Source organism: Chiloscyllium punctatum, chromosome 24 (genome assembly GCF_047496795.1).
Source record: "Chiloscyllium punctatum isolate Juve2018m chromosome 24, sChiPun1.3, whole genome shotgun sequence".
In the NCBI taxonomy this organism is placed as follows: Eukaryota; Metazoa; Chordata; class Chondrichthyes; order Orectolobiformes; family Hemiscylliidae; genus Chiloscyllium; species Chiloscyllium punctatum.
The window spans coordinates 78,393,319-78,970,034 of record NC_092762.1 but is presented as its reverse complement, the minus strand read 5'-3'; the positions used below and the strand labels follow the sequence as shown (position 1 = coordinate 78,970,034).

Genomic DNA, 576,716 nt, shown 5'->3' with positions numbered 1-576,716 from the left:
TAAGCTAGAGGAGGGTGGGGGTGGGGAGAAAGTAGCACAGAGTACAATAGGTGAGTGGGGGAGGGGATGAAGGTGATAGTTCAAGGAGGAGGGTTGAGTGGATAGGTGGAAAAGAAGATAGGCAGGTAGGACAAGTCATGGGGACAGTACTGAGCTGGAAGTTTGGAACTAGGTTGAAGTGGGGGAAGGAGAAATGAGGAAACTGTTGAAGTCCACATTGATGCCCTGGGGTTGAAGTGTTCCGAGGCGGAAGATGAGGCGTTCTTCCTCCAGGCATCTGGTGGTGAGGGAGCAGCGGTGAAGGAGGCCCAGGACCTCCATGTCCTCGGCAGAGTGGGAGAGGGAGTTGATATGTTGGGCCACAGGGCGATGTGGTTGATTGGTGTGGGTGTCCCGGAGATGTTCCCTAAAGCGCTCTGCCAGGAGGCGCCCAGTCTCCCCAATGTAGAGGAGACCGCATCGGGAGCAACGGATACAATAAATGATATTAGTGGATGTGCAGGTAAAACTCTGTTGGGTGTGGAAAGCTCTTTTAGGGCCTTGGATGGAGGTGAGGGAGGAGGTGTGGGCGCAGGTTTTGCAATTCCTGCAGGGGAAGGTGCCAGGATTGAAGGGTGGGTTGTAGGGGGGCATGGACCTGACCAGGTAGTCACAGAGGGAACGGTCTTTGAGGAAAGCGGAAAGGGGTGGGGAGGGAAATATATCCCTGGTGGTGGGGTCTTTTTAGAGGTGGCGGAAATGTCGGTGGATGATTTGGTTTATGTGAAGGTTGGTAGGGTGGAAGGCACCAGGGGAGTTCTGTCTTTGTTACGGTTGGAGGGGTGGGGTCTGAGGGCGGAGGTGTGGGATGTGGGCAAGATGCGTTGGAGGGCATCTTTAACCACGTGGGAAGGATAATTGCAGTCTATAAAGAAGGAGGCCATCTGGTGTGTTCTGTGGTGGAACTGGTCCTCCTGGAAGCAGATATTGCGGAGGCGGAGGAATTGGGAATACAGGATGGCATTTTTGCAAGAGGTAGGGTGGGAAGAGGTGTAATCCAGGTAGCTGTGGGAGTCGGTGGGTTTGTAAAAAATGTCAGTGTCAGGTTGGTCATCATTAATGGAGATGGAGAGGTCCAGGAAGGGGAGGGTGGTGTCAGACATGGTCCAGGTAAATTTAAGGTCAGGGTGGAATGTATTGGTGAAGTTGATGAATTGCTCAACCTCCTCGCGGGAGCACGAGGTGGCGCCAATGCAGTCATCAATGTAGCGGAGGAAGAGGTGGGGAGTGGTGCCGGTGTAATTACGGAAGATCAACTGCTCTACGTAGCCAACAAAGAGACAGGCATAGCTGGGGCCCATACGTGTGCCCATGGCTACCCCTTTGTTCTGGAGGAAGTGGGAGGATTCAAAGGAGAAATTGTTAAGGGTGAGGACCAGTTCGGCCAAATGAATGAGAGTGTCGGTGGAAGGGTACTTTTGGGGACGTCTGGAGAGGAAAAAACAGAGGGCTTGGAGGCCCTGGTCATCGTGGATGGAGGTGTAGAGGGATTGGATATCCATGGTGAAGATGAGGCATTGGGGGCTGGGGAAAGTCTTGGAGGAGGTGGAGGGCATGGGTGGTGTCTCAAACGTATGTGGGGAGTTCCTGGACGAGGGGGGATAGGACAGTGTCGAGGTAGGTAGAGATGAGTTCAGTGGGGCAGGAGCATGCTGAGACAATGGGTCGGCCAGGGTGGTCAGGCTCGTGGATCTTGGGAAGGAAGTAGAACCGGGCAGTGCGGGGTTCCCGGACTATGAGGTTGGAAGCTGTGGTTGGGAGATCTCCTGAGGTAATGAGGTTCTGTATGGTCTGGGAGATGATGGTTTGGTGATGGGGGGAGGGGCCATGGTCGAGGGGGCAGTAGGAAGAGGTGTCCTCCAGTTGGCGTTTGGCTTCAGTGGTGTAGAAGTCAGTGCGCCAGACTACCACAGTGCCCCCTTTATCTGCTGGCTTGATGGTGAGGTTGGGATTGGAGCAGAGGGATTGGAGGGCTGCACGTTGTGAGGGTGAGTGGTTGGAGTTGGGGAGGGGGGGTAGACAGGTTGAGGCGGTTAGTGTCCCGGCAGCAGTTGGAAATGAAGAGGTTGAGTGCAGGTAATAGGCCAGTGCGGGGTGTCCAGGTGGATGGAGTGTGTTGGAGGTGGGCGAAGGGGTCCTCGGAAGGTGGGCGGGAGTCCTGATTGTGAAAGTAAGCTCGGAGGCAGAGGCGGCGGAAGAAGTGTTCAACGTCACGGCGTGTATTAAATTCATTGATGCGTGGACGGAGGGGGATGAAGGTGAGTCCTTTGCTGAGGACTGATCGTTCGTCCTCAGTGAGTGGGAAGGTCTGGAGGGATGGTGAAAACTCGGCAGGGCTGGGAGCTAGGATCTAGTGTGGGTGTGGAGCTGGGTGTGGGGGCAGAGCCAGTAACTAGAGTGGGTGTGATGGTGGAGGGAGTGGGGGAGGAGTCATGAGCAGGGGTCGTGTTCCCCTCGGAGTTCTGGGGGCCAGTGACAGTGGGATGTGTGGGGGTCGTGTCAGCAGAATGCAGGTGAGTAGCGTTGGTGGGGGCGGAAGTGGTGGCAGATATGGCAGTAGGGGTGGCGGAAATCCTGAGCGTGTGACATCAGCGATGATGTGAGGGCAGAAGTGATGTCATGTGTGGTGCACGAGGAATTGTGAGGGGCGGAAGTGGCTGTGGGAGTGGCCATGATAGGGGCGGAAGTGACATCATCAATCAGCATGGGGGCGGCAGCTGCACCAGCCGCACGGCTAATGGCGTCCGAGCAGTTCCAGAGGCCGGGGTAATCTTCTGGAATGTTTGAGGAGCGCTGCTTATGGAGGTGGGTAGATAAAAGTTTGTTGTACTTACAGTTTTTGATGTTTGAGATGGAATTGAAATACTGTTTGTTGAGAGTATGAATTCTCCTGAGGATGTAGTACAGAGTGGGTCCTTTGCAATTCTGAGAGAGTGTGGCCCTCAGCTGAGGCAGGGCTGACTGGAGAGAGGTTAGGTGCTGGCGCATTGCTGCAAGCGTGGAGCAGAGGATCTTGAAGGAGAACTGTTGCTGGTGTTTTTGAATCTGTAGTCTGTACTGTTTGTCCTGTTCGGGTCTGAACTCTGCTGGTTTAAAGGTGGTCCGGAGTCCGTGTGGGATGAGTTGGTTACGGAGGCAGGTACTGAGGAAGCGAATGTGGCTGTGGTAGCGAGTTTGTTTCACGACATGGTTGAAGAGCTTCAGGGCAGAGGAAATGACCTGGGAGTTGCAGTGGGAGAGGGACTCCCTGAGATTCTTGTAGAGAGAGGAGGAAAACTTCTTCAAGTCAGGCATCCTTGCAAGAGGATTCGCAGTAGGGTTAAAATCAATGAGGTAAAAACAATGACTGCAGATGCTGGAAACCAGATTCTGGGTTAGTGGTGCTGGAAGAGCACAGCAGTTCAGGCAGCATCCAAGGAGCAGTAAAATCGACATTTCGGGCAAAAGCCCTTCATCAGAAATAAAGACAGAGAGCCTGAAGGGGGGAGAGATAAGCTAGAGGAGGGTGGGGGTGGGGAGAAAGTAGCATAGAGTACAATGGGTGAGTGGGGGAGGGGATGAAGGTGATAGGTCAAGGAGGAGGTAACCTGTCCATGCTGACCAGATAACTCATTTTATTGTGTGAACCAAATACTTGGAGCAAAGTAAGTTCAAATGGCCATTTGATCAGTTGGAAGGAAGTCTGAAACTAAGAATCTGAGCTTTTACCTTTGCTCCAATTCAAATGGGGGATGGTACTGAGTGCACGCTCATCCTGAAGATGAATGTTGGAAGCCCTCATTTTAAAAAGGACAGTGTCACTCTCAGTTGACAAGAGACAAAGTACAGCATTGAGTCATGTAAATCTGACCATGTACAACAGGCAAATGTGAAATTCTACTGCCGTGCATGAGCACAAAGCCAAACAATGGAGTCTACAATTTGGAATTCTGGAACAGCAAGTGCAGACAGTTCTCAGACTTTCAAAATAGCAACATGTCAGATTGATCAAAAGAACTGATACAGTCACAAACAAATTCCTAATGGAGGTGAGAGAAGTGGACTGGTGTACTTATCTACTTGGGATGTGTGGCAAGAAAGCACAGAGTGTAATTAAAGTCAGACACTTGGCAGCTATACTAATGAAAGTCTCGGTCACACTTCACAACAATGGCCAAACATTAGCTGGTAAGGTAAAGGTGAGTTCACAACACATGGTGTTACTCGTGATTTGTAGGGAGGATGAGGTACCCCGAGAGCTGTGAATTGCCACAAATTTGTGTTAGTCCTAAGCTTCACAAAAACAGAAACCTGCTGTCAAAGACAGTTATTGCTTCCGTGAGGGCTACAATAGTGTTGGGTTGCACCATAAATAAGAATTGAACATGGTGCATATAGTGAGGGCAAATACTTAACAGCATAAGCTACAACACACCTACACCACAATATGGGAAATTGCCTGGGTATGTACAGTATACAAAAAGCAAGGCCATTCCAACCCAGCCAATTGCACCCCATCGATCTACCTTCTATCATCAGTAAAGCAATAGAAGGTGTCATCTGCAGTGCTATCAAGCAGTATTCACTTAGCAATAACCTGCTCATTGATGCCCAGTTTGGGTTCTGTCAGAGCCACTCAGCTCCTGACTTCATTACAACCTTTGTTCAAACATTGATGTAAGAGATGAATTCCAGAGATGAAGTGAGAGTGTCTACCTCGACACCAAGACCACATTTTACCAAATGTGGCATCAAGGAGCCCAAGCAAAATTGGAGTCAATAGGTGCCGAGAAAGAAATCACTCTATTAATGAATTCATACCTGGCACAAAGTAATGTTTGTTGTTGTTGGAGGTCAGTCATCTCAGTTCCAGGACATCTCTGTCAGTGTAACTCAGGGTAGTATCCTAGGCTCAGCCACCTTGCTTCATCAACAACCTTCCCCCATCACAAGGTCAGAAGTGGGAATATTCACTGTTGATTGTATGATGTTCATCATCAGTTGCAACTCCTCAGATACTGAAGAAGTCCATGTCCAAATGCAGCAAGACCTAAACATTATCAAGGCTTGTGCTGACGAGTGGCAAACAACATTTGCACCACACAAAAGCCAAGGAATGATCTCCAATAAGAGACAATCTTGCCATCATCCATAGCCATTCAATGATATTACCATCACTGAAATCATTGTTATTAAAATTTTGGAGATTACCATTAACAAGAACTGAACTAGACTAGGTACAAAAACATGGAGATGCTGGAGAGTCAGAGTCGAAAAGTGTGATGTTGGAAAAAGCGCAGCAGGTCAGGCAGCCTCCGAGGAGCAGGAGAGTCAACATTTCAGGCATTAGCCCTTCATATTCCTGATTATCAACTTGTGCTCGAAAAGTCGACTCTTCTGTCCTGTGGATGCTGTGCTTTTTCCAGCACCACATTTTTCGAATAGGTACAAAAACACAATTGCTACAAGAGCAAATTAAAGTTTAGGAATCCTGCTGCAATTAACTCCCCTCCTGACTTCCCAAAGCCTGTCCATCATCTTTAAGGCACAAGTCAAGAGTGTGATGAAATATTTCCCACTTTCCTGGATGAATGAAGCTCCAACAACACTTCAGAAGTTTGACACCATCCAGGATAAGGCAGTCACTTGAGTGGCATCACATCCATAAGCATCCAATCCCTCCACCACCGACACTCAGTAACAGCACTGTGTACTGTCTACAAGATGGCACTGCAGACATTCATAAAGTTCCTTTGACAATAACTTCCAAACCGATAACTATTTACCATCTAGAAGGACAAGAGCAGCAGATAGATGGGAACACCACCACTTGCATGTTCACCTTCTAACCTTTGAAAAGGTGCTGCACAGGAGGCTGCTGAATAAGATAAGGGCCCATGAAGTTAGAGGCAAGGTACTAGCATGGATAGAAGCTTGGCTGTCTGGCAGAGACAGGATGGTAGCCAGTGATGAGTAATGTTTGCAAAGTTCAGTGTTGGGACCGCAATTTTTCACTTTATACAATAATGATCTTGATGAAGTAACTGAGAACACTCTGGCTAGGTTTGCAGATGATACAAAGTTGGTGGAGAGATAGGTAGTATTGAGGAAGCAGGGAGGCTGCAGAAAGAATCATACAGGTTGGGATAGTGGGCAAAGAAGTGGCAGATATATTACGATGTGGGAAAGTGTGAGGTCATGCACTTTGGTAGGAAGAATAAAAGCATAGACTAGTTTCTAAATGGGGAGAAAATTCAGAAATCTGAAGTGTAAAGAGACTTGGTAGTGCAAGTACAGGATTCGCTTAAGGTTAACTTGCAGGTAGAGCCAGTAGTTAGGAAGGCAAATATAATGTTGGCATTTATTTTGAGAGGATTAGAATATAAAAACAGGGATGTACTTTTGAGGCTTTATAAAACTCTGGTCAGACCACATTTAGAATATTGTGAGCAGTTTTAGGCCTCATATCTCAGGAAGGATGTACTGGCTCTGGAGTGGGTCCGGAGGAGGTTCACAAGAATAATCCCAGGAATGGAAGGCTTAACATATGAGGAACACGTGAGGACTCTGGATCTATACTCGATGGAGTTTAGAATGGATGTGGGCAGATCTATTTGAAACTTACAAATACTGAATTGCCTGGACAGAGTGAAAATGTTTCCATTAGGGGAGATGAGGACCCAAGGGCACAGCTTTAGAGTAAAGGGAAGACCCTTTCGAACAGAGCTGAGGAGAAATTTCTTTAGGCAGAGAGTGGTGAATTTATGGAATTCATAGCCACAAAGGGCTGTGGAGGCCACATCATTGAGTATGCCTATGACAGAGATAAATAGGTTATTGAGTATCAAGGAGATCAAAGGTAACAGGGAGAAAGTGGGAGAATGGGGTTGAGAAACTTATCAGCCATAATTGAGTGGCGGAGCTGACTTGATGGGCTGAATGGCCTAATGTCTGCTCCAATGTCTTATGGAGAAAGTGAGGGCTGCAGATGCTGGAGATCAGAGCTGAAAATGTGTTGCTGGAAAAGCGCAGCAGGTCAGTCAGCATCCAAGGAGCAGGAGAATCGACGTTTCGGGCATGAGCCCTTCTTCAGGAATGAGGAAAGTCTTTCCTTATTCCTGAAGAAGGGCTCATGCCCGAAATGTCGATTCTCCTGCTCCTTGGATGCTTCCTGACCTGCTGCACTTTTCCAGTAACACATTTTCAGCTCCGATGTCTTATAGTCTTATAAGCCATTCACCATCCTGACTTGGAAATATATCACAGTTCCTTCAATGGCACTGAATCAATCTGTAACTCCCTCCCTGAGGGCATTGTGCAGGCATATATAGAACATGGACTGCAGTGGTTCAAGAAGGCAACTCAGTTCCACCTTCTCAAGGGCAACTCGAGATGGGCAATAATTGTTAGCCCTGCCAGTGATGCCCCATCCCACACTATGATGAATGAATAAGAAAGGGTTCCCACTAATTGTCTTTACATGAAGCCCTTTATTGTGTAAGGCTCAGAAACGGAATCATGGAAACTATGGCGTTTCACTCTTGTGTGAACCTAATGTCATTGTAAAATCTAACAATTTTTATTATGTTCTTAATAGTTCTATGTCACTCTTTTGCCACCCTCAATATAGTCTTTATTTCCTTCTTTGTATCTAAATTGAGTCCAATTTCCCCCATATTCCTTTGTCCACCTTTTACTCTATAATGGTCTACAAATGCTTTCCACTGGTTTAAGAGATAGATTATCACTCCTCTCCAGTATTAGGTTCACAAATGTCCCACTGATCTCACCTTTATCAGTTACCAGTTCTCACGCAAAAAAGATTGGAACTGAGAGGTGAGAAAAATGAAATTCAACTCATCACTGAATGCCAAGGTGCCCTAAGTCAGCGTATTCTAAGAATATGCTTATGCTTGGCCAAATAGAATTGAAAAAGAATTGATGGAAGTTTCCTCACAGTCTCCTTTCAATTCTGCTATCTTAATGCCAATGGAAATTTAAAAGGTGCCCTGTTGGAACAGGTCAAAGGGAGGTTCCATCAATGTGCCAGCAAGGGAGGGGATATTTCCAAAGGAAATTCACTTCAATAAATTCCAATGGGCAAAGTCATTGGGTCACCGCAATATAGGAAGGATGTGGAATCTTTGGAAAGGGTTTAGAGGAGATTTACTAGGATGCTGCCTGGTATAGAGGGAAGGTCTTATGAGGAAAGTCTGAGGGACTTGATGTTGTTTTCATTGGAGAGAAGAAGGTTGAGAGGTGACTTAATTGAGAATTATAAGATAATCAGAGGGTTCGATAGGTTGGACAGCCAGAACTTTTTTCTTCGGATGGTGACGCTAGCACGAGGGGGCATAGCTTTAAATTGAGGAGTGATAAATATAGGACAGATGTCAGAGGCAGTTTCTTTACTCAGAGAGTAATAGGGACGTGGAACACATTGTCTGCAACAGCATAAACTTGCCAACTTTAAGGGTATTTGGTCATTGGATAAACATATGGATGAAAATGGAATAGTGTAGGTTAGATAGGCTTCAGATTGGTTTCACAGGTCGGCACAGCATCGAGGGCTGAAGGGCCTGTACTGTGCTGTAATGTTCTATGTTCTCGTGTACTTTGGTTTGAATGGAAGAGATGGCAGTGACATAATGGTAATATCACTCGCCCAGTGATCACAAACCCCAGACTGGGGATATGGGGTCAAATCCCCCACTTCAAAACTGAATTCAACAAAAATTCTGGAATTAAAAGCTAGCCTAATGGTGCCCATATAATCATTGCTGTGAAAATGTATCTGGTTTATTAGTATCCTTGAAAGAAGGAAGTTTGCCACTCTTGCTGTGCCATGTGGCTCCAGATTCACTTCAATGTGATTGACTCTTCACCACCTTTCGGGTAATAAATGCTGAAATAACTGAATAACTGAAAAGTAGCACATACACTTTCCAGCAAAGCAATCAGGAGCAGGAACCACTGCTAATCCTTTTCCTACTTGTCTATAACAAACAAGGGTAGATTATCCAATTGATTAGTTCACTGCCAGTGGCATTCTCACTGACTTTAAGTGGGTTAGTGCCAGCACTGAAATATCACCAATCAGAAATTTTAGACTGCAGTGGCTAACTGGTCAATGCATAACATTAGAGCATTATGATAATGATCAAATAATGGTCATTACTAAAACATCGTTGTGAAAAGTCTCACTCTCATATTAATCAGAGAGCTTCACTCAGTTGCAGCCCCCATCATTTACACCATCTTAACCTAAGTAATTAGCATCTCTTCCTATTCCTCTCCACTTCAGCTGTTAGCTTCCCATTAAATACATTAATACTATTCACCTCAACTACTCCTTGATTTAGCAAGTTCCACATTCTCTCCGAAACTCTGGATAAAGACACCTCTCCTAAATTCCCAACTATATTTATTGGTGATTGTCTTATATTTATTGTCCACAGTCATGAAGTTCAACCGAACGAGAAACATCTATGGAGGCTCACTAGTTAGCACTGCTGCTTCACAGTGCCAGGGACCTGGATTCATTTCCACTCTCACGTGATTGTTTACGTGGAGTAGCTGCACAGGTTTCCTCCAAGTGCTCTGGTTTTCTCCTACAGTCCAGATGTGTAGTTTAGATGGATTAGCCATGGAAAAAATTACAGGGATAGGATGGGTCTGGATAGGATGATGTTCAGAGGATTGGTGTAGACTCAATGGGCAATGGCCTGTTTCCACACTGTAGGGATTCTAGGATCTCTCTAATTAAGTCAATCCCCAAGGAACATTCTCAAGATCTCCTGCTGATTGGAGCTTTAATCAGTCTCCTGAACTCATTGTAGGTGGCCAAAAGTGACTGCAAACATACTTATAGTGTGTGGGTGGCAGACTTGTCAATGTTCTTCAAGTTTTTCCCCTCTTGTTGGAATATTACTCAACTACTTTGCCAGGCTCGCGTTGTGTGAATGAGATGAATTTTATTCCTCTTTGCAGTTTGGCAACTAATAAACTCATAGTGTCATAGAGATGTGCAACATGGAAACAGACCCTTCGGGCCAATCCGTCCATGCCAACCAGATATCCCAACCCAATCTAGTCCCACCTGCCAGCACCTAGCCCACTTCCTTCCAAACCCTTCCTATTCATATACCCATCCAAATGCCTTTTAAATGTTGCAATTGTACCAGCCTCCACCACATCCTCTGGCAGCTCAATCCATACATGTACCACCCTCTGTGTGAAAATGTTGCCTCTTAGATCTCTTTTATATCTTTCCCCTCTCACCCTAAACCTATGACCTCTAGTTCTGGACTCCCCCACTCCAGGGAAAAGACTTTGTCAATTTATGCCCCTCATAATTTTATAAACCTCTATAAGGTCACCTCTCAGCCTCCGATGCTTCAGGGAAAACAACTCCAGCTGGTTCAGCCTCTCCCTGTAGCTCAGATCCTTCAACCCTGGCAACATCCTTGTAAATTCTTTCTGAACCTTTCAAGTTTCACAATATCTGTCCACTAGGAAGGAGACCAGAATTCTTGGCAATATTCTAACAGTGGCCTAACCAATGTCCTGTACAGCCGCAACATGACCTTCCAACTCCTGTACTCAATAATCTGACCAATAAAGGAAAGCATACCAAACGCCTTCTTCACTATCCTACCTACCTGCGACTCCACTTTCAAGGAGCTATGTACCTGCACTCCAAGGACTCTTTGTTCAGCAACACTCCCTTGGATCTTACCATTAAGTGTATAAGTCCTGTAAAGATTTGCTTTCCCAAAATGCAGCACCTCCCATTTATCTGAATTAAACTCCATCTGCCACTTCTCAGCCCATTGACCCATTTCTTTAGTGTTCTCCTTTTTGGGAGGTGATGGCCCTAGTGGTATTATTGCTGGACTGTTTAATCCAGAGACCCAGCTAATGTTCCAGGGACCTTGGGTTTAAATCCTGTCCTGGAAAATGATGAAGTTTAGAATTCAATTGAAGTCTGAAAATAAGAGTCTAATGACGACCATGAATCCATTGTTGATTGTTGGAGAAGCTCATCTGGTTCACTAATGTCCTTGAGGGAAGGCAATTGCCATCCTTTACCTGCTCTGGAACTACATGTGACCCCAGACCCACAACAATTCGATTGATTCTTAACTGCTTTCTGGAGTGGGGATTAAACACTGGCCTAGCCAGCAACATCCTCATCCCATGAATGAATAAAAAAGAACTCAAGCAAGCCTGGTCAAATTGATTCCCTTTAAAACATTAATACATTGGAACTGGGAAATATGTTTTTATAACTCACTTGGATAATGCATTGTCAATCGAGTCCCACTATTTCTGCAGTACCAAATGTTAAATTTTTTGAAAGGTATACACAGATCCCAATTTAACAGACTCTCAGACCAAGGCTTATAATACAAACGGACCTGAGGTTTCTGTATTGAACAAGAATGATTATTTATTGTAAATAATTGGAGTTTTGATTAGCCAATGTAGGCATGATGGGCTGAATGGTCCCTTTCTGTTGCATAACCATTCTGTGATTGTGTGATAAAACATTGGCTTATAACCCTCCTTTTTTAAGCTCTTACAAACTCCCTCTCTACACACACACATGTACGTGCGCGCCTCTTTACACCTACACACGGACACACACACATGCGTACACGTGCCACACTCAAACATAGACAAGCAAATAGGGGAAAATAGATTATTAGTGGATGTAGAATTAAGCTGGACAGTCAGTTCAGCAGTCTCTGGTTCCCATTTCTAATGTTGAGATGATCCATCTTTGGCTAGGCAAACCCTTAGTGTTCAATTATCTTTCTCTGGAAGTGTCCACTGGTTTGTAAGAAGTACATAGCAATTGATTCACTTGGAAAATGTCCCTGATGTGTCTATTCAAAAGTCACAATTTACAGCAAAGTAACTGTTTCTCTTCAAGTTTACACTGAGTTTTTACTGCAGAGCAGAGTTAGTTTCTGCTGGGGAGAACCATAGCACACACTTCAGTCTGTCTGTCTGTCTGTCTGTCTGTCTCTCTGTATCTCTGATTTGGAGATGCCGGTGTTGGATGCCGGGGTGTACAAAGTTAAAAATCACACAACACCAGGTCATAGTCCAACAGGTTTAATTGGAAGCACACTAGCTTTCGGAGCGACGCTCCTTCATCAGGTGATTATGGACGGCTCGATCGTAACACAGAATTGAAAGCAAAAATTTGCACTGTGATGTAACTGAAACTATACATTGAAAAATTGATTGTCTGTTTAGCCTTTCATCTGTTAGAATACAGTGATAGTTTCACTTCTTTCATGTGTAAATCACAAAGCCCTTTTTTTAAAAGTTGCATTCTCGGGTTAGCTGTTAACAATGGTGATAGCTAGACAATATGTTGAAGGTGTTCTAGGAGGTCCAAGACTCAAAACCCTCTAAGAGAAGGAATTCCTCTGCACCTCAGTCTAAATTTGGAGCCCCTTTATTCTGAGACTATACCCTCTGGTCCTAGACTCTCCTGTGAGGGGAAATATCTTCTCAGCATTTACCCTGTCAAGTCCCTTAAGAATCCTGCATGTTTCAAAGAGATCACCTCTCATTCTCCTAAACTCCAGTGAGTAGATTCCCAACCTGTTTAGCCTTTGCTCATCAGACAATCTCTCCAAACCAGGGATCATTCTCGCGAATGTCCTTTGAGCCACCTCCATTGAAATTATATCTTTCCCTAAATAAGGGGACCAAAAGTCACAGTAAGACTTCCCTACTCTTATACTCCAACCCCCTTCAAATAAGGATTAAATTGCATTAGCATTCCTAATTACCTGCTACCCTTGTGCGCTGGCTTTCTGTGTTGCACGTACTAGTCTCTTTGTGTGGCATCTTCCTGCACTATTTCTGCTGCTTAGTGTGCCTCAGTCGTTACATGGAGAAACCAGGGTTCAAATCCCCCATGGTGAAGAGCCATTTACTAGTATTTAAGGCTGAGATAGACAGAGTTTTAATCAGCACAGAGTGGACATTAGGATTATTAGAACATCCAAGATCGCATAGGCGAAGCAGACTTGGTGTACCGAATGGAACACTTCTGTTCTTGTGTACCTTATGTAACTTACTCATGTATCCAACAGCATTTTCTGTGGAATATGCAGATTTTTAAATTAAACTGTGGCTGTCTGGTTAGGTAATTGAACATCTGAGAGTCAGAATCAAGATCAGAGAGGGAGACGGGGGAATGGTATAGCGTCCTGCTGATGCAGTGTAGCTGCTGCTTTTCCCCACCCCCATTTCCCTGCCACCAGTCCTGATCCCACTCCCCCCAGTCAGTTTTCTCCATGATGTGTCTGTGTTTTTGCCTCACTGTGAAATCTGAGCAAGGCATAATAAACGGAGGAGCTGAATCCTGAAGGTAAAAGGAAAAGGCAATTGGAGAATAACCACACAATTTGATGACACCTTCCAGTAAAGAATGGTTTTTGATTAGGATTTGGTTCTAACAAAGATAGCGGAGAAACTAAAACATTGCCTTTCTTTCATCTGTCATGAGATATTATGACCTAATCAAAATTTACAAACTCTTGCTCTGCATATTCCTCTATCCCTTTCACATTTTCTGAGTTTGAGTCTCTCTTTCTTTCTCTGTATATTCTCTCTCCAATTTACAGCAACAGTTTAGCTCTTTAAAAAATCAGTTCTAGCCTGACCTATGTCCAAATCAAGCTCCCTTGAGTCTAATTCAAACAGAATATTAACTATGATTATTTTCACTCATATTGAAATCATACTCCTAGATCGAGAAAGAACAAAAGAAATTTATATTGCCCCTTTCCATTTTTAGAAATAAAACAATTCACTTCATACAAACAGCAATAAAATAGTCTTCCTTCCTCTTAAAACCCTGGCTACATTGTGCCAAATGCTCCTGCAATTCATCCTTAATGAAAAATAAACATATTTAAGCTTCATTTTTTTGGAAATCCAATTCTCAATTGCATCGCATGGCTGATTTTAAATTGCAAAAAAAAAAGCAAACAAATGAAATCATGAAAGTCATCCTGAATCAGGAACTTGTTGTGGTTGGAGGAGCAAGATGGTGCTAAGCACTGCATTGTACCAGACAATCTGTGTCTGAGGTCGCTATGGGCCAGAACCCAGAGGCTTTCACTGAGCTCCCCTTCTCCCCAACTCCCCGCTCACCTCAGCTGTCTCTCACCACATCTGTAGCCCAGGTTGGATTGGCTATCTTCACCAACACTCTTGTCTATTTACACCCCTGCTGCTGACAAGAATGACCCTCCCCGCTCCAACGCCCAAATGGAATTCCAGGCCAATTCACTGTGATTTTACTAAATGTGATGAGTGGTCAAGTCGATGGTCAATCACTAGCGAGCACTCTACCCAATGCATGCTCCTGCAAGTTGCACGGTGCTCCACACTGATCACACTGTGATCTTTTGTTATAAATTCTGTGTCTTATAATTCTGTTCCAGAGTTGTATGATGAAGGAGCAGCACTCCGAAAGCTAGTGCTTCCAAATATGCCTGTTGGACTATAACCTGATGTTGTGTGATTTTTAACTTTGCCCACCCCAGTCCAACACTGGCACCTCCACACCATGGCATATTTAGCACATCTCATCCTTCTTGTCCCAATGGAAAATAGTCCTAACTTGTTCAAACTCTCCTCATATCAAAAGTTCCTTTTTCCTGGAACTATTGTTGTAAACCCTTCCTGCAGTCTGCGCAATGCGTTCACATCTTTCCCATAATGGCACCCACAGCTGTGTACAATATTCCAGTTTCTGTATTTGATTACATATCCGCTCTGACACTTGTTGCTTTTATAAAATGGCATGGAATCTCTGCAATTTCTGCTATAGGGTGGAGTCTTCTCCTTCATGGAGGTGGCGAGGAGGGAAAATAATTTGTTCAGTTTGCGCTGGAGAGGAAGTCACCTCCTTCTGGCCACCTCAGTAATTTTTCTGCTGAGCAAGGACATGACTTCCTTGAATCATCATCAACAATTAAGGCCCTGGAATGGTTCATTCATGGCCACTGAAGGGCCTCAGCTCACCACCACCCCAATCACCTGCCTCCTTCAGGAGGCAAGAAGAGCGACCAGTTTCCTGATGGGAAACCACGGTAACCTGTCCGGGGAAGGGGCCGACAACTGCCCCAATCTGGGGCACTTAGAGGCATGGATGGGATTTTTGGGGGGATGGGCAGGGTGTGGTAGCATGGAGGGGACCATGTTCTTGCCTTTGACCCCACTTTCCCCTGTGCCGCAAGAATTAAAAGAAAGACTTATCTTCTCACTTCTGACTCCTGTCTCCAGTAAGCCTGATGGGCGGTCTTGGCATGAAACAAACTTGACTCTATGCTACTTTCTCCCCACCCCCACCCTCCTCTAGCTTAACTCTCCACCCTTCAGGCTCACTGCCTTTATTCCTGATGAAGGGCTTTTGCCCGAAACGTCGATTTCGAAGCTACTTGGATGCTGCCTGAACTGCTGTGCTCTTCCAGCACCACTAATCCAGAATCTGGTTTCCAGCATCTGCAGTCATTGTTTTTACCATAGAAGATGCCAGCCTATGGTTGAATGGCAGTACTAGCAAGCCAGCATGCCAATATCAAAGCGTCTAATAGGGTGAGAAACCTGGTTTTAGGGTCAATTCATCACAAAATCAGAAATTTCTGGATAAACTCAGCAGGTCTGGCAGTGTCTGTGCAGAGAGAAACAGAATTAACATTTCAAGTGCAGTGAGCATCTTCAGAACTCCAGCCCTGCTGAGTTTCTCCAACCATTTTTGTTCTTGTTTTGAATTTCCAGCATCTGAGGGTCATTTCATTTTCAGCCCTGATGTGCTGATTAGCGGACGGTATGGTTAGTTTTCTGGATTGTGGGAGTGATGTCTTAAATGAAAAAAAGGGAACATCTCAATCCCAGTGTCTGCCCAGGTCAAACCAAGGTGCAGGGAGTAAATTTACGATCATGTCCTGACAGAACCATGATTGAACTAGACTGAGGTTGCATTAATTATGGGACAAATGTGAGAATCCCTAGAGTGCAGAAGAGACCATTTGGCCCATCTGGTCTGCACTGACCCTCAGAACAGCAATCCACCCAGACCCAGGCCCCCACCCTATCCCTGTAACCTTGCATTTACCATGGATAATCTAGCTGCACCTTTCTGGACACAATGAGCAATTGAGCATGGCCAATCCACCTCACCTGGACATCTTTGGACTGTGGGTGGAAACTGGAGAACCCAGAGGAAACCCACACAGACACGTGGAGAATGTGCAAACTCCACACAGTCGGCCGAGAGTGGAATAGGGCTACTGCTGAACGACTCTGATAAGCAGCTTTTGGTCCTCGAAGGGTTAAGGCAGAGGAGCAAGTAGAAAGGAGAGCAGAGAGAGTGAAGGTTACAAGTTGAAGTCCCAGGCTGCTTGTCAGTCAGATACAGATGGGCATGGTTGATGGAGTTTCAGCAGTTCTCAGTCAGGCTTTCACTGCTCTGTACTGAAGCGTGGCTTTGAATCTCAGGTGAAGTGAGAGCTCAAGTGTGATTGCTGCCAGATGAACACACAGTAACGCTGACAGCACTGCTGACGACTTTGCCCATCCAGAAAGTTTGTCACTTTTTTTTGAATCGAGGATGTTTAAAGGTGTAAAGGTGTAATGGCCCTTCCTGTTTTGGGGCGGTTTGTTGTTTGGTATGAAGATCAAGTTTTTTATTTTTTGTGAAGATTTTCAGGATATGGGCACCACTGGCTGGGTCAGCATGTATTGCCAATTCCTAACTGCGCCCTGAGAAGGTGGTGGTGATCCTTACTCTTGAAGGAGTTTTAGGATTTTGACCCAGCAACACTGAAGGAAAAGCGATGTAGTTCAAAGCCGGGATGTTGAGTGGCTCAGAGGGCATCTCGCAGGTGGTAGTGCTCTCCTGCCCTTGAGATGACAGAGGTCATGGATTTGGAAAAAGTGCTGCCAAAGAAGTCTCAGTGAGTTAGTGCAGTGCATCGTGTAAGTGGTACACATTGCTGCTACTGTGCATCAATGGGAAAGTGAGTGAGTGAATGCTGATGCCAAGGGTGGTATGCTGATGAAAGGGACTGCTTAACTCTTGAATGTTGCTTGAGCTGCACCAATCCAAGCAAGTGGAGAGTATTTCACTACATTCTTGATTTGTACTATGTAGATGGTGGACAGGCTTTAGACAATCAGGAGGGGAGCAACTCACCACAGAACCTTGACCTGCTCTTGTCCCCATAATATTCATTTGGCTTCTCTTGCTCAGTTTCGGGTCAATGGTAACCTCAGGATGTTGATAGCTTAGTGATATCAGTGCTGGAATGGAAAGCAATCAGGTTGTAAGTTTGCTTGCTGAGCTGGTGGGTTTGTTTTCAGATGTTTCGTCACCATTCTAGGTAACATCATAATGAGCCTCCAGTGAAGCGCTGATGTTCTGTCCAGCTTGTTATTTATGTGCCTTGGTTTATTGTGGTGGGAGATATCACTTCCAGTTCTGTTTCTGACAGGTAGGTAAATGGGGTCCAAATCTATATGGTTGTTAATGGAGTTCCGATTTGAACGCGATGCCTCGAAGAATGTCTTTGTTTAGCCTGCCCCAGGGTGGATGTATGTTCCAGTCAAACTGGTGTCCCTTTTCATTTGTGTTTGTGGACACTAGTGATAGTTGGTCATGTCTTTTGGTGGCTAGTTGGTGCTTATGTATTCTGGTGGCTTGTTTCCTACCTGTCTGTCCAATGTAATGTTTGTTCCTGTCCTGGCAAGGTATTTTGTATATTACCTTCGTTCTGCTGGCTGTGCATATGGGGTCCTTTAAATTAATTAGTAGTTGTTCTGGTGTGCTAGTAGGTTTGTGGGCTACCATGATACCTTAGGGCCAGAAGAGTCTGGTGGTCATCTTTGAAATGTCTTGGATGTATGGTAGGGTGGCTAGAGTCTCTGGGTGTGTTGTATCTTCCTTAACTGGTCCATTGTGGAGGAATTGGCAGACCGCGCTTATCGGGTAACTGTTGTCCCTGGGTATATTTGAAGAGGTGTTTCTTCTCGGCTTTTCATAATTCCGAGGTTAGGGTTAGGAAAGCAATCCCTAGACCTGCAGCAGGCAATGTTCAGAGAATAAAAGCAATGTCACACTCAAAGCAAAATTCCTTCTCTCTTCTTCCTCCAATGTGCCGCACTTTTATACTTGAACAGTACCTCAACCCTCCACCGTATCAACACATAACTGTGTCATGACTGAATTGAGAAGACTGTACTGATAATGAATTCCATAAGCTATCAGAAATGTGTCATTAGCCAATTAAACCACCAATGATGATTAATTCACTTGACTGACTGCTATTCAGGACAAAATTAATTCATATCCGTTTTCATCATTAATAGCAAATAACTATTTATTGTAAACAAACTTATTCTTTAACAAATGGTAAACAAAAGTTGATTACTAATTAATGATTACGCAACTTAAACTATTGCTTTTTAAAACCCCAAACACAGACATGTTTATGCATGAATAAGATAGACAAATAAAGTGTTGACTATAATATTATGAATGGAAAATGAACTCTGTATTTCAAGAGTTTGGAAAACAAGGTGGACAGGTATCCCTCACAGCTCTTTTCAGTTTATCAGTGATGACACGATGTAGTCTGCAGAGTGAATTGATCTTTGATACAATAGCGGATTGGGTAGATCTAAGATTTTTTTCTTGTTTTATAAATCTTTCTCTGGAGAGTAGGCTTTTGTATCTTTCCACTCAGAGAGAGAGAGAGAGAGAGAGAGAGATGTTTGACACAGCCACACACAAAAAAGGACAAATCCAAACAGGCCTCATCAATCATTGCCTCATGAGTCTACTCTCAATCATCAGTAAAGTGCTGGAATTCAAATTCACTGATTTCAGGATTTTGACCCAACGACCCACAGAAGTAACGGCAATACATTTCCTGCTCAGGATGGTGAGTGACTTGGAGCATTGTGGATGGACTGCAGCAGTTCAAGTAGGCAGCTCACCACCACCTTCTCAAGGGCAACTGGGAACAGACAATAAATGTTGGCCCACAAATTAATTTTAAAAACATTCAGGCTGTGCTGAGTCTTCTGAACTTTTTGGGGTGATGGGACCTGGGGTAAAAAGAGAATGGGAAGTGGGGGATGTCAAACAGATAAGGTTCCTTGAATTGCTCACCATCCTGAGCCATTTATTCCTGTAGATGATAGAGTTTAGGATATCTGACCTGATAGGTCTGTGAGGTCCTATACATTTGAATATTTAGTTTTTAACCAGCTTTGTAAATGAAGGATACACATTTTGCCAGAGGAAAACTGACATTCAGTGATGAAGCAGCCCTTTCAGGGAGAAATAGAACAGCAGAAAAGAATGAGCTACTCATTTCATTTAATAAAGATATTTGCTGAAGGGCAAGAATAATTGGCTTCAATGGTCTGGCTCTGTCAGAACCACCTGTTCCTTCCTGGGCTCCTGAAACGTTGCCTGACCCCTCTATATTGAATACTACACAACGAGATTCCCAAGCCTGTGCTATGGGCTCTTACCAGTTACTCAGGCTCCAACATGAACACTTAAGATGTCAACACAACTTCACACAGCCAATTAAACTGCACTCCCCGCTTCCAGATCAGACTTTGTCAGACATCATCTCAAAGCAAGAGCTTTACCTTCTAGGCTGCTATGAGACTAGTTCTCCGGGTGAGGCCTTTCATTCGTTGCCCTTTTGCCCTGTTCAAGCACGTTCTTTTTTTCTAATCAAAACTTTTCCTGTCAGTGCAGAAGTCATGTTAGGATAAAGAAAGTAGAAATAGGCCCATGGATTTCCTGGAAATTGGAAGATGATTCTGCTGCTCAGTATTGAGTCCTAAGTATTAAACTCCTGTGATGTCTGCCAGAATTAATCTGGTCAAGAGCTGGACATTCAGGTGGGATACTCTTTGGAGGGTTGGTGTGGACTTGATGGGCTAAATGGCCTGCTTCCACATTGTAGGGATTCTATGACTCCATCATGATGATTTGGTCATAAAATTCACAGACCATCATCACTTAATGTCAAAAGAGTGCAATTGATCTATTGGACCTACTCCAACTCTGAAAGAATTAACCATTTAATTGCACACCTTTGCAGCTCTGCAAATAATTCTTCTTTACATAGTTCTCCAATTTTCTTTTGAAAACTGAATTGAATTGAATTTATTGTCACATACGCCAAGGCAAAGTGAAAAGCTTTGTCTTGTGAGCAATACAGGCAGATCACAGAGGTAAGTAGCATAGATAAAAAAAAGGTAAACAGCGGTAAAACAAAACACAGGTACAGGCGAATGTTAAGAGTTTGTGAGTCCATTCAGTATTCTAACAACAGTAGGGGAGAAAGTGTTTCGAAACTGGCTGGTGCATGTGTTCAGGCTTCTGCACCTTCTCCCCGATTGTAGTGGTTGTAGAAAAACATTGCCAGGGTGGGATGGATCTGGTGGCCTTTCCTTGACAGCTGGCCTGGTAGATGGATTCTCTCGATGGCAGGTTGGCCTTTGTGATTGTCTGGGCCGAGGTCACCACTCTCTGTAACTGTCTCCGATCATGAATAGTGCATTTGCCATACTAAGTAATGATACCTCCAGGCAGAATGCTCTCGATGGCGCACCTGTAAAAGTTGGCAAGGGTATTCGCCGTCATGCTAAATTTCCCCAGCTGCCTGAGGAAGAAGAGACAGTGTTGGGCCTTTGTAACCAGTGCGTCCACATGAAAGGTCCAAGAAAGCTTGTTGTTGATGACCACTCCCAGGAGCTTGACACTCTCCACTTGTTCCACCGCTGTGCTGTTAATGTGCAGGGGGGCATGAGTAACACCCTGCCAAAAGTCAATAATTAGTTCCTTGGTTTTGCTGGCATTGAGAGCTAGGTTGTTCTCAGTGCACCATTTTTCCAGGTCTTCCACCTCCCGTCTGTAGTCTGTTTTGCCGCCATCTGAGATTCGTCCGACTATGGCGGTGTCATCATCGAACTTGTAAATCTGCTTCTCCCATCCTTTCTGCAAAGTATTACTGATCACAATTTGCTTCAGAAATGAAAATTTCCTCCAATGGATAACCACCTCAAATCTGTAAGCTTTATGTTCCAATCCTCCAGTTTGCAGAAGTATCTTCTCCCTATCAACCCTAGATAGCTTTTGTCACTCCCAAAAACTTGTTTCAGATGCATTATAACACATCTCTGGATTTATTGGAGCCTTGAACCCTGAGGCAGAGACATTACCACTGTATCACAAAAGCCCTCACTCTATCCAAATGTATCAAAACCACTCATAATTTTGGACACCTATATTTAAATTTCCCACAGCTTTCTCTGTTCTAAGCAACAAAAAAAAGCTCTTTACAGTCAATAAAGTCTAAGGACATGTAATTACTGTTGTAATGTCGGAACTGCACGAATGATTTTAAACCAATACTGCAGGTTATTAACTTACCTGTCAGAAAGAGTAATACTTTTTTCCCTATCTAAATCTTTCCAAATGTCGATGAAAAGAACTAAAAAGAACGACCAGTGAGAATGTGAATTCAACATTTAGGGAAACCTGTCACAGAATAGATTGGAGTTTTTGTGTTCCTACCACATGCAACCCCCAAAACTGAACTATTTCGGATGTATTTTCAACATAAAATAGTTCAGGTAGCTAGCACACCACCTTTTGATCCAACCCTCAACTGCCCCCTGTTGAGGGGGGCAGATACTAATACTGGCAACCCATTGTTGTAGATAAATAAGTAAGTAAAAATGAATTAGGTTTGTTAGCAATGGCATTGATCAGGATAATATGTTGCCTGAGTAGCCAAAATAGAAACATTGAGATTAGAAGCAGGAGTAGGCCGTGACCCTTCAAGCCTGCCCTACCATTCCATTTGATTGTGGTTGGTCCTCTGTCTCAATGCCACATTCCTGCCTTGAGCTCAAAAATAGGACTGATTGGGTTTTTTCAATGATCTATATGAAAAGGGATAGGAAGAAAACGGGTCATCTCATTCTGGGGTTCGCCTTGTATACATTGGGCCACTCTGTCCAAGATGGCTGATCTGCTTCCTCCTACACCACCCACCCTCCCTCTCAAGCCTGAATCCCTTTTTCTTTAGGACAGCTCTGCACCCTGACCCAAGGACCCAGCTTTCTGGGACAGGCATGATCCCATTCATGCGCCTTTCGGCAGTGCCAGCAGCACCCACCTATGAGCTGTGGCACCGATGAGAACGGTGAGAGATGGCAGTCAATATTAGCTTCCAGTGGCATCCTCCAGCAATTGCAACCAAATGTCTTACTCACACAAGTCAATGTGTAGAAAGTTGTTAAAGAGGCAACGATGAAGAGGTGGGTTTTTATTAAGTCAATTACTCTGGTCTGGAATGGCCTGCTTGAAACTGGCACATCCATCACCAAAGGGAACTGGATAAATAAATAAGTGGAAAAGATTGGAGCAAATTACTGCTGATACTGGAAACAAAAAAATGCTGGCAATCACAGCAGGTCAGGTATCATCCATGGAGAGAGAGCAAGCTAACATTATGAGTCTAGATAACTCTACATTAGAGCAGCTCTGAAGAGTCATCTAGACTTGAGACATTAGCTTGTTCTCTCTCCACTGATGCTGCCTGACTTGCTATGATTTCCAGCATTTTTTATTTTCCAGCAGAAAAGATATTAAGGTCAAGATTATAAAGTAAAGTTACTGTAGTCCCCGAGGATTATAAAACTGCTCGCTTATTAAAGGAAGACAGACAGACAAAGAGAGAGGGAGGGGGCAATTCGTGGAGATTTTAACCTGAGGGCCACCAAGGGTTAAGCAAAGGATGACATTGAGAAAGTAGAACCTTCATTGTAACCTCAAATAGTGCTTAAATTAAACTTGTGATGTTGATATCACTCTGCATTGCAAACCAGCCATCCAGCCAACTGAGCTAACTGACTCCTAAAACGGTAAGAACACGATGATCAAATGAAGTGACACCAGGTCAAGTGACACTTTGTGTAACAAGGCATCATCTAGGTATAGTCGTGCAGAGATCTCAGTTAACAATATTCGAGAAAGGAGGCAGGAGTATGGCATTGAGATAGAGGACCAACCATGATTACATGGAATGGTGGAGCAGGCTTGAAGGGCCAAATAGCCTCCTCCTGCTTCTAGTTCCTATGTTTCTATCTTGGCATGGGCCGCATATTATCCTGGTTGATAGCATCGCTAAACAGGCCTGGTTAACAAGTTATTTTTCCATGGCCATTTCTAAGCATACTTGCAAGAGGCTCTTTGGCAAGACCAAGGATTGTGGGGCTGTTTGGATAAACTTTTCATAAGCTCAACACAGGTAGTGCATAACGTGTACAAATTGCTCTCCAGCAAGTAGCCAAGCTTCCTTTGACAGTACATTCAAAATCAATGAGCTCTACAACTGATAAGAAGAACAGAACAGTAAAACACACAAGGGAGCAAGGTCCCCCCGCACCTCCAAATCCCCCCCCCACCCAACCCCCACCCAACCCCCCACCCCCCTTCCAAGACACACACTATCTTGACTTGGAACTAAATCACCATTCCTTGTTGGCCCTGGGTCCATATCCTGGATCACTTTCTCTAACAAGGTAAAAACAATGACTGCAGATGCTGGAAACCAGATTCTGGATTAGTGGTGCTGGAAGAGCACAGCAGTTCAGGCAGCATCCGAGTAGCTTCAAAATCGACGTTTCGGGCAAAAGCCCTTCATCAGGAATAAAGCTTTATTCCTGATGAAGGGCTTTTGCCCGAAACGTCGATTTCGAAGCTACTTGGATGTTGCCTGAATTGCTTTGCTCTTCCAGCACCACTAATCCACACTCTCCCTAACAGCTGTATTGGTGTCCTTAGTTCAATTGGACTTCAGCAGTTCAAGATGGTGGCTTTTCAAAAGTGATAGAAGTGCTGGCCTCGCTAGTGATAACCACATTTCAAAATATAATTTTAAAAAGGCTTGAACAAGGGTCACTGGACGCAGAAATGTTAACTCTGATTTCTCTATACAGATGCTGCCAGACCTGCTGTTTTTCCAGAAATTTCTGTTTTTGTTTCTGATTTCCTGCATCCTCAATTCTTTGGTTTTGTTTAGAATGAAACCAGAATGAAACAAAACAGAACATGCTGGAGAAACTCAGCAGATCTGGCAAGATCTGTGGAGAGAGAAACAGAATCAATGTTTCATGTAAAGTGGTCCAACTTCAGAACTGGAACTCTTTGTATATTGTATGATCAAAACCCCCTGAACTCAGTTTTCCTCAAGCTTTTCCAATGGCACACATTAATATTCATCAGCCTTGTTGTTCTATTGTTGGAAAGGACGTCTCAACAGTTAAACATCTGTAGCTGTAATCTGCAGCCCAACATCTCTAAATGTGGAGTACAGTGATTGTTAAACAGGGTCATTCACTCAAGGTTAACGGGGCAGTTTGGAAAAGGTTAGCAGTCCATCAAATGACAGGATTATCAATCTTGGTAATCCCTCCACTGGCTGACAAGGCGATGGTCACATTAATTGCAACCTAGCTTCACTTACCATTCACATGGAGCTCCTGCAATGCAAATTAGGAGCAAGTGGAACAAAAGAGAGAGATGTCACCTTTCAGTGGGAGCTTCACAATTTATGGGTTCTCAGACAGAGGGTTAGAAATGGAGTCAATGAGAACCAATCTCACAGCATATGCTCCACATGCCATATCTCGAAAATGTCATATTATCTTTTACTAATTATATCAACTCAGTATTTTATTTGTTGCTTTCGACAAAAAGGTTTTCAGAAATGGTCATGCCATTTGCCTTAATTTCAGTGCCACACTGGGGGAGTGCTACACTGTCAGGGAGTGCGATTTTTTTCACTTGAGGCATTAAAGCCAGGTCCCATCTGCCCTTTTAGGTGAGTGCAAATGTTTTACTTTAAAGTTGAGCTTCCCATGTGTTTCAGCTAATGTTTATCCCTCAATCAGAACCACTGGTAACAAATTGTTGGGGCATTCCTCTATTATTGCTTGTGAGAGCTTACTATATATAAATTGGCTATCGAATTTCCAGTAGCTTTTACACTTCTGAAAAGACTTCATTGCCGTCAAGTGCTTTGGGGTATCCTGAGAGAGATGTTTTATAAACGCCAAGTTTTTCATTGTTTCACGACTGAGGAGCTGATTCCAACTTTCAGTGGCGATGTCTAGGAATGTGTTCATACTTACATTGAGGATCTTCCACATGAAAAGATTTCAATTTTGCAGTTTGAATAAACAAGTTAGAGAAACTGCAATAATGAACTTGGCGCAGATAGTGTCTTAATCTGTAGAATGTGATGGATAATTAGATACTAAATTTTGAGTAACCATTCAGAATCCACTTGGGCTTTGAGACAGAGATGGATTTTTGGTGCCGTTTCCAATTAAAATTTTAATTGAAAAGTGAGGTTCTTCTTCCAAAACATTGTCAAAAAATTATAAGCTTTTAGAGCTTTGAAATTGCTGTGGGCAATTGCATTTATAAGAGCAGTAAATGTGCAATTATGGGCCTAATGGCAGATTTGGTGATTTTAACAAGATTTTCTCTGTTCCATGGAAAAAGACTTGTCCTTTTTATTGTATGCAGGATGTTTTTCTACAACTGGGTGACTTACTAGAACATTTCGATGGGATTAAGAATAAACAGCATCGCGCAGGAAAAGAAGCCCTGTGTACCCCAGGGAAGAAAGAGTTGACCTATGTTATCCTTCCCGAACGATGTTAGAAAATTAATTGAGCTCCAACAACAGTTCTCAGTCATTTATCTTTTTATCACTACCCTACAAATGATCAGATTCAGTGAATTGTAACAACTCGATTTGGATGTATCAATGATAATCCCTCTTACACTGCGTTAAAATTAGTGTCCAGTAAAATCTGGGTGGGCTAGGATTAGGGCAGGAAGTCTTTGCAAAGATACTTCAATTGCCCCATTCCTGCAAGGTGGGGGTATCACTGTTTCTATCTGTACAATAGGAATACAATGACACTGGGAGTCACTGTGGCTCAGTGATTAGCACTGCTGCCTTACACTCCAGGGTCCCAGGTTCAATTCCACCCTTGGGCAACTGCCTGGGTTAGGTTTGCACGTTCTCCCCGTGTCTTTCCACCAAGTGTTCTGAAGGAGTTTCCTCCCAAAATTGTGAAGGCTAGATGGATTAGCCTTGGTAAATGTGAGGGTCGGTACAAGGTGTGAATGGAAGGGACAGTGCAGACTCGATGGGTTGAATGGCCTCCTTCTGCACTGTGAAGATTCTAATATAAGAGGATTTTTCAAGTTAGTATACCAACAGGTTAAATGAAATTATCTAAAGGTGTGATCATTCATGGGATGAAGTCATTACAGAACATAAGTCAACATTAATGGCAATCCCTAATTGACTTTGAGACCATAGTAGTGTTGAACAATAGCCCATGTGGTATCGGTGGATCCACAGTCCATCAAGGGAGGGAGCTAAAGAATTGCAATACAATGAAATTGGGAGGTACAGTGCTCAGCGGTTAGCATTGCTGCCTCACAGCGCCAGGGAACTGGGTTCGATTCCAGCCTCAGGCAACTGTCTGTGTGGACTTTGCACATTCTCCCCACGTCTGTGCGGGTTTCCTCCCACAATCCAAAGATGTGCAGCTTAGGTGAACTGACCATGCTAAATTGCCCATAGTGTTCAGGGATATGTACGTTAGGTGCCTTAGTTAGGGGTAAGTGTAGAGTAGTAGGGGAATGGATCTGGATGGGTTACTCTTTGGTGGTTAGTGTGGACATGTAGGGCTGGATGGCCTGTTTCCACACTGTAGGGATTCTATTCTTCTATTCTATTCTGTTAATTCACAGGATGTGGGTGTCACTGGTTGGACCGGCATTTTTTGTCTTAAGAAGGCGGTGGTGAATTGCAGTCTTGAACCTCTGCAGTCTGTGTGCTGTTAAGGGAAAACGTTCCAGGCTTTTGACCCAGCAGTGCTGAAGAAATGGTAATATATTTCCAAGTCAGGATGGTGAGTGGCCTGGAGGAGAACTTACAGGTGACCCAATGACACTGAAATAAAGAAGCAAATATAGAAATTTGGAGTACAGTAAAAGCCATTCAGCCCTTCAAGCCTGCTATGCCACAACTCAACTAGATCATGGTTGACCTTGTTCCTCAATACCATTTTCCTGCATGATTCCCATATAAAGGAAAGTGAACTACAGGTGATATCAAAGAACAAAGAACAAAGACAATTACAGCACAGGAACAGGCCCTTTGGCCCTCCAAGCCTGCACTCCAAACCTATCTCCTATTTTCTAAGGATCTGTATCCCTCTGTTCCCTGCATCTTAAATGACGTTATCATCCCGCCTCTACCACCTCTGCTGGCAATGCATTCCAAGCACCCACCACCCTCTGCGTAAAGCACTTCCAATGCATATGGGGCGGCATGGTGGCTCAATGGTTAGCACTGCTGCCCCACAGCGCCAGAGACTCGGGTTCACTTCCTGCCTCAGGCGACTGTCTGTGTGGAGTTTGCATATTCTCCCTGTGTCTGCGTGGGTTTCCTCCTGGTGCTCTGGTTTCCTCCCACAATCCAAAGCTGTGCAAGTGAGGTGAATTGGCCAAGCTAAATTGCCCGTAGGGTTAGGTGCATTAGTCAGGAGTAAATGAGGGGGAATGGGTCTGGGTGGGTTGCTCTTCGGAGGGTCGGAGTGGACTTGTTGGGCCGAAGGGCCGGTTTCCATACTGTAGGGAATCTAATCTAATCTTATCTAATCTCTCCTAAACCTTTCCTCTCTTACCTTGAACTCATGACCCCTAGTCATTGAGTCCCCCACTCTTGCTATCCATCCTGTCTATACTTCTCATGATTTGTAGACCTTAACCAGGTGCCCTCCCACCCCCAACCTTCACCTTTCTAATGAAAATACTCCTAATATACTCAACCTTTTTTCATAGCTAGCACCCTCCACACAGGCAACATCCTGGTGAACCTCCTCTGCACCCTCTCCAAAGCATCCACATCCTTCTGGTAATGTAGTGACAAGAACTGTATGCAGTATTCCAAATGTGGCCGAACCAAAGTCGTACACAACTGTAATATGACCGGCCAACTCTTGTACTCAATACCCAATCCGAAGAAGGAAAGCATGCCATATGCCTTCTTGACCACTCTGTCAACCTACATTGCAATCTTCAGGGTACAATGGACCTGAACACCTAGATCTCTCTGTACATCAATTTTCCCCAGGGCTTTTCCATTTACTCTACAGTTTGCTCTTGAATTGGATCTCCAAAATGCACCATCTCACATTTGTCAGATTAAACGCCATCTGCCCTTTCTCCACCCAACTCTCCAATCGATCAATATTCTGCTGCATTCTCCGACAGTCCACTTCACTATGTGCTACTCCACCAATCTTAGTGTCATCTGCAAACTTGCTAAGCAAACCACCTATACCTTCCTCCAGATTATTTTTGTATATCAAAAACAACAGTGATCCCAGCACAGATCCCTGTGGAACACCACTGGCCAGAGTTCTCCATTTTGAGAAGCTCCCTTCCACTACTACTCTCTGTCTCCTGCTGCCCAGCCAGTTCTCCATCCATCGAGCTAGTAAACCCATGGCGCCATGTGACTTCACTTTCTCCATCAGCCTACCATGGGGAAAATGATCAAACACCTTACTGAAGTCCATGTATATGACATCTACAGCCCATCCCTCATCGATCAATTTTGTCACTTCCTCAAAGAATTCTATTAAGTTGGTAAGACATGACCTTCCCTACACAAAACCATGCCTCATATCACTGATCAGCTCATTTTCTCCCGAATATGAATAGATCTTATCCCTCAGTATCTTCTCCAACAGCTTCCCTCTCACTGATGTCAGGCTCACTGATATATAATTACCTCGATTATCCCTGCTACCCTTCTTAAACAAGGGACAATATTAACAATTCTCCAGTCCTCTGGGACCTCACCCATTTTCAAGGATGCTGCAAAGATATCTGTTCAGGCCCCAGCTATTTCCTCTCTCGCTTCCCTCAGTAACCTGGAATAGATTGCATCTGGACCTGGGGACTTGTCCAGCTTAATGCCTATTAGAATATCCAACACCTCCTCCCTACTTATGCCAACTTGACCTAGAGAAATCAAACACATGTCCTTAACCTCAACATCCGTCATGTCCCTCTCCTCGGTGAATACCAAAGCAAAGTACTCATTAAGAATCTCACCCATTTTCTCTGACTCCACGTGTAACTTCCCTCCTTTGTTCTTGAATGGGCCAACCTTTTCTCTAGTTATCTTTTGCTCCTTATATACAAATACATTTGGGATTTTCCTTAACTCAGTTTGCTAAAGATATTTTATGACCCCTTTTAACCCTCTTAATTCCTTGTTTCAGATTGGTCCTACTTTCCTGATACTCTTCCAAAGCTTTGTCTGTTTTCAGTCACCTCGACATTATGTATGCTTTCTTCTTCCTCTTAGCTAGTCTCACAATTTCACCTGTCATCCACGGTTCCCTAATTTTGCCATTTCTATCTCTCATTTTCACAGGAACATGTCTCTCCTGCATTCTAATTAATCTCTCTTTAGAAGCCTCGAACATATCAAATGTGGATTTACCTTCAAACAGCTGCTCCCAATCCACATTCCCCAGCTCCTGCCAAATTTTGATATAGTTGGCCTTCCCCCAATTTAGCACTCTTCCTTTAGGACCACTGTCATCTTTGTCCATGAGTATTCTAAAACTTACACAATTGTGATCACTATTCCCAAAGTAATCCCCTACTAAACCTTCAACCACCTGGCTGGGCTCATTCCCCAATACCAGGTCCATATAGCCTCTTCCCGAGTTGGACTATTTACATATGCTTTACAAAACCCTCCTAGGTGCTCCTTATACATTCTGCCCCATCTAGACCTCTAAACACTGAATGCATCCCAGTCAATGTTGGGATAATTAAAATCTCCAATCACTACCACCCTGTTGCTCTTACATCTTTCCATTTTTTTACTGCTATCTTACACTCACTGTTGGGAGGCCTGTAGTACAGCCCCAACAGTGTTACCATGCCCTTCCAATTTCTGAGCTCTGCCCATATTGCCTCATTCCATAGTGCCCTCCTTCAGCACATCTGTGACTCCCACTCTGACCAATACAACTCCTCCACCCCTTTTAACCCTCTCTCTATCCCACCTGACACATCTACATCCTGAGATATTTAGTTGCCAATGATGCCGTTCCCTCAACCAAGTCTCAGTAATAGCAATGACATCATATGCCCAGGTACTAATCCAAGCCCAATGTTCATCCGCCTTACCTACTACACTTCTCACATTAAAACAAATGCACTTCAGACCACTTGTCCCTTTGCGTTCATCATCTGTTCCCTGCCTACTCTTCCCCTTAATCACGCTGATTTCATTATCTAGTTCCTTACAGGCTTTAAGTTACTATTTCCTTACTGCCCACTAACCTCCTCATTTGGTTCCCATCCTCATGCTACACTATTTAAAATCCTCCCAACAGCGTTAGCAAAAGCATCCCCACCTCCTCATCCCCTCCCCCACCCCCACCCCCGGACAATAGTTCCAGTCCTGCCCAGTTGTAGACTGTCAAATTTGTAATCGTTCCCCAGAACCAGTCTCAATGTCCCAAAAACTCTGAACCTCTCCTTCCTGCACCATCTCTCAGGCCACGTATTCATCTTGTCTATTCTTTCATTTCTACTCTGACTAATATATGGCACTGGTAGCAATCCTGAGATTACTACCTGAGGTCCGACTTTTTAACTTGGCTTCTAACTCCTTAAATTCTCCCTAAGTAACCTTCCAAGTCAGATAGTGTGTTTAGAGGCAAACTTGGGGTGATGGTGTTCCAATGCATCTATTGCCCTTGCCTTTTTATAGTGGGACATTATGGATTTGGAAGGTGCTGTTGAAGGAGCCTTAGTGAGTTACTGCAGTGTCTCTTGCAGACATTACACATCACTACCACTGTGTATCAATAATGAAGGGAGTGAATGTTTAAAACATACTCAGGTGCCTCTCAAATATAGGATGCTGAGCTTCATGAATTTTGTGGGAGTTGCACCTATCAAGGCAAAAGAAACGTATTCTATGACGTCTGGTTTGAAGTTTGAGAACAGGCTTTGAGGAGTCAAAGATGGGTAATTCACCATAGAATTCCCAACCTCTGACAAATGCCTTATCTACATCAGTAAAGAAAATAAAGTTAAGAAAGGCTTGCATTCATGTTATGCTATTGGATGTCTCAAAGAGCTTTACAGCCAATGAAATATTTTTTGTGGTCACTATTATAACATAGGAAACTCATCAGCCAGAAAACTCCAAGAAATAATCATGTCATAATGACCAGATAATCAGTTTCAGTGACGTTGCTTGAAGGATAATATTGGCCAGGAAACTGGATAAGACTCTTCTTCAAAAGGCTGCCATTTGGTATCTTTTACATCCACCCCGAAAAGGGTAGACAGTATCCTTACTCTATACTGTCATCTGGAGGACAGCACCTCCAAGTGTTACATTGGGGTGTTAAAGTTTTGACTTTTTACACAAATCTCTGCAGTGGGACTCATGCCTTCTGAGTCAGTGTGAAGTCTTAATGATGGAAAACCACAGAGAGGGTGTGGCATTTCATTCCATTGTTCTGGGATGTTGGCCAACAGAACCTACCTTCGAGCACTTGTTCTACATGGGAGACAGTATTAAGGCATTGGGTGTGAGCCTCAAGATGACTTATAATAATATAGACATTCCTACACATCGAGTATGATGTTGTTGCAAACTCAATATTTTCCGGCTAAATGCCCAAAGGCATTCCCACCAGACCAGATAGAGAGCTTCACTGAGTAAGCAGTTGAAACAATGGAGTTTTGTGTGGTGCTGAATAAGTAATTTTATGATTAGTTAAATGAAAGATGACACACTCTTCTCAATTTTCAATGCATTAACTGGACAACCTTCACTTAAGTTCTAACAGATGCTGAGGTTGGTTCGTGAAGAATATTTAATTTTCAATCAGGAAGGGAATCAAGGACTATGGGGAGAAAGCAGGAAAGTGGAGTTGAGGACTATCAGATCAGGCATGGTCTCATTGACTAGTGGAGCACACTCAGTGGGCTGAATGGCCTCCTATGTCTTATGTTACACTTGCATTGGTTGCACTATTGATGATGATGAAGCTGGCTGCTCCTTTTAGATAACTGCTCACATGCTGTCTGCACAGAAATACATTAAATAGAGACATTAAGGAGTAACTGTTTCCTGAAACAGAAGTAGCAAAGTAATTGGCAAAGGAACCAGAAGGAAGATGAGGAAACCCAGTTTGTACACAGTGAGCTTTGATCTCGAATGCACTACCTGAAAGGATGCTAGAAGCAGATTCAACCACTGTTCTCCAAAGGGAAATTAGATTTATAGGTGAAAAGGAAAGACTTGCAGGATTGCAGGGTAAGAACAGGGGAAATGGGATCAATTAATTTAAACTTTCAAAGAGCCACCATCACAGAAAAGAGGACTGAATGGCCTACATTTGAATTATTATCTGAAAGGTAATTCCCTATTCAATGGAAAGTGAATTATAGGGGACTAGTCTGTGCATTGACAGATGTCTGTCCGTCTTTGGTATTTGGCGCTTTTATGATCTTACTCAAGAAGCCAATGTTCTTTCTGCCATCAATGGAAAGAGAGACCAGACAGATTTTGGATGTGGCAGCTGATGTGTTGTGCTAACTATTTGCCCACATGGCAATCTGATTATCTACCCTCAGTGTGTTGAATGACCTGTTCAGACTGCACCATACGAACAATGAACACAAACCAGAAGAATGGTGGATGCTGTGAATCAGAAACAAACACAGAAATTGCTGTAAAAGCTCAGCAGGTCTGGCAGCACCTGTGGAGAGAAATCAAATAACGTCTCTGGTCAAGTGACCCTTCGTCAGAACTGAGAGCACCTTCTGATCTGGTACTAAATGGACATAGATTCTTACAAACAGGTGAAGACTATTCAACACTTCAGGTGTGCTTTGTCACTTAATAAGATCATGGCCAATATGCTTCCAGCCTTAATTTCCCCATTTCTATCTCCAAGACCCCACACTCTGATTCGTAACTCTTGATTCCCTTCTCCATCAAAAGCCCATCGAACCCTGACTTGAATGAATTTAATCGTCCTGCCTTCACTGCTTTCTGGGGAAGGGAACTCCATACTAATGACACTCTCAGGGAAAAATCTCTCCTCACATCTGACTCAAAAGGGAGAGCTCTTATTCTTAAACCATGTCCTCTCATTCTAGACTCTCCCACAAAAGGAAAGTTACTCCCTGACAGGTCCCCTCAGGATCTGCTACATTTCAATACGATCACCTGTCATCCTTCTGACCTCCATTGGGCTTTGAGCCAAACTGTTCCATCTTTCTTCATAAGATAAGCTCGTCATCTCAGGATTTAGCTGAGTGAACCTTCTCTGAACTCACTGAAAGGCAGTGGTATTTTTATTTCAAATTATAAAACAAAAATAGTATATAGTACTCTAGATATGGTTTCACCAGGACAGTGTACAGGCTACAGTAAAAGCTCTCCACTTTCAAATTCCATTCCACTTGCAATAAATGCCAACATTCCATTTGTCACTTGGTGTATCGAGTGTACCTCGTGCTAAATGTCTTGAGGCTCTTTGGTATAATATTTAGCTCCAAGAGCATGTTCCATCTGCTGGAACATCAACATCTGCTACAGTTTATTTTGTCATGACCAGTCAGTTTGTTTGATCCTTTGAAATCAGTGGTCGAGTCTTGTTTTATTCAAGCTGATCTGAACAATAAAACTTCAGATCGGCTGAGAGCGGCCAATGTTTCAATTTCTACAAAGGTGCAATATCTCAGTGATTTTTTTTTGCTGGGTCTGGTTCAGGTGGTGGCAAAGAATTGGCTTGTCCTTCAGGCCAGGAGCCCTCAAAGTGAACCTAAACACTGATTAAACCATTCCTTCCCAGAGTGTAGGATCAGTCAATTAACCCTGTCAAGGCAGAGTAAAAGGAGATATACCAGAGGAACAAAGTGTTGCTGGAGTCCCATCAGGAGTGGGAATCCTGAATGGTATGACACTACATATTCTTCACCCTGACATACCAACCATGGCGCCCCTAATTATGATATTAAGTGAGATCAGTCAGTGGAGCACAGTGAAGGGATTGAACTTCCCAGTCTTTATGGTTAAGCTCCACTGTAGCCTGTGTATCTACTCCCTGAGCCGTGTCCACTTTCCTCTTCTCCATTTGGGCTTTTCTCATTTTGTTCTGTGGGTGGACTGTGCTGCATTATTGAGCACCCAAACTGCATGCCTATGTAAGCCAGTCCCACATGAGCAATGTGATCTCTTAGCCAAAGCAACGCAAACAAAATGTTTTCATTCTTTGCCCTCTTCTTGCATGTTTTGATTTTATGATGATCACAAGTCCTGTCAAATTTGCTTGCTTTTGCAAAACCAGCGTGATTCCGGGGAAAATTCTACTGCCTGCTATAATAGTACTCTTACTCCCTGCACTGAACCACTTGCAGGATGTTCCAAAGCTCAGGTATTTACTCATCTGTTTATTTTAAACATCTGGAGCAGCAGCATAATAAATTCTGGTTGATACAGTTTAGACATACCCTTAGTTTGCTCCCAATTAAATCTTGCACTCTGGATCTTGTACACTGAAATAATAATTCTCCTTATGGATAGGAATGGTACTCAGTGCCAATTTTGCAGGCAGATAGTGCTCAGGACTCTGGTTATTAGAGTAACATCTCTTCAGTCCATTGGTCCGTTAGCTCAATGGATTCCTAGTGTGTGGTGCAATGCTACAGCTCTCAGGGAATTTGACACTTACTTTAGACAGGGCAGTGATGATGTAACGATAATTGTGGTGAACATTAATGTCGTGATTGTAATGAAATAAATACCCAATTCCTCACAACGAAGGACGGGATATTATTCTGGGGAGCAAGAGTGCTTGTCCCAAGCAAAGGTCACTGCCAGATACTGGCTGAGTTCCGCCAGGGTCATCCAGGGATTTCTAAAATGAAAATGTTGGCATGGTATTATCTCTGGTGGCCAGGACTTAGCCATGTTGGTGGGGCATGGCCCAGACTGTAAACAAGGACAAAACGAACTACAAGCAGATCCCACACAACTGTGGGAATGGCCAGGTAAACTCTGGACTCACTTATATATTGACTATGCAGGTCCTTTCACAGAGTTAATATTCTCAGTTGCTGTGGACACCCACTCTAAGTGGTTAGATGTGCATAGACTTCATTCATCAAACACAGGGAGGGCAATAGAAAATCTGCATGTACCTATTGCAACACACAGACTCCCAGAAGTATTGGTCACAGATAATGGGCCATCAATTATCAGCAGGGAATTTGAGTATGTTATTTGAATGGTATTCAACATATAAAGACAACTCCATACCATCCATCTTCTAATGGTGTGGCACAAAGAGTAGTCCAAACTTTGAAGGCAGGCTAAAAGAAAAAGCCTACAGCTTCACTCAATACCAAACTGTGCCAGTTCCTATTTAATCATAGGACTATCCCTCATACAACTACAGGATAGCTCCAGCAGAGTTGCTAATGGGGAGATGACTCTGCACCAGGTTCAATCTGATCTTTTCGGTCCTGGGGTGGGGTGGGTGCAGGGGTAATGAAATGGTATCAGGAACCCCCAGTGCTGGACACAAGGTTCTGCTAAGCAAGAGAGCCAGTTTACTTCAGGTGACAAAGTTTGGTTTATGAACCACAGGAATGGTCCTACATGGGTAAGAGGCATGCTCTAGGTGAGGTCAGGTCTACTTGACAGCTGTTCTGATTGGTCTGGAACTGATGGGTTCATCTTCTCTGTCCAGTGTTGAAGAAACCTCACAATCTGAGGTAGACATGGCGGATTTCACCACCTTGACGTCTTTGCTGGCAGAAGAAGGGATTGAATTTCTTCTAAGATGTTGTAGGCACAAGAACCATATCTGAGACAGAGTTGAAGACACCTGATCAAGTGTTAAACGCCTCCAGGATGAGCTACAAGAAAAAGAGCCAGGCTGTGTCCTCCTACTCAGAAACAGAAGGACTGTTGGGATTGTAATGAGGTCAGCCAGGTGACCTCATAGAAAGCCCAACTCCCAAATAGCTCACCCCTTTGATTTGGCATTGCTCTTTATTAGACAGAAGATACAGTGCAGGAATAGGCCATTCTACACAGCCTATCCAAGCCAGTATCTAGGCTCCTCATCCCATCCTTCCACATGTAACCTTGCCAACGTAATCTCCCAATTCCTCCTCCCTCACATGCTTAACTTGTCTACCTTTAAAGGTATGGATACTATTCATCTCAAACACTCCCTGGAGTACAGAGTTCCACTTTTCACCAGTTTCTGAGTGAAAAGACGTAATCCTTGAATTCCTTATAATAAAATCAAATGCTGCGGTTTCTGGAAATCTGAAACAAATGCGGAGACTGCTGGAGAAACTTGGCAAGTCTGGTAGCATCAACAGAGAGAGAAACAGAGTTAATGTTTCAAGTTTGGGATGACTCTCCTTTAGAAACTTTCGACTCAAAATTTTTGCTCTATTTCTCCCCCTGTCAGATGCTGCCAAATCTGCTGAATTTCTCCAGTATTCTCAGTGTTTGCTCCTTACTTCCTGACCCTATATTTTGGTGATTATTGGTCATTCTTTTGACGGCTTCGAATCTTGCACGTCCCCACAAAGAGAAATGCTTCAATTCTGTCAATTGTAATCTTCCCGAATGTTAAAGATTTCTATAGCTCAGCCTTGCCATTTCTTTAGGAGCAACACATGGACTGATCGTCCCCCGCTAAAAGGTATAATTGACCTATACCTTGCAGCCCCTCGTTTTCCACTGAATTAATCGTTCAGCTTCCCTCAGTCAACTCATCAAGGGGGGGGTCAATTAGTTCCCAATCATCAATGGGCAGTGTGTGAATTCACTTCACTTTCAGCATTGCAATGGGGGAGAAGAGCTTAAAAATGTGTTGCTGGAAAAGCGCAGCAGGTCAGGCAGCATCAAAGGAGCAGGAGAATCGACGTTTTGGGCATAAGCCCTTCTTCAGGAATGTTTCCTCAAGAAGGGCTTATGCCTGAAACGTCGATTCTCCTGCTCCTTTGATGCTGCCTGACCTGCTGCGCTTTTCCAGCAACACATTTTTAAGCTCTGATCTCCAGCATCTGCGGTCCTCACTTTCTCCTAATGGGGGAGGAGAGTCAGATTGAACTCTACATTGTCACAGTGCTGAGAGAAATAGAAACTCAGGAGAAGACAGAGAAAATAGAGAGAAAATGATCACAACCGGGTACAAAATGCTTCCGGCTAGTCTTTTGAACATCCTTCCAGCCATCGCATGTACACTGTTGGGTTAATAGAAGAAGAAAATGATGAACAGTTTTGAAAAAGTGAGAATGATTTCTCTCTCTCTATGCCAACACATTAAGCTGACAATTTTCACAGAGCATGTTAGGACTGGAAGCACCCTGAGTGGTGTTTTAAGTCTCTCCTGTCATTGCTATGGCATCAAATTGGTTTTCCTAAGTGCCCAGAGCAGTCTAGAGCTTTGATATAAGATGATTGACCCTTCTACTTAATGGCTATGCTTTTGGTTTAAATGCATTTCCCACAGAAACAATGAGTTAGCATTCACTTACCTCTTAAGTTTATCCCGCTACCATTCAGTACCTGAGGGATAATGGTGGTGTCTCAGATGGGAGTGTGGGCTAGAAGCAGAACTAATGGGGCCACTTCTATGACCTGCATGTCCGTCTTATTTAGTTAGTCCACATTGCCACACAAAGCTTACTTGTGCTTGTTGTATGGATGTTGTGGTTGAGTAAGTTTACAGTATCTGGGAGTAAGGAACAATCATTAATCCTCATTGCTGTCCCCACCCCAACAGCTGCTCCTTCAACACCACCCCCACCCACCCAGCTGCCCTCCACCCCCCAACAACCATGTCCTTCCTCGTTCTCAGGAGAATGATGCAACTCGAAGCCACAAGACAAGAAAGCTAACAAATGATTTCTTGTAAATCTGTGACTTAATAAGCAACAGTGACAGACAGCTTTACTCTGGGAGACCACTTCTGTCAATTAAGGCTGTGTCTTGGCCTCATGCTCTGACATTCTTCAATGATAGAGAAATTGTTTTACTTGATGGTGAAAAATGGGATCTTTCCATCTCCTGGGAGGTTTTGACTTTCTTTTGATGTCTGCCAATATTAATAATATTTACACAGCATAAATGTTGGTTCCTCTGAGGTAGTTATATATTTATATTCCATTCTCTGCCTCTATTTTATACATACTGTGGGATATTACTTCTTTCAGGGAACTTAATACACAGACTGCACTATGGATCTTGTGACTTGGCCAGAAGTTTTTACTTGTGATGTTAAGTCTCCAGCTCTGTCACTCAACTTATATGAAGCAGTCCTTAGTAAGTTTGTAACATGGCTGCTGCTGTCGCATGGGAACATAAAAATGATACAGTACAGAAAGAGACCATTGTGTCCATGGAGCCTTATCTTGACTATTGAAAGAAACTTTTACTGTAAAAGGAATAGTCCTTTCAATTAACAAAGATTTGCCCATGTAATCTTAGCACGTTTATAATACATTCCGACTTGCATCACTTTTACAATGGCACTACCCACTTTGAGTCATGAAAAATGCCGCATAAATGCCCGTCTTTCAATCTGGATCCATTTTTTTCCTGAAAGTGGAGAAGGAAGAGTTGTGCGAGGTGGTCAAAATCGAGAATGATTGTATGAGAGTAAAGAAGGAGAAATTATTTATAACAGGAAAGAACAGTAACCAGAGGATGCAAACTTAATATGATGGGCAACAGAGTCATCAAAAAGAGAAGAAAACATTTTTTTAAACCAGTAAATGTTGTTTTGTCTAATATGCCGCCTGAAACAATGCTTGAAAGAGATTCAACAAATCTTTCCAAAGGGAACTGGAAAGAAATTGAAAGGGAAACACTTGGCTTGGCTACAGGGAAGAGGAGAGAAAATGAGACAAATTTGCTCCACTCTTACAAAAGTTAGCAGAGACATGATGTGCTGAATTTCTGTCTCGGTGCTGCATGTTTTTCCTTTCACGAGAGATGGGAGTCACTGGCAAGAATTTGTTGCCCATCTCTAGTTGCCCTTGAACTGAGTGGCTGGCCAGGCCATTTCTCAGGACAGTTAAGACTAAATTACATTGCTCTCAGTCTGGAGTCACATGTCAACCAGGACAGATCTCTTTCACTCGGGGACACTGGGGAAGCAGATGGATTCCGATAACAATCAATGATAGTTTTTTGGTCGCCATCATTGAGGCTCACTTTCATTCCAGATTCACTCACAGAATTTATTTTTCATTGGCTGCCTTGTGGAGTTTTGAACCAATATAACTAATAACATTAGGAAAGGTGTTATGTAAATGGAAGGGAATTAACTGTATAATTTATTATTAAAACGTTTATGTAATTCCAACCCTCCTTTTTTGTATACAGTGACCACTAGAGGATATTTGGATCCATTCCTTGGAACATCCTGTGCCTCTGGATTAATAGTCCAGGGATGTTACCACGATCTCCCAAATCATTCTATGATATGTTGCATTCCACCTCTCCCCACAAAAGTCTATGTGGCTGATGACAATCCCATGCAGCTACCTGACCAGTGTTAGGGCTGCCCCTTCAGTCCAACTGCTCTATTCTCAGCTTGTTCATGAGGTTGCATCCTCCATGCTAACAGCTGGGACAACATTAAAATAACTCAGGCAAAACTGAATCAAACTTATTAAACTATAACACACTGCACACATCAACTGCTATAAATACTACGTGGGGAATTTATGACCTTAGTCACATATTTTCCAAGTCGCTAAGCTCAGTCACATTTCAGTTTACTCTACTGTAACCAGGATTATTGAGTTCTGAATGGAACACATTTTAGATCAAGTGACTCTTTTCAAAACACTAATTATACATTTCATAGATCTCAGGCTAAAGACTTGAGATGTCTGCATCCAATTAATTGCATTACCAAGTCGAGGATATAAAATGCTACCTGCTGAATAGCAATGTCCATCAATAAGAGACTCCGTATTCAAACCCAAGGGCTAAGTTAGAAATGTAGGAATTAATGTGAATATCACACGTTGTCTCCAAGAAATTTCAGTACATCTAAGTATCTTCGAGTGACAAACATACACAAAAAAAAAAGGTTGGCGTGACATTTCATCAACTACATAATACATAAAACCATTTTAATATTAAATTACAGTGTAGGATTATCCTGAATTTGCATAGCACCTTCCCTAAACTCCAGATGTCTTCATGCACTTTGTAAGCAACGACCTACCTTTGAAGTGCAATCCCTTCATGTTGGTAAAGCTGTAATTATTTTTAAGTGTGATACACCTCCTACGCCCATTATTATGACAGCTCTCCCACAGATGAGACAAAATTTATCAAACTCTTCTGAATTTCAAGCCTGTGGGAGCCACTCACAGTGTGTCTGTTTGAGTGTGTGTATGTGTCTGTCTGTCTGTTTGTAAGTGTGTGTGTGTGTCTGTGTGAGAGTAGTGTGTCTGTATGCGAGAGTGTATCTGTGTGTATGTGTGTCTATGAATGGGATGTGTGTGTATGTGTGTGCATGTCTGTGAGTATGTGTGTCCATGGATGGGATGTGTGTGTCTGTGTGTGAGTGTGTGTGTGTGTGCCTGTGAGTGTGTGAGTGTGTATATGTGTGAGTGTGTGTGTGTGTCTGTGTGAGTGTGTGTGTGTGTGTGTGTGTGTGTGTCTGTGATTGTGTGTGTGTGTGTGTCTGTGTGTGTGTCTGTGTGTGAGTGTGTGTGTGTGCCTGTGTGTGTGTGTGTCTGTGTGTGTGTGTCTGTGTGAGTGTGTGTGTGTGTGTGTGTCTGTGATTGTGTGTGTGTGTGTGTGTGTGTGTGTGTCTGTGTGTCAGCCTAAGGTGTGGGAAAACATCCTGTAAAGAAGCATGATACCAAACTGGCAGAACATCCATCAGCACAGAAAATAGAGGACCAGCGAGAAAGCATGCAGTGGGCAAAGAGACTTCTCCACTTAAAAACAGGACAGTCATTTTTCCATATCCATGAAGATTCTATTCTTGAAAACCCCCATAAATGATGAAGTCATGAGTGCAGGGCTTAATACTTTATGGTAAAAATAGGGTTAGGTTCCCAGACCCCAAGATTATTACTTTCTGCCTATTGTTTTGAGTTAGTATTTTGCGTTAAAATAATAAATGTTACTGACATTATGTCAATAATTAAATAAAATATTTATACAAAATGGTAGACTCATTGAGGCCAAACTCACTGCCTCCAGCATCAGCCAATATACCACTTTGTAACTGGGCCCAACACTTTCGCCTTTTCACTAAGCTCCATCACCACCTTCTTATGCTTAAACACGAAAACACAAAGGGCACCGGGGGTGGGGTTGGATGAGATGTGCACAACCAACTTCAACAGGACTAAGTAAAAGAAGGGCAATGGAGGGCGATGTGGCAAGTATCCAGGTTTGGGGGAGGGGGTGTGTGAGCGGATATCCACATTTACGTTCACTTCATTGTATCTCCCATGAGGTAGTATGGCTGTTCATCATGTGCCACTTAAAATTATTATGGGTTGCTGTGAAAGTGGCGGCAGATACATGGTTTTTGCCTGTGAATAAAGAACAAAGAAAATTTACAGCCCAGGAACAGATCCTTCGGCCATCCAAGCCTGAGCCAATCTAAATGTACTGTTTAAATCTATCGCCCAATTCCTAAGCATCTGTATCCCTCTGCTCCCCACCTACTCACGCATCTATCCAGATGCACCTTCAAAGAATCGACCATGCCTGCCTCTATTACCTCTGCTGGCAACATGTTTCAGGCACCTACCACCCTCTGTGTAAAGTACTTTCTGCATGTATCCCCCAAAAACTTTTCACCTCTCACCTTGAACACGTAACCTCTCATTATTGAATTCCTCACTCTGAGAAAAAGTTTATCTCTATCCACCCTGTCTATACCCTTCATGATTTTATAGATCTCAATCAGGTTCCCCCTCAATCTCCTTTTTTCTAATGAAAACAAACCTAACCTACTCAACCTCTCTTCATAGCTAGCACCTTCCATACCAGGCAACATCCTCGTACACCTTCTCTGCACCTTCTCCAAAGCGTCCACATCCTTTTGGTAATGTGGCGACCAGAACTGTACACAATATTCTAAATGCGGTCAAACCATTGTCTTATACACTGTTAACATGACTTGCCAGCTCTTATACTAAATATCCCGTCTGAAGAAGGCAATCATACCATATGCCTTCTTCACCACTCTATCCACCTGTGCAGCCACCTTCAGGGTACAATGGACCTGAACTCCCAGATCTCTCTGCTCATCAAGTTTTTCCAAGGCTCTTCCTTTTGGAGTATAGTTTGCTCCAGAATTAGACTTCCCAAAATGCATCACTTCACATTTGCCTGATTGAACTCCATCTGTCACTTCTCCGCCCAACTCTCTAGTCTATCTGTATTCTCCCGTATTCTTTCGTGTCCCCTATGCTTTCTGCTGCTCCACCAATCTTCGTGTCATCTGCAAACTTGCTGATCATACCAACATTGTCCCTTCCAGATCATTTATGTATATCACAAACAACAGTGGCCCCAAGACTGACCCCCGTGGAACACCACTGGTCACCTTTCTCCATTTCGAGAAATTCCCTCCAACTACTACTCTCTGTCTCCTGTTGCTCAACCAGTTCTTTATCCACTGAGCTAGAACACCCTACACACCATGTGACTTCACTTTCTCCATTAGTTTACCATGGGGAAACGCCTTACTAAAGTCCATGTATATGATATCTACAGCCCTTCCTTCATTGATCAACTTGTGAATATTGATTAATTGGTTACTTTCTTTTGGCACGGATAGGCGAATTCACGAAAACTGAATGCTCGGATTTAGAGGAATGACTGTCTTTATATAGTGTGTGTCCAATTTCTGACCACGCCAATTAATATTGACAGCAAAATCATTAGATGTGAGATTAGGAACAAAATTCCTATTGGTGCAGCTTCAGATAATAGGAAGGTCACAAGTGTTCTTAAACTCCCAGAACTACAGAAGAGCAAATGTGCTGGTAATCACTACCTAACTAGACTTACTACTGAGTAAAGACAAGATGGAGACTCCCCTTGGTTGTATAAGCCAAATACATTTAAGAGGTCACTCTCTGAGTGAGGTGTTTCACCAGCTAAGTATAGAAATGAATGGAGAAGGGAGCAGCCAAAGGAGAGCCTGCTTCAGGCTGGGAATCTTGCTAATGGCCGTCTATCTGCCGAGATGAAGTGAAAGTTGGGGTTTGAGTAAGAGATGAAGCTACTGAATCATGTGAAACTACAATACTCATTGGAACTGAAGCGGGAAAGCTGACAACAACAAACACGAATGAACTGAGATCAACGCCAAGATGAGACACTGCTCTGCAGACTCGCCATCTCCATACAAACACAGCCACATACTCACACACAAATGCACTCTCACACACTCACTCACACACAAACACATTCACGCACAAACCCACTCTCACACACTCACTCATACACAAACACATTCATGAACAAACCCACTCTCACACACTCACTCACACACAAACACATTCACGCACAAACCCACTCTCACACACTCACTCATACACAAACACATTCATGAACAAACCCACTCTCACACACTCACTCACACACAAACACATTCACGCACAAACCCACTCTCATACACTCACTCACACACAAACACATTCACGCACAAACCCACTCACACACACTCACTCATACACAAACACATTCATGCACAAACTCACACACACACACTCAATATACACAAACACATTCACGCACAAACCCACTCACACATACTCACTCATACACAAGCACATTCACGCACAAACCCACTCACACACACACTCATACACAAACACATTCACACACTCACTCATACACAAATATATCCATGCACAAACACACTCACACACACTCACTCATACATAAACCCATGCATACATAAACACTCACACACACAGACTCACATACAAACCCACTCACACACACACAAACATACAGACACATAGACTCACACAAAAAGATGCTGACTCACACATGTACACATGCACAAACGCATGTGCATGTACATGCACACAGACATGAATTCACAGACACACACACCGATGTAGCAGTCACACATGCAGATACATGTGTATGCACACACACTGACATATTACACTCACATACAGACATACATGCACGCACACACTGACACACACTCACATAGATAACAGACACTCATACACACATAAAAACATTATGCAGACATATCACACACACACAGACTTGCAAACACTCAAGCACACACACACCCACAGACACACAAACAAACACTCAAACCCACAAATACACACAAACTCACATGAACACACAGACACACACACCTTCTTAAACTGGGGTGCTTACCCACCTCTGGTCAAATAACAGAGTTACTTTAATACATTATGAGATAATTTGAAATGACATCCCTAATTTTAAAAGGGAAATTAAACAAATGTGACTTTAGAAAGAAGCATCAGTTATAGATAGATGATATCTTGTTGTTCTATCCTTTGGCACATTAACTTTAAAAGAGTCAAACCACAGCTCACACAATTAAGGGAGACACAGCAAGAGACAAGGCTCTCAGCTGCACGTCTATATCTTGCCAAATGAAAATGGGCGCGAGATTTTTTTTCGTTTTACTATTAAAAGGATGAATTCATCTTGTACTTTCCCCTTTGGCATTTAATCACAGCATCAAAGCTTAATTGGCCTTTTCATCTGTCATGCAGGAAAATAATTTGTGATGAGAGAAGACAGATCTTAAGATTGGTCGATTTCCCTGGCTTTGTTTTGTTCTTGCCTGCCCTTGCACAAAATACAGCTCTTCACATCTGCAAGACATTACGAAGGAGAAGTGAGATAAAAAAAAACCCTTGTGGATTTACGCTGTTGCTTCTCGGTTTGATTCAACTCGTGAACTTCACTCAAGTAGCTCTGTGCCACCGATAAAGGCACTTCCTTGGAATTAAAACCACATTGGTTTTAATGACATACGAAGGTCCTTTGATCATAAATTAATGCCAGTTTGTCCTTCAACTTACAAAATAATAACGTTTATGCAGAATCCCCAAGCCAGACTTTTAAGTGTGCATGGCTACATTTTAATAGCAACTGCACGCCGCAGATCATTAGCTTCGTCCAGTAGAATGTGTATCTGCTTCACTCCTCATTATGCTGCCCTCCTGCTAGACAGTGAATGGAAAATGCCCAGTGCATGAGAGAACTGGTTGCGATTTCATAGGCTGCATGGATTAAGTTCATCATCCTAGTGTATTTGTGGCTCATCCACAAGACTGTACTGTAGAATGCATTGTGTTTCATTGTAAAACCGCAAAGGTCATAAGAAATGGGAACGTGAGCAGGCCGTTCTTCCCCTCAAGCCTGCTTGGCCATTCAATAGGATCACAGGTGATCTGATATTTCTCAGGTCCACCTTCTTGCCTTTTTCCTGTAACCCTTGGTTTCCCCCAACTAGCTCGGCCTTAAATATAAAAGGGACTCTGCCCCCACTGCTCTCTGTGACAAGGAGTTCCAAAGACTCACAACCCCCGAAGAGAAGAAATTCTTCCTCATCTCAGTCTTAAATTGGCACCCCATTGTTCCGAGATGACTCCCTCTGGTGCCAGACTCTCCAGTTGGAAATAAAGGAGGGCAGTGAATGATGTGCAGTCAACACTGACTGGGAAAGGAGGAAAGTGACATCTTTCTTTTCACATCTGCCACCCGAGGCGCTGGAGGCTCGTTTTTGTGGGCCACATGCAAAGTGATCAAATTTCCATTGAACAATCAGGAAAGGACTATCATATGCATGTGGTAACTTATGGGTGCCATAGCGCCTCAGTGGTTAGCACTGCTGTCTCACAACACCAGCACTGCTGTCTCACAACATGTTTGATTCCACCCTCAGGTGAACTCTGTGTAGAGTTTGCATGTTCTCCTCATGCTTGTGTGGATTTCCTCTGGGTGCTCCTGTTTCCTCTCACAGTCCAAAGATGTGCGGATTAGATGGATTGGCCATAGGAAATGCAGGATAACAGGGGAGGGGTGTCAGGGTGGAATGCTCTTTGGAGGGTTGGTGTGGACTTGATGGGCTGAATAGCCTGCTACCACAATGAAGGGATTCTATGATTTACTGCTCAAACAGGAGTGGGAGTGTTTCATCCACCAATCCCACTCTTAAACAATGAGACAATAGCAAAGTTGTGCATGTTTCTTGCCTTTTACCAGCAACCTTTGTCTGACATTCATTAATGTAGGTTTTGCTGCAAAATGAACAATGTGCCAAATGGTGAGAAGTGTCTACAGATGGCACTTGGCTGTGATCAGTTTGTCTTTAGGGAGATTTGCTGCCACCAGCCCTTCTAATACCAAGCTGCAGGGCATGCTCCATAACCTTTACTAACCTTTACCTAATCTTCGGCAGAAAAGGTTTATGCTTGAATAACATGAACTGGCCTATTATAGACTAACTAAGGTTACAGTAACACCTAAACTGATTAACTACATTTCGTAAGATGTATGGATATCTCCTAAGAGATCAATTTATGTCTAAACTAAGTCACGGTTCAAAAGAATCTGGAATTAAGGACGACCCTGAAACCATTGCCAATTATTGGAAAAGCCCATCTGGCTCACTAATGTCTTTTAGGGATGGAAATCGTTTGTCCTTACCCGGTCGGGCCTACATGTGACTCCAGACCCACAGTAATGTGGTTGACTCTTAAGTGTCCTAAGGATAATAAAGGATGGGCAATGAATGCTGGCCTCAGCAGTGACACCTGCATCCTGCGTCGCAATAATAAAAAAAAACTATCGGTTATATATGACACAATGACTAGATCTTGCCAGGGAGTATCCTATATATCCAAGCATATGGAGGTATATAAAGGTGTCATATTAAATCTTTCAGGTCACTACTTCATACAACAGCACTCTCCTTTATTAAGATGGAAAGCGTCTAGCATCCTATGGTGTTAAAGTAATTACATTAATAACATATAAGAAATTGGAGCAGAAGTAAGCCTTATGATCCCTTGAGCTCATTTCACCATTTAGTACTATCAATCCTTACCTCAACCACAGCTTGACTTTCTCACCTGATCACCAAATTCCTTTATTCACTCAGATCCGAAAAATCCATCAATCCTGGCCTTGAATATGCTCATTGACTGAGATTTCACAACCCCCTGGGGCAGAGAATTTCTAGGATTCATAATGGTCTGAGTGAAATGTCACAGTTTAAAATGGCTACATCCTTACTTTGATAGTAATCCCCTTTACTGAGGTACAGACCCTCCAGCCAAGGGGAAATAGCTTTGAGGCATGTATCCCATTAAGTCTTGTCAGAATTTTACATGTTGCAATGTTACAAAGCACACATCCTGATCCCCCTCAACCTAGGTGCCCTATTGCCCAAAGATGTACATCAATCAGAGCGGTGAATCAAATTGGCTTCGAGTGTCTTGCCTCCTAGACATTGTTACAAGTAAAGTGTGCTTAGTCCCAGGGATCTGCTCTCTCACGCAAGAGAGAGATAACCAGTGATGATTTATCCTGAGGGTTACCACACCTCAGACAAGTTTGAGAAGGGAGTCCTTCACTGTAACCTCAAACAGCATAAGAACTGAGCCTCTACTGTTCTCACCCCAAACCAGCTATCTAGCCAACTGAGTAACCAACTCATCTGTTGAAGTAACTTGAACATCATGTGAGAGGGGAGTGGGGAGCGGTGTGACGGTATTTAGAAAAATTCCTTCCCACCTGATGTTAATTTTCACAACACTACCCCTGGGCTTATTGATGTCTGATACCACAACACCCTAAGCAGCAATATCACTTTGGCTTATTTACACATTTAATTTTTTTAAGACACATGCGAAAAAATCTGCAATAAAAATGTTGAAGACGAGGCATGAGCCTCTGTAACAGATTGCTCACACAGTACTGAAGATGAGATCCTGTTTAGCAGTCTGCTGAAGAACAGCTGTCTCAGTGTATTCTCAATTGATGAGACAAACCACTCCTCAAACAGAACAAATGCCATGGGGCCTGAAGTGGAGATGCCCAAAGATGCATGTTGTTGTGTTGTATCTGCAAAAGCACAAAATGAATTACCCAATCATTGCACTCCATATGGAACAAATAACTTCCAGACTAATTATCATTAATCTTCCTGTACGTGCTATTACTAGCTACAAAGCCCACGAGAATATGTTTAAGGGGGAAATGTGTCAACGAATTTCAACAAACTGATTTCAAACAATGACCAATTAGCCTTGGTGAGTGCATGCATCTATTGGAACATTAGCGATTAGCAAATCTGTCAGCTTCACTCAAAGCATGTCCGTTGAGTGAAACTTCAGCTAGCCTAAACCAGGGATCAAGGAATGACCCAGGTCAACAAAAGACATACTGTTAAGGTCTTTGCTTGCTGATGGGCAGCCTGCTAATGAAGAGGTTTTGCTTAAAAACAGCAATTGTTCAAGCACTATTTTTTTAATAAATTATTGGGTTTTTTTGTCTCAGTTTTATAACTCCACTATTTTCACTCCACTATTTTCAATGCCAGGCTGAGGCACGGTGGTGAAGGACAGGACTGGGGCGAATGCATACATGGTTTTATTGGCTTTTAATTATAGTAATACACATAACAAACATGTATCCCCCAACCCAACAGCCAGAGTTTCAATTTGATCCTATTTATTATCCTCCTCTATTGAAAAGCCCGTAAATGATTAAATGCCCTATTGGAAAGGGGCACTATTAACCCATTGTAATAAAAAGTATTTAAACTTTAAAGGAAACTTAATAACTTAAACAGCATTTCCCAGGTTGATGGTATGCTCCCATGAATCCCTATAAACCTGTGATTATTTCCATCTAGTAGGACAAGGGCAGCAGATACATGGGATACCACCATCTTCATGTTCTGCTCCAAGCCACTCACTATTCTGACTTGGAAATATATTGCCATTCCTTCACTGTCGCTGGGTCAAAGACCTGGAACTCTCTCCTTAATAACATTAGAGGACTTCCTGCAGCCTGAGGACTATAGCGGTTCAAGAAACTCACCACTACCTTAGATTAGATTACATTACATTACATTACAGTGTGGAAACAGGCCCTTCGGCCCAACATGTCCACACCGACCCGCCGAAGCGCAACCCACCCATACCCCTACATTTACCCCTTACCTAACACTACAGGCAATTTAGCATGGCCAATTCACCTGACCTGCACATCTTTGGACTGTGGGAGGAAACCGGAGCACCCGGAGGAAACCCACGCAGACACGGGGAGAACGTGCAAACTCCACACAGTCAGTCGCCTGAGGCGGGAGTTGAACCCGGGTCTCCGGTGCTGTGAGGCAGCAGTGCTAACACTGTGCCATCATGCCGCCCTCACCGTGCCCTTCTCAAGGGCAGTTAGGGATGGACAACAAATGCTGGCCAGCCATTGGTGCTCATGTCCCACAAGTAAATTAAAAAGAAGTTACAGTGAACAACCCTCACCTCAGGTGCCCACAGGTCACTGGAGGCCTCAATCACTCTGAGGGTATCCACTTGGTCCAACTCCAGGGATAAGCATGGATGCACATACTCACAGGGGGGAAGCATTTAGTCAAACTAAATAAACTCCTCAACTACTGACTGCCCAGGCCTGTTAATAGTCACGTTGGCCAAATCCAGGACAAGTTCAGTGAGGAGGTCCTCTGATCTGCCTACCTGTCTTGCACATTGGGTGGTCAAGGTTCAGGAGTTTGTGACAGAAGTAGAGCCAACAACTAAAGAGCAGCCCCAGTCAGGTAAGGGTAGATGGGCTGCAACATCTCGCTGTCTATGTAAACATGAAACCATAGACCTGCCCAAGCCGAAGGTCAGTTAGCTCAGCTGATTGGGTGGCTGGTTGTGACGCAAAGTGACACCAACAACATGGGTTCAGTTCACACACTGCTGTGAATGGAGTCTCCTTCTCAACCTCTCCCTCAGAGGCCATATCAGAGAGCTCTGAGGGGCAGGTCCGAACCTTGGAAGGCCAGGTTTGGCCCTGCAGGAACAGAGAGAAAAAAATCTACGGATGTTGGGCTTACCGGAGCGTAAAGAGGGTGAACACCTTGTTGATTTTCTCGAGAGCTGGCTTCCGAAGTTGCTGGGGCTGGTGATTGAGTTGGGCCAGGTGAGTGTGGAGCAGGCCCACTGGATCGCAATGCACAGGTCTGGGCCAGCCCAATGCCCCCGCCTGGTCCGAGTACAACTCCAGCATTACAAGGAAAAGCATTTAATAATAGAAACAGCCAGGAGACTGGGAGGAGATCCACAGGCTTTGGTTTATAAAGGTTCGAGGATAATGTTTTTTCATGACTTTTCTGGGGCCATAATTAAGAAAAGGAAGATCTTTGATAATGTAAAGAAAAAATTAAACATTCAATATTCTCTGAGGTATCCAGCAGCATGACGTTTCAATTATGGGGGAACTGTCATTTCAGGTGAAAGATCAAATCAAGGATGAATATGGATGGTTCATCATTCTCAAGGCTCTGATACATGGAGAAAATTAGCACCCTGAACGTTTACTGCCTCCCCACATTCGCTCAAATGTTTAGTTGATGCTGTCTCTAAATTAACAGCTCTTGGGGTGCATCATACGATTATGGGAGGAGACTTTAATTGTCTCATGGACCCTGGGGTAGACAGGATGCCAAGAGGGCTGTTGGATACACCACAGCAGTCTATACAGTTAGTGGACTTGTGTGAGGAATTGGGGCCAGTGGATGTGTGGAGGTGCCTCCACTCGAATGGGAGGGACTTTACCTTTTACTCCAACTTGCACAAGTGCCACACAAGAATCGATGTGTTCTTTATTCTGTCAGTTTGTTTAGACTTGGTCTTGGTCTGCAGGATTGGGAGCATAACTATTTCGGACCATGTGGTGGTGTACTTAGATGTTAAGTCCAAAGGTAGTGGAGAAGGCACATGGCACTGGCACATGGACCGGTTTCTGTTGAAGGATGGCAACTATGAACAGTATATCACAAGGGAGTTCAGGGTTTATTGGGACATCAATCTGGGTACAGCCAGTAATCCATCAGTGCTCTGAGAGACCACCAAAGCGTTCTTAAGGGGTATGATTAGTTAATACTCGACAAGGAGAAGGAGGCAGAGAGGAGAGCAGCAGCAGATGCTCGAGGCCCGCTGAAGGCAGTCGAATCGGCATATTACACCAGACCATCCGTGGTTACAGTGCAATGGGTCATGGCTCTCCAGGCTGCTCTGGACTCAGAACACACACAAGTAGTGAAGAGAGAGGTCTCCTTTGCAAAGCAAAGGCTGTTTGAAAACAGGGATAAGCCAGGTAGGTGCAAATATGTCAGCAGAGAGTGATTCCAGGCTTGGTGATCTCCCTGGATGTAGAAAAGGCTTTTGATTGGGTAGAACATGTCTTTGCTGTTCTAGATCATTTTGGTCTGGGATGGGCCTTCGCCAGGTGGGTGGCAGTGTTATATAGAGACTCCAAGGCAGCGGTTATCATGAATGGGGTTAAATTGAGCAATTTTGGTGTGGGGGAAAGGGGCAGCTGACAGGGATGTCCCCTATCGCCAGTGCTGTTTACCTTGGTACTTGAACCATGAGCAGAGGTCATCTGAAAGGACCCTGAAATAATGGCACCAAAGGCGGGAGTTGGGGAACACAAAATCTCTCTCTATGCGGACGATGTCCTTCTGTTTTTGGATAACCCCGAAAAGTGCATACCTTGGCTAATACAAAAATTTAAATTATTCAGCAGCTTTTCGGGATACAGGATAAATTTCACAAAATCAGAAGTCATGCCCCTGGGGAGATGGGTGGAAGTACCGAAGCTGGAGGACGGAATGGAGTTTCCTTTTAGATGGTCGCAGAAAGATTTTCTCTATCTGGGAATTTTTATTACCCCTACCTTCCAACAGTTGTACGGAGCTAACTTTGTGCAATGGTGTGAGAAGATAAAGCAGGACTTGAAGCGATGGGAGGAACCACCCATATCATGGCTTGGCCATATAGCCTTGATTAAAATGAACGTTCTTCCTCGGTTGTTATATGCAATAAGGATGTTCCCGTGGTTATTACCCAAACAGGTGCTGCAGAGGTTTGCAGCATGGCTTGGATCATGGTGCTGGAGGTGCCCCCTAATTAAATTTACCAAGCTGCAACGTCTGCAGGATATTGGGGTGGTGGGGGGTGGTGGGGGACCTCCCTTTTCTGAAGAGATACCAAATAGGTGCCCTGTTGTCATATGTAGGCTAATGGGTGCGCAGTGACCCGAAGTTGATATGGCTTGATGTAGAGGCCTCACAGGCGAGATGTTCCCCCATAAACGTACTGCTCATGGATAAGATGAGATCTGTGGTTGAGCACTGTGAGAGTCCGATTATCATAAATATGGTGAAAGCATGGAGGATAATGCGGCAGGGTGAGGGCAATTTGCTTAAGAGTTCACCGTTCACCCCATTAGTGAGAGCCCCAGGATTTAGACCGGGGTCAATGGACTTTGGCTTCAGAGTACGGGAGGGTAAAGGAAGGGCTATTGCCCGAAACGTCGATTTTGAAGCTACTTGGATGCTGCCTAAACTGCTGTGCTCTTCCAGCACCACTAATCCAGAATAAAGGAATCTCCTGTCTGAGAGATTTATTTGAAGGAGAGGTCTTAATGTCTTTCAGCCATTTAGGTCAAAAATACGGAATCCCTAATAGGGACCTTTTCCGATTTTTCCAGGTTAGGGATTATGTACATAAGAAGACCACGCTCTTGACCCAGCCCTACAAGTCGGATATAGAATGTAGAGTGCTCCGATGTAGGGGTAGTTTCTCAGTTAGTACCATATATCATCTGGAGACTAGGGTGGAGGACCTGTTTGGGCATTACGAAGCACTAGGCAGGAAATTGAAGCACAGGTCCTCAAGGGTCATAATCTCCGGATTACTGCCCGAGCCACGTGCCAATTGGCATAGGGACAAGAAAATTAGGCAAGTAAACACGTGGCTAAGGGATTGGTGTGGGAAAGAGGGATTCCACTTCATGGGGCACTGGCATCAGTTTTGGAACAGGGGGGATCTGTACCGTTGGGACGGTCTCCACCTGAACCGATCAGGTACCAATGTTCTGGCAAAGAGGATAAATAGGGTGGTCAGTAGGACTTTAAACTTCTGAGTTGGGGGGAAGGGAAAGTGAAAGCGACAGGGAGTATGGAGGTAAATGGAAAGATAAGCAGCAGGATAGCATGTTTCCAGGCGGATTTAAAATTGAGGCAGACTGAGAATGCAGAAAAAAGCAAGGATAACTTAGGACATATGACTTACAACATCTCTAATAAGGAAGTTAGCATTAAGGCACTTTACCTGAATGCTCGTAGCATTCATAACAAAGCCGATGAATTAATGGCACAGATAATAGTGAATGATTATGATGTAGTAGGCATCACAGAGACTTGGTTACAGGGGGGTCAGGACTGGCAGTTAAACCTCCATGGTTTTTCGACTTATCGAAAAGACAGAGAGGTGGGCAGAGGGGGTGGGGTTGCCTTGTTAGTTAAGAACAAAATTAAATCTATGGTATTGAATGACATAGCGTCGGATGATGTGGAGTCTGTGTGAGTGGAATTGAGGAACCACAAAGGCAAAAAAACCATAATTGGAGTTGTGTACAGACCTCCTAACAGTGGTCAGGACCAGGGACGCAACATGTACCGGGAAATAGAAAAGGCATGTCAGAAAGGCAAGGTTACATTGATCATGGGTGACTTCAATATGCAGGTGGACTGGGTAAATAATGTTGCCAGTGGATCTAAAGAAAGGGAATTCATGGAATGCTTACAGGATGGCTTTTTGGAACAGCTTGTCATGGAGCCCACAAGAGAGCAGGCTATTCTGGACCTAGTGCTTTGCAATGAACCAGACTCTATAAAAGATCTTAAAGTAAGGGAACCCTTAGGAAGTAGCGACCATAATATGGTAGAGTTCAGTCTGGAGTTTGAAAGGGAGAAGGCGAAATCTGATGTAATGGTGTTACAGTTGAATAAAGGTAATTATGAGGGCATGAGAGAGGAACTGACTAAAATAGACTGGAAGCAGAGGCTAACCGGGAAGACACTAGAGCAAAAATGGCAGGAGTTTGTAGGTATAATTGAGGACACTGTACAGAGGTTCATTCCCAAGAAAAGAAAGATTAACCGGGGAGGGATTAGACAATCTTGGCTGACAAAGGAAGTCAGGAAATGTATTAAAGAAAAAGAGAGATCCTATAAAGTGGCTAAGAACAGTGGGAAATCAGAAGATTGGGAAGGATACAAAAGCAAACAGAGGATAACAAAGAGTGTAATAAGAAATGAGAGGATCAAATATGAAGGTAGGCTAGCCAGTAATATTAGAAATAATAGTAAAAGTTTCTTTCAGTACATAAGAAACAAACGACAGGCAAAAGTAGACATTGGGCCACTTCAAACTGATGCAGGGAGCCTAGTGATGGGAGATAAGGAAATAGCAGGAGAACTTAACAAGTACTTTGCGTCAGTTTTCACAGTGGAAGACATGAGTAATATCCCAAAAATTAAAGGGTGTCACGGGGCTGAGTTGAGTATGGTTGCCATTACGAAAGAGATAGTGCTAGAAAAGTTAAAAAGTCTTAAAATTGATAAATCTCCTGGCCCCGATGGGATACACCCTAGAGTTCTGAGAGAGGTTGCTGAGGAAATAGCAGAGGCATTGGTTGAGATCTTTCAAGAGTCACTGGAGTCAGGAAAGGTCCCGGATGATTGGAAGATGGCTGTAGTAACCCCCTTGTTCAAGAAAGGATCAAGGCAAAAGATGGAAAATTATAGGCCAATCAGCTTAACCTCGGTTGTTGGTAAAATTCTAGAATCCATCATTAAGGATGAGGTTTCTAAATTCTTGGAAGAGCAGAGTCTAATTAGAACAAGTCAACATGGATTTAGTAAAGGGAGGTCATGCCTGACAAACCTGTTGGAATTTTTTGAAGAGGTAACAAGTAGGTTAGACCAGGGGAACCCAGTGGATGTGGTCTATCTGGACTTTCAAAAGGCCTTTGATAAGGTGCCACACGGGAGACTGCTGAGCAAGGTGAGGGCCCATGGTGTTCGAGGTGAGCTGCTGGGTTGGATTGAGGATTGGCTATCTAACAGAAGGCAGAGAGTTGGGATAAAAGGTTCTTTTTCAGAATGGCAGCCGGTGACGAGCGGTGTCCCGCAGGGTTCGGTGCTGGGGCCACAGCTGTTCGCATTATATATTAATGATTTGGATGAGGGAACCGGGGGCATTCTAGCGAAGTTTGCCGATGATACAAAGTTAGGTAGACAGGCAGGTAGTACTGAGGAAGTGGGGAGGCTACAGAAGGATCTAGACAGGTTGGGAGAGTGGTCCAGGAAATGGCTGATGGAATTTAACGTGAGCAAGTGCGAGGTCTTGCACTTTGGCAAAAAGAATATAGGAATGGACTACTTTCTAAATGGTGAGAAACTTAATAAAGCCAAAGCACAAAGGGATCTGGGAGTGCTAGTCGAGGATTCTCTAAAGGTAAACATGCAGGTTGAGTCTGTGATTAAGAAAGCGAATGCAATGTTGTCTCTTATCTCAAGAGGGTTGGAATATAAAAGCAGAGATGTACTACTAAGACTTTATAAAGCTCTGGTTAGGCCCCATTTGGAGTACTGTGTCCAGTTTTGGTCCCCACACCTCAGGAAGGACATACTGGCACTGGAACGTGTCCAGCGGAGATTCACACGGATGATCCCTGGAATGACAGGTCTAGCATATGAGGAACGGCTGAGGATACTGGGATTGTATTCGTTGGAGTTTAGAAGATTGAGGGGAGATCTAATAGAGACGTACAAAATAATACATGGCTTTGAAAAGGTGGATGCTAGAAAATTGTTTCTGTTAGGCGAGGAGACTAGGACCCGTGGACACAGCCTTAGAATTAGAGGGGGTCATTTCAGAACGGAAATGCGGAGACATTTCTTCAGCCAGAGAGTGGTGGGCCTGTGGAATTCATTGCCACGGAGTGCAGTGGAAGCCGGGACGCTAAATGTCTTCAAGGCCGAGACTGATAGGTTCTTGTTGTCTAGAGGAATTAAGGGCTACGGGGAGAACGCTGGCAAGTGGAGCTGAAATGCGCATCAGCCATGATTGAATGGCGGAGTGGACTCGATGGGCCGAATGGCCTTACTTCCACTCCTATGTCTTATGGTCTTATGGTCTTATGGAGAGAGGGAGCGCCTTAGGGGATATGGAGAGACTCCATGAGATCTGAAGTCAGGAGTTAGGGGAAGAAATCTCATCGGCAACATGGGAGGATATATGAAGGAATGTAAAGAAAATTTCAATATGCAATAAGGCACAATCGATGCAATTGAAGATCCTCTACAGGGCTCATATAGCACCGGAGAGGTTAGCAAAGTTTAAGAAAGGATCTTCTCCAAAACGTCTCAAATGTAAAAACAGAGTTGGCACCCTTACACATTACTTTTGGTTCTGTTACAAGATCCACAGATACTGGGGGACCACAGTGAGTGAGCTGGAGAGGACCTGGAATGGAGGTTAGGAAGGATCCAGTGTCCCTCCTTTTTGGACCACCGAATCTTCCCCCTCTGGGTGAGCACTGGAAAAGATTATTCAATATCCTTACACGTTGTGTGAGGAAAGACATCCTAATGAATTGGATATCAGAAAAGCCTCCAGGTGTTGCAGGGTGGCACAGACTAGTGATGGAGCATGTCCTTCAAGATTACCTGACAAGTATGGTGCGCCACGGAACGGAACAATTTTATAAGACATAGTGGCCCTTTCTAAATTACATAGACATGAATCTGTCAGCAGTACTGATCAGGGCCTTTAAATAGCTACGAGGGTGGTCCGTGGACCCTGGGGAGGGGGAAGGGGTGGAGGCCTAGTAAATACGGATATAATAACTGTTGGTCCCGAGGACAGGAGCCTTGATGGAAATGCAGCGAGTGGAGTCGTGTAATATAGTACAATGTAATGTAATTTAATTTGAGTGGATTGTAATTTAATTGAATGTTATTTTATTTAATTCAAGTTTATGCTAATTTGGGTTAAGTGAAGTAAATATGAAACGACTGTATCTTGAAGAATAGTAGGCAGCTTATCCTCAATGTTACTGTAATGTAATATCATATTATCTTAGTATTTCTACCTTTCTGTATTTTTGTACTTGTATAACTTTTTTTGGGTTTTTTTTGTAAAAGAGCAAAAGATTCCTTCAATAAATATATCCATTTAAAAAATTTCTGGATGTAGGTTTGCTCACTGAGCTGGAAGGCTCATTTCCAGACGTTTCGTCACCCTACTAGGTAACATCTTCAGTGGGCCTCCAGGCGAATGTCTGTTGCCTGTGTATAATTAAACACAACCATTAAACAACTGCTGTCACACTTTACATCTCTTTTCTAATTCAAGTAGCATTGGCTGGTTTGGAAAGGTAAGTGGGTGACAACTTGTGATGCACTTAAGGTGCGAACGATTGACCTGAATTTACTCAAATACTGATTCCATCCCCATATGGGAACAAGCACATGAATCAATAGGCTTCTGGTCAGACCACATTTTTTTTAGATTACTTACAGTGTGGAAACAGGCCCTTCGGCCCAACAAGTCCACACCGCCCCGCCGAAGCGTAACCCACCCATACCCCTACATCTACATCTACCCCTTACCTAACACTATGGGCAATTTAGCATGGCCAATTCACCTGACCTGCACATCTTTGGACTGTGGGAGGAAACCGGAGCACCCGGAGAAAACCCACGCAGACACGGGGAGAACGTGCAAACTCCACACAGTCAGTTGCCTGAGGCGGGAATTGAACCCGGGTCTCTGGCGCTGTGAGGCAGCAGTGCTAACCACTGTGCCACCGTGCCGCCCTTAGAACATTTAGAACATTGTGAGCAGTATCTAAGGAAGGATGTGATGGTGTTGGAGGGAGTCCAGAGGAGGTTTACAAGAATAATCCCAGGGGTGAAGTGTTTGTCATATAAGGGGTGGTTGAGGACTCTGAGTCTGTACTTGGTGGAGTTTAGAAGGGTGAGGGGTATCTGATTGAAACTTACATGCAGAGGCCTGGTTTGCAAGAAAAGGTTCAGAGTATAGGAGTTGGGCGGCCATGTTGTGGCTGTACAAGACTTTGGCGAAGCCACTTTCAGAATACAGTGTACAATTCTGGTTGCCCTTGTATAGGAAGGATGTTAGTAAACTTGAGAGGACATGGAGGAGATGTTTCCACTAATAGAAGAGACTAGGACTCAAGAGTGTAGCTTCAGTGTGAAGGGGTGAACCTTTAGAACTGGGATGAAGAGGAATTTCTTCAGCCAGAGGGTGGTTAGTCTGTGGAATGCATTGCTGCTGAGGTCTGTGGAAGCTTGAGTGTCTTTAAGACAGAGATATATAGGTTCTTGATTAGTAAGGGAGTCAAGGATTATGGGGAGAAGGCAGGAGAATGGGGGCTGAGAAACATTATCCATGATTGAGTGTTGAAGCAGTCTCGATGGGCTGAATGGCCTAATTCTGTTCCAATATCTTATGGCCTTATGGTCAAGTGGATGCAGAGATCAGTCTCTAAGATAACATCACTGTGACTCAGTCGTCATGTGTTGATGTTCTGCTAACAAGTTGGAACCTGCACAACTCAGAGCATGCTGTGCTGTATGTGCTGTAGCCTTACCATTATGTATTAATGCACATTTGTGGAAAAGGCTCTAGCCTCAGCTTTTATGAAGACCTGAAGAACCCATGTTAGAACATGATCAAACAGCATGGGCCTCCATTTGGCACGTCTCATAGGAGGGAGTCATAGGAGGTCAATGTTGGTACAGAAGCTCAACCGGTGTATGTGATTGGAAACGCTCAAGCATTTGTTCATTCAATCAGAGTTGACAAAAACAGTCTGGGGATAATTGCCTTTTTAGTTGTCCCTGGAACAACTTGCATAATATTAAACTAATTGTGAAGCTTGTAAAGAATGAATGAAGAACCTTTGGTAACATTTGTCTCAATTGTAGCTCTGACAGGTTTTTGAAGTGACTCTGGACCTAGCTATTTGGGACATTACAAGCGCTTTTGAAAGAGAATCAGCGCATTTGGATCAGGCAGTAAAGAACTTGAGTTTACTCATTTATCAGATATTTAGCAGTGAGATTGCAAGAAAGGGATCTGAATATAGGAGTTGGGAGGTCATGTTGTGGCTATACAGTATATTGGTGAGGCACTTTTGGAACACAGCATGCAATTCTGTTCACTCTTCTATAGGAAGAATGTGTAAACTTGAAAGGATGCAGAAAAGAGTGCTGCCAGAGTTGGAGGGTTGGAGGGTTGGAGGGAGAGGCTGAATAGACCGAGGCTATTTTTCTTGGACCGTCAGAGGAGTGACATTATAGAGGCTCATAAAATCATGAGGGGCATGAATAGGGTAAATAGGCAAGGTCTTTTTCCATGGGTGGGGGAGTCCGGAACTAGAGGGCATAGGTTTCAGCTGAGAGGAGAAAGATTTAAAAAGAACCTGAGGGGTAACCTTTTCAGGCAGAGGGTAATGTGTGTATTGAATGAACCGCCAGAGGAAAATGGTGGAGGTTGGTACAATTATAACATTTTAAAGGCATCCAGGTGCGTATATGAATAGGAAGGGTTTAGAGGGATATGGGCCAAATGCTGGCAAATGGGACTTAGTCAGATTGGTCAGCATGAATAATTTGGAAGGGTCTGTTTCCATGCTGTATGCCTCTATGATTGGGAGAATTTCTGATTCGGTGAAGTACTGAGCAAGGCACAATGAGAGAGACTTAAAAAGCTGAAAGCAAGAATGAGGAAAATAAAGCTATTCACAGAATATGCCCCATGGGTGGTTCGATCTCATTTACTCATTTGGGCCATATTATTGGAGCAGAGGGTGAACTTAACCTTTGAGAATATCTACTGAACATGTGCATGAGATGATGTGCAAATGAAGCAGGGGTGATGTGAGACAAAAGCATTTTCACACAGCAAAGTAGTCAGGGTTTGGAATGGACTGTCTGGCAATGTGATGGAGGCAGGTTCAATTGAGGCATTCAAGAGAGCATTGGGTGGTCATTTGGTTAATAGTGGTGTGCAGGGAGTAAGAGGGTAAAAACAATGACTGCAGATGCTGGAAACCAGATTCTGGATTAGTGGTGCTGGAAAAGCACAGCAGTTCAGGCAACATCCGAGGAGCAGAAAAATCGACATTTTGGGCAAAAGCCCTTCATCAGGAATAGAGGCAGAGAGCCTGCAGGGTGGAGAGATAAATGAGAGCAGGGAGTAAGATGGGGGGGTCTGGTACAATGGGGTAAATAGCCCCCTTCTGCACTGCGATAATTCTGAGATTCTGGGAATTGAGAGTGATGTGGGATTCCATGGAACTGAAGCCTGAATGTCTGTGAGATTCCAGACATGTCTTCTCCTACTGTCCCTTGTGTACAGCTATGCTCAGTAAAACGTGTTAATGTCCACTCACCCGAGAGTATGACCCAGATCCACAGAACTAGAGGCAAGTCACAAGCTGGAGAAGCCCAGGAGCTGTACAGTGCTGCAGGTGAAGGATGAGATCAGCTCAACAACCTGACCCTGTAAGAGGGAGAAAAGCTTGATAACCAGCCCAGCAGCTGTATAGGGCAGCGGAGGAAGGAGCTTAGAGTCAACCTGATCACCAGACTGTCTGCTGACCATCACAGACAGCACAGCAGGACAGAGCTGCTGAGTCAGGCGAGCAATAAATTCTCCCTCAAACCCCTCTCAACCTTACGGATGATACAGTGCCCCAAATTAGTTGGATAAGGGTGGAGCCACTATGGAGGATGTGGAACTGCAAGTGTAGCCTGGCAACAGTGAAGGATGTTTATAGAAAAGGTGCTGACTCTCATTTTGCACCCATCGCATGGAGGACCACAAGCAGGAAGGTGATCTTATCGGCATCCCGGAAAACAGTCAGAGTGATTGCTGTTCATTATAACAGCCTAGTTTAAGAAAACATAGGGTAGCCACTTATAAGGACAAACCTGCATGACCAATTATTTTTGGCGGGGAAATTGACCAGGATAGTCAATAATGGCGCACTAACATTGACATCAATGGCTACAGCAGACGCTCTTGAAATTCAGCTCAACAGCTGGAGTCACTATTGTCACTGTTCTGTCGTGCAGTTGAAGTTTATCTGTAACATTCACCGATACTACTGAGTATAAATCCAACCTACTCAACTTCCCCTTGTAGGGCAGTCCCTCCATAATTGGTAATGGCCTCCAATGCCAGCTTCTCTTTCCTTGGATAAGGGGTCCAAATGGATCCAGTATACCAGCTGTGGTCTGACAAGTCTTTTGTATAGTTTTAGTAGAGTTCCCTATTTTGATGCTTTATTCCTTAGTAATAAACATTCAGTTTGCCTTCCCTATTACCAGGTATACTTTGTAGGACAGCTTTTACCAATGGATCTCACTAAGGTACTCACAAACCCACATCAAAGCCTAGCAAGTGGTACATACCATTGAAAAACTTCTGAGAAAGAATGAACATTTTCGTTTAGCCCTGCTGAGCTAACATGTTTGCAGAATGGTTCCACCCTATTCCAGCTTTTGATGGGCACAGGCTGAGAACTCAACCTCCCTCCTTTTCCCATGTTCTAGAACCAAGCCTCACAGTCCTGGATAATGACCAGCTAAGACAGAAAAGAGAACTTTATAGGGCACCTTTAAGCAGAAGTACATGTACCACAAACCTGCCCGTACTTTTTTTTAGATTAGATTACTTACAGTGTGGAAACAGGCCCTTCGGCCCAACAAGTCCACACCCCCTCGCCAAAGCGCAACCCACCCAGACCCCTACATTTACCCCTTACCAAACACTACGGGCAATTTAACATGGCCAATTCACCTGACCTGCACATCTTTGGACTGTGGGAGGAAACCGGAGCACCCGGAGGAAACCCACGCAGACACGGGGAGAATGTGCAAACTCCACACAAACAGTCGCCCGAGGCCCGGGTCTCTGGCGCTGTGAGGCAGCAGTGCTAACCACTGTGCCACTGTGCCGCTCATTGGCGCTGTGAGGCAGCAGTGAATGCAAGTATTACTGAACCAGTGAATGCAAGTATAGCTCAGAGATGATCAGCAAGACTGTACTATGATTGCAAAGCTGCAGCTATTGAAATTGAACCTTATCTGAGAACCAAATGATGCCATACAAAGAAGTAGGAGTGCCTTTAGCTTGCTAAAAAAAACCCAAGCCAATAGGCGATGCTTGCATAGACTGAACATCAGAAGAAAGCAATGACAATACAGTCACCAGTGACAGAGAGATGGGCTGGAGACTCTCAGGGATGGAGTTTGACATGCGCTGACTTTTCACACCTTGCAATACTGCTGCTGCTGAAGATACATTCAAGGAGATTGGTGAAATCACCCTGCACACGTCCCGGTAAAGTATAGAGACTCAGGGAGGTGAGGGGGCTTGAGAAGTCTGGAGGATGTATGGATAAATAGCTTGTGAAGTTAATATTTTGAGAGAACACTTGGCAGAAGATGTAGAAATAAAGGATTATCCACACATTTACTCTAAGACAAGCTACTAAGCACATATATGAGCAGATATTAGCAGAAGATTCCATGGAACTGGAACCAGAATCTATTAGGGTCACAGAGATGTCTTCTCTTACCATCCCTTGTAGTAAGTTATATTCAATAAAACCTGCTAACATTCACTCATCTGAGAGTAGATCTGATCTTATTATAGAGCTTAACTATTGAGGTGAAGGAGCTCAGTATCTGAGAGCTTAGACAATGAGTAGTCAACAGGCAATATGGTTTGGAGGTTTGTGGCACACTGATCCTATCCTTCTGATAGCAATTGGGACTGGTGGGCTGGCTTGATTTGACCCCTTATTAAACCCACACCCATCAATGTTAATGACAGTACCATTTTACTACCTTAGGTTAATTCAGAGATCAAAAGTAGGGTCTTCCTGATTTGTCTGAAACAAGGACCTCTAGCCACTGTAAGCCCTGAACTTGTTGAACCTGACTGAGTAGAAACTGAACTTGGGAATAGTTGTATTCATTGGAACTGAACTTGTAGACCATTCCAAACGGAAGATATGGCCTTTAACATTAGCTCTGTCCTTGCTGAGTGCCCTTGCGTGCCTCAACCTATCAAATTGTTCTGCTTTGAATTGTCGAATTAGCTACCACCCAGACAGACACTAGAGATGTGATCCTCTTTCATCTTTGATACTTTGCAATACAAACAAGCTCGCAAAAACACCTCTTCTGGTAAATAAAGTAATTAAACATTTTTATTATCCACACAAGAAGACCTATGACACGTGAAAGGCTTGGGGGTAATATAAAATGCATTAGTCTAATTAAATCTGTCACATTTATACTAGCTTGTGATATGATTATATTTAGTAAATAATTTCTATTCATTACTGAAACTAAATGAATACAAAGGGATATTGGGCTTGTAATTAGAAATTCGTATCACAGTCAAAGCTATCAGAGACACAGAAACGCAATTATAGCAATAATGTAAACTACATGATAAACAATTTACGTTTTCTTTTAAGTGAGGTATCAAGCGCTTTAGCACTAAAGTGGATTTGTCATTCCTTGTTGTCTCACACTGTGTTTGCTTCCAAACTGATAAGAATTATTGCTGAGAATGATTGGTAAGGGGCTGAGGACTACAGTACAGGAGGCCAATGAGGGCAGTGAGGATGGGAAATAAATTGTCATGTTTCCATGACCCTACCTTTAAGTTTTAAGAAGCTGAAAGATCATAAGAGAAAGGAAAGACTAAAAGGGTAAAGGGCCCGACAATTTAGAGGTTGAATGGGAGTGGGTCCAATGAGTCTTAGAATTATAAGGATTTGAACATCAAAGCAAGCTGTTAAGTCCATCCTTTCTTTATGTCAGTGATAATAATGATTTGCTCCTCTGTCAGCAGGAAATATGTGGAGGTGTCCCTGGACCTAAAACACAGGAGTAAGAAAATAAGCAAGTTTAGAAAATCAATTATTGCAATAATACTGAGGCCAGGAAGACAACAATCAAAGGAATTAGTCAGAGTCAAGAAAGGGTCCTCATTATTGACTTGGATTGACCTTCTGCTTTCCAAAGCTAGAACAGCTGTAACAGGGCCACTAAACATTGACAGTAGTGTGGACAGCCACATCCTTCACCAGTTACATCAACTCGATTATTTTAACACGTCCAGGTCAGTGACTGTGTTTCACAAGATCCTCCATCTCACAGCCTGACAGTCATGGCTCAGATAGCAACATCCTTACCTGTCAGTCATGAAGATGTGGGTTAGAATCCTACTCCAGGGCTTCAACACAAAATAAGGTTGGCACTTCATTGAGGGTATGTTGGTCTTTCTGCTGAGATTGCAAGTAGGCATCAAAGATGAACAGAAGTATTCTGACCAAGCAACATCTCAGAATGAAAACAGGTCATCTGGGCATTGTCACGTTGTTGGCATGTCCAAATTGGCTGCTATGTTTCCTACATACTTCCTGCCGACTTCAATTGTACTTCATTGACTGTGAACACTTTGGTCATGAAAAACAGATTGCATGTTCCCAAAGTATGTACATAAATGGCATTTGTGAGCTCAATTAAATTTTTAATAGTTAAACAATTGTCTGAATTCTGGATAGCTGGAACTTCTCTTATATGAGTAATGCCTGTTTGAAAAGAGGAATGGAGTGTTGTGGATTATGAGACTAATTTGTGCCACATAAATGATTAATGTTTGAGGATATTGATGTGGGAATAATTTGAGAATGCAGTGTCATTGCTTTGGGAAGGTTGGAATAAAAATACCGGTTGGGATCTGATGTGTAAGTTGTTCCTGAGTTATTAGTCAAGGCCACATTTTAGAATGGTTCCAAATCAGTTGACAAATCATACATCTATGTACACAAGTAATAATTAAATTAGACAGACCCTTCACAGATCTGAGTGAAAATGCAGCTGTCTGATTTTTTGCTCCATATTGAGGAGGTGTTCATATATACAGCCCATGAAAAATGCTACAAAAATGCAAATCTTTGTGTTCCATGAAGATGTCCCACAAGCTCTTCCTCCCTTACATCGACATTGTTGGTCTTCCACTGGTGGATGCCCTGACTGAATTATTACTCACAAAAACAGTTTACTGCTTAGCTGCTGTTTAAGGTTGTCGAGAATGTGGCGCTGGAAAAGCACAGCAGGTCAGGCAACATCCGAGGAGCAGGAGGATCGACGTTTCAGACATAAGTCCTTCATCAGGCTTATGCCCAAACTGTCGATGCTCTTGCTCCTCGAATGTTGCCTGACCTGCTGTGCTTTTCCAGCACCACACTCTCAACTCTGATCTCCAGCATCCCTGTCCTCACCTTCTCCTTGCTGTTTAAGGTAGACAAGCAGGAGTCTGGGAGAACACAGCAAGCCAGGCAGCATCAGAGGGTAGAGAAGTCAACGTTGCAGTTCTTCAGGACTAGGGGTGGGTGTAAGAGGAGCTGCAGATAGAGGGGGTGGTGGGGGAGGGTTTGAGGTGGGGTGAGGGATTGTGTGGGTGAGATAGGGATAGGTGAACAGAGGTAGAGGTATGACCTGGTTGGTCGATGGGAGAAATGAATCCGTTTGGCAGCTGGAAGGAAGGGTCAGTCAGAGGAATGGAAGGAAGGGGGAGGGAGGAGGAGGAGCTGGAAAGGGAGTCAGGGGATGGGAAGGGAGGTTATTTGAAAGTAGAGGGATCTCCCAGTCACCACACATTTCAATTCTCCTTCCCACTCCCTTTCCGACATGACCATCCTCAGCCTCCTCTTTTGAATTGAATTGAATTTATTGTCATGTGTACCGAGGCACGGTGAAAAGTTTTGTCTTGCGAGCAATGTAGGCGGATCACAGAGTTAAATAACATAGGTAATAAATAATAGGTAAATGCGGCAAAAACAAAAACACAGGTACATGCAAATGTTAAGAGTTGGTGAGTCCATTCAGTATTCTAATAACAGTGGGGTGAAAACTGATTTGAAATGGGCTAGTGCGTGTGTTCAGGCTTCTGTACCTTCTCTCTGATGGTATAGGTTGTAGAAAAACATTCCTGATGAAGGGCTTTTGTCCAAAACATCGATTTTCCTGCTCCTTGGATGCTGCCTGACCTGCTGTGCTTTTCCAAGACCACTCTAATCTAGACTTGTAGAAAAACATTGCCAGGGTGGGATGGATCTTTGAGTTTGAGAGGCTCTGCTATAATCTATCTAACCAACTCACAGTAATGCACCATCTTCCCCCAATAACCTCTTTGAACACCTCGCACTGTTCTGCTCTAGGTTTACCTCAAGTCACTGTTCCCAATCTATTTTGGCCAGACCCTGCCTTATTTTAATGAAATCTGCCTGACACCAATCCAAACCCTTTTTGCAAGGTTTGTAGCTCAGGTTGAGGTTTAGGGTGTAGGTTTGCTCGCTGAGCTGTAGGTTTGATATCCAGACATTTCATTTTCCTGTTTGTTTTCTGAGAGGTTGATAGAACAGGAAATGACATCACCACAAACCCCAGGAACCCCATCCAGGAGAAAGATATAAATAGAAAGCAGGAGACAACAGCTTTGCTTCACTTGGAGGTCACCACTGATGATGTTACCTAGCCAGGTAATGAAATGTCTGGATAGCAAATCTGCACCCTAAATCAAACCCTTTTTTTTTGCAGATAACCCATATTTTATATTTGTGTTCCATGACATGCCTCTATGATATCCAAACGTCAAGCTCCATGTTTTTTTTGTCAGTTTGCAAGACCTTATATTTGTAAGTTAGTCCCAATCAAATTTGTGGCTTGTATTTCCACATCCATCAGTTTCACAGCTCAACTACAATACTTGGCCCATAAATGCAATGTTTTACAAGTCTACTCAATGTGTGAATGAGCAAGTGTTGTAATTTTCCTACATTACAGCAGTGACTCGGCTTCATTGACTGTAAAGTGCTCTGGGATGTCCTGTGGTTGTGAAAGGCACAATAAATGTGAGCGTTTCCCTTTGTGTCAATGGCAAAGTTCCAGCTTTCGCTCTGCATCCTCATCGGTTACACCCAGCCTGGCCCTTCAACTATTAATGGAATTAGTTATGTCTGGCTTCTACTCAGCTGACGGGAAGCATTGTTATAGAGGGAACAGGAATAGAATTTCCAAGAGTTAAAATATCCCCCAGGTAGTTACACCTCCTTATCTGAAGTCAAACTTGCACATGTGGTCTTGTTGGTGCATTGTTCACACTATTGTCACTCCTTGCCCATTCTCCCACTGGCTCCAAGAGCAGGGCAGCCTGGAAGCAGTATGGTGTTATAATTCCTATTCTCGCCCAATGATTTTACAGCTCACAGACACCCATTAAAAAAAATCTGTAAATAATACAGAGTCTGTAAAAGTGTTATGCAATCAGTTGAGTTGAAGACCTACAGTGGTTTTATGTGAGATTTGTTTTTTAATGTGTGTGAAAGGCCAGCTGCATTACAGATGAATCCACTGATTACCTACGGCTGAATGGTGTTTACTACAATGTTTGTTTTATTACATTGTTCGCCAGTTCTTGTTCCTTTTAGGTGGGCATGTTATACATGCAGTTTCAACCCGGTTCTGCCTATTGTCACTGCGGCATTGAGAGTAAGTAATAGTTCCTTTCTGTCCTTATTAAGATGAGGAATGTCAAACCTGATAATTGTTTGCATGCAGTGTCAAGATCTGTTGTCGTAGCTGTTATTGCCTTGGCCACAAAACCATCAAGAAGCCGAGAACATGAACAACTTTTCTACGCGCTTTGTTATAAGCCGACATTTCGGTGCAAGTATCGCAAGTGCTGAATGAGGCTGACATGAGCATTGTCCAATGTTCCTCCCTCAAATAACGGCAAGGAACACTTGCAATTTGCATTTGTATAGCACCTGAAACATATTAGACATCCTGGGGCTTTTGGTGGATGCGTTACCAGCATTTTCTGACACTGAATCACCAAAAAGAGATGCAGGGAAAGATGCCCAAAGGTTTGTTCGAGGAGCTTAGGTTTTAAGGGACGACTTAATGGATGAAAAAGACAAAGTCGAGTGGCTAAGATAGGAAATTTCAGAGCTTGGGCCTTGGACAGTTAAAGGCCCAGAGTAGAACAGTTAAAATCAAAATGTTTAGGAGACCAGAATTGGCTGAGTACAGACATCTCAGAGAGGTTTTTGGATTAGAAACAGTTACAGAAATAGGGGGGTGTTAAGGGTGAGGGGGCTTTGAACCAAATTGGGACTGTGGGCCCTCTGGCCTCCATGTTTAATGGCCTCCTACTCTAAAAATCAGATTTTTTTTGCTGAAGGCTCAAAAATGAGGGGAAAAAACATGACTTAAAAATAAAAATTCAGAGAATTTCATCTACACCTGCAGTTACAACTTAGTACATTCGACTAGCAGCCTGGTGACTGGTCTTTTCTTCCACCTTTGTACTGCCACCTCATAGCTGCTGTAAAAAAAGGCCAAACCTTTTCACACCCGACGGCCTCAAAATGCAGCAAAAAATTGCAAACGTCTGTTTTTACTTTCAACCAACTTGTATGGACAGATTGTGCCACACCTTATAGCACAGTTGGGACTTGAACCCAGATCTCCTGATTGTCTCCTGACAAGAGCTTTATGTTAACTAAATGGCGGATAACTGCCAATTTCCATGTCCCCTCACCTTCTTTAATTTGAGAGACTAGCAGGAGGACTTTATATTGTCAAACAGATATTGTTCTGCCTTAGTTAAGGTTGGTACAGAGTCAAGAGGGGAGCGGGATTTTACCAGGGTCGTGGTGGGACATGTAGGTGCAGTGCACCAGATTTGTGAATGTAACATACAGCCCAAAAGGGTCAGAGATAGACAGAAATTGAAAAAAAAAGAGAAAGCCACTGAATATTTGTATTTCCATATGTAGGAATAAAGTCAGTGGTGCCACATGTACATTGTTGCATTATCTGCCCTTAGGCTAGTTACTGCTGCTATTTTTCTGCCCTAATCTTAAATGCCTTCTTTCAAAACAAAGTTCTATCCATGTATTCGGAAATGTTACTCATTGTAGTAATACTCTGGTAGTCCTATTGACTTTCTACCTGACCTCGCTTCTAGTCAAAGAAAGTAAGTTAAATCAGAATCTGTTCCGTTCTATAAAGGTCATTTAGAGCTCATCGCATAAAAGCCTTATTGGAAACAAAATCCCCCAAAAAAGCATTGTAAAACCTCGCTGCTATTTTCCACGTGTTTATAATACATCTTTCATTTTGACCTTTCCTGACACATCAGATAAATGTTTGCCTCTGGGACTCAGCCCAGCTTCATCATTGTATCTTCTGTCAATCACTGCTTACCATCGCTGGCCTTTTCTGTCACGCAATGTGTCATGCAGCTGTAATTGTAATGGTATGGATCGGCATGGTATGGCTCTGGTCTCAATATGACATTCTTTTAATGAGGCCTGAAAGGACACCTGACTACACACTATATGGTCCTGACTCACTGTCTGTGTGTCTCCTATGATCAAGGGAGAAGTTGACAGACAAGAGTGGACGTCGTGGTGAGGATTAAGACAAGGGTAGTGGTGGAGGCAAAGTGGAAACTTTAAAATAGAACTAATGGTAAATCTGTGGTTAGTCTCCATCGATCTGTGGTCAGCGTTGATGTTGGGAATTTAAGCTTGTATTGAGGAGCTGGATGAAGTGACAAGATTCTAGATAACTGCAGCTGCCCTTTAGCGGAGCCGATGAAGGTGATATGATGCCTTAATAAGAAATGTTTCTTTGTTAAACAAATAAAGTTGACCCGATACTGGAAACACTTAAAAGGTGTAGAGCTGGATGGCTGTAGAGCTGAAGATTGTAGGGCAGAAGAAAGTGACACAGGTTGGGAGGGGTGGAGTGGTGAGGCTACAAAAGGACTTGGAATCAAAGATGAACATCTTAAAATGAAGGCAGTGCCTGATTGGGAGCCAAAATGAGTAGTGACAAACATTTCAGGAGTGGGTAATGGGACTTGACATGATTAAGTACTCAGGCAACAGAGTTTTCTTGGTGATCTCTGGTTTATGAGTAGCCAATGTGGGAGGCAGTCAAAATGCACAGTGAATTACTTTGTCTTAAAATAACTGCTGTTAAGGAAAATAAACATGACAAGCCATTTTGTGTAGAGCCAGACCCCATACAGTGGCTCAGTGGTTGGCACTGCTTCCTCAGAGCACCAGGGTCCCAGGTTCAATTCCAGCCTTGGGTGACTGTCTGATTGGAGTTTGTACATTCTCCCTGTGTCTGCATGGGTTTCCTCCGGGTGCTCTGGTTCCCTCCCATAGTCCAAAGATGTGCAGGTTAGGTGAATTGGCCATTATAAATTGCCCATAGTGCTAGGTGCATTAGTCAGAGGGAAATGGGTTGGGGTGGGTTACTCTTCAGAGGGTCGGTGTGGACTGGTTGGGCCAAAGGGCGTGATTCCACACTGTAGGGAATCTAATCTAATCTAAAATACAATGAGTCAGTTGGTGAATTTAGTGTGGTGCTGGTTGACATCAGTCAAGATGCAGACTACTCCTCCTGTAAACAACCATTGTGGGGTCTTTAATGAAAATGTAGTAATGGTAAAGATGTGCTTTGAAATCTACAACATCGACTTGCTCAGTTTCCCTCTTTAGTTCTATAGAATTCTAATTTGTGCAGCCTAAGATTCCTGAGTTGCGTTCACATGACTCAACCTTGATGTGGGGGTGCCGGTGTTGGACTGGGGTGGACAAAGTTAAAAATCACACACAACACCAGGTTATAGTCCAACAGGTTTATTTGGAAGCACTAGCTTTCGGAGCACCGTTGCTTCCAAAAAACCTGCTGGATGACAAACTGGTATTGTGTGATTTTTAAGTATGACTAGACCATACAAGCCTCAGGGCCTGCACCCCCACTGAATTAGATCCAAACCGACCTTACTTTGTATCCTCATTGGCCCGCTCATGATCCATATTGATACTTTTCCACAACAAATATCACTCGATCTCAGCTTTGAAAGCTCCAATTGTCCCATCATTCATCCTTTTGTGGGACAGAATTTCAGACTTCCACTATCTTTTGTGTGTAAAAGTGCGTGCCGATATCAATCTCAGTGTAAGAGTGAGCAGGAAGACTTTATGGTTATCTGTCAGACTGAAGAGGTTAATCGAATTCTATTAATCTGCTTGTGCCATGAATGGTGAGACGACAGTGAAATTGTTTCCTTTGTGTCCCTATGGTCTTGAGATTGAGTCCAGTGCTAGCTGACATTTGACCCTGCCAGCTGCAGATTTGATGAGCTTTGTCAGTTCCTGGCCTGGTCACAATGGTCATCCCCCCCGGGGCAATGCCTTACTTCCGTACGGAACAACGCAAATCTAACAGTGACTATCTTGTCCTTAGGATGTGCTTACTGACTGTTGGCTGCAAACAGTGTTATAGTCACTGAGTCGATATAAAAACAACATGCCTCCACCCAGTCAGAACAATTCTATGCCAGCTGATACTGGAAGGGCAGGAACAAATACGAAACAAGTAGCAAGGGATGCTGGATACATTGGCCAAGTAAAACACTGAAATCATAAAACCCACACACCAGACACAGTGCAAATGCAGCAGCTAGGTGCTAATGACATTAGCATAAGTAAGAGGGAACAGTTAACCTGAGGCTATTTTCCCTGGAGCATTGGAGTTTGAGGGGTGACCTTGTAGAGGTTTATAAAATTATGAGGGGCACAGATAGGGTGAATAGCCACGATTGTTTTCCCTAGATTATGGGAGTTTAAAGTGAGAGAGGAAAGATATAAAAGGGACCCGTGGGCCAACTTTTTCACATAGAGGGTGGTGCGTATTTGCTGTTCTTTTTTACAACATCTAAAAGGCATCTGGATGGGTATACAAATAGGAAGGGTTTAGAGGGATAGGGCCAAATGCTGGCAAATGGGATTAGATTAATTTAGGATCTCTGGTCAGCATGGAAAAGTTGAACTGAAAGGTCTGTTTCTGTGCTGTACATCTCTATGACTTTAAGTAACAATTAACAGGCAATAATAAACAATTCAAATTGTGTTATGAGATCTTTTGTGCAACTCTTAAAAGGACAAATGGGGTCTTGATTTAACATCCCATCTAAAATATTGCATTTCTGACAGTGAAACTTTCCCCTGTACTGATGCTCTGTCAGTCAAGTGCTTCCTTAGCATTGTCCCACCAACAGTATGATTCTGCCTCAGTACTGATTCTGTGATAGAGCTGCACTCCCTCAGCATTGACTCTCCACTCGTAGAGTGCTCCCTCAGTACTGAGGGTTCCCTCCCACAGTGCATGCTCCTTCAGTACTGAACCTTCCACAGTGTGGCACTCCCTCAGTATTGACTCTCTAATAGTAGAATGCTCCCTCAGTACTCATGTTTCCCTCCCACAGTGCATTCTCCCTCAGTACTGAACCTTCCACAGTGCGGCACTCCGTCCGACACTGCAGCGCTCCCTCAATATTGACCCTCCAACAGTGCATGCTCCCTCAGTACTCACCCCTCATCCCCCCAACCCCCACCCCCACCCCTGACAGTGCAGCACTCCCTCAGTACTCGCTCTCCGACAATGCTGCAGTCTCTCAGTACTGACCTTTGAACAGTGCCCTCTGGCAGTGCCCTAGTCCCTCACTACTGACCCTCCAATAAGCTGGCATTCCTTCAGAAATGAGCCTCCCACACTTTCTCGCATTGACCTTCTGACAATAAAATGCTTCCTCAGTACTGACCCTCCACCCCTGACTACAACCCTAGAACATCAGTCTAGGTCTTTATGTTCAAGTTTATGAAGTGGGACAGTGCAGCACACTCTTCTCACAAATGCTAAAAACCCATAGCAAATAAATGCCCTTGTATTTCTCCAAAATGATTCTTTCAGTCTTGGATTGTGAATTGCAATATCTTGCCTCCTCCTCCAATATTTCCCTTCTATTTTCTTCCAGGGAGTGGATCATGCTGAGACATATTTCTACAGCTGCTGTGGTCTTCTGTTATCATTCTGTTTCAAATCCTTCCTTCCCCTCCCATGGAAGCAAGTGGATTACTTTATTGTGAAAGCCTTGGAGCTGACTCAATCCCCTTCCCTACAGCAATAATGTGGGGGAGACCTTTGGCATTTTGTTCCTGGATCCCTGGCACTTTGGCCAGCTTTACTGAACTTCAGTGGGCATTGACCATCCAACACAGTTTAAAATCAGACCCTGCAGTGCACCTTTGTAATGCAGCCGACAGTCAATGTTTCCACCATGCTATTGTGACAAGTGGAGGTAGCGTGGTTATCAGCACATGGTCTGGTAGTTTAGTGATGGGATATGACATCCTACATGTTTGAGGTTAAAAATCACACAACACCAGGTTATAGTCCAACAGGTTTAATTGGAAGCACATGTTTGAGTCTATTGTGACCAAAGCTTCTCTTTCTGTTCCTTTAACGGCAGTGTTACTTATAAATAAATGTGTTAAAGGCTCTGCTGGATCATCAAAGAGGGGAAACACAGAAACAAAGAAAGTAAGAGAAGACATAGGCCAATCTGCTCCTCCATTTAATATGATCATGGTTGATCATACAACTGTGTCCTTTAATCCCTTTAGCCCAATGAAATATAATTACCAAACTTCTTGAAAATACTCAATGCTTTGTCCTCAACCACTTTTTGTGGTGGAGAATTCCACAGGCTCACCACTCTCTGGGTGAAGAAATTTCTCCTTGTCTCAGTCCTAAATGCTCTACTGGTGTGATGGCTCAGTGGTTAGCACTGCTACCTCACAGAGCCAAGGACCCAGGTTCAATTCCAGCCTTGGGTGATTGTTGGTGTGGAGTTTACACATTCTCCCTGTGTATTTGTGGGCTTCCTTTGGCTGCTCTGGTTTCCTACCATGGTCTAAAGATGTGCAGGTTAGGTGGATTTGTCATCCTAAATTGCCCATAGTATCCAAGGATGTGCAGGTTTGGTGGATTAGTCATAGGAAATGCAAGATTAAAGGGTAGGTGGGTGAATGCTTTTTTTGGAGGGTCAGTGTGGGCTTGATGGGCTAAATGGCCTACTTCCACATTGTAGGGCTTCTATGATATCCTTCCCTAGTTATAAGGAATATCCTTCTTGTGTTTGCCCTGTCTAGTCCTGTTAAATGTTGAGACATTTCTATGTGAGCCCCCCCTCATTCTCTAAACTCCAATGAATATAGTCCTAATCAATTCAGTGTCTCTTTATATGTCAGTCCTGCTACCACAGGACTCTGTCTGGTAAACCTTTGTCATACTCCACCCCATATCCAGGACATCTAGAAATCACACAAGCCCTAATAACCAGTATTACACACAATTATTTCAGGGGCAGAGGGGGATTTAATCATTAGCAGCTGAAAGCCAGCCTTCCATCTTTGTAGATTGAGAAACATGCACATTTTTCCATGTGCCATACATGTACAGAACACAGAGTTACATATCAGACACCCGGCAAAGAAACAGCTCAGCTGCTCCATGTCAGTGTTATGTTCCACCTGAAACGTCTCCCATCCCTCTTCATCGAATACAATGAGTATAACCATCCTATCTTTGTTTTTAAATTTGATTGAGATCTGGCATCATTTGCTGGGACAGCAGTTAGTGCCTATTCTTAACTGCTCTGGAGAAAGTGCTGGTGAGCTGCCTCCTTAGTTTTCGGCCATTCTTGACGCACAGTGCTGTTCAGGAGTGACTGCCAGAATTTCAAGCCGGTGACAACGAAAGAATGAGGAGACAGTTCTACATCAGGATGGTGTGTGACTGGAGGGGGACTTGCAGATGGTGGTATTCCCTTGCACTTTTGTACCCTTATCCTTCCAGGTGGTAGAGGCTGTGGGTTTGGAAGGTGCTGTCGGAGGAGACTTGGTGGGTTACTGCAATGCATTGTTTCATATCTCCCCAATGGACTTATCTAACCTCGCCTCAAATGGATCCATGCTATTTACCCCAACTACTCCCTGTGGTAGCAAATTCCACATTTTAAACATTCTCTAAACAAAGAAGTTTCTTCTGTATTCCAATTCAGATTTATTACTGACCCTTGCAAAGAGCAATCTGTAACATGGACCATCAGACAAGCCAGAAATATTCTGAGTTTGCACTTTGTTAACTAATTGAGGGGTGGGGAGAAAACTGATTCATTTCCCCAGTATTTCATGGGGTTAGGCACAAGTCTGTAAAACAGTCAAGGCTTCCCCAAGTTCAAACAAAGATTTTCCGTTAAAGTCTGAATGCTGGGGGTGATAATTCATCCACAAAACTTCGATTGAGGAATGCTGTGACGGATTTAAGTTAACTGCGTTAAATCAATTATTGCAAACATGCTTTCAAAATGGATAGTTGTTTGGCATGAATAGAGCAACAGCAGGTGAAGAAGCATTTGGATGAAAAGACACAGATTTCCAGATAGGTGATAGAATATTATTTTTACATTCAGAATTGTTATGCCAAAGTGTTCTGTAATTATATATTAAATAAACAGCTTATAGAGTTATAGAGATGTACAGCATGAAAACAGTCCCTCCAGTCCAACCAGATATCCTAAACCTAATCTAGTCCCATTTGCCAGCACTTGGCCCATATCCCTCTCAACCCTTCCTGTTCATTTACCCATCCAGTTGCCTTTTAAATGTTGTAATTGTACCAGCCTCCACCACTTCCTCTGGCAGCTCATTCCTTACACGAATCACCCTCGGTGTGAAGAAGTTACCCCTTAGGTCCCTTTTATATCTTTCCCCTCTCACCCTAAACCTATGCCCTCTAGCTCTGGACTCCCCCAACCCAGGGAAAAGATTTTGTCTATTATCCTATCCATGCTCCTCCTGATTATACAAACATCTATAAGGTTCAGCCTCCGACGCTCCAGGGAAAACAGCCCCAGCCTATTCAGCCTCTCCCTATAGCTCAAATCCTCCAACCCTGGCAACATCCTTGTAAATCTTTTCGGAACCCTTTCACGTTTCACAACATCCTTCCTGTAAGCCGGAGACCAGAATTGCATATTCTCAGTCCAATCACTAAATCTTCACGTTGTTGCCACAAGTACGCTCCTGTCCTGTTTCATCTGAGCACCAAATATATTCTATTACACATAATCTCTCCTCCTCCCTAAATGGTGTTCTACTGATGTGCCGAGTACAGGCATGTCATTATGTACTTCCAATTTTTTTAAAAGTTGGAAATAAGCATGCTGTTAATATTCCTGCTCCAATCCATACGGCTGTCAGTGTCCGGACTGAAAACCATGTCAAGTTTTGGAGATGTCGGTGTTGGACTGGGGTGTACAAAGTTAAAAATCACACAACACCAGGTTATAGTCCAACAGGTTTAACTGGAAGCACTAGCTTTTGGAGCACCACTCCTTCATCAGGTGGTTGTGGAGGAGCAGCACTCCGAAAGCTAGTGCTTCCAATTAAACTTGTTGGACTATAACCTGGTGTTGTGTGATTTTTAAGTTTCTGACAGATACACAATGAATAAGGTCACAGATCAGAGTACCTTACAATCATCAGTGGAAGTTGCATGTCTTATTCTTTAAAGATGGACCATCATTAAAAAAAATTATGGCACTTCCAACCTGCCTGTCTCCTTGTTTCATACTGGAAAAAAGCAAAGATGGAAATTCAACAGCCACTATCAACCGCCCACTGTACCACAATGGCTGATCATATCCATATTAGCCTAGGTGGCCATTAGAAATGTAAATCCAATGACCATGTGACTGAAACCAGCTTCAATGAGTCCAGATTCGCTCTTATTAACACAGGCTCAGTAGATCCATCAGAACCATCAGTTGTCGGCCAGTCTGAGAACCAAACTCTGAAATGCGCTGTAAGAAATCAAGTAGCCAAATAATTAACCACTGACTATTTCAAAATTCACCAGAGAATCAATCTCCTAGATATTTAACTACAAGAAATCTCACAATCTGCTGTGGACCCTTTGCTTTACAAGAACCTCATTTCAACTTTACATCATCAAATCTGTTCCCAAAACATAGGCCTGCCACAAAGAGACCAGAAATCGTAAATCACACACTTAATTTACTGTAAGCTGTATGTGTGTGTGTGTGTGTATGCTCGCATGTGTGTGTGCTCGCGTGTGTGCATATGTAAGAACAGATGACTCCAATTGAGTATTATGTATTGCACTAAATATGGAGTTTATGAGAATAAATAATCTTTATTTAGATTCGTAAAAAAGCTTGCTGCTGAATAATTTAATTGAAAATTACATTCCTAGTGTAAGAAAAGCCACAGACCACATTCCAAAACACAAAAAACATGTTGATTACATACAATAAGAAAGCATATGCGTTCTGTTTACATACATAACAATTACATATCATTCAAACATTATCTGATCATGAGAACATTGCTGCTGTAGGGGTGTGCAGTCAACATTTTGGCTGCTGACTTTGCATACTGCAGCAGTACCTACATGTCAAAATGCTCAGCAAACAGAATTGTTAGTATAAAAACAGGCCATTCGACCTGACAGGTCTATGCTCATGATTTTGCAGCACAGAACATCCTCCTGATCTAACCAGATCAGTACACCCTCTTAATCTGTTCTCCCTCGTTGCTCAGTTCTCATCCACATAACTACATTGACACTATTCATTACAATACTCCTTGTAATAATGAGTTCCACACTCAAACCACTCTCTTGATAAAGACATTTCTCCTCAATTCTCTATTGGGTTTATCTCTGACAATCTTACATTCAGAGTCACTAGTCTGGTATTCAGGTAGGAAACTGAAAAACGACCCTGCCACACTGACACTCAATCTCAGAACAGTTACATCTCTTTCAGTGGGTGCTACGTGGACCTCTGAGGACAAAGGTTGTGGGTATAGCTCTTACTCCAGACTCATGAGTGCAAATCCTGACTTTGAAGAAGAGTAGGGCAGGAATCCTAGTTAATGTTTAACCCTCAACTAAAATCATTCCTAAATAGAGACCTGTAATCAAAAGTTTGCACCTTGACATTTAAATTTTAACAACTCTGTTGGCCTTCTAGTCTTTTTGTTTGCTTCATTGCCCTATTAGGAACTTAGGAACAGGAGTAGGCCATTCAGCCCATTGAACCTGTTCTGCCATTCAACAAAATCATGGCTAATCTGTGGCCTAACTCCATGCACCTGTCTTTGGCCCATATCCCTTCAAGCCTTTGCTTAACAAAGTTTATCGATTTTAGATTTAAAATTAACAACTGATCCAGCATCCACTACCCTTTGTGGAAAGGAATTGCAAACATCTACCACCCTTAATGTGTAGAAATGCTTCCTAACATCTCTCCTGAACAGTTTGACCCTAATTCTCAGACCATGCCACAAATCTTCGATCAGATCATCCCTTCTAACGTTTGAGAGGAAATCGGCCTAATTTGTATAATCTCTCCTCATAATTGTATTTTTATTCTTTCATGGGATGTGGATGTTGCTGGCTAGGTCAGCACTTATGGCCATCCTTGATTAAAGAGTCAACCACATTGCTGTCGGCCAGAGTCACATTTAGTCCAGACCAGGTAAGGATGGCGGTTTCCTTCCCTGAAGAACATTAGTGAACCAGATGGTGTTTCTTTCCCCAACAATCAACATCTGTTCTATGGCCATCATTAGACCCCTAATTCCAGATTTTTAATTGAATCCAAATTCTATCATCTGCCATGGCAGAATTTGAAGCCGGGTTCCCACATCATTACTGGGGTCTCTGGATTAATAATCTAGCAATAGTATTATTAGGCTGTTGCTTCACACTTATGCTTGAAGTCCTGGTATCATTCTTGTAAACCAATGTTATACTCTCTCCAGGGTCAATATATCCTTCCTAAGGTGTGGTGCCCAGATTGGCTCACAGTACACCAAGTGGGGTCATAGTCATAGAGATGTACAGCATGGAAACACACCCTTCAGTCCAACACATCTAAGCCAACCAGACATCGCAATGCAATCTAGTCCCACCTGCCAGCACCCGGCCCATATCCCTCCAAACCCTTCCTATTCATATACCCATCCAGATGCCTTTAAAATGTTGCAATTGTACCTGCCTCCACCGCTTCCTCTGGCAGCTCATTCCACACCTGCACCATTCTCTGCATGAAAAAGTTGCCCCTTAGATCTCTTTTACATCTTTCCCCTCTCACCCTAAACCTATGCCCTCTAGTTCTGGACTCCCCAACCACAGGGAAAAGATTTTGTCTATTTGCCCTATCCATGCCCCTCGTGATTTTGTAAACCTCTATAAGGTCACCCCTCAGCCTCTGACGCTCCAGGGAAAACAGCCCCCAGCCTGTTCAGCCTCTCCCTATAGTTCAAATGCTCCAACCCTGGCAACATCTTGTAAATCTTTTCTGAACCTTTTCAAATTTCACAACATCTTTCCAATAGGAAGGAGACCAGAATTGCTCACAATATTCTAACAGTGGCCTAAACAGTGTCCTGGATAGCTGCAACATGACCTCCCAACTCCTCTACTCAGTACTCTGACCAATAAAGGAAAGCATACAAAACGTCTTCTTCACTATTCCATCTACCTGTGACTCTACTTTCAAGGACCTATGAACCTGCACTCCAAGGTCTCTTTGTTCAACAACACTCCCTAGGACCTTACCATTAAGTGTAAAAATCCTGCAAAGATTTGTTTTCCCAAAATGCAGCACCTCGTATTTATCTTAATTAAACTCCATCTGCCACTCCTCACTTCATTTGCTCATCTGATCAAGATCCCATTATAATCCAAGGTAACCCTCTTCACTGTCCACTACACCTCCAATTTTTGTGTCATCTACAAATTTACTAACTGTACCTCTTAAGCTCACATCCAAAACATTTATATAAATGACGAAAGTAGTGGACCCAGAACCGATCCTTGTGGCACTCCATTGGTCACAGGCCTCCAACCTCAAAGACAACCCTCCAACACCACCCTCTGTCTTCTACCTTTGAGCCAGTTCTGTATCTAAATGGCTATTTCTCCCTGTATTCCGTGAGATCTAATCTTGCTAACTAGCCTCCCACGAGGAACCTTGTCGAACGCCTTACTGAAGTTCATAGAGATCATGTCTACCGCACTGCCCTCAATCAATCTTCTTCATTACTTCTTCAAAAAACTCAGTCAAGTATGTGAGGCATGATTTCCCATGGACAAACCGAATCAGGGTTTTATATAATGGTAGCATAGCTTCTGCAGCCATTACTGTTTACATATTAGAAAGAATGGAAAGATAGCAACAATTTACACAGCATGGGAAGGGGGTGTGGAATGAATGGATAATATTTGGTGTAGACATGCAGCAGGAAATGTTAACTGATTAAATTCACATTTGGCAACTCAACCATGTCCCTCAACCAAAGTCACTTAAACAGAATATCTGGTCATTACTGCATCGCTGTTTGTCGGAGCTTGCTGTGTGTCTATCAGCTGCTGTGTTTCCTATATTACAACGGAGGCTACATTTCAGCACAATTACTCTGCTGGATGTAAAGCACTCTGTGCCAGACCTGAGGTGAAAGGTGCTTTAACAATGCAGGTTCCTCCTTTCTCTGGAGCCCACAGGCTTTTGAAATGCAACTGCGGTGTCGCCCGATCACTGCATTAGGATGTATCACATCTTTGCTCCTCTTCTTTATATCCTTCTTGGTCTCCTGCACTATAACCCTACCATTGAGTTTTTCAATTTAAAAACAAAAGGTGCAACATATAATCAGAATGCACATTTGTTATCAAAGAGAGCTGAAGGAACCAGCATTGATTCAGGTCTTCAGTGAAAGGGCTCACTGATGAGCTTGCCTCTTCATCTATTTGTCTGTCGGAAGGCTGAAGAGCGGTTTGAAGTAGCTTATGAGTTGAGAAACTGCTGGGGAAATGTTACTCCAGTGATCTTAAGACAGAAGAACATTTGGTATTGATTTTGGCTGCTTTCAGTAATTCCAAAGTTAGTTAGGAGATGTTATTCCACAATGTGCACATTAGTCGCAGTGGGGGCAGCAACAACTGTAATGTGATGTGAGGTTTAAACGTAACCTGAGCCCACAGAATCACAGTAATAGGGAGAAAGGAAGACTCATCAAAAAAAACAAGATGATGAGAGAGAAAGAAATCAATTTTATTTTAGTATTAATGAAATACTTTTGGAAACAAGGAAAGCATAAATGCATGGGTTTGAAATACTGTCCTGGAAAGGGTAGGATTTATACAATTAAACGTAGGTTAGTGTGGTAGAGCAGAGAGACCTACAGGTTTAGGTACATAATTCTTTGAAGTCAGTATCATACATAGACAGGGTGGTTAAGAAGGTGTTTAGCATGCTTGCCTTCATTGTCTCAGACTTTTGCATTTAGGAATTGGGATGTCGTGTTGAGGTTGTACAGGATGTTGGTAAGGCCTTTTCTAGGGTATTGTGTTCAGTTCTGGTTGCCCTAGTATTGGGAGGATATTGTGAAGCTGGAGAGGGTTCAGAAAAGATATACTAGGATGTTGCCAGGAATGGAAGGTTTGAGTTATAAGGAGAAATTAAATAAGCTCAGACTTTTTTTCACAAGAGGATAGGAGGTTGAGCGATGACCTTATAAAGATTTTTAAAATCATGAGGGCATAGATAAGGTGAATGGTATGCGGCTTTTCCCAATCGTGGGGGATTTCAAGTCCATGGGGCATATTTTTAAGGTGAGAGGAAAAAGATTATAAAAAAGACATGAGGAGCAACAGAGAGTGGTTCTTGTGTGGAATGAACTTAGAGGAAGTGGTGGATATGGATATGTGTACAGTTACAACATTTAAAAGACATTTGGAAAAGTAGATGAATAAAAAATGTTTGGAGGGTTATGAGCCAAGTGCAGGCAGGTGGGATTAGTTTAATTTGGGATTATGGTTGGCACGGACAGGTTGGACCGAAGGGTCTGTTTCCGCATTGTGTGACTCATGACTCTGTGTGGGACATTGTATTGTCACATTAGTAGGCATTATACCGAAGGCTAGGAATATGTTTTAAGAATATCATGTGCAGAAAATCTCTGATCTCCCAATGGCCATAGTTTCTGAGTGTAACTTAACCATAGGAGAGAAAACAAAAGAACTTACATTTCTATAGCACCTTTTACAACCTCAGGATGTCCCAAAGTGCATTGAAGTCAACAAAACCAGAGGACATAAAAGCATAGGTAGGCTATTCAGCCCATCAAGTCTCTTCTGCCTATCAGTTAAATCATGGCTGATCTGATACCTATCAAACCCACTTTCCTGCCTTCTCCCATAATTTTTGATACCCCTCCTGATGAAAAATCTGTCCATCTCAGCCTTTCATATACCTTATAACCCAACCTCATAGCCCTGTATGGTAAAGAATCTACAGATCCACTACTGTCTGAGAGAAGAAATTCCTCCTCATCTCTCTTAAATGTGCGAACCCTAATTCTGAGATAATGCCATCTGGTCCTCCACATCTACCTTGTCAAATTTTCTAAGAATCTTGTATGTTACAATAAGGTCACCTCTCATTTTTCTATATTCCAATGAGTACATCCAGTCATACAATCATTGAGTCATACTGCATGGAAACAGGCCCTTTGGCCCAACTGATCCATGCCGATCAGATTTCTGAAACTGAACTAGTGCCACTTACCTGCGTTTGGCCCATATCTCTCTAAACCTTTCTGAAATAATTGCACAGAGGCCAGATCCAATCACCAAGTCCCTTTATTTACTAGGGTGCAGGACACTGGCTGTGGCCAGCCAGCTCAGAGTCAATTCTCAATTGAGATTCAAATGTCCTGGTTATAGATCTTTTATTAAGACTGTACAAACATACAAAACAGTCAATAGTTAACAATAAATAAACAGTTCACAGGAAAATGGGGATGGCAAAAACCAGATTCCAAACCCCACCATATAACGAATTTACTGTGAAATGCTGATGAACCCCAAATCCCCCTCATGTTTTTTTTAAAAAAAGTTTCTCAAATGGTACAAAATACAAACAGTTAACAATTAACAAGAAACAGCAATGGAAAGAGGAGAGGGGAGAGGGGGGAGAGGGGAGAGCGGAGAGGGGAGAGGGAGAAGAGGGGAGGGATGGAGAGGGGAGAAGGGAGAGGGGAGAGGAGAGAGGGGAGAGGGGAGGGTGGGAGAGGGGAGAGGGAAGATGGAAGAGGGGAGGGGGGACAGGGGAGAGAGGGGAGAGGGGAGGGGGAGAGAGGGGAGGGGGGGGACGGGGAGAGAGGGGAGAGGGGAGAGAGGGGAGAGGGGAGGGGGAGGAGAGGGGAGGGAGGGAGAGGGGAGGGAGGGAGAGGGGAGGGGGAGGAGAGGGGAGGGAGGGAGAGGGGAGGGGAGGGGAGGAGAGGAGAGGGGAGGGGAGAGGGAAGGGGTTGGAGGGGGAGGGGGGAGGGGAGAGGGAAGGGGGTGGAGGGGGAGGAGAGAATGGGGAGGGGAGAGGGAAGGGGGGAGGGGAGAGGGAAGGGGGTGGAGGGGGGAAGGAGAGGATGGGGAGGGGAGAGGGAAGGGGGTGGAGGGGGGAGGAATGTGGAGGGGGGAGGAGAGGAGGGAGAGGGGAGAGGGAAGGGGATGGAGGGGGTGGGGGGCAGAGGAGAGGAGGGGGAGGAGAGAGGAAAGGGGGTGGAGGGGGGAGGAGAGGAGGGGGGAGGGGAGAGGGAAGGGGTTGGAGGGGGGAGGGGAGAGGGAAGGGGTTGAAGGGGGGAGGAGAGGAGGGGGGAGGAGAGAGGGAAGGTGGTGGAGGGGGGAGAGGAGAGGGAAGGGGGTGGAGGGGGGGAGGACAGGAGGGGGAGCGGGAAGGGAGAAGGAAGGGGGTGGGGGGGGAGGACAGGAGTGGGAGGGGAGAGGGAAGGGGGTGGAGGGGAAGAGGACAGGAGAGGGAGGGGAGAGGGAAGGGGGAGGGGGGAGGGGAGGAGGGGAGAGGGGAGAGAGGAGGGGGAGGGGGGAGAGGGGAGGGGGATGAGGGGAAGGGAGGGGGAGGAGGGGAGGGGGAGGAGGGGAGAAGGGAGGGGAGGAGGGGGAATGGGAGGGGGTCACAGGGGAGGGGAGCGGAGGGGAGGAGGGGAAAGGGGAGGGGGAAGAGGGGAGGGGGAAGAGGGGAGGGGGCGGATGTGGGAGTGGAGGGGGAGGAGGGGGAGGGGAAAGTGGAGAGGGAGGAGGGGAAAGGTGGAGGGGAGAGGGGGAAGAGGGGAGGGGGAGGAGGGGCAGGGGAGAGCGGGCAGAGGGGAGGGGGAGGAGGGGCAGGGGAGGAGATGAGAGACGAGAGGGGGAGGGGAAGGGGAGGAGGGGGAAGGAGAGGAGGGGAGGGTGGAGGGGGAGGAGGGGAAGGGGAGGGGAGGGGGAGGAGGGGAGAGGGGAGGGGAAGGGGACAAGGGGGAAGTGGATGGGGGGAGAAGGGAGGGGGAGAGGGGAGGGGGAGGAGGGGAAAGGGGAGGGGGTGGAGGGGGGAGGAGGGGATGGAGGAGAGGAAGGGGGAGGGGAGAGGGAAGGGGGTGGAAGGGGGTGGAGGGGGACGAGAGGAGGGGGAGGGGAGATGGAAGGGGGTGGAGGGGAGAGGGAAGGGTGTGGAGGGGAGAGGGAAGGGGGTGGAGTGGGGAGGGGAGAGGGAAGGGGGTGGAGGGGGGAGAGGAGAGGGAAGAGGGTGGTGGGGGTGGAGGGGGGAGGAGAGGATGGGGAGGAGGGGATGGGGAGGAGGGGAGGGGAAGGGGGAGGGGAAGGGGACGAGGGGGAAGGGGAGAAGGGGATGGGGAGGAGGGGGATGGGGAGGAGGGGGATGGGGAAGAGGGGATGGGGAGGAGGGGATGGGGAGGGGGTACGGGGAGGAGGGGGAAGGGGAGAGGGGAGGTTGGCGGGGTACGGGGAGGAGGGGAAAGGGGAGAGGGGAGGGGGAGGAGGGGGAAGGGGAAGGGGAGGAGTGGAGAGGAGGGGGGAGGAGGGGGTGGGGAGGAGGGGGAGGCGAGGAGGGGGAAGGGGAGAGGGGAGGGGGAGGAGGGGGAAGGGGAGGGGGAGAAGGGGAGAGGGGAGGGGGAGGAGGGGAGGAGTGGAGAGGAGGGGGGAGGAGGGGAAGGGGGGGAGGGGAGGAGTGGAGAGGAGGGGGAGGAGGGGAAGGGGAGGAGGGGAGGAGGGGAAGGGGAAGAGGGGAGGGGAGGGGAGGGGGAGGGGGGAGGGGGAGGGGGGAGAGGGGAGAGGAAGGGGAGGGGAAGGGGAGGGGAGGGGGAGGAGGGGAGAGGGGAGGGGAAAGGGAAAGGGGAAGAGGGGAGGGGGTAGAGGGGGGAGGGGAAAGTGGAGGGCGAGGAGCGGAGGGGGAGTGGAAAGGGGAGGAGGGGAAAGGGGGGAGGGGAGGAGGGGGGATTGGAAAGGGGAGGAGGGGGAAAGGTGGGGGGGAGAGGGGAGAGGGGGCAGAGGGGAAAGGGGAGGAGGGGAGGGGGAGGAGGGGCAGGGGAGGAGGGGAGAGACAAGGAGGGGAAGGGGAGGAGGGGAGAGAGGAGGAGGGGGAGGGGAAGGGGAGGAGGGGGAAGGGGAGGAGGAGAGGGTAAGGGGGAGGGGAGGGGGAGGGGAGGGGGAGGAGTGGAGAGGGGAGGAGGGGAGAGGGGAGAGGGGAGGGGACGGGAAGGGGAGGAGGGAGGAGGGGGAAGGGGAAGAGGGGAGGGGAAGGCGAGGGGAAGGGGGAAGGGGGAAGGGGAGGAAGGGGAAGGGGATGGGGGAGAGGGGAGGGGGAGGAGGGGGAAGAGGGGAGGAGTAGGGGGGAGTGGGAGGAGGGGGGAGGGGAAAGTGGAGGGGGTGGAGGGGAGGGGGAGGAATGGAAAGGGGAGGAGAGGAGGGGGAGGAGGGAAAGTGGAGGAGGGGAAGAGGGGAGAGGGGAAGAGGGGGGGGAGGGGAGGGGGAGGAGGGGACGGGGAGGAGGGGAGGGGGAGGAGGGAAAGGGGAGGAGGGGAGAGGGGAAGAGGGGAGGAGGGATTTTGGAGGAGGGGAGGGGGATGGTGGAGGAGGGAGGGGGATAGTGGAGGAGGGGAGGGGGGAGGATGTGGAGGGGAGAAGGGAGGGGGAGGAGGGGAAGGGGAGAGAGGAGGAGGGGAAGGGGAGAGAGGAGGAGGGGAAGGGGAGAGAGGAGGTGGGGAAGGGGAGGAGGGGAGGGGAGGGGGAGGGGGGGAGGAGAAGGGGAGGGGGAGGGGGAGGAGGGGAGAAGGGTGGAGGGGAGAAGGGAGGGGGAGGAGGGGAAGAGGGAGGAGGGGAAGGGGAGGAGGGAGGAGGGGAAGGGGAGGAGGGAGGAGGGGAAGGGGAGGAGGGGAAGGGGAGGAGGGAGGAGGGGAAGGGGAGGAGGGAAAGGGGAAGGGGAGGAGGGGAAGTGGAGGGGAGCGGAGGAGAGGGGAAGGGGTAGGGAGGAGGGGAGGAGGGGAGGGGGAGGAGGGGGAGGGGGGAGGGGAGGAGGGGAAGTGGGGAAGTGGAGGGGGAGCGGAGGAGAGGGGAAGGGGTAAGGAGGAGGGGGAGGAGGGGAGGGGGAGGAGGGGAAGGGGAGGAGGGAAAGGGGAGGGAGGAGGGAAAGGGGAGGAGGGAGGAGGGGAAGGGGAGGAGGGAAAGGGGAGGAGGGAGGAGGGGAAGGGGAGGAGGGGAAGTAGAGGGGGAGCGGAGGAGAGGGGAAGGGGTAGGGAGGAGGGGGAGGAGGGGAGGGGGGAGGAGGGGGGAAGGGGGAGGGGAGGAGGGGAAGGGGAGAGAGGAGGAGGGGGAGCGGGGGAGAGGGGAGGGAGGGGAGAGGGGAGAGGGGAGAGGGGAGGGGGGGAGTGGAGAGGAGGAGGGCAGAAGGGAGGAGGGGAGGAGGGGAAAAGGGAGGAGGGGAGGTGGAGGAGGGGAAGGGGGTGAAGGGGGAGGATGGGGGCAGGGGGTGGAGGGGAAGGGGGAGGGGGAGGAGGGGAGGAGGGGGGCGGAGAGGAAAGGGGAGGAGGGGCAGCAATGCCAAACCCCACTGTGTAATCAGTTAGCAGGGAAATGCTGATGAACCCCACATTCCTCTCTTGGTTATATGTTTTTTTCCCCTAACTGTGGTAGTGCTTATTTATTCCTCTCCTGATTATACTTCTCAGCCAAGGTTTTCCTGATTGGCCCAGACTAACAACCCCAAATCGAGCACTTCGCAGCTCATGAGGTCAACCTGATCCCAAACACTACACTTTCCCAATCATGTACCTGTTCAAATGTCTTTTATATGGTGTAACTATACTTGCTCCTACCACTTCCTCTGGCAGCTCATTTCATATACATACCACCCTCTATGTGAAAAAGTTGCCGCCCCCCACCCCAGTTCCTTTTCACTCTTTCCTCTCTCATCTTAAAAATATATCCTCTAGTTTGGGACTCACCTAGCCTGCGTAAAAGACCTTGGCTATTCACACTATCCATGCCCCTTCTGATTTTATGAACCTCTATAAGGTCACCCCTGCCTCTGAAGTTCCAGGGGAAAAAAAGCCCCAGCCTATCCAGCCTCTCCTTATACCTCCAACCTTCCAGTCTTCCATGTACTGAGATGAGAAGAAATGTCTTCATCCAGAGAGTGTTGAGCCTGTGGGAATTCTCTGCCACGGAAAGTGTCTGCAGCCAAAAATATTGAATGTTTTCAAGAAGGCGTTTGATAAAGCTGTTCGGACCAAAAGGATCAAAGAGTGTAGGGAGAACGCAGGAACAGGGTACTAAGTTGGCTGATCATCCATAATCAGATAGAATGGGAAAGCAGACTCGATGGGTTGAATGGCCTACTTCTGCTCCTATTTCCGATGTTTCTACATTTCCAAATGTTAGAGAAGGTTCCTGTCGGGAAAGCTGACCTATCTGAATGGTTCTGAGAACTTAATAGCACACTGTAACCCACTGTCAGCAAACTGAATGTTTGCCTCTTGCCTTAAATAAGTTCTCCCACTCCCTGGCCACTGCATGCCCTTTGAAAAGCTTTGGGTGGGCCCCAAAGATTCCACCCATTAATTCGATTTGGGTGTGGTATTAAGCTGCTGGGGCTTTTTGTTTAAAATACAAGTACAACCTTGGTAAAAAAAAAGTATTCAAACTGGTTTCAACTTTCGCAGCACCTATAAATAGCAACCATTAACATTGAAATATGATCATTCAGCCAGACTGCCTCAGCCAGCGACCTGCTGGTTATGAATCAGCAGAAAATGGTTCCCTCCCACGTTACTTCATATGGTGCTCAAATATATTAGCAATTCATGAGATGGTTATTAATAATACTGATACCAGTCAGACAGACAACGAGTAGGGTACAATTGGCTTGTATCCCACTGGGGAGAAAACCATCATATATCCACAGTCTAGCAGATCTCCAAAAACTGGGTTGACATCCAGCAGACTATTTGCATCTGGACAGATTGATCTCTAACCCAATGATCATCCCCTAACCTCTTGAGTCAGGCTTTTTGTCTTCAAACTCTATTCTTGTAAATTGGACATTGCAGCACTGAAAGCTGACTTTCTGCCAGTAGTAAGACTTTGGTCCTTTGTATAGACTGACTCTTCCTTCATCGCAAGGGGCTCCTTAGCCCTGTTTGGAGCACACCAGGAGAAGGCAAACAGCGAAGGAGGAAGAGGAAGAAGGGGCTCAAGAATCTTATAAGCAAGGGCTGGGTTAGGATCCTGGCTGAAGGAGAACACTGTGGACAAATGGATTGATTGTATTTGCACAGTAAGGGATTGAGTTTTACCAACTGCAATCTCATAGAAGCCAACTTCTATCTATTAAGATTTCACAGCAAGAAATTGTCTATAATTATTTCTAATTATGCAGTAAGAAAACCACCTTTGTTAATTAAAAGTGTACAGTAGGTAATTAGATTGAATTAATTACATGTACTCAACTTTATCAGTTATATGTCCATGGGACTGTTACAAGGCTGGTCAGTTAGATATTCCTCTGATGTCAGTTCCAGGTTCATAATCAGCGACGATAATGTTGCTGCTCAGAAACAAATATTTGTTCAAATTCTTCACGGTTAGGTTCAAGGTGAGGTATGCTTTCTCCCTGAGGTCACCCTTGGTAACTTAGAAATTGAAAGCATCTAAAAATGTCACATCAAAATACTAAGCTAGAGAGAAAAAAAACAACAATAGCAGCTGTAGAGCATTAATAGAGGGGAGGATGGTGAATTCTTGGTAACTTTAATAGATAACAGTAAGGTTCTCACTAAAGAATAATCCCAATGCCCAGACTGGCTGAGGTTGCTATGTAGGACTCTCCTTTTTCAATCACTCCCTTGCCTGAGATGTGGTGACCCTCAGGTTAAACAACCAGGAGTCATCTCTCTCTAATGAGATAGAAGTTGGTCTGGTAAGACTATGACAACCCAACTTTTAGTCAGGAATGCTCTCTAAAATTCAACTGGAACAGTGATCAAATCCCACACAGTTGCTGAGCCACAACAAAGGAATCTGATTTGTTTAAAAAAAATACACCTTTACACGAGCATTTTAGTGACACAGTACAAATAGTGATGGTGGAAACTCCAGTTTTCTTTCCACCAATTCCAAACAGGAATCTCTCCCATTCTTACTATCTGCCATATCATGGAGGGAGTTGATACTCAACCTGCTTGCCCTGTTCTAGGCCTTCCTTGCTCACTAAGTCCTCGAGTGGGACTTGAACCTTGGCTGCCAGTTTAGAGACAGAGAGGCTGCTAATTGGGTCATACAAGACCTCCCCAAAGAACTCAGAAGATGACAGCAAGCTGAGACAACTTTTTAGTTCTTCTTTGGGATGTTGGTATTGCTGTCCATCGCTAGTTACCTGTGAACTGATTGAGGGGTCATTTTGCAGGACAGTCAAGATTCAACCACATCACTGAGAGTCTGGAGCTACAGGTAAGCCAGACTGGGTAAAGATGGCATTTTTCCCTCGCTAATGGACATCAATGAACCAGATAGGTTTTTATCATAATCAGTGACAATTGTCATAGTCACTGTTGGACCAGCTTTTAATTCCAGAGTTTATTGAATTCAAATTTTACCATCAGCCTCTGGGGATTCTAACGAATATCCTCTGAATACTGGCTTAGAGTTTTGGATTACTCACCCAGCGATATGACCACATTTCCATTGCCCCCTTACTGTAATTCCACAGATATCAAGCTAACCTCTACGGGAGGACTGAATAACCGTTCACAAGAGTTGATCTTTCAGCCCCAAGCCCCAAGCCCCAAGCCCATGTCCAGTCAAACATTTCAGGGACTCAACACCTCCCTGAGTGTAAACTTAAATCAGGTCTCTACCCCACCACATGCCAAAATGAGGATAAGCACTCAGCATTTTGGCAATCTCATTCCAGGGAGGCCACAAGCTGCAGGTGTGAAAATTGAGAAGTGTCGGACTGGTAAAGCCAAACTTGCTCCTTGGAAACTGAAGATAAAATAGACAGCGACTCAGCGCAATAGCCATCCTGAGTGTGACTTGGAGGCCATTGATTCTGACACTACCTTTCTGAAGATGGTAACTTCTCCTAGTTCTGTGCCTTGATATCCCTTACAAGGAAGAATCCCACCAAGCATTTCACTGTAGGATACACTTGGCTTTGGAGATGCACCACTTCAGGATTAGTTCATGAACAGATCCTTTTATTTTAATTCTTTTTTATTTTTATTTTTCATTTTATCTTTAATTTTATTGCAAGATTTAGCTTATTTCATATAAATAGTTAGTTTTGTGCTTCAGGACCACGAGACCATAAGATGTAGGAGCCAGGAGCAGGCCTTACGGCCCATCACGTCCTATCCACCATTGAATGAGATAATCGAAATGAACCTATTATGAGTTTTGATGCTGACAACTGTAAATTGGAAAGTCAAGGTTGGCTTTGGTTTAAATATATGATTTAAATTAAATTAGATATCCAGTGTTGCTACATTTGTCTGCGTGTCAGCACATCTCTATGACTCTGTGTGTTTCAGATGGGATGTTAAACCAGGGTTTCATCAGTCTGTTCAGGTGGTTGAAAAGAAAGTCTTTATTTATGTCACATCTTCCACAGCCTCGACTCATCTTAAACTGCTTCACAGTGATATACTTTAGCAGCCTAGTCACTCTAGTAATGCAGGAAATGCCAATTTACACACACCAAGATTGCACTGACAAATATGATAATGACCAGATGATTTGCTTTATAGTGATGTTACCTTAGGGATGACTATTGTTGAGAGTGTGGTGCTGGGAAAGCACAGCAGGTCAGGCAGCATCCGAGGAGCAGGGAAATTGACGTTTCGGGCATAAGCCCTTCATCAGGAGGGCTGATGAAGGGCTTATGCCCGAACCGTCGATTCTCCTGCTCCTCGGATGCTGCCTGACCCGCTGTGCTTTTCCAGCACCACACTGTCAACTCTGGTCTCCAGCATCTGCGGTCCTCACTTTCTCCTTTGGGATGAATATTGACCAGGACACTCAAGGGAATTCTCCCCCTCTTCTGTAAAATAATGCTGTGAAATCTTTGTTGTTGACCTGTGAAGGCAGAGAAGGTTAAACATCCAATCTGGAATTAGGTTGCACCTCTGACAGTGCAGCATTCCCTTCATACTATCTGCTGAGTATTCGTGCTGAAGTCTCTAGAGAAGGCTTTGCCTGAACCTTTATCCTGATGAATCAGAGGCGAGAATGTAATCTCAGAGCCGGGGCTAACATGCCAATGATTCGATCTTAAAAGATGTAGGGTATTTCTGACAAACATTTATCTTTCAACTGACACCAACAAAACCAAATAACCAGTCACACATCTCACTGGTCGCTCTTGCTGTGAATTAATTAATTTGCCTTGTTTACATGCAAAGTAACAATGAGTACCCCTCAGAAATAATTCAATGGCTATAAATCATTCAGAGGTGACAGGAAAATGTGAGAGGTGTGAAATAAAATGCAAATTAAAGTTCTTCTCTGTTATTGTATTACACAGGCTATTTAAGATAATGCAGAGTTCTACTTTCAAAGTTCGCACTGAGGATCATGAACTGATCATTGTGAAAGGGTTAATGGAGTGGTGATGGCAATGGGCTTTTTTATTCATTTATGTGATGTGGGTATCGCTGGCTGACTAGCATTCATTATTCATCCCTAGTTGCCCCTGAGACAGTGGTGGTGAGCTGCCTCCTTAAACCACTGCAGGCAACTTCCAAGGCCGTGAGGGAGGGAATTCAACCCAGCGACAGTGAATGAACGATGATATATTTCCCAAGTCAGAATGGTGGGTGGCTTGGAGGGTAACTTGAAGGTGATGGTGTTCCCATATATCTACTGCTTCTGTCCTTCTAGATGGAAGTAGAATCATAGAATCCCTACAGTGTGGTAGTAGGCCATTTGGGTCTATCAAGTTACATTAACCCTCTAAAGAGCATCCCACCCAGACCCCTCCTCTATCCCTGTAACTCTGCATCTTCAATGGCTAGGAGAAAGTGAGGACTGCAGATGCTAGAGATGAAAGTAAAAAAGTATGGTCCTGGAAAAGCACAGTCAATCAAGCAGCATCCAAGGAACAGGAGAGTCGATGTTTCGATCATAACCTCTTCATCAGGAATGTCATTTCCGATTAGATTAGATTACTACAGTGTGGAAACAGGCCCTTCGGCCCAACAAGTCCACACCGCCCCGCCGAAGCGCAACCCACCCATACCCCTACATCTACCCCTTACCTAATACTACGGACAATTTAGCATGGCCAATTCACCTGACCTGCACATCTTTTGGAGTGTGGGAGGAAACCGGAGCAAACCCACGCAGACACGGGGAGAATGTGCAAACTCCACACAGAGAATCGCCTGAGGCGGGAATTGAACTCGGGTCTCTGGCGCTGTGAGGCAGCAGTGCTAACCACTGTGCCACCGTGCCGGAGCATAAGCTCTTCATCAGGAATGACATTCCCGATGAAGAGCTTATGATCGAAATGTCAACTCTCCTGCTCCTCAGATGCTGCCTGACCAGCTGTGCTTTTCCAGTGCCACACTTTTTGATTTCCCTTGGCTAACCCACCTAGCCTACACATAACTGGTCACAATGTGCAATTCAACATGGCCAATCCACCCAATGTGCATGTCTTTACACTGTGGGAAGAAACCCATGTTGAAATGGGGAGAAACCTCACACAGTCTCCTGAGGGTGGAATTGAACCCAGATCCCTATCACTATTTTGGCAGCAATGCTAACCACTGAGCCACCGTGTCATTCCGGTCATGAAATGATTGTAAGTTTGGAAGGTGAAGAGGTGAGTCATGGAGGCGGGAGTGGAGATGGCAAAGGGGATATTGTTGGTGATGAAAGAAGGGTGTGGTGACAGTGATGGTGGTGGTGAAGGGAACAATAAGGTAGTCATGGTGGGAGTGTAGTGGTAGTGAAGGGGCTAGTTGGGGTGAAATGGGTGATGGAGGTGTAGAGGGGTTAGTGAGGCTTGTGGTGAAGGGAGATTTCAGTGGTAGATCTGCTCATTGGCAGATCCAATTATCTGAAGTGTCTTTGCTTCGTGTGCTTTCAACCACAGGGAAATACTAATGTGAGTAAACTCTAGCCTGTACCTTTAAAATTACCCCAGCTATGACTGTGTACATGTATTTTATACATTTGCTGCACACACCTTCACAAAATACAAATTACACAATTATCTTGTTCAAACCTGCCTTTATCAGGATTAGCAGAGTAATGTTCTCCTTATTCTATTGAAAAGCCCCTTGAAATTTGAATGGGGATTATACTGTGCTCATTATATTTCCATTGCAAATCTCGTTTATAGAGAGCATTACTGTCAGCATAATGAGATACCTTAACACCGTATTAACATATAGAAATCATGTCTCCATTCTATTCTTTTTCTGTGTCTCACATATATCAATGTAATGCAGCTTCTTAAATAGCTTCTGCTATTTTTATTAAAATTCTTCTCATTGGAAAGATTCATTCAAGATTATCCTTAATTTGGTGCCGACTCATTTGAAGTGTAATCTGACCACAGAATGCCTGTGTCAGTAAGGAGTATCTTTTCTCAGGCTGGGGGTAGACTGTTGAGGCACAGTACTGGGACTTATGGACCCTATATCTTACTATTTAAAGGCAAAAAAGATACAATGGTAAATCAAACAATAAATGATGTCCTATTCTACATTATATTCTATTCTAAGAAGCCTATTATGGAATTCAATAGAAATTTCTTTACTAAGACAGTAGTGAGAATGTATAATGTACTACCAGAGGGTAGAGGTGAGGTTAGATAAATTTAAGGAGATGTAATCTGCGAACAGTAAAGGAGTAGAAATTTATTCAGATAGGTCTAAGTGAAATAGTACAGCTAGAGCTTTCGCTAGAGGAATAACATTGGCATAAACTGAAATAATTGATTAAAAGGAAAATATTGTAAGTGCTGGAAATCTGAAGCAAATGCAGAGAACATTGTAGAAACTCAGCAGGTTTGGCAGCATCTGCATAGAGAGAAACAGAGCTCCTGTAGCATAAGAACTAAACTTGGGGAGGACAAAGTCACTATAGTCGCAGAGAGCTGTTCTCTCGTCAGACAGAGACAACTGGCAGTGAGATTAACCTCAACATTGCACCATGCTTCAGGCTAGCTTGAGAAGGCAGATCTGCATGACAACCTGTCAATACTAGGAGTTGGTATCACTCTGCATCACAAGCCTGCTCTCCAGCCAACTGATCTAAATGTGTGCAATGTATTACTGAGAGATTTAATAGACATTTTCTGCAGTTCTTGGAGTTTACATACATTATGGAGGCACTATTGTGTCTGGGCTAATGCTGAGCAATTCAGTTACAAACTGAATTGGGGTGGTACAGTGTCTCAGTGGTTAGTGTTGCTACCTCACAGTGCTAGGGATTCATGCTCGATTTCAGCCCAGCTGACTGTCCAAGTGGGGTTTGCACATTCTCTCTGGACAAAGGACATTACAGCACAGGAACAGGCCCTTTGATCCTCCAAGCCTGCATCTCCCCTAAACTTTTCCCCCCTCACTTTGAACTCATGAATTCAAGTTTCTTCCCGAAGTCCCAAGATGTGCAGGTTAGATAGATTGGCAATGCTAAAGTTTCCATAGTGTCCAGGCATGTGCAGACTAGGTGGGTTAGCCTTGGGAAACGAGGAAGGGTCACCAGTCCTGAAATGTTAACTTTGATTTCTCTTCACAGATACTGCCAAGAGTTACAGGGATAGGGTAGTGGAGTGAGTCTGGTGGAATGCTCTTCGAAGGATCAGTGTGCACTTGATGGGCTGAATGGCCTGCTTCTGCACTGTAAGGATTCTATGAAACTGTAGCATGTTTCCCTCAGCATGTCGTGCTGCAAGTGGCCGGAGTGAGATGGAGACTGGGAACTTCATATCATCAGGTCACATGCTACGATATTGCAATGACATGCTGAGCCAGTCTCTTATAAGTATGTTGCATACTAGCTGTGAAAAATACAACAATATTTAGACAGAGAGCAGTTATCAAATCTCTAATAGTAGGGCTAAATTACTGTTCATTATTTCAGTCCATTGCCCATTTTCCTAAAATTATCTTCAAACTTAATTGAAACCCTTTGCTGAGATTTTCTGCAAGCAATGTAATTTCAAGCTGACATGTTTTAAATTCATCTTCCTCAAACTGCAAAACTCTCCATCGGCCGCTGATTCGACAACATCATTTTCCTTCTACAGATCGATAGAAATGGAGAAAAAAATTGTTATAATTAAATATTTAAAGCAGTTTTATTTTTGAACAGTATTGACTCTCTCTGTCTAAGCACGGCTGTCTGTGTTCAATTTCTAAATTAATCAAGTCAGCGTTACTGATCCACGTTGTGTGTATCTCTGATACTTAGTGACATTTGTTGTTCTGCTTAGATGTTAACATTGATTCATGAAAATAACCCAGGACATATCAGATGGAATCATAGTCTGGACATGGGCTGTGGCATCAAAACGGCATCCCAGCTGGGAGCAGGTGTTGAGGGTCTCTGGTTTCATCTCTGCAGCTTTTACAGGAACCATGTGGAGATATTTCAGCATTACTCTTATATAAATGCAAATGTTTCATTCACGTTTAAGTTGCCATTGTATGCTCAAAGGCAATTAGGGATGGGCTTGCCAGTTACACCCACATTTCATGAATGAGTCAAAGAAAATCAGATCCATGGTGACAAATACTGAAGTTGCTGGAAAAGCTCAGCAGGTCTGGCGGCACGAGTGAGGAGAAATCAGAGTTAACATCTTGGGTCCAGTGACCCTTCAGAGGGAGGAATTGCTTTCCCAGGAATTTTTGTTTTGGTTTCTGATATACAGTGTCCGCAGTTCTTCCGGTCTTGTTTGTTAATCTGGGACTCATTTTATGCTTTTCTCAGTTTCACCATGTAACAATGTTCCTTTGCCTTCATAAAACAGAAAGACTGAGTTAAATTGGAACAATAGTGGAACATTCAATCCCCTTTGTCTAGAATTAAATCATGGTTGATCTGTACTTCAACTCCATTTACCAGCTTCACCTTCCTATCCCTTGACAGACTGACCTACACAATTGCACCAATTAAATTTTTTGCAAGTTTCCATTGCCCCTGTTGGCTTGAGGAAGAGAATTCTTGGTTCCAACTATCTTTGATGTGAAATAGCACCACCTGATTTCCATCTAGATGTTATGACCAAGCTCTGATTTTAATATTACATCCCTTCTTTGTTGAGACACCCATGCTGTGGGTGTGTGAAATAACTGCACCGAGCCTGGTATCCCATCACCAAGTCACCCTTTATTTATTTCTGCACAGTACATTGACTGTGGCCAGCCACCTCAGAGTCAGTCCCTGGATTGAGGAGACTCTCTGAATCCTCTGTATATATCTCTCAGCCATGGGCTGTCTGATTGGCCCACGTTAACACCCCCAATCAAGGATCTCATTGTCAAGAAGATCCATCTGGTTCCAATCACTACACAGTAGAGCAGCCATCCAGCCAACTGAGCTAACCACCCCCCTATGTTTTCCCTTGGTCTGTTCATAGTGATTGGAACAAGATCAGCCAGGTGGACCTCATAGAATATGAGTTCCCTGATTGGGGCTGTTAACCTGGATCCAATCTGGGAGCCCTGGCTGACAGATATAAACAGGGGTTCAGCTCTCTCAAGGAGCGGCTCTGTATTAGCTGGGTCAGTGTCACATGCTAAGGACATGTTAATGAAGGGTGACTTGGAGTCGGGATACCAGCCACCGTGGAGTCAGTTCATTCATGGTGCTATGAAACAAATTTGCAACTGAAGGAGAAGGAAATCTTTTTGACTAACTTTTAAACATGATGCTGTTCATTCAGTGTTTTCTGTTTTTGCTTCAGTTTGTCGGCATTCTTTATTTTCTTCTCCTTTGGTCTCTGTAGTGCAGGGTGTTGTCATGCACACAGTAAGGCTTAAACGTCTCCTCTCAGCTTGCTGCACAACTGACAGGCCCTGGTTCCACAACATGAAGCTAGTGCAATGTAATCTCACTGAAGCGGCTCAATTTCTCACCAAACCACAGATAAAGAGACAGGCAGGTGAATGGGAGGCAAAGTTGGAGACTATATTCTCACAATATTTAAAATGCTGTAAACTTCCAGATCGAGACAACAATTTTTTATTCACAAATCAAGGTTTTGACGGAGCTCTAGGATTTATTTCCAGGGCTCTTGTGAAAACAATGCAGCCGTATCAAATTTGCAATGCACCCTGCTCAGATCACAGTGAGAATATTGTACACATTCTGGCCTCCATATTAAGTAATGGGTTTAGAAGCATGAGAAGGAATGCAAAAAAAAAGGTGATACCATAATGTAGAGATTCCAGCTTAAGGGGAAAAAATGAAATGGATTTGGAGCTTTTCTTTCTAGTTCAAGGGATACTGCTCAAGAACAACAGGAATATGATTGGATTGGACATACTATTGGAAGGATCCAAACTATGGACTATAAATGGAAAGTGGTTACCAATAAGTCCAATAGGGAAACAAGGAGAATTAGTTAGCTCAGAGATTGGTTAGAACGTGGAGCTTGTTAGCACATAAAGAGGTTAAAGTAAACTTCAACACTTCCAATGACCTCTTGTGATCGAGCAGTTTTGTTTTGACCTCCGGACTACAAGATCTGGGTTCACAATCCTAATTGTGTGTCACAAAATGCCTGAACAGATTGATTAAAAATATTAGATGGCTCCAATTGAAAACTGGCTGAGAATGAGCGAGAAAGGAATAGGAAGAAATGCTGAGATGAGGCAGATGGAATAAGAGAAGTCTCATGTGGAATATAAAATCCAACATAAATCAGTGAGACCAAAAGGCCTCTTTCTATGCCGTGCACTTTATATGATCTCCCAGAACCCTGAACTGTTATTGGTGGGGGTGGGGGTGGGGAGCGAGAAGGAAGGGGAAAGAAAGACACAAGAAGTACCTTTTACACTCTCAGAATGTCTCATAGTGCTTCACAACTACTGCAGTGCTTTAGATGTATCAAAGCTACTCTAGTTTATGGTCCACACACACCAATGAAGTAAATAATCGGATTAGCTGTGCTTAGTGGTATTGGTATAGGAAGAAATATTGACCAGGGCACCTAGAGGAGTGTTCAACTTTCTCTCAAAGAGTGCCATGAAATCTTTTCCATTGACTTCAAAAGGCAGAAGAGACCTCAGTTTGAACATTCCATTCAAAAGGTGGCATCCTCAATACTGCTGCACTCCCTCAGTGCACACTGGGAGTGTAAGCATTACATGTTTATGGTTGGAAAAAGGCTTGAGCCTGTGACTAATTCTAACTTGAAACTCAGAGCAAAGGCACAGTTGATGTGAAAGTTCTGTGCCTATCTTGTAATAGTAATAAACTTGGACTGTTCCTCCTGACCTGAGGCACCAATCCACATATTTAGAAAGAATGACTTGAATTTATATTAGGTCTTTCACAGGTAATGAATTAGTTTTGGCGTGTAGTCACTGGTGTAACGTCAGAAACACAGCAACCAACTTGAACACAATAAATTCCCATGAACCAGGTAACATCTCATCTGAAAGACAGCGACTCCAGCACCACATCATCCTCTCAATATTACACTAGAGTGGCAGTCTTTGACTGCTGTGCTGAAGGTAAGGCTTGGGAATTGAACCTACAACCTTTGACTTAGAGGTGAGTGCGCAACCAATTAAGCCACACTGGACACAAAGAGAACCCATCAACTTGCTCATTTGTACAAAAAAACAGGTTTAAGTGTGAACTGCTTGAAAAAGCAGCAAGATTGGAGGGATTATATCAATTACCTCATTTGAACTTTCCCCATCCTTGACTCTGTTCCTTGACAGGCCAAGATGTGAATTAAAATCCGGGGCTTTAAAAGTTACCTTCTCAGAAGCTGTGGCATCCTTCCTGTTGTTCTAAACTTTTTAATTATCTATTTTCTCATTTATTCCTACAACCTGTAATGCTGGATTTATTATTTTTAAATTTTTCTACTTTTCTTTCTCCTAAAAGTTTGTACTCAAGACTCTGTACCTAGGTACCTTGTACCTAAGATGGGACTGTAAATGGCAATTTGTAAACTTTTCACTGTACATGTGACAATCAAGCTAATTCAATCCAATTCAATAATTGAATTAATTAGGGGCATTCAAGAGGGGCATTGGGTGATTACTGAAATGGAAACAATGTGCAAGATTCGGAGAGAAGTTAGGAACATGCCATTAAGTCAGATTACTCAGAGAATGCCTACAGGCTGATGGGCTGAATGGCCTTTTTCTGCACCATAACAATTAAAGCATTAGGGAGCAATTTGAGGTGCTTCAGAATGGGTTTAGTTGGGTTGGGGGTGGAGGGGTGGGGAGGTGCCAGTGGAATGGTGTGGAAGAAGCAGTAATGCAGATGGGGCTGACGTGAAACGCTACATCGCCAGCTAACCTGATTATCAATTAAATTAAACTTAGGACAGCCACATCAAAGACTCAGTGAGGAAAGGCGATAGTTTAAGAACTTCTCATGCACCCAGGAATTGGAATCTATGTAAAACCCTCCAGGCTGTATATTTGATCTAAAATGTATATTGTAAATATAACCTGTAATTGTCAAAATAGCCCCACACATCGTATTAAAAGAAATTGAACGACATTTTATGTCAAGTCTAATTTAATGAGTGATGTGATGTACTTTTACATATTTTATGAGAAAAGTATATCCTTTGAAAAGAAATATGAAATTGCTGCGCTAATCAATTAAAAGGTGCCTGAAAAACAAGGCGAATTTAATAGAACTCCCTCCTGCATCAAACATGACAGTTTTTTTTGCCATTTTGCAGCTTATCTCCACAGATTCCACACAAAGACTCCAGATGGTCAGGCAGCAACATGTCCTAATGTGCTGTTAATTTTACTTAAGTGTCCCCTCACAGTGTGTCTGTTCCCCTAATGTAAGTACAATTTAAAAAGCTAAACCATCTCATACTTACATTAACGCTAATCACTGTAATTATGTGTGCATGAACATACATTTTCCCACACAGGATCTCATGTGAACATGCATAATTGTGCTCATAGATGTATCCTGTGTGAAGCTTTAAGAACTCTTTTATCTGGTTGGTACTAATTAGGCAGTAAATTTATTGAGAATTGTTCCCAATTCCTGAGATGGTGAACTTCCAGGCTGACGTGGAACCAAGCCAGGAAGGAGGCCAAGTTTAATCATTAAGTTAACTGATCTCAACAAAGCTAGTGATACCAACCCAACAATTGGAACTTGTAGCTCGGAAGAGGTTTTGCATTGCAGCATTAATCCAAATAAGTTGAGAGTGCTACCTATTGCTGGCCTGATTTTCATTTGAATAAGACGGTAAACTATAAGAGTAGAATTAGGCCATTCAGTCCATCGAGTCTGCTCCGCCATTCAACCATGGCTGTATTTTTTAAAATTCACTCATGGGGCATGGATGTAGCTGGCTGGGCCAGCATTTATTGCCCATCCCCAGCTACCATTGAGAAGCTAGTGGTGGGCTGCCTTGCTGAACCGCTGTAGTCCAACATGTTGTAGGTTGATCCTTACATAGGGAATTCCAGGGTTTTGACACAGTGACAGTGAAGGAATGTGATATATTTCCAAGTCAGGATGGTGAAAGGCTTGGAAGGGAACCTGCAGGGGGGTGGTATTCCCATGTATCTGCTGCCCTTGTCCTTCTAGATGGAAGTGGTCATGAGTTTGGAAGCAGCTATTTAAGAATCTTTGGTGAATTTCTGCAGTGCATCTTGTCGATAGTGCTGTTACTGAGCATCAGTGGTGGATAGAGTAGGTGCTTGTGGATGAGGTGCCAGTCAAGTGGACTGCTTTGTCATGGATGGCGTCAAGTTTCTTGAGTGTTGTTGGGACTTCACCCATCCAGGGAAGTGGGGAATATTCCATCACTGTTCTGATCTGCAAAATCTTATCCTACAATTATGACCTCTCATTCTAGTGTGTTCCACAAGAGAAAACAGCCCTCTGTATCTACTTTGTCTTTTGTCCTTTAGTACCTTATATACATTTCTCAAGCAATGCTGGTCATTAATATGAACCAAAGAAAATACAAAGGTAACCACAGTTTGTGATCTCACAGAAATGACAATGTATCTGACCATGGGGTTTGGTCTGTCAGTTTGGCACCTGAGTGTCTCTTGTCCAATACTGTTGTACAGACTGAATGCCCAAACACTGAAATGGCAACACAAAAGAAAGAATTGGCAAATATATGGCACCTATTACTATGGGACACTTGTGGTGCAGTGGTGGTGTCCCTTCCTCTGATACCAGATCAGAGTAACTTCATGTCCCTGATGAAGGGCTTTTGCCCGAAAGGTCGAGTTTCTTGCTCCTCGGATGCTGCCTGACATGCTGTGCTTTTCCAGCATCACACTCTTGTCTCTAATCTCCAGCATCTGCAGTCCTCACTTTCACCTAATTTCAAGTCCCACCTGCTGAAGCAGTGTGTAATGAGAACCGTAAACAGGGTGATGTAGAAACTATCAACAGCACCTATTGTATCTTCAGGATGTTCCCAAGGTGCTTCCCAACTGGAAGAATTACAATATGAACTTCTGTTTTCTCCAGGGTGTAACATAGAAAGCCCATTGGTCCAAAGAATGTGCCATATAAAAACAAAGTGAGTGGCCTTGACTAGAAACATTAACTGTTTCTTTCCATTTTTCTGCAGAATGTCTCCAACATTTTCTCTTTTTAAAAATTATTTTAAATTACCACCATCTGCAGTATTTTGCTTGTGCCAAGATTGATTAGACCATGAGTATTGGCTGAGGGCTGAATCAGACCACCAGGAGAAAAAAATTTTGAATAGTGCATGGTGGCTCAGTGGTTAGCACTGCTGCCTCACAGCGCCAGCGACCTGGATTCAATTCCAGCCTCGGGTGACTGTGTGGAGTTTATCCATTCTCCCTATGTCTGTGTGGGTTTCCTCCAGGTGCTCCAGTTTCCTCCCAAAGTCCAAAGTCTCTTCCCTGGGGTGGGGGAGTCCAGAACTAGAGGGCATAGGTTTAGGGTGAGTGGAGAAAGATGTAAAAGAGACCTAAAGGCAACCTTTTCATGCACAGGGTGGTGCGCATATCAAATGAACTGCCAGAGGAAGTGGTGGAGGCTGGTACAATTGCAACATTTAAAAGGCATCTGGATGAGTATATGGTCAGGAAGTGTTTGGAGGGATATGGGTCGGGTGCTGGTAGGTGGGACTAGATTGAGTTGGGATATTTGGTTGGCATGGATGGGTTTAACCGAAGGGTCTGTTTCCATGCTGTACGTCTCTATGATTCTATGATGTTAGGTGAACTGGTCAAGCTAAATTGTCCCATAGTGTCCAGTGATGTGTAGGTTAGGGGCATTAGTCAGGGGAAATGTAGAGTAATAGGGTGGAGGAATGGAAATGGGTGGGATGCTCTTTGGAGGGTCAGTGTGGACTTGTTGGGCTGAAGGGCCTGTTTCCATACTGTTGAGATTCTATGAAACTTTCTATGAATAAAATGCAAGCATTCCTCAGGTCACGATTCTAACGTGATAACTGGCAATTAATGAGTTAATGTGCAAAACGCCTTTGACGAAGTTAATGGCCATGTTACACTGGGCTGCACCCAATCTGGTGACATCTTTGGGCGCAGACAATTGAGCTCTGAGCGAGTACCTGAAGGGAATGCATGTATTCTGCACAGCTCCTGAGAGTGCGGAACAATCATGCCTAGCAAGTAAAGTTCCTTCTAAGCTGTGCAGCTGCACACTTGCACAATGACTCTGAAGCTCCACGCACACTGAGCCAACTCCATTACAGCATTGTGTTCCAACCAATATCATGCACAGACCTCAGAAATCCACACAAAAGTTGAAAAAAATTAGCTGTTAGGAAGCTGATGTGAACTGTACCTATCGCTACCATGCGGTGAACCACTATGTGATGCAAGACAAGTGCCTCTTCGATTTCAATTCACCAGTGGTGTTGCTTCTACCATTGATAATTAGGTGAGTCCTGGACTCAGCGTAGAGTAAGGGAGACTGGTCCTGAAGAAGGGTTACATCCGAAACGTCGACTTCCCCACCTCCTGATGCTGCCTGGCTTGCTGTGTTCTTCCAGCCTCCTGCCTGTCTACCATGGAATATTGGTAGCAGTAAACCGGGCAAACCAGAATACCACATGGTGGCAGCAGGAGCAGCTGAAAAATATGGCAGGTTAATTTGTGGGTTAGAGGCTTCAGTACTGGACAGAAGCATTTCATGCCAAGATTTTGCAGCTCAATCTTAAACTTACAGAGTTGTGACCAAGCACATGATTTTTGCAGGGCTCTGGGAAAACCAGCAAGGAACTAAGGCTAATTGGAAAGATCTTTGAAAGAGCCGGTGTGGTCACAGGAGGTGGTTGGCCTCCTTCTGTATCATAACAGCCTAAGCTTCTATTATCATAACTGCTTAAAAACGCACAGGCAAATGGCTTCAGATCACAAACAGTTAAGTCTGGGAGACTGTAGTCTGCCGCTTGACAGCTCACTTGGAGTGGGTTCCACGAAAGTAAATGAGTTGGTCAATAATTTACTGAGATTTCCAGACCTTCTTCCCATTGTCTCTAATTGCCTGACACAGCACTGTGTGAGGGTGCGCGCGTGTTGTGACTTGCATATGAGGTAACATGTCAGATTAGAAAACCAACAGTTGAACACACAAATCTGCTGCTGTCCAATTACATTATACAGTTCTCCGTGTGAAACTTCACTTACATGTGAGCTGTGCTGTGAATGTCACAACCAAGGGTCAGCTGGTGCCTAAGGCTGGAAAGGATTACATGTGAATTGTGTTTAGTAGGTTTAAACCTGACCTTTGCTTGAAAGCAGTCATCTATCATTCTGTAATGCTGGAACCATCTAAAGATTTACCGTTTGGGTCAGTTTTCATAGTCTGGCAGTACATGTTGAAGTTCACAATTTGACAGGGAGGGGATTGGGGAGTTGGTGGGGGGGGGGAATGATTAACTTTAGAAGGGGTGCTTACCAACCTTCCCCATTATTGATTACTGCCCCTCATTATCACATAATGCACACAAATTATTCCTGATGAAGGGCTTTTGCCCGAAACGTCGATTTCGCTGCTCCTTGGATGCTGCCTGAACTGCTGTGCTCTTCCAGCACCACTAATACAATACAGAGAATGTTTAACTCAGACAGCAAACTAATTAAGAATATATGGTAAAAGGAGGTGTGGTGTAGCAATTGGACTAGCAATCTGGAACACCAGGCCCAATGGTCTTAGGACCATGGGTTCAAATCCCAACATGACACATGGTGAGGAAAGATCACTGGACCCCCAACGTGAATCCTGATTTCTCTCCACAGATGCTACCAGGCCTGCTGAGTTTTCCCAGCAATTCTCTTTAAGTTTCTGATTTCCAGCATCCGCAGTTCTTTCTGTTTTTATGACACATGGTGAAATTTGAATTTAATAGAGATGGCAATCATGTAACCATTGTCAATTGTCATATTTAAAAAAAACTATTTGATACGTCTTTTAGGGAAGGAATTCTGCCCATCCCTACCTGATCTAGCCAACATGCGATGCCTGAACCACAACAATATGGTTGACTCTTAGCTGTCCTCTGGAATTAGCCAGTGACACCCACATCCCATGAATGAGAAAAAGAAACAGAAAATGGAGCAGGAATAGGCTATTCAGCCCCTCAAGTCTGCTTTGCGACTTAATAAGATTATAAATCAATCACCTGGCTTGACTCCCTTTCCTTGATCTCCCATAAAATTGATCCATCTCCATCCTGACAACTAAATACACAAAGCTTTCTGAAAGAATTTCAAAGGTTTATAAGCTCCTGAGTGAATGTTTTTTTCCTCAATTCAGTTCAAATGACCCACTCCCTACATTGAAACTGCTCAGTGGTTATCCCTTGGTCTTATTCTAAATCCAGTTGCATTGAAGCTAATAACAATATCACCACCCTAAACCAACGTGGAACAGTCCATCTTCTGCAGTTATACCAGCATCAGCTCCCCACCTGTTCCTCCGCAACATTGATTACTGAATCGGCGCTACCTTATGCTCCCAAGAGGAGGTTGAACAGTTCATCAATGTCACTAACACCTTCCACCCTACCTCAAATTCATCTCAGATACCTCCCTCCCCTTCCTGGATCTCTCCATCTCTATCTCCGGTGACCAACTAACCACAGACATCTACTATAGCCCACTGACTCCCACAGCTACCTAGACTACACCTCCTCCCACTGTACTTCCTGTACAAACACCATCCCTTATTCCCAATTTCTCAGCCTCTGCTGCATCTGTTCCCAGGATGTCCAATTCCACCTTAGAAGATCCCAGAAGGCCTCCTTCTTCAAAGACCGCAATTTCCTTTCCCATGTGGTCAATGATGCCCTCGAGTGCATCTCCTCCACTTTCCTCACCTCCGCCCTTGAACCCCACCCATCCCAATGCAACAAGGACAGAAACCCCCTGATTCTCACCTTCTACCCCACCAACCTCCGCATACATTGCATTGTCCTCCGCCACTTCTGCCACCTACAAACGGATCCCACCACCAGAGATATATTTCCCTCCCCACCCCTTCCAGTGTTCTGGAGAGACTCCCCCATCTGATCCACATTCCCCACTAGTCCTCACCCCACTCCTGGGACCTTCCCCTGCCACCGCAGGAATTGCAAAACCTGCGCCCACACCTCTCCCCTCACCTCCATCCAAGTTCCCAAAGGATCCTTCCATATCCAACAGAAATGTATTTGTATCTCCACCAATGTCATCTACTGTATCCGTTGCACCTGATGTGGTCTCCTCTACATCAAGGAAACAGCAGTCCATCTTGCAGAATATTTCAAAGAATATCTCGGACACCTGCACCAACCAACCCCACAGCCCGTGGCCGAACACTTCAACTTCCCCTCCCACTCTGCCAAGAACATGTAGGTCCTGGGCCTCTTCCATTGCCAAACCCTAATCACCCGATGCCTGGAGGAAGAACACCTCATCTTCCATCTTGGCATGCCGGAACCACACGGGATCAATGTGGATTTCACTAGTGTCCTCATTTCCCCTCCCCCCATATTATCTCAGTACCAAGCCTCCAACTCGGCACTGCCTTCCTGACCTGTCCATCACCCCTCCCACCTATCTGTTCCTTCCTCCTTTCCAACCCATCACCTTCTCCCTCATCTCCATCTACCTATCGCATTCGCAGCTACCTTCCCCCCAACCCCACCCCCATCCCATTTATCTTTCAGCTCCCTTGGGCTACAAGCCTCATTCCTGATGAAGGGTTTATGCTTGAAATGTCAATTCTCTTGCCCCTTGGATGCTCCAGTGATCAACCAACCATGGACATCTACTACAAGCCCACCGACTCCCACAGCTACCTAGACTACACCTCCTCCCACCCTACCTCCTGTAAAAATGTCATCCCTGATCCTCAGGTTAAGCCCATGACCAATTTAATGAGAAAATGAGACCATGGTGACTTGATCTTACAGCTTTGTGACAGTTCAGAGAAGGTTCACTACATTAATTCTAGTGAAGAAAGACTCCTCTTATTAAAAGGGCTGGCCGCATCTGTGGAGAGAATGCAGAACCTTAAGAAAGAAGGGTCACTGGTCCTGAAACATTAAATCAGAGTGCTACCAGACCTGCTGAGTTTTTCTAACATTGTCAGTTTTTCTTTATGATTTCCAGCATCCGCAGTCTTTGTGTTTTTTATTAGGCCTGTAATCACTTGAGTGAGTGGAGATCAAATTGACATTTCTAAGATGCTAAAGGGGTTTGACAAAGCTGATGTTGGCTGGATATTTCTACGTGTGGAGCAATCTTAAATGAGAGGTCATTGTTTTAGGCTAAACGGTCGCAATTGATAATAGAGTACTGTTTACAAGTGTGTTTGCAGTTGCAATGTAAGAAGTCTAATCCCATGTAGCCTTGTTTGTTGGACTTCCTTCTGTCCCTAAGCTTGGATGCTGCAGCTGGACAGAAAGAAGCCCTTAAATGGACATTAACTGTCCAAATAAACCACTGCACGTCTTACAAACCATCTTTCTTTCTCATTTTCTTTGTTTAACAAATGCCAGGGAAACAAAGATAAACCTCAGACCAGTTCCTGTTGATCAGAAACTGAACTGAACCAGCCATATGAATACTGTGGCTCAATGCAATCTGGAGAGTAGCACCTCACCTTCTGATTAGCCATCTTCAAACCTTCTGGATTGCACATTCATTCAACAACGTCAAACCATGGAACCTGACCTCCAAGTTAATTTTTTGCAAAGTGCGAGAATGGATGCTGGTTTCATGGTCTTGTTTTCAAACAGACCTAGTCAGCCTTTCCCACTAATATTCACTCTGGTTTTAGCTTTGTCACTTCACTCCAACTATGATCAGTCACATATATATTTTGTTCCTTGGTGTTTTTGGCAGTTAATCTTTCTGCCCTCTATCCTATCCAACCTTCTGTCCTTGTATTCTTCTAACCCCTCCCTCACCCACTTTAACAGTGCAAAACCCCTGACATTTTAAGCTTCCTTTAATTCCAGAGAAAATTCATAATTGGCTTGAAACATTAACTCCGCTTCTCTTGCTTCAGATGCTGCCAGCCCTGTTTACTATTTACAGGACTTTGTGTTTTTATTTCAATCAAAACCTTGCATGATTTAACTAAAAGGATCAAACAGACCTAACAAGGAGGCCCACTGTCAGACGTGAAGACGTGGAAACAAGGTGATAGTTGTCTGGTGATCAGTGCATTGTGTGTTGTACAGGATGAAACTGTTCATAAGCAAAGCTCTTCTGTCTGGATTGTAATGCACCCTCAAATCTCACAGATTATTAATAGTAGCCAGGTCAATAATCTGGAGGCGTGGTTTTAAGATGAGGAGCAGGAGGTTTAGAGGGGGCTTGAGGAAAAGCTTTTTTAGATTAGATTACTTACAGAGTGGAAACAGTCCCTTCAGCCCAACAAGTCCACACCGACCCGCCGAAGCACAACCCATCCAGACCCATTCCCCTACACCTAACACTACGGGCAATTTAGCATCCCAATTCACTCGACCTGCACATTTTTGGATTGTGGGAGGAAACCAGAGCACCCGGAGAAAACCCACACAGACACGGGGAGAATGTGCAAACTCCACACAGAGAGTCGCCTGAGCCTGGGTCTCTGGTGCTGTGAGGCAGCAGTGCTAACCACTGTGCCACCCATAGTTTTCATGTAGAGGTTTATCTGGAACTCCACTAGAAGAAACCTGGCCATTGAGGACCGACGTGTGGATTGCTGAAACTTATCTTCAATCAAGGCAACGGGTCTGGCTGTTTTTCGGTACCAATGAAACCATTCGTTCAGCGACTAGAAAGAGCAGGAATGCAGCTATCCCTGAGATAACAACAAAAGAAATAAGGTCATGACATTAGGTGATCTATGGATAGATTGATCCAACAGGGCCTGTGCTCAAACTTGTTTAGGAGAAATGAGAGGGGATCTGATTAAAATGTATTAATTATAATAGATCTGGACAGATTAATACTGTTGGATACTGTTGCGGGAGATGACTTACCAGGGGTAAGCAATAGGGCACAGGCTCTGGCACAGAGTCTGTCCCTATTGCTCAGGGGGAAGAGGAGCAGAGCATTTGTGATTGGGGAGTCCATAGTTAGCGGGACAGATAGGAGGTTCTGTGGGAATGAGAGAGACTCATGGTTGGTGTGTTGCCTCCCAGCTGCCAGGGGTCGCGATGTCTCTGATGGTATTTTCGGAATCCTTGCAGGGGAGGGGGACAGCCCCAAGTCGTGGTGCACATAGGCACCAACGACATAGGTAGGAAGCAAGATGGGGATTTAAGGCAGAAATTCAGGGAGTTAAGGTAGAAGCTTAGAGCTAGGACAAAGAGTTGTTATCTCTGGTTTGTTATCCATGCCACATAATAGTGAAGTAAGGAATAGGGAGAAAGATGAGTTGAAAATATGACTACAAGGATGGTGCAGGAAGGGAGAGTTTTGGATTCATGGATAATTGGGGCTTTTTCTGGGATAGGGGGCACCTCTACAAAAAGGATGGTCTTCACCTGAACCAGAAGGGTACCAATATCCTGAGGGGGGGTGGGGGGGGGAGATTTGCAAATGCTCTTCAGGTGGGTTTAAACTAAAATAGCAGGGGGATGGGAACCGAAATTGTAGTTCAAGTATAGAAGAGGTTGAGAGTAGGGAGGTCCGAAATAAGGTTTCAAGGTCGCAAGAAGGCACCAGCAAGCAAAAAGTTGGTTTGAAGTGTGTCTACTTCAACACCAGGAGTATCCAGAATAAGGTGGATGAACTTGCAGTATGGGATTTCGATGTTGTGGCCATTTCGGAGACATGGGCAGAGCAGGGACAGAAATGATTGTTGCAGATTCCAATATTTAGATGTTTCAGTAAGAACAGAGAAGATGATAAAAGAGGTGGGGGTGGCATTGTTAGTCAAGAACAGTATTACAGCCGCAGAAAGGACGTTTGAGGACTCATCAACTGAGGTAGTATGGGCTAAGATTAGAAACAGAAAAGGAGAGGTCACCCTGTTGGGAGTTTTCTATAGGCCTCTGAATAGTTCCAGAGATTTAGAGGAAAGGATAGCAAAGACGATTCTCGATAGGAGCGAGAGTGACAGGGTAATTGTTATAGGGGACTTCAACTTCCCAAGGATTGATTGGGGATTATATAGTTCAAGTACTTTAGATGAGTCAGTTTTTGTCCATTGTGTGCATTTCTGACATAGTATGTAGACAGGCCAACAAGGGGTGAGGCCACATTAGATTTGGAACTGGGTAATGAACCTAGCCAGGTGTTAGATTTAGAGGTAGGTGAGCACTTTGGTGATAGTGACCACAATTCAGTTATGTTTACTTTAGCAATGGAAAGGGATAGGTATGCACCGGAGGGCAAGAGTTACAGCTGGGGAAAAGGCAATTATGATGCAATTAGACAAGGTTTAGGATGCATAGGATGGGGAAGGAAACTGGAGGGGTTGGGCACCAAAGAAATGTAGAGCTTATTCAAGGAACAGCTACTGTGTGTCCATGATAAGTATGTACCTGTCAGACAGGGAGGAGTTTGCCGAGCGCAGGAGCAATGGCTTACTAAGGAAGTTGAATCTCTTGTCAAGAGGAAGAGGAAGGCTTATGTTAGGATAAGATATGAGTGCTCAGTTAGGGCACCTGAGAGTTACAAGGTAACCAGGAAAGACCTAAAGAGAGAGCTAAGACAAGCAAGGAGGGGATATGAGAAGTTGTTGGCGGATAGGATCAGGAAAAACCCTAAAGCTTTCTATAGATATATAAGGGAAAAAAAAGAATGACTAGAGTAAGATTAGGGCCAATCAAGGACAGTAGTGGGAAGTTGTGCATGGAGTCAGTGGAGATAGGGGAAGTGCTAAATGAATATTTTTCGTTTGTATTCACACTGGACAAAGACAATGTTGTCAAGGAGAATACTGAGAAATAGTCTACCAGACTAGATGGGATTAAGATTCACAAGGAGGAAGTGTGAAAATAGATAAATCCCCTGGGCCAGATGGGACTTATCCTAGGATTCTCTGGGAAGCCAGGGAGAAGGTTGCTGAGTCTTTGGCTTTGATCTTTATGTCATCATTGTCTGCAGGAATAGTAACAGAAGACTGGAGGATAGCAAATGTTGTCCCCTTGTTCAAGAAGGGGATTAGAGACAACCCTGGTAATTATAGACCAGTGAGCCTAACTTTTGTTATGGATAAAGTGTTGGAAAGGATCGTAAGAGATAAGATTTGTAATCATCTAGAAAGGAATAAGTTGATTAGGGATAGTCAACACAGTTTTGTGAAGGATAGGTCGTGCCTCACAAACCTTATTGAGTTCTTTGAGATTGTGACCAAACAGGTGAATGAGGGTAAAGTGGTTGATGTGGTGTATATGGATTTCAGTAAGGCATTTGATAAGGTTCCCCACAGTAGGCGATTGCACAAAATATGGAGGCATGGGATTGAGGGTGATTTAGCAGCTTGGATCAGAAATTAGCTAGCTGAAAGAAGACAGAGGATGGTGGTTGATGGGAAATGTTCATCCTGGAGTTCAGTTACCAGTGGTGTACCGCAAGGATCTGTTTTGGGTCCACTGCTGTTTGTCATTTTTAAAAATGACCTGAATGAGGGCATAAAAGGATGGGTTAGTAAATTTGTGCACGACAATAATGTCAGTACAGTTGTGGACAGTGAGGAAGTATGTTGTAGGTTACAGAGAGACATAGATAAGCTGTAGGGCTGGGCTGAGAGGTGGCAAATGGAGTTTAATGTAGAAAAGTGTGAGGTGATTCACTTTGGAAGAAGTAACAAGAATGCAGAGTACTGGACGAATAGTAAGATTCTTGGTAGTGTAGATGAGCAGAGAGATCTCGGTGTCCATGTGATTGATCCCTCAAAGTTGCCACGAGGGTTATTCAGAAGGCAGATGGTGTGTTAGCTTTTATTCGTAGAGGGATTGAGTTTCAGAGCCATGAGGTCATGCTGCAGCTGTACAAAACTTTGGTGCAGTCACATTTGGAGTATTGCATGCAGTACTGGTCACTGCATTATAGGAAGGATGTGGAATCTTTGGAAATGGTTCAGAGGAGATTTACTAGGATGTTGCCTGGTATGGAGGGAAGGTCTTATGAGGAAAGGTTGAGGGACTTGAGGCTGTTTTCATTAGAGAGAAGAAGGTTGAGACGTGACTTAATTGATAATACAATCAGAGGGTTACATCAGTGGATAGTGAAAGCCTTTTTCCCCGGATGGTGATGGATAGCACGAGGGGGCATAGCTTCAAATTGAGGGGTGATAGATGTAGGACAGATGTCAGAGGTAGTGTCTTTACACAGAGAATAGTAGGGGTGTGAATGCACTGCCTGCAACAGTTGTAGACTCGACAACTTTACAGGCATTGAAGTGGTCATTGGATAGGCACATGGACGAGAATGGAATAGTGTAGCTTAGGTGGGCTTCAGGTTGGGTTCACAGTGCGGCTCAACATCGAGGGCCAAAGGGCCTGTACTGCACTGTAATGTTCAATGTTCTATATTCTATTAATTACTGGGAGATGTTTTCCCAGGTGGGGAGCCTAAAACAAGGGTCACAGTCGCAGGATAGGAAGCAGACCATTCGGGATTGAGTTAAGGAAATATATATTCACTCAAACAGTAGTGAACCTGTGGAATTCCAGATTAAGTGATGATAGAGGCAGGAACACTCATGACTTTTCAAAACATTGGATAAGCATTTGAATTACTATTGCATACAAATACTGGAAAATGGAATTAGAACACATAGATGCTTAATGACCATCATGGAGATGATGAGACAAAGGGCCTCTTTCCAAGGACCTTGTCTCTTGGGTTGTAGGAAGATGCATAAAAAGGATTGAGAGGGATGTGGGAGGTGCTAACCGTAAAGGTAATGACAGGAGGAAGTGGGCAGTAATTCAAAGCAAATCATGTTGTACCTTTGATTAACTAACATCCGTCCCACTGGAAAGAAAGACTGCAGCACTGTGCCATTCCTCCCATCTCCCCTGACAACCACTCACAGGATAAAAGCTGACACACAAGAACAGTCGGTGCTGGTACTTACAGTCGATGGAATGAGAACCAATTAGAAGGGGCAAACTGCAATTTGATGAACTGATTGTTGACAGTGTGATTGCTGATAAAGCCAACTTCCATTCATATTGTAAGCTACTGCTGGGTCTAAATGCTAAAATTCAAACAATTATTTGAATTTAGAAACCATCTAGAATCATTGTCAATTATATAAATCCTAGAGTAAAGAAATTCTACAAGGTCAATTTGTGGAATTACTGGCCACATAGAGTTCACTGTTTCTATAATGTGATTCTATGCCGGCTGTGCATCCCATGCAGCGGTGCTAACGAATTATTGAGGAAAGATTCTGCCATGCCAACCCTCCCCTGCGCAAAAAAAAATTCCTTTCTTGCAATCATCCCGGTGCTGACACCCACCATTTCCAACGTCTTCAAAACATTCGACCTCAAGGATGCCGCATGACCGAGCATAAAGAGTGACAGCAAAGTAAGGCAGTTCTGCTCCCCACCTCAAAGGGACTCAATCATTATTTTTAAGAAATGAATGGTGCTGATCTCCATATCACCACGATTACCTGTTCCAATGGTGACAGCTGGGAGGGAGAGATTGCTAAACATATGCTGAGAGGGCCTTTCTGAAGGCTATGGCTTACCTTGAAGAAATCTGGCTGTTGTGAACCCACATGTAGTTTGCTCAGAGGTAGCTTCATTCAAGGCCAATATCAACAAAGCCAGCAGCTCGGCAACTAGGAAGAGGAGGTGTATAGCTATCTTGAGACAACAATGAATGGAATGGGAGGATTAGGTCATGACAGGATGGTGTTACGTGAAGAAATTGATTTGATTGGGTCTGTGCTCACTGAGGGGATCTGATTAAAATGTAGAAAATGATAACAGGTCTGGATAGGTTAAATACTGGACAGGATGTTTCCCCAGGCTGGGGAGTCTTGAATCAGGGCTCAGTCTCAGGGTACAGGGTAGATCATTTAACACTGAGATCAGGAAATATTTCTTCACTCGAATAATAGTGAACCTGTGGAATTCTCTACCATTGAAAGCTGTGGAGGCCAAGTCACTGAATGTATTGGAGAAAGAGATTTTTGAGACTGTACAAGCAGCAAGAGGCATGGGGAGAAAGCAGGACAATGATATTGAGATAGATGATCAACCACTGGATGGTGGAACAGGCTCAAAGGGCTGAATGGCCTACTCCTGGTTTCTATGCTTCTATACTTAAGTTATTTGGTTCCTTAATGCTGAATCCAATATTCAGTAAGATCTTGGTTGATTTGAATGCAGCGTTAACTCCATTTTCTTGCTGTTTCCCACCTCCCATAACTTTTGACTCCATTGTAGATCAAACTCAGCCTCGAATATATTCAATGGTTCTGACTGCTGAGAAAGAGGACACTGAAGATTAATGACCATCTCAGAGAAGGAACTCAACCATCTCCATCTTAAATGGGAGGCTGTTTATTGTGAAACTGCCCCTGATACTGAGAGGGAAATGTCTGTGGGGGGTGGAGGGGGGCAACATTCCCACCATCCTGCATGGAAACAGAATGTAGACATACTGAGGTTTCCTCCAGGCTTTGCTAGCCAGAGGAGATGCTTGATCCCAGGTGGAAACAGTTCATCGGTGCGGGCAGAAATGGCAGGTCCATGGTTGGGAGAATCTCCAGTGAAGTGCTCGTGTCATTGATGGATCACTCCAGGTTTGACTTCAACCGAGACGTTGCGCACAACGTCAGCACACAGCTGTCAGCTCCTTCTTGAGCGACAGAGCGTGCTAGCCCATTGGCAGGTCAGTGCACCCTCAGCAGACCGAGACCATCACGTGTAGGACAAAAAGTAGGCCATTCCACCCAATGAGTCTGCTCCATTATTCCAGGGGGAAAAGGGATATGCATAGACAGTTCAGGAGTGTTCCTTTTAAACTCAATCCTTGAGAGTGTTGCAGATTGACCACGTGAGAGGTCAATGCACAGTGACATTTCAGCATGCAATTTATTGATTGAGACCAAAGGGAAACTAGTCAGTTAGAAAATTTGAAACCTTCACCCTTGCAGGGTAATCAATACAACTTTATCATTTAACCTTTCTGGTGAGATAGGCAATCCTTTGTTTGCCCTCTTTTTCATTGCTGCTTAGCCATAACACAACTTAATCCTTTGCATTCTTAAGGCATTTGAAAAGGTTTCCTATGAGAGACATGAAGAGGTGCATTTCACTTTTGACACGGGGTGCAACTGTCCATCTCCCTAGAATGGTGGAGTAGACTCAGTGGGCTGAATGGCCTACACCTGATGGTCTCAGCCATTTATATTGCCAGTGTCCATCTGCTGGGTTGGGAACAACTGCTCTCTAAATTTACAGGCTCAGATATTCCAATGGCGGTTATCAAAGCATTGGAGCCTGGAATTGTTCAAGAGGGCTATGCAGAGTTCACAAAACAGTTGTCTCCACTGGAATTATCTGGGAGATTGATGACTCCAGTGGGCAATTCCCTTGTGTCGGGAATGCTCCGATAAAAATCCCTTCAAGTTGGAGTATTCAGAGGGTTCCAACTCTCCTAAGCTTAATACTTACCCAGGATACATCAAAGCAGTAAAAACCCACTCCAATCCCTGGGTAATTATAAATTGAATGCCCAATTTATCACTGACCACCCCCCATGATCCCTGGCAGCCCCTGACCAGAACCCCTCCTGCCAACAGACTATCCTCCTACTCAACGATATGGGCGGCATTGACCTGATCGGGGCTAGCACCGCTGCCTCACAGCATGGCCAGTTTCCTCCCACAGTCCAAAAATGTGCAGGTTAGGTGGATTGGCCATGCTAGATTGCCCATAGTAGCCAGGATGTGCAGGTTAGATGGATTAGCCATGGGAAATGCAGGGTTACAGGGTTCGGGTGGGACCCTCTTCAGAAGGTCAATGTGAACTCGATGGGCTGTATGGTCTGCTTCCATACTGCAGGGAATCTATGATCCTACCAGTCCTAGTCCTGCTGGACCGTTTCCCCACTCCCCACTTCATCCACTCAGTAGCAGCAGTGTGTACTACCTACAAGATGTACTGCGGAAATTCACAAAGATCCTCCAAACAGCACCTTCAAACCCATGACCATTTCCATGTAGAAGGACAAGAGCATCAGATACATGGAACGCCACCACCTTCAAGTTGCCCTCCAAGCCACTCACCATCCTATCTTTTCTATGGCTGTTCCTTCAAAGTCCTGGAATTCTCTCCCTAATGGTGTTGGGGGTCAATCCACAGCACGTGGACTGCAGCAGTTCAAGAAGCAGCTCACCATCACCTTCTCAAGGGCAACTAGGGACAGGCAATAAATGTTGGCCATCCAGCTGATGCCCACATTCCAAAAATGAATTAAACTAAATTCAACAGCCCCTGGCCACAACACTGTTCCACCTTACCAAATCTAACAACCCCAACTTTCCTTATGCACTCATCTGCTTTCCTGGCATAACACACCTTCCGAATTCACCATCTGCACACCATCTCCTTATCTGCTCATATGCCACTTTACCCGCTCACTTATTTTATTCACTTATCATTCTGTCAAAATAGGTTTGGGATCGTTAAGTCCTCATGGTGGCAAGTGCGGTGAAGGAAAGGGATGTGTCTCTACCTGCAATGTTACTCCTGTGCTCAATGGGTTTCTCCCCAGTCTCTTCCATTGCACACATTCGGAACAGGTTGGCTGGTAAAACCTCTGACGGCCAAGTGGGTGAATGCAAAGAGGGTTGTCATCAGTTGATTGTGTTCTGGCAGCAATCCGAATTTCCGGACATGAGTGTGTTTCAGTGGCTGTTCGACTGCTCTCTGATTCAGGAAAGCTGTGGGTTCAAGTCTCAAACCAGAAATTTGCTATAAAAGCAAAATACTGCTGATACCGGAAATCTGAAACAAACACTGAAAGAGTTGGCGAAACTCTCAAACACTGCAGTAAATAACTCATCTTCCCACTCCTCATAGTCTATCCACCATCTACAAGGCACAAGTCGGGAGTGTGATGGAACACTCCCCTCTAGCCTGGATGAGCGCAACTCCAACAACACTCAAGAGGCTTGATACCATCCAGGACAAGGATGCCAGCTTGATTGGCACCACAACCGTAAACATCCACGTCCTCCATCACCAACAGTAGCAGCAGTGTGTGCTATCGATAAGATGTCTTGGAAAAATACACCAAACATCCTTCGACAGCACCTTCGAAACTCACAATCACTTCCGTCTAGAAGGACAAGGACATGGAAACACCATCACATGCAAGTTCCCCTCCAAGCCACTCACCATTCTGACTTGGAAATATATCACTGATCCTTCACTGATGTTGGGTCAAAATCCTGGAACTCCCTCCCTAAGGGGTCAACCCACAGCAGGTGGACTATCATGTTTCAAAAAGGCAGTTCACCATCACCTTCTCAAGGACAAGGGCAAGGGCAATAAATACTGGTCAGCCAGCAATGCACATGTCCTACAAAAGAATATAACAAAACTCAGCAGGTCTAAAATCATCTGCAGGGAGAAAAACATATCTAATCTTTTGAATCTAGTATGACTCTTCTTCAAAGATTTGTTCAGCAGAGTTAGCTTTGACACTCCAGTGCAATAATGAGGGAGGGTGACACTTTTGGAGGTGCCATATTAGACCAAAGTCCATCTGTTCGAAATGGATGTGAAACGTTCCAGAATGCTATTCGTATGAAGAGCTGTACAATCCTCCCCTGCCTCCTGCCTAGTTTTTAACCTCCAATCAATATCTCCAGAACAGGTGAGCTTGTTATTATCACACTGCTGTTTTAGTGGGAGGTCCTATATTCCAACATTACAAGAGTGACTACACTTCATTGGCTCTGGAGTGCTTTGGGATAATTGAGATTAGAAACGGTGAAGATGCTTTATAAATGGGCGGCACGGTGGCACAGTGGTTAGCACTGCTGCCTCGCAGCGCCGGAGACCCGGGTTCAATTCCCGCCTCAGGTGACTGACTGTGTGGAGTTTGCACGTTCTCCCCATGTCTGTGTGGGTTTTCTCCAGGTGCTCCGGTTTCCTCCCACAGTCCAAAGATGTGCAGGTCAGGTGAATTGGCCAGGCTAAATTGCCCGTAGTGTTAGGTAAGGGGTAGATGTAGATGTAGGGGTATGGGTGGGTTACGCTTCGGCGGGGCGGTGTGGACTTGTTGGGCCGAAGGGCCTGTTTCCACACTGTAAGTAATCTAAAAAAAAATATGTCTTTATTTTGTGTTAAATTGCCACCATTCTTCTTTACACATGTTACAAATCAAGCATCTGCAATGTCCCTTTCAGTCCATCATGAGCTGCTACACCCATAAGCAGGCTCTATCCTTTCTTAAGAAAATAAGGAACTGTGGATATTGGAAATCTGAAACAAAAACAGAAGTTGCTGGTGAAACTCAGCAGGACTGGCAGCATCTCTGGAGTGAGGAACAGTTAACGTTTCAAGACCAGGGGGAACACTTATTCAGAACGTTCTAATGAACAATCACTGGACTCAAAACATTAACTTTGCTTTTTTTTCCCACTGATGCTGCCAGACGTACTGAGTTTCGCCAGCGATATCTGTTTTTAGTTCCCGCACTTATTTCCTCGCTGATATAAATTGGAACATCACAAGTTCTGTGTGCTCACAATTTCCTCAGAGCTATTTCAGATGAGCTGAGAGCACGGGATTCATGGAACTGAAGTGCAGCTGAAATCAACGGCGTCAGAAAAGGAAGGAAGTGAATGGAACAAGTAAACTGTAGTCGAAATGAACTGGCTTTGTTTTGTATTATTTAGTTAATGCATTGTGTGCTCAGCAATATAAAAGCAGCATTGAAGCGGCCCACAGCTCTGAATATTCAAATATTCATTTTAATAATCAATGGAATATTCAAGCGTAAAAATGAATCAATTGGTACAGATTAACTTTTTGCGCAGTCAACAAAATATCACATTCACAGCACACTCTCTGAATGAAATGAGTGCAGAGTAGATGTAAATCAATACCAGACTACCCAAAATAACTCGTTAAAATCAAACAGACAGAAGGCTATTTAAAACATAACTTAACAAATGACATTTATTGCAGTGAGAAGTGATTCGCTAGAAAACACAACAGAATAAGAATGGAAGCTGTAGTGCTGCTTAATGCTTTTTAGGAATGTGAATTGAACCACATTGAGTGCATTAAGTGCACATAGAGTCCTGAGCCATACTCGAGTCAACTCTTTATCTTGATATTTCCTCTGGTCTCCTCCACTATCAGTATAGAAATTACAATGAACACTGCTCTCATTTGCTTGTCATTTGTATTTTATGCTATTTTATTCCAAGAGCAAACATAAAGAGTCATATGTTAAAATATCCACATTGTCTATAATGAGACACATACAGAATGAAGGGGGATCATATGACAGAGGCTTACAGCAAATTGAATCTATTTAATAAGCCAGCAACAAACAGGGTCTATTTTACAGCAATCTGAGTGCATTTACTTAGAAAAGCATGCCCTTTCACTCAAAGAAGCAAACAGAATCTACTCAGCAAACAACAAACAGGGCATACCTACACAAAATTGATGAACAATATAATCTGTACATTTGCAAACATCAAACAAAATCTATTTACTTGCAAAGTCAATTTACTCTGCAGTCTATTTACTCAGTGTAGTGATTGCAATGAGGGCCAAGTAGATCGCATTGATTATGAGATCCCTGATTGAGGTTATTGACTTGGGCCAAACGGGGAGACCTGACTGACAGATAGAAACAAGAGGTTCAGAGAATCTCCTCATTTTAGGGATCGGTTTTGAGTTAGTTAGTTAGAGTCCCTGTACTGTGCACGTGTAAATACAATTTGGCTTGCCTCCTTGGAGTTATTATACTCACCAAATAGGAGACATGGTCTATTTAGTGTGCTTATGGAAAAACAACAAGCAATCTATTTAAACAGAGTATTTACCCAAAGAATGCGGCCTTTTTCCCATCAAGTTTGTTGTGTGTCTAATTCAATGTGCAATCCAGTTTGTGCCACTCCCATGTGTCCCCATGTCTGCAACATCTATTTACTCCAAGTATAAGTCTAATTCCACTTTGAAAGCTAATTTCAAATCTGTTTCCAATGCAGATTATAAAGCCACCACTCTTGTTCTTTTGCAACCACCGTCAAGTCTGGGTGTTGGGCCTTGTTTAACCTGAATGACTAGTTTGCAATCTCAAGTAACACCAACAGTGGAGTTCAATTTCTGCACAAACTAAGACTACCATGAAGGACTCTTCTTCTCAATCTCTCCCCTAGCCTGAGCTGTGGTGACCCTTGAGTTAAAACACTGCCAGTCATCTCTCTCTGATGAGAGGGTGGGACTACAGCAAAGTTACCTTAACTTTGTGCTCTCTCTTTATCTACCTGTTATTGAAAAAAGAAATCCCCCTCATTTACTTCATTTGAACTCTTTGTGTTTCTCTTTGTGTTACATCTCTAAATAACAACCTCTTGTCCTTCTCTACCCAAAGGAGAACCCCAACTTCTCCAGTTTATTTTTCCAACAGCAATCCCTGACCTATGGAGACATTCTACCATCAATAGATCCAATCTCATTGTGGATACTCTGGTCAGCCTTGTAAATCCCCCCAGTAATCTTCAAAACTTCAATTAACTCTTCAAATTCTTTGAAGAAAACAAGAAGAATTTCAATAACTGTTCCTTTTGGTCTTAAACTTCCAGGTACCCAGTGGCATCATTGTATAGCCAATATACTGCCAGAGCCAATAATGTCTTTCCTATGGCTCCATGCATCTTCCATCAAGGTGATAGAAAGGACAAGCATCATTGCATTGCACCAGACAAGGAAGGAGAATGGAATGTGACAATTTAATCAATACCTTTGCTCAGAGATTCCACAAGAACTGTTCAAAGGGACTGCATAATTTCTCAAAATCTGCAGCACTCTTAAAAAAATCTTAAATTCTGGGTGTTTTGAACAAGAATTTGAAACTAAAAGAAAAAGTGGAACTTATACACTCCTCAGGTCCCCAGCTATAGTTATACTGAAGAAGTTAAGAGATAGTGAGAGAGCAATGTAATTTTAAAGTTGATGATAATTTAAAGGGACCAACAGTTAAATAGCCATAGGGATTTAAAATTCCAGGAATGGCGAATCGAAAATTGAGAGGAAGGTATGGGGTCCAAAGGAAAATGTTTGACATGTTGTATAATTCAGTATTTTATGTGCAACATAATTTTAAAGTCCTGGATCTGGTGTTGACATAGCTGAAGATACAGCCCTGTTAGGTGCACAGTCAGTAAATTGCAGAATCATGTGTTAAACTCAAAGACAAAGAATAAACCTTCATTTGTTGGCCACATAAGGAAAACAAATTTCTGGAAGTGTAGAAAGACCATAGGGAGTCCTATTAACCCAGGTAAATAGTTGCTGTTTTATTGTTTGATTCCAGCCCGTTTAGGCAGTTTACCTTTAAGATAGTGATATAACATCACAACATGCAAAATTTAAATGAAAAGGCATGAGCTTCACTTTCAGTCTCTCTCTCAGTTCACAGAATCAATGTAGTGTGTTCAGTCAGTCAGCAATGCACATGTAATTTACAGTAACATCAGTAATCACCGAATCCAGGCAATGTATAACTGTGATATTAGAGCAATGTGAATTGTTAGTGCTGCTAATAAACTTCAAGACATCGGACTCAAGAACATTCTGACCTTTGTGGTATATGTTACCTGAGCTAACATACCGAACAATACTCAGACCATATCAATACGCAGACAAGAAACCATATCAATAGCCATGACTCATACCACACAGAACCAACAGAAGATCAAGAAGGCACAGCTTGGACACCAAGCTTGGATTCTGAAAGGCACTGAGGTTATAAACTGTAGGACAAACTGAGGGAGAAATAACAAAGGCTTGAATCGATTTAAAATAGAGATGGCAACCTTGTACAGTGAGACAGAGTACACATCCTGCAGAACATGGCATAGGGGATCACGTGATTTGCTGCCTAAACTTTCAAGGGCATTGTTTTCAAATAATTGTCCTTCATCAACATTTTTCCTTTCCATCAGTGAGTATTCTGCTGTGGGATCGCATTGAAGCTGCAATGATGGGCTAAGAAGCCGGACCTTGTGGGTGAGAGTCAGAGGCCCCCTACTGTGGTTCAGGCCACTTGGCTCAGAATGCAACCAGGAGCACTCGGAGTCTGACATCTGAAGGGTGATGGGCTCGGAATGCTTTCACACGCAGAAACTTTGCTACAAATAGCAGAGGACAACTTCTCCCATGGACAATGTAACCGAGGGATTTGGCTCTTTGAAAAGAAAGAGTCAGAACATTCATTCTCCATTACCCATTGCACAGTTTGTTTCAGTTCAGATTTCCACAAACAGGTATCATAAAAGAAGCCCAGGGGTTTGTATTTATTGCAATTTACCTCAAGGTGTTTGTGGAGCTGGCCTTTTGCCAGCTTTGCGCGTGTGTTATAGCCCAGGCTGCACATTATTCCAGGAAGCTGTCTTTTTGCTGTCAGAGTTGGCTGCACTGGGAAGCCAAGAGCACCTCCTCTGCTATTGAGAGACTGCTTCATTTTTTGGCCAATTTTTTCTGGCTCACCTTTATGTGTCATTGTAATATTAGCAGCAATGCCTTTGTAAATGTCATAGGAAATATTAAATTAACAGTGTCACAGAAAATAATGGGAATTAATGCTGCTTTATATTTATGAAGTACCAACTTGCACTGACCCAGACATTTACTGATTTGAGTGGTTTAATTATTCAGGCACTCAATGTGGACACATGGTATGCAAACATGTCAAGGTCAGGGAGGTCTCTGGTTTGATGCCATCACATTTGTGGTGCCAGCAGGCTTGAACTCGAAATGCTTGCTGTCTGCTCCCTTTAGAAACAAAACATTTTTAAAGCTATATCACACTCAAGATAAAGAGTCCATTTGATCCGTGCAAATTTTTCCTCCATCTTTCTGGAAGAGAGTGTCCTCCTAGCTCCCTCCCACACCCCCCCAAACAAGGAGTCATTCACTTTGTGTGAACTGAACTGACTGCTTACATACAGCGCCAGAGACTGCACCATGGCATGAGGGCAAGGGGATGTTGGTTTGTTTATCTATCTGACCTCTTCCCTAACCCATAACTCCAGAAGTAAAATCAGCAGTTGCTGGAAAAGCTCAGCGGGTCTGGCAGCATCTATGAAGAGGAATCAGAGTTAATGTTTTGGGTCCGGTGACTATCCCATTCTGAGGAAGAGTCACCTGGACCCATAACATTAATTCTGATTTCTCTTCACAGGTACTGCCAGACCCACTGAGCTTTTCCAGCAACTTCTGTTTTTGTTTCTGATTGGCAGCATTCGTGGTTCTTTCAGTTTTTATTTAGTACATGACTCCAGAAGCCAATTATGTCAATCCATTGCCACTCCATTTGTGATCAACACAAATGAGGAATGGACTTGGAAGCCTGTTGATGCAACATGGCAGTAGATGAATCATTTACCCAATAAGGAGTCACAGCAAATGTCAGGGAAGGATGTCAAATGATCTAAAAGTGACAACTCGGTGAAGTTAAGGCATTATGTTCGGTCTCTGTATGCAAATATGACCAGGAATTTTAACCAGTTGTTAGAACAGTAATTCTTAAGGTGTGGGAATTCCTGGAAAGACTGGCATTTGTTGCCCATCTTGAGGTGCTCCTGCAAGGGTGATGTTAAGCCTTTTTCTTAAACTGATGCAACCCACGGGGTGAAGGCACATCCGCAGCATAGGTTTGCAGCTAGCACCAGGACTTTGACTGAGTGACATTGGAGGTACAGCCATTGGATGCCTATTCTGAGCTGTGAGCGTGACTTGGAAGATCCTATCACCTTGTCTTTCTGCATGATGAAGTTTGCAGGTAACACTGAAGTTTCCAACAGTGTGTTGCTGTCAGGTATGCTTTAGATGTTATACACCACAGTCATGGTACACCAGTAGATGAGGTGGATGTTTGGGTTGGTGGATGAAGGGCTGAACCAGCTGACTTCTTTGACCTGTTATGCTGATGAGCTCCTTGAGTGTTGTCCATCTTTTCATCCATGAAAATGGGCGTGGTACTAGATACAGAACTGGCTTCATCATAGGAGACAGAGAGTAGTCGTGGAAGGGTGTTTTTCTGATTGGAAGCCTGTGACCAGTGATGTTCACAGGGATTAGTGCTGTAGTTATATATATAAATGATTTGGAGGAGGATGGAGATGGTCTGATTAATAAGTCTGTTGATGACACAAATCTGCAGATAGTGAGGAAGATTGCCAGAGGATAGAGCAAATTATAGATAGGCTGGAGACTTGTGTGGAGAAATGGCAGATGGAGCTTAATTCAGACAAATGCAAGGTGATGCGTTTTAGAAGATTGAATGTAGGAGGGAGCTATGTAGTAAATGGCAGAACCCTTAGTAGTATCAACACACAGAGGGATCTAGGTGTACAGGTCCACGGTTCCCTGAAAGTGGCGACACAATGAATAAGGTAGTCAAGAAGGCATTGAGAATAAAAATTGGCAAGTCATGTTGCAGCTGTATAGAACTTTCGTTAGGCCACACTTGAAATATTGTCCACAATCCTGGTTGCCACACTGCCAAAGGATGTGAAGGCTTAGGAGAGAGTACAGAAATGGTTTACCAGGATGTTGCATAGTTTGGAGGATATTAGTTATGTGGAGAGATTGGACAAACTTGATTTGTTTTCACATGAATGCTGAAAGCTGAGGGGCTACCTGATCAAAGTTTACCTGATCAAATTATGGGAAGTATGGATAGTCATGGTCTTTCACCCAGGGCAGAAATATCTTTTCCAGGGATCATAGGTTTAAGGTAGAAGGGGGTATGTCTAAAGGAGATGTGAGAGGCAAATGTTATACACAGAGGGGGTAAGTGACTAGAATGTGCTGCCATAGGAGGCAGATTCAATAGCAATATTTGAGGCACCTTGACAGCTATTCGAATGGGCAGGGAAGAGAGGAATATGGACTGCGCGGAGGCAAAGGGATTTTAGATTAGAAAGGCATCATGTATCAATGCAACCCTGTGGGCCGAAGGACCTGTTTCTAGGCTGTTCTGTTGTTTGGTCTTTGATTATTCCATCACAATTCCACCTTATGTCTCATAGGTCAAAAATCAAACGACTGCATTTATAGTCCAACAGGAGGAAGGAGCAGTGCTCCAAAAGCTTGCAATTTCAAATAAACCTGTTAAACTATGAACTGGTTTTGTTTGATTTTTGACCTTGTCCACACCAAGGTATGGCAACTCCACATTGTGTCTCATAATTGGTCGAGAGATTTTGGGAGTCAGGAGGTGAGGCCCTCTTCACAGAATCCATTATACCAATCTTCCTGTCACCGTGACAGCAAGGTTCCGTTTAAGAATATCATTAGTTGGAAGGAATGATTTGATGCAGTATGATTTCTTGTAGCTACTGCCACAAATTTTGACACATCCCCTGGCAACATAATATGCTGCCCAATAGAAGACATAATTTTCATTATTCTAGTGCCTTTCGCCAACTCAGGAACATCTGAAGTATTTTATGGACAATGAAGCATTTCATGGTTAATGTTGCAGACAATATTGCATTAACACAGCAAGAATATCTGATAGATCAGTTACCAGTTGCTCAAAGCATTAATTGATAACCGACAGCATTATGTTGAAATTGCATTGTGCGATATTACTAAAACAAGAGATTGCCAACTCTAGTTGGCCATATGCTAGGAGATCTGATCAGAAGATATGATCTGTTGCCAATGGCACTATGTACATGTTCCCACCACTGGTCCACTAACATGCCCAGCATCCTGGGGCACCCCCTTTGAACATCAATTGGAAAACAAACAGTCTTTTAATTTACCTAATTGGATGATGCATGACTGTCAGCCTAACAGTTTTTCCATCACTTCTCCAATCTAATTTAACTAGTAAATGTTCAAAGATAACATACACAAAATTGCACACAATTTATTTTCATGGGAAGTTGATTTTTTTTGTCCTGATTTGCTTGCATCAGTGTTCTGGGGATTAAGAGGGTTCCAGAGCAATCCTGGCAAGTTGGCAACCCACATTAACAGACATGCTTCCACATTAATGTGTAATTCCTCTGTTCTGATAAATTGAAACGGCAATGAGCTCCATTAAAATGAATGGGTTAATGCTTGTGGTGAAAATAAGAGACAAGGTTATTTCATAAATATGCAGTTTAATGCTAACACACAGAAGCAAACATTTAACCCATGGTGTCATCAAGTTTAAGGGGCCTAGTAGATTAATACACCATTCATTTACATCAAACTGCAATAATTAACCAATTAATCTGTGAATGACTGAGACAGTGGGTCAAAACAATGTAGGTGGAAGATTGACCCCATTCACTATCTGTTGTACAGCTAATTTAATAACCTCCTGAAATCTGACAATGTGTGTGGTTTTATTTTATCAAAATTGCATCTTTTAATTGTTACCTTCGCTGTGTCAATTGTTGGGAGAAAATCTTTGGGCAGGAGTTAATTGAAGTTCTGCTTTCTTAATTGGCTCATTAACATGTTTGCTTTCTATGACAATGTGTAGCGTATAATTGTCACCCTATCAACCCAGATGGCTTTTATTATTATTGAGAAAAGGAGTAATCTGTCTTTCACTCTGTCGTATGACAATACATTCAAGTGTTTTTGCAAACCTGGGATTTAATTCACACATTTCCACTATGTCATTAGAACCTTGGATTATACGCTCCGCAATGTATGAAGGAAATTAATTTTGAAAATGCTTTTTTATAATTTAACACATAACCCTTTGGAGTATCAAGATCCTGTGAACTTGCAGAATAATACATTCATTTCTGTTAAGAGTTTGAGTGCTGTGGGTAAGGAGCACGTGAGAGAGATGTCTGGATGACAGTCATATGCAGCTGGCATTGGTTGGCATTCCACAGGAGCATTGCACTTTGTGAGTAAAATCTTTCCGCGCGTTGCATTTATTAAATATGACAGCAACTCATTTCTTTCTTTTCACCCACCTATCCCAAAGGTGCTGACTCATAACTGAGGCAATTTTCATTGCGCTAGCTTCTAATGGTGACCCCCAGTGGATCAACAGCAGATCAGCTTGCACCCTGACACCTGCCATTCAGGCAGGATGTGCCACTAAGGATCAGAGGGGAAACATTGCCCCCTTGAAGTACCCGTGCCATTTTTTTGACAGTGAACAGGTGTGCGGGGCATGAATCCTAAGTAATGTTCTGTCAAACGGTGAGGTTTATGAAATCATGAAAGGCATGGATGCGGTTAATAGACAGTCTTTCCTCTGGGGTAGGGGAGTCCAGAACTAGAGGGTATAGGTTTAAGGTGAGAGGGGAAAGATTTAAAAGGGACCTAAGGGGCAACTTTTTCACACTGAGGGTGGTGCGTGTATAGAGTGAGCTGCCAGAGGAAGTGGTGGAGGCTGGTACAATTACATTTAAAAGGCACCTGGATGGGGATATGAAAAGGAACTGTTAAGAGGGATATGGGCCAAATGCTAGCAAATGGAACTAGGTTAACTTAGGATATCTGGTTGACATGGATGAGTTGGACCAAAGTGTCTGTTTCTGTGCTGTACATCACGATGACTCTATGACATCCAACCATCATTCTCACCATTTCTTCTCCATGTCTGATAATTCTGTCTGAAAATTGATTCTAGAAGATTCCAAGAGAGTTGGCGACTGAGTCTGGAGTGAAGTGGAGCGTAATGCATGAGAGAAGGAAATCTCACTCCATTAGAGTTAAGACAAGGGTTTCAGTGCATGAGTCACAAAATGTTAATATTCAGGTACAACACATAATCAAGAAGACTAATGAGATGCAATCCATTATTCCAAAGAGAAAATGAACATAAAGGTAAGACTGAAATTGCTGGAAAAGCGCAGCAGGTCTGACACCATCTGTGGAGAGAAATCAGAGTTAATGTTTCAGATCAAGTGACCCTTCCTTCGAGTTCTGACCTTGCCAACATGTTTTCTCATGTGGCTGATTTCAGAGTGAGTGGGCACTGTTTTAACATTAGGACTCGCCCTTTCAGCACTGAAATGGGAAGGCTATTTCTCTCTCAGAGGATCGTACGACTTTGGAACTCTCTGCCTCAGAAGACGGTATAAGTGGTGCCATTGAACATTTTTAAGGCAGACAGTTAGATTCTTGTTAGCCAAGACAGGCAAAGGTGATCAGAGATAGATCGGAATTTGAAATGCAGACAGATCAGCCATGATATTGAATGGCAGGGGAGGCGTGAGAAAGCGAATGGTCTACTTCTGCTCCTATTCCATGTGCTCATCAGCATGAAACTGTGCAACTACACATCGGAAATAGACAGCAAGGGGAAAAATATTTTTCCCATTGCTAACAGGAAGTCTCATCCCCCAGCAAAAGCATCTGAGCCTTCGATACACAATGTCCTTATGCAAGGCGTCTCTGTAACCAGCCGTCTTGCAAAAGCTACTTTGTTAACAACCATTGCAACAACTCGCATTAATAAAGCATCTTCAATGGAGCAAAATATCCCACAATATTGAATCCAGGAAAATGCAATAATTAAAGTGGGTAAGAATCATTTATTTTGCCAACGTGTTGTTGATAAATGGTTGCATGGCAATACACATAATTTCTGTTTATTGGGATTTTAATGTAAAACACCAACTTGCTGCTAGTGTGAATGGAAGAAATCCATTTCAGTCAGGAGCTCATCCCTGGTGAACCTGCCTAATCGCCCAACCAGCATCATTTTTAATGCCTCTGTTAGCACCTTATTGGGTACATGTGAAAGAGAATGGAGTACTGTGATCAGTTTTGGGGCCCTTGTCTGAGGAAAAATATAATGGCATTGGAGGCAGTCTAGTGAGAGTTCACTAGATTGGAGGGAGGGATTTTCTTTTGAGGAGAGATTGAGTGGATTGGGCCTGGATTCACTGGAGTTTAGAAGAATGAGAGGCAACCTTGTTGAATCATACAAAATTCCTGGGGGGCTTGACAGGGTAGATGCAAAGAAGTTGTTTCCCCTCAAGGAGGAATTTTTTCTCTTGAATGTTTGCAATGTTTTACTGCCGAGGGCTGTTGAGGCTGGGTCATTAAGTATGTTCAAGGCTGAGATAGACAGATTCAAGGGTCAAAGGGAAAAAGCAGGAAAGGTCAAATTGATGGGAATCAGATATGTCACAATCTCATTGAATGGCACAGCAGACTCAATGGGCTGACTGATCTACCAGAACTATTCCGTCTAATTGGTCACATTCCCTACGTTCCTGAGTTTCAAATTAACCCCTTAGTTGACATCTTTTGCAAAGTCTTTTCCCTGGGGTCAGGGAGTCCAGAACGTGAGGGCATAGGTTCAGGGTGAGAGGGGAAAGATATAAAACAGACCTAAGGGGCAACTTTTTCATGCAGAGGGTGGTACATGTATGGAATGAGCTGCCAGAGGAAATGGTGGAGGCTGGTACAATTGCAAGATTTAAGAGGCATTTGAATGGGTATATGAATAGGAAAGGTTTAGAGGGATATGGGCCAGGTGCTGGCAGGTGGGACTAGATTGGGTTGGGATAACTGGTCGGCATGGACAGGTTGGACCGAAGGGTCGGTTTCCATGCTGTACATCTCTATGACTCTATGACTCTATCTGTTTTTGGGTGCAATTGATCTTTCGCTTTTATTCATTTGTGGGATGTGGTTGTTCCCGACTAGGCCAGGATTTATTGCTCATCCCTAATAACCCAAAGGGGCAATTAAGAGTCAACTTGTGAATCTAGCATCACGTAGAGGCCAGACTGGGTAAGGCCAGTCGTTTCCTTCCCTAAGGGACATCAGTGAACCAGATGAGCTTTTATGGCAATAGTTTTATGGTTATCATTGAAGTCTTAATGCCTGATTGTTATTGAATTCAAACTCCGCCATCTGCCATGGTGGGAATCAAACCTAGTCCCCCATATTATTGCCTGGGCCTCTGCATTAAAAAGCCTAGTAATCATGCCATTACGCTATTACCTCCCCCACTCGTCACTGTGCTGATAGGATGGGACTGCAAATTGGTGTATTTTGAAGTCACAAATAATGGCTACAGTAGTTTTTATTGCTCAGTACATGAAAGCTTTCTTCACTGTTGGAATTTCACCTGCTGTTTGCACGTGTCAGAGAGACTGAGAACATAACAACAGGCACAGATTTAGTTGTGCTCGTTTGATTGCACATTTGTGTGTGAGGAGCTCTCTATACTGATAAGTTTTGGGACTGAGATTTCTAATCAAGAGCAGAACCAAGTTCCAACCAATTCAGACTTTTTTTTATATTTAGGAGCAGAACTGCAAACTGGGAAATAATAACATAAAGAATATTCTTGCAAAACTGATTTTGCTGAGACATTCATGCAGCAAATATGTGAAACACAGTCACTGTAAATCTAAATTCACAACAGATTTAACTGTACAATTGGATTTAATAAACGTCAAATTAAATTCACAATCATTTGAAGTGATCTTGTTGGTTGAAATATGTTTTGTAGCATAACTGCCTAATTTAAATCTCCTTTCTTTCTGCCCAAAGGTCGAAGCCACTCAGAACACTATGACCTCCAGTGCAAGGAGGCAGCTCCTATATCCAGGAGAAAGTGAGGACTGCAGATGCTGGAGATCAGAGCTGAAAATGTGTTATGGAAAAGTGCAGCAGGTCAGGCAGCATTGAAGGAGCAGGAGAATCGACATTTCGGGCATGAGCCCTTCTTCAGGAATCCTGAAGAAGGGCTCATGCCCGAAACATCGATTCTCCTGCTCCTTGGATGCTGTCTGACCTGCTGCGCTTTTCCAGCAACACACTTTCAGCTCACTCAAATGATGCAAACTCAACATTCAAGATCTGGTGTTACGACGTACTGGGTGGTCAGCCATAAACTTAAGCTCTGCTATTACTGGAGTCACATCAAATGTTAAAGTCTAATTTTAAGATATGCACTGTATCCCAATTTACCTCACTTTCAGACCAAGGTTGATGGAACTCACAGACAAGATTTGTGTACTGAAAAAGAATTCTTATTTATGACAAGTAATTAGGCTTTCACTCCAGGTAAACCGATCTAAACCCCATTTAAGACAAGCAACAACATGCAAATACACACACGCATGCGTATATACACACACACACACACACACATGAGGCCCTTGATATTCAGTTGATTTCTCGGCAAGCTCCCACTGTTTTGTGAGACACATACCACAGCTATTTCACAATTGTGAAACACACCAATGTGTTATACTGGCCTCAGCCCCTCTGGGCTAGGAAGTGGGATGGATGGGGTGAGGCAGGGGCAAAGACACAATCAGGAGTTCTGTCCTGATTTGGTATTCAATGGAGCTTGCCACTGAAGGTACAGAAGAGCAGGTCAAGGTTAAGCAATAACAGCCTACCTTGGTTGAATAACACCTATGTTGGTGGATAGGAAAGAAACAACCATTTCTATGAGGAATTGGTGATCACCTGGTAGCAACTCTAGAAATGAGCCCTTGTAGGGGCTATTCAAATTCTTTCCCAACAGTAACAGCATCACCTCTTTATATTCAGGAGAGAAGAATCAGTTGAATACGCTGACAGGGCTCCTCCAGCAGAGCCCATGTGTTGTTTGTCAGAGGTGTGTGTGTGACTGCAGCTGGGAGATTAAAAGCTGCCTCACTGAGTAAGTGATCTTCGAGCTACTTCCCTGGTTGTACAAGTAGAACGGACAACCTGAGATGACATGACTTCCCCTGTGAAGGGAACAGGAAGGGTCTGAACCACAGCTTGAGACCAGTGATTAAAACAGCATGGGGATTCGTCAATTAAGTGCGGAACACTGTACCACAAGTAATTATTAGGGACAGTGATGCATTAGCAGTTATTACTTTGTGCTGTCATGCTTTAGAGCTCAGTCTATGAAGGTTATTAACTTACTTCCCTGGGCAATTTTATCGGCTAGTCTAAAACAGTATGGGCTCTCCATCTTTGACCTCAAGGTCTGAACATAGTAACAGCTGAATATATGAAGTGTTCTACTCAGTGGTGAGTGAGTCTGGCTGGCAGTGATGCATAAAGATTGCTTTGTTCCTTCAACTATTCCAAACCAAACAATGTCTTTCCAGTGGAAGTAATTGGATATCCTTTTCACAGAACCAGCACAGACAAACAGGCTGAATGGCCTCCCAAATTATTTTAGAAACGGTAGATTTGGGGCAGTCTGAAGCACTCAAGAATCCTGTTTTCTGTGAGAAAGCAGCTTCGGATCATCAATGATCTACAGTTTCACTTTTGCTTAGTTGCTTCCTTGCCTTGTCCTCCCTGCTGGTCTGTCTCTGCATAATCTTTCTTTTTGCCTTCAGGCAGTATTCTCTTTCTCTCCTATCTTCTCCCTCTATCTCTCTGTCTTTTGACTCTTTGTCTCATCCAGCTCCTACTCCTTACCCCCACCAACATACCCTCCCCTCCTGACACCTTCCCCAGCCACGAAAGGAATTGCAAAACCTGCACCCACACCTCCCCCCTCACCACCATCCAAGGCCCCAAAGGAGCCTTCCACATCCATCAGAGATTTACCTGCACTTCCACACACATCATTTACTGTAGCCATTGCTCCCGATGTAGTCTCCTCTTTATTGGACAGACAGGATACCAACTTGCAGAACACTTCAGAGAAAACGTGGGTGGCACGGTGGCACAGTGGTTAGCATTGCTGCCACACAGCGCCAGAGATCCGGGTTCAATTCCCGCCTCAGGCGACTGACTGTGTGGAGTTTGCACATTCTCCCCGTGTCTGCGTGGGTTTCCTCCGGGTGCTCAAAGATGTGCAGGTCAGGTGAATTGGCCATGCTAAATTGCCCGTAGTGTTAGGTAAGGGGTAAATGTATGGGTGGGTTGCGCTTCGGCGGGGCGGTGTGGACTTGTTGGGCCGAATGGCCTGTTTCCACACTGTAAGTAATCTAATCTAATCTAATCTAAACTCTCTGGGATACGCGCATGAAGCAACCCCACTCCCCCAAGGACATGAAGGTCCTGGGCCTCCTCCATCTCCACTCTCTTACCACCCGATACCTGGAGGAAGAATGCCTCATCATCCGCCTTGGGACCCTCCAAGCCCATGGCATCTGTGTGGATTTCACCAGTTTCCTTATTTCCCCTCCCCCCACCTTATCCCAGATCCAACCTTCCAACTCGGCATCGCCCTCATGACCTGTCCTACCTGTCTATCTTCCTTCCCACCTAACTACTCCACCCTCCCCTCTGACCTATCTACCTACCACACTCTCAGTTACCTTCCCCCTCCCCCAGCCCCACCTCCCACTCCCATTTATCTCCGAGCACCCCCAACCCACAAGCCTCATTCCTGATGAAGGGCTTATGTCCGAAATGTTGATTCTCCTGCTCCTCGGATGCTGCCTGACCTGCTGTGCTTTTCCAGCGCCACATTCCCGACTCTGATCTCCAGCATCTGCAGTCCTAACTTCTTCCTTCTCCTTGCTGTTGACATCATTTTGATCTGTGCTTGGACAGAGAATCACTTGGCTCATGTTATGAGAGACTGTCATGACTTAACTCATGTACATTCTATGGGATGTTTCTTTCCATTGTGTGAATCTCAGAACTCCCTGCATAGCAATGGAAGCCAATGGGTCAGCACACCAATTGAAGTTCCCTTAACCTGATGGCAGCTACACCAGGAGAAAATTGGCACTTACCATCCTGACTTGAAAATAGATCACCACTCCTTCCGTGTCTGTAGGTCAAAACCATGGAACTCTGTAACAGCATTGTGGGTCAACCTACAGAACCAAGAATGCAGTGCATCTGGAAGGCAGGGCATGACCTTCTCATGGGCAACAAATGCCAGATCAGTTAGCGACGGCCACATAAATGCAATAAGGAATTCAGTTTCCAAAAAGCTGCACCAATAAAATCATTGGTCATCTTAAATATCTGATTGATATTTAAGAACTTACCTCGACGCCAACGGTCTTTTCACCGCAGAGAGCGGCGCGAGCTGGGTGGAAGTGAAGTTGGAGCGCAGAGCTGGTCGGGAAGGTAAGTGATTGATATTTGAGTGGGTGTGTTCTAGACCCCAGGCCCTACAAAGTAGGGCCTCCCTCCCATCCTCCTCCTCTAACCTAACTTTAAAGTCCACAGGTAAACTACTCAGTGTTCTTGTTTTGGAGACTAAGTGTAGATTAATGGCAGCGCGGGCAGTGGAATGTTCCTCCTGCAGGATGTTTGAGGTAGGGGTGACCACCGATGCTCCTACCGACTTCACCTGCAGGAAGTGCAGCCAGCTCCAGCTCCTCACAGACTGCGTTAGGGAACTGGAGCTGGAGTTGGATGAACTGAGGATTATTCGAGAGGCTGAGAGGGTGATAGATAGAAGCTACAGGGACATAGTTACGCCAGAGAACAGAGGTAGCTGGGTAACAGTTAGAGGTGGGAAGGGGAGGAAGCAGGCAGTGCAGGGATCCCCTGTGGTTGTTCCCCTCAACAATAAGTATACCGCTTTGGATACTGTTGGGGGGACAGCCTAGCAGGGGTAAGCTGCAGTGACCGGGTCTTTGGCATGAGGTCCGGCTCTGAGGCTCAGAAGGGAAAGGGGGAGAGGAGGAGAGCACTAGTTATAGGAGACTCTATAGTTAGAGGGAGGGACAGGCAGTTCTGTGGACATGGGCGAGACTCTCGGATGGTTTGTTGCCTCCTGGGTGCCAGGGTCCGAGACGTCTCGGTCCGTGTCTTCAGAATCCTTAAGGGGGAGGGTGTGCAGCCAGAAGTTGTGGTGCACATTGGCACCAATGACATAGGTAGGAAGAGGGGTGGGGAGGTCATTCAGGAGCTCAGGGAGTTAGGCTGGAAGCTAAAAGCTAGAACGGACAGAGTCGTCATCTCTGGGTTGTTGCCGGTGCCACGTGACAGTGAGACAAGGAATAGGGAGAGAGTGCAGTTGAACACGTGGCTGCAAGGATGGTGTAGGAGGGAGGGCTTCAGGTACTTGGACAATTGGACTGCATTCTGGGGAAGGTGGGACCTGTACAAGCAGGACGGGTTGCACCTGAACCAGAAGGGCACCAATATCCTGGGGGGTAGGTTTGCTAGCACTCTTCGGGGGGGTTTAAACTAATTTGGCAGGAGGATGGGATCCGGACTTGTAGTCCAGCAAGTAGGCTAGCTGTTTGTCAGGATGTCCAAGAATGTAGGGAGGCTGTGGAGAAGGTAGCACTGACAGGGAATATTTGCGGACACGGAGATGGGCTCAAGTGCGTATACTTCAACGCAAGGAGTTTCAGAAATAAGGTGGGTGAACTTAAGGATCGGTACTTGGGACTACAATGTTGTGGCCATCACGGAAACGTGGATAGAAGAGGGACAGGAATGGTTGTTGGAGGTTCCTGGTTACAGATGTTTCAGTAAGATTAGGGGGGGTGGTAAAAAAGGAGGAGGGGTTGGCGTTGCTAATTAGAAATGGTATAACGGCTGCAGAAAGGCAGTTCGAGGGGGATCTGCCTTTGGAGGTAGTATGGGCTGAAGTCAGAAATAGGAAAGGAGCAGTCACCTTGTTGGGTGTTTACTATAGGCCCCCCAATAGCAGCAGAGATGTGGAGAAACAGATTGGGAAACAGATTTTGGAAAGGTGCAGAAGCCACAGGGTAGTAGTCATGGGCAATTTCAACTTCCCAAATATTGATTGGAAGCTCTTTAGATCAAGTAGATTGGATGGGGCGGTGTGTTTGTGCAGTGTGTCCAGGAAGCTTTTCTAACTCAGTATGCAGATTGTCCGACCAGAGGGGAGGCCATATTGGATTTGGTACTTGGTAACGAACCGGGACAAGTGATGGGCTTGTTAGTGGGTGAACATTTTGGTGATGGTGACCACAATTCTGTGACTTGCACCTTGGTTATGGAGAGAGATAGGTGCGTGCAACAGGGTAGATTTTACAATTGGGGGAAGGGTAAATCTGATGCTGTAAGACAGGATCTGAGGAGCATAAATTGGGAGTACAGGCTGTCAGGGAAGGATGTCGTGGAAATGTGGAACTTTTTCAAGGAACAGATACATATCAAGGACACGTCGTATGTACCTGTCAGGCAGGAAAGAGATGGTCGTGTGAGGGAACCTTGGTTGACGAGGGAGGTTGAATGTCTTGTATAGAGGAAGAAGGAAGCTTACATAAGATTGAGGAAACAAGGTTCAGACAGAGCATTGGAGGGATACAGGATAACCAGAAGGGAGCTGAAGAAAGGGATTAGGAGAGCTAAGAGAGGGCATGAAAAATCTTTGGCGGATAGGATCAAAGATAACCCCAAGGCATTTTATGCGTATGTGAGAAACATGAGAATGACGAGAACAAGGGTAGGTCCAATCAAGGACAGTAATGGGAGACTGTGTATTGAGTCGGAAGAGATAGGAGAGGTCTTGAATGAGTATTTTTCATCAGTATTTACAAACGAGAGGGACCGTATTGTTGAAGAGGAGAGTGTGAAACGGACTGGTAAGCTAGAAGAGATACTTGTTAGGAAGGAAGATGTGTTGGGCATTTTGAACAACTTGAGGATAGACAAGTCCCCCGGGCCTGACAGGATATATCCTAGGATTATGTGGGAAGCAAGAGAGGAAATTGCAGAGCCGTTGGCAATGATCTTTTCGTCTTCACTGTCAACGGGGGTGGTACCAGGGGACTGGAGAGTGGCGAATGTTGTGCCCCTGTTCAAAAAAGGGAATAGGGATAACCCTAGGAATTACAGGCCAGTTAGTCTTACTTCGGTGGTAGGAAAAGTAATGGAAAGAGTACTGAGGGATAGGATTTATGAGTATCTGGAAAGACACTGCTTGATTAGGGATAGCCAACACGGATTTGTGAAGGGTAGGTCTTGCCTTACAAGTCTTATTGAATTCTTTGAGGAGGTGACCAAGCATGTGGATGAGGGTAGAGCAGTGGATGTAGTGTACATGGATTTTAGAAAGGCATTTGATAAGGTTTCCCCATGGTAGGCTTATGCGGAAAGTCAGGAGGTATGGGATAGAGGGAAATTTGGCCATTTGGATAGAAAACTGGCTAACCGGTCATAGTCAGAGAGTGGTCATAGATGGTAAATATTCAGCCTGGAGCCCAGTTACAAGTGGAGTTCCGCAGGGATCAGTTCTGGGTCCTCTGCTGTTTGTAATTTTTATTAATGACTTGGAAGAGGGAGTCGAAGGGTGGGTCAGTAAATTTGCAGATGATACAAAGATTGGTGGAGTTGTGGATAGTGAGGAGGGCTGTTGTCGGTTGCAAAGAGACTTAGATATGATGCAGAGCTGGGCTGAGGAGTGGCAGATGGAGTTCAACCCTGTCAAGTGTGAGGTTGCCCTTTTTGGAAGGACAAATAAGGATGCAGAATACAGGATTAATGGTAGGGTTCTTAGTAAGGTGGAGGAGCAGAGGGATCTTGGGGTCTATGTGCATAGATCTTTGAAAGTTGCCACTCAGGTGGATAAAGCTTGTAAGAAGGCCCTATGGTATATTAGTGTTCATTCGCAGAGGGATTGAATTCAAGAGTCGTGAAGTGATGTTGCAGCTGTACAGGACCTTGGTTAGGCCACATTTGGAATACTGTGTGCAATTCTGGTCGTCTCTCTTTAAGAAAGATGTGAAAGCTTTGGAGAGGGTGCAGAGAAGAGTTACCAGGATGTTGCCTGGAATGGAGAATAGGTCGTACGAGAATAGGTTGAGAGTGCTAGGCCTTTTCTCATTGGAACGGCGAAGGATGAGGGGTGACTTGATAGAGGTTTATAAGATGATCAGAGGAATAGATAGAGTAGACAGTCAGAAACTTTTTCCCCAGGTACAACAGAGTGTTACAAGGGGACATAAATTTAAGGTGAAGGGTGGAAGGTATAGGGGGGATGTCAGGGGTAGGTTCTTTACCCAGAGAGTGGTGGGGGCATGGAATGCGCTGCCTGTGGGAGTGGCAGAGTCAGAATCATTGGCAACCTTTAAGCGGCAATTGGATAGGTACATGCATGGGTGCTTAAGCTAGGACAAATGTTCAGCACAACATCGTGGGCTGAAGGGCCTGTTCTGTGCTGTATTGTTATATGTTGTATGTTCTATTTCTGATCAAATATGTTGCAATATGTTGGGATGGCATGGTGGCTCAGTGGATAGGACTGCTGCCTCACAGCTCCAGGGATCAGGGTTTGATTCCAGCCTCGGGCGACTGTCTGTGTGGAATTTGCATATTCTCTCCACGAGTGCGTGGGTTTCCTCCTGGCACTCCAGCTTCCTCCCACAATCCAAAGCTGTGCAGGTTAACTGGCCTTGTTAAATTGCCCACAGTTTAGTTTAGTTTCCGTACAGTGTGGAAACAGGACCTTCGGCCCAACCAGTCCACACTGACCCTCTGAAGAGTAACCCACCCAAACCCATTTCCTTCTGACTAATGCACCTAACACTATGGACAATTTAGAATGGCCAATTCACCTGACCTGCACATCTTTGGACTGTGGGAGGAAACCGGAGCACCTGGAGGAAACTCACGCAGACACGAGGAGAATGTGCAAACTCCACACAGATAGTCAGCCAAGGCTGGAATTGAACCTGGTGCTGTGAGGCAACAATGCTAGCCACTGAGCCACCGAGCCACCGTGCTGCTCCCCCCCCCACCCCACTGTCTTCAGGGATGTGTAGGTTAGGTGCGTTATTCAGGGGTAAATGTAGAGTAAGAGGGTAGGAGGATTGGTCTCAGTGATTACTCTTTGGAGGGGTGGTGTGGATTTTTTGGGCCAAATGGCCTGTTTCCACTCTGTAGGGAAACAAGGTGGCTCTGAAGGAGTTAATCTTTGGTGCATTAAGCTCTACCCATTCTTTAGATGTCACTCATTCTTCAGATAGAGGTGGTTGAGATCTCTTTGAGACCTAGCAAGTAAATGTAAGCTGTACCTGTTGCTATAATGCAATAGACTACCTTGTGATACAAGACAAATAAGGGAAATCATGTTTGACAAATCCACTGGAATTCTTCAAGGATATAACTAATAGATTTGATTAGGGGGAGTCAGTGAATTGGGTTTATTTGGACTTTCAGAAGACTTTTGACAAAGTCTCACATAAGAGATTAATGTGCAAACTTAAAATGCATGGGATTGGGGTAGTTTCTTGAGATGGATAGAAAATTGGTTATCAGACAGACAACAAAGACGAAGACAAAATGGATCTTTTTCTAAGTGGCAAGCAGTGACTTGTGGGGTACTGAAAGGATTGGTACAGGGACCCCAGCTATTGATAATATATGCTGATGGTTTAGATGAGGCGACTAAATGTAAAATCTCCAAATTTGTAGATGGTACAGAGCTGGGTGGAAGGATGAGCTGTGAGGAGGATGCTGGGATGTTGCAGTGTGATTTGGACAGGCTGAATAAGTGGGCAAATGCACAGCAGATACGGCATAATGTGGATCAATGTGAGGTTATCCCCTTCAGTAGCAAAAATCAGAAGGCAGATTATTATTCGAATGGAGAGAGGGAATGATTGATAAGATCTTGTGGGCCAGCATAGGTGCAGCAGACAGTAAAGAAGACAAGCTGTATGTTGGCTTTATAGTGTGAGGATTCAAAAACAGGGACAAAATTGCTACAGTTATATAGACCATTGGTGAGGCCACACCTGGAATAATGTATGCAGTTATGGTCTCCTCATCAGAGGAAGGACGTTCTTGCTATAGAGGGAGTGCAGCTAAAGTTTCCCAAGTTGGTTCCTGGGATGGCAGGGTATTGAGTTGGTTAGGATTGTGGTAGAAAAGTGTGGTGCTGGAGAAGCACAGCAGGTCAGGCAGCATCTGAGGAGCAGGAGAGTTGACATTTCGGGCATATTCATCAGGAACGTCCAGGCTTATGCCCAAACCTTCGATTCTCCTGCTCCTCGGATACTGCCTGGCCTGCTGTGCTTCTCCAGCACCACACCTTTTGACTCTGACTCTCCAGCATCTGCCGTCCTCATTTTCTCCTTGGGTTCGGATTGTATTCACTGGAGTTTAGAAGGATATGGATTTCTCAGAAACCTATAAAAATCTAACAGGACTCGACAGGGTAGACACGGGCAGGACGGATGTTCCGATGGGGAGGGTCCAGAACCAGGAATCATAGTTAAAGATAAGAGGGTAAACCTTTTAGGAGTGAGAAGAGGAGAATTTTCTTCACCTAGAGAGTGGACTTCTCTGCCACAGAAAGTGGTTGAGGCCAAAACATTGTTCTAAGGGGATTAAAGAATATGGGGGGAGGGCATTCAGCTCGATGGTCAGGCTGTGATCATATTGAATGGTGGAGCAGGTTCAAAGGAGTCAGAGTAGATCATTCGATCCAATCTTCTATGTTCCTGTTTAGACACAGCAGTGTTCTATTCTCAGTAATTAATAATTAGGTAGATCCCAGACTCATTCAGAAAGAAGGATTAGCAGCAGTGAACTACCCAAACCAGCATCCAACAGAATATTCCTTTTTGCAGATTCTTTACTATGCATCAGAGCCATGATCTGGAAGCACAAGGGAACTCCGGCCTCCTATGATGCTATCCTACATTGGGATACTTTGCACTTGTTATTATTCCAGTCACTGAAGTATTGTGTCTCAGAGGAGCAGTGGATTCCTTGGTCTATTTGAGTGTGTGCAACCTCACTCAAGTGATAGATTATGAAGGTCTCTCTTTATTTTTTTCTCTCTCTCTCTCTCCCTACTAAATGAAAGGCTTGCAATTTTAAACCACATTCTACGACCTCAGGAGATTATGAACTGCTTCAGTCAATGAAGTAATTTTTTTCTTCCAGTTTTGTTGTCGTTGCGAAGTCAGAAACATACAGCTAATGTGTCCGCGGCAAGTCCCCACAAACAGCAATGTGGTAATGAGCAAACATTCTGACAATGGCTGAGGGATAAATATTGACAAGGATAACTGGGGATGTTCGCCGTTGATTACACAATACTCAGCACCTTTTGCGACTCCTCAGATACTAATGCGACAAGATCTGGACAATATCCAGACTTGGGCTGACAAGTGGCAGGTCACATTCATTCCACACAGATGTCAGACTCTGACCATGACCAATAAGAGCTGAAAATGTGTTGCTGGAAAAGCGCAGCAGGTCAGGCAGCACCCAAGTAGCAGGAGAATCGACGTTTCAGGCATGAGCCCTTCTTCAGGAATGAGCCTCGATTCTCCTGCTCCTTGGATGCTGCCTGACCTGCTGCGCTTTTCCAGCAACACATTTTCGGCTCTGATCTCCAGCATCTGCAGTCCTCATGACCAATAAGAGACAATCTCAGCACTGCCTCTTGACATTCAATGGCGTTACCATCACTGAATATCCCACAATCAACATCCTGGGGGTATCATTGACCAGAAATTCAATTGGACACACCACATAAACAAAGTGGTCACATGAGGAGGTCAGAGTCTAGGAATACTGCAGCGCATAACTCACCTCCTACTCCCCAAAACCTGTCCACCATCACAAGGCACAAGTCAGGAGTTTGATGGAATGCTCCCCTCTTGCCTGAATAGGTGTAGTGCCAACAACACTCAAGAAGTTTGACACCATCAGGACAAAGCAGCCCACTTGATTGGCACCACATCCACAAACATCAAATCTCTCCACCACTGACACTCAGTAGCAGCAGTGTGTACTAACTACAAGATGCACTGCAGAAGTTCGCCAAAAATCTTCAGATACCACCTTCTAAACCCACGACCACTCTCATCAAGAAGGCCAAGGGTAGCAAATACATGGGAACACCATCAACTTCAAGTTTCCCTCCAAACCACTCACCATTCAGACCTGAAAATATATCACCATTCCTCATTGTCACTGTGTCAAAATCCTGGAATTCCCTCCCTGATGGCAGTGTGGGTCAATGCACAGCAGGTGGACGGCAGTGGTTCAAGATTTCAGCTCACCACCACCTTCTCAAGGGCAAATAGGGACAGCCAATAAATGCTGGCCCAGTGAGTGACATCCACATCTCACAAATGAAGGAAAACTCCCCCATGGGTTGTCAATTATGTCCTGCAGCATCTGTTACATCCAACGGAAAGGGCCTAAATGGTCTTAATGCCTCAGCTGAAAGAGATCACCTCTGACAATGCAGCCTTCCCTCAGTATGGTGTGTCAGCTTGGACGTTGTTTACAAGAGGAAAAATTTTAAGTATGGCATTTGTTATGAAGATGTTGGTGTACTGTAGCTTTAGGAAAGTTAAAAGCTAGCAGTGACAGCACCAAGTGTTCTCAATAAGATACAATATAACGTTCTCCAGCTATTGGGGTAGCTAGGGTAGCTGGTTGCCAGGAAACAACAAAACAGATTCAAATTAGGCCAATCAGTTTAAATTATACCCCGAAAAATACCAAACTACAATCCAGTTTGAATTTAGTATATTGACAATCTTAAAAGCCAATGACACAATCTAATACTTTGGAGGAATAAGACTGGGCAAAATTGAACAATTGAGAGGAGAACTGCCCAGCTACCAGCATGTAAAAAGACTGCCCGAAAAATAGCTCACTCAAAGGTACCTTTATCAATCAGTAACCTGTGAAGCAGAATCCCGAAGAAGACACAGGAAGATCCAAATAGAATACCTGAAAGCTGCCTAGTTTTGAGATATTTTTGTCAATTTTAATTGGGAGTTTTATCAGACTAGTATTGTTGAAGAGGAAGGTAAACGATAGGTTAGAGGATGGAGTTGTAAATAGTTGTTAGTTTATTATTCTCTCTTATATTTTAAGAAATAAAGTTATTAACTTTTACTTTAAATGCTTCTTGGCCTCTCGAATTTTGACAGAATACTGCACGGGATAAATCTTTTCTGTGTTGCTGGTTTTAAATTAAGCAGGAGGGTTTACCCCATGTCGTAACACATTGAGCATGTTAAATTGTGTCATATCTGTCAATATCCTGGGCTTGTCACCTTCTGGGCATATCCTGTGCTTCTTAGCTCAATTTTTTTTTGTTCTGTAAATTGCTCAGCAAAGCATGTGCCAAATAAGCTGGACATTCTCACCAGCTGCCAGGGTCAACAGTTCTGTCGTTACATTTAAAGGCCAACTGCTTACCATTTGGCTCACTGCAAACCAGGAAAATTCCTTCAGCTTGTGCCAGCCACCCCAAGACCCCCCGAAGTGTCTTCAAAGAAGCCTAAGTTGGTGCCCATCTGACATTGCTGGATGGCGTCACTGTTAGAAGGTACATCCTTTTCACAACTGACCACCATCCCTTTAGACTCAGAGCCTGAGCTAAGATTTCAGCACAGGTCAGCGCCACCCTCAAAGACTGGGAAGTACTGCAAGAACAATGTCAACAAACTCCATGTGTTCCACAGGGTAAATGTCATCACCTTCACTCTGCGGCCACATACTCACTCAGGTCCATCACAGAGGCTGACCGTGCCACCGCACAGGCATCTAAGGGACAGCCTCTGCCCACAAACCTCAGCATCTCACATGTGACATACAGTCAAGGGCTCACAATCACCACATCTTCACAAACCTCTAACCCTTCCTGCCCACTGTGGTTCTACCTTCTGGGAATGGCTCACTAACTTGACATGGTTTTGCATGACCACAAACCATTCCCATCACACTGAATCCTTCTCTTTTCCTCATTGAGGGCATCATTGGCCTACAACTTGGCTGAGAAGGCAAAGACCACCGTGGGCTGGGAAGAGGGGTTACAGATTTGCTGGCCACATCCACTTTAAGGACAGGGCTATTAGACTGGCAGAGGAAGGCAGCGTCAGCCCTTGCAACATTGTGCCCTATTCTTCCCCAGTGTGCAGGAAGGCAAGCACATAGCTCTGCATCAGCATCTCTCAGGTCCAGCTGAAAGTTCAGTAGCTAGCCGCTATGCGCTCAGACCTGCTCCGACTCTGGATGTTCAGTATCAATGGCAAGGCAACAATGAGGATGAGGCACTGTGATCTCAATCCAGATAAGATATAGTCACAGAATTAGGCCATTGGGCCCCTCAAATCTGCTTCTATATTTAATCATGGCTGATGTGTTTCTCAACCCCATTCTCCTGACTCCTTGCCACAATCTTTGATCCCCTTACTAATCAAGAACGTCTCTACAGCCCTCTGTGACAATGCATTCGGCAGGTTAACCACCCTCTAGAACTGAGATGAGGAGGAATTTCTTCAGCCAAAGGGTCAACCCTTCACCCTGAGTCTGTGCCCTCAGGTACTAATCTTTCCTACTTGAGGAAACATCTTCTCCACGTCCACTCTGGCCAGGACTCTCAGTACTCTGCACATTTCAATTAGATCCCCCGCTGGCCCGGTTCCTTCTAATCTCCATCAAGTACAGACCGAGAGTCCTCAACTGCTCCTTTGATCAAGCTTATAATCCTCCTCTGGACTCCCCCCTACATTAGCACATCCTTCCGTAGATACGGAGCCCAAAACCACTCAAAATATTCCAGTTCTGCTCTGACCAGAGCTTTATACAGCTTCAGCAGTACATCACTGCTCTTGTATTCTAGCCTCTTGACATGAATGGTAATATTGTTTTTGCGTTCCTAACTGCCAAGTGAACCTGCATGTTAATCTTAAGAGAATCCTGAACTAGGACTCTCAAGTCCCTTTGTGCTTGAGATTTCCAAAGCTTTTCTCTATTTCGGAAACAGTCTACACCTCCATTCTTCCTGCCAAAGTGCATAACCTCAAACATTCGCTCATTGTATCCCACTTGCCACTACTTGGCTCACTCTACCAGCCTGTTCAAGTCCTTCTGCAGCCTACTCACTTTCTCAACACTACCTGTCCCTCCACCGATCTTGGGATCATCTAACAAACTTAGCAACAGTCCTCATCCAGATCGTTAATGTATAATGTGTATAGTTGTGGTGCTGACCCCTGTGGAATTCCACTGGTCACCAGCTGCAATCCGGAAAAAGACACATTTATCCCCACTCACCGCCTTCTGCCAGTCAGCCAATCCTCTATCCATACCAGTACTTGTCCACCTTCTCATGTAGGTGGGTGATATCATCTGGAGCTCATGGTGGAGGAACAACTGACAGGCATCCCAGTAGCTTCTTTATAGTGCACCCCAGAGGTGCTTTGCCCCTCTAAGTCTCCCCTGCCAGAGAAGGGCTGGCCTGAGAAGGGGGAGTCCAGACCTGTACAGCAGACTCTCAGCAGGCTAAGCCTCTTGAGGCTGGAAATCCCCAGAGTATGGCCACCACCTTGTTCGATTGAAGGGGACACAACAGGTGGCAGGATCCATCCCAGCAGCAAAAGGCAGGCCTGCACTTAGAAACAATGTGAGAGAGAGCGAGAGCAAGAAAAACCCCTTCCAAGGGGACATCCATAGCACGGGTGTTGAATTATTAAGAAGCACTTTTGTAAATATATTTGTTCTGTTGTCAGTTGTAGTCTCTTTGTCCCAATAAGAGCGGAGATGATGGTCCTCCAAAGTAAAAGACGTGGACCCTCTTCAAACAGCAGAAGATACGCCATGATTCAAGCAGTACCTCTTTCATCATCTAAGTGGGTGACTAGAGATTGTTTTATCCAACAGGGAGCCACACACCTAAAAGCTGGGAATTGCAATCAAGAGACACAGGAAACTCAGGAACACTGCAAATCGTGATAAAGTCCAGGGACAACCACAAGATAAAGGAGCAGATGTAGGCCATTCTGCCCACCAGGTCTGCTTCACCTTTCATTGAGATCATGGCTGATCTGATAGTCCTCAGCAACACTTTCCTGTATTTTCTCTATAACCCTTGAGATAGAACCTGATGCGCTCAACTCCTGGACATCCCACATGCACTGTATTGGTTGAATCTGTCATGTGTCTACAGGCTCCAAGAGGGAAAGGTCTGTCCCTAGTCTGGGGTTCTCACAGCAACGCTGCAATATTTAAGGGTGTGAGGTGCAAAATGGATAAATCACATGTCAATTTACCAGAACCAAGCAGAGGAAACAAATCCACACTGTGCAGCCTATGGCCGTGGAAGAATTGTCAAGTGAAGATGCAGAGGCATTGCAAGGATATAGTGAAAGCACATTGCATTCTGCAGCGCTGCTGAGGTGCTGAGAGGAATAAGGTGCTTAAGGAGCGGTCTCAGCATGTGGGTAAACTCGGGTGTATTCATAAGGGAGCGGGCTCCTTTGTCTTTGATGCAAGGATCATTTGGGCACAAACATCCAGGTAGTGGAAGTGTTCCCTGTATCATCGCTGCTTTAGGGCAAGACATGTGCACTTTAGCTTTCACAAGGGTGAAACCAAAGCCACAGTTAAAAGGAAAAGTGCGCATTTTATTGCATAGATAAATCAAACACAAAAACAAATCAATACTTGAAGAGTGTGGCACACAGCAAGCAGAGGAAATAATAACAGGAACAGAAAATGTCTCAACACAGATGAGTCATCCCAGACGCAGGTGGCTATAGAGTGTGCAGGGCACTCTGCTCTGTCACTCACCAGCCATCCTTGAGTGCGCTAAGTGCCTTTGAAAGAGGCTGGCACGTGTGAGGGTTCCAGGTTGTACGAGTTCTGGCAGCTCCTTGGATATCAATGCAGACTTGCAACATCTGGCTGCTGTGGCCACAAGTGATTTGAACATTAAGGGAGCAGAATCATTCAGTGTTCACAAAAGAAGGCCAGTTGACGTAGAGTGCTTGGATTGCTATGTGGGTGTATTTGTTTGCACACTGTCCTTGTGAGAAACTAATGATGGTCGCAATTCCTAATGCCCTCACTCTCTAACTAGTCACAACATGGGGTTAAGAGGTCAACTGATGGGTTTTGGCTGAGACAGCATCCGTGATGTTCAAGATGCACTTTAGGACAAAAGAACTAGGAGCAGGAGTAGGCAATTCAGCCCCTCAAGCTTCCTCCAGCATTGAATATGATCAGTACTATGTACTATGTACCTGAAATGATCCACTGACAGATTAATTCAAGGCAGCTTTTACCTTTCAGGCTACAAGGGTGGCATTGTTACCAAATCCTTATCCAGCAACTGGGGTAGATCTGACACAATGACTCGGGAGACCCTTAGTTGTCTTCTGCACTGCCTGTCAGTTCTCTGCAGATATCTATAGCTCAGCCAGAGGATCTTGGTGTGCAGCAAACCACGCCTCATCCTTGCCCTGTTGCATTCCCCTATGGAGGCTGTGTGATGGCCAATGCCAACTATTGCTCTTACTTTTGTTGCTGATGAAGTTACCTCTGGTATCCATTGCAGCAGTTCAGTTGCTGGAGCACTGCAAGAGGAAGAGAAGAATTGATCTCCACTGTGTTTCCTCAGCCTGCAGCCAATCTGTGAGAACAGTAAATAAAGGTAAAGTCAACATAGTCCTATCAGATCATTGGGACTGCTATCTCATTAGAGAGCAAGATGACTGATGGTGATTTAACCTGAGGGTCACCACGCCTCAGGTGAGAGGGGAGGTTGAGAAGGAATGTCCTTCCTATTGACCAGTCTTAGTAAAGGGAAATCTTTCCCCATTAAGCTCCAGGTTCTGTCCTCACTGAAGGCAGTTATTGTTAAGAGGACAGCTCTTTCCCACCAACCTCAAAGAAGTTTGGAGGCATGTACTGCAGGATTACCTCGAATGTGATAATACCACTTCTTATGTACATTAGTGACTCTGATCTTATTTAAGGTTCCCCAGAAATAGTCCCTGTGTGGGACTGGAATAATCAGATGTTAGGAGTGCCCTCCCATCAGCCAGCCCTATCACAGGAGCCCTGTCCCACCAGCCTTCACCTTGGAGGAGAGGATGGGCAGGTTCAAAGTCACCTGCAATCTGGGGCACAGTGGGCCTTGGTCAAGGGGGTGAATGTGATATTGAGTGGGTGTGCCATGCTCCATTGACTCTTGTTGATCTCAGAGTTCACAAGACGGCAACTCAGTCACAATACTCTCTCGATCAGTCCCTCATGGGATTGGGTCAGAATTGAACAGTATGAGAAGAATTCTGATTGGCATCAGAACTGATGAGACTCTTCTTCAAAACCTCTTCAGTTCCAACTCAAAATGTTAACTCTGTTTCTCTCTTCACGGATACTGCCAGACTTGCAGTGTTTCTCCAGCATTCTCTGTGTTTGTTCCAGATTTCCAGCATCCATAGTATTTTGCTTTTATCTGCATTGAATGAGGAACAGTGACATTGTGATTCACTGGGAATTGAAGACAGATAAATGGTTTGAGTGGACGATAACTGGACTTCTGATTGTTGAAGGACCCCTTTCGCTGGCTTCACATTCAACCCAGAATTCCGAACCCCTTTCAAAAAGATGGCGGACGGCGGCGGTGAGACAAGGGGGGAAGATGATCATCCAGAACTGCTCCAGTTTCCTGAATAAAAGGAACCATCAGGTCTACATCACATAGTCCAACAATCTGAAGTCCAAAAACTCCTTCCCTTACAATGGACTTATTCACCTCAGAGCTGTGGGCGTAGAGCCTGCAGCTGATGGGAAAGGAGTGGTAGTTGTCCTCAAAAAGCGAGCAGGTCAACGTAAGCCAGCAACTTCCTATGAAAAGATCACGATCAACAAGAATAGCCTCACTACCCTAAATAGTTTGCGACACATCATCCACAAGAACAAATACCGAAAGGACCCACGCGTGGCCGCACTTCGACGTGCTAGCGCCATTCTGAAGAGCCAGAAGCCAGTTGTTGTCAAGAAGAAGTGCACTTGGGCTACCAAGAGTGCATAAACTTGGAAAGGTTGGGACATGTTTTATGACTAAAATAAAGGAGAATCTTGAGAGAAAATAATAAACAGGGGTTCTGTTCACTCAGAGCTGGCTTGGAGGGAGTTGGATCAGTGTCAAGGTCCATCCACTTGTAAATAAAGGGTGACTTGGAGATGGCATACTGGCCTGTGTGGAGTTATTTCAGTCACATTTCTGAAATGGCCATATTTCCAATGTGGAGAAAGTGAGGACTGCAGATGCTGGAGAGTCAGAGTTGAAAAGTGTGGCATTGGAAAAGCACAGCAGGTCAGGCAGATTCCAAGGAGGGTCAATGTTTCAGGCATAAGCCCTTCATCAGGAATGTGGAGGGGTAAGGGGCTGAGAAAAGGCAATAGGTGGAGTTGATTGTGATAGGTTGGTGGGGAGGATGGACTGGTTTGGTAGGAAGGAAGATAGACAAATCAAGAGGCAGTGCTGAGTTGGAGGGATGGATCTGGAATTAGATTAGATTAGATCACTTACAGTGTGAAAATAGGCCCTTCGGCCCAACAAGCCCACACCAACCCACTCCCCTCTTCACTTAACACTACGGGCAATTTAGCATGGCCAATTCACCTAACTTGCACATTTTTAAACAGTGGGAGGAAACTGGAGCAAACCCATGCAGACACAGGGAGAATGTGCAAACTCCACACAGTCAGTCACCTGAGGCGGGAATTGAACCCAGATCTTTGGTGCTGTGAGGCACCAGTGCTAACCACTGTGCCACCGTGCCGCTCACCAGGAATGAGGTGAGGGCTGGGGAGTTTTGAAAACTGGTGAAGTCAATGTGGTTGTAGGGTCCTGAGGCAGAAGAGGAGGCGATCTTCCTCCAGTCAATGGGAGGCTTTGATTTGGTGGTGGAAGAGGCCCAGGATTTGCATGTCCTCAGGAAAGTAGGAGACGGAGATAAAGTGGTTGGCCACATGGCGTTGCAGTTTTTTGGTGCATGCAGACGAGAGATGTTCTCCGAGTTGGCGTTTGGTCACCCGATGTGACCAATATAAAGGAAACTATGGCTCAGATGGTAGCATGTCACCCTTAAGTCAGAAGGTTGTGGAGGATCCCCCCTTCAGGGTTAACATTAATGTTTTAACAGACTTCTAATGAAGTGTCACCAGACTTGAAATGTAAAATCTGCTTTCTTCCCACGGATGCTGCCAGACCTGCTGAGTTTCTCCAACTATTTCTCTTTTTATATACTGGTGTAAGTCTCTCCAAGGTTGCAGATGAGTGGGGTCAATTGGACCTTTCAAAACTGAGGTAGATAGATATTTTATTGGGTTAGGGCAGTCACAGAGAGGGAACAAAGACAGAAAATGGAGTTGAGGAGCAGATTGACCGGTTTCATGCTGGAACTGACGTTAATTGTAGCAGCCACGCTGTCACGCTAATTAAAATCGGCACAGGCCAATGATCAAGCCTGGCTCCTTGCTATTCAGAATAGCTCACACGTTTACTATCTTAACTGGCTGGACCATCAGGTAGGCTTGGCAGCAGTGCTTTGAAATATTCATCCCGGTGGTTAAACTTTTATTTTTCTTTGGTTTCGATTTGAAGTCTGTGCCTGAAGCAATAATGAAAATAATTACCTCCCATTTTCCATCATTTTCATCGATGTGAGCTATTTTGTGGCAGAAATAACCACTTTTTTCTGACATCATCGTAAATTTGAGAAAAATCACCTCATAATTTTCTCACAGAAATACTCTGCAGCCGCCTGGACTATGTATAATATCCTTTCTGTTCTATAGAAGAGGTCAGAATGCGGTACTTGGAGAAACAGTCCATCCAACATCCACAATAAAGATTACTCAGAGTGCTGGAACGGCATTGTCCACTCATCGGATTACCAGCCACAATCGCTCAAGCTAATGATTCCTTTGTGGACTTCAAAGGTTTTGCCTCCATGATTTGAGCTATTTATCATCCTTTGAGGCTGATACTGTGGTCTGAGAAACTTGAACCAGTGGTGCAATTTGCTCACTGGAACACTGCATTATCAAGTTGGCCTGAAGTCTATTCCGCACACAACATGAATATGATCAAGGGGCTTTTTGCAGAAGACTAATGAAGGACACATCTTTTAAATTGGGGCATACCTCATAATATACCTGGAGTAATGAAGGAGTACCCTGCAGGCCAAATACTTCTTGGAGGGAAGCCTGATTAGGAATCTGAAATACCTCCATGGAGGCTGATAATCCATCGCCAAGTCACCCTTCATTTACACGTGCACAGTACATGGATTCTGACCAGCCACTCAGAGCCAATCCCCAGAATGAGGAGACTCTCTCAGACTCCTGTTTTTTATTGTTTTCTTTTTTTTGGAGAAACCCAAAAACAAACACAAAAACGAACAACCAAAAAAAAATCAAAAGTATCAAAAGCTTTCCTCTTCTTCTTCCTTCTCCCTCCTCAGAGCACACTGGATGTGGGCAGCCAGCTCAGAGTCAGTCTCCTCCTCTGTCACAAAAAGGAGAGTCCTTCACTCTATTTTAGAGACCCAGGGATCAGTATGAAGAAGATATCCAGGACATTCTCATGAAATCCTCTTTCTCAGCAGCAGAATTTAATGGGAAGCTGGTAGAGTTTCCAATGCCTATATACTGGCTACTTGTAAAATCTTAAGTCTTTGGGGCTTGGACAAGGTCTACACCTTAAATCCACATGAATTACAATATGAACTTTTGTGTATATCAGTCTTCTATTGTCAGCAATTCAGCATTGTCAACAGGAAATCCAGCAGATATGAGAAGTCATCACATTTTATTCTTTGCTTCAAACTTTAGGCCCACAGTGTGTGTGTGTTTGAAAGACTATAGTTTTAATTCCACATCATAATTTAATGTTAATCAGTATGTGACACTACCTCAAGAATAAGCTTTTTTTTAGATTCCCTACAGTGTGGAAACAGGCCCTTCAGCCCAACCAGTCCACACCAACCCTCCTATGAGTAACCCATCCAGACCCATTTCTCTCTGACCAACGCACCTAATACTATGGGCAATTTAGCATGACCAATTCACTTGACCTGCACGTCTTTGGACTGTGGGAGGAAACCGGAGCACCCGGAGGAAACCCACGCAGACACGGGGAGAATGTGCAAACTCCACACAGACAGTCACCCGAGGCTGGAATCGATCCTGAGACCCTAGTGCTGTGAGGCAGCAGTGCTAACCACTGAGCCACCATGCTGCCCCTTTGTTCACAATAAACAGACAATTTGAGTTAATTAAGGAAGCCTGATGTCCACTTGACACAGTTGTAACAATAAGGAGCCATGACCCTATACCCTTTTAGAGGGATGTGAAATCAATGATAAGTATTTTAAAAACGAATTGGAGCTTAATGAGGGTAGACTGCAGTTTTGCGAGTCCAATGGTGATTCCTGAACATAAATTGGCACAGGTCAGAATATAAACAGTAGAGGACTGCCTGCCCCTCTTCCGTGGTTACGTTAGAGCCTGGGTGTCCTTGGAGAAGGAGCACGCGGTGTCCACCAACACCCTGGAGTTGTGACTGGCCACTTTAAAAAAAAACAGGAGATTCAGAATCTCCGTTCTTCGGTGACTGAATCGAACTGGCTGGCTGCACATGTAAATAAAGGATGACTTTGTGACAGGATACTGGTCTCTGCGCAATTATTTCATCTGACTCACTATTGAGCAAGATCTACTAAAAAAAAAAGAAAAAAAAAATATATAAACAGTAGAGGACTGCCTGCCCCTCTTCCGTGGTTACGTTAGAGCCTGGGTGTCCTTGGAGAAGGAGCACGCGGTGTCCACCAACACCCTGGAGTTGTTCAGGGAGAGGTGGGCGCCGCAGGGGGTGGAGTGCATCATTTCTCCCTCCAACTCTATTTTGATTTAGTCCCTACCCTCCCCTTCACTGTTTTGATCACACAGCATTGCCCTGTGGTTTGAAGGGCAGTGCTTGTCACTGGCCACTTGGGTGTTTTTCATATCTTCCTGGTGGTGGAAATTGAATAAAGATATGTGCACTTTGTGTCTTTCACTGTGTCTCACATCTACACACACACACACACCATGAGTGCTGGGGAAAAATATAAGCACTACCGCACTTAGGCGGTAGTGTGGGGGTTAAATATAAAAAAGGAAAAAAGAAAAAGAAAAAAATATATAAACAGTAGAGGACTGCCTGCCCCTCTTCCGTGGTTACGTTAGAGCCTGGGTGTCCTTGGAGAAGGAGCACGCGGTGTCCACCAACACCCTGGAGTTGTTCAGGGAGAGGTGGGCGCCGCAGGGAGTGGAGTGCATCATTTCCCCCTCCAACTCTATTTTGATTTAGTCCTTACCCTCCCCTTCACTGTTTTGATCACACAGCATTGCCCTTTGATGTGAAGGGCAGCGCTTGTCACTGGCCACTCGGGTGTTTTCCTATCTTCCTGGTGGTGGAAATTGAATAAAGATTCGTGCACTTAGTGAAAAAAAAGGGAAAAAAAAGAAAAAAAAAGAAAAAATATAAACAGTAGAGGTGGCCAGCATGACTGAGTAGTTAAAGGCCCTAAATTGAGGTTCCCGTATCTATGTAGGCATTGCTTTGAATCCCACAGCTGTGCCAGTAGTTGAATGATTTTATGGCACAGTGGTAGTGCCCATCCCTCAAAACCAGGAGATCTGGGTTCAAGTCTCATCTGCCATGGAGGTGTGTCACAATGTGGCTGAACATATTGACTAAAAAGATCAATGGGCAGTGGGGTTTCTGATGATCTCAAGCTTATGGTGGTATTGTGGGACAAATACCACACTCAGTATCCAGAGGTGGTTAATGCCAGGAACTGTTTATTACAAACAGCTGCCAGAGAGATTCAAACCCTGATGTCTGTCTTTCTACGTATTCCCTCCTCTTTCTCTCTGACCAAATTTCTCAAAGTCTCTCTCTTGCTTAAAGTTCTTTTCGGCATTTCCCTTCAATATCAGTTAACTATCAATTATCAACTTAGGCTCACTAGAATGATCCCAGAGATATGGGGTTTGCCTGAGGCCTATACATTTAGAAGAATGAGAGGAGATCTAGTTGAGTATCCAAGATTCTAAAGGGAATCAACCTGGTGTTGTGTGATTTTTAACTTTGTACACCCCAGTCCAACAGCGGCACCTCCAAATTAGAATTAACAAAGTGGTTGGAGAAAGGATATTTCCTCATTTGGGGTAATCTAGAACAAGAGCTCATCGTTTTAGGATAAGGCACAGCAGATTTAAAACAGACACATGGAGAAATTACTTCTTCCAAGGGGCAGTGAATCCGTGGAATCCACACCCCTAGAGTGTGATGGATGCCAGGGCATTGAGTGAATTTAAGGAGGACATTGGCAAATTTTCATTAAGTAATGGCTTAAAGGGTTATGGAAAGTGGACAGAAAAATGGAGGTGAGGTCGGCCATGATTGTATCAAGTTGAGGTACGGGATGAGTTGTCTACTCTTGCTCCTATTTTGTATGCTCTCATCGGTCTGGTGCCAATAGTTAGCCTTAGATGGACCAACCATTTTGGGTTGCATTTACAAGCACAGGCTCAGTCCTGACAAGCCAGGGTTCAATGCCAGTCTCACACCACCCACAGGCTAAGCTTCAGTCAGAAGGACTTGTAGTCCGGAGCATCACAGAGAAAGATCAATGCCACATATTCCACACACACCAGTACCTTCTGGAAAGTACATTCCACCTCAGCGATGAATAGGCCAAAGCAATATGCAGATGTTTAAACAATGCAGGAAAAACAGCCTGAGCTATGAATTACAGTAAATTCATCTCTGACATCTTTATTAACCCCTTAATTCTCCATTCCAACAGATACAAGATGGGAGACCAGCAATGCTGGCAGGATTTAACTCCATATGGTAGTATTCAATAAGGTTACAGACTATACTGGTGGTGACTCTTGTGGTGCAGTGTTCGTGTCCCAACCTCTAAACCAGAAGGTTCAGATTCAAGTCCTACCTGCCCCAGAAGTATGTCACAACATAGCTGAACAGGTCAAATAAAATAACTCCAATCTGTACTGGTCAACATCCTATAGCACCGCACCCAGGGGGAGGGGGGGAAAGGAGTGAATGCAGCCCAGCATTAAAAGGTGAAAGCACAATTGGATTAAACTGGAGGTAAGTGGTTGGTTGGGTGAACAATATAATACATAGGAATGTAGGATTTAGGAGCAGGAATGTGCAATTCAGCCTTCGAGCCCACTGTATCATTTAACATGATCATGGCTAACCTAATCCTGATCTCAACTCCATTTTCCTGCCTGCTCTTCAGTGCCCTCCATCCCACTTTTCGTCAGAAACTGTAGTGATTAGAATCAGATTGGCCTCGTTGACTACGAAGTTCTGGATTGGCCCAGGTTAACAACTCCAACCAGGAATGCCCTGGCTGACGAATATAACCAGGAGATTAGAATCTCCTCAGTTGAGGACTGACTCTGGGTTTGCTGGCTGGCCACAGCCAGTGTACTGTCCACTAGTAAATAAAGGGTGACATTGTGATGAGTTACTGGCCTCTGTGCAGTTATTTCAGAAACATATTGATTTCTTTCTTGAACCCTTTGATTGATTCTGCCTCCACTACACTCTGGGGCAGTGAGTTCCACAGATTCCCAACCGTCTGAGAGAAGTATTTTCTCTTCATCTTAGTTTTGAACCTACCGCCTCTCACTCTAAATCTATGACTTCCTGCTCGAGACAGTCCCTCAAGGAAGACTATCTGTTCAATATCAACCTTATCAATCCCCTTTAGCATTTTATATATCTCAATCAGATCCCCCCTTGCTATTACTTTATTCCCAAATGCATACTCCTTAATCTTCTCTAATTGTGCTGTCTGCAGTAGCTTTCTACATAGCCATCATTGCAATTCTGCCATTCACTGTCGCTGTCACCTCTTCAAAGAACTGCATCAACAATGACTTGTAAGAACTTTTACTGCAGAAAAGAAATCCAAAGCTTCATGAGGAACATTTAATTAGTCAAAATGGATGCTGAGCAGAAGAGCTCATTAGAAGAGATGATTAAAAGCTTGGTCACTTTTCTTTACAAATTGGATGATTAGGATCTGCACAACTGAAAGGGTGGTGGAAAATGGATTCTATAGCACTTTACAAAAATGTAATTGGATTAAATACTTGAAGGGAAAAAAAAATTGCAGGTTTACAAAATGGATCAGGTTTACAAATAAAAAGCTGCACAGACTTAATAGGCTGAACGGCCTGTTCCATGATTCCATACGGACTTTAAAGGGTAAGCTATCGTTGGAGAGGGACAAGAAGGTTCAAAAACATATGAGAGAAATTTACAAGGCCTTGGAGTCCAGATAGTTGAAGGCACAAAACAACAAGGTGGAGTGATGTAAGAGGCAAGAGAATAAGGTGGGGGGTGGGGGGGAGATGATAGGATCTGACTGTTAGACCTCATCAAATTGTCAGCTTTGTCAAACATGATCTTTCTTTCTGATATCCATGTTGGCTGCCTCCAATTACTTTCTTTTCATCTTGATATGTCATTATTTTGTTTTGAATTGGGGATTAAAAACTTTTTCCCATTCTCGGAATAAGCTAACTGGCCTATAATTATCTGGGTTAATGCAGTCCCTCCATTTGAAAATTGAGATTAATTCAGCCAACCCCCAGTGTTGAAGAACACACAAACCCTTAATCGGGCCCTGACAGATCTCTACCTATAAGCATCATTGTTTATTTTTAATCTTTTTATTTATCCATGACATTCTGAACAGTCACATAGTCTTGGGCTTAATGAAAAAAATGAAGGAAAGAATTGGATTTATATAGCATCTTTCATGACCACAGAAGATCCTAAAATGTATTACAGCCCAGGGATGTGCACAGGAAGTATACTAACATAGGAAATGCAGCAGCCAATTTGTATACAGTAAGCTCCCACAACCAGCAGTGAAATAACTGACTGGTAATCTGATTTTGTGCTGCTGCTAGAGAGATAAATATCGGGCAGGAGTAAAGGGAATTATACTCTTTCCCCTTCAAGTACTTAATCCAATTGTATTAGTCAGGCAATCAAGGGTTATGGGTAGAGAGCAGGAGAATAGGCCTGAGAAACAAATCAGCCTTGATCAAAAAGTGGAACAGATTCAACGGGCTGAATGGCCTAACTCAACTCCTATATCTTATGGTCTTACAGTTTAGGAAACTGGCGAGAATTTGCTTTGACTTTTTCTGAAATAGGTCTTACATTAGAACTTTGAGTACTTCCAGCATTTTCTGCTTTTATTTCAGCTTTCCATCGCGCACAGAATATTGCTTTCGCCCTTGGTGTTACAATGACATCTGCGGGTACATTACTCTGGAAATTCTGAAACCATTGACTACTTTACAGATATTACATATAAATTTCCATTACATGCAATATTACAATACCAACATATTTTCACAAACTGTCACCCTTATCCCTCCCTTTAGCATAGATCTAAAGTACAGCAAACTTTGTTTTAACCAATACCTTATTCACTGGTAGTGATTAGATTAGATTCCCTGCAGTATGGAAACAGGCCCTAAGGCCCACCGAACAGTAACCCACCCAGACCCACTCCCCTACCCTATATTTATCCCTGACTAATGCACCTAATACCATGAGCAATTTAGTATGGCCAATTCACCTGACCTGCATATTTTTGGATTGTGAGAGGAATGCACACAGATACGAGGAGAATGTGCAAACTCCACACAGTCACCCGAGGCAGGAATTGAAGCCAGGTCCCTAGCACTGTGAGGTAGCAGTGCTAACCAATGTGAAAGTGAGGACTGCAGATGCTGGAGATCAGAGCTGAAAAATGTGTTGCTGGAAAAGCACAACAGGTCAGGTAGCATCAAAGGAGCAGGCAAATCGATGTTTCAGGCATAAACCCTTCTTCAGGAATGAGGAGGGTGTGCCAAGCGGACTTGGGGGAGGGGCGTTGGGAATACGATAGGTGGAAGGAGGTTAAGATGAGGGTGATAGGCCGGAGAGGGGGTGGGGCGGAGAGGTCGGGAAGAAGATTGCAGGTCAAGAAGGCGGTGCTGAGTCTAAGGTGGGGGCAGGGGAAATGAGAAAGCTGGAGAAATCTGCATTCATCCCTTGTAGTTGGAGGGTTCCTAGGTGGAAGATGAGGCGCTCTTCCTCCAGGCGCCTTCCTCCATGGTCTGGCGATGGAGGAGGCCAAGGACCTGCATGTCCTTGGCGGAGTGGGAGGGGGAGTTAAAGTGTTCAGCCATGGAGTGGTTGGGTTGGTTGGTGTGGGTGTCCCAGAGGTGTTCTCTGAAACGTTCCGCAAGTAGGCGGCCTGTCTCCCCAATGTACAGGAGGCCACATCGGGTGCAGCGGATGCAGTTAATGATGTGTGCGGAGGTGCAGGTGAATTTGTGATGGATATGGAAGGATCCCTTGGAGCCTTGGAGGGAATTGAGGGGGGAGGTGTGGCCACAAGTTTTGCATTTCTTGCGGTTGCAGGGGAAGGTGCCGGGAGTGGAGGTTGGGTTGGTAGGGGGTGTGGATCTGATGAGGGAGTCGCGGAGGGAGTGGTCTTTCCCGAACGCTGATAGGGGTGGGGAGGGAAATATATCCTCGGTGGTGGGGTCTTTTTGGAGGTGGCGAAAATGTCGAAGGATGATACGATGTATCTGGAGGTTGGCGGGGTGGTAGGTGAGGACCTGTGGGGTTCTGTCCTGGTGGCGATTGGAGGGATAGGGTTCAAGGGCAGAGAAGCGGGAAGTGGAGGAGATGCAGTGGAGAGCATCGTCAACCACTTCTTCAAAGACCGCAATTTCCCCTCAGACGTGGTTGACGATGCTCTCCACCGCATCTCCTCCACCCTTGAACCCCGCCCCTCCAATCGCCACCAGGACAGAACCCCACTGGTCCTCACCTACCACCCCACCAACTTCCAAATACATCATATCATCCTTCGTCATTTCCGCCACCTCCAAACAGACCCCCACCACCAGGGATATATTTCCCTACCCACCCCTATCAGTGTTCCGGAAAGACCACTCCCTCCGTGACTCCCTCGTCAGATCCACACCCCCCACCAACCCAACCTCCACTCCCAGCACCTTCCCCTGCAACCGCAAGAAATGCAAAACATGCGCCCACACTTCCCCCCTCACTTCCCTCCAAGGCCCCAAGGGATCCTTCCACATCCATCACAAATTCACCTGCACCTCCACACACATCATTTACTGCATCTGCTGCACCCGATGTGGCCTCCTCTATATTGGGGAGACAGGCCGCCTACTTGCGGAACATTTCAGAGAACACCTCTGGGACACCCGCACCAACCAACCCAACCGCCCCGTGGCTGAACACTTTAACTCCCCCTCCCACACCGCCAAGGACATGCAGGTCTTTGGCCTCCTCCATCACCAGACCATGGCTACACGACGGCTGGAGGAAGAGCGCCTCATCTTCCGCCTAGGAACCCTCCAACCACAAGGGATGAATGCAGATTTCTCCAGCTTTCTCAATTCCCCTCCCCCCACCTTTTCTCAGTCCCAACCCTCAGACTCAGCACCACCTTACTAACCTGCAATCTTCTTCCTGACCTCTCCGCCCCCACCCCCTCTCCGGCCTATCACCCTCACCTTAACCTCCTTCCACCGATCGCATTCCCAACACCCCTCCCCCAAGTCCTTCCTCCCTACCTTTTATCTTAGCCTGCTTGGCACACCCTCCTCATTCTTGAAGAAGGGCTTATGCCTGAAACATCAATTCTCCTGCTCCTTGGATGCTGCCTGACCTGCTGCGCTTTTCCAGCAACACATTTTTAAGTGCTAACCGATGAGCCACGGTACCACCCTTTTTTTGTTGAAGACATACACATACGCAATGAGGTGTCTGACATTGACCGAGAGGGTATATGCTTGAATGAAATTTGAAAACATTGAAAACTTTGCCAAGAGATAACAAAGACACATTACATTTATAAAGCACCATTAATATAGTGAAATGTCCAAAGACAAGAATAACTGGACAGAATAATACAGTAGATTTTGCATGAGGGATATAATTTCACATTTCACAGAAACATATACAATGCAAATCTTGGTAAACCAGCAAAAAATTATATCCCTCATGCAAAATCTACTGTATTATTCTGTCCAGTTATTCTTGTCTTTTAATTTATTTACCTCAGTGTAAATATTGTGTTGGTCAATCAAACAATGACAACATTTAAAAGGCATATGGATGGGTATATGAATAGGAAGGGTTTAGAGGGATGTGAGCCAAGTGCTAGAAAATGGGTTTAGATTAGGTTGGGATATCTGATCAGCATGGACAAGTTGAACCGATGGGTCTGTTTCCATGCTGTATATCTCTATGACTCAATGACTCTAAATGGCCACACGACATACCAACAGGTGATGCAATTTCAAGTCAATTTCTTCCAAAATACCATGAGGTCACGGTAGTCAGTTGAAGGTGTGAGTGAGAAAGCTGTCACCTGGTAAGTCTTATTTAAGGCAAAGTTGTATTATTATTTAACTGATTTGTGCTGTAAATATGAAAGTATATACCTGTGATGTGTATACCCCCTGCGTTACATTTCTATTAATTAGTGTGTGTTTTTACATTGATTATGTGGGCCGCTAGACGATTTGGAATACATAATCAAACAGAACACCCCTCTGCTCCCGTAAGTGCCAGTTAATAAAAAAGTTTACTGCATTAAAAAGGAGAAAGCCAGATAGTATTTGCTGGTTTATACTTACTCCCAAGATTATAGTGCAACTATGAGAATGCGTGTTAGAAACTCTCAATTAACTCCTCCTTAACAACTAAGATTAAGCTCGTTGTGGATTAGGGTGCCAATCTCCAAAACATGCATCTTCAATTCTAAATAAAAACGGAATAAACTGCGGATGCTGGAAATCAGAAACAAAAACAATATTTATTGGAAAAGCTCAGCAGGTCTGGCAGCATCTGCGGAAAGGAATCAGGGTTAACATTTTGGGTCAAGTGACCATTCCTCAGAACTGCATTTCTCCCCAGAAATGTGAAGATCAAAACCAGCTTTCCTCTTACAGTTTATCACACACAAAGAAAGACATTGCAGAGGGAAGAATAAGTAAGGCATGCAAAAATAACTGCAAGCTGAATTGATTGAATGGCCTCCTCCTGTACCATGATTCCATATAGCTTTGAAAGGAGGAGAAGGAGAAGACAATGCATAAACATACTAGACTTGCTTGCGGCCTGTATCATCAGCTGTGAACCTTCAGCTCTTAATTCGGAAAAGGACAAAGTTCATTTGAAAACTTTGCCAAGAGACAAAAATTTATAAAGCACCATTAATCGAGCAAAATGCCCAAAGACACTTCACAGAAACAGTGATCAAACAAGATTTGACTCTGAGTCACATCACATTTTACGACAATGGTCTAACGAGTTTGGCCAGACGGGAATTATAAGCAGGCGCCTTAAAGGGTGAAAGAGAAGGGGACAGTTTTAGGGATGAAGTTCCAAAGCTGAGGGCAAGGCTGTTGAAACCCCACCCTCCAAGCTGGAATGAAGGATGTTCAGGCAAATATCCCCGTGGCCCTTCATCTAATCCAGACAATACTCCGACCAAGAAAGCAGAATTCTAACTCAGTCAGAATATGAGCCAGATGAAGGTGATCGGATCACGCAGCTCAATTTCATACATACTCATGAGATAGCCTGCCATTATACACTGAGCACAGACACCCAGTTCACAAAACTTTGTCCAGTTTCTTATTTTGTTTTAATTAAGTGCCAAAGAAAAATAAAGCAATCTAATGATGCAGAGATGAAATAATCCACTATTCAATTTGTCAATTGAGGGAATGTATTAAACTAACATCATGACAGTGTCACTAACTACTATATTACATTATGGAATGCAAAGCACAGCGACACAGTTTTAATTGAATGGTTCAGAGCTCGGCATGCTGATACAAATGTTAACCCAGATTGTTGGACAGCATTTTTCTCTGACGGCCTCCAAACACTTCCATCAGGTTCAAGTGGGAGTCAGAAAGCTGCACCGGACCACAGGCACTCACTCGTTTGGGTGTTCCCCCAAATGTCTCCAAACGTGGCCAGACGGTGGGCTCAATCTTGAAGCTGGGGAGGTGGTGGGCACTAATGGGAGGACGGTGAGATTGGAAGCAGCAGTGCAATGCCACGTGGTAACTGTGAGAGAATAGGCACCCGGACGTGGAGGCACCCACTGCCCAAATCCGTCATACATAAAGTTAACAAATCCGACTCTGCAGCCTTGTTGGAGAGAGGGTGTACACATTGTGACTTGCAGCTGGAGGTGGAGCAAGCACAGGGAGGAGTAGCTGGCCCCTGGATCTGGAGTCAGGTGACCACCTCCATCCAGGTAAATCATTGCCTGCACACCTAATGGGAACTGGAGGCTGATTGGAAAATCAGAGTGAACCTTCGTACGGTAAAGAAATGGCACTGGACCACTCAGCCCCTTGGGTCTGTCCTGCCATTCTAGATCGTGACAGATCATCTAACTCAGCACCACTTTCATGCACTTATCCCTTGATGCCATTAGTATCTAGAATACAAATTCATCATGTGGCCATTAATTAGGTGAATTGGCTGCCAGCAACTTGCAAGAAAATGGCTCAGGGATACACCTGGCACACAGAGATGGGCAGCATGGAATTCCATACCCGCCCAACTCTGTTCCAGGCCATGGCAGATGCTGAAAACCCAGACTAGAGTGTGACGACAGCCACAATAACATCTCTGCAACAGAAGGCATAGTTTCAAGTCTCATTCCAGAGACTTCTCAACAGAAATCTATCATCCTAATAAAGGGGTTGCTGTGGGTTGCTGAAAATAGTATTAAATCAGGGTCCTGCCTGCCCTCATAAACAAATGTAAGGAATCTCATAGCAATGGTTGCAACACAGAGCAGTTATGAGTTAATACCAGTATCCTGGGTAGTATCCAGCGCTCAGTTCACATCAATAAAACTGATTATCTGGTCATTATTACATGAGGTTTTGGGCCCTCATGTAATGATGATTTTTTTTGCCCTGCTGTGGGCAAATCGGTTTCTAGAATCCCAACAAAACAGCAATGACTAGGATGTAGTAAATCATGAATTGTAAAGCCCTTTGAGAAAGAATCATATTGCGAAAAAGGTAGGTCTTCCTTTTCTTCTCTGTTGGCTAGCAAACCAAAATGATGGGGTGACATGACTGCAAACAACAAATGCTGGAGATCACAGCAGATCAGGCAGCATCCATGGAGAGAGAGCAAGCTAATATTTCGAGTCTAGATGACTGTTCGTCAGAGCTGAAGTGAAGTGTGGAGGGGGCAGCATTTATACTGTAACTAGAGGGTGGGGTTGGGTGTAGAGTGCCGAGGGAGAAAGGATGTTGATCATTCAGATTAAGTGATCAGAATGTGAGAATAGCAGAACAACGGTGTTCAACTTCCAGACTGGAAAGGACAGACAGTTGGGGGGGCGGGGGGGAAGGGAAAGAGGGGACATAGTGACAGAGAACGTAACAAGTAAAGCTACAAGACAGGCACTGGGTTCACAATCTGAAGATGTTGACTTCAATATTGAGCCCAGAAGGTTGTAAAATGCTGAGCGAGAAGATGAGATGTTGCTCCTTCAGTTTTCATTGTGATTCTCTGGAACACCGCAGCATGCTGAGGACAAAGTGGCCAGCGAGCAGGACGCTGGGTTAAAATGACCGGCCATGGGGAGGTCAGGGTCAGGCTTGCACACGGACCCGAGGTGTTCTACAAAGCGGTGACATCATGGGTTTTGACAGAGAATCCAAGACCTGGGTTAAACTCCAGCCCAATCTGATTGGGTGGGTGGGGGGGTCGATGTCTTCTGTGGCTAAAAAAAGTTTTGCTATGAATCACACCCTGCAGACACTGGGGCCATCAGTAGCCAACTCTAGCTAAACATGTTCCTGGAGATTCATTATAGGGTTTCCTATTGCCATATCTCCTTCCCATCCTCTGTTCACATTTCCAGAGTTTTTATTACTAATAAACAAAAATATTCAGCGGTTAAAATCACGTGATTCTTTTTATGCTTTTTTTGTTTTCAGGAATTGCTAACCAGAAAATAATCTGTAATCCCTGGAGACTCTACATCAAACATGGAGGCTTTCAGTCCTAACAGGGCTTGAAAAGGAATAAAGCAAAAACCGAGATGCTAGAGATTGGAAATGAAGAAACAGAAAGTGCTGGAGAAACTCAGCAGGATCTGTGAAGATAGAAACAGAGTTAAAATTTCAAGTCTAATGTGACCCTTCTTCTGAATCTTCTGAAGAAAAGTCATACTGAGCCCAAAACATTAACTCTGTTCCTCAGGTCAGATTCATTGCCAAGCACAAGGGGGTCAGAAGAGGTGTAACTGAAAGGGTCAGAGATAAGTTGTGGGTAAGTCAGTTTAACAGTTACCCAGGAGTTGGGGCATGTTTCTAATCCTCTGAGCTTTCCTGGGAAATTATTGAGCTGAAGTAAGCGAAAACCCTCTGAATTGATCAAGAGAGATCACTTTCAGCGATGCAGCAGTCCCTCAGTCCTATGTTGAAGTGACAGCCCAGGATGTGTATGCAAATATTGGCTCATATCTTGAACGTGCAAACTCCAATTCAGGTATGAGAGCCCAGCCGACATGGCTTGTTGGTTGCACAGTGCTTCAGTGCTGGGAAACATCAATGGATACCGATTAAAATTGTAGACTGAAGTAAATGCCAAGAAACAAGCGAGAGCATTCATCATAGTCACAAAACACAGATGTGAATCATTATGCTACAGTTAGCATAGCACTGTACAATTAATGTAAAGGCCACCTAAGTTTACCAGGATAGCTCATTTTGTTTGAATAAACAGAATGTTCGCAGATGACACAATAAGTTTAAATTGACTTTACTGTGTGGTAAGACAAGCGCAGAATAATTATCTAGTGTGGTTTTCCCCTACACATCTATGCCATTTGCTAACTCTAGCCAAATGTTTTAAGATTGCTGGAAAGCAATTTAGATTCAAGCATATTCTATTTTAAACACAATTGCCCAATGGTAATTTGTCACGTTATTTTAACACATCCATTTCAAGTGTTTTTCATGTCGAATTGGTGAATTTTATTCAAGCTTTATGTTAAATATGCAGTGCCCCACTGTTACCAGAAGATACATTGGGGAAGAGTGAGGGGAGAGGACAGTGCTGCCATTTAAATTGGACCCTGTCACCCTGGGCATCTGGCTGAAATTCATCTGGTGCTAAAGGTGTAGAACTTAGTTATTCCAACAAGATGGCACGATGGCAGGAAACAAAGGGTATGTCACCCATTGCTTTCTTGAGCCATCATCACAGCCCTCTTTTTTAAAAAATTGTTCATGCAATGTGTGCATAGCTTTCTAGGCCAGCATTTATTGCCCTTTCCTAACTGCCCAGAGGCTAGGATTCAACCACATTGTTGTAGGTCTGAAAGAACATGTAGGCCAGACCAGGTAAGGATGGCAGTCTCCCTCCTGAAGGGGAATTCCTTTCCTGAAGGACATTAGTTAACCAGATGGGTTTTTCTTACAATTGACAACATTACACTGCTAATTCTAGATTTTTGATTGAATTCAGATTATAACCAGTGATCTCAGGTTATAACAATCTAGCGCTAAGTGATCTGCAACGGGGTGACTACCGAACCAGGCTGGACTCGAGCGATTGGCCGTGAGATGGCGTTGCGGAGGAGCGTGTAGGAGACTGACTCACGCAGGGGAGAGATCAGGCCCAGGGTGGAAGAGAGTGAGTCCAGTATGGAGGAGCACATGCCCGGTGTGAAGGAATGTGTGCCCGACGTGCAGGAGAGTGAGATGTCATGGTAGAACATCTGCAGACCCATGGCTAAAGAAGGACTATAGTTCTTTGTTTTTTCTACTTTGTACCCAGATACCTTTGCACTAAGATGGCAGCGGGTTTGGTGCCATTGCATACTTTACACGGTCCTCCCTTACTTGAGTACAGGACAATAAACTTAATTCTAATTATAACACCATGAGGCCATTTCCTTTTCTTGTGTGTTGAAGATCATTACCAGGACCTTGAGTTCCGACACTCCATGGTAGCACTGAGGGAATGCTGCAGTGTCAGAGATGCCATTCTTTAAATGATACCTGACAGTGTATGATGAAGTCTTCTGGAAGACTACAGTTCTGCTAATTTGCTCTGGGAAAGCATGGTATACTATTTGTCTATTCTCTGCTGGGTTAAAACTGGTGTTGCCTCTCAATCAGCTGGCTACTTCTCACCCACCCTGATCAATTAAGATCAATTTTGTTGCATGTAATTATTATGACTGTCACATTATTGACACAATAGTTGCAGCTATAAAAGAGTTTATTGATATTTTATTACATCAACAATTATTTACAATGAATACAGTCAAACTTTCTTCCTTGGAGAGAGAATATTGATCATGTTGTAAGAAACCATTGTCCAGAAATTAACAGTTGAATGTAAATGCAAGTCATATTACATCTCTGTTTAGACATACAGTAAGAAATACAGAACAGCCCACCGAATATAAACTTTGATAAGATTAGATCCCAGCAAAATCATCATTTTTTAATGTAGAAAACAATTTTCATGTTCACTGATGTTTCGTTAAGTTATGTCGGTTCAATTCCAATTCCAGGTCATTTGTTTTCACGAGATTCAAAAGATAGTTACCAGACTAACTTAGAGAAAAGGCCTTTGTGATTGTAACAGGGGTTAGACTTTGCCTTGGAACAGCATCTAGGTGGCCTGGGAGTTTGTAAAGATGAGTTACTCCAGAACAACAGGGCAAGAAAGCCAAAAACAACTGGATCACAGCTGAAATGATTTCAAGGTTTGCATGCCTGACTCCGCTTACTAATGTTACACTCTGTCATATGCCACGCTTTGCCTTGCCTCTATCTCCAAGCCTGGGCATTCCCCAAATCCAAGACAGACGGATAAAATTAACGAGATTTTATCTCTACCCCTTCCTCAACGCGACAATGCTCTCAGTTGTTTAGGCAACTGGATAAAAACGGCTAGTTAGATTGGAGGAGTACAGAGGCACGGTTTCTGTCACACAGAATTTAATGGCCATTTAATGGCTCCAAACTGGCAAAACATCATGCAGGGCTGGTTCAGGAGGACCCATAAGAGTTACCAAAGGCCATTTGATGGTACCACTAAAATGAAGATCAGAGCCAGCTTTGCAACCCACCAGATTTTCTGTTTTATTGACGTCAATGAAGGCATCGTATAAACCAGGGACCGGTTTGCTACTGCCCATTGTATGCTGCTTTGCAAGCTGGATTTCACAGTGGAAACTGAAAGGAAAAGAAACATCAACAATTTGGATAGGAGTAGGGGTTCACTTCAAATGCTCAACTATCTTTCTCATCTGGAAGTTGATCGTTTCCAGCATTTTCTGCATGTATTTCTGACAGAAGTGATGTCACACTTGAACTCACAGTATGAACAAGATGAAGAACGCATATCAACCTCTACATTGGTTACACATCATTAATATTACAGCACCTCCAAACAAAACTGCTTCTTCTGCTTTTAATGCAGGGGTGAAACTGTTTGTAATAAGTCTGTCTATTGAAGTAACAAATAGTGCAATTTTCATACAAATGGAACTATTCGGATGCTAACATTGGAACCCAAGACAATCCTACCACTCTTTGCCTTACATTTGTGTTGACACACAATTTTCTAGTTTCCTTGTCTTAGGACATCCCTCTAGATTGGTCCACTATCCCCTGGGAGAGGGCAAATAGCAAGTGAACAAACCAAAAACAAAGAGCACTCAGACACCAGGATGTTTGAAGGAACAATGTAGGGTGATTCACACTGGTGCTGAGGTGCTGCAGTTCCATAAGGAGCCATCACCTGGTGACCAGGATGAGATCCGTGAACATAAACCACTCCTGTTGTTACTTGCCCACCAGTGTGTCACACCACTGAGACTCCCCATGCACCTTACGCAACTTCAATTTAACTCGGTCACATTGACAACTATAACGTGAAAACGACTACCTGCAATTTTTGTATATTTCGGTGCATGAGAGACAGCGTTTCCCATGTGAAAACTCAGTTGCAGCACTTCTAAAAACCAGGTGTAGGAAAGGATGTTTACAAATATTCAGTTCAGCCTCGGTGAAAATAAATGGCTCCCTTTTCGCATACACCCTCCAAGGTCAGTGCAGTACTTCCTACACTCTGCATGCATCAGGCCTCACTGAATGAGTTTGCAGCAAAGGTGTTGCGAATTGTTGAATCAGAGGAGTTCTGTACTCTTTTACGGATTCAGGTTCATTGGGAAGTGGATTAAGTTAAGTCCCACAGCAACTTCACACTTGAAATCACACGTATGAGATGTTAAGAACTGCCCAAACTCATTTCAGATAAGACTGGTGACAGCCCTGAAAGAAAGAAAGCTTTTGCTCTCTCTGTATGGGTTAGATTTGAATCAGAGTCCCAGAGGGGAGAAAAAACATTGTTTGAAGATCCCCAGAAATATGAAACGTGGAGATTTTGCTTCTTTCTTTCAGGTCGTGTACAAATAGCCCATCTGATGGTGGGCTTGGCAATGTACATTCGAGGGAAAAGCAATGCTGTCATATTAAATCAACTTATGGCTGCCTGGAGATAAATCTTCAGGCGGTACAAGCTGCTTGAATAGTGGCAATTGGATCATTCAGGGAACTGAGCTCAGCACAATATGCAAAAAAAAGCTGAATGAGGGATGCACTGGACCAAACCCAGATCTTGGGAAACATGGGGAAGCTCTTCGGACATATGAAGGATGCCCTTTTGTAGCTAATTGTTGTGCAGTGTGCAGAGTGCCCATGTGAAAAGGGCATGAGCTCACCTAAGGAAGTTCCCAAAGTTACAGCAAACCACCCAGTAAGATACAAGTGAAATCCATATTGCTCCAAATGATACTCACAATAATGAACTACCAATGCAGCCGCTCAGACACTGAGAGCATATGTGAAAGGTTCGCTGTCTAAAGACCTGCATTATCCACTGAAACATATAAGCTATGTAGGAAAACAGGAATGAGAATCAATATGTCACCCAATCACATCCAAAGTACTTTATAATCAATGGATCACTTTTTGAATAACATTCATGTTTTACCTAGACAGCAAGCTGGGACCAATCATGACAACTACATATTATAAACCAAGGAACAGTGACCCCAAAAGAATACTTTCATAATGAAATTAGATGATTGTACAAGGACTTATGACAGATTAGTTACTGCAATGCATTTTATATCGTTACCTCTAAGTTAATTTCCGAGACCTGACTGCCAGTTAGAGTGTGACAAGTTGTAAGCTTTCTCAAAATCTCCTGAGGTACTTGCTCAGTTAGCTTTCAATCCACGAGAATGTTTGAGCATCTTGGAACAATTGTCAAAACTTGTGCTTTTACTATTGAATCATCGTCATCATCATAGAAGCGTGGAAGTAGGCCTTTCAGCCCATCAAGCCCACACTGACCAACCCCCTCCCCCCCCACCCCTCTACCTGATCCCTGTAACCCTGCATTGCCCATGGCTATCCCACCTGGTCTGCACATCCTTGGATGCTATGGGCTGACCTGGTGCATTATTGTTCCATGTACCCTTTTTAATTGTACTTTTTCTTTGCCAAACTTCATTCTTTTCCCCTCAATGCCACTTTCAGTTAAAATCCTTTTGTATGAAATGATTAGCAACGTTGATATAAAGTTCATTTATTTTGAAGAAAGTGCTATAAACCTCTTGAAGTAAGTGGTATTTGCCCCTTTTGAAAAGCAGGTCAAGGAATTTCTAAATTACATCAGCCTTCAATGTCCTGCATCCTCCTCCTGATCTGCATCCCTACTTCTAGATCTTAGTTCTATGTTACGCAAAGGACCTCATTGAATCCCTACTGTGTGGAAACAGGCACTTCAGCCCAATATATCCACACCAACCCTCCGAAAAGTAACCCACCCAGACCCATTCCCCAAGCCTATTATCCTGTGTTTAGTCCTGATCAACGCACCTAACCTACACATCACTGAACACTATGAGCAATTTAGCATGGCCAATTCACCTGAACTGCACACTTTTGCACTGTGGGAGGAAACCAGAGCACCCAGAGGAAACCCACACAGACGTGGGGATAAGGTGTAAGCTCCACACAGACAGTCGCCCGAGGCTAGAATCAAACCTGGGTCCCTAGTGCTGTGAGGCAGCAGTGCTAACCACTGAGCCACCATGCCACCCCCACAATGACTGAAAGGAAAAGGAAGCTCTGTATCCTGGTTTCCAAATAAACAAAAACAAATCGACCTTTGCCCCTTGTTATTCGGCGCCACTTCAGGAAAGTGGCTTCAGAAATTTCAGAAATAATCATCTGTGTTGATATATATAGTGGTCTCATTGTGAAAAACATTCTCAAGAGATAAAGAGAAAATGCACAGCAGCCAAGGAGATAGAACTTAACGAGGACAAACAAAAGTTTTGCTGATCAGAAAAGGGTTTTCAGGTTGGGCAAAAATCACAGAGGGCAGAATCCATGCAGTTTAAGATTCTGCTGCTATATAAATGCAATATCATTTACAGACATAGAACCTTTCAGTGCATAACACCATTTGTCTGTGTTGGCCAAAAGAAAGAGGTGTCCAACCTCATTCCCACTTTACCACTCCGTAGCCCTGAAGGTTACTGCACTTCAAGTGTCTACCTAACAATTTTAAAAGCTACAATGCAGGATTTTGCTTTACTTCTTTTTCAGACAGTGAGCCCCAGACCCTGCACCACCATCTGGGTGCAAACATTTGTCCTTAACATCCCAATAATGGAGGGGAGATGGAAAGGTTCGGTAGACCCAGGGCTAAAACAAATGTTTATACAGAGGAGAAGAGATATACAGTCGGAGGAACCTGCAATAACATGTTAGAATGAAAATCATTTGATTTTGATGTAGTATAAGAAAAGGAAACTGGCACATTGATTTGTAAGCAGCTCTGGATATTCTAATAAAGGCAGACATTAGATGTAGGGCAATGTAATCTTTCAGAATGGAAAGTGCACTTAGTAACATTTCAGTTTTAAAAGTGACAGCATTATATGTTAAAAATTCATATTGTTCTGCCAGCTAAATGGGATAAACAGACAGCAATGCCTGGCTTTATTATAGATTATTGCAATTATTTTTAAACAAAACAAAGTACACTGACCAGCTGATTTTATTATTCTCCTCCATGTTACGATCAATGTGCTATTATGCTGACTATACCATTTTATTGTCAGTAAAGCAGCAGGTATTTTAAAATGGCGATGACAGTACGTCACCTGCACTACTTTCAATTAAAATAATAACAAACATTTTTCAAAAAAATCAATGAATCAGCAAACTGCCCCGAATTTGCCAGATCTTGCATGTACCTCATCTTTCATAAAGGGGAGCTGTGATTTTGTGACTTAAAGATGATTATACATAACCTGTCTGTGAAAACTTTCTACAAACATTATAGAGGCACTTACCTTCTTGAAGGGGCTTGTATTGCATGGAGCCAAATCACTGGTGCATATGGCCCTTTGCAAAAATCTAACATCTCTACAGAACTCACAGAACAGTTTAACCTTATGTACCTCTCACTATCAACTAGAACATGATGGGTTTGTTCAAAATCACAAATGAATGAGCTGGGGTAGGCAATGTTCTTACTTACAGCAAAGTCTTGACTGCAAAGACAAAACCTCTGGTAGAGGTAAAAAAGAGACTCAACATCCCGAGTAACCTTTAATGATACACATTAACGGTCTCGCTCGGTGGAGATATTTCAAATCATTCAATGCAGCTTCAATTCATTCCCTTATACAGAATTTACAGCATTGTCATGGGTCACATAGCCCAACCAACCACAGGTTGGCTTCCAAAGGTGTAAACACCAAAGCTGGCAGAACTGTGGTGAAAATGGATAGAGCTGACAAGATAATCAGAAAGTCTGTGACCACGGCTCTTGCCTGAATTATGCAATACTCACAGGAGAGGCAGTCTCCATATGGAGGTGTGGACCCCACCTACCTCTCAGACTATTTACCCAATATCTAATGGTCTGTTCACATGTAAAGAACTCACAAGACTCTTCTATATTAAATTATACAATATCTTATCCTTATGACTACTAGCAAAACTGCCAGAAATAGCTCACTGTATGCAAAGGCTTACTTTGACACAGGCTGGTGAGTAAGTGATGAATCAAAGCTAAAATCCTAAAGAAAAGCCTTCTGTTCAATTTTTTTTCTTGTGATTGACTGATCCAATTACTTTCCTGCTTATCTAGTATTTGCTCCATTGTGCTTAAACTGCCAATCATATTGTGCATTGGACAAATTGCATCGTTCAATGATTCTGATCTTTCACAGAGGCATCATTCACATTATCAAGTCATTATTGAGGAGATCTTGTTGAGATCACAGGGACTGGTTGTAAACCTGGGTTTGGATCTTGGGCAGATCAGCTGTGAGATGGTCCCCTATACGGCCGCACATTTCTGCACAGGCAACAGCATTGTGACATTTAAGAGGAAGCCTAATTAGAATATGATGGAGAAATGAAAAGAGGGAATTGCTGATAGCATGAGATTGGATAAGGTGGGAAGATACTCATGAGAAGCACTGATCATCGAACTGAAAGGTCTATGTCTATGCTGAAAAAATTTCATAATGAATTGCTGGAGGAGGTTAGAACAGCCCTGCCTATGAAGAACATCCTCTTACACTTCTTTAACTGGACTGCAACATCATTAGGGAAAACATCAACAAATCTCAACACAATTAATGTTTCAAAACTGTCACAACAAACATGAAATAGCAAGTTTGATGAAGGCCATTGCGGAAGAGAAAGCAAGTTTCCAAATGGAGCCTTGGAGCATGAGTGCGAGACACTTACACCCTGTCTCAGAGAGAGAGAGAGGCAGACAGACAGAGAGAATGGGATAGTATGTGTCAATGAGGTTCAATGAAGAAGGATGGGCATTTTGTAGAGCATAAACACTGACATTGACCAGTTGGGTCAAACAGCCTCTTTCTGTGCTGTTTAACCCTTCTAAAAGTATACTATAGCCTCACCCTTTATAGTGAGACTATTCAGCCTCAGCCAATATCCAACAGCAAAGGCCAAGAGAGGCTTCAGTAAAACAATTCGCAAACTGATACCAACAGAACAATGTCATTCTTGGTACAATCTTCCAACTAATAATATTTACACAAAATACACATAGGTGCAGCTGTAGATTGACAATGGGGTATTTCTGGCAGGCTTCCCAATGTTTCAACAACATTAATCCTTCAATTTAAATTTATTAGTTTACAATTTTGCAGTGGGGCAGCACAGCTATATTCCAGAAACCTCCTGTGCAAAATGGTAGCATTCATGTGTATGTTCCCCTCTTACATCAACTGCAAATCGAAGGATTAACATCACATTTACAGCACACAAGTGATGTGTAAAATTAAATTATAGCTTTATGAAAGCTTCTTGGCACACATTTCATGAGTGTCTATTCCTTCGAATGGACTGGGTCTAACTGATATGGAAAGACCAGGAGTAGAGTTTGACTCGGTCATGCCACCAGTAATGAAAGCCCTGCAATGCAGACACATGGCCATGACTAACCTCATCATCTTTACAACGTGGGTACAGGGAATATGTACATTTTGAAAATACCTGTAGATTAATCCAAAGTTTGTACCTTCTTCCTTCCAACCAATTTAATATCTGAAAACAATCCAAGAGATCAGAAGCCAATGATGAACAACCCTTCATCATATGAGGTCGTAGCGATCACTGTGGTGGTCACCTTATCTGAATTTGACTAGGTGAGTCTGGTATCTGATCTATTCTCACAGTGCTTGATTGATTAAACCTGAGTGTTGAGTCTAAGTAGAGAGACAACAGAGAAGCTAATAGAAAGTTAGATTTGAAGTCTGGTATAGATATTTAAGCCTTGCTTAAAAGCCTGAAATAACATTACTGCACACTTAGAAATCCCAATCAGCACTGCTTACTCTGAAAAAATACATATCAAATAGACAACAGTCACAATCAATTAGAATTCTCCCCATCCCCCCCAAACAAGCACTGAACAATCAAATGGTATGAAGTTTCCATTTATGATGAGAAAACAATTAAATAATTCCTACAAACTTGGGCGGAGAACCACATTGGAAGGTTAACTACTCCTGAGCAACAACAATATCCCAATTTTACATACAATATATAAAGATCAACTTAATGTTAATGACTTGCAAAATACTTGTCTTTTGGGCGACCTCTCCCTTTGACCATCAAGCGTCCTCTGCAATTTAAAAATGGTTTTGAGAAACAAGGATTTTCTACAATACATTTTGCCACTAACTGTCTCTGGCAGAATGTTAGGCATGGGATAGGGTGTATCGCATTTCTTAATATTCTGCTGAGAATTGGAAATCTAATTTGTTTTGTTCTATTTGAAGGCAGGAATGTTACTCCAATTTTCAGACAGTCAAAGTACTTAAATCAAGGACTTCAATCCTGTGTGGGATTTGTGTGCTGAAAATGTATTGCTGGAAAAGTGCAGCAGGTCAGGCAGCATCCAAGGAACAGGAGAATCAACGTTTCGGGCATAAGCCCTTCTTCAGGAATTTGTGTGATCAACTAAAGCATGGTCCACTTAGCCAGTTTGTAGCTACAATGCAGGAATGTGTAAACCAGGCAGGCAATCATTGTCATCTTCAATCTCAGATAATACAGGGGATTGGGAGAAAGTTTTCTCGTACTGTACTGCTCGTATGAAACACACATCTGCTATGGTCCTAACAATGACCTTGAAATGCTCTTGGCATTCTCATTTCCTGTAGGTCTCTGTATCAACTTGCACAGATCAACAGCTGGCTTTTCTGGATTCTGACTGGTCACCTAAGGTGGGTTGTTGTATCAAGACATATTGAGTGGTCGGGGGCTTTGACCAAAATGGTACAAGGTTGTCAGTAAAGTGGACAACACATAAATAGTTAAGAGGTTTGAAGTTATCTACTGGCCTGAATCAATTGCAGATCATAGTGTCCGGTGCATCCTTGATCCAGCATTTGAAAATTCAATTACAATTCAATTTCAGTTCTGGCACCACATTGCAAGGAGGATGTGAACACATTGGAGAGAATGCAGAAGCAATTTACCAGAACAGTTGCAGGGATGAGAAATTTGAGGATAGATCGAAGAAACTGGGACAGTTTTCCTCGGAGAGAAGGTAGCCAAGAAGATATCTGATAAAGCTTTTCAAAATCATGAGGGAGAAACTGTTCCTGCTCATAAGAGGATCAAGAACCAGAGGGCACTGTTTGCAAAAGAAGTAAATGCAAGATGAGCAAAGTTTCATTCAGCAAGGAGTTAGGGAATGGAATACATTGCCTGGAAGTGCAGTGGAGGCAGGTTCAATTACGGCATTCAAAAGAGCATTGAATGATTATTTCGATAGAAATAATGTGCAAGGGTATGGTGAAAGAAATAGGAGATTGGCATGAGATATTGATGTTCTTTTAAAGGAATGGCGCAGGCATAGTGGACCAAAGAGACTCCTTTCTGCGCTGTAGCAATTCTGCGATTCAGTGATTACGTCTTTTCAGAGGTGAAAACCGCTTCTGTACTCACTTCTACAACTATATAGTTGTGAAAGTTGCCATTACGTCAGGATACATGATATCCATTACACAATCTGCTTTTCCACATGACTTACTGGCACTGTCCCTAACACCACTGGTTTAAGAAATGATAGGTCATTACTGTCATTCAGTCCCATATAAAGAATCTAAAATGCTCCTTGGTTTTTGGTTTTCAAGTCAATTAGATCCCTGGACAATGGCCCTTCAACGACTTGGCTCATTTCTTTCAGAAACAGCTTTACTGGTTCTGATAAAACACGATCAACCATAGATGATCATTTTTTTTAAATCATGAATGGATATTCCTATATCCTTGACCAGTTGTCTTAATCTGTGTTTCCAACAATGATCAGATGATGATTAATATAAGTCTATATAGCGCACACGTATATCGCACTTTCTAAAGCTCACAGAGTATACATTGACAGGAAGGGGTTAAAGGCAACACAATTTCAATGACAAGGTCACAAATTTTACACCTTAAACCAACTAAACTCTCAAATGGTTATTGGCCAAATGGAAGTCTTGTGAGAGTGACCAATGATGTTCCCCCTCAGGAGTGTGTTTTCTAACTCCCCAATCTCCTCGCTGGCCATCAAAACCAGCAGAATCCAGGAAGGTCACGTATCAAAAAGAAAAATTCAAACGGCTATCACTTCAGCTGCAGGGGTCAAGGCTGAAGGCTAGAAGCAGGAGCATCCATCCATCACCTGTGGAAACATGTGATTGACGCAAGAATTTTAATAGAAGCATTAACGCATTTATTTGATTATCTGGAGAGTTAAACCAGAGTGAGGGATAGAAAGTGAGTGAAACGACTGCTACCAGTGAGAATTCTGGATATTACCATAGAATCCCTCCAGTTTGGAAGCAGACCATTCAGCCTGAGTCCACACAGACCCTCCAAAGAGCTCCCCACCCTGCCTGCACATCGCTGGACACAATTTAGCATGACCAATCCACCTAACCTGCACAACTTTGGACTGTGGGAGGAAGGCCACACAGACATAGGTCGAGCGTGGAAACTCCCCACAGACAGTCACTTGAAGCTGGAATTGAACCTGGGTCACTGGAGCTGTGAGGTTGCAGTGCCAACCACTGATCCACCTTGCCATCCTACAATTCACATATTCTATTACCAGTCCCAGCTCCTGCATCTTGCAATCTGTTTGCACCTGAGATTACATGCACTGACTAGTTTTTGGGTGAAGAGAAGCCATATTGTGAAAGAATGAAGAGGAAGAGTTTTCGTTGATGGTTTTCACGGGGACTATGTTGTGGTCAAAGTTAGAAGATTTCATATGAGTTCCGTCACGTATGTTCAGTGGATAACTGCATAGCCTGGTTGTGTACTGGAGCCCTCTAGTCCATGCTGAGTGGGTTGCTCTCAGCAACAGTAGTCCTCCTGGGTAAAGGACGACAGAAAAATAATCAGGAGCTTGGGTCCGATCCCCAGTCACCATCCACTGAACTGTGATATACAGGGATGAGGACAGAGCCAGTTTGTAGGAACATCACAATTCATTCCCAAATGGCCCAGTGGCACACATGGAAAGGAAGAGGCAGAGGAAGGAACAAAATGGTCTGTACTTGCTACCTTCATGTCAAGTAACCAGCTAGCAATCCTGTTCTGGCTTCACTGATGAAGATTTGGCTGAAGATATAGGAAGATCATAAGTACCCATGATATATGACCACCAGCCAACACTGTGCCTTTCCCAGATGTCTTTCTTTAATTAATTCACATGATGTGGGTGTCACTATCTAAGCCAACATTTATTGCCAAGAGGGCAGTGTCAAATGCCAACCACTTTGCTGTGGGTCTGGAGTCACTTGTAGGCCAGATCAGGTAAGGAATTTTTTAATTCATTAATGAGATGAGTGTATCACTGGCTGGGCCAGCATTTGTTGCCCATCCCTAATTGCCAAAGAGCAGTTAAGAGTCAACCACATTGCTGTGAGTCTAGAGTCCCATATAGGCCTGACCAGGTACGAATGGCAAATTTTCTTCCCTGAAGGACATTCTGAACCAGATGGGTCCTCCAAGAATGGACAGCACTTTCCATGGTCATCATGAGACTCTTAATTCCAGATTTTTAAATTGGATTCAATTTTTTTCATCATGGCAGGATTCAAACATTACCTGGGTCTGTGGAGTAGTAATCTGGCGATAATGACACTAGGCCATCACCTCCTCTGTCATATCAACTGGTTCTAAGAGGTAACATGGAGAAAGAGAAATCGTTCAGCTGAAAAGGGATCACCCCCTGATCCATGGGATGTTGCTTTCAGCTGAAACTCAGCGTATAACACGTGAATTAGCCCGACGAGGAATCTACTGCTGAGCAGAGAAAACGTGCCCATCTCAGTTGATGGGAGCTCTCAGGAGAGGAGTGTTGAACTATAAGCAACCTTTAATGAAAAGGTGGAAAACATCAGAGGCCTGCAGTGAGCACTTAACTCCTTTTGATTGACCAGGTGAAATGGTAGCTCCAAAAACCAAAAGAACTGCGGATACTGGAAATCTGAAACAAAAATGGTAACTCATTTTCATGACAGATTTCACAGTAATCATTTGCAACACTGAAATATGATTTTAATTTCATAAAAAATGTCCAATATTGGTCATTTTTGTGAATTTGTTACCTATACTCTTTAGTTCACTCTCTTTTCTGCCCAGATTAATGACAAACTCTTATTTTTCTGCATTGAATGCTGTCCCATTTCTATACTGAGATTATTTTAAAGATTTTAGTGCAGATGTCTTGCGTTTTGTAGCTGAGCTTGCATTTGTAGACAACTCTACACCTAACTATGTCAGCTGTAGCTAAATTACTTGCAATCTTCTCTTTGCATCAGAAGGTGGTGGGGTCAAAACTCACTTTAAGATTCATGCCGACACTCCAGTATTGAGAGAATACTGCGCTGTCAAAAGTGCATCTTTAGGATAAGATGCTAATTCATGCCCCATCTGCTCTCTGGGACAGATGGGAATGATTGTATGGTACTACTTTGAAGGTGATTAGAAGGGTCCTCTCTGGGGTCCTGACGATATTCATATCTCAGCCAACATCACAAAAACAGAGGATTTGGTCATTATCATGTTGCTGTTTGTGGCAGCTGGCTGTGTGCGAATTGGCCATCGTGTTTCTTAAATTGCAACAGTGGTCACACTTTGAAAGTACTTCATTGAATATAAAGTGCTTTGGAATGTTCTGTGGTTGTGACAGCCGCTATGTAAATGCAAGCGGTTCTTCCTTTCCCTAGTTACGAAGTGAAATTGTCAACTTTTGTGAAACAGGTTTGAAATTGGCAACTAACTTATAAGATCTACAATCCTCTATTAATGGAAACAGAAAAAAAAGCTAACAAGACAAGGGTAAAACACTCGCTGTGGCAGGTCGGCAGACACGTGGAACTCAATACCTCATTAACTCAAGCAACATCTTAAAGCATCTTTCCTACAGAATACCCTCAGATTCTCTCTGCCCTGAGAGCCCTGTCCTCTCACTAAGATCAGGGGCTATTTGGCTTTATGTGCAGTGCTTCAGCACGCGAGTCAATTTCAGCTGCATTGCACTAGAAAATTGCTATGGGGGTGGGGAGCACCAGGTTTAGAGTTTGTGTGTGGGCAGTGTCAGTGAGGGGAGAATGTGATCACCAACACTGACCTATGTATGCATTTTATGCATATATTATATACAGGTGTATATATACTATATATATACATATAGCATATGTATATATTTGATACACACACACACACATACACACAGACAAAGTATTCTCAATCCAAATTCGGAGAAATATCCCATTGCGTGACAGAAGCAGAATTGCCACAGCAAGTCATTCAGTCGTCTCTAAGCTTTAAATACAGCAAAGTGATGAGAAAATAGACACAGTATCTGAAAGGGAATTGCATGTTGCAACTTTCTGATAACTTCAACTTGCTGGATGCCATACTTCCCAGCCCCAAGGAAGCCTCTAGCCTGACATGTCTTTCACAAAAGCTTTGTCTCTCTGAGTCATTCGTGACTAGAGGCAAAACATCCCTGTACTGACCACTGACTAAAACTTCAGAGCTTTAGAGAATTTCACCACCTTTGCCTGTAAGGCAAAACACTAATTGTAAAACAAATAGCACGGATTTGCAATATATATATATAGATATATATAAATATCTTACAGCCAGTCTATCCACCTTTTAACATCAGAGGTGACTTTTCTTACAAAGTCTTGTGCCTTTGAGGTGTTCATTACCACTTCAGCTCTGCAGAGTTAAGCCCTTCCTCCAATTCTGAGGCATTGTACAAGTATTTATATTATACAACTATCCACTTAGAAATTATTCCCTATGAGAGTAGCAGGTAGGATTACCAATGCTTCAGGATTGACCTGGAATCCATGGAATTGGTTAATCTCTGCAGCGAACAACCATGAGGCAAAATCACTGCAGTACCATGAAAGATTGCAGGTTTTGTTTTAGTAACTATAAAAATATTGGGAGATGGAATCGCAAAGAAAGCTATCTGACTTCGCAGGAGGGAGGTCGTGTGTTGGAACCTCCAGGAATATATCCAACCAAGGTTAGCAAACTTATTGGCAGGCAGATGCTTAAAGCATTCACAGGACATTTCTGCCTGTTCACCATTTAAACACAGATGATGTGAAGTTGCTTATTTGAAACAGAGCCATGGGCAGAGAAATGTTACTCTCAGTGTTTGTCCACTGATCTCGCCTTCTGGGTTATGATATGCCAGAGCACTGAGGGTTTTGGGGTTTACAGGAGAGGAGGTGGCACCCATTTTTACACCAGCAGGAGGTTATTGCCAGATTAGTACATGAGGCCATTCATTGCAGCATAGCAATCACACTTTAACCTGCAGCGAAAATGCCACAGTTTCTCCCCACCCCTGTTGAACCCAACTCCCCACCCTGACAAAGTGACAGCTTGAACTACTAACCCCAACCCAGTCCAACCTCCTGCCCCTCCAAAACTTTCATTCAGCTGAACCTCCTCCTCAACTCAATTCATCTGCAGAACAGAAAGAAAACTGAAAGCAGGAACTAGCAAAGAACGGTGTAAATTTGTGGCTGCCTACATGGCGAATGGTGTAAAGAAGTTGCTGTTAAAGGGGATGTTCGGGGGGAGGGGGGAAATGGTGTGGATGACCGAAATTCCCAGAAGTCATCTAGGCTTCATCCTACTTGAGTCTTGGCTTATCAATGGAATGAAGGGTTGCACCAACATAGATTCCATTTGAGAAAACTTGCGTCGGGAGACCTCCAAGGAGATACTTGTTGCTATATTTGGGTACTTTATATCAAACCCAAGGGGGCCCAAGGCAGTGCTTCACAAGAAAATGAGAGTTCCCAGTCTTGGAAAGCAGTAATAGAGCATATCTGTCCCTCGAATAATTTGTGTTGACGGCAAAGTTTCTCAGAAAATGGAGTCTCTTCCGTGTGAACCATGTCAATTCCACTGCTGCCACCATTTTGGTTTCAGTCACTTATGTAGAAATCACTTCTTTCATTCTCTTCTTGTTTGTGTGCTATGATGTGAGAAATAACAGGAGGAGAGCTGCTGCTACAATGAACCAAGAAATCCTAAAGGTCGTGATCCCATTGTTATTGTGATACGGTTCAGGCGATTCATATATAGAATCATCTGCAAAACAAAGAAAAAAAAGTCAGCATTTTCAGCACTTTTCATTCTCTTCATAAACCCTGCAAAATCTAATAACGTAATGGGCAAATTAAAGAAAAAGTTTTACAATATAATGATTTAATTACATCTGAATGTCCTTCACATGCAATGAACTACTTTGACACACAGTGGCTGCTGGCTCCGTAGCTCAGGCACCAAGGCATCACTTCTTTCAGCTGTATTCTGTTTGAAAGGTAGAATAGGAAGACTAGAGTCTGGAGATTTGGATCTTTGGTTGCAGAAACCCCCACCCCCAAGGATTGGCCACTTTGGAGTGTTGTTTGCTTGTTGTCCTGAGTGGTGATGCTGTGCTCACACAGGAAGTCCATACAACCTTAGAAGTTGAAGGAAGAGGCTTGGCCCTTTGAGCCTGCCACACTAAGATCACATCTTCCATCTTCAAGTTCCTGTACTATATTCTATCCCCAAACTCCTTTAGTATCAAATATATTGTATCTGAGGTCGAGAATTCCAAAGGTTCACAACACTTTGAGCGAAGGAAATTTCTCCGTATCTCACCCCTAAGTTTCCAACCCATAGTGATCTCTGTGTCGTGAATTCTCAAGCCTGGGGTAATATCCCTCAGCATCTCCCCTGTCAAGTCTCTGAAGAATTTGGTATATTTCAATTAGATCACCTCTGATTCTTAAAACCTCTAGGAAATATAGGCTTAGTCTACTCAATCTCTCACCACAGGCCAATCCATTCAGGTCAGGAGTCAGTCGAACAAACAGTCATAAAGTGCATTCGGAACCTGCCTTCAGTTCTGTAAGTGGGAAGGTCCAACTCTAATCTTTCAGCAAAGACTTATTTTACGTGTGGATCTGAAATTAAATGCTGGGTATTTGTTTCATATTCGCCATGGTGTGTGAGGTGAGTCACTGCCCATTTTGGCCTTTCATGCCAACATCACAAGGATAGATTGAAGAAGTTATAACTGTTTTCGTTGGAGAGAAGAAGGCTGAGAGGAGGTTTGATCAAGTCATAAGCAGGCTGGATAGAGTAGATAGGAAAAACTTGTACCCGTTTGTGCAAGCAAAAAAAAACAAAATTAAACATGATGTGCAAACGAAGCAAGGATGATGTGTGAAAAACCTTCTCAGACAGTGAGTACTGGTTAGTAGTATGAACCTCACTGACTGGAAGTGTCATGGACATAGCTTTAATTGAGGTATTCAAGAGGACATTGGATGATTATTTGGATAGAAATCTTCTGCAGGGACAAGCCAGGAGATTGGCAATCAGTAATAGTATTGATGCAGGCATGATAGGCCAAATGGTCTCCTTCCACACGGTAACAATTCTGTGATTCTGAGATTATAGGAATGCACAGGCTCGATGAAAATGCAAAGTAAATCTCTCTCTATTAACATGTACCCAAGGGCGGCACAGTGGCTCAGTGGTTAGCACTGCTGCCTCACAGTCCCAGGTTCGATTCCAACCTCGGGTGACTGTCTGTGTGGAGTTTGTACAATCTCCCCGTGTCTGCGTGGGTTTCCTCTGGGTGCTCCGGTTTCCTCCCACAGTCCAAAGATGTGCAGGTCAGGTGAATTGGCCATGCTAAATTGCCTGTAGTATTAGGTGCATTAGTCAGAGGGAAATGGGTCTGGATGGGTTACTCTTCAGAGGGTTAGTGTGGACTGGTTGGGCCAGAGGGCCTGTTTCCACACTGTAGGGAATCAATCAATCAATCAACGCACAGAACACGGTGATTAGTTTGACTCACACTGGTCTCCTGTGTAGACTCAAAGTCAGGCGAGGCAGGAAGCCTATTGCGGGTTTACGGGTTTAACTGAATCAGGCAGCAAATGATCAGTTAGCCAGATTAATCTGATTACTAATCCTGTTATCAATCAGCTAAGAAACAAAAATTGTTGAACAAATCTAGGACTATTACTGTAGGTTCCATCTCCAGCCTGCTCTGAGTTAACTTCTCCCAGCCAGGGAGATGCTATAATTGGTCCAGCTGTTATTCAGCCATGTCCAGCATACACCTACACATATCGATACCATCTCTGGGAGACTCCTGCAAACATAGAAGTCTCAATTTGCTGAGGTTGAGAGGAGTGGAGATATAGTCTGCCAAGCTATGTACCCAGGATATCAACAGGGGTGTGTGTCTGTATGTGGTGTGCATGTGTGCATGTGTGTGACTGTGTGTGTGTGTCTGTGTGTGTCCCACAGCTGAGAAGCTAACACTTGTTGCCTTCACCTGTAGTTGAAGGAGACTTCACCGAGACAACGTGACCAGAAGACAGAAGCCTCACCTTATGAAGGATGCCAAAGCCATAAAGAGGGTGTAGAATAGATTCCTTAAAATAAATAGCAGCATTTAAGGGAAAGAAAAAGGTGAAGAAACTGAACTGTTTCCAATGGAACAAAGAAGGTTATGTGGCAATCTAATTGAAGGGTTAAAAATATAAGAGATTTTGATAAAGGTCAATTAGATAAAATTAGCCAATGAAGTGGAAAGCTTCAAGTTAAAGTTTACACTGAAGAAATACACAGAGGTTCAGAGAATGTTTGTTTGCTCATGAACTATGTTGTCAGGAAGTAGACTATTCAATAACAGAGAAGGCAGAATTAATTATAGATTAATTTGAAGAACAAAACATAAAAGACCAGCAGAATGGGATCAAGGGGTGGACATTTAAAGGCAGAACAATGGCTCAGCTGGGAATCAAACCGAAGGATCAATTCCTGAGATAGATAGCACTGGCATGTGGGGCTGAATGGCTACAAAAGATCCTTAACCTCAACTTCTTCACATGATCAGTTGCCTTGCACTGTGAATGATATAACAGCTAAAAAGAAAGACTACACTTGGCATTTTAAAAAAAAAAGTCCTGTCCCCAGTGACAATGATATAAAATAGAAACAGTGGATCTGAAGTACTGGGAGTGACAGCAGCAAATAGATTCATTGTGTTTTCTTTATTTTATCACCTCTCTGAAATCTCCACAATAAAAATGAGGGGCATTCCAAGGAGCCTACTCTAGCAGTTTGACTCCCCACCGCCCAACCCTCCCCACCACCGACAGGGAATTTTAGCCAGATTTGGAATTCTGATTCCACCCGTCACAGTGTCAGAATAAGCACTGGGAATAAACCAGACGGGACATGCCGTACACTGAGGGAACCTTGAAGGCAGACTAAAGATGCCTGACTGACTGTCCATGCAGTGAGTCACCAACAGTGCCAGTGCGATGCCCTCACTGAGCTCTGCCTCCAAGTCAGAAGCTTCAGGCTTTTTAAACAGTGCTCTGGACTGTAGCTTGAGATGCAGAGGGATGCTCACAGCTAACAATCCCTCCCCTTCATGGGCTCTGCAAGTCTTACAAACGCAAAGAAAGGCCTTATTTAGAAGACTCTCCTCCTTGTCTTTGGTTGATGCTGCATTCGGACAAAATAGGTCCCTCGAAAGGATCACCAGAGGCTGAGATGTTAAGAAAAAGGAGCTGTCCTTCCGACACCACATTTACTGATTGCTTCCTCCTACTTCTGCTTGGGAGCATGACCTCCCCTCCTTCCCTTCTCTGACCCAGCTACCCTCACTCTACTGATTGCAATACCCATCCCCAAACCAATCACTTTCCTTCTGCCTTTTTAAAAGGTGGAGGTAAATTCCATATGGGGTTTCAAAAAAGCTCTGGATATATGTTTGAAAGTGATTGATTTAGAGGGCTAGGGCTGAAGAATGGAATTAGGTGGGTCACTCTTTCAGGAGTCAAAGGATCTTACAATCCCTACAGTGTGGAAAGAGGCCATTCCACCCATCCAGTCCCACCGACCCTCAGAAGAGCATCCCACCTAGGCCCAATCCCCTACCTTATCCCTGAATTTCTCATGGCTAACCCACTTAGCCTGCACATCCCTGGACACTATGGACAATTTAGCATGGCAAATCCACCTTAACCTGCACATCTTTGGACTGTAGAAGGAAACTAAAGCCCTCAGAGGAAACTCACACAGACACAGGGAGAATGTGCAAACTCTGCACAGTCGCCCGAGGCTGGAATCACACTGGGGCCCTTGGTGCTGGGAGGCAGCTGTGCTAACCACCATGCTGCCCCAAGTCTCCTACCTTAATAAGCTCTCTTCTCCCCTCTTCCAGTGAAGTACCACTGAATCATTTGCCTTCATCTCATTATCCAGGAAAAGTTAAATGTTATTAAAAATGACACTAATTATTGATAATTCTCTGAAAGCATTTAACTTGTGAGTTGGTACACACAATGGGTCAAATAGCCACCTCTATGGCTTCCATGATTCTATGCTGTTATGTGATGGAAGGCAATGGCCTAGCGGTATTAGTGCTGGATTGTTAATGTAGAGACCTGGGTAATGTTCTGGGTACCTGGGTTTGAATCTCACCGTGGCATTTGAGCTCAGTAAGAATCCAAAAATTGACCATGAATTCTTTGTTGGAAAAGCCCATCTGGTTCATTAATGTCCTTAAGGGAAGGAAACTACCATCCTTACCTGGTCTGGGCTACATGTGACTCCAGACCCACAGTAAAGTGGTTGGCTCTTGACTGCCCTCCAGGCAATAAATGCTGGGCCTGGCCAGTAATGCCCTCATCCTATGAATTATTTTTTAAAATGTGGCATGTTCTCATAACCTGTGACTATTTGGAGCATGCTTGTTCAAATTTCTGCATGGGTGTTACATCTGATCAGCTTTAGTGAGGGGGAAGGGGCAGCATGTATAAACAGTATCAAATACAGATTTCCCAACTCCATATGCTCATGTTTGGACTAGGAACTGATGGATATAAGCAGAAAATTCAAGTTGTAGTTTTAGCAGCCCACTAATGCCCATAGTTTATATCTGAACCAGCTTCAGTATGACTGGTTACGCTGATTAAAGAATCAGTCTTTTGCCTCCTGCTTTAATAAGCTCTCTTCTCCCCTATTCCAGCAAAGCATCGCTCAATCATTTACCTTCATCTCATTATCCAGGAAAAGTTAAATGTTATTAAAAATGTCACTGGTTATTGATAATTCTCTGCAAGCATTTAACTAGTGAGCAAATTAGTGTCAGCTTCCTCCGTTCATAAGGCGTCATTAAGCAAGATTCCTAGAGCACTTTTCAATGTATAATGAGAGATTAGGCTCCATGAAGTTTAACAATTAGAGTAAGGTATGCGTTAGAAATATTTATGCTAATATAAAAAGTGACTTTCTCCCAAACTTCAGATTTAAAATCTGTTTCAAGGTTTTAATTTCAATCACAATTTTATTTGTGAGTCTTTTCTCTTGTGTGATGCTGACGATGTATGGGAGACAATGCCTCTTTCAGTTTGCAAACCTTGAATCTGAGGAGAGCCAGTGAATTATGAAGTTGTTGCGAATTTGCAATCTTTTCATTCAATTTCATTTTCATACTGAGCCACTCCTTGTCCACGAGAACCAATTGAATTCAGTCGATAAATTAAGAGAGGCTCTTTTTTTTTGCAAAGAACTGATTGGTGGGCTTTCTCAACATTTTACAATAACTAGGCTGCAAACGTACACATTTTAAAAACTGGTTTTAAATCAATGCAGACGCAGTGGGAGATCTCCCTGAGGCATTGCTCGCCAGGGTTGCAATATTTTCCAGCTGCTGAAGTACAGCTGGAGTGTGCTGCCCCTTTCTGACCACTGCTGCTGTAGAATGTTAGAACAGAACTGTGTAATGGTAACAGCACCGAGGAGGCTAATCAGCCCGTTCTTACCATGACAGATCTCAAGAAGCATGACGCTTGCTAGTGCCACTCCCTTGCCCTTCTCCCCTCGCCCAGCCCTGCCGTTTTTTTTTCTCTTCAGAGATTTCCTGGTGAGGAAGGTTTTTTTTCTCCGTCCGCATTGTCAATGAACTCACAAAGCCAATTAAAGTGCATTGTAATTGCGCCTGCTTGTAAATTCCTGGCCCCAGATGGAAGCAGACTATTAGGGTCAGAGAGAAAAACAATCCTCCACTAAAAGCTACCTAAAAGCAAGCAGGAAAGGACTATCCTTTCAATTCCGTGCTGTCTATAGGGTAGGTACTCCGACTGCAATTGCAGACTTGTCAGGAGCACTGTCAGAATTGACAATCCAAATATTAGCAATTCTGGGCTTCCTTTCTCTCTCTTTGTTGCATTCCTGAAGTTGAAATTATGAAGTTTGAACCAACAGGCACTGGTGCACATTGTGCACTTTTGCTTCAGATTTGGAGAGACAGTAAAGTGCAATGTAGGGACATGGGGAAAGCAGGAGGAGAGGAACATTAACACAGTGGTACCATCTTTATAGCAATTCCCTCTGGTTAAAGTAGAGCTCCTGTTTCTTCTCCTTGCATGCAGCAAAATGCCCGGAATTTAAAAATGAGTTAAAATGATATTGTATAGGAGCGATGAGAGATGGAGGCAGGAGTGCGGTTTCTTGTACATCTTTCAAGGAAATGGAAGATAATAGGGCACTGGGAAAATGTCTGTCTTGCATATCCGAACTGACATGCTGTGCATTTTCATCACTCACTATTTTCACGAGATTTCAAGGGTCAATTGCTCTTCAATCTTTCAGAAGGAGCAGTTGCAATTTTTACTTTCAGAGATTTGAGATTAGACACTATTGTTAGAGAGCATTCACTTGGACCACTCCATGAAAGGCAAGCACCCTCCTCACCACTAAATTAATGTCAGGGGCCTGCAGAACAAGTTAAACATTAATTGCTCACGTTAGGGCATCAGTTGGTGGTAGAGGGGCCAACCAGGATGCCTTCCTACTGTCGATTGAATGGGGGTGGAGATAAGAGGGCAATGGGGTCCCTAGCTGCCCTTTCTGCTTAATTCAATGTATCCTATCACCCCACATCCCTCAACCATCGAACTTGCCGTAAGAGAGGGCACAAGACTATGTTCACACTCTGATGGCAGCTCCGTCTCAAGACCAATAGTGCAGGCAACAGTTCTGTCTTTCAGTGTTGCGATCATTGCTTTGCTAATATTATTTTAAAATAGGTTTTCTGCTCCTCCCCTGTGACACTCATCCAGAAGGTGCTGACTCTGACTGAGAAACTGAATCACAATCAGTAGCAGGAGTCTTGACACCTCCTGGCTTGGCTGTGGCAGCCCTCCAACTACTCGGAGTTCAGATCTGTGGGCTTGACAGTACTCTCCAATCTGAACAGCTCAGTCTCACACCACAGAAACTACAAGGCTGCAGCCGTAGAAGGTTAGCATGGTGGGAGGTTGCGGGGGGGGGGAGATCTAGTTCCTTCAGTCCAGTCATTCAGCAAGAGATTCCTATAAGGTCAGTGTGGAATGTGTCCATTCAACAGGGGAAGAAGGGTTTAGTACAAAGATGTGAAGCAATTACTGCACAGTCACTGAACCCCAGACAGCTATGTAAAAGCCATGGGGCTTGGCTTCACTGTATGTGGGAAGTTATGATTGCCTGTGGGAGAGATTTTACTATCTCTACATCTGCCAATGAGTAACTCAGACAGCGGGAGATGGTCCAAGTTCCCTCCCCCGACCCCTCATCCCTCCCTCACTAATGTAACAGACCCTTGCTCACAAGAACGGTAACAATCCTCTCTGCTGCAGACACACACACACACACAAATAGCTCAAAAGCCTGTACTTCCCTTACCATCATCAAGATTACAGAGTCCTCATTCCTGCCCCATACAGAGGACCGAGAGTCTAAGAGCCGCTGTATTTTACAATAGATCTTTGCCCTTGGTTCGAGGGCCCTCACTCCACCATACAGCCTTATTGTGAGTTGAAGGTTCAAACATTAGAGGGTCCACAAGTCCCAAAGGATTTTGATCATGGTTTTAAAGTTACACTCTTATACTTGATAATCCACATCTGCATCTGCAGTTTAAATCTCCTTTGCCCAACATCCTTACCCAATTATTGTAAGGTTAACACTTCCATTCAAATAAAGGACAAAAAGGATGCACACACTAATGTTCACATAATTTCAAGCCCATGGTCTCTTTACTCTTAGTTAATTTAGAATATTTACTCTCACGAGACAAATGTCATGTCAATCGGTCTGATGAGAATTGAGAAATAAAAATAAACAAATAAACTCCGAAATAAAATAATCATGAGTTTGATATTTAAAAACATGGTATTTTGAAATTTTACCAACAGTCAAGCCTCATAATAATTGCAGAATACAACAGACACACTTGACGCCTCAGTCTGATTGGATTCTACTATTAGAAATGGTTGGTTAGAGAAACAGTAAAAGATTGTTGCAAGTACCACCAGGATTATTACAGTATTATTATAATCCTTCATGAGCTAGGAATTCATGTTCCCTCAGTGCCTAATTGTTAACCCAGTCAAATTTTGTCTCCTTTCCCTCCCTCTCCTCTCCCTCTACATAGTAAATTTAATTGCCATGTCATATCTCTTATCCCAGATTTTACATCACTTATGAACTTTAAACATGAACATTAAGGCAATATTTAAGAAATGCAATAACCCTGGGTGTAACTTTTCCAGAAAAGGATCAGGAGAGACACAGCAAAAGGAGAGAAAGGGAGGGAGAGAGACAAGAGAAAGGTGAGGCACTGTGGATATTACTGACCTGAAGCTTCAACTGAACTGTTGTTTACATCGAAATCACCTTCATTCACCCCTACTGCTTCCATACAACTGTCTACGACAGAAATAGAAACAGCAGCTATGTGTCAGTGTGAGGGTGATTTTCAGAGCATAGGGTTAGTGAGCAACAGAAAAGGGATCCCGTTTCAAAGTCCCCTTTTTGAACTACAGCCTTCAAAAAAAAGTTAGATGTTAAGGGACAAAGTATTAAATAGTGCCAGTGGAATGGTAGAATTCATGATTGACTTTAGAGGAGTCTTGTTTTTAAAACAAGATTCCAGTGATTAACGATTTAATGTTGAGCTCCCAAACCCATCACACTTGGCCATAAGTGATACACAGGGGATAAACCCATTAGATCTTTACCCAGAAATGAGACCACACACTGGGTGCACATACCTTAAATCTCCATCCCTGTAAATAAATCTTAAACTAAAACTGTGACTAACATGGCCCTAAATTGTAGGCCTTCCCCTAGAATCAAACCTTAAACAAAAGCCAGACCCGCTGATCTGGGTTTTAAACTAATGACCCACCCCTAGAACTGGGTAATAAACCATATCTCTGTCCCTGCTTTGTGGCAATCCATAGTTAGCACGTGGAACTGGGCCTTAAGCTAAACCTGTCTTTCGGGCATGAGATCTTCCCATTGGTGATACGATTGCGAATTTTGATCTCCAGATTTTACCTTCAACACAATATACAAAATTCGATGAAACTTCATTTTAAGTTTAATGTTCCACATCCCCCAACCTGAATTAGATGTGTTCAGCTTACAATCTCCCTTCAGTTCAGTATTCATTGTGTAGGGTCTAGCCACAGTAGTGATTCAAATAGATCTTCATTATGGTGGCTTCCTGAGTCTCTTCAACCAACACTTTGCTCCCATAAATGGCTCTGCTGAGGGCTTTTAAAATCCTGCTCACCATCAACGCTTTTGCCATCAGTCGGTTTTCTCAGACATGTTTTGCCTAAAATAAGCTCTCTCCAGGTAGCATCCATGATTATTTAAACCATGGCTCATGTTGGGACTTTGCTATGAGGTGAGGAAGCAGGCCTTGAGGCTACCTTAGGCAGAATGGGAATTAAACCCTGGGTCCGTGATATTACTCAGAACCACAGGCTAACTGCCTGGCCAACTGAACAGCACGCCGGAATCCATTATGACTGCCAAAATCATAGGTAACTCGATCGAGTTCTCTGTTATTTTAAATTGTTAGGTTTAGGACCCAGAATGAACATTTTGAAGAGAAAACTGTCTTTTGATCCAATGCAGTCAAAATGACTGAGTTTACATCAGTTCAGTTTTCTGATCGAATTTATGGTTATCCTTATGTGATTCATACCATTCTCCAAACTATCCTTTCTGATATAACGCCTCAAATTAAAGCTGCATTAATTTTCCCCAATGATGAGCTTTAAAGATTTACTTGCCTCTCTTAGTTTCTCAGCAAATCTCCTCAAAGCAGGCAACGAAGTAACTCAGTGCTGTGTTTTAATGAGGCACCTGAGTCTAACCCACTTACACCCCAACCACCCAAGATCAACTTGAAGCTTTGCAAAGGGCATCGGGAATGTCCTTGATACATGGATCAATGCAGCTTGAAAATTGAGGTATATCAGTGAAGATGAAATAAAGTGGAAGAAAATGGCAGCAGAACAGGGAGGGAAGAAGAAGTTAGAACAAGCAATTATTTTAGCGATACTCTACTGATTCAGTTTATTGATTTAGTAGCATCAAGCATGCAGTCTTAAAGGAACAATATCAACTACAGATTTTAGAAAAGACATTCAAACAGACATGACTTACTTGTTGGTCGGACATATACTTTTAACTTTAAGCAGGGTTTCCCAACAATATTAGGGTGAGGTGAAGCTGGAAAAAAAAACACAATGAAATATTATTAGTGCTTCGCACAACCGTGCCAGGTAATAAGGTTTCCTGACTTTTTTCACTGAATTTAATTTGACATTTCATTCTAGAACTAAAAATGTGCTACGTTGCTGGTGATAAAGTTTAAATTAGCCCTATGCTCTGGTGCACATTATAGACCCCATTATATTCATTAGAGAGACCATAGCACCCATAAACTTTATAGCACTACACATCCTAGAGTCAGTTAGCACCGTTCATTATAGAACCATGGCACAATTGAACATAGATTCCATATCACTCTTCCTTATAGATCGAGTAGCGTTATTAACTATAAAGCACATTGCTCTTTTCATCACAGACCCTATAGTTCTATTCACTATTGATCAGATATCCCATAGCTCAAATCATTACAGACTCCATTTTACTACGTATTATCAAGCCAATATCATTATTGAACAACAAACACAAAATTGCTGGAAAAGCTCAGCAGGTCTGGCAGCATCTGTGGAGAGAAATCAGAATTAACATTTTAGGTCCAATGGCCCTTTCTCACTTGACCCAGAATGTTAACTTTGATTTCTCTCCACAGATGCTGCTAGACCTACTGAGCTTTTCCAGCAATATCTGTTTCACTTTCTGATTCCCAGCGTCCACAGTTCTTTTTGATTTTTATCCACCATTGAACAAAGCATGCCCTTGCCAACATTCTACCTATGACCAAAAGCAGGTTAATAAACAAAGCACACTATTGTTTGTGGAATGATGCTGTTGACAAAATGGCTGCATGCAAAACAACAGTCATTAATCTGCTGCATGTGAAGTGTCTAAGATATTTTGAAAAATCACTGTGACGGGTTACACGCAATGAAGTTCTTTCAAAAGGAAGACCAGTTTGTTGAAATCCAAGACTTTCCCATTACGGTGTCCCTATTTGTTTCGAAGAGGCACATTATTTTCCTGTCATAGGCCTCACTTGATAGATCAATCTGAACATTTCTCAATCTTCGAGTAGCAAAGTTTTTGTTCACATCTATTCGAAATTTACTTTACGCTAATTTCCACTTATGCCCTCGGGTCCTATTTTCTTGTCTTACCTTTGAAGTAATAATCTGGGTTTATCTTACCTATACTATTTAATATTTTATATAATTTGATGAGACGTTCAATTGAACATCTCTTTTCAGAATAATTGCTTTAATAATAGAACCATTGATATATCTGCTACTAAAGACTGGAGTCGTAAGCATAATTGGTTATATTTATTAAATATTTAATGTACTAAATTACCCATTTTATAATTCCTCTCGAATAGCTTCAAATAAAGGAACATTCTTCAATTTTCTCCTCTCTTGAAGGTCGTGCTGCAGTTTGAAGAAACAAGCAGCCCTTCTCCTCAGGAGCTTGCTAGCTTGCTGTGAAGTGCATCATAGCCTGATCTTTAGTTGATCATTCACAAACACTTTCCCAGTAGGATCACGGGATGCTGATGAGGAAAAGGAACTCCTGCTAACTCCTTGTCCTCGCTGTATAAGGGATTGAGAGCTGGGGTTTTTTTTTGTGCCTTAAGCGAATTCAACACTCAGGTGAAAGAGAGGGCGAGAAACTATACTGAGTGACACTTAGGGATGCGGTGTCTTGCTCGTTTTAAGTCGAAATTGAAAATGCACCCACTTTCCTGCAAAGCCAACCTCACCCAGTACATCATTAGGAAAGTTTTTCCCTAGACTTCACTGCATGATCAGCCTTGTTGTGCATTGTTTCTGAAACATGAGGCCTAATTTCTGGTCTGGTAAAAACAATGACTGCAGATGCTGGAAAGCAAATACTGGATTAGTGGTGCTGGAAGAGCACAGCAGTTCAGGCAGCATCCAACGAGCAGCTGCTCGTTGGATGCTGCCTGAACTGCTGTGCTCTTCCAGCACCACTAATCCAGTACTAATTTCTGGTCTGACTACCACTGTAATAGAAAGGTTGCTCACTGGGGCTCTGAATGTAACTGGCATTTTTGATAAGGTCCTGTATCCTTAAACTGTGTCCCCTGGTTCTGGACTCCCTGGTCATTGGGAACACCCTTCCTGGGGTTACCCTTTCCAGTACTGTTAGAATTGTATTGATATCTATGAGATTCTACCCCTGTCCCACTACCTCATTCTAAATTCCAAAGAATACAGTCTGAGCTGATTCATACATCAGTCCTGCCATCACAGAAATCAGTCCATTATATGGTAGCTAAACGACAATAAACCATCCCAAGGTAATTTACACAAGAGTTGTTAAACAATAATTTGATACCACCTCACATACTTAGATATAAGGAAAATGAAAGAGGTGGCCTTTAAGCATTATTGTAAAGAAAGAAAGAATTGCACAGTTTTAGGCAGGAAATGCGATATAGTTTTATTTGCAAATGCTCTCAGTAAAGATAGCAATGGACTGCATTATCCTTCCCTCTCGATAGTGTGAACAGCATTGATGGTTTGAAAGAAGGAGCAGAAGCGAAACTGGCTGTATTTTTAGATTTAAGTGACAACAGGAGCCTGTATAAAGGTCATGAAAGAGTGACCTTGGAATCGTTGAGATGAAACCTGACATGTTGCATTCACAGTTACCACAGTGCCATCACATGTGGCTGGAAAGGGGTTAAAGCATTTTGAAATTCTAAAAGGAGTTTGCCCAGATGTCAATCTCTGACTAAACCGAGCGCACTGGACCTCAACCAGTATAAAAAAAAGCAAAATGAACAAAGCATGGCCAGGGTGTGCTCACCCAGTGAGACGAGATGAATTTCGTTTTTGTCCTCCTTGCTCCTTTGTAGTCAGCTGGGATGTCTGTAAAAGCAGGTCTGATAGACAAACCCTTTGTCCAGAGATAAGAGTGTTGCTCTGTCTGGTTCCAGGGTACGGCAGTACAATGTAGCAAGATGGAAAATCAGGTTCATCTTACTGAAGGAGGTCGAGTGTCTTGAAAGTACATGGCCTTCAGAGTATGTTCAATGTGATCACACAATGGGAGCCCACATCCGGACTTGTTTCACCGTCACTCGCAGGCCCTCCTTTTGCTCACGCTCCAATGTGACTATCAAGCTCACTTTGGAATGAACAGCCAGCAGGTCAAAGATCATTACTCTTTCAAAGGTATGATGTCGTTCTAAACTGCAATTGTTTGAATTCCTGTTTCCACAGGGACTCCTGGTAGTTGTATATGTATAGGGACAAGTAGTTTGGTCAATGGCGGTATCCATATCGTAAATTACAACTTTGAAGTAAAGTAGGTTAATGCCTCCATTAACTTAGCAGGTCAAGGTATTTCAGGGGAATTTGATGAATGTTTGTGTTCTAAAATTTGAAGAGTCTACTCTTAAAGCAAATATGTTTTCACAATGCAATAGCAGTTACCCAAAGCTCTCTAGAATTATATAAATATGCTTTTCATCCATGTACTTTCAACAATATCACCCACCAGCAAATTAGTGAACAGTTAGATTCTTACTCCCAGATTTCTTTTCGAGTGAATTCAAATCCATGGCAGGATTTGAACATGTGTCCCCAGAACATTCCCTGGGGTTCTGGATTAAGAACCCAGCAATGATATCCCTTAGCCATCACCTCCCCTACAATTTCAGAAGAATGAGAGGTGGTGTCAACAAACTACATAAAATTCTCAAAGGGATTTCATAGAATATATCCATGGAGAACGTTTCCCCAGCTGAAAAGTCCAGAACAAGGGATAACAGTCTCAGATTAAGGAATCAGCTAGTTAAAATTAGCATGGATGCAATGGCCCTTTCTCTGTGCTGTAGATATCTACGGCCAAATGACTGAGGTAAGAAGAAATGTATTCACTTAGGGAGTTACTAAATTATTGAACAGTCTACCCCAGAGATCTGTGGATGCTCAGTTCTTGGTGATAGTCAAGACAGAGATTGATACACCATGATTGGCTATGAAGAAGAAGAAGAGCTACCTATTGAGGTAGTGGGGTAAGTTGATGGAGAAGATCAGGTCGGACTTTGCTGCATGGTAGAGCAGGCTTGAAGGGCTGAGTGATCTACTTCTGCTCTTTGCTGTGATGTTATCACATGGAGCGAGTGAAGGGCGAGCATAGACACATTCAGGATGAAGCTAGGTAGGTACATGAGGGAGATGGGACTAAGATATGGTGACAGGATTAGATGAACTATGGTAGGAAGGCGGTCACATGCAGCATGACCATCAGTGCAGACTCGTTGGGTAAGTGATCCAATTTTTGTGCTGGCCGTGTAATTTATAATCCTGTAGTTCACTACCAGGTCTGGTGTTATTCATGTTGTCCTTTAATTCTGATGGATTCCCACACACACCAGATGGAAGTTATATCAAAAATATTGGCGTAAACCAGATATTAATTAACAATCAAGAAGGATTCATATAAAATTCACTTCTCCCGACAGCTGTTATTTCATTACAAAGAACAGAAACATGTGTCAATAAAACACTTAAATAGCATTATTACTGGTAATGAATAGTTTATACCAGATTGTTGCATATTTTTGTATATTAAGTTTCAGACGAGCAAATGGTTCGCCTCTTCAATGCCTGGCAATTAACAGCTCCATTGATGTGGGCCTTCGTTTTGTTCAGAAAGTAAATTTTTCTCTCTAACATCACTGCAAATTGCAGCGTAATTCTTTATTTTCTCTTTCTTTGCGATGGGTGATGTCTATGCAGAGCAATCACCATCACCCTATTTCAGGGAACCCATGCGCCCACATCAAACGAGCACTCCCTAGCGGAGTACAGGATCAAATTCCCTCTCTCCTGCTCAATGACCCTTGGAAGAGCACCTGTGTGACCTGCCTTCCTCTCCCCACCCCTGCGGTGCACAGCTCTATCTGAGTAAAATTGTCATCAGTGCTGAATTATAGCTCCTCAGGAGCTGGATTGCAAGGAAATAAATTCAATGGGAAAGACCATTACATCCAGAAATCAGACCAGTGGTGCATCCTCACAGTTTGAATTAGAATCCTACCAATCTCTCTCAGGAAGTGGGCAGAAGTAGCAGCTATTGTCCAGTCTGGGCTCCTCTCTCTGTGCTGTAGATATCTATGACCAAATGAGAGGATAGGGCTAGATTTTCTCTTGGCCTGATGTGAAAGAACGCTCCATTTTGAAGAAGGGTCACTAGTCCCAAAACGTTAACTCTGCTATCTCTGAGGTTTTCTGATTCTGTGTGTGGATTTCTCATTCCACTTTGGAGGCCACTTCAGACAGCATTCAGAGCTATTGCCATTGATGTGGGACTAAAGCTGCATAAAGGACAGACTGAATCTGAGCAGCAGCTTCCCTTCTCTCATTGGACATTTGCAAAATGATGATAAATAATTCATTTTTATTCCCACTCTGATTTAGAAACCTTCTCTCCTGTAGAAACTGTGATACTACCAGCATCAGCTGTCAATGATGCCGACTCAGGGGTGGGGATTTTTCCCGTGGGTCTTCACGTGACTGAGCAGTCGATTCCCGACTGGCAAATCTTCAGGCACCTGAGGCAAGACATGCCACCAGGCAGCAGGATCCATAGACAAGGATTCATTTCCTTTCCTTTTCTGCAGTCGCTCTGCCTCATGAAGATGGTTGGACTCAGAGCATGTCAGCATTTTAACGGCAATCTTTAATGTCAATGCTGACACACTTCAAGGGAAGCCTCAGAGTATCTCCATCCGACTTTATTCATCCTCTCCTGGATTGTTGACTATTGTTGAGTTGAGACATCAGAACCTGGCAGGAGGGAAACCCTTCTATCAATCAGACAGAATATCCAGCCCACTGCGGTTGGTTTTGAGAGTGTTTTGCCTGAATGGTGTGAAGCTGGCTTCAAGAAGGACATTAATCCTTAATCAAGGGTCCTCCCATTGAATTCCAAGGAAGAGGAACCAAAGTCCTAACTTACAGAGCAACTGCTGTCACACTTCTCCTGTCCTGCAATGATCAGATGTGGACTGTGGATCAGTGACACATAAGGGCACTAGAGATTTTCTGTCAGCGGTAATGATTGTGCAATAGCATTTCCACAAGCAGGTTTACTAGATTGAAGCACTTGACCACAAGTGGTCAGTGATAAACAGGGCCAGGCCCCACCAATTTGTAAATTGTCAGGGAATGTCTGCAGCAATGGTGTTGAAATGTTATTGGTGTGAAGGTCATGCTTAAGTGTATTACAAGCCCCTGTCAGCAGCGTGCTTTCTCTTTGTGAAAGTGCTCCTGTTGTTCAGCTGTTAGATATCTCACATTGTGGGGGAGGGGCGGGGGGGTGGGGGGGGGTGGGGAAGGTTGTCTGAAACTCCTAGCAGAGTTTTTCTGCATGATTCTCATTCTACGGTGGGACTGATGGAATGCCACAGTGCCTGATGTATCTCTTTTGTGGCTGGGATGTTACACCAAGATTCTATCTCCTTGTTCTCAGGAATATTAAAGATCCTATTGCACTATTCAAAGCAAACAAGGGAACATTCTTCTCTCAACTAATAATAGAATCAATTAACACAAGACTGTGGTTAAGCTTCAGTCCAGGCATTGTTGTAACTGAATACAAGAGCAGAGATGAGTGTAATATCTTTAGGTATCAGTAAAATGACACTGAATCGCTCAGATTGTTGTAAAATGCAAGCGGTTCACAAAGATCCTTTAGGGAATGCAACCATCACTACAGATACAAAATCTTACAATTCCCTAATGCTACCACAGGAGGTTTATTTGCACAAGGGCTGGTGGTTATAGGGAGAAAGTCCAGCACCATTTTCTCAGAATCAAATAATAAATGCAAATTGCTGGAAGCAGCCCAACAACAAGTGGAATGAATAAAATAACCATTTTGTTCAGTTCTTTCATGGGATGTAGGCATCACTGGTTAGACCTTCATTCATTGCACTTGAGAAGATGACAATGAGCTACTTTCTTGAGCTGCTGCAATTCGTGGGGTATAAAGACACCACAAAGCCATTAGGGAAGGAGTTCCAGGGATTCTGGTACAGTGACAGTAAAGGAGCTGTGATATAGTTCCAATTCAGGATGATTTGTATAGCTTCGAGGGGAACTTGCAGATTGTGCCCTTGTCTTTCTAGAGGTTATGGATTTAGAAGGTATTTTTGAAGAGGCCTTGGTAAGTTATTGCATTGCAGTTTTTACACTACGTGTTGATTGTATTAGATTCGATTCCCTACAGTATGGAAACAGGCCTTTCAGCCCAACAAGTCCACACCGACCCGCCGAAGAATAACCCACCCATTCCCCTACCCTGTATTTACCCCTGACTAATGCACTTAACACTACGGGAAATTTAGCAAGGCCAATTCGCCTGACCTGCACATCTTTGGACTGTGGGAGGAAACCGGATCCCCGGAGAAAACCCACACAGATAGTCACCCGAGGTGGGAATCGAACCTAGGTCCCTGGCACTGTGAGGCAGCAGTGCTAACCACTGAGCCACTGTGCTGCCCTACCGTTCAGGTGTTTAATAGAGTGTCAATCACGTGGGCTGTTATGTTTTGGATGGCATAAAGCTTCTTGAGTTTTGGTGGAGCTGTATTCATCCAGGAGATGGAGAATACTCCAGCACATCCTGACTAGTGCCTTGTAGATAGTGGACAGACTTTGAGGTAGCTATTCACTGCAGTATTCCCAGCCAATTACCTGCATGTCTCACAACAATATTTATAGGCGAGTCCAGTTCAGTCTCTGGTCAGTGATAATTGGGGATTCAGCAATCCCAATGTCATTGAATGTCAAGGGGAGATGGTCATTGCCTGGCATTTGTGTGACGCAATGTTTTCTTGTTGTTCACGTCACACACTGCTTTTTGTTGGGGTGTCTTTTTGTGGGGTAACAGAACCTTTCAAAGTTATGTCAGATTCATCGACACAATGAGCTATAGAAAGACAAATGCAGCTATTGTTTAGCCACTTACAGTGATACCACAGAATGGAGACAGTTAGGTACTTCTCACACCTGTAGATCACATTAAATAACTGGGGTTGACTTGATGGAAGAATCTGATTTCCAGCATCTGCAGTCATTGTTTTTACCACCTTGATGCAAATCATTCCTTTCTTCAGCTTCCACACATTTTACTTGTATTTTACTTGAGAATTATTCCTGAAGTACTCACAAGACTAGTTGCTGAATTGAGTTCAGAGACTCTAGTCTCTGAAAAGTTAAAGCCACAAGTCCCATCCCCAACTTGATACAGTGATGTCAATATTCACTGTGGTTCTGTAATTGTGACTTGCAAGTTCCAATTGCTCAACACATTGTTGGTTTTGATATTGGTCCATGATTGTTAAAAGTAGAGGGGAATGCAGACAGTGACAAAGATATATGTCATGTCGAGCAGAACATGTATGAACTATAAAGATGTCACCATATCAAAATCTAAAAGCACTCAATCTCAGGAGCCTAATCAATAGCAGATGTTAGCAACTGGTTTTGCTTTCCTCCTAGTTTTCTGTACAATTGTTTATGTGATCCTCCCAGACGCTGTGGTCACTGTGATCTTACAACTCATCTTTAAAGAATTTTGTCATGAATAATGACAAATTTCTGCTCAGTTACCATTAGTGAAGAGTCTCACTTTTACAAGTCAGCAGTACTGCATTATGAAGACTTTCTCCTTTCATCATGTGAATGCGTAAACAGCGATTTGCATTCATTGAAGAGTTTTCACATGGAAACCTCCTGGTGACTGCTTCACAGAGCTGAGTAGTAATAACCGAACGTATTGTATTGAGGAGTGTTTTGAAGAAATTGCTTGCTAAAAGATGAGAGAGAGGCAGGGAGGTGAAGAATAGGTTACACTGCGGACCTAGGTTCTGAGAGTGCTCTATTCCTAAAGGTGACGGGGAGAGGTGCAGAAGGGAGTGGCAGAGGTAAGGAGGGGGTTGATGCAATGTTAATGAATCCAGAGGGTTACAAATTAGTACACTGGGGTTGGGTGGGGGTGAAGGAGGGGAAATGTTAGACAGGGATTTGAAATAAACTACGGTGATAAGAAATCAATAAGGTTGTGGGAGACAAGAGGGATGAATGGTATGGAATATCCTTTATAATTAAACATCGCCTTCTCTGCCTTTGAGAGGCTCTTTTAAGAGGCTCTTTTTGGCCAAGTTTTTGGTCACTTGTCCTCGTGTCTCCTCATGTGGCTCTGTGTCAGACTTGGTTGGATGACCTTCCATTAAAAGCATGTAAATACATGCAGCTGTAGTTGTTGACAGGATGTTAAGTGGAAAAACACAGTGGTAGCCACTTGAGAGGCTTGGGCAGGAACTGAGGCTTGGTGATCACAAAAAAAATTCCATTCGTTATAAACAGATTGTCACACACAAAGCAACCTTACTCCCTGTGGCTGATGGCTTCTATTATCTTCCTCCCTGTCTTCCTCATGCCTAATACCTTCCCAATATTGGCATCGCCGATGTTTTCTGATTCATAGATTCTGCAGAAAAAAAGCATGCTCCCAACAGGTTCGATTTGCAAACTCAATGATTAAAATTTAATTTGAATATTGCTTTGTAGATTAATTATTCTTATGATAATAACTAGCTCCATGTTTTGAGCTGGAAGAGGGGATAGTCAGCTCATTAAAGCACAGAGCAGAAAGCCAATGGCTTTAATCAGCCCAGCAGCCCCTCTCCCATCATAAGACATATTGGAACATCACTACCATTAGCAGATAAGTTGTGATGTAGCTATTGAACTGTAGCAGTACAGCTTGTCAAGGCAATGCAGACTATTACTATGCACTAACATTCATTTTCTCAACAAACAGGATTACAAAGGCTCACTAACCTATCTGCTAATAAGTTGCACATGATCATTCTGACATTGAATGATTCAAGGCAGTATGTCATATTAATCTTGGCACAAAGTTATTTGCACAGTTCAAGTCAAATTGCTTCTAGTTCTAGAAATCTGCATTCACTTAATGTCTGTTTAGTGACAGGGAAATCACTTTGCCAGCATGTTGTGAGCACATTGCAAACATGATTTTCACGATAGTGCAGACTGGACATTGATGAGCATGAAAATCTCAAGTTACCGCCTGCCAATAAATACTCCTGCTCTTCTTATCTGTGCAGGCATTAGTGCAGGACTGCTAAGTCCCTGGGTGCAATGGCCAGCAAAGATTTGGTCTCCAGAAGATTAGGACTTTGTTGCCTGCTTGGGACAGAAATAAGAAGCAGGCAGTAATGGGTACCTCTAATGGGCCCCATGATTAAGGTGAGGAAGGGGCTCTGACTCACTTCAGACAGTCAGAGGGCATTAAAGTTAAGTGGGCGATAAATGTGTTTCCATGGTGAAAACCAATCAGAGTTTCTGGTTTCATTAATTTAATAAACATTCGTAAGTTTAAGAAGGAAGGGTCTGTGACCGTTTTTATTGAGTGCACAATGTTCAGGGAAAACTAACCCAACGATTTATAAATCACAAGGAAGAAAGAAGAGTTAGCAATATGATAACTGGGTTTGTAATGAAAAAGATGTACATCAAGACTAATTACTCCGGATAGACTTTTTCACAAAGTAATGCTACATTAGTACTTTAAATATTCTTTATGCCATCTCATTCATCCAATCTAAAATATACAATACCACATTGAATATTTGGCAACTTTAAAGCAATTCATTTTAATACAACAAAGCACTATTAGACATAATTGACTGTCGACATTTCTGTCTGCTAATTGACTATTGGGCCAGTGATCCAGACCAAACTGTTGACTCCTTGTAAAACTTGATATGTGTATTGCTTCAGAATGAATGCAGGGCCGCTGCATGCCAAGCCCGACTGACTGTATTGAAGCTGAATGATTGTCTGAATTGTGCAGTGTAAGTTGTAATTCATTATCAGGGATGATTACTTTCAATAGGTAAGTAATCATTGTCTTGTTTTCAATTGTCACACCTTAACCCTTTGACAACCGCACTTTCCACTATTAGTAAAGTGGGAGCTATACCTACATTCTCCACAACAGCTTCACTGGCAAGCTGTCTGCTCAATTTGGTAATGAGCCATGTATTTGCAGAAAGACACCAGGTTCATTCCCTGGTCTGTGCTGAGTTATATTATTTTGATTGTCTTGATAGAGCAGAGCCACAATTTGCCTCTGTCTCCCAAGGCTAAATTAAAAAATTCAGGTTACATATGTACATGTAGGTATGCATGTTTATTTGGGTACATGTGTATGTTTCTGTACATATGTGTAGGCATGCTTGAATGCATATGTGCAGATGTACATACAAAGTATGGATATTTTCTAATGAATCTGCTCAGAGATGTTATTATGTACCTCTGGAGCAGGTGGGACTTGAGCCTGGGCTCCTGGTTCAGGGTAAAGACAGTGCTACTGTGCCACAACAGCCCTACGCATGGATTATAAAGTAAGCAGGTAAAAGTGAGGACTGCAGATGCTGGAGATTAGAGTCAAGAGTATGGTGTTGGAAAAGCACAGCAGGTCAGGCAGCATCTGAGGAGCAGGAAAATCGACGTTTGGGCAAAAGCCCTTCACCAGGTCCTGGGCCGCCTACAGCATCACTCCCTTACCATCCACGTCTGGAGGAAGAACGCCTCATCTTCTGCCTCAGGCCCGTCCAACCCCATAGCATCAATGTGAATTTCACCAGTCTCCTCATTTCCCCTCCCCTCCCACTTTACCCCAGTTCCAACCTTCCAACTCAGCACCGTTCTCATGGCCTGTCCCATCTGTCCATCTTCCTTCTCACCTATTGCTCCACCCTCCCCTCCGACCTATCACTTTTACCCCCACTTCCATCCAACTAATACACTCTCAGCTACCCCACCCCAGCCCCACCCCCTCCCATTTATCTCTCCACCACCTAGCCTCCTGGGGCTTTTACCCGAAACGTCGATTTTCCTGCTCCTCAGATGCTGCCTGACCTACTGTGCTTTTCCAGCACCACACTCTTGATTATAAAGCAAGCACCCAATCTGATGTTCCCCATTGATAAATTTGTTTGACAAATCATTGGCAAATCTACACATAAAGAGTGTTCATTCCCAAGAGGCACTGAGGAATGGCCTGTACTCAGTCCTTCACGACAACAATTGGGAGTGGAAGAGAGGGAGTAAGAAAAGACAGACTTCATATTAAGAACAAAGCAGATGACTTTACTCTTGCTGCATTATTCATTAAAACCCTTAATTCAGTTCTTGATTTTTAATGGTGGTTTTCATTCAATTGTGTGTGCTAAATATAAAGAAAGTACTCTTTTTCTTCACAGGAGCAAGTTTGAAAGTTTATTTCTCTCTTTATTGATGTCAGGATTTATATGCAAAGCAGCCAGTGAATCAAAACTCATTCCGCAGCCCTTACAGAGGGAAGCTAAAGAGGAGATCGGAACGGTACTTTGGATAATTAAATTCTGAGGGTATAGAATGCCCACTTGTAAAGGAGCATTTCATCTTTAAGATGTTACTATCGGAAAATTGGATTGGTTGAGGTTCTGTCTCGCTCAGTCACTATCTCTTATCCCAGATTCTCATTCATCTTCAGCTTGTTCACTGAACCACTTTGCCCAATAAAAAAACACAAGCTCACTGGCAAATTATCTCACTGTTTTTTTCCCCTAGATTCATCGCATTTAAAGATTAAATGTCCTTCCAGCAGGAAAGAATGTTGATTCTCAGAGTACAGCCATTGATGTGAATATTCTTATACCTACAGCAAGCAATGGCTAAAACCAAATGGGACAGGCAATTTGCACATGAATCGCACATCAATAATAGAGGCAGCAGACATCAAGACACAAGCTCTTCAGAAAAGGAAAGCACTTGCTTCAGAATAATCTTAGTTTGTTGATAGGGTAAGAAACAACAAATCTAATGTTTTAATAAGTTGTAGAGTGTCACCCTGTCTGACTTTTACAATGCCTTAGAGTTTCTTTGGAATTCATTAAAATTTTGCAAACAAAGCAGATTTTGGAGCATTGTTTAGAAGAAATGAGATGCGGCTTATTATAGATGACAAACCTGGCAAACATCTTCATCTTTTATTTACCTGATCTGTGTGTGTAAATCAGCAACCCTTTCCATCAGATTATAACTGGCCAGATCCCACTTCAATTTGCAGGGCTAATTTCATTGGTTTGAGGCAAGATCTTCCCCGGGTGAATTGGAGTCAAAGCCTGGCAGGAAGAAATGTATTGGAGTGATGCTTAAAGAGGAAGGGACTCTGGTACGGTCCAGGGTATTCCCACAGCAAAATAAAAGAGTGGACAATCGAGGCCAGAGCTCCCTGGATAATGCAAGAGTTTGACAGAAGGATGGAGGAGAAAGAGGGGCAATCACAGATTTGAAAAGCCAAGTAGAAATCACAAAGTTCAGTGGATAACTAGACAGGAAAATAATGGGGGCAAAAAAAGATTAGCAGCTAACGTAAAAGGAATCCAATCGTAGTATATGGACAGTAGCAGGTTGTGAGGAGGGGCAGGACTATAGTTGGTTAGTACAACGGAGCACTTGACAGCTATTTGAAAGGATATTTAAGACTCAGTAACACTGCAACAGGCCTGGAACCAGATGTATGCCAGATCAGTTGAGGACGGCAGTTTTTTTTCCGACCCCCAAAGGATATTAATGAAAAATATAGGGCTTTTACGGCAGTTTGACTGCTTTATGGTCAACATGACTGAATAGCTTTTGTTTTAAATTTAAGATTTATTAATTAATTGAATTCAACACTGATGCTCATCAGCAGCAATGTGTAGCAATGACAAGATACATTGTAGAAACTCATAACACCATCTTCTAAACCTGCTACGTCTACCACCAAGGATAGATGTATGGGATCACCACCGCCCGCAAATTCCCCTCAAAATCACTCACTCTACCCCGTTCCTTCATTGTTGCTGTGTCAAAATTCTGGAACTATAGACCGGTGAGCCTGACCTCGGTGGTGGGCCAGTTGTTGGAGGGAATCCTGAGGGACAGGATGTACATGTATTTGGAAAGGCAAGGACTGATTAGGGATAGTCAACATGGCTTTGTGCATGGGAAATCATGTCTCACAAACTTGATTGAGTTTTTTGAAGAAGTAACAAAGAAGATTGATGAGGGCAGAGCAGTAGATGTGATCTATATGGACTTCAGTAAGGCGTTCGACAAGGTTCCCCATGGGAGACTGATTAGCAAGGTTAGATCTCATGGAATACAGGGAGAACTAGCCATTTAGATACAGAACTGGCTCAAAGGTAGAAGACAGAGTGTAAAATTCATAAGCCAAAATTCGTAAAGCCAAAGTACAGAGGGATTTGGGAGTGCTAGTTGAGGATTCTCTAAAGGTAAACATGCAGGTTGAGTCCGTGATTAAGAAAGCGAATGCAATGTTGTCAATTATCTCAAGAGGGTTGGAATAATAAAAGCACTGTTGTGCTACTGAGACTTCAAAATACTCTGGTTAGGCCCCATTTGGAGTACTGTGTCCAGTTTTGGTCCCCACACCTCAGGAAGGACATACTGGCACTGGAGCGTGTCCAGCGGAGATTCACACGGATGATCCCTGGAATGGTAGGTCGGAACGGCTGAGGATCCTGGGATTGTATTCATTGGAGTTTAGAAGATTAAGGGGAGATCTAATAGAAACTTACAAGATAATACATGGCTTGGAAAGGGTGGACGCTAGGAAATTGTTTCCGTTAGGCAAGGAGACTAGGACCCGTGGACACAGCCTTAGAATTAGAGGGGGTAAATTCAGAACAGAAATGCGGAGACATTTCTTCAGCCAGAGAGTGGTGGGCCTGTGGAATTCATTGCCACAGAGTGCAGTGGAGGCTGGGACGCTAAATGTCTTCAAGGCAGAAATTGATAAATTCTTGATGTCACAAGGAATTAAGGGCTACGGGGAGAATGCGGGTAAGTGGAGTTGAAATGCCCATCAGCCATGATTGAATGGCGGAGTGGACTTGATGGGCCGAATGGCCTTACTTCCACTCCTATGTCTTATGGTCTTATGGTGGTGGAGGGTTGTTTTTCAGACTGTAGGCCTGTGACCAGTGGAGTGCCACAAGGATCGGTGCTAGGTCCTCTACTTTTTGTCATTTATATAAATAATTTGGATGCGAGCATAAGAGGTACAGTTAGTAAGTTTGCAGATGACACCAAAATTGGAGGTGTAGTGGACAGCGAAGAGGGTTACCTCAGATTACAACAGGATCTGGACCAGATGGGCCAATGGGCTGAGAAGTGGCAGATGGAGTTTAATTCAGATAAATGCGAGGCGCTGCATTTTGGGAAAGCAAATCTTAGCAGGACTTATACACTTAATGGTATGGTCCTAGGGAGTGTTGCTAAACAAAGAGACCTTGGAGTGCAGGTTCATAGCTCCTTGAAAGTGGAGTCGCAGGTAGATAGGATAGTGAAGAAGGTGTTTGGTATGCAAACCTTTATTGGTCAGAGTACTGAGTACAGGAGTTGGGAGGTCATGTTGCAGCTGTACAGGACATTGGTTAGGCCACTTTTGGAATATTAAGTGCAATTCTGGTCCCCTTCCTATCGGAAGGATGTTCTGAAACTTGAAAGGGTTCAGAAAAGACTTACAAGGATGTTGCCAGGGTTGGAGGATATGAACTATGGGAAGAGGCTGAACAGGCTGGAGCTGTTTTCCCCGGAGCATCGGAGGCTGAGGGGTGACCTTATAGAGGTTTACAAAATTAGGAGGGGCATTGGTAGGGTAAATAGGCAAAGTTTTTTCCCTGGGGTTGGGGAGTCCAGAACTAGAGGGCATAGGTTTAGGGTGAGACAGGAAAGATATAAAAGAGACCTATGGGGCAACCTTTCTTCATGCAGAGGGTGGTACGTGTATGGAATGAGCTGCCAGACGATGTGGTGGAGGCTGGTACAATTGCAACATTTAAGATGCATTTGGATGGGTGTATGAGTAGGAAGGGTTTGGAGGGATATGGGCCAGGTGCTGGCAGGTGGGACTAGATTAGGTTGGGATAGCTGGTCGGCATGGACAGGTTGGACCGTAGGGTCTGTTTCCATGCTGTACATCTCTATGACTCTAACTCACTTTCTAATAGCATTCTGGATGTCCTAGTCCCAAACGATGGTAATAGTTCAAGAAGGCAGCGCACCACCACCTTCTCAGGGGCAATTAAGATGGGTGAGAAATGCTGGACTATCCAGTGATGCCCATTTCCCATGAATATACAAAGAAAACAATAATCCCAGTTGATGTGGTGGGATTTGAATCCATGACTGCAGGACATTGGTTTGGGGAGTCTAATTTACTGATCCAATACTATTACCATAACACTACCAACCTCAAAGACAAGGGGTACAATTTTAAAAATGACAAATTCAGCAATATTTTTATCAAGGAAGAGTATTTATTAAATGAAGAGGTTGGGAAATGGGGTGAGATAAGAAGAAATACGGGGAGGTATTTGGAAGCCTGAGAGTTCTCAAAGTGACCTTGTCAGGAGGAGAGTGGCATCCTAAGTTGCTGAGGGGAGTCTACTTGTGTCTACTCTCTTGTCCTCACTTCACCTTTGGATTTTCATTAAATTCGTCAATACATACAACCAGGCAAAATGCTACAGTGGTTTTCCATCACCTTCTGCAGGAAGGCAGACTAGGGGTCTCTCTTGCTGTTAGTGCCTGCCACCACGTGTATTAAAAGGATGTATAGACTGACGACCAATATAGAAACATAGAAAATAGGAGCAGGAGTAGGCCTTTTGGCCCTTTCAGCTTGTTCCCCCATTTAATATGGTCATGACTGATCATCCAACCGATTACCCACTTTCTCCCCATGCAGCTACCACAGCCAAAATGTGGTGGGATGTGAACCAGGAGCTATCAGTCCAGAGGTGGAGATGTTCCCACTGTTCCATGGAACTACCAAGGGAAATAAGGGTAGAAATCATGGGACTGTCTTGAATTTTTAAATGGGGGGAGACGGTGGCATGGTGGCACAGTGGTTAGCACTGCTGCCTCACAGTACCAGAGACCTGGGTTCAATTCCCGCCTCAGGCGACTGTCTGTGTGGAGTTTTCACATTCTCCCCGTGTCTGTGTGGGTTTCCTCCGGGTGCTCCGGTTTCCTCCCACAGTCCAAAGACGTGCAGGTCAGGTGAATTGGCCATGGTAAATTGCCCGTAGTGTTAGGTAAGGGGTAGATGTAGATGTAGGGGTATGGGTGGGTTGTGCTTCGGCGGGGTGGTGTGGACTTGTTGGGCCGAAGGGCCTGTTTCCACACTGTAAGTAATCTAGGAAAGGTGATATTGCCAAAGGAATGAGAGGATTGCAAAAGTTGTAACCCTAATTTTTAAAAGAACACTAAACTTGGCAATTAGTGGGTGGTCAATTTAATGCAGACACTTTCAGAAAAAACATTAATAGCCATGGACAGGTATGGGCTAATAAAGAGGTGTTAAATCTGAATTATGTTTGGCCAAAATGATTTGATTTTTGAATAGCGTAACAGGATGAATGAATTACAGGCAGAGCAGTCGATGTTGGGGCAGAGCAGTCGATGTTGGGGCAGAGCAGTCAACGTTGGGGCAGAGCAGTCGATGTTGGGGTACAGCAGTCAACGTTGGGGCAGAGCAGTCGATGTTGGGGCAGAGCAGTCGATGTTGGGGTAGAGCAGTCGATGTTGGGGCAGAGCAGTCGATGTTGGGGTAGAGCAGTCAACGTTGGGGCAGAGCAGTCAACGTTGGGGCAGAGCAGTCAACGTTGGGGTAGAGCAGTCGACGTTGGGGTAGAGCAGTCGATGTTGGGGCAGAGCAGTCGATGTTGGGGTAGAGCAGTCGATGTTGGGGTAGAGCAGTCGATGTTGGGGTAGAGCAGTCGACGTTGGGGCAGAGCAGTCGATGTTGGGGCAGAGCAGTCGATGTTGGGGTAGAGCAGTCGACGTTGGGGTAGAGCAGTCGATGTTGGGGCAGAGCAGTCGATGTTGGAGTAGAGCAGTCGATGTTGGGGCAGAGCAGTCGATGTTGGGGCAGAGCAGTCGATGTTGGGGTAGAGCAGTCGATGTTGGGGTAGAGCAGTCGATGTTGGGGTAGAGCAGTCGACGTTGGGGTAGAGCAGTCGATGTTGGGGTAGAGCAGTCGACGTTGGGGCAGAGCAGTCGACGTTGGGGTAGAGCAGTCGATGTTGGGGCAGACCAGTCGATGTTGGGGCAGACCAGTCGATGTTGGGGTAGAGCAGTCAACGTTGGGGTAGAGCAGTCGATGTTGGGGCAGAGCAGTCGATGTTGGAGTAGAGCAGTCGATGTTGGGGCAGAGCAGTCGATGTTGGGGCAGAGCAGTCGATATTGGGGCAGAGCAGTCGATGTTGGGGTAGAGCAGTCGATGTTGGGGTAGAGCAGTCGATGTTGGGGTAGAGCAGTCGATGTTGGGGCAGAGCAGTCGATGTTGGGGCAGAGCAGTCGATGTTGGGGTAGAGCAGTCAACGTTGGGGCAGTGCCGTCGATGTTGGGGCAGAGCAGTCGATGTTGGGGTAGAGCAGTCGATGTTGGGGCAGAGCAGTCGATATTGGGGTAGAGCAGTCGACGTTGGGGCTTTTAAAAGGCGTTGAATGAAATGCCACATTTATATTCATTCATGAATTTAGCAAAACTGAAACCCATAGGATAAAAGGACCAACAACAATTTGGATACAATTGGCTAAGAGTCAGAAAACAGAGCGCTGTGTTGCATAACATCATTTTGGTTTGTACTGTTTGCTTTCTCACACCCAGAGAAATTGATTTAAATGAATGGAAGAAGCTTAAGGTATTCAGCTGGATAATGACAACTGTCCTCAATTGATGGATATTGATTGCGAATATACAGTACTTTGAGGAAAGGCCAAGAGAATGGAACAAATTGATCACATGCTCAAACGTATGGCTCTGGTACAATGGGCCAAATAGTTTTCATTGACGATAACAGAGCCATAAGCTGTACAATCGAGTGGCATCAACAAACCCTGCGTGGAGATCTACATACCCAAGTATTTTCCAGTGTCTTTCTAATAAGTACATCTTCTGCAAGTAAATGTCAATTAAAACACTTTGGATCACTCCATCAACAGCTTCAACCCTATTCAAGCACTATGGGAGAGACAAGAAGTCTGTTTATCTTCCTACTTCCACTTGAGTGTAAAATGTTGATTTATTAATCAATGGCATTTGGAGAGTTCAGTTCAAATGGAATTACTTTTTTCTCTGAATGTCCAATGGGAAAACTGTTTTGCAATTTTTTTCTATTTTTGCCAGCCATTCTACAGGACAGTATGTTCCTGAGCAGGGTTAGTGGAGGGGATGGCAGCATTGTGGGGATGAGGAATTGGTGAAAGTGGGTGAGGGATTGTTGTGAGTTGAAGTGAATTAACCTTAAAGGTGGCATATCTAAAATTGCTGTCAATCACCATCACTGAGTCAGGATGTGGTGCATGGGCCCTGACCCTCTATACTCTGCAAATCTACATCCAAAACCTCAACCTGAGCTACAAATCTTCTCAAAGCTCGCTAAAACCTACATCACTATTTTACCAGTCCCTGTAGTAAGAGTAATACATCAATATGATTTGACAAATTTAACAAGGCTAGGTTGGAGTACTCCAGTAAGAAAACCAACCGCTCAGATCAGGATTCTTCTTTTTCCTATGATGATATTCCATTCTCATCTGTTTCTTCTGTGAGTTTTTTTTAACAGGTAATTAGTATTCCAGACCAATCCATATGCATGTGTGGTGAAGGATTAAGTCAAAAATAGAAAATTGGGATTGCGATTGGGATTGGAATTTGGCAAGCAGGACAAGGAGCTAGGAATGCCTGGCCGAGAAGTCGCTGCAGAAGAATTTCACATGAAGGTAATCAGTCTTCAAAGAGAAATGAAACTCACAGGAACTGACGTATGTCAGTGTAGCTTGGGCCCTGAGGCTGGGTCTGAAAACCAAGGCAGCCACATTTGGATTATTTGTGGCACCCCTAGCTGTATTCTGGGCCTATCCTGTAACTGATCAGATGCCAGAGCTCCCATGATTACCCACCTCCAACAGCTTCTGGTAGGCTGGCATCCCTTAAGTCTCAGCAGTGCCACCATGAGCCGTGGCCATTGCTGGGATTGCAACCAGCTGGGACACAGCAATGAATGCCTCACTTGTAACTAAGTGAATGGGATCTGTGTAGTTAATATAGTTATTACCCACCAAGAAAGCTAATAAAAACCCACCAGTGTTCTGGGGAGATAGCAGCTATTAAGTTTTTTAGAATTAGAATTATTTTAGAATTCAGAATTAGGTTTAATTGTCACAGGTTTTCAAGTTTGGGATACAGGAGCAGAGTGAAAAGTTCCAAAGTCACCATTTCTAGTGCCATCTTAGGTACAAAGGCACCTGGTTACAAAATCATAGGTAAATCTTTTGTAAAGCACCATACTTAAGGAAGGGACTAGATTAAAGGAGCATTGATTATAGAACTAGCAGTGTTGCAAGGCTAAAATTTCAATTACTTGTCTGCACTGTCGGAGGGACCATTTAAGTTAGAACATCTGCTATAAGTAGAACATATCTAATCTAGGAGATAAATAGCGCAGATTATTTGACAAAACCTTTTCAAATTTTGGTTCAGGTATAAATGACTTAGAAGCTGAAAGAAAAGGAAAGGATTTAGAGTGACCTTTTCTTCAGTCTGATCTTCCTGGCATTAAACGGGGACAGTTTTCAGCATTTAACATTCTTCAACAGCATATTTTAGATCCAATTAAGACCACAGACATGGTGGGGATAGAAAGGGAAGAGAGGTTTGTCATAAGCTTAAGGGCATCTCACCTTTTGGATTTACCTGACCTTCCAGTTTAACCGAGTGGTTGACATTTTGCCTGCAAATCAGTTAATTCACTGCCTCATGACCCTCTAATCAACATACGAAACCCATAGCTGTATAGCAAAACACCACAATAAGGATAGTGTCAGAGACTCTTGAGCACCATTCATCTGGGTGGACGTCTGCTGTCAACTGGTGCCATTGAGATCCATGAGAGGGGCAAGGACATGAACAAATCTGACCTTGGCATTTGCAAAGATTTGAAAAACCCACCAAGAAAGCTCATAAAAACCCACCAGTCACCTGGGGAGATAGCAGCTAAATTCATGCAGCTGGCATCGTCCTGTTAGCAAATTGATGGGATCGAGGGATGCCTGCGACCGTAAAGTAAACCATCATTGACTCATTGAATTTATTAGGTTCAGTTTCCTCAATGACAAGGAAGCCAGATGTTCAAAGGAATCTGCAAAGACATTGAACGAGGTGACCAACCTGTTATTAAAGTGGAGGTTGACGAATTGTCTGATTGTGGCCATAAGTTCCATGGAATGCATCACACGGACCTGTCGACTTCCTGCATTTTCCTATTTCTGTTGCAAGAGTAATCTGCCCAGAGGCAGTTCCATGATTTTTGAGGGGGGGGGTCCCATTTTCATCTACTTTCAGGGGGTGATAGAAACATAGAACATTGGAACAGAAACAGGCCATTCAGCCTTGTGAGCTTGCTCCACCATTTAATTCACCCAACACAGCCCCCGTTCCCTCCTTCTTCCTGTATCCATTGATCCCTTTATAAATAACTCCTTTTTGAAAGCATTCAATGTTTTGACCTCAACCATTTTATATAGCTCAGAATTCTCTGAGGACTTAGGACTCTCTGGATGAAAAAGGTTCTCCGCACCTCAGTCCTAAATAGCCTACCCACCCTGAATTGGGACCTGTGGGTCAGAGTGAGGAGGCAGATACCAAGTCCATGTGAGGCAGAAGGGAACTGAAGATGCATTGTTGGCAACACAGTGGCTGAGTGGTTGGCACTGCTGCCTCACAGCGCCAGGGACCTGAGTTTGATTCCAGCCTCAACTGTCTGTGTGGAGTTTGCACATTCTCCCTGTGTCTCGTGGGTTTCCTCCGGGTGCTCTGGTTTCCTCCCACAGTCCAAAAATGCGCAGATTAGGTGAATTGTCTATGCTAAATTACCCATCATGTTCGGGGATGTGTAGGTTAGGGGCAAATACAGAATAGTAGGGGAAAGGGTCTGGTTGTGTTACTCATGGGAGGGCCAGTGTGGACTTGTTGGGCCTAATGGCCTGTTTCCACACTGTAGGGATTCTATGATTCCGGACCATATGCTTGTCACTTTGGCAACTGGCCCCTAGTTTATAGAAAAGAATAGCCTGGTATATAACTTTAAGTTGAATGTCAATGAGTAGAAAAATAAAAGTGGACACAGGCTGGAATTTAGTGATCATTCTGTGTGAAAATGTTTCTCTGTGGCTGAATGGCCAATGTTTAAACATACACGGAGAAACAGAATCAAACATCATTAAGGGGAAGGCTTTAGGCTACTGTAGGATAGATAATCCAATTGCCCTCCATGTCTGCATTATCTTGGCACTCACTGAGGGAGATAAAAAAAAACAACCAAATGAATATTGATTTCACTTTTGGGCTCTTTCTGTGCAAATAAGGAGCTGCTGTGTTTCTCTACATAATTTCAATTCATAGAGAGACATTTTGTTTATGCTTTATAACCAGAAAAAAGCTCCATATAAACACAAGTGTTTTATAAGTGTTTTCCTAGGGTGTTACTTAACATGAAAAAAATTGAAATGAATTGTGGGACTAAAGTGTTTGCAGGATATTTACAGTTGACAACATGTTACATAAAGGCCACCCCAACTGAAGGTATAGGAAGCCTGATTTTCTTTTTAAAAGGGCAGTCAGCAACCTTGGCTCATTTTCCACTCTGCTCTTTATTCAAGCTCCTTCAATAAACTCCCACAAGAGGAGTGTATATATATCTTGTTCTTAACAATGTCAGAAGACAAGAAACACAATAAATCACATGTTATTTATGAGGAGCACTCATTGTATAACACTAACAGACAGCTAGTCAGAATGCTGCTTAGGGTAAACAGAGGAAAACTTATCATCAGCGCACTGTGGGGTCGGGGATCATATTCCTCACCTGGGGCCTTACAACAGAGGTATTTAAACTATCATTATCATCTACACCCCATTGTGGGATTGGATTTCAAGCAGTCAGAGAAGAAGGCATAACGGGCAGTCTTTATTAAAGAGAAGACAGGATCAGCTATAGATAAATCTAACTCTATCAGCACCAGAGGATTTTGTTTTCATGATCCTTCTCTGCAGCTGGTGATTTTCTAATATGGCTTTCCCAGCTCCTCGGAATTGATAATGAGCTCAGTGCAGTTCAACATCCCTTGTGACATTCAGCAATGACAAGCTCACACAGTGTCTCATTGCTCGCCCCTTCCTTCTTTCAAGCCCTTGCCAAGTGGTTCTAGCACAACTACAGTCCTAGCCTTTACCTAATGATGTGGAAAATTCTCCAGTTATGAACTGTCCCCAAAAAGCAGGATTAATCCAACCCAGTTGATCACAGCCCCATCAGTCTGACTGTTAATTAGCAGGGCCGTTTTCGTCGACAGAGCTACCAAGCAGTACTAACTCAGCGGTAACTTTTTCGGTCACCCAATTTGGGTTCTGCCTAGGGCCTCAGAGCTCCAGGTCTCATTAAAGTGTTTGGTCCAAACATGGTCAAAAGGATTTGAACTTCAGAGGTGAGCTGACTCAACTGCTCTTGATGTCAAGGCTGCTTTTAACTTGGTGTGGCATCAAGGAACCCGAGCAAAATTGATATCAAGCAGAATCAGGGGCAAACCTCTTCAGAGGTTGGAGTCATACCTTGCACAAAGATGTTGTGGTTGGTCGGCACCAATCACCTCCACTTCAGGACATCACTGTAGGAGGATAGTGTCTCAGCAAATCACCTCCATCAACTTTACTCAATGATCTTCCCCTCTAACATATGGTCAGAGATGGGATATTTACAGATAACTGGACAGTGTTCAACCATTCCCAACAAGTCAAAAACTCAAGCAGCCCATGTCTGCATGCAGTGAGACTTGGACAATGTTCAGGCTTGGGCTGATAAGGAATGAGTAATACTCATGTCAGACAAGTGTCAGGCAATGACCACCTCCAACAATTGAGGATCTATTAACCATGATGGTCAATGGTATTAACAATGCTGAACCCCCAATGATATTGTCCTGGGTGGTTACCATTGAAAAGAAATCTAAACAGGCCAGCCATATAAATAACATGGCTGACAGAGCTGGTTAGCAGCTGGGAATCATTACACAGCGCTGACATCCCAGAGCCTGTCCACCACCTACGAAGCACCACCACATGTCAGCAGCACGACGGAATAATCTCCACTTGGCTGGATGAGTCCTACTCGAACAACATTCAAGAAACTTGCCATCATTTGGGAAAAAGCAGTCCACTTGATCAGCACCCTATCCCTTACCTTTAACATTCATTCCCTTTACCACTGATGCACAATGGCTGTAGTTCGCACCATTTACAAGATATACTCAACATTTCACCTTCCTCCAACAACAACTTTCAAATCCATAACGTCTGTCCCCTGGAAGGACAAAAAAAATGCAAATGCAATGGAAACATCGTTAGCCACAAGTTCCAGTTCAAGTCCTACGGCATCCTGATTTGGAAATATATTAGCGTTCCTTCACTGTGGCCTGGAGCAAAACCTAGAACTGCCACCAAACAGCTGTCCCTAAACCAGACTGACTGCAATGATTCAAGAAGGTGCTTCACTACCACCTGCTCAAGGGCGATTAGGGCTGGGCAATAAATGCTGGCCTTACCAGCGATCCTGACATCTCATAAATGGACAAAACAAGCACTCATCCACAGCAAAGGTCTTCTGTTAAAATTGCCCCAATTGATAACAGTTTCCTATTTGCTTTCCAACTTTCCAAAAAAACATGAAATTCCCCTCTTCACCTCTCTCTTTCACACCTTTGACCATAGGACAGCAGAGCAGAAGTAAGCCATTTAGCCCATCAGGTTTGATTTGTTCATTTTCCAGCATTCTGAATTCTGGAATTGCGTCCCTAAATCTCCTCACTTCTGTACCTCCCTTAGAAAAAGCTTTTGGTCATCTGGCCCAGTCGATGTTACTAGGTGTCAAATCCTTTTTGATAAAGTTCGTCTGAAGTCCTTTCAGATATTAAGCTATATAAAAATGTCATTCATCAATTGTTGCTTATCTTCTCAGTAATGATGGAAAGATATTTGGTGTTTTGTCGATGGAGCTGACTCACTTCAGAATTCCAACTCCGTGGGCGTTGGATACCTTCCTCTAAGGGAACATTCTTGATGCAAGGCTAGACAGTCAGTGTCAATTGGCTTAAGGAGTGACTGTCACCTGGCCCACGTCAGATGCTGTCCTTTCACAGTCTTCAGACTGATCATTTACATCAAGCAAGACTAGGATCTTTGGTTGATCCTAACCACTCCTGACTCCTGCACTCACTGATCTACACAATCCCTGGATTATGCTACTCTTGTTTTCTATTACTTAAAATTGTATCGCCGCTTATCATCTTCATAACAACCTCCAGCTCCACAACCCTCTGAAATCTCTACAGTCCTCCAATTCTGGTCCCTCGTGCATCTTGCACAGACAAAATGAGCTGAATGGCCTGTTTTTTTGCTGTACCCCTTCTGTCATTCCTGCTTATTATCGCTGTACGACTAGACACCTTCAGCAGCCTAGACTATAATGCTATACAAATACCAGCTGTTGTTATAGCACCACCTTCATGAACCAGCTCAGATCAGCTAACCCTCAACAGACTGAATTCAACATTGGATGTTCATAATCTGTAGCTCAGTTCCATCCTGAAACATGCATTTTCTTGCAAAACCATTTTTGTTGAAATTAGTAGAAAATTGGTAGAAAAGGGGCACATAGTTTGGCATTCAAACATGAAGCAGCTAATAAAAACTGAAGTGAAGTGAAATAGATTAGATTAGATTACTTTACTTACAGTGTGGAAACAGGCCCTTCGGCCCAACAAGTCCACACCGACCCTCCGAAGCGGACCCACCCAGACCCATTCCCCTACACCTAACACTACGGGCAATTTAGCATGGCCAATTCACCTAACCTGCACATTTTTGGATTGTGGGAGGAAACCGGAGCACCCGGAGGAAACCCACGCAGACACGGGAGAATGTGCAAACTCCACACAGTCAGTCGCCTGAGGCGGGAATTGAACCCGGGTCTCTGGCGCTGTGAGGCAGCAATGCTAACCACTGTGCCACCGTGCCACCCTACTGAATGATACTGAATGGATTGTTTCCCTCAATTTAGAGGGTGAAGTGATAATGTCATTGGGTTAGTAATCTAGAATCCCAGTCTATAGGGCAGCATGGTGGTTCAGTGGTTAGCTAGATTAGATTAGATTAGATTACTTACAGTGTGGAAACAGGCCCTTCGGCCCAACAAGTCCACACCGCCCTACCGAAGCGTAACCCACCCATACCCCTACATCTACATCTACCCCTTACCTAACACTACGGGCAATTTAGCATGGCCAATTCACCTGACCTGCACATCTTTGGACTGTGGGAGGAAACCGGAGCACCCGGAGGAAACCCACGCAGACACGGGGAGAATGTGCAAACTCCACACAGTCAGTCGCCTGAGGCGGGAATTGAACCCGGGTCTCTGGCGCTGTGAGGCAGCAGTGTTAACCACTGTGCCACTGTGCCACCGTGCTGCTGTTTCACAGCGCCTGGAGTTGATTCCACCCTCAGGTGACGTCTTGTGTGGAGTTTGCACATTCTCTCCACGTTTGTGTGGGTTTGCTCTGGTTTCCTCCGACAATTCAAAGGTGTGCAGGTTAGGCGGACTGACCATGGGAAATGCAGGGTTACAGAGATAGGGTGGGGAGGGGGATGTCTGGGTGGGATGCTCTTTGGAGGTTGGTATTGACGCGATGGGTTGAGTGGCCTACTTCCCCACAATAGGGAATGAATAGAAAACAAAAAATGTCAAAAATACAATGTCATTCTGGGCTTTATAAGTTAAACAAATTTAACTTTTCTGGAGGTTGGACAGAATATTTTTCTTTCTGAAGCTGAAGGTTAGAAAGTTGGCAGAACAGATTCAATGGACTGAATGGCTTACTTCTGCTCCTATGTCTTACGGTCTAAAATGTGAAAGAGAGAGGCAGAGAAATTCTGTCATTTCCTGGGTCCCTAGATTAAGAATCCAGTGATAATATGACTAGGCCATCACTTCCCCATTGTCTTCTTCTAATGAAACATTCATAGAAGCCATATAAGGTATAATTTTTCAAGTTTAACCTGAACTGAATGCTATTTCTTACTCATAGTGTTAGGCATTTTTTATGAATTTGTTACATCACATCACCAACTTCTGGCTGACTACCATTGTTGTTATCTTGTTTTAACACATTGCCAATTTTTATATGCATACTGTCTTTACATTGTGTTTTTATGCTTCTTTTTCTGATTTACTTACAGAGCAGTTCTTTTTGCCAATATGCAGATCCACATGCTCTTATAGGTTGAAGTTTGGAATCAGAAGGCGGGGCTACCCCAACTTGAGCTGCCGAGCCTCCAGATCTGGAGACTTCAGGAATTAAAAATTCATTTCCAAGAAACTGAGTTTGAAAGGAACATTATAGAAGGCCCTAAAACAGTCTCGTATATTTTCTGTAATTGTCTGATTTATTAATTGTAAATACAGAGGAACTTTGATTACACAGCGTTCAATTTACTGAACTTTGGATCATCCGAACAAGAGTACAAGGTCCCGATGCATGGCTAACTATGTTATCCGGCATTGATTATTGGGAATTCCATTAACCAAACAAAATTCTTCCCGACCATATCCTTCGAATAATCGAGGTTCCTTTTTACTTATAGATACTCTAATTGGCCTTGAAAATGATTACCCTCTGAAATGCCACTTAGTTAAGTATTCACCACACAAGTCATATGAAGGCAAGATTTTCCTTCTCTCCCCTGAAGAGCATTAATGAATTTGGTAAATTTGGTCAGCACTCATGAGACCAGCTTTTAAATCCAGATGTATTAATTTATTCTAAATTCCTTTCGGTATTGAGATTTGAACTTGAATATTCAAGCTTTAGTTTGGCCTTCCAAATTATTAGAGCAATATCATATTCGCAATGGTACCACTACCCCCTTGATTAAAAAGGACATATTGGACCAAATGGTGCATCAAGAGGTTATGCAGTCAAGTTAACATTGGTTCATGAAGTCCACACCATGGGAGTAGTTATCAGGTCAATAGGTCTACAGAGTGAGAATGAGCAACAGGTTAAGTCTACACAGTGTGATAAAACATTCCATCAAGAGCTTTGGTCCTGGGAGGCAACATTAGTTTGTGAAGTCAACATAGTGGGAATGAATGTTGGATTAAATGTTCCATGTAGTGGTAGAGAACAATATGCTGTGGACATTCACATTGGCAATCAATAGTTTAAGAGGTCTCCACAATGGAAGTCAACAGCAAATGGTATAGTGCAATGAGAATCAATGTTTGGATCAAAAGTATTTTCTATCTGAAAGGAACTTACTTACTGTTGCAAGTGATTCTATTCCTGTACCTGTGACTAAAAGGTAAAGTCACTGTAGTCCTACCAGTGCACAAGGCTGTTCTCCCATTATGGAAAGAGGGTAGTTTAACTGTAGGGTCACTACAGTTTTAGTTGCTTATAGAAGTCACAAGCTTGGTGTCCCTGAACTTCACAAGTTAACAGGTCCCTGGTTCAGTTTCTTATTGATACAAGCTGAAGCAGTGTTAAGGAAGTATAGCAGTCTGGAGTCTTATTAATTGGCCTGACAACATCTAGTGAGCCATTGTTGGAAATATGAAAGTACAGATGTACAATAAGCTGGATTCAGGCTTGGAGGTGATCTCTTACCCAGCCATGTAGCCCTCCAGCCTTCATTATAATGGTTTTAATATGGTCAATGGCCACTCAGGGAAGGAGTAGAACAGAGCACTGTATAACATTGGCTCATTGAGCATTTCCTAGCTTCTCAATCTTTACCACCAATTGAAACAAGAGCAGATCCAAATCACAAACTGTCCTGGACATATCTCATCATTTTTATAGAGTCATAGAATAGTACAGCACAGAAACAACAGACCCTTCAGTGGCTGGATCCAAATGCTGGAATTCCTGAGCTAGTACCCTGAGCACAAGGACTGTAATGGCTTGAAGTGAAGGCCAACCAATATATTCTCTGAGATGGTGGTGATAGGCAATAAATGGAGACATACCAGAATCATGTTGGTGTAACAGAATTCACAGAGACAAAGAAATAAAGGAACAGGAAATATTGCAGATTAGGGAAACGAAGAAAAAAATGATTTAAACAATCACACCAATTGCCCAGTGTTGAATGAATACATTAATAAGAGTGTATGTTTGTGTGTTGTGTTGTATCTCTGTGTATTATGTGCTGAGCATGCATCTGGTTCTCCTTACTCTCTCCAACTGAAGGTGTTGCATCTTTCCCAGTTTGGCATTCTTCATCGATATGGCTAAGATGCAAGTCTTGGAAAGATATCCAAACATTGAGGGAACCACAGCCCAGTCTAGTCCTGTCATAACCTCCACACCTCCACCATCTACTGCTACTTAAAAGCACCTTTTCCTTCCACTATGCCTTGCGAATAGGAGAATGAGGTCAATTCAAGCAGGTACTTCGGCTGACTCGATCCAGTCTTCTGTTAATGTGATGCTTTAATAATGTGCTGCAATGTGCCTTGAAGTTTATTTTGTGGATTGTTCATATTGAAATCTACAATTCAAATGTCTGCATTTTATTTTCATTGTCAGCAAGTAAGTGCTGGCCCTCATGAATGCAAGATTACCACCATAAAACTTTGATGTGATATTGTACTTCTGTTGTAACATTTCTGACAGGCCCTGACTCATCACTTTAATTATCAAGCTTCTGTATATGTTGTGACAATACCTAAATTTCTAGCTGATCGCTGGTGCTGCAACTAACGGCATAAATGACAACATTGGAAACCTAAATGTAACTGTCGAAGATTTGATTAGCCACATAGACAGAGGCACAGACATAAAAATTGCCTTTAGGCAATCTAAGATGAAGTCTGGAACTTCACTGAATGAATGGTAAGTGCTTCAATTAAGGAATATTTACATTCAGTTACACCTCATGGTATCACTGCTCCATATTATAGCTGTGTGCCAGGTATTCTGGTGTGGTTTCCTCCACTTCTCCCCACCCCTGCGCCCCCAACACATTTTTGCTATGAACCCCTGTGTGTGGTTCAGGCTGTGGGTGCTAAGGGTGTGGGTTATTACTTCACATTTCCCTTTCAGTCTCTCAGGATTAAAGATCGCTTTCCTGGATGTTCCTCTGAGCCAATCCAGCAGAAAAGTCATCTGTATTTAACGTCTCCTGATCATTGTGTCACAAAAATGAGGGAGAAAGAGAGTGTGGAATAAAAAGCAGTGGAGAAAGTGTTTCAGAAGATATTTATAACCTCAGTTAATTTGAAAGCAAGACATTGGTTACATTTGGAGTACTGCGTATAATTCTGCTCACCCTGCTATAGGAAGGATAAACTGGGAAGGGTGCAAAAATGATTTGCAAGGATGCTACAGAGACTGGAAAATCTACATTAAAAGGAGAGGTAGGATAGGCTGGGACTTTTACTCTCTGGAGTGCGGCGACTGAGGGTTAACTTTCTAGAGGTTTATAAAATTGCGAGGGGCATAGATAAAGTGAATAATCAAAGTCTTTTCTCCAGCATAGGGTAATCCAAAACTAGAGGGCAGATGTTTAAGGTGAGAGAGAAAAGATTTAAAAGGGACCTGAGCGGCAACTTTTTCACACAGAGGGTGGTGCAAATATTGATCGAGCTGTCAGGGGAAGTAGTAGTGGAGGATACATTAACAACAGTTAAAAGATAATTGGACAGGAACATGGATTAGAAAGGTTTAGAGCAATACGGGCCAAATGCAGGCAAATGGGACTAGTTTCGTTTAGGAGACCTGGTTGGCATGGACAAGTTGTATGGCTCTATGATGCTTTTGGCTTTCGTCAACTTAGTCAATAAAGTTAAGAAAGAATTTTGTCTATTGAGTGGAATTAAAACTGATGAGTTTTGATGAATGCAGAGTAAACTGTCTTGGCAGCCGTATCCCCCATTCTCATTATTCCACGCTGCCTTCTCTGGTTTCACCCTGATTTTACTCCTCTTCCTCTTCATACTCCACTCCCCTCCAGCATCTCCTTCCCTTCTCAGTTCCCCTTCTCCTCAATTCTTCCCTTCCCTCAAAGCCGACACCCACAATCCTGCTCCCCCATTTCTCCATGCAGTTCCACCCCCCCCTCCCCACTTTAACCTTCCACTCTCGTAATCCCCACAACACACTGTCTCTCTCTCACTTTCACTTCCCTCTCCCTCCTTTACCTGAACCTCTCTCACCATCCTCACCTTTTATTCCCAGAAATCGGTGATTCTGTCCCCTGTGCCAGCCCCACATCCACTCACATCTCCTCAGTTCTCCACCCTCACCCCTGGTCTCTCCTCGGTCTTTGTAACTGAAGGATTAGATTGACTGAAGCATTTGTCTCTCTTGATTCTTATCTCTGCCAGATCAGGGAAGAAAAGCTTTGAAAACACAGGATGAGTCTGAAAATACTCTGGCACATTTGGCAAGCAAGCTAAAAATATTGAATCATCAGAGAGCTTTTATGTAACAAATTCCAAGATAACATTGCCAACAGGTTCCTTTTGCGATGGAATTGGTTTGGACCTCGCTGAATGAGTGCTCTAAACATTCGTGGATTACTAATAAGGGCAGAGGAGATAATCAATAGTAATTATTACCAGCGTATCTAGAAAATCGAATGAATACATGGATTCACACTGTTTAATTGTTTTATTTGATCAACCTTTCAGCCTGCAGGCAAAAGAGACTCTTATCTTTTTATTTATTTTGGGTTCTCAAGCTGAGTTTTGCTATAAATTTATAACAGTGTGCCTCCTTGCCTTCTATAAGATTGAAGGAACAGCCAGTCATATTTACCATAGCCTGACTCACTCTACACAAACAGGGACTCAAAAATGCCTCGCAAATGGAAGCATCTCTTTCTGATTAAGGCTTTGAACCTCCATTTTGTTTTCTGCCTTTCCATCGCTCCTTATCTCTCATGATGTGGTGTAGTTCTGCAGATCCTGATTGTTCTCCTCTGTATCCTGCACAAACAGCCATGACTCAATGTATGTGCCTGAATATTTTGGAAAGGGGTCTTCAGTTTAAGGGGTTGAGGGGGATGCATTGGAACCTGGAACCCAAACCATGCACTGACCCAACATCCACTCGGTTGGATGTTCCAATAGGGATAACAGGCATTGTTTGACAACATGATGGCTCAGCGGTTAGCACTGCTGCCTCACTGTGCCAGGGATCTGGGTTCAATTCCAGCTTCTAGTGATTGTCTGAGTGGAGTTTGCACGTTCTCTCCACGTCTGTATGGGTTTCCTCTGGGTGCTCTGGTTTCCTCCCACAGTCCAAAGATGTGCAGGTTAGGTGAATTGGCAATGCTAAATTGCCTGTAGTGTTCAGGGATGTGTAGGTTAGATGCATTAGTGATGGGAAATGTAGAGTAATAGGGTAAAGGAACAGTCTGGGTGGGTTACTTGTTGGATGGTCGGTATTGACCTGTTGGACAAATGGCCTTTTTCCACACTATGATCTATGAACCCACCTTCTCGGACATTAGCCCACCCCACCTTCCCATAAATAGCCCAATGGACCGCCAACACTTAATCCATACTTGCATAACAAGGACGTTGCCTTGAATGATATGATAGTTGATGGCTAATGCTTATGGGCCATAAAGAGGGAAGAAGTCAGTGCAATCACAGGGTGAGAAACAGAAAAAGGGGTTGGGAAACATACAATCAAAAACTTATTTCAAATCATCCACTGATTCCTTTTTGAATACAACGATAGGTTATGAATAATGAAGGCCATTCAGCCCATCATTCTCAATGTTTCATTAAAGTCCTTCTGTCATAGCTTCTTATGCCTCCTGAATGATTTAATATTTCTGTCTCTGCTGCTCTACCTGGGGACTGTTCAGACCCTGACTTGTTTGTTTGCAGATGTCCTGCCTGACCTCAGTGATTTGTCTATTTGACCAGTTTACACCTCTGTCCTGTGGCCAAGACTTTGAAACAACTGCTATGTTAACCTCCTTGTGCGGTTGATCATTGCGGTGTACTCACATATATAAAAATACTCATTTCCGGGTCGAAACTCAAAGCCCAGAGAAAACGGCGTGAAGAGTTGGAACTTCTCGGAGAACTTCAGTGGGCCGTTTGGTGTGCGCGGCCTATTGCACTCCCAACGCTTGAAGCCATTGTTCTTGTGGTCACAGCTCCTGTAGCCATCAAAATTCACCATGTACAGAATGTAGCTCTCTGTCTTCTCCTCTGGCACGGAGGCATCATAGTGGGGGCAGTAGATATCAAGGTAATCATTGATGCAGACATCGACTGTATAGTCCCCTCTGTGAAACCTAAAATTCAGAAAGACAATTCAGCAACCAGAATGAACTGAATGAAAAAAAACTGCACAACTATTAAAGCAAAACCATGAAGATATTGAGTTTTTTTGCCCCCTCAATGGATCTGAGTCTCTACCAAATGGTTCCATGGGTTATATCATCGCCTCTTGGTCAAATTGTTATGGGTTTGATTTGCATTTCAAAGCTTTGAGCCCAAAATGTAGCATGACTTATACCTTCCAGTGTAGTACTAAGGGAGTGCTGCACTGTCCAAATTGTGGTGTACTTCAGATGCAATGCAATAATGCTCGATCTGCCCTCTCAGGTGAATCCTATCGGTCTTACGGCCTATTTTTACAAAACAACAGTAGAGCTGTCCTGGGACAATTTTTTATCAAGCAACCGGCTCCATTAAAATGCATTCTCACAATATCCATCTGTGAGATTTTGCTGCGAGCAAAATGACTTCCAAGTGATATGCTTCAAAATGTGCTGAATTGAACAAGTAATTCAGAGATTCTGGCTTATTTTCTGGGGATATGTGTACAAATCCCATCAGAGATGGTGAAACTTAAATTTAGTAAAAACATGGAATTCAAAAGTGAAAAAATTATTATGAAGACACAGCAAGTCAATAGAAAAAATATCATTTTTATGAGGGGAATTAAATACAAAAGTTGGGAGTTTATGCTTTAGTCATATGGGGCATTGGAGAGACTTAATAGGTAGGGCTGTACACAGTATTGCCCTCTCTACTTAAATAAGGGTGTAAATGCATTGGAGAGAGTTTAGGGAAGGTTTACAGCTTGTCTTGAGGAAAGTCTAGACAGGCTAGGCTTGTATCTGCTGGAGCGAGAAGAGTAAGAGGCAAGTTTATTGAAAAATATAAGATCCTGACGTTCTTGACAGGGTAGATGATGTTTTCTTTGGTGAGATAACCTTTGATGAATTAGGAGCCACTGTTCTTAAGGGTTCACCTATTCAAAACAGAGATTTGGCTGTTCTTTTTCTCTCAGAAGGTCATGTGCCTTTGAAAATCTCTTTTTGAAAAGGTGGTGAAAGCAGAGTCATAGAGCCATAGAGTCATAGAGATGTACAGCATGGAAACAGACCCTTCGGTCCAACCCGTCCAGGCCGACCAGATATCCCAACCCAATCTAGTCCCACCTGCCAGCACCCAGCCTATATCCCTCCAAACCTTTCCTATTCATATACTCATCCAAATGCCTCTTAAATGTTTCAATTGTACCAGCCTCCACCACACCCTCTGGCAGCTCATTCCATACACGTACCCCTTGAATATTTTACGGTAGAGGGAGATAGAGTCTTGTTAAGCAAGGGGTTGAAAGTTTAATAGGAGTAGATTGAGAATACAATCAGTTCAGTCACGGTCTTAGTGAATTTCAGAACAGGCTGGATGGGCTGAATGGCCTACACATGGAGTATGCTTCATGTGTTTGTTTTGACACAGATTTAAGTGTGGTCTTCAAAAAGTAACTGGATAGATATTTGAAGGAGAAAAAAGGTGCAGGTTTCCGGAAAAGAAATTTAAATAAAAAGATTATTCTTCAAAAGAGCCACCTTAGGCTGAAATGCCCCATCTGTATTGCATCATTCTGTGATCTTACTAAATGAGGGATACGAGGCCAATGCTGACTTGCTCCAGCAGTGAATTAATTACATAGGCTAATTCAACCTCATCTTCACAGATAGGTAGACCTGACCAGGTAAAAACATTTATTACGCATGCAGCATCTGAATCGAGTAAGTTATCCCTTGCGCTGTTAAAGGGAAAAGACTTAAATAAAATTCCCCAGGCATCCTCTTTTAAGCACTTGCTCAACAAAGATTTTACAGCTTTCCTGTTGGGACAATAGGTGGTTGAATCATTGAAAACAAGTGCAGAAGGAGGCCATTCAGCCCTTTGAGCCTGTGCCAACAGTCAATATGATCACGGCTGATCATGCAATTTTAAAATCCCATTCCCGCTAAAGATAGAAGCAATTGCATTAAATGAAAGAAAGGCCAGAGGGGGAGTGTGAGTATAGTCAGGCAAGGTTATGCACACATTATTACATCAGGCACAGACTCTGGGAGTACATATGGCTTAGTATCTATTGAGTTTGAAGAGGTGGGTCAAGTTTATGTATCTATGCTAGCTCCTGGCAGAGAAACTAGATTCCCACACAGTGCAGGTGTGATTCTCCAGCCTTGTTTCCAGTTGCTGCAAACACCTCCCAATTACAAATTCAAGGCCGAGAGGTCACATAGAGGCTATTTTTGTATAAGTCAATTAGCGGGCACCAGATGTGAAGCATAATATCGGAAGCAAATTGATTGAAGACGGAATAAATGACGTGACAAGAGTCTCCCAGTGTAGCCCAAAGACCAGGTGGAAATAGTGGGTGGGCACTGGAGTGCCAGCTGTGGGATACGGGCACATTTTGTATCAAGCTCAATTAATTTCTTCCGATGGGATGGCCCAGTACACGTGCAGTCATTTGGGATTTCAGGTACAGAGTTTTAATATATCACATTAAAGCTTTCACCAAATCAAAGCACTTGCAAGCTGCTAATGTTAAGAGGCAGCTGTCTTTATTACACTGTTTGGCAAAACCTTTTCTCATTTGTTTCCAAACACATGGCCAGAGGGCATAAACTATTCACAAATGCATCATGCATTACCTGAATGACATTAACACTCTGACTTCTTTTCGCCTGCAATCAGTTTTGCAAAATTTTCCTTACAGCAAAATAAAAGAAAGGTTTGCTAGTGTTCCGGTGAATTGAGGTGTTAAATGGTGATTAAATATCCCACGTGCCAACCCTAGCTCATTTGGGAGAACTCTGCTCTCCACCTCCAAAAAGCTGTGAATTCAGGGCACCACTCCAGAGGTTTGACCCCATAATCTCGCCTAACACTTCAGCATAGTGCCGAGGGAATGCTGCCTTTGGCAGAGATGCTGCCATCCAGATGCAATGTTAAATTAAGATGCTAACTTATCATAGAATCATAGAAGTACACAGCACGGAACAGGCCCTTCGGCCCAACTTGTCCATGCCAACGAGGTTTCGTAAATTGAACTCGTCCATCTATCCCTCTAAAACTTTTTAAAATCTATGTACCTATCCAATCTCGTGGCTGTGTGTAAAACATCCACTGTACTATTCTGAAGAGGAACTGGAAAGGTATGCTGGGGTGCCCCTTTAATATTTATTCCACAAACCGAAATTGAGCTGTTTGGGAGCTCTCACAATATGCAAATTGGCTCCTGTTGTTTCCTCCATCACAACAATGATGTCATCTTCGCCAGTCAGATGGTGACGAAAAAATGTTGGGATCCAAGGCAGACAAGCAGGAAGCTGGAAGAACACAGCAGGTCAGGTAGTATCAGGAGCTGGAGAGTTCCTGACGAACTGTTGCATCCAAAACGTTGACTTCTCCATCTCCTGGCGCTGCCTGACTTGCTGTGTTCTTCCAGCCTCTTGCTCGTCTAAAGTCAGATGGTGACATGTGGTGGAAATGAACAATCCTAATTGAACATCATCCTCCAATCAAGGAACAGCTGACGACCATGCCAACAGTGACTGCAGTTCATTGGCTTCAAAATTCTTTGGGTCATGCAAGACACAATATAAACAAACCCAAGACTTCCTTTCCTTTTTTTTAAACCAATACAAATGTGTTTGAGCTTCTTGCACCTGAGGTCAAAAGTTTTTTGGGTTACTTTATCCAAGCCAGGCGTTCAGAGAGAGCTGTCAGCACTCAATTGAAATCACAGGCTCAAACAAAGCAAATCCAGGACAATAACAAATTGCTTTCATTGTGTGGATCAGCCACTTAAATGTGTTTCAATTTTCCATTATCTTTGTTTGCTTTTTAGGCTCCACACTTATGTTCAAATAATATATGTCCTTTGTAAAACAAAAGAAAATTAGGCCAAGCTAGGCCTGTATCATCTCCCCACTACACCTTCTCAAGGGCAACTAGGGATGGGTAATAAGTGCTGGCCCAGCCAGTGACTCCATGTTCCGCAAGAGAATAAAAATGTTTAGAAGAGTTGGAAGTGAAGTAATTGGAACACAATTGACCAGGTGGATGTTGAAAGGGCATTGCCTCTTGTTGGAGAATCTAGAAACAGAGATTAAAGTTTAAAAATAAGGGGTCACCCATTTACGACAGATATGAAAAACATTTTTTCTCTGAAATTTGAGAGTCTTTGGAATTCCCTTCCTCAAAAGGCAGTGGATGGAGAGTCTTTAAGGCAGACATAGATAGATTTTTGAATGACCAAGGGGCTGAAAGGTTATCAGGATATGCAGGAATGTAGAGGTGAGGTTAAAATCAGATCAGCCATGATCTTATTGAATGGTGGGACAGGCTTGAAGGGCTGAGTGGCATACCCTTGTTCCATCAGTTCTGAGGAAGGGTCACTGCACCTGAAACGTTAACTCTGATTTCTCTGCACAGATGCTGCCAGAACTGTTAAGCCTCTCCAGCAATTTCTGTCTCTGTTTCTAATGTCCAGCATCTGCAGTTCTTTCAGTTCTTGTTTGTTGTTCATATAGTGCAGTCTGAACGGGCCATTCAACACACTGACCCTGTGCTAACCCAAAACCACACTTGTTCCCTGCCATTTGGCCCACAGAACTTGCCTGTCCCCCTTAAGCACCAGCAGCGGTGGGGGTAGGCTTTTGGATTGGTAAAAGTTGCCCACTTAAGGGCCTCAATGGCAGTGATGTGGGAAAGCCATCTACAAACCTTCCTGCTAAGGACGTGACTGGGGTAGGGGTGGAAAGGTGACAGGGTTCCCATTCACAACCCACACTGTCCCCACACCCACCGGCACAAAACCTTCTGTGGGATGGTAGAAGATATTTGCCCATTGTCAAATAACCCACTGACGCTCACTGCATTGTCCATTTGGATGGGCTGCTGCAGGAGTTCCCAGAAGAAAGCTAAAACAGTTAAAGCAAAAACCCAGCCACACTTGGAAATGAATATCCTGTTGTCATGGGGTTCAATTTTGAAGATGGTTTGAGAACAAGTGGGAGCAGTACGTCTCATTCGTCAGTTTCACAGGCTTTTCCAAAGCCTTTTCAGGAGGGCAAGGGAGGAAAAGGATGGGGAGTTCAAAAAAAACACTAACTTGTCTGCATCAGATCTATCATTGTGAAGCAATGCCAACATTGTGGTTGACTGGGAACAAGTGTTACATTACTGAACAAACAAAGACACAAACCACTGAGAGCAGTGGTTACATGGTCATTTGCAAAATGCATTACAGCAAACCACAAGGAAAACACAGGGTTGAGGTATTCGCACTTAAATGTCTGGCCATCTGCAAATGGCTGTGCAAAACTATCCATTTGACAGCTCACTTCTGCACCCTCTAAATTGCCAGTGAATGTGCTTAAACTAAATGCGTAAAGTCCACTAAAATTACAACATAGGAACAAGCCATTTAGCCCAAATGGAGAGTGCATCACTGGTGTTTCTGCTCCACTCAAGCCTCATTCCATTCAGAATCATCAAACCTTATCAGTGTAACACTCTGTAAGTTTAATCACTCATGAACTTGTCTAGTTTCCTTCTAAACGCATCTATTCCTTTTGGCTCAACCATCCCCTGCAAGTTCCACATTCTAACCACTCTCTACATATGTTTCTCCTGAAGTGAAGTCACTAGTGACTATGGGAACTGTTCTTAAATTCAAAGGCTGCCCCTTTGAGCTCCATCTGTACCTCTGACTGTCCCAACATTGGGGGCAATTTGGTGACCACCACTCACCTCTCTGCTCTTCCCCAACCTGGCAGGCAAGTTACCCCGGTTTTGTAGTCAGGAAGCTAGCCATCTTTCTCACTCACTGAGGCGGCAATCTGACACCCTTACATGGCTGCTAATTGTCCACTTAATTGGTGATGTGGTGAGAAAGGTGAACCATGGATCTTCTAACCTGGAACTCAACTAGTGAGATGGCTAATACAGGGGCCTTTCTCAACAGGGCCAACTCACCCTCAGGTCTGTTCTGCCATGTAGTGAGATCATTTCTGATCTGCATTGCAACTATATTCACCCGACTTACTTCCTCGGATGACTGTAGGGGAAATTTTGGCATTGACTGACTCCAGTGTAGTCTTGCTCTGTCAGTCCCGTCAAATAAAGGACAGACAATCCCCCCAGTCTTGCTTGTGCTGTGTAGGTGAAGGGATCTCAGTCTGACTGCACCACCAGGAACAATCCCACCTTCCAGATGGAGCCTCAGCACTGATGGTTGCCTCCCACTGCAGGCCGAGCCAGTCAGGAAAGGGGACTGTGAACTAAAAGATGACCAGATGGGTAAGCCTTTCGGGTTTTCATTTTCGGGATGCCTTTGTGGAACTGAGCCCTGCTCTGAACTCCATCTTTGGGCCTCCCTTTCCACAGACTATGCTACTATCCTGATTGTGACGCTAGGCCTCCTTCAACTGAGATCCCCTCTACACCTCCACTCCCTTGTTACCAAACTGCCAGGCATCGGCCTTATGGCTTCCTGCCACAGAACTCTTGCTGTCTTTTAGGCCATCCCTTGAGACCAGGATGACTGTCCGCCACTCTGAGGTTGTGGGTCCTGTGGTGACCAATCAGTTCAGTGCTGGAACCACACACCCTGCCTGAGGCAGGTGGTATTTGAAGAGATAGATGAGTGGGTTGGTCTTTCCTCGACTTCCAACTGGCCTACATTTGGGCCTCTCCGAGATGCTCGAGATGATTGGCACCTTGGCAGTTGCATCTTGTCCATCTTGTTGAGCTAGAGATTCGGACCAGTCAGTGGGAATGGTAACTTTGGGGATCTCCTTGAAGTGTTCCCTATGCCCTTCTGGTAACCACGTGCCACAATGAAGCTCAGAGTAGCCGAAGCATGGTGCTCACACATACCTTACTCACCCCTCTCTCTTTAAAATCCAGGCCACACAAATGCCAAATAGAAGAATGCATCAACATGTAGTCAGGGGTGGCCAGGAAGCTCCATCTCTGTTGATTATATGTTGGGAGACTCCCTTGCCTCCTGTGTTCATCCCTACAGTCCCTCCCTCAACTTGATCATAGAAGGATCAGACTCAGATGACAACCTCTTTACATGCAACCTGTCTCAATGCTCAGAGCATGTGAGCTTCAGTGCAGGAGAACAGACATCCTCCTACCTTGCCTGCCAGAACCAATGACTGTTCTCCCAGTCACAGAGTCACCCTGCCACAGATGCTGGCTTTCTGTACAATCCAGCCAGCCTCATTCCTCCAATCTACCCTCATAGCCAGCAAGGTTATTTCCTTCCAATGCTGAATTTCATTTTGCAATCATTGATAGTTTTTACTCCTGCCAGCCTCATGGGTTTTGAGTTCCAGATTAACACCCCTGCTTGTGTAAAAACTCTTTACAATCACACCTGAATCTCTTGCCCAAAATCTTAAATCTATGCCCCCCCCCCCCCCCACCCCACGCCCAGACTAAAGTGGGTGTTGGTTGCCCAAGTGGGTCATAAGAGACAGTCCCTCTAGCTGTATGGCTACGTCCTGTGCTATTCCAACGTATGGATCGTTCTGCCATAACGCACGTTTTTCAACATGAATTCACTATAATGCGTTGATGAATGGGGACGCTGTTTCTACAGTCGAGAGTGTGGTGCTGAAAAAGCATAGCAGGTCAAGCAGCATCCGAGAAGCAAGAGAATCAAGGTTTCGGGCATAAGGAGCCTTCAGGAATTCTGAAGCATTGATTCTCCTCGGATGCTGCCTGTCCGGCTACGCTTTTCCAGCACCACACTCTCGACTCTGGTCTCCAGCATCTGCAGCTCTCACTTTCTCCTAGCTGTTTCTAAAGTGCAAACTCTTAAAACATGTGTTGGCTATAGCGCGATTGCATCGCCAACACTTGAGGTGTAATTTCTATTGCATGATTCTTGTTTAGCCCAGGGATGCACAGGAACGTGACTATCGCTTTATAGACAAAGTGACTGTATCACACATGGTGATCAACATTGGCACGCCAACTGTGGCATTGACTTCTGTAAGCCCCTGCCATGCACAGTCCTTGGAGGCCCAAACAGCCGTCATGAGCTCTGAGAGAGCAATGGCCAACATAACCAAGTGGTGACAGCTGTACAGCAGTGCATCAGCTCTCACGGTTCTCAGCGAGGCGGTTACAATAACGTTCAAGCCTCAGAATTGGGTCACAAAGGGAAAACAGGTGAGGAAGCAGTGCCCTTGACCTCATCTGCCAACAGCCTCATCATTGTTTCGTCTATCTCATATAAATCTGAAGACTTCTATCAAACCTCACTTCAATTTCTTTGCTCCAAGGAGAACAGCCCCAGTCTCTTTAACTTGACCTTGGGTTATATCTAAAATCTCACATCACTAGAGCCATTCTGGCATTCTCTCAAGTTGCACAGATTGTTCCCAAAGTGAGGTGATGAGAACTGGATGTGAGACTCTAGTTGTGATCTATCTACTGCCTCATTAAAGGCCTGATGTGGAGATGCTGGTGTTGAACTGGGGTGGAGAAAGTTAAAACCACACAACACCAGGTTATAGTCCAACAAATTTATTTGGAAGCACTAGCTTTCGGAGCACTGCTCCTTCGTCAACTACCTGCCAGGAAGCTAGTTGATGAATGAGCGGCCCTCCGAAAGCTCATACTTCCACATAAATCTGTTGGACTATATCTTGGTGTTGTGTGATTTTTAACTTCATTAAAGTCCAAAAACTTTTTTTCCACTTTTGTACTCAATGCCCTCTGTTTATGAAGCAACTCCAAGACAACTCTTCCTTGGAAGGAAGAGGGGATTTCCAAATATTGTAACTCTCCCTATTTTGTTTTAACAATCCTGATTGCTGGTTATACAAGATTCAGAGACAGCACAAATGGCTATTCGATATTCTGTCTCTGCACGTCTAACCTGTTCATGAAATATCCATTCACTTTCCAATTGGCATACAAAGGCTGTGGTTTGAGTGACATTTTGTTTTAATTCATAGGATGAGGATATCACTGGCTACAATCAGTATTTATTGCCCATCCCCAATTGCCCAGAGGGTAGTTAAGAGTCAACCACATTGCTTGGAGTTACATGGAGGCCAGACCAGGTGAGAGTGGCAGTTGCCTTCCCTGAAGGTCTTTACCCCCTCCAACAGTTGTCCTGATCATTATTACACTCTTAATTCCAGATTTTAATTGAATTCAAATTGCATCATCGCTATAGTGGGATTTGAAACTAGATCCCCGGAGCATTGCACAAGGCTCTAGATTAATAGTCAAATGATAATACCACTAGGCCATCGTCTCCACTATGGTGAGAAAGGGTTGAGGCAGGGCCTTATGTGATCAGACCACTCAACCAAAGATGGCAGCCCTGCCTGCTGAGAGCTGGTGAGACGAGGAATGCAGAACTGATTTAAAAAAGGATTCCCTTTGCAAAGAGTCTCCTGTAATTTATTCATCCACACATACATTAACATCAAGGAAGATTGGCAGCTGCAGAAACATAATTGGATTACAGGATCAACAAGGCACCCCAAACAGCTGTCAAATTCTCCAACAAGAAGAAAAGACTGCAAGCTAAAGCAGTTAATTCCCTCTGTGCGACTATACATCCTGCTCTTTGGCATAGGTGATGCAAAGCATTTCTGTAAACACAAATCAACTTAGTCGGCCACAGTACAGTTCATTACAGAGTGCATTCTGATCATGTACATGTAATAGGTGTTTTTTTAATGCATTACTTTGTTTTGTTAACACCAGGCTGCCAGACCCACCCATCCTTTTCCATATTATTTGGAATCACTGAACCCCTACAATGCTAACAGAAGCCATTTGGCCCATTGAGTCTGCACCAATCCTCTGAAGAGTATTCCACCCAGGCCCACCCCATCCCGGTAACTTAACCTGCTTATCTTTGATCTGTGGGAGGAAACCACAGTATTTGGAGGAAACCCACACAGTCAAGGGGAGAATGAGCAAACGCTCCACAGACAGCTGCCCAAGGCTGGGATCAAACCCAGCCTGGTGCTGTGAGGCACCAGTGCTAACCTTTGAGTCATTGTGCTGCCCTAAGTTGAAAGGGGAGGGAGAAGTGCAAAATATGGTAATTTTCACTTTCAGGGAATGGATCAGCCTGTCGTTGACTTTAATGGAAAAGAAAACAGTTGGACAGTGTGAATAGCGAGAGATCCACTATCACTGCTTTCCACCTTCATGTCATCTTCCCACTAGTGCATCTCAAAGAGCTGAATGTTGGCCAATGTTACCCTTGGCTTTTTTGATTCATTCATGGGATGGAGACATCACTGACTGGACCAGCATTTATTGACCATTCCTAGCTGCCCTGGAGGAGATGCTGCTGAGCTTCCTTCTTGAAACGCTGCAGTCCTTGTGCTCTGAGGTAGGGAGTTACAGAATTATCACCCAGCAACTATGAAGAAACAGCAATATATTTCCAAGTCAGGACAATGTGGAGGGGAACGTGCAGGTGGGTGGTGCTGCCATGTAAAGTGGGTGTTCAGATGAGAAATAAGTCAATGTTTTATTCCTCCCATGCTGAAAAATAAAGATCAGCCAATTTTCATGTTATCCTCTTAATTTCATGGATTTTTAAGAAAACAAAATGTACAAAAGGTAATGGATAGGACAGGCTGTTCCGTGGTTTCCAATAATAACGAGGAGTTGGCTGGGTACAAGCAATGTTGACTGCCCTTTGTCCTTGAACACTAAATCGACTTGGTTAATAGGCCACTTTGCTCCAGGCCATGTTTGCAAGATCAAAGCTTCTCTCTCAGAATTTAAGTACATCAGCTACACTAGCATTTCAGCGCAGATGCAAGTGCATTGTTAGAAATTCAATTGCTTCATTGGGATATTAAACTAAGGAATCTTTAATATTTTAACAAAAGGTTATCAACCTGCAATGTTGCTTTCTCCATAGATACAACCAGACCTGCTGAGTATTCCCAGCATTTTGTGTTTTGAATTCCAGTTTTCCAACATTGCAAGCTATTGCTCTTGTGTTTTTTTTAATGTCTGCCAATTCGAATGAACTTTAAAGATCTCAGGGCACTGTCTGGGAATGCTTTCCCGGTGTCTTCAATAACATACCTCCCTCACCAACAACACCAAAAGGAATTTCAATGATAATTATCTTCTATGTGGGACTTTGCAGTGCACAGATTAGCCACTGTGCTCACTACATAGCAAATGCTAACTACAATCCAGCAGCAAGTAATTGGACGTGAGCCCTCTGGGATATCCTGAGGATATGCCATTTATGCAAGTTCTTTCTAATTCTCTTCCCCCTGCCCCAACCAATGCCCCACTCCCCTCCTCAAGGCAGCTGACTCTTTGATGCTTTTGTAAAGATGGTTTAAATTCAGAATTCCCCAAGTGGGAAATCCCAGATGCAAAGCTCATTCTCCAACACACCATTACACAAGAGGGGAGACCCTGAAGGCCAGCACACTTTAAACACTGTCTCCTTTCAGTGCATTGACCTCTATTCATTATTTTAAATGCAGCACAGTTATCCTCTTGAAGAGCTCGACTATGATCAAAAGCTTTGTCAAATGAACATTGTGGATTGCAGTAACTACAGCAAGCAATACCTCATTAGCTATGCATGCTGCCAATAAAGTTTGCATATTCAGTTTGGGAGTGCCCTTTCTTTTATGTGGGAAGCAAGTGATGAATAAATGAGAATAAATCATCAAATTTATAATTTTACCGTAAGTCACCTGAAAACAGAAATATTCACTTTCACAGAATTAGTTAAAAACAGATGCTCTTGTGAATTATCCAATCGGGCCATTCCATATTAATTAGGCATGGGATCAGTTAAGTGGGGTCATAGACACTTTGTTGTGATGGAGAGGGAAGTTGTAAATGTGTTTCTGATTGAGTGTAGGAATTCCGCCATAAAACCGTCAATGGTTCCACAGTGAACGAGAGCATAGCTCTCAATCAATACCTATCATCAGAGTAAAATTGGAAGACGATTTAGGCTTATGATCCTGGGAAGTCCTACTTAACCACACCATGCATGTATTGACGGTTCTTTGGGGCTAATGACATTTGTTAGTAAATATTGATCTTGCCAGTGATAAAAGGTAAAGTCACCATCCTGCTCGCTTGCTGGGAGAGAGACAGACGCAACTGGTGGTAGTGGCTCCATCTGAGGGCTACCACACCTCATGTGAGGGGAGAAGGAGAGTCCTTCTTGGTAACTTCAGCCAGTGTGGGAATTGAACACGCACTGGTAACATTTCTCTATACTGCAAACCAGTCACCCGGCTAACTAAGTTAACCAAATCGGTGGGGTGGCACGGTGGCTCCGTGGTTAGCACTGCTGCCTCACAACACCAGGGTCCCAGGTTCGATTCCAGCCTCAGGCGACTGTGTGGAGTTTGCACATTCTCCCCTTGTTTGCGTGGGTTTCCTCCAGGTGCTCCGGTTTCCTCCCACAATCCAAAGACGTGCAGGTCAGGTGAACTGGCCGTGTTAAGTTTACCATAGTGGTCGGTGCATTAGCCAGAAGGGTTACTTTTCGGAGGGTCGGTGTGGACTTGTTCAGCCGAAGGGTCTGTTTCTACACTGTAGGGAATCCAATCTGACCCTCAATTGGCCAGTGATACCCTGAAGAAGAATTAGCAAAATGTGGAGCACACACAGAACAGATATGGTAACTCATCAAAAGCTGCATTGTTCTTCTCATTGTTTCCACTGGATCATTTTGCTGTAGAGGTGAAAGCAGGTGAGGTAGGCACAGTAGGTAGTCCAGGGGCATCTTTTGCCCACCAAAGTTGCCCACAGACAGAGCGTTTGTGAGCCATTGACCTGAAGAGCAATGTGTATGGGCCTTATATTTGAGTGAGGGCTAGCTTTGTGGAATTATGGTAGCTCAACTCGAGAGTGTACAGCCCTGACTGACCTTTCACAATGACTTATTTTTCTTTTTTGAAAAAATGTATTCTTTCTGTCTGAGACAAGCACTTTGAGAAAGTACATGTCTTGTTTCTGACCCTTAACCAGCCGATTCCTACCCTGCAAGGAGAAAAAAACAGAAACATTTCCAGGAATTTCAATGGAAGCCAAACATGAATAAGGCACGCCTCAAGTTCCTGTTAGCCTTTTGGGTCAGCACTTCTACTTACATGCAACTGTCTTTCTATTCAACAGTAACTTTTAACCCAGAGAAGTCCTTGGCAGGTGAAGATACAGACGTCTGCACACTGAATGATGCTGGGGTTTGTTACCCCAAGGGGGCGAGTAGGCCTCTGCTGAACCACAGCTCATTTTCACAGGGCTGTCTGCTCATGAACCTTGACTAGGAAAACACTGAAAGACGTCTTTTTCCACAGAATAAAGTCTACAGTCCAGCTGGTGAACGCCATCCCACTCACTTTCAAACAATATGTCATTGGCAGATATTTGCTCGGTAATAAATCAATTCCAGCTGGCTAATGATCGAGCAATTATTTACAAAGCAGTTTTTCCTCATGGGCATTACTTGCACGTACCTGTAATTGTCTGTCTGTCTGTTTGTACAGACCCAGAATTTCCGCACCACCATTGCCGGAAATCAGACAAGCCAGCCTAAAAGATTGATAAATTTGAAGTGCAAGTTATGTCGCATGTAAACTGAGTTTCCACAATCACCTTGAAAACAATCTTGCTTCGAGCAAGCCTTGCTTACAAGACGTTCTGTGTCCCTAGAGCCAACTGTTAAAACAAGGCAAGTTTCCGCCATTTTCAAGCCTGTGAAGGGTTCTTTAAGTTAAACTGCTTTCCTTAGAGGCAAAATCACATTTTCAAAAATGTATAAAATGTGAAAAGTGCTTAACCTACTTCAAAACTGACCAGTGTACAACAATGAAAACAATAATTGGTCAAATATAGCTTTGGTAAAATCATTTACAGTGATTGAAAACTTGTGGCGTCTGAGTAAATTATTTTTGTGATGAATCAATTTTTAGCTTTAATAACGGCAGCGCAGTGGCTCAGCAGTTAGCACTGCTGCCTCACAGCACCAGGGACGTGGGTTTGATTACACTCTCGGGTGACTGTCTGTGTGCATATTGCATATTCTCCTAGTGTCTGTGTGGGTTTCCCCTGGGTGCTCTGGTTTCCTCCCATAGTCCACAGATGTGCAGGCTAGGTGGATTGGCCAATCAAAATTGCCCTGCGTCCAGGCTTAAGTGGGTTTGCCATGGGTAGGGATGGGTAGGTCTAGGTAGAATACTTTTTGTTGGGTTGGTGTGGACTTGATGGGCTGAATAGTCTGCTTCCACACTGTAGGGATTCTACGATTTGATTCTATGAAGACTGCACAAGACTATTACTCTTAAATATGTCAAAGACTGTATTTCAAGTTGGAAAGGGCTAAGACTTCGTTTCAAATACAAGAGATCTCCATTTTAAGGTGGAGATGTGGAGATCTCCTTTCTCTCAGAGCCTGTTAACATGTAGAATTCTTTACCCCTGAAGACAGTTGATGTTAATTCATTAAATTCGTTTAAGGCCAACTCTTGATTTCTTTTTAATAGACAAGAGCCTACAGGCTTTTTGGTGCTGAGCAGACAGGAAAATGGAGTTGTGATTGTAACTGATCACCTTATTGAATGGTGCAGTAAGGCTGAATTGTTCCTCAAGTTTTATGTTCGTTTAAAGGAGTCTGAACTTAGATCTATTTTGTCTGTTCATGGGATGTGGACATTGCTGGCAAGGGCAGTATTTATTGCCTGTATTTAATTGCCTTTGAGAGACAGTTTCTGACTTTGAGAGACAGTTTCTGAATCACTGAAGTCTGGGGCAGGGAAGGGGCAGTGGTAAATACGTTTGTAACAGTGTTAGGAAAGGAGTTACATGTGTGTTGACCCAGGGTTGCCAAGTCTGGTTGGACCGATTTCTGGAGATTTCATCCTGAAGTCGCCTGTTTCTAATAACTATCATTCACCCATACACACCTCACACCACGACAAGGGAGTTACCAGTGATCACAAACTGACCTGGACAAGAATTACAAAAACAGAAACTGAAGGTTCTGAAGGAAGGTCACTGACCCCCAAAAGTTAACTTTGCTTCCTCTCCACAAATGCTTTCTGGCCTCCTGAGTTCTCCCAGCAATTTCTGTTTTTGTTTCTGATTTCCAGCATCTGCGGTTCTTTTTTTTTGTTCTGCCATATAAGTAGGTAGGTCAAAAGATATAGGTATGATGAAGGGCTGATGAAGGGCTCTGGCCAGAAACGTTGATTCTCCTGCTTTTCCAGCAACACACTGTCAACCCTGATCTCCAGCATCTGCAGACCTCACTTTCTCCTAAAAGATATGAGTAACTCATGTCTGGCTCCCCAGAGCCTGTCCACCATCAATGAGGCACAAGCCAGGTGTGTGATGGAATACTCTCCATTTGCCTGGAAGGTTTCAGCTCCACCAAGACTCAAGAAGCTTGACACCATCCAGGACAAAAAAGTTTACCTGAGTGGCCAACACACAGGAGCAGCAGTGTGTAACATCTACAAGATGGACTGCAGCGCTCACCAAGGATCCTTAGATAGACAACACTTTTAACCTACCACCTAAAGGGACAAGGGCAATAGATACATGGCAAACTCCCTATCTTCAGGGTCCCCTCCAAGTCACACACAACGAAATGAGGTAGCGTTTTGAGACTGTTGACTTTTCATCAGAACTGCGAGCAGCGAGGAGGTGTTAACAGCTGCTTACAATTCTGGTGAAGAGTGACCTGACTTGAAACATTAACTCTGCTTTCCTCCCACAGATGCTTCCAGACCCGCTGAGTTTCTCCAGCAATTTTTGTCTTTGTTACAGCAATTTATCTGGCGGGAGAAAGGGGTGCTAGTTGTTGCATTTTGGTGGGCGGAGCTGTTGCCATGGAGAGAGCAACAGGCACCAGTCTTTTTTTCTCTTTGTTGACCTTAGGGTGCCCAATGTTGGCATTAGGTTCTTAAACAGGAACAACTTTACATTTGGCATCTCTCAGATACCCTTCTTGTTAATGATTTCAAAACTTACCCTGGAAAGGGTATTCAAAAGAAATATACATTTTAAGTTTTGTTTCAACCACTTATTATTTAGAAAAATATTGGTGGTTGATTAAAAATAAACTGATCTGACCGACAGTCAAGAATCCATCCAACTGGACAATGATGGTATCTGATTGCTTTCGTAGAAAAGGAAAAGGAAATAGACAGGCAGGAGGCTGGAGGAACACAGCAAGCCAGGCAGCATCAGGAGGTGGAGACATTGACGGTTCAGGTGTAACCCTTCTTCAGGACTTAATAGACATAATAATTCAGGACTTAATCTTACAAGTAAACTGAAACATAGAAAATAGGAACAGGAGTAGGCCATTCAGCCCTTCAAGCCTGCCCTGCCTTTCAATATGACCACGGCTGATCATCCAACTCAGTACCCTGTTCCCACTTTCTCCCCCTATCCTTGCAGCCCTTTGGCCTGAAGAACTGTACAAAATTCCTTCTTGAAACCAATTAATGTCTTGGCTTCAACTGCTTGCTGTGGCAGAATGTTCCACAGAATCACCACTCTCTGGGTGAAGAAATTTCTCCTCATCTCTGTCCCTATATCCTTAGACTGTGACCCAGGTTCTGGGTTCCCTGGTTATTAGAAACATTCTTCCTGCATTTACTATGTCTAGTGCTGTTAGAATTTAATAGATTTCAATGAAAAAAACCCTCTCTTTCTTCTAAATTCCAGTGAACATAGTCCTAACTCATCCAGTCTCTCTCCAATTGGATTTGGAAATGCATGGCTCTGACAATTTTGGACATGACAAGTGACTATTGGCAAGAATCTGGAGACAAGGCATGGAGCGACTGGAGGTAGAAGGTCATGGGACAATCACAACCTCGGGGAATGTGTCCAATCATGGTTGGCCACTGTAAAACCTATCCCACATTCATCAGGCTGAAGACCGAGGGTTGTCCTGATAGAGTGATGCGTTCAGCATTGATCAGCACGGCTCATTAGCAGTGATGTTAAAATGAAACGACACTGAGATGGAATTGTTCTCCCGTCACTTTGCACTGCACACCAGGCCACTGCCTCCATCTGCCCCCTATTTATACCCATCATTTCATTTTAATTAGCCGTGCACTCACTCTGCGCAAAGCGAGGGCTGCTCAATCACCTGGGACCACCTGCAGTCCTTACGGCCTGCATGATACTAAGACACATTAACAGTGGAAAAGGGAAGCTGGATTCGACCCAAGATAGAGTTGAAATCTGACCTTTCTCTGGCTCTGTTAGTGCAACTCAAGCAATCAACCAACCGATGCTTCAATCTCTTTCCCCCGATTATTGCTTCCCATCTTTGCCCAGACTAACTGCTCTTCCTGGCTATTACAGACATTCAATTCTCCCCTTCCCTTCTTCCTTGAGGTCTGGCTGTGCACCAACCTTTTTTTTGTATGGCAGACCAGAATGTATTCTCCCAATGTCCACGCAAGTCACTGGCGAAACATCAGGAATGAGATCCGTGCCTGAATTCCGTAACCCCCAAACCCTGACATTACCCTTTCCCTAGCCCTACCACAGTAGAGCTAATTGCACTGTGCCAGCCTTCACCAGACTGAAAGCAGCTATTTTACCAAAGTCAGACAGTGAGTTTGGTACTTTCATAAACTATCTCGCATCACATTACATTAAAATCTCGTGGTTTATTAATCTTCAGTCACAGCTAATGCATCCATCAGCCTTGCTGTTATTACTCCTTCTATTATTCTCTCACTAAAGGTGTTGACTTTTTCAGCAGGGATGCAGTGCCACAGCATTTGTCAACTCTGAATCATCTGTCCAACCACCATTATTAATTTACAAACACTTGCATGGTGAATGTCAGCAGGCTATTTGACCATAAAGAACATCACAATCCAACTTCTCTGAAACAGAATTGAGGGAGTTACTGACTGAGACACAACATGTGGCTTGCTGCCAGATTTTGTTTCCGATTGCTCCAGTGAGGCAGCTTGGGGCATTTACAGGTGCTATATAAATTCAACTCATGGAACGTCCAGCAGGAATGACAGTTTTGATGGGATTTCCCTTTGCTAACTCTTGAGTGCAGGGTGAAATTATATTGCTTTAAATATTGGCAGTGGCACAAAGGTAGCATTGTTGCCTTGGAGTTAGAAGGTTGTAGGATCAAACATCACTCTCAAAGTCTTAAAAACACAACCTCGAATTACACTTTGGTCCTGTAGTGTGCCACAGAAGGTAGAATCGTTCAGATAAAAAAGACAGAGTGAGGCTCCATCTGCCTTCCCAACTAAACACAAACAATACCACAAGCATGGTTTAAAGAAAAACAGGCTATTTCTCCTAATTATAACTAGAACAAAAATCTCCTGAGCAATTGCTTGTTTATCTAATTGCAGCTCCTTTGGCTTTCTCCTATATTAATTGATCATGGATTTTCTGAAATTACAACAGTGAGCCCATGTTAGATATTATTCAATGGCTATCTAACATTGCATATTTCTTCTGCCTTGAGACCCCTTCTCGTAAGTAAGTGAAGTCACCGTAGTCCCAAAGGATTGTAGGCTGCTCATTAGAAAGACAAAGTGAGTGAGTGAGAGAGAGAGAGACAGAGAGAGAGAGAGAGAGAGAGAGAGAGACTTAGTCAGGTGATTTTAACCTGAATCCCACCGTACCTCAGGCAAGAGAGGAGAAGGTGGGACCTTCATGGTAACCTCAGCTGCTATGGCAACCTGCACTGTCGGTATCACTCTGCATCGCAAACCAGCTGTCCAGCTGACTGATTCCCCACCCCCATACCTCCCTATACATGTCTAACAGTCATTACTGGGATCGAAGGTGTGCTAGTGAGGCCTTTCTTGCTTCCTTCTTAGATACAGTTGAAAACAATACAACCAGGAGTTACGTCCTTGTCTTCGTGGTCTATGCCGAGCAGAATGGTCAACGTGGATGCACATTTATTCTCTCCATCTGTCCACGTTTGCATATATATTCTGTCTATGAACATGTGATTCCTGTTGCCACAAAGTGGTCACACTTTTCTGCCAATTTGTTTTCATGAGAATATTTAATATCCAATGTTAGAATGAAAGCGAACTATGTAAAGCTGTTACATATGTTTCCATCCTCCTGTCACTGGAGCTGCCTCAGTTTTGTATGTCTAAGCCTTTCTGCTTATTTCACAGAGAAAGTGCAACAACTCCACTTCTGTCCTTCTCAAACTGCCACAGTCATATCAGTTATATTTAAAGAAAGAGCAAAATGTTATGAAGTTAAAAGGAGGACTGAATGGCATCCTTGTGGCCTGTTTTTAGCGACCATCTGCCTTTTAAATCCACATCAGCCAGGGATTGCAGGGAGTGTTGATGTCCATACGGAACATGAAAGAGGTCAATCAGTTGACACAAGATATTCAAACATATATTGAGTTAGGAACACTGCGACTACTCTGGCACACTTTATCCTCTGGCAACTCACAGTCTGTCAATCAGTCTACCCCGAAATTGTTTCCACTGTGCGCTCACCTCAAGGTTTCGAAATTGTCACAATCCTTCAGTGACAATTGTGACAGGGGTTAGGTGAGGTTTGGGTGAGTGAGGGGGAGAGGAGACCTGTGAGACCAGCCCACGTTGGATTTTGGAAGCACAGCTCTCTGTGGCAGCCATTTGAAGCCCCCACTTTATAATCAAGAATAGCTCATTCTAAATTTTCTTGGATATATCAGCTCAGTACAGCATTCAGCACAGTACTCAACTGATCTACCCTGCCCGGGGTTGAGAAAACAATTACAACTCCACCAAAAACTAAAGCTGCAGGTTATACAACATTCAAAGGTGTAAAACTCTACTCATAGATGATTAGTTACTTGTTTAAAGTATGAAACTTCATGAAGAGATTGTTGCTTTTATAGCCTTCTTTTCTCTGTGGCACAGGCAAATCAGATTAAAACTAGTGTGAACTGCTGATCTGTGATACACTGCATATTCTAAATGAGATAGATTAGGCTTTTCTACGTTCAAGCCATATTGTAGTCCTTTAAAAAGAAAGATTTACATTCATACTGTGCCTTTCACCTCAGGGCATCCCAGTACACTTTGCAACCAAAGAAGCACCTTTGACACACGGTCACTGCCGAAATGTAGGAAAATGTAGCAGCCAACATGTGCTCAGCAAGCTCCCACAAACAGCAGTGTAACAACGACCCACATAAATACATTTCAATGATGTTGATGGGGGTTTAATTATTGGCCAGGACACTGCGGATCTTTTATATCCACCGAAGAGGTCAGGCAGGATCTAGGTATAACCTTTCACCCAAAAGATGGCACCTCCATTAGGGCAGCACCCCGTCAGTTCCTGCATGAGAACAACAACTGCACTCCAAATGCACTTCATTGGCTGCAACCATCGAGGGACATCCAGAAATCACAAAAGGTGCTACATAAATGAAAGTTTTCATTTCAATTGTGTTCAGTTCCCAGGAGTGGAACACCATTTTCTAAAGCAGAGGTGAGGTGTGGTCCACTGAGCCACACCTGATACTCCTGTCATGAGTGGAAAGTAATTAAAAATAAAATCCATGTAAGGCACTTTAGTAAAACATCTCGAAGTACATTTCACGGTTAATTACTTTTTGAGGCGTAGTAACTTTGTTTTGTAGAAAAACGCAACATTCCTTAGGTGTGAGTAAGGCTGACAACGTGAAATGAGATGAGTGACCACCATCTAAAGAGATGTGAGGGGTTAGAATGGGCTGGAAAGAAGCATTTAATTCAGAGATTTCTGTCCTTTCCACTCAATAGCAGGTTTGGGATATAATCCAATCGATGTGTTTAAAATACCAGAAGGATTCAATGGGGTAGACAAAATGAAATTGCCCTGATGTGGGCATTAAAAAGGAGAGAGCACATTAAAATCTGAGATAGGTCGTTTATGTTCTCATTTAAAAAGCTGCAATACTTCACTCCCTTACCCCCACCCCCTAAAAAAATTGCTGCTGGTATGGTTGGAGCTCTCAAGAATCAGATCGATAAGTTTTAGTTATGGAAAGGTATTGATTCGAGGAGCATGGAGTTATGGCTGCTAAACGGAACTGAGGTATTGATCAGCCGTATTAGAGAGAGCAGGCCCAAGGGGTATAATGATGAACTCCTGATACTCTGCTCCCATTTGCAAGATCTTGCTGGATACAGCTCCACCTTTCACTGGAACCATCACCCTCCCATCTCTACGCCATCTAAATGTTTGTTATATGAGATTTTACTGTGGATGCGGGGGCAGATTGGCCTGGTGGGGAAGGAACATCACCTCCAAACCCAATCCCACCTCCTTGACAACCCAAGAAAGCATCTCCTAGGAGGTGTTGCTGAACCTACCGGGTATCCAGCTCATCTGCAGAGTTTTTTCCTTTCACTGGTGGTCCTGTTTGGTACAATTCTACACTTCATACAACCCAGAAAAAGTCACACCTTTATCCAAGCACATACTGAACTTACAGTATAGCACTTGGGGGCACTCACTAGGATCATGAGGATAGAAGCAACAATTTCTGTGGTTACTGTGCTATGCACTCTTTCAGCTTTGTCTATGGATTGTGATTCTCCCATCAACTCAAGCATCAAGAGTTGCCCCTTCATGAATTCCAACACTCTGGATTCTCTTAGCCTTAGGTGACCATCGACTGCATTCTCTGGCTCAATACAGGGAGAACTAGCCATTTGGATTCAGAACTGGCTAAGAGACAGAGGGTGGTGGTGGAGGGTTGTTTTTCAGACTGGAGGCCTGTGACCAGTGGAGTGCCACAAGGATCGGTGCTGGGCCCTCTACTTTTTGTCAATTACATAAATGATTTGGATGCGAGCATAAGAGGTACAGTTAGTAAGTTTGCAAATTACACTAAAATTGGAGGTGGAGTGGACAGCGAAGAAGGTTACATCAGATTACAACAGGATCTGGACCAGATGGACCAATGGGCTGAGGAGTGGCAGATGGAGTTTAATTTAGATAAATGTGAGTTACTGTATTTTGAGCAAGTAAATCAGAACAGGACTTATACACCTAATGGTAAGGTCCTAGGGAGTGTTGCTGAACAAAGAGACCTTGGAGTGCATTCATAGCTCCTTGAAAGTGGAGTCACAGGTAGATAGGATAGTGAAGAAGGCATTTGGTATGATTTCCGTTATTGGTCAGAGTATTGCGTACAGGAGTTGGAAGGTCATGTTGCGGCTGTACAGGACATTGGTTAGGCCACTTTTGGAAGATTAAGTGCAATTCTGATCTCCTTTCTATCGGAAGGATGTTCCAAAACTTGAAAGAGTTCAGAAAAGATTTGCAAGGATGTTGCCAGGGTTGGAGGATTTGAGTTATTGAGAGAGGTTGAATAGACTGGGGCTGTTTTCCCTGGAGCGTCAGAGGCTGAGGGGTGACCCAATTCAGGGTTATAAAATCATGAGAGGCATGGATAGGATAAATAGACAAAGTCTTTTCCCTAAGGTGGTGGAGTCTATGAACTAGAGGGCATAGGTTTAGGGTGAGAGGAGAAAAATATAAAAGAGACCTTAGGGGCAACTTTTTCATGTAGAGGGTGATACGTGTATGGAATGGGCTGCTAGAGGAAGTGGTGGAGGCTGGTACAATTGCAATTTAAAAGGCATCTGGATGGGTTTATGAATAGGAAGGGTTTGGTTGGATATGGGCCGGGGACTGGCAGGTTGGACTAGATTGGGTTGGAATATCTGGTCGGCATGGCGGATTTGGACCGAAGGATCTGTTTCTGTGCTGCATATCTTTTTGACTCTATAACTGCTAATGCTCCTGATCCCTTCCATCTCCAGCTTGTCCTCAGTTCATTGCCTCTGAGAACAATTCCCACTGTGGCCCCGCTTCAAGGCTTGAAAATTGTCGCGACTCGTCATTGAAAACTGACAGAGCAGAGGCCTGTTAGAGAGGGAGCAACCCTGTTATAACTCAGTCATTGCTTGAGATCTTAGAGATCACAGTGATAAATTCCCAAATCAAGCATACGCCTCCCAAGAAATATAATAGGATGACATTTTAGTTCAGTTCATGATTCATTTTCCTACTGAAAACACAGCACTGAGGGAAAACACAGCTACAAAAACAAGAACACTTCAGACCCACTTGGCCACCGCACTCTTGCCTCTAAATCAAACTTTGGGGTTTTGAGTCCCACACTGCAGGAAAAGGATGTCATTTAAACTGGCAAATCGTGGTTTCACACCTCATTCGGAGGGTCTCCATCTGTCATGATGTGCCAGCCGAAATGATATCCTTTTTCTGGAGGTCTTGTCCATCTGAGGTAGATGTTAAAGAACTTGTAGCACCATTTCAAAAGCAAAGGATCAGGTGTCCTGGATTTTGTCCCTGCTTCCAACAAGTGTCAATGAGAAATCCAAGAAAGAAAATGAGGCCATATGGTAGTGCAGTGGCTATGTTACTGGATCAGCGCTCTGAAAGTTAGAACTAATGATCTGGTGGTGTGTGTTCAAATCCCACCAGACCACCTATGAAATTTGCATTCAGTTCATTAAATGAATCTGGAATTAAAAAACTAGCATCAATAATGGTGATCATAAAGCTGTTGGATTGTTATAAAAACCCATTTGGCATTACTAAGGCCCGTGAGGGAAGGCAATCTGCAGTACTTGTGGGAAGGAGCCCAGACCCACAGCAATGTGATTGACTTTTAACTGTCCTCTGAGCAATTACTCCACTGTACTGAAAAAGGAGGCTTCCCAGCATCTTCTCAAGAGAAATTATGGATTGGCAACAAACACTGATGTTCCCAGCAACCACCCACAACCTGCAAATGAGTAAAACAGAAGTGGGTCATTCAATCTTACTTTAATCTGAAATACTTACCTTTGCTTACCTGCCAACTCCATATCAGAGACCCCTGTGCCAATGTTAATCTCTCAGACAATCCTGCCAAAACTAGGGCTGCAAATTTGCTGTTGCATATCCTGTTTGATACTTCAAACAAATTCTCAATTGCCTGTGAAGTGCCAAGGATGTGACAGGCCCTATATGAATACAAGTGTCCTCCATTTTCTTTGCAAGTTAGTGGAGATGGCATAATTCAGGGCCACTCTGGAGGTGCAATTTCCACATTTACTTCAATATCTCAGTCCCTCCTGGCTGCAAAATGATTATGTTGTTACAAATTAAGATATTACATCCAGCTAAAAATGTGTTTGTTAGTCTAAGTAAATTAGTTAATTTGACAGTGAAGCAAGAAAAACAAGGGTGTGGTAAAGCAGTGAACAGTATCTGTCTACAGAGCTATAAAAAATGCACATTTAATTCTCCCACCACGGGATTAACATAGTCAACGTGGAAGAAAACCCAGAACAATTGATTCCACTCAACTGCCAATCTGATGAGAGTCTGGTTAGAGAAAAGTTAAATATTGTAAACTTTATACATAGAATATAAAATCAGGTCAGCTTAAGATTTTTTTAACTTTGACTTTTTGTGCTTTGCTTCACTTTTTGTGCAAGTTTTAGTTTCTTTGTATCGATTATTTATCCCTTAATAGACGTCACTAGTACGTGAAAATCATTGTCCGTGCGTTAGTCTGGTTGTATCCTATCTTGTATCCGCTGGGAGTTTGGTCTCATCCAGAACTTTGCTGCCTCTAATCTACATCATGTGTGATTAGGTCCTATTCGCCAATCATACCTTTGTTCACTGATCTAATCGACTGATCTAACCTTGATCTTAATATTCTTAGCTTTGCTGAAGAAATACATATTCTGTTAAAGCTTTTTTGCCTCTATGCTTACCAGGATAATTTGCAAGAATAACAATTCAAGCGGAAACCCAGTACTGGTATACCTGCAAAATGTCCTCACGAGTTTAAGGTGAAAGGCTTTACCAAAGTATGTATTTCTTTCAGCAATACTCATGTCTATACCACCAACTGAGTGTTCCCTTTTAGTTTCCAAATTCCTCCATGGATTCAGATCACCAAAGCCTGATTCTTGAGCAATACTCACAGAAGTTTCTAAAATAGAGTCTGCATATCAGAAATCTAAATGTTTCGAATAAATACCCATTTTCCCCAATTATTTGTGAGATTAGGGAATCTGACCATCACCTCTACAATTACTGCAATATTTAATCCAAGCATCATATACATCACTTCAATGGGTTATACTGCTTTGCTGACAAGTAAAATAGTTAATTGACTATTTTGATTTGATTTGATTCATTACAGTCACGTGTGTTGAGGTACAGTGAAAAGTGTTGCTTTATGTGCTTTATAGACAGATTGTACTATACAAGTGCGTCAGGGTAACAGAACAGAAAGCAGGATACAGTGTTATAGCTGCTGAAAAGGTGCAGAGAGAGATTAACATTAACATGAAACAGATCCATTCAAAAGACTGATACCTGTGGGGAAGAAGCTGTCCTTGAATCTGTTCATATGTGTATAGAAACTTTTATACCTTTTGCTTGATGGAAGAGAGTATAAACAGGGTGGAAGGGGTCTTTGATTATGGTGGTTGCAGTCCTGATGGGGCAGGAAGTATAGCTGAAGTCAATGGAAAGAAGGTTGGTTTGCTTCATGGACTGGGCTACATTCACAACTCTGTAGTTTCTCGCAGTCTTGGGAAGAGTAGTTGCCGTACCACACTATGATGCATCCAGATTGGATGCTTTCTATGGTGCACTGATAAAAATTTGTAAGAGCCTTTATGAACATGCTGAATTTCCTTAGCCTCCTGAGGCAGTAGAGGTGTTGCTGTGCTTTCCTGACTGTAGTATCAATGTGGGTGTACCAGGACAGAATGTTGACGATTGTCACTCCCAGGAACATGATGCTCTTGATCATCTCCACCTCAGCACCATTGATGCAAATAGGAGGATGGTCTCTACTTCACTTCCTGAAATCAATGACCATCTCCTTCATTTTGCTGAGCTTGATGGAGAGATTGGTGTTTTTATACCATGCCGTTAAGCACTCTGCCTCCTTCCTGTATTCTGATTCAGCATCGTTTAAGATATGACCGACAATGGTGGTGTCATCAGCAAACTAAATGGGAGTTGGTGTGGAGTTTGGCCACATAGTCGTGTGTGTATATAAGGAGTACAGTAGGGAGCTGAGTACACAGCCTTGCAGGACACTGGTGTTGAGGATTATTGTAGAGGAGGTATTGATACCCATCCTTATTCACTGTAGTCTGTTGGTCAGGAAGTTGAGAATCCAGTTACAGAAGGGGAAGCTGAGACCTAGATCCCAGGTTTGGAGATATGTTTGTTTAGAATTATGGTGCTGAAGGTGGAGTTATAGTCAATAAGAGGAGCCTAGCATAGGCATTCTTGTTGTCCAGATCTTCCAGGGATGAGTATAGGACCATGGAGATGGCGCCTGCTGTGGACCTGTTGCGCTGGTAGGTGAATTGCAAAGGATCAAGGCAATGTAGGAGGCTGGAGTTGATGTGAGTCATAACCAACTGGTTGAAGCACTTCATAATGATGGCAGTGATGGCCATCATCTTGAAGCAGGTGGGGACTTCAGATCGTAGTGAGGAGAGGTTGAAGATGTCAGCAAACACACCTGCCAGCTGGTCCACACAGGATCTGAGTGCATGGCCGGTGATTCCACCCGCACCAGTCGCTTTCTGTGGGTTCACCTTGAGAACACCGACCTAACATCTGGGTGGTGACCAAAGGAATTGCTGCATCAAAGACTGATGGAATAGGTGACATTGTTTCACTCTTGTCTTTTCACAGTTAGGATAGAATTTGGAAAGGTCACCCACCACATCCTGTATCACTCACCTACATGTTACATCGTCATTTACTCACACACAAATTACCATTCTTATAATCCTTTGTACACTTTTCACACTTCCCACTTTTCAGCACAAGTTATCTTGTTTGCCATAGCTGAAGCATAGTAGGGAGAGAGCTGCAGCTGACAGAGTGCTCCTCATGACGCACCTCGTTAGAAGAGCTTTCACAATGTATGAACAAGTGAAAGTCATGTTGACATGACTGTACCAGAGAACTTAAGTGGACTTGGCCAAGGTGAAGGCAGAACTCTCCCCAAGTATTTTGCTTTCTTGCCTTTCATTTTTTCTCTCTCTCTCTTGCTCTCTCTCTTTCTCTCTCTCTCTCTCTCTCTCTCTTTCTCTCTCTCTCTCTCTCTCTATTGTGCATACATTGCTCATCAATGCCAATGCATATGCTAGACCTTTTTTAGAGGCAAAGATTTTAAGGGTAATGGAATATAGGTGGGAAGATGGAGTTACGATACAGATCAGCCATGATCTAACTGAATGGCTGAACAAGCTCAAAGGCAGAAGCATCTATTACAGTTTCTGTGTGAGTAGTTGGACAACAACTGTTCCAGAGTCACAACCTTTACACATTCTTCTGCATTCGCCTGTATTGGACAGGTGTCACTGAAGGAACCATAGCATGAGTAATGGGTGCAGGACAACTCCCCTGAGTCAACTTCTCTCACTATTGTCAAGAACAGCAAGAGTATGTCCAAGCCAAAGGATATCGTAGATGGTTTGAGCTGGGAAGGAGCCAAGAGCTAGCAGGAACAGGTCAGCAGGAAGCATGAAGCAGGTTTAGAGGAAACAGAAAGTTGCTGGCCAGTCAGGAAAAATCCAAATGTTTTTCTTAAAATCCTGGTCTGGTGGGGCGGTTTGGTTACTTTTCACCTCCTTTGTCAGAAAGTAAGAAAGAAGATATTGTTTGAGACACAACTCTTTACATCATCATTTCTAGATCCTGTGAGATCTGGTGTGATTCAAAGTCTTCTCAGTATTACAATCCAAACTTTGAAGCAAGTAGGCCGTGTGGTGATGGACTCCATTCACAGTTTTTGTGTGACAGGGTGTCAAGTTGGTGATGGAGTGACATGGTGGCCCAATGGTTAGCACTGCTGCCTCACAGCACCAGAGACCTAGGTGTGATCTCACCCTCAGGCAACTGTCTGTGTGGAGTTTGCACATTCTCACTGTGCCTGTGTGGGTTTCCTCCCACAGTCCAAAGATGTGTGGGTCAGGTGAATTGACCATGCTAAATTGCCCATGGCGTTAGGTGCATTAGTCAGAGGGAAACAGGTCTGGGTGGGTTACTCTTCAGAGGGTCGGTGTGGACTTATTGGGCCGAAGGGGCTGCTTCGACGCTGTAGGGATTCTAAATCTAATTCAGGCAGGGTCTCTGTTGTCCACAGGATTCGATTTACGATTCATTTTTGAGGGTGTCTTGTTTCTTCCTAGTTATGCTCTGTGGTATTCCAAGTGTGATCTGGGGATTCCGCTGGTGGGATGATGTGGGATGATGGTCTTCCTTGGAATGTCCAACAACAACATTTATGTCACAGTTAATACAGTAAAGCATCAAGGTGCTTCCAAGGTCTGGTTTGAGCAAACAAATTAGGAGCGATGATTACTTCACATTCATGCCTTTCCCAACTAAAGAACTTTTATTCCTTGCTTATAAAGAATATCTATTTCAACTTCAAAGATATTAAATTCCACCACTTTTTCAAGAGCTTCAAACACTCAGGACTCTTTGTGAGAAGAAAATTCTCCTCATCTTTGTTTTAAACATGCAAAGCCTTATTTTAAACCAGTGAGCCTTCATTCTAGCTTCTCCCATGAGATATGGGCCAAATGCTGGCAAATGGGACTAGGTCAGATTGAGATGTCAGGTCAGTGTGGATGAGTTGGATCAAAGGGTCTGTTTCTGTGCTGGATGACCCTGTGACTCCACAACCTTCTGCAGCTCTGCCCATAATGGCAGAGGTCCTAAGCTCAGTCAGTTATCTTGCTGAAGATATCTTCCTCTGCTGCGACCAGAGGCTTGAGTTCCAACATGAAACAGATATCCCTGCGCAGTTTCATTCAGCACAATTTGCAACAGTGAGCTGAGATATCTGGAAAATGGCTTCATCAATTTCACTTGTCAGTCTCTCGCCTGTTTCAAAGCAGAAATGACAAGGCAGCAACTGGAGACCAGAGCATGGCTGGATTTGGTACAAAGAGAGACTGCTGTCTCTCAGAATGAGGCTACACCCCACCAATCTCAAAGAGATTACAGAAAAGGAGACTGGTTCATTCACCCATCAAATAGGGCAACTCTACACTTGGAGGCAATACAAAGAAATGTGGTTCTGCAGCAAGCATGTTTTATACTTGATTTATACACATTTAATGCTGTCACCAATTGCAAGAAATGGAAAGTATTCCTTTCACACTAATTGCATTGTAAAGCTTAACGAGCACAAAATTTACAAAATAAAATGGAAAGCATTTCCCCAACCACACTCCTAATAGTCCCATTGAATTAAAATCCAAGTATATATGGAACACATATGACATAACGCAGTGGGAAACCAGAATATTGCATGTACTGGCTACAAGTAAATATTCATCAACATCTCGTAATATTACCATCGAGACACAAAAGCCTTTGAAATTTTGGTAATGATAGGTTAAAAGCAATAAGAAAGTAACATGCTGACTGGAAAGCTGAAAGTGGGCTAAAACATAATCCTTTCACCCTTGTGATCTGGGTTGAAGCTGCCCAAGTATTGTAGAAGGAATTCATTGTGAAATTAATTTGGGAATCCCATCCTCGCCACCAAATTAAAAGAGCTTTGAGCATGAAATTGCCAGTGAAATTCAACACCAATTGCCCTGTATCATCAATTTACTATGACATGCCTTAGAATGATTAAAAGCCATTCAGTCCATCCAGCTCACATGATCATTATTTCCTATTAACTCATATAAATGTAAAAATCCATGACAAAAACAAGAGAGGTTTCCCGAAAGTCCTGGTTAAAATTCAATATTCATCCCTGAAATTTATCAATGAAATAATCGTATGATTATTATCACAGTGTTGCTTATGGGAGCTTACTGTGCATAAATTGATTACTGCATCGGAATGCTACAATTAGAATTTCATAATTACTTCATTGGCTGCCAAGCACTTTCAGATATCCCTCAGACATGAAAGGAGCTACATAAACTGAGACCTTTCTTTCCAAGTACAGAGACCACCAAGAATCATTTACATTTTCCAACTTTATCAAAACAAAAGCTATATCCTTACACCTGCTTGTTGAATCAGAATCTGTGCCCTTGTTTTTTCCTGAATTCTTCAATTATATCTCAATAGAAGCCATCAGTTTATTTAATAAATTAGTAACTTCAGCTGAGAAATAATCCTTAAATTCTTCAGTTTGTAAAAACATAGAGTCATAGAAAGGTACTGCATGGAAACAGACCCTTCAGTCTAACTCGTCCATGCCGAACAGATATCCTAAACCTAATCTAGTCCCATTTGCCAGCACTTGGCCCATATCCCTCCAAACCCTTCCTACTCAAGTAACCATCCAGATGCCTTTTGAATATTGCAATTGTACACATAAATTATGAATTGATCTTCTCTTTCTGTATCCAAGAAGCAGGAGAATCAACGTTTCGGGCATGAGCCCTTCTTCAGGAATGAGGAAATTGGCTGAAGAAGGGCTCATGCCCGAAACGTCCATTCTCCTGCTCCTTGGATGCTGCCTGACTTGCTGCGCTTTCCCAGCAACACATTTTCAGTTCTGATCTCCAGCATCTGCAGTCCTCACTTTCTCCTTCTCTTTCTGTAGTCCATTTTAAAAGTTCACTTCAAACCAAATTGCACTCTAACTGCACTGTCTTGAACTCTTTCCAAAATTAAAAATCACACAACACCAGGTTATAGTCCAACAGGTTTATTTGGAAGCACTAGCTTTTGGAGAGATGCTCCAAAAGACCTTTCTGAGACAGCCATCTGATGAAGGAGCAGCACTCTGAAAGCTAATGCTTCCAAATAAACCTGTTGGACAATAACCTGGTGTTATGAGATTTTTAACTTTGTCCACCTCAGTCCAACACCAGTTCCTCCACATCATGGCCTTTCCAAAGTGTGGATGTGATCATGGGTTCATAATGTTATAAGTCAACAAATTGTTATTATTAGTATAAGAAGAGTACCAAGAGCTGAAAGAATCGTGATCACATGCAAAGGAATGAAATGGTATTATTTATTGAAGATTAAGATGAGGTTCGCTATCTGTGTATTGTAGTTTGAAGATATTGTAGTCAACTGTTGGACATAATTTGGAGATGCCGGTCAATCACCTGAAGAAGGAGCGGCGCTCCGAAAGCCAGTGTGCTCCCAATTAAACCTGTTGGACTATAACCTGTATTGTGTGATTTTTAACTGTTGAACAGGCATGGATGTCTGTGAATACAGCAAAAACATGTTCCATGTGAAGAGCAACAGGCTTGAAAACTAACCAGCAAAAACAGATTCTTTTTAATTGAGAATCGACCTTGACAGGTTAAGGCCCATAATGCACAGCACCAGCAAAGTTGAAATAAAGGAAGGATTTGCATTTAAATAGCACCTGTTCTGACCTCAGGATGTACTAAATCACTTTGCAGGCAGTCAAGTCCATACGATTTGGAGTTGCATTGTGAAATAATTGGGAAATACAGTTTGGGTTTTCAAAATGAGTTGAGGTTGAGGTCCTGGAAAAGAAACTGCAGGAAATTAACACAGTTGCCAACATATACGGTGGCTGAATGTGTAAGATTTCCCCTCGTACACGTACAATGAAGAAAGGTGCTAAAATACTGTTGTAAGATCGGTGTAACATTTATGTTGAAAATGGCCACAGAAACGATCAAGAATTAAATCTACATAAGGATACAATGATTCACTGAATATTTAATAAATTATTCATGTTGCATTTGTCAATTATTAATGGTGCATGCACATTTCCCTCTCTCTCTTTTTGGACACTTCCCATCATTTTCTGGACAGTACATGACATTTCACAAGTCCATGCCAGCACTGTCACACGCTTGACTGCAATTCCACAAGATTGCACTCCACACATCATCAGCTCAGTTGAAATGTTGAGGGATTGTCATGTGTTGCTTTGAGATAGTCCAATAAGACAGGTAAATGTCAGCACTGAGGTGCAATCATATTTATGATGGATGGCTTAACCCCTTCCACCTAAAACTACCCAGGATTTATAGACCATCTCTTAGAATGTAATACCAGAGTGCAGGACCCCCTGTTGCTGCACCATATTGGAATGTGCACCTGATGATTGTTTTGCATCTCAGGCTTTATGAGATGAACAGATTGCCCATCTAAAAATGCAAAAAGCCTCATTGAAAGTCAATAACTACAGACACCAAGATATGTGCTGCAAATGTATAATTGTGAATAAAACTTTTCCAAATATTTTATCACAACATGTAAACACTGACCTTAGATCACTATGTCTACAGTACTAGTGCACATCAATACACATCAAGCGCAGATTAGGTAGTTAATATGTGCATGTAATAGAGACTTCAACCCGCAGGTCACAAGTAAATAGTTTTATCCAGTTGTTAACGCTCTCCACTCTCAAGTCTGAAGCCTTATGGATTCAAAGTCCTTATTCTGAGAATTAAGCACAAAATCCATATGAACTTCCTAGTTAAGGACTGAGAGGAAGCTGTGTTGTTGGGACTGCCACTGCTTAGTAAGACATGAGGCCTCACCTGCCCTTTCAGATGGACATAACCAATCCCATGATGGGGTCCAAGAAGATTTGACTTGCATTCTCTTGAAGAAAGACGGATTGAATTGAAATCATTTCCTCTGGTGAGAGAGTCCAGAATCAAGGAGGCAAAATCTTAAAGTAAGAACTAGGCTGTAATCTCCTCTGCACCCTCTTCAGAGAATTTATTGTGTGGTGACCAGAACTACACACAGTGGATTAACGAATGTTATGTACAGCTCCATGTTAACTCCTTGGTCTTGTATCCAGTGCCTTGACTAATAAAGGCAAGTATCTTCCATGCCCCCTTAACCACTTATCTACCTGCTCTGCTACCTTCAAGGATCGATGGACATGCATACCTTGGCATCTCTGATCCTCTGTAGTTACTAGGATCCTACCATTCAATCTGCACGCTCTTGTCTCGTTAGTCGTCCCAAAATGTGTCATCTTACATTTTCAGGATTAAATCCCATATCGTACATACTGTCCTGTAGTCTAAGAATTTATTTACTGCACCACCAATTTTTGTGTCACTGTTAATTTGCTGATTATATCTCCTACATGAATGATTGTTTAGTACGCAAAAATGTAACTCTGGCTTGATGGTAGCACCTGCTTTGTGGAAGTGGCCACTGATGAGTTAATTGCAAAGTAGCAGTGTGAGATGGCTAGCTTCACCCATTGCTCAAATTGTTGAGATGCCTTTCCCTCAAGACTCTCCTTGTTCCAAGGACAACAGTCCTCCCACAAACAACACCAAAAATAGAGTTAATTAGTTGTTCATTTCCATTGTTTGTGAGGTCTCTTTATGTAAAGCAGTGACTCTGTTTCAGAAATAATTAGTTTGCTATGAAGTGCCTGAAGGCATTGTCTTGCTTTTCCTAAGTACACTGTCAATATGTTTAAGACACACGTTGTTCAACATTGATGAATCCTCACAACAACAGACCTAGGAAATATGAAACACACATTTCAATTTTAAAAAAATTTAGATAAGATGCGCCGTGCTTGCAAGCGCATTGTTCATTACATTTTGGACATTCAATGCTACCTATTGCCATTTTCTGGATTACACTTCAAGAATAAAAGCTTAAAATATCAGTCAATAATTTATAACAAAGAGGGAAATTCTCCACAGAAACCGAGAACAAAAAGAAATGTACCCAACAGCTTTAGTCACAGAATATGTTACTGATTTTTATACTTTACTTCAGCTAACTGTACACTTCCAATGGAGATTGGAATCATAGGAGTCTAAAGTGTAAGTAGGTACTATTCAGTTCATCATTTTTGGAAACCCACCCAAAGTAATCCTGTTGTCCTGCCCTGTCTCTGCTATCCGACACAGGCTCTGTTTCAACATATTTGTACTTTTACTTGAGAAAGGATGTACTGGCACTGGAAAAAGTGCAGAGGAAGTTCAGAGTTGATTCCAGAGTTGAGAGGGTTGGTTTAGGAGGAGAGACTGAGTAGACTGGGACTATCGTTGTTAGAATTTAGAAAAATGAGGGGGAATCTTATGGAAACATACAAAGTTATGAAGGGAATAGATAAGGTAGAAGCAGGGAGCTTGTTTCCATTGGTGGGTGAAACTAGAACCAGGGGGCACAGCCTCAAAATAAGGGAAAGCGGATTTAGGATTTAGTTGAGGAGGACCTTTCTCACCTAAAGAGTCGGGAACCTATGGAATCCCCTGCCTAGTGAAGCAGTTGAGGCTACCTCGTTGCATGTTTTTAAGGCAAAGATAGATAGGTTTTTGAACAGGAAAGGAATTAAGAGTTATCGTGAGCCGGCAGGTAAGGAGGAGCTGAGTTCACAAAAAGATCAGCCATGATTTTATTGAATGGTGGAGCCAACTCAATGGGCCAGCTGGCCCATTCCTGTTCTGATTTCCAATGTTCTTACTTTTCTTTAAAAGTGGCAGTGACCGTTCCACAATAAGATTGTCTATTTTATTTTATGTATTCACAGGATGAGGGTGTCACTGGCTGTGCTAGCATTTATTGTCCATTCCAGAGGACAGTTAAGAATCAACCATATTGGGTATGTCTGGAGTCAGATGGTGCAGACCAGGTAAGGATGGCAATTTCCTTCTCTAAATGACTTTAGTGAATCAAATGGGTTTTTCCCTAACAATCAAAAATGGATTCATGGTCATCATTAGTCTCTTAATTCCAGATTTTTGTTGAATTCAAGTTCCACAACCTGCCATGACAGGATATTACCTGTATCTTTGGATTAACATTGCAGAGATGATACCAGAGATAGGCCATCACCTGCCCTGATATTTTATATAAAATCACTGAGCAAATTCAATTGCCACACGTATGCACATACCCAGATTCTGATGTTACGTTTAGCTACAAAGGGAAATAAGGAGGGGTGAGAAAAGGTCATATCCTCAGGAAACTCAATAGCAGCCGATGTGCAGAGTCAGTGGGTCTAGTAATTCAGTAATCCTGAGCGTCAGGTTAATGCTGTAAGGAACAGGGGTTCAAACATCACTGTAGCAATTAAGGAAGTTTAAATCTGAACTAATAATTCCTCATTTGAACATTAGTCTCAGTGATGTTGATTGTAGAGCTATCATTGATTGGCAAAAACGACATTCTCAGAAGGAAATCTCACATCCTCACTGTAGCAATTGCAACAAGGTCAGCCATAGAATACGACTTCCCTCATTGGGGATGTTAACCTGGTCCAATCAGGGAGTCCTGGCTGACAGATATAAACAGGAGTGTCAGAGGTTCTGTTCACTCTGAGAGTTAGCCCTGAGGGAGCTGAATCAGTGTCAAGTACTCTCCCCATGTAAATAAAAGATAACGAGGTGATGGGTTACCGGTCTCCATGAGGTTACTTCACTGAAAGGTCTGGTGGCATGTGACCTCAGAATCACAACAATCAGGTTGACTCTTAGTTAGTGGAGAAAGTGAGGACTACAGATGCTGGAGATCAGAGCTGAAAATGTGTTGCTGGAAAAGCGCAGCAGGTCATGCAGCATCCAAGGAACAGGAGAATCGACGTTTCGGGCATAAGCCCTTCTTCAGGAAGAACCTGAAGCAGGGCTTATGTCCGAAACGTCGATTCTCCTGTTCCTTGGATGCTGCCTGACCTGCTGCGCTTTTCCAGCAACACATTTTCAGCTCTTGACTCTTAATTAGCCTGGCAAGCCTTCAGTTCAAGAAGCATGGGAACAAATGCTGGCCTCACCACTGATACTCACATCTCTTGAAAAAATAAAGAAAATACAGAGGAACATTGATTATTCGAAGGACACAGGCGGGGACTATGTCATTCAGTTAATCAAATTCCGGATAACTGAATGCCAGATAACATAGTTTAGCCAAACATCGGGACCTTGCAATCTTGCTGCATAATCTGATATTTGGATAATCCAATGCCAGATAATCGAGGTTTCTCTGTATACCAAATGATTTCCCAAGCCAAGCTCGTGATAAGATGGAGGATATTCATTGTGGACTGAAGAAGCTTACAAATGCCATTTTACACCTTAAAATGACAGTTCAGTATAAAGTTTACCTTAATAATAAAATAATGCCATGAATTTATCATATATAATGCTTTCAATTTTCTAAAGTGCTCTAAACTCTGAATAATGATTAGTGTATCTGGTGGATCACAAGATTCAGAAGATATATCACTTGCTTGAAAATGCTCACTCTATGGTGATAAACATTTGCAAAGTAAAATAAATCACCACAAACTGAGCATTTTCAATTTCAGACTGAATTGGAAATGTGGGTTGCTGGAAATAAAACTAGGGGGAAAGACTTGCACTTATCTTGTGCTTTCCATGACCACCAGATGTGTCAAGGCAGTTTCCAACCAATAAGGTGCTTTTAAATTTGCTGTGCTTTTTTTTGAACCGGTTAGCTCAGTTAGCTAGATGGCTGCTTTGCATTGCAAGGTAATGCCAACAGCATGGTTACAATTCCCATGCTGACTGAGGTTACCATGAAGATCCTATCTTCTTAACTTCTACCTTTGTCTGAGATGTAGTGACCCTTTGATTAAACCACCACCAGTTGTCTCTCTCTCTAATGTGATAGCCCCATGGTTCCAAACTACTATTTTTGCTTTACCTTCACTATAGGAACCTAGAAAATGTGGTAGCTGACTTGTATACAGCAAGCTCCCATGCACAGCAAAATGATAGTGATCCCATAAATCTGCTTTTGTGATGTTGGCTGGAGGAGGGGTGTGTGCCAGGACTATAGGGATAGATTTCCCTTCTCTTCTTCAGAAGAGTGTCATGGTATTTATAATTTTACATCCAGCCGAGAAGACAGATAGGGTACTGGTTTAACATTTCATCCAAAACACAGGGCCTCCAACTCCCTCAGCACTACACTACAGTGGCAATCTTGATCTTTGCGTCGAGTGACCTTGTGATGAAAAGGCAACAGGGTCACTGACCAAGCCACAGCTGGCAGCCATTACATATTCTCCATTATTGAAATTCCTCAACTTGACGAATTCAGCACTTGAGAAGCTCTCACATGCACTGGGAATCTTAAGAAAAAGTAAGCATCCTTGGGAGGTCATTGTCAATCGAGTGAAAATTGGGCTGCTTCTCCAATTGGTATGGGACCATTCCCAGTCAATGAACTTGAGGTCATCTCATTATCAAACTTTATGTGTATTGTTTTTTCTAACCATAAGCAGGCATCCCTGTCCTCCTTGTTAAATCAGGAATCTGTTTGTTCTCTTTGCAATGCTTCAACTGCACCAATATTTACTTTCTTAAGTTCGGTTTAACCTGTGACTTTATTACAGCCTACCCAGCTGTGTCACAAATTCCTCCCTTGATCTCCAGTATCTTTCTTCCGTATTGATGTTACACTCCTAACTGTCAATCATGAGAGAGAGATATTTGAACAACTGCTGGTCACAAATAGAAGTCTCCCTGGGAAGACCAATTCATGTCACCGATCAGTAACGCTTTTCATGATGAAGTGTTATCTGAAAGACTTTTTTGCCATTACGTCTTAAGAGAGTACGTTGGATCTCCAGTGACTGCTTAAACTATTTAATCTGTATCGCTACAGTGCAGTTATACTACCAACAGCAACGATCCTGTGCTCTAATTTGGAGGAGCAAGAACAAGTTTTGAGTGCGAGCAGCAGCGGAGATAAGACGAACCCGGAAGACTGCAGATAAGAAGGAGCAGGAGCAGCGGGGGAAGTGACGAGGACCAGAGGGGCAGCCAGGAAGGAAAGCAGTGAGTATAAATACTCACCCTTCGACGCCAACGGCCATTTTGAGTGCGAGCAGCAGCGGAGATAAGATGAACCTGGAAGACTGCAGCTAAGGTAAGGCAGTTTTTAAAAAATTACTTACCGGTAGCGGACAGCGGTGTTTTCCCTTTCGCAGAAGGAGCGGGAGCAGCGGGGGAAGTGACGAGGACCAGAGGGGCAGCCGGGAAGGAAAGCAGTGACCATATATATCAGCAAGGCGGCTAAACCCGAGAGTCTACTACTCCTCTAACCTAGTTAATAAGGTAACGTTCATTCTAAACTTCCTCTATTGGATATAAGTTTGTTATTAATTTTTATAGCAACTTGAACTAAGCTTTCTACTTTAGTACTGAGTGGGTGTTCACATAAGCCGGGTATGGATGTTCGGGCAGATGCTAGCTCCTCCTGCAGAATGTGGCAGGTGGGAGACATGGCACACGTCTCCGCTGGCTACGTCTGTGGGAAGTGCACCCAACTCCAGCTCCTTGAAAACCGTGTTAGGGAATTGGAGCTGGAGCTGGATGAACTATGGATCATTCGGGAGGCTGAGGGGGTAATTGAGAGGAGTTACCGGGAGTTGGTCACTCCTAAGGCTCAGGACAAGAAAAAATGGGTTACAGTTAGGGGGAGAAAAGGGGACAGTCAGACAGTGCAGAGATCCCCTGTGGACATTCCCCTCAGCAATAAGTATGTACCGTTTTGGATACTGCTGGGGGGGATGACCTACCAGAGGGAAGCCATAGCAGTCAGTTCTCTGGCACTGAGCCTGACACTGTGGCAAAGAAGGGAAGGGAGCAGAATAGAAAAGTACTCGTGGTAAGGGACTCGATAGTTAGGGGGATCGACAGGAGATTTTGTGGTCAGGATTGGGATTCCCGGAAGGTATGTTGCCTCCCTGGTGCCAGGGTCCGGGACGTCTCCGATCAGGTGTATAAGGTTCTAAAAGGGGAGGGCGAACAGCCAGAAATCTTGTTACATATTGGTACTAATGATATAGCCAGGAAAAGGATCGAGGATATAAAAAGTGATTTCAAGGAGTTAGGATGGAAGCTGCAAAGCAGGACGAACAGAGTAGTGTTCTCTAGTTTACTACCGGCGCCACGAGATAGCGAGGTGAGGAACAGGGAGAGGGCGCAGCTTAATACGTGGCTGCGCAGCTGGTGTAGGAGGGAGGGCTTCAGATATGTAGATAATTGGGATGCCTTCTGGGGAAGGTGAGACCTGTACAAGAAGGACGGGTTGCATCTGAACTGGAAGGGGACCAATGTCCTGGGTGGAAGGTTTGCTCGAGTAGTTCGAGAGGGTTTAAACTAGTATGGCAGGGGGTGGGAACCTGAGCTGTATACCGGAGGTGAGAGTTGATGCAGATGAGGCAGTAGCAAGAGGTAGACCAGCTAGTGGGAAGGATTTTCCTGGCAAGGAACCAAGGTATCAGTTAAAGTGTGTTTGCTTTAACACAAGGAGTATCAGGAATAAAAGTGATGAACTTAGAGCATGGATCAGTACCTGGTGCTATGATGTTGTGGCCATAACAGAGACATGGGTTTCTCAGGAGCAGGAATGGTTGCTGGATGTTTCAGGGTTTAGAACATTTAAAAAGAATAGGGAGGGGGAGAAAAAGAGGAGGGGGGTGTAGCACTACTAATCAGAGAGGATATCACAGCTACAGAAGCTTCCATTGTCGAGGAAGATCTGCCTACCGAGTCAGTATGGGTGGAAATTAGGAACAGTAAGGGAGCAGTCACCACGTTAGGGGTTTACTACAGGCCCCCTAATAGCAGCAGGGAGATGGAAGAAAGCATAGGTCGGCAGATTTTGGAAAAGCGTGGACATAGTAGGGTTGTTGTAATGGCTGACTTTAACTTTCCCAATATTGATTGGAACCTCCTTCGAGCAGAAGATTTGAATGGAGCTGTTTTTGTAAGGTGTGTTCTGGAGGGTTTCCTAACTCAGTACGTTGACAGGCCGACGAGGGGAGAGGCCATTCTAGACTTGGTGCTCGGCAATGAGCTGGGGCAGGTATCAGATCTTGTGGCAGGAGAGCATTTTGGTGATAGTGACCACAACTGCCTCATAGCTATAGAGAAGGAGAGGATTAGGCAAAATGGGAGGATATTTAATTGGGGAAGAGGAAACTATGATGCGATTAGACATGAGTTAGGAAGCATGGACTGGGAGCAATTGTTCCATGGTAAAGGCACTATAGACATGTGGAGACTGTTTAAGGAACAGTTGTTGTGAGTGGTGAATAAATATGTCCGTCTGAGACAGGCAAGAAGTGGTAAGATAAAGGAACCTTGGATGACAAGAGCGGTGGAGCTTCTCGTCAAAAGGAAAAAGGTAGTTTACATAAGGTGGAGGAAGCTAGGGTCAAGCTCAGCTCTACAGGATTACAGGCAGGCAAGGAAGGAGCTCAAAAATGGTCTGAGGAGAGCCAGGAGAGGGCATGAGAAAGGCTTGGCAGAACGGATTAGGGAGAACACAACATTTTACACTTATGTGAGGAATAAGAGAATGGTCAAAGAAAGAGTAGGGCCGATCAGGGATAGCACAGGGAATTTGTGTGTGGAGTCTGAGAATTAAGGGGAAGCCCTAAATGAGTTTTTTGCTTCTGTCTTTATGAAAGAAACAAACTTTGTGTGAATGAAACCTTTGAAGAGCAGGTGTGCATGCTGAAATGGATAGAGATAGAAGAAGCTGATGTGCTGAAAATTTTGTCAAACATTAAGATTGACAAGTCGCCAGGCCCGGACCAGATTTGTCCTCGGCTGCTTTGGGAAACGAGAAATGCAATTGCTTCGCCACTTGCGAAGATTTTTTCATCCTCACTCTCCACTGGAGTCGTACCTGAGGACTGGAGAGAGGCAAATGTAATTCCTCTCTTCAAGAAAGGAAATATGGAAATCCCCGACAATTACAGACCAGTAAGTCTCACGTCTGTCGTCTGCAAGGTGTCAGAAAGGATTCTGAGGGATAGGATTTATGCCCATCTGGAAGAGCATGGCTTGATTAAATGCAGTCAACACGGCTTTGTGAGGGGCAGGTCATGCCTCACAAACCTTGCCGAGTTCTTTGAGGATGTGACTAGAAAAGTTGATGAGGGTCGAGCTATGGATGTGGTGTATATGGACTTCAGCAAGGCATTTGATAAAGTTCCCCATGATAGGCTCATTCAGAAGGTCAGGAGGAATGGGATTCAGGGGAACATAGCTGTCTGGATTCAGAATTGGCTGGCCAACAGAAGACAGCGAGTGGTAGTAGAAGGAAAATATTCTGCCTGGAAGTCAGTGGTGAGTGGTGTTCCACAGGGCTCTGTCCTTGGGCCTCTACTGTTTGTAAATTTTATTAATGTCTTGGATGAGTGGATTGAAGGATGGGTCAGCAAGTTTGCAGATGACACAAAGGTTGGAGGTGTCGTTGACAGTATAGAGGGCTGTTGTAGGCTGCAGCGGGACATTGACAGGATGCAGAGATGGGCTGAGAGGTGGCAGATGGAGTTCAACCTGGATAAATGTGAGGTGATGCATTTTGGAAGGTTGAATTTGAAAGCTGAGTTTAAGGATAGGATTCTTGGCAGTGTGGAGGAACAGAGGGATCTTGGGGTGCAGGTACATACATCCCTTAAAATGGCCACCCAAGTGGACAGGGTTGTTAAGAAAGCATATGGTGTCTTGGCTTTCATTAACAGGGGGATTGAGTTTAAGAGCAGTGAGATCTTGTTGCAGCTCTATAAAACTTTGGTTAGACCGCACTTGGAATACTGTGTCCAGTTCTGGTCGCCCTATTTTAAGAAAGATGTGGATGCTTTGGAGAGAGTTCAGAGGAGGTTTACCAGGATGCTGCCTGGACTGGAGGGCTTATCTTATGAAGAGAGGTTGACTGAGCTCGGATTTTTTTCATTGGAGAAAAGGAGGAGAAGAGGGAACCTAATTGAGGTGTACAAGGTAATGAGAGGCATAGATAGAGTCAATAGCCAGAGACTATTTCCCAGGGCAGAAATGACTAACACGAGGGGTCATAGTTTTAAGCTGGTTGGAGGAAAGTATAGAGGGGATGTCAGAGGCGGGTTCTTTACACAGAGAGTTGTGAGAGCATGGAATGTGTTGCCAGCAGCAGTTGTGGAGGCAGGGTCATTGGGGACATTTAAGAGACTCCTCAATATACACATGGTCACAGAAATTTGAGGGTGCATACATGAGGATCAGTGTCGGCACAACATCGTGGGCTGAAGGGCCTGTTCTGTGCTGTACTGTTCTATGTTCTATGTTCTAAATGCTTTGAATAGTTTACCATTTATTGCTGACCTTTACCATTTATTTGGGGCAGCAAGTATATCCAGGGGAGTCCAGGACTGGGGGACATCATGGAAAAGTAAGAATCAGACTTTTCAGGAGTGAAATTAGGAAACATTTCTACACAGATAGTCAAAGTTTGGAATGCTTCAGTGCATGGCAATTGATGCGAGCTCAACCATTAATTTTATGACTGACATTGATTGGCTTCTGAGGAAGGGTGTTTTGACCTGAAACGTTAACTCTAATTTCTCTCCATAGGTGCTGCCAGACCTGCTGACCTTTTCCAACAATTTCTGATTTCATTCCTGATTTACAGCATCTGCAGTTCTTTCGGTTTTTATTTTGATTGGCTTGTGTTGAGCCAAAGGTGTTAAGGGAAATGGGGCAAAGGCAGAGACATGGAGTTAGGTCACAGATCAGCCAATGTTGGATGCAACAGGCTCAAGGGATTAAATGTTTAACTCCCCTGTTCCTGTGTTCAATGACCTCCATGGTTCTTGGCCTCAAGTTAATCCAGTGGCGTGTCCTGTTGTCTGGCTCCTGTGCCTATTCCTAATCCTAACCACTCTAACATCGGCAGCTTCATTTTCAGCTGCTTGTACCCCATACTCTGAAATGCTTTCTGTAAACCTCTTCACTTCTCTCTCTCCCTCCTCCTTTACGATCTTTCTGAAAACCTACTTCTTTGACCAAGCTTTTGGTCATCTGCACTGAAACGTCCTTTTGTGAATCAGTGTTTTTTTTGTTGATAATAGTTTTGTTTATTACATTGGGACATCTTGCTATGTTAAAGGTACTACATAAATGCAAGCTGTTGGCTGGAGGAATGCAAAGGATACAGATTTGGGACCTGTTCCTATTTGTACACAGCCTGTATCACACAGATCTGAAACTGATAGTCAGAGGTGTCTTCACACTAGCGAAGAAGATGCATGCCATTAAGTTTATTCTAGTGTGATACACATGCTGAGCTTTTCCTGCCACCCAGATAAAAAGGCTTACAACATAACTGTTGGTGACACATAAACTAAGTGGAATGAAATAATCTCTTGAAAAAAATCAAAGCTCCCTTCTGACTAAACCAGCTATATTAGAATATGATCTGAGAAACTCTGTTTTTAGTCGTGACCATGATCATTGCTATATAATTGTACATGTCCATAAGCAATGACACATACATTCATTTGGAATCTTTAATGTGATAAACATCCCAAATAGCTTCGCAGGAGTGATAGAAATAACTTTGATCCACATTAGGAATTTAGACAATCAAAAGCTTGGTCAAAGAAACTAGATTTAAGGAAGAAGGTGAGGCATACCCTGCGACCACAACTTGCTGATTAGGGTGAGCCCAATGACTGCAGCATCTTCGAAGAAGTCTGAAACGTGGATGATAAGAGCCCTCTAAACTGGTCACCACCCAACATGTCACAGGGGCAGTCCACATTCATGCATCGGCATTTCAGTTTTTACTTGATCTCTGCAACAACGTGATATTCGTGGCTCGAATTCTACACATTGTAAAGTTGCACAGGGTTAACTTTGCAACTTGGTTACTGGACACCAGAGGTGGCAAAGGAGCTGCACTCCAAAAGCTTATGCTGTCAAATAAACCTGTTGGATTATAAACTGGGGTTGTGTGGTTTTTAACTTCAACGATAATCAGGATCAATCTCCAACTCATTTCATGTTTCTAAAGTCCAGGAGAATGTCTGGAATTTTCCAATAACTATGATTTTGTGCTACCATTTATTGCACAGGAAGAACAAAGGAATAATTGAAACATAGAAAATAGGAACAAGCCATTCAGCTCTTTGAGCCTGTTCCACCATTCAGTAAAGATCATGAGTGATCATCCTAACTCAGTACCCTGCTCCCACTTTCTCCCCATACCCTTTGATCCCTTTAGCCCTAAGAGCTATATCTAAATCCTCTTGAAACGATTCAACGTTGTGGCCTAAACTACTTCCTGTAGCGAAGAATTTCACAGGCTCACCACTCTCCGGGTGAAAAACTTCTCCTCATCTCAGTCCTAAATGGGTTAGCCCATATCGTTAGACTCTGATCCCTAGTTCTGAACTCCCCAGTCATTGGGAAATCCTTTCTGTATTTACGCTGTCTACTCCTGTTAGAATTTTATAGGTTTCCATTCATTCCCCTCAATCTGCTAAACTCTCGTGAATACAGTCCTAACTGATCCACTCTCTCTTCATACATCAGTCCTGCCATCCCAGGAATCAATCAGGTTTTAAACCTTTAATCGCAGAAGACTAAGCCTTGCTTTTATTTTGTTGAAGAAAAGAAATGTCTTTCCCAGTAGATTTACACAGTGCCTTTTACAAGCTTCGATGAGACTGAACATGAACTCCAAGTTTAAAAATAGGAATCATCATACCAGCAAGGTACCTGGCAACATATGGTCTTCAAAAGCAGGTGAGCCAAAAGACATCAGTCAGACTAACACATTTTTGAGACAGCTCATTTGCCCAGTAAGAATACGTCACAGTGATAATTCAGAATATTAGCTATGAGGAAGGATTGTATAGGCTTGGGGTTGTTTTCTTTAAATAGAAGAAGTAAGTTTAGATTTAATTAATGTTTATTGAGTAGAAGGATCCATTGTCCTCAGCAGAAAGATCAATAACTGGAAGGCATGAATTTTAAGTGATTGGCTAAGGATTAGAGACGAGTTGGTGTCCTTGTTTCCAAACCCTTCAATGGGTTTGCTCCTCCCTATCTCTGCAATCTCTTCTCGTCCTAAAATCCTCCAGGATATCTCTGGTCCTCTAATTCTGCCGTCTTGAATATCCTTGATCCTAAGCATTCCACCGTTAAGGTTCAGTTGCCTAAGGCCAAAGCTCTTTCTACATCTGTCGATCTTATTTCCCTTCTTCAAGACAGTCCTTAACAAATAAGAAAATTGACCTCGTTGACTAAGCTTTCCGTCATCCGATCTACTTATGTGACTCAATATCATCGTTTGTTTTGGAATGCTTCTCTGAAATGCTCTGGGATGTTTTATTAAGTTAAAAGCATGAGATAATTATAACTTTTTGGTTGAGCTGAAGAGAAACCTTTTTGTTGGTGGGGTTAAGTATTTTAAAATTATATTTAGATAACACTTGAATCTGCACTTGAAGTGTCATAATCCATGTGGTATGAATCAAGAGGTAGAAAAATGACATTAGTTTGGACAACGCTGTCTCAGCTGTTGTAGTCACAATGGACTGAGTGGCCTCCTTGCGTGCAATACATTTTCTGCATTGTAAGGTAAACATTACTTTGCCCAGCTTTTCGCTGTATAATCAGCACGCTCTGGCATGCAATTACTATTACCTGCTTGGTTTGTACAGCCATCTACAATGATTGTGACATTAAAAAGAAATAGTGTACTTACTTGTGGTGGAAAAGGGACAGTGGAGGCTGATGTAGTCCATGATGTGTGCATTGCAAAGCACCTCAGAGCGTCTCCAGTTACTATCACCAAGTGAGCCGCACCCTGTATTAACATCTTCAAGTACATGAAACCCAATCTCTAGCTTCTGGCTGATGGTACAACCACCAACAATGGTGTGCCTGTTGTCAACGTACCCATCCAGACCAAAACATCAGCAGTGAGATAAAGAGATACAATGGGCCGTTGAATATTATCAAAGTGGCATTAGTTGTAAGGCAGTAAAGTGAATGGTGAAACATGGTTTCTATTTCAAATGACCAGGGAAGGAGAACTGGGAACCAGACATGTTTTAATAATGCACAAACCCGGGTGTCACATTTTCAAGGCTTGAATTGGCATTTATTAGGCACAGACATGGCTGATAACTTTTGAACTTAAATATAAACTCTCCAGAGGGACAGAAAATGAGGTAATGGTTCGGAAAGTGTATTCCAGATTTTTAGACCTAGACAGCTGAAGGGATATCGATCAATGATGGACAAATTCAAATCTGGAATGTTCAATAAACCAGAAGTTGGTATACACAGATATTGCTGAAAAATGCATTGCTGGAAAAGCGCAGCAGGTCAGGCAGCATCCAAGGAGCAGGAGAATCGACGTTTCGGGCATAAGCCCTTCTTCAGGAATGAGGAAGGTGTGCCAAGCGGGCTAAGATAAAAGGTAGGAGGGATTTGGAGGAGGGGCGTTGGGAATGCAATAGGTGGAAGGAGGTTAAGGTGAGGGTGATAGGCCGGAGAGGGAGTGGGGGTGGAGAGGTCGGGAAGAAGATTGCAGGTCAAGAAGGCGGTTCTGAGTCCGAGGGTTGGGACTGAGATAAGGTGGGGGGAGGGGAAATGAGGAAGCTGGAGAAATCTGCATTCATCCCTTGTGGTTGGAGGGTTCCTAGGCGGAAGATGAGACGCTCTTCCTCCAGGCGTCGTGTTGCCATGGTCTGGCGATAGAGGAGGCCAAGGACCTGCATGTCCTTGGCGGAGTGGGAGGGGGAGTTAAAGTGTTCAGCCACGGGGCGGTTGGGTTGGTTGGTGCGGGTGTCCCAGAGGTGTTCTCTGAAACGTTCTGCAAGTAGGTGGCCTGTCTCCCCAATGTGGAGGAGGCCACATCGGGTGCAGCGGATGCAGTAACTGATGTGTGTGGAGGTGCAGGTGAATTTGTGACGGATATGGAAGGATCCCTTGGGGCCTTGGAGGGAAGTGAGGGGGAAGATGTGGGCGCAAGTTTTGCATTTCTTGCGGTTGCAGGGGAAGGTGCTGGGAGTGGAGGTTGGATTGGTGGGAGGTGTGGACCTGATGAGGGAGTCACGGAGGGAGTGGTCTTTCCGGAACGCTGATAGGGGAGAAGAGGGAAACATATTTCCGGAAAGACCACTCCGTCCGCAACTCCCTCATCAGGTCCACACCCCCACCAACCCAACCTCCACTCCCAACACCTTCCCCTGCAACCGCAAGAAATGCAAAACTTGCGCCCACACCGCCCCCCTCACTTCCCTCCAAGGCCCCAAGGGATCTTTCCATATCCGTCACAAATTCACCTACACCTCCACACACATCATTTACTGCATCCGCTGCACCCAATGTGGCCTCCTATACATTGGGGAGACAGGCCACCTACTTGCGGAACGTTTCGGAGAACACCTTTGGGACACCCGCACCAACCAACCCAACCACCCCGTGGCTGAACACTTTAACTCCCCCTCCCACTCTGCCAAGGACATGCAAGTCCTTGGCCTCCTCCATCGCCAGACCATGGCAACACGATGCCTGGAGGAAGAGCGCCTCATCTTCCGCCTAGGAACCCTCCTACCACAAGGGATGAATGCAGATTTCTCCAGCTTCCTCATTACCCCTCTCCCCACCTTATCTCAGTCCCAATCCTCGGACTCAGCACCGCCTTCTTGACCCGCAATCTTCTTCCCCACCTCTCTGCCCCCACCCCCTCTCCGGCCTATATTTCCCTGCTCACCCTAAACCTATGCCCTCTAGGTCTGGACTCCCCCCCATCCCACGGAAAAGACCTGCCTATGTACCCTATCCATGCCCCTCATGAATTTACAAATCTCCCTTAGCCTCCAAAGCTCCAGGGAAAATAGCTCAAGCCTATTCAGACTTCTCCCTATAGCTCAAATCCTCCAACCATGGCAACATCCTTTTAATTTCTTTTCTGAACCCTTTCAACTTTCACAACATCCTTCCTTTAGGGAGGAGACCAGAATTGCAGACAATATTCCAGAAGTGGCCTAACCAATGTCCTGTACAGTACAGTTCTGGCGTTGTGTTGTACTTGCAAATCTGTCTTTGCACTTTCTTCACTTCTTCTGCATACTATTTGTGATTACTGCTGGAACTGTGCATGGTACTCCAGGAGATTTAGCAACGTTTCTGTCAGCACTGAACATTTTTGGCCACTTCTGTATCTTACGAATGCACCACAGTCATTAAAGATCATCTTCAGACACTAGTTCCTTCCAAAAGCTCAGCATTGGCTTCATAGAATTCATTGCAACAATTTGGTAAGTGGAGTGGTTTTGGTACTTCTCAGGTATTTTAACTAGTAGTTTTGTTTTGATCTGAAGGTGGCTGAGCTGGTGACAATGCAGTAGGGTCGAGGGTTTGTATTGTATGGTCAAGAGGTCCCCTTGCTGGTCGCAATCCACAATTCCAGCCGGTTCTGGCGTTTAATGAGTTCTGTCATTGCAATATGAGAATGTTCAGTACAGGCCTCCCACCCAGAGGGAAAGCAACAGTAGCCCTACAGTGCTCTAGTTAAAGCTGCATTTATGCTTAGCATCATATGAAGTTGCAATCATTTCAGATTAAGATGGTCTCCCGCTGGCTTTACACTCACCGCTGCCCCCATTCAGTTAATGTAGTCCTGGGAGGTATTAAATTACCATCCTGAGACTGTGCCAAAGTTTCCCTTCACTACCTAAAACAACAGGAGATTTATATTAGTCATTTAAACGCGGCTGATGTGAATGCTTTGATGTGGAGCAAATCTGTAAATTTGCAGCACTTCCAAAGCAATCATACACACGAAACCAGAAACATGAATTTGACATTGAGATTACAAAAGGACTTTCTTTTCTTTCTGCTAATTTTCTCACCTTGTGCCACAGCAGAACAGTCACCTTCTTGCTGGGGTTTGCATGGTCCCACTAGTGGCAGCATCACCCCAGTGTCCACCCTCCCCTCCTTCCACCATGTCCCACCTGCCCACTGTCTTCTGGCCAAATGTTCATTGCACCTTAAAGTGATACAGTGAGACCCAATAGACGATTGGAAATCGCAGCCTGTCGGCATCCAACACACTTCCCAAAAAGATGTATTCTTCACTCCCACTGCTCCAGAAGATAATCACTGTGTGGTTTTAACAATCTCCTGCCCAGAAGGTCAGGATGTGCATTTATTGAGTAGCCTGCATATCCCAAATTCCTCAACATCTAATTCACTCCCCAAGTGCAGTCGCGACTTTCGAAAATGTCTGCAGACAGCAGGTCCCCATAAACAGCAAGGTAACAATGATCAGATAATGTTTTTAGTGACTCAAAAATGAAATACTTCAGACCCTGGAAATCTGAAATAAAAATAGAAAATGCTGGAAATGCTCAGGAAGTCAGACAGACATTTTTAAAACAAACCTTCACACCATGTGGGAATCACTGACTGTACATACCATCCTCTGCTATTTTAAGGGTGGCATGGTGGCTCAGTGGTTAGCACTGCTGCCTCACAGCACCAGGGTCCCAGGTTCGATTCCAGCCTCAGGCGACTGTCTGTGTGGAGTTTGCACATTCTCCCCGTGTCTGTGTGGGTTTTCTCCAGGTGCTCCGGTTTCCTCCCACAGTCCAAAGATGTGCAGGTCAGGTGAATTGGCCATTCTAAATTGCCCATAGCATTAGGTGCATTAGTCAGAAGGAAATGGGTCTGGGAGGGTTACTCTTCAGAGGGTCAGTGTGGACTGGTTGGGCCGAAGGGCCTATTTCCACACTGTAGGGAATCCAATCTTCTTGATCTGAGCAGCTAGCTGGGGCCATTTCAGAGAGTAGCTAAGGGTCAACCACATCGCTGTGGGTCTGGAGTCACATGTAGGCCAGACCAGGTAAGGATGGCAGATTTCCTTCCCTGGGGACATGAGTGGAGCAGATGGGCTTTTACAAAGATCAACAGTGGTTGCATGGTTACATGGAAACACAATGCACAACTTTTTGAAACATTGAGGACCACATGCTGCTCTCTCATTGGACCGAAACAAGTAGTGGTGAGTTTAACCTGAGGGTCACTCATTTCAGGTGAGGCTGAGAAGACAGCACCTTCAAGATGACCTCAACTGGCAAAGGAGCTGGACTCACACTGTTGGTGTCACTCTCCAACACATTAGTGCAGAGTTCATATTCGGAAATGTTGTGAAACATGATGGAAACCATTTCTCTCCACAGGTACAGACTAACCTGCTGAGCATTTCCACCATCTTCTGGTTTTATTTCTATTTTCAGTGATGCTGATCAAGGGATGAACATTGAACAGGAATTCCCCTGTTCTTTTTCAAATGGTCTTTCACCCTGAGAGGGCAGAAGGGGCCTCAGCTTAACATCTTACATGAAAGATGGCTCATTTCACAGTGCAGTTTGCCCTCAGTTCGACATCGGAGTGTCAGCCTAGAAGCTGTGCTTTAATTGCCTGAGTGGGATTTGAATCTATTGATCTGGAGGTTAGAGTTTGACCACTGAACCATACCTAACACTACAGTGAAAAACATACAGAGACACAACAAAACCACAATAGTCACAGTCTCAAATGCTGCTATCACTGAGATTAGCTCAGTCAAAGTAGACTCTCATCAAACTAGCATCTCCTTCCTCTGTGGCTCAGTGAGTAGTGAGAAGCATTCTCTTAATTGTTTGATTCAGGCTGCTTAAAAATAATTGGACAAAATCTTCTTTTCCAGAACATTTTATATATAAAATACATTGAGAAGAAGCCTGACATTCATATAGAAAACTGTGTGGGATGTGCCAATGGATCTGCAGATAGGAACACAGGGACATCAACATCATTTTCTCACACTGTTTTCATATTCCTTTATGTCATTAGTAGCTAAAGGTTTATCGACCTTTGTCTTGAATGTACTCGATGCTTGACCTTCCACAGCTTCACAAATCCCTGAGTAAAGAATTTGCTTCTCATCTCAGTCCCATATGGCTTTCCCACAAGTAGAAGGTCTATCTCTTGGTTCTAGATCCGACAGCCAGGGGAAACATCCTTTCTACACTCACACTGTCTAGCCCTTTAAGAATGTTGTAAGCTTCACTGAGGTCACTTCTCATTCTTCTAAATTCCAGAGAATACAGATGCAGTCTCCTCAATCTCACTTTATAAAACAATCCTGACATCCCAGTAATTAGCCTGGTGAATTTTCTCTGCACTCCCTCTGTGGAAACAATATCACTAGGTAAAGGGACTAAACTACACAAGAAACACAAGGTACAGTGTCACCAAATTCTTATAATTTAGAGGCAATGCTAAGGTAAGCTTGGTGGTTAGTTGTCAGTCTTCACCAACTGGTGCCTCAACCGAAGTCTACTTGCCAAGTCTCAAAGTATAAAGGTTGTTTTTTTAATTTCCATTGACATTTCTTGTGAATGGCCCTGACAAGTGTAAATGCAATTTTTTTGTCTGACAAACCCTAACTTGGAGATATTGCATTTGGTTCCTAAATCCACATAATTGATAAAACCAATGAAAAGCTGAGGCCAAAATCCTCGCACTGCCCTCACGAAAATCGCCCATTTATTCCTGTGCTGTTTACCTTTTGCTAATGTTCTGAAGACCCAACTCTTGAATCAGGACTATTTCAATATGCTTGGCTGTGCTAAGAAACAGTACGCCAACATGGCAAGACACCTTTCAGCCTGCGTTGGGGTTTTGAAAGAGTTAAGCAATGAGAACTCCCCTGCCCCGCCCCCAGGGCCTTATTAGTCTTCCCGTCAAATATTCATTCAATTTTCATTGGACAGTTATTATTGCTTTCACCATCCTCTCAGACAGTGCAAACCAGATCACAGCAACTTGCCATGTCAAAGAAATGCTCATGTCACCTTTGGTTCTTTTGCCTTAAATTTGTTTTCTCTAGTTATTGACCTTTCTCCCAGTGGAATCAGATTCTGCTTATGTACACTTTCATGATTTTGAACATCACTATTAAACTCCCCTTGGCCATCTCTACTCTGAAGAGAACAAGCCCAGCTTCTCAGCTTTCTCTACAGAACTGAAACCTGACATCCCCGACACCATTCTGGTAATTCACTACTGCTCCTGTTAAACCAGTTTAGCTGATGAGGGTCAGTAATTGGGGAGGTACAGGCGTAGAGTGCACTCTATCCAGGAAAATTGTTGTCTGGTTCCTTTGTGCTTTTTTCCAACCTCTCAGTGATGACCTCCATTGGAGGGTCTGCCACAGAGGGCCGAAGAGCAGGAAATGGAGGCACTCACAAACAGTATGAAGCAAAGTGGCACTGGCATAGACTTCCAACTTTCATGCCTCAAGGAAGTGCTGGCAAGTGGCACAAGAAGTTAGCCGATCTGAAAAGGACAGGCAATCTAAGATGCCAGTTTTAGCTCCTTGGGCACTCAGAGCATTCTACAAATTCCTCCTCTGGGGAAATCTAAGGCGCAAATTCCCCATCCCCTGAGATGATGAGATAGACAAATAACTGGGCAAGTTGGCACTGGAAAGGTATTTGCCACCTTCTTGATACCTCAGCGATTAAGTACTGGGTGAGATCAATGTGGTTGCCCTTCTTGACTCACCAGCAATTGAAGTCTACTGAAGGACATTAACTGGAATGATGTGTGCCTTCCCAGCAGGTGAGAAAAGTGATTAAAGGCAACTTGCCTGTCAGGTTGGAGGGTAGTCGCCATTTGCCTCAATCTGGGGCCAACTAGTGGCACAGCTGGGCAGCAAGCAGGGACATAGTTACAGAAACCCATTCAATCCCCTGAAGACTAGGTTTCCAGCAATATCTTGGACCCACAGAAGCAGGAATTTAATGTTGAGTCCTAGGATTTGCTGAGAAGCTCTCGGGTCAGCTCAGAACAGGCCAATAGGGGCTCAATTCATTTAGGTGGACAGTGTATCAGTCAATATTGAATATGCCAGCCCCTACTCTTAGACTGCAAAATGGTAAATTTCAGCCAAGATGCACAACTAACTCTTTATGCTCAGTCTGATGGGAGGGGTGACAGCTCAGGATCTTACAGCCTGTGACATCACCTCCTCGAACTTCAATCACATCTGTACTGGCCTTTGAAATCATATCTTCCACTGAAACAGGGCGACATTATCAAATCTCTCGCATTAGCGGTCCTGATGCCACCAGGGATACAGCATTCAACTGCAAGTCATTACCTACTCCATTCAATTACGTCGCAAGAGAGAAATGTTAAACAAAGAGAAAGGACATTAAAAGTCTGACAATCTGAGGAAGACGGTGGTGTTGGGATAATAGCACTGGGCTGAGTAAGTTAGAACCACAAGCTGATGTGCTGGGGACGTGGGCTCAAATCTCACTATGGCAGATGGTGAAATTTGAATTCAATAAATAAAAACAAGCTGGTGGACTGGCAACTATGTAACCGCTGTGGCTTTGTCAGGAAACACCATGCAGTTCACAAATGTTCTTGAAAGAAGGAAATGGTCTGCCCTACAGACCCACATCAATGTGGTTGATTCTTAGGGATGGGCAATCGCCATTGAGATCCACCAGCCATAATCAGTAAAAAGGGCAGTGGCACTGTGTTGGTGCCAGCTTAGTGTTAGTACCAGCCAGTGCATCCACACCTTCGTAATTCATTAGATAATGAAAGGGGAATGGGGAAATGGGAGGGTTGAAAGCAAGTTTCCTGGACACAAATTCTTACATAATTGTGCTCTTAAAACATTGCAAGTAGTTTTGGACAAAGGAAAACAGCAAAGAAATGATGCGGTCTCTATAAGGATGGGAGCCTTCAAAGGAATACTTAGGGATAACACAGTTCTGAGATACTTCCCTTCCCTCTTCATTTGGGGCATCTCCCACCCTCCTTTTAAGAAAGCAAATAGAAGTTTGACCTTTGCTGCAGGGGGTTTGATTTTTAAAACAGCAAAATCTTGTTACGACTGAGGCTGTCCATGGAATGCTGTGCACTGTGTCAGTCTCCGTATTTTGTAGAAAATATATTGACTTTGGAGGCAGTCCAAAAGAGATTCACCAGGCTGATTCCGAGGATTAAGGTGTTGACTCATCAAGAATAGATAAACAGATTAGGCCTTTATTCATTACAGTTTCGAAGAATGAGGGATGATCTTATTGAAAGATACAAGATTCTGAAGGGGGGCTTGGCAGGGTAGATGTTGCGAAGATGTTTCAGTTACTGGGAGCCGTCTCGAACTGTTACAGAATAATCAGCATTGTTACAGAATAAGACGACACTCATTCAAAACTCAAATGTGAAGTAATTTCTTCTTTCAGAAAATAGTGAATATCTGCCATTGTGTATCCCGAGTGTTGTGGAGAATGGAAGTATTGAAAGAAGAGGTAGATAGATTTTTGAAATATTGAGGAATTGAGGGCTCTTAGGGGCTGGCATGAACAAGGGGTTGAGGCTTGAGGCCATTCAACCGCAATGTAAAGATTGGGAGGGCAGGCTTGAGGGGTTGAGTGATCTACTCCTGCTTCTATTCCCTGTGTTTGATCTTATGTTCTTGCCAGGAGCAAGTTAGGAACCAGTGATGCCACCATCACAGGATGGCATCGTAACAAAAGGCTCTCAAATTTTCCTGCAAGATGTGGAAAATACATTGCAGAGTTTGTCAGTTCATCAGCCACTGGGGGGGGGGGGGGGGTGTGCCAGCCTTGCAACCTGGAGGTAGGTAGACTTGCAATTCATTGCCAATGACTCCTGCCATGTTGCCTTATTCTCCTCATTGCCAGTGCATGAGTGGCACAGAAAAATATGCTCAGGGGAATGTCCTACCTTCTCCATAGTCCCTCTTAATATGTGAAAGGCCAGGGATGTGGGTGTTAAAATGGTTAGCGGTAGGTTTTATATCATAACAACCTGCAGGTTAGGTGTACAACTGTGCAAAAGAGGTTGGAGAAATCCCTGCTCTAAAGTTCGGTCAAATCTGGGAACTTCTCAAAGTTCTCAAATGGGGCAGCAACAACACTTATGAATAAGACTCAAATTTCCTCGGAGTGCAGCTGTGACACAGTGATACATAATAACCCAGGTACAGCTCCATACTTCCACAGTCGCGTGTGGCTTGGGGGGGGGGGGAACAAATCACAAAAGCAGCTCACATGATCCAAGAACACTGCAGCCCAGCCCATTAGCAAGTTCAAATTATTTTGTGCCTTCATAGTTGTAAAATGTCCCAAGGCACTTCACAGAAACATTATCAGACCAAGCACTCAAAGTTAAATTGTCCTTGCGGGGAGTTAACACAAGGCCAACATGCCAAGTAGCCTCCTTTTGTGCTGTAACCACTCCATGATTAGATTATCCTCCTTGACAATAGAATGCAAGCAGCTTAATGCACTAAATATGAGCTTCCTCAATCTTTTATTAGTGCATCAATGGTCCAGTATCAGTGTAAGGAGCTGAAAATCCCAAGGAAATTAAGGACCGATGTGTGACTTTGATATTCTAGCTGCCCATGGCAACAGGCCACTTCCTGTTTGTGAATGAGTAATATTAAGCTGTGAGAAATGTATCCAATTTGAAATTAAGCTGTCTTAACTAAAAACAAATATTCTAAGGATATCATTATTCTATAATGGTGCCCTATCCTGCAATGCATTAACCAGGTTAGAAGATTGAAATAGTTCAGAATGGCTTTTTGAAGTCTTATTTACGCAAAATGCAAATGTTTGCTGTTAAAATGAATACAAGATTGAATCAGACAGCTGCTCATTCTCTTTCCCTCATCCCGCTCCTTTTAAATCTCTTTGTACATACCTTATGTCATCCATAAGGTCCTTTTTTGCATTAGTCAGCTGGCTATTATGGTGCCAGCAAGTCTATTCTAAATAAATTTGAAATTTTGATATAAATTTGAAAATAAATGAATTCTACCCTTCAAGCTCTACTACTCAAATTTAGCTCAAAAAAATTAATTGAACAACGGCAGTCGACTGATATAACCCTAATGAAATAATGCAAGCTGAATTGTTCATCCAGCAGATTTGTCATTCAGTCCCTTCTCATTTTGTCCACGGCCCTATTGTAAATCATTATTTGCTTTTTACATTATCTATTATGTCTAATAGGTAATGCCTGTATTTCCTATTACATTTGTGTTCTTTAGTTCCACTAATGCTTTCATTGTGTCTTCTCCAGGGAGACCCACAGGATCTGAGGCAAGCTGCTTCAGCAGTCCTGCCTTGGTTAAATTAATGTATTAAATCTTACTGTTACTTTTTTTTTAATTGAGAGCTCTCGGTGGATAGAGTGTGACGCCAGTATGGCTGAAAGGAAAGGGTCAGGGAGAAAATGAAGTTCCAATTGAGGTGACACCAAATCTACTCTCCTCAGAACTTTGTGGAGGCTAAGACTGAGAGATTGCACTCAGTGCTTGATCCCAAATTTTGAAAGATTTTGCAACCTGCAAAAAGGAGCTTAGAGTTCATAATTGCACTATTACAGAGCCAATCATCACTTCAATGTTGCAATTCTGATTTTGAGAGGCAGGCAGCAGTTGGAAAAAGAACCATATATTAGAATTAATTCTGAATCAACTTCCATATAGCTGCAGGCACAATTCAAAAGCATTCCAATAACAGTAAAGCACTCTCTAATGTCCTGAGGTCATGCTTTCCAGTTGCAAGTCCATCCCTTTTAAAATTTAAACTGCGTGTTCAGGCACGATCAAAACCACCCTTGTGCAGCCTTCTCCTGCAGCCAGTGAAACACTGCTTTCAGAATTGCAGCAGAATTTCACTGGGTTCCCTGGCTAACACTGGCCATTCTGGAGCTGGTAAATCTCTCATGCTGACGACAGCATTATTTTGTACCTGTCATCAGTACCCATAAATATTCCACTTTCATGCTGTTACCCTAATTCCACACAGAGACTCTGGCCAAGATGTCATGGGAGCTCCAATTGTGGACAGGAATACCAGTTTACAGGAAGACTACCTACACATTACTGAACTAATATGCATTAAGCCCAAGACCCAGGCTAGAATATAAAGATAGCTCACGTGGCCTGAGCAAAAGAAATGAGGAATTAGAGCATCATACTCACCTTGATCACTTCCAGTGGATTTTACAATTTCACACACATTGCCAACACTTGTAATCTGATTAACAATTTTGACGGTGTTGTTCCATTAGGTTCATGAGGACAGAAAAAATACAGATCACATTTCTCCCTTTCCTCGTCCATCTTTTTGAATCATGCTCAATAATAAGGAAAAATAACAGAACTGTTAAGCTAATCATGAATTTTGAGATCACAGTACACTATCTTGAATTGTTTTGGTTTCCCGAGGAGGTGATTAAGTGTAGGCAAAACATCAAGGAAGATACAATTTTACAGAATTACTTTCCAGCTCCCAAAGATATAAAGGGAAGTTCCAGGATACTAATCCAATATCACACAATCAACATTATTTAATACGATCTTGTTGGATTGCCAAGGTCCCAAAAAAAACTGGAGTTATATGGTTCCTCAATCCTATTAAATTTCTTAATCCACTGATCTTCAATCACTTTCATTCACCAGATTCTCACTTTTGAAATGAATTGAATGCAACTTCAAAATGGATTTGGGCCTGTATCCTACCATGCTCAACAAACAGCATCCATGGTGTGGTTCAAATGGCTGACTTCTAACACCATGGAATCCCTCTACTACTTCTTCATTGTTCCCCGAAAGGGAAATAAAGGTTTGTGTAAGCTGAATAAGATGAGGTTAAGCTGAAGAAAAGTAAAATACAGAGTTTATTCTTAAAGTGTCTGAGGAAGTAAGGTAAAACGTGCAGAAGTGGAATCCAACCTAGCACACCATTATGCATTTCTATTGTTGTGTTACTAATTATACTTGACTACAAGTTGGAAATGTAGATGTGTTTTGGGTGTGTAGTGAAGGTTGGGGTGTACTGAATGGGGTGCCTGCTGTCCCTTGAATTTGGGCTTCAAACCTCATTGACTCAGCTTAGCAGGCATGGGATGGGCAGGTTAGGTGGATTGGCCATACTAACTCTTGAGTGCGATGTTCTTCGGAGGGTTTGTGTGGATTTGATGTGCCGAACGGCCAGCTTTCACATTCCAAAAAACAAAGAAGCTGAAAGTGGAAATGCCAGTGCAAAAGCAGGCAGGGTAATCCAAATGATTAAACTCAAAGGATGTTGGAAAATCCAAAGGAACAAAGACTTATAGACAATCGGGAAATCTAAATGAGGGGTTGTCATTCTAATGTTCTACTTCTGAAGAAGGAGATGTCGTCTAAAATATGAGTGCAGTTTTAAGATGTGTGGTCTAAAGCACAAGGGTCATTGAAAGTAAATAAACTGGAATAATCTCAAAGAGGTGGAACTGTCTGAAGTATGAGCAAAGGCCTAAAGAAAGTAATGTGGCTGAAAGATTAGCAACTGCCCAAAGAGACGAAAGGACAATGCAGGTTTATAGAAGATGACCGTGCTCAGGGAAGAAATGGGCCAAGATTAACCGGGGTGGGGGGGAAAGTCAACAACAATGTGTTCTTTTGAAGGAAAACAACATAAATTGAGATTTTGAATTTGTGTGATCGTGCAGGGCTCTTACTGTACGAATAATCGATTGTCACAGCCTGGTAGAATGCAGACTGCTCATGGCTCTTTCACTAATAGAGAACTAATCATATAAAGCATCCTTTGTGCACTGAGCCCCTTGGTGTCTTGCTTCAAAAGGCAACGCAATAGGGAGGCGGGTTTCACAAGTTAAATAAACACTTTGAAATGTTTTCATGCAACAAAAAAAATCTCGGCATCTTCGATAAACGCTGAGGCACAGGAGTCAGCACAGCATCAGATACAGGAGTCACGGGGGAGATGTGAAGGAATAAAACTACCCACAGTTCAGTCTTATAATACAAGAAACAGAAATGAATGCCATCCTGTCTCAATTAGGGGATGAGAGGAATCTTTTTTGAGGTTAAATATTTGGGCACTCTCTGGGGGTTATTATCTACAAAGACGATTTGGGAGGTGAAAATATTTCAGAATATTGGTAAATCTTTCTAAACAAACTCCACATGCCCTGCTTTGTATTTTCATATTTGAGTGGTGGGGTAACTTTCATAAAGTCAATGATAATTTATGGGAGTAAAAGCTAGGATTCAAATCTGTTGATATGGCTAGAACTTTAGGTGTTGTCCTGACTTAGTTGAGATAATTCTCAACCCAGAATGTAGTGGCTTTGGACTCAGGTTCTACCTGAGGACCTCATCATCTGAGGTAGGCTTCCATTGTACTGCGGCAGAACTATTAAAAATATCTATTGCAAAGAAACATCCTGTACAATCCTCCTTTCTGATGAGGTAACTTTCTCAGGAACTTGAAGGAAGCTCCATTCACACAGTAATGTGGAGTTACCAAAGGCAATGGCACCCAATTAGTGAAAAAATGAATTATAATGAAGGTTATAATATGTAAGGGAGCCAATAATACATTCTGCTGGTTCACTGCCCATCCCCCACCCCCCACCCACCAAAAGTAATCCCACTGCTCTGCTCTCTACCCCACAGTTCTGTGTCATCCCCTGTGTCTAATTTCAAAAACACTTCACCTTAAAACATACAACACAAGCAATGAAACGTTTCCCATCCTCGCCCCTCAGCCTGGGCTCAGTGCTTACACTCTGAGCTGAAAAGGCAAAGATTCAAGCTGCATTCCAGAGACCTGTATTAGTAACTGACACTTCAACGCACTGCCAAAGTAACTTTGCATTGCCATCAGAATCTGCCTTTTAGATCTTGCATTAAATTCAAGCCTTGTCTGCACCCTCCCATTGATGTACAACATCCCACAGCATTATTCAAATTCAACAATTATCTTGCATCCAACATTGTAATAAGAAATTATCTGGCTATTTTCCCTGTTGCTACATATGGGATCTTGCTGTGCACAAGTTAGCTATTACGCCCCTCCCCACAATGGTGAGCACACTTGAAAAACACTGGAAAGTGTTTTATAATGTCCTACGTTTATGAAAGGCAACCTGGATTTCAACTCTTCCCACCCTACCTCTTGTAAAAATGTCATCCCGTATTCCCAATTCCTCCACCTCCGCCGTATCTGCTCCCAGGAGGACCAGTTCCACCACAGAACACACCAGGTGGCCTCCTTCTTTAGAGACCGCAATTTCCCTTCCCACGTGGTTAAAGATGCCCTCCAATGCATCTCATCCACATCCCACACCTCCGCCCTCAGACCCCACCCCTCCAACCGTAACAAAGACAGAACGACCCTGTGCTCACCTTCCACCCTACCAACCTTCGCATAAACCAAATCATCCGCCGACGTTTCCGCCACGTCCAAAAAGACCCCACCACCAGGGATATATTTCCCTCCCCACCCCTTTCCGCCTTCCACAAAGACCGTTCCCTCCATGACTACTTGGTCAGGTCCGTGCCCCCCTACAACCCACCCTCCCATCCAGGCACCTTCCCCTGCCACCACAGGAACTGCAAAACCTGGGCCCACACCACCTCCCTCACCTCCATCCAAGGCCCTAAAGGAGCCTTCCACACCCATCAAAGTTTTACCTGCACATCCACTAATATCATTTATTGTATCCGTTGCTCCCGATGCGGTCTCCTGCACACTGGGGAGACTGGACGCCTCCTAGCAGAGCGCTGTAGGGAACATCTCCGGGACATCCGCACCAATCAACCACACCGCCCTGTGGCCCAACATTTCAACTCCCCCTCCCACTCTACCAAGGACATGGAGGTCTTGGGCCTCCTTCACCGCTACTCCCTCACCACCAGACGCCTGGAGGAAGAACGCCTCATCTTCCGCCTCGGAACACTTCAACTCCAGGGCATCAATGTGGACTTCAACAGTTTCCTCATTTCGCCTTCCCCCACCTCACCCTAGTTCCAAACTTCCAGCTCAGCACTGCCCCCATGACTTGTCCTACCTGCCTATCTTCTTTTCCACCCATCCACTCCACCCTCCTCCCTGACCTCTCACCTTCATACCCTCCCCCACTCACCTATTGTACTCTATGCTACTTTCTCCCCACCCCCACCCTCCTCTACCTTATCTCTCCACGCTTCAGGCTCTCTGCCTTTATTCCTGATGAAGGGCTTTTGCCCAAAACGTCGATTTTACTGCTCCTCGGATGCTGCCTGAACTGCTGTGCTCTTCCAACACCACTAATCCAAAATCTGGTTTCCAGCATCTGCAGTCATTGTTTTTACCCAACACAATACACCTGTATATGTTCTTCCTTTGGTCTTCAATGCCTTATAGAGTCCATTTAAAATGACCAGCCTCTTTTCAGAAGAAAACATCTAATGAAGCTTTTAACAATCTTTCCATTTATCATCTTACCAGTCATGTTACCCGTGGCATTTTTCTGCTTATGAGCCCACCAGTCTTTAACAGCAAGCTTGTTTTATTAAAACCTTAATTGACCAACCAGTGTCCTATTGCAATTTAACCCCAAGCATTTTACTCTCAACAATTTCCGATGTAGCCAGTCATTTCTTCTCCAATCTAGACTCAACACTAAACATTTGGATTCACAGATAGCACTGAAGAGTCTCAAGCTAGGCAGTGGCAGTCTTGGTATTAGGGGCCAGTCACTTAGATCCAAGATGAGGTTCCATTCCTTCACTCAGACTGCAATGAATTAGCCAAGAGGTCTGTGACTGCTCAGTCAATGAGCTTATTCAAGAATGAGATCAACAGGTTTCTGGACAGTAAGGGAATCAAAGGACATGGATTAGGAGGAAAAATTAAATAGATGTTAAAGTTCAGTCATGATCATATAGAATGGTCGGACAGACTGAAGGTGTATTATAGCCTACTCCTCCTCCGATTCCTAATGTTCTAGTGACATACCTTCAGTCTCTGTATATTTACCCAGTGAATTGACCTATTTCACAGTCATGACTTCAAGCAAACGCTGCAGTTCTCTCTCTTCATGTAAGGCGCAGACACACTCCTCACCTCATCCCAATGACATCTTCTCCCTTCTTCTTTCTGAGTTGTCTGCACTTGTGAAATGATCAGAGTTACTCTAGATTAAATAGGTCACTAACACTGAGTGAAACCATTCCCATGATGCTGTGCACAACTGGCCTTCGGTCAGTCAATTCCAAACCTGTTCACAGTAAAGCCATAATTTCTGTTTTGCTTTTGAGTATTACTGAAAGAGACATACTTTGTTGAAGTTTTTAATCTTGAACGTTTCGGGACATTTCACAGTTTACCAATTCAAGGGAAAAAGAACAATATTTATACTGTGTGTGAGGACAATGCTGACTGGTTGGCAAGTGGACTCTAGTAGTGGCATTGCAATCAGGAATGCACCTATGAATGCTGATTGACAATTAAATGCCAGGCCCTGTTTAAATTTAAAACCATGCAGGTTTTTATTTTCGTCAGGGTGAGAGGACTAATGAGCATACTAATGCCAGTAATGTCACTATTAGAAAGTACAATACAAAAAAAAGAAAACAGAAGTACACCTGGTGTCAATCCATTCATGCGTTATTTATTCTGCAAGTAGGGATCTGTTGTGGCTCACTGGTAGTGTCTCTCCCTCTGAGTCAGGAGTCCCAAGTTCAAGTCTCACCTGCTCGAGAGGTGCATCATTATATTGTTGAAAACGGTGATTAAGAAAATGATTAGAGCAATTTGGGCTTTCAGGCACAGCAGCAGGAAATCACAAGTAGTGTTTTATTTTGTCTTGGACTGGCTCCTTCACTCTCAAACTTCTCTCTCTCTCTCTCTCTCTCAACTCAAGGTTCATTCTTCAGGCTCAGTGACGGTAGGAATAAAACTGCAATGAGTGCAGTTTGTGTGCATGACCACGATATAAACATTGTACATCATCAGGCTGAGCCTGTGCAGGAATGCTGCATACAAAAGCAAATTACCCATCACCCGTCAGTCAAACAGATGTTCTTCCCTCCCCCTCCCCCAGGGATCAATTAATGGATTCCTGATTCCCTGCATTGCTTTGAATAGCCCTAAGGAGATTGAGGATGAATGCTGTAGTCTCTTCCCAATTCCAGAAGGATTGGCAATCCTGGGTTTAAAGTCGATAGCAGGGATACCTCAAGTATACAGTGCTGTAGGATTTCAGCCCCATGTTATTCTTGATCATCAAATCCGTAAAACCTGTGTGACCACTTTCAGAGGAAGGACAAATCCTGTAATTAAGTATTAGAAATGATTTGATGTTCACTCTGTCCCAGATGAAGGATTTTTTGAACTGCTACTTATTGCCTGCTGTGGATGTAACATGGAGGCCACAATTGGAGGCTCATTAGAGCAGATTGAGCTCAATACTTTGTACAGTTCTTCAGTGAAACAAGAGCTACATTGTGAATATGAACAGATTGCCTTTCAATCAAATTGATTTCAGTCATTCACACCATCCCTTCAACTGGCTCCAATTGAGGTTAATCAGTCACTATATTCTACTGTATCCGTGGAGGGACAATCAATCTGGAACCATTCACTCCTCACAGCAGTTTATATGCAGAAAAAAAGACATAAAAGGGAGAACTAAACTGATTGGTATTGGCTGCTGTTCTGAAGACACATAGCCCTTCACTTTCACATTGTCTCTTACTGAAAGGCTTTTGGTCTGGGAGCTCAGTCCTGACTGAGGTGAAATTATGATGTGAAGTTTGCTTTTGTTAAAAGTCTTACACGCCTGCACTGACCTACAATGTGTTCTTTTATTTCCTGTAAGTGCTGCAGCTGGAGAGATGGACTCAGAGTTGTCATGTCCCCAAATTGGTAAATGTTTTGTGTGGTCACATCACCACCCACTGAGTGCAGGAAAAACAGGTTGGGACATGGCTGGAAGGAAGGTGGCCTCTTTAAGCTAGATCAGCAGCTAACAGTGAAAAAGCACATCACGTTCACAGTTTGTGAAGCATGAACAGAAGAAATCACATCCACATTTTTAGGAGAAAATATTCCCGGTGATTTGGAGTCATCTTATTTTCATATTTAAACACACATACTCCCTCTCACACACACATACTTTCTCTGTCTCACACACACACTCTGTCTCACACACATACACTCTTTCTCTGTCTCTCTCTCACTCACACACACACACAGTCTCACACACAAACATACACACACTCTCTGTCCCTCACACACACACACACACACTCTCTGTCTCACACACATACATACTTCCTCTGTCTCTCTCTCACACACACTCTCTATCTCACACACATACATACTTCCTCTGTCTCTCTCTCACACACACTCTCTATCTCACACACATACATACTTCCTCTGTCTCTCTCTCACACACACTCTCTATCTCACACATATACATGCTTTCTCTGTCTTTCTCTCTCACACACACACACTGTCTCTCACACAGTCTCACACACAAACATACACACACTCTTTGTCCCTCATACACACACACTCTCTGTCTCTCTCTCTCTCACTCACACACATGCAGACACTCTCTCTAATTATCTCTAGTTCCTCTTTAAAGCATGTATCTTTATCACCCTAGCTGAGCTTTTCTCTTCTTGCGATTCATTTCCGCTATTCTCTTTCTTGCAAGGTCTTTTCTTTCCCTCGCACTCTCTATAAGCAATTTTACATTCCTCATTCGTATTATGTTCTTTCTCCTCACCTACTGTTTGTATCTGTGCATCTTTCTTGGTCTCTCTGTTTATCAGTTGTGAATAATCTTTCTCTCTCCCTCCTGTGTGTATCGGTGAGTTCCAGGGTTTTTTTTTGTATGTGTCTCTTCCTTCCTCTCCCCCCCCCCCCCCCGCCACCCCTGTATGTTTCCAACGTTTTTCCACCTTTTGCCCTTAAAGTCAATCACCGTGTCCCTGATAACCCCAGTCCATGCCTCTTATACATCGTTCTAATAAGCTGAATGGTAATACTAACTGGATCACGATAAAAATAAGTGCTTTGAACACAGCGATAGATTGGTACTACAGGCATGGTCTTAGATAAAAAAAACTGATACCTGAACGTTTGATAAGATGTCCAGATTTGGTTATAAGACTCAATAAAGCACTAAATATGAACTTAGCAATGAACAATGGTATGTGAGTAACAGATTTCTACTTAGACTTTTCATTAAGTCTTGACCAATTTAAACAATGCATTCTTAATAACAAGCTGATTAAATTATAGCTGATGTTAATGTCATATACATGGACTTTAGTAAGGCGATTGATAAGGTTTCCCACGGAAGACTAATGGAGAAAGTGAAGTCATATGGTGTGCAGGGTGTTCTAGCGAGGCGGATAAAGAACTGTATGAGCAACAGGAGACAGAGAGTGGTAGTTGAAGGGAGTTTCTCGAAATGGAGAAAGGTGACCAGTGGTGTTCCACAGGGGTCAGTATTGGGGCGCTTTTGTTTGTAATAATATATAAATGATCTGGAAGAGGGTATTGTTGGCATGATGAGCAAGTTTGCAGATGACACAAAGATTAGTGGAGTAGCAGAAAGCATAAGGGACTGTCAGAGAACACAGGAGGATATAGATAGACTGGAGAGTTGGGTGGAAAAGTGGCAGATGGTTTTCATTCCAGACAAATGTGAGGTGGTGCATTTAGGCAAATCTAATTCGAGAGCAAATTATACAATGAATGGAAGAGCCTTGGGAAAAGTTGATGGGCAGAGAGATCTGGGAGTGCAGGTCCATTGTACCCTGAAGGTTGCTGCACAGGTGGATAGAATGGTCAAGAAGGCGTATGGTATGCTTGCCTTCATTGGACAGGGTGTTGAGTATAAGAGCTGGCAAGTCATGTTAACATTGTACAAGACAATGTTTCAGCTGCATTTAGAATACTGTGTACAGTGCTGGTTGCCACATTACCAAAAGGGCATGGTCGCTTTGGAGAGGGTGCAGAGAAGGTTTACGAGGATGTTGCCTGGTATGGAGGTGCTAGCTATGAAGAGAGATTGAGTAGGTTAGGTTTGTTTTCATTAGAAAAAAGGAGATTGAGGGGGGAACAAAATCGTGAAGGGTATAGACAGGGTGGATAGAGACAAGCTTTTTCCCAGGGTGAAGGACTCAATAACGAGAGGTCACGCTTTCAAGGTGAGAGGTGGAAAGTTTAAGGAGGATACATGCGGCAAGTACTTCACACAGAGGGTGGTGGGCACTTGGAACGCGTTGCCAGCAGACGTGGTAGAGGCAGGCATGGTAGATTCATTTAAGATGTATCTGGACAGATGCATGAGTAATTGGGGAGCAGAGGGATACAAATGCTTAGAAATTGACCGACAGGTTTAGACAGTATATTTGGATCGGCTCAGGCTTGGAGGGCCGAAGGGCCTGTTCCTGGGCTGTAAATATTCTTTATTCTTTCTTTGTTCTTTGTATTAAAAATTGTATCAATACAGCTCACTGGAATTTCATCTCTTACCTGGGAGCAGACAGTTTGCATTTTCATCAATGAATTATTTTTCTGCTTTGTCATTCAGTGTACTAACGTACTTTCAAATGCCAAACATTACTTCTCTCTGGTGGTATACTGGAATCAGTGAGTGGTTTTGTCATGTGATCTGACAATGTATGCTAAGCAGGAGCTTATTGGCACCAAGTGAGCCAAAATGAAGAGGAACATTATCAATTTTCAAAATGCTACCGTCCTGAGGTTGCATTTTCTTCATCTCCTATGAACTCCAAATTCTAGCCTCACAAAATATAGAGGAGGTGACGGCCTAGTGATATTATTGCTAAACTAGTAACCTGGAGACCCAAGTGATGTTCTGGGGATCTAGGGTTGAATCCTGCCATGGCAGATGGCGGAATTTGAATTAAATGAAAATTTGGAATTAAGAGTCTAATGATGACCATGAAACCATTGTCAATTGTCTGGAAAACCTCACCTGATCCACTAATGTTCCTTTAGGGAAGGAAAATGTCATGCTTACCTAATCTAGCCTCCATGTGACTCCAGACCCACAGCATTGTGGTTGACTCTCAACTACCCTTTGGGCAATTAGGGATGGGCAATAAATATTGGTCTAACCAGTAATACTCACATCCTGTGAATTAGTACAAAACGCACAGAGAATCTCAAAATGCCATATTGCACCATTTTTATGCAGACTCACCCACACATAAAAAAAGAGAGCACCAGATGTGAATGACAACCTGTTTGATAAATGTAATCACTTTCTTGTGATTAAAAATATAAATATATAACTTTTCATTTATTATTATTTTGCTTGAAAATTTATTTTGGACATTAGACATTTCACTTAATGAGCAAAAATAGCTTTTTGAGTGATTTCCTTGGTTTACTTATTTTCTCTAATTTTCTCTAAATAGCTCAACTATTTTCTTAAGTCCTCCATGTAATACGATTACACAGATCGCAGAAAAGCAGGAAATCTTTACAACGGCTGAAATCACGACATGGAACATTCCAGAATAAAGTGGCATCACCTTTCGTTGTCACAGTATAATGGAGTCAGTGCAATGCATAGTCATTGCAACCCTCCATGTACAATGTCACAGTCATGGAATGTAGCCATAACATCAGCAATCATAGAACATAGACTGCATGGGAGTCTGAGGTCTTATAACAGTGCAGGTAGTGTTGCTAATAAATACTGTGATATCTGTCTCAATAAAAACTCAATCTTTGTGCTACTTACATGAGCTAACATACAGGGAAACAATCAAATCATATGAAACAGGCAATGGTTTTTCCTCAGAAACCACTTCACTCTGGAGGCTTCAATTGTCAATTTTCTAATCTTGCTTTTGATTTGTGTCCTCCATACCATTTTAGTGCTGGTATGTTGCTGTTTTGCTTTCAGCCAATTAATGAAGGGCAAAATAGCAACACACCAGCAAAATATTGACAAAGGATTTTCCCATCATAAACATCAACTTTGATATTCCCATTGTATCTGGTAGCATACTTAAAAATTGTGGAAAAGCAAGTAAGCAGGAATGGTGTGAATGAAAAACGTTAATGTATTTTAGATGGATTTATATATAGTACAGACAGATACAGATGCAATGCATGGCTATATCGCGGATGACAGCTGTGGCTTTGTTAGTAGAGCTTTTGTCTCTGACATGCGGGGTTTAAATCCTACCGGAGGGTTTGAACACCAAAATCAACACTGAGCCTCCACTACCAGAGGAAACATTAACATGAGGCCACACCTGCTTGCACTGGTGAATGTTAAAGATCCTGTGGCACTAGATATGGGCCAAATGCTGGCAAATGGGACTAGATTCATTGAGGATATCTAGCTGGCATGGACGAGAGGGACCGAAGGGTTCACTTTCGTGCTGTACATCTCTATGATGCTACTTTGAAGAAAATCAGGGGAGTTTTTCCTGGGGCCTTGCACATATTCATTCCTCCTCAACACAAAAACAGATTAGCTGGTCGTGATTACATCTCTGTTTATAAGAGGTTTCTGTGCACAAACCGACTGCTGCATTTTCTTCATACACTTCAAAATAATTCATTGAATGTAAAGTGCTTTGAGATTTATGGTTGTCTCTTTCATGACAATAGGGAAATTACAGGATTGTGAGAGGGGGCAAAGATTACAATGTCCAGCAGGGGAGAAGGGAATGATCAATCAGCAGGGAATACCACTGACAGTACAGTGCTCCCACCAATCAGAAAGACTAGATTCCCTTCAGTGGGGAAGCAGCCCATTCAGTCCACATCAACCCTTTGAAGAGCATCCCACCTTATCCCTGTACCTTTGCATTTCCCAAGGCTAATCCACCTAGCCTGCACACTACAGGGTAATTTAGCATGGTCAATCCACCTGCATGACTTTGGACTGTAGGAGGAAACCCATGCAGACATGGGAAGAATGTGCAAACTCCACACAGGCAGTCACCCGAGGCTGGGATCATACCCAGGTCCCTGGCGCTGTGAGGCAGCAGTGCTAACCACTGAACCGCCATGAGGATGCTGTGGAGCTCATCCAAACTTTGGAGTGGAGAGGCAGGAAAACCAGCAAGACATGGCCTTCATTAAAATTTCAGAACCGCTAAAAAAAATCTGTACCGGTAAAACTAAATAATCCCGGTCACACAGACTGTGTGGCTGCACACTCCCCAAGTTCTGACTTTACAAGGTTGGATTATTCAAAGCAAAAAAAAAAATCAGACACAGTAAATGTAAAATCTTATTGATTGTGCACTGAAAGCGAGGAAACTAAAGATAGGTTAATGCCACCCAGAGGCACTATGTTCAAACCTGTGTGGAGAGACATCAAAGTAGGTCCTTTGCTATTGAAGTAGGATTTTATTGGGGGGAGAAAAGGGCAAGACAAACCTGTAGATCATTTAAATCTATTGAGGTATGTTTATTTTCAGTGACGAAATTTGTCCACTTTAAGATCAGACATTTCCTTGCTGCAAACATAAAAATCATAACAGAAGTGTTTTTGTATGAATACAGTGAAGTGACTGTTTGATGTGTTTGTGGGTGGAATCTACTGATACATTACACTCTGTGTATGGTTTCACTTATAATGGGAGGGATATGCATTTGGAGGCTGAAGCAGCCTTTGAGAGTCTCAGGTCAGAGGAAGGGAGGGAGGGAATGGTAGAATATTTTGGGGGAGTGGTGCAGAGGTGAGGGGAGGTAACTTATTTGCCTACCTTTACCTTCACCACATTCCCTTCTCTAAAGGTGATTAAACAGTTGGCATCACAGCTCTAAGTAAAGTAACCATTGACCCACACTCTCACCAGAGAGCTAGTGGCGAGTTTAACCTGAGGGTCACCACTCCTTGGGCAAGGAGTGACATTGAGGAGGAGGGATCTTTGTGGTGAGTCCAGCTAGTGTGGGAATTGCATCTGAGCTGTTGGCATCACAAACCAACCAACTGAGCTACCCAACCCCTCCTAGCTGCATTGCCCGTTGGAAGCAGGTTCGCTCAGTTATTATGTTCAAGGTTTACCTCACATTTTCTGCTTTATGTTCATCAAGTCCAGCCTGAACTAAGTGCAGCGTTAACAACCATAATCCAACCTCGAAATGATCTTGACCTGATTCAGCACCGATGCTATTCCTTCACACTACAGACACTTTCAGAGCAGAGCCTACCCCAGAAAATTAGACCCAAATTGTGAACTGTTTCTTGACTGAGGACTTGTGCTGAGAAGAAACCATGAAAACAGCTTTCACTGCAGAGATTACAAACCTAAGTTCAAAGTACCAGTTTCAGAGGCTGCTGCATGACTGGAGACACATCCTGAAATAAACAGCACAGATTCAGTGGTGTTAATTTGAACTTGAGCAGAGTATTCACCTCAAGTGTCCTGAGCAATAACTATCTATCAACTGAGATCACTAGAAACACAGACCATCCAGTCTTTTACCACGTTATTGCTTGTGGGATCTTGCTGTGTGTTTAATGGCTTCCAAGTTTTCTGCATTAACACAATGACTGCACTTCAAAAAGTACTTTATTGACACTAAACTGCTTTGGGATATGTCCTGAGGTCATAAAAGGCTGTATATAAATGTAAATCTTTCTTTCTTCCATAAAAGAGACATTTATTTCACCCTACTGAACGCAGCAAAATCAAGAATTGTAAAATGTAGTGTTTTCCAGAGTTCAAGTGGACATAAAAGGAGCATTTCACCCACCCTTACCCAATGAAATTCGGTGTTTTTTTTAATTAAATGAGCTAAAATGGATTCAGAGCTTGTAGCACCCCAGAGAGTGTAAGAAGACACGTACTGAGGCTATTTTTATACCATAGCTTCTGATCTGACAGCAACAGCCACATAACCAGTTCTAGCTTCATAGTGCATTGCATATTGAAATAATCAAGAGAGAGCTCTGCAAACATGTTTGGGTCTTTATCACTAGGTGCAAAATAAATGTGAGGAAGTCTTGGTACTGCTACACAGGGCTTTTGTGAGGCCATATCTGGATTCATAGAGGTTTTACATAGAAGAAAGAGACCCTTTGGCTCTTACATAATGGATATCAAATATGCATCTATTCTCATTCCATGTTCCAAACTTTCGTCCATAGCTTTGTATACCAAGATGTTTCAAATGGTCATCTAAATAATTTATAAATGTCGTGAGGGTTCCTGTCGCTATTACCCCTTTAGGCTGTGAATTCCAGATACTTCCTACCCTCTGGGTGAAAAACGTTTCCCTCAACTCCCCTCTGAACCTCCTGCTCTTTACCTTAGTGCCCTCTACCCTCTGACTGAAGAAATCCCTCCTCATCTTAGTTCTAAAGGGCCATCCCTTCACTCCGAAGCTGTGCCCCCAGGTCCAAGTCTCTACTATTGGTGGAAACATCTGCACCACATCCACTCTATCCATCTCTTGGTGAGAGGTGGGAACAGTACCAGATGTAAAGAAGGTGGTGGCGAGAAGATGGTGGGGAGAAGATGATGGCACTTATACTGGCAAAGCGGTGAAGGTCATTGACTTGTTGTCTACGTCGCAGGGCATTCCTCCAGAAGGCTGAGTCCGCACTAACCCGGATGGCAACTTCAGACTAGTGTGGTGCCACGCTCTTCACTGTCAGTCTTGAGGGAAGAGAACTACCTGCCCCTGCAGCACCACATCCTCCTGGTTCTTGCCAGCACATCAGGGCATCAATTGCCCCCTGTCTGCCATTCCTGGGGCAAAAGTGTGGAGGGCAGCTCCGGACTGACAGGGTATGTCCATGTGCACAGCCAGCTTTTAAAGATAGCATGGACACTAGGGATACCGGTGAACTCTGGGATACCTTCTGAGTGGCGAGTTGTCTTTGGAACAGCATGTAGTAAACTGTGGCTGGAATCAGGCATGAGAGACACAATAGGGACGGAGTAGTTAATGAGGCAAATTTGGCAAGATACCTTGAGAAAACCCAAGAGGCATTGCAGTCTCCAAGAAATTTGACATAACTCGGACTTAGCCAAAAAGACAAGGAAGATTCTTTGCCTCTTTCAATTATTTTTTTTGATGATTTGTCCTCATGTCTCAAGTCTCGGGTGTCCAGTTTTGATAGGATCTACAGAATGACATGGGATGTTTTACATGATATTTATATGAAAGTTGTTGTTAATGCCAGAGGGACAATAGTGAGGAAGAGAGATGGAGGAAAACATGAAGATTGCAACTTACCACAGGCTGGTCTCCTTCAGAAAAAGCACAGCAGAGGGACAATGTTAAGAAGAGCATTCCACCAAAAAGAGAGTATGACAATGCATTTATTTTGAGCATAACTTGATGCACACATTTTTATTTCCCTACTTTGACAATAGATGGGGAAAAAAATTTCAGGAAATATTACCACACATTAAATTATATCATAATCCCTTCTTCTGTGACCAGCAAGGTCTGGAGTGGGACTTGAACCGAGACCTTTTGGTCCATGATTAGGAATGTTTCCACTGTGCCACAAAACCTCGGGCAATGCATTATGTTGGCGATAAAAAAAGCAAAAGGAACCTAAAAGCTGGGCAAATCTATTGTAATTTATTTCCCTGTGAAGAATGAAGACACTTTGATCTTCAATGACTCATTCCTTCTGAAAGCTTCACCACTTCAAAACAAAGACTAATGACTCCACTTAAAAGAGTGTTGGACATTGGCCAAAGGAAGGTGCTGAAGGTGGTATATAGTTATAACGTGCAGATAGCTGGTTGAGTATTAACAGCTGCTCCTGAGGACAGTGCCCCATTGTGCTGCATTTTCGAACTGATTAAGACCCCACCACAAGCTGCTAATATGACAAGGGCCCGATGATAATTGCGCTTGCCGGTTAAGTGGCCTCCATAATGCTGTCTGCCAACTTGTTAGATTCTATTCAAACCTAGCTGTGCTGAAGTAGAAGTAAGGGCTCCCTCGCATAGTGTTAATCAAGTTAACTGTCATTTTTACATGTCCTTCTGCATGAGTCCTTCAAGTTACTCTCTAGGTAGTAATGTTAAGTTTTCAACAGTTAGATGCTTGTCTATTAAAAAGAAATTGAACGTATTAGTGCCTGTGGATCTACATAAACACTGCACACCACAGCTCAAGTCATTACTTTGATCATGACACACCAGCATATCTGTTTCCTTTGTCCTAACTGTTAACTTATAAAATTTTGTTGTGCAATTTGCCTCCTCAACACACCTTTCTACAGGAGCTGACCCATGTACACGTCTGGCTTCATGCTCATGGCATTTCATCCAGTACCATCCTAATGTTTGACAATTAATTTATTTTTCAGAGAGGCACACAGCAGTAGGTTATGGACGACAAAGTCAGAAATTGCCGGAAAAATGTTTTGGGTCCAGTGACCCTGCTTCAGAACTCAACTTCAGTAACTGGACCCGAAGCTTTAACTCTGATTTCTCTCCATGGATGCTGCCAGACCTCCTGAGCTTTTCCAGCAATTTCTGATTTTGTTTTTGCATTTCCAGCATCCACAGTTCATTTTTTTTGTTGAGTAGGTTATGGACACCTTCCCCATCGGTCACAGATCCAGGCTGTACCATCTTCCTACTAGTTTCCTGGTGAGCATGGTCATTTAATTCCAAAGAGAAACATTCTGTAAAACTGTCCTTAATTTGATACTAAACTTGCAGTTTCCATCATGAGAGACCACAGGATGGAATGCCCAAAGAGAATGCCACTCTGATGAAGCAGGGAATTGGTTTTCTAAGGTTGAAGTTTGATTGTTGAAAACTGAAGGGGTTATCTGGGGTGGGTGAGAATATGAAGTAATGAGACTGACTGTACTTTTATTGAATGACAGAGCAGGCAGAAGGGGCTTCTTCTGCTTCTAAGTCACACATTTTTGTAACCTCTTAGGGGACCTTTCAATTCTGACGTTAAATGCATTCCTTCCCATCAGGTTGAGAAATGCTAAGATTCTCATCTGATGTGCACCAAATCTCATCTGACACGTCAGCACAGTGCTGACGGAGTGCAATACTGTCAGAGTTGCTGTCTTTTAGGTGAGGTATTAAACCAAAGACTGGTCTGTATTTCCATGTGGACACAGAAGATCCTTTGGCACCATTCTGAACAAGTGCAGGGGAATTCTTCTGGCCATCATTTATCAGTCAATCAACATTTCCAAAGTTAAAAATCACACAACACCAAGTTATAGTCCAACAGGTTTACTTGGAAGCACACTAGCTTTCGGAGCGTCGCTCCTTCATCAGGTGATAGTACCTATCACCTGATGAAGGAGCGACGCTCCGAAAGCTAGTGTGCTTCCAATTAAACCTGTTGGACTATAAACTGGTGTTGTGTGATTTTTAACTTTGTATACCCCAGTCCAACACCGACATCTCCAAATCAGAACATTTCTAAAGAAATCTCTACAGTATGTGTGAAAATCAGATGCTACCATTTGTCTACAAGTGAAACTAGACACCAATTACTTACAAAAGCAAGTATTTCTTTTCTTTATGTAAATAGGCTGAGGCCAAAAATTTGTAATAGTTTTCTTGGATACAGAATACAGCAGTGACACACAAACTGTGAAATAGGAACAGTTTGTAAAACAAGTGTTGATTTTATGGATGAGCACCCTTATATCATAAGTCATCCGTGATAGGCTTCTGTTGACATATTGAGGGTGATTAAATTACTGTACTAGAGATGTGATATACTGCACCACTGACAGTTCTGAAAGCATCTTATTTGTGCTGCTGGACCTAATATGAAACAGTACACAGTCAACGCTGTTTCATCTGACACAAGAATTGCAGGCATAGGCTAAAGCTAAATGTTCCCACTGCTGTTTTACACAAGATTTCGGCTTCAAGATTGCTCTCGAGGATGACCCGAATGGCTCAGCAATTAAATACGTTGTTGCTATGGCACGACACTACAGCAGAAACATTCCATGCTTGATCCCCAACTGTGCCAAGTTAAACAAATTGGATTTCACTTTGAAATAAACATTCATTCACTGGATGGAGGCAGCAGCATGTGCCATCTATAGGAAGCACACATAGTAACTTGTCAATTGTCCTGCTATCACACTTCCCCAACTAATAGGTACAGGGGCAGCAGGCACGTAGGAACAACCCAACCATCATGGCCCCATCCCATGTTGAACACTGCCATAAATGAGTCACAATTGTTTATTGAAATCAAATTCCACCATCTGCTAGGGCAGGATTTGAACCCAGGGTCCATAGATCTCTGGACTAACACTCCCATGACAATATCATTAGACTGTTGCCTGCCCATGTTGTGGATTTGCTTTCAGAGCTATGAATAACAGCTACTTTGGTCAGAGGACCTGAGGTGCAGAGTACTCCTTGAATGTTGAGAGATTGGAAAGTATTGTAGGTGCCCTTATCTATAAGTCACTGGAAGCTAGCATGCAGGTACAGCAAGCAATTTGGAAGGTAAATGTTATGCTAACCTTTGTTATAGATGGATTTGTGTACAGGAGCAAAGGTGTTTTGCTTCAGTTGTGTAGAACACTGATTAGAAAGCACTTGGAGTATTGTGTGCAGTTCTAGTCCCCTTGCACTACTGAGTGAGTGCAGCAGAGATTCACCAGACCAGATCTGTGGGATGGTGGAGATGTCTGCTGAGGAGAGATTGAGAAAATGGACCGACATTCTCTGGAGTTGAGAAGAATGAGAGGGGAGCTCAGACCCTCACAAATTCTTCAAGGCATGGGCAAAGTAAATGCTGAAAGGACATTTCCAGAGGACACAGTCTCAGAATAAAAGGCAAACCATTTAAGACTGAGATGAGTCATTAGAAGGTGATGCATGCTTGGAATTGTCTATTCCAGAGGGTTGCTGAAACCCAATCTCTAAATAAATTCAAGACAGAGATTGATAGCTTTTTGCCTACTAATGAAATCAAGGGATAGGTGGATAGCATGGAAATATGGCATTGAGGAGGATGATCAGTCATGATCCAGAATGAAGGAACAGGCTCCTGCCTCTATGCATAATGTTGAACAATAAAATTAACATTGTAGAAACAAAGACTTGAGCTTTGACTTGAAAATCATCTAAATTAGCACTGAGATTTATAATTGTGTCCTGCAAAACCTTTTTTGGAACTAACTGAAAGATTTTCAATTACACCTTCTAAGCCCATGATCTTTAACTACCTAGAAGTTCAAAGACAGATGGTACATTGGAACATCACAACCTGCATTTCCCCTCCAGTGACACATCATTGTCATTGGATCAAAATCCTGGAATGCACTTCTATTGTAGATGCACCCCTGTCAAGACCAGCATTCCCCTGCCAGTTCTGCTCCACCCCCCACCCACCTACTAACACCCTCACCCCAATGAACTGCAGCAGTTAAAGAAGACAGCTCACCACCGTAAGGACGATTAGAGATAGGAAATAAATTTCAGCCTAGCCAATGACACCTATATCCCATGAAAAATTTTAAAAATGTTACAACATTGATGACCCAGCTTGCTAATCACCCTTCCTTTTGCCTCTCCTCTGATGTGTTGTATTGTGAACAACTTTCTGACAGGCTAGCCCTTACTCTTCCTGTCATTAATTATCCACATTAATCAGAAATTAATCAGCATTGAATGCTGTACATGCATATCAATCTGAAAGATTAATCCATGCTCATAACCAACCACAAATGGTTGCACTTAATCTACTTGATCAAGTGCCACAGCCTTCCTTGAGAAGTTGGAAGAATGAGCCAAGGGTAAATAGGTTCCTATTTACAGAGGTTTCAATGATAACAACAGTATCACTGAAGGTGACCCTTACAGACATGGGTTTACAAGGTTTCCCAGTGCACTTCCTACAGTGCCTCTGCTGTGGGTATAAGGAGCTGCTGTTTGTGATCAAACTGTACCCATCAATTGGGTTACTCCGGGGGCGTTCTCAGTGATCAGAGAAACTGTACAGATCGCCAGCATACACTTATCAATTACTGAGCTATTTCCCCTGAAATCCATAAACCCATAAGCAAGCTCAACAAAAAAAAATGTAGGGCTCTGGGAAAGGAGTGAGAGTTAATTGGATAGATTCTGGGGTTTACATGATGGGCCAAATAGCCTCCTATATGATTCTATGAACATTATGCTACCTATGCATGCGTGAGACCACTGCCAGCAGGGTGGACTTCAGAATACAGGCTTGGTGTCATAGCTCCGTGAATCCTGCCTGGATCATTTGTTACCATTGAATTCTTTCCATTGAATAACAAGGCAGCTTGACAGCAAGAGGGTACCCCAGAATGATACAGAGCGGGTATTGAACTGCAAGTTTCAAGTTGGAATGAATCCCGAACAATCTCCAACCAGGCTGAATCTGATCTGCCACCACGACTGGCATTCATCGTGTGTATGTAATCTCAGATTGAGACGCATTTCTGTCTTTCATTCAGTGTCACAATGAGACACAGGAAGCAGTGATGTGGCGAGTAAGTGGGAGTGGGCTGGTGCCCAAGTTTTTCTCCAACCATTCTCAAACCCCAATCTAACTGGATATACCTAAACATTGATTCTGTAAAATTAAAACTTGATCCATTACATGAGGCAGAAGCTTAAATAAAAAGCAGGGAAATCAAAGTGATTGAAAACATGTTTTTTTTTATTTGTGAGCCATCAAAGAAAGTCTGCAATAATGTCCTTTATCTAAGCTTTCAACAGATAAGTGGTATCTTTCACTGATAACTGCTTTCAGGATTAAGTGGGAGCTGGCGAAGTCTGGCAGTGGCAGGGTTAAAGCTCAGACAGAGGCTGTTGATGGAGATGAATGGAAGTGTCCTGCAGGGCTCTCCTGAGGAATGTATTAGCTGACAATTTACTACCAGAAGCAGTGATGCAGTCTGTCAGCTACCATTAGCCTATAGATCCAGCCTAATTGGACACTTTATTAAAGGTGCTTCATCTTGGAGGCTCACCATTTGATGATGGGGGAGGGAGAAGAGGGGAAAGGGTAAAAAAAACCCATTGCTTTAAAACATAAGCGGAATTTGTGTATGCTTCAAACAACCCTGCAAGTACCGTCTGTCCATGAAATCTAGAAGTTAGCTTTGCAGTATCAAATAATTGTGCAAGATGTGCTATAAATATTTATCATTCTGGAGATCATTTCGAAGGAAGGAATTCAGAGATGGCTGCTGCCAACTCCTGATGTTTCTTTTCCCTGGGACTTTCATCATGAAATGACTACAAAAATGAAATATTTTTACACTTAACTGTTCATTGTTTATTATCATTTGATAAGGCTGTCTAACACTGAGGGGAAGCTTGCCGTGCGCAGAGCAAAAAGTTAAAAGAAAACGAATTAACTGTGCTCTGCAGGAGAAGGTCATTGGGAAAATGATCACTCTTGACGACAGGAATGAATAATTATGAACTTAGATAAAAAAAACGATCACAGATGGGTTTCAGACCCTAACCTCATAAATCAAGATAAAATGAAGAGCAGTTAGAGCAGGTTACATTTGTTTCTCATACCATGTGTCTGATCACCTACATTAGATTTTTCTGCTCTCTTAGGTGCCCTTGCCCTCATTTCCACAAGAGGGATGCATTCTAACACGTCTTGGGTTTTAAGCTCCAAAAGGAAGTCTCTTTGTATTTTTAATTGGTGGAAACAGTGTGCAACTTCAGCACAGTGGCTCAGTGGTTAGCACTACTACCGACAGCACCAGGGACCCAGGCTCAATTCCAACCTGAAGTGACTGCCTGTGTGGAGTGTACACACTTTCTCTGTGTCTGGGTGCTCTGGTTTCCCTCCCAAAGGCCATGGTAAAACCAGGTACAAGATAGGTGGTGGGATGCTCTTTGGAGGGTCAGTGCAAACTTAATGGGCCAAATAGCCCCCACCCCTATGACAGCTATAACATGGTGACTTGATAATTCTGCCTCTTCCCACATGATATCCTGCAAGAAACAAGAAGAATCAGCCCAACACTCCGGGAAAAAATATTTTGGAAAATTCCTCTTTCTTGACCAGAATAGCCTCCTCACTGGTCAGATGCTCTGAAGTATGAAGTAAAATCGCTATTCCCAGGCTGTCTCGTAGAAAGCAGCAACATTACCTTGGGGAACAAGCTTGAGTGCTTTTCCCCCTCATTAACCCAATAATTCTGGGGTTCAATACCATTGTCCCAGAGATTCGCTAAAACTGTACACAAGTAGAGTTCAAAATTGACTGTGTGACATGGAGCAATTCATTATCTTTGCTACTGCAGCCAAAACTGCCTTTCTGAAGAAAGCTAATCTGAAAGTGACACAATTGTCAGTTGCTACAGTTCCCTTACAACACCACACCATGATATGCAAATGGTTATCTAGCCAAGAAAACTTGTGGAGGAAAATAAGGAACTTGTGTTTATGTAAGTGCTTAATTACATTTTTCAGAATGCTGTCAAAGCCCCTAGGATGCAGTAAATTACATTTTGTACTGACTGTGAGGTTGGACAATGTAGTGACCGTTTTGTTCCATCCTACAATGAGATGAATGCCTTTTATATTCTGGTGGAACGCTGACTAAGAATGTTGAGGAATACACTTCTATAAATGGTCCTTGGAGATTTTATCAGCCATCTGAAACAGTGGACAATGTCTTGGTTTATAATTAATCCAAAAACATGACCTTGAGTTATTAAACCAAAATGGTATCTAATTGCTCAAAGTTTATGCTCAATTGAAATTTTGATACCAATGCAAAGGGGAAGCAAAACTGGCAAAATGTATCTGCCATTACACTGTGCAACAATTTAACCAAACTACATCCAACACAATGCATGCTTTCTCCATGATCATCATTCTATATGATGATGCATTCAAATGTGAATTTTCCTGAAGCAAAATTGCCCTTTTCACTCCAATCCACCCCAAATACACTCCATTCCACACCTTATTCCACAACACTGCATTGGTCAGTCAATTGGTCAGAGTGTAAAAATTAAGTCTTTTTCTGTCTAACTTCATTTTTCTGTCCTCATGAGTGTAAGGTTAAATATTTCACTTCATCTCTCTCTTTAGCAAATTTCTCACATTGCTTTTTTTTAAGCAATATCTAAAACTGTTCAGGCCAGTTTGCACACTAACTAAAGTATGGAAATTGATTTGAATGGCTCATTGAGGAATCTTAGGGACAGGCTAAAGTCCTGAGAGGCCAGAAACAACACCAAAATGGAAAAGTGTGAAATAAGATCAATGAACGAATAATTATTCAATGTTGCTGAGTTTGACTGCAACAATTTGGAAAAGAACTTGAAGTTTGAGGAGAGAAGGAGGTAGAGTAAGCACAATTTCTATATTACAAACTTGCTGCGATTTGATGGAAACAGGGGTGAACAAGCAAACAATTGCTGCTTCTGTTCCTGCCACCATAAATTTCAATCTACTGCTCGAATCCTTAAATCCACCCAGACTGGTGAAGTTCAGAGCTCAAAGCCTCATCGTCCTAATAGTCAGTCTTCATTTATCACGTACGCTCATTGGCCTCAACTTGATTCTGGTTGGCATTACTTGAAGGAAGGCTAAAATCCCCTGTGAGTTCGAATCCAGCATTTGGCCAAAACATACTGCCTTCAAAAATTCAACACACAATTGGCAGTGAGCATTGTGCTAAATCCAAACTCCTCAATTTGCTTCAATGTGAGGAATTGGATTGCATTTAGCCAATGCCTTTGCTGGCTTATTTTCCATTTTTAGATTTGTACAGGGTTTTGGATACATAATATGGCCTTTATCTAATTACTTATGTGTCCGATATAAAGACAGAGTATGACTCAAAATGAACTGAAATGGCAAATGTTCAATGTGAATTGAACCCAATTTTGCTCATTCCAGTCATCCACCTCTTAGCATGGTGGAGCATTGCTGTACCAGGACAAGAAATCAATTGATATCTTGCTGCTTTTCCCTTTAGACAAAATGAACTGAACTCAGCCCAGGTTACACAACTAGACAGTATTCAGGGAATACGTCAGGGAGCATTCTCACTCAGTCCAGGGAAAGCATCAGCTTGCAGTTAGGCAACAGCCCTGCCCATAACTGAACCGTTTACTGTCTGGGCCGGTGTTGCATCTCTCCATGAGGCAGTAACCTGCCTTCAGGACAGAAGGTGTGATCTTTCAGCCCACTGCTGTCTTGCAATAATTATTTTTGGCAAGCGATCCTCATCGAAACTGGCAGCTGCTCTGAAGTGAGGGGACCTTGCCAAAGGGGAGGAAAATTGCCTCTTTGGGGAGCGGAAAAACAATAATCAGCTATTGCAAGAGTTAAACCTGTTCACCTGCCACTTTGTAATGGTTTCAGGGTGAGTCGACGTGGAGGCTGTAGGTAAATCACAAGCAATTTGTATCACTTTTATTTCTATTGAATCTAACCTACAGCATAAACAGACAATTTGATTAAAGAAAACCAGGAACACAGTCCAGAAAACTAATGCAGTATGCCCCCGATAATAGGACAAGCTTTAATGCAGCTCTTCACCCTGATGTAGAAACGTATTACATTTTACTGATGTACTTGGAAGTGTCAGAACAAGATTTGTTCCTCAGCTCTCCACAGGCTGTCACTTGTGAAGATAATGGACATACCACAAGGCTGAGCCATGGAGTAATAACACAGAAGGAGGCAGCAGCAAGATGCAAACTTCAACTGCAACCTGTTTGAATCCGAGAATTTGATGGCACCGCTTGATGGATTTCAGTCTGCTAACAAGTGGGGAACAGAACACTTCAAATTATATTTTCGCCTCAGCAGTGCTGTATTCCCTCCTCCTCTCGGCATTTCAATGCCTGGGGAACTGTGGCCCCCGTGTCAAATGGTGTTGACTGTCTGCTAGGGTACACCTCCACAATGGATATTACTGAGCCAACAGCTTCGCCCAGGGTCCCAGTCAATGAGTGAGCAACAACATGCAAATAAGGTGAGTTAAGCCATGGTTAAAAACTCCAGGTGGAGTTACTAGGATGGGGCTGTGGGCTTGGGTGGGGTGCTCTTTGGAGGATTATGCATCCTTGATGGGACCGAATGGTCTCTTTCTACATTGTAGGGATTCTATGATGTGAGAAGTTATTGGCAGGAGAGCAGACGTTTTTGAAGCACTGTTATCAAAACCTCTATGTTTCTATGAAAACCAAACCTCCAAGCCTGAGTCTGGACTCACTTTCAGTGCAGTTTCCAACAGAGGTCAAGGCCAGAGATGAGGGGTTTGTCGTATGAAGAGAAATTGAACAGTTAACGCTGACAGTCTCTGTAATTTAGAGGAATGAAGGGAGATCAAATTGAGGTATTCAAGATGATAAAAGGTGTGGATAAAATAGACATGGAGCAGATGCTTCCTCTTCTGTCCCACTCTAGGACAAGAGATCATCGTCTTCAGATAAGGGGTAACAAATTTAAAAATAAGTTGAGGAGAAACTGCTTCTCCCAAGGAGCCATTGGGAAGTAGTGACCATAATACAATAAGCTTCAATCTGCAATTTGAGAGGGAGAGGATACAATCGGTAGTGACAATATTTCAGTTGAATAAAGGGAACTATGGAGCTATGAGGGAGGAGCTGGCCAAAGTTCAATGGTGCAATTCCTTAGCAGGGATGACAGTGGAGGAACAATGGTGGATATTTCTGTGCATAACGCAGAAGATGCAGGATCAGTTCATTCCAAAAAGGAAGAAAGATCCTAGGAGGAGGCATGGGTGGCCGTGGCTGATGAGGGAAGTTAAGAAACATATAAAGTCAAAAGAGAAAAAGTATAACATAGCAAAGATAAGTGGGAAAACGGAGGACTGGGAAACTTTTAAAGAACAACAGAGGATTACTAAGAAGGAAATACACAGAGAAAAAAAATGAGGTACGAAGGTAAACTGACCAAAAATATAAAGGAGGATAGTAAAAGCTTTTTTAGGTATGTGAAAGGGAAAAAATGGTTAAGGCTAAAATTGGGCCCTTGAAGACAGAAACAGGGGAATATATTACAGGGAACAAAGAAATGGCAGAAGAATTGAATTGGTACTTCAGATCGGTATTCACTGGGGAAGACACAAGCAATCTCCCAGAGCTAACAGTGGCTGAAGGACCTGAACTTAAGGGAATTTATATTTGCCAGGAATTGGTGTTGGAGAGACTGCTAGGTCTGAAGGTTGATAAGTCCCCGGGGCCTGATGGTCTACATCCCAGGGTACTGAAGGAGGTGACTCTAGAAATCTTGGATGCATTGGTTATTATTTTCCAGAGTTCGATAGATTCAGGATCAGTTCCTGCAGATTGGAGGGTGGCTAATGTTGTACCACTTTTTAAGAAAGCAGGAAATTATAGACCAGTTAGTCTGACATCAGTTGTGGGAAAGATGCTGGAGTCAATTATAAAGGATGAAATTACGACACATCTGGATAGCAGTAACAGGATAGGTCAGAGTCAGCATGGATTTATGAAGGGGAAATCATGCTTGACTAATTTTCTGGAATTTTTTGAGGATGTATCTCTGAAGATGGACAAGGGAGATCCGGTGGATGTAGTGTACCTGGACTTTCAGAAAGCCTTTGATAAAGTCCCACATGGGAGGTTAGTGAGCAAAATTAGGGCGCATGGTATTGGGGGCAAAGTACTGGCTTGGATTGAAAATTGGTTGGCTGACAGGAAACAAAGAGTAGCGATAAACGGCTCCCTTTCGGAATGGCAGGCGGTGACCAGTGGGATACCGCAGGAATCAGTGCTGGGACCGCAGCTTTTTACAATATATATTAATGATATAGAAGATGGTATTAATGGTAACATTAGCAAATTTGCTGATGATACAAAGCTGGGTGGCAGGGTGAAATGTGAGGAAGATGTTAGGAGATTACAGGGTGGCCTGGACAGGTTAGGTGAGTGGACAGATGCATGGCAGATGCAGTTTAATGTGGATAAATGTATGGTTATCCACTTTGGTGTCAAGAACAGGAAGGCAGATTACTACCTAAATGGAGTCAAGTTAGATAAAGGGGCAGTACAAAGAGATCTGGGTGTTCTTGTACACCTGTCAACGAAGGCAAGCATGCAGGTACAGCAGGTAGTGAAGAAAGCTAATAGCATGCTGGCCTTCATAACAAGAGGGATTGAGTATAGAAGCAAAGAGGTTCTTCTGCAGCTGTACAGGGCCCTGGTGAGACCGCACCTGGATTATTGTGTGCAGTTCTGGTCTTCAATTTGAGGAAAGACATTCTGGCTATTGAGGGAGTGCAGCATAGGTTCACGATGCCAATTCCTGGAATGGCAGGACTATCTTATGTTGAAAGATTGGAGCGACTGGGCTTGTATACTCTTGAGTTTAGAAGACTGAGAGGGGATCTGATTGAGATGTATAAGATTATTGAAGGATTGGACACTCTGGAGGCAGGAAACATGTTTCCGCTGATGGGTGAGTTCCGAACCAGAGGACACAGCTTAAAAATAAGGGGTTTGCCATTTAAGACAGAGATGAGGAGAAACTTCTTCACCCAAAGAGTGGTGGGTGTGTGGAATGCTCTGTCCCAGAAGGCAGTGGAGGCCCAGTCTCTGGATTCGTTTAAGAAAGAGTTGGATAGAGCTCTCAAGGATAGTGGAATCAGGGTTATGTAGATAAGGCAGGAACAGGATATTGATTAAGGATGATCAACCATGATCATATTGAATGGTGGTGCAGGCTCGAAGGGCAGAATGGCCTACTCCTGCACCTATTGTCTATTGTCTATTGTCAAAGGGTCATGAATCTATAGAATTTGCTCCCCCAAAGTACAGTGGATGCTGGAACAGTGAGTACATTTAAGAAGGAATTAGACAGATTTTTAAATTGGTAATGGGTGGAAGGGATATGGGGATAAGGCTGGAAAATGGGAGTGAGAAGCATATCAGCTGTGATCGAATGGCAGAGCAGACTCGATGGGCCGAATGGCCTAATTCTGCTCCTGTATCATTTAAACTTATGAGTGATCGAGACAAGGGAGCAATTGGTAATGAGAACTTTTATCCCACTTCAGATGTCCTCCTATCATATTCTGCTATTGCTGCCCTCAAAGAGATCAATTGACTGGATCCTGCTGGCCTGAAAAAGATCATTTACTAAAGCTGCATTCAGGTTAAGGGGCAAAGATTTAGGAATTTACTGCGGGAGTAGAGTGGTGATGTGAGGAAAAGAGTTTTTAAGTAGCCGCTCATAAGGACCTGGTGTTTCCTGCAAAAGACTGTGGTGGAAGGAGAGAAAATGGATGATTTGACAAGGAGGGTATTTGAAGGAAATTAACCTGCAAGGCTATGAGAAGAGAGTGAGGAATGGGATTGCACTACAGGAGTACAGCATGGACTTAAAGGACTGAACAGCCTCCTTTTGTGTCATGGTATCACATTTTCAGATTCATCAAGTTAAGCCATTAGACAGCTGAGGGATATGGGACTTTTCTTGCAGCAGAAATTCAGAACCTAATGTGAACAGTGTCCCACAGTAAACCATCAGTGCTTCAGTCAACTCCTGTCACTCTCATTGTACACATTACACAGTGGCAGGTACAGGGTCTGAATCAAACGTAATTGGAAGAATATAGATCAGTGCATAGAATTCAGACAGATCCAGATCTGATTTAGAAGACAGAGCCTATGCTCATCTGCCAATTTATTAAGATCGCCTTGGGATAATCTCAGAAAAACATGAGGTTGCTCTAGCAAGCTGAGTTTAAACTGCTCCTGGAATGCTTGAGAAAGTGTTTTCTCCTTAATTCATTCATGGAAGTGGGCATCACTGGCTAGGCCATCATTTATTGCCCATCCCTAATTGCCCAGATGGCAGTTAACAAACACATGGTTTTCCCTTCCCTAACGGGCATTAGCGAACCAGATGTATTTTTACAACAATCTACAGTGGCCAAATGATTGCCATTAGTCCAGAGTTTTATTGAATTCAGACTTCACCATCTGTCTTGGCAGGAACCTATATTCCCAGATCATTAGCCTGGAGTTCTGGATCACTGGTCCGGTGATATTACCACTACGGTGCCACCTTCCCATTAATCTCTTGCTGTCCAAAATCTTTCACATTCACTTTATTCCTTCTTTCACTCATTCCTGCTCAGCAAACAGAATACTGGAGTCTGCCAGTTTCCACAAAAAACAATTTAGGGAGACAATCTGGGACCTTTTGCATGCTCAGCTAAGGTCAACCCGACAGGAGTGCAGGGACACCAGGGTTTGAGTTGAAGATTCCACTGAGCTCCACAACTCCTGCCAAAACATTCCGGAATAAATTGGCCCTGCACAACTACTAAGCGTTACTGAACATACATGATCAACATTTTGGCTGCAGGACTATTGTTTGTGAGTCTCAGTTTTCCATCTCATCTCTGCTTACATTATTTGTGGGAGCATTGCAGATCACTGTCAAGAAGTTTAGGAGTTGGGAGGTCATGTTGCAGCTGGAAGGACATTGATGAGGCCATTTTTGGAATAGTGCACTCAATTCCAGTCTCCCTGCTACAGGAAAGATATTGTTAAACTTGAAAGAATGCAGAAAACAATCACAAGAATGTTGCTGCGGTTGGTGAGCTTGAGCTTTTGGGGTTATTTTCCCTGAAGCATGGAGACTGAGAGGTGACCTTATAGAGGTTTATAAAATCACGAGGGGCATGGAGAGGGTGAACAACCAAGGTCTTTTTCACAGGTTAGGAAATCCAAAACGAGACAGCATCGGTTTAAAGTGAGAGGGAAAATATCTAACAGGTCCCTGAGGGGTAACTTTTTTTCACACAGAGCATGGTGCATGTATGGATTGAGCTGCCAGAGGAAGTGGTGGTGGCTGGTACAATTACCACATTTAAAAGGTATCGGGATGGGTACATGAATATGAAGAGTTTGGAGAGATATGAGCCAAACGCTGGCAAATGGGACTGGATTAATTTAGGATATCTGGTCAGCATGGACGGGTTATATGGAAGGGTCTGTTTCTGTGCTGTACATCTCTATGACTCTAAGAGTCTGGAATGGAAGGGTCAACTGTACAGGAGGAAGAAAGGTAACAAGGCAAGGTGAATGATAGAGATGAGACTGCCAGGATGAAGGAGAAGAGGAAGGCCAAATCCAGACAAAAAGGTGTGCTGGCAAGAGAGTTAAACACAACAACTTTTGGAAGAAGGATTGATGATTGGCAGGAGGAGATGGAGAAGGCTGACCACTCTGGCGAAAACTAACTGAAATAGTGCTGGAAGCAGAATGCTTCAATATTTTTAAAACAGAGGTCAATAGCTTCTTGTAAATAATGGGTAAAAAATTATCAAGGAGGAGAGTGAATGGCAGAGAAGGTTCTGGCGCTGAATGGCTTGGTCCTGTTCGGTACGTTGATATGAGAGAAATCAAAGGGAGATGATTCCTTAAAGCGACAGAGCATCTGACTATCAAGCTTTCCAAGCTGACCTAAATCTAGGTACCTACAAATTCTGTCTTCAAGGTTTCTTTATGCTAAGATTTAACTCTTACTCCAATTCTGCATCAATTGTGAAAAACTATAGACATCACCTCATCAAAAGGCCAAGGGCGAGGTCAGGAGGAAGATGTTGTGAGACAAGCAAGAAACCCAATGATTGCTGCAAGGAGGGTGCAGACACAGTGACAGAGATGAAAGACAAAGTTAAAACATTATGTTAAAAGATGGCAGGGCAGCAATATGAAGAATTAGTAAAGGACAGTGTATGTGAGGAATAGGAACAAGTGGTATGCCAGTGTGAGGAGTGGGAAACAGGGATAGGATCCGTCCAGCAACTAAGATGCTATAAGAAGCCAGTATTAAAGATATATGTGAAAAGAGACAGAAAAAGAATTAGTACAAGGAGTCGGAAATGAGGAGCTGGTGTGATTAGTGGGAGGTGGGACTAACTTGTCACAACAGCAAGTATTTCTTGCAGAATAAACACGTGGACTGAGACTGTACTGTAGAATATTCATAACGAACCATTTCTGAGCCAGTAGGAAATTCTTTTGTCTTCTTTTCAACAAAGGCACTGACCTATTTATTTCTGAGTCTAACTATTGGCACTAATTCTCAGAACAGCCTACCTTGCAAATTAGTAAGGCATAAGCCATCATTCTAATTTACAGTCTTACCTATGTCCCACGTGACAAAAAAAACACTTTTATCTATGATGCCCTGAAGTAAAAAAGATGAAAAAAAACTTTAACAGAGATCTATGGAATGTCTTTATAAATTTACTCCTGAAAAACTCTAATGTAACTTCTACTGATGCCAACTGTGGCTCAGTAGAGGCACTCTCAACTCTGAACTAGAGACTCCAATGCACAATCTAGATAGAAAGTCCTGCTCTTAGGCAATGCAGCCCTGAAAGGGGTAACACCTTTCAACAGAGATATTACACCAAGGCCCCATTTGTTCCCGTGGGTGGTTGCCAAAGGATAAAGACCTCATGAAACTATTCCACAGAAGAGTTGGTGAGGTTTGCACATGTCCTTGACAATATTTATCTCAAGCTGCAGCAAGATAAAACCAGACAATCTAATCATTGTCTCGTTGTTGTCTGTGGGTGTTTCTATGCACAAATTGGTTTCTATAATACTACAATACTTGATTGGCAGGAAAACACGCCAGGCCTCTTCTGGTCTTCTGGAGCTCTGTGTCCAGTTCTGGTCACCCTGTTACAGGAAGTATGTCAATAAGCTGGAGAGGGTTCAGAGAAAATAACCAGGATGTTGCCAGGAATGGAGGATTTGAGGTATAAGGAAAGGCTGGGATTTAGTTTGATAGGAGATTGAGGAACGACTTCATAAAGGTTTTTAAAATAGTGAAGGGGTACAGATAAGGTGAATGGCAGGTATTCTTTTCCTACAATAGGGTATTTCAAGACTAGGGGCATATTTTCAAAGTGAGAGGAGAAAGATTAATAAAGCTCTTGAGGGGCAACATTTTTACACAGAAACTGGTTCGTGTGTGGAAGGAAAATCCAAAGGAAGTGGTGGATGTGGGTCCATTTACAATATTTCAAAGACATTTGGATAAGCACACAAATCAAAAAATGTTTGGAGGGATATGGGCCAAACACAGACAGGTGGGGCCAGTTTAGTTAGGATTATAGTCGGCATGGACTGTTTGGATCGGAGGGTCTGTTTCCATGTTGTATGACTCTATGACTCCTATGAATCTACAGGGCATCCTGAGGTCATGAAAGGTCAGATATAAGTGCAAGCCTTCACTTTATAATTATTGTTAAACAACCTGTTGAGACACATTGGGCTGAATCTTACATGATATTTGATCACGTGTTATAAGTTGTGACATGTTGTTGGGAGGATTTTCCACCTCATGAGTTTTCTCACCATACCTTACCAAGCTCTCCTCATTATCCACCCGCCCCTCACATTTGATTCCAGCCCATCTTATCCCTCACTGTTCCGAGAACAACATGCCACTGTCGGGCCATCCAGGATTGAATTAGCTCTCATTGAGCTTCACCACCTTTCAAAATCTGTTAGGCAGTCAGACAAGCACTGTTCGTCTCGAGTTGGTCTTTGTGATTCCTGCTATTTGCTTCGGACATGGCAAACAGGGAGACATTGGTTCCCACTTTGTGGGCAGGAATCAGGATGACCTGCTGGTCAGGCAGATACACAGTTTATGACGTCTCCTCCTCTCGGACCAGGGGAGGAGGCCAGGATACCAGACTGGTCTGAGACTCCCTGCTGGGTTAAGGCAGTCACAGCTATCTGGAGGAATGCACAACACTTAAGAGAAAAGTCAATGACTCTCTCCACTCTGCCAGGCAAAGTGCCAGCACTTTCTCTCTGATATCTCATACGCACTCTGTCTCTGCTTCTGTACCCGCTTCATGCCATGGCTCAAATTGTACCACTCTCATTGTTGCTGACAAATCCTTCCCGGCTCGTTCTCACCCACCTCACCCCTAACACAGTAAACCTGCATGCTGTCTGTACTGCTTACACACTCACTCGGGACACCTCCCCATCCACACCAATAGTAAAAGCTGTGCCACACACTTTTATCTGCCATAATACCTGCTTCCCTCTCTTTCCAGGTGCAAAATAGTCTCCAAGAGGTGGAAAGAGTCAAGACAAATGGAGGCTGCCTGATGTTTAGATCTTCACCCCTCATGAGTAAAGGGTCCTGACCTTTACCATCCTAAACAGCTGACCGGCCACGCCCAAGTTCTTTGATTGGCATCCGAGGCAGTCCTTGACTTATTGGGTCAGAACCCCCAATCAAAGACTTGACCAAGAATTGCTGAAAACCAAAGTTTTTTGTCTTTGTGTCTATGCGAAATGGCAAAGCAAGTCAGAAGTTACATGAACATAATATCTCTGGCTGAAGGAGCAAAGTGCAAATGGCAAAGACAGCATAAAGGAGGGATGCTGTGTGCATCAAAATAGGCTCAGAGTGAGTAAGAACAATGGCGGTGAGTGAACAGGACAGAAATGTGTCTGCTCCAGTCCTTGTGCTAGTGTGTGTCCCTGAACGCACAGTATCCTTGCTGCAGTGTTACATCGATAGATGCTGATGCAGCCAAAGGTGAAGCATTGAATTGTAGAAGTGTCCTGTAAATAACTGGCATTGTGCCATGAGGTTTTAAGAGGCTGGCATATTGTTGGATGCCAATGTCTGTTAACATGGGGTGTGTGTGGCCAGGGTCCATGAAGCTAAGATGTTAGTGCCCAACATCCAACATGAAGATCCTTTAGAGCAAGCAGCGAGCTGGTTTCAAGGACCCACTCTGGTTTCCACATCAAGTTTTCTCAACTTCAATAAAAAAGGAAACTAATGATTCATAAGGTATTTAATAAGAAAAAAATCCCCCTTAATTGGCAACTCACCATGGTCTAGTGAGATACTGGATTAGTGGTGCTGGAAGAGCACAGCAGTTCTGGATGCTGCCTGAACTGCTGTGCTCTTCCAGCACCACTAATCCAGTATTTGGTTTTCAGCATCTGCAGTCATTGTTTTTACCTTGGTCTAGTGAGAAACTACTCATGCCATTTGTCAAAAACATAAAAGATAGAGCAAGATAAGAGGCCTCTCTGGACTTTTCCTTCATCTTTGACACAAATTTTATGAGGGCCCATTGCACTCAGAACCCTATAGGATTCCACCCGTTATGACACTGAGTCTCCACTAATTGCATGCATTACTAAACAAACTGCTATTTCAAACAATGTCCTCAATTCTGAAAGAGACTTGTTCATTTCCTGCCAAGTTTGATTCTTGACCCTGGAAGTTCAAAAGCCTTTCAGTGGCTTTCTTCTATGTCACACACCATTCTCCTGAGTCTTGCTATTTGATGCAAGCCACTTTTCACTGCAGATGTTAAACAGTTCCTTTGGACTTGACTCTCACAGGTCTTCAGATAGACACCAAAAGCTTAAAGGGTGTAAAAGCCATTGAAAGACATGTTGTGGAGGTGCCAGTGTTGGACTGGGGTGTACAAAGTCAGAAGTCACATGACATCAGGTTATAGTCCAAATGGTTTATTTGAAATCACATTGAAAGACAGCACAGCTTTATGAAAATCCAGCACCCGTAAATCACCCACCACAGAAACCAACAGGTTTGATGCCCGAAACTCCCTTGAAATACTTAATTCGCTAATTAGTGTGCGCTTCAGAAACTGCAATTTAAACTGCTTTGGTTGAATCAGATCCAAGCCCACTATTTTAAGAATGGATTCCAAGCTGATGAAGGAAGGCAGCTTCTATCCTGCTGTTCTTGTTTTCTCATGCACTAAAGTCCCCATTGTTCGCTCGTCCTGACTCTGAAGCTTCCTTCTGAAACTAAGTCATGGCCTTGACTGCTCTGGAACTGCAAGACCCTCAGACATTGGAGATACTCACTCCTGTAAGCTGGTCTTCCCTCTGCTCCTCCCTGGATCATCGTATTCCAATGGTCCCTGAGCTCTCATGGTTCTGACTGATACATGCAACAGGGCCCTTTTAAGCTCCTGAGCGTTAATGCTGCAGTCACCAAACACACACAAGCTAATATCAAAACAACTTCATATTCACGGACCATTCACCATTTGCATTGGGGAAAAGAGAAATGGGTTCTCGTCTCCCTCCAAATCCTCCCCTTCCCCTCAAATGTCTCTCCAAATTTCACACATCTTTCCTGAGGGAAAGGTTTGCCACCTGCCCTCTGTTACCAGGTCGTTTGCTCGTCAATAATAAATCAAAACAATGAGCTGGCCGTTTAACGAGAGAGGAATCATTAGAGTTGAACTTGACCTTAACTTACACTCACAGCTGACTCATCATGCAAAAGTGGCTCAGTAGTACAGCAAACTTTGCTTTAACTGGCATCTTAATCAACCAGCACTCTTGATATACTGGCAAAAATTATATACCTGAAATATTATGATTTACCGCAATGTATTTATCTTGGAAATAAAGCACACCAGTGATATGTGTTACCCTTGCACTATGTCTCAATTACTTACTGTGTGTTTTTACATTGATCTTAGGAGGTGTATTGATGTTTCTACATTTTTTTTGAGGAATGTTGATGTTTCAAAGCTTTGCTTGGTCAGGGTTTACTGTGGCTCTGCAGACTTCTTATAAACGGTTTGCTGTAACGAGGAGCAGGAATTCAGGAGGATATTTTTCGGCCCTGCTTGTAAAGTCAACCAAAGAGCCACCTTTGACCCCAACATGTGATGCAGAGAGTCAGCCTGCCTTCCTAGCCTCACCATGACCTCTCTCAATCCCTCCACCTTTGCCAAGTTTTCAGACTGCATGCCCAACACCCAATATCGATAAAAGCAATTGTTTTACACAGAGTCTTAAGAGAAGCTGAAGCAAGAGTTACAGAACCAAATAGTTGGGGAGAAGGCACCCAGAGATCAGGGTTTGGGTGGTTGAAGGCATGCCCATCACAGTTGAGGTGAAGGCAACAGGGAGTCCACAGAAAGTGAAAGGTTGGAGCAATGTAGAACTAGAGATAAGAAGAACGAGGCTATGGAGAAATGTGAAGAGAGGATTTTTAATATTAAGGCGCTGGTGGCCTTGCAGCCAACATAGACAAACAAGTAGAAGGGTGATGATAAATAGGACGTGTTGGGATTTGGACGAAATTTGGATGAGCTTGAGATTATTGGAAATAGAAGACAAACCAAGAGAGCTTTGGATCAGTCAGGTCTGGCTTTAGGTAGGGCATGAGAAATTTCCACAGTTTCAGAGGTGGATGATTTGACAGAAGTGGATGTAGGTGGGGGAGTCCAATTAGATGTCAGCACAAACAGAAGGCCTTAGCTCAGTTATGAAGGGATATAATACAAATTCAGTCTGTTTTCTTCAGAATTTAGAAGGTTAAGGCTGATTTGATTGAAGTTTCTGAGATATTAGCTGGAAATGACAGAGTCAATAAAGATATACTATTTCCACTGGTTGGGGATTCAAGAACTCTGGAATATAGTCAGAGAATTAGGGCTAGACTATGCAGGAGAGATGTCAGGAAGCACAAAGGATGGTTTGGTTTGTCTGTAGGACTTTTGCCCGAAACGTCGATTTTCCTGCTCCTCGGATGCTGTACTGTGCTTTTCCAGCACCACTCTGATCTAAACTCTGTCCAGCATCTGCAGTCGTCACTTTTGCCTTGTTTGTGGAAGTGGCATGTGTTGGACAGGGATTGGGAAGGGAGTGAGGAAAGAGGATAGGACAGCTTAACAGTTTCTAAAGCAATTAGGACAAAGTCCTAGAAAAGCAAGGGAGGGCTTGAAACTGGTGTGCCCAAGGGCTGCTTCTGGGGTCAATGGACTGAAAATATTCCATCCCTTCCTCCTCAGAGTGACAACAGTGTTCAACCAAGGTGGCTCTGTATGTCAGAGTACTTCCTGACTTGAGCTCCCCACTTCAGGAGCAAAAATCCAAAATCCAACCCAAGGGCTCAAATTATGTCACTGTCCTTCTACTGCATGACACCCCAAAATAGATAGGATCAGAGCAGGGCAATATTTATACATCTGATCAATACAAATGTTTGTTCTTTTCTATTTGTTCTTCTTGTTCTACTTCAGTCTTGATTTGCTTTTTCCAGTGTTGAAACGAAGATCACAAACAAGCATATGACACAGACCCAGGGTGCAATTTAGTAGTTGAAAAATGTGTTGCTGGAAAAGCGCAGGTCAGGCAGCATCAAAGGAGCAGGGGAGAATCGACGTTTCGGGCATAAGCCTGCTCCTTTGATGCTGCCTGACCTGCTGTGCTTTTCCAGCAAGACATTTTTCAGCTCTGATCTCCAGCATCTGCAGTCCTCACTTTCTTCCTGCAATTTAATAGTGTTTAGCGTAGGATGATGTCTGTTTAGACAGACTAGATTAGCAGGAGTGCACCAAACATTCTTTGAAGCTTTAGTGAATCAGAGTGTGACTTTTTTTTCTCCAGACATATTTTTCCATTTATTTCAGTATTAGATCGTGCAAATATACTTGAAACTGTTGATCTCTTCAACCACTTGTGAGAACGTTCTTTTGGATGAATTAACTCATTTTCCTTAGCCAAATTAAAACTGCTTTTATAAGTGGTTTGATGTCCTACTGATATATGAAAAAGAAACAGAAGCAAACCTTTCAGCCCCTCAGCCTGTTCTGTCGTTCAATAAGATCATGTCTGATCTGTTTGTGTTTCAAAATTCACATTCAAACCTACCTCTGATAACCTGTGTTTGCCTTGCCGAATAAGAATCTGTTAACCTCTGCCTTAGAAATATTCAATGACCACCCCCCCCCCCCCCCCCATCTCCACAGTCTTTTGAGGCCAAGTTCCAAAGCTGCATAACCCTCGGAAAAACTTCTCCTTGTTTCTGTCCTGAAGAGATGACCCCTAACTTTAAATCAGGGCCCCATAGTTCTCCACAAGGAGAAACATCTTTCCCACATCCACCTTGTTAAGAACATTCAGCATCTTATCGACTCCAATCAAGTCAGTGCACATCTTCCAAACTCCAGTAAAAACCTCCCAGTGTACACGTACCCAAAAGCTTTACGAACAGGAGCAGAAAACTCAACATATCATGCCTTTGCTGTTGTAAAATGATTCTGAACTCAGCCTCCATTTTGTCCACTTCCATTTCCTCAAAACCATCCAAGATGGCGGTGAAGTAGGGCGCTTCAGTCAGAGCTCGTCTGCTCTGTATGTTTCTTTCTCTTTTCCCTCCTTTCTTTGTGTTTCTTTTCGCCTTGTCTTCACACCCGGCCTCGGCGAGGCATCTCCTTGTCCTGGCATCTCTCGTCCTGGCATGGCAGTATCTTGGAGTGTGAATGGGTCCTGCCCGGGCATGTTCTCGAGGCAGCAGGAGGAATCAGGGAGATGGCAGCTTCAGCATTGCGGCCCAGCATGGGAAGAGCGAGCGGTGAGGGAGCTCCCGCCGGTATCTGTGGCGATGGTGTCAAGACATGCAGATGAGGGTCTCCCGGAGACCGAGCTAAGGGGAGGACTCGTCAAAGTCTGCTGAACTCTTAACTTTATCCTTTTACTTTTATGTTAAGAAGGACTTTAATGTTAACTATTACCTCATTTCTTTATTTTTCTACTTAGTCTATGAATGTAATGCTTAACTTTTTCTAACTTTTTTTCTACTTTGTACCTAAGCTTTCGTACCTACATACATTTGTACCTAAGATGGCGCAGTGTGTAGTGACATGATACACTTTTCACTGAACTCCTGTACTTGAGTACATGTGACAATAACATTTAAATCTAAATCTTTACATTCACAAAAATGTATTAATTTCAATCATGATCGCTCTAATCGGTTCCCATTTTTTGAGGAAATGTAATCCTGATTTCCACTACCCTTCGTGGAAAACTGCTTTCTGGTTTCTCTCCTGGTGGTTACCTGTAATTTTAAGCCCAGTTTTCTGGGCAAACGATCTGAGTCAATCTCGCAACTGAATGGTCTGTGCTGCTATCACCAGCTGTGCAAAAGTCCATCCAATCACAGCATAGTGAAGGCAGCTGATGGGGGTTGCTGGCCTCAATTTTAGAAATGACAGTTTGACATGATACAGTATGGTTAACTGCCAATGGACACCCTTGTGAGATTCCACATTCTGCTACCTTGAGGGGTTAGTATATTAAAGTAACGGGCAAAAGCCTCAAGCTTGGCTAAGAATCACTGACAAGACGAATTCTACATCACCTCATTAAGCACTGATGCACTGTTATCACATAGCATAATTTCAACGCCTGGGAGGTTTTCATCACAGTATTTGTGAGAAGTCTTTAACTCATCCAAACACTCAAGAGGTCCTTCCCATGATGAAGAGATGGGTAATCAGATCTGTAATGTCAGCGTGAAGCAGCAGTTGCATAGTGTGGTTCATGAGCTCAGTAGCTGTGCTCTTTGCATGCCCCCACACCTGCTCCCCTAGAGCACTTTCCAAATCCTTCACTCAATGTGCAGTTCACAGTTTGACTATCCGTCCCATAAGGGGTGCTTATGCACATCATTGTGCTTGAGTACTGGCCATGCACAGAGGGGGAGAAAAAACAAAAAGAAGAATAAAATGTGCAAATATATTTTCCTATCCTTTTCTCTGATCTGAGGGTTAGAGAGGGGTCTTCATGCTTTAGATATTGTCAGACTGAGATATACAATAAAAACGATTTGCATTTATATACCTGCTTTAATATAGCAAAAGGCCCCAAGGTATTGCACACGAGTGTAATCAAACAAAGATTGATACTAAGATATGTAGTTGGGTAGATAATTAATTGGTTTCTCAAAAAAAATCATTGCAGCAAGCGTAAAATTGCGATGATGATGCAAATAAACAAGGAATTATAATTCACAGCATGATTATAGACAATTATTAAAATAAAAATAAGATAATAAAATGAACAATTATGAAGATTTCAGTACACACATAATTGCAGTATGTTCCAAATGTAGGTCCCCTTAATTTACAGAATAGGACTGAACGGCCGTCTGCACTCTGCATTTTTTATCACATAGTCAATGGATCATACATTGTCAGGTTGAGTTCATTAAATTCTCAATCATTTACATATTATTTATGAACTTAATGAAATAGGGGAATACACTGTCTCATAGTCTATTTGTGCAGTATCTTATTTAGGTGTGTAGATGTAGGCAACACATTCAATGTAACCAACCTGGACTTCATCAAGGTTTGATAAGGTCTTGCATGGGAGACTGATAGTGAAGTTAAGAACCCACAGGATCCAAGGAAATTTGGTTAATTGGATCCAGAATTGGGTGAGTGACAGGAAGCAGAAGGTGATGGCCTAGGGGTGCTTTTTTTGATTGGAAGCCTGTGACCAGTGAGGTTTGGAGGAATCAGTGGTCCTTGCTGTTTGTGGTTTGTAGAAACCATTTAGAATTGGAATATAGAAGTGTTGATCAGTAAATTCACAGATGATACAAAAATTGGTGGGGTGGTAAAAAAAGTGAAAAGGATAGCCTTAGATTACAGGAGGAGATAGATGGGCTAATCAGCAGCAAATGGAATTCAATCGAGCTAAATGTGAGGTAATGTACTTGGGCAGGACAAACACAGCAAGGGATTACTTGATGAACAGTTGGACCCTGGGAAGCACCGAAGACCAGATGGACCTTGGTGCGCATGTCCATTGTCGATAACGTGTTTCTGGAAAAGCACAGCAGGTCAGGCAGCATCCGAGGAGCAGGAGAATCGCCGTTTCAGGTCAGAGCCCTTCATCAGGAATTTCTTCAGGCTCTTGCCCGAAATGTCGGGCAAGGGTAACCTTCTTCACTGTCCACTACACCTCCAATTTTGGTGTCATCTGTAAACTTACTAACGTATCTTTTATGCTCGCATCCAAATCATTTATGTAAATGACAAAAAGTAGAGGACCCAGCACCGATCCTTGTGGCACTCCACTGGTCACAGGCCTCCAGTCTGAAAAACAACCCTCCGCCACCACCCTCTGTCTTCTTTGAGCCAGTTCTGTATCCAAATGGCTAGTTCTCCTGGTATTCCATGAGATCTAACCTTGCTAATCAGTCTCCCACGGGGAACCTTGTCGAACACCTTACTGAAGTCCATATAGATCACATCTACTGCTCTGCCCTCATCAATCCTCTTTGCTACTTCTTCAAAAAACTCAATCAAGTTTGTGAGACATGATTTCCCACGCACAAAGCCATGTTGACTATCCATAATCAGTCCTTGCCTTTCCAAATACATGTACATCCTGTCCCTCAGGATTCCCTCCAACAACTTGCCCACCACCGAGGTCAGGCTCACTAATCTATAGTTCCCTGGCTTGTCTTTACTGCCATTCTTAAACAATGGCACCACGTTTGCCAACCTCCAGTCTTCTGGCACCTCACCTGTGACTATCGATTATATAAATATCTCAGCAAGAGGCCCAGCAATCACTTCTTTGGGTATATGAATAGGAAGGGTTAGAGGGATATGGGCCAAATGATGACAAATGTGACTAGATTTTTTTAGGATATCTGGTTGGCATGAACAAGTTGGGCCGGAGGGTCAGTTTCCATGTTGTACATCTCTAGGACTGTATGTGGAAGTGCACTTGGAATGTCATGGGCCACGTTAGTGGTGGCTTTTGACTGGCACAGGCTCAATGGACCAAAGGGCCTTTTTCAGTGCTGTAGTCCTCCGTGATTCTATTTATTAAATGGTGCCCTTTCCCTTTAATTCCACTGCACGTTTACTTTTGTGTATTGTGACAAGAGGCAGTGGCAATGGGAAGGATGATTCAAGGGTTTTCCAGCAAAGTCCAGACAGAGCTTTGTCTGCCTTTCAGCAAGGAAACACATATTCAGCGGTTTGATGGTGTCAAAGTAGATATTTAGATTACATTTCCAACAGTGTGGAAACAGACCCTTTGGTCCAACAAGTCCATACCGACCCTCCGAAATGCAACCCACTCAGACCCATTCCCCTACATTTACCCCTGACTAATGCACCTAACACTATGGGTAATTTAGCGTGGCCAATTCACCTAACCTGCACATCTTTGGCCTGTGGGAGGAAACTGGAGCACCCGGAGGAAACCCACACAGACATGGGGAGAATGTGCAAACCCCACACAGACAGTTGCCTGAGATGGGAATTGAACCTGGATCCCTGGTGCTGTGAGGCAGCAATGCTAACTACTAAGCCACTGTGCCGCCCAATTTGATACATGACATCTGAGATCAGTTTCAGTGCTCATTTCTGGATATTTCCAAGGTTGTTCACATGCTTTTTGGCCAGTCGAGCATTCTAAACAGGTGCTGTGCATTCAGTAATGGTTCTTACATAACTATAAAACACAGAGAATAGCTTAGTACGAGATATATTGTGGTACTTGAGAAGATGCAGTCTTCCATTGGTTCTTGGAAGCATATCATGCACTTGGTAATCCTATTTGAGACCACTCTGAATGTTGATTCCTGACACTTTGATGCAAGCTTGGTTCATCATCTAAGTAGCTGAGAAGTGGGGAGAGTCACAAATTTTGTGCAGTTCCATAGCGTTATAGTTTTGGGGATTCAAGTTCATTTGATTCTGCGCCACTCATTCACTTCTCACTGTGATTGTCCCTTATAGATGGGTTGTGTTGCCTTGATTATGAAGCTACAGTAGAATTAAGTCATCCACATATAAATAGTGAAGAATAGATATGGTGATAAAAATATAGGGGTGCCAGATTTACAAACATCCAACTTATGAATATGCATACAAATGAATGAACTCTCATACGGGGCATAATTTTAAAGACTCAACATACAAATACTTCCTGTACTTACAAATGGCTCCTTTATATTGTCCTGCATTGCGCTCTGACTTGCATACAAATCGAATTGCAAGCAAACTCCAGAATGGAATCCATTTGTAACCCGGAGACTACCTGTACAGGCATTGTTCGTGAAAGTTAAAAATATAATCGGGCCTAATTTGGTTCCTTATGGGACCCCAGCATGTTGCATTATTCTAAGCACTGGAAGAGCTCAATTCAAATCGAGTGATTGTTGGCAATTATTGAGAGACGCCAAGCTCCAGTGGACACATGGCAGGGTCACTCGTAATTAAGAAGATCGTTGATTTTGTGATATTATTATCTATAGAGTCAAACGCTACACTAAAATCAGCCAGCACCTCCTTTCAATAGTATTTTCTGTTTGTCAGTGTAAGAAACAGCTCCTACACGACAATAGACTATGGGTGGTCATTTTCAATTGCCAGAATGTTAAAGGTCTATTTTTTTTCCCTATTTATGGGACATGGGTATCACAGAGAAGGCCAGCATTTATTGACCATCCTTAGTTTCCTTTAAAGTGAGTGACTTGCAGCGTCAGCACATTGCTGTGACTTGGAGTCACATGTAAGCCAGACCAAGTCAGGATGGCAGATTTCCTTCATGGAACATTTGTGGACCAAAAGTGCTTTTATGACACCTGATGAGAGATGTCAGGATCATCATTACTGAGACTAGCACTCTATTCCAGATCTATTAATTGAATTTAAGTGTTACCAGTTGCTGTCGTAAGATTTAAACCCATGTCCCCAGAGCATTAATCTCTGATAATTGCTAGCCCAGTGGCATTACCACTACACTCCACCCTAAATCCTTGTCATATCTTTCAGCCTCCAATAAAGCTCCCAATAAAGTAAGGAGGCACGGGCACAGTGACTCAATGCCAAGTTATAAAAGTAGGCTTTAACAAATGTCTGAAAGAAGGACAGAGGTGGAGATTTTCAGGGAGGATCCAAAGCTTCGAGCCTGGACAGCTGATGACATGGAAATTGATGGGAGAGAGATTAACATCCAAATGCACAAGAGGCTGCAAATGGAGGAGAGCAGAGATCTTGGAGCATTGTAGATCTAGTGGAGGTCACAGAGTAGGAAGGAGAGAGATCAGAGAAAGCTTTGAAAACAAGGATGGACATTTTCAAATTGTGTGCACAATCTGAGCGAGATAGTAGTGGACACGTGATTGTATGAGCCAAACTATCACTCAATCACACACAGCAAGAAAGGGAAGTGAGGTCAGCTGAGTTAGGCAATTGATATTTTAGCATATGTTCTACCTTTCTTGACTATCTTCTTCCTTCTTTACCCAATTCATGCTGAGGCATTCTTCCAGATGGAGCTGCTGTTCTCTAGCAACTCTTGTAAGCCTCTGCTGATCCCCCACACTCTCTAAACTACTGCTGCCTCCAGTTACTCCCTTACACTCACCTGGATACCATAGCTGTATATATGGTGCCTTATGGTTACATACACACACGTGCAAACACACACATCTCTCCTCTTCTGCCAAATTACTGAAGTGGTCACTCTTCTGGTCAGATTTTGACTGTGGGCCTCAAAAGACCTTCTTCCAGCAGGTATCACCATATAGCAATGTTCTTCCACACCCAGAGTTTGCTGAGGCTTGCATTATGGTAAATAACCTCGAAATCAGACCAGAAACAATTTGTCAAGTGGACCCACCTCAACCTCTTTTCAAACCGACACAAGTAGGATTAATAACGATGCCATTCAGAAGAACAGCAGATGTAAAGTTTTGAGTAGACGATTCCTTTGAGCTCTGTATAATGCCAAGAGTGCATTCTCTCACCTCCACCAAATGCAACCTTTACAAAAGCCTCAAATACTTCCTCAAAACTCTTTGCAACACTTGCATTTTCCATTCCCACATTTATTTTACCTCTAGACCCCCTTGCTAAATTGTAGATTTACCAGTCCATTGGCTTTTACCACAGTGATTTCTGATGGCCAAACACTCGCTTGCATCAGCAGCAATACAACAAGACCACTGATGAGCATTCTTTTCAAATGTGGTGCTCCATTAGTTATGAGTGGCTAAGGTCACTACGTGCAAGAATTGCAAATTCTATAAGAGGCACCTGACAAACTTTGTCTGCCTGAGAGATTGTGTGTTTGGTTTGGTCACAAAATCAATTTGGGGAGAAGCAGTCTGTCTCTGCAAAGAGCCACTAGATGCCAGCCCACTGGTAATGTGCAAAGCAATGTTACTATTTTAAAAGGCGCTGTATAAATGCAATTTATCACTGTTAACATTTCTTGCCTTCTTCAGGTTTTCTCAGTGCAGAGGGAGATTGTAATTTGGCAGCAATTGGGGAGTAGCTGGGGCTCCACAATTAGCTTGAAAGTCAGTTGCATATCAGTTAGTAGCACCTTCATCTCATGAGTCAAATCCCACCTCAAGATTTGAACACACCAGTCAATGTAGCATCTTTAGTCCAGTACCTAGGGAGGGTGGCACTGTTCATACAGAAGATAAACTAAGGCTCTACCTATCAGCTTGGATGGCTGTAAAAAAAGGCATTCTGCCTGGAGTCCTGGTCAATATTAAGTACTCAATCAAAATCACATGAAGATCATTTGGTCATTCTCATATTGCTGTTTGTGGGAGCCAGCTGTGCACAAACTAGTTGCCAGGTTTCTTGCACAGAGATTGTACCTCAAAAGTACTGTGTCGACTATAAAGTACTTTGCAATGTCTAGCTGTCACAAATCATGCTTTATTCTTTAAAGCAAAAGATCCTCTAAAGGTTCAAACCTTAAGCAAAGGTTGATTTATATTCTCCGAGTTAGATAGGATTTTACTTGATAAAGGAGTTCATGGTTATGTTTAAGGGAGTGGGGGGGGGGAGCAGAAGCCACAATCACAGCATGATTTATTGATGGGCCAAGTGGCTTTCTCCTCCTGGGAATTATTGTGTTCTTCTGAACATGGATCAAATACACCAAAAAGCAACTTCACCTTTAATATGCTAAACCTCCCCAAAATGATGCAGATGGGAAAGAATGTTCAGATCATCTCACTTCATCATTTTAGAAAATGTGAGCATCACAACATTCCAGCTGTGACTTAAAAGATCTCAGTGTGTTTGTTTTGACCTTACCCAGGCCATGAAGCATAAGTGGAGGTAAAGTCCTTGTGGTATAACTGCTGGACTGTTAATCCAGAGACCCAGATAAAGTTCCTGCTATGGTAGCTGGCGGAATTTGAATTTTTAAAATCTGCAATTAAGAGCCTAATGATTGTTGGAAAAACCCATCTGGTTCACTAATGTCCTTTAGAGAAGAAAACTACTATCCTCACCTGGCCTATACGTGACTCCAGACCCAAAACCAACGTGGTTGACTTTTAATTTGGGATTAGGAGAAAGTGAGATGTTGGAGAGTCAGAGTCAAAATGTATGGCGCTGGAAACGCACAGCAGGTCAGGCAATAACCGAGAAACAGGAGAGTTGACGTTTCGGGCATAAGAGAAGGGCTTTTGCCCAAAACATTGACTCTCCTGCTCCTGGGATGCTGCCCGACCTGCTGTGCTTTTGCAGTGCCATACTTTTTGACTCATTTAGGGATGGGCAATAAATGCTAGGAGAAAGTGAGGACTGCAGATGCTGGAGATCAGTCAAGAGTGTGGTGCTGGAAAAGCACAGCCAGTCAGGCAGCATCCAAGGAGCCGGAGAATCGACGTTTCGGGCACATCGATTCTCCTGCTCTTTAGATGCTGCCTGACTTGCTGTGCTTTTCCAGCACCACACTCTTGATTCTGGGCAATAAATGCTGTCTAGCCAGTGACGTCCTCATCTTGTGAATGAATAAAGGGAAAAAAATGTGCATAGGCACCAGGTAAGCACAGGAACGAGCTTAGCCCTTATGCTCCCAATGTTTATTAGCTTGCCAGCCATTTCGAAAGTAGGTTCATGCATGAGAAACAGCAATGTGGATAGGAATGTCTATCTTAATGACAAGGATAATTCCTAAAGGGATGTCAAAGATGCTTCAGCCAAGAGAGTTGAAGGAATAAACCAACAACAAATGTTACAAGTATCAACAGCCATGCAAAAACTCAATACTCAGGAAATAAAATGTTTGCCATCATTCAAAACCACGTCAGTTCTGTTCCTGATTGCAGACGTTAAAGACGACAGTGTCAGCGATGGTAAGTCAGAAGCTGACACTTTGCAAACATCTTAATGACTGCCGTTTAAAACCCTTAAGATCCACTGAAGAGAGAAGCAACAACAAGCCTTATACCTAACGATTTAACAATAATTAAATATTTACTTCATTCTGACTGCAAATCCAATGGAATTTGTCCTTCCTGTTTTTTCTGTGTGGAAAGAATCTGAAGTCCTTTGCATTTATCGGTAATCAAAATGATCAAATCATTCTAATTTATTGAGGTGCTGTTTGCTATTATATTTGTATTCTTAAACTCAAGTAATTGAATTTTTAAAATAAAAATTATTTTTGATTTTTAATAAGTTTACTGTGTTTCTCATTGAAAATTGTGTAATCAGTGCAAAGGGTTTCAAATGCTGTAAACCTTTCAATTTGACTTTTTCTGTACTAGATATTCTTCTCTGGAAGGCCAGTTGTGAAGGATACAACTGGATCCAATCTCCTTTCAATCTCACATTTGTTTACTGAGCATTATATTACAAGCATTTCTCTCCTAGCTCGACAGTAACATGTTTAAGTGAACGTCTCTTTATACATCACTGAAATCCCAATGAATGCCCTTTGCCTGTGCACAATTAAACTGGCTCTTCCACCAGCAGATAGCTAAATTTGGTGTCTTATCCTGACAATCAAGACTCACTACATATGCCCAGACAATACAGGTCAGTGAAACAGATCCACATTGTTGTTTAGGCCCATAATCCTTTCCAACATTCTATTTTTCCTGAAAGTAAAGGGATCTATAATTGGAGAAAGAATTATCTTTATGCAAAATACTGAAGAAAAAACAATTAAGCCCTCACTAGTAAATCGAATAAGGAATTCAAGAGATACAGGGGAAGGCGATGGTGTCGCAGTATTATCGTGACACCAGAAATCCAAAGGTTTAGGCGATGTTCAAGAAACTTGGGTTTGAATCCCGTCACTGCAAACGATGGTATTTTAATTCAAAATAAAGTCTGGAATTAACAGATTACTATGTTACATTGTTGGAGACACCAATCTTTATGTCCTTTCGGGAAAGAAATCTGCCATCCTTACCCTGGTCTGTCTTGCACATAACTCCAGACTCACAGTGATGTGATTAATTTTTAACTGCCCTCTGTATTGGTGAGTAATGACTCTCAGAAACAGAATTAAATTATATGGATGGACTACCCAATACCCTCCCTTACAGCACTGTGGGTTTACCTATAACACATGGGTTGAAGAAAACAGCTCATCACCACTGAACTAGGAATGGACTGGCACATCCGAGAACTGAATAAACAAAAAGACCAAAGGGTATTATCATATGAGGTAGTCAGATTGAATTGCACAAAGTCATTTGCGGAGAAAGTCAGATAAGTGAGAAAGGAAAGCAAGACAATAGCCTAGATTCAAGTTGTAGAAAGAAAAGTTAAGTTTAAGTTTCATTTCCCTTGTTCTCAAATGTTGCTCATGATCTTTTGGAAACTTTGGAACAGCAATTTAATCAACTCAAAATGAATTTTATTTTTCTTCCTTGCATTAATTTCTCTCCAGAATTTGAAATGTCTGAAACGAGAGTGTAAGCTATAAGTAAAGATGTGTTCATTGATTTCACTGTCGAGTAGCTGCAAGGGCAAGTCAAGGACTGGGACTTCCGCACGAAGTAACTTGCCAAAGTCTGTCCACAATCCACAAGGCACAAATCAGGAGTCTGAATGACTACTCTCCATTTCCCTGGATGAATGTAGCTCTACCAACACTCAAGAAACCCAACACCATCAATGATAAAGCAGCTCTCTAGTTTAGCATTCTATCATACACTTTCAACATTCACTCACTTCACCACCCATGGACATTGGTAGCAGTGGGTCAACAAGATACACTGCAGCAATTTGCCATAACTTCTTCAAAGTACACCTTCCATAGCCGCAACCTCTATTATCTAGATGGACAAGGGCATCAGATGCAAGCGTCCACCAATACTTACAAGTTCCCCTCCAATCTACTCACCTGGAAATATATCATTGGTCCTTCACTGTCATTGGATCAAAATCCTGGAACTCCCCTCCCAACAGTGCTGTGGGCGTACCCACACCACAATGATCGCAGCAATTCAAGAAGGTCGTTCAACACCACCTTCTCAAGGGCAATTAGGATGAGCAAAAATTGCTGACCTTACCAGCAATGCTTGTACCCCATGAAAACAAAAACAAAAGTATCCCCTTAGTTGTGGATTTCTGATCACCGATATTTTAACTGTGGTCATATTCTGGTCTCATCATGAGTTTCAATTGCAGTTTAACATGAAGTCTTTCGATGAATACAGGAACATTAGGAGTAAGAATAGATCATTTAAACCCTCAAGATTACTCTGTTATTTGGTAGATCATGGCCATTCTACACCTCAATCCCATTAATCTGTCCTTGCTCCATAGCTTTTGTATGAAATTCTATCCAAATTTTAATGTAATGAAGAAAACAGAATAATTATCATCGACATATTATTTCCTTTTTAATTTGCGTTGACTAAAATAGCACTGAAAAGGTCAGAAACTTGGCTTGATTCAACAAAAACCTTCCAATTAAGGAAAAAAAATTGAAGAAAGGTACTGGATTTATCACAGCCAGGACACCTGGAGGGGGAGTTTAATGAGGCAAGGATTTGGCTATGGGAGGGGATGAGTCCCTCCCTGCCGGTGAAGTAATGACTCCCGTCCTGCTCACTCATGTATGATGCAGATTGATGGGACAGTCACAACGACACCTATGGAGATGCTCGGAGAATATATTATCCTACACTCATAATGAAGAGAAGGGTTAGGCTGTAGAGGTTGGCAGAGGAAGTAGGCAATAAGCAATTGAGCCAGATGAAAGGTTGGAGGGGTGTCAGGTGGGGGCAATGAAAAGACACACTACTCAAAGCAAGAACATGCACAAGAAGCTAAATCTGAAAGCAGTATTCAGCTCCTTTTTTTTGTGAAATGCACTTTTTCATTGTTCAGCTTTTTAGGATAGCTTTTCTACTTCTGAGTCCCTTTGCTTCATCTGTTTCCAGATTTCTAACAGAGCCATTTTAGCAGTGAAGGTCCTGCTCAATGTAAATACTGAGAAAAATCCCAGGATTTTAGCATCATTACGAGTACTGAAAGATTCCCTTTGAATCAATAACAGTGCCAAACATCAGCATTGCCTTAGTGTGTAGAACTCTGTTTTCAAAGGCTGGCTTTCCAAAACCCAACTCTGGAGTCTTGAGCGTATACTCTAAGATAAAACTGCAGTGAATAACTGAGGGAGTGCTGTACTGTCAGCAGTGCTGTCTTTCAAACGAGATTTTGAAGCTGAGTCTTGTTTACTCTCTCAGGTTGGTGAAAAAGATCCCACAGGATCAAAAGTATCACAGAAACTCTTTTGATCGCCTGTCAATATTTATCCTTTGACGAAAATTTAGAACAGATTATTGGGTCACTTATTTGATTGCTATTTTTGTAAATTCTCCAAGGGATATGGGCAATGCCAGCAAAGGCGGCATTTGTTGCCCATCCTGAGTTGTCCTGAGGTAGTGATGCCAAGCCACCTTCTCAGACCACTGATTGCCAGTTTGTCACTACAGAGTGGCTTCTAGACCACTTCAAAGAAAAACTAAGAATCAATCACATTACTGTGAGCCTGGAGTCACATATAAACCAGGAAAGAAAGACAGATTTTCTTCCCTCAAGGGGTCACAAAATCAGATTGGTTTACGTGACAACTTGGTAGCCTTATAGTTACTTATGGCATTACACTCCAAACTTGTTAAGTTATTGATTTCCGTTTCCCCTGTTGCCATGATGAGATTTGAACTCACATCTCTTGATCAGTGTTCCCATCCTCTCATCACAAGTTCAGTAACAATGACCACTACATGGAACCATCAATAACACTTCCAATGTGTTTAAATGCCTGTGAATAACTTTGGGACATCCAGAGATTGTGAAAGGTGATATATAAATGCAAAACCTTGCTTTTCTTTGTCACAGGAGACAGAGGTGCCAGGTACTTGCTGAGAGTAATCATTTTCCCTCTAAGTTTTCTTAATTATAAACCTACAAAGGAATAAATGAGGATAATAGCATCATCCCAGTCATTTTGTCTTTCACCAAAGTTATTAGAATTTTATTGCAGTAATCCATCACCTGTGGTGGGCCAAGTACAGAGAGGTCACTGGCTGCTGGCACTCGGCTTTAACGGCAGGTCCTGCTCCAGCAAACAATCGATTCAGCTCGGGAAGGTGGTGGCAGTGGGTGGTTGTGAGAGAAGTGAGAGGGGTGGGGGTATGGTTGGGAAGAGAGGAGAGAATTAATAGACCCAGAAGAAGGGGAGGAGATCATGGTTGCAGAGGGGGTGGAGAGATACCAAAATTAAAACAGCAAAAAAAACCTGCTTTAAGTGGGGAGAAAAATATTGTAAGAGGAACAATTAACCTTGGATTCAGAGTATTTTAAATCCATTGCATAAAACATAGCTGCCGTCATGCAGAAAATCAGTAACAAGTGCTATTAAGAAAAGAAATGATGAATTATATTCTAAACGGTTGATTCCTTATGAAAGGAATGGAATGAAAAATGACTTATTGCCTTATTCCTTCATCCATTTGCAGTTAGTCTCCTAAGGATCAGTTAACCTATTGAAAGGACAGTCACTCGGTTGATTTCCCTGAGGGGATAACATTTTATTCTCTACACTGGAAGCATCATTTCATGTCAAAAAAAAAATCCGATTAGGCGATATACATGTAAGATAATATGACAGGATTTTTTTTTTAAAAAAGGAGCTGATTTTCCTCTGGTTGACCAGTCATACTGAACACCAAGGTATCTAAAGTGCAAAATGTCGATGTTTTCTGCAGCTAATGAGGAACAGAACAGAACTGAAACTCTTGCAAATGATTGTCTGATTACAAACAAATGGTCTTGGAAAGCTTCATTGCAGATGTATATAAGTGTGAGTGATCATGACAGAGCCCAACAGTTGAGTGGAGGTGTACAGGAACTCAGGAACGACCGTCAGGTAATCTGAATGGAATAATAGGAGAGGGTGCAAAGAAGGTTTACCAGAATGCTGCCTGGACTGGAGGGCTTGCCTTATGAAGACAGGTTGAATAAGCTCAGACTTTTCTCTCTGGAGAGAAGGAGGAAGAGAGGAGACCTGATCGAGGTGTACAAGATAATGAGAGGAATAGATAGAGTCAATAGCCAGAGACTTTTCCCCAGGGCAGGATTGACTGGTACGAGAAGTCACAGTTTGAAGATATGAGGAGGAAGGTATAAAGGAGACATCAGAGGTAGGTTCTTTACGCAGAGAGTTGTGAATGCATGGAATGCGTTGCCAGCCGTGGTGGTGGAAGCAAAGTCTTTAGGGACATTTAAGCGACTGCTGGACATGCACATGGATGGCAGTGAGTTGAGGTGTGCGTAGGTTAAGTTACTATATTTTACATTAGGATTAAATCTCGGCACAGCATCGTGGGTCAAAGGGCCCGGTTGTGTGCTGTTCTTTTCTATGTTCTATGTTCTAGAAAGTGAGTACTGCAGATACTGGAGATCAGCGTTGAGAGTGTGTTGCTGGAAAAGCACAGCAGGTCAGGCAGCATCCGAGAAGCAGGAGAATCGATGTTTCAGGCATTCCTGATGAAGTGTTATTGCCAGAAACATCGATTCTCTTGCTCCTCGGATGCTGCCTGACCTGAATGGAATAGTGCTCAAACTCCATGTGGTCACAACTCAAGAATGAGGTGGGCTGCAGCATAAAGCCAACAAGGCAGATACTGTGGACACAGCTGAAAACTGTGTTGCTGGAAAAGCGCAGCAGGTCAGGCAGCATCAAAGGAGAAGGAGAATCGACGTTTCAGGCATAAGCCCTTCTTCAGGAATGAGGAGGGTGTGCCAAGCAGGCTAAGATAAAAGGTAGGGAGGAGGGACTTGGGGGAGGGGTGTTGGGAATGCGATAGGTGGAAGGAGGTTAAGGTGAGGGTGATAGGCCGTAGAGGGGGTGGGGGCGGAGAAGTCGGGAAGAAAATTGCAGGTCAAGAAGGCTGAGTCTGAGGGTTGGGACGGAGATATGGTGGGGGGAGGGGAAATGAGGAAGCTAGAGAAATCTGCATTCATCCCTTGTGGTTGGAGGGTTCCTAGGTGGAAGATGAGGTGCTCTTCCTCCAGGCGTCATGTTGAAATCCTTGTAGAGGGAGGAAGAAGGCATCCTTGCAGGAGGATTCGCAGTAGGTTAAAATCAACTAAGAGAAAGTGAGGACTGCAGATGCTGGAGATCAGAGCTGAAAAATGTGTTGCTAGAAAAGCGCAGCAGGTCAGACAGTATCCAAGGAGCAGGAGAATCGACGTTTCGGGCATAAGCCCTTCTTCAGGAATGAGGAGGGTGTGCCAAGCAGGCTAAGATGTGGACAGAGAGAGAAAAACAGCTAGCATTCCATAAAGAATAGAAATTACTCCTGAATATTAGGTAGTATAACTGCTCTCAAAACACAACTCAAGACGAAATTAGCAACTGTACAAGTTACATTTTTGAGGATTTTCCACATCTGATGTGAACATCCAGTGCCAAAGCTTTGCACACCAACCATAACAGTTCTTGTACCAACTCTGAACTCTATCCAACATAGAAAGACACAACACAGAAGGAGACCATTCAGTGTAGCATGCCTGTGCTGACTATTTCCGAGACCTAGGCAAAAGTAAGGACTGCAGATGCTGGAAATTAGAGTCAAGATTAGAGTGGTGCTGGAAATGCACAGCAGGTCAGGCAGCATCCAAGGAGCAGGAAAATCGACGTTTCGGGCAGGAGTCCTTCATCAGGAATATTTGCAAGACCTGTTCATTCTATCAGATTCTTCTGCTTTTCTCTCTATTCCTGGAAAATTTCCCCCTTTATGCATTGATTGGAAGTTTATTGCATTGAACTTTTTTCCGTCACCCTCTCAGTGTATTCTGGCTCATAAGTAGTATCAAAAAATGCCCTCATCTAGCTTCTGAGATCTTTTGCTTCTGGCTTTTGGTCACTTTCTTCTTTTCTCTTTGTTCCACTAGACATTTTCACACAGCACTTTAGAACATTGTATCTATGCCTCGCAGGAGATATGCTATTTAACTTTAAGGGATGTGTTCATGAACTCATGACCATATCTTGGTATGTAACATAATGGTATAAACCTCTCAGTCTCTATCTGACTGAGCTGCGCCCTGTCACAGTAGGATGTACAGAGGGAAGCACGCTACAGAACATCCAAATTGATTAGTTTGAACCCAGACACACAAACGCCTGTAATTGTATTCTGCATATATACAGTTAATACCAGGAGATGCAATAAAAGTTCTTGAAGTTTGTCATTTTGATGTGCCCAACTTCTCACAACTTACATCACACAAGTATCGCAGTTTGATGGTTGCAGATCATCAGCCCTCACACCTTATTATCACATCACTCCCAAAATTGAACACTTCTCCCTTTTTAATGATCGGAGGTGATAGTCCAGTGGTGTTATCCATATAATGGTGTGGGCACCTGGATTTAAATCCTATCAGAGCAGATCTTGGAACTTGAATCCAGTAACACAATTAAGAGTCTAATGATGACCATGAATCTGTTGTTGGTTGTCAGAAAAACTCATCTCACTTACTAATCCCTTTTAGTTAAATATCACACAACACTAGCTTATAGTCCAACAGGTTTATTTGGAAATATTAGATTTTGGAGCGCTGCTCCTTCGCCAGGCAGGATTATAAGACACAGAATTTATAGCATAAGATCACAGTGTCATGCAACTGATATGATATATTGAACAAACCTAGACTGCATGACACTTTGATCTTGTGCTATAAATTCTGTGTTTTATGACCCTGCCCACTAGCTACCTGACGAAGGAGCGGCACTCTGAAAGCTAATATTTCCAAATAAACCTGTTGGACTATAACCTGGTGTTGTTTGATTTTTAACTATGAGAAAGTGAGGACTGCAGATCCTGCAGATCAGAGTCAGAGTGTGTTGCTGGAAAAGCACAGCCGGTCAGGCAGCATCCAAGGAGCAGGAGATACGACGTTTCGAGCATAAGCTCTTCATCATGAAACATCGATTCTCCTGCTCCTTGGGTGCTGCCTGACTGGCTGTGATTTTTAACTTTGTCCACCCCAGTTCAAGACCGGCACTTCCACAACATAATCCCTTTAGGGAAGGAAACTTCTATACTTAGCTAGTCTGGTCTACATGTGACTCTAGACCCACAGGTGCTGCCCTCTGGGCTTTTAGACAATAAATGTTGGTCTATCCAGCAACATTCACATTCCCAAAACAAGATATTTTGTTTATAGAAATCCACACGATCGGAGCGTAGGAACAACTGCGACATAACCCATCAATCCATCCACCCATTGCAGAATAACATGTGACAGAGCGAGGAGGTAGGTGTCTCATCCTTCACCTGTCCCCGTTGATTCAGAGTGGGATGAATGCATCCTGACTGAAATAAGTCTCTAAAGTGCAGCCCAGTTACATTCAGCAATGATTGGCTACTTTAGTCAAAGAGCCATTATAGGGACGAAAATGGAATGCAGGTTTGTTAAGGTGCACGCTTATAAATTTATCAATCTCTGCCTTGAAATTTCTTAATGACTCAGCTTCCACAACCCTCTGAGGTGGAGAACTCTAAAGATTCTCTACCCTCTGAGTGAAGAAGTGCATTTTCATTTTCAGTCCCAAAAGGTATGTCTTTTACTCTGAAATGGTGTACCCTAGTCGCAGATTCCACTACAAGGGGAAACATCCTTTCTGTATCAACTCTGTCTGTTCTTTAAGAATATTCTTAAGCTTCAATGAGATTACCTTTCATTCTTCTAAACTCCAGATAATACAGGCCCAACCTCATCAATTTCTCTTGACAGGACCGTCCTCACATCGCCTGGAATCAGTCTGGTGAACGTCCACTGCACCCCACCATGACAAGCGAATTAGTGCAAGGCAAGCTCCCACAAATAGCACCGCGATAATGACCAGCTAATCTGTTTTGGAGATGTTCATTGAGGGATAAAAAATGGTCAGGACACCAGGAATAATTCCCCTGTTCTTCAAATCAATGCCAAGACTTGATAGAGGTCTACCAAATTATGACAGGCATACATAGGGAGGATCGTCAGAGGCTTTTTCCCAGGGTTGAAGATTCAGTTACAAGGGGGGACAGGTTCAAGGTGAGAGGGGGGGGGGGGGGGGAAAGTTGAAGGGAAATGTGAGAGACAGGTTTTTCATGCAGAGAGGGTTACGAAAGTGGAATGCACTGCCAGAAGAGGTGGTGGAAGCAGGTACATTGGTGACATTTAAGAAGCATCTGGATGGTTATATGAATAGGGAGGGAATAGAGGGACACAGACGGAATAAGAGCAGGAGGTTTGTTTTTAGTTTAGTTAGGGCATAATGATCAGCACAGGCTTGGGAGGGCCAAAGAGCCTGTTTCTGTACTGTACGTCTCTTTTGTTCTTTAGAAATCTTGCATGACCAACTGCTGACAGCAGATGGGGTGTTAGTTTAGTATCTTGTCTGAAAGATGACAATCAAACATCACTACCCCTCCAAAAAACAGTAATTAAAGAACATGCCTTCTCTTTTGTAGAGACTAACAGTCATCCTTTTAAGAAAAAATAATACAAGATAATGAGTGGAATAGATAGAGTCAATAACCAGAGACTTTTCCCCAGGGCAGGATTGACTGGTACGAAGAGTCATAGTTTGAAGATATTAGGAGGAAGGTATAGAGGAGACGTCAGAGGTAGGTTCTTTACGCAGAGAGTTGTGAATGCATGGAATGCGTTGCCAGCCGTGGTGGTGGAAGCAGAGTCATTAGGGACATTTAAGCGACTGCTGGACATGCACATGGATGGCAGTGAGTTAAGGGGTGCGTAGGTTAAGTTACTATATTTTACATTAGGATTAAACCTCGGCACAACATCGTGGGCCAAAGGGTCTGTTCTGCACTGTACTTTTCTATGTTCTGTGTTCTAAAAAAAGTACAAAACATATTTAAGTTATAACTTCAACTGCAGCTCACTTGTCAATAATTAAGGAGTATTACACTTAGCAAAGATTATTACTTTAATCAAATTATTTATGCATTCCCGATTCCCTCTCTGGCACTCCTAAGATTTTACTGTCTGACTAGGGTTTGATCTTAAACATGATAAAAATCCCTGGCACTTCATTATAGTGTCATCAAACAAACTTAAGTGAATATTAGGATAGGTGACCATAAATATGGTCTAAAAGGTAGGCATTAAAGAACATCTGAAGGGAGGGAGGTGAAACAGAGAGGCAGAGGTGTGCTTCTTATTTCACCTCTAGCTTGAGGTGATGAATTATAAGAGCGATAAAATGGCACAGTATTAAATTGCAACGACTTAGTTGGAATTTGTTTTCTATAGGTCATCGACACTAATAAGCCCAGTAACACTAGTGATCACATAAAACAACGTGGAAAAGCATGGGAGGGAAGGAGGCTGGGAACATTTAGCCAAGGTCTCAACAACCTACCTCCAATTCCCAAAGGGTCCCCCTACACATTAACCTTGCATGTGCTCGCAAAGTACATGATACAACCTTGTGGGAATGCAGACAAGCTTGTGATGTGTAAATGATGCAAGTGTAAATTCACATGGATTTTATTAATTATTAATCAAATACAGTAGTGCATTTGAATAGTCCTCACACTGCTGCATATCATTACAGCTTTAAATTTTTAACGCTTAACACTTCTGCCACCAGGAAAATGGAAAGATTCATCTCACCAAAAGTAAAAACAAACCCCGTTTTTTGGGTGCAGTGAGTGAGATGACTTTATCTGAATTACAAACCTATTCATTCTGGTGCACAGGTCCACTCCAACAGTGGCAAATGTCAGTCGTTTCTCAGAAATTGATGGCCCTTCAGGATCTGATCTGAAGTTACTTCAGGCGGTTCTGATTTGACTCCCCAATGAGCAGGAGTTCACAATGAGAAACTGTTCCTAGATTTGATGCTAATTGCGTCAAAGTGCACAATTTCCAAGAGGCCAACAAAAGTGGGAAATGGATAATCTAATCAAGCCTCCTCAACTCCATACCCTCGGATGCATAGGGTGCTGATCTTCCTCCTGAGGGAATAGTCTCATTAAGGTTTGAGTCTTTTTCTCTGGAATGTAACTAAGCTCCATTAGCCTTATTATGAAAAGTCTATAATACACAAATTAACTGCAACAAGATTCCATTGCCTTGACCTGAGTCAGAGGTCAAAGTAACCTATTTTTAGGACTCCCCTTGAAGACTACTTTTTGATTGTCAGTATATACTTTTATTCTCCGTCATGCTTTCATTACTCAATGCAATCAGAGAGTAACATTATCTTCTGTATTTGCATTAACATGCAGGCAATTTGGACTCAAGCAGAAGCAGAATTAGAAGAATTCAACAATATCCTCAATAATCATCAACCCCATTAAAACCTATAGGCACAACACACAAGTAAAATATTAATTTCCTAGATACCACAGTATTTGAATTGCTAAGAGGCAAAAGGCATAAGTTAACAAAAGCTTTTTCTCGAGATAGTTGAGACATGCTTCAACGTACAAGACGCTGTCACTTTAAACACATTATCCACAGACTGGTGATGTCACAGTTAATCCATTTCCATCACATTTTCATAAAGTTAGAATATTTTAAATAGGTGGTTAACACCCCTATTATTGCAGAACAGATCTCAGTCTCAGATTTAAATTTAACAGTTTCCATGTTTTCATTGCAATAGCATCTACTACAATCTTTCCCATACAGCAGCTCCCAAATATACACAACGTTAAGACATAGATACTACATTCATTAGCAAGTAATCCATGACCTCAATAATTTCAAGTTAATTAACTCCTCGATGGTTGAGTTTTATTTTGTTGAGAGGTTTGACACTCGACTCTCTCCTCTGCAACCATTTTCACTTTCCTTTGCAGCTTGTCTCTGTTATCTGTCATAATCTGTTATAATCTGTGCTGAAACGTTCAGTACTTTTATTTTTATTCTTTTATCAATATTACACTGTGAACTGGAAATGATTTGTGGATTTTAGGACAATTTGTGGTAAAAGGAGAAGAACAGACTAAACAAGCTCTTTGTTTGTTTGTGAAGCGAGGCATAGAGGCTAATTATAGGCTGAATTTTGATTAAAAGGGTTCTGACAGACTCAGCAACACCAGGAAGAGAATTATGTTTAAACAAGTGGCAGAAGTTGGCGACAAAAGAGGTCAGTACCCAGGAATTGGTTCCAACAAGTCTGGAAGAGACCCTATGTTCAAGCAGATGAAAGCTGTTGAATGGTAATTGAGGACTCAGGAAGAGTTGATCATCCTATCAGGGCAGAACCAGAAGTGAAGTGGTTTTTTTTAAACTATTTTTTCTGGGAAATGGATTTTAGCAGCTGCTGAGGCAATATGAGGATTTGAAAGCTCCTTGCTCAATCTGCTACACCAGCTTCCAGAAGCACAAAGAGTAAAATCTGACTTAGAAGTATTGTTGCCTTTGCCTGAGTGAACTGAGAAGGTGACCATTCTTTTGGCAGCTCCAAAAAAGCAACCAAGAAGTCCCCATCTATGCCTGAGAAACAATGCATCATGAAAGCCATTTAAGCAATCTGACCAGTTCTATCATGTTCCTTTATTAATCCTTTAACTGTGTTTATCTTTTGTCTTTTGAGTAGATGGAGCTAAGAACAAATGCTGTGGATTTGAAGCATAGACGTTATTGAACTTATCCTGTTGTTTAACTTTTCCTCTGCTAAAGTTATAGTGTATTTAATAAATAGTCAAGTCGTTTGCTTGAGATACAAAACCAGTGTCTGGAATTAATTATTCACAAAGTCAGGGATTGGTTATTCGCAATCTGGTTTGGACAAGTTGTACAATTATTAGGGGTCTTCGATGGCTTAATTCTATGGTGTGGAGAGTACAGAAAGGTTGATTTAATTTGGCTGTCTGTCTATGTGTTGTAACATATTCACATGTTTTAGTGGGTTTCCTTCTGAGGAAGTCAAATAAGGGAACAAAAAGAGTGGTATAAATTTGGAAATCCCTTCCACAAAGGATGCCAGATCAATTATTTTTAAATCTGAGACTTTCAAAGCGCACGGAGTTCGGCCACAGTTCAGCCACAATCTCATTAAAGTGCCAAATTGGCTCAAGGGACTGCTGTCAAAATGGTGGACAGACAATTGGGAGAAAGACATAAAAAGCAAGTAAGAATCAGCAGAGCAGGCAAGCCTGTGGTGACAGGAAAACAAGGTTAACATTTAGTACAACAATCTTCATCAGGACTGGAATGGGACAAGTTATAGTTTTCGCACTGTGTTTCCTCAAGGCCAAGTTGTTAATGACCATCAAAAATAAAAGGCAGGAGTTCAAAGCAAATGCTTTCAGAATACCTTTCTAATACTGGTTGAGGAAATTCATCTTTTAATCACTATCACATTTATTACCTAGTCACTTGGGTCACACTAAGTTCTGCCATCATCTAAATGGGCTGGTTCAAAAAGGCTCCTCATTTGGATTTTAATTGATCTTACTTAGGTACATAGGGTCCCATCAGTCACACTTAAAAGGAAATTTTACATACCAAAATTATTTTGTTTATTCAAAATCTGGCTAGCATGACCCCAACAGAACTATTAAATGTTTCATCATAGTTTTGTTACAGTTACATTCAACAACCCCATTTACAGTGGAGAACTGCACACCTATATGAAAAGTTATTTTGGGGTACAAATGTGTGTTCAGTTGCACTGATCAAACAATACAATAAAATACAGCAAAGGTTTATCTGATGAAGAAAGAAACGATTTGCATTTTACTTTGCTGTCTGATTGAGGCAAATGAAGAAAAATTTTGGCTTTGCACAAAGATTTCACAGAAACCAGCGGAATTGGAGGCAAATTCCTCGCTGTAGTCAACTGTGTAAACCCTGCCTGAACGCTTCTGGAGATAAGTTCCCAAAATCAGACAAACTATGGGGTTAAAATGTCCAAATCAGTACAACCTGCACAATGATTTGTGTTCTGGGAATGCTGATCAGGCCACCAGGAATTCTCTGATTAACATCCCAGCCTACCTGCTAAAATCAGCTCTCAAATTATGATGACATTACGTGTAAAGGAAACAGTTCAGGTGACATTTATAAAGAGCAAAAGAACAGAAATATTCAATTGGGCTCATGTTTCATTGCCAAGCCCTCATCATATTACGATAACATGCGAGAAATGTTGGAATTTTATTTCAATCCCAGACAAATGCTTAAATTATTCTTAAATACCAGCTAAGTAACAGGATAATCAGTGAATGGTAATGGAATAGTAGGTCAGAATAAAACACTTACTCAAAATCGCTGCTTTTGGAGATTAAGATGCTGAAGGGTTAAGGCTACTGGTTGTAACAAGAAGCTGATCCCTTCCAGAAATCAGTCTTTGTATTTCTTAACAGAGTCCACCAGCACTGCTTGTTCCTCTCTACCTCTGTTGTATTGTCCCACATCCATCTAAGATCAATTTACTTAAGAAGCATCATTTCAGACTCAAAATGTTGCCTCTGTTTCTCTCTCCACATATGCTGCCAGACCTGCTGAATTTCTCCAGCATTCTCTGTGTTGGTTTCAAATTTCCACCATCTGCTGTACTTTGCCTTTATAATAACATGGAATATATGGTCCTTCAGGAAAGTTTTTTTTAATTCATTCCTGGGTTCGCTGGCTAGACTAGCATTTATTGCTTAATCCTTTGAGCCAGTCACAATTCAATAAAACAAAGTAATCATATTTTTTTCTGAGCTATTTCTCCAAGGAACTGGGGTTTTATTACAATTCTTTTAGAAAATTAGTTGGCATCACGAAGGTTTCAGATTGTCATGAAGAAGCTTTAGCACAAGTAAGTAGGAAGGAATCCACAAAAATCTCCAACAGTAAAGGAATAATCCAACCTCAGAGTTGGTTTCATTGAGTGTGAATGAGATTGAAACTAGCAGAAATTAATTTTCCTTCTATTATACTCCATTGTAATAGTTCTGCTTTCAGTCAGAGGAAATTGATACAAGGAGAAAAACAGGGCAAATACAAAAAAAGATTGGTCTCCAAGGGCTTGTTAATGGCAGTGAAGTCCTCATTAAAGGCCGATGTCAGGACTTAGTTTAAATAAGAGAAAGATGTCCTAAAATCTCTAGATTAGATTACTTACAGTGTGGAAACAGGCCCTTTGGCCCAACAAGTCCACACCGACCCGCCGAAGCGCAACCCACCCAGACCCATTCCCCTACATTTATCCCTTCACCTAATACTATGGGTAATTTAGCATGGCCAATTCACCTGACCCGCACATTTTTGGACTGTGGGAGGAAACCAGAGCACCCGGAGGAAACCCACGCAGACACAGGGAGAATGTGCAAACTCCACACAGTCAGTCACCTGAAGCGGGAATTGAACCCGGGTCTCTGGCGCTGTGAGGCAGCAGTGCTAACCACTGTGCCACCGTGCCGCTCTCTTGGAATGAATTGGTGAGCTGCAGGAAAGGCAAGATTTGAAAAGCTCAACACAGTAATTCCAAAAGCAAATTGTACAGGTTGGGTCAAAGCCCTGGAACACCTATGCCAACAGCATTCAGGCCATTATGTGTCATTTTGTTCCACACGCTGCAGCTGTTAGAGAAGATAGTTCAATACCATTTCAAATAACAAGGGATGGGCAATCGATGCTGGTCTTGCCAGTGCCACCCAGGAATGATGCAGTTTAATGGATGCAGCTATCATTGATCGTTGGAACCCAGTAAAGAAGCCACAATGGTACTTCCAGGGAATCTGAGGAAACATCAAAGAGCAAATCAGTATGCCATCTATACTTGCCGCAGGTGGGTCACTAGTGTCCTACATTCACCTGCACACCTTGGCACAGAGCATTAGCAGCACAGGTACAATGACCTTTCATCATTACTGGCTTCTTACAGTACAGAGACACCAATTATAACTATTACACCGCCTCTGGCAATGTTATGGCAACAGGGAGGAGTTACTTCATCAACAAGAAAATGTACACAACTATTGCCAGAAAGGAGCTGAAAATGTGTTGCTGAAAAAGCGCAGCAGGTCAGGCAGCATCCAAGGAACAGGAGAATCGACGTTTCGGGCATAAGCCCTTCTTCAGAAAGGATAAATGTCTTGGATTTATATTGTATGTTTCACAACTGTAATGTCCATAAAGTGCTTTACAGTTAATGAAGTGTAACACAATGTTGTAATTGCAGGAAAGAAGCCAACTTAGCAAGTTCTCCAACACAGCAAGGTGATAGTCATTAAATACTCTGTCCTTATGATATTGACCAGGACTCTGGGGAGGATACCCCAACTCTTCTACAACACACCAAGACAGGCATGGCTTTAGCTTAATAGTTCGTCTGAGACACTGTAGCTCTAACAGTGCAGACTTGCCTCAGTACTGCATTCAGATATCAGCCTAGATTATGTGCTCATGTTTCTGGGATAGGAGTTGAACACATGACATTCTGACAGGGAAAGAATGCTGTCTCATTACTCACGGCTGACAACACATTAACATGGTCGATGTTTCCCAAGGAACATGCAAGGCTGCCACTTGAAGGTCATAAGCTGTCACCTTGTTCTTTAAAAATAGTGAAGAAAATACACACATTTGCAGGGTGGGTTCCTTAGAGATGTGACCTAAGCAGTTGAATTATTGGCAGCACTCCACGTATCCTACACACCAAAACAGACAGCGACAACAAAATAACATGGGACAAATTAGATCTTCACTAAGTAGACACTGGTGACATTTAGATGCCAGGTCTGCTCAGAGGTGAGAAGCAGCTTATACTAAATTCTCAAGGAGGGCAAAAAATTTCTATCAGTGCACTACATAATATCCTCATGGGCTTCACTGCTGACGTCAGGAAAAGCAGCAAGAAGCTATTGAAGAACAGGATGACAATGGAGTGAACCATCCACTGGCATCAGACCAAGAAGTGAACCAAGGGGACAGGTTCACCAGGGTATTGTTACCCAGTACACTTTCCTCTCAGATCAAACCTTCCATTCTCTACTGTGCACACCTTTAAATGCAGAAGAGGGAGCTGCATGGTTCATGCAGTTCAAATAAACCTGCTTCATATTTGAACAACATTTTTAAGAGACATATAGCAGATGTCAAGATGTGCCTAAGATGGTAATTATTATCATCTTTGAATGCGTGGTGTACCTGACTTGGTGCAAGTGGCACTTCAATACACAATATTATGTACTTGACGTGGGCTTATGCTGTTCCTCTCCCTGTGCACCTGTCTCCAAATGCTCTCTTACCTGAGGCACTAGATGAGGAGATTGCTCCCTCAAGCCAGTTGCATTGGATTCACAAAACCCCGTCCAAAAATTGAGATGGCATTTTACTTGATTCACTGGAAGCTTAGTCAGTGTCTTTGGACATTTCATCAACCTGCAGTATTCAAATATGTTGTGTCACACCTCCTAGGCAAGTGGGACTTGAACCTAGACCTTCTGGCCCTGAGGTAAGAACACTACTATCACTACACCAAAAGGCCTGCATTCATGCCTTTGGGTACGGAGCCTGCAGCTGACTGACCTCCTTATAATAAGGGAGCTGATCAGCTGCTCCCATGCTGCTGTATGCATAACCCCATAATCTGAAGAGGCCCAATGGACTGTCTCAGTAGATGAAGTTTGGCATTCACAGCCCCTGACCCCTAGGTCTGTTTCCAGGCCTATTACCATTTTTATTAATTGCAAAGAGGAAGGTGCTGTCACAATGTGCACAATGGTCAGCAACATTTACAACCTTCTGATACTGGGCAGCCTGTGTTCATATGCAGCGATACCAGGATGACACTAGGTATTCAGCTGATGAGTGGCAAATAACATTCACAAATGCCAGGCAGTAACCATCTCCAACTACAGGAATTTTAACCAAGTTTCCCTTGACATTCAATGGCATTACCATCACTAAAATTCCATTATCAACATTTGGTCAATTACTACTGACACAGAGATAGAACTAGACCAATGATACAAATGCTGTGCCGAAAACAGTAGGTCAGAAGTTGGAAACTCCGAGGAAGGAAACTCGCTTCCTGACTTCCCAAAGCCTATCCATCATCTACAAGACTCAAGTCAACCATATGATGGAATACCCTCCTTTAACCTGAGTGAGTGTGAATGAAGATGTGCAGCATCATCATGGACTAAGCAAGTTTTGTGACTGGGACCCTATCTACACATTGGCAGCAACATGCAACATCTACAAAAAGCTTTGCAACTACTTGCCAAGGCTCCCTTGACAGATCTTCCAAACTTTTACTGCCTTCTCTGTAACTTCTACTATCGAGAAGGTCAAGGGCAGCAGTCAAATCAAAACGCCATTCTCTGAACCAAATAAGTTGAGCCAAAGTAAATTGCCCTTTGAGCTAAATACCATGATGGCTTGGATTTATAATCATTTCTCCATCATTGTCTCCAGGTTAAAACCTTGAAACTGATTCCTAACAGCACTGTGAATGTAGCTACACTACATTGACTGCAACGGTTCAAGAAGGCAGTTCACCATCACTGCCAGCAGGACAATTAAAGATGGGCAATAAACAATGATGCTAAAATCCCACAAAATGTGATAAATGAAATGCATGTCTTTTCCAGTGTGTTAAACCAAGTCCAGTGGCTTTTGATATGGGATGAAGAATAAGGAATCAAGACATTTCTGTAAACCTCGATGCTGTCTCAGAAGCCCCTTCCACACTGTCCACTTCCTCCGTCCTCTCGTCACTAATGACCTTTGTTTTCCTAATCACATCAGTTGTTGCAGTGCTGAACTGAATGCAGATTTGATCTATCATGTGCAGCTGTAACCTCCTTATCTTTAGAAAGATAAACTTGTGGTAATGGCTCACTTGTAATAAAGGGACTGCAACAAAGTTTCATCAAATTAATTAGTGGGATGGAGGGACAGTCCTATGAGGAAATACTAAATAGAATAGACTTATATTTTTATATTCATTTAAGGATCTGGGCATTCCTGCAAAGCCATGCTATGTCCCCATTTGTCATAGTAATACAGCACAGAAACAGACTCTTCAGTCCAACCAGTCCATGCTGAACATCATCCCAAACTAAATTAGCCCCACACCTTGACAATCCTCTTCAAGATAATGTCTGTAATTGCTCAGAGATTACCTTACAGGAGACCATGGGAACACAATGCCAGCACTGTGTTACTTGGCTTATCTGTCTCATTGTTTAGTCTTTGATTTACACTGTGCTATTAACTCCATGACCCACATGGAACTTACTGAATTCAGTGACCAAACAAAGGGGATCATGCCGTTGAGTTCTGAAGAAGAGCCACACTGGATTCAAAATGCTAATTGTTTCCTTCTCCCCAGTTGCTGCCAGAGCAACTGGATTTATCAAGCATTTCCTGTTTTTATTTAAGATTTCCAGCATCTGCAGCATTTTGCTTTTATGTTCAGATATTGCGCACTCCACAGCGGAACTAATGATTCGCCATTTACACCAATTAATTCAGTGGTTTACAAAAATATAATGTGATACCACAATCATTAGAGGAGTGGCTTTATTTCAATGACAAGACTTGCTCAAGCAATTCAGCTTTCAAAAATCCAATGAGAGGACTATCCTTGCCCTAACACCATTTTGACAAGCAAGCATTTAAAATTATATTGCAAGAAACCTGCAGTACCTAAAGAAGCAAAATATATTTGAGTATCATTATTAGCAAGGGAAAGATGTAGGGTCTATAGTTCTGTATGCAAATCCATATTGCATTCCACACAAGGAGTTAGTAAAAGCAATGAGGCAAGTAATGGAAAATGTAATATTAAATCTGTCTGCGTTTAAAAGTTCTGCTTCACCAATAATCCCTCGATAATGAATTTGATGACTAAATACTGAATAATCCCATTGTCCTGAAGAATGAATTTGGATTTGTTAGAAAAAGATTCCGAGTGTTAGTCCTAAAGAGGATGAACTAATAGGAATACAGTGAGCACAACAATATTTTATGAATATATTTGGTGGGGGTGTGCATCCAGAGGAACCTGGATGCAAGTCTGGATCTTTGTGCATGCTGAACATACACTGGACTAGATATACACGTAATTTGACTAAACCCTGCATAATTGATATGTCTGCTGCAGCAAAGAAAAATGACTTGAGTTTGATTAAGCTGGACGAGACTTTGGCCTTTTGCATCTTGCAGCTGTGTCACACTTGGTGTGGAGTAAGTCTCAATCTGGTTGCATGAATTACCATTAATTGGACCAACTCGCTTGGAGACGTATGAATTTAATTTAAAAAAATTAAAATTTATGGAAAATTGAACACAATAAAAGAAACAAAAAAAAAGTGTTGCCAACCACAGAATTGTGCAGAGAATAAGGCATCCTCACCGAGTGCCTGATTTGCATAACTTTGGACTTCACTGAGCCAAGTAAGAAATGGATTTCTGTGTTCCCTGCCAAACAAATACAATATTCCATCACTTTCCCTGCAAACCTCTGCAGGTTTCAGTATGGTCCATTACACCCGAACCTTTGATAGAGTTAATCTCACACTTTCCATTTACTTGCATCTTCTCTTCAGTTTACATAGCCTCGAGCCCCAGGATATGTTGCAAATTGTTCCTTGGAATGTATTTCCATCACTGAATTGAGCAATGAAGTGTGCTTAAGAACTGGTTAGCAGATTCTGCCTGTGACATTATAATGCAGAATGAGTTTGGAATCAGACGGAAACTCTCTCTCTCTCTCTCGCAACATTTTGATGAAAAAAAAACCTCAATTTCACCATTTTGTTTCTTCATTGTTGGTTTGGAGAGACACAATCAGACATGTTTGCCCTGAAATAGCTCAAAGAAAGCAGCATGTGCACTTTTTAAAACAAACAAAGTCTCCTACTCATGTGCTGAATGAGCAGAACCCTCAACTGAGTTGGCAGATGGTGGTTTCAAGTCATACCCCAAGGATTTCTGCACATAATCCCAGCTGACCCATCTGTGAAGTAGTGAGGGGAGCTACACTGTCAGAAATGCCATCCTTTGGATAAGATGTCCATCTGTTGATCTGGGTGCATTGTGTTGATATTTGGTCAGAAGAGGTGCTATCAAGTGGCACTTAGAGTAATAACTTGCTCGCTGATGCTCCATTTGGGTTTCACCAGAAACTAGACATCAGACATGGACTAAGGAACGGAATTGCAGAGGTGAGGTGAAAGTGATTTCTCTTGACACCAAAGCAGCATTTGACTGAGTGTAGCTTCAAGGAGTAACATTAAAGTCAATAGGAATTAGGAGGAAACTCTTCTCTGTTGGAGTCATAGCTAGCTAACACAAGCGAAGATGGTTGCACTTATTGGAGACGGGTCATCCCAGCCCCAAGGGTTTCACAAGATGGTGTCCTTCACATAACAATCTTTAGTTGTTTCATCAATGGCCTTCCCTCCATCATCTGGTCAGAAATGGGGAACCGATGCAAAGCGTTCAACTCCATTAACATCTTCTCATGTAATGAAGCTGCCTGTGTCCCATTGGGCATAGACCTGGGCACTGAAATGGAGACACACAGCATATCTGGCAGCATTCATGGAGAGAGAAACAGAGTTAATATTTCAAGTCCGATGAGTCTCCTTCAAATTAACTTGTCCCACTTTCTCCAAGGCAAATATATGACTCTGGGTATCCACATGGGTCCAAGTTATGACACTTTCTGTGCAAGGTATTTGGAATATCCCTTGCTCCAATCCTACTCTGGCCCTGATTTGGAGATGCTGGTGTTGGACTGGGGTGTACAAAAGTTAAAAATCACACAACACCAGGTTTTGTTCCAACAGGTTTCGTAGCGCCACTCCTTCATCAGGTGGTTGTGGAGTACACAGTTGTAAGACACAAAATTTATATCAAAAATTTACAGTGTGATGTAACTGAAATTATACATTGAAAAATACCTTAATTGTTTGTTAAGTCTCCCATCTGTCAGAGTGACCATGGCAGTTTCACTTCTTTCATATGTAAATCACAAAACTTTTTTTAAAAAGTTACAATCTCAGGTTAACTTTAACAATTGGTGTCAGCCGAGATAATATGTTGAAGGTGTTAGCCTCCTGTGTGCTGTTGTCTGTGCCATAAATGTTTAGACTGATTCCAATCTAAAAAATAGGTTAACAGAGTCTGACATCGATTCATGCAGTTCATTCAATCAACTGTACTTGATTTTTTACATTTTCCCTTCTGTCCCAGGCCCCAACACTTCCTTTCAGGTGAATCAGTGATTTATTTGTACTTCAGTATCAATGAAGAGTCAATGGATATGAAATGTTAACTGCGTTTCTTTTTCCCCACTGTTGCTACCAGAGCTGCTGAGTATCTCCAGCACTGTCTGTCTTAACTTCAGATCAACAGTATTCACAGCATTTTGCTTTTGTAACGTCTGGACAATACTCGGGCTTGGGGTGATAAGTGGCAAGTAATATTAATGCCACCCAAATGCCAGGCAACGACCATCTAAGCGAGACAAACTAATTGCATACTTGTTCCATTCAACAGCATTATCATCACAAATTCTCCACCATTGAACAGAAACTTAATATGTCCAGCCATATAAATATTGTGCCAACAACCGCAAGAATTTTGCTGCGACTAACACACCTCGTGACTCTCCAAAGTCTGCCACCATCTACAAAGCACAAGGCAGGAGTGTGATGGAATACTATCCTCTTGTCTGGTTGAGGGCAGCTTCAACAACACTCAAGAAGCTCAACACCAATGACAGACACCAGTCCACTCAGTCAGCACCCATCCACCACTTGAATCCTTCACTCCCTCCAACACCAGTACGCCCTGCCTGAAGTGTGCACCAAACAGAAGCAACTCCCAAAAACATCCAGAGGGGCAAACGCAGCAAGCACAAAGGAACATCGAGATCCCCTCCAAATAACAGGAATGCTTCAAAAGCTCCTTATAATGAGGAGGTTATGATGAAGTGCTAAATAAATGCAAGTGCTTTTCTGTGAACTGTGAAAGATAACAATTTAATTTCTGTAGTGCTACTCAATCACTCGGCAAAAGGCTCACAGCCAAAGAATTGTTCTTACTGTGGCTACACGCTCGTTAATCAAACCATGCACAGTAAGATCCCACAAACAGTGGCTGAGACAAACAGCCAGGCATCTGATGTTTGTAGACATTTTCTTACCAACTGAATCGACCACACCTCTGGAGAAAATGGGATTTGAACCTGGTTCAGAGGGAGGGACACTGCCACTGTGCCACAAGACCCCTTTCAATCTGAATGCAGTCAAACATTTCCAGAAAGTTCTAAACAATCTGTTCGGAGATGTTATGACACACCTCTGGAGCTGGTGGAACTTAAACCCAGACCTCCTGGCCCATGGGTAGGGACATTACCACCATGCCATGACAGCCCACAACACCCCTCAATCTGCTTTTTGTAGCCTTGACTGGTGATGGGAGTGGGGCGAGAGAAGGGGTATGGCAGGAATTGTTGGCCCGGTCACAGAAAAGGGGATTCCAACCCTTGGGACCATCGATGTCAGCCTGACGAAGCAGAGAGCTTTGGTTCCGTGCCTCCTTTGAAAGACTGGATCTGAGGTAGTTGACGGTCATTGATCGTGCCAATTAAGGTGCATGGTAAGGTGTGCTTTTGTGGACTGACCCACATCTGGGAATACCACCACCTGAGATCCTGTAGATGGGCAAAGGGCAGCCGACAAGATACATTATGCTGTAGCCCTGGCCTGTTTAGTTGTGTGTGATTTTTTTTCCCTATGTTGCATTGGGACAACAGGGTAAATTAGACGAGTAATACATTGTGCACAGTAGCTCTGTCCCCTTGTTAAATGAGGATTTCTACGCTATCAAGGATAGATATTGGAATGCACAGCTGGATATTTCAGTTCTCTGGATGCCTTGCTGTGCTCGTTCATTCCCCTTCGCCTGAAGAGACCTAAATCGGACTTCCACCCAGGAGGGAGTGGGGGGGGGGGGGGGGTGGGGGCGGGGGGGGGGGGGTGGAGGTGGTTGGGGTGTTTCAGACAAGCTGAAAATCTTTTCTAACTGACAGCTGTGAAGCGTCATGAATGAAAGCACTTCTGCAGCTTTCTTGATGCAATCTCCAATCTTATCCCCCATAGCGACAGCACCAGGATCTACGAAACCCCTGGAGTGACTGGTTCCCTTTATTCTAATACTTTTCTCATGGTGAATGCCTTTTCAGAAACAAATCTACCCTGAGTTGAATGAATTCAGCAGCCGATCTTGCACGGGCCCAAATCAGGCCAAGTGATGCTTATCGGCAAACACATTCAAATCAATTAGCATAACTGTCAACACCCAAAGCCTATATTTTGCTTGATGACATTGGTGGGCCTTGGAAAATTGAGTGTGATGAATGGGCTGCTGTTATTAGGAACATTTATTTCATTATTTCTTTGGCCAATCAGCCACTAATTGCACAGGTGACTGACAATGCTTGCTTTGTACTGACCATTAGTTAAAGGGGTCATTTTTGATTTCTTGTGGGATCAAGTATTTTCGAAACTACCGTCTGTGCTCTCTGAGGTGCTAAATGTCCAGGTATTAAATTTCCAATTTTTGGCTTATTTTCAGATACAGGTTGCAAATATCTGGTAACAGAGGAGGAATTACAAAAAGAGAGATGACAATAACATCCACTGCAGTCTTTTCACTCTGCTGCTGTCTCCAACAGATTATTTAGTATATTGTCCCAATACAACAGAGGAAAAATTATACAAGACAATATAAATTAATGTCACAGCATGATGGAGCTTTTCTCAAAGCCACCTTCCTGCATCCCTGCTTAAGAAAGCAAAAAACAAAATGCTCTTCATTCCTGACTGGAACAAAATGCTTCATTCTGTAACATTTTTAATCAATTGACCGCTGCAAGTTTCCCCTGCAGTTGAACCTCTTTTCCAAAGCAACTGATTGTTTTTAGTATGTCAGGATGTGATACTTTAGCTGCTCAGTCAGTGCTCAATGGGATACTTGGCACATCTTTTGTGATGACAGCTGCACTGCTAACTGCACCATGTGGTATGAGTTCAGAAGCATATACACGAGGAAGGACACAGGCTTAACGTTTGGCCTATCCTAAGGTAGGATGATCTGGGTCAGGAAGCACTGGGGGCATTGCAGCTAGCTTCAGTAACCGGACAGTATTGAGGGGTTTGACAATCAGCAAGTGTCCCTGCTCTTAGACACATTCAACCTTCAAACCTTCAATCCGTCATGGGTGGCATGGTGGCTCAGTGGTTAGCACTGCTGCCTCACAACACCAGTGACCTGGGTTCGATTCCTGCTTCGGGTGACAGTCAATGTAGAGTTTGTACATTCTTCCTGTGTCTGTGTAGGTTTGCTCCCACAATCCGAAGATGTGCACGTCAGGTAAATTGGTCATGCTAACTTACCCATGGTGTTAAGTGCATTAATTGGGGGTAAATATAGGGGAGGGGAATGGACCTGGGTGGGTTACTCTTCTGAATGTTGGGCCAAATGGCCTGTTTCCACACTGTAGGGAATCGAATCTAATAAATAGCCAGTGACACCCACATTCTATTTCAAAGAGGTCTGTTCTGCTATGCCGTCAGATCAAAGTTGACATGGATCTTAACTCCAGCCATCTGTTTTGGTTTCATATTGTGTAATGCCCTTGACCATTTGTTTGTAAAATGATGTTCACTATGACTAAGTACAGAAATCAATGAATCCTGGACAATAACCAATAACCATCATGATATACATTTATTCAGTGCCTTAAATGTAATAAACCCTTCCAGGCACTTCACAGGAATTTTAAATATGAGATTGAGCCACCAAACAGAAAGAGATCATTGGTCAGATGTTCAAGAGCTTGGTCAAAGAGGTGGCTTATTAGGAGTGTCATAAAGGAGAAAAGTGAGGTAGAGAGACAGGGTGGAGTATTACAGAATTATGTGACTGCTGCAGAACAGAAAGAGACCATTCCGCCCATAATGTCTGTACTGGTTCTCCAAATGAGCAATGCCATTCCTTCACCTTGCTGCCACTAACCCTGAACATTCTGCCTTTTCAGATAATAATCAGTTCCCTGTTAAATACTTCAGCGGGACCTGCCTTCACCACACTCTCAGGCAGCACATCCCTGACCTTAATCTCTCACTGTGTGAACTTAAAATCAAGACATCTTTTGTGGCACATCTTTTGTGATGGCAGCTGCACTGCTAACTGCACCATGTGGTATGAGTTCAGAACCATATACACGAGGAAGGACACAGGCTTAATGTTTGGCCTATCCTAAGGTAGGATGATCTGGGTCAGGAAGCACTGGGGGCACTGCAGTGTAGGTTGGTAAGCACAGGGTGAATAGGGCTACACGTTATGCTGTGAATTAAGACAGGAGCAGCATAATTGTAAATGAGTTCAAGAGAGATGGTGAAATATGGGAGACCGGCCAGGACTGTATTGCTAAGTCAGGGTTAGAGTTAGATAGTATTCAGCTGTTGGAAGTATGTCATCATAGCAATGGCATGAAGACATGGATGGAAGATCAAATATGACACCAAGGTTGTGAATGGATTGGCTTAATTTCAGACTCTTGCCAAGGAAAGGAATGGAGTCAAAAGCTAGAGAATGGGATTTGGAACGGAGACTGAACACAATGACTGCAGTCTTCCCAAATTTGCCCAAAGTTGACAGATCTGCATATTCCAGTCTTGTGATGCCCTGTAGTCGAATGTCTCAGTTCACATTTGAGAATGGTAATAGAGACACTGGAGGTCTGCCAATACCCATGGAACTTCACACAAGTTGAACATTTGTCTTCAAGACTGGATGAAGATTACAGCAAATCTGAAGGAGAAAATAAAGAAACGTGATCACTTCAGGGTTAGAGTACTTCTAAATAAAAGGTAAAGTCCTTCTGGACCATGGACCTGCACCAGAGGTGACTGGTGGTGATTTAACCTGAGGATCATCACACCTCAAGCAAGGGGAGAGAGTGAAAAAGACAGTCCTTTGTGGTAGCTTCAGCTGGTGCAAGCATTGAACCCAGGCTGTTGGCATCACTCTGCATCACATACCAGTTATCCTGCCAAATGAGCTAACCAATATCCCCCTCCCACTTGCAAAGAGGCCTCATTTATTAAAAGACAAATCACACCCTGTATATTTTACTATTATAATGAGAAAATAAGGAACTCAGTACATTGCAAGTGGTGAGTGAGGAGGTATGCTCCTGGCCTCAGCACAGACCTAAGGAGGTGTCCTCTTGGTCCAGCATAGCGACTTCCCAGAGACCCAGGAAAGTGGTCTTCGGGGTGATATGTGGCATCCTCTTGGCTTGGCGTGGTGTCCTCTCGCCCTGCATGGCGATCTCCCATTGGCCAAGTATGGTGATCTTCAGATGGTACGTGGAGGTCTCTTAGCCTGGCACAGTCTCTCTGTGGACCTCTGGTGTCAGGGAGGCTAGAGGTCAACATAAACTGAATTGGAAGACCATTTCTCTGTGTTTTTTTCTCCATTGTGCAATTTATGCCTAAATCTGTAATGTGCACATTGTTTTTACTTCTCTATTTTTCCAAGAATTGCCACAGAAAAAGCTATGCCTAGGGACTTCTGTACCTAAGATGGCGCCATAAATGGTGACTTACATACTTTTCGCTGTACTCATTTGAGTACATGTGACAATGAAGCTAATTCTAATTCTAACTTTCCATTCTGCCATTCTTTGTACAGAATTTCAGCCAGTGGGAGCTTGTATCTGTAAATCAGAAACACTGCATGGAAAATGCCAAGCAACTAAACTGTTGGGTAGGAAACTGCATCTGAATCTCTGGTACAACATTGCAGAAAGTACAGTTCTTCACAAACGAACATGAAGTCAAATTAATTGCTCTGATAGTGTCCTCTAGCAAGCGTCCAGTCACAATGCATTACGTTTGGCATGATAAAGTTAGGATCCAATTGGTTTATTAGTCTTATATAAATGGGAGCCTTCCAGCCAAACAGGGTCCCTGTGCATGTGAGAGATGCAAGCAAAGTTGCATGCTCAGAAGATTAACAATGTATGTCAAGTGTCATCTTATTGCTTTAATACTCCAGCTACTGTGATACCCCTAGTTAAGATTATTAAAATATTTCTCCTTCTTTTGAGGTCAGTTTTGGATTGCCCTAAACCCCTTGGTATGAGGAGATTAACAGCTCAGTATGGAGGATAAAAATATATCATTAGGGAAACAAGCCAGTAATTTAACCTACAGCTATCTTTGAGCAGTCATTTGCCTGGTAATCAAATCTCAACGGGCTTAAGGCAGCTGCTGTAATTCAGTAAGATCATCCCTCATTAGCATTACTCCTCATTAAGAAAAGCACTCACACAGTGAGACTAATCAATATTGCCATTATAGAACTACTCTGAATTACTGTATTTAACCTATTAGACTGGAGCTTTCCAAATTTCTCTCATCCTTGGGTCCAAGATGTTCCCATGGGGGAGGGAAAGGTGATGTGATGTAAACAATTAATCCTTCCAAAGCCTTTGGAGTTCAGTGGGATTCATCTTCACCTAGGCCCTGATCTTCCTGGGAAGTTGCATTAACGTGTTGGTGCAAAAGGAGAAAGTAATTGTGGAGCAACTGGCTCAGACTATGCCATAGTTTCCTGGGGCTTTTGCACCATTTCCTTCCCCTGGTAAAATCAGGTCACAATTTTGCAGGATTATGCTGAGTTTGCCAATAGGCACCGCTCATGATTATCGTGCATGTTGTTTGAAAACAATGTGACTTACTGATCAGATCCCTAATATATGTCCCCATATGATTAGAGCATCTACTATGAAACTATTAGATTCCAGGATCAGCATAACTGAAAAGGAAGACTTGGGGACATACATGCCTACTGGTTGTCCAAAGCACTTTATGGTCAATGAAGTATTTTTTCATGTGTAGTTACTATTGTAAAGTGGGAAACAAAACAGTCAGTTTACACACATATATAACAATGACAGAAAGATCAATAATCAGTTTTAGTGATGTTGGTTCAGGGAGTAAAAGCAATAGGACACCACACATAACTCAACTGCACTCATAGAGATGTACAGCACGGAAACAGACATTTCGGTCCAACTCATCCATGACGACCAGATATCCCAAATTAATCTAGGCCCGTTTACCAGCATTTGGTCCATATCCATCCAAACCCTTCCTATTCATATACCCATTCTTTGAAATGATGTTGTGGATCAGAAGAGGCAAGCTCACCCAATCGACCAATAGTTCAAGATTACTTAGACATTAGATGGCATCGTAAAACTACTCACTTTAAACAAAACTGAAATATGGTGTTCCTCCAAGGTTCCACTCCCACCAGGTCAACTTCTCCACCACTTTGTTCCTCTCCAAGACATACTTTAAAACTGAACATAATACATAGGAACAGAAGCAGTCCATTCGGCCCATCAAGTCTGTTCCACTATCTGGCTATCTTGGCCTTGTGCAGTATAAAATTCCACAAACTCACGACCTTCTGAGAGAAGCAATTCTTCATAATCTCTCTCTTAAATAGGCCTACCTCTTGTAGCCAGGTTTGCCGTCGCCTGTCTTAGTGTCTCCTCATGCAGCCCGGTGCCAGGTTGTAATTAGTAATGTTACCGTCCTTCAGACATTCACTCATTTAAAAACTTTGCATCAATGCAAATTGCTGTTGTTCTTTGCAGTGTCTGAGTTTGGACATTTTCTAATTTTACTGAGCTGGCTTTCCAGCCGCAACTTAGTTGATAGCATCTCTTGGATTTGCGTTAGAAAAGCCTAGACAATAAAGCCTATCCAATGACTCTTGGCTGGAGATGCTGGATGGCTACAATAACAGAGGCCTTTTTCTGGATAAGATGACAAACTTAGGCAACATCTGCGCTCCCTCCCCTTAACCCCAACAAATAATTTCCTAAAACTATTTCAAAGAGGAGTATGGAAGCTTTCCGTGTTCAATACTTTCCCTCAACCAACATTATTAAAGCAGACGATCCAGTCATTTATCTCATATCTAGTGGTCTGTGATGCATTACCGTGTGCAAATTGGGATGCTGGGTTTCTGACATTGCAACAGTAAGTGCACTCCAATTCATTCACTGCAAAGTGCTTTCAGACATCATGAGGTTGTCAAAGGTGCTATATAAATGCAAGTAGTTCCCACCCCACTGTTGCTTGAAACATCACACACAGGAAATGTTCTACGACACAGAAGCATTTTTGCTGGAGGTGTTAAATATCAGTCAGGAAAACATGGGTTATGATTGCGACTTTACTGTGTGATTAAGCAACCCCTGAAGAGGCTCATTCATTTGTTGCAAATGCAGCGCATGCTGGAAATCCAAAACAAAAGCAGCACATGCTGGAGATATCCAGCAGGTGAGATAGTGTGTGCGGAGAAACAAGAGTTCTCTTTTCAAGTTGACAACATTGCAACCAACGCTCATTCAGCCCAGCACAGGATGTAAATAGCTTGGCGTAAAAGGAGAGGCTTATTTCTCCTGTAAATGGACATGAATTCATTGGGGTCACTTTAGCGTAATTGCTTTTGTGCTCTGGAAATAAGAGCTAAAAAAAAATCAGTTGATCCCTGTGCTTTCTGTTCTGGCTTTGCATGGAATAAGCTTTTGCCCCAACTTTGTCCATTGAAAGAAGTCTTTAATGACCTGCATTATAAGTGTTAGGCTGCTCACTGGAGCAACTGTGGATTTCTTGTTTGACAGTTTTCCATCACAGTTCAATTCACATAACAGTACTGGACCCTCTCTCGTGGTGCAGTGGCATGACCCTATCTCTGCACTGGGAGGCCAGGGTTTACATCGCTTTTGCCCGAAACGTCGATTTTACTGTTCCACGGATGCTGCCTGAACTGCTGTGCTTTTCCACCACCACTAATCCAGAAACATGGTTTACATCCGTCTGCTCTGTTTGTGCGTAATAACTTCTCTGAACAGGTTGATGAGAAAAATAGGTTCAATTTATAAAAAAAATAGCATTGGTAGAGCATAAACAGCTCAAGGATGGCATTACACAAAAAGCCTCACCCTTCAACTCATCATATTTCTGTGAATACAATTACATAATACAAGGTCAACGAAGCTGCCTGCTAAATATCAGATTCAATGTTCGACCTCCTTCCTTGATTAAATGTATAGAGGAGGAAAGCAACAGAACAATTAGTTGAGAGGGAAATAAGGTCAACTTGAGAAAGTGGAGGTCAAACACCAAAAGGAGGAAGATAAAACAAATTGACATTTAAAGAAACCACCTTAGGGCTCCCAACTGTGGGACTTTGACACAGAAACAGTGAATGCGGTTGAGAGCTCTTCCTCCTCAGACGATACTTGCACCCAAACTTAGGTCACCTCCAGACCTGTCCTTGCCCTATACAACTCTCAGTCTCTCTGTGGGCCACTTCAATGAGTCTTTCATCACCATAAAACCTGAAGAGCTCAGCTGAAATCTCAGTGGTAAGTAATTGTTGCATGTGACATGTTGTGAAGCACTCCATTTTCACATGACTATGAATCTCTGTCACATCTGTTCTGATGGTGCAGGGGGGTCCTTAGACATGTCCATTTTTTCTTTATCTGAGGATTCCTCATTACCATCGTTGACAGGGCCCTTAGCAGTGACCAACCCATTTCACACACCTCCGCCCTCACAACTTCCCTTCCCTCCCATAACAAAAGGGCACCAATTGTCCATATTTTCCATTCTACCAGCCTCCACGTCCAAATAATCAAAATATGCCATTTCCACCACCTTCATTGGTATGCCATCACCAAAAACATATTTCCCTCCCATTCCTTGTCAGCCTTTTACATGGACTGTTGCCTCTGGGACACCCTGGTCCACACCTCCTCCACTCCCAATAGCACAGAACACCACCACAGCACATTCCCCTGCAATCACTCAAGGTGCAAGACCTGCCTGTTTACTTCATCCTTCCTCACCATCCAAAGTTCCAAACACACCTTTCAGGTGAAGTATCAATGTACCGGCACTTCATTCAATCCAATGCTCGAAATGTATATCCTTCCCCAACCCCACCCCCTCCCTCCCATTTATCTCTCAGCCCTTTTAGGCCACCCCTTCATTCCTGATGAAGAGTTTATGCTTGAAACATAAGACTCTCCTGCTCCTCCAATGCTGCCTGGCTGGCTGTGCTTTTCCAGCACTACACTTCTTGACACTTCATTCAATCCAGTCTACTATATTCACTGCTCACAATGCAGCTCCTCTATATTATGGAGGTGAAACGCAGGCTGGGTGACCACATTGCCAAACACTTACGTGTTGTCCACAAAAAATGACCCCGAGCTTCCTGTTGCCTGCCACTTCAGCACATCACTGTGTTTCCTGGCTAACATTTCTCTCTCGGGCCTGCTTCAGAACTCCAGCGAAGCTGGAGGAACAACACCTCACCTCCCACTTGTGTACCTTACTGCCTTCAGGTCTCAATATCAAGTGTAACAATTCCTGATTGTAAACACCCTCCTCTGTGCTTATTACCTATCCTCACAACCTTAGGTCCTCTCCTGAAGTGGCCTGTTTTCAGCACAGCCACCCCATTTTCACCTGCTCATGATCCCCATCTAGCTTCTTTTCTTGCCTTGCTTACTGTCAGCAATCTCCTTGTCGAGGCAAAAGTGGGTACTGCGGATGCTGGAGATTAGAGCAATGCTGGAAAAGTACAGCAGGTTAGGCAGCATCCGAGGAGCAGTAAAATCAACGTTTCGCGTGGGCTTTGGCCCAAAATGTCGACTTTACTGTTCCTCGGATGCTGTGCTATTCCAACAATCTCCTTATCTGCCTACCCTGTGTTCTCTTTCTCTCTGGGTTCCATCTCCACCTGTATGCTCACTCCCATGTTCTCCATCCCCTGTCATCAGCATAAATACCACCTTTTCCGAGCTGATGCTATTTCTGAAGAAGGGTCACTGGTCTTGAAACAATTGCTCCTTTACTTACCTATAGATCCTGCTGAGTTTCTCCAGCAATTTCTGTTTTTGTTTGTTTTGTGAATCGATGTTGCTGCTGTTGAGCTGCAGCCGGTCTGAGCCTGGGATTGGAGAGCACCCCAGAACCCACAAGCCTCCAGTCCCGCTGCTTTCTGGCTGAAGTCCACCAGCAGGTGCTGATCAATTAAGCAATGGACTGAAGGGCGCATAAAATAATCACATTTTTACAAAATGCCTCAAGAGAATAAATTTTCATGTTTATCTGATTTATTACATGCTGATCAATAATATGCAAATGTTAATAATTATATACTCAATGTTACTATGCTTCTTTATATCTGTTTGGCTTTGGTTGATGTCAGAGGTCATTTTAAATTTCAAGAGTTAAACTAAGTTGTATTGACAAATAGTTTGGCAATGTTGCTCGGTCACTGCATTTTCTCGGTTCCCTTTCTAGTCCTTCAAGGTTGAGTTTTCTGCTAGGACCATAAATCATGTCATTAACACAGTCTTTGTGACATGCATTACACGCCTGGGACGAGATTCACTCGCACGAATACTGCAAGCTGAGCAATTTCCTGATGATACACAATTGGAACAGTCATGGCAAGACAGTCATCAGGTTGGTTTTGGGAAGGATCGTGGTGGAACAGCGACAAATTGTCCAGCAAGCTGCACAGATCAGAATCTGCCGTATATTACATGTGCACCACACAGTGATGAGTTTATTTATCCAGTGACAACTGGTACCTCATGGTATCTGCCACCAGTTGCCAGTCCATGGCACAGGGTAAGAGGTGCTTGAGGTTACTTCACCGACACTAAGTCTGCTTTGTTTGTACTGTGTCCACAGCCTGTCTGTTTTCAGTGCTTGAAGAACGACCACTAGTGAATCTAAATAGATGAAGCACTTGTTATAACAAGATGGTTTATTGCACGTTTGCAATAATGGTATTTGGTCTATCACTTGCCTGTCCCATCAACTGAAAATGAATATACTCCGTTGTTCTCCTCAGGTAAGATTATTCTTCTATCCTCAGGATCTTTTGGTGAATCTTTTGCTTTCTGATTCCAGCAGAATCTGAATAGTTTCCTCCCAAGTTAAAGCTTCTTTGGGCTGTGAAAGATCTGACGGGTTTTTATTAAGAATTCCAATTCTATTTCTTATGAATTCCAATTTCAAACCTCTAGGGTTACAGTTTTCCACTAAATCGGTAGAGGTCATCAATTAAATTGTCTCTGAGTCCCCTGGAAGTTGAACTCCTCTTCAACTTAAATTTTGCTCATTCAAGAATTTTGTTTGCTCTCAGATTGAAGTAGTCATCAAAGACTTTAGATCATTGTCAAAATTATCTGTTCTCACTTTAATATTTTGTGGCTAATAACATCATCCGTAATAGAGCTCTGAATACAATAGTGTATTATTTTGTTCTGTTGAGACTTAGTGTACAATTTAAAGCAATTCTGCATCTGAGGAATTGTCATCTCCATGAAGTCCAATCTAATATTTGCTATGGTCCATGTCTGACCTTGAGGAAGAATTATGTCTCCTTACACATCTGCTCAAAGGGACTATTAATTTCCTAGGTGGACAATTATATTCACTAGCGAATGATTGCCAAGGCTGATTAATTCTTATGGTTGTAAAGCTGTGTTAAATCTGTATCAATTCAGTTTTGCTTGTAAGCTGTTCTTCTCTAAGCTAGTATTCTTGTATTCATCAATGTTGTTTTGAATTCAATTACTACAGAGCTTGTTAGACTCTGTACAGTATTGTCTTTATTTGCTGGTCTTAATCTCTGTATTACCGCAACACAATATTAAATTCTCAATAAAGCTTTTAATTCTATTAAATGTTGTTCTGTAGTTTCGGCTTTCCGAATTGAGGTTCTTTATGATACTTCACCTCCAGGTTCTTTATTGGGTTTTCTTGCCTTTTCCTTTCAAAGCGTTTCCTGCCACTTTTAACATCAAAGATGGTGGCTTCCACCCCACAGTTTTCCAGATTTCTGCAGCCAAGGTGGAGCTTTCCTGCTTCTCTCTGGCCAAAACTGACATTTTTCAGTCTGAAACACCAAACACTTTCTTCTACCCAAACGTTTAAGTCAAATTTCTCTGACTGAGACCTTCAAAAACTAGCTGAAACCTAGGTTTAATCTCTGTCTTGGTCCTTTTAAATCTCCTGTCTTTTCTTCTTCCACTAGAATAACAGTTCTAAAAGTCTCTTGTAGAGTGAAATTAAAGACTTTTTCAGTATAGGGGTATAAACAATCTTGGAATGCTTGTACTTCCCAATGTGATGCTGTGCATGGTTATAATTTTAAAGCTCTAACAGCTGAGCGTTTCCCGTACTTACGATTGGCTCCTTTATATTGCCCTGCATTGTGTTCAGACTTGCATACAAGTCGATTTACGAACAGATTCTAGAATGGAAAGCAATTACAATTTGGGGATCACCAGAAAATTTCTCAAAATTTTTACTTGCTAACCTTAAGTAAGTTTCAAGGCCTCCCCATTCGACAATACAGTTGAACCCCCATATCCGCAGATTCGGTTTCCACGGTTTAAGTTGTGTGTGGTTTACGCGGCTCCAAAATATTACATGGAACATTCCAGGGGGCTGCAGCGGAGGTAAATTTCCCATTTAAATAATAGGGTTTGCTACTGTGCGTGATTTAGGGCATCTGTGGTAGGTCTTGAATGTATCACCCATGAATACGGGGGACTTTGGGGGTGCATAGTGGCACAGTGGTTAGCACTACTGCCTCACAGCACCAGAGTCCCTGGTTCAATTCCAGCCTCAGGCAACTGTCTGTGTGGAGTTTGCACATTCTACCCGTGTCTGCGTGGGTTTCCTCCAGGTATTCCGGTTTCTTCCCACAGTCCAAAAATGTGCAGGTTAGGTGAATGGGCCATACTAAATTGCCTGAAGTGTTAGGTGCATTAGTCAGAGAGAAATGAGTCTGTGTGGGTTCTAGATTAGAGTGGTGCTGGAAAAGCACAGCAGTCCATGCAGCATCCGAGGAGCAGGAAAATCGATGTTTTGGGCAAAAGCCCTTCATCAGGAGTAGAGGCAGAGTGCCCGAAGGGTGGAGCAATCTCTCCACCTGAACTGCTGTGCTTTTCCAGCACCACTCTAATCTAGAATCTGGTTTCCAGCTATCCTTGTTTTTATCTGGGTGGGATGCTCTTCTGAGGGTCGGTGTGGACTTGTTGGGCCAAAGGGCCTGTTTCCACACTGTAGGGAATCTAATCTTAAAAATAAAACATGTGTACTAAGCTAAATATCTTTCCTGCCCTTTCATAGTCCCTTGCCCCATCCCTTGATGGCAGTGATGCCCTTTCTGGGAGCTCCTTTTTACATTTCCTCACCTTCCCTTTCTGGTCTTTTTGCCATCTTTATAGAGTTATTCCTTAAAGGGATTTAAATTAACTCCTGGAGCCTTCTCTTGCTTTTTACAGGGTCTACTTCACTCTGTCTTTTTCTGAGTGTGGTTGGCTTGTTCTCTCTTTTCACATTCCGTCCTCTTCTCCCTGCACTTCTTACCAGCTTCTTGAAGAAGATTTGTCTTTTTGAGTGTTGAGCGTGTAGTGTTGCTGCTTCTGTGGCAGCTGAAACCTGCATTTCAACTGTTAAGTATGCTTAAAGTGACAATTCTCTTCAAGTTGTAAATTTGCTTATCTTCAAATCAATTAGTTATTCTGGTTTTCTATAATTTTCTTCCTGCACTGGGGTCTTGGCATGGAATTCAAATTTACACCACTGTTACCATGTGGTATTTGCCCTGCTTATTATTATTAAGGAGGAGAAAGTGAGGACTGCAGATGCTGGAGATCAGAGCTGAAAATGTGTTGCTCGAAAAGCACAGCAGGTCAGGCAGCATCCAAGGAACAGGAGAATCGACGTTTCAGGCATGAGCCCTTCTTTAGGAATCATTCCTGAAGAAGGGGTCATGCCCGAAACATTGATTCCCTTGCTCCTTGGATGCTGCCTGACCCGCTGCGCTTTTCCAGCAACACATTTTTAGCTGCTTGTTATTAACCATGATAACTGCCTTCTTTGTCAGTATGTGGCTCACAGTAAGTATTGTGTGTGTTGGTTTCCTGACACCAAACCTCCTTCAACACTCCTGTCTCCAGAGCTTGTCTAATTATCAATGGTAGAAGATAGTACAGTCTAAAGTGAAGATGCACTTGTCTTTTGTTGACAAGGTGGTTTCTTGCAATGATAGAAATAACTACCATTTTCATTATTCTTCCAAATGATTAGTAAGGCCTTTCAGGAACTGTTCAGAATACATTTGCTCCCTTTGAAGACTAGTGGAGAGCTTACAGTCACCACCCTGAAACTGAACATAACCTCATCAGGAGCTCAAAGTACCATGAACATTAATGCCTTCAGAAATACTACCTTATAGACGAGTAGGCACTGTATGTTCACTGGAAATTTCTGGACAGTTCATAGAGTCATAGAGATGTACAGCATGAAAACAGACCCCTTGGTTCAACTTATCCACGCTGACCAGAATCCTAAATGAATCTAGTCTCATTTGCATTTGGACCATATCCCTCTAAACCCTTCCTATTCATGAACCCATTCAGATGCCTTTTAAATGTTGTAAATGTACCAGCCACCATCATTTTCTCTGGCAGCTCATTCCACACATGCACCACTCTCTGAATGAAACTTTTGCCCCTTAGGTCCCTTTCATATCATTTCCCTCTCACCTTAAACCTGTGCCCTCTAGTTTGGCACTGCTGCCTTACAGTGCCAGAGACCCGGGTTCAATTCCCGACTCAGGCGACTGACTGTGTGGAGTTTGCACATTCTCCCCGTGTCTGTGTGGGTTTCCTCCCACAGTCCAAAGATGTGCAGGTCAGGTGAATTGGCCATGCTAAATTGCCCGTAGTGTAGGTAAAGGGGTAAATGTAGGGGAATGGGTGGGTTGCGCTTTGGCGGGTCGGTGTGGACTTGTTGGGCCGAAGGGCCTGTTTCCACACTGTAAGTAATCTAATCTAATCTAATCTTTAAACTCCACCCACTACCATAATACAGTTTGAATCCATGGTCCCATGAGCATGGGGATCTCTGGATCACCAGTGCAGTGAAATCACCATTTCCCCCACATTGGTTTTAAGCATGTTGAACATTGGAGATTAGAGGCTGTTTGACCAGGTTGGGAAACTGGACGATGAGGTCACATGACGAAAGCTCCAGGAAAATGCCATAGTGGAATTGGCAAACCAGATCAGGTTGGAAGTGAAGAAACAAATCTTTTTTTGAGCAGAATACAGTCAAAACCAGCAATCAGTTCCCTGGGAATTTACTGTGAGTCTATATATCCGATAACATTGCGACACTTACTTAATGAAGTCAATACCAGACTTTAGATGATCTATTGTGCATTAATGCCTTTTTAATCACTGAATTGTAATATCAGCAGTATTACACCAATTAAAGCTTATTATTGCTTTCAGCAAGGCTACATCGATTTGCCACTTAGTTTTTCTGATTTAGAAATAAATCAATTGAAGATTGGATCCAAGCGAAATTTTAGAGGTCCAACTGTTCATTGTAGAGTTACAACATGGCTGTTAAATAGTTTCTCCTCATTTAATTAACTACCAACCTTATGTTATAAAAGTGTAGAAAATGTGACTGACTCCAACCCACAAATCATAAAAGATTAGTAAGTTCTATTCTCCCCGGGGTATTTTAGAGACAGAGATATATTCAATTATTTCCATATGTTTCTCTTCATTAACAGTCATCAGAATTATATAAGAGACATAGATTTAGGTAATGTCATTTGTAGGGTGGGAACTCGTGAACGACTCCTCAGAAACTTAAAAAAAACTCCAAAATTATTCCCCTCAAAAATGACTGTTGGCAGAATCTATTGAACAAACAGCTATTATATTTGATAATTAATAAAGTATTGAAAAAAACTTATGAAGGGTCTCTGGATTATGGCAACCGAAAGAATAGTTCAAGTCAAAAGCTTTCCAGATTTGCTGGACATGTTTACTTAAAAATGATGCAGCAACATGTGATTTTCACTCTAAGTTTTCAGATGCAGGATAGGGTCTAGCCCATCAATGTCAGACCTCTCAGCCACCTCCACCTCCCCCAATGGCTCCTCATACACTTCATGCCACCTCCATAGCCACTCAACCAGTATCCAGCAGCGGCAGGTCTGAGAAACCATGTAGAGATCAGAAAATAGCTTCTAACAATCGAATATACCTCACACTCAGACATACTTGGTAGTGACTAAGCTCCAACTCATAACAAACAGTCAACACTTTTAATTCTCAAGTGGCTAATCTTTTATGAAAATAAACCTCTCCAAACCCTCAACAAATCCTTTAACAGATTCTTTAAATTTTGATCAAATTTCAAACTCAGAAACCCCTCTGGAGATAATTTTATCTTTTGAAAATCAGCCAAGCATTCTAAACCACAATGATATCCCTACCTTAAATAAAAATGTCAACAATTAACATTATTGCCGTTATTGAAATGGCATGTCCAGAAGCAATTGTTTTGCTTTAACCTACATTAGATGGCCTGCCAATTGAAGCAGTCCAGCTTAGAATCCAGCTTCTACTCTTACTGATAAGTGCAACCTGATTTTATTTTTTTCAGTTTGGAAAAAAGGATTTTCACATTTAGGGGCGACATATTCTTAAGGTTCACTTCTGAGAAAAACCAGCCCAATGTGTTACACGTGAGTCTGGACACATCAAAACTATCTTCTCTTTTAAATGTTTCTTCTGAATAAAATAGTCAAATATATTATATTGTGCTGTTGTAATATTGAGCTATGGTTAATAACTGGCCATAGTCAGCTCAGTCCAATGTTAAGCAAATAGTTAATGTACTTCTAAGCTATCCCCTATTTTAGCATCGAGTGTTATCCATTTATTTTAATGGGTTAATGTTTACATAAAAACAGTACACAATGGAACACCACAAACCAAGGCTGAGCTTCCTTGACACTGGCGTAGCCAATATTAATTTAGAAGGAGGTGCTGACTGTTGAGGTTCTCTGAGTATTGTCAGAGGATTTTAGGCAGAATGTTCATGGTTCTGCCAAGATAGTTTTGATGATGGGACTGGTAGGTAGGCAGAGTGGGAGGATCAGCAGGATGGTGAGTTCCTGCTTCTCGCCAGGCTCGCTGGCAGCAGAGTGAGGGTGGCAAAAGTTGCCCAGAGCCCAAGAACTATATCTGTCACCTTATTGAAGACAATTAATATTTTGGCTTCAACCCCTTTCTCTAGCAAAGAATTATCTGTCTTCTCAAATATTTGATATGATCCATAAAATATCAACTTCAGGATTTAGCTTGTTCTGAAATTGTCCAAAGTTTCCAAAGGAGGAGGAAACAGTAAGAGGCTCATTTGGCCACTCACCACATACAGGATCCATTTTTATAACTTTCTCTAGAATAGTTTCATTTCTCTCTTGTCAGCATCACCGCCTGAGGGCGATAACCAAGTTGGGATGACAGTGATGCCCTTTGGACTCAAATAGGCGGCCAGAATCACTGTTGCTAATTTTACTACAGTGTTGCCAATGCTCGTCAGTTCCGTGTCCAAGCATGAGTCAGGAGAAGGAGGAGGGAAAAAAAAGGAAAGAAAATTCCGAGTTTATTTGTTTCTGTTTAATGCAAAGTCTGCTTCAACTGAAATGGTAAGAGCAGGTGGCACAATTGGGGGAAAACTAGCTGGGAGGAGAAATTGGCAGCCTAAGTGAGCAGAATTGATGTACATCATTAAAATGAAGTATTTCAGGTTAATGACAGCATTTATTGGCATTTAATTCAGTCCCTCACGCTGCTGGGTTCACTAACTGATTGGAGTCAGCTCCCTCGATTATGTCACCATTGCTCGTTAGTTAAACAATATTCATTTAAATTAACTGGTAAAAAATAGTACACTTGAGTCATGTTTTCGCAAAATGGTTTGTGATTGCGAGACTCCATTTTTACAAGTTGAACGTAGAAAATCCATGAAAGGAGCAATGATCGCTCATCAGCATCATTTTAAATGCCTTTACATTGAGGAGTCAAACAATGCTGATTACTGCAAGTTACTTCGCTATTATATAACTGCACACATTGGAGAATAGAAACAGGAAGAGGCCACTGAACCCATCCAGTCCATTGTCATTCAGTGGGATTGTGAATTCTTTATCCGACATCTCTTCATTGTTCTGAATAACCGAAGCCCATTCAACCTTGGACTTCAATTGTAAAACTGATCTAGCTTCAAACTAGTCTACAGGAGAGTGTCCCAAACTTCCAATAGCCTGGACACGCACTCAAACATACCTACACTTCACTCTCATAAAATCCAGATCTGATCTTGAGAGGGGAGTCTATGCCAAGGCAAATCCAGTCATTCCCAGTGGACCTTGAAAGGGAAGTCCTGCTCTACCTCACCTTACAGAGGAAGAGCCTCCACTGCCCCAACAGACCATCTTCATATCTCCATCTGATCATCGAAAAGCTACGGTAACCGAGTGCTCCTTTCGCCATCACAGTTCCATTGATTTACTCGATTTTTTTAGATTTTAACCTGCAAGGTTTCTCTGTCCTTTTGGGTTTTCATGGAACATGGCTGTCACCGTTTGTCACTTAAAATTCCCCAGTGAATTTCATGGCCTGTTGGTCATTTCAGAGGACAACTAAGAGAGAACCTCATTGTAGATCTGGTATCACATTTAGGCCAGTCCAGGTAAAAGATGGCAGATACTTTTGTGAACTAGATGGATTTTTTTTAATGACAATTGATGATTGTTCGCTTGAGGCTGTGACTACAGAGATGCAGTTGGAAAAGGTCGCTCTTTCAACCCTTTTCCATAATTGTACACTGAGGGGTCTGGAAACATTTGGGCTGTGCCTCACATTGAATGTATGCTGGAATAGTGAACATTATTGAGGCACCTCAGAGTGAAACATGTTGTATCAGAAATATTACTGCATTCTGTAATGTGAAATCATAGATCATCATAGAATCCCTACAGTGTGGAAGCCGGCCATTCGGCCCATCAAGTCTACATTCGGCCCATCAAGTTCTCCAAAAGAATATCCCATCCTTTCCCTATAACCCTACATTTCCCATGGCTAATCCACCTAGCCTACACATCCCTGGACACTATGGGCAATTTAGCCTGGCTAATCTACCTAACCTGCACATCTTTAGATGGTGGGAGGAAACCAGAGGACCTGAACAAAACCCATGCAGACACAGGGAGAATGTGAAAACTCCACACAGACAGACACCTGAGGCTGGAATCAAACCTGAGTCCATAATGCTGTGAGGCAACAGTACTAATCAATATATATATTTTGAACTCAGGTTGTATACCTAATGTGGAATGCACTTGGTAAATATGAAGACTGCTAGAATCGGACATGTTGAACTTTTTTGCAATATTCAAGCCAAAATGTTCTTTTTTCGTTTTTGTTTTCAAATTTTATGAACAAAGTATATTATTTAAGGGAAAAAATAGACTGTTGTTTCATGGTCACAAATATGGAGTTAAGTTTTCAATTCCAAGAATTGAAGTTAAAATCCACCTTGAACCTGTGCTCCCAAAATATTAACTTCTGGGTCTATGGATTGCTACCATGCCAAGAAATCCCCAATTTAAGTTCATACCTGCTCCTTGGATGCTGCCTGACCTGCTGCGCTTTTCCAGCAACACATTTTCAGCTCTGATTTCTTCAATGGTCAGGATTGGAGTGAGTTCACATTGCCACTATTCCAGCTTCCATGAGACAGGTAACATTCAAATGTGATCCTCAGCTGCAGGTTAAATTGACTACAAACTGGCAGCCATGCCAATAGGAATCAGTAAATCACAAGCTACAAGGTAAGCATCTTAACCACAACAAGTCAAGACAAGTATTTCTTTAATGAAACAAGCCACCTCTAAGCAAGCTATTAGATAGAAGCTTGTCCATCATTCCAAAGCAATTCTATATAGATTCATTCTCAATAGTTAGCTACAATAAATGAAAAGAACACAGTGCTTCTGCTATCACCATCAAGTATAGCAGAGATATAACATGCGAGACATCTTAATGTTAGCCCTATTTAGCAATTGTTCTCTCTGTCCCCAACACTGACAGACTCTATGAAGAAACCACAGCCCCAGTTGTATGCTCCAACACAATGAATCTTCCTTATTGTCATCTTATTTATCACTCCAGCTCTCTTCCAAGTCCTGAATCTTACTCTGAATTTCCCATTCAATTTCTTTTTGACAGTAATACCTGCTTGAAAAAAGTTGTCAGTCACACCTTTTGTCACTTTATTGCATTCAATTGTGCATGTATTACAGATACCAATTGCCATCATTTTCTTGTCAAACACATCAGATGTAAGCATTGGCTGCTCCCTCCAAACGTGTCATGTAATCAAAATTTAATGCAAAACCGTAAAAGCACGTTATCGCCTGGTGTACAAGAGTTGGTGTACAACAACTTACTTTGTTTTGAGAGAACTGCAAAAAAAACCTAATAAGTTGTTTACTGCTCCTCCTTAACATTTCCTCCAATTTGGGGGTGTGGTGCAGACACTGTGTATAAATATCTGTGCTCATCTGCTCTTGACACCACAGAAGAAAGCAGAAAGCAAAATAATGCATTTATATAGCAACTTTCTCATCCACCAGGAGTCCCAGAATCTGTTACAGTCAAATTGTTTTGAAGTAGCGCTTCCCAATACAGGGAACATGTCCCACATCCAGTCAATCTTTCCAGTTTTCGTCCCAGGAAATTTGGACTGCGTCAGATCAAGAATCACTTAGAGGGCAGGAAAAGACTGGCAGGTGAAACCAATAACCCACTGGCATGGGAATGAGGTAGTATGTTGTTTCACTTATTTAACCATGATGTGTTGGATTGGGGTGGACAAAGTTAAAATTCACACCACATCCTTATAGTCCAACAGGTTTATTTGGAAGCACTAGCTTTCAGAGCACTGTTCCTTCATCAGGTAGCTGTCTGATGAAGGAATAGTGCTCCGAAAGCTAGTGCTTCCAAATAAATCTGTTGGACTATAACCTGATGTTGTGTGATTTTTAACTTTGTCCACTCATTTAACAATATTTAAAAATCATACATGGCTGATTAGAACAATTTTTTTCTCAGACATCAAATAGCCAGATTTCAAATATTGTTTTACATTGACCATATTTTAAAAGTACCTTGTTGGTTGTAGTGAGTTTGGGAGTCCTGAGGTCATGAGGGGTGCTATTTAAACGCAAGCAGTCCCCTCTTTTACAATCTTCAAACATTGACATCACTTTTTTTTTAAACGCATTCTTGGGATGTGGGTTTATCCTTGCCTTTACTTGGTTTTCACCTATGGTAATCGCAGTCTTATTAGAAAGTACAATAGGTGGGTGTTTGGAATGAGCTGCCAGAGGAAGTGGTTGAGGCTGGTACAATTACAACATTTAAAAAGGAACTTGGATGGTCCCATGAAAAGTAAAGGTCAGGCATCGTCCGAGGAGCAGGAAAGCCGACATTTTGAGGCCTCATTCCTGATGAAGGGCTTTTGCCCAAAATGTCAACTCTCCTGCTCCTTGGATGCTGCCTGACCTGCTGTGTTTTTCCAGCATCACATTCTCGACTCTAATCTCCAGCATCCACAGTCCTCACTTTCACCTATAAGAATAGGAAGGGTTTAGAAGGATATGGGCCAAGTGCTGGAAAATGGGGCTAGACTAATTTAGGATGTCTGGTTAGCATGGACAACCAAGCTTTCCGATTGAGAAGCAAGATCATTAATCAAGAAATTCAGTTCTCCAAGGTAACTGCACTCAACAGATCACTGAACTGCCTCCTTCTCTACTTCCACTGATGCTATACTAGAAGATGACCAGTCTGGTGGTACAACGGTAGTGCCTCTACCTCTGAATCAGGAGGCTGGGTTCGAGTTGGCATTTGTTGGACAAGTTGAACTGAAGGGTCTTTTCAATGCTGTACATTTCTAGGACTCTAGTTGCAACTCATCTTTGCAGCTCCTCTTGGTTCTTCAGTGTAGCCCACCATGCTGATACCCGCTCAGCCTTAGCTGCAAAGACTCACTAGGTGGATAAGCAGGAAGTGAAGGGACCGTTGACTACGCAAAGAAAAACTTGCATTTATGTAGCATTTTTCCACAGCTACCGTGATGTCTCAAACCACTCTACAAACAATGAGGTCTGTTGAGGCTTTTTGCGATGATGATGTACAGAAAACTATTGGCGAAGTTGCTTAGAATTAAATTAAGAAAAGCAGAGAATTTGGAAGGCAGTCAGTCGGATCATGGGGGATGCAACAATGCAGTCTGAATGAGAGCAGGATGTCTCATCACCCAGAGGTCCTCACATAGGGAGGCAGTTGGTAGATTGACAGTGAGAACAAGAGTTACAGAAGCTTACACATGTGAATTCCTCTTCATCAAAAGGTAATCTATATTTTAAGATATTTTAATGACAAGATAAGCTTGCATTTATATTGTGTCTTTCATAGCCTCAATGCTTCTGCAAAGCACACCACAGCTAATTAGTAAAATGGCGGTGGATTAGGGCTTCCAAGCCAGGGTCTCGTCAGCTCTGTCTGCTTTGCTTTTTGATTACTTTTTTTAGCTCTCTCTTCTCATTTCTTTTTTTCTCCCCCTTTTGTTTTCGTTACCTCTTGAAGGGTTTGGTCACGGAAGTAGGGCTAAGGCGGTTGGCTAGTAAGCCCACTGCAGACTCGTGGCGGCAGTGTTGGAGAGAGTTTGTGTTCTCAGTGACTTCTGCATCATCAAAGAGATCCTTGAGCTGACTCATGGCTGCTGTCGGGGAAACAGGTCAGGATTCCTGGCAGCGTATACGTCCAGCACGGATTCATGGAGGTGTGTTTGGGTGCAGTATGAGACCCTGCGGCATCAGCAGTGGCTGCAAGGTGAGGTGGGCCTGAAATGGAGTTGGGTTTGGGCCAGTTTCGTATCAAGTGGCACCTACATTGACAAGATTCAGCCAGGACTCATAGTGACGAGGGAGATGGTGCTGATGACCGGGCGGATTTCATTCCAGCGGCAGTGATATGGTGAAGACTCTTGTGCCTGGCCCAGGGCCCAGGGAGCACTTAACAAGAAGGACTGTTAAAGTGGAACACTTTTTCTTTATTTCCCTACTCTTCTGCCTTTATATTCTATGCCTTGGGTTTTTTTTGTGTGTGTTTTGAAATGGTGCCAGAGAGTGGTGGCACTACACAACACTTTTGCCTGTAGACAGTAAGGACTGCAGATACTGGAAGCAACAGTCAATAGATGTGAAGCTTGAAGAGCACAGCAGGTCAGACAGCATGCGAGGGGCAGGAAAGTCGACATTTCAGACCAAAACCCTTCGCCCTGATGAAGAGTTTCGGCTTGAAATGTTGACTTCCCTGCTCCTCAGATGCTGTCTGAGCTGCTGTGCATTTCCAGCTACTTGACTATTGACTTTTCACTGTGTTTTGTAACAAAATACACATGACAATAACTAAATCGAATAACTACACCTGACATGTAGCCACTATTGTGATGTAGGAAATGTGAACGGTAACTTGCACACACAGCAAGGACCCACAAACAGCTGATGAATAAATAGCTGGCTTTTAGCAATCCTGTTCAAGAGGGGATGCTGACCAAGACACCCAGAAAACTTTGCTCTCATTCTTCAAGTAATGATGTGAGGTTTTTAAATAAAACAATTACCTCGGCAGGCAGACCAGACTTAATGCCATTAAAAAGTTGAGGTGTCAGACAATGTATCTTCAGCACCGCAGTAAAGTTTCAGCTTAGATGAAAGCAAATTACTGCGGATGCTGGAATCTGAAACCAAAAGAGAAAATGCTGGGAAATCTCAGCAGAGCTGATGTTTCGAGTCTAACTGAACCTTTGTCAAAGCTGTGACAAAGGGTCAGTTAGACTCGAAATGTTAGCTCTTTTCTCTCCTTACAGATGCTGCCAGACCTGCTGAGATTTTCCAGCATTTTCTCTTTTGGTTTCAGCCCAGATGACTTGGATTCATAGTGGACTTGGGCTTGAACCAAAAGCTTTCTGATTTAGAAGCAAGATCATTAATCAAGAAATTCAGTTCTCCAAGGTAACTGCACTCGGCAGATCACTAGACTGCCTCTTTCTCTACTTCCACTAATGCTATGCTAGAAGACGACTAGTCTGGTGGTACAATGGTAGTGCCTCTACCTCTGAATCAGGAGGCTGGGTTCAAGTTCACATTTGTTGCTAAAGGAATATAGTACAAAAGTAGAGAAGCATTGTTGTAAACAGCATTGGTGAGACCGCACCTGGAGTACCACATGCAGTTCTTGGTCCCCCGACCTGAGTAGAGATGTCGTTGTATTTGAGGCGTTTCAGAGGAAGTTCACTCGATTGATTCCAGAGATGAAGGGGTTGTCTCATGAAGAGAGATTAGTAGTTTAGACCTACAGTTTCTGGGGTTTAGAAGAAAGAGAGGATACCTAAAAGGAGATACCTGAGACACTAAACAGGTGTAACAAAGTAAACGTTGAGTTAATGTTTCCTCATGTAAGGCAATCGAGAACGAGAGGTCAAAATTTTAGGATAAGGGGTAGCAGATTTAAGATGGTGATAAAGAGCAAATATTTCTCTGAAAGGGTCGCAAAACTATGGAATGCATTATCCAGAATGTGATGAACTCTGGGACACTGAACAAATTTATGGAGGACATAGACAGACTTTTAATTAGTAATGGGTTAAAGGGTTATGGAGAGCAGGCACAAAAGGTCGAGTTGAGATCAACCACAATCATACTGAATGGTGCAGCAGGTTTGGAAGGCTGAATTGCCTACTTCTGCTCCTAGTTCTTACATAAGTGCCATGTGTTTCAAAGGTGTGTAATAAAATCTCTGAACAGACTGAGTAGAAAATAGCTACCATACGCGGAACCAAGAGCAAGGCAAAAGATAATGGGACTCATGAGAAGGCAGGCCACTTTTCATGATAAAGAGAAAGTATTTTTCACAACCTCATGACTTTCTGAAGTGTTACTCAGCCAGCAAAGTACAGTACAGCACAACTTGTTGCTTCATGGAAAACATTTGTGAGAAGAATGTAGCATTTATAGTACAGAAACAGGCCATTCAGCCCATCTACATGAAATGCATTGCAGGAGCCTCCAGTCCATCACTTAAGCCAATCTCCCATCCATTGACTCCATCTATATCTCCCGCTGCTTTGGAAAGGCAGCCAACATCATCGAAGACCACTCCCACTCCAATTATAATCCCTTCCAACCTCTTTCATTGAGCAGAAATTACAAAAGCTCAAATACATGTACCAACAGATTCGAGAACAGCTTCTTCCCCACTGTTATTAGACTTCTGAATGGACCTCTCAAATTTCAAATTTAATCTCAATCTTACTCTTTCTGCACCTTCTCTGCAGCCTTGACATTGCATTCCTCGTTCTGTTCTATTACCCTAATGTACTTTGTATGGGTCTGATCTGCCTGTACGGCACACAAAACAAAATTATTCACTGTACCAAGGTGCACATGACAAAACTAAATCAAATCAAAATCCTCCCACCCTACTTAGATAATTTCACCCCAACAACATACCATCCCTAATAGCTTCTCCCTTTGGCCTGCAGCCCTTCTACACTGCTCACACTTGAAATTTATTCTCACAGCAACCTTTACAGCAGTTCCTCCCTTGTTGTTGGAAAGGTGATAGTATTTATTTCAGCCTGTCCTGGGTGGGTTCCTCAGTTTCAGCAGATAAATTGCCTGAGGTATAACGCAGAAACCCATACTAGCTGCAATCCAACCCTACAGGAGAGAAGGGAATAAGCGGGCAAAGAATTTTTTTAAAATTCCTAACAATTATTCTCATTGAGTAACAAGTTAAAGGATTCTTAAGTGTCACCTTTACAACACCAAGGGGAAGCTGTTAATGTTGCTTTGAGGATGATGTTCAAGGCAGAAGCAGGGAAAAAAGTGCAGAAGTTGATGTACTGCCAGAAAGCTGTAAGAGTCGAGTACAGTAAATTAATGCTGGCCAAGCTCCCTGATAGCCTCAAGCTAACTGCAGATAGGAATGTCAGATCTCCTCAATATGCTGTGCCAAACTTGTCAGCCTGTCTCCAGAGCTTTCACGGCCTGTGTTATGTAAACATACCACGCTCTTATCAAAACATAAAAAGGAAGAGCTGATTCCCACATGAAAGGATTGTTTCCCAGTGTTTGCCATGATTGTAGCAGTCAATGTGTTTAGTAACTACAATCAAGAGTCAATAGGAATGGTGCCATCATTATTCACTGCACTGTCTGGCTGCCTGGAGTGGTCAGAACTGACTTCAGGGAAATGTTCCTGACAGGTGAATGTTGCACAGTTGACATCAGGTAATGAGGATGTGGTTGATAATTATGTTCCAAGTTACGGCCAAGGAGGTTTTTCAGAGACTGATTGATCTCCAGCGTTAGAACATAGAACATAGAACATAGAACAATACAGCACAGAACAGGCCCTTCGGCCCACGATGTTGTGCCGAACTTCTATCCTAGATTAAGCACCCATCCATGTACCTATCCAAATGCCGCTTAAAGGTCGCCAATGAATCTGACTCTACCACTCCCACGGGCAGCGCATTCCATGCCCCCACCACTCTCTGGGTGAAGAACCCACCCCTGACATCTCCCCTATACCTTCCACCCTTCACCTTAAATTTATGTCCCCTTGTAACACTCTGTTGTACCCGGGGAAAAAGTTTCTGACTGTCTACTCTATCTATTCCTCTGATCATCTTATAAACCTCTATCAAGTCACCCCTCATCCTTCGCCGTTCCAACGAGAAAAGGCCGAGAACTCTCAACCTATCCTCGTATGACCTACTCTCCATTCCAGGCAACATCCTGGTAAATCTTCTCTGCACCCTCTCCAAAGCTTCCACATCTTTCCTAAAGTGAGGCGACCAGAACTGCACACAGTACTCCAAATGTGGCCTAACCAAAGTCCTGTACAGCTGCAACATCACCTCACGACTCTTGAATTCAATCCCTCTGCTAATGAACGATAATACTCCATAGGCCTTCTTACAAACTCTATCCACCTGAGTGGCAACCTTCAAAGATCTATGTACATAGACCCCAAGATCCCTCTGTTCCTCCACCTGACCAAGAACCCTACCATTAACCCTGTATTCCGCATTCTTATTTGTTCTTCCAAAATGGACAACTTCACACTTGGCAGGGTTGAACTCCATCTGCCACTCCTCAGCCCAGCTCTGCATCATATCTAAGTCCCTCTGCAGCCGACAACAGCCCTCCTCACTGTCCACAACTCCACCTATCTTTGTATCATCTGCAAATTTACTGACCCACCCTTCGACTCCCTCATCTAAGTCATTAATAAAAATTACAAACAGCAGAGGACCCAGAACTGATCCCTGCGGAACTCCACTTGTAACTGGACTCCATGCTGAATATTTACCATCTACCACCACTCTCTGACTTCGACCGGTTAGCCGGTTAGAATGAAAGAATCACACAATTGCTACAGTGCAGAAAGAGGCCATTTGGCCCATCGAATTCACACTAACCTTCTGAAGAGCATCTCATACAGACCCACCCCAGATGGGTTGTCCTTAACGAGACAATCCGATCGATGAGTGTTTTTTAAAATTTTGCTATTACATCCCAGGTGTCAATTCCACATCTCACGGCACTATTTGGGACACTACAAAAACCCTAAAATTTACCCACAGCCACAAGCTGTGTTTTTGCCCGGTCATGTTTACATAGTCACTAAAAGGAGCTCCTGTTGTGTTGCTTAGGTCAACACACTGACAACACCCTTTTATAGAGACAGCAATAAACTACATAATGTGAGAGTATATTATTCCAGCTGTCTTAATGAGCCCTTTTCCCCTATGGTCACAAAGTTTAAGTGTAAATTGCCATATCCTCAGGTCAATTAGAAGTTAATTGTTATTGGTTAAGGGAGTTTCCAAATTAGCAAATGCCATGACACCTGATTTTCTTTAGACAAGTTCCCAGGGCACTTGTGAAGCAGTGGTAGCATTCCCAATTCTGAGTCAGGAGGCCCACGTTCAAATCCCACCTGCTCCCAGAAATTGAGTCATAGAGATATACAGCATGGAAACAGACCCTTCAGTCCAACACGTCATATGTTATAACATCTCCAAAGAGGCTATTTGGAAATATTTGAGTCAAGGTCCTGAGGGAAGTGATCATGTTGACCACACTGGACCAGAAAGGACTAGAATCAAGTCCCACCTGTCCCAGAGGTGTGACATAACATATCCAAACAGGTTCATAGAATGAAAGAATCACACAATTGCTACAGTGCAGAAAGAGGCCATTTGGCCCATCGAATTCACACTAACCTTCTGAAGAGCATCTCATACAGACCCACCCCATCCCTGTAACACTGCCTTTCCCATGGTTGGTCCATCTAACCTACACATCCCTGGACACATATGGGGCAATTTAGCATGGCTAATCCACTTAACCAGCACATCTTTGGAGTGTGGGAGGAAACCGGAGCACTCGGAGGAAACCAGAGCACCCGGAGGAAACCCACACAGATATGGGGAGAATGTGCAAACTCCACACAGACATCCATGGGTGGAACCAAACCCAAGTTTAAAAATATTCACAAATTTCCAACTTTGGTGTAAAGCAAATCTTGTAAGATTTACACATCTGACCATCCATTATGAAGTGATAAATTTCTCAAGACTGTTTCCATTTCCTTCTGTTAACTCTCAATGCATATGTATAATGGAAAGTACTCAAGAATGCCATATCCTCCCCATTTGGGGATGAGGGGCAGTGATGTGCTGGGGACATTTGATCAGGCAGGAGGGTGGCAGGTGGGCTCCTATCTCTACTGATTAACTCTATCACTAGTGGTAGAAACCCAGTGGTGGGCAGGAAGGTCTGAGGCTGGCCTGTCAATACCTGAGTGGGCATGTTGTTAGGAGAACCTTCTCTAAGAGAGGTGACATTTTAGATTAGATTGCTTACAGTGTGGAAACAGACCCTTCGGCCCAACAAGTCCACACCAAACCGGCTTCTGAATTTCACCAGCCAATAGGCTGGACCCTCCTATCACCGCCATTAAAATCTGGCCTTGTCTCATGTTAACCTCTCAGGCTGTAATTACATCTTTTTGCTAGAGGGGGTGCTCTAGGACTTCATGCTGTGCATCTCCCAAAATACATCAATGACCACCGATATTTATTTGCTTTTTAACGAAATGCCCCAAGGCACTTTCACAGAAGCTTCTATGTTTCTATGTCAGATCCCCAGCATCTGTAGACTTTTGCTTTCACTCTAACATACTTCATTAGGGATAAAGCAGTGCTTCCCAAACCTTTTCCTACTGTGAGCTCATTTCGAAGCTTGAAGGTTGTCGTGACCCTGGAGTGAGAGTGAGGGGGTGGGAGCTGGTAGAGAGGGGGAGCTCTCAGAGCGTGGGGCATAGAGAGGGAGTACATCAATCAGGTCTCCAGTTTGGCCATTGCCCCTTCAGAGCTTGTGACCCCAAAGTTTCAACGCATGACCCCACTTGGTGTCCCAAACCTCCCTATCCTGGGAAGCCTAAAGTAAAGCATTTTGGATGTCCCGAGAGCCTCAGAGGTACCCTTTGAAACAAGTTATCTTTCAGACATTTTGACATGGAGAGGATGCAGAGGAGATTTACCAACCTGGGCTCGAGAGTTTCAATTATGAAGAGAGACTGGACAGACTAGGTTGTTTTCCTTAGAGCAGAGGAGACTTAGATGTATAAAATTATGAGAGGCATGGGTAGGGTAGACAAACAGGAACATTTCCCCTTGATGGAGGGATCAAGGACTGGGGTCAGAGATATAAGGGAAGGGGTAGAACAATCAGAAGGGATGTGAGAAAGAATATTTTCACCCAGGTGGTGGGAATGCCTGTAAGGATGTTAGAGGCAGAAACCCTCTTAACATTGAAGTAGTATTGAGATGTACACTTGTGAGTCCAAGGCGTACAAAGCTCTACCACAGGAAAACTCAGTTGCCAATTTGTGCATATCAAGATCCCACAAACAGCAACTGACCTGAAGGACATATGGTCTGATTTAGTCCTTTGGTTAGGGGATATGTACAGACTGGAATAGGAGAACTCATCTGCTTTTCCTTTAAAAAAAAACTGCAAACTTTTATCGCCTCCTCCAAGAACAATGTTGGAAAGATGACTCCTATCTGACAGTGCAGTAGTTGGTCTTTGGCCTTGCTAGATTAGAGCCTTTAATCTTCAGAATGAGGACACTGGATAGGCCACTTTTGCAAGCTGCGTTCAGTTCTGGTCTCCCTGCTGTAAGAAAGATGTTGTTAAACTTGAAAGGGTGCAGAAGAAATTGACAAGGGTGCTGCCGGGGTTGGAGGGTTTGAGCTATAGGGAGAGGTTGAATAGGCTGGGGCTGTTTTCCCTGGAGTGTCAGAGGGTGAGGGGTGACATTGTTTAGATTAGATTCCCTACATTGCGGAAACAGGCCTTTCGGCCCAACCAGTCCACACCGACCCTCCGAAGGGTAACCCACCCAGACCCATTTCCCTCTGACTAGTGCCTAACACTATGGGCAACTTAGCATGGCTAATTCACCTAACCTGCACATCTTTGGATTGTGGGAGGAAACTGGGGCACCCGGAGGAAACCCACGTAGACACAGTGAGAATGTGCAAATTCCACACAGACAGTCGCTCAAGGTTGGAATCAAACCTGGGATTCTGGTGCTAACCACTGAGCCACCATGCCACCCTGGTGGTTTTATAAAATCATGACAGGTATGGGTAAGGTGAATAGCCAAGGTCTTTTTCCAGGCTAGGGAATCCAAATATAGACGGCATAGGTTAAAGATGAGAGGGGAATGGTATACAAGGAATCTAAAGGTTAGCTTTTTCATGCAGAGACTCATGCATGTATGGAATGAGCAGCCAGAGGAAGTGATAGAATTACAACGTTTAAAAGGCATCTGGATGGGTGTATGGATAGGAAGGGTTTAGACAGATACGGGTCAAGTGCCGGCAAATGGGATTAGATTAATTTAGAATATCTGGTCTGCATGGACCAGTTGGACCAAAGGGTCTGTTTCCATGCTGTACAACTCTATGACTCCAAGACTCTTGAATCCAAATTCTGAGGACACAGTGCTGTTAGTCAAAGGCTAGTCAGGCTAGGTCTAATGGCCCACTTGGTAATCCATGATTACCCACTTGCCTGCATTATTTTCTTGCATATCCTACCTGGGAGAGGGATTACAGGAACCTTAACACACTTCTACCTTTACTTCTCTTCCAAATTATACTTCTAACAATTTCCCAGCTGTGTTTCACTGCATTAATCTTTTACACTTCGCTTACAGTGAGTTGTAGAGCGGTGGTGAATTTACAATAAAGTTCAAGTATCTGATAAAAGGGGAAAATGCCGACCTCCAGCTCTGTCATTCATCACCTTACTCATGAGAGGAAAAGAAAATCCCGTAAAAATTTTATGAGGGATGTCAAAAGAAACATTTGCAAGCCACGGTTAAAACAAGTCATCAATGCGTATTCAAGTTCTCTGCTCAAGCCTCTCACAGTCTTGTTCTGTAAAGGCCACAATCCCCTTTTGTGATGCCATGCTCCCAGAATATAAACAACTTGTAACTGCTTTCAGTTTGACTCCTTGATGTTTTCGCAGTCATCGTCCCCTCAGTGTTGACGAAACTGAGCACATCCCAGTCAACGAGAGCACACTGTATTCACTGCTCAGTGTGCAACCTCCTATGCCTGTTCAGGAGACCAAACATGGGGTGATCACTTTGCTGAACATCTCTGTTCAGTCCAAAGCGTGTCCCCCAAGTTACAAGTTGCGTGCTCGTTATACTGTCCACCCCACTCTAGGCTAATATGTACCAAATCTGACAAAATGTCCCTGTCCTCAAATGTTATCTTGGTTTCTCTCTCTGAAATGTTCCTCACCCATTGAGTACTTTTTAATTCCTTCATAGGATGAGGGCTCACTGGCTAGGCCAGAGTTTCTTATGCATCCCTGACGGCAGCTAAGAGTCAACCACATTGCTGTAGGTATGGAGTTACATTTAGGCGAGACCAGGTAAGGACAGCAGTTTCCTTCCCTAAAGGACATTAGTGAACCACATGGGTTTTTCCAACAATTGAGGATGATGATCATTAGACTCTTAATTCCAGATTGCTTTCTTAATTCAAATTTGACCATCTCCCATGGATTCGAACCTGGGTACCCAGGACATTACCTGGGTTTCTGGATTAATAGTCCAGCCATAATACCATTAGGCCATTGCCTCGCTAATTTGCAGCAATCCCGGTTTTGGGTTTACATAGGGTGGATGGTTGAATGATTCTTATCTATTCTTTGAAGTAACACAGTGCATGTGGATAGATATGATAATGAGCAGGTATTTGTTATTAACACTTAATACAACCATACCATACGATCTGTTGTGAAGAATCTGCATGGAAGCTGTGTTGACCCAGAAAGTTTTGTCACCTGGCACGAGCACCTTTCCTGACCGAGAAAGGTCAACAAGTCTCACAGAGTGAGCAAGTTGTATAATTTTGGTGAAGAATGGTAGAGCCAAGTCAGAACAGACAAGTCTGAACCTCAAGGCAGAAGTGGGTACTGCAGATGATGGAGATTAGAGTCAAGATCAGAGTGGTGCTGGAAAAGCATGGCAGGTCATGCAGCATCCGATGAGCAGAAAAATCGACGCTTCAGGCAAAATCCCTTCATCAGGAATGAGGCTGGGAGCCTTGGGGGTGGAGAGATAAATGAGAGGGGGGTGGGGCTTGGGGGATGGATGCTGAGAGTGCAATGGGTGGATGGAGATGGGGGTAATGGTGATAGGTCAGAGGGGAGTGGATAGGTGGGAAAGAAGGTGGACAGGTAGGACAGGTCATGAGGGCAGTGCTGATTTGGAAGGTTGGAACTGGGGTAAGGTGGGGGGAGGGGAAATGAGGAAACTAGTGAAATCCACATTGATGCCATGGGATTGGAGGGTCCCAAGGTGGAAGATGAGGTGTTCTTCCTCCAGTCATCGGGTGGTTAGGGAGAGGCGATGGAGGAGGCCCAGGACCCGCATGTCCTTGGCGGAGTGGGAGGGGGAGTTGAAGTGCTCGGCCACGGGGCGGTGGGGTACGTTGGTGCGGGTGTCCCGGAAATGTTCTCTGAAGCGGTCTGCAAGTAGGAGTCCTGTCTCCCCAACATAGAGGAGACCACATCAGGAGCAACGGAGACAGGAAATGGCATGTGTGGAAGTGCAGGTGAAAATTTAATGGATGTGGAAGGCTCTTTTGGTGCCTTGGACAGAGGTGAGGGGAGGGGTGTGGACATAGGTTTTGCAATTCCTGTGGTGGCAGAAGATGCCAGGAGGGGAGAGTGGGTTGGTGGGGAGGTGTGGACCTGACGAGATAGTCGCGGAGGGAACGGTCTTTATGGAAAGCAGTTGGGGTGGGGAGGGAAATATATTCCTGGTGGTGGGGTGTTTGTAGGTGGCGGAAATGACAGAGGAAGATGCGATGTATCTGGAGGTTGGTGGATGGAAGATGAGGACCAGAGGGATTCTGTCCTTTTTGTGGTTGGAGGGATGGGGTTTGAGGGCAGAGGTGCGGGAAGTAGGAGATGCACTGGACGGCATCATCAACCATGTGGGAGGGGAAATTGCAGTCTTTAAAGAAGGAAGCCAAGCGATGTGTTCTGTGGTGGATTTTGAGAGTTGTGTGGTGGATACAAGGAGGCTTCAAGAGTGGTTTAGAAAGCTCAAGCAGTGGGCAAACACTTCACAGATGCAGTACAACGTGGCTAAATGGGAAGTTTTATGCTTCAATGTGATAAACAGAAAGGACCCTTATAGTATAAATAGAACGTAGAACATAGAACAATACAGCGCAGAACAGGCCCTTCAGGCCTTGATATTGCTTGTCCCCCTATACTACCCCAAAATCATCCACGTGCTTACCTAAGGATTGTTTAAATCTCCCTAATGGGGCTGAGTTAACTACATTGGCAGGTAGGGCATTCCTCGCCCTTACCACTCTGCATAAAGAACCTGCCTCTGACATCTGTCTTAAATCTATCACCCCTCACTTTGTAGTTATGCCCCCTCGTACAAGCTGACATCATCATCCTTGGAAAAAGACTTTCACTGTCTACCTTATCTAAACCTCTGGCCATCTTGTATATCTCTATCAAATCCCCTCTTAGCCTTCTTCTTGCCAATGGGAACAGACCCAAGTCTCTCAGCCTTTCCTCATAAGACTTTCCCTCCAGACCAGGCAACATCCTGGTAAATCTCCTCTGCACCTTTTCCAAAGCTTCCACATCCTTCCTGTGATGGGGCGACCAGAACTGTAGACAATATTCCAAGTGTGGCCAGACCAGCGTTTTGTATATTGCGGCTCTGGAACTCAATCCCTCTACCAATGAAACCTAACACACCGTATGCCTTCTTAACAGCACTATCCACCTGGGTGACAACTTTCAGGGATCTATGTACATGGACTCCAAGATCCCTCTGCACATCCATACTACCAAGGATCTTTCCGTTGACCCAGTACTCTGCCTTCCTGCTATTCTTCCCAAAGTGCATCACCTCACATTTAGCTGATTCAACTCCATTTGCCACCTCTCAGCCCAATTCTGCAGTTTTTCAAAGTCCGCCTGCAACCTGTAACATTCTTCCAAACTGTCCACTACTCCAACTTTAGTGTTATCTGCAAATTTACTAATCCATCCACCTATGCCTGTGTCTAAGTCATTTATAAAAATGACAAACAGCAGTGGTCCCAAAACAGATCCTTGTAGCACACCACTAGTAACCAGATTCCAGCCTAAATATTTTCCATCAACCACCACTCGCTGCCTTCTTTCAGAAAGTCAGTTTCTAATCCAAACTGCTAAATCACACTCAATTCCATACCTCTGTACTTTCAACTCCAACAGCCTACCATGTGGAACCTTATCAAAGGCTTTACTGAAGTCCATGTATACCACGTCAACTGCCCTACCCTCATCTACATGCTTGGGCACCTTCTCAAAAAACTCAATGAGGTTTATGAGACACGACCTGCCCTTGACGAAACCATGTTGACTATCTGAAATCAAATTGTTGTTTGCTAGATAATTATAAATCTTACATCTTATAATCCTTTCCAAAACCTTTCCTACAACAGAAGTAAGGCTCACTGGTCTATAATTGCCTGGGTCATCTCTACTGCCCTTCTTGAACAAGGGCACAACATTTGCAATCCTCCAGTCCTCTGGTACCAAACCTGTAGACAATGACAACTCAAATATCAAAGCAAAAGGCTCTGCTATCTCCTCCCTAGCTTCCCAGAAAATCCTCGGATAAATCCCATCCAGCCCAGGGGACTTGTCTACTTTCACTCCTTCTAGAATTGATAACACCTGTTCATAACTAACCTCGATCCTTTCTAGTCTACTATCACGTACCTCATTCTTCTTCTCCTCTACCATATTCTCCTTTTCCTGAGTGAAAACCAATGAGATAAATGGCGATAAGTTGGGAAATGTGGATATCCAAAGAGATCCGAGTGTTCTTTTACACCAGGCAATGCATGTCAAGGTGTAGCAAGCCATCAGGAAGGCAAATTGTATGTTGGCCCTCAATGCAATATTTAGGTTCTGAAGTAAGGATTTCTTACTGCAGTAACACAGGGCCTTGATGAGACCACATCTGAAGTATTCTGTGCAATTTTGGTCTCCTTAACTCAAAGGATGTGTGAGCCATAGAGGGAATGCAGCAGAGGTGTGCTAGGCTGAGTATGGAGATGGCAGGACTGTCCGATGAGGTTTGATTGATTTGACTGGGCCTGTATTGACAAAGTGTTTAGAAGAATGAGAGGGGATCCGATTAAAACATGTACAATTCTCACAGGGCTGGACAGGTTAGATGCAGGGAGGTTATTTCCCTAATTAGGGAGTCCAGAACAACAGAACACAGTCTTAGGATACAGAGTGGACAGGACTGGGATGAGGAAACATTTCTTCTCTCAAAGGGTGGTGAACCTGTGGAATTCTCTACCACAGACAGATTACAGAGGCCAAATCACTGAATATATTCAAGAAAGAGCTAGTTTTTTTAAAGATTTTTTTTAAGATGTCAAGGGTTAAGGGGAGAAAGTGGGAATATAGCGCTGATAGAGGATCAGCCATGATCATATTGATTGGCGGAGCAGTCTGGCCTACTCTGACTCCTAGTTTCTACGTTTCTATGCTTGACTAACATTCTATTTTGTTGACCAGTGCTGCAGGGGAACAAAGGGATAGGGTGAAAATATGGACAATTTGGAATTTGAAGAAAACATACACTCACCTCGTCGTGGTCACTAACTCCATAACCCTAACACAACCTCCACTTCCCCAGCTCACCCTCATGTCGATGTCCCACATCCTTCAAAGGCAGCCTCCTGTCCCATCATGACAACAAATATACTCAGTATTTTATTCTGAAGGTTTACTGAATCTGAGTCAAAAATGACGAAATCCATTGAAACATTCCCCTCAATTTGCAAAACGTGTAGCACTTGCAAAGCACAGCAGGTCAGGCAGCATTCAAGGAGCAGGAGAGTCAACACTTCAGGCGTAACTCCTTCCTGATGAAGGGCTTATGCCGGAAACGTTGACTCCCATTCCTGATGAAGGCCTTATGCCTGAAATGTCGACTCTCCTGCTCCTTGGATGCTGCCTGACCTGCTGTGCTTTTTCCAGTGCCACACTTTTCGACTCTAACTCTGCAACATCTGCAGTCCTTACTTTTTTCCCTCAATTTCCCTCAAGATCTCTCTTTCTTCACAGGGAAATGCTCTTGTTTATTCATTCACAGAGATATGGGTGTGCTGTGGGTCTGGAATCACATGTAGACCAGATCGGATAAGGATGGCATTTACCTTCCCTAAAAGACGCTAGGGAATCATTTCAACACAGGATCTCTGTGAAAAAACAGGTACATACTGCACGGGGCAGATCTCAATAATTCCACAGTGCTGCTTAAAAATTGTGTGGCCACTCTTGGCAAACTATACCAACGTTTTCTTTCCAATTTCAAACGTCGTTTAAAATCATTGACGTTATTCCGCACTTTGTTACATCTGTTCAGTTCACGGTGAATGCCCAGTCAATCACTGAGGGAACACAGCCAGTTTAGCCGTCTGCTATGTTAGGACCAGCCAAGCAACAGCTGTTAATGGAGAACAATAACTGCTGATGTTTAATGGCAGTGAGCAGCTTCCAAATTTGAAAGGGGCAACGCAGATGAACTGAAGCCTTCACTTGCTGATCTCGCTTCTGTTTAAAGCGCTGAACCAGAGCGAATTGTGGAGAAATATTTTCTTTCAAAAGGTCATTCATCTGTAGAATTTCCTTACCAGAATGCAGTGAGGGCTGGGTCACTGAATTTATCCAAGACTGAGTTAGATAGATATTTGATTGACAAGGAATTCAAGGAGTGTGCAGATAGGAGGACAAAACAAGCTCATCCATGATTTTATTGAATGGAAATACACTGCCTGGAAATGTGATGGAGCCAGATTCAACTGAGGCATTCAAGAGGACATTGGTTGGTTATCTGGGTAGAAATGGTGCAAAACGATAAGAAGAAAAGGCAGGAGATTGGCACTAATAACACAACTGGTAATATAACCAGTATAGGCAAGAAGGGCCAAGTGGCCTCCTTCCACGCCATAATAATTGTGATTCTGAGAATGGTGGAACAGGCCTGAAGGACCAAATGACCTATTCCTGCTCCCAAGTCCTATGTTCCTTTGAAATTCTTTCCCTGCCATAGATGTTTCTCCCTTTATCCTCTCCTGAAGATGTTAGGGTTAGGGATACAATTCCATTTAGGTTGGCCTGTGAGATGGTCCCTTCCTCTATGCTGTATCGTTTGATGTTCTCACCAGGTTGTCTTGAGATTTCACTTAAAATGATTGTTTTCCGTGAGTCATGATTTGGAGATGGCAGTGTTGGACTGGGGTGTACAAAGTTAAAAATCACACAACACCAGGTTACAGTCCAACAGTTTTAGTTGGAAGCAGTAGCTTTCAGAGCGCTGCTCCTTTGTCAGGTGGTCATCAGGCACTCCGAAAGCTAGTGCTTCCAATTAAACCTGTTGGACTATAACCTGGTGTTATGTGATTTTTAACTTCCATGAGTCAAGCTATTCCATGAGTACAGTAGCCAGTTTGAAGGCCTTGTTAGTTAACCATGACAGGCTTATCCATTACAACTGTATGGCCATCCCTTGCTGAAAATCCTAGCCCTAAATTGCAGCAAGGCCTGTGAGCCACCTGCTTTGCATGGCTGAGTGAGTCATCACTAAGTGATGCTATGACTGCTAATGACTGAAGGAGGAGGTCTGTGGCTCAGTTAGTAGAACACCTACCTCTGAATCACAAGATCCACTTCAAGACTGACTTCAGAACTTGTTGACCACAGTGGAAGGGTTTATGACATTCTACCTGCTAACCCTTCTAATATTTCCCCAAAGGTGAAAAAAAAATTGTGCAATAATATGAAACAAACAGCCCTTACATTTTTATGTTCTGCATTCATCCTTGTCTTCAAATGTTTCCCAACGCATCGGAGATATTCAAAGATGGCAAGAAAAAGCATGCCTTCATTACAATTGCAGCAGGTCATGGCACTGTTACTGAACAAGTAACCCAGGTGGCCTAAACTAACAATCCAGAGGACCTGAGTTCGAATCCCTTCATGGCAGCATGAGAATCTAAATTCAGGTCTGAGCTAAAAAAAGCTTCTGAGAGACAACAGGTCAGATCATATTGCCATGATAAAGGAAAAACTGGCTACTTGTCCCTTTAGGGAAGGAAGGCAAAGGCCTTTATTTGGTTCGACCTATGTGACTCCAGTCTCTCTGCACTCTTAAAAGTGACCTCGCAAGCCACAAAGTTGTATCAAATCACTAGAGGCTGAGTTCTAGAAAATGTGAATAGGACTGAGAGCTGTTCAAAGATGAGAGTAGGTATAATGGGCTGAACAGCCTTTTCTGTGCTGCTAAACTCGATGGCCATAAGGAGGCCCACTTCCAACTTCCCAGGAAGCCTAAGGATGGATATTAATTGTTGGACATGTACTAAGAATCAACTAAAATAATACAATATCAAAATGGGACCCCGGGCAAACTACTAATAGGTAAATTCAGGCCAGAATCTTAAGTTAGATTTAACTCACAAAGTTCTTCCCTCCAAACCAAATCAGTGTCTGATTTGCACCAGCTGAAGACTATTCAGAAAATACAAAATCATAAATGCTTCTGAAAAGCAAATCATTTAGTCTAGTCAAGATAACCAAATTACTCACGTTTGAGAGTTAAGCGACACACATTTTTCTTGCAAACTCTCTGGCACATACCCACTGAGGAATAGAAGATTGTAAATCGATGATTGGCAGTCTCAGTGGTACAGCTGCAGCTTATGTGATACTGTTACCAGATGTCGCCTGTAAATTCTGTCTAATTCTGGTCTCTGCCTTGATTTCTTACCAAGCTGCACATATATGTGTATTTTTGTAAGGGCTACAGCTTCTTAATATGCACAAATGAGAAATTTCATTAACTTATTCATGGCACACTGCCGACATGACCTCACTTTCCACCATCACTGCCATGCACTCTGCACAGCAATAATAGGACCATCTGGAGTATACCTGAGATTAGACCCTGCACTGAGGAGCAAATCAAATCCAGTTTGTAGTGCTTAATGAGTTAATTGTGCAAAGGAATACTGAAGAGTAAGGGCTGCTCAATTGTATATATCATTTCCCTCAGAACTTGTTAAGACAGACACTCAATGTTTAACACCATCCAGCGCAGGAGGAGGCTAGTCAGCCCATCTTGGTTGTGCTGGTTCTCCGAAAGAGGCTTCCCCTCCCTGGCTCTATTCCCATGGCTCTGCAAATTTGATTAGAGCTCTGATTCCATTTTGAAAGTTGTTATTTAAGCAATTCCCAACCTCCTTTCAGGCAGTACATTACAGTTCTTAACAGAGTTTGGAAAAAAAAAGCTCTCTTCACATAGTGTGTGGGTGCAGAAAGCAATTAGGAAGGTAAGTGGTATGTTGGCCTTCATCTCAAAGGGAATTGAATGCAGGTCTAAAAGGTATCTTGCTGCAATTCATGTATCCTATGTGATACCACACCTGAAGTCATATGCACAGTTTTGGTCACATTATCTAAGGAGGGATAGAGGGAGTGATGGGTTCACCAGATTAATGCCTGAGATGGTGGAGTACGTCTATGAGGACAGCGTGCAGACCCTGTATCTGTATTCTCTCGAGATGTGAAGAATGAGGATTTTCTTCATGTGGTACGTCCACAATTCTAACAGGACATGGCAGGGTGGGTGTAGATAAGTTACTTCCCTGATCTGTGAGTCTGGGAACACAATCCCATGATAAGGGGTAGGCTATTAAGAATGAAACAAGATGGAGTTGCTTCCCTCAGAGGGTAGTGAATGTTTTGGAATGCTCCACCCCAGAGTGCTGTCACTGAGCAGATTCAAGGACCAAGAGTGTGGTGCTGGAAACTCGGCTGGCCCTCGACTCTGATCTCTAGCATCTGCAGTCCTTACTTTCTCCCAATTAAGCAGCTTCAAGAAATAGTCCCCAGAAGTCAGTTGATTTGCGACATCAAGGGGATATTGAAATTGTACAGTTAAGTGGCATTGAGGTAAATGATCAGCCATGTCTAATTGAATTGAGTTCTGGATTAGTGGTGCTGGAAGAGCACAGCAGTTCAGGCAGCATCCAAATAGCTTCGAAATCGACGTTTCGGGCAAAAGCCCTTCATCAGGAATAAAGGCAGTGAGCCTGAAGCGTGGAGAGATCTCGGCTTTTGCCTGAAACCTTGATTTCGAAGCTATTTGGATGCTGCCTGAACTGCTGTGCTCTTCCAGCACCACTAATCCAGAATCTGGTTTCCAGCATCTGCAGTCATTGTTTTTACCTAATTGAATTGAGTGCCTATTCCTGACCATTCATTCTTATTTTTCCATAGCTCTTCTGCCAATCTTAAAACTATGTTCTTCTGCCAGTGGGAAACAGTTTCTACTCAGCCAACATCCCTCAGAATTCTGAACACCTCCATCAATGCTTCCCTCCACCTTCTTTGTTCTAATGCAACTAGTTTCTCGGGTCTCCTCCCATTGCTGAACTCCCAATTTGGTGAATCTGTTCTGTGCCCTTATCAAGTTGAAATAAAAGGGACAACTTTATTAAGTCCTCCTTTAAGTGTTTCTGCTATTGGAGCTTGCCTGGGCTCATTCCGGGAGCATGTTAGAAAATACAGACATAATAAATGGCTTAGACAGTGCCTTTCACATCCCCATGATAATACAAAGCAGCACACAGCTGGAAGGTTATTTTTGAAATGTTTTGATACAGGCAAATGTAGCATGCAATTCACCCACAGCAAGATGTCACAGGATACTGACCAGCCAACACAATCTATTTTGGTGCTATCCCTTCAGCAATAAATTAATGCTGACTGGGACTTGAGGACAATTGTTGTTCAAGTAATGCCATGGGATTGTATTCCTCCACTCACCAGGCGCATGGGACCTCATTTTCAATTCTTATACAAAGAAGAAGACACCTCCAACAATCCAGCATGGAAACATCAGCCAGGATTGTATATCAAGTCCTGGTGTGGAGCTTGAATCCATAACCTTCTTTCAGGCAAGAGGGCCGCCACCTGATTAAACGTACCTCAAATGACCCATTCTTGTGCCATTTCAAAATTAACCGTGCAAACTGAGCACCCCAGAATTTACAAGTTCATAACATTATCCATTGAAAGCATTCCATCCAGCTGTGGTATGGCAACTGCTCTGCCCAGAACCATAAGAAACACAGCTCAGTCCATCACGCAAGCCAACCTTCCATCCATTGAGTCTAGAGTGTGGTGCTGGAAAGCACACAGCAGGTCAGGCAGCATCTGAGGAGCAGGAGAGTCGATGTTTTGGGCAAAAGCCTCACTTTCTCCTTCCATCCACTGACTCCATCTATACTTCTCTCTGCCTTGGGAAGGCAGCCTACATAATCAAAGACGCCTACACCCCGATTATAATCTCTTCCAACCTCATTCATCCGGCAGAAGTCACTAAAGCTGAAACAGACTACCAACAGATTCAAGAACAGCTTCTTCCCTGCTGTTATTAGACTGCTGAATGAAGCTCTCAAATTTTAAGCACAATGTTAATCTTGCTCTTTGTGCACATCTGTGCAGCCGTAACATTGTAACCTTCACTCTGCTCTCTTATCCTAATGCACTTTGTGTGGTATGACCTGCCTGTAGTACATGCAAAACAAAACTTTTCACTGTACCTTGGTACATGTGACAATAATAAATCAAATCAAAACAAAATCAAACTTCCAAACATAAATGTTGAAATTGCACAGCTACTTAAGCAGGTTCTAAAGGAAAAAGGTTTATTTTCAGGCAGAATTCTTTATCAATCTTAAATCTAACCATGACATGACCCTGTCCCAATGATGGAACTGTAATAGCACCAGAAACAACTGAAAACAAAATGATTTTTGAGTAGCTTTGTCCCTACGTGTTGCTATTAGCAAGGATAAACTACGAGCATTTCAGCTGGTTGGGGCAGCTGGCAGATGCACAATAGGATGGTAATGATATTGGTCACCACTTTTGCTTAACATGGACCACACCAGCATGATGAAAGCAAATGATGATAGATGGCACAAGTTTAAAATAAAAACATTGTCTCGCTTTCAATTCAAAATAATAACTCCATTACCTTCTCCACAGATGCTGCCAGACCTGCTGGGTATTTCCAGCACTTTGTATTTTTAACATTGACCATACCAAGATTCATCCCTGATATCCAACAACTGCTGTCAATGTTGTCCCACTCTTGCCAACTCTGCCTCACAAGAGGCAGCAGATTCAACAGGACAGGAGTGGGAAATATTACTGAAGTTAGTCTCTCCAATATGAATGAGGGAATGAAGTGCTACTGAGTAGTCTGTTTTATATTGCACACCTCACAATTTTCCTTCACATAAATAATTGATAATTTGGTGGATGGAGTACTCAAGACCACCATCATCTTGGCTGCAATTTCTTATTTAGAAGCTGAAAGAACACACATCTTGACCAATCCTCACCTTGGGCATGACCCTGGGAGTATGTTTAAATTGGTATTATTCTAGCTTGGTGGCATGTTAGTCTTAACTCTGGTTGGTGGTTAGGCAAGCGAAAGGAACGGGTGCAAGGAAACAATCCATTTTACCGCATTTTCCCATTTCACAAACCCACAGAAGAAAGCTGTTGGCATTGGTGTGGCACTGGGTGACAGGTGGCAATGAAGCTTGGCTACTGGTTTGAAGCAGGGGTTACACAAGTTGCATTTGGAAAATCTGAATGGATGGGCAGCAGATATGGAGGTAGTACTTAGAGTATCAACTTGGGGCTAAGTTAAAGGGAAGTGATGGCGTAGTGGGCACATCACAGGACTAGTAAACCCAGAAGTCCAGACTAATCCCAAAATGGCAGATGAAGAGATCGGAGTTCACTTAAAACCCCAGAACTTTAAAAAAGCCAGCCTAATGGAGAGCATATTAATTACTGTCAATTATCAGGGCAAAAACCCACTGGTTCACTAGTACACTTTATGATTGGAAGTCCACTGTCCTTACCTGATCTGGCCTACACGTGATTGACCTGTACCTGCCCTGTGGATTATTAGGGATAAGCAGTAAATGCAAGTCTGGCCAGCATTGCTCACACAGAATCCCTAGAGTGTGGAACCAGGCCATTTGACCCATTGAGTCCACACCGACCATCCAAAAAGCATCCCACCAGACTCACCCCACTATCCTTTCCTCTAACTATGCATTTCCTATGGATAACCCATCTAGCCTGCACAGGTCTGAACACTATGGGCAATTTAGTATGACCAATCCACCTAACGTGCACATCTTTAGACTGTGGGAGGAAACTGGAGCAACCAGTGGAAACCCACACAGATGCAGGGACAAAGTGCAAACTCCACACAGACAGTCACCCAAGGCTGGAATGAACCCAGTTCCCTGGCATTGGGAGAAAGCCAGGCTAACCACTGAGCCACTGTGCCATTCTAGCATCCTATGAACAAATTCTTAAAATTATCAATGAGATATAGCAGACTATAGTTGGACACAGCTCAGAGACAGTCATTCGGCCCATTTAATCTATGCTGGCACTTCTGCTTCACTCAAACCTCCTTCCAACTCATTTCTCACCTAATCAGATAACCTTCTATTCCTTTCACCGTTGGGTATTTTCCCATGGATGTGTCAATGCTATTCACCAGTATACTCTATAGTAGCACGTTCCATACTCTAATCATTCTCTGATCAAAGAGATTTCTCCCAAATTCCCTTTTTGATTCATTAGTGACCTTATACTTCAGACCACAGACTCTGATCTCCCTTTCAAGTGGTGGTGTCTCTGCTTCTGTGATCTGGCTTGTCACGGGGACTCCACATCACTACTTCCCAGTTTCCAAACATGAGCATTCCCAATACCTCAAACTGTACATAGAATTGCACCAATATTTTCATTTACTTTAAAACTCTTTTTGCATTGAAATCACGATTGCATCTAACATTTAACTGCACACTTATCTCAGTCTAACAAACTGAGCCTGTTACAGGCTGTGATCTCAGTAAAGATAGCATAATTTTAAACAGCTGCCCATAGCAGTGCCTCAATGATTCAATTTGATGGGCCCCATACCTCCTTCATTCAGAATATCTTTCTCTTGGAATGAAACGAGCAGTTTTAATAGTTTTGATTGCTTGCCAAGTGCTATTAAGATTTATTGGGTCCAAATCCAGGTTTGTGTGAGGCTTGCAAAAACTTGGGGGAACAGTGAAATCTTTAACTAAAATGGCTGTGGTGCCAGATCCGAATGAGATTGTCCTCTCTGCGATTTGGGAATTGTACCTCTGGTAATGTTCTCTAATTTACAGTGGGCTATTTGAACACAAACTTTGCTCTGATTATAACACACAGGTTAATAACTTCAGTCCAAAAACCCAGAAAGGTTTTAAAAATATATTTTCCAGGATGGGCACATTGCTGGCAAAGCCACGTTTATTGCCCAACCCTGGTTGAAGCTGACAGCTGAAGGCACATAATGAGAGCTGAAGTCATGTCGAAACCAGAATGAGAAGGAGTGGCAAGTTCAATTCCCTGTGGAGCATTACTGAACCAGTTGGGTTTTTACACCAATTTGGCAGCTTTCAGGGTCATTTTTTCTACCCCCCCCCCCCCTCCCTTTCATGAGACCACAATCTTGCCAGATTTGTTTAATTCGATTATCTCAATTTTTCTTTGCTGCAGAATTTAAACAGTGGGGATCACTGATCCAGTATCTGAACCACTATCCCACTGGACCCCACCTGTTAGCCATTGCAGCATCTGAGGAGATTAAACAGCCACTTTGGACTAATAGATCACATCTTTTCTCAAGGATATGATATTGAGGTTCTTTCTGTTACTGGTTAAGAATCAACTTCTCTCGTTCGTGTGATAGGGAGGAGAGCAATCTGCTCCTTGATTGTCAAGTTAAGAAAAAGGCAAGCACAATCATGTGGGTTGGAGCAAGGGAAGTTATGGCATACATGACAAGTGATTCTCAATGAAAATCAGGTTTGATGAAAGATTCAAGATGATGAAGACTAACATGCAAGTTAGCAAATCAATACAGTCCTTTATTTTAAAATATGTGAAGGAAATTGGTGATTCAAATCTATTGAATAATAAATGTCTCAGTTTGAGACCATAAATAAAACTAACAGGAGTTCAGAAAGGGTTTACAAGGGTGTTGCCAGGGTTGGAGGTTTTGAACAGGGAGAGGCTGAACAGGCTGGGGCTGTTTTCCCTGGAGCATCGGAAACTAAGGGGTGACCTTATAGAGGTTTATAAAATCATGAAGGGCATGGATAGGTTGAATAGTTATGGGGTTTTTTTCCCCCAGGGTAGGGGAAGTCCAAAACCAGAGGGCCCAGGTTTAAAGTGAGAGGGGAAAGATATAAAAGGAACCTAAAGGAAAACTGTTTCACACAAATGTTGGTGCACGTATGGAATGAACTGCCGGAGGAAGTGGTGGAGACTGATGCAATTTATAACATTTAAAAGGCATCTGGATGGGTACATAAATAGGAAGAGTTTAGAGGGATATGGGCCAAATGCTGGTAAATGGGACTAGATTAATTTAGAATGCCTGGTCAGCATAGGCAAGTTGGACTGAAGAGTGTATTGTACATCTCTGTGATTCTATAAGTAGGCCATTCAGCCCCTCAAGCCTGCTCCACCATTCAACATGATCATGGCTGATCCAATACTCATCATATCCATTTTCCCCTTAATCCTTGATTCCCCTACTGATCAAGAATCTCTGTCAGCCTTCAGTAATCACAAGGACACCACTGTGGGAGGTTCAACCCAGTGACAGAAGAAATTCTTCCTCATCTCCAACTTAAGTGAGAGCCCCTTTATACTGAGTCTATATCCTCTGGTCCTATACTTGGGTCCGAGGTAGTGCATCCTCTCAGCAGTTACCCTGTCAATCCCCTTAAGAACCCAACATGTTTCAATGAGATTACCCCTCATTCTTTTAAACTGTAGTGAGTCAAGTTCCAACCCTTTTACCTTTGCTCACAAGACAATCCCCCCCCACCCCCCATACCAGGGATCATCTGAGTGAACCTTCTCTGAACCAACTCCAATGACATGATAAATTTCCTTAAATAAACAGCCTAAAAATGCTCTTGGAAACGGTGTCAGCAGCACCTCTAACAGTTGCAGAAAGTCTTCCCTACTCTTCTACTTCAAGCCCTTTGCAATCTAGTGAATATTCAGCAGCATTACTTACAGCTGGACATCTTTCACCCGAAAGTCAGGCAGTGAAGGATAGAACTGAAGCCTAATCTTTGCATGTGTTGTAGTCTTTTTTCAAAACAGAAGCACTCTTTACAAACATGCACCTCCAAACCCAACAACTGGTTCTGCATATAATAGCATGTGTGAATTCCACAGTTAATGTCCAACACCAGAATGCAATTAAATAGGCAATCATAACAACTCTAACTTACGGTTATATAGTACCTTTAAAGTAATACATTTCCCCAAGATGCATCACAAGAGCATGATAGAATATAATATGATACCTAAAGATCCCATGGCACTGTTTTGAAGAACAGAGGAGTCATCCTGGGTATCCTGACCAATATTTATCCTTCCATCAACATCACACTGCTGTTTGCAGGAGATTGCTATGCAAGGTCTGAGTGCTGTGTTTCCGATGTCACAATAGCAGCTACACTTCAAAAACATTTCATTGGCTGCAACAAGCTTCATAATATCCATTAATCATGAAAATGCTACACAAGCGCAAGACTTTCCTACCAACTTTTTTTTAACATTTCTTTTCACCCAGTGCCTCTAAAATAGCTCAGTTGGTTTATCAATTAAATGATATTTGTGGGATCTTACTGTGCACAGCCTGGCTGCTTTCTATACCGACATAACACCAGTTGCTATGCCGCGCAGACAGTTGTGAGATCTTGCTCTGCGTAAAGTGGCCACCACATTAGCCTCTACAACAAAAGTTGGAGTTGTATTGCTTTGGAGGATAAGCACTTTAGGAGGTGATGGGGCATCATATAAATGCACATTCTTCCATTCCCACCATCTCTCACTTCAGTCAAACAAAACCACAATGTCTTTCTTGCCCTTGACCCACACAGGACACACTTATAGAAATCCATAACTTAATACACTTTCACGGGTTTGATGTTTTTTCTGCAACTATAGTATTGCAATAATTCCTCTTTTAAAAGCCATTACTCCATCAATGTTGCAGCAGCAGACGGTTGATTTGCTAATGCTCCTGCAGCCTGAGTAAACAGGGATCAAAGATCAGCTGATTTAGAACAGATGAAATTGATTTGAAATTGACAGGGAGATCAGAGGGAGAAAAGGGAAACAGCAGCTTTAATTACCCAGTGCTAAATGGATTGTGGTCTGCAGTGTCAGGGCCCACCAGCATAGATATTTTTGATCAACCTGTTTTTATATGTTACTACAAAACTCAGGAGCTGGTGAGACTCAAACCTAGGCCCCAGTACTCAGTGATAGGGTTGTTACCACCGTGCCACAATAACCCTCTGGCCCACCAACAAAATGGGGATCTCAGATGGTGTCCTGTTAATTAAGTTAACAAAAGTAATCAAATATCCTGGCAATCTTATTCAGTCAGTGGTGGTTTTCAAATTCAGGGTGGGAGAGAGGAGGAGCAGGGCTCTCTTGTTGATTGCACAGTTCACTCACACGTGGTCATTTCATGTTTACACACTATGTGCATCCAGGGCATAAAATACCAGAACTTCCTGACCACAAAAATAAATGACACAGGCAACTCAGTATTTGTGCCCTGGGGGCCCTGCGATAGCACCTGACTCCTCCCATTTTCAGTCCCCTGCAATAGCACCATCCTATTATTTCCACATTTGAGAAGATAAACTTTTTCCGTACTTCCTTATTCTCTCTCCGCCCCCACCACCCCCCCTCCCCCACCAGCTCTCAATTGCAAGCTGAAAATATAAATTAAGATGGCATAAACAATCAAATACTTCCCAGCTAAATAATACCTTTTAAAGGAATGGAAAAACCTGCATTTATATAGCGCTTGTCACACTGAGTGGCCGTGAAAAATGTACTTTACAGCTGATGAAGTAATTTCAAAACTAAAGTGCTGTGACTTTGGCAATATGGGAAACACAGCAAGCTCCCATAAAGAGCATTGTGACAATGAAACAGATGCTTTGGTTTCGTGTGTGATGCTGGTTCAGGGATAAATTTTGGACTGGGGATAACTCTCCAGTCCAGCTACAAAACAGTTTCATGGTATCTCTTACCTCTATCTAAGAGAGATCAAATAGGGCATTGGTTTAACATCTCATCCAAATTCAATGAATCATTGAGTCCCTACAGCGTGGAAGCAGGCCATTCAGCCCATCAAGTCCACACTGACCCTCCAAAGAGCATTTACCCCGACCCCTCCCCCGACCCATAATCCTGCATTTTCCATGGCAAATCCACATAGCCTAAACATCCGTGGACACTACAGGCAATTTTCCATGGCCAATCCATCTAACCTGCACATCTTTGGACTCTAGGAGGAAACTGGAGGACCTGGTGGAAACCCACGCAGACACAGGGGAGAATATGCAAACTCCACGCAGACCATTCAGCACCAGCTCCCTTCTGAGACATGGACTTCTGTATTCAAAGTCTGGAGTTGAATTTGAACATGTAATCTTTGACTTTGAGGTAACAGCACTACTATTGAGCCACAGCATTCATCATTAAGAAGACACGCACAGTGACTAATTTGTGCACAACAAGACCCCAAAAAACAAGCAAAAGCAATTGATCTGATAAGTTGTGTTTTTGGCTGTGTTGACTGGGGAGGGAGTTTTAGCCCAGACATTGGTTGAACTCCTTGGAGTTACTCAAAGAAAGCGATGAAATACTTCTACATTAAACTATGCCAATCTACTAATTATTGGTCACCACACTGACTAGAAGGGTTGATGGAAAATCTAGGAGCAATAAAAGGAATTTATTGGGGCCTTCAATACTAACATCTACCAACTCCAACACAGTCAATCCCTATGAATGACATAACAGCTCAACTGCACATTTAATCTCACTTTTTTCATTCACTATCAGGATCTTAGCATTGTTGACTGGGCCTAGATGTCCTTGAGAAGTGGTGATGAGCTGTCTTCTTGAACCACTGCATTCGGAGAGGTTACACTCACAATGCTGTGAAGGAGGGAGTTCCAGGACTTTTTACCCAGTGACTGAAGGAACGACGATATATTTCCAAGCCAGGAGGTAGGTGGCATAGAGGGGAACGTACTGGTGATGGTGTTCCCATGGTGTTCTGCTGACTTTGTCCTTCTACATGGAAGTGGTCTTGCCTTTGGAAGGTGGTTCCTAAGGAGACTTGGTGCATTTCTGGAGTGCCTCATGTAGATAGTCCACACTGCTGCTACTGAGCGTCACAGGTGAATGAACAGAATTGTTTGCGAATTTGGTGCGAATCAAGCGGGATGCTTTGTCCTGGATGGTGTCAAGCTTTTTGAGTGTTATTAGAGTTGCACTCATCCAAGAAATAATATTTATTCCATCACACTCCTTACTTGTACCTTATAGACATCACACAGGTTTTGGGAAGTCAGGAGGTGAAGTTCGTCACTTCAAATTTCCTAGCCTCTGACCTGCTCTTGTAACCACAGTACTTTTGTTACTAGTCGAGTTTGGTTTCTGGTCAGTGGTAACCCCCAAGATGCTGATGGTGGGGGATTCATTGATTGTGTTGTCATTGAATATTAAGGAAAGATGGTTAGATTCTCTCTTGTGTTCTTTCTTAGATATCAGCAGCTCTTTGTTTATTTTATATTAGATTCCCTTTTGCTGGGCATCATTACTGCCTGACACTTGTCACCTTAAGCCTGGATATTGTCCAGTTCTTGCTGCGTTCAAGCCTGGACTGCATCAGTATGTGAGGAGTCATGAATGGTGCTGAACGTTGTGCAATCATCAGTGAACATCCCCACTTCTAACATCCTGTTTATGAGACCTTACGGTCAGTGTCTGAAATTAAAAACAGGAAATGCTGGATATACTCAGTAGGCCTGGCAGCATCTGTGGAGAGAGAAAACACCTGCAAAAATGAAAAAACAATCTTAGAAGCAGGAGTAGATTAATTGGTCCCATAAGTCTGCTCTGTCACTCTATAACATTATGGTTGATGTGATAGTTCCCTCGCTAGTCTCCTCCTTTTATTCTTTTCAGTCCTTGGTCAATCAGGATCTATCTAAACATTGCCTGGGTGCTTCTGACCTTAGGGCTCACCTCATTGAATCAGTGAGCTCAGCAACCTGTAACTTCAACTCCCTGGTTCTCTCTTTCTCTCTGCAGATGCTGGCAGTCCTGCTGAGTATTTTGAGAACTTGCCATTATTAATTAGGGCGAACAGGGGCCCTATATGACAGCTCCAGGTCTCAGGGCCAATTAGTTTTTTTTGGCCATTATATAAGATTAGACGCTACAGCAAACAGCACAGAATGTGCATGAGCTGTCTTTTGCACTGTTACGTCAAACTGCAATTTCATAGCATTTTAGCTGCATGCCTGAACCCACCCATTATGAAATACTCTAAACATTACAGATACACAAGGAACAGAAGAGAACTTCAGCGAGTTTTGACAAGCCTCTTGAAGGTGGAAGGATTGAGGGTCAAGTTTAAAATGGATTCTCCAGAGTATAGGGGTAAGATGATGAAAGAAATACGCAATATTTTATTTCAAACCAATAAGTATTTTGTGGTTAAAAAACAGGATCCAATGGGAATGAAGAATTATAAAATAATAACTATAAGTATATCCTCGGATCTCAAATGAAAACCTTTTCTGGCGTATTATTGATTTTAAAAAGTATTGTTCGATAGAGTTACACACCTAACCAGAAGTCATTCACCTTTTGATTCCTCCTTGTTGAATGTTGAAACTCTGTTTTGTTTCACTCCACAAACCTCAACAACTGAAGACAGTATGCTATTTGCCTGCAGAGGAGAGGTCATCACCATTCTAGCCCACTCCTCCCCACACAGAGTCCCAGTACTGGCCTAGGTACTTTGTTTAGGGTTGGTGGCATGGTATAAGATTCCTCGTCCCTAGTTAAGGATGATTAAGATCGATTACAGCACACCCTCCATGTTTTGCTCATGGCCACATCTTGGCAGAAAATAATGAAATTACTCTTTAAATAGCAAACAGAAACAAGGCCAAACTGAATCTTCAGGAGAAGCAGAATTAAGAGGACAAGTCAGATTTGGACCAAGTTTGCGGACATAATGCAATCCTCATTATATAATTAGAACCTTAGAAGTATCCTTCGGCCCAACAAGTCCACACCGACCCTCCGAACAGCAATCCACCCAGACCCATTCCCTATTAGTCGACATTTACCCCTGACTAATGCACCTAACCTACACATCCCTGAACACCATGGGAAAACATAATTTGATTGGTAATTAATTAGCAAACATTACAGCAATTGAATAGAGTAGTAGAGTTGATGAGAACTACAGTACAGCCCAAAGTGATAGGAGATGCAAAACAGAGACTCACAGCACCATCACTAGCAGGAGGCTGTTATTACAATGTGGCAACCTTTATGCTGGCATTATAAATGCGTGGACGACTGGGATTTAAAACTGAGAAATGTTGATCCAAAAATGATGAAAACACAAAGTAAAAGTTTTAGACAGCAAGTGCATTGTAATAAATTAGGTACATGATCAGAATCCCTCTTACAGACTAATATTGCAATTTGTTATTGTGAACCAGGAGTACAAAGTGTGCTATGTTATCCACTTCCTGGCATTATTCTCACTAAGCATGCTTAGTAACATCAGGAGGCCATTCCATCATTCAAACAGGCTTGTTCTGCCATTGATTGAGGTCAGAGTTGATTTGTTTTATCACTGCATATACCTCATCTATCCCTCAGTGCCTTCAGTAGATTTTTGGTAACCAATCTCAGCTTTAAAATCTATAATTGAGCATTAATAGTTGTTACAGAAGAGAGTGCCGAACCTCTGCCAACCTTTGTGTGTATAACTGTTTCCTAATTTCATGCCTCTTATTTTTAGACTGTGCCTCCAAGTCCTCGAGTTCTCAAACTCTCTGAGGTTGTTTCCTTCCATCCAGCTGATCTGTTCCTGTTAATAATATTGAAAATTCAATCAAATCACAATTTAACCTTCTGAATTACAGGGAATAAAACCCTAATTTGCAAGACCTTTCTCTATAATTTATCTCTTGGTTCAAATATAAGCTCCTCTATTAATGTACTGCTCATGGAGTCCAGACAGTTTCACCTCGCCACCCAAACAGCACCATTTCAATGCCATTAACCTGTGGGGCATTGAGTCTTGGTTAAGCACATCCTGACTTCAATTAGCACTATTGAGGGAACCTTCCAAGGATTAGCAGCCAATTTTTGAATTCCTCACTCTTACAACTAAGGCAAGGGCTACATCACTAAGAAACAATTGGCTTCACAATATTATTACTAGTACACGTGTTAAGGACTAAAAAAATAGGATTTGGATTAGACCATTTGAACCTTTTAGCCTCCTGCACGCTTCAATAAGATCAAAGTTAATCTCCTACATCAACTTCTCTTGCCTGCATTTGCCCCATATCTGTTAATAACCAAAAAATCTATCGATTCTGTCTTGAATATACTCAACAAATGAGCATCAACTGCCGTCTGGTAGAGAGAAATACAAAGTCTTGCAATTATTTGAGTGTAGAAATTTCTCCTCATCACACCCCTTATTCTGATTCGGTGACCCCATGTTCTAGGTGCACCAGCCAGAGCAACAATTTTCTCAACATCTCACCTGCATAAGCTCTTTAAGAAATTCATGTATTAATTAGATCACTTGATATTTTTCTGGACACCAGGAAACATACAAACAGGCGCACATATACATTTCATGCATATACTTGCATTGTTAGATAGATGGAAAAAGTCAACTTGCTTCTGATGTTATATTTACCACAAAACATTAACCCAAATGTTAGGCAGCAATTTCCCGGGACAAAACCCATGTTCAAAAGGGCGAACTTTCAACGAATATTGTAAACCGTGGCCAATCTGGTTTTAATGCAGTAAGCACACAGAGATTAACGATCACTGACAGTAATTTCTGACAAAGTTATTTGGCTACATTTGTATGAGACTATGACTCAATGGTTAGCCCTGCTGCCTCACATCACCAGGGACCCCGTGTGGAGTTTGCATATTCTCCCCCTGTCTGCATGGGCTTCCTCGGGGTGGTCCAACTTTGTTCAACAATCCAAAGATGTGCAGGTTAGGTGAATTGACCATGGCAAATTGTCTGTGTGCAGACTAGGTAGATTATCCACGGGAAATGTGGGATTAAAGGGATAGGGTATGGGGCTGGGTCTGGGTAGGATCCTTTTCGGAGGGTCAGTGAGGACTCAGTGGGTTAAATGGCTTCTTTCTGCACTGTAGTGACTCTATGATATGGGAGGTAATGAAGTGGGCAGTTGAGTCCTGAGCCCATTCCAATCATTCTTAGATCTTCCATTATGTCTTTGGAAGAACACCAACATTTTTATCTCAGACCAAAGTGGGCATTCTAAGTGGACTAGGTATTTGAGTGTTCCCCAAATCCCGGCTCAACTCCCTTCCTACCTGCCAAACCAAAGATTTGACCATACCAACCAACAAATGTTCCTGGCTGCACATGGCCTGTTTATTTTAATGCTGGGTACCTTTATACATTTTCAAGGGGAGAATGTACAAGGAACCTGTTTAGTCCCTTCATATATTTTTATATTACCCTGCTCAAAGTACACTGCTCTGGAGGAGGTGGGGCTTAAACCTGGACCTCCTTGGACAACACAATAATACTGCAATGGCCCTGAATGACTGGTCTCTTCATGGTTACTGCACAAACATATTCAACTCAGAAGGTGCGTTACCATCTACCACTTAAACCAATTCTACCCTTTATTGGGAGTCGTTCAATCTCTGGTATTGGTCAGCTGCATTGTTTCTTTCTCTAGCTGTAGATATTTGTCAAAGAGCAGCGGTGAAATGGTTAACAAATCGCACACTCACTAAATGGCTTAAGCACATCTCAGTCCCTTGGAACTGTGCATTATGTAAGAGTCTGTGACTTTTTAAAATACTGGTCACGATTAATGCATGTGCCCTGTTTTAGAAACAAAATTCGTTGAGGCCTGAGGTCACATAGTCCCTGTACAGAAAGCAGGGGATGTATTGCGCCCATTAATGTAAAAATCAATTGATGTAGAGTACAGCCACACAGCTGTGAAAACCATGAATTTTTCGTTCAAATGGCCCTAATTGGAGACACCTCTTGATATCTGAATGAGAGATGAAAGCAGTTAACTTAACGGAAGTGACCTTAATAATATGCAGCTCTTGTGATGCCTTCCTATCAGATGGGGATTTTGACTGACAGTGGGATTTGAGTCAGAGAATTTCCAACTGCAATAAAATATTAATCGCAGAATTTTGCATTTCACCCTCTAATTAGCCCTGCCACAGGCTGAGAGTTCCCCTCTGGGTCCTAGTGCATGGGTCTGTTCTGAATTAAGCAATAAGGTATTAAACTTAGAATAGCCTCTCTTTTTAAAACAAAATGTTCATGGAATGTGGGTGTTAGTGGCTAGGCCAGCATTTTTTCTGTTGTGATTTCTGTCCCGAATTGTTTAGAGGGCAGATAAGAGTCATTTACATTGCAATGGGTCTGAAGTCACATGTAGACCAGACCAGGTAAGAATGGCAGATTTCCTTCCATCATTCTAATGTCATCCTCTAATTGAGAACATACCATTCCCTCTCATGTTTTGGAAAAGAAAATGTTTAATTTGGCCTATTCTGCCCATTTTTTCTCCCTAGTTAGCCTCTTCCTCAAGAACCCTGTTTTCAGATGCAGGCTTAGATCGTAAGTAACAGCAGACTATTCTAGTCTGCGAGCTTCAAACCTCATAAAGTCATTGGGACATAACAGCAGACGTAACAACACAAACATGGAATGGTCAAGTGTCAGCCTTTGGCAAAAGTGAGGACTGCAGATGCTGGAAACCAGAGTTTAGATCAGAGTGGTGCTGGAAAAGCACAGGAGGTCAGGCAGCATCCGAGGAGCAGGAAAATCAACGTTTCGGGCAAAAGCCGATTTTCCTGCTCCTCAAATGCTGCCTGACCTGTTGTGCTTTTCCAGCACCACTCTGATCTAAACAAGTGTCAGCCTTAGCCCAGTGGGCACACTCTGGTCACCTTCTGCCTTTGAGTCAGAAGTTATGAGATTAAGCTCCATGCAGCATTGGTAAATGTACCACCCAGGCTGCCATCTTAGTGCTGTGCCAAGGGATTGCTGCATTGTTGGCAGTGCCTTCTTTTGGAGGGCAACGTATTTATCTTTTGGCCTCAAATCCACAGTCAGTTGAAAATAAACATTCCTTTCAATACAAAAAAGTGCAGGCAAACGATTTCCCAGACTCCTGATCAAGCTTTAGCGCCAGCAATGAAGTGCATTAATGATGCTGGTTCAAATGAATTGCATTACCCAATTATTGATCTGTGTGCAAACTCGGCATCTATTTCACACACAACGGCCCATGTCTTCAGCTATATTAAATGTTTTTTTGTCAGAGGAATGTTGGACAAGTCAAGAGCAAGGCACTTTTGCAGGAATGTTGGAAAATAAAATGTGAGCCATGAAAGGAGATATTAGAAAAGTTGACAGAAAGAGGGGGGTGATAAGGACCATCTTTGAGTGGACAGAAGAGTTGAGAGAGGGGAGCAGGGTTGAGAGTGAGGGGAGAAGGGTTGAGAGTGAGGGGAGAAGGGTTGAGAGCGAGGGGAGAAGGGTTGAAAGAGAGGGGAGAAGGGTTGAAAGAGAGGGGAGAAGGGTTGAAAGAGAGGGGAGAAGGGTCCAGAGAGAGGGAAGAAGGGTTGAGAGATAGGGGAGAAGGGTCCAGATAGAGAGAGAGATAGAGAAGAGTTCAGAGAGAGGGTGGAAGTGTTCAGAGAGAGGGGAGAGAGGGGGAGATGTTGTGAGGTGGAGAGGAGAATTAGGGGAAGTGGAGGGCCTGAGGGAGAAGAGAGGGAGAGAGAGTTTTGGGTGGGAATTCCAGCTGAAGGCATGACCACCACTTCTGGAACAACTACGATTGGTCAAATGCAAGAGGGTAGCATTGGACAAACCCCCAAGCTGGTTGTGAGGCTGGGTGGAATTATGGGGTGGGTGTGGGATCTGGATATTTGTGGGGGGAAAGCAGCAGCAATGCCAAAGATAGATTTGAAAAGGGGAAAAGTTTTTTTTAAGTCGAGGCATTGCCAGGCCAGAGCCTATTTAATTCGGGAATGAGAGGTATACAGGGCTTGGCATGCATTAGGACATGGACAACACAGAACTCCTACCGCTAAAGCATCGGTTTCACAAATCCTGTGTCTCCCTAGATGGGGTGCCATGTCCAGGGGAAAGTTTAATCCACAACAAAAACCATTTGCAAACTTTAAACCATTTGGGGGTGGGGCAGGTTCGGTGCTCTCCAGTTCGAACAATTGGACCTTTGGGTCCACTCTGCCGAGCAGTCCAGCTGCAGAGTAAAGCTTGATTGAAGGCAAGGTGACCGAACCCCTTCCAGGTCACTTCTGAAAGCAGCCGCCTGGATGTCCAGTCCCATATCATTTTTTAACATGCCTCTGACAGATAGCAGATAAGCAAACAATGGAGCAGAGACTGTGATTTACGCTGCACATGATAAAAGGGCTTTCAAGGGTTCCCGATAGGTCCTGGGGGGTGAGACAGCAACCTTTTGTCCAGCCAACAATTAATAGCTTCTCTCCCACTGATACAATCTCAACTACTAAGGTTGGAAAGTGGCAATGCTAAGTGTTAAGAGTTATCTGTCTTCCTATTGTATAATGCTCCTGTAAGGACAAGGAACTGAGAGAGAAAACTGCTTGTATTAATGACCCCCTTTTCAGTGTGAGAAAAACAGCAACACATTCCAGTAGCAGTTTATTCTCTGATCAATACCGTGATATATGTGGCACTAAATATATATGTTTGGCCTTGTGTTTCTCTGCAAAGTGCAGATATATTAAACTTCTGTCTGCAGAAAGCAATCTTCTGCATCTTAGAGGCAATTAACATGTGGCATTTGTTTAAATGGTCAACGCCAGTTGTAGTCAGCCACTGAGGGATAATTCCTGCAGAATCAGAAAATCCCACAAGCAGGCTGAAGGACCCAGGATCTATTCAAAATTGATGTTTTTATTAATTAATATTGTCATTGATTATGGATGACAAGATGCCAGGTTCCACATTCAAATGATTCAGGACTGTTATTTGACCCACTTATGATCTGTACTCGCCCAGTCACAGCCCCTCACCCAGTAAAAAGCCCGTAGGGAAGGATCAAGCCAATGATATCATTCCCAAGATTTAAATGAAAGAAGGCAAATGAGAAAATCAATAAGTAATGATGGAGGTACCATGTTTGAGTTTAAAGATATTGAAGATTGAATTGGATGGAGGGAATACTGAGGAGGCAAGAGACTATGGAATGGGAATGTTCAAGGAGACCTTGCAATGTGATGACACAGCCATGGCTCAGTGGGCAATGGCTCCCACCTCTGAGTCAAAAGTTTACCGGGTTAGTCTTAAGTGTAATCCCAGTGCAGGATTGAGGGAGCACTGCATCTCTGCAGGAGCCACCTTTTGAATAAGCAGCTGAACTGAAACTCCATATCTGTGCTCAGAAGTGGACATGTATTCCAAGACACTACTTGGAAGAGGAACAGCAGAGTGTCTGTCCTGGTTAATACCTCAACTAACATCACTGAAACAGATGATCATACTGGCCACAGAGATCCTTGTGAAACCTTGCTGCAACATCATTATAATGACCACACATAAGATGCATTTCATTGGTTGATTACAGACATAGAGTCATAGAGATATACAGCACAGAAATGGATCCTTTGATCCAACTCATGCATACCGACCAGATATCCTAAATTAATTTAGTCCCATTTGCCAGCATTTGGCCCATATCCCTCCAAACCCTTCCTATTCACATACCCATCCAGATGCCTTTTAAAATGTTGTAATTGTACCAGCCTCCACCACTTTCCTCTGGCAGATCATTTCACACACACAACACACCAGCCTCTGTGTGAAAAAGTTGCTCCTTAGGTCCCTTTTAAATCTTTCCCCTTTGCGGTTGAGAAAGGCACAATGTGAATACTTATTTATTTTAACGAAGCGAGAAAACAAGGAGATGAATAAGGAGCAACACAATTTTTTTTTCAAATTAATGGATAAAATGTTTGGGTGTGTCAAGATCCTAAATGAGATTGCATAAAGAAGAGCAGGGGAATTCTCCCCAGAATCCAGGTCAATACTTAATTTTTAACCAAAATCACAGAGTATCCAGTTACTGTTGCAGTGCCTGTTTGAGAGACTAGCTGCAAAACATTGTGTGACTGTAGCAGCTCCAAAGTCATTTTCGTGTCTGTTCTGAGACCCACTGAGGTAGAGCAACACAGAAACTAGAACAGGGGAAAATGAAGAAGAAATTCAGAAGCAGAAAAGATCTGACAGAGATATTCCAAATCATAAAGGGTTTTGGTTCCAGAGGCAGAAGAGTCAGTAATCAGAGGACACAGAGTTGGCACAAAAGAACCTGGGAGGACATGAGGAGCCATTTCTTTAAAAACTGGAATGCCCTTGCTTATGAAGGATGGTGGGAGCAAGTTCAATTTTAAAATTCAACTGAGAATTGCATAAACATTTCAAAAGAGAAAAAAAAAATGATGGAAGAGTGAGGGGATGGGATTAATTGAATTGCTGTAGCAAAAGGCCAAAACAGGTACAAATGGCAGAATGGCCTCATTGTGTGCTGCATCATTCTGTGACAAGCGAAGGCTTTGACCTTGAACTGAAAAGGGGTTATGTAAGAAAGTGTGTATTTTGACTGAAAACTTTGACTGAAAAACGAAACAATTGTGAGAAAGTCAAAGCTTCAAACAAAATAAAACCTCTCCAACAAAAAAACAAACAGTGTAATGTTTTCATTTAACTGCAAAAAAATCAATTTTAAAGACCTGAGGCAATCAGATTTCAGAACGGATAAAGGAATTTTTTTTTAAACAGTTTTATCAGCATGAGGCCTGTAAATTGTAAATTACTTTCCAGCCTCATTCAGCACCACAAACAGGCTCCAAACTTTGATTTAGAAACAGTGTCAGTTCCAAATTTGCTTTGACAAAGGGTCAGTTAGACTCAAAACATCAGCTCTTTTCTTTACTTACAGATGCTGCCAGACCTGCTGAGATTTTCCAGCATTTTCTCTTTTGGTTTCCAATTGGGTAGAATCCTGAAGTTGTCATCATGTGACCTCTGACTGCCAAATGTCTCACCCCCTGCACACATCTGACACTGGTTACCTCATGATCACCTGCTTTCCCCAGGTAAATTGGAAAAGTGTGTCAACACTCCATTACCTAACTGATTAACAGTCAAGAATCAACCACCTCAGAAAGGCTCCTTTGGCAGCACTTTCCACAATCATGCCCTCTACTATCAAGAAGGACCAGGGCATCAGATATTTGGCAATGCCATGACTTGAAAGTTCCCTTCCAAGCCACGTACTATCCTGACTTGGAGCTATCTCGCTGTCACTGGGTCAAAATTCTGGAACATCCCCCCTAATATCACTGGAGAGTGATCTTCATCACCATTGTAGGCTGGATATCAAAGAATGATGAGGCAGAATACAGGAAAGAGACAGAGTGCTTGCTCAGTGTCAGCAAAATTAAAGAACTGACCATCAACTTCAGAAAGCAAGGAGGAGGTCATGCCCCTATTTATATCAATGGAGCTACGGTGGAGATAGTTGAGGGCGTCAAGTTCCTAGAAATGATCAGCAACAATCTGTCCTGGACCACCCATGTTGATACGATGGTCAAGAAGGCACAACAATGTCTCTTCTTCCTCAGGAGGCTAAGGAAATTCAGCATGTCCATAAGGACCCTCATCAACATAGACCCACATCTATTTGGGTGCATCATGGCTTGGCACAGCAACTGCTCTGTTGTGAACACAGCCCAGACCATCACGCAAGCCAACCTCTCATCCATTGACTTCACCTACATTTCTCAATGCCTTGGAAAGGCAGCCAACATCCTCAAAAGACTTCTCCCAAACCATTTATAATCTCTTCCAACTTTTCCATCAAGCAGGAGATACAAAAGCTTACTCACGTACCAACAGGACAGTTTCTTTCCCATTGTTAATCTTGCTTTCTGCGCACCTTCTTTGCAGTTGTAAGTTTTTATTCCTTGCTCTGTTCAATCACCTTGAGATCTTTGTATGCTATGATCTGCCTGCATTGCATGCCAAACAAAGCTTTTCACTGTACTTGGGTACATATGACAATAATAAATCAAATCAAATCAAGCGTGGACTGCGGAGGTTCGATTTTCTCAAGGGCAATTAGGTCAGGATAATAAATAATGGTGTAGCCAGTGACATTCACACACAATGAACAAATTCAATGTTGAAAACAACTTCCCCTTACCTCTACCCCACCATCTCCAATGTTTGAAAGCATAACTCAAAGGGCGGCATGATGGCTCAGTGGTTAGCACTGCTGCCTCACAGCGCTAGGGATGCTAGTTTGATTGGCACCTCAGGTGACTGTCTGTGTGGGGTTTGGACATTTTCCCTGTGTAGGTTTCCTCCGGGTGCTCCCATTTTCTCCCGCAATCCATAGACGTACAGGTCATGCTAAATTGCCAATATTGTTAAGCGCATTAGTCAAGGGTGTATATAATATTATATTATATATATAGGGTAGGGGATTGAGTCTGGGTGGGTGACATTTCGGAGGGTTGTTGTGGACTTGTTGGGCCATATGGCCTGTCTCCATACCGTAGGGAATCTACTCTGTTCAAAGAAAAAGTTCATGATTTTCTAATGCTCCTATAATTTTCTCCTGAGTTTCTCACAGCAGTGTCCTGAAGATTAGTCTTTAAATCCTCAAGACTCCAGAGCTCCTCTGGAGGTTTGGCAGCACCACTTGGTACAGATTATTTCTTTTTGGTGCGGCTGAGTGAATTTTTCACTGAGTCAATAATTTTTCTTCCTAAGCAGGAAGTGGCAACTCTAATTAGTTGCAACTGAAGCCACAAAGCTGTTTGGAAAACTTAGCTTTTTTTTGTGAAATTCTACATGAATTTCTACATGAGAGCTTTGTCTGGATAACTGATACATTTCTCCAGATGCTAAATGGCTCCCAATTTGGACTGCAGCGCAGTACTGACCAAATTCTGCACCTTCTGAGGTTTCAGTCCTTGGGTGGGACATGAAATTGAGATATTATCAGTCATGCCAGGTGGATGTTAAAGATTCCATGGGTTTTGCCTCTTAATTTTGCTGTCAATCCGAACTCAGTCAGCAGCTCTCTCTCACCTCTGGGCCAAAGCTAATGACTTCAAGTCCTAGCCCAAAGAGCAGATCTCAAAATCTGAACTGACACTCCAATGCAGGACTGCCAAAGCATTGTAGAGTCTTCTATTGAACCAAGATCTGGCCTGCTCTCTCAAGCGGATGTAAAAAATAATCACTGACATTTTTCAAGGGAAGTCTTCTTGCAGACGCAAGGCATTAAGGTATAGGAGCAGAATTAGGCCATTCAGCCCATCAAGTCTGCTCTACCATTTAATCATGGCTGCCATGTTTCTTAATCTCACTCTCCTGCCTTCTTCTCTGTAACTCTTTAACCCAAAATGGCCATTACACCATCCTGAAGTCCAATTCACTTATACTATGAAATGGATGCTTTCCACCTGAAAAACTCTTTTGGGGTAACATGACGTTACATCAGAGAGAATTATTGGCTTCCTTTTATACACTCCTTATCAGATGAAGTTGGATTGTTCAGATTATAAGGCATCATTCACGTACATGTTGAATTCTTGGCCATCAATGACAGTTCCCTGGTCAACAGGACTATCTCCCTCAGGGCATTGTGGGTTAACCTACAGCACATAGACTACATCAGTTCAAGAAGGCAGCTCCCCATCACCTTCTCAAGGGCAATTAGGGATGGGCAATAAATGCTAGCCAGCGATACTAATTTCCCGTGAATGAAAAAAAGCTAGGAAGCTGTTGGTAACCCCATTGCAATTCTGAGAATCCCGTATGGGCTTAGATCCCAATCAGGCACTACACTGCCTGACACTGGGTTTCCCACGATCTTCACCATGAGGATCCTGCCACCTACAGCTGCCAGAGTTGAGAGTGTGTTGTGGGAAAGCTCAGCAGGTCAGATAGCATCTGAGGAGCAGGAAAATCAACATTTCAGGCCAGACCCTTCATCAGGAATGAGGCTGGGAGCCTCGGGGGTGCAGAGCTAAATGGGAGGGGGGGTGGGGCTGAGGGAAGGTAGTTGAGAGTGCAATAGGTGGATGGAAGTGGGGGTAAAGGTCGGAGAGTAGGGTGGAGCGGATAGGTGGGAATGAAGATTGACAGGTGGGACAGGTCATGAGGGTAATGCAGAGGTGGAAGGTTGGAACTGGGGTAAGGCGGGGGGAGGGGAATCTCAGGGACCAAGCCAGGTTGGGGGTTGGGTGGATGTCGGGAAAGGGGTTGCACTTGTCTTTGTTGGAGTCTCCCTGATCAAATAGGAGGGTATAATTTCCAACTTGCCTGCCCATCATCACCGCCGCCACCTCCCCCACCCAGCCTACAGTCTGTCCTGTCAGGGCACAGTGGGCAACCTCAGCACATGCATGGCCCTACCCATCGCCCAAAGCTGGCAAAACATGAGCAGGCAGATCAGCCTCCAGGCTGGAAAGCCATCTCTTCTCCTAATTGGGGTATTGGTGGTGGGTGGAGGGGGGGGCGGGGAAAAATAGGTGGCGTCAGGGGATATCAGGCTCTATACCCAGCCTGATTAATCAGCCAGCATCCCTATCACCTCAGTATTACTGGAACTGCTTGTCAGTTGTGTCTATATGCGCTGTGATGAAAAGCAGCCAATATTAGCTGCAGATAAATTAGGGCAGTTTCCATCTGAGAGGTGCTGGTTTGTAAAAAGGGAGAAATATTCTGGGATCATGTAGGTTTTGTGAATAAACCAACATGGAAGACCAAGTCCTGCATCTTCCTTTGTCGGATGGACGTTTGCCAGATTAACCTCCCCTCCTTTAAGCATTATGTTCCACCCACTGTCACTGCAGTGACGTAACTGCTACATCCCTTCTTGCTGTCAACAAACTGGGCACGACCTCGCAACAGCAACTTGGAAGTAATACACTGCCTGTTAACCACTTTGGGGATGTCTGTGAACAAGAGAACAAAGAAGACAAAAGCTTATATTTGTTCAGCAATTTTCGCAGCATCAGGATGTATCCAAAGCTGTTTGAAGCACTTCCTTCAAACAAAAGTGCAGCCATTGTTGTAACACCAGAATAGGCATCCATTTTGTGCACAGCAAGCTCCCACAAGCAGCAATAAAGCATCTGAACAACATTTAATGATGACGCAAAAGGGATAAATGTGATGCACCTGGACAGAGAGAGTAAGGTGGTAAAATTACAATCACCAGGGAGGTGGCACTATGTAAGCTAATGAAGTAGTGGGCAGCTGGATGCTGCCTGAACTGCTGTGCTCTTCCAGCACCACTAATCCAGAAGCTGAATCTGAGTCTAGATAGGCTTCACTCAAGGGCCATAAAGAACATGGCTAATGAGAGAGTGTTAATTTTACAAAATTCCAAAACTTAGCTGGAAATAGCAATTATAACCTTTTTGTGCAAGTAGGAAAACTGGAAATTAATGGCCAGTAAACTTATGTCTGTTGTGGGGAAGGTGTTAGAATTGATCCCAAAAGAGGTTATAGTTGCACACTTGAACTCAAGATAATCAGGAGCAGTCAATGTGGTTTTGTCAAAGATAGATTGTGTTTAATCACTTTATTCAATGTCTTTGAAAGAGTAACTTGCCTGAAGATGCACTGTATTTGGATTTCCAGAAAATGATTGGTAAAGACAAAGATTATTGTGGAATATAAAAGCTCATGGTATTCAATGAAAGATATACTGGAATTGGAGGCAGGATTAGTGGGTGCTGGAAGAGCACAGCAGTTCAGGCAGCATCCAACGAGCAGCGAAATCGACATTTTGGGCAAAAGCCCTTCATCAGGAATAAAGGCAATGAGCCTGAAGTGTGGAGAGATAAGCTAGAGGAGGGTGGGGGTAGGGAGAGAGTAGCATAGAGTACAATGGGTGGTCCAGAGACTGATACCATGTATGGAAAGTCTGTCTTATGAGGAGAGGTTCACTGTATTGAACCTGTACTCGTTGGAGTTTATAGCGAAAGATGACCTTATTGAAACATGTGAGATTCTGGATGGACTTGACTGGATAGATGGGGGAAAATTGTTTCCCATTGTGGAAGGGTCAAGGACAAGAAGGTCATAATCTCAAAATAAGGGATTGCATGCTTGAAACAGATAAGAAATACCTTCTCAGAAGGTAGTGAATCTGGGGTTCTTTACTGCAGGGGACTGTCAGGGGTGGGTTTTTAAGTATCTTCAAGGCTGAGAGACAGATTTCTAATCAGTAACAAAATCAATGTTGAAAGCAAAAAGGCAGGAAATTGGAATCGAGGATTCTCAGGTCAACCAAGATCTTGTTGAATGCTCGAGCAGACTTAACGGACAGAATGGTATAATTGTCTTCCTTTGTCTTATGGTCTTATATGGTATACAGGGTAACATATTAGCATGGCTGGAAGATTGCCTGGCAGAAGCACAGTATACATTAGGTCCTTGTCTCATTGGAAGGATGTGATAAATAGAATTCCGCATGAGTCTGTGCTAAGGCCTCAACTTAAACTTTATTGATTACTTGGATGAGGAGGCTGATGCATTGTAGTTAAATATGCAGGCTATGTTAAGATAAGTGGGAAAGCATTTTGTGATGAAGACCATAAGGAGGCAGCAGGTAAATATAAATGTTGAATGAGTAGGCAGAACCTGATAATGGAGTATAATGGGGGAAATTGTGAAGTCCTAATTTTGGCAGGAAGAATGAAAAAGCAGAGTATAAAGTTAGAATGCGACGTACGGAATGCAATCAAGGCAGCTAATGGAGTGATATCCTTTATCACGAGAGGAACTAAACCTAAAAGTAATGATGTTATGCTTAAGTTATAGAAAGTAATGATGAGACCATATTGTGAATACTGTGTGCAATGTTGGTCTCCTTATTTCAGAAAGGGTTTAATGCATTGGCAGTTTAAGAGGAGGCTTATCAGATTGATACCTAAATGAGTGGTCTTTTTTATGATAGGTTCTATAGATTGGGCTTAAACCCACTGGGCTTTGGGAAAGTGAGGAGCGACTTGACTGAAGTATACAAAATGCCAAATGATCTTGACAAGGTGAATGTATCCTCTTATAGGTGAGTCTAGAGTCAGGGTACAGTGTTTTAAAATTATAGGTTGCCCTTTCATGGAAGGTTAAAAAAAATCCTCTGAGGAACTCCACTTTTTGTTTGTCATTTATACAAAAGATATGGATGAGAGTATAGGAGATATGGTTAGTAAGTTTGCAGATGACACCAAAATTATTGGTATAGTGAACAGTGAAGGTTATCTAAGGTTACAAAGAGTTACTGATCAATTGGGCCAATAGGCCAAGAAGTAGCAGATTGTGATGGAGTTTAATTTGTGTAAATGTGAGGTATTGCATTTTGGTAAAGCAATGGCAGGACATTGACAATTAATGGTCAGGCCCTGGATAGTGTGGTCGAACAGATGGACTTAGAGGTTCAAGTACATAATTCTTTGAAATTTGCATCACAGGTAGACAGGATGATTAAGAAGGTGTTTAACATGCTTGCCTTCATTATTCAGACGTTTTAGAATAGGATTTGGGATTTCATGTTGAGGTTGTATAGGACATTGGTGAGGAATCTTCTGGAGTACTGTGTGCAGTTCTGTCATCTGGCTACAGGAATAAAATTATTAAATTGGAGAGGATTTAGAAAATATTTACCAGGAGTTGCCTGGAATGGAGGATTTGAGACATAAAAATAGGCTGGAATAGGCTGGGACTTTTTTCACTGGAGCAGAGGAGGTTGAGGGGTGACCTTATTGAGGTTTATAAAACTTTGAGGGACATGGACAAGGTGAACAGCAAGGGTCTTTTCCCTACGGTGGGTGAGTTTAAATCCAGGGGGACATATTTTTTAAGGTGAGAGAAGAAATATTTAAAAAGGACATGAGGAGCAACTTTTTTTTGCAGAGAGTGATTCGTGTGTGGAATGAACTGACAGGAAGTAGTGGATGTAGGTACAGTTAGAATGTTTAAAAGACATTTGGATAAGTACATGAAAATAAGAAAAGTTTGCAGGGATATAGCCAAACGCAGGCAGGTGGGACTAGTTTCGTTTGGAACATGGTCAGCATGGACTAGTTGGACCGAAGGGTCCATTTCCATGCCATATTACTCTACGACCATGATATTTTTTTGAACAGCACCATTCGAGTTTACACATCTATATGAAGTGGCAAACAAGGCTTCACATGGGAGGGCAGGACCACTGACAGTGCAGCATTCCTTCAACACTGAACTAGGACACTATAAAAAGAACCAGATTAATTATTTTATTCCCATGCTCCCAAAAATAGTGGTGGCAGTCCTTAAAAGTTAGAAAGCAAAGCAATTTGTGAAAAAGATACTGGCATAATTTACAGTCAGGAGAAAGTGAGGACTGCAGATGCTGGAGATCAGAGCTGAAAATGTGTTGCTGGAAAAACGCAGCAGGTCAGGCAGCATCCAAGGAACAGGAGAATCGACGTTTCGGGCATGAGCCCTTCTTCAGGAATGAGGAAAGTGTGTCAAGCAGGCTAAGATAAAAGGTAGGGAGGAGGGACTTGGGGGAGGGGCGTTGGAAATGCGATAGGTGGAAGGAGGTCAAGGTGAGGGTGATAGGCTGGAGTGGGGTGGGGGCGGGGAGGTCAGGAAGAAGATTGCAGGTTAGGAAGGTGGTGCTGAGTTCGAGGGATTTGACTGAGACAAGGTGGGGGGAGGGGAAATGAGGAAACTGGAGAAATCTGAGTTCATCCCTTGTGGTTGGAAGGTTCCTAGGCGAAAGATGAGGCGCTCTTCCTCCAACCGTTGTGTTGCTATGGTCTGGTGATGGAGGAGTCCAAGGACCTGCATGTCCTTGGTGGAGTGGGAGGGGGAGTTGAAGTGTTGAGCTACGGGATGGCTGGGTTGGTTGGTCCGGGTGTCCCAGAGGTGTTCTCTGAAACGTTCCGCAAGTAGGCGGCCTGTCTCCCCAATATAGAGGAGGCCACATCGGGTGCAGCGGATGCAATAGATGATGTGTGTGGAGGTGCAGGTGAATTTGTGGCGGTTTTTATATGGAAATACATGTAGGATCATCTTGTAAGGCTGTCACACCTTGGGTACAGAGAGATGGCTCAAAAGTCATTTTATCCAGTCAGAGATCTTTACAGCACAGAAAGAGGGCCATCATAGCCACACTGGTCATGTCGCACCAATCTATTCCAATGCTGCCTTTTCAGCATTTTACCTGTAGCCTTGTGTGCTGTGGCATTTCAAATGATTATCTGGATACTTTTTAAGTATCGTGATGGCTCATGCCTCAACTATTATTTCAGGCAGTAAGTTCCAGACATCCACATAACTTTTGTTTTCCTCAAATTCCCCCAAATCTCCTGCTTCTTACATTAATTCTATGTCCCCTGACTATTGACCCCTCTACTAAAAGGAAAGGTTTCCTCCTACCTACCATATTTATGTCCCTTATAATTTTGCAGACCACAATCAGATACACCCTCAGTCCTCTTCTCTCAGGAAAACAACCCCAGCCAGTCTAGTCTCTTTTCATGGCTGAATTGTTCCATCTCAGGATTCTTGGTGAATTGCCTGTTTCTTGGATATAGGTTCATTTCCAGTCACTTTGTTACCCTACTACATAACATCTTCAGTGGGCCTCAGGCAAAGCAATGCTGAAAGTTCCTGCTTTCTATTTATATGTTTGGGTTTCTTTGGGTTGGTGATGTTATTTCCTGTGGTGAAGTCACTTCCTGTTCCTTTTCTCAGGGGGTGGTAGATGGAATCTAACTCAACGTGTTTGTTGATAGAGTTCCGGTTGGAATGCCATGCTTCTAGGAATTTCCATGCGTGTCTTTGTTTGGCTTGTCCTAGGGTGGATGTGTTGTCCCAGTCAAAGTGGTGTCCTTTCTTATCTGTATGTAAGGATACTAGTGAGAGAGGGTCATGTCTCTTTCTGGCTAATTGGTGTTCGTGTATCCTGGTGGCTAGTTTTCTGCCTGTTTGTCCAATGTAGTGTTTGTTACAGTCCTTGCATGGTATTTTGTAATTCTGTACCTTCTCTGGAATAATCAAATCCTTGTGTGGTGACCAGAACTGCAGTCAGCCCTCCAACTGTGGCCCAACTACTGTTATATAACCTCTCTGTGCTTATAGTCAATCTCTCAACTAGTAAAGGCAAATACCTCTTTTTTTAACCACCTTCTCTAACTGTTCTGCCACCTTCTGGGATCAGTTTTGTTTTTCTATTCTGCAGATACTGGATTCAACAATTTTGCCCACCACACAACATAGAAATAGAAGTTTGCAGTAAGGCAGCATCGGACTACCAGCTAGTTGATGAGCCCAAAACTAAGCTATGGGATCTGTCTGTGTCCCCAATATCTCCAAAAGTAGCCAGAAGTCAGCAAAGAAAGTAACTGGCAGTGTACACAGATAGCTTCACAAAATGGTGGCAGAGTGAAGCAATATTAAGGAATTAAAAAGTGCAAATCACTTCAGTGCCTCCATGCTGTGCAATTTGTGGTTGCTGAATTACTAGACTGGTCCATAACCCCCTTGAAAATATGCAACCCCAGATGTATTAGCCTCAAATTATGTATAGATGTGGAGTCAGTCGTGGGTAAGTGCAAACATTGTATTCTAAAATGGAAGCAAACAAACAGCAAGAGGAAGAAGGATCACTGGACTCTGTTTTCTCTCCACAGATGCTGCCAGATCTGTTGAGTTTCTCCAGTAATTTGTGTTGTTGTTTGTCTCAGATCTCCAGCGTCTGTAGTTCTTCGTTCCTAAACAGGATGCAGCTTTGCATTTCGCGGATAAGAGATGAGCATAAATTAGATGTTTGCAGTAAGATTTCCACAGATGTTAAATGTTTTTCAGTCAATATGGAGTATGCAGTTCGGCAGGTTTGTACTTCCCTTTTGGAAGATAATTGGGATATGGATGATGTAGAGACCAACTGGTTTGATTGTAGAAAAAAATGATTTACTGAGTCACAAGAAACAAGTGTACTCTTAAAAATTTTGCAAGAGGTACTGAGTAAGTGATATTCACTCGGATGATCCCTGGAATGTAGGTCTAACATACGAGGAACGGCTGAGGATCCTGGGATTGTATTCATTGGAGTTTAGAAGATTGAGGGGAGATCTAATCGAAACTTACAAGATAATACATGGCTTGGAAAGGGTGGATGCTGGGAAATTGTTTCCGTTAGGCGAGGAGACTAAGACCCGTGGACACAGCCTTAGAATTAGAGGGAGTCAATTCAGAACAGAAATGCGGAGACGTTTCTTCAGCCAGAGAGTGGTGGGCCTGTGGAAGTCATTGCCGCAGAGTGCAGTGGAGGCCGGGACGCTAAATGTCTTCAAGGCAGAGATTGATAAATTCTTGATGTCACAAGGAATTAAGGGTAACGGGGAGAATGCGGGTAAGTGGAGTTGAAACCCCCATCAGCCATGATTCAATGGCAGAGTGGACTCGATGGGCCGAATGGCCTTACTTCCACTCCTATGTCTTATGGTCTTAACTGGTTTGATCGTAGGAAAAACGATTTACTGAGTCACAAGAAACAAGTGTACTCTTAAAAATTTTGTAAGAGGTACTGAGTAAGTGATATTGCCAAACCCTTGAGAAAGTGCAGGAATAATTTCATGTGCCAGGAATGGCTCAGTGGATAGCAATCTTATCTCTGAGTCAAAAGGCTGTGGGTCCAATTCCTGTTTGGATGCAACAATTGAGACTGATACTCCAGGTGCAGTGCAGAGGGAAGAGGTTCATAGTTTGAGGTATTGTCTTTTGGAAGAAATACTTAACCTCATTTACCTTAACCTCTCCTCTTGTTCACAAACTGGTTTTCTCCGCACGTACAAAGGTTCTGGAAAAATAGTGGCAGCATCTGTACAAACAGAAGCAGAGTTAATCTTTCAAATCCACCCACCCTTCATCAGATCTCCCACTCCTTAGCTCGCAAGCTGAACTCCATCCACCCTTCTGGTCACCCAGTTAAAGGAAGGATTATATCGAGCTGGAGAGAGGTCAGAAGAGATTTTGCCAGGTATAGAAGGTTTCAGTTATAAAGAAAGGCTAGGACTTTTTTCACTGGAGAGTAGGAGGTTGAGAGGCGACCTGATAGAAGTTTATAAAATAATGAGGGGTATAGATAAGATTTAATGGTAATTGTCTTTTCCCTCGGATGGGAAATTTCAAGACAAGGGAGCATGTTTTTAAAGTGAGAGGAGAGAGATTTAAAAAAGACATGGGGCAAATTTTTTCCAGAGGGTGCTCGCATATGGAATGAACTTCCTGAAGAAGTGATGGACGCTGGTGAAATTACAAGGTTTAAAAGACATTTGGATAGATATATGAATAGGAAAGGTTTGGAGGGATATATGCCAGGAGCAGGCAGGTGGGACAGTTTAGTTTGGGATTATGGTTGGCATGGACTGGTTGGACTGAAGGTCTGTTTCCGTGCTGTAGGTCTCTATGACTCTATGGCACTCAACTCATCAAAGCCTGAAGCAAGTGAGACTTGAAAATACGTAGCTCCCTCCGCCAACAACTTTCTCAAAGGCAAGCAGGTGACTTGTTCTAACCCAAAGGTCAGCAGCCCTGCCAATGTAAGCTTTCTGAGAAGGTTGCACCTACAGGGAAAGGACCGAGTGCCTCCTCAGGCTGCCAACAATAGAAACAAGTTCTCTTTAGATGGCACATTTGACACAGTCAAACATCCAAAGAACATTATCGAAAGAAAATAAGGTTGTTCCTAATAGTCAGAGTACAAATCAAACTGAATCTGCTTGCAAAGCTCAAAACAAAATGTCTATGATGTGATTCCGTTATTAGGCAGCACTTTCTGAACAATCTCGAGTGTGCTAACCATTAATTTAAGATAATCAGTCAACGTGATGAAGTGGCTCATTTGCGCTTGCTGGCAGAGACGTACTTTCATACAAAGTGACCCGCTCTCTGCAATCAAAAGGAATCTGTACAAGTCTTGTGCCTTTTTCGAAGGCCTTAGCCCCCTATTTTTCTCTCCACGTCTGGGTCAATCACAGTCAACTAGCCAACGATTCAGCGCCCTGTGATTGAAATTGTGGAGATTCTTTGAAATTTGGCATTTCTGCATTTGCCTGATAAGCGGAAGATGAACAGCTTCTGCAACAGGCCTCTCTTGCCAGCAACATTCAGGAACATGATCAGGAAGCCCATGGAAACAGAAGGCAGACCTTGCCTTGTATTCTAATCTGACACAGTACCCTTGGTCATGAGGGATGTGGATCACACTTGAGGCAAGGTTCTCTTTGCCCTCGGGAGTGGGATCTAGCTGTGCTCTTCCTCCAGTCAGTGGCTTCATTTGACTAGCACACATTATCACACCGACTTCAGCAAAATCGTCAACATGATAGAGAAGGCCAACCCCCACCCCACCCCCATCAAGGGAGGGATGTTAATCCCACAGGAGTTACATGCTAATTTCCTTGGTAGAGCAATAGCAGTGAAACAGAAGGCACATCTACAAAAAAAACCCTCTGACTTATTTCCATTTTCTTTGAATTATCATTAGTTATAAAAATATCAGGGCTAGGATCAAAAGGCTGCCTCACTGATGGTCAGATCATTTGGAAAACCTGCCCATTACTATTCAGCGTGAGGAGTGACGGATTCCAGCATTTTGCTTTTGGCGGCACTTAATGCATGAGTGAATGTAAAAATCATTGCTATTAATTTGTGTTCCCTCCCCTCAGCTAATTGTCCGACTTGACATTCCACACAAGCACAGTACTCAGGAGTAGGAAGAAGCCATTTCCAGGCCCTTTTTCCCTGCTCAGCCATTCGTAAGATGGGTGGTCTCACTGACTCTTTTGTGTTTGCGCCCCCTCCCCCCACCAACCCCATCTTCCCCAACTCTCAAATTTCTTGTTTTTCAAAAACCTGACAAATTTTGCCTCCGATAAAGTCTGCCCAAGACAGATGTTTTTACACTTCCTCCAGGAGTCATTTATCTGCCAATATTGTGCCTAGATGTGAGTGTTAGGAGCTCTGGCTATTCCACTACAAGGGCCAGCACACTAGTCTTATCAAGTTCTGCTCATCACCCACATAGAAGTATTTCAAGCTGAAACGTTAAGGTGGTGATTGGAAACTTTAGCCACTTCAATAATCCAGCCTCCTTTCTGAGGAAAGGAATTCCCGAGATCACCGACCAACATATATAAAAAAAAGCTCCTCATTTCTGTTTGAAAGGGGCGGCCTCTTATTCTCAAACAGTGTCCCTTAGTCCTACTGATCCATTAAAGCATAACATCCTCCCACTATCCACCCTATTGCTGCCAGAGGAAGTGGTGAAGGCTAATACAATTGCAACATTTAAAAGGTATTTGGATGGGTATATGAATAGGAAGGGATATGGGCCAGGTGTTGACAGGTAGGACTAGATTGGGTTGGGATATCTGGTTGGCATGGACAGGTTGGACCGAAGGGTCTGTTTCCATGCTGTACATTTCTATGACTCTATCAAGTCCCCTCAGGATCTTATATGTTTCAATAAAACTACCTCTCATTCTTCTAAAATTGCAACGTAGATTAGATTACTTACAGTGTGGAAACAGGCCCTTCGGCCCAACATGTCCACACCGACCTGCAAACTACCCATACCCCTTCACCTAACACTATGGGCAATTTAGCATGGCCAATTCACCTGACCTGCACATCTTTGGACTGTGGGAGGAAACCGGAGCACCCGGAGGAAACCCACGCAGACACTGGGAGAATGTGCAAACTCCACACAGTCAGTCGCCTGAGGCGGGAAATGAACCTGGGTCTCTGGCGCTGTGAGGCAGCAGTGCTAACCACTGTGCAACCGTGCTGCCCTCAAAGTGGATTAGATTAGATTAGATTACTTACAGTGTGGAAACAGGCCCTTCGGCCCAACGAGTCCACACTGACCCGCTGAAGTGGCAACCCACCCAGACCCATTCCCCTACATTTACCCCTTTACCTAACACTACGGGCAATTTAGCATGGCCAGTTCACCTACCTGCACATTTTTGGACTGTGGGAGGAAACTGGAGCAGACATGGGGAGAAGGTGCAAATTTCACAATTGAACCCGGGTCTCTGGCGCTGCGAGGCAGCAGTGCTAACCACTGTGCCGCCCACGATATGTATATGGGTTCAATTCTTCTTCATACGATACTACCTTTATCTAAGAATTATGAAGATTTCTCTGAACTAGTTTGAATGCAATTATAGCCTATTTTCAAATAACTACCAAAACTGGACATAGAGACTCACTCGCAGAGTAAATCCAACTACCAAACTGACTTGCATGTTAAGTACAAACATTTTTCAATTAACAGGGTGAAACAATGCAGAAGTTGGCAATTGTATTTCCTCATTGAGGGAATCCTCAAAGTGAATTGATATGATAGACTGAATGGCCTCTTTCGGTGTGTGACCTTGCTATAGTTCTACACACAAAATTTGGAGAGGTCCTAGCAAATTTGCAAGGGGCAGGTGAGTAACTAGCCTGATCCTCACCTGGGCATTCAGCTCAAAAGAAAAATTACATGTAGAAGGTGAGCAGAGACGTAACAGGACTGGTGTGATGGCTCTTGCGGGGGAATAGCCAGGCCTTCCAATATTCGCCATCGAGCAAAATATCAGCGGATGACTGACGCCTAGTGGGCATGTAGGATTGATAATCTCAGAAAAGATGGAAAGATAAGAAAATTGGTTAAGAAGCAAAAGAGAAAAGACTGCCAGGTCTCAATGGGCTAATCCCTCAGTACCTTTCACTAGATTAGCGTGATGCTAACTTGATGTCCCGTCTCTATCTAACAATGAAGTTTACAGACTATTTATCTCTGGTCTCTTAAGCCTTCCTGTGCATTGAACCTTTCTCGCCCCCGCCCCTGACTACAATCAACAACTTCCCAGACGACTGTCTCCACACTGAACTATAAAATACGCTCCTGACCATTAAAGCTTTTAACTGACTTCAGCTTCCATGACTAATTGATTCCACAGCTCGAGGATGCCTGCCTGTTCGGACTTCAGTCAGAGGCTTGGAAGGACCAATGACAGCTTCTAAGGCATTCAGCTGGCAGAAACCGCTTTGAATACTGGGCGATGCTGAGCTCAATTTAGACACAAATGGTTCTATCATAACACACACAAATATTGCACTCTAGGTGAGAAGGCAACTAATACAGAAGGCAAGCTTCGAGATTTGTTTCCAAATAGCCTTCCAGTAGCGGCAGTGAAGCAGGGAGCAGGAAAGTTACAAGGAGTGCTCATTCAAATCCTATGCAAGTGGGAAGAGAGGTCATAAAACAAGGATCTACTTCCAATTTCAATAAGGTCAGCAAAACTAATATTGCTGCATTAAAGCACTTTGCAGTCAATATCTTCCTGAGACTCACTTCTGCATTTTCTGTGTCTGCACCATTACCAATGTAACCTCAATACAATTGATCTAAATAGCCTACCTGTATCCTTAACCTTTAACCCTTGGTTCTGATCTCCTCAATCACAAGGAACATTCTTCCTAGGCCTGATAAACTTTAATAGTTTTCTATCAGGTCAACCTTTATTCTCCTAAACTTCTGTGAATATAGTCCTATCTGATTTGGTCGGGGAAAGTGGGGACTGCAGATGCTTGAGATCAGAGTCGAGAGTGGGGTACTGGAAACACAGCAGGTCATCCGAGGAGCAGGAGAGTCGACGTTTAGGGAAAGAACCCTTCATCAGGAATGAGGTTTGTGAGCCGAAGGGATAGAGAGATAAATGAGAGGGGTGGGGTGGGGGGGGGGGGGGGGGGGGGGTTGCTGGGGGGAAGGTAGCTGAGAATGAGGTAGGGAGACGGAGTTGAGGTAAATAGTGATAGGTCAGAGAGGAGGGTGGAGCAGATAGATGGGAAGGAAGATGGACAGATAGGACAGGTCATGAGGGCAGTGCTGAGTTGAAAGGTTGGAACTAGGATAAGATGGGGGGAGGGGAAATGAGGAAAATGGTGAAATCCACATTGATGCCGTGGGGTTAGAGGGTCCCAAGGTCCCAGGAAGACCAATTCCACCACAAAACACAGCAGATGGCCTCTTTCTTCAAAGACTGCAATTTCCCCTCCCACCTGGTCGATGATGGCCTCCAGCACATCTCATCCACTTCCCGCACTTCTGCCCTCAAACTCCAACCTTCATGCTGCAACAAAGACAGAACACTCCTGGTCTTCACTTTCCACCCCACCAACCTCCATATACATCGCATCATCCTCCGCCATTTCTGCCACCGACAAACGGACCCCACCACCAGTGATATATTTCCTTCCCCTCCCCTATCCACTTTCCGTAAAGACCATTCCCTCCGTGACTCCCTTCTCAGGTCCATGCCTCCCACTAACCCACCATCCCCTCCCGGCACCTTCCCCTGCCACTGCAGGAATTGCAAAATCTGTGCTCACACCTCCTTCCTGGAGGAAGAACGCCTCAACTTCCGCCTCGGGACCCTCCAACCACATGGCATCGATGTGCACTTCACCAGTTTCCTCATTTTCCTTCGCCCCACCTTATCCCAAGTCCAACCTTCCAACTTGGCACCACCCTCATGACCTGTCCTACCTGTCCATCTTCCTTCCCACCTATCCACTGCACCCTCCTCTCCGACATATTACCCCCAGCTCCGTCTACCTATCGCACTCTCAGTCACCTTCCTCCCAGCCCCACCCCCCCTCCCATTTATCTCACCACCCCTCAGCTCACAAGCCTCATTCCCGATGAAGGGCTTTTAGATTAGGTTACTTTTTTAGATTACTTACAGTGTGGAAACAGGCCCTTCGGCCCAACAAGTCCACACCGACCCGCCGAAGCGTATACCACCCAGACCCATACTCCTACATTTACCCCTTCACCTAACACTTCGGACAATTTAGCACGGCCAATTCACCTAACCTGCACATTTTTGGATTGTGGGAGGAAACCAGAGCACCCGGTGCACCCGGCTCTTGCACCACACGTCGATTCTCCTGCTCCTTAGATACTGTCTGACCTATCTGATATAGTCTCTCTTGTTTACCTTACCTTTACAGCTGTAATACTTTCCTATGTTTTTTTCTGATAGAGTCACAGAGCTGTACAGCATGGAAACAGACCCTCTCATCCAACTTGTCCATGCCAAAAAGATATCCTAAATAAATCTAGTCCTATTTGCCAACATTTGGCCCATATCCCTCTAAACCCATCCTATTCATTTACCCATCCAGATGCCTTTTAAATGATTAGATTAGATTAGATTATTTACAGTTTGGAACAGGCCCTTTGGCCCAACAAGTCTATACCGACCCTCCTAGAGCAACCCACCCAGACCCATCCTCCTACATTTACCCCTTCACCTAACACTACAGGCAATTTAGCATGGCCAATTCACATTTTTTTTTTAACTGTGGGAGGAAACCCACGCAGACACGGGGAGAATGTGCAACCTCCACACAGACAGTTACCTGAGGTGGGAATTGAACCCGGGTCTCCAGCGCTGTGAGGGCATCAGTGCTAACCACTGTGCCGCCCACTGTGCCACCATGCAGCCCACCATCAATGATGAGGACTTTATTCCAATGGTGTCTTGCAAACCTTCCCAAACTCCAAGGTCTGTAAAGTACCAACTCATTTAAAACTCTGACATTTGTAGACGACAACTGAAGTTCCATCAGTTCTCAACCTATGCTTAGTGCTTGGCATTGGGCTTAGTGCCCTGAGAGCGCTAGTTTAACAGGTTTGCATTGTCAGTCAGTAGCACGCTTGCCTCCAAGTCAGGTTTGTGCTCAAGTCCCACTCCAGGACTTGGAGACAAACAAAATTCAGGCTGACATATTAGTGCCGTACTGAAAGAGTGCTGCACTGTCAGAAGTGCTGTTCTATTCAATAAGATTTTGAACTCAAATCTTGTCCATTTGCTTGGGTGGGTACAAACAATCCTAAGATGGTGTTTGAAAGAAGAGGAGAAAAGCTCTCTGCTGTGTCTCAGCAAAAGTGTGTTCCTCAATCAACAGCACTAAAACAGACCAATGTAAAACAAAGAACTGCAGATGCAGGAGATCTGAAATACACTAAAACAAAAAATATGCTGGAGAAACTCAACAGGTCTGGCAGTGTCAGAGGAGAGAAAACATGAGTTATCATTTTGAGTCAAGTGACCCTTCTTCAGGCCACAAAAACAAAAACAGATTATCTTATATCACTGCCATTTGGGTGAACTCACAATGTGTAAATTGGTTGTGGTGATTCCTAAAATAAAATAACTACACTTCAAAATTACTTCATGGACATGAAAATCACTGTTAAATGCAAGGCTTTTTTAAAAATCTCATCAAGGCCTCAGCTTTCTGTAGTTTGCTCAAGCACACCCTCTCTTCATCATCACCTATACTCTGCTGCTCAACCTGGTAATCCACCTCCCTTCAGCTCGCCAAAAACGGCTATGTCTTCAGTAACCTCAGCCTCACGCTCTGGCATTCACTCACAAAACCCACCTTCCCTCTTCTCCTTTAAGACCCATGGACTTTAGTCACTCTTCCTTGCATCTCTTTCATTGGCTTAGCATCCATTGTTTCAACAAAGCCTCTGTGAAGTGCTTTGTGATTTCTTTCTCAACAATTGTAGGTGTTACAGGACTGCAAGCTGTTGGCGATGGGCTTGGTGATACTGGATGAGTTGAAAGACTAATGGCACCATGCAATGAAAAATAATTCCTCTGAATAATAAGCTTTAATTTCTTAGTCTTTCTAAGATTTAAATTATATCAATCATAAAGACCCTGAAACAGAATAGATTTAGAACTGTACAGCACAAAGGAAGTGTGACACCATAAGATGGCAGTACATGAAGCCTTAGCACTTGTGTTAAATTCTTTGCTCTGCTACCTTAATAGAGACACAAATCTTATTTATTTGAGACAGATTAGGACTTCAAGATGAAATTTATATTCATTTTATTCAGTAGAACCACAGAAGTGCATAACAGAAACAGAAATGGCAGGAGTCACGTTATAAATGCCTTCATTCAAAATTATTCATGAAGAGTAACAATTAGGTTTAACATCCGACTTGTTTTACTTCAACAGAGAATCAATGTGGTTTTAGAAGCGAGTGACGAAGAGATTATGGGGTATCATTCCACTCCATTCCCTATCAGCAGTGAGAAGGCAGGCATAAAGTGCTTTAAACTGGCCAAAATGTAACAGGCAGATGAGGTGGACCCCACCAGTTAACCTGCCAATAGAAGTCGCAAGGTTTAACTGCGTGAACAAGCATAGATCATACGGTATAAATTACAACACGCGCAAAAGCAGTCGGACGAATGAATACATCTGTACTGATTTAATTCTGCTCTCTTACACCATCAGGCTTAGTAATTCCACAGTGCAAACTCAATGAAGATGGAAAAAAGAAACAAATAAAGTATGTAAATTTTAATCACTGTAACATTCTAACTTTCAGCGGAGAAATCGAGGGTAACAATCCTACTTTAAGGTTAAAAACAAATTTGCATTTTCTGAATACTTTCTCACAGAGTCATCACTTAAAATTCACTAATTTTGACATTTTCATATTTAGCAAATGTCCACAATCAACAGATAAACTCACCCCACCAACCACCACTCTCTAAACAAGGGGCATCGCACTGGATAAATAGTCACGCTCCAAAAGCTAGAATCATAGCTTTTATCTGGAGTGTCATGCAAAATGATTTCTTAAGACTGAACATGCCTGTGTAATAGGCTTTGAGGATCACCTGAAGATAAATCTCGGATAGAACTAATAAAGTGACCCTTAAATGGAATTCAAAGCTTCCGACAAGAGTAAGAGAGATGCTAGGGACCACAAAGGATGGATGACGGTCCGTTACCACGGTCAAAAGAAGATGAAAACTCGCTTGATTCAAGCCTCAATGTGGTGAACCATTTTCCATCCTTTGTTCAAAAAAAAATCTGCTTCATTTCGGCAGCGAGAGAAAATTCGCCATTTTCTAACTCGCCGTGTTCAAGTCATACCTCGCGATCTTGACCATGACATCCACGGAGACAGTCGCTTCTCTGCCCCCCATAGGAGGAGGAAGAAATGCGCTTAGAGAAAAGAAGAGCTTTAAATTTTTGAAATGAAACGTGCTCTTATTTCTTTTCAAAACAACATCATGATTTCTTTCACAGGAGGCATCTCAAACTGAGCTGTGTGTTACCCAGGTCGCAACATGTCAAGTTTTTATACTTTACTCACATCTAACACAACAGACTATCTATTCTAGAAATTAAACATACATAAATCACTTGTAATACATCAGGAATTTGGGGGATATCCTGAAATACATCATGTGTTAATTATAGTTAGCATAAAATGCTTAACTTGAGTCCTTTTTAAATCACATTTTCTGTATTACCCCACCAACACATCATTTGTCACCGTCTTGTATTTTCAGTGCTCTGTTAAATGGCTTAACACATCACTAAAGCAGAGGTAGAAATTTGGCAAAAACAAACACTTCCCATGCAGTGCTATCATTGGAAGTTTCTCAGTTACTGCGACAAAATTGGAAAAATATCATTCAGAAACCCACACAAAAAAAGACGTATTTCTGCTCAATGAAACTACATTATTCGAGAATATGAAGAGTTGAATTGATTTTATCAGTCCAACATTCATCACACTGAAATCTCAAATAAATGAGCAGCATGCAAAATTGTGTTGCAAAAATGGTATAATTACAATTCCCTGCCTCCACCTAGCCTTTCCAATTACCTTTTTCAGTACGTTTTATAACTAATAAAAATCATCTTCTTTAAAGACTTTTCTTTAACACCACCATGGCTTTTCTTTCAGCAGTATATCAAGGAACACAGTGGAAAGTACAGTTTAAGTTAGAAGATCAAACCATGCTCTTACTCAAATGCAGAGGAGGCGTAAGGAGCCAAATGGCCCAGGCTTGCTCTTATTTCTTATGTTTTTCTAAGTCCCTGATGTGCAACTTCATCCCAAAGGGGCACGGACTTCAACACAAGCTATTTTCTTTGAGACTACCCAGTCAGACTCAAAAATCATTAACAGCTCACGAACAGATGGAGTCAATAGACCTAAAATGATCCAGCATTCTTCACTGGTCAAAAGCAAACAAACCAAATACATTTGCTAAATCCTTTCTCAGCGTCATCACCTCCAAAGATGGAAAACACGTGCAATGGCCAATCCAGGAATACATTTTATAACTAATAAAAATCATTTTCTTTGAAGATATTTCTTGAATACCAACATGATTTTTCTTTCAGATTATTAATCCTAATGTTTAAGGCTCTAAACTCTGGAAATTCCTCCCAAATGCTCTCCACCTCTCTCTCTCTCTCTTTTAAAGATACATTTGATTCAATGACCTGTTGTTTAATGGGTTTCTATGAAGCTTACTGGGATCTTGTGCCTGAATTAATAACATAGATAAATGCAAGTTGTTACTGTTCTTCCAAACTCAAGGGAGTTTATATCGAGTGCTTCAATCTGATGAGCTATGGTTTCCCAATGGTTTTATCAGGTGTTTACACTGGGTATAGTATGTTGATGAGGTCCTCATTTGTATTGATGTGATCAGGTTCAGCTGCCGCAGTGGGATGACAGGGACTGATCTCAGTGCCAAATAATCCAATAGCCTGGAACTATCATTGGACTAATTAATCCTGAATCCCAAGATGATGCTGTGGGAACATGGATTTGAAACCCACTAAGACAGATGGTGACACTTGAATTAGAAAATAATTATAACCATGTAACCACTGTTGATTGTTCTAAAAACCCATTTGACTCACTAACATCCTCAAATGAAGGAAATCTGTCATCCTTACCTGGTCTGGCCAACATGTGACTCCAGACACACAGCAAAGTGTTTGACTCCTAGCTGCCCTCTGGGTTATTAGGGATGGACAATGAATGCTGGCCTAGCCAGGTAAAGTCTGGCATGAGCCAGTGAATGGAAATAGGAACTGATTCAGCCTTTGATGCAAGAGCAATCCATAGGATGGAACTGCCCAGAAGGAGGCCATTAGTCCCATTGAGATTGTGCTGGCTACTAATCACCATCTTCTCTTAACCACAACAATGTCCAGTTGGTCAAGGTGGTCAAGAGTTTCAAAATTCACATGCCATCAGAAAGATTGGATTTTTAAAAAACCTAACTAGCCATTTAAAAAAAAACACTGCTTGGAGATGTTGTGGGATCAGAAATATCCTGCTTTCTGATTTCAGTTCTATAAATAATCAAGTCAGTAACAGGCCAATGCAACAGCCCAGACTGGGGTCAGAGACAGATATTTCAGTGTTTCAAACTTAAAGCAGAAAAGGTTAAAAGGTAATTTGATAGAAGTATTCAAAATCATTACGGGTTTGGATCGAGTAAATAAATAAATGGTTTATTTTGGCTGAAGAGACAGTTAATAGAGGACACAGAGTTGAGGCAATGGCAATAGAACCTGTACTGAGTGGAACAAGGTCAGCCAGGTGGATCTCATAGAATATGAGTTCCCTGATTGAGGCTGTTAACGAGATGCAATCAGGAACTCCTGGCCAACAGATTAAACAGGAGTGTCAAGCAAAACAAATGCAATTTAGTCTGCATTTTGCATCCATTTGGGGCTAGACATTGCTGTTCCAACATGGTGAAAACAAATAATAATGAAAGTAAACTATTGCAGACCCAGGGAGATCTGAAATACAAAGCTTGGTGAAAAATCTCAGCAGGTCTGGCAGCATTCATGGAGAGAGAAAAAAAGAAAAAAAAATACAAAAGTATAAACAGGAGTGTCCACCTGCACATACACAACAAGGGTGCTGGGGAAAAATAAGCACTAACGCTGTTAGACGGTAGTGTGGGGGAAAGAAAAAATAATAAACAGGAACATCAGAGGAAAAAAAAGAAAAAAAGAAGTAAAATAAATAAATAAACAGGAGTGTCAGGGGTTCTGTTCACTCTAGGAACCGGCTCTGAGTTAGCTGGGTCAGTGTCATGTCCTGTGCATATGTAAATAAAGGGTGATGCAGTGACATGTCACCAGCCTTTGTAGAATTATTTCAGAACTGAAACGAAATTAAGACATAAAAATTGTAGATAGTGAGCTGTTAGACTCTGGATTGCGTTGTCTGAAAGAAAACATATTCAAAAGTAACTTGCAAAAAAGAATTACATAAATACTTGGACAAATAATTTGCAGAGGTATGGAGAAAGAGCAGAGAGGGAGGGACTGATTTGATACCTTTTCCAATGGACCAAATGGCCGCCTTCGGTGCTATGCTGTTCTCCAATCTTCCAATTTAGTCAAGTGGCATGGACCACTATCTATTCTTTACAATTTCTGCATTATTAACAGTATTGGACATTGCATGTACCTGAACGTACTTTAATTTGGAGCCAGTTAATGCAGACCCAATTTCCACTCATCCTGTGAAGTTTTGAATGCTCATTATCCACCTCATCAAGAAATCAGCAAATGCCTCCATTTGAAAATTGTAAATGTTTAGGAGATTTAAGTTAACCAGATTTTACCAGCAGTTCTAAGCAGAGACGAATTATTTCTGAAAGAGGTAAAACTGCAAACCATAGCTGTGATGGAGCATCATCTAATATGCACAGCAGTTGGCTCTTTTTCAGGAACATTGGCACCCGAAGTGAAGTTCAGGGGGTCTAGGAAGAGTGCCACACCAACAGACCTAAATGTAAAAGTCCTGAAGTGGTTGCGTCATTAATCAGAATAGTTTGATTTAGCAATTATAGGCATGTCCTACATTCAAGGGGAGTAGATGAAATGCAAGATGTTCCGATTCTGTGCTTCCTAATCAAGTTAATCATTCACTTTAACCTCCTTTCATACCCGTTTGGTTCCCCGATTAGTTTCCTAAATAACTGCCTGGTTTAAAACGAAGCCCTCAGAGGACAGAAGGTAGCTATGGGTGGAGTCACAGTCAAGGCCCCTGCTCCTGTTTTTGTACCTATGCTGAAACATGCAAAAGGTTTCCAATGGTACATCTGTCTCAACTGTGCAACACCTTAATTCATTGAAAAATAAAAGTAAGCATTTATATAGCACCTTTTACCACCTCAGGAGTTCCACAGGGCTTTATGGCCTATGAAGTCATTTATTTGATGCCTTAGTTTTCATTAAGTGGCTAATTAATGCACAACAAACTCCAATAAAAATATCAGTTAGACCAACTGAGCTGCGGTACCAGAGGGGCTGTCAGAACTCCCCCCTCCCATGCTAGCAAGGACCTGGGGAGAGGACACCGACAGGAAACAAAACTGTACCATGGGACTGGGTATTAGTGAGAAATCCTGGGATGCAAACTCCACCACAAAAGACGACAGGGCTTATTATATCAACTAATTCTTTCATTAAATCTCTGAAGATGTGGCAGGATGGATAGAGGGATTAGTTTCACCTAGTTATTACTCCTGTTGCTATGCTGCTCATCATGGGTGTCAGCCCCAGCCCACGACATTAACAATGGCCCAGCCAACCAATAAAATAATTGAGAGAGATAAAGGATTTGCTATTAAGAAGAGATCCCATGCAAGCCATAAACTGCCATTAATGAAAATTTGTCATTTGTTGACATAGCTGATTACAGAGTAGCAGGTTAACGGTATTAAACTGTCCAAAAATGTCAACGGCAGCTGATCTTTTGACACTTTTCTGCCACCTTTGACAGAACTAAGCTAGCTTCTCTGAATACCTGGCTCACAAACCAAAAACTCCCTGACAGTCTGTGGCTGGTGAAAGTACAGGGCAGCTGAACGAATGTCTTTTTTTAACCTCTCAGCCTAGTCAGCAGTCTCGGCATCAGAGATTCCAGCACCAGTCGGACTGTAGTCCACATGGTTTCATGACTTTGACCATTCAGCCTCCTCCTGCCCCTTCACACCCCAGCATCAGTTGGTTGGATCATATGCTGGGAGATTTGTCAAATTACATCCCATCGTCAAGTAATCGGTCAATAATGGCGGTGATGGTACCCACAATCCTTGGCACTACAGAAACTTCCCTATCCACTTGGTGATTTCAGCTGGACTGCAGAGGAGGCTGAGACACACTACTTCCTGATGCTTTGTAGATTCACCATTTCCTAGATTCCAATTAGGGAAAGCTTGTCAAGAAAATGCCCCTATGATTTTTTTGGTTTTTTTACCCTGGGTCGGAGTTCCCAGAATTTTCTTTTAACTGCAGGACAATCCAGGCAGGTTAGGACCCCACATGACAGCCTATATCCAGGCGGATTACAGACCCCACGTGACAGTCTGAATCCAGGCAGATTACAGACCCCACGTGACAGTCTGAATCCAGGCAGATTACAGACCCCACGTGACAGTCTGTATCCAGGCAGATTACAAACCCCATGTGACAATCTGTATACAGGCAGATTACAAACCCCATGTGACAACCTGTATCCAGGCGGATTGCAGACCCCATGTGATAGCCTGTATCCAGGCAGATTACAGACCCCATGTGACATTCTGAATCCAAGCAGATTACAGACCCCATGTGACAGTCTGTATCCAAGCAGATTACAGACCCCACATGACAGTCTGTATCCAGGCAGATTACAGACCCCATGTGACAATCTGTATCCAGGCAGATTACAGACCCCATGTGACAGTCTGAATCCAGGCAGATTACAGACCCACATGACAGTCTGTATCCAGGCAGATTACAGACCCCATGTTATAGCCTGTATTCAGGCTGGTTAGGACCCCACATGACAGCCTATATTGAGGCAGATTACAGACCCCATGCAACAGCCTATATCCAGGCAGATTACAGACCCCATGTAACAATCTGTATCCAGGCAGATTACAGACCCCATGTGACAGTCTGAATCCAGGCAGTTTGCAGACCCCATGTGACAACCTGTATCCAGGCAGATTACAGACCCCATGTGACAATCTGTATCCAGGCGGATTGCAGACCCCATGTGATAGCCTGTATCCAGGCAGATTACAGACCCCATGTGACAGTCTGAATCCAGGCAGATTACAGACCCCATGTTATAGCCTGTATCCAGACAGGTTAGGACTCCACATGACAGCCTATATCCAGGCAGATTACAGACCCGATGTGACAGTCTGTATCCAAGCAGATTACAGACCCCACGTGACAGTCTGTATCCTGTCCAAGTAAACTTTTTGATATAAATGTTTGTGGAGGATGACGCTACGAAGCAACTTCCAGAGGAAAACTCTTCTAGCTGCATTTAGAGCTGAGATACTATCTTAAATTTATATAGCTCCTTTTGTTAGTTCGAGTATTTTACAGCCAAAGTAGTACTCCAGAGATCACAGCTGTAATTTAGAAAAACAGCAACCAATTTCAGCACAGTAAAATCCCAGGAACAGCAATCCGATAACAACCACATAATCTGTTTCAATGATGAAGAGTCACTGAATTCAAAAGCTTTACTCTGTTTTCTTTCACAGATGTGACCAGACCTGCTGAGTGTCTCCAGCAATTCCTGTCTTTGTTTCTGATCTCTAGCATCCACAATTCTTTGTTTTATTTTAATGGTTTCAGTGATGTCGGTTGAGGGATAAGTATCAGCCAGACCACAGGAGAATTCCACTGCTCTACATGATAAGTGTCACAGGCTCTCTTACTCCCATTTGAATGGGCGAACAAGGCTTCCATTTAGTATCTGATCTGGAAGATAATACCTTAAACCAAGTAGCACTCTTGCAGTAGGGTGCTCAATCACCAGTCTTTATTTCTTCTTGCAGACCCCAGGTGGGGATTAAACTCATAACCTTCAGACTCGGAGGTGTGAGTGCCACCCAGCACGTCTTTGATTAAACACCACAACCACAAACTGCAGTTGCCATCAGGAACAAAATAGCTGAGAGAAATAGTCTTTTCAGGTTATGGATATGGAACAATAACCACTGTACAAAATACAGCTTTTCCCTTCTCTTTATCACATCAAGCTGTAACAAGAAGTTGCATTGGATGCTGTGTAACTTTGCTAATGATTCAGCTAATCGATCTGTTAGAGCTCTGTCTGCTTTACTGCGATCAATTACTGGAATTGTTTTAAGCGTTTCTGAGAATCATTCTATCTAGTAGAGGTGCATTGATTGTGGGAACCAATACCATAAGAAACAGCAGCATGCACTGTGACATTTGTAGAAATGCTAACATGATATGAGCCATTGCAGTCTAATCTCCTTGTGTTTATTTCTTAATAGTCTCTGGTGAGGGCATTGATAGATGCTTCACTACTAGAGATCTACGTGCCAAAGGAAAGTCAATATGTAAACATTCACGTTATTCTGAATCTGGAGGCAACAGCACAATGTCGATGGTACCTCATCAAAACCTTGCTCAGCTGCTGTTATTCTACAAGGGCAACCCTGACAAGCTTCACCTCAAACCACCTCTGCCACCATGCAACATGCAATCACAACCTCGCCTCAGTGTAACTAGAGACAAACAATTGCATCAGGTCACTACTTAAGCACTTATGTCAGCTGTGGCTCAGTTGGCAGCACGTACACCTTGGAGTCATAAGGTTCAAGTCCCAATCTCAGAGACTTGAACAGGAAGATCTAGACAATCAGCTCAGGGGAGTATTCAGGCTGCAGTCTTTCAGATGCAATGTTAAGCTAAGGCCACGTCTCCCCTGCCAGGATCACACAGCAGCGTTCTGATGAGGAGCAAGGGCATTCTCCCTGATGTCCCAAGCGATATTCAGTCCTTGACTAACGCCAACAAATCAGATCATTACTGCACAGGTCATTTTTACAGCTTGCTGCCTGCAAAGCAACTGAAGTTTCAACATCACAACAATAACTGCATTTTTAAAACGTATTTCATTGAGGGTACAGCAAGGTGCTGTAAAAGGGGTTAGAGAAATAAATGAAGAGTCCTTTCTTATTCAGCACCTTATGCCTCCAGTGAAAAGCTTGTGTTCTTCTTATCTTGCTCTTCAACACATTACGGTCCCGTCCTAAGCATTTCAGGAATGAAACATCATTCTAGATGAGAACCCCATCAGAATCAAAGCACAAGGCAGGAATCAAGACTCAAAAGCAGACATCCTTTTACATGAACCCAACAACACAGTTTAACCCACAAATGGAGTGCAGTCTGCTAAAGCAGGATGCTTCTTTTCCCATCTGTGGCCCATGACCTCGCTCACAGGATGGAAAAAGTCTCCTGTTGGACAAATAGACAAAATATTTGCTGTCCGAGATTAGAGGTTTTACATATTTTCAGAGCAACCTCCTCAATGTGTCAGCAATGTGATACATCTTTCTCACTGATCTGATAGCTGAAAATGTGTTGCTGGAAAAGCGCAGCAGGTCAGGCAGCATCCAAGGAGCAGGAGAATCGACGTTTCGGGCATGAGCCCTTCTTCAGAAATGTTCACTCTTTCCACTGATCTCATACACAGTCTCAACCAAACACACAGTCTTCCTTTCCTTTTCTTACAAAACCCAATCTTCTGGCCTCTTTTGAGTGACGTGACCCAATTAGAGTGGAATCGTGGGCAGTTCTGAGTACTGGACTCATATCTACAGGGAAATGGGTTCAGATTGTCTAAACTCATCTCACTTAGAATTCTTAATAGCTGTCAGAAAGAAAGAGAAACTTTAATTCCATCAGAGACAGGTGATTCAGTGTCCCAGAAGTGAAGGGAACTGAATTGACTGACTGTTTCTGAAGCTATTTTTGTTAGGTTCGAGTAGAAAGTGAAATTCTTACGAAAGAAATATGAGGAATCAGATGTGCAAGGCTACCATTCTCACTGAGTGTGGATAGTGTTGAATGTCAAATGTTTAAAAAGTTCAATAAATTGACACACAAACTAGTTTAGGAGAAAGTGAGGTCTGCAGATGCTGGAGACCAGAGTCGAGAGTGTCATGCTGGAAAAGCACAGCAGGTCAGGCAGCATCCAAGGAGCAGGAGAATTGACGTTTCAGACCGGAGCCCTGATAAAGGGTTCCAGCCTGAAACATCAATTCTCCTGCTCCTCGGATGCTGCCTGACCTGCTGTGCTTTTCCAGCAACACACTCTTGACACAAACTATTTTCTCTGATGGGAGGCATAAAAAATGAGGGGGCTTAGAGTTTGGGATCAGTTCTCTGCAGCAAGTGCTTTGGGCTAGATATTATAAATCTCCACCAGGTGACTGGTCAGTGAGTGGACATGAAATATTAGTCAGATATCTAGTCCACCACTTCCCCACCCACTCAGATGCACAATATAGTTGACTCTCAGCTTTTCTCTGGAACAAGCTAGTCAGCGATATTCGATCAACAGGGCAGCCTCAAGGCGAAGTTCACCACAACCTTCTCAGGGAAATTTATCTCTCAGCCCCCTTGGCCCCCAACCCTCATTCCTGATGAAGGGCTTATGCCTGAAACATCAACTCTCCTGCTGCTCGGATGCTGCCTGACCAGCTGTGTTTTTCCAGCACCACAGTCTTCAACTCAGGGAAATTACTGATGGGCAGTAAATGTCAGCCTTGTCAGAGATACCCACATCCTGAGAATTATCCTTCTATTTTTTTCAAGCTACTGCTCTTCAAACAAAAAAAAACACCTTCTCCAAAGAATCAGGATTAGCATCAGGAGATATTACAGTGTACAAACAGACTTAAATCCATTGTGTTTTTTTTTCAATGAGATGTCCATTCCAATTTTATTTGCTCTTGACCTTTAATATTATTCTTTCCAAGAGACCAATAAATTCCTTTCAACAATAGATTGTGACAGAATATTTTTTTCACTCCAGGTTGAAAAATAGAATTCTAACCCTCACTCTTAAAACCTTTCGGGATCTTAAAGTTTGGTACACCCTCACCAACCAATGTGGCGACAAACTGCATAACCAAATGTAGTCCATTGCATACAATTTGCATTTATTTTCACGGTGATAATTGCAATGAAACAGGTTTGAACCTTTGCAAAAAGCAAGAGGATGAGACTTTGCTTTAAACCATGGGCACCTACTTTAAAAAGGAGTTTTGCCACATGTGAATCACTGATGTCGCAACACCAGAATATGCCACACTTACCTTGACTTAAACTGGTGCCAAAGAATCATTTGGTTGGCAACAGATGTTGAAATTCTAGGTTGGTAATGAGCTGCTTGGATGCCTAAGGATGCTGAAATGAAACAGCTGCCCAGAATGCATGCAACCCTGGCCCCTTCTGAGCTAAGTGAAGTCTCACTGCTGATGGTTTAGGATAAAATCACCTTGGCAGAAACAAACATCCCTCACCAATTTTTGACTGGCTTGGTAAACATTTTGTAACAACATCTGAACTGGATCTGTGACTTTCAAGTAAATGAGTGAATTTTGCTTTCTGAAACACAGCATGATCTCTCTGGTCCAGTCAAAAGAATTAACATGACCACATTCCAACCAATCTGTTGCTTGTGAAAAAAATAACAACCAAGAAAGATGGAACAGGCCCAGGATTCATTCTTTTAAAAAATGATAGAGAAATTTGAGGGTTCACCTAAAGTAGGCTTCTAAAATTACAAAGGGTTTTAGTCGGGTAGACTCAGAGAAGATGTTTCTCCCCTGGGAGTCCAAAACTAGGAGCAATAAATTAAAGTCAGTCACTTATTTATCTAATAAAATATTCAAGAGGAAGTTCTTTATCCAGCGAGTGGTTAGAACGTGACTCTCACTGCTACAAAGAGAAGCAGGGGTGAGTAGGTACCTTTTGGTGATATAATAAAAGAACTGCAGTGCTGGAGATCTAAAGCAAAAACAGAAACTGCTGGTGAGACTCAGCAGGTCTGGCAGCGTCGGTAAGAAGAAAGCAGAGTTAGCATTTTGAATCCAGTGACTTTTTACTACCTTTAAAGTGAAACTCCTGGTATTTTACCAGATGGCCACCGCTGGCACTTAGTGGTATTTGCCACCTTTCCCTGTGTGTGACACTAACTGAGAATGGCTTGAGGTTGTTCATTGCCACTAATCTTCCTTTGTCTTGAGCCTATCGAATGATTTGTGGCAGAGGATACAGCAGTGTAGAGAATCTAAAGAGGCACTGTCCTTAGATAGCGTGGTTTATTTCACAGTAACAACAGGCACAACTACATTTGCTGAGCTGTTATTACCAGGATCTTATGGAGCTGGTATAGATCCATTTGCCCCCTCTGCAAGTTGGACTAGAACTCTGTCTCTGTCCACAGGCTTTGTGTCAAGTAAGTAGAATAGATAGAGAAATGTAACAAGAACACCTTGGGAACCATTACCTTACCCAATGAAGCCGGATATGTACGTGAGGAAAAAAGGAAGCAAAGGATATGTTGGTCAGGTACAAGCTCATGTGAAGCATAAATATTACCATCACTTGAACCAGTTGGCTTGTTCCTGTGCTGTAAATTCTATGTAACATACACTGAAATCAGTTAATTACTAATTAGAATACACTTTCTTTCTCTTTATCCTTTTATTGCAGTGGCCGACTTCAGCTTCCAAGTGGTTTTTGACAAGGTGCAACAAGTTCTGCATTACCTTCAACTAATTGTGTTCCTGTAAATAATTTAGATCATGCACTAATTAAATTAAAAGCATAATCGACAATGAAGTCAAGTCTGCAGCCAAAAAATAGGCATGGCTTTATTAGTAGAGTTTTTATGCTCAATATGGTTGCGACTGGTCAAGTCAATTCTCTCTCTGGGTTCCTCTTGTTCTTCCACACCAATTCCCCTTAACCTCGAATCAGAAATATCTATTACATTCTGTCAGAGCACTGGCGCAGTGTTTGTCAGGAGTGAAAAGAGCCAAATGAAAAGAAGAATATATGGAATTGTCACTGCAAAATAAAATGCAGTAACATCTTTGTAGCAGTCATAGAATTGCTTTCATAGAATCCCTACAGAGTGGAAGCAGGCCATTCAGTCCACGCTGGCCATCCGAAGAGCATCCCACTCAGACCCACCGCACCCCTGTAATCCCCATGGTTAATCCACCTAGCCTGTACATCCCTGGACACTATGGGTAATTTAGCATGACCAAGCCACCTAACCTGTACACCTTTGGACTATGGGAGGAAACCCGAGCACCCAGAAGAAGCCCACACAGACACAGGGAGAATGTGTAAACTTCACACATGCACTTGCCCGAGGCTGGAATTGAACCTGAGTGCCTGGCACTGTGAGGCAGCAGTGCTAACCACTGATCCACAGTGTGGATGGTCTCAGAATGCCTGTGAGGTGCACAAGTGCCTCATTAGACTCCTCAAGCATTGCCAGCAAACCATGAAATTGATAGAAATTTCTACTGGGGACATCAATGTATAATCATCAGCATAATGGGCTCATCAACTGAAAATTAGTCAGCAACCCTGTCGCCTTGACACCGGAATAGCTTGGTGACTTCATTCGTGGAGGACTATGTGCAGTTTTAGTCTCCCTATCTAACAGGTGATATATTCACCATGAAGGAAGTGCAGTGAAGCTTCACTCGGCTAATATCGGGGATGGCCGACTTGTGGAATGATGACCGATTCGGCCTGCATTCAGTAGATTTTTGAAGAATAGGTGGGGATCTGACAGAGGGGAAAGTGCGGATTGCAGATGCTGGAGATCAGAGTCAAGATTATAGTGGTGCTAGAAAAGCACTGCAGGTTAGGCAGCATCCGAGGAGCAGGAAAATTGACATTTTGGGCAAAAGCCCTTCATCAGGAACGAGGCCTCATGCCCAAAACGTTGATTTTCCTGCTCCTCAGATGCTGTCTGACCTGCTGTGCTTTTCCAGAACCCCTCTAATCTTGACGGGGATCTGACAGAAGCAGGGCTAAATAAACACAAGATATTTTCCCTGGATGGGGAATCAAGAACCAAGACTCACAATCTCAGGATACAGGGTAGACCATTGAGGTGACATGATAAATCATTTCTTCACTCAGAGAGTAGTCAACCTGTGAAATATGCTAACACACAAGGGTGTGGATGCAGGGTCACTAAGTAAATTTAAGAAGGAGATGGGTTACATTTTTAGATTTTCAAAGTACTGAGGGATATTGGGGAGAAAGCAGGAATGTAACGTTGAGATAAAGGATTAGCCGTGAGAATATTAAATGATGAAGCGAGCTGAAAGGGACAAATGGCCTATTCCTGCTCCTAGTTTCTATATTTCTTGATCTTGAATTCAAGTCTCACTCCAGAAACATGAACACAAACTCTAGCCAATGAGGAAATGCTTCATGATCAAAGGTAATAGCCTTCAGATGAGCTGTTAAATCAAGCGTCTATTACATAGCTTCTAGAAATTGGAAGGGGGTTGCTTCAGGACCCCAAGTGTTTTGTAAATTGTAATTTCAGGTTTGCAAGTTCTGGGGCTGAAATAGCTGACCTGTCCTCTGATTCCCCCACTCTCCATTCCCTTCCCACCCACAAAACATCCTCAATATTTATCCCTCACAATGAACACCTATAAGAAAAATTACTTGATCATTGTTTCTGAGACCTTCCTGTTCACATGCTGGTTGTTTGTGCTAATATAAGTGACTGATCTTCAAAACTACTCAATTCAGTGTAAAGCACTCTGGGACAAATAGAAGACAAAGAAGGAACTATATAAGTGCAAAGCCTTGTCATTTTTTGAATGCGTTTTCATTTTATAATGGCAATTTTGGCCCAGCAAGTTATTTTGCTCTTGCATGTATACATGTGATGGCAGAGATGGAGTTAGGACAAAGGGTTATTGAAAGAAGTTCCTTCCTCCTAAAGCATGGCTACTTTTCACACAGTTTCATTGCACTGGAGCACAATTTACCTGGAGAAGGTGTGATCTGCAGTTGTTCCAGACTTCTTAAGCTTGCTCCCCACACTGTGCTATTGACAATGGGTGCCCTTGTTTTTGTCTCGATGTAACCTACTGGCAATCTGTCCACTGAAATTCTGCAACCTGAAACATTTCTGTGACTTCACCATTACAGCAATAGTAAATTGAAAAAACAAACCCTTTCATCTACTTTCTGTTCTTTTCGATTTGAACAGATCTTCAAACATGAATGAGAGAAAGTGAGAACTGCAGATGCTGGAGAGTCAGAGTTGAAAATTGTGGTGCTCGAAAAGCACAGCAGGTCAGGCAGCATCTGAGGAGCAGGAGAGTCAACGTTTCGGGCATGCTGCCTGACCTGCTGTGCTTTTCCAATAGCACATTTTTCAACTTCAAACTTGAATGGCTGAAGTTGGCACCTTACTCCTTCGAGAATGACTGAAGAGCAAGTGAAGTGCCAGGGCATTGCACGACTGAATACTGTCTTCAAAATTTTAAAGGATTTTTGCATCTGCCTTATAATAGAATAATGGCCGAGTTGGATGGTACAGCGTGTGGTGTTGTGGTGTCCTTCTCTGAAAGGTTTTATTATCAATGTGCTTCAGACCTTCTCCAATGCATTTCCTACCTCCCACCTCTCTTGCAGGTGTTGGCTCCTCCTGGCATTTTAGACAAGTGGTCACTCTATGTCAGCCCCATGCTAACGACAACTCGTTTTTGTGCCTCTAACACAGGGAAGTTTGTTAAAGATCCAGATTTGTAATTAAAAAAGACTGACAGGTAACTGGCTATTTCACACCTTGGGGCATCACAGCATTCCCAACCAAGCCTTATGTCTCCACCTTATCAACGCCTTGGAGCCAGCTGATTTATTCCAGAAAATATATGATAGATAAAAAACAGTGCACCCCACCCAAGATGAGCTAACTCAAGACAAGCATATTCCTCTTTTGTGTGGCACAGCCAATCCCCGGCTGGGGCACTGAGTGAACGACCGAGTGGTTTAACCCTTTCAGTTTTGTCCCTGCAAACTCAATTAAAGATGAAGGAACTGTGAACTTTATGCCTACTTGAAGGGGCAGCACGGGTGACTCAGTGGTTAGCAATGCTGCCTCACAGTGCAAGGGACCCAGGTTCGATTCCACCCTCGGGCAACTGTTTGTGTGGAGTTTGCACATTCTCCCCATGCCTGCGTGAGTGTGCTCCGGTTTCCTTCCACAATCCAAAAGATGTGCAGGTCCGGTGAATTGGCTGTGCTAAATTGACCATTAGACGCATTAATCATGGGTAAATATAGGTTAGGGGAATGAATCTGGGTGGGTTACTCTTCGGAGGGTTGGTGTGGACTTGTTGGGCCAAAGGGCCTGTTTCCATACTGTAGGGAATCTAACCTAATCTAATCTTGAAGATACTCTGCTGTGAACTGGGAAAGATTCAATACTCTGCACTGGCCTCATTACCATTGGCCTCATTACCATGCACCTCAAGAAATAATGACAGGCAGCAGGTAAAACTTCCAGTGTTCAAAAAAGGTTACAGTTAGGTCTGTCAATGGCAACATCGTGTCATTATATACAACTTTCAACCTAATAAAACCTTCCAAGGTGCTTCAAACAAAATCAAACATGGAGCCACATCAGGAGATATTAGGACAGACAACTTAAAGCTCAGGCAAGGCCAGAGAGGAGAAATGCAGAGAGGTAAAATAATATTATGATGGAATCCCAAAGCTGAAGTCTTGTCACTGAAGGTACAGAGATCAAAGGTAGGTGGTGATTAAACCTCAAGGGAGCTAAGCCAGAATGGAGCAGCAGAGAATCTGAGGGTTGTGGGAGGTTGCAGAAAAATGGAGAGACGACACCACGGAAAGATATCAAAACTAAGATGTCAAATATTTTTTTTAAAAAGCCAGAAAGAGATGCAGAGAGGTGTCCCTTCAACCAAAATGGGAGATATGGTGGATTCTCGGAGGACTGCATTCATATACCAAGTACAGTGTGGGCTAGAGACACAATGAAACTGTAATTCTGCAGCAATGCAATAAACAGTCTGAATGCCATGTTAAGATCACACCAGAGTTCAGCATTGAACAGAAGACCAAAGTGAGTAATTGTCAGTGCACTTTTCATTTGGGATTCTGAGTGATTAAACATGCCTGGTAAATTATTTTCCTGCATAGTTTTGGTTGTCAAAGAAAGTAGGAACAGGAGTAGGCCATTCTGCCCTTTGAGCCTGCTCTGTTATTTAATGCGATTGTGGCTGATCACTTAATTCAGCACCCTGTTCATGCTTTCTCCCGTATTTTTTAACCTTTAAACCTAAGAACTATATCTATTAAGTTGACAATGAACTTGTCCATCACTTTCCCAGTCTGTCCGATTTCATCCCATATCTAACAGATAACTGGATTCATAGCAGTTTTCAAAATAGGTTTATCTGAAAGAAAAGCATATTCTGTATTACACCCGAGACGCAACGTTGTTTAAATATTGAGTCGATGTTGGGGAATGGATCCGGGATAAAGCAGACAGTGGTCTGGGTCATTTGCTGTGATGTGTCTTTCTGTTTGGTAACACAGTAAGAGTGTTTTGACGCGGTTTATACCAACTTGTCAAGCCTTGGACAAACAAACACTAACCCCACCCGAGGAGGGGGGAGACAATAAGGAGGGAAAGGGTTGCCTCTGAATAATGAGGGGTGCCCTGTTAATTTAGTGTGGCGTCCTTTCTCTGTTGTACAGGTATTAATCAGGGCCCCCATCAAAGGGTTCAGGGGTGAGGTCGGCAGGGCAACAGAAACACATTTTTATTTATAACTCGCGCCTTGCTGAATTCCCCCAGCCCTAATTTGGCACGATATATTGGACAACTTGCATCCGCAATGACAATGGTCACTGAGCCCCATTCTACGTCGCATTTAAACCAGTCACTCAATGGCTAATCAGATTAAAGTATTGAGAAATGATGGTCCCTACTCCATTCAGGCTACCCTTCAGAAGGAAGCCTCAAAAGCCTAAAAGCTTTTGAATGCTTCCCCGCCTTTGGCTATTACCTCATCTTTCCCCGGCTTTGTCCCCGGTCGCCGTGGTAACTTGCCGGAGTTGAAGCTAAACACTGGCACGCCGTCTCGTTGACCCTCCCTTTGAGTGGTACATGCTGTCGCCTACAAGAAGGGCAAGCGGTGCACTCTCACACAGGGGAGGGCGAGGCCAGCTTTGAAAAGTAATGAGAGAACGCTGCCACACTTTTCACTTCGCCGAGATAACAGCAGTGTCTTATCGATGGCCCTCGTCTGTCTGCAATCCCAGTGAAGCGAACGGTGTGATTAGTGCACCCAACTCACGATGCGCAATGAGATTATTAGAATTTACTCAAAGTTGCTTGGCGCTTCCTCAACATTAAGCTTGCTGCTGCCCTTTTTTTTTGCAAATGCAAGATGTCACCTTCTTATTGGCTCTTCTAATGCAAACAGCCATCATCCTCAGTTTATCTCTATGCGCTAGACATCTAAACTATTAAAAATTTATAGGTCCTCGCGTACGTTTCATTGTATTGTACTGCAGTGAAACCTATGAGATTTGCTGTTATTTTAATTGGCTTTTCATTAAAGACACACTTCATTTGGAAAAAGAAACGGTCTGTGAAAAGGAGCAATATGTAAAGATGCTGTTTGTGAAGAGTCGAAACTGGATTTCTGAAGCTGAGTTTTTATATATTCCCCAACTCAAAAGGTTGTTTTCAGAAAGCATCCCCCCCCCCCTCTCTCTCTCCGTGCGGCTAAATTTCACTCATTGTTTCTTAAAGGCACCGGTTTCCTATTTGAGTTCGAAGAGCCAGTTTAGTGTTAGACTGGAGTTAAGATTTTGGAATCCCAAGTAATCCTAACAACGATGAACTCCTCTCCACACAGACTCCATTCCTTTGCAATACTTGGAGAGGGGATGTGGTGGTGGTGGTGATGTTGGTGTGTGTGTGGGGGGGGGGGGGGAAGAGGTGGGGAGGTTGTGGAGGGGGTGGGAGAAGAGAAGAAAGGCAATTGTAACTTGCACCCTTATGGGAACCCAATTCAGTACAGGGAGTCAAATCTCTATAGCTTTTTAAAAAAAGGATTTTCTAAAGGCTTTAAAATATTCTAAATACAGCAAGAAAACCATCCCAGTATTATTATCGCTTGACTTTTCTTTTCTTAAATTATCAAGTAACACACACCACTTTTTTTTCTCCTCCAGTATGGTATGTCAAACATGTTTTGTCAATGAAAAGCCAAAGATTGTTCTGGGCCGCCTGCCAAAGCGCTGCTTGCTAATACCGACTGCATATAGCAAAATGTCACTTAACCTGGCTGATCAGAGTGCAAAAAAAGAAGTGGGGTGTTGGGGGCTATTTCCTTCACCAAGGCAGGTGCAAAGTTGTAATACTGGCAATGAGATCTGTCCCCAGCCACCTGTCTAAAAACGGTGTTAAATATTCATGTTTTAATGTTTCTCTTTTTTTTCCAAAGCACGGTGAAGGGCTGAAATTTCAAACGATTAAAAAATTAGATTTTTTTCCCCCCAGTGTGCACTTAATGATCCACTAAAGAAATTACAGCTATCCACAGATTTGGAAAATGCAATTTCTCAGTGTTCACGGTAACAATATTGTCTCATTGATCCTTAACAGAATAACCCCTCTCCTTTTAAAATTCAGAATATTGGAGATGCAAAACATCATCAGAGCAAAACTCGGTGCAAAAAATGAAGGCCTTCGCAAACATAACAGAGGACCAAACAAAAAATGAAATCCTGTAAGTTCCAAATTGGCTGACAGTACTGGACTACCCAGAGATTGAAGGGAAGGTGTCCTGCACCCTGTGAAATGGAGGACAAACGGCGTTAAATCCTTCTGTCTCTTAAAAGTTAACACAAGTGCAACTAATGCTAAAACGAAGAGGAATCTTTAACTTGTTCAGGATAAAGTAACTTGGAACGTTGAAGTACTTTTATTGTATAGATTACAGACAGCACACGCACATTTTGCAAAACAAAACTACTCAAAAGGAAATTGTTATACTAAATACTAAATTCATATTTTTTAAGAAATCCAGCCATCTAAGTCATTGGAAATGAAATTTAAATCTCAAGGAATGCATTAGGTAAGATTACAACCTCCTCGTTTTGATTTGCACTGGTTAAAAAAAAAGCATTTTGAAAAAAAACCCAATTCCTGTCCCAATGATGGTATTGGTTCAAACCGCAACTCATCTTTATTTCAAAAGGGTCCTTAGAAATTCCATTATAGCTTCAGAATATGTATCAAATATACTGTGTGTATATAATCGCAGAACGTAATGGAAGCACATTTTTTATGATGTTCAATATTGGAGCCAAAAGGAAAGGACAGGGATTCATTGAAACTATCCTTTCCGAAAGAAAAAAAACTACACCGCCAAATATCACATACTCATCAATGTTTCCTAGGATTTAACAGCGGCTTCAAGAAATAGCCCATGTCTTGATGAAGTAACTATTTTGTAATGCACAGCAAAACGGTGTTAAAAGCATACCAGCCTCTAAGAGCTAACACAATTTAAATGCATGCAAATCTCCAAAGTTTTGTCGGAAAAAGATGAAACGGCAAGTTTAAAAAATCAGGATGTAACTGTTTGCTGGCTTTGAATTATTTTATCTATTGCTACACAAAATTAAATCGGACAATAGGTACTTTTTGAAAAGTAACAGGGAAAAAAATATTAAGTTGGAGTAATGCTTATCGGTAAATTTCCTTCGCACTAGTACGAGCCCGCATTTGTTTGGATTGCAAATATTGAGTGGAATGAAATTATATTTTATTGAAAAAAAGATGGGTGTAACAAGATATCTTCATGTGGGCGGAGAGGAGCTCCAAATTTTAAAATATAATTTCCAACATTTTTTTCAGTGTATCTGTTCTTCCCCCTCACTCCCACCTCGCAAAAAAAAAGACATTTTTAATGTAAGCAACTCATGGTAAGACAAATGTGGAATTTAATTGCAAATAATTTGACCCAAAAACGAAGAGAATCCTGTTGCTGGGGAGTTATAATTTGGTCCCTGCCAGAAGAGGAAATGTTCGCATATTTGAACAATTTTTAAAAAACAGAAAATACAATGCCAACTTCATCGGATGGGACTGACAATAAAATCAGGATTTTACCTCAAGAAGTAACGCCAGTTAAATAGATGGATCGCTGAAAGATTGAGATAGTTTTAGAAGGATGGACAGCAGTCGCTTGGGAAGGCACAAGGGCTTTAAGGACAAAAGCAGAACTTGCTGGAAAAGCTCAGCAGGTCTGGCAGCATCCGTGGAGAGAAACCAGAGTTAAATTTTCCTGGAGTCAGTCGACCCGAACGTTAACTCTGACTTGTGTCTCTGATTTACAGCATCCGCAGTTATTTCGGTTTTTATTTACAGGGATTTATGGACTGCATTACGAGTTACTTTACAATTGTAAAAGTCAGTTTTACTGACATTCCACTTCAACTGTTTCATTTACAATATTTCATTCTTTACCTCCATCCTAACACACACACCCTAAACACAACACTTAAGAATATTAATTTCTTGGGGAGCGTGTCATATCGGCAAGGGCTACAAGATAGAACACGTACTTAGCTATTTCCCAGATGATACAGTAGCAGCTGATATCAGTGTGAAGGGAGAATAGACTTTTTTTGCAGATAACGGATGGACGTTTTCATTCATCTTTCGGCTTCTATTGATGCAGAACCAAAAATAATGCCTTGTTAGCGCTCCGAAAGCTAGTGCTTCCAAATTAACCTGTTGGACTATGACCTGGTGTTGTGTGTGATTTTTAACTTTGTCCACCCCAGTCCAACACCGGCATCTCCACATCATGGTTCCTTCGGAGGTGCTATCTATCAGTTTAAATGACTGAAGAAAACGGCTAGTGGTTTCCACACCTTACTGCTTTCCAAGCTTTTATTTTTAATCTTTAGTTGAAAGGCCGACCTTGGTTTTGTTTCCAATGATCAAGGCTCGCCATTCGAGCCGCTCGGGTCTGGGTGGGGTCTGTCTGGCGGCCGGTGTTAATGGCTCCATTATCTCCGAGATGCGAGGATGTCGGGCACTCTGGCTCAAAGCCCGACGTGCTTCATTCGCTTATGCTCGCTCTCCTTTTCAATTTCCCTTGGCCACTTTTCCGCTCTGATCATTATTTCCCGCGAAAGCTAAAGTGGGAAAGGAATGTGGAATCTGTGCGTCCAAATTTATTGGAAAGGTGGAGGCTAGACCAGTTTATTTTAAATCTAGAGAAATGCTTTTTATGTGTGTGTGTGTGTGTGTGTGAATCAAAAGGTACCAAGGGATATGGGCCAAACTCTGAGGGATACCGTGGTAGGCCGCAGATCAGCCACTTGAATGATGGGATAGACTAGAAAGGGTGAACGGCCGACTCCTGCCTGCTCCTATGACAAGAACCTTGGGAAGAAATTGTGAGACAGGGCCACTGGACCCGAAACGTTAACTCTGATTTCTCTCCACAGATGCTGCCAGACCTACTGAACTTTTCCAGCACCTTGAGTTAATGTGTCTGATTTGCAGCGTCCATAGTCTTTTGGGGGTTTAACTTGCAAAGAATTAGCGCGCGCGCTTGAGGTTCTCTTATTCCACTCAAACAGCATGTCCAGTGGAATGGATGTAACTCCCAGATAATTGTACAACATCATTAATTTATCGTGATTGAAGAAAGCCCTGTCTGTGGTGAGACAGTCCATATTTTTGTTCTTCCTGCAAAATCAAATTTTACACAACAAATACATACATTTGCAGCCTTAAGCCCGCTTTTGGTACACAATAATGCAAAATCCAGAGCTCACCAATTAACACTCGTTCAGTCAACTGAGGCGAGATTATTTAACATGGAAGCAGTGGGGGGAAACTGTTTGCTCCAGTAGACCAGGGAATGCGTGTTCAGTGGCTGTAAAACCTCCTTCTGCAGATAAGGTAGAGCGAGTCAGTTTTATTTATTGTCTGTTGAAGTTTTATTATGGTGATGCGTTGTCCGTTGCTTTGTGTTTTGAAAAAAAAAATACATAGAGATATATATACCACACAGAGTAACGTGCAATGCAACGCCAAACATCTGCTTTACCGAGCCGGCCCAGCGTCAATTTCACGGTCCGCTCTTTCGCTGATTTCATTTTGGTGAGTTTCCAACAAAAGAGCAGAATTAAGAATTAGCCCGGAATACAGCGATGTCTGAAATAAACTAATTTAGAGCAATAAATATTGGCGTTTGGTTAATTGATTTCTGTTTACTGTGGTGAATAAGAGTCTGGCGCTGAAAACGGTGTGAATTTTTGCCTCCTTCTGGCCAGGCGATTTCATCCTTTGTGTGGAAGGTTTTCACCTCTCAGTCATTTTGGCCACAACATGGAATTGCTGGTCGGCAAATTTCCAGCCCAGTGATGAATTCCAACAGCAGTGAATCCCAAAGCAACTCCAACTCACAGTCATAGAATTCCACAGAATTCCCATGTCCCTGGTTTTCCTTACACAGGCGTCCAAATCCTAGCCATTAAATGAGCTAGATTTCGCCCATCCGCACTCCACCACCAAGTGAGCAAACACAACGGTTTTTTTTTGGCAAATTAGCCACACGTTGACAAGCTCCAAGGAACTCGGAAGAGTTTGCTAGTTTCTTAGAAGCTGGTTACGAGCCAACTTGGCGTTCCAAACCAAAACTAACAGAACACAAACCCACAAAGTCACACGCAAACATACAGTCTAATTACCAAATTACCTCCAGGTGCTATTAAACAAAAAAAAATAGAAATAACGGGTAGGATTGTGTGATATATCACGTTGCAAATGTACAGGAGATTGTATTTACATAAAGGAGCGGCATAAGCAACATTTCCTTTCATAGGACACAACTTTGCTGAACCCTTAACCCAGCTTTATGTCTGATCCGTTGTCAAATGACCTGAACTCAGATTAGTTTAACTGGGCGCACCAAGACTAGATAAAAAGTAAGCTTGTACAAACTAGTTGGGAGCGTGTGTCAGGGTCACATCTCACAGAATTTCTCCGACTTCACAGTCCTGCCTGTGACAAGCTCACTCCAAATTAACTTCATGACGAGCGTTTCTGAGGCAGTGCGAATGAAAAAGCAAGCAATGCAATAGACTTGGCAAGGAGCCGGGAGCCTTGTAACAAATCTGATTCTGCCACTTGGATCGATATCAAGTGCTGGAAGTGGTAGCCAAAGCCAGAGGAGCAGATACCAATTTCTAACTGTTACATATTTACAACTGAAGCCAGTAAAGAAATACTGTAGTAGGTGTTAAAAAAAAAGCTGGAACTTTGCAAGTGTAATCGCAGTCAAAGTTCCAGCTGCCATTCTTGGATCGGTATCAATCTGCAATACAGGCCAATCTCTCTATTAAAACAAACCTGAAGCAATGCTGAATTAAGGCGGCAGGTTTCGCTTTTGTAATCTGTATTCAATTGGATAAGATGTGGTGAAGCAGTAAACCACTTTATAATTGATGGGCAATTTATGCAGGCTTTTAAATGTGCATCTTTTTTCTCGATTTATCTTGTTTGTCCTTTTTTTATTGTTGCTTTTATTGTATTTAATGATCTTCAATTTCAAATAGCTCTTTGCCAAAATATTTTCGTCCTTCTATTAAATATTTTATCTCTCCTTTGCTTATTTTTTTGTGGTCACTTGCACTGATGATCTTAATGCTCAGAGGACGAGTCATTCCCACTTCAACTTGCACTCATCATTCCTTTTACCCTCCCGTCCCCTCTTCTTTTTTCATTAAAAGCAGGTTTCTGGTACAGCTACAGTACATGTGTGCTCTTGTGTATGCGTGAGGTGCGTGTGTGTATCGAGTATCTGTCTGAGACGTGTGTGTGTGTGCACACTATTTTCAGGTAGTGTCACTCAAGTATAAAAGGAAACAGTGTTAAAGGTACTTCAACAGTGCTGGTGTTTTGTTTAGTTGCTCGGTTAAATGATAATTTTTGAGGGTACACTGGCAGTGGAAAGATGTTGACATGACATTCTGCAACATTAATCACCAACATTTGAAGAGATTCATACCTTGCTTGAAGCAGCAGACAGGAGATTTTGTGCGGGTTTGAGTTTCTAATGTAATTTAGTACAACTTAAATCCAATTGCGTTTCCAACACAAAATAGGAAAATGTAAGAATACTAACAGTACAGTTAGAAAAACAGTAGAACCTGTATTATTCTGACACCAATTTTCCACCTAAGTTTTCTCTAGTCATTAATTCATTAACTTATTGCACTGCCTACAGCCCAAGAAGGGTCAAACACAGTTTACATTGTCTACCATGTTTGGCATGTCAGACAGTCAGTGAGATTTACAGCACAGAAACAGTCCCTTTAGCCCCTTGCACCACACTAGTCAAAAACAACTGCCTAATTACAAGATTAGATACACAAAAACAAAACTTTAATGAATTTTTGCAAGTTTCCATTATGCTTCAGGCCCCCTCAAAATTACAATTCCTAGAATATTTTGTAGAATTTGATGTAGGTTTGCTCGCTGAGCTGAAATTCGCTAATTTTGTAGAATCTTACAGTACAGGAGGCCAGTTGGCCCAGTGTCCACACCAATACTTGAAAGAACTGCCCAATTAATCTGCAACCACGTCCCATTTTACCTTGTGGGATGGTTTTGGCTGGCTGTTAGTTGTAGCAACATTATACAATTATGTGGGAATTATTATTCTCATTAGTATTTCTAATGATAGTGCAGGTGCATTGTTAACCAGCAGTATAAACAAGTTGAAATGTTCCCAAACTCACTTAGTGTTGATGCATTGCTGCCTGCTGAAGTCAGCCTCATGGGACTGCAATGTACTCCAACACAACATTCCTTCCTCATCATTGAGTCAAAATTTTGAAATTCCCTTCCCAAAAGCATCGCGGGTGTACCTTCATCACATAAGCTGCAGTTCTTGAAGAGGACAACTCACCATCACCTTCTCGGATACCACATTCAGAGAGAAGAAGAAAAAAATACACATTTATATACGCCATAGTCATCAGTCCATGGAACTTGGTTCCATTTACATTTTCTTGTAGTAATTGGTTTATCTCCTTGGAATTTCAACACTCACGAGTATTTGGATAGGGGTGGTTTTAGCAGTGTTGCCTCAATAAGGGGCAAATGCTAAATTGGAACGCCAGGATTGATCAATATTAGTAACTCAAGAGAGTTGTAAATTAATGAGCACATGGATTTACAGGTAGCTTGAGTGCCTCAGTTTAATTTAAGAATAAACCTTGGCCAATTTTCCCATAGTAAAAGGCTCCCCAGGAAAACATCCTTCAAGTCAAAGGGGATAAAATATCATCAACTTAGGGTTAATACCCCAATGAGAAAATCTCAGAGAACTAGTTCAATGTAATGTCTCTTTAATTTATCATTTGAAGGAATCATGTTGGCTCTGCAAACTATTCTTTGGCTGACCTTTTGGGGTTGGGTTTTTACTGATGTTCCTTCAGGATACTGAAGTAGTCTCAGGGTATGGAGAACACACTCTTTTATAGGTTTTACTTTGAGAATGTATTCACACTCTTTCAATCCCACTCCAGTAAACCACAGAAAACTCAATGCTCATACTGAGTAACCAAAGGAGTACCATACTGTCAGAAGTGCTGTGTTTCAGATGATACCTTAAAATGTAGGCTCACTTGCCCTCTTGGGTAAAATATTATCCTACGTTATTACATATAAGAAACATTTATTCTTGAGCTAAATGAAAAGCTGATTATCTGGTCATTACCACGTATCTGTTCACAAGATGACCCCTGCATTTCCTGCATTGTAATTGTCACGATTACTTAATTGGCTCTTGAAGAATTTCTGAATGTTCCGGGGTTTCACACAATGACATATAAAAGCAAAATGCTGGAGATCTGAAATAAAAACAAGAAGTGAAGGAAAAACTCAGCAGGTCAGCAGCATCTGTGGAGAGAGAAAGAGAGACAACGTACGTTTTGAGTTCAAAAGTACTTCAACAACACTGAAGCAGCTTGGCACCATGCAGAACATAGCAGCTCAGTTAATTGACAGCACATCACACAAGCATTTAATCCCTCCATCACTAATGCTCAGTAGCAGCAATATGTACTATCTACAAGATGCACTGCAGAAATTCACCAAGGTTCCTTCGGCAGCACGTTCTAAACCCACAACCACTACCATCTAAAAGCACAAGGGGAGCAGATACATGGGAACATCCATCTGCAATTTCCCCTCCAAGCCACTCACCATCCTGACTTAGAAATATAATCATTGTTCCTTCAGTGTCGCTGGGTCAAAATCCTGGAACTATCACCCTAACGGTATTATGGGTCAACCTACCGCTAAAGGATTGCAGTTGTTTAAGAAGGCAGCTCACCATCACCTTCTCAAAAGCAACTAAAGATGAACAATAAGCACCAAATCCCAAAATCCTGCGAGAAAATGTAAACCAGTAAGAAACAAATATTAAAAATGTTGAGAGAAACTCCAGTATTTCCTATGTTTTCTTCAGATTTCCAGCATCACCAAATTTTGCTTTTTAAAAAAATGACTTTTCTTTGGAAATAAACACTTCTAATGGAAACTTGCTGAGTTTCTGTACTTAAGTGCAAGACATTTTTTGAAATTATACACGTACAAAAAAAAAAGACAAAATGGTAGCAATGAAATTGATGTGAATAACTAAAACTGAATGAGATTGACACACTAGAATCAGCTAAAACTGCACGACTCACACATCTTTCAAATGCCCAATACCTAAATTTCAACTTTTCTGGATTATGCAAACTTCTGCTAAGCAAAATCACCGATACTGCAGATTTGTTTTTGATTTCAGTATGTTGAAACAGAAATGTTAATAAGTCAGCAAATCTCAGAATGGACTGTTTGCAATCTGTTGCCTTCAGGGATTGTGGAACCTTATGTTGTCAGGTGAGAATTAAGTTAACAGGTTAACCTGCAGTCTGACATCTGAAGAAACAGTTTGCTTTGATGGACCCTATCCCCATCTCAACTCAGTCACATCAGTGAGGTGGCAGATCTCCCACGGCTAGCAGAACGGTGCTTCATTATGCAACTTATGTAGTAAAATAATATTTAGAAGGAAAGGGATTAATAGGTTGGTCAGAGAATCCATGAAGAAGCAATCTGATGATGTGTAGGGCTCTTGTTACAGTGTATGGGAGACCTGCCTCAAACCAGTAACTGCAGACATTGTGAATTCTAGCCAACACAATGCAAACTGCACAAAGAGTCTTGTCCCTTTTCTGAAACATACACATTTGCAGTCATTTGGCAAAGATATGTAGGAGTTCCAATAGACTGCTGGACATGTTTTGAATGCCACCTCCAAAGGTTAAAGGCCTGTCTGGGAATGATAGAGGAGCATCAATTACTTCTGTTATATCGCAGGGAGCCAGTTGGTTGGGGATGGAACTGGAGCCAATCTTTATTTTTGTTTATAGAGCTATGCATTGCAAATATACACCTCCCTCCAACCCAAAAAACACAGTTCTAGTCTACTTTCCTTTCCAAAGGTTCAAGCGAATCACTAAAGCCTGTTACATGTTAACTCAATGAATACGCAACTAAAACTAGACTCACATTGCACAGCGTGTTTCTCCCGCTAAAACAACAGGACCTGGTTTCAAAGTCCCACCTGCTCCAGAGGTGTAATGACATTTCTGAACAGGTTGATTAGGAAAATATCTACACAATATAACTTTCATTTATGCTCTTCAGTCAGACAAGACTTAATCTAGTTGTCTTCCTGCAAATTATGCACTGATGCTAAGCAGACATTTGACATGGTAATAGCAATACAACTGATCAAGCAACCCCCATATAAGAACACCTGGACAATTCCTGCATAACTCGTGTCGAAAATATCCCTTTCTGCTGAAGTTAAATCTGTTATGAATTGAATAGAGATACACTTATTTACTTAACATAATTACATGAATTCTCAAACTTGGTAATGGGCAGTCTGCAAGTCCATTACATCAGACACACTGTGAAATTCATTCCTGATTTATCCAATGGCATCAACATATTGGAAGTAACAAAAATAGGTGTGTGAGCTTTTAATTTTGAATCATCAGGACAATTTGCAAGAAATACTGATACAAAGGAAAAATAACATTTATGCTGTTTCACAGGGGAGTGCAGGTTTGTTACCAAGTAGATGCTGCTTGGTAGAGGCACTGCCATTGGGAATGTACTAGCTAATGATGATTGTCAGTTAAGTGCTAAGCCTTGTTAAAATTTTAATCCAGGCTTTCCCCCAGAATCAACCAGAGAATTGCTGTCACTTAACAGCATAAAGCTTTGCCTGCCCTTAACAAAAAAGATATTGACCGCATCCTAGAAGTTCCCGCTTGTGAAACACACAATATTATCCAATATTGGTTATGAGTCCACGATCGGATATAATTTGCTAAATAATCCTGAGTGTGCAAATAATTATGATGACAACCAATTCAGGAGTGCCAGTCGAGATCACCATTGTGCACCGAAAGTTACAAATGTGAATTCATAGGACGCTGTTCTTTGCAGACAGCAAGGACATATGCATAAATTGTACCTGTTTCAACTCAACAAAAGATTGAACCATTTTCTGGTTCATATCTCAGGACAATACCATGATCAATTCGAGTAGACTTTCCTGGTTTCAAATGTAAACAAAGCTTGACATTTAACTGTCAGTCATCCTTAGCAGGTTCATTCTCCATGGCTAGGCCCTCTATCAGTCAGAGTCCACTTGACCACCAATCAACATTCTCCTCTCATTCAGCACAAATTAAGTTTTCCATTTGCTTTAGTATTTCTTGTGAATTGAACTATTTAATTAAAATGTTTATTTTTCAGTGATGCTCAGTTTCTGTGTTACTAAATGACAAACAATGAATAATTCCTTTACTCCACCTCTTCTTATATACCTCAGTTCACATTCATCAAGCATTAACTTCATGAATAGGAGCTCCAAATAAATTTTAAGGCATGCCACAAAGATTGTTCAGCCCTAAAATTCTCACCTATTTTCTCTTCCTACAATTTAAAAAGGACCAGACCAACACAGAAGGTGGTCATTTAGTCCAACATGATTATGTTAGGCCCTTTGAAAGGTCGCCTACCAACTAATACCATTGCCATGTATTTTTTCCCCAATTGCCTTGCCATGCCACTCCCCTTCAAGTAATGAGTCACTCACTTTTGAAAGTCACGAATGAATCTGCATTCACCACACGTTCAGCCAGCGCATTCTGAGTCATAACAACTCATCACCTAAAAATGTTTTTCCAATCAAACCTCTGGCATTTTTGATTTAATGATGACTTATGTGTTTCAAGGGGCAGAAACAGGCACTCAATACACCCTAATAACTGGGGGTGGGAGAGGGAAGGAGTGGGGAAAGCTGAGTAAGAGGGGAGAGAGCATGACTGAGAAATACAGGAATGACTGACAATTTAGCTACACAGACCTTTGGAATTCCAAAGGTTTTACTGCACTTAGCTACAAGGAATTCGAAAACTATTGAATTTGGAACTGAGTCTGGCGAATGGATTTCTGTGCTCATTGTTTCTCAGTCGGGAAACCAATCAGCTTTCTCATACACGGGGAGGGCAGGTGCTCAGAAAGGTAACAAGTTGTGAGATTTAAAGGATTACAAAAATACCCTAATCGGTGAAGGTTTCCATCCAGGGCCAACATAACCGATTACTTCCTCTTCTCACACTCCAGAGAGGAGAAAATTCCAGCCAATGTTTCTGCTTGGCCTTTCCTATTCCTCACTCCTTTCGCATGACCGAATTCTGTCTTATATCTTATGGTCTTTAAGATACCGGTCTGCCTGCTGTCCATTTTTGACAGCTTTTTTATTCTCAGTGTTGACAAATTGAAAACTAAAAGCCAAGAGGTAAATGGAAAAATCACGTTGAATTCTCTTCTACATTAGGAACACGTCTGATCCAATGTGAACTCATTTCCTGAGCCAAAGAAGGAAAGGAAATGACAACAAAAAAAAAGCCTCAGTTCTCAGACAAGTGAGGAGTTCAACATTAATAGTTATTGTCTGTTTTGAATAAAAGAGGTAATTTTGTAGTGTTACACAAGGCTGAACTGGATAGAAACACAAGATGGAAATGGGGCTGTTATATGGCAGCCAAAATTCTCTGTTTTCACCAAAAACAAAGCTGTGTCCAACACATGCTGAAGTGTCTACACAGGATTCGGTTAACCCTCAATGGTTTCTTGGTTTTTTTTTCCCCAGGTGGAAATGTCAAATACTAGGGGCATAGTTTGAAGGCAAGAAGGGGAGGTTTGAAGGAGATGAGAGAGGCATTTTTTTTTTACATAGAGGGTGGTAGGTGCTGCCAGAGGAAATGGTAGAAGCAGATATGGAGCAATGTTTAAGAGGCATTTCGAGATGCCCATGGACAGGCACAGAACAGAAGCATATGTACAATGTGCAGTTAAATGGGATTAGTTTAGAATGGCATCATGGTCGGTATAGACATGATGGCCTGAGTGGCCTGCTCCTGTGCTCCACAGTTCTATGTTTTCTATGTTAGTGAGAACACAAATCAATGTGACATTTCCTCAATGTGACATTTCAAGTGAAATTTCCTCCGCACCAGAATGGCACACAGTAAGTGGGAACTCCGCCACTTCTTCCCAGCATTGTTCCACAAGAAATGAAACCTTTTTGCTCTCTTGACTTCATGCAATGAGAAAACGGCTAATAAACTGAGAATCAAGAATCGGTCCAAGTGAATCAATAACAAGTCTTTTCACTTCCCAATCGGTCAGGTACAGAAAGGCTGGATCTGGTTTACAATTAACAATGGGCACATGGAAGTGGGGCATTTGGAGATTATAGAATCTCCACAATGTGGAAGCAGGCCACTCTGCCCACTGAATCCACATTGATCCCACCTGAAAAGCATCCCACCCAGACCCACCCCAACACACCCTGCCCTATCCCTGTACCCCTGCATTCCCCTTGGCTAACTCACCGAGCCTGCACATCCCTGGACACTATGGGCAATTTAGCATGGCCAATCTACCCTTACATGTATATGTTTGGACTGTGGGAAACCACAGCATCTGGAGGGAATGTGCTAAGTCCACACAAACAAGAGCTTGAAGGTGGAATTGATTTCCTAGAATTCCCATAGTGTGGAATTAGGCCATTCAGCCCATCGAGTCCACAGCTATCCTCCAAAGAGCATACCGTACCTATCCATGTAACCCTGCATTTCCCACTGTTAGCCCACCTGTCACTGGATACTATGGGGAATTTAGCATGGCCAATTCACCCAACCTGCATATCTTTGAACTGTGGGAGGGAACCAGAGCACCCGGAGGAAACCCATGCAGACACAGGGAGAACGTGCAAACTCCACACAGACAGACAATCACCCGAGGGTGGGATCAAACCCAGGCTCTGGCGCTGTGAGGCAGCAGTGCTAACCACTGAGCCACTGTTCCACCTATGTAATTATAAAACTGCTAGAGTACCTCAAGATGAAAGGAAGACAATCAGGTTTTGAAGGAAATGCATTATTTAAAAGGGTGTAACACCACTATTTTGAAGAAGAACAGGAGAATGATTTTCCCAGGTCCTCGCCAATATTTTACCTCAATCCTGTGCACTGAACAGACATGGACACTATGAGGTTGCTAATTGCAGGATCTTGCTTTACATCATTGTGCTACTTCCTCCATTGCAACTACACTTAAAGAAGTAAGTCATTGGCTACAAGCACTTTGGGATGTTTCACAACTGCAGCAAATGCAGAATAAATATAAGTCTTGCCTTTCCTTCTCCAGATTGTATATCTAGTATGTAGTGAACGAGTCTACCTTGGCTGGGCTGGCTGGAGACAAGATCCAATTGGTCTCAAGAACCCGGGTTAATGACGGCCAGTGTTCATCACTTTGATCACGTACCTTTCATCAGTAACCTGCCTGAAGGGCAAATCCACAGAGCTGGAGTGAAAGTGGACAGTTCAGCTGTGATACCCTTCATACCCTAGCGATTTGTCAACAATTCCGAACAGATCTCACACGCCTGACTGCTGGACAATGTACTAGAGAGCACCTGATGCCGTTTGGCAATTTACCACAGTGAGGGGTCAGAGGGGAGATGGAGAGAACTGACAGGGAGGACTTCCTCGTCAATTATTAAATACAAACGATCCAACTCAAAACCTACTGGACCTGAAGCTGTAAGGCCGTGTGCTTGTCCCCAGTGTGTTTAACACATGCAATACAAATGCAGGCATGATGGGGGGGGTGGGGGGGGGTGCTTACCCATGACCTAAGCAGAAAATCAAGCCATGGAGTGATCCTTCGAGCTTTCAGTATCTCAGATAACAATAGCAAAATGGTGCATTTCCTTTCCACCTTTGTGTGAACTAAATCCAAAGTAGAACAGACAAACAAATATCAGATGCAGATCAAAGGAGTCGATTTTTCAGAAAATTTTTTGATTCGATTTATTATTATCACATGCACCAAGATACAGTGAAAAGTATTGTTTTGCTTGCTAACCAGACAAATCAGACCATACATATGAAATTCACAATGAGGCACAATACAAACACAGACAGAGTCCAGAGTCAGTCATTCGAGGAACCAGAACCTCAGCATTCGATAATCCTTTTAAAGTCATTTTTAAAAAAAATTAAGTTACTTCAGGTCCAGGTAAATAAGAAATATTCAAAGTTCAACCTGAACTCATTAAAACGCTGCAAATGAGCAACGCCTGAACTTGTCCGTTCATGTGCCCAATTCTATACAATAAAGTTATCTTTTTTTTTCTTTTCTGAGCACAATATTATGACCAATCATTGGGATAAATCGCTTTCCTCAAGCGCAGAAGGGCATGAAGCTACAATCGATTGTGGTGCGAGAGAAGGTTTTTCATTTCCCTGCACCCCACAATGAAACTTCGAGTTTCACAGCAAGTATATTTCATTCATCTCAAAGCGTTCTCCACATTTTATTTTAACTCCTTCCCATATCACATGTAACGAGAAAACAAATATATCTTGCACAATTCAAGGTGGTTTAACTATTTTTTTGGCAAATGGGAGATTGCGGCACTAAAAAACCCTTCACCTAAATTAAGGTAACCAACCGTTAACCATTTTGAAAACATAAATTTGTGACAAAGAAATCTGCCTGTTGTTAGCAATACACATGGAAATTATTGACCACATAGATTGAGAACAGACTTCAGAGAAACCTTCTGAGATTGGCTGGATTAATTGAATAAGGATGAATTAATCAGGAGGAAAATAATCTTAGGGTTGTTCAGGAAACAACTGGTGGAAAAAAAATATTTTAACACAAAAAAAGAATTTCCATTCTTTTCTCAATGTCAAACAAGTTGCTAACAAAAATCACCAGCTGAGGAACTGCATCAAAACCATTCATCCCACTAATTTCACAAGCCTGTTATTAGAGAAAGAGGAATTTCCTTCCTTTAGGTGTCACAATGGAAATGTTAATATACTACAAGGCCATATTTTGAATGCTATTTTCTAATTCCTTACTTTTCCTTCCAGCACATGATTCTCTTGAGCAATATGTTACATTACAATATAAAAGATAGTGTTATTTGTACACTATAAAGGAAATATGGGAAAGGGACAATTGTGTAATCTGCTGCTTTTAACGCAGTTTCTTGGAATTAATGCAGGGCACTGGTCCAGTCACTGTTTGGAGCGGACTCAAATCTTGCCGCATATTTGGAGATCGACTGCTATGTTATCTTCAACAAGACCGTACAGTGCATCAATACAGTGGCGACAATATAACAGCAAATACAGCTTGTCCTAAATACTAGAGCAACGCAGCTTTCGACTTTTGCCTGTGTTTGGAAGATGCAGAGGGTGTGACCGTCCTTTTTAAAAAAAATACACTGACCTCCTCAGCAACAGTAATTGAGAAATGTTTTTATAAACGTCAACCACCGGACAATTTTTTTTGTCCTGCAAGTACATGTTAAGAAACAAGGCTGTTCCTGTTGACTATTTCAGAAAGGAATGTTTTACTGTGTCTGAGTGTGCGCACTAGCTAACCATTATCAGATTAATTTCAGAGTTTATCCATGAGAATTATACATTTGTGACTGACTCAGAAAAATTTTACAAAAACAAAATAGCTGCAGTATTAAGTAAACATAAAAAAAATTGTTTTGTTACATTCACCATACATGGACAAATTAATGTTTCACCCAAGTCGCCCCAAAATAAGGATTGTCTCAATCTCCCTTATTTTTTCAGTCCTCGGCTGTCTTTCTGCAATCTGAGGGGGTCTTCAGATGACAACATCAAGGAAGCAGCTACAATGAAGACAAAGGTGTCTCAAGGCTCTCATCTCTTCCAAATGTGAAAGCAATTCCCTCTTCTTTATCTTAGAGAAAGATCATTTTGTACCAAATGTGGAAAAAAATAACTTGAGATTATTTGCACAGAATGGTCACAGTGCTAATGAACCGTGGGGAATCTAAAGGTTTCTCAAACCAACCTGGACAGAGCTCAGAGCTGTTTGGGCACTGAGTATTTTTCTCCCCCCATCCCGAAATCTGAAATTTCCAACAAATGAATTATATCTAACCAGTTAAATGCGAATACTTCTCGCTAATGGGTCTCATGGCGAAAAGATAAAACCTGCCGAAATGTTCAATGTTCAAAGGGTTTAGCTTCATTTTAATATAGATCTGCCATAGAAGATGATCGTCACAAGGCTGCAGTTGATAAAACACCCCTTGATTTAGTGTTAAGCTGGTGTTATTCAGTGGAGTTTTATTTTTAAAACAGACCATCACTCACCAATGTATATTCTTTACACAGAGGGAGAGTTCTAAAGCCTTTTGTTGCAAGAGCTCAGCCCAGCCAACCATACGGTTTATGAACAGTTGCTTTTCTTTTCTCCCAGACTTGGACATCGCTAGCTCAGCTCGGATTAGAAGATGGAATGCATCCTCATTTTACTTTTATTAAACCGAGGGGGAACGATCTACCTTTAACGCAGTCGATGCTCATTTTACTTGCTTTATTTTCTAATTTAAGAAAAGTTAGTAGTTCCCCTAGTTCTATCCCAGCTGAGGTAATCTCCCTCTCACTGATCCTCCACTCCTTCTTCAGGTTTCGCCATAGCAGGTAGAACAAATTAGCCGCAAACCACATTCCACTTTGGGATCCAGTCTGCAGGTTCTGCAGCTTTAAAATGGCGGCAGAGGCGTGTTAGCCAAGAGGACGGCTCAACATAACTACTCAGAAAAATAAATTAATAGAAGAATTTTATCAAAATGCTTGCAGCAAATAAAAAACAGAAACTTCTGCAGCCAGGCACCTAAGGTAATGAACTCTTGATGCAGTCCAAAAGCAATTTACCAAAATGTAAATTAGAAAAAAAATTGTAATTAAGCAACAAAGTTAATATTCGTATAAATCCATAATGGCCAACTGTCATTCAGAAAGGCTTAAAAGTACATATTTCCTGCTAATGAAAGAAAATTAATCTCCAACGGATCTCTACTTATAAAAATTCCAACATGGAAAGATTTAAATTTCTGAATCCAGAAGCACATTCAGAAGGGACACAATTATGAATAGAATTAAAGCAGTGACTTTAAGCAACAAAACCTTTAAAAGCAATTTTAAACAATCGATCTGATTGTTGCACATACAATTCTTGGGTTTTTCAGAACAAAAGTGTGCTTGCAATATTAAAAAATGTCAAAAGAGCAATTTGGGATAGCCAATAAATACTAGTTTTTGGAATGTGAGTATAGCTACAAAAGCTAAGTTAATTTAAAAAAAACATAAATACATAAACAGTTTTTTTTCTAACTCAAAGACATTTCATAATGTATGCAAATCTATACACGAGATTAAATATAAATATATATGTGTAGGAAAGACATATCTTCTGCGTGATAAATACACATATATAAAATATACATTCCTACAGCAGAAAATGTATATGCAAAATAGTGTAAATACTAAAAAATACATTAAAATTGCAGGTATAATAACAGTTTAAATATAAAGAGCTACATGCACTTAGTAAACTCAAAATATAAGTATCTATTCTGTCACTGCAGAAATGCCACTATTTCTCACAGAGGTTACAGCGTTTAACATCTCAATGAATGCCACACGCTTGTAACAGAAAATGTAGTGGGGATTCCATTTGTCTGGCTTATGAGGCTGGTGTTGAGAACCAACATGGGATATGTACCTCATGTAGAACATGTTTCAGAACTACCTGAACCAGGTTAAAAGAATTCAGTGCTGTGCCAGTCATAATTATGGGCACAGTTGCCATTTCATTTTGATCTCTCTCTCTCTCTCTCTCTCTGCTGGGTCTTTCTCTCTGCTGTTCAATTTTTTGAGGGGAAATGAGTTCTTTGATTTTTCTGTCACATGTCAATGATCTCCAGGAATCAATTAGGATGCGCTTTAAATTGATGCTGGTCAAAGAGGGATCGATGTGACCTGCCCTCTGGAGGTTTGAGCAGCCAGTTCTGTAATTAAAAGCATTGGTTCTATTCTTGTGTAGCATTTAGTCCAGTTTAACCCAGAGAACAGAGAAGGTGCTACAGTTAATGACCTAGGTGCCCAGAAAAAAAAAAGAGAGAAATGCACCCAAATTTCTGCCCCTTGATGACGGTGATTCCTGATGAAAAGCATAAATATATCTGTATATCTGGCAAGGGTAGAACTCAGCTCAGTTTTGGTGTCTGGCTATAGGAGCAAGACACTTTAACACATCCACTGCCTGTAACTACATTTCAGTGTATGTCAGAATCTTCAACAGAGGAAGATCAGGATGATTGAGGTAGCTCCTGGGTCTCGGTTATATTAGGGCTTATCAAAATTCTCTTTGGTTTCTCCACAAACCAAGACTTAGGGGCAGGTAGCATTTTTCTGGAGAGCGTAAAAGAACATTAGGTACAAGATCTCACAATGGCTTTTGGTTTCTGCTGGCTTATTTATTTTAATCAATGTAAATCAGTTGTTGATTGACCTGGTAGATTTTAACATTCACTGCTTGGACTGTAGCCCAGCGAAGTACACACTCCTTTATAACTCCCACCAACTCCTGATGACAATGAAATCAATGGAATGAAAATTGGCAGGGTCTACAAAGGACGTGTTTGCTCTTCATACAGTGAAGTTTCGGTGCAGGTGGAGAATACAAACCACATCAGGAATTTCCAAACTGATATTAACATTGACATTCAACTTTCTCACAGACTGAGAGCACCAGACACTTGACAAGGCATTCAATTGGGTGGTCTCACATTTCCCTCTTGTGCTTTTTTTCCCTCTGATTCCTTTCCACAGCTCGAAACTACTCTTTAACAGCTGCACCTTTCACCGAGAGGGCACAGAAGAGACGTGGCCTTGGCTGGAGTGATTCAGCCATGAAGAGAGATTAGATACGCTGGGATTGTTTTACTCAAAGCAGAGAGGGCTGAGGGAGGACCTGATTTATGTGTACCAAGTTCCAAGAGACATAGACAGGTTAGATAGGGGTCACAGTTTGAAGGTAAGAAGTCGGAAACTTTAAAGGAATTTGGGAGAAAAAAGATATTGACCGAGAGGGTTTTATGTATGTGGAACTCTGTCTAAATGGTGATCAAGGTGGGAACCTTCAATGTACTGAAGAAATATTTAGATGAACACTTGAGGCACAATGCATATGAGGCTATGGGTCAAGTGTTGGAAAATGGGATTAAAGTAGATGGATGTTTGATGACTGGCTCAGGCACACTCAGTTGAATATCCCCTTCCCATGCTGTAAATTCTCTGACTCTATAACAGAGAGGACGCATTTTGGTCCATCAAGCTATGCTGACGCTGTCAATCTGTGTCTGGAGATGTCCACTGCAACTCTCCCAAGGCATCCCTTTACAGGGTTAACCAGCCAAGCAATGCAAACAACCTGGAATATTTATTGGACAGTTAGCTTGAGCCTCAGCTACCAAGCGAAAGATGATGTGTATGTTGGAAATGAGTGCACAGAGGCTGGCAAGGGCTCCACACACATGCTTATCATTATCCAGACCAAGTAACAAGTGGCCTCAGGCACCAATTGTAAACCATAAATCTGAAGTAATTCAAGGATGTTCCCTAATCTCACCAAGGTATCGAAGATAAGATGAACATACTCCTGCTCCCTAATTACAAACTGGAAGACCATAAGGAGAAACAAAGAGAGGTTATTGCACACTCCAATTTGGAATTGAATCTTTAAATTTTATGGCCATTAGACAAGGAATTCTTCGCCTATTAGAACAGGAAATGGTTGAGAAGGATGCAAGGAACCTGTTAATAGAAGGATCTGTTTTGCTCAGAGTTCAAATTAAGATAATACTTAGGCAACAATGATCAGGAATGAAACAACTGAAAATAATTGAGTTTTTAATTCACCAAAACAGTGAATTAAAGTAACTTTTTCTTCCTTTTTAATAAAAGAACCTGTAGCATATCTGTGAGTGATCTGTTACTAATGGATCGTCACACATAAATCAACCAAGAGGGCATAAGCTCACTTTAAGCCAGTGGAAATAAAAATCTATTCCTTTCAGTTACAACTTGTACATCTTTGCAATTTTTATGTCAAACGCTGTGCTCCAAAACTGTATGCAAATGGCACGTTTTTCTCTGTTGTGTTAATATGCATAGGCTCACCTTGGATGACAAGTGGTCATTTCCCAAAATACCCTTCAAATAAAAAAGCACTGTTGCATCTCCATTTTCAGGGTACCCTTATAAGCAAAAAAAAACAGAGAATTTTATTTCCCACTAGAGCTGTCATCTTCAGAGGAACATGAATCAATTGTTCATTCCTTTATGGCAGAAACTTGTACCTCAGTGGCTGAACGGCTAGGTTATGTCATCAAAATCAGGTTTAATCTATGTCGGCAGCCATGACACATATGTCTGAAAAAGCACAGATGAAAATAGCAAGGGTGATGGGAGAAGATGAATTTCAATTTGTTTTCCCCTTACCCCTTCTCTTGAAATTGTTGAGTCATTCTGCAGTAAATAGCATTCTCTTCAGTCATTTATTTATGTTGTAAGCAATGTCCCCATTGCAAAACGCACTGCACCACCCCAAGAATCCACATTATCAGAGGGATATGATTACACTGAAAGGGTGCAGATAGACTTACTAGGATGTTGCACAGTTTTTGGTTATGAAGAGCGATTGGACAGTCTGGGATTGTTTACCTTGGAGCTGCGGAGAATGAGTGGGGACAGAGTTGAGATATATAAGATCATGAGGGGCATAGATAATTGAGATACATACAATTACGAGGGGCGTAGATATTCTATACAGGAAGGAGATTTTCCCTTTTGTGGAAGGATCAGGGCCTCCAGCATTCATTTAAGGTAAAGCGCAGGAGTTTTAGAGGGGATGTGGGGAAATATTTTTCATTCAATGGGTGGTGGGTATTTGGAACTCACTGCCTGGACAGGTGGTAAAGGCAGAAACCCTCAATAACGAAGAAGTATTTAGATGTACATTTGCAATGCTGAAGCACAAAAGGTTGTAGGCCAAGTGCTGGAAAATGGGATCAAAATAGTTAAGTGGTTGCTTTTGAACAGTGCAGTCTTGATGGGCCAAAGGGCCTTTTTTTATGCTGTTGACATCTATGGCTCTCAGTGCAAGAGCTCAAAACCATGGGTATTACCACCAGAAAGACTTTAGCATATTGTTAGTCCAAAGATTACAATGTCTTGGCTCTCCAAAAGAGGCTTCGATGTGGTTATGTTGTGGCTAGCAAGAATGTAGATTACATCTGAGAGAATGCGTTGACTGTTGCCAGACACAATTTTTCTGTAATAAATTCTATGCTGATGCTGAACAGGGAATCCATTGAAACCCCAAAACATCAAAATGTAATGGGTTTGTACTTGGTAGCTTCCTATCTTCCTAGTTTGAACAAGATGTTTGCTGGTACTGTCCATGAATGATGCATTTTTATAACAGGAATTGGAGGAGCATCACCTTCAAAATGAACTGCAATTTATTATGCTCAGTGGGTTCGATGAAGCCACCCAGCGGTGTAAATGTTTATGGATTGCAAGGTTATTATCTAACCAAGGAGGGCAGCATGATACTTTGCAATAATGTTGATGTTAACTTTCCAACATCTGAACATCAATATTGGATTACATTCTTGACTGTAAAAGGGACATCATATTGCTCTTGGCTAGCTCTGTGTTAATCTTGGATGTGTGTAATTTTACATTGCCCCTCATGACGATTGCTGGCAGTGTAAGAGGAAGGACCTTTGAAGAACTTTTTCCAAGTCTCTGACGATGATTCAATGCCCCAAGTTCTCCAAACTTCACAGCAAATTTTAACCATTCACTGGGGTAAGAAGTTTCTCCTGAACTTTTTATCGGATATAGTAAACTTTAATTTACACAGTTACACAGGAGCCTTGGTTTGAACATCATTGCCACATTCAACTACAAAGGTGTGTTTTCTGCACTCTCGGGTTCCTCATTCGAGCAGAGGCTGCAGGAATGAATGTTATGTAAAATTAGCCAGAACTGGCCAAACTCATCTGACCAAAAAGCCAGTTTCAACCATTTCATTTACTTGACTGACAGTCAGTTCCTTGAAATAAAGGTACTGCTTGTTGACACTGCACCTGTCCTTAATAACATTTGATTAGATTACCTACAGTTATGGAAACAGGCCCTTTGGCCCAACAGGTCCACACCGACCCTCTGAAGAGCAACCCACTCAGACCCACTCCCCAATCCTACATTTATCCATGACTAATGCACCTAACACTATGGGCAATTTAGCATGGCCAATTCACCTATTCTGCACAGCTTTGGATTGTGGGAGGAAACCGGACACCCGGAGGAAACCCACACAGACATGGGGAGGACGTGCGAACTCCACACAGACTGTTACCAGAGGCCGGAATTGAACCCAGGTCCCTAGCGCTTTGAGGCAGCAGTGCTAACCACTGAGCTACCGTGCCGTTAAATTAGAGGAGCCACAAACAAATCTGGCAGCACAGAAAATCACTTGATTCTGATGGGTACACTATTTGGCTCCAGAGACATGATATCACTGACATCAATGAGTGGTACAGAATGTCAGGAGGTCCTTTTGTTCTGAGATCTCATCTTCCCAGTGTAGACCAATAAAATGAAAATCACAAGCATTTATAAGGTGCCTTTCATTACCTCAGAACATCCCAAAGTACTGTATAGCCAATGAAATACCTTTGAAGTGTAGACACTGTTATCGTGTGGGAAAGTGTACATTGTAAGCTCTGAATAACAGCAATGAGGTAAATGAACAGACAACCCATTTTGCATGAACTTCTGAAGTGATGGTGCTATTGTTAGAAGTCACACAATACCACGTTATCTTCCAATAGTTTCATTTGAAATCGCAAGCATTCGAAGCGCTGCTGCTTTACCTGGTGAAGGAGCAGCGCTTTGAAAACTTGTGATTTCAAACAAACCTGTTGGGCTACAACCTGGTGTCATGTGACTTCTGACTTTGCCCACCCCAGTCCAACAACAGCACCTCCACATCGTTCCTATTGTTACAATTTAGGTTTTGCATTACTTTGGACTGGAGGGGCCTGTCAAATTCCTTGCGTGGCTGCTGCACTCAAGATGCAAGCCATGTATTGGAGAACAGCAAGTCCTACCATAAGTACGGGCTCACAATGTCAGTGGAACAGAAGCTTCCTAAGAAATTATTCCTGTATGTAGCAGGCCCATTAACTGGGAACATTTAGAGTCTCAGCTCTTGCTCATTTTATTTCCCATGATTAGTAAAATACTTATGATCTATTTGCTGCTCCATGACCAGTTTTTTTTGTGTGACAAAAAAAACTGATGCGATTAACAGACAACATTAATAAAAAGAAGATTCTCCTCAAAAGAAATGGGAACTCAGTTGAACATAAAGGCCGTTCCCAAACGTCAAGCCAGACTTCAAAGCAGTTGGAAGTTAGTGAATTTTCTCAGACCATCTGCAAAACTCGATAACTATAATTCCTTCTTCTGTGATGTTTTCTGATTCATAACCTGACAAACCCTCAGGGGAAAGAGGAACACCACAACAGATACAAACCAGCTTTGTTTCCATGGTATAAATCACTGTTCAGGGCAGGACTGGGACACACACGAAATGAATGGCTGGGGAACACCACAGAAGATGTCTGTATTTCAAAGGTATGCCCAGCACTGCCAACCACTCAGGATTGTGTTAGTGATTTATTGATATTTGCAGTATTGGTTTAGATTTGAGAGACTCACAAAAATATATATCAATGAATGAGACACAAGGACAGGTAAGAGTGAAATAAAGATTATAGGGAAGATTAAAGGGAGACTTGCATTTATATAGCACCTTTCAAAATGTCAAAATGTCCAAAATGATTTACAACTAATAAAGTGTCACAAATTGCAGTTTACCTGCAAATTGTGCTGTCGTCTCCTCCCACCTGGATTGAGATTACCATAAACTGTTGAATTCAGCTAATGGTGTAAAGAATGTCTTTAATCGCATTGTTCTGGAATGGATGAAGATAGGATCACTATGTCTGATGTCAGAGTGTCCAAACCTCTTCTATATCTGAAACTAAAGGGATTATTTAATGGAAAAGATGGAAACACCCCACCACCCACCCTAACATCCCCAGCCACAGAGCCACCATGCGCTCCATATCACCATATTTGGGAAGCCCCACATGAGAATGAGTCAGAGTGTGCGAGAGTGTGAAAAAATGAGGGTGAGAGAATGATGATGGGGAGAGGTTGTACAAGAGGTGGCCCCGAGCCCCACCCCACTGTGGTACTCTCAGTGAGTGCCCGACAAGGAGGTCCCCACCCAGAAACCTTCTAGAGGTTTCTTCAAACTTCATTTGCTGGGCTTCTGACTTGACAGCACTCAAAAATCAAAGCCATGGTGCAACTGAACTGGAGAAAAAGTGGGGTCTGTAATAATTGCAATCTCACAATGCAAATGGACTACAGTCTTCTTATGTCTGCCATTGGGTGAAAAGCAGGAGAGCTGGGATGAAACCAAATTTGAAGTGATCCTTAGTTGTCGACCTCACAGGCCTCAATCAACAAGAAAGCCATAAAAGAACCTCCCATCCCAGCTTTAATTAGGGCAGCGACAGGAAGGCAGCAGACACCCCCATTCATCACCCTTCTGTCCTAGTGAATTCTGCACCCCCAACAAGTACAAAGCAGCCTCACAGGAGGGTATTAAAATTCCAGCTTCTGAACTTGACAAGATTCCTCCCAGGAATCTGGTTCCAAATTTAAATTTGACTATAAGTAAAAGACTTGTTTGAAAAGGGTGGCACAGTGGCTCAGTGGTTAGTATTGCTGCCTCATAGCACCAGGGACCAGGGTTCCATTCCAGCCTTGAGCAACTGTCTGTGTGGAGTTTGGACAGTCTCCCTATGTCTACGCGGCTCCGGTTCCCTTCCACAGTCTAAAGATTTGCAGGTTAGGTGAACTGACTATGCTAAATTGCCCATGATATTCAGGGATGTGTAGGCTAGGTGCATTAGTCAGGGGTAAGTGTAGAGTAATAGGGTAGGGGAATGGGTCTGGGTGGGATACTCTTCGGAGGGCCGGTGTGGACTTGTTGGGTTGAATGGCCTGTTTCCACATTGTAGGGGTTCTATGATCAATCATTTATTGTCACAGGGGATCTTTACTGATGCTTTGGAAACTATATTCTATTACTTTGTCTATTTTTCTACCGAAATCTCTGGTCTTGTCTGTGGTATACAAAGAGAATTTAATAAAAAATAAAAGCATAATATTACAAACTTGCCAGTTTCCAATGCAAGTTCATAGGCAGTGGCACTGATTACCAAGTAGATTACACAGAATAGGAATGGCTAGCTACCCTTGTGCCACACAGCAAAATCTCCTGCTTTTGAACAACACAGAGTGAAACACAAAAGGAGAAGGAAAGAGAGAGAAGAAAAGATTTGAAAAGCATGAGATAGGAAAGGAAGGGATTAAAGAGATAAAGAAAAAGGGGAAAAATTTTAAAAAAAAAGCAAAACAAGAAAGTGAAAGATAAGAGAGGGGAAAAAATGAAAGAAAGAAAATGAGTGAGAGACAAGAAGCTAAACAGACAGAGAGAAAGAAGAAAACATGCAAAAAGAAGATGGAAAAAGAGAGAAAAAGAAAATAAATGTAGAGAAATGTATAAAGAGAAAGAGAAAAAGACACGGAAAATAAATAAAAACAGTGCTGGAGAAGTGTAACAGATCTGGCAGCAGCTGTGGAAAGAGAAACAGAGTTAATGTTTCTAGTCGGGAATGACTCTTCTTTGGAGAGTCAAATGGGTAAAGTAGGAAAGGATTATGAAACAACTCCACAGAGGCTGGTATCCCGTCACAAGTCACCGTTTATTTATACATGGGAATGTCCTTGACTTTGGCACAGCCAATAGCCAGAGTGTCAGAATCTCTGACAGTTCTCTATTTATCTGTCAGCCAGGGCTCCCTGATTGGACCAGATTAACAGCCCTAATCAGGGAACTCATATTCTGGCTGACCTCGTTATAATTGCTGTCCATCAGACACATGCTGCCAGCAGTTTGAGAAGCAGTGGCATAAAGGGTTGTCCTTGACTCAGTTGGGTTTTTGTGAATTGATGCCCATTGCCAGTTGAGTTTTAGCATAGGGCCTACAGACTGTTTTTAATATTGGGTTTTGCAGCCTCATGACTTATTTCACACAAGACTTTAATAAACACGAGGATGTTTTTATCATATCAGTTCAAGATGAAAAGCCACCATTAGCACTGCCCAACTCTCCTCCATCCTATCGTGCTGTAGAAAAGGTCTTCCACAATCTGCGGGCCCACCTTGCCTCTGGACTCATCCTCTGCCCATCCAAACACAAAGAGAATCAATTAGAGGAAAAACTGAAAATAAAACTGCAGCTGCTGTAAATCAGAGACAAAAACAGAAGTTACTGGAAAAGCTCAGCAAGTCTGGCAACATCAGTGGAGAGAAATCAGAGATAACGTTTCGGGCTGGCTCTGAGGAAAGCTCACTCGATCTGAAACGTTAACTCTGATTTCTCTTCACAGATGCTGCCAGACCTGTTGATTTTTTCAGCAATTTCCGATTTTGTCATCAAATGGAGGAAGTTTAGTTTGAAGTGGTTTGGAAGAAATTCCCACCTCTGTTAATCAGTTGCTTTTCAGCAACAATGCATGGATTAGAAAAAGCTTTCTTTGCAATTTGAGTGCTTGGCAAAATTCTTCAACCAATCAACCATTAATAAAATGACACGACACAATCCAGCTAAAAAATGTAACTGAGTTACAGTGTAATCAATAACAGGGAAAGTACACTGGGGTAACTGGAGGCAATTCCATACTTTGCACACATGGACCTGCCCCACAGGAAACATGTGTCAGAGAGTCATGGCTATAGTGGATCTGAGAATGATCACACTGCTGGAGTCAGTAACCCAGAGACCCGAGCCAGCAGTTCAGACAACGTCAGTTCAAATCTTACCGGTTCAGAATTTAGATTCATCATAAAAATACCTAGGAATACAAAGCTGGTCAATAGTAGAAATGAACATGAAACAGTTAGATTATCATTATAAAATTAGGACATTAATGTTCTTGTAGAGAAGAAAGCCTGCTACCCTCACCTGGTCTGGTCTATATTCATGTCCACACCAAAATGGTCAATTAATCTGCCTTCTGAAATGACCTGCCCTAGCCACTCGACTGCATCAAGGCAATAAATGCCAGCTTTGTGAGTGATAATGCTTCATTAACAAAAAGGTGAACTTTTAGCTCTCCTTAAGAGCACCAGACTGCAATGCTGGGAATTCGGGGGTATGTCTTATGTAAGATAATGCTGTAGTTAACCCACAAAATTCTAAAGAAATTTATATCACACCACATCATAGGCCTAATGGCCTTTTCTGCTGTAAAGTCCCTATATTTGTCTAATATATAGCAATCACATTTCTTTTGTCACTGCAGAATTTTGAAAGGCATATTCCCATCCTATCCTCTGAAACATTTGCAAAGTGACACAAGGCAATTCAATCAGTTACCCGCACTCAAAGTCCTCAGCAGCTATTAATGGAACCTGGAGGTCTATTTGCCCTCTCCAGGTTTCACAGACCATGAACTTCTAACTGAATACAATTTATACATTAAAATGTTATGGGAAATCATAAAAGAGAAGAATCATGAGGGTGATTACCCAGAATTAGAGCACTGAGCTTCCAGGGAAAATGAGACAGAAGCTGTTTAGTTTCAGAAGGTGAGAGAGAAAGGGACCTTGTGAAAATGTATCAATGACCTTAAACAGAGCAGGGATGACAAGTCCTAATATTCCTTCATGAGGCTCAGTGTCAAATTTAAAAATCACACAACACCAGGTTATAGTCCAACAGGTTTAACTGGAAGCACTAGCTTTCAGAGTATCGCTCCTTCATCAGGCGGTTGGCTCCAAATCAGTGTCAAATTGTATTCAATCACACTGCTGTGAAGGGCCTTGGACATTTTAGTACATTAGAGGCTTTATTGAAATAAGAGTTTTGTTAAGGACAGAGGAAGAGAAAAAAGGCATAAACTGAAGGCTATAAAGTGATGTCTGGACACACTGGTGAATCCTTGAGGTAGAATTCTACTTAGGATTGCGGAGGTATTTGTGGGCCTGCTGAATCTTGCCACTGCTTTCACGACAACTGTTACTCTGTGGATAAATGAGCTCTCTACAGGTAAATTGTGATCTGGTGACATGATATAATCCAACAGTGAATTGGCATTAGATCTGGAATTTCACAAATGGGTGCCTTCTCATATTATGCGTGCAAGACAAATAGACAGAAAACACAATATAGATGGACATCTCCAGGTTATGAAGAATTTCAGTAAGGTAGACAAGGAAACACATTGTGGAAATACTTGCAGGTTGTCACTTACAAATCCAACGAGGAACTCAGGAGAAACTTCTTTACTCAGTGAGCTGAGAGTGTAGAACTTGCTACCCCATGGAATATTTGAAACAAGTACTAATAGTTTGATATGAGGGGAATGTTTGATAAGTACAGAATGGAGAAAGGAATATATGGGGTCACATGAAGTGAGGCAAAATCTCCTATGCCTCTTCAAAATAGCGCAGTAAGGTTGTTTATATCTACCAGGGAGGGAAGACAGATCCTCCCTCAAGGATGTCATCTAAAAGGTAATGCTTCTAACAATATCACTGCCTCAATGCTGTTGTGGAGTTTTAGTCCAGACTCAAGTCTTTGCATGACTATATTCACAGAACTCCTGAATGATCTGCACATTAAACAAAGAACTGGCTGGAAAATTTATCAATACAATGAAAAATTCAAAGCATCTGCATTTATCATCAAGGTTCAGTTGCTTTGTAATAAATTAAAGTACAATTAAATATTTAAAACTCATGTCCACGTCTAAGTTTCTATTCTGAACTCCAAGAATAATAATATTCTGGAACTCAGGGGAAGTCAGTCAACATCCAGAGAGTAAAACAGGTTTTGTTTTCCCTTTGGTCTATCTTTGGGACATTTAACAGCTTGAATAGGTGGCCTTTCTCAATCAAGGAAACATTTCAGAAATGTAGACCAGGTATCCTACACCTAATCCAGATCAGACCCACCCTCAGATTAAAACTAAGCTAATTATAATTATAATTATAAACAAAGCAACAGTGTCACTTTCCCCATTAAACAAAACAAGCCATCCGTGGAAGCCCAGTCTCCCGGGAAGGCAGCATATATACAGTTACATCAACGTTGGTAAACCAAAAGTTTTTCCAAAAAGGCTTGATTAACCAAGTGGAAGTTCTGCCGTCAAACGTTTTCTTATTGCATTGATCAACATGCATTGCAATTACAGTTTGTTTTGGAGAAAGGGAAGGAGAAAAAAAAAGAAAGAGTAGGAATGGAAATAAAGTCAACCTCTAAGCAGGTCACCAGTGCCCAGCTAGTGTTCCATGCATGGAATCATTCCCATGCCCTTCCCCTCCAAATAAAAGCCAAAATTAATGAAGAAATTGCAAAAAGTTACGCAATGCAGAAACCGGTGAGGAGGGTGGAAAGGAAATGCGGTATTAAGATGGCTGCCAACTTGTCTGGAAGTACACGGAGCACAATCAAATCAACGCTGAAGTGAATGCAATGTGCATCTGCTTCACCATTTTACGTGATGAAGGGAATCTAAAAGATGAAATTGCTTTTTCAATACACATTCTGCAAAACGACAAAACCGCAATTGTGACACGGGATGGAGCTGCACACAAGGGTAGGTATTGAAAATCCTCTTTGCTTTCTGTTTGAAGCGCTGACAGTGACAGCACAAGCAGGTGCTGAGGTATCACTCACAATAGCGGCAGCGATGGTGGATACGCGCATGCGTCTGATACAGGCAGCATTGTGCACAAGATGGACGGTTCGGGAAGTAGCAGGATAATGGCGAAGGGCTGCGACTGAAATCACGTGGGCAAGGTCTGCGGAACTGCAGAGGCAGGAAAGGCAGGAAATGAGACCCGAGGCAGCAAGATAGATAGAGGAAGAGCAATTGAATAGGACTGGGCGGAATATGGACAACTGCAAGCCCTCAAACATCCTTAGACAAACCTTGAACTTTCGTTTGCAAAAAAAAATCAGACAGATTAAGGAGCTGTGGCTTTTGCAAAAATGTCATTACTAATGAAAGAGGTTTCTCTATCAAATATCTCTATTTATATCAAATATTTACTTTCACTATCGACAATATTCATTTTCACACTGCAAAGCAACCTGCTCATACCAATAAAAAAAAAGGATCCGCCGTTTTCACAGAATATTCCAGTTTTTCTCGGTGGGTAATCTCATTACTGAAAATGCGACTTTTGTCCCAATTTTCTAACCTCTTTTAAAGAAGGAAAACACTTCTGCCACTTAATATTAATCATAACTAATAGGATTTTAAACTCAGAATCCAGGGCATGCCTTGAGTGACAAAAGGACTCGGCGGCCTTTCAAATCCTGCCAGTATATTCTTTGCTCCCTTAAAGTAAGCGCTCTTTGAGGTGAAAAGTAAAGCTGGGAACAGAAGCCGTCATGCACTGTAAGGTGCTTTGGTAACATAGCCCTCAGAAGGTTAATGGAGGACAATGTTCCGGCACTGAACTTGGAAATGTGATGATAATTTGATGAATTTCAATCCCTTTTGTGTGCCATACAAATGGAGCAGACCACTCTCCATAGGTGTTAAAATGGTGTGCGAAAAGCAGCTATAATCCATTGAATTATGGCTGTCTTTCAAAACCCTTGAATAAATGGACCATACAAAAACAAGAAACGGAAGGGAATGGGACTAGTGATATTTAGTCTGGAGCACACGGTTTGAAAGGAATAAGTCTCTAAGTGGTGAGGATTGCCAGGATAATATGATACTTGACATATAATAAAGTTTAACTTTCAACCAACAGCTTCCCCCACTCCCTCCCTCCCTCCCCACCTTCCTGTGCTTTGTGCTCTGCGTCTTTCACCAGGCATAAGGCTTTTCCAGTGTGAAACCATCAAAAAAGAAAACCTTTTCTTGCTGCTATCAATTGTTGAAAACATGAGCTAATGCCTTGTGATCGCAATGCCGATGTGACAATGTGAAGGACTCAAAAGCCAGGAACAAATTCTGTTCTTGAGGATTTTCATTTTGAGATGAGGTGGGGAATGGCAAAGACAAATTTGAATAAGGAATGGAGAATGAACTGTGTGAAACCTGAGTTTGTCTCAGCATCTCTCCTGTCTATTACGCTCATATCCCAAAGACCCCTCATGTTGATTGGCTACTGCGGATGTTCTATTGCTTGCACCTGCCTTGGACTTGCTTGTCTATTGAGCTTTTTCAGTGGCTCCGCCGGCATTGAAATTGCACCAAAATTTTAAAAAAAACAGAGTGAGATTCAAACCTATTCCCCCCTACCTCGCCTCACGACAAAACTAACCACGATTTGAGCGTTAAGAATCTCAGCTTTTATTTTACAACGGAGCAGGAGGAGAGAAGTTGTCGCAAGAGGCTTGAGGAACAACAAAATGGCAGGATACCTTCACTCCCCGTTTCCCCAGCATCCCCCTGCACCACGTTCCCCGCCCCCCCACCCCGGCTACAACTGCGTCACGTGGTGAAAATTCAGCAATGCGGCTGTAGCTATTCAGTGTCACTGGAAATGAGCTTCACTCTTTGTTATTAGAAGTGCGGAGCGGACAAGCTCGCTGAATGCCGACATAGATCGCCACGCTCTCACTTCAAGGGTTAGCTGAAATGAAATAAAAAGTAATAATAACATTTTTTTTGGACAGATCCCATCTCATGGCCAGATTGCCGTGTCCTCAGCAATAGGATAACCTTTTTTTTGTTACATAAAGGCGTACGGGAGAAGCAAGAGGGACGGAGAGATCGGAAACAAAAGAGGTGGGAGTGGCAAAGGGAAAGCAATGGTGGTTGGAGGGAGAGAGGTGCTGATGGTAGCTGGAGGATGGCATTGTTTGTAAAAGGAAATATCTTCCTGGATGATGGCCGGGCAACTTCTTTGATCTAATTTTATTTTTTGTCCCTCTGTCAAGCCCCACATAAGAATCGAAGGAGAATATAACGCAGAGAAGGCTATTCAGCCCAACTCTTTGCAGGGGCTACCCAATAAATCCCACCATTCTATTTTGAATCCCTACCATCATAGCCACGCTAATTCTCCCCTTCTCTTTTGAAAGTTACCCCTGAAACTGTCTTTACTACCTGTCCAGGTTGTGCGGTTCAGATCATAACAGTTCTGTTTGCCCTCATGTTGTCTCTGTTATTAAAGAGTTAAACCATGTTTTTTTACAAGCTTCTGACTTCCCACCATTTTCCTTCCCATTCATCTTGTCCTCATTTTGTTTTCCCCGTTTCATTCAAACTAATATTTGGAGGTCTTCTTCAGCATCACAGACTCTGACCCAGTTCTTACCAAAATATCAAAAAGAGACTGTTTTTCCTTCACATGGGTCAGCCCCATTAATAATGTGCTAAAATGTTAACAAGATTCCAGAATTTATAGCAGTGACCACTGTTAACTGCACTATCAAAGTCAGCATGTGCTTAATTAAACATAATCTATCACCCCGGCAAACAGTATAGATACAATCTTCTTCACTCTGCTCCCCCATCTCTAAGTATTCAAATGTACCATTAGCACAGTCAGTGCTACCACTGCAAACAAAGTAATGGCAGCAGTGACAGAAAGCCTAATTAACAGCAATATTCAGGGCAAAGGGTTTGTTCCGGCACAGAATGGGAACACAATAAAAGCCATAGTTTGCCTGAAAGGCCCAGAGGATTGTCAGTGTTCAAAAGGTCGACACAGCAGTCAAGTGTTGTCTATTTCAGCGAAGTGAATAACCTTTTTGGCACAAAATGTTATTCAATTACCCAGAGCCTTCAGTTGTACTCAAATAGTTTTGTTTTAAGCAACAAAAGTCTGCCTGCCGACAGGGAAGACACACTCAGACTGATGCATAAAGCTCACTCTATTGTATTTCAGTGCAGTGTGATCAGCCGCTGGGGAATTCTTCCATCTGAGGAATAACAGACATTCCCGGTTATTCAGGTTAAATGGGATACAATCAAGTACACTAATTCAACTCAATGTGCAATCACTAATGCCTTACATCAGTGCAGAGCAGAGTATGCGCCTTAATGTGAGTGGGCAAAGGACAAGTAGAATGATGGTGATATAATGGCAGAAAGACAACGAAGGACTGACAGTCAAGACATTCTGACTTCTGCTGACAATCTAAAATCAGTGGACGATATTAAATTAACTGACCATTATATACCTCTTCAAAATTTTGCTCTTTTTAACTTAATGGAATTGAAAATCAGGGTCAAGGCACAACTGAAGGCTGGACCACTCCATTATCATCAGTTTTAGAAAATAAGCAAAGTTTACGACTACCTTCGGAGACAAGGATAGGAAGAGGGCGAGTGAAAGAGAGGGAGAGACACAGAAAGAGAGCATGAAAAAAACATAGCAAATAAAAAAGGACAGGCAGATGGAAATAGTTCCACAGAGCAAGACACAGAGAGCACGACAGAGAGAGAGATGAAAACGGAAGAAAAAGAGGGGCAAAGATGCCGAGAGAGATACAAAGCATCTGAAAGATAGAAATGATGCAGATAAGGATACACATATACACAGAAAAGAAGACACACCCACAGAGACAGAGCCAGAGTCACTCAATCTGACAAAAAGCAAGTCTAGGAAAGAGTAAGACACAGCCAGAAAGAGAAGACCGACAGTTTGGCAGTGGCCTGGCTGGCATTGGGCCTCAGGTAAATAAATTGTCACCATCTCCTCAGTGGAGCTGCCCAGCCTCTGGCTGACAATTTATGGAGAGCAGGACTTTAAGCCCACGTGGTCCTTTATCCCAGGAAAGGCTGCCCAGTTACATGGTCAATTGGCACTTAATTGGGCAAGGTACCCCATAAGACAACGATGTATGGCTCTCTCAGACAGACAATTAGACAGACAAAGGAAAGAAAGAGAGACAAAGACGGACAAAAAAAAAGAGAGAAAGACAGTGAAAGAGAAAAAGACACACTGACAGAAATAGAGAGAGGGAGGAGAGAGAAGCAGAGAGAGAGAGAAAATGACAGAAAGAGAGAGAGTGACAGAGAAAGAGAACTACTGGCAAAGAGTAATTTTAATTTTTGGTATAAAGCTAGTGACATCAGATCAACCAGTTATCATATGTTTCTCCCTTGATTAGGTTAACTTGCTTAATAGTCACCTGAGAGCACTGTCAAAGGCCAACATCTTCCACAATTCAGCAGTGAACTGGAATGTCTTTCCAGTAAAGGCACCCAATTCCAGGACAGGGGTTTCAAACACAGCCCCGCACTAAGCTTGGAGAAGTGTCAGTTGCTTTGCCAGTTAATTATATGAGTTAACAGAGGAGGTCAATTTCCTCAGGCTGCCCTGAGCTCGCAACATTATAAACACAGCATGAAAACTTACTTCATTGGCCATTTCCTGCAGAATTGACAGATTTTTGTGAGCGCACTTAGTTTCAGTGGAAACAGCAATGGATGGTGGGGGAAGCTCTTACACACAGGGAATTGATTAACCCTCGCAGTGCTTCTGTATTTCACTGGTCTGCAAACCATGATGGGAGATTGCCTGCTTTATTTTTGCAGGATAGAAATGCAGTTATTCAGACTGTTTTTTGTCTTTGCTACCTTCAAAGTTCAACAACAGTAATAGTTCACCTACTATTGATCCATTTAACATTTTTCATAATAGCATTACCAATGCAGTAGGGGAGGTACACTCTTTATAAATTGCAATGTTTGCTATTACATTGCTGACCCTCTCAGCTTCCACAAATCTGCCCCCTGCTTCCTTCCCTGCTCCCTTACTCAGAATTACCTCAACCAGGGAATGGAGAAGGGAATGGTGAAATTATCTGGGGCTTAGTGACAAGACACAGACTGCCTCAGGCTAAGTGGTGGGTTGTGGCAGAGACTTGCTGAGGAACCCAAGTACAATTTATACACTAAATCTGATTTGTTTAATGCTGTTTCACATCAAGTCCTAATTGTAAAGAAAGTAATCTCAATGGGAAGAGAGGACTTACTACATTCCCAGGCTCACCAGGCTGCTCTTCCACATTCGACACTCTAAACTTGGGGTCATACAAAACTGTGACTTAAATCGCAACCAGTCCCATTCACCTATTTCTCTTGTGCTCGCTGACTCCTTGTCAAACAACGTCTTGATTTTAAAACGTAGATATTGGATTCAAATCCCGCCATAGCCCAATCTCCTCCAGTTCCTCCAAGTTATCTGTGCTCTTTATTTCTGGCCTCCGGAGCATCCCTGCTCTCCATCATTTACAGTTTAACTTCTCCACCATTGACAGTTGCCTACACCCAAAACTCTGGAATTTGCTCTCTACACCGCTTTTCACTTACATTGCACTCCTTTATGACCTACCTATTTGATCAACCTTTTGATCATTTAACTCAAAATCTGATGTGGTTTGGCATCACATCTATTTCCCATGAAGCGATTCTGATGTTTTGTGTCAAAGGCACTACGTAAATGTGAGTCACTGTTGAACTCAATCATCTGAGTGGATTAGTTTCACAAGCTTCTCCCTTTGTCCTTTAGCCTACTTTGTTGGGAAACACCAAAATCCCAGGCAAAATTCAGATGAGAATAAATTCTTGCAAAGCGTAAATAAGACTGAGGAGTCTGTCTTTCAAAGGTTCAAAGGCTTAGACAACATGCAAACCTTGTGACACAGTTTGTGCTGAACTGCTTTGAGCTTTACTATCAATATGCTAAGTAAACCTAGTGACAAAAAGGAACAGACAGATACTGTAGCTCAAAGCCTACACAAACACCCACAGCCTTTGTCTTAATGTGGTCTTCACATCTTAGCTCATTACAGCAGTGGATGATTTAAAATTATTAGTTTACATCACTGGAGGTAAATCAGCCCCATGTGCTGGTGCTAACCCTTCAATTGGAACTATCTTGTTGCGACGTATTTCATGCTTCACTAATTCTGTAATTGAAAGGATTTCCTGTAACTTGCCCTTTCATTTGTCTGGTGATAATTCAGAGTGAATACTGCCTTATTACAAAGTGTGCAGTGCATTCACTGCCCAGAAGCTGTCTAAGAAATCTGAGAGTTTACACTCCACAAGCCCTTTCACACCATTCACCCATCAACCCCCATTAACAAATCCATTCATTCCTTCCTCCCCCATCTGTACCTAGCTGCCCCAGGGATTTGACTCGACAGCTCATTGAGCGAACTACCATTCTAACTGCAAACCCAGTGCTTCCCAAAGATTTTGCCACTGCGACCCCAGTTCAAGGCTTGAAAATTTACACAACTCATTCCAACCCTCCAACGTATGTGAGGGCAGGGTGGATTGCGCGAAAGGAAAAACTGCTGAGAGCCAGTGGAGAGGAGAGGGCCTCAAAGTGCAAGTGTTAAAGGATCATAGCTGTAATAAAATTGGTCAGATCTCCTTGGTGACTATTGCTGCCTCGGACCTCACAACCTCCTTGGCATCTCCTTCCCCCAGTTTGGAAAACTTGACGCTAACTGATTCACCCAGCAATGAAGACAAACTTTCACTATTTACCTTCTTAAACCTTTCCCAACCTGGAAAATATTCTTCACGTCTCTGTTATTCACTCATAGGCAAGGTACAAACAGTTCACACGATAGAAGGGCATTTTCTGCTCTTGAGTGTTAATCCTCTAAAATAATATGATCTAAGAAAGACAGAGGAAAAGAAAATAACAACATTTGGTGTGAAAAAATAATAAAATCAGGAACGACTGAAGGTGATTCCCACCACTTTATCCTTTGTGCATAGACTCAATCCTTTGGCATAGAAAACATTTTCAGCTGTTAATCCTGTGCAGTATCCAAATCAATTATGAGAAAGAGGGACAAAGTCATGGGTTTTGAACAATTACATGCATCACGTTTATGATCATAAGATGTGTGCAGTCCGCAGTCTGCAAGTCCCATTGGAGGATACAATATGAGCTGGCTGTTGATGGTACTGGTGGATTAAAACAGGTACACATCTGCATCCAAAGACTTGTTAAGTAAGAGCAATTTCCAATGGATAATTGCAACTCTGTAATCAGACACATTCTGGACAAAGCATGCTTTTCACCACATAGCACAAAGACACTGTTTCATCTTTCATTGACTCCCCAGGCACATAATTTTATTTCAGGTGGCTTAGCCCCCTCTATTTGCCCAAGTAGCTTTCATTTAAACATACTAATAATAGTCTCTATTCTGTGATATATGGCCCAGGTACAGGGACTTGCAATGGTCGCTTGCCAGCAGGTTTGACTGCAAATGTTTGCAACATGATAAAACTCTCAGCATTGTCTCAAAACAGCAGCCTACATGTACAGCAGCAGACGCCCACAACAGCAGAGCACTCTCTGCACCAGTGGCTGCTTTGTTACAGCTAACCTGAGGGAGACGTGCGAGGGTGTAAGGTACAGGAGTCTGCCCAAGGTTGAAAACAGTAAGAAAGAAGTCAAAGTCAAGTCAAGGGAGCAGTATCAAGGTAACACCAAGCTTATGTAACTGAGCCAGCAAAGTAGCTTCAACTGACAAATGCCCACCACCACCCCCCCCCCAAAAATAGGGGATAGTTTCAACTTTAAGCAACAAAGAGGTGATAACAAATTGGCAGCTGTTTGACATCCCTTGCAAATTTATATTCCCATTCACTTCAAGGAAAATCGACCAGAAGATGTAGGAGCACAAGTAAACCTTTCTGTCCATCGAATTTGTTCTGCAATTCGATCAGATTATGACGTTTCTCAGCATCCTCAAAAGAAGGGCAAACTTTATCCTTTCATAGGACAGCCCCTCCAGGTCGAAACTGGTTCTTATAAATTACTTTTAATTACTTGCTTGGACATGTTGGGACTTTAACCTAGACCTTCTGTCCCTGAGGTAGGGAAACTATCACTGCACCACAAGATTCTTCATAAATCTCTTTCAGATATTCTTAATCAACCCATTCAGTTGTGTTATGACATACCCTTGGAGCAAGTGGTACTTGAACCCAAGTCTTCTAGCTTAGAGGCAGGGACACAACCACTGATCCCCAAATTGTGGATCAGGAATAAAAACCTGGAGAGTGGAAAATGGATTGCTGTATCATTTTGTCAAGATCTATTCAAATTCACTCTAGTGATGCTAGTTAAGGGATAAATAGTGGCCAGGAAACATGTGTGTTCTTCAAAATCGTATACCTAAGAATCTGATCATGCAGCACTCCCTCAGCATTGCACTGGAAGCAACAGCCTGGATTTCATACAGAAATCTGTGAGGGGGGGGGAACTTCACCCTCAACTTCTGATAACCCACTGACACTTGGTAACTAACACAACCCCAGCTGTCACGTTGCATTGGGGTTAGCACATTGGAAATCAAGCCTTATTGTTTTTGGACTTATCACAAACGTTAAAATAATTTACCAAAGGATGCAAAATTCTCCAATTTACCTACCTTTTAGACCCAGGTTGACAAAAGGCATAGACCAGGTATCTACATATAACAATACTCGGCACGGTGGCTCAGTGGTTAGCACTACTGTCTCACAGCACCAGAGTCCCAGGTTCGATTCCAGCCTCGGGTGACTGTTTGCATGGAGTTTGCACATTCTCTGCGTGGGTTTCCTCCCACAGTCCAAAGATGTGCAAGTTAGGTGAATTGGCCATGCTAAATTGCCCATAGTATTAGGGACATTAGTAAGAGGGAAGTGGGTCTGGGTGGGTTACTCTTCGGAAGGTCGGTGTGGACTGGTTGGGCCGAAGAGCCTGTTTCCACACTGTAGGTAATCAAATCTAAATAGATTCTAGTGACAGGAAAACAACTACAAACTGCAGACATATAACTCTACTAGTTAAATTCTAACTCCTTATAAAATCCCCTAATACACATATAGAGACAAATTAGAATTGGTGTTAGGGTGAAAGGAAAGCTTGGCTGGCAATTCAATGGCTTTCTTCAGGCTCTGGGTGTTCTTAGTGCAGAGACAAAGGCAGCACCTTCCTTTCCAAATGTCCAAAGGCTTTTCCATCTCTGTTCAGCTACCGGAGAGCCAATCACATAGTTGTTGGTCGACAGGAAGTCTTTGACAACGGATCGTCACTGCCAGCTCATTAGCAAATAAACATCCCTATTGGTTGAATAAACAGTATAACAGCACTTACAATAAGTGCCAGTAGTTTACTTTTTAAAAGTGCAGCCATCCCTTTCATAATCCTTTGTTCTTAAAAGAGTCCAATTCCCATTTCAGTTCACATTGAAAAAATACAGAAAAATTTAAAGATACTGTCTTTACACAGAAAATGAATAATGCCCTGAGAATTATAAGAGGAGTCTATGTAGACCAATTATCTAGTGACCAATGGTAAGTTGAACAACAGTCGCTGTAAGACCTGTTTCATTTCTAACATGTGTGCTTTGTCACAATGTCACACTGAAATAGCCATACAAATATTGTGACTACAAAAGTAGTTCAGAGCTGGGAATCCTGCAGTGAGGAACTCAACTCCTGACTCCCCAAAGCCTGTTCACATCTGCAAGGTACACATTCAGTCATTTGGGCTCCGCTGATGCCTCAGCAGAAGAGCTGGATAGTAAATGTACAGACATGTATATATGAAAAATAAATTTCGATGTCTGTATGTAAAGCAATGTAATGTGTGCACAAGAATGGCATGACCCATTGCATAGCGATCCAAATAATTTTATGAATAAAGTATATTTTAGAAATTAAAATTAAAAATATCATGAGTGCGAGAGAATGCTCCCCACTTATTTGGAACAATCCAGTTCCAACAACGCTCAAGAGCACTCCTGACATCAGCCAGGACAAAACAGCCCACTTCATTGGCGCCACATCCACAAACATTCATTCCCTCCACCTGGTGCACGTTAGCAGCAACCCATACCATCTCTTCAGAAATTCATTAAGGCTCCGTAGACCACATCTTCTACAGTGTGGAAACAGGCCCTTCGGCCCAACAAGTCCACGCCAACCCTCCAAAGAGTAACCCACCCAGATCCATTACCCTCTAACGCACCTAACCTATGGATAATTTAGCATGGCCAATTCACCTGACCTACACATCTTTGGACTGTGGGAGGAAACCGGAGCACCCGGAGGAAACCCACGCAGACACGGGGAGAATGTGCAAACTCCACACAGACAATTGAACTTGGGACCCTGGTGCTGTCAGGCAGCAGTGCTAACCACTGAGCCACCGTACCCACTTCCATCTGGAAGGACATAACATCATAATATCCAAGGCTACGGGCTACTGTGGGAAAGTAGGACTAGTAAAGAGAGTAGTATATTTTAGAGTTGATGGGCCTTGGGCCTCTTCTGTATTGTGAAATGCTATGAGCAAATAGTCAAAAAGCAAAGAGCTCTTTTGTTCCATATTCCTTCTCCAGCCATTCACCTCATTGCCAGTTGTGCAATAGCTGACCCCACAATATGCCTAATGTCACGGTCAAATTCATTAAAATCATTTTTGGATGTTAGTGAGAAATGTGATCAGATTCCAACCAGATGGAAGAAAGCAGCGAGGCACCGTTCTCTAGTACCGGTGAAAACAAACATCATTTCTGTCATGAACTCTCGCCAGTCTCTTAATGCCCCAAACTTCTAGAACCAACCTAACATCCTTTCACCACACTTAACAGGAAGCTCGCCATTCTCACCTGTACCACAACAGAAAAATATTTCTGAGTAATTTACCAAGATATTCCGTAAAAACTTGATCAAGCTGTTGGTTAGCCATCTTAATGCTACGTTATGTACCTCTATCAAATCTCGTCTGATTACATTCCTGTGAAGTGCATGGGATATTTTATTGTATTCAAGTGCTGTATAAATACAAACTGTTACCATCAAGCAATCTCGGACATCACAAGGTGCTATTTAAATGCAAGTAGTTCTTTTGCTTTTTTTTCTTCCCCTCGTCCACATCACCACCACCCCCTCCACTCACCCCACCCCGGTTGATAATAGGACACTACTGGAAGAGGATTGGCAATCGATTTTTGCCAACTACTGCATGTTGCATAACATAGCAGGGGACGGGGAACACAGAAATGAGGAATACTCTTGCAAGTAATGTGTGGAATGTAGGCTGAGACAGTTCAACAGCAACTCGGTTTGGGCTTCGATATAAGTATCAAGGTTGTTTGACTCAGCCAGTGATGAGAGAGATTTGAGTCAGCTCCACAAGGCAGATGCTGTAATTAGACACTGAAAAGAGGGTCAAAGACACGCAAATGAGATCTTTAATTAATAGGAGATCTTCACAAAGATGTTAGTAATAGCTCGAGTTCAGACACTGGTATTGTATTCCCACCCTCTCACTGGCTCCAAAGTGGTCAAGGACATAACCAAAAGGAGCTTTCTACATACATAAATGTGTTCTGCACACATTGCTGTGAAACAAGCGACCATTGTTTCCAAAGTTAATAACTGAACTCTTTCAGCGGGACAGCACAAGGTTTCAATTTGAATAAACCTCCTTCTCTCTCAAGGATCTGAGCCCGCTGTTAAAATAATATCTAACAGTGACACATTTGCCGCAGCAGTGCTGATGAGGACTATGGGGCTAATTTACCCCTAGTATTTCAGTGGCAGAGAAAACTGGGCTATCAAAGGTTTATTCTCTTGACACCACTTTCTCCCTGTCCCAGAGCTGCTTTATAGAAGCCCTTGTGCTGAAACCATGCTGTCTAATATCAGTAATAATTGCTTTGGCCCAGATCTTACTGCAGCAGTACATTACACTGTGTATTCAGTTAGTTAAAACATTTTCCCTCTCCCTTCAGCTTAAAAACTTTTTTGGCCTTGGTAAAAGTCATAATTAACAGTCTATAAACTCTGGAAAAAAAACAGGAATGATGGGGAAGGAAATAGGGAGAATTAGAGTCAAATTGGGCACAGAAACAGAAAGAGGCATAAAAAGATAGAAAGGAAAGATTTACCTTTGTAAATTAAAACATTTTTCTATGCAATTTACTCGATGCAGGAGTAAGATTTCCAAGTTTAAAGAATTTCTTTCCTAGACACTTTTTAATTGTCCTGTTGAGGGTAGGTAGAATATGAACCCAGACAGCCTAGCCCACAGGCAGAGCCACTACCAACTGCACAACAAGACCCATGCATTCACTTTCTAATCTTTTAAACAAAACAGCAATGTGGTTAGACAGCCCTCATGAGCACAGTAACAAAAGTAAAATCGAACAGTCAATGGAAATTTACAGAATCATAAAGGAAACTTGTCAAAGTCAAATCAAAATATTGTTATCTTGGATGATGGTGCACCTGCAGTGCCCACTGCGACCTAAAGAACGATTGTATGAAGAGGGTTGGCAGTGCTACATCTATTTTTAAGCACTGTTTGAATCAACCTTTTCAGACACATCTCCAGGCAAGTTGGGATTCGAACCTAGACCTTTTAGCACAAAGGCAGGGACACCACACTCTGGGGTGTTAATAAGTATTGCAGAACCGCCAGTGCTAGTAACCAAGAGCTCACACCGTTAAGCATCAGCCTTAAGTTTCTGTGAAGGGTGTAAATGGCAATTAATGTGCAAATCCAACAACATCCAAAATTCACAGGGAGGTTGAGGGTAAGCTTTCCATTATCACAGGGCAAGGGGTGACACAACATTAATTACTTAGGAGTTAGGAGAATTTCAGTATTTACTATCCACGCGGGTATTGTTTCCTCATTCTTAGTTGATTCATGACTTGCTTACACATTGAGAACCTGTGGACACATTAACCTCTTCATTTCTTCGACTGCAGAATCTGGGCCAACACATTTGGATAAAATTCTGCATTTAACAATCAACTGGATGATTGTAAAAATAGCCAAGGGTTTCCAATCGTCGGTAGAAATGAAGCATAGGAAATGCAATATCTGCTGAGGCTGGACCCAAAAAAAAATAGAAAAAGGAAAGAAATTTCATTAACAAGGCCTCTCTCACAAGCTGAGGATATCTCAAGCACTTTGTAGTTGAATCTTGATCTTATAATGATGGAAAAGTCATCGTACAATCCCACAAACAGCAAGTCCTTTGTTTTCAGGTATTGTTGACCGAAAAAGATATTGAGAAGAATGTTACTAATCTCCTTCCAACAGTGTCAAATTATGTTCAGATGAGGGGGCAGGTAAGGCCTTAACTTAAAGCTTCATCCCCAAGTAAGACTTTGGAAAGTCAGCCTAGATTTTGTACTTTTGATCTTTGGAGTGATGGCATCTTCTGAAAACTTTCTGACCCTGAGGCAAGAGTACTACCAGCTGAAAGGTCCATTGAAAGCAATGATTGCGACAAGTGAGATCCAGGTTCATTACGTCTGTGCAATAGGTTTGGACCAAATACATGAACAATTTCCTTTTATTAAAAGGAGCTGCATCTGCCCTGAAAATGGCTTCCTATCACATGTAGGAGGATATCCTTTCATTGAGGCAAGGAAATTCTTTCACCGTTCTGTTTATCAAGCATCAGAACTGTTCCAATTGGGATTTGAAGCAGCATTGTCAAAGATATATATGTACTTATGATATTCCCATATGTATTTATGATAAGACTACTTATACAAACCAGAGAAACTGGAGTGGGTCTCTCAAAAGGAAAGGAAAAGAATGCAGCTGGGCCAAAGGGAAACTTCATAACATTTCCTTTGCAACCCATCTAGAATTTCAAGCTCTCCCATGAAAGACTGTTGTCTCAAAATCTTATTCAATGTAAAAGTATTAAGGGTTGATTATTAAGCAGAGCGTGATGGTCGTGTAGGTGTGAGCCACATGTAAATGATTTCAAAAGAGTTTGCATAATCAGTTGACTAGCTTCCAATGCTGCACCCTGTATTTGCTAGTACAGGTAGTTCCAGTTCACTTGAAGCCCATCCCCTGCTTTCATTTCAATGACTCAGCACACACAGTCATTTTATGACGAACTCTGTTCTAAGTCACATTCCAGCCATTCCAGCTCCAAACTAATCCCAGTCTCAAATAAGAGCACTCCTTAAAGCTCGATTGCTTTGGTGCATGGCAAAGCTGTCTGTTATCACCTAACAAAAGTCAGACACTTAACATGGATCACAAGCTTTCAGAACTCAGCTGTGGTGCTAATTATTTAGAAATTTCAGAATAATGACGAGATGCAAGTCTCATTACACAAAGTACAACAAAAAGGGAACAACTTCTTCCAAACATGCCCAGACAAGAATGGCATGGTGGCTCAGTGGTTAGCACTGCTGCCTCACAGCGCTAGGGACCCCAGGTTTGATACAACCATTGGGTGACTGTTTGAGTGGAGTTTTCACAGCCCCCTCGTCTGCATGGGTTTCTTCCCATAGTCCAGGAATATGCAGGTTAGTACTGGGTAACGAGCCTGGCCAGGTGCTAGATTTGGAAGTAGGTGAGCACTTTGGAGACAGCGATCACAATTCCGTCAGGTTTACTTTAGTGATGGGAAGGGATAGGTGTACTCCACCGAGCAAGAGTTACAGCTGGGAAAGGGAAATTACAATGCAATTAGGAAAGATTTAGGAAGCGTAGAATGGGGAAGGAAACTGCAGGGGATGAGCACATTAAAAATTTGGAGTTTACAGCTGACATCAGTTCCTGCCTAACTCCAATAACCTTTTACCTTTTATCAAGAATCTATCTACCGGTGCTTTTAAAATATTCAAATGCTCTGCTTCTGTTGTCTTTTGAGGAAGAGTTCCAAAGACTCATGACAAAAGAAAATTCACCTCACTTTTGTCTTTACAGGATTTCCCCTTAATTTTCAACAATGATCCTGAGTTCTAGATTTTACCACAAGCAGAAACATCCTTTCCACATCCATCTTGTCAAGACCCCTCAGGATCTTGTGTACTTCAATCAAATAATCTCTTAAGTTTCCAAACTCCAGCAGATATAAAGCTACCCTAACCAACCTTACCCCGTAATAAAAAAATTACCCACTCCAAGTTTTAGTCAGAGCAGCTTCCAGATCCTTCCTTGGCGCCCATTGGTAAAATTGATAAAAGTGTTTATTTTGAAAGTAACACCAAATTAATTCTACATCTTTGATGTTACCAGTCACAGGTCATAGAAAAGAAATAAAGAAACAGAGAGGACAGAAGAGAAAGAGAGATAGCAGTATGTAGACAGGCCTACAAGGGGCAAAGCCACTTTAGATTTAGTACTGGGTAACGAGCCTGGCCAGGTGCTAGATTTGGAAGTAGGTGAGCACTTTGGAGACAGCGATCACAATTCCGTCAGGTTTACTTTAGTGATGGGAAGGGATAGGTGTACTCCACCGAGCAAGAGTTACAGCTGGGAAAGGGAAATTACAATGCAATTAGGAAAGATTTAGGAAGCGTAGAATGGGGAAGGAAACTGCAGGGGATGAGCACATTAAAAATTTGGAGCTTATTCAAGGAAAAGCTCCTGTGTGTCCTAGATAAGTACGTACCTGTCAGGCAGGGAGGAAGATATCGAACGCGTGAGCCGTGGTTTACTAAGGAAGTGGAATCCCTGGTCAAGAAGAAGAAGAAGGCTTATGTTAGGACAAAATGTGAAAACTCAGTTAGGGTGCTTGAGGGTTACAAGGAAGTCAGGAAAGACCTAAAAAGAGAGCTCAGAAGAGCCAGGAGGGGACATGAGAAGTTGTTGGCGGATAAGATCAGGGTTAACCCTAAGGCTTTCCATAGGTATGTCAGGAATAAAAGAATGACGAGAGTTAAATTAGGGCCAATCAAGGATAATAGTGTGAAGTTGTGTGTGGAGTCAGAGGAGATAGGGGAAGCACTAAATAAATATTTTTTGACAGTGTTCACTATAGAAAATGAAAATGTTGGCAAGAAAGATACAGAGATACTTGCATCTAGACTAGAAGAGATTGAGGTTCACAAGGAAGAGGTATTAGAAATCCTGCAGAGTGTGAAAATAGACAAGTCCCCTGGGCCGGATGGGAGCTAATCTAGGATCCTCTGGAAAGCAAGGGAAGAGATTGCCGAGCCTTTCACATTGATCTTTAAATCATCATTGTCTACAGGAATAGTGCCTGAGGACTGGAGGATAGCAAATGTGGTTCCCCTGTTCAAAAACGGTAGTAGACACAACCCTGGTAATTACAGACCAGTGAGTGTCACTTCAGTTGTTGGTAAAGTATTGGAAAAGGTTATAAGAGATAGGATTTATAACCATCCAGAAAAGAATAATCTGATCAGGGACAGTCCGCATGGTCTTGTGAAGGGTAGGTCATGCTTAACGAATCTTATTGAGTTTTTTGACAAAGTGACCAAACAGGTAGATGAGAGTAAACCGGTTGATGTGGTGTATATGGATTTCAGCAAGGCGTTCGATAAGGTTCCCCACAGTAGGCTATTATACAAAATGCGGAGGAATGGGATTGTGGGAGACATAGCAGTTTGGATCAATAATTGGCTTGCTGAAAGAAAACAGAAGGTTTTTATAAATGACCTGGATGAGGGCTTAGAAGGGTGGGTTAGTAAATTTGCGGACGACACTAAGGTCGGTGGATAGTGACGAAGGATGTAGTAGGTTGCAGAGAGACATAGATAGGATGCAGAGCTGGGCTGAGAGGTGGCAAATGGAGTTTAATGTGGACAAGTGTGAGGTGATACATTTTGGCCTGAGTACTCGGAATGCAAAGTACTGGGCTAATGGTAGGATTCTTGGGAGTGCAGATGAGCAGAGAGATCTCGGTGTCCATACACAGATCCCTGAAAGTTGCCACCCAGATTGACAGGGTTGTTTAGAAGGCATACAGTGTTTTGGCCTTTATTAATGGAGGGATTGAATTCTGGAACCAGGAGGTTATGCTGCAGCTGTACAAAACTCTGGTACGGCCACACTTGGAGTATTGTGTACAGTTCTAGTCACCGCATTATAAGAAGGATGTGGAAGCTTTGGAAAGGGTGCAGAGGAGATTTACTAGGATGTTGCCTGGTATGGAATGAATGTCTTACGAGGAAAGGCTGAGGGCCTTGAGGCTGTTCTCGTTAGAGAGAAGATTGAGAGGTGACTTAATAGAGACATACAAGATAAACAGAGGGTTAGATAGGGTGGACAGGAAAAGCCTTTTTCCAAGTATGGGGACGGCAAACATGAGGGGTCACAACTTTAAAGTGAGGGGAGATAGGAATAAGACAGATGTCAGAGGTAGTTTCTTTACTCAGAGAGTAGTAAGGGTATGGAATGCTTTGCCTGCATTGGTAGTAGATTCACCAAGTTTAAGTGCATTTAAGTTGTCATTGGACAGGCAAATAGACGTACATGGAATAGTATAGGTGGGATGGGCTTCAGATTAGTATGACAGGGCGGTGCAACATCGAGGGCCGAAGAGCCTGTACTGCGCTGTAATGTTCTATGTTCTATAGCACAAGCACAGGAGTATTCTGTTGCAGGAGGTAACAAACAGGATAGATAAAGGGGAAATGGCTAATGTAATATATTTGAATTTTCAAAAGGATGTGGTACTGCACATAAGGCTACTTAAGATAAGAATAAGGTTTTGAGGGTAGTATATTAGCATGGATAGAGCATGGGCTAATAGAAGACAGGGAGTTGGGATAAAGGGAGTATTTTTAGGATGATGACCTGAAATTACAGATCAGTGCTGGGGCCATAATTATTTATAATACCTATTAATGACTCGGATGGAGGAAGTGACCGTACTATCACCACATTTGCAAATGACACAAAATTAGCTTGGATGGCAAGTGGTGAGGAAGATACAGAAGGGATATAGGAAGGTTAATTTAGTAGGTAAAAACTTATCAAATGGAATATAATGTGGGGAAATGTGAGAATATGCACATTGGCAGGAAAAATAGAGGAGTTGAGTATCATTTTCATGAAGAAAGACTACAAAAAGCTGTAGCACATAGAGATTTGGGAGTCCTTATATATGAACCACAAGCTGGTATCCAAATTCAGGAGATATTAGGGGAACCAAGTTTAAAATAAAGAAACCTTGCTAAAACTATACAAGGCACTAGCCAGACCACACCTAGAATACTGTGAACAGCTTGTTCCTCTTACCTGCAGAAATATATTCTGTAATTGGAAGCAGTCCAGAGAAAGTTTACTCGGTTGACCCCCAGTATGGAGGAATTTTCTTACGAGGGGAGGTTGAGATTAAATGAATAAGACGTGACCTTATTGAAACATAAGAGGATCTTAGGGGCTTGGCAGAGTAGATGTGGGAAAGTCGTTTCCCCTTATGGGAGAATCTCAGACCGGAGGGCATAATCTCAGAGGAAAAGGTCACCCATTCAACAGAGATACTGGGAAGATGGACATTTTTTATCAGTAAGGAAATCAAGGGTTATGTGGAAAAAAAACAGAAAAAGAGTGTTGAAGCAATTCAAATCAGCCATGACATTGAATCTGTTCTGCTATTAAACAATGGGCCAAACCGCTTTTTCTGCTTCCACACCTTATTGAAGACCGTTTGGTCCATTTTAATTCATTCAAGTGTTCCAAACTATCTTCCTATTTCAAAAAACAACTATTTCTTAACTCATTTCACACTCAGAGAAACACACATTGATCAGTCTCGATATGAAGACGAATTTCTGTACATCTGTTGTAAGTGTGCTTTTTACTAGTCTGAACTTGTATCTTTTTGTCCAGTTCCCAAATTAATATGAAATTCTATTTCAGGTTTACTTTTTCCATTCAATTAATTATCTTATGCACCTCTAGCCAATTTCCTCACTGAATTCTTCGTTCCAGGCAGGAAATCGCTCCTGTCTCTCATCATAACACAGATCTTGCACACTAAGGAATCAGCCTCATAATTCTTCTCCACTCAGCCTCCAATGTTTGACAGCTTCCCTCGAGTATTGCATCTAGTTTTGGACAGCGAGACACATGCGCCACATGACCACCTCCAGGAACTTGCAGACTGCTGATGAGCTAATATGGTTCAACATCTTCTCTAAGTGAAGCTGTACAGAAATGAGAATTCTTGACCTGAATACAGTTTTCTTCAGTCACCAACCCATTCTCAAAGTGACAAACATCACAAATCCCAAGAGTGTACGGCAATAAGTACCTAGCTCGTACTGTTATTGAAGTGTTTAATCAACACTTGCTTTTTTTTTGGCCTCAGTATGCTGGCAGAGTTTAAAATCTATTACTTGATCATTAGGTTACATTTCCATATGTTGCAATTGGTGCCTCGGAATAATTTTTGTTCTGTTCGATTAACAGAATTTTACTCAGTGTATATTATTTAAACCAATCATGTCTCCTCATTACAAATCCTGTAGCATAAATATCAACATAGGTTTGTCAGGGTAATTTTGTAAATTTATTCAAATTAATATACCATGCATACTAGATACAACTTTAATATCACTTACTCTGTTGGTAATTACAGAGGTGCTACATTGCCAATAGAATGTAGGACAGGAGGAGCTCACTCGGCCCATTAAGCCTGATACATCAATTGAAATAAACATGGATAATCTGGACGACTGTTCAATTTACCCAGTATGACTTCATACCTTTCAATACCCTGATTGAAGAGAATCTCAATTTCTCCTGTCTTGCAAATTCCTATTGTTGCAGACATAACAGCCTTGTTAATGTTACTGTCTTGCAATGAAGACTTTTCAACTACTGGAAAAAGGATTGAGAAAAGAAATCATTTGCAATATATAAACAACAGACACCTATCACTATTTGACTTCAGTGGCCAAATCTTTGGGTCCCACACCACTTGGTAGATCTTGGGCAACTGTGGTGTAGGACATTATGCTGACGGATGATTAACCCAAAGAACAGGAGCTGCAGATCACCCCTCATGATTTTATAAACCTCTATAAAGGTCACCCTCTCAACCTCCTGCACTCCAGTGAGAAAAGTCCCAGCCTATTTTTATAACTCAAACCCTCCATTCCTGGTACATTCCTGATAAATCTTTACTGAATACTCTCCAGTTTAATAATATCCTTCCTATAACAGGGTGACCAAGAGAGTATCAAAGTCGACCACCCTTACCCAGTCTGGTCTGTAAGTCAAACCAATCTCACCATTGTGATTGACCACTATACTGCTTCTGAAGTGGCCTAGCAAGCTGATCAGTTGTATCAAACTGCTTAAGGAGGCAGCCCACTCTCACTTTCTCAGAGCAATGAGGGATTGACAGCATGTGTCAACTTTGCCAGGGTGGGCCACATCCCAAGAATATATTACAACAGAAATTGGCATAGAACATCCAATTGGTGTCGGAATTGTTCCAACAACACCAAAAGTAGCAAAAAAGTGCTCAGCTACATCCTCATGCTTTGTATGACTAGGTTTCTGATAATGTCTGCTTACCGTGAATCTGCACTGGGGAAGTAAAGTCTCACCTCCACCTTAAGGCCGGCGGAAGATAGCAAAGGGATTTAAACTGTAAGTTAATGGAAACCTAAACTTTCAAGATGATAGCATATGTGCTGCTAAATCATCAGATCAATGGCTTTCTGTTATTTGTCATGGGTGTCCTTTCCAGCTTTAAACTGCAATTTTGCATCATCACTATGAATATTCCTAACTTCCCAATAAACACAATTATTTGTCCAATTTGTTGAAAAAAACTGAACAGTTCATGTGGAATACAAGAACTGACTGTGTGACAGGAAAAGACAGTTTCTGAGGAAACTAGGCACTTAGTTGTCACTTCCAAATTTGAGTCCAGTGTTAAAAGGTGCCCCTGGCTGCAGGTACACTATTTGAATGTAACTAGGTATCCTTGTTCATGGAAGGCATTATTCAAGAGCATAAAGCTACCCCAATTCAGTAATAATTTACATTCAGTGCGGTCACAGTTTGAACAATGTGAGAAATAGGAAGCATGTTACAAAAGGGATGCTGTGCTGAGCTTGAGTTGCACGTGTGACTGTTTGTGACAGCATATAGTGTGCTTTACTATGTTGAACTAAGATCCAGAGGTAAGTATACAGAGATAAGAAAGTGTTAATTCTCCATAGAAGAGTGATGGGGCTCGAAACTCTGTTTCGCTTTCCATAGAACTAAGATTTCTTTTGCATTGTTTATTTTTATTCAGATAGCCATCTTCCTCAGTATTTTGATTTTATTTGAGATATATGATAACACAGGAGTATCTTGCGCACATCAAAAACTCTTGCAAATAATACAACAAAACTAGGCATTGACTCAGTTGGAAAGAGATTGTGGAACAGAATGAGTGTAGAATTGTACGAGTGCTGCCTTGTCACCCTTTGGATAAGCGACTCAACCAGTTGAAGTAGTCTGTCTGTCTGTCTGCATTAAATCAGGGAGAGCGGACAGTTCTCCCAATATCCTGGTCAACATTTCTTCCTCAACTGGTAAAAACTGATGAAGTGATCAGTTGTCTCGATTTTCTGAGACTATTGCTGGTGCAGACAGATTGCTGCATTTGCCGAGCTAACTTCAAAATAATTCATCACATGTAGTGCTTTCAGACGTTCCAATGATATGGTGAGGGAGTGTTAGGTGAAGAGATGACAGACTTCAATATTTAATAGCTTTTTGCCTGCAGGCTAGGGAATCCCTGTTATTGCAATCAATGGACAATTATTTGTGGAATCTGAAAAATCTGTGGAATCTACGACCCCATACCCTTCCTGAACTAACGTCTTGTTAACAAGCTGCAGAAGTCAGAGAGATTGCATTCCCCTGCCAAAATGAAAATTTACCAGTGCACCCTCTGAAAAAGACCTGTTTGGACACCTGATTCACTTCAGCATTGCCGATGGTTGTCTCTCAGCTCCAGTGCTAGTTCAAACCTGACCGATGCTCATTTTATTTGCTTTATCTGTGCACTGAAGAGAGCTTTTCGGATCTTGGCCAAAAAAAGCTCAGGAAATGCATGAAGAACGCGGATAACATGGTTAACACAGGCATGTTGCTCTTATAACAAAAAACAAAGAACTGCAGAATCTGGAAATCTGAAACAAGAACTGGGATTGCTGGATAAACTCAGCAGTGCCTGTAGAGAGAAAAACAGAGTTAATGTTTCGAGTCAAGTGAGTCTTCGTCAGAACTTTCGTTAAGATGCGTCCTGTGCTGATTAACAAAATAGCTCTGTGTCAAGCAGTCAAGTGTGGAACGTTTATTGGCAGGTTACAGTCAGAGCAAGAACGAGGAAGGAATTCCACATTAACTAGAAAGTGATGCCCATCAATCCTGAAATGCAGCAACTTCTGGGCAACCTGATAATCTCAATTGCCCGGTGGCACTGAAAGGTTACTGAAAATGAAACATATAAATTAGGAGAAGAAATAGGCCATTCCAAAAAACTCACCTATTTATGCTCCATAGTTCCTTACCCCTAGATTCTTGGAAGGCAAAGGAACCAGTGTAACCCTGCCAAATACAGTCAACAGGATTTGAACCATTGTAGGGAAACCCCACTGTATTTTTGAAATTTCAGCTTAACTACTTGGCCATGAATACAGTTTAGAGATAGACAGGTTCTTCTTTCTCCTGATAAACAGTGGGCATGCAGAAGAGATTCCAGACTTGTTTGGTGATTGCTAATTTACTGAATTCTTTTGAGTAGGAGATGGACCTGTTTATGGATAAGGAATGGAGTGAAGGACTGCCATGTCTAAGAGTTTGATATCATATAATGTTACAAAGAGCCAGAGAGATTCTTCTGGACTTGTCTTGAATGCTTAAAAAGAGGAAGATTCCAGACACTTTCCCAAATTATTTGGCCTGGAACGTTTTGGTTTTTTAAACCCTTCTCAAGTAATTGCATGGCTTTGGGTGGAGCGGGTCACTATGCCTTATGTTTCCCTAGGCATCACAATGGTATGAGGCAATCTCTGTGGACCAGTAGGTCATTTGCAGTCTTCCACCTTTCATATGCTTGCAAGTTCTAACAAAAGAAGTGAGCAGCTAATAGTCTCACCACTATTTTAGAGGTGGCCCCTTTGGAGGTGTTTGGCAGAACCACAAAGTAAATAAAATATAAAGTCACCATAAGGCTGCTATTTCATTATAGAGAGATGAGTGATGGTGATTCAAGTGGAGGTCCACCATGCTTCAGGTGAGGGGAAAAGTTTGGGAAGGAGAGTCCTTCATGGTAATCACAGCCAGTGTGGTAATTGAACCTATGCTGCTGGTAGCATTCTGCATCACAATCCAGCTAGCCAACCAAATGAGCTAACCAACCTCTGTAAAGGCATGGAGTTATAACACCAGGTGATGCTGTCCTTCAATCAGAGAAGGAGACCTGCACTTCTGCATTATAATGGTGCAATTCCACCACCATGGCAAGTATATAACGCTGCCCAACTGAAATGGAGCAAGATCTAAAGGACATTAACCAACCCTGACACTTGCATTTGGCACTTGGCTATTGAGAAGGTGTCACATGCTGCTACTGTTGTACCTGCGTGAAAAGATGCAAAGTGCAAAAGCAACATGGACAAAGCACGAGCCATGCTATTAGCACTTTACTTCCTTACATTCAGGTACTACCGGGGTTCAAAAGTGGGTCTTTACACTTCCCACCTATCTATCATGTGAAGGTGAGTGATAGGAGAGGCACCAGATCCAAGACTATAACTGAACTGGGGAGACTGACAGATGGTTTCTGGAGCAGCTTAAAGTGTTTTGGCTGACTCATGACATACAACATTATCAGCGAACAGAAGGGAAGAAATACTGCTACATTTGTGCATGCACTCACACTAATAAGTTAATTTAGATTCCTTTACAAGGCGATTAGTCATGAGCGGCAATATTTTGAGTGCGCACATTTGTGGAGGACACCTACAGTATTGTTTAACCTATGATCCTCCCCACTCTGGAATACTAATATACTGAGTGTGCACTGAATATGAAGGATAATAGATGCCTGGAAAATGACTGCCAGGCAGTAACCCAGTGAAACAGTTCAGATGATGAACTACTCTAGTGTGGGAACATTCATACAGATACACACAGTGTATATACACTACACACACAAAAACACACACGCACACAAACACAAACACACACAAAATCAAACACATTGCAGTGTTCGGTGCACTGGCATTGGGGTGAAAATGATAAAACAAAGGGGAACATCAAAGATCCCTCCACGTTATTTAAAAAAAAAGGAGGAATTTTCCCAATATCCAGGTCAACGTTGTACCTTCATCCAAAACCATCTATAGCGCATGCAAACATACCCATACAACATGGAAGATATTCAACACAAATAAGTGTAATATGCTGTCTACTGACAAAGAAAATATAATTATGTGACTGCTTGTGAGCCAAATTAGATCAGAAAATTGTTGACATAAAAATTCACAATGGTATATTTTGTCAAAAGAGCACGCTCTATATTGTAGATATACACATGATTTCATTGCCAAGTCTGTGCTATTGCATTTTTGTATATTTCTTTATATAAAATATAAATTTATCTGGATGCTTAGGGGAAAGATTAGATAGGCAGGGTTGTTTATCTCGGAGAAGCGAAGGTTGGGAGGTGACCTGATAGATGTGCACAAGATTGGGAGGCATATACAGAGTGGTTAGGAAGACACTTCTTCAATGAGTTAAAGTGTCAATTATTGCGGGCACAGGCTTAAGAGGTAGAAGGCTGAGAGAACATTTAAAGGAGAAATTTTGAGGCTGCAGGGCGGTGGGGGGGTTGCAGCAGAAGGAACCTGGAGCTCAGTCCCTGAAAGTGATAAGTTAGAAACTCTCACAACATAGAAGCAGTAATTAAATACTCATTTCTGTTGCCATGGCCTCCAGGGCTATGAGACATGAGCTGGAAATGGAAAGTGCAGCTAGACCTTAGTTGATTGGCATAGACATGATGGACTGAATGGACTCCATCTGTGCTGTAAATGTATCAGAGTTTATCTATTTCTAGGACAGTATGCAGGAAGATACGTAGAAGGTACAAGGGTAGAATTGATACTCGATAAGGCAATGCAAATGTTCTTTGAAATTTTAGCTTTTTATACAAGGCAGTGGCACATCACTTCACAGCCCTCTTATCATTCTGATACTAGGCTGCTTCGGTAGAGACTGTGTGCTGCTATTTTTATGCTAGCGTTCCAAATTTTATGATAAATATTGTTGCTCAATGGGGTAGCATCCACATCAAAATAGCAGGATTTATGAATTAATTACAATAGCACCTTTTTTTTCTTGACATGTTAGTTTTTCCTGGACTGACTGAAATGTATGTATCAGAAGCAGGTGTAGGCCATTCAACCCCTCAAGCCTGCTCCACCATTAAATAAGAACATGGTTGATCTGACTGCAATCTAAAATCCACATTTCCGGCCTACCCCTGATACTCTTTCACCTTCTCAGTGAACAAGAATGTATCTACCTGTCTTAAAAGTATTCATGGACTCTGCTTCTACCAGCGTTTCAGCAAGAGGATTCCGAACACTCATCAGCCTCAGGGATAGAAATTCACTTAATCTCGGTTTTAAATGGACAACTCCTAGTTATTAAGCATTGACCTTCAGTTCTAGATTCTCCCAGAACAGGAATTATCCTTTCCACATCCATCCTGTCAAGACCCCTCAGGATCTGATATATTTCAATCAAGTCATCTCATGATCTTGTAAACTCCAATGGATTCAAGCCTAGAGTCAAGAGTGTGGTGCTGGGAAAAGCACAGCAGGTCAGGCAGCAGCCAAGGAGCAGGAGAATCAACGTTCCGGGCATAAGCCATTCCAGAGGAGAATCAACTCTCCTACACCTCGGATGCTGCCTGATCTGCTGTGCTTTTCCAGGACCACACTCTCAACTCTGATCTCCAGCATCTGCATTCCTCACTTTCGACTACTGGATTCAAGCCTAGTCTGTTTTACCTTTCCTCATAAGACAACCGATTAACTCCAGGTACTGGTCTAATCAACCTCCTCTGAACTGCCTCCAGCATATTTATATCATACCTTATTTAAGGTGACAAATACAGTGCACAGTACTCCAGACATGATTTCACCAGTGCCCTGTATAACTGAAGTATAACCTTCCTACTTTTGTACTTAACTCCCCTCATTATCCTAATTACTTGCTGCAGACCAACCCTTGATGATTCATGCATAAGGATACCCAGATCACTCTGCATTTCAGAGCTCTGTAGACTCATAACATTTAGGTAATATGCTTCTTTACTATCCACCTTACCAAAAATTGACCATTTCACATTTTCACCCACTCACAATCTGTCAAAATATTTTTTGTAAAGTCACCATAGCCCCATGGCCGAGTAAGACTACCTCTCATTAGAGGGAGAGATGACTGGTGGTGATTCAACCTGAGGGTCACCATGACTCAGGGAGAGAATCCTTCATGCTAACCTCAGCTGGTACAGGAGTTGAACCCATGCTGTTGGCATCACTCACCAGCCATCCAGCCAACTGAGCTAACCAAACCCTAAGAGCGTTTTGTAACCTCTTTGTATCCTCTTCACAACCAACTTTCCTACCTATCTTTGTGTTATTAGCAAATACTGTAACCACACCTTCAGTATGGTATCAATAACAGAGTGTTGAATAAAGAAGGACTTTCATTTATGTAGCACCTTTCATGACCTCAGGATACTTTAAAGTGCTTCACAACCAATAAAGTATTTTTGAGCTGTAGTCATAAATGCGCTGTAAGAAACAAAGCAGTTAAGTTGTACATAGCAAGCTCCCACAAACAACAGTGGGATATTGACCAGATAATATTTGCATGTGTTCATTGAGGGAAAAACATTGAAGGACACCATTGGGAACTTGCTCAAAATAATGCCTTGGCATCATTTGCGATCATCCAAAAGGAAAACACTAAATGTATGGAACCCATTACTGAATTTGCATCTTAAATCTTGTCCAAACTGATTGCAGTAAAGGTCCCAGGAGCCCTTGTTAATAAAAACAAGTTTTCCTTATTAAAGGATCGACTATTGACCCTGCAGGGTTTCAGGCAGAGAGCAACATGTTTTGACAAAGAGTAATAGCAAACTATTTTAAATTTCTCCACTCCTCGAAGACACTCCTTAAAATCGTCCTTTCCAACCAAGCTTTTCATATGTGTCATAGGAACAGGAGAGGCCATTCAGTCCCTCAAACCTGTTCTGCTGTTCAAGGAGATCACAGCTGACCTATGGCCTAACTCCACATGTCTGCCTCTAGCCCAAATCCCTCAATATCTTTGCTTAATGAAAAATTATCTACCTCTGACTTAAAATTAACAACTGATCTGGCATCAGCTATGCTGTGCCATCAAAACTCTACCATGTGGAAGTGCTTCCTAACATCTCTCCTCAACAGTCCGGGGTCAATTTGTAGACTATGTCCCCTCACTCTAGAATCCCCGACCAGTGGAAATAGTTTAACTTTTCCTGTTAATATCTCAAAGACTTCAATCAGATCATTCCTTAGCCTTCTAAATTCTAAAGAAAGCAGGCCTAATATGTAATTTCTCTTCACAACCTCACCCTAAAGTCCAGGCATCAGATCCTAAAAATAACCTTATCTGATTTGATGTCAATTTTGCGATGAGATCCCTATGAAATACCTTAAAAGGTGCTATCCGGTGGCAAGCTGTTGTTGAAGCAAAAGCAGTCACGGGCTGCTTTTATGCTAATGCGAGAGAATAACATAGCAAATTCAGTATTTTGTGCACGTGGAATTTCAAGGATACACTAAAACTGATCAAAAGCCTCATTTTTTTAAACCATTCTGCAGCCTTGCTCTTGCTGCAGATGATCTTGCATGTCATTAAACTCAGTGTCTGACTTAACAGTCAAGAGAAGTTGGTGTTCGGTCAGCTGCCACATCATGTTGTCGAAGGCCTGTTGCTCAATTATATTTTGCATATTGTTCCAATACAAACAATGGTGCTATTTGTTGATCTTGAAATAATTTTGAAGAATAATCGTCATAACTGTATTTTAAAGAAAAGCAAAGTCTCACTTCTGATGCATCTTGTTATTTGGTTGTACTGCTTCTAATAAGTTCAGTGATTATATTAGCTCATTTATTCACAGTGCAATTATGCTAAATGTGCTAAGTGGTTCACGGAAGGATCAAAAACCAAAAACCCAGGAGGGGATATTAGGTCATGTCGGGAGGATGGGTTTTAAGGAATGTCTTAGATAAAAGGAAAATGAGATAGAGGTGGAGAGGTTTAAGGAGCACACTCCAGGTCTTATGGATAGAAAACAGAAGTCATGGTCATCAATGATGGAGATTTTAAAATTAGGGATAAAAACATAGAAACAAGGAGTGGGAGTAGGCCATTTGGCCCTTCGGTGCTGCTTTGCCAGTCAACAGCATCATGGCTGATCCTTCATCTCAATAGCATCTTCCCACTTTCTTCCCAAAACCAACGATACCTTTAAAAATCTAAAAATGTATTAATCTCCTTTTTGAATATATCTCGTGGCCTCCATACCAAAGTGTTCAAGATGTCAGAATCAGAGCAGAACAGGTATCCAGGAGGGTTGAGGGGCTGGGGGAGGGTGCAGAGACAGGAAATGCCGAGTCCATGGAGCGATTTGAAGAAGAGAATTTTAAAATCAAGACATTACACAACTCAGAGGCAATTTAGGTCAGTAAGCGCAGGAACTTGCTGTGAGTTGAGATTTGGCTAGCAAAGTTTCTGACAACCTCAGGCTAAGGATAGCCCAAAGGTAGAGAGAGCCCAGTATAGACATGAAGAAAGAAACAAGAAACGAAAGGTAGAAATACTATTTCCAATGTCCTCTCCACCTCTCTATCTCACTTTCCTTTTTTAAAGACATTCCTTAAAACCCACCCTCCTGACATAACCTAGTATCTCCAGTGAAAATGCTTACTTAATTGAAAGCGGTATCCAATTACACCGCTGTGAAGTACAATGGAATATTTTATAATGTTAAAGCTGCTACATAAATGTAAATTTTTCTATCTATTACAAAGCTTTCTGAGGCTATAAGACTTTAGCTCAGTGAGACGGCCATTTTGTAAAATTTCTTTTCTGGTTAACTAAATAGATTGCAACGTATTTTTACTCATTTCTCACCTTCTCCACCTCCAATCGTTTCACATTTTTTAACAAAATTTCTGAATTTTAATACAACTGATTCATCTTTTTATAATCATTCCCACATGTTGTCTAAAGATGGGCAGAGAAAGAGTGAAAAGGGTATCCATGGCCAACAGCAGAAAAGAGAGTGAGTGCAGATTTTCAGATAGAGTATCAGAAACACAAGGAAAATGAAACATAAGACTGATCCTTGTGACTCAATACATGTTTAGATTTCCCCAGTAATTGCACGCTTTCAGCATAATTTTTATTAAGTTTCATGAGCAATCCTGAAACTTATGACCTTGAATTAACCAATTCCGCTTTCATAGCGGTTCCTTAGCAATACCACAAAACAATAAACCATCCTTCATGGTTGATTTCACAGTCAACAGGACCCTTAAAAAGAATTAAGGCTTGCATTCACATCACACACTCAACAAAATAAAGGAGAGGAGTAGCCCATTTCACCCCTCCAGCCTGATCCCCCATGATGCATTGCCAAGTGACTGTTTCAAATTCTTCCATAAACAATTTAGTGCTCTAATATTGTTAAGAAGAGACGTGAAGTCAATACTTTTCAACCTGCACTCATTGTTAGAAACCACAAACTTGGAAAGTGAAGTACAATTTATACACCAAGAGACAAGAGTCCTGAGTGGTTGGAACATGATTGGCATGGAGATGCAGCACAAACTGTCAATCTAAGTTAGGTGACAAAACTCAGAGGACAGGTAAACTCTGAGCACTGCCAGTTTGAACACAGCAATGATTTGCAGTCTTCTTAACCCTTTCCTGAGGATAAAAGACCCTATATATGGATGAATGCCTTTTGCCTACAAAGAGTAAGGTCCTGTTTTGAATGCACACAGTTTTCATTATAAACAAATGAATTACTTAGGAATGGAATGGCTCCTGCTATATTACATGAACGAGCACTCATTTGTCCTTCAGTTAGATGGCCCGGTGACTTATTTGATGTTATTGTTAGAAGTTTAGATTCAGGGAAACGTCCAAAGCAGATGGGTTTGAATGCAGAATATATGAGCAGGGTTTCAAATCAAGTTCCATGATCAGTGGGTCAAGAATTACTTAAAAGATTGCTTTGCGGGACAAACAACACAAAGTAGTCTTCTACATGTAATCTCAAACAGTTAAAATAGCAATCACTAAATGTCCACTCAAGAATCAAATCTGAACATCTGAGTTTCTGAGTTTCAATTAGTTGGTTAGCTATGCAAAACATGCTAAATACCAGTTGTATTTTCTGAACTATACAATAAGTTGGATATTAATTCTGGACTTTCATTCTAATAAATACTCGAAGGGTGGAAATTTGCAGGATTATGGAGGTCACCCTTTCAAAAAGAAGGGCTGATGCCCGAAACGTCGATTCTCCTGTTCCTTGGGTGCTGCCTGACCTGCTGCGCTTTTCCAGCAACACATTTTCAGCTCTGATCTCCAGCATCTGCAGTCCTCACTTTCTCCTCAGAGGGCACAATGGGCCAAACGTCCACTTTCTGTGTTGTAAGCTTGTATTGAAACATTCATACAAGAACCTGAGGTCATTAAAGGATTACTGGGACTGGATGTTTTCTCTTATGGGATAAACTAGATTTAATTTTAAAAATCAGAATTACTGAGTTAAAACAGCTATGGTGGAGTTTTTCTCTCTCAGATGGTCATGGGTTTTTTCGAATTCTTTTCCTCGAGGCTTGGAGGATACAGTAATTGAGTTTTTTTTAAAGGTAGAGCTGGATAAATTACTGTTAAGTAAGGAGGTGAAATGTAGGCATGAATGTGGGTTTGAGGCTACAATGACATTACTAAATGGTATAGTGAATGGGAGGGGCTGAATTGCCTACTCCTGATCCTTGGTTGTATGTTTATTTTAAAGGGGTTATGGCTCAAAAGGCTCAAAGATGGTAAAAGCTTTGCACTATTTAAATATACAATGATGAACTACTGCTCATATATTCCTATTGAAACAGATGACCTTACCATTATTATGACTTTGTGAATCTGTTAGGAGAGGGCTCATCCACACACACAGCAATATGTCTAGTTCATGAATCTCAATGAAGCATTCCCCATCGTTAACACCTTGGCCATCCTATCTTGGAAAACATAAAAGCAGCGTTTTGAAAATAGATTATTCCTTAAGCTGTGGCATAACATCATTAGGGTCCATCCATTACTTCAAAATCAATGTATAAAATGTAGGGTTCGAAGGTGGGGGAGGAGTGGGGGTGCAGGAACAAGAGAGTTATAATTTCTGCACTTCAAAAGAAGCATTTAGTCAGCTAAAACAGCTGCATTAGCTCAATATTTTTATTGGACATGTAAGAGAGATGGCAATAATTTCCTGTGCTGCTAAAATTCCCTTGTGATTTCTTACATATTTAATAACAGATATAATCAGTCAACGAGTAAGGCTTTTAAAAAGGATTCCCTAACCCAACCTCCCCCCCCCAAAATATGAAGCTTCTGATATCAATGCACACAGTTAAAACCACATGAAACCCTCAAGTATCCAGATGCCACATGCTAACAGATACATGGTTTAATAATGTTAGCTTACAAAAAGGCTGCCAAAAACAAATAAGCGATGAAATCTGTCACAAAAGTTATTCAACTATCAAAAAATGCTGCAATTATTTAATCAAACTGGCTGTATCCCTTTGAAGATTAGTGTTGTCAACGGCAGGAGGGAGAAATTGTCTTTTATGAACTGATTATGGGATGAACATATAAAGCTTGCACTTGCTGTTTTGAGTAATTCTGTTTTCCTGCGTATTAAACAAAGCTTTTGATCTGAGATGTGTAAGGGAACTTAAAGTCACGATTTTGAATCAGATGCAGATGGGTGATGTTAGTTGCATTTGGAAATCCTGTCCCAGAGCTCTGGTTGGTTCCATTCTCAAGTCACAAAGGTTTCAGTCCCTTAACCAGGTATTGAGCAAAGATATTCCTTAGGTCAGTGAAATTACTTTGGATGAGATGTTAAATGGAAGATAAACAAGGGAACTTATCCAAAACTCATGACTAACAGTTAACAATTGACCAGTACCCACCAGAAGTAAGAGTTTAACTGTTGTAGTTTAATTTATTTGCAATTTCAGTAAGGTGTTTGATAAGGTTTCCCATGGGAGGCTATTGCACAAAATACAGTCACATGGGATTGAAGGAGATTTAGCAGTTTAGATCAGAAATTGGCTAGCTGAAAGAAGAGAGAGGGTTGTGGTTGATGGGAAATGTTCATCCTGGAGTTTAGTTACTAGTGGTGTAGCACAAGAAACTATTTTGGGGCCACTGCTGTTTGTCATTTTTATAAATGACCTGGATGAGGGTATAGGGTTAGTAAATTTGCAGATGACACTGAGGTCAGTGGAGTTGCAAATAGTGCCGAAGGATGTTGCAGGTTACAGAGGGACATAGATAAGCTGCAGAGCTGGGCTGAGGGGTGGAAAATGTAGTTTAATGCGGAAAAGTGTGAGGTGATTCACTTTGGAAGAAGCAACAGGAATAAAAGAGTATTGGACTAATGGCAAGATTCTTGGTCATTTAAATGAGCAGAGAGATCTCAGTGTTCATGTACATAGATCCTCAAAGTTGCCACCCACGTTAATAGGATTGTTAAGAAGGCATATGGTGTGTTAGCTTTCATTGGTAGAAGGACTGAGTTTTGGAGCCATGAGGTCATGCTGCAGCTGTACAAAACTCTAGTGCGGCCGCACTTGCCAAGTATTGCATTCATTTCTGGTCACCGCATTGTAGGAAGGACATGGAAGCTTTGGAAAAGATTCAGAGGAGATTTACCATGATGTTGCCTCGTATGGAGGGAAGGTCTTATGAGAAAAGGAACTTGAGGCTGATTTCATTAGAGAGAAGAAGGTTGAGAGGTGATATAATTAAGAGATAGACAATAATCAGAGGGTTAGATAGGGTGGACAGTGAGAGCCTTTTCCTTCAGATGGTGATGGCTAACATGAGGGGGCACAGCTTTAAATTGAGGGGTGATAGATATAGGATTGATGTAAGAGGTAGTTTCTTTATTCAGAGAGTAGTCGGGGCGTGGAACGCATTGCCTGCAACAGTAGTGGACTCGCCAACTTTAAGGGCATTTAAATGGTCATTGGATAGACATATGGATGAAAATGGAACAGTGTAGGTTAGATGGGCTTCAGATTGGTTCCACAGGTCAGCACAACATTGAGGGCCGAAGGGCCTGTACTGCACTGTAATATTCTATATTCTATTTATGGGACCTTACTGTGTACAATTGGATTTGATTACCCTTCAGCTGTAAGTCACTGGCTGTGCAGTACGTTGGGATGTTTTACTTTGAGTGCAATATAAAAACAAGTTTTTTTTGCTGGAAGTAGAGCACAATTAAAACTGACTAAACCTTTGCTCACAACTTGAAGTTCCATTTCATTTGGACAAAACTGAATTAAGCCTAAACCCACATAAAGTGATGACTGTTCATAAAAGCAGTGTGAAGGGAACTAGGTAATTAATTGATGTTTTTTGCATTAGACCAAAAACGTACACTTAGACAGTAGCAGTAAGGTGACAAAAATGTCCCAAAAATTCTCCAGGGAAGAGTTAGGAGAAGAGTGACAGGAACCATCCTAAGGCACTGTCAAGGAAATAAACTTTAAGAGAACACCGAGAAATTCTGGAGAGATGCAACGAGCTGGGTCGGAATGGGAATGGAATTCCAGATATAAGCATGGCATTGATCTTGGAGCAAGGGGATGGGAAGGAAACAAAGGTGTATATTTATAATTAAACATTTTTACTTATCGTCAGGATGTTACAAAGCATTTTACAACCAGGGAATTATTTTTGAGGGAAAGGGGGGGAACACAACTCCAATTGCTGTTTAACAACTACCAACTGCAAACCTCATAAATGTTAAGTGTGGATTTGGATCAGGGTGTCGACATAGGAGCTCCACTCATTCCTTATCTCCAATAATGGAAAATGGTCTGTTGGGCCCAAAGACACCAAACAGCCAACTGAACCCCAGAGTGGTTCGCTTTGGGAAAAGACAAAAGTAGAAACAAAATCTGAATTACTCATTCCAATCACTGATGATAGTTAATAGCTGAATTCATTATCTAGATGTTACTTTTAATGATAGTTTTAATGTGGGTAGATTTAATTGTCCATAATGAACAAGAATGAGAATATCGAAATCCTTTAAACAAATAGAGTGAAGACACAACATTTCATAGATAGGCAGTTAAAAACATTGTGAATGCTAAAAATAGAAACATAAGCTAGCCAATAAATTTAATAATAATGGCTAAGACACTTTGAAAGATTCCCTCAATAGTGAAAAGGTGATTGTAAATGGGATTCAAGTGTCCAGATTGCCTGCTTTTAACTGAGAAGACTGAAAATACCAAAGGCGAACAATCAAATGAGCACTTTAAATCAATCTTCGATTTGAGACATTTTTAAAAAACATATGCCCTCATCTCCACTGCTTGAAAGGAAAGGGATTGTTTAATGTCATGAATCAGCTAACAGGCACTTGTAAACCCAATGCCATGTACCCAATTCCATGACCACTTTCAGTGCTTCACAACCAACTTCCCCTGAGATTTGCCAAAGTAAATTCTTTGTGCCTCAATCTGTAACTGTGATCAATTTGAATGTAAAGGGCAACACAGTTAAACATGATTCTGCCTTCACCTGACTAATAATGGTGGCTGTACAGTTTATGTGCTGTGAACAGGTTAGATTTTGACCTGATTATCTGTGAACAATAGCAATCCCAGGTCAACTCAGTATTTCATCAACACGATATTCCAATGTAAGAATCCACTAAATCAATATTAAATATTGTATCATTAAATTCCTCCAATTATTTTGGATGGTAACTAAAGCAAGAGCCCCAAAGATCTCATTTCGCAGCAGGCTGACCCTGGCAGACGGCTGGGTCCCAACAAATACATGTGTGCATGTTTGTGTGCATCAAGGCACACATAGACTAAGTGGCATTGGTCCAAGAGCAGGGTGGGATCCAGCTGGTGGACACAGCATAGATTCCAGCAACAACCAAAGCTTTACCAGTGAGGAAGGAAAAACCACCGCTCTATCATCGAGACAGAATGTGATATGCTAACCAGTTTGCCCGAAAATAGATCTTCTCAGATTGCTCCTGCTTTAATTAGGATGTCTATTGACTGCATCTATAAAATGCTCAATCTGAAACACAGGGCTTGTGTCAGAGTCAGCTTAATCACTCGTGCTGAATCTAAATTAAACACGTTATTATACAAAATACGATCCTGTCATAATTAGAGCAAGAGAAACGAATGGGACTGGACTAAATGATGGCATGCTGAGTAATGAAAACATGAATAATATCAGTGGATCAGGTTTACACATTTTAAGTGGTGCACTCAAATTGAGAATTCTATACAATAGAATGGACTGGAAGCAATTCAAAACATTGGAATTCTATAAACTGAAGTATTCTCATTTCCGGTGATATCATTTTACCAACTTTTCAGAACCAGCATATATTCAAGCTTCAATGCCAGCTGAATGACCAATCTCCTGCTCCGTTCATTATTATATATTAAAGATATTTATACAGAATATTTCTGTTCAGCCTGAATGCTCATTTACAATAGATCTCTGCCTCAAGGGCAGACTGACAGACGCAAGAAGATATGAGCAAACATAATGCGAACCAAGACACACTTAAGCTTTTAAAGAAGTTTTGTGTCTTAATTTGTGAGTGGGCAGGAGGGATTTTGATGACAGAATTAGCAATATTAGGAATTGGTGTCAGATTCAAATATATTGACTGTATGTAGAGCAGTTCCCCAGCTACCCTATATGAACCATCAATCTTTACACTAACTCCCTTTTCTCTTCCAGCCAAGGATCCCTCAGCCAAACATGATCATCCAAGTGATGCTTTTAGATTTTTTTACCTCAGCCTCTCTCCAAACCTTGGCCCATCACCTCAGATGTCAAATCCTTCTTTGCGGAAAATAAAATGTGAACTGATTAGCATGGGAAAGATCATTTGGCCCAACATGCTTAAAGGCAAATGTGATGAAGGGCTTTTGCCCGAAACATTGACTTTCCTGCTCCTTGGATGCTGCCTGACCTGCTGTGCTTTTCCAGCGTCACTCTAATCCCAACATGCTTATAGCAGATCTTTGAAAGGGGCTCTGTAGAGACTTCACACTCAAGGCTTTGCCCAGATTTGACAGATCTTTGTTTTAAAATCAACCCATTCAGAGATGTTATCTCACACACTACAGCAGATAGGACTTGAACCCAGGCCTCTTAGCTCAGAGGTAGGGACCCTACTACTGGAACCCTATGCTGGGGGACTCCAGGATTAAGAGGCATTGTTGAATAAAAACTGCAGTCAGACCTTTCAAGTGTGAAATTAGGACGGAGCTCTCTTGTGCAACTAGCAACTGCTAGGTGCGGGATTAATCGTTAATTTTAAATCTGAGATTTACAGATTTTTGTTGATGAAAGGTAGTAAGGGTGTAAACCAGAGACAGGTGTATGGAGTTAGGTCACAGATTAGTCATAATCTCACTTAATGGTGACACAGACATGAGATGCTAACAACTCTATAAATAATATTTCATTTATCATTCTGTCTCAAGGAAAATATTTTATACATTGCAAATTGAAAACTTTCACTGATGATTAAAATATTTTTAAATTGTGATTGTTTTCAACTAGTCCACATACTAATGTTGTAATTCTAAAGCTATGGTCTAACCTTATCAATATCTTGTTGACATAGGAAAATGAGTGAGTGTTTCTGCACTACATCGATCGAAGATTAGCAAAGGGACATTATTAGCGTGAACTGGGAACTTCAGATCATCAACTAAAGCACTACCAAATATTAGGGTCAGTTAGCTCAGTTGGTTGGATTGGCGGCTTGCACTACTTGTGGTGTCCTTGTGCCAGTGGAGGCCCCAAATTCTCAAGTTTGCTCAAGGTGTAGTAACTCTCAGGTTAAGACCACCACCTGTCGCTTCTCTGTAATGGGACAGTAACCTACATCTTTACTTGCCAATATGTCATGGCCCTTCAGCAAATTATCACATTGGTGAAAATAGACACTAGCCACCCCGTGACATTAATGTTTTATTATTGAAGTTCATTAAAATATCTTTGAAAAGTACTTCTGGACCTAATCAAAGCTTAAATGAGAGATTATCAAACCTTGGTTTTAACTGCCTGTAACTGCGAAGATTGAGGGGTGAGTTGGATCCAAGGTTGTTAAGAGAATACAACAGTGCAAAAAGAGAAGTTATTTCTGCTGGTTGGGGAAATCCAGGGCAAAGGCACATGCCATGGAAATGAGAGCTCAACCTCTCATCAGGAGTGAAATTAGGAAAAATTCCATTTGCAAAGAGTGGTAAAGTCTCGAATTGTTTCTTCTGCAAACAGCAATTGACATTGGGTCATTTACTGCAATTTTAAATCCAAGAATGATTACTTTCTGTTAACCAAGGGTATTAAGGGATAGATGGCAAAGGCAGTATGTGGAGTTAGGTCACAGGGCAGCTAGAAGAGCAGAGCAGGCTTGAAAAACAAGGTAACCTCTTCCTGTACCTGAAGTAATATGAGGCATCGAAATACAAAAAGGTTCTGTCACAAGCCTGCTATTCTAGCTGCTTTAAGATTGAAATGAGTGAATATCATGAGTTGTTGCAGGCACCATCAAGTGTCTCTTCAAAGCTCTTTTTAGAGTCAACAGCCAGTGGCACGGCTGCACAAATGAAAATAAGGAGCTGGATTTTTTGTTTGGGAGCAGCAAATGGAAGCCATGACAGTTTCTGGCTCCTGACCTCAACTCTGGAGGAAAACAGCCTGTGATTTTCTCTAGAACAACAAATTATTAGCCAAAGGGCAGGTCTGGCATTCAGTTAAAAAATGATGGACAGTATCTCAAAGCTGAAAGGCCATTCCACATGAAAGGAGTAGCTGGCTACGACGGAAGGTGGAGTAAGAGAGAATGTACTTCAATGTACCCCCATCTTTAATTTTATTAAGTGGAGTTGCAGCACCAAGTGGGAGAGGAGGTGGGGGGTGGGGCGGAGGGAGGGAGGTGGAGGTGAAGTAGTGGTGATGGGTTCGGAGAGGGGCAGATTTACGATGGACACCCTCAAAGGGGCAGCCTTGGAGCCACAAGGCCTGCCTAGTCCCACCACATTCTACTCAGAAGATCACCATTCGGCACATACATTGGCCCCCAATGCTTACAGAAACATGAAGTCTGATGGAAAATCTCTAATCAGGACCTCTGCGGGGGTTGAAAATCCAAACTAACCTCTTAAGGATATTAGTTTTAAATACAGCCACTCAGTTCCTGACCTCATTAAACCCTTGGACAAAAAAAGGGAGCTCATCTCCAGAGATGAGGCAAAAGTATCTGTCCTTGCCACCAAAGCAACATCTGACTGAGTGTGTCATCAAGAAGCCCAAACAAAACTACAGCCAATGGGAATTAGGGGAGACAAATAGCTGACTAGAGTCATATCTAGTGTCGAGTTGGACGGTTGTGGTTCTTACAGACCAGTCATCTCACTGTCACAGTTGTATTATCCATACAACCCTAGGAATGTATCGAAGTGCTCGTATTGAAGACAAGGTGGGAAATCTTGATAGGCCGATAGGGTTCAAACATTGACTTTTTTTCCTTCACTTAAATAGTTAAGCATTAAACTGTGGAGTAAAATAGTTGTTTGATGCTCAAGAATTGAGTTAAGTGGTGTCTATTGGCATTCTGATTCCATAGGAAGATGGTGCAAAGAAGATGCCTACGCCAAGTTACCAAGGGCAAGAATGTATGACGGCATCATTAGCAGTAGGTCATATGATGACCCTTCAGAAATGTGCCCAATGAGAATCAGAAATCCAAGAGGTTATAATAGGGTTAGAATTATTGGTTCAAATATAGAAACAATAAATGTAAAACTCTCAAGGACAACACATTTTAAGTGCAGCTCATACGTTATGATTTCAAAAGGTATGAATGCATCTGATATAAAGAAGGATAAAGGCAGCTCTATGTATCAAACAGGTTCTAAGGAGGGGAGTCCAGACCTCGAGGGCATAGGTTTAGGGTGAGAGGGAAAATATATAAAAGAGACCTATGGGGCAATTTTTCATACAGAGGGTGGTATGGGTATGGAATGAGCTGCCAGAGGAAGTGGTGGAGACTGGTACAATTGCAACATTTAAGAGGCATTGGATGGGTATATGAATAGGAAGGGTTTGGAGGGATATGGGCCGGGTGCTGGCAGGTGGGACTAGATTGGGTTGGGATATCTGGTTGGCATGGACGGGTTGGACCGCAGGGTCTGTTTCCATGCTGTACATCTCTATAACTCTAAACAGCGAGGGAATATAACAGGGGACCAGGATTCAGACATGTGGCACAGAGTTCTCAAGGTCAGATCTTCTATCAATGCTGAGGTTGTTAAACATACCAGTTCTGCAGAACAGTCTCAGCACCATGTCTCCCTGTTTCCCGCACCCCCACCCCTCACTCCCTCTGTAAATTCCTATTATGCTGCTTTTTCAGCTCAGGGATAAAGATGCAACAGTGTCATATGACTTTTAAGATCATCACACTACCAATATAGAGCTTGGAACAAAAATGTACATCAGAAATTTAGATGTGGAAGTCAGAGTGCCCAACCCCTTGCACAATTTTCTCAGCTTGAAAATTAATGGACAAGAAACAAAAGGAGGCAACAAATCTGTGGCACTGACTTTACCTTTCCCAAATTACACACCCATTACACACCCAAATCTAATCTGAGATAAGGCACCAATCATACGCTAATCTTTCACCTTGATAAGTAGAGTTCACAGCCAGCTAAGACTGAAGGTATGGAAGTTGCCACGTTTTACTGAAAAGGGAGTTCTTCCCTGGTGCAACCGGAAGAGGCAATACACATAGAAGAAAGGGAATATCTCTCTCATATTTTACTTAAAACTGTATTAATTGTGAATCAGTGTTCATAACAGACCAATATGAAGAGATTTTGCTATGTTTTTTCCCCCCAATATAAACATCAGTGCTATGTGCCCTCAGGTCAAGTGTAATTACAATCCAGTGAGGCAATGCCAAGTTACTGCCAAACTCCTGGAACTTAATCCAACCTTGGATAAATGTCAGACATGTGACTCTTTCATTTACTTCTATCCTTAAAGCTCTTGCAAGAGGACTTACAGGAAATGGACAGCTTCAGAGAAAGCAAAGTACTTACTCAGCAAACAGATCCTGCTGAAAAACAGAGCACCAGAGCAAATAGAGTGATTACAGAGTCTGTGTAGAATGAGGCTCCATTCACAGAGCACATTCATAAGTGACAGCAACATCCCCAAATCAAAGAAGGATAACTTTTCCAGCAAAAATGCATTGAGTGGAGGATGGATGAATAAGAGAAAGTGTGAGGATAAAATTGGTCTATCACGTAGAGCAACTAGGACTCCTATGTCATAGGTGGGAGAATGACTTATTCATCTCCATTCTAGAATAGAATGGTGTTCTAATTATATACAGCCCCCAGACATTGGGCTTACACTGAACCAGTTACTTCAACATAACCATGTCAGAGGGCTGATACCAGTTCCAAGGCACTCCTAAGAACCAAAACTGACTCCTGACCAATCTTTCAGACTGCCACCCACTTATTCTTCCCTCACAGGTACAGGCTATTTTAATCATTCATGGGATGTGGCAGTCGATGACTAGGCCAGCTTTTATTCCCATTCCCTAGATGCCCTGGAGAAAGCAGTGATGAACTTTTTGAACTGCTGCAATCCATGTGCAATATGGAGAACCCACAATACTTTTATGGATGGAGTTCCAGGATTTTGACCAGGGACAGTGAGAGATCAGCTATATATTTTTAAGTCAGGGTGGTAAGTGGCTTGGAGGGAAACTTGCAGTTGGTGGCATTCCCATAGATCTGCTGTCCTTGTCTTTCTAGATGTAGTGGTCATTGGTTTGTGACGAGCCTTGATGAATTTGTGCAGTGCATCTTGTAGATGGTACACACTGCTGCTACCAAGCATTGATGGTGGAGGGAATGAACATTTCTGGATATGTTGATAATCAGGTTTTGCCTAAATGGTGTCAAGCTTCTTGACTGTTGTTGAAGTGGCACTCATCCATGAAAATGGGGTTTAACTTCTTGACTTGAGCCTTGGAAGCAGGAGCTGAGACATTCACAGCAACTGACGTTTTGCATCCACAAGTCCAGTTCAGTTTCTGAGCAGTGATAACCCTCAGGAGTTTGATGGAGGATTCAGTGATATTAATACTATTGAAGATCAAGAAGTGATGATTATATTCTCCTGTGTTAGAAATGATCATTGCTTGCTACTTGTGTGCCATGAATGTTATTTGCCGCTTGTCAGCCCAAACCTGGATATTGTCCAGGTCTTGCTGCAACTGGACACAGACTGTTGTTGTCTGAGGAGCCGCAAATGCTGCTGAACAATCACCAGTGAACATTCCCACTTCTGACGTTATGATGGCGAGAGGGTCATTGACGAAGTAGGTTGAGTGAAGGAACTATCCTAAGGAACTCCTGCAGAGGTGTCCTGGAACTGAGGTGACTGACCTCCAACAACAACAGAGCGGAGGTGGGTGCTGCAGATGCTGGAGATTAGAGTCAAGATTAGAGTGGTGCTGGGAAAGCACAGCAGGTCAGGCAGCATCCGAAGAGCAGGAAAATCGACGTTTTGAGCAAAAGCCCTTCCTGATGATGGGATGTTGCCTGGCCTGCTGTGCTTTTCCAGCACCACTCTAATCTTGATTTCAACAATCACAGCCATCTTCCTTTGCATCAGCAAGAAGTTTTCCCACTAATTCCCACTGACTGTAGTTTTGCTAGGGCTTCTTGAAGCCCCACTCACTCAAATGCTGCTCTGATGAACTCTCACCTCACCTCTGGATACAGCTGTTTTGTTCATGTTGGGAGCAAGGCTTTAATGAGATTAGGAGCTGAATGACACTGGTGAAACTAAAGGGAGTGTCAAAGAGTAGGCTATTGCTAAGCATGTGTTGCTTGGTATCATTGCTAATGTCCCCTTCTGTCACATTACTGATGGTCAAGAGCAGACTGTTGGAGAAATAACTGCATTGGAATTATCCAGTGGTGTGTGTATAGGACATGCATAGGGCAATTTTCCACAATTTTACACAGATGCCAGTGTTGAGGTTGTACAGGAACAGCATGGCTAGGGGTGGAGCAAGTCCTTAAGCACAGTGATTGCCTTTTTAAACTGCAGAAGGCTATTCATATCTGGTAAGATAATACTTTTGTTACATCCTGTAATATAAGAATGAGAGACATGAGTAATGTAGTACTGAAGGATTCAATAAACTTTTATTACAATTCCTGATAACTACGTATATTACAAATCACAGGCACTTCCACGTCTGAGCTCAGCTAAGCATTCAGATGTAAACCCTAGCAATCTTCTCTCAGTCAAGCTCCAGTAAAGGTCAGCAAGATGGAAACTTCATTAATGGCCCTTAAAAGGTATCTGGCAATACTAACTGTGACACATAACAAAACAGTCTCTGCTAATCACCTACCTCCCAGGTCTTACCAAAGGTTGCAGGTTTGTCTTTGTGGAATTGGTGAACTGCTCTCAGATGCTCAATTGGCACATACAACTCATGAATATGTCACAGTGGCCCTGTACTCGATTTCAGGTGAGCGTTGGGCGGCCAGTTTCTGCTTCACCCTTCCAGTGCCAAAAAGGAATTTCCATTTCAAATTTTGTCATTTACATAAATGATTTGCATGGTAAGGTTGTAGATGACACCAAAATTGGAGGTGTAGTGGACAGCGAAGAGGGTTACCTCAGATTACAATAGGATCTGGACCAGATGGGCCAATGGGCTGAGAAGTGGCAGATGGAGTTTAATTCAGATAAATGCGAGGTGCTGCACTTTGGGAAAGCAAATCTTAGCAGCACTTATACACTTAATGGTGAGGTCCTAAGGAGTGTTGCTGAACAAAGACACCTTGGAGTGCAGGTTCATAGTTCCTTGAAAGTGGAGTCGCAGATAGTTAAGATAGTGAAGAAGGCGTTTGGTATGCTTTCCTTTATTGGTCAGAGTATTGAGTACAGGAGTTGGGAGGTCATGTTGCGGCTGTACAAGACATTGGTTAGGCCATTCTTGGAATATTGCTGGGAATTCTGGTCTCCTTCCTATCGGAAAGATGTTGTGAAACTTGAAAGGGTTCAGAAAAAATTTACAAGGATGTTGCCAGAGTTGGAGGATTTGAGCTGGAGAGGAGGCTGAACAGGCTGGGGCTGTTTTCCCTGCAGTGTCGGAGGCTGAGGGTTGACCTTATAGAGGTTTACCAAATTATGAGGGGCATGGATAGGGTAAATAGGCAAAGTTTTTTCCCTGGGGTCGGGGAGTCCAGAAATATAGGCATAGGTTTAGAGTGAGAGGGGAAAGGTATAAAAGGGACCTAAGGGGTAACTTTTTCACACAGAGGGTGGTACGCGTATGGAATGAGCTGCCAGAGGAAGTGGTGGAGACTGGTACAATTGCAACATTTTAAGAGGCATTTGAATGGGTATATGAATAGGAAGGGTTTGGAGGGATATGGGCCGGATGCTGGCAGGTGGGACGAGATTGGGTTGGAATATCTGGTCGGCGTGGACGGGTTGGACTGAAGGGTCTGTTTCCATGCTGTACATCTCTCTGATTCTAATATGAAACTATATACTAATTATTGATTCCAACACAGATAAAGATATTGGATAGCATAGGACAATTGAATCCAAAGAAATATAAAACAAAGAAAGAAATCAAATTTGCTTTTCTTCAGTCCTCTGAATACCTTAGGATATCGCAAAGCTATTTTACAAGAAATGTTTTGCTTTTCTTAGTGAGCTAAAAGGAAAACATAATCAACGCACATTAGCTCTTGTACAAAATGAATGATTGACCAAGTAATTAGTGCGGTTTTAGGGACAAATATTGGCTTGGATATCCAAGAACTCCTTGTTCTCCTCTTCACAGTGCCATGAGATTTTGAAATATCGATCCAAAAAGGCAAGCGTGATTTCATTTGAAATTTCCCTTGAAAGGTGAAATTCCCATCCTGGTATCATGACAACACCATTCAGTTTGCAAATAGTTAAACCTACACTTTCCATATTGTTTCCTTTCCCTTAGCACTCTGTTTAAGGTAAACATTGATTTTTATTTCATTTTTTTGCCAAAGATAGCCATATATTGGTGCTTTTAAACCCATCTATCATAGGATGGCACCTCTTGGCATCTTTAATGACAGAATATTACTTTTTCATCAGATGCATTAGTTAATTACTGCAAAGTGCACAGCCTCTTGCTGTTAACTGTTATAGGAACATACACTTAACAGGATCCAGCATGAGAATTGAGAATTTGATATGCATTGATTGTATATTGTGTTCCTAACGGTGCTGTTATTGGAACATATATTAAATAAGAGAAGTGATTTCCTGATGCTGATGAAAGAATAATGGATCCTTCACACCACAGGTAACAATGGGAGACAGGGAGGTTGATCAATGCCAGATTATCGGCAACTATTTTGAAATCATTCCATTGACCTTATCAGGATGATTGAAAGACGAACTTTCTTATATAGTGAATAATCACATCTCAAAAATAATTTACAGCTATGGGTGAACACGCAACATTGAAATGTTGACCACATTGCATTCCCATGATTGCTACTGAGATTGCAGAGTGGCTGGAGATTTGTTCTCTCTCTATTTGTCTCTCCTTCATCACAATGCATCAAATCCCTCCAGTAAGTCCTTTGGGGGAAAAAAAATTATAAGGTGCAAAAGATTTACACGTTGTCCTTTTACTTGTTGCTCCTGCATTTGCATCCATCCAAATTTTTAAGATCTGAAGAAAGGAATAAGCAGGCTGTGATTTGGAGTGTCTTGCTGTGCAGTGCTGCTACACTGACCCTGGGAGATGCAACAAAACCAAGGAAGCTGAGATCTGGCTCTGGAGAAGGATGGAGCAGGTCATTTTGTAAAGCACATGAGCAATGGAGAGGCTCTCAGATGGTGAAGAAGGAAAAATTGTCAGTGAATACTGTACCATCAAGAAAAGGAAACAAGGATGGATTGACCATTTCTAAGACAATGAAAATATGCTGCAGGAAACCTGAAACAAATAGAAAATGTTGGAGAAATTCAAGGTCAAGAAGGTCTGTCAGTATCTGTGAAGACAGAAACATTGTTAATGTTTTGAGTCTGATTTGGCTTTTCTTAACCAAACTAGACAGGAAACGCTCTTGACAGCACTTTCTCTCTCACAGTTACTGACGAACCTTCAACATTCTGTGTTTGTTTCAGATTTCCAGCAGCTGCAGCATTTTGCATTTTAATATTGAAGGAGATAACTGAAGGACGATGAGAGTGTTACAGACGAAGGGGGGGGGGGGGTGGTGAGAGAGCGAACAATGACTTTAGACAATATTGAAAATGTTAGGCTTCCCCAAACATTCTGGAGAGGAAAGCACAAAATACAAGATTTGGAGAATGGAGTTAAGGACCTTCCATTGGGAGATCATCACAAATACAACCGTTACAATGTAAGCAAAACTGCTGGAATGGTGACTTTCTTTCTCTGCTCAATCTCATGGTCATGAACTAACTAATTTTGAGCAGTCACAATTTAATTTGAACTTTCTGAGTGGGCTCATAGCAAGACAATGCCCTATGTAGGGTGGCTCGTGTGTGGAATGAACTTCCTGTGGAAGTGGGTACAATCACAACCTTCAAAAGACATTTGGATAAAGGACATGAATAGGAAATGCTTGGAGGAATATGGGCCAGGAGCAGGGAGGTGGGACGAGTTCAGTTTGGGATTATGGTCAGCACAGACTGGTTGGACTACAGGATCTGTTTTCGTGCTACACGATACTATGACTACGTGATGATATTAGACTAAGAAAGAAAAATAATACAAGTATGACAAGTGTGGGAAATGAAATTTGCTCGACGCGGTGATGGACAGTTCTGAGATCAGGGTTTAGTCATACCGCAAGGTCAAAAACAAAACACACAAGTTGCTGGGAAAACTGGCAGCATCTGTGGAGAGAAAGCAGAATTAATATTTCAGGTCCAGTGACCCTTCTTCACAATTGCAAATAACAACCCAAAGCATTAACTCAGATCGCTCTCCTCTGCCAGACTGAGGAGTTTTATCAGCAATTACTGTGTTTGTTTCTGATTTCCTGCATCTGTGGTTCTTTAGGTTTTCTCATTGTGCCACAGGGTCAATGAGTCTTATTCTGTTTCTCATATCCAATTCCAAAAGTCTGAAATGGGGGATTCATTCTCTCATTACTTTTATTCCTCACCTTAAAGGCATAAAAAGTGACGTTTTGTTAATAATGAAAAGGTTCTTTTCAATCACAGGTTCTGTACAAAGTGCCAGTTGGTGTGGGACAGCAATTAGGGGATAACTTAATTACTTAAAACAGAGACAGCACTTTGTTTTCTCAACAAGTTGGTCTGCTGAAAAAATAGTCTTTAAAATCAAATGCAAATTGTTTTGGGATGTGGAAATTCCTGGCAAAGACACTTTCTTGACAAAGTGATGGTGAGCTTTTTTTTTATTGAATCACACCAGTTCTTGAGCCAAGGATGGTCTCATAGGCAGAAGAACCAGAAAGTTGAAGAAATGGGTTTAAACTGACTGGCAAAAGAATCTTTCCACAGCAAGTGATCAGGAATGGACTGGCTGAGAGTGTGAGGAGGAGGCTGACTCACTTGTCACTTTCATAAGAAAACTGGATAAGCATCTGAAGGGCAAAATAAATTGCTGGACAAAAGAAGAAGGGGCAGAGAATGAAACTAGATAAATTGCTCTGGCAGAGAGCAAGCTTGAGCTCGATGAGTCAAATGGCTTCTAGTTGTACCATATTATATCATAATACGGTACCACAACTATCTTATAATTCCATGAATCGACACAGAAAACAAAACATCCAGAAAACGCTACAGCTTGGTTTCTTTTTAAAAAATGCATACTCCTTCCTTCTGCTCTGTCCCATCGACAAAATATGGAAAAGCGTGCTGCAGACCAATTAGACATAGACACCATTTTGTGAAGTGGATGAGAATACACAAGCTTGTTCCTTGCTGATGATCTTCTTACGGGTCAAGCCTCAAGGAGTCCTACCTTCCCATTCTGCAGTGAGAAACCTCTGTGAGGTTTTGAGGACCATCAGGCAGACAGCACCGAAACAAAAATGCAGTGGACAGAACAGACAGGGAGATAAATCAGGAAGTGGTGATTGGGTAGAAGGATTTGCATTTCCGTAGCGCCTTTCATGACCTCAGGACATCCCAAAGCACTTTACAGCCAACTGAGTATTTTTGAAGTGTTGTAGCATGCAACTTAGATTTTAAAGATTGCAAGATGAAGAGGAGACTGAAGGTGAATGAAGAAAATTAGCTATAAAGTGCTTCCATATAATGCTTTCACTTGAGATTAGCTGAAAGTCAATGGACTAAAACCCAGTTCTGAGTGATTAAGGGTTTAACAGTTTCACTTGCTTGTGGGAACCTGAAGTGAAATATATTTGGATATATTAAAAGGCCTTGAAATTAATCCTGTCCCCTGACCCTGTAGCAGGCATTGAAGATGAAATATCCCCTTCTGAAGATTTAACACGGCCCCCTCCACATTTTATCATTCAACTGTCACATCAGAGCAAAAACTGCACTCTCTCTCAAGGTGGTATGACACTAGTGTGACTCCCAGTTTTAGAAACACTGCCCATGAGCTCAGAGGATTAAAAAGGGTACACTTCAGTGACTGACATCTCCCATAACCCCCCACCTAGCACGGCCCCTGAGTCCTTTCACAGACCCTGACAGCAGTTTCCTAATCAAAGAGGGATTATGTCCATTCAAGATGGACCCTTCCCAGAGAGCGCCGGAGAAACTGCCATTGTCCCCTAATGAAAGGGAAAGCAACAGAGTGAGACACACTGGACCAACATAGTGGGAAACTACTGAAGGGAGAAAAAGGCAGAGAAATGTCATGAATCCAGGTTTTCAGAGTACCATTTAACGTGTTCTAAAGCCTTGGTGAAAAAGGGTATCCCTTTGAGTTGAGGAACGCCCGTACACCGTACCCCCATCCCAATCGTCACCTGTCTCCCCCAACCCAACCCCAGTGCAGAGCTCTGGAATCCTTAACAAATTAGTTGTGGAGTTATGAGAAGTGTTATGCTTGGATTAAGAGCAGTGAATGGCAGCAGTGCACTGAACCTTTACATTTGGTTGGGAAATATGCTGCTGCTTATCAGGAGCCTGTGTGTCTATGACAGAAATTTCTATACAGCCGTCACATTGATGCAGTGTCTCTTGGATATGTGGTGACATCGAGGACACAGGCCGAGCCAAAATCAGAGTATTCCGCATGGCCGACAGTTGATATAGAAGAATGAGACAAACACTGTAAAGCAGAACATAGTTATCTCCCACAAGAGACGTGGTTTTAAAAATAGGAAGTAACGTGTGCACATGTTACATAAATATATACACTTATGTACAATTCGGGTTCAAAAATCATGCACTGGAATATACAAGACAGAGTTTCAGATTACAAAATGTATCTGAACCTGGGGAAAGTTTCAGATTCATTCGTGGGTAGGCAACATTACAGTAACAGAAACAACCTTTGAAGCAGTGGAACATTGCAGTGCTACAATTATCTTCGAAGATAAGCTACCATCGAGACCTTGAACACATCTTTAAATTCTAAAACAAAATCTTTCCTCAAGGTTCACAACTCACAAAACTGTGAGATAACACTGGACAAGGTATCGCAAAGCAGTGTTTCTGATAGGGACTCACCACCCAGAGACTTCCGACTTCTAGTGCAGCCGCAGAGAGTTATTAATACAACAGATCTGCTCATTTATGGACAAGCAGCAGAATTCAAGTCTTTCAGCAAGGGGACACTATCAGTTTTAGCCTAATTCACTTGAAGGAGGCCAAGTAAGGCATTCTGCTTCTGGCCAAAGCTAAAATCTCACTCTTGCTCCCAACTCAGGGAATGGGTGGTAAATTCAGACCAGCCAATATCACCCGCTTCCAAATAATGATTTTTATTGAACCTGGGAATTGCCTAAAAATAAACCCACACACCTTGTCAAAGCTTTTCATCTTGCATTCTTCAGGACATTCACAAGGTAAAGGGGCTGTGTTTGTGCTGACACCGGTTCATGCCTAGCAGCGGCAAAATTTGTAAAATAAATTTAAAAAGACGAATGACAAAGACCTAACAAACCCTTAAAAATTAAAAAGTAAACAGAAGAGGAAAAAAAATTTGTTAAATAAAGTAAAAATTTTGCAATTTAAAAAATTATATCACTTGTGCACGTGCACATTTTAAAAAAGGTTTATAATCGAATCATTGGTGTCAGACACTCGGAATTTTTTATGCTGTATATGAGGAGATTGTAATGAAGAATGCATCCATTAGATGATGACCAACAATTAATTGCCAGTCAACATCTAACCAGTGCAATTCCTATGACAATTCTTCAACCAATCATCACTCTATTCTTATACCTTGTAAGAAGCGCTGTCACTAGATTGGTATTCTTAAGATAATGTTCACTAATGCCAGCCAAAGAAAAATGCTTTGGCAAAACAAGACTTTTTTTCAGCAAAACCCAATTCCTGTACTACCAAAAGAACAATTTGTAATTGAAATGAAGTGACAAGTTGTAGACATTAAACCATGAGATTGAGTGGAGAAATGTAACTCCACAGACCCCCATGACAAGTAGATTACAAATCCTTGAAACCTCAAGTGGCTCTTGACTAAAAGCAGTGGAATGCAGAATTTCCACCCGCACTCATTTTTGCTGTTGGAATAGGAGGACAAATCGAAGATAGAGAAACAGTGAACATAAGCTAGGGAAGTTGGCACAACTTTAATACTGAGAATTTGGGAGGGAAGATGTCTGAGCCATGGAGGGATAGATGAGGAAACCAGGGGTGACACTGATGAGAAGATTAAGCTGGGAGAGACTTCCTTCAGGTAAATAGTTTTACAAATAGTGCTGCAACAGTCAACAAGAAAGTAAAAGCAGCTAAACTTGACTTTATATAAGTTAAACAGTCAGAAAAGGAAAATTAAGTGATTGATTTATAGATGCTCTGCGGGATGTGAGCGTGTGTGTCTGCCTCTGTGTTTGTATGTTGATCTGTCTAAAGGTCAATTACAGCTCGAATATATTGTGGATAGAATTGAGCTTGCGATCTATTGATCATAAATGAATTCAATCTTGCCAAAGCCTTGTTCTTGAGGCAGTACTCGTGTGTCAATGAATCAATTTACTATCCGATGCACTCGCTAAGAGTGAAGGGATCAGTGGGAAGGGTGGAACTGAAAAAGAAGCAGTGAGTTGAAGCCGACTTTTTTTAAGAAGCAAAACACACACATGTCCAATTTATTTTCGATTTGCAGCTGCTTTGAAACCAGCAGCACATGGTTGAATGTACTGTTTCTTGCCTTGGTTTGATCAAGGAATCAACGGCACGATGCACATGGAAAACGCAGCCCAGCTGCAAGTCTGGCGCAAAGCCTGATAAACAGCTGCTGCATGAAGTGGCGTGAATCCTAATACAATGTTTCCCGTCATAGCACCTCTGTATCACAGGATGCACAGACTGACTTTGTGGACCCCCTCAATGGACACACAAAGTCTTAGGATTTTGGATTGAAATCCGTGGCTTCAAAAATAAAATTTGTGCATTTAGTTGACTTGTAAATAACAGATATGGCCATCAATAAACTTATTTTCAATGCATTTTAAGAGTATAAATTTATACTTTGCCCTGTGTTAGCAGCACTGATTTCTTAGGTATCAGTTAGATTTCTTGACAAGCTTTCTCACCATGACTTTGCAAGGCATTTTGTCCATCTCTCTCTCTCTCTCTCTCTCCCCCCCCACTCGCCTTTTCCCCAACCCATTGCCTAATTCAGTCGTTAGCAGTTTCAGCACTTGAGTCAGAATGTTGTGGATTCAAGTTGCCCCTCCAGAGGCTGAAGGAGGAAATCTAGACTGGTACTCCCAGTACAGTACTGATGGAGTGCTGCACTGTCAGACCTGGCTCCTGCGAGACTTTAAACTAAGTCTTTTGTGGAAAGGATATTTAATTAATATTTGAAGATAAGCCAAGGATGGTGTCCTGACCAATATTTATCCCTCAGCCAACATCACAAATAAACATAAATTGCTGCCGTTGCAGCTTTTGGGATCTTGCTGTGCACAAATTGTAACATCTTCCACATTATAAATGTGATCATATTTCAGTAAGTACTTAATATGCTGTAACATACTGAGGAGGACCTGCAGATCAGCCATCTCATTGCCCAATTACTGTTCACTCTTGCTTCCATTTCCATCAATTTATGAAAATCCTGCACCATGACAGAGTTTACTTAACCTATTGATACCTAATCACAATTCAGAAAAATATGATCAAACAAGTCATTGCACTTAATTCATCAATTGTCACTGATTGATTTGGATTCACCAGTACCCAGTGCTTGTGTTAAACAGCTCAATAAACAACCCTACAGGCAGGATCTAAGGTTGGAAGGGCAACAGTATAGCTCTGCAGCTGATGTTCTAGACAGTTCAGTTGGACACAAGATCAAAAATCACATGCCAACAGAAGAAGTTATTGAAATGTGAGATGGAATGGGATTTTGTTTTTATATATTGACAATGCAGTAAAATTCTATAGGTGTGCTACAATCATTGAAACCCAGAGAATTAACATTTTCTCAGCTTAAACTACAGCATCTTCTGCAATAAAACAAGTCAATAAGATATTACTGATCCTGCAACCTCATAATATTTGTTACACTACTTTAAATTAACAGTTATTTCAAATGTAATAGTGATAGTCATACTGGGAGGGGCAGGGGTAGAAATCCACTAACTCCAGCCTGAGACCCATAGCACTGACTCCAAGACCAACCTTACTATTCCCTCCTAGGGCACAGCAAATTGCTTTAATATTTCTCAGTCAACTGTTAAATTATACTCTTTAGAAAGAAAAGGAACTGAACAAGGGATCATTGGTTGTGAAAACAGAGCTTTCTCAATCTGTAACATAAATAAAATTAGAACGATCACTGCAAAATACAATATAAATCCAATACCCGAAACCAGAGGAGCAAAGATACCTGACATCTACTGATATCTGTGACACATTCACACAATGGCCACTGTGGCTGTAACCACTAGGTTGGGGACCTTACTGATCGCAGTATCATCTTACAGCATCAAATGCTTAGGTGCAAATCCTGTTTATAATCAGTCTGTCTGTTCTGCCTTTGCAATGATAATTGTTCCTCAGCAGTGGAGAGCAGGTGCCCACTGCCCGTTGGAACAGATGCGTGCTTGAGAAACAGGATTGTTAATGTACAGAAACAGCCCTTGGATCCAAACAAGGATCCAGCCAGCCCTCTTAAAAAGGGCTACACTTTAAAATCCAGGTTTCTATGCATTTTACTGCTGCCACAATTGAGATTATTTAATGAATTGGTACTAATATCCTACAGGAAAATATATCCCAAAGCGAACCTATTTTAATATGAAATCCCTTTAACCAGTCATCTGAAATTGTTTCCACACTCCAAATACCAATGACTGACAACCAGTACTTGACCTCCATTTGTACAGCTCAGTGTTCTTTCCAAATGCACATTCATGGTAAAGCAGCAGTTTATGGAGTGCAAGTGATATTTGATAAATGAAAATTTAAAAAGTGCTGGAGAAACTCATCAAATCTAGCAACATCTGTTGAGAAAGAGGGACAATTAACATTTCAGGAACAGTATGACTCTCCTGCAGCAACAAGCACAGCATGCTGGAGAAACTCAGCAGGTCTGGTACCTGTTCTGAAGAAGTCTGATACTGGATGCGAAATGTTGACTATTTCTCTCTCCAGACCTGCTGAGTTTCTCCAGCATTCTGTGTTTGTTTCAGATTTACAGCAGCCATGATATTTCGCTTTTAATTGCCCCTTCTTCGGAACTCACTATTTAATGAATGCAAGCTTTGTTTTAAATACAAACCTTCATACAACAAGGGGTTAAATCTTAAAAAATAGTCAAAAAGCACATGACACTCTAGTGTCATGATATTTTTGACTTTGTACACCCCAGTCCAACACCAGCACCTCCAAATCTTAAAACATAGGATTGGGCCATTCAGGAGTGCTATCAGGGAAGGGACTATAATTGCAAACAGTAGTGGAAATTTGGAACATGCCCGTCCAAAAGGACGCTGAGGCAGGGGTCTTTGGAAGGTAAGCACGAGAACGTGGCTAGATGTAGATCCAAGTGAATAGCATCAACGCTGGGATAGGAAGAATGGAATTCCTCTGTTCTGCTGGCAGCTGTCCTGCAGTAACCCTTTGATATAAAAAGGATACTTGTTCACAAATAGCCAGTGCAATGTACTAAAATCCGAGTGAGGGGAAAAGACAACTAGAGCATTGCTCTGAAAATTTCACATACCCACTCATTACTCTCTGTTGAAGTTCTACAGACTCCTAGGTTGTCCACCAAAAAAGCAGTCAACTTCTAACACCCATTCTGCAGATTGCCAAAGTCATTAATTTGGCACTTCAAACCAAGCAGAGCAACAAGTCAACACTCCTGCTGATCAAACATTTCTATTGTGCTCTTTCAAAACAAATGTTTTGCTGCAGATTATTTAACAGTGCCTTGCTGTTTGTACAGCAAACCATCAGGTGCAAGATGCCAGCAGAATAGTTGCCTTGCTGATAATTAAAGACCTTTTAATTAGAGAGATGTGCTAAGCCAGAATCAAGATGTTATAGTTAAACTTACGGAATTTTATACAGTGGGTCGGTTGAATGGAAAATGGCTTGGCAGATGGGAATTCTACGCTTGGATGAGGCAGGCATTAACCTGGAATGGACAATTTAGTAGTGATCAGAGCTACAGCATTACGGTGACTGACCACGTCAAGTTCCATTTTGATTACAAGGCATTGGGGGATTTTTTTTACTAAAGTCTCGCACGGGTGGATTCCACAGTCCCGCTCTGTGCCTGCTCCTTCCTTTGAAAACCACACACTGGAACTTTCGCCACAACCCCCACAGTGATTGCTATTCTATATTAAAGCCACTGACCAATGGTGAGTGAACGAGGGAAATAATTTGGCACATGAACTTTTCCATGAAAATTACAAAATGAGCAGGCTCAGTAATGATTGACAACGTTGTGCTTTTACTAAGCCAGTTTTACAGCAGCCGGTACTGCTATTTCACACCAGTGAAATTAATAATGACACGTGTGAAAATCACACTCGCAGTCCCTCCCACGTGTTAAAGATTCTGTCCAGAAATCCGACTCTGCTGATGGTGCAGCATGACTGGGGAAACTCAGAATGCAGCAACCCTCTGCGCACTGACAGTCAGAGAGACAATGTGGACAGGCCCATCACAGCAGGGATCATTAACCTTGTTAAAATTACACCTATTTACACATCTCTTTTAAAAACAACACCAATTTTAAAATAGTACCTAACCTATTTAATTGTTCAGATAATTCCAAAAAATGCCCAGTCGGAGAATATTGCACCTACACAACAATTTATATTCATATGACACCATTTTCATCCCACGTTGCCAGGGCAAATGATGACACTAAACTCAAGATAGAGACAGATAGCCAAATGTTTGGTCAAAGATCCAGGATTGAAGACCTATACAAACCTGTCCTGAAATCAGTTCTCTTGCCGTTGATACCGATCCCTTCCCTAGTCCCTGTCTCAGGCTATTGACTCCCTGTGTCCCATTTGACACAGGGAGTAAAATGCAGCTCAAATCCTGCATAATATCACCCACTGTCCCCACTCAACTGCCAGATGAAACCCTGATCCCTGCTTTTCTTTCTTTCACATTCAATCATTGCAATGTTTTTGCAATCAGTCTCCCAACTTCAATACAAAATTCCGCAGACCTAGTACTACCTTACAATAAAGTCCCATCCATACATCACTCCCTTGCTCACTGACCTGTGTTGACCCCAAGCAATGCAATAGCTCAATTTCAAAACTGCGATTCTAGCATTCACATCCCTCCAAAGTTCCATTCTCCATTTCTCATCTACTGCAATCAAACTACCCTTAGAGGTCCCCCAATGGAGGAATTGCCGGGGACAATATCATTGGACTAGTAATCCAGAGGCCCAGGCTAATGCTGTAGAGGCACAGGTTCAAATCCCACCAATGGTAGCTAGAGAAATTTAAGTTTAATTAATTAAATCTGGAGCTGAAAGCTAGTCTCAGTAGTGGTGATCACAGAACCATTATCAAATGTCATACCACAGCCATTAATACCTAGCAACAGATACATGAGAACTCTACCATCCAGAATCATGGAAATATATTGCTATTTCTTCAAGGTCATGCGATCAAAATTCTGGAACTCCTGCCCTAATAGCACTGTGAGTGCCAACACTTGATGGACTGCAGCGGTTCAAGTGGACCGCTCAATACAACTTTTGCAAGGCCAACTAGGGAAGGACAATAAATGCTGGCCCAGTTTGTGACGCCCATGTCCCACGAGTGAATTATGAATAACTTCTCATGCAATCACCCATTTCACTTCTATTGCTCCACTATTGGCGACTGAACCTTAAGACAACCACGCCCTTAAATCTGGAATTCCGTGACTGTGGCACGTGTGAATTGCAAATCTTTACCGCAAATGAAAAAAAATCCAGTAATATGCCATTAATGGGTACAATATCCTTCATTTCCTGAAACAATCATTGCAGTACCAAAAAGGAAGTTCTCACTGAAGCGTTCCAAGTGTAGATAAGCAAATCCTAGGGGAGTTCTGTGTGGTTTGTTTATTTTGATTACATTCGAGATTTTAAAAGATAGTGTTTTAAGCGAAAAGAAACAGAGCTTAGCAGGAATACTGATCCTAATTAGAAACAGAAATTACTAATTTCTTCAAAAGTAAAAATATATCAGTTAGGTTTCAAATGATCACTGGATTCACAGCTGATTAAATTTTTAATGGGCAACCAAGCTAATTATTCAACAATGGGTGGGGAAGCACTTTTGGTAATGGACCAAATCAGCAAAAGAAATTACACCGGACAATAATGCTTACTTGTGAGGTTTTAACTATTGAAACTATTATCCATGAGACTGTGAACTTTGGTGGTTAAAATTATATTTTGTAATGGAGCGTGAGATGCCCTGAACAAGAACCCTTCTCTCTCCCCATTTCTGAGCAAAGGTCAGACAGAACCTTGACTAATGGATTGCTGCATGCACCCATCCTTTCCATTTTCCTTACTGATGGAAGCAACAGACTGATCTTTCAAGTAAATTTAGCTGAAATCATAAACTTACAAAATGAACCTTACTGTACTTAACATAATTATTACAATGTCTTACGCCATTTCTCCTGCACCTCCTATACATCAAGATACTTGATGTCCTTGGCCATAATTCCCAGATCTGTGCTCGACATCAGAGGAGGAATACAATGGCCTTGGGAAGGATATGCAGCACAGAGTGCACCCGAATGGTTTGTTTTACTCATTTGTTGAATATTGCTGGCTGTCTAGCATTTATTGCCTAACCCTGGTTGTCCTTGAGAAGGTGAGCTGCCTTCTTGAACCGCTGCAGTCCAAGTACTGCAAGTAGACACACAATGCTGTTACGAAGAGAATTCCAGGATTTTACCCCAGTGACTGGGACTTAGAGTTAAATTATGAGGACACGTTGCATACACTTGGCATGTACTCCCCTGGGTAAAGAAGACTGAGGGGTGACCTGATCAAGGTGTCTCAAAGGATAAGGACCATTTGACAGAGTAAATGAAGAGAAAATGCTTCCTCTTGTGGAAGAAGCTATTGAGTGAAACCTGAAGGCACTTTTTCACACAAAGGGTACTCGCAGTCTGGAGCTCCCTCCCAAAATAAACAGTGATCACAATTCAATTAACGCTTTCATAACAGAGATCAATAGATTTTTGTGAGGCAAGGGTATCAAGAGGTATGGAGCAAGATATGGAGGCTGAGGAATAAATCAGGCATGATCTACCTGAATTGCAGAACAGGCTGAAGGTGCTGAATAGCCTACCACTGTTTTCTAGAGCTTTTCAAAATCAACCTATTCAGAGATTTTATTACACAATAACTCAGGCTTCCTGGCTCAGAATTAGGGGCACTACCACCGCGGCACAAGAGCCTTTACTTCTCTCTCTATGTTCCATTTTAAAAAAATTATCAATGTGGTAATTATATATTAAAAGGTATGGGGAGTTACACGATGCATACACAAGGAAAGGATTTGTGTTAAGAAATATTTCTGTACAACATTGTCAACATGCAGATTCCTTTATAGAACTCTGAATTATATAAACTCTCAGCAGATGCAAGTTCCCAATATCATTACTTTAAATTATCAGTCCTTTCTTATATGCGACTCGTGTCTCAAGCTGAAGTATTTCATGTAATGAGATCCCACTGTAACCCAGTTAATTGAAAATACCAGTTTATGTTTATTTTCATAATTAGGATCCAATCAATGGGATTTTTGTTCCAGTTTGAGTTGACTTGCCATGCATTTTAGGTGGGATGGCTGAGGCACAGCAAGATGTTTTAAAAAGCAATACCTTACAATCAGTCTAATCTCTTGCTTGCCAACAAGCACAATAAATAGATTGCTGGATATTATAAAAGGGAAAAATAAAATAAGTAGCTGTTCAGTATTTAAACAGTTATAATATAATCGTGAGGCCTTACCTAGTGAATATTAGATTTTGTCGATTTACCGATTAAAGTCCCCTGGCACACTATTAACCATGACAAATAACATTTCAAAAGAACTTGTTAAGAGCTGCTCCTATATAATTTCCTTAAAGTGGTTCATAGACTCCACAGAAAAAAAAAAAGTAATACATTTTTTGGGTCTTTTTTGTGGAGCTCACAGAAAAAAAAATGTCTTTCTTCAAGTCTGTATTGATCTCTGATAGGACTGCTAAGCAGCAGTATCAGGGATGCAGAGAAGACAATTGTTAGAAAGGGGTAAAACGGCATTTGAATGATCTTAATAAAGAATAAATTAGGAAATGAGGTAATAATAAATCACACATCATATTTTCCCTCATTTGAGAGAGCTTTGAACTGTCTATATATGGCTGCTTATTTATTTTCAATGTATCACATTTTTTGTGTGATTTATAAAATGTCACATACTCTCATATGACAGGTCCACTTACAGCTTGGTAGAGAGTTTAAGGCAACTAAAACACAAAATCCTTATTTTGTGTAAACGAACCTGTTGTTATGAAACTCATGTATAAATTAACCACGTACAGGCAGCTTCATTAAAAACTCCCATTACCTCTGTCTGTGAGCAAGGCTATCAATTTTATAGGAACAATTTATTATAACGATGTGTATCACCATGCTGCATCTAGCTGGGTAATTTGCATTGTAAATTCAAATTAGTCCATGTAATATTGAGAGCGCTACCATTTACTGACTGTCCAGCTATTATTAGCGAGGCACGTTTGTAATTTGGTATTAACATAAATTACTAACATAGTTATTGATTTTTTTTCATTACCACACTAAGATCGTGGAAGCTGGATAAATATAGAGGGGAGATAAATATGAGGCAGATGGAGAGTTACAGAAACTGAGACAGCTCCAATACTTCTCCTGAAAAGTTAATTGGGAATATTACTCGCATCAATATTTCCTTATCCACTTTTGAAAGTGTTGGCTTACCTTCATGGTGATAAAGTTTAAATGCATCCATGAACATCAAAAATGTTAGTATGAAAGTACCTTGGAGAACAAATGCTGTGATCAAACAGATAATGAGCAAAAATTGCTAATTAAAGACCAAAAAAATTGCTAAGTACAACTGGCAGTGTTACAAATACCAAAGTTAAAATGATGGACTGACTGTGAACCTATCCTTCAGTTGAATAAAACAAAAGAATTCAAACCACTTTTAGAGTGCTTAGCTACAGTTGATACCAAACCTATCTCCTGTAGGTTAGTGTATGGTAATAAACACAAGCCCGACAATACGCAGGACTCGCTGACAGAATCTGAGCTGTCTTGAGGCAAACAGAGCGCATTACTTTGGCACAATTAAAATGTTAAGTTATTCCCTCCTGGTCCAGATTTGAAATCAAGCTTTTTATTTGTGCTTGGGTGCCAATGAAAGGGATCGGATACATCCACACGAAGTGTGGGGTAACCTCTCAAACTTTTATACATTGGAAGAGCAGAAACAGAGAGACCGAATAGGCAAGGGCACTGACGGTTGCAGCCCAGACTTGGGAAGCTTAGCTTTTTCACTTTGTAAATGAAAGAGGGTGCGACAGGCAGGGATGGCGAGAGCTTTCTCCTCGCCAGCTTCGGAATCTCGCGGATACGGCGCAATTACGGCGTATTTAAATACCTCGACCGATGCCAAGTCAAGCAGCGGTGCCTGCTCTGTTATCTCGATTGTCTTTGTCACAGGTCAAAAGGAATGGGTCTTTGCTGACTACCTTGGAGTGGGTGCGGAATGTGAGCGTTGACTGACCTAAACCAGAAACGCGCTGGAATTGCTAATTGCAAGAGTGGGCAGTCGGGATTTTAACCCGGGAAGCGGTCTGCTCTCCCTGAACTGCAGAAATAGAATCTGGTATAAAACTGAATAATTTCAGGTGCTGTCTTAGCACGGGGGTATGAAATCTCAGCAACAGGCTCGCTTCTTGAACACAAAGTGCCCCACACTTTACTCCAGCACCTGCTTCAGAACAAGATCCAGTGTAAGCCGTCCTGGACTATTTCAACAATCTTGTCCTTTTCCTTAAAGAGAAAACGAGTCTGGAGTCTCTCGTTAACTCTTCAGACAGGAGACAAAACTCAAAACTGAATTATGTACTCGAAAGGCAGAGTTCATTCACACCGCTTCCTTTGCTTTTTAAAGAATCATTTTCAAATTGTACACTGGCCTAAAAAGTTCGCTGGGTCAGGGATGAAAGCGAATGTTTGTTTGGTTTTGAGAACTTCCAAGTCTAGAATTACACCTGATGACAACCACATAAACCAGAGACTGAAACAGAGACACGCGGTGAAACAACCGTGTGGTTTAGAGAGGGAGAGGCTATAGTGAGCTCATTTTCTACGGCGGACTGAGGAGTAAGCTTCTTACGGTTGCACCTGGGTAGCCTTGCTAATAAACCTCATTCCTTCCTCGCTCTCCTCCCCGAGACTCTACTCAATAATCTTATCTCAAGACCAGCTTCAGGTGGCGCGGCTTCATCGACAAAAGAAAACACCTTCCACGCACATTGTAGTTACACAATGTTCGACGTTTACGGGAAAAGGGTGCTCAATTTTTCCCCGAATTAAACAATCTCATTCAAGAAAGGGCGTGCGGTATCGAGTGAGGGAAAATAAAGTTTAAACAATGAAAAGCTGTCCTTCCTCACTCCACATAGAATGTGAGTGGCCCATTCCAACTCAATAATGAACTTATGTAATCGCGCCCCCAAAATAGTGCATCGATCACTGTTGTAACATCTGTTAGATGGATCCAAATTTTTAACAGCGATAAAATACAAGGGGTGATACAGGAATCTTTGTCACTGCAGTATCTCTTCGGATCAGCCGCGTTTTACGTGTCAGTCACTGCAATCCCCTTACAAATTCACCCTTAACAAAAACCTACGCCTTTTGCAAACTGATTTTTTTTTTGCTCAGCGGCCACACACCTCTAAGTGACTACGTCTTCACTTTAATACAAAAGCGTTCTCCTTAAAACAAAAGGAGGAAAATTAAAGAGCGCTGCGCAAGGCGTTCGCTGCTCGCTCGGTTAAGTGAGATGAAAGGCACCCGTAAGTTTGGTGTTGGCATTTTAAAAGCGAAGGAAAATCTCAGTTCCTCCAGCAAGGCTGGCTTTCCGCATCAGTTTCAGACATCTGAAATTAACAGGTCAATAAATCTGTGCACGATCCGGCTTGGGTCAGGCGCTGTCTGTACGTCGTTTTCCCTCGTGTTCAAAAAAAAGTAATTTGTTATGATTGAGAAGCTAAACAATTACAAGAGACGGCGGAAATAAAAGCAACTTTTGGATGCTTAATAAAACAGAGCAAATCAATGGGAAATTAGGTTACTGGGAATCAAGGAACTAGAGGAATGAAGGCAAACTCTTCCACTCTCACCAAAAATAAATTAAAAATACATGCAGAACATAAATGTAAACGCTCCCCCGTTACACCTCTCTGATGTGCAAATTGCATTACCTGGGGTTGGTGCTATTCCAGTACACGGCGTAGCGGTCAGCAACTACTTTCCCAGAATCTTCCGTCCAAACACAAACCCAAAGGGCCAGAAAGAGCAGCACAGCCACCTCCACGTTCATCATCGCCGATGAATCCGTCCGGCGGTCTTCACGCGCAAAACTCTGGTTGCAAATCAAAGCCTCCAGCCGCCGTCTCCATACGGTGCCTGAACCACAACTTTCAACAGGAGCAGCTCCTTTTTTTTGAAAAAAAAAGGAAGAGTGAATCCAACCCCTATTACACTCGCGCAACCTAGCCTGCTTGGAGAGGGAGGTGTGGTGGGAGCGAGCAGAGAGGAGGAGGTGGCGGAAAGAGGAGGCGGGAGCGCTGGAAATTATGAATGAAAGCACCTTCCACCAGTTGTGAGCCGGGCGCCTCCGAGGCGTCTTCACCAATCGGAGCTGGGCGGGGGCGGGACAGGACCATGTTAGGGCGGGCCGCCGTCTTGAGTGGCAGCCGCCGAGGAGCGGCCGACCAATGGCCGCGGGTCCCCGGGCGGATGACGTCACAATGGGAACCCACTAAATCGCTACATTCCCTTCCAAAGCCTGTAACAATTCCGCATGCGACTCCCTGAGCACCCTGCCGCTGTAAACACGGCTCAGGGGAATCGCAAGTCACATTTTAAAAGTCATTGCATCGCAAATCAACAAACTTTAAGTAAACTCCACCATCCTTCAATCACATATCACAAATTAGCGTACAAAAACAGAGAAGTGCTGGAGAATCTCAGCAGATCTAGCAGCATCATCTGTGGAGAGAGAGAGAGAGAAACGTTAAGAGTTAACGTTCCGAGTTCAGTGACCCCCTTTCAGAACATGAACAAATTAGCAATTCATGTTAAAATACTCTAGAGTTTACGCCGACTTGAGACTGATTCTTCGGCGTGATCCTCCTGGAATTTTACAGTGCTAACAATGGAATGGAATTGTTTTTTTAAATTTTGAGAGCAGGATAATTTGTGCATGAATCCTTACAGGGAACCGTCTTTCTTACCTGTTTCCGAAGCAACGCATCTAATAGAAAATAAAAAAAATCAACTTGCAGCGCGTAATCCACTAAGAAGGAATCAACTGTAGGACCTCTTTCTGCACACGTGTAATATTGAATAAGTGTGAAGAATATCAAAAAGAGTAGGAGGTAAGAACACGTCTTAATTCTGAATAATATCGCACTGATTTTTTAAATTATTTATAAAAGTTGCTTTGTTGAAAAACCCTCGTACTCTCGCGCTAGTTAACTCAATTATCTTTCTCCCTTCCATGTGCTTCCAACTCGTCATACTGCACCTCATAATGAATGTAACTGTATAACTTGGGCTCGCTCCTCTTCCAGGGTCCTCCTGCTTGGCCACCCACACTGTAAAGCTAAGCTCATTAAATGCCTGTATCCTATATCACACCAAGTCCAAATTAACCACCATCCCTGCGTTCACTGACTTGTATTAGCTCCGAGTTTGACAACGCCTTGACTTAAACCCAAACTCTCATGCTTACCTTCAAATCCCTGTATGGTGTCCCGATCCTCTTCCCTCCTCTACTTCTGCTAAACCTCCTTCAGAGCCAAACCCTTCAAGATCTCTGTACTCCTATAACTTTGGCCACTTGCACATCGCGATTTTAACACCTTGACCGTTTCGTTCGCTGCCTGGGCACCTCTCCTCTTCCTCTAAAATGCTCCTGACAGTCATCCTCTTCTATCAAGCATTCTGACACCTATTAACTATCTCGTGATGAATGCTCGCTGTCGCATTTTCTTCACTGGGTCTGCTGTGAAAGGACTTTCGAAGTTGTAATATGTTAAAAGTGATTTTGAAAGAAACACAAGCTGAAATCATTCTGATGAACAGTAAATATCCCGCCAGATTCATTCTCTCTCCCCAAATTCTATCTGACCTACCTGTTCTTAGGCGTTCAGGGCCTGCAGTATTTTCGATTTTGTTTTAAATATAGTCAAGTTAAAATATGTGGAGACTCTTCACGGATCCGGGTCATCGCAGACCACTTCACACCAAGCCCAGTATAGTTCCTGTCCAAGAATACAATCTACACAAATAGTACAGTTAACACGTTGAAGCTAAAATAATTTAAGAGCAGGAAATTGAAAATACCATATTGATGGCATTTTAAGTGGATTAATATCTTCCTAATATGGATCTTAGATAGAAACCAGTTTAGCCAATTCATTTACAAAATCACAATTACCATTTATGGTATTACTAATTTATTCACAGGTTCATAAATATAGAATGGTCAATGAAACCAGAATGGTGTAACATGCGATTTATTGTAATTAAATGTGCTCTCACTATGAATCTTTCCTCACTTATATGGGAACATCAATAGTAAGCAGTGAGGAGTGTTAAGTTGTATCCCAATATTGTATTGAGTGTAGTAACATTTATGTAATCTGCTATATCCTTAATGATCCAGTTTTAGGTGAGCCACTAATCGTCTCATTTGGTTAACCACACTGCTTGATGCGGCATTGTTGCAGAAAGGCATATGAAAATACGGACTTTGATACTTGTTGAATCTATCTTGTTTCAAGTAAGCAAGTTAATCACTGGTTAGGCCTCAGCTGGAGTCCTAACAAATCTGAGCACAACACTTTACAAATGATTTGAAAACCTTGAAGAAGATGTACATGAATTTAGCAAAATAACAATAGGAATGAGTTATATGGAAGGAAAAGAAAAGATAGGCTGTTCTCTTTGGAGCATCAAAATTTAAGTGGCAATGTAAAGAAATGTTCAGGATTACATGGATTTTTGACAGATTAAGTAAGAAGAAACAGTTTTGTTTTCAACTAGTATTCAGCTCTGTAGCCAGCGGACACAGATGTAAAATAATTGGCAAGAGATTGAGGGGAGAAATGAGGAGAATATCTTTATCCAGCAAAGCTATTTTGATTTGAAATGCACTGCCTAAAATGGAGAAGTAAATTCAATCACAACTCTCCAAACTGAAATTGGATTATATCCAAGGGACCAAGGTTTGATTCCAGCCTTGAGTGACTCTGTGGAGTTTGCACATTCTCCACGAACCTGTTTGGATTTTCACCAGGCACTCTGGTTTCCACCCCAGCCCAAATATATATAGGTTAGGTAGATTGTCCATGTTAAATTGCCCTGTAGTGTCTAGAGATGTGCAGGTTAGATGGGTTAGGTATGGTAAATGTGGAGATAGGGTGGGTCTGGATGGATTGCTCTTCGGACAGTTGGTGCAGACTTGATGGGCTGAATGGTTTTTGCACCGATTCTATGATTCTATCTCGGAGGGAAGTAAATCACGGGACTATGGGAAAAGAGCAAGGATGCAAAACCAATGTCTTTCAAACAGGCTGTACAGGGAGAGTTAGGTGATTGATTTTGACTAGAGTGGACATAATGGACTGAAGGGCCTTGTCTGTGTTGTAGATCCCTATGACGTCATTCTGAGCTGTAAAATTCAACGGTTTTTCCCCACTCTGCTAAAGCATTGGCCCCTGCTGGGGTATGGTTTCACACGTGTTATAATCCAACCAAGTAGTCATTTGTCATGTATGAAATTAGACTTTTGAGCACCAGAAGGTTTTTTGAGCATAGGTGGGGCAAGGGGATGAGGGTAGATCAGGGGTTGGGGAATCACAATATATCCAATCCTATCTTTATTCCACAATCATGCATTCATACAGTTCAGTCCAGGTCACAGGTCAGCAAACAGGATACAGAATACTGCTTTATTATTCCTCTGCAAAAGTATTAATTATTGGAGTAATTGACCATTGTCCCAACTATGGCTTATTTGTGCATCAGACCAATAAGCAATGGGGAGATCAGGAGTTGTCTTCTAAATTACCTCTCTGTAACAGCTTTTGTAACTTGTGGCGTGGCAATATCATGAAGTAAAGTTAGGTAGCGTAAGCAGACCATTGTACTCTACTGATAATTCAATGATAATTACACTGCAGTAAAGTTGCAGTACCAATATCAAAATTGTTAATTGATAATTCATATCAAGCCCTGCTTTTACTCACTAAGATAATTCTTATATTTAATGAATAGCTTTCTGTTGTTATCTAACATGCCATAACAATGGCTAAATTTCAACAATTCCTTTGTGATTGTCAAGTGCTTTGGGATAATTTGATGTTAGTAGTCTTACAAAATAAATTCAGATCTTTTCCTTAAAATGTGAGGCATAGTGGATAGCTCGAGGTGTTATTAATGTTAGTCAACCATCAAAACAGACTGAGTTAAACAATCCAAAATAAAGCACAAACATCACTGTACACTCCACAGTATATTTTATAACAAATGATATACAGGAAGGAATTCAATGCTCTCATGTCAGATTTGCATTGTTGCAACTACTAAAAGCTGCTTTAGTTTCATTCTTGACAGCTGATCCCACCTCCCTTCCCATGCCCATTTTAAATTATTGCCTTGTGAATAATTCCACATATCCAACCATTCCTTCCATTTGTTTTATTTTTTTCTTGAGAAATGTGCAACACTGGCAAGGCAAATTCATTACTTAGCCCTAAACAGTTTCTGCATAACTTCAAATAGTAGTATTTAATGAAGTGCTCTGGGGCATCCTGACAATGTAAAAGGCATTTATAAGCATAGTTCTTCTTTTCTAATTGTCCTCTGGACATTACCCATATGTAGATCACACCAACTTGAGGTAGTCAGCTCCCTTTCCTTTCATACTTTAACAGAATGGAATTTGAACTCTCAATCTCTAAGCTACCAGTCTAGTTTCACATTCAGTGTGCTACTGTTAGAAGCTGCATTTATGGAAACACAGTAATTGATGACTACAGAATTTAGAAATGGCAAGATGTTTAATCAGGAATTTGTAAGGAATTGCAATATCTTGTACAAAACTTTACACATCTTCGGATAACTTTAACCAATATGCTACAATGGTTACAGCCAGAATGACATCACTACTGACTATCACAAGACTTACCTAAGTCTTATCTGAAAATGTTTTCCTGCATTCGCTTGGCATGAATGCTATGTGTAGAGATGCAATTACAGTAAATCAATTACACAATTCTCCATGAAAACAATATTCAATCCTACTCCAGTGCCAGACCGGGAAGTCTTAGTCAGAATTTGATCCTGAATAATTACTTAAGTTTTATATTTAACTGATCTTTGACATTTGTAAGCGTCATCCACTAAAGAAAATGTGTTTTGTTCTCATCATGTTGATTACTAAGGTTAAAAATTAACCAATTATAATTGTGGCCATGGACATCATCTAATTGTATTCAAATTTGTAAAGTCACTCATAATTGTGATATCAGCTTTTCATTAAAACTCAGCTTTGAGCCTCCACCAGTGGCTCAGCTGGTTAAAAATCTCAGGTAGTGATAATTAAATTAGGACAGTATCAAGGTTCAATTCCCAATAAGTGCTGAACTAGCTGACACAGTTGGAAAGCTGGTAGGGATCCTATAATTATTTTCAATATCATTGGTTTAAGCAAAATAAAAGTTGTCAATTTCTGATTGCTATCCAATAAGCAATCTTGTGTGGTGTCTGTTGACTAGATGGTTGGCTTTTGGTGAGCACAGCAATATGAACAACACGTTCAATTCCTGCACTGGCTGAGGTTACTATAATGGTTTTGCCTTCTCAACCTTGTCCCTTGCTGAGGCACGGCGACCCACAGGTTAAACTCACTACTAAATGTCTCTCTCTAATGACAGGGCATCTCTGTGGTCCTCTGGAGCTGTGATCACATTTATTGTGTGTGTATATATAAATATACATATAGGTGAGAATGAAATTGGTCTCATCCCAGTGGTAGAATAGTCTACAAATGCTCGTATTCTACACATATACATGAAGAATGACTATTTTGGGTCTACATCCTTTAAAAAATGGTCAACATATCCAGGCAAGAGGGGAAATAATGGGGTATAAGTAGCCCATATCAATACAGTGGTCTTCCAACTATGACAAAATATGCAGCACAAACACAGGCTGTCCTATCCAATGTGACCATCTATTGTCCACTGAAAACTCCTTCCATTCTTCCTCATCTGCCGTCATAACCCCTATGGCTCCTCTCTCTCCTCTCTCTCTCTAGTGTGGTTGCCTAGCTTTCCCTTAAATGCTTCAATGCCATTTGCTTCAATACCAGTGCAAATTCAATACTCTCACCACTCTGGGTGAAGCATTTCTTCTGAATTTTCTGTTGGTTTTTTTTTTGGTGATCATCTTATATTAACAGAGAGCCCCTAGTTTTTCTTTTCTCATTCTGAGTCTATTTTAGCAAAGCCATTCATAATTTTCAAGACCTCGATCAACCATTAAAAATAAGGAAGGTGAGCACATATCATTTTCTCAGGATATCTCAAAACACTTAACAATCATTTAAGTAATTTTGAAGTGTTGTAGGAAATCTAACAGCCAATTTGCACACAGCAGGCTCTCACGAACTAGTAATGTGATAATGATCAGATAATCTGTTGCAGTGATGTTGATTGAGGGTTAAGTATTGGGCAGGTTACGGCCCCTGCTGTTCTTTCCAATCATGCATTGGGATTATTTTACAAAAACCGAAAGAACCGCCAATGCTGCAAATCAGAAACAAAAACAGAAACTGCTGGAAAAGCTCTGCAGCTCTGGCAGCATATGTGGAGAGAAGTCGAAGTTAATGTTTCGGGTTGAGTGAACCTTCCTCAGAACTCAATTATTTATGTTAGAGATTACTTTGTGTTCCCTTTAGAGAACATGGGGAGTCATGACTAGACATTTTATCTAAAAGATGAAAGGCAATACCTCTGAAAAATAAAAGATATTCTAGAATGTCACCCCAGTTTTATGGCAAAAGGGAGGACTGCAGATGCTGGATATCAGAGTCTAGATTAGAGTGGTGCTGGAAAAGCACAGCAGGTCAGGCAGTATCCAAGGAGCAGGAAAATCGACGTTTCGGTCAAAAGCCCTTTATCAGTAATGAACATTCCTGATGAAGGGCTTTTGCCCAAAACGTCAATTTTCCTGCTCCTCGGATGCTGCCTGACCTGCTCTGCTTTTCCAGCACAACTCTAAACTAGACCCCGGTTTCATGGCAAGGTTTGCTTTTATTCTATGCATTTTTCCGTGTTTCCCATACCCTCTTTCTCTGACATGAGCATTTCTGCAACAGAGATCAAAGCTGAATGCTTCCAGGGATTCACTGAAGACTCTTTTGCCATCGAGAGGTGAGGTACAATGTTTTCAGGGACTTGAACATGCCCCTCCTTTGTGTATGCACAAAGTTAAAGAGCAAAATGCTGACTAGCGGAATGTGTAACAAGAACTCGACCCTCAATCTACCTGTTTGAAAATGGCCTTAAACCAAAGATTCTAAGATGAGCATCTTTCATCCATTTCCAAGCCTCATTTTGTATGGTTAAAAATCACACAACACCAGGTTATGGACCAACATGTTTAATTGGAAGCAATAGCTTTCGAAGTGCAGCTCCTTCATCGGGTGGTTGTCAACCATATGATTTTAACCTGGTGTTGTGTGATTTTTAACTTTGTATACACCCCATTCCAAAACCGGCATCTCTAAATCATTTTATATGAAGTCTGAAAAGCAAGAAACACTGTCCAATCAGGTAGCCAACAATTATCCATTCCCACAAACCATTTTTCTTGTTCTGATTGTTCAAGGGTCAATCCTAACTGCTCCCAACTAGAACTGAGAGATAATGCATTCAGATCATTCACTAATGAAACAGCTGTCCAGATAGAATGAAAGCACAATGAAAACTAGTTTGTTTGCAATTGATTTATGATACAAGAGTAACAACATTAAGAAAAAGCGCATAACTAAACTTTTCCCATCCGAAAGTTCTGGGGTTAGTTAGAGCAATTCTAAGTCTGTACTGTTTTACAAAAGAAAATATAATGTGAAGTATATCTTTAAAATTTCAATTAAATTAAATTCTTTCACAACAGGCTGTAATGCATTTATAGCATAAAAGGAACTCAGTCACTGAAATAATAATAACCATAAAATTTATGGCTTGCTAAATGCAAAATTACTGTTCCATATCCAACCAAGATTGATGATTTAGATAGGTTAACCTTGAATGAAAATAATTGGGGTCCTTTGCCCCAGACATACTCATTTGTGTTTAATGTACCTGTGAAAGTGTTAACTCCTTGATTCTCAAATAAACAAGTTACCAAGTCAACTGGGAGTACTTTACTTTTCGAAACTGAGGAGACTACCACACAAGCCTCAGTAAAGTTGAAACGAATTGAGAGAAAACAAGTGGGACCAAATGGGTAATAGTTTAAAAGACTACAAAAGCCAGGAGTGTGGGAAAGTTAAGGGGCTCTTCTACTGGGAAAGAATAAGCCAGGGCGAGTCTTGATTTCATTGCAGATCCAGGAATCAGGAACTGTGTATATAGAAGTCAATGCCTCTTTTTGAAATCGCAAGGGAGAGGAAACTTAACAACTGTAGTGATGTTGCTCTAAGAAAAAGTGAATAGAAAACTTGCAATGAAGAGTAAAATAAGAGACTAGAAATGAGAATGAAATTGTATATCAGCTAGAAGATGGTCATTTGAAATCAAAGGCACTCCTGCATAACAATATGCTCTGCAATGGAGTTGGGTTAGCTCAGTAAGACATGTCATTATGGAGCAGCAAATTGAATGGGAAATCCAGTCATTTTTACCTCATCTTTATTTCCTTACAAATTTCTTTATATGGGGCGAATTTCCCATCTTCACCGCCTCGGTGATAATCTTGCAGGGCAAATCATTGGTTTTTTACAGAACCATGTGGTTGTAATTCCATCAAAATTAATGAATAATGAAGAGAAGGTTCTCTGAAGGGTGTCCAGGTGATGAAGATGAAAATCTACCCCAATTAGATCTAACATATGTTCTGCTCATCACACCACATGTCACACTTTGTTACAGATGCAAACTAATCCTAAATAACAATTTATTTAATGCTGGGTTCTTCTGAGCTGCGGCTTGAAGCTTACAGCCATTTTCCAATCTGCACAGTTCAGTGACCAAACAATAATTGCCTTTTGATTTACCCAAACTTGTGTTTCCATATTGACCTTGAAGGGACACCACTCCATCTCAGCACTGTCCTTTGCAAGGCAAAGTACTCCAATCCTTATAATGTAGCATATCATCTGACATACAGAGAGGTTTTAATTTAGAAGTGAAGTTAGTTACCAATTCACACTGCTGCTTCCAACCCCCAAGACTGCAGACAGCCAGAGATGTAAAGGGAAGATGTAATAATTTTGTATTAATTTTATTAAGAAAATAAATTGCATAAAAATTACAATCAACTTGCAACAATGAATTTGCGCTTGAAATGCAGATTTTAATTGAGGAGAGCAGTTTGATTGGAAGATGTGACCTGTGCTTTCATCCTTCAATCAGGTTTGCCCGTCCTCAATTATAACCTCTACCGCTACTCCTGCACATCCATTATCACTTAAATATGCAATAGTGCTATCTTCATGTAAATGACTTTAAATTTTAAGGTAATAGAATTCCAGCTTGTGACTGTTCTGAAAATCTTCAGGGTAATCTATAACTAGCACTGCCCCCCTCAGTTTGCTCCCAGGGTGAGTGGAAAAAGGAATTGTTTTGTAAATAATAAACAAAATCAGATTCTTTTCAGTGGCTACAGTAAAGCCATCTAATAATGTCAGATAATAAAACTTGAAAATGGCTTTATTTTTTTTCTCTGCTGACAATTGTCTGTTAATATTATTTAGGAGGCTACACAGGGTGTCAAGAACTATTTAATCAAATACTTGTAACTGCGCTCATAAAAACTTCAGCTTGTGTAGCAGTAACATTGAATTATGCAGGATAAATAGAGTTACAGTCCTCAATTCCATGCGCTCAATTGAATGTTAATTCACACCCTAACTTTGAAATTAATTAAGGAGGCAAGATCCCTTTTGAATTCACATATCAGCTTGAGTGTTAAAGCTGTGAGAATTAACCCAGCATGACATTTGTTTCTATTCTTGTTTTAAAATTGTTATTTTTACGAAGTGCTTATAAAACTCTTTAAGTCTATTAAAAAAATGACTTCAACCCCATTAAAATCACGTGTATATGATTAAGGCGGAGTTGGTGGGAAAGGAAGACTTTCTCCAGAATTTCCTACTGAAAATTAAAGAAACTCTTCCTTCTATTTCCATGAAATATAGCCATTAAGCAATAGTGTAAAATCAATAAATCATTATTGGATTCATGTTCACAGTGTAAATTCTGTATTGAAGGACGTACTGCTGCAGACAGTACCTTCTTCACCCTTTGAAAATAACTGTATGTTCCTTAATGCACAGGAGTGTGGATACATCTCCATACCTGAGGAGGGTAGAGAAGAAAGCGTAGTGTGTGCACAATCAGCTCATGTACTGCATTTGTATTGGCACATTTTACTGTGAATTTTGGGGATTCAGGACTTTGTGTTTAAAAAAAAAAGAAAGCTTTGCATACACCTTTCACACCCACAGGCCATCCTGAAATTTTTTTATAGCCAATTAAATACTTTTGAAATGTAGTCCCTGTTGTAATGTAGGAAACACAAGTGCCATGGGTGACACAGTGGCTCAGTGGTTAGCACTGCTGCCTCAAAGTGCCAGGGTCTCATGGTTCAATTCCAGCCTCAGGCAATTATCTGTGTGGAGTTTGCAGTTCTCACCGCATGTGTGTGGGTTTCTTCCGAGTGCTCCAATTTCCTCCCACAGTCCAACGATGTGCAGGTTAGGTGAATTGGCCGTGCTAAATTGCCCATAGAGTTCAGGGATGTGTAGATGGGCTGCATTAGTCAGGTGTAAATAAAGGATAGGGGAATGGGCCTGGGTGGGTTACTCTTTAGAGGGTCAGTGTGGATGTGTTGGGCCAAAGGGCCTGTTTCCACACTGTAGGGATTCTAATTCAATCTGCACACAGCAAGCTCCCAAAAATCAGGAACATGATAATGACCAGGCAGCCTGTTTCTTGGGAAGTTGATTGAGGTTTATTAACCATGACACCAGGAACCACTTACCTGTTCTGCAAAATAGTGCCATGACATCTTGTACGTTCACCTGAAAGGGCAGACATGACTTTGATTTAATATTTTGTTGGAAAAACATCATCTTCAACAGTGCAGCTGCCCCTCAGTACTGCACTGAAGTGTTGGCTTTATTTTTGTGCTAAGTACTTGAGAAGGGCTTGAAGTCAAAACCTTCTAACTCAGAGGCAAGAGTTTCTTAACTGAGTCAAGCTACAGCACAGAAACTACTCTCTGTTCCTGGCAGCAGATGTCCAGATCCAGTTTTAATGAACTTGCCACCAAATAAGGGAGTAGGGTTCAGCATCATTGAACTTGGGATGCCAGTTCTGTATCCCAGATTCTGAACAAAATGGTGCCTCTGATTTATTTTAATCTTTTTTCCTGCTCCTGGCGATGACCTGAATTGTGGAGGACAGTTCCTCATCTGGATTTCTCACAAAGTTTTAAGGTGTACACATTGAAGAATCAGGAGTCAGAAGCTTGTAAACATACCAACTATTTGTACTTTAATTTGCTCTGTGCATTAGAGCTAATATATCTATTTATTGTTTGTTATTATATAATTTGGTGTGTTAGCTTTAATGTAAAGTAATATACATGTACACTCCTTAATGTAATATCATATAATGTCATATAATATATGATATACTGTAATGTAATGTAAAATACTTTGTACACTCCTGAATACTCAAAGGAGTAAATATGTTTAATCTGTGTTAACAAATAACTCAGTATTAAAACAGCTATTTGGCAGTACTGAACTTGAGTACCAAAGAAAAGAAATCATAATTTATCGAAGTTTTATGTCTTGTACTCATCAAGTTAGTTGATAAGAATACTACTAATTCAAGGGGGTATAAGGGGTTGACCTTTTAAGACAAAAATGAGGATTTGTTTTCACTAAGAGGCGAGTGAATTTGTGGAATGTTTTGCAGCAGAGGAATTTTGAAGCTAGGCCATTAAATATTTTGAATTAAGGATTATCAGATCAGCCATGATCTCACGCAATGGTGGGCCAAACTCAATGGACTGAATGGCCTGCTTCTGCTGCTATGTCTTGTGATCTTATCGGAAAACCAACATTAATATTGCAAGAACAGAAAGTGCTAATAGGTTGACAAGTTGACTCAGATTGGTAGGGGCCATGCCAAATGCCCCAATTTATGTTGATTGACAGTTAATGGCCAGGCTTTATATAATTTTAAACCAGGCATTTTGATTCTGAGTGACCTGAGAAATGAGCAAGTGAAAGGCTGTCACCTATTTTGTTGAGTTGAAACAGGCACAGTGCATTTACATGTTCTTTCTGTCTCCAAGGAAGAGGGTCCAGTTTATGCAAATATATAACTACCAATGCTTTCAGTAAAAAATTCTGTATTAATGCGTTTGTTTGTGTGTTAATCAGAAATTAACTAGGAATGAACTTGTAACATGAAATAGATTTTAATTTTATATTATTCTCACATGTATGAATAAATAGCTTTTACCTCTATTTCATGAGATTATGGCTGATTTGTTTCCTACCTTCATCCACCTGTCTTGCTTCCATATCCCTTTGTAGCCTTGGCCAATAAACCTCTATTTTGTTTAAACTAGTAACTGGATTTGCATCTATCACTTTTTTCTGGGAGAGAGTTCCACACTCCCAACACTCTTATGTGAAGAGGGGCTTCTTCACACTTAATAGGGGAGACAGCAACATTATTTCATGTCACTGGACTAGTAATCCAGACCCCCAGTCGAATATCTAAGACCATGGGTTTGAATCTCTTCATGGAAATGGTGAAATTTGAATTCAATAAAAAAAAGGAATAAATGATTAGCCTTGGGGTGACTATGTAACCATTGTTGATTGTCATAAAAACTCATCTGATTCACTGATGCCCGATAAGGAAGAAGATCTGCCATCCTTACCTCATCTGGCCTACATTGTCTCTCCAGACTCACAGCAATGTGGTTGACTCTTGGCTGCACTCTGGGTAATTAGTAATTGGTCTAGCCAGCCCACATCCCATGAACACATAAACAAAATGTCTTCTAAATATCTAGCTCTAACTTTAAAAGTTGTGTCCTATCATCCTATTGGAATCTAAGAGGATATTGCCTTAAAGATGTTCTTTTTAAATGAATTTAGCGAATATAGAATTCAGTCCGTTGATGCTAAAATCTTTGGAGTGTGCGTGAAGGAGAAAACAGCACGACGAGTTCAAGATCAATTGCTACAGCCTGACATTGTATGAGTGGCACTGGTTTGTTATGTGTTTGATGAACATTAGCAAAGAACAGTGTGTGAAGAAGCAGTGCCTGAACAGCATTCTGATTTCAGACCTTAAATATAAGAGTGGAGCAACATTTAGTTAGTACTTGCAGTGTCAGGAAAAGGTGAGCATTAGATTACTCCTGCACTCCAGTAAGTGCATTCGCTTCCCAATAGAAGGCATTAGTTCCAACATTTTGTTTGCAGTTACCGGTTGCAACTCTGAGATCATCGTAACTGTACTCTACATTGAGAATACCTCCCCTTCTGCACTTAATTTATCCCTTAATTATGTGTATGTGGAAGATAATGGCTGGATCTTGGTAAATTGGCAAGACACTAATTAAAGGGTTCAGCCTACAATGTAAACTGTAACAACCAAGCATTTATTATTGCTTACTATCTATAGTTATGACTGTCAACTTCAGGCATCACATTTCAAAATGTCAAAAGTTGATTCAAATAAGGAAGTCAAACATGATTTTTATTTACCCATGATAACTTGGTCTTTGACCAAGAGTTGGTAATTTGCAAATGGCTACCCATCTATAGGAACTTCCTCTGAAAAATAACCTGGCCAGGATTTACCACCCAAATGGAATTTAGTTGCAATTTTAAGAAAAAAGGAAGACACATTTATACCTTTTACAATCTCAGGAGGGCCTGAAGCACTTTAGAGCCAATATCTTACTTTTGAAGTACAGACAATGGTGCCAGCAATGCAACAGCCAGTTTTAGACAGCAATATCCTGCTAACAATGTGATAATGACCAGATAATCTGTTTTAGTGTTATTAGTTGAGGAATAAATAGTGGTTAGGACATCAGAAACAATCTGTCTTGTTGAAATGATGCCATGGTATTTGGATGCTCCCTGAGAGAGCAGACAGGTTCAGGGTTAAATGCCTCACCTGAAATACAGTATTGCCAACGTAATAGCACTCTCTCAGTACAATTTCGGTTTAGTGATATCACTGCTAACACCAAAAAGGGGCAATACAAGCTAAATAAAACTCCAGATTAACAGCCTCAGAATTGAGATCAGCAATAAGTTACATTGCAAGAAATATGTATTATGTAGAAGACAGGAGTAAAATGTTAAAATAAGAGATGGGTCTTTTAGAAGTGATTTAAGAACATACAAGTTACCCAAAGGGAAATAGAAATATGAAATTTTCTTCCCCAAAAACCTTTTGAACCTGAAATTGCCAATTGAAAATGTCTAAAGTGAGACTGCTAATATTCAATTAGACAAATGTATTAGGGGATACAGAAGTAGCTAAAGGAATTGGAGGTACATATCAGTCAAGTTTTAATTGACTGACAGAATAGGATTGAGGGATGAATGGTCTATGTTTCAAAACTTAATGTCAACATCTCACATTGAAAATGTCTTGTGAAATTGGATATTGAGTCGAAGAGTGTGGTGCTGGAAAAGCACAGCCAGTCAGCACCACACTCTTCGACTCTGATCTCCAGCGTTTGTAGTGCTCACTTTCCCCTTTATAATGGAGATTGCCAATGTAAACAGGTCTTGGTAATGCTGCAATTGCAGACTGTGGTCAATAGATGGCATCACAGCTCCATTGAACCTTTTTCCACAAGATTCACTGACAGACAATGGGAAAAGCCATGGGATTTTTAAAAAAATATGCGTAATTCTTTCACAGCTCGTGGAGTCTCTATCTGTGCCAGTGTTTATTTCCCATTGGGTACTTAAGAGTCAATTACATCGCTATGAGACTGGAGTTACATGTAGGCCAGATCAGGTAAGATTTCCTTCTTGAAAAGCTCCAGATGAATTTTAATGACAATTGACAGCAGAGCTTTTTAATTTCAGATTTTTATTGAATTTAAATTTAATGATCTGCTGATGGTTGGATTTGAACCCATGTCCTCGTATTAACCTGATTTCTGGATTACTAGCACACTGACATTATCACTTCACCACTGGCATCTCCTGAAAGGTCAGGCAGTAATTGATTTTTTTGCTGCCACCCTCTGTTCCAATACATTGTATGACTGGACATTTAAGTCTGTAATCAGGGTTCAAAAATACATTCCATTGCATTGTACTTCTGATGTGAATCTTGTAGCTTACACAGTGCACACAGTGAATTAAAGAGAGTGCAATGCCTTCTAATGTCACATTATGTCAACTTTTCCTATCATGCTCCCAGATCGCTGAGTATTCTGACAGTTACCAGTTATTATAATCGAAATGTGAATGAAAGAATCAAGAGTGATCTGCTATGAGTGCTCAGTCTGCAAAATTAGAAATCTATTTAGCATAACCCATCAAATTGCAGTTACTTGATGTATTGCTACTGGTTTATTTTGTATGAAAGCAGTTTTATAATTCTTTAACATTTAATATACTTGTAATAGATCCCTTTCATATCTTCATTCATAAAGTTGCAATATGAGTAGTTGTCAAAATAAGTGAATTAGCATCTTTTGGGTTTCCACTCATCATCCTGGGAGCTGCAATTTGTAATAAATAATGAATGTACAAAGGAATAAATATTAAAACATGTTTTAAAAATCAGAAACCCATATTGTTTCAAACAACAAGGGCACAGAGTCCATGAAAGAAAATGTTCTTCATTAACTTAATTTATTCAATGTTTCAATCCTTAAAATCTTTGCCAATGCCCCTTGTCTCGTGCATGTACTGGTTCTTTTCTATGGTGGTTTTCCTTTATGCCAGTTGTCCCCGGTGACTACTTTCCAATTTGTCTGGTTGTTACCTGGTTGTTCTTCCTTCCTGTCTCTCTGCCATGCTAAGGTGACAACAAACTCCATCTCCTCCAACTCTATTTTGATTGTCCCACTCAAGATTTTTTTAAAAAATGCAATCCTTTCCTCCCTTAATCCACCTTCCTCTTGCAAGTTGCCAGCTATTAAAATCTGGATTTTAGACATCTGGAGGCATGAGGAGGAATGCAAGAGTGAGGGAGATAACTATCTTCAGAATTTTGGGGTCCTGGGAAATGAACGAGTCAGATGCCACAGAGCACATCAATGGCCTTTTATAGACTGACAGGGTAATTCAATCTGGAAATCTTGAATCTCCTCATCATTGCACATGGTAGAGAAACTATATAAATAGACACCAATCATTGACAATGAATAAGTTAAATCCCTGGATCTAACTTTAAAAAGAACTCTGTTTGGAAATCTGGCTACAGTGCTGCAACTTGTCTGACACTGACAGATGACCTCATGTTGCCAAATAGGAAGTAATTGACAAGAGGTTAAATATTTAGTCCTGATGGTGAGATTGAGAGAAAATTGAGGTCACTATCTGGTCTTTTAGCAGCAGGGTAAAAAGTGGGATCCACTCCGGTACACCTGAGTACAGGGTAGTCAGGAAGCATTCAAATAGTGGCAATAAAGGCTCCCTTACCCCAGACTCCCCCAAAACATATTTATAATGTCAACTCAATTTACAACGAACCTTCAAGATATACTGTTTTAACCCACTTAAAATACAGCTGCACAATATCGTTAAATAGCAACTGGGATAGCCAGCTTGTGATTTTACTGTCTCCCAGTATTGCATCCATAAATATAGCTCAATTAAGTGGTCCCTGAATTGAAGCAAAGATTAAGAAACGTGAAACAGGGGCCACAGGGGAAGATTCGCTCTGTCTGCTGTATTACAAATGTTTTCTCTATGAAAAATATTCAGGCATCACTAAAAATATTGCACAGAGCAGATGAAATCTTCTCCGCAGGAGATATTAAACAGTCATCTTCTGAAGACCTTTATACATAAACCTTTCCAGATTTTCTTCCCTGTTCTCAAGAGGGGCTGCAGCATTTAGAGATATGACCCACACAATGGCCTTATTCCAGTGGATGCATAGGTCAACAAAACAAAGTCCCAGGGTTGATCTCCATTATATTGAATTAACTGTTCTCTGGCAGGATAGGGGGTGAGAAGCTGTAAATGGTTTCCATCTCAGGGAAGGAGGTAGGTAAGAAATTCAGCCATTAGTCCTGTTCATGATAACTTTCCTATGGCTCTTGATGGAAAAAGTACATTTGTCAGAGTCAGAATGAAATGAATCAGACTTAATAAGCACCTGCCTTCCGCAGCTCCTGACGATCATCAAATTACTCACTAATGCTCAACAGTCTAAGCTCACCCATGATCAGAGATGGAGAGAAACTGTTTTTACTGGCAGGTGAGTTGGGAACCAGAAGACAGAGATTTAAAATAATTGGTAATTGAAACAGAAAGGAAATGAGGATAATGTTTTCCTGCAGTGAGTTCTTATGCTGTGGAAAACTGTGTCTGAAAGACTAGTCGAAGCAAATTCAATAGCAAATTTCTAAAGGAAATTGGTTGAAGATTCAGAAGGGAAACATTGGCAGGGTTATTGGGAGAGAGTAGTGGAGTGATTGGATACCTCTGTCAAAGATCCTGCGCAGTGGCGATGGGCCTCCTGCTATGATATATGATTCAATAAATAATGCTAATTTAAGAAGATCAATGAATCACTATTGCTTATTACATTAGAAATTGAACATGTAAATAAGGACGTTATGTTGTAGTTATTTAGGGCATTGGTAAGACCACACTTAGAACATGGTTGCAGTCTGATGAAGAGTCACCAGATTTGAAATGTTACCTCTGCTTTCTTCCCACAGATGCTCCCAGACCTGCTGAGTTTCACAAGCAATTTCTGTTTTTTTTTGTTTCAGATCTCCAACATCTCCAGTTAATTTATTTCATTGTTGCAGTTTTGGTTCCCTTACTTAAGGAAAGATTTGCAAAGGCATTTCAGGGAAGGTTTATCAGCTTGATACCTAGAATGAGTGAGCTGTCTTGCAGGGAAAAAAAATGGACAGACTGGACTTGTTTTCATCGGGGTAAGAAGAATGAGGGCTGATTTGATTGAAGTTTATAAGTTCCTGAATGATCTTGACAAGGTGGATGTGCAAAATAGGTTTGTCGCTGTAGATGAGTCCAAAAGTATGGGACATTGTTTTAAAATTAGGGGTCATTTTTTTAGCACAGGGATAAGGGGTAACGTTTTTCTCTAAGGGGGTTGTGTGACTTTGAAACTCTGCCTCAGAAAGAAAGCGGTAGAGGCAGGGTCATTGAATACCTTTAAGGTGGAGGTAAATAGATTCTTGTTGGGCAGGAAATCAAAGGTGATTGGGGATAGGTGAGAAGTACAATTCAGAACAGAAACAGCCTTGAAGGACTGAATGGCCTACACATTTGTATTTAGGATAGCCAACATTTCTGGATGGATTACCCAGCCAAATCCATCATATGCAGGAGAGGAAGGGAGAAAATTTGAAAGATGGGAGTGGGAAGGGAAGCAATCAAATCTCAAAAGATAATAATTTATATTAAGAGGGAATAAGATGCTCCATCCATTGTTATTTGAAATCTATGTGGCCAATGTCAATGTGACTGGACCTCACTAGGGCACATTTCATTTTGGTATTTGTGCAAAGGACAAGACACTTTACTTAATGACATTGCACTCTGAATACCTGGCTGCAGCATAAGCTACAAAAATGTTTGTCGTTGCCAAAAAGGAAATGAGAAACACAACTACCAGCCTGGGTGCAAAGGAGTAACCTGCCTCGTTCTAAAAGTTGCAATTTGACAGGTTTTGCTTTCAAGCAGTTTGTCAAAGAGTAATCAATAAGGTCTCAGCGTGCTTTTTTTTGAGCCCAATCAGGCTTGGTGTACTGACAGTAAAATGCATTAAAGTAATATACCTTGTTAAAAATAGTATTGTCATCTCCAATTAGAATAGTTTGAGTCTGCAATGCCATGTGGTTTGAAATATGACAGCTATTTGTCAATCTTACCTACGTACAACTAAAGGCAAGCATTATTGACAAGCACTTGTTTGTTGACATACTCATTCCATTGACAGGCAAAAACTACCTGTCCTTCTTACTGACAAATGCTCATCCTTAGATGCAGTATTTTGGTAAAAGGTTGTGCTAACTGATATGTTTTAAGAGTCAATTAGGGCCATGATATCCTGATGCCCTTAAGTGGAATGATCTTTGACATTGTACTGATGCCCTGAACTCTGCTAATATTTTATATCTGTCTATTTCAGATATAAAGTGATGGGAATTGAATTATATATGCAGTCTGCTGTAGTTCTATCTGAATTCTAATCTAGCTAACTTTTAAGTTTTGAAAGGAATATCTGAGAATATCATGCACGTATGTAGCATACAACAATAACTTTTGATTATGTAGCGTCTCAATTATCGTAAATTGTTCCTGCGTGCATTTTTGGAAAGTTAACAAGCAACAAAATTTGATCAAAAGCAAGATAAGGCAGATGCTGGAAATCTGAAACATCTTTAGGCCTGGAGTGTTTTCTCACCATATTTCAGCAAACTCATTTCATTAATCATCCTGATGAAGGGCTTTTGCCCAAAACATCGATTTTCCTGCTCCTCGGATGCTGCCTGACCTACTGTGTTTTCCCAGCACCACTCTAATCTTGACTCTAATCTCCAGCATCTGCAGTACCCACTTTCACCTCATTAATGATCTACCCTGCCCTATGGCATCTCTCACTTCAGACTAGAACAATTCACCATTCAAATGATATCCCAAAATTCATCAGCATTCCTTTGCACCTGTACCATCTTTAAAGCGCAGTCAGTCTGGACCTACCCAGTATGGTTGCTAACATTTGCCCCAGACATGACAGACAGCAGAAAATCAGTATCTCTGTTTTACAGGCAGCACTCTGGAGGTCCTGCTGGACATGATCATTCGCTTAAAGCGCATGTAAAGTGTTTGGCATTGACACTGTTGGTACATGGTGACATTGATGTAACACCATGCCAAACTTCACCATGTCCACCCATTGTCTGACCACTGCTGAAAACCATGACAAACTAAACAGTGAGACAAGACAGAAGTGTGTTAAGTCTGGCTGAGGAGGCAAAAAAAGGCAAGGAAAGGCAAAGGTGCTGTGAGCATCCAAGGAGCCAAAAGAGTCAGAGAGGAGCCTTGAGGTGCACCCAGATCCAATCCATGAGCTGGGTACCTGCTTCTGCGTCCAAAGTATCCTGACAGAAATATTCCAATGATAGGTGCAGATGTGCTCCAAAGTGCAACATTGAAATGCAGAAATGTATTGTAAGTGGTTTAGAAATATGATGCAGTGAGGTTGCTGTGTGCCCAATGCCAACATCTGTGGATGATGTTTGCGGGCAGTCCCTGCCAATGAATATGCCCAAGATGTTAGTGACTACTGTTCCAGGAGACACGGAAGAGCAACCAGCGAATTGGAGTCGCCAGGTACTTGCTCTGGCTTTCATGTCGGGAAATTGTTGCCACCTAGTTTCTATCCAGTGGGTGGGAGAATGGGAAACTGCATATCAATGAGGTGATTGTTGGTAATAATGGTCTGCCAATGCTTGCAAATAGGTCTCTTGCTTCTCACTACTGAGATTCTTGTCTCACTGTTCAAAACTTTGTTGCAGAATTGGACTTTTTTTCTCTCAACATTGAAAATCTAATTTCTGCCAATCTCGCCCTACCTTCTCAACTGACTCACCAATGCCCATGGGTGTGTGTGTGTGTGTGTGTGTGTCTTCTTCATTACTTGTCTCAGAGTTAGCTGGTAAGAAAATTATTCTTTACTTCACTTAAGAAAACCATAATTGACTTGTCACTGTTACAGTAAAAATTAGTTTACTGCATTTTAGTTTCAGAGTTTTGTGCTAAAAATAATTTGTTGTGACTAAGTGAGGAGTTGAAAGAGGGGAAGTGATTCATTCCCACCTCACCTAGTCATAAGAGAATAATCTGAAATTTAAAAAAATTCATCCATGGGATGAGGGCATCACTGGCTAGGCCAGAATTTATTGCCTATCTCTAATTGCCTAGAGGGCAGTTAAGAGTCAACCATATTGCTATGGATCTGGAGTCACACGTGGACCAGACCAGATAAGGATAGCAGCTTCTTTCCCCATTCATGAACCAGATGGGTTGTTCCTGACAATCACCAGTGGCCATCATTATTGATTTAATTTCAGATTTTTATTGAATTCAAATTCCACAATCTGTTAGGGGGATGCGAACTAGGTCTCCAGAACATTACCTGGGTCTCTGGATTAACAGTCTAGCGATATTACCACTCAGCCATCATCTTCCCATTGCTATTCAGAAAGAAGAGCTGCAATTGTATCATGTAAGCCATCAAGACTCCAAACTGATATTGTAACTTTAGTGACACTTTGGAAAATCTTGACCATTTTTCAATTCAACTTTACAAAAAATTTACAAAAATTTCTCCCAGATTCCTATGCCTAAACCATTGGGTTTGAGCATTGTTGACACCAGAGTTGCTTCAATGGAAATAATACTGAAAAATATGAACTCCTAGAACAAAAACAGGTAGCTTTCATTGCCTGGCCCAACAACCCATGGGCTCAACTCAAGAAGGCAGTATTGCAGCAGCTTCAGGCTGACACTCAAAGCCAAATTTAGAAGATAAAGCCCATGTGGTAGGGAGGAGAAAACCCAAGGTGTCCAAGAATATGCTGACCATCACGACATGCAAAGCATTTCAGAAGCCAATCAAGGCCATCCAGAGAACCAGAAAAAAGGGGGCAAAATCATCTTCCCTCATAGGATGGCATTTCTCTTCATAAGGTTTTCAACTGCCATTCATGAACTCTGCAAAGTACATTTTAAAGCAACTTCTGAATCTGAAATGACCGCTGATACAACCAGGTAATTTCCCAGTCAGATATATAACTGAACCACCATTGTTGGGGAGCTGCAACAACCAATCCAATGGCTGAAAAACAGCAAAGACTTAGCCCTGATAGTCCCCGAACTGGGGTCTTCAAAGCTAGGAAACGTTTGCTCATTTGAAGACTCCATTCAATCTTCTTACAGATTTGGGAGAAGAAAACTCACTCTGCCCTTTCAGGAATGTGATAATTGCTGTAACCTTCAGATGGCACAGCGAGGTACTTCACTCTTGCCCATAGCAGGGAAATTCCTAACGGGCATTCCCCTTAAGTGCCTACTTCCTGTGGCTGAGGAAATCCGGCTGTATTTGCAGGAGTGTTGTAAAAGGTGTGAGTACTATTGCACAATCTTGCTTGACCTGATCTGGACTTTGAAAGCATCTATTTCAGATCTCCCACTTAAGACAGTTGCAGTTATATCATTGTGAGATCCAGATATTTGGAATACAATTCACAGAGCCTCATGATGTACTGTTTTGGTCAGGAATGTGATGACATGATCTTGGTGATGTTCTTGATATTTTTCTTGGACTCGTCTGGCAATAAAGACCATGTACAAGGTTCCTGCCGAAAGACTAAAGCCGTACTGTCTCTGACAAGAGTTGGAATTCTCTCTTACAAATTGCCATGGGAACTAAGTGATATTCTGGAGACTGAGATGGACAATTTTTCATTAGGCTTGTTTACCAAGGGATATGACTGGAAGTCTGATAAATCAACTGTGATTTAATTGATTGGCAGGATAGGCTTGAGGGGCCGAATAGCCCTTCTCTGTTCCAGTTTGCCATGTAGTATGCTGCTGTGCCAGCATGAGCCACAAGGGGTGCAGAAGAGAACAATGAGGATAAAAGATAAACTGTTCAGTATAAATGACAAATATCTAGTCAGAGCATTACTTGTTATTCAATCTCAGATTCTGCTGATATTCATAAATTGGCCAAACTTTTCTGGTTTATGACATTTTAATGGCTGTTCAATGAAACTATAACCTTGTAAGTCACTGCCAACTGTCCATTAGCATCTTCATAATGCAATTTAAATGTGCATGCTTTAACGAGGGTTGTTAAAAAAAAATTGTTTCAGTTTTCATTTTTGGCTTAAAAATAGACAAAAATTTCCCCAGTGCATTTGTAAGATAGAGTTGTTATGGAACTACAGAAGGAGGCCATTCATTGATTGAGTCTCAATCTCTGCAAGGGAAATTTAGCTAGTCCCACTCCCCGAATCCTTTCCCTGCAGCCAAGCACCTTTTTCCATTTCAGATCATTTTCCTTTTAATTGAAATTGCTCCAGCACACTTTTAGGCAGTTCATTCCAGACCTTTAACACCCTCTGTGTAAAAATGTTACTCCTCCTGTTACCTTTAGTTCTTTTGCCAATCACCTTAAATCATTGTCTTCCCATCATCAATCCTTTTGCCAATAGTAACCGTTTCAGTCTATGTACTCTGTCCAGAACCCTCATGAATTTGAATACTTCCATCAAATCTACTCATGACCTTCTGTAAGGAGAGAGACTCCAATCTATTTTATGGAACTGTAGTCTGCTGTCTCTGGAACCTTCTTCATAAAGATTGCTGAGTAAAGTGGGCTGATTTTCTCCAGAGCATAGAGGAAAGAAAGGTGATCTTCTTAGAACATGCAAGATTCTGAAGAGGCTAAAGAGGATGGATACAAGAGGTTGTCTTTCTCCTGGTCGGAAAAATTAAATTGTGGGGTCACAATTTCAGAACAAGAGGATGAGCATTTAGGCTTGAGGTGAAGAGAAATTGCTTCACTCAAAGGATTGAGAATTTTTGGAAGTCTCCACCCAATAGATGCAGATGCTTCATCATTGAATACATTTAAGGCTGAGATAGTTAGACATTTGGTTGGTCATGGAATCAAGGGAAATAGGGGATTGGATCAGTCCTGATGAAGAGCTTATGCTCAAAATATTGACTCTCCTGCTGCCTGACCAGCTGTGCTTTTCCAGTGCCACACGTTTTGACTCTGATCTCCAGCATCTGCAGTCCTCACTTTCTCCCAATTGGATGGCAAAGTGGAGTTGAGGTCCAAGGCCAGCCATGATCGTATTGAATGGCTGAGCAGGTTTGATGGGCTGAATGGTCTACTCCTGCTGCTTTTTTTTGTCTTCTCTGAACCCTCTCTTCAAGCTTCCACAGTTTTCTCAAGTGCAGAAACAGACGTATGGACCCTTGTCCCAATCCTCTGGACTCAGTAGAGATGCTAGAGTTGGCAGCTGAATTGGGTTACAGATATTGGGAGAGGGGTGAGGAGGGGGTCAATAATAAACCAAACTTGTCATTCACAATTCACTGGCGAGAACAGGAAGGGGTTGAATCTTGCGCAGGTGGCAAGACCACCAGCTAGCAACCTCTGCCCACAGCTAAACGATGACAACTTGGTAACGAAGGAGCTGACCACCGATTGAACCACGTCACGTCCCAGTTAGTGTTCAGGAAAGACAGCGAGAAGAAATATCAATACACACTCATATGAATAACTAATGAGATAGTTGTTTTGAAAAGCCCTGTGCTGCTTTGAAACCTCCACCTCCACTTCAAGTTTCATTTCTGCATAAAAAGACCATCATAAATGGAGACAAAATAAGTAGAATTAAAATACTTGTCAACTTTACATCAGTTTAATAAATGAAAAGCTTTTATCTGTCTGATGCAGTTTTATGTTGCATTTTATAGTGAGCAGATGTAAAGCATGGACACATTATCTACAGTAAGAGCTGCTCGTGACTGAGACGGATTATACATCCCCAGAGAGTGCACATTAACCCTCTCTATCCATTACAGTATACATCTTGACCAATAAATTAATTACTGCTAATGTATTTTATGTGTTGCTCTGACACTAATAGCATTGCAAAAATGGCTCTTTCTAAAAAATAGCTCCCATCGTAATCCATTAGATTTAACTTTGTAATTCCTTAATCTCTGAAAATTAAAAGGTGGGAGAGAAAATCGAGAGTGGAGTCAATGACTACCTTAGCAGTGATTGTGTCAATAAACTAATAGCCAAGAGATTGTGAGTTCAAACCCCCCCCGATGGCAAAGTGTAAAATGAAGGACAGGGGAGAATAATGGACTTCAGTGACCGCAAGATAATTTCTCAGTGTAACTGAAGGAAATAGACTCTTTTCAAGAAAGGAAAAAATGATCAGTTCTGAGGAGTGGTTTCTGGACTCAAAATGTTAACTCTGATTTCTCTCCACAGATGCTACCAGACCTACTGAGCTTTTCCAGCAATTTCTGTTTTGGCTTCTAATTTACAGTATCCACTGTTTGTTCAGTTTTTATTTAAAAATTATCAAACTGCCTTTAATGGATTCCAGCCTTTTAAAAAAATTGTTCATCGGATATGGATGCCTCTGTCTATGTCAGCAATTATTATTTATTCTGGATTATAGCAAAGGTAGTTGTAAACTTCATTGACAATTCTTTTGGACATCATAAAAGGTGCTGTATGAGTGCAACACTTTGTCCTTTTTGAGATTTCATTAGGTACTTAATGCAGATCTGAATGCCACATTACAGAAGAGGGAGTGCTGGAGGTCTTAAAAAAGCTTAAAGGTGGATAAATCACCAGGACTTGATCAAGTTTATCACAGGACATTGTGGGAAGAAATTGCAGGACCCCTAGCAGAGAAATTTGTATTATCTATAGACACGGGTGAGATGTCAGGGGATTAGATTAGATTAGATTAGATTAGATTAGATTACTTACAGTGTAGAAACAGGCCCTTCGGCCCAACAAGTCCACGCCGAAGCGTAACCCACCCATACCCCTACATCTATATCTACCCCTTACCTAACACTACGGGCAATTTAGCATGGCCAATTCACCTGACCTGCACATCTTTGGAGTGTGGGAGGAAACCGGAGCACCCGGAGGAAACCCACGCAGACACGGGGAGAACGTGCAAACTCCACACAGTCAGTCGCCTGAGGCGGGAATTGAACCCGGGTCTCTGGCGCTGTGAGGCAGCAGTGCTAACCACTGTGCCACCGTGCCACCCAGGGGTGGCTAAGTTGTGCCTTTCTTGAAGAAAGACTGTCAGGATAAGCCTGGGAACTATAGACCTGTGAGTTTGATATCAGTGGTGGGTAAGTTGTTGGAGGGGATTTTGAGACACGGGATTTACAAGCATTTGGAGAAGCAAAGACTGATTAGGGATAGTCAGCATGGCTTTGTGTGTGGGAAAATATGTCTCACGAACTTGAGATTTTTGAGGATGTGACCAAAAAGATAGATAAGAGAAAACAGTAGATGATGTTTACATGGAGTTTAGTAAAGCCTTTGACAAGCTTCCATTTGGTAGACTAATTAGTGAAGTTAGGTTCAGGGAGAGCTTGCTGACTAGCTACAGGATTGGTTAGATGGTAGGAGACAGAGGGTGGTGATGGAGGGTTGTTTTCAGGCTGGAGACCTGTGACCAGTTTTACGACACAGGGTAAACCCCTCTGCTAATATAACGCCGACACACAGAGAACACCTTGTGCCATAATCTGTTAAATTTTGAGAGGCAAAGAACCATCCCAAATCTTACTATTTAAAGTAAAAATTAACAATTTTATTCTTTAAGTTCTAAAGAGAACACTAAACAACGATTTACAACTCCTTTCTTTTAAACCTATCTTTTACTTTCCACTCTGCAATACTCTGCAATTAAAAAAACCTCGATAAAGATTTTTTAAAAATCATATTTCAAAACCAGTCAGCTTTGCCAATTTGCCTTTGTAGATTTTCCTCTGTAGATTTTTGTCGGTCGGTGTATCTTCAGTTTTCTGCTGCACAACTGTCTTATGGGCAGGTACCTTTCAGACAGCCATTCGGTTAGCAGTCTATGCTTGTTGGTGTTTTTGGCAGTTCTCTGTCAAACTGTTCAAAATGTCCTGTTTTATACCCCAAAACATCAGATCATTTCATTGGTTTGATGTCATCAAAACACTAAATTCAAATTGAATTGGATTTTGATATCTGGGGCATAATTTAAACCGATTAACCGAATTTGAATTTGTTTTTGTTCCATGACAATGCAACTCCAGCTATTTGTTTCAACCAAGTGTTATATTTTTAAGTTGTTCGGCACACTCTGTGCTTTCAGTCAGTCCTTGCTAGCTTCCTCTCTCTCTTAAAGGTACAGCACACACCCACACCTTCGTTACACCAGGGGTGTTTCACAGGGATCAGTGCAGGGTCCACTTTTGTTTTTCATTTATATAAATTATTTGGATAAGGAATTCGGAGGCATGGTTAGTAAGTTTGTGGCTGACACCAAAATTGCTGGTACAGTGGGCAGTGAAAAAGGTTATCGAAGGTTACAAAGGGATCTTGATCAATTGGGCCAATGGGCTGAGGTGTGGCAAATGGAACTAATTTGGCTAAATGTGAGATAATGCATTTTGGTAAAACCAACAAGCGCATGACTTATACTGTTAATGATAGGGCCCTGGATAGTGTTGTCAAACAGACAGACCTAGGGGTTCAGGTACATAGTTCTTTGAAAGTTGTGTCACAGGTAGACAGGGTGGTTAAGAAGATATTTAGCACGCTTGCCTTCATTGCTCAGACCATTGAGTGTAAAAGTTGGGGTGTCATTTGCAGATTGTACGGGATGTTGTTGAGGCCATTTCTGGATGACTGTGTACAGTTCTGGTTTCCCTGCTAGAGGAAGGCTATTACTAAATTGAAGAGGATATATCAGGATATTGCCAGGACTGGAGGGTTTGAGTATAAGGATAGGCTGGATAGACTGAGACTTTTTTCACTGGAGTGTAAGAGGTTAAGGGGTAGCCTTATTGAGGTTTATATCATTAGGGACATAGAAAAAATGAATTGCAAAGGACTTTTCCCTAACGTGGGTGAGTTCAAAACTAGAGGTCATATTTTTACGGTGAGAGGGGAAAGATTTAAAAGGGACCTGAGGGGCAACCTTTCCTCTCCGAGGGTGGTTCGTATGTAGAATGGACTGCCAAAGAAGGCAATAGATGCAGCTACAGTTACAACATTTAGAAGACATTTAGATAGATACATGAATAGGAGAGGTTTAGAGGGATATGGGCCAAATACAGGCAAGTGGGATTAGATTAACTGGGGAAACTTGGTCGGTATGGATGGGTTGGACCAAAGGGTCTATTTTTGAGCTGTATGACTCCATCACTCTATAAGTGCAAGTTGGTTGATTATTTGCAATGTCATGATCCTAGAAGAGCAAGCTAATTGCTGCTTCTGTGCTCTAAACGTAACACGTACGCAGTCAACGATGGCCTGTGTATTAGAGAAGGGCTTTTGCCTGAAACGTCGATTTTCGTGCTCCTCGGATGCTGCCTGACCTGCTGTGCTTTTCCGGCACTACTCTAATCTTCACTCTGATCTCTAGCATCTGCAGTACTCACTTTCGCCTGTGTATTAGAGAAGCCAGCTACAAATGGCACCTGTTCTGTCCTTTCTACTAGAGGTTTGGTGATCCCCTAAATGTAGTGATCCACTGCAGATTGAGATCTTTGGTTATTGCCCCCTGTAGCAAACCAAAAAGATCCAGCAGTGCAAACTTTAGAAGCTGTGGTGAACTTTGAGAGTCATTGGCAAGGTGTGGTCTCATTGATGAAATAAGCAGGAAGCCTGTCCTATTGCAGGTGACTGCGCAGATGTTGTGAGCACCCACCTGCAATTTTAACTCCAGCAGCCTGAGTGCACAGGTGAAGTGGGACCAAACAAAAAGGCTATGTTTCAAAAAATACGGTATATACTTCTCACTTTATCGCTGGGGACAGGAAAAAGGTGGAATGTTCATTCAGATCCCAAAAGGAAAGTTTAGGCTGCAGATGAGTCTCCTCCTTCTCATTCACAAGACATCAGTTTTCCATCAGTCTTTACAGTGGAAGACACCAGCAACATGATCACAAACACGCCAACACACTAAAACAGCAGCTAATGAACTTGAAAGACCCTATACAGACAACAATCAAAACTAATGTCATTTACATAATACCATGCAAGAACTGTAACAAACACTACATTGGACAAACAGGCAGAAAACTAGCCACCAGGATACATGAACACCAACTGCCACAAAATGACATGACTCTCTCTCACTAGTATCCTTACATACAGATAAGGAAGGACACCACTTCGACTGGGACAACACATCCATCCCAGGACAAGCCAAACAGAGACATGCACAAGAATTCCTAGAAGCATGGCATTCCAACTGGAACTCTATCTACAAACACATTGAGTTGGATATCATTTACCATCCCCTGAGAAAAAGAACAGGAAATGAAAGCAGGAATCATCAGCAGTGCTTTGTCCGGAGGCTCATTGAAGATGTTACCTAGTATGGTGACGAAACATCTGAAAATGAACCTTCCAGCTCAGTGAGCAAACTTACATCCAGTCTGAAGGTGGATATGTCACACAGACTAGATGGCGACATCCCAGGATTCTGAAGGAGATAGCTGAGGAGATTGTAGAGGCATTGATGGGTGATCTTTCAAGAATCACTGGAGTCATGGAGGGTCTTAGAGGACTGGAAAATGGCTAAAGTAATATCACTGTTTAAGAAGAAGGGGAGGCAGAGGACAGGAAACAGTAGGCCTGTGAGCCTGACCATGGTCATTTGTAAGATTGTAGGGTCCATTATGAAAGATGAGATTGCAAGTACTTGGAAGTGCATGGTAAATAAGACAGAGTCAGCATGGCTTTGTCAAGGGGAGCTTGACAAACCTGTTAGAATTCTTTGAAGAGGAGGACTTACACAGTTAATAGTCAGGTCCCGGGGACTGTTGCTGATCTAAGAGATGTAAGGGTGCAGGTGCACAGTTCCTGGAAAGTGGGTTTTTCTCATATCACCTCTAAACCTTCTGCCCCTTACCTTAAATCTATGCCCCCTTGTCATTGATCCCACCTTCAAGGGGAAAAGTTCCTTCCTGCCCAACCTATTTATGTCAACCCATTATCATTTTATACATCTCAATTGTGTACTCTGCCAACTTCCTCTACTGTAAGAGAAACAACCCTAGTCTGTCCAATTTCTCTTCATAACTGAAACTCTCCAGCCATCCTGGTAAATCTGCTCTGTGCCCTCTCCAATGCTATCACATCCCACCTGTAATGTGGATTCTGGAAGTGCACACAATACTCTGTACCCTAACCAACGGTTTGTACAGTTTCATCATAAAATCCCTGCTCATAAACTCATGTCTCAGGTAGTAAAGGAAATATATTGTATGCCGCCTTAACCATGTTATCCACCTGCCCTGACATTTTAAAGGACCGGTGTACATGCACACCAATGTCCCTGCCATCCTGGGTGCTTTCCAGAGTCTTATCATTCATCAGGACTTCCCCTGCCTTGGCTGTCCTTGTTTAACATACCCATGTCTGAAAATCAGGTGAATTTTCTTTGTCATTTGAGGAGATAATTATACCTTTGTTACATTAAAACAGGAAGAGGCGTTGCAGGCATTACTCAGTTGGCAGCACTGTCACCTCTGAATCAGATTTTTGTATGGGATCGAGTCCCACTTAGTGTCTTGACCACAAAAATCTAAGCTGCTCCTCCAGTGCAGTAATGCAGGAGTGCTACACTGTTGCAAGTGCCACCTTTCAGATCAGAAGTTAAACTGAAGTCTTCGCTGCACTTTCCGGTAAACATTAAAAAAAATCCTATCGGACTGGTCTGAGCCATGTTCCAGCCTATTTGTCCCTCAAACCACAATACAACAGACTGTCTGATAATTATCATCTTGTGGCTGCCCGTGAGGTTTGCTTTGTGTAAACTGGTTGCTGTCTCTCTGACATTACAACAGTGACTATGCTTTACAAATAATTCATTGTATTTTTTTATTTGATCATGCAATGCGGAGTGCACCTGGTAAGGCCTGCATTTACTGACCATTGTTAATCGTCTGATAAGCATTTAAGAGTCAACTGCATTGTTGTGGGTTTGGAGTTATGTATGAGCCAGACCAGGTAAGGAAGGCAAATTTCCTTCCCTAAAGTGAACCATAAAGGTTTTTACAATAATCAATACTGGTTACATGGTCACATCAGGCTTGCTTTTTTATCAGTGAGTTTCCAGAAGATTTGTAGCTCAGGTTGAGGTTCTGGATATAAGTTTGCTTGCTGAGCTGGAAGGTTTGTTTTCAGATGTTTCGTCACCATACTAGGTAATATCATCAGTGAACCTTTCTAATGAAGCACTGGTGGCATGGCCCACTTTCTATTAGAAAGCAGACCATGCCACTAGTGCTTCATCCAGAGGCTCACTGATGATGTTACCTAGTATGGTGACGAAACGTCTGAAAACGAACCTTGCTTTTTTATGTTTATTGAACGCAAATTTCACCATGATTAAGATTCAAGGCCACATTCTCAGAACGTTAGCCTGGGTACTGGATTGTTAGTCCACCGACATGACCATTATGGCACTACCTCCCCTTTTAGTATATGTCTTGCAGCACTCTGAGGTTACGAGAAACTTTTTTTTTGCAGGCGTCCCCTTTGCTTAGGAACTGTTTATGAACATTAGGAAATGTGATGATGTATTTTAAAATGATTAGCTTGTTGGAGTCAGGAAAGGAAAAGGAGATGAAGTTTAGTTATTAAGCCACCATTGCAGTCAAAATAAAAGTATCCGTCTATAATTGGATTGTCTCTTGTTTCTCTTCCACTCATGCTCATATCACATAAACCAATAACTATTTATAAGTAAAAGAAATGGGCAACATAAGGACTGAAAGGTCAAACCCAATGTAATTATGACATATTGAAAAATTATCTCTTAATGGTCGAAAGATAGGGAGTATTTAATTTGTAGAGCTCTGCTCCACACTGAGTTGCTTTAAAAATGAAGCAAATTTTAAATAAAAAATAGAAAGAGAGGACTAGAAATGAAAAAAAAAACTAAAATGCAAAGCAGACAAGAACAGAGTCCAAAAGGATTCATTGCTGATTAGATGGCCTGGAAAAAACTAAAATCCAGAATTAGGATTGTTAGAGATAGATTTTGTTTTCTGCCAAAATTCAAACTATCTGCGATGAGTCACAAGTTAAGAATGATTTTATGGGTTGATATAATATTGGAATGTAATCTGTTATTATTTAGTTAAATATTATTACAGCAATTGCACTGTCTTAAATATTTTTACATTCAGTGATTTATTGAGGAAATGCAGCTTAAAAAACTGCAGATGTTTGACTACAATTTGGAATCGTAAAGTCCGCCAAGAGGGAAACAAAAGTGCAAGCATTTCCACGAAATACACCAGCCACCACATCATTATATTCAACATGAATTTTTCCCACATGTACCATCAAAATCATTTTTTTCCTGTCTGAATTTGTTGAACTCAAGGTTGAACTTGACATCTTTTGGAGCCCTCACCTTGTGTGGAATATGGGCATTATTGGCAAGGAAGCATTTGCTCTTCATGAATCACCTGGCTTTCCAGGACATTACAGAGGGTCATTTACAGTAAACTTCACTGCTGAGGGACAGACCAGATCACGATAGCAGATCTCATTCCTTAAAAGACATCAGTGAACTTCATGGGCTTTTACAACATGGTCACTATTAATTTCAAATTTTCTAATTTCAAATTTTTATTGTCTTCAAATTTCACCATCTGCCATGTTGAGACATGAATCACATCCCCAGAATAATATTTGGATTATTAAACTCATGACTCATTTTCCTTTTCCACTTGGCAACAATCTGTAAACTCAAACTTGACATAAACTAATTATTAATTCTTCATCTACCTTGTTTCCAATTCCTCAGTACGGTTTTGACCCTTCATTTAAAGATGATGAATAATCACAGGAAAACTTGCCTGTGATTCCCCACAATTTGATTCCCTACCAACAATTTCCTGAGTCTCCCAGGGTATCAGTCTCTATTGTTCAACCCTGACCAGTTGCATCCCACATGGCGGCTTAGGCACTGCATGCAGTTATCCCGATGACTCAGCGGAACAGATAGGGTTCCAAGTTGCATCCCTGATAAGTGCCAATGCTGTTGACCTCAGCCAAAACGGAGGTTAATATGCAACATCTGGCTTAAGGCTCTACATGTTTTGGAAGTGATAGAGAAAAAAAAAACACACTGTGCTTGAACCTCAATGGTTCTCTGGAAATGGTATTGCATATTCATACAGGGTGGAAGTAGTGTCTGGCTCAGTTCCAATGATCAATTAGCTTCCCCATACTCAGAAGATCCCAGAATCAGAGTTGAAAATTCCACAATAGAATGCCAAAGGCTAGTTTGGTGATTGATGGGCTGAGTTTGGAGTCTCATTGTTTTCAATGAAAAACACTCAGCTCAATAATAGCATACCAGTGACGGCAAACTCTGAGAAAGATTTATAACTGATGTGAATCCCATGGAAGGGCTCAGGATCACTGGCACAAAAGTCTGCCTAATCATCAGGAGGTTGGCTGACAGCAAAATCTTCAGTGGTCTCTTATAGATGTTTAGATAGCAGTGGCAGTCCTGGCTAAGTGACATTACACATATGTGGACTATCACCTTTGATCATGCTAGGGTGGTAAAATAAATTAGTAATCACTAACCACAATATAAAGAGGAGAGGAAAGTAAGTTGTAATCTCATTGAGAGGTTTGTGTTATGTCATAAATTACATGAGCAAAGCACAAGTGATTTATTACTTGTCATCCAAACCCTGAAATTAATACACAGCCTACAAATCATTCTATGTTACATCTTAAGTACATATTGTTCATTATAAATGGCGATAGGTTTAGACTTGAATGCAGGTGACTCACTGTCTTGCTACAAGATGATGTTCGTAGTTTAGACAGAAGGCCAATGTTGCAAAAAGAAATTTGTTTTGCAATTTCACATTCTTAGAGCCATAGAGTCA

General features: G+C 42.6%; 1 protein-coding gene and 1 pseudogene across 2 annotated transcripts; one reads left to right on the top strand and one right to left on the bottom strand.

Moving 5' to 3' along the window:
- Nucleotides 1-143,509: 143,509 nt before the first annotated feature.
- On the top strand, nucleotides 143,510-149,348 carry LOC140494409 (large ribosomal subunit protein eL28-like; annotated as a pseudogene).
- Nucleotides 149,349-169,908: 20,560 nt separating this feature from the next.
- LOC140494726 (ephrin-A5-like) lies at nucleotides 169,909-544,256 on the bottom strand. 2 transcript variants are annotated; one of them, XM_072594265.1, is made up of 6 exons: nucleotides 544,236-544,256; nucleotides 542,701-542,935; nucleotides 225,437-225,729; nucleotides 192,164-192,229; nucleotides 190,337-190,408; nucleotides 169,909-181,726 (listed from the first exon to the last, which is right to left on the bottom strand). In XM_072594265.1, the coding sequence occupies exons 2-6, from the start codon at nucleotides 542,820-542,822 to the stop codon at nucleotides 181,611-181,613; spliced, it is 669 nt and encodes a 222-aa protein (XP_072450366.1). In that variant the 5' UTR covers nucleotides 542,823-542,935; nucleotides 544,236-544,256; the 3' UTR covers nucleotides 169,909-181,610. The 2 variants fall into 2 exon arrangements, with proteins under 2 accessions (XP_072450366.1, XP_072450367.1); XM_072594266.1 differs by lacking the exons at nucleotides 190,337-190,408; nucleotides 544,236-544,256 and having other exon boundaries at nucleotides 542,701-543,011.
- Between the last annotated feature and the right edge of the window lie 32,460 nt (nucleotides 544,257-576,716).

Coding starts and splice junctions, on each gene's coding strand:
- LOC140494726 (XM_072594265.1), bottom strand. CDS start 542,822: ATGATGAACGTGGAGGTGGCTGTGCTGCTCTTTCTGGCCCTTTGGGTT. Junction 190,409..192,163: donor AGTATATGTCCGACCAACAA/GTAAGTCATGTC, acceptor TTTCTGTCGTAG/ACAGTTGTATGGAAGCAGTA. Junction 181,727..190,336: donor CAGTTCAGTTGAAGCTTCAG/GTCAGTAATATC, acceptor TTTGTTTTGCAG/ATGATTCTATATATGAATCG.